General features: G+C 42.7%; 2 protein-coding genes across 5 annotated transcripts; both read right to left on the bottom strand.

The window, feature by feature from the left end:
• Positions 1 to 173,248: 173,248 nt before the first annotated feature.
• Positions 173,249 to 481,432, bottom strand: SNX13 (sorting nexin 13). 4 transcript variants are annotated; one of them, XM_033930946.1, is made up of 26 exons: positions 481,194 to 481,428; positions 424,806 to 424,918; positions 410,843 to 410,945; positions 404,397 to 404,486; positions 389,082 to 389,203; positions 381,831 to 381,958; positions 381,508 to 381,609; positions 379,223 to 379,311; positions 372,977 to 373,060; positions 367,516 to 367,654; positions 355,118 to 355,206; positions 324,292 to 324,391; positions 318,939 to 319,132; positions 310,138 to 310,242; positions 307,370 to 307,502; positions 274,709 to 274,746; positions 266,905 to 266,974; positions 245,754 to 245,896; positions 229,332 to 229,439; positions 226,854 to 226,964; positions 224,285 to 224,446; positions 216,901 to 216,972; positions 206,941 to 207,086; positions 199,073 to 199,141; positions 186,190 to 186,302; positions 173,249 to 175,525 (listed from the first exon to the last, which is right to left on the bottom strand). In XM_033930946.1, the coding sequence occupies exons 1-26, from the start codon at positions 481,206 to 481,208 to the stop codon at positions 175,278 to 175,280; spliced, it is 2,886 nt and encodes a 961-aa protein (XP_033786837.1). In that variant the 5' UTR covers positions 481,209 to 481,428; the 3' UTR covers positions 173,249 to 175,277. The 4 variants fall into 4 exon arrangements, with proteins under 4 accessions (XP_033786837.1, XP_033786838.1, XP_033786839.1 ...); XM_033930947.1 differs by lacking the exon at positions 229,332 to 229,439 and having other exon boundaries at positions 481,194 to 481,430; XM_033930948.1 differs by lacking the exon at positions 424,806 to 424,918.
• Positions 481,433 to 543,215: 61,783 nt separating this feature from the next.
• On the bottom strand, positions 543,216 to 545,806 carry LOC117354091 (E3 SUMO-protein ligase KIAA1586-like). Its single transcript, XM_033930945.1, has 2 exons — positions 545,798 to 545,806; positions 543,216 to 545,635 (listed from the first exon to the last, which is right to left on the bottom strand). Exon 2 carries the CDS (start codon positions 545,600 to 545,602, stop codon positions 543,578 to 543,580), a length of 2,025 nt encoding a protein of 674 aa, XP_033786836.1. The 5' UTR covers positions 545,603 to 545,635; positions 545,798 to 545,806; the 3' UTR covers positions 543,216 to 543,577.
• Between the last annotated feature and the right edge of the window lie 30,910 nt (positions 545,807 to 576,716).

Here is a 576,716-nt window from a genome sequence, read left to right as displayed (position 1 = left end):
TGATCAAAGAGTTTGGATTTATCTTGATGTGACTAAGATAACACAAAAACGAAGGAAGGCATTCCTCTCTTATAGACAAGAAGCAGTTTACCTTGGAGCAAGTGGCGTACCAAGGGTGACAGGCGCCACATGCGCCCCACTTTCCCTTCCCTTTTACCTCTAGTTGAAGTTGTTGCTCACGGCAGTCAACAACGTGCTCCTCACGATCCCATTGCCTCTCCCTCTGATGTCACTTCCTGTGCGCAGCACCCAGAAGTGACATCATTAGAAGAGTCGACGGGGTCACGAAGAACATGTTGACCGCCACAAACAACAACTACAACTAGAGGTATGGGGGAAAGGAAGGAGGCGCATGCTTGGAGGGGAGGAATGAGAAGAGGCGGGGTGGAGAGGAGGAATGGTGCCGGTTCCTTCACCAACATGGTGCCCAGGGTGAACTGCCCCTCCCCCTAGTCCCCCCCCTTACTACGCCACTGCTTGGAACTTCATTTCAATTGAGATATCCTTGCAAATGTTTGGTAAAACTGGGAATATTTTATTGATCCAGATATTTAGTGCTGGGCCATATCCAGGTTCCAGCATTGAATATCCAAGTTATGTGCATTCATTTAGAAGTAAACTGGGAGCTGGCTGTTCAGACCTATATCTGGATAGCTTGGTGGATAAAGTTAGGACAGCCTTTTTGCTGTTCTGATTTTATCCACTTACATAAGCAGACTGAATGCCATCATTCACTGGTTAAGTAATGGCTTTGCCCAAACTCCGCTCTTTCACTCGCCAGTTTCACAATGGCCAGATAGAGCTGATATTCACCAGCACTGTCCAGTTAAGTGCCACTGAGTATTGGTGGCTGACCAGTTCAATGGGCTTTGCCCAGGCAGGAGCCTTATCTGCTTGGTTAGATAAGAACATAAGAATTGCCATATTGGGACAGACCGAAGGTCCATCAAGCCCAGTATCCCATTTCAAACAGTGGTCAACCCAGGTCCCAAATACCTAGCAAGATCCCAAGTAGCAAAACAGATTCTATGCTGCTTATCCTAGGAATAAGCAATGGATTTTCCCAAGTCATCTCAATAATAGCCTATGGACATCTTCTTTAGGAAACCTTTTTTAAACCCCGCTAAGCTAAAGAGTTTAATTACACATTGTGTGAACAAATATTTTCTCTGGTTTGTTTTAAAGCTACTACTTAGGGCTCCTTTTATCAAGCCGCGTTAGCGGCTTAACGCGTGTAATAGTGCACTTTAAACCACCAGCCGCGCTTGCTGCTATCGCCTCCCTTGAGTAGGTGGTAGTTTTTTGGCCAGCGCGGGGCTTAACGCGTGATGAAAAGTCACACGCGCTAACCCTGCTAGCGCAGCTTGATAAAAGGAGTCCTTAGTAGTTTCATCACATGCCCCCTAGTCCTAGTATTTTTGGAAAGAGTGAACAAGCGATTGACATCTACCCTTTCCACTCATTATTTTATAGGCCTCTATCATATCCCCCTTGAGCCCTTTGAGTATTGTGTCTTCAGTTTAGAATTGCCTAATAGCAGGCCTAGACTAAATGGATAGCAGTGGGAGTACTGGATACTGGTTGTTAGACTTAACAAGTACATAGAAACATAGAAACATAGAAGATGACGGCAGATAAGGGCCATTGCCCATCAGGTCTGCCCACTCTACTGACCCACCCCCAAGTCTACTATCCTAGGAATCCCACACCTGATGACAGGTTTCCTTAGCTTAACCCTCTAAGGGATCCCACATGGGCATCCCATTTGCTCTTAAATTCTTGCACGCTGTTTGCCTCGACCACCTGCACCGGGAGCTCGTTCCAAGGATCAACCACTCTCTCGAAGAAATATTTCCTTGTGTCGCCATGAAATTTCCCACCCCTGAGTTTGAGCTGATGCCCTCTTGTGGCCGAGGGTCCCTTGAGAAAGAGAATCTCTTCTTCCATCTCGATATGGCCGGTGATATATTTAAACGTCTCGATCATGTCTCCTCTCTCCCTACGTTCCTCGAGTGAGTAAAGCTGCAAATATTTCAGCCTTTCTTCGTACGTGAGATTCTTGAGCCCTGAGACCATCCTGGTGGCCATCCGTTGCACCGACTCTATTCTCAGCACATCTTTTTGGTAGTGTGGCCTCCAGAATTGCACACAGTATTCCAAATGAGGTCTCACCATGGTTCTGTACAATGGCATTATGACTTCAGGCTTCCAGCTGATGAAACTCCTGCGGATGCAACCTAACAACTGTCTTGCCTTAGAAGAAGCCTTCTCCACATGATCATCAGTTTTCATGTCTGCGCTGATGATCACTCCCAAATCTCGTTCTGTTGAAGTTCTAGCTTAGGTCTCACCATTTAAGGTGTAAGTTCTGCACGGATTTCTGCTGCCGAGGTGCATGATCTTGCATTTCTTAGTGTTGAAGCCCAGCTGCCAGGTCAAGGACCAAAGCTCCAACAAATGTAGGTCCTGTGTCATACTATCGGGTGAATAGCCGTCGCTCACTATATTGCATAGTTTGGCATCGTCCGCGAATAACGTTATCTTACCTTGAAGCCCCTGAGTTAGGTCCCCTATGAATATGTTGAAAAGGAGCGGGCCCAAGACTGAGCCCTGCGGTACTCCCTGTGGTCACCTCTGATGTTTTAGAGAGGGTACCGTTAACCACCACCCTCTGAAGTCTGCCACTCAGCCAGTCATTGACCCATGTAGTTAGTGTTTCTCCCAGCCCCATTGATTTCATCTTGCTCAACAGCCTGCGATGCGGGACACTATCGAAAGCTTTGCTGAAGTCCAGGTATACAACGTCCAGGGATTCTCCCAAGTCCAGCTGTTTTGTTACCCAGTCAAAGAAGCTGATGAGATTGGATTGGCAGGACCTACTCTTGGTGAATCCGTGTTGACTGGGATCCCGTAGATTCTCCTCATCCAAGATTGCGTCTAATTTACGTTTGATTAGTGTTTCCATAAGTTTGCATACTATTGATGTGAGACTTACCGGTCTGTAGTTTGCAGCCTCTGCCCTGCAACCCTTTTTGTGCAGTGGAACGACGTTAGCTGTTTTCCAGTCTATGGGGACTCTCCCCGAACTTAGGGAGAGATTGAAGTATGTACCCAAACTCATGCATACAGAATAGGTAGTCTTTGTTCAAGGGAAAAACACATCTTGAAAGTAGATGCAGATAAAATATTATGGGACTAAGGAAGTTTGGGCTACAAGGAAATTTTGTAACATGGGTAAATATTCTGCATGATAAACCTACAGTACAATTGCTTAATAATAGACAACTAACAAGCAGTTTTAACTTGCAGAGTGGAATAAAGCAGAGTTGTTCCCTCCCACCATTATTCTTTATTCTGCTGTTAGAGCCCTTGGTTGGCCATATTAAAGCACAATACAGAAATCAAGGAGATCAAGGTAGGAAAAACATAGTTGAAAAGCAATTTGTTTGCTGATGATATGCTTTTGTTCTTAGTGAGATTACAGCAGGATCTGGAAAAAGTTGTCATGGTGGTTGATCAGTTTGGCTTGTTTGCAGTGTTAAAAATTAACTTTGGCAAATCATAGATGCTGGAGGAGCTCCCATGACAGTAATGTGTGGAAGATATTCCTTTGGAGCGGGAAAAATCTTAGCCACACATCTCAGCACCACCCACCTGTGATGTACAAGCTGAATATTATTGATAACCTGAAAAAATTTTTCAAAAATGTGTCTTTTAAATATAATGATTTTCTCCTGTTTGAAAGATGTACCCTATTAAAAATGGTGATGACCCCCAAGATATTGTATGTGCTATAGATAGCATCAGTATGTGTTTGTAAAAGAGAGGATAAAACCTCATCATAGTTAGCTTACAAAAGTTGACTTTGGAGAAGGAATAGGGATGGTTTGTGATGCCCGACATTACATTATATAATGAGCTTTTCTTGAAGTGGGGAACATCAGAAGGTTAACTGTAATGCAGGTCCAAACAGCTAAGAAAACATTACCTTATTATTAGTCAAGAAACTGATGTGGAAATATTGGACACAAATTATTGGAGAAAGGGCATGTGAAAAATTGCAGCTTTTGAGTTTCATTGTACAAATCAAATTACTAGCCAAAATAATTGTGATACTTGCAGTTCTGGAAGGTTTTTTTCTAACTTGGAATCTACTACACGAGAATAAGGTTTAAGACCAGGATAGAGGAAATCACGAAAGTTGCAAAGAGAGGTAAATGGCTGGGGTGAAAGTGAAGGATGCCAGCATGAGTGGACAGAGAGCATGGTGAAAAGAATATGTGGTGTGTGTGTGTGTGGGGGGGGGGATTTGGAGTAGATAAATGGGAGGGGTTAGTTTTTTTAAATTTAAAACATTTTATTAAGATTATATCAAAAGATCAGCACAAAATTAACAGTAAATAACAAAGCTACAGAGTGTGTAGTTCTGAAAACTTCTTAGGGCTCCTTTTACTAAGGTGCGTTAGGGCCTTAACGCGTGGAATAGCGCGCGCTGAATTGCCACACGCGCTAGACCTTAACACCAGCATTGAACTGGCATTATTCTAGAAGCGTACCACGCGGTTTAGCACGTGGTAATTTTGTGCGTGCGTTAAAAACGCAAGCGTACCTTAGTAAAAGGAGCCCTTTGACTTAAAGTATTAGTTACAGTAAAAACATGTTAATATTGAAATCCAAAAAGTGCTTTGCAATAGAAAAGTATAGAATAGTACAAAATAATGAATAAAGGGATTAGATCCAATAGAAAACCTATAGTCCCTGCACAAAAGTATCTAAAGAAGACCATCATTTTTCATTGTATAGAATATTTCACATTCTCTCTGCAGGTACGGACCCATATTTTGCAATAAGATATACTAAATCCCACCCAAAAATGACACTTAAGCAAGATTATTTTTTCCAAGCACTCAGCACATTTTGTCCCCTTTTTACTAAAGCGATTAGCGCAGGCTGGGGCTGTCACCACACTGAAGCCCTTTAAAATCCCTAATGGGCTTCGGAGCGGTTGCCATGCGGCATTCGGTAATGCTGCTTAGTAAACGAGGGCCTTTGGTAGGTCATAGCTGACATACCCCCTCCTTTACAAAAGCCACGCTAGCATTTTTAGCGCCTGCCACTGTGGAAACAGCTCGGACACTCATAGGAATTCTAGGGCAGCTTTGTAAAGGAGGGGGATAATATTAAGTAAACATTGTTGGGTCAAGTTTAAATGACCTGAAAAAAATGTTCACTTCCCCCCCAAAATATGAATGGATAAGATGATAGAACAAAAAAGCATAGACAGTACCTGATATTAGATTCTCATAGAGTATTCACAGGCCAAATAGTAATTAGAATAATAAACAAGTAAATAAATAAATATGAGACCCATGTGCCTAAGGACCCGCCCACAGGAGGGGCCTAAGGCTACTGGGCCAATTCCAGTTGTCCCAGGCGCCTCAAGCCCCACCTGTGGGTGGGATTTGAGCTGCCTGGGCCAATCAAGCCCTAAGGCCAGCCATTCATTGGATGGCTGGCCTGCCGGCGGGCTGGGCTTGGCACCCGTCCATCCGGCCAATGATTTAAAGGTAAGGGGGATTGGGGGTGGGGGGATCAAGGGGTCAGTGGGGGGGGGGGAGTGTCGAGGGCAGGAGGGCCTGGGATCCCTCCTGCCCATATCTTAATCGGTGGGGGGGAGGGGGGTGGGGATCGCCGGAGCAAGAGGGCTTGGGCTCCCTCTTGCCCCGAAGCTGTCGGGGATGTTCGGGGCTGGCGGAGCAAGAGAGCTTGGGCTCCCTCTTGCCCCAATGCTGTCAGGGGTTCATGGTGTTACTGGGCAGAAGGGCTTGGATTCCCTCCTGCCCGATCATAATCGCCTGGGGTGGGCTGATCACTGCAAGAGAGATGGCTCATCTCTCCTGCCGTGATAGTGATTGCCCACCCCCATCCGAACAGCGGCACTTCAGGGTGAGGATCACCGGCAGGGGAGATGCCCTGCCGTGATGCTCACCCCGAAGTGCTGAGGTTCGGAGAGGGGTGGGCGATCAGTTCCATTGGGGATTTATATATATGGTGCTGACAAAATATGGTTTAGAGGGTTGGTTCTCGGCTTCAGTGCGTACATTATACACTTGTCCTAGGGCCCAATTGTTAATGAATGGCTGTGTATCGGATGATTTTCTGATTGGTTGTGATATGAGACAGGGCTGTCCGCTATTCCTTCCCTTTTATTTGTTTTGTGTCTTGACCTACTTCTCCGGGAGGTCCATGCGAATCCCGAGAGTATCACTGTATGCTGACATTAGTACTGATACTGTCACTAGTTCTCAAATTTTGATGATGCCATTTCCTATGAAAAAACAAATTAGGACTTAAAGCCAAATCCATATCCCATTAAAGATGTGTGCATAATATAAAGTTTTCATAAACCTGTTACCTGGGTATATTCAATCTCTAACATTATGAGCAAGCAGTATGAGACTGAGGCCAGACTGTTGCAAGACATCTGGCAGGTTGCCAAACCATCTGGCTTGTGGTACATACCCTTTGGTATGAGTGTTCCCAGGTGCAGAAAAAGACTGTACTGAAATGCTTGTAACACCCGCCTATTGCCAAAGTTCTTCAAAGTTCACAAGAAATGTAAGACAATGTAGCTCTTGCACAGAATGCCGAGTGAGATAACCATTAAGGCATGCTTTACATAATGCTTTTATTGCAAGGAAGGCTGATATGCTACAGCTTCAGGGTTAGACTGAATGAATGTGAATTTAAGAGAAAGTCTTCCTTTATTTGTACTCTCACATGATTGGACAAGACATGTAATATAGACTTCTCCTTTTCAATGGTTCTCGGAATGCACAGCTAATTTTTTTCAGGCATCATTTTTTTTTAGTATTCTATTTATTAGCATAATAAATTGTGCACAAAGTGTCAGAATAGCCTCTGTGTGGCAGTACATGTATGGTTTTGTTTTCATCTTCTTGAACATAAGCCTAGGTATCTTCCTTGTTCAAGTTGCAGATATCAAAATAGAGCCATGGATTCCTAGAAAACACTCTGGATCCTTTGTATTTAAAGCCAACTTACATTTGCTGGAGTAAGGCGGAGAATAAAAAGTGGGGGAAAAAAGTCTAGTGAGCAGTAGAACATTATATTAATACTTCCAACTTCTTTGCCATATATTCTCTGTATTCTCCATAGGCAAAAAACATGTAACAATCACATACAATATCATCTCTTAATACAGCGTAATAAAAAGAGGCAGAGCACTGTAATTTAGGCTTCAAATTCAGCCAATACATTTGCTTGAATTTTGGGCTCCTTTTATTAAGGTGCGCTAGGGCTTTAACGCGCGCTACATTGCCGTGCACGCTAGACCTTAATGCCAGCATTGATCTGGCGTTAGTTCTAGAAATGTAGCGCGCAGTAATTTCCTGCGTCCACTAAAAATGCTAGCGCACCTTAGTAAAAGGAGCCCATAGGTTTGTAAGTTTAACTTTAAGCACCTGTAACGGAGACACTTAACCCCCCTCCTTTACTAACGCGTAGTGCAGGTTTTCACACCGGCAGTGGCGGTAACTGCTCCGACGCTCATAGAATTCCTATGAGCACCGGAGCAGTTACCGCCGCTGCTGGCTCTAACACCCACACTACGCATTGGTAAAGGAGGAGGGTTAAATTGGAGTCAGGTCTTAGACACCTAAATTATGTGCTCAGGGGTGGAATTCGGGCACCGAGCATATCATTTCATCCTCTACTGCCCCTTCTCTTTTAAACACCTTCTGGATTTTGACTCCTGCATTTAGGTGCTGAGCCCAAGAGCATTTGTTGGAAAGGATTGTTTGCTAAACTGTAGTAAGCGTGGTACGCTCTAACATGTGCTTACCACAGCAGAAGTTGAAACACTAGCTATGTTGGCAGTGATACAATTGATTGTTTTAAATTATTATCCGTTCAGCTGGGTGTTAACTTCAGTTTGCATTAAAAAAGTGGCATCACTCAGCAGCTTCAACATATAAATAAGTGTCGGTACGTATATAAACACTTCTCCCTCTGTATTTGCAGTTTCAGCATTTGCGGTTTCAATTATTCACGGTTTTTAGCTTGCTGGCTCCCCCCCCCCCCCCCCCCATTACATCAGCTTGCATAGAGAAATCGCCGATTCCAAGCGTTTACAGAGAAAAATTGCTGATTCCCAGCACTTTCTTCACCGTGTTTTGCCTCTCCTTCAGGAACAGGCCAGGTCTCCTACCATGTTATTCACGGTTTCACCATATTCACAATGGTTTTTAATAGAAAACAGCGAATAACATATGAAAAAGTTATTCACGGTTTTTCTGTATTCACGGGTCTGTTAATCCCCTATCACAGAGAAGATGGAGGGAGAAGTGTATATATAATTGCCCCATTTAAAAATACATATTTAGTTGGTGCCAAGTATGATTAAATGTAGAAGTTCTTGAGGGAGAGGAGCAAGATGGTAGCCTGCTCAGTCTATGAACTTGCCTTTTTCCTGAAGTTCTACTTGGCTCCTTTTTGAGTTGCTTCATTTCTTGCCACCTCCTGGCTTTTGACACTCAAATAATTTGAAATGGCTGGGTCTTCCACACAGACCCAATCCTGAACATTAACCTGTCAAAAGGTGGTATTTTAGGGTCCTCAGAAAACAACAGGAGGTGTTTAGTAATCTCAGGGGATAATAGAAATTGGTTATGCTGCCTCTGGCTGAATAAGATTTTTATTGTAAGATTGTTTTTGATATTAGGAAATATATTGTTGATAATCTATTGAATATACTTTCTTTGAAGGTGATTCTTGAGATAGCATCCACAAAATAAGATTCATGTCAGAGTACTTTCCCCCTTGTGACCATTTCTATAAACAGATGAGTAATATTTTTGTGTAATATTCTTTACGTGTAAGCTTTAGAATACCAAGAAGCATTTTTCTATAAACATGTTTTTTTTTTTTACCTATGATGATTGAGGTGCATGTGTCTCTGCAGCGAAGTTTATCCATGGCAGCTGCACCCACTGTGGTTTGAAGAATTTAAATCTCTTTTAATGCTTATGCTTATCATTGATATAGGTGTGCATAGTTGACCCTGAATTGGCTTTTGCCATTTTTAAGACACAGTTGTAGAAGTCTACCCAGCACTGGCCGTAATTCCCAACTACTGTGAAATTGCAGGACAAACACCAATATCATTACTATGGTTCCTAAAACCCCATTTTGAAGAAGGTATTATGTGTGTGTATTGTGTAACTAATGCATCCATAGAATATAATGGATGCATTAGCGTTTACTACATGCTAAATCGGCTAGCACACCTTAGTAAAAGGACCCTTAAAGTATTAACCATAAATAAGATGGATTATCCACTGGCTAAAGTAATAAGAATATTAGGAGTTCATTTTGATCATAACCTTTCACTATTACCTTAGGTCAACTTGTTAATAAAAAAAACTCTTTTGGTCTTTTCTGGAAACTTAGAAGGATTAGAAAGTATTAGATAATTATGAATTCCGCTTATTAGTACAATCTTTAGCTTTGTCTCAACTGGACTACTGCAATGTCACCTTTTTAGATTGCCCTAAATTTATAATTTAAAAAACTCCAAATGCTACAGAATACAGCCATTAGATTAATCTTCAGATTGAAAAAAGTGATAAGACTAAACCTTATTTATGTGAATTACACTGGCTACCTATAGAAGGGAGAATATGGTTTGGAGAAACTCCTGATTATATGTCACATCTTGTTAAATTTTCTAATAATCCATCTTTGAACCTAAGAAGCAATGATGCTTTTTGGTATCCAGTCATTAGGAACTTTAGATATAACAGAACTATTAACTCTACATGAGCATATCAAGAAGCAAAACTGTAGAAAGCATTATCAACTATTATTAACCAGTAATCTAATTTTAAATGTTTCAAAAAGGACCTAAGGACCTATCTATTTCATGAATTCGTTACTAATAATTCTTAAATATTGTAACACTAGTTTTTTATTTGTATCACCATAATTACTATGTAAACCACTGTGAACTTCATGGAGGTATTGGCGGTATACAAATAAAAATTGTATTGTATTGTGCATATATACACATATACACGAGAGATCTTCACTTTTATTTTTTAAATACTATTTATTAATTATCTCAAAAGCAAATTGGCTGCAAGGTGGCTCACCTGATTGACTGGTCACCTGACATTCTACAACAAGCTCTCTTACCACTTCTCCTGCCCCAACTCTTTCATGCAAAAAATATGAAGGTATAGAAATTTTAGGAAGAACCCTCAGAAATATATATATATATATATATATAGAAAACTTTTTTTTAAATTTAAACTTTAGAACAAAATAACTATTTACATAACACATAACGCAGGGAAAGAGGGTGGGTGCCCCCCAAGAGCAGCTTGAGCTACCTCAGGCGAGGGGGGCGGAAGAGGTGCAATTATTGAGAGGGTGTATGGCTGCTGGCACTATGCCCTCTTTCGGCTACCAGCCGCAAGAGGGCATGTTCCATCCTCTCAACACACCCTCTCAATACCAGCACCTCTTCCAAGAGGGCAGAGTAGGGCTCTATCTCCCTGACCACCCCCTCCTGAGGCTGGTCGGGCTGCTCCTGGGGGGAACAGCAAGGAAAGGGGGTGGGATGGGAACAGGAAGGGCAGGAGAGTGAGGGGAAGGGCTATGGGTGGGGGAAGGGGAAGGTCCAACAGGGGATGGTGGTGGTGGTCCTGGAGGTAGTGGTGGGGCAGGCGGTGGGGGACCAGGGGGCAGTGGTGGGGTAGGCGGTGGAGGTCCAGGGGGCAGTGGTGGGGTAGGTGTATATATATATATTTCTGAGGGTTCTTCCTAAAATTTCTATACCTTCATATTTTTTGCATGAAAGAGTTGGGGCAGGAGAAGTGGTAAGAGGGCTTGTTGTAGAATGTCAGGTGACCAGTCAATCAGGTGAGCCACCTTGCAGCCAATTTGCTTTTGAGATAATTAATAAATAGTATTTAAAAAATAAAAGTGAAGATCTCTCGTGTATATGTGTATATATGCACAATACAATACAATTTTTATTTGTATACCTCAGAAATATATATATATATATATATATATATATATATATATATACCGTATTTTCACGCAAATAACGCGCACCCGTATAAAACGCGCACACGGGTATAGCGCGCAGAAATCACGATGATATGTACAAAAACTTTGGTATACCGCGCTCACGGGTATACCGCGCATGCTGCCCGACGCTCCTTTCACCCGCCCTGACTTTCCGTGCGCTGTCCCGACTCTCCGTTCACCCCCCTGACTTCCGTGCACTGTCCCCCCTTGAAGGTCTGTCCCCATCCTGAAAGCCTGATGCCCCCCCCGACGTCCGATACATCCCTCCCCCCGAAGGACCGCCGACTCCCCAACAATATCGGGCCAGGAGGGAGCCCAAATCCTCCTGGCCACGGCGACCCCCTAACCCCACCCCGCACTACATTACGGGCAGGAGGGATCCCAGGCCCTCCTGCCCTCGACGCAAACCCCCCTCCCCCCAACGACCGCCCCCCCAGCCGACCCGCGACCCCCCTGGCGACCCCCACGACCCCCCCACCCCCCTTCCCCGTACCTTTGGTAGTTGGGCCAGAAGGGAGCCAAACCCTCCTGGCCACGGCGACCCCCTAACCCCACCCCGCACTACATTACGGGCAGGAGGGATCCCAGGCCCTCCTGCCCTCGACGCAAACCCCCCTCCCCCCAACGACCGCCCCCCCCCAAGAACCTCCGACCGCCCCCCCAGCCGACCCGCGACCCCCCTGGCGACCCCCACGACCCCCCCACCCCCCTTCCCCGTACCTTTGGTAGTTGGCCGGACAGACGGGAGCCAAACCCGCCTGTCCGGCAGGCAGCCAACGAAGGAATGAGGCCGGATTGGCCCATCCATCCTAAAGCTCCGCCTACTGGTGGGGCCTAAGGCGCGTGGGCCAATCAGAATAGGCCCTGGAGCCTTAGGTCCCACCTGGGGGCGCGGCCTGAGGCACATGGGCCCAACCCGACCATGTGCCTCAGGCCGCGCCCCCAGGTGGGACCTAAGGCTCCAGGGCCTATTCTGATTGGCCCACGCGCCTTAGGCCCCACCAGTAGGCGGAGCTTTAGGATGGATGGGCCAATCCGGCCTCATTCCTTCGTTGGCTGCCTGCCGGACAGGCGGGTTTGGCTCCCGTCTGTCCGGCCAACTACCAAAGGTATGGGGAAGGGGGGTGGGGGGGTTGTGGGGGTCGCCAGGGGGATCGCGGGTCGGCTAGGGGGCGGTCGGAGGTTCTTGGGGGGGGCGGTCATTGGGGGGGAGGGGGGTTTGCGTCGAGGGCAGGAGGGCCTGGGATCCCTCCTGCCCGTAATGTAGTGCGGGGTGGGGTTAGGGGGTCGCCGTGGCCAGGAGGGTTTGGGCTCCCTTCTGGCCCGATATTGTCGGGAAGTCGGCGGTCCTGCCGGGGGGGGGGGGGGATGTATCGGACGTCGGGGAGTCGACCGGGCAAGGGGGCTTGGGCTCCCTCTTGCTCCGATCGTGGATGCGGGTGCGGGTGGGAGCGCGTGCGAGCGGTCGTTCGGGGTGGGGGTGCGAGCGGTCCTGCTGGGGGGGTGAATCGGGCGTCGGGCGGGGTGGGAACTATGTTTTAAAACTTTTGTATACCGCGCTCACGCATATAACGCGCGAGGGGTATGCGCGGTAGGTAAAAACGCGTATAACGCGCGCGTTATATGCGTGAAAATACGGTATATATATATATTTCTGAGGGTTCTTCCTAAAGTACTCATAGGAAGATATGGCCATCAGACTGCATTCATTTGTATCCTATACCAGCATTTTAATATGCCTATCAATTAGAATAATTATAACCTAATTCACAAACAATGTGTTAAATCCAGTTATTAAAAGGTTCTTATTTCTGTTCTTTATTACAGTCTACAACACTGCCAATAAATACCAAAAGGAATACATAATTACTAACAGATATCCACAAAATATTTGCAGTGGAAAGAGCATTTGGCTTCTTCATGCCTGACACATCAATATGCCCTGTTTTCCTCTGATCATGTAGGATTGTCTTGAATAGGGACTGTGTCAGCAGTTGTTCCACTGATCTCCAATAAATAGACTCCATTGCAGTGCACCTAAGCTCATTATATGATATTTATATTGATAGCTTAGCAATATGGAAGCAAAAGTGAGAACACTGAAACGGGCGAAAACACCTTCTCATGCGTAGACAAGGAAAACAGTGAAGGCAACCAAAAGTGCTGGGATTCTTTAAAATGCTGAGTATATTAATGAGTAATTGTGCAACTCTTTTATGAATATTGTCTAAAAATTCCCAGTGGTATTTACACATGGTCTAATTAGTACAAAATGTACAGAATGAAAGTGAAGCACAGATATCTTAGAAGCTGCACTGTGTCTAATTCATAAATCCACTGATGTTAACATTACCAAAGATTGCCAAAAAGGAGAGCAGGAGGCTGGACTATATGTTTGGCGATACTTAAGCAATGTGATTGGACAACGTGAATAGCAGGAGTGGTCTTATGTGAACCAGAAATTCTTGATAATTCAGGAGCATCTTTGAAATTCAGCACCATTTTTGAGAAAAATATAAACAAGGATATAAAGAAAGGAAGGAGTGAATGTTTCCAGAACCCCTGAATAGACATTGGCAAAATTAGGATTCCTTGTTGAGTTGCATGGCTGGGTGTCAGGTCAAAAGCGCGCTGGGACAAAGGCGCGCCCTGACAATTGAGAGCAGCATGGGGGCACGCGCCGCACAAAATTACTGTTTTTAGGGCTCCGACGGGGGGGCATGGGGGGAACCCCCCCACTTTACTTAATAGAGATCGTGCCGCGTTGTGGGGCCGTTTTGGAAACCCCCTGTTGGATCCCTTAAAAACTGTAATTTTCTTAGGCGCATGCCTCCGTCTTGCGCTCAGTTGTCGGCGCGCGCCTTTGTCTTTCGCGGGGTTGTCTATGAACCGCATAGCTGCTGACTGCCACTCGTGAAAGAAGAGGAGGAGAGCATGGTATTGTGCAGCTAAGTAGTGTTGGAATTAACTTTTTCCTTTATTGAAGTAATAATAGAAGTGTTTACTTTAAAAATGCTGGGAACTTTACATTTACTTTTGAAGATATGAAGAGATATGCTTGTGATTTTGAGAGCAAGCTATAATTTTGGTGTAGAGTTTTTTCTGACCCATGAAGATAAACTGAGGTCTTTTTTCCACACCATTATTTTTGTTATTTTTTTATGTGTTGTAATTTCATTAGGCTATTGGGTTCCTGCACTTCTTTTGTGTAATGTATATGAAGGGTGATTGTGATTTCAATTACTGCAACATTGACTGGATAAATGTTACACCAAAGAGTGCTTGGGAGGTAAAATTCCTAGATGTCATAAATGACTGCTTCTTGGAGCAACTGGCCCAACAACTGAGTCTGACAAGAGGATGATCTATTTTAGATTTGGGTCTTAGTGGAATGCAGGGCATAATACAGGAAATAACTGTGTTGGGTCCGCTGGGAAACAGTGATCATAACGTGATCAAATTTGAGCTGCTACCTGGAGTGATGTTGCTATAGAAATCTACTGTATTGGCATTTAATTTTCAAAAGGGCACCTATGATAAAATGTGGAAAATGGTTAAAAAGAAGCTAAAAGAGTGGCAAAGATTAGGACTGTAAACCAGCTATGGATGTTATTTAAAATAAAATGAAAAACAAAACTTCTTGTGTTAATTTATAGCCACTGGGAAGTCACGTATGTCACATGACACTGAATAAAAGTGATTGTCTATCCAAAAATCCTTAATAAATAATTAAAGGAGTTTACATGAATTAAATTATAAATGCCTAAATAGATACATAAATACTTAGGGGTCCTTTTATCAAGCTGCAGTAGGGGTTTAACGCGCGTAATACCGCATTGAGCAGGCGTTAGTTTTTTAGCCGGCCACAGGGGTTAGCGCATGATGAAATGTCCGACGCGCTAACCCCGCTAGCGTGGCTTGATAAAAGGACCCCTTAATGCAGAAATAAATCAATAACAATGGAAGTTGTGGTCCTCAGTATGCACTACTCTTGAGTCAGGGCAAGCCTGTAATAAGAGTGGTGTGCAAATGTTACCAAAAAGGGTACTCAGCAATGAAACATCCTTGGACCGTGACCTTACAATGAAAGTGCTCAGGTGCTAATAAATGAAATAAAAATCTTTTAGTCTTTTTTGTTTGTGCATCTATTATAAATATTGTTCTTTGCTGGTGACAAAATCACTCTCAGTGTGCAATAAATATAGTTCAATAATCCATGCAATGAGAAAAGTTAAATTCAGAAATAAATTCTTGAAGATGCTCCCCTAACTTCCACTATGCAAACTGTAATCCAAAATTCATTGAAAAAGCCAAAATGTACTTATCTCAATCAAGGCTGCTGAAAACACTAGTATAACTTGCTCAACAGAGCTCCGTTTCAGGGAATAGAACAACCTTCCTCAGGAGTACACGCTGGATAGAAGCAGAATAGCGTCGGGGGAGTGCAGGCATGAATCTCTCAAAGCAAAATGGCGCCATGTATTTATTTATTTCAGCATTAAATATTTATGTATCTATTTAGGGATTTATAGTTTAATTCATGTAAACCCCTTTAATTATTTATTAAGGATTTTGGATAGATAATCACTTTTATTCAGTGTCATGTGACATACGTGACTTCCCAGTGGCTATAAATTAACACAAAGAAGTTTTGTTTTTCATTTTGTTTCTTATTTATTCTTCTTTTGTGGGTTATATTTTGGTAAGGTGTTATTTAAAATACCATTGTGATAGCCAGACCAGGCGTATTTCATGTATTAACAAAGATGGAAAGAAGAGAAAATGAGAGACGGCATGGTTAAAAGATGACGTGAAAGAGGCTATTAGAGTCAAAAGATATCCTTTAAAGAATGGAAAAAGGATCCAAATTTAGAAAATAAGAAGAGACATAAGCATTGGCAAGTTAGATGTAAAGCACTGATAAAGAAAGCTAAGAGAGAATATGATGAGAAACTGGTCAAAGAGGCAAAAATACATAGTACAAATTTTTTTAAGTACATCAGAAGCAGAAAACCTGTGAGGGAGGATAAGGCCATAGAGGAGAGATTGAATGAATTTTTTGGCTTGGTCTTTATGGAATAAGATGTAAGAGATCTACTTGAACCATTAATGGTTTTCAAGGGTGATGATACGGAGTAACTGAAAAAAATCTCAGTGAATCTGGAAGATGAACTAAGTCAAATTGACAAGTTAAAAAGTGATAAATCACCTGGGCCAGATGGTATATATCCCAGGGTACTTAAAGAACTCAAACATGAAATTGCTGACCTGCTGTTAGTGATCTGTAACCTGTCACTAAAATCATCTATAGTATCTGAAGATTGGAGGGTAGCCAATGTTATGCTGATTTTTTTTAGGTACATCAGAAGCAGAAAACATATGAGGGAGGATAAGGCCATAGCAGAGAGATTGGAGGGTAGCCAATGTTATGCTGATTTTTAAAAAGGGCTCCAGTGGAGATCCGGGAAATTACAGACCAGTAAGCCTGACTTCAGTGTTAGGTAAAATAGTGGAAACAATTACCGTATTTTTTGCTTCATAAGATGTACATTTTCCACCCCCAAAAAGGGGGTGGAAAAGTAGGTGCATCTTATGGAGTGAATACACCGCCACCCCCCTGCCCTGGTACATTTTTTAAACTGGCGGTGGTCCAGCATGGTCTCCTGATGGACGGCTCCTTTCTCTCTGCAGAGCGGCATAAAAGGCAGGAACGCGACCTTTGCGCTTCCTGCCTGGTCCCACTCTACTCCATTATTGGCTGCCGTCAGTTCTCGACAATCACGAGAACTGATGGCAGCCAATCACGGAGCAGAGCAGGACCAGGCAAGAAGCGCAAAGGTTACGGTCCAGCCTTATGCGCTGCTCTGCAGGGAGAAAGGCAGCACTCCAGCAGGAGACCACGCTGGACCACCACCAGTTAAAAAGAGGTATCGGGGGCTGTGGGCTGCAGGGTTCCCAACACCAGACACACCAGACCAACAGATGCACCTATGTGTAGAGGAGGAAAAACCTAGAAAAAAATTCTGAACCAAATTATTTTTCTTGGTTTTTCCTCCTCTGCACATAGGTGTGTCTTATGGTCAGGTGCGTCTTATAGACTGAAAAATACGGTATAAAAAAATAAAATTGTGGAACACATAGACAAACATAACTTAAAGGGACAGAGTCAGCATGGGTTCAGCCAAGGGAGATCTTGCTTCACCAATTAGCTTGATTTATTTTAAGATGTGAATAAACATGTGGATAAAGGTGAGCCTATTGATGTAGAGTATCTAGATTTTCAGAAAGCATTTGACAACGTTCTTCATAAGAGCTCCTGAGAAAATGAGAGTCATGGGACAGGAGGCAATGTTCAGTTGTGGATTAGGAATTGGTTAGCAGCTAGAAAACAGAGTGTAGGGTTAAATGGCCATTTTTCTCAATGGAGGAGGATAAATAGTGGAATGCTGTAGGGATCTGTACTGGGTCTGGTGCTATTTGACTTATTTATAAATGATCTGGAAACTGGAATGACGAATCAGGTGATTAAATTTACTGATGACACTAAACTGTTCAAAAACATAAGAACATAAGAATAGCCTTACAGGGTCAGACCAACAGGCCATCAAGCCCAGTTGCTCATTTTCACAGTGACCAATCCAGGTCACTAGTACCTGGCCAAAACTCAAAGAGTAGCAACATTCCATGCTACCAACCCAGGGCAAGCAAAGTTGTTAAAAGGCATGCAAATTGTGAAAAATTGAAGACAGATCTTAGTAAATTGGAAGACTGGGAGATGCATAATCAAAAGAAATGTCTAAGTCCGGTTTGGACATAGGGCACTAGTCACCCAAAGTCGGCAATGGGAAAATGTCCATTCTCAAAAAGTATGTCCAAAATATTTTTTTCCAAAAATCGTCTGTTTGTATGTCCAGGCGTTTGATCATCCAGACCGCCACTATGTCTATCTTTATACCACATTCTTGACCAAAAATTTGTTCAAGTCTGAAATGTCCAGAACATGGGACATGGGAGGGGTCAGCATTGTGATGGACTGAACACCCAGACATGGCAAGAGAGCAGTGGGGCACCTTACAGGGCACTGCTGTGAACTTCACAAAAAGGATGCCACATAAACATCTCACCACAACTTCCTTATAGGTCATGGTGAGCCTCCAATACCCCCAAAACCCACTATGCCCACCTGTCTACAACCCCAATAGCTCTTATGGCTGCAGGTGGCACCTATATTGCAGTACGTTAGGGTTTTGTGGGTTTTTGATGGGTTCAGATTTTCCATCATGAATGTAGTGGTTAGAGTGGCTTATGTGCCTGGTTCCCCCCTCTATGGTTCACTAGCCCACCCTACCCCTGGCTACTTAAGCCACCCCTGTACATCTCTACTAGGATTTCCTATGCCAGGTGCTAATGTTCCGGAGGCAGGTATGTACGTTTTGATGGGGTGCGATGGGGTCAGTGAACACGGGCTGTGTGTGTGGGTCTTTACTTTGTCCCTGCAGTGGTTATCTGGTCACTTTGGATACCTTTTGGGCACTAATATGTGGTTTTACATTATCTAAGTCACAATGTATACTGTAAGTTCCATCAAGGAAGTCTCGTCAAAAATTTGATTATCCCTGCAGGACAACTAAGTCTAGGTCAGCCCAAATACCACCCTAACCACTCCTCCACTCAGCTCTGGGTGCACAGCAAGAGTCTAGGTCAGCCCACATACCACCCTAACCACTCCTCCACTCAGCTCTGAGTGCACAGCAAGATTCAGAGGCCTAAAATGTTCCTGGATATGTCCAAAAAGCCGTTTTAATTATTGACACTTGGACAACCTGTCTTTTAGATTGTCCAAGAGCCGACTTGGGTGGGTTTTTAGGGAAAAGAACAATAGGAAGGGAAACAGGTATTAAGATTCCTTCTAAATACTGGGTAGTCCTTAAAAGGACAATTAGGAGTCAAACGCGTCAAGAAAGAGAAATGTCTTTAGTTTGGACTTAAAGTCTGTAAGTGTAAGTTTTTCGCATAAGTAGTTTGGAATACTGTTCCAAAGAGAAGGGGCGCTAACAGAAAAGATTGAGGTCCTTAATGTATTTATATGTTTCAATGATGGGATAACAAGACGATTTTGAGCTGTAGATCGCAAAGACCTTGTAATGTTGTATGGGATAATTAGGTTATTAATGAATTCAGGCTGTTTATTTTCTCTGGTTTTAAAAGTTAATAAAATAATTTTATAAGTAATTCTGTGTTGTATAGGCAACCAGTGAGCTTTATATAAAAATGGGGTGACGTGATTAGGTATATATTTTTTGCATTAAATAAAATTTTTACTGCAGTGTTTTGTACCAGTTGGAATCTTCTTTTTTTGTTGTTGTTGTTGTGCCTATAAAGAGGGTGTTACAATAATCGATACATGAGATTACAAGAGAGTGAATCAATATGTTCAGATAAGCAGGTTCTAATAGTTTAGATAGAGATCTTATCATACGCAATCGATGGAAACAACGTTGGACTACTGTGCTGATATGTAGATGGTATGATAGTTTACTATCAAATGTATTTCCAAGTAACTTTAATGAAGATACTACTTTGATAGATTGAGTTTTGAACTTAAGAGGAGTTAGAAGGATGAGTCCCTCTTTGATGGGGAAAATCATAATTTTCGGACTTATCGACGTTCAAAGAAAGCATATGTGAGTCGAGCCAAACGTTAAATGTTTTCTAGTTTTTGGTTAATAAGAATTATTTTGTTTGCATTGTGTAGGTCAATTGGATGAACTAATTGAATGTCATCTGCATATGCAAACGTTGTGAATCCGATAGACTGTCCTAAGGTTAATAGAGGGGCTATGAAAATATTAAACAGTAAAAGAGACAAAATTGAACCTTGTGGAATTCCATATTGTGTTGTTATTGAATCTGAAGATGTTGTGTTGAAGACGACTTTGGAGGACCGATCAGTAAAAAAGAAGAAAACCAGTCCAAAACTTGATCAGTGATTCCAATGTCTTTCAAATGCTATTTGTTGAACAGATAAAAAGGAAAATTGAACTAAACATGGTATCTTTTATGTCTGCTGAGAAACTTGGTTTCCCGGAAGTCAACATGACAATGCTGAGGCAGGTATGTACACTGTGGCTTATAACTATACAAGATCCTTTAAACCCTCACAATCCCAGGATGCTTCTGAGAACAAAATCACCTTAACTTAGAGTAGAAATGAGGTATAATCCATTGGCTACAACATCCCCATCTGATTTTGCTGCACTGGTTCTTCCTAAATATTTATAAGACAGTGCTTAGTTTATTCAATCATTTAAAATACCACCCTTCCCTTCACGTAGACAAACAAAGCCATTCACAGGTATTCAAGTACAGCCTGAAAGTATGAATAGAAGACAACAGAAAAGTGCAGCTCATATGCTTGATCCAGACTGCCAACCCAGGAGATCTACATTGGGCTACTAAAAAGTCCCTTTAAAATGAGACCTAGAGGTTTCTTTTTTCAAGGTATGGAGTAAGGTGTTTCAAAAAGAAGGCATAACTCAGTTGAAGGCTGAGTTTCATGTAGCATCTAAATGATAGGTTGTGTGCTCTGAAGGGACAATTAGTTGATAAACTGGTAACATAATGGACAACCAGTAGAAAAAAAGAGTTGTAAAGCCAACTAAAGTATACTGGAGCTTCTATATACAAAGCTCAATGCACTAGATGTAGAATCTTGTACCTGATTCTAAACATAATCGCAGTGTTCCCTCTAAGCTGCGCTGGCGTGCGCTGGCGCACAAAATATTTACATCCAGCGCACAAGTTTCACGTCACAGCGCACGGCGGGCAGGGCGGCGAGAGGAGAATCGGGCGAGTTGGCTCATAACTTGCTGGCGCCCGATATTTGTAGCGCACAGCGAAAAAAATTTTGCTCACAACACCCGCCCGCTTAGAGGGAGCACTGATGGGCAGTCAATAAAGTTTTCTGAAAAAGGGGTATGATATGTTGTAATGTTTTGGATTTATTGCAAGCAGCAGATTGAAGCATGATTAATGCCACCATAAAAGGTGTTGTAATAGACCACTTAGTAGAAAAGAAGGGTAAAACTCCCCCCCCTTTCTTTTCACAAAACTGTAGTGTGGTTTCTAGTGCCGGCCGCAGCAGTAACAGCTCTAATGCTTATATACACTTCCCCCTCGGTATTTGCGGTTTCGTTAACCACGGTTTCGATTATTTGTGGGGTTTCATTCTCTGGCTCCGCCCCCAAATTTACATCACAGGAAATCGCTGCTCCCAGCGTTGAACAGAGGAAATCGCTTCTCCAGGGTATTGTACGGAGGAAATCGCTGCTCCCGGAGCAAATCAGGTTAGGTTATTTGCGGTTTTTAAATCTTTTTTAGGGGTTTCATTACTGAAAAACTGCGAATAACATACGAAAAATTATTTGTGGTTTTTCAGTATTCACTGCTATGCTTTTCCCCCTATCACCGCAAATGCGGAGGGGGAAGTGTAAAGCCTGTGAGCGTTGGAGCTGTTACTGCCGCAGCCAGCGCTAAAAACCACGCTATGGTTTTGTAAAAGGGGGGGGGGGTAAGTGATGCAGACTGGAAAAATCATGGCTATTCTAGGAAAAGTTAGGCTTTGATTCTAGGCTTAAAATTAGCATACTGTAACTGAACAATTGTTTTTAATAAGCTTTTTCTTCTCTCTGCATATTTCTGCACCAGCTGGTTTTAAGAAGAGTTTGGACAATTTTCTGGAGGAAAAGTCCATAGTCTGTTGTTGAGAAAGACATGGGGGAAGCCTCTGCTTGCCCTAGATTGGTAGCAATGAATATTGCTACTCTCTGGGTTTTGGCCAGGTACTAATAACCTGGAATGGCCACCGTGAAAACGGGCTACTGGGCTTGATGGACTGTTGGTCTGACCCAGTAGGGCTATTCTTATGTTCTTATGAATGCATGACTGCAGTACAAAAAAAACCACTTGTTTTTCATTACACATTTTTCTTATAGATAGCATATATATCTCAAAAGTAGGGAGTTATTACTTGTGATGGTTCTTGACTTGTTTCATTGAGTTCTTTAGTTTCCATGCAGAAACCCCGCGGATGACTATCTTATATTTAGTTTTGTATAGGTTGTGTATGTGTTCCGACTGTTATATCTTTTCCTTTCTATGCGAATTTGTTGGAATAAACATTTTTGGGGAAAAAAAATGTGTGCTAAAAAATTGTTTTATTGCTTGCACTGGGTAAAGTAAAGGGAATGATTTTGAGAGGGGTTAAGAATGCAGATAAAAGGGAACATTGACCCATGGTCTTGTAAGCAAATTTCAGGGGTCGGTGCTGGGACCGCTCCTATTCAATATATTCATTAACAACCTGGAAGCAGGAACAAAATGTGAGGTTATTAAATTTGCGGATAACACCAAACTATATCGCAAGGTCAATAACATGGAGGACTGCGAAGATCTCCAAAAAGATCTGACAACACTGGAAAAATGGGCCAAAAAGTGGCAAATGAGTTTCAACATAGGGAAATGCAAGGTCATGCATATAGGGGAAAAAATTTGTATACTCGTTAAAATCTCAGCTTTATTAATCTTTCTTTGATAAAAACAATACAAAAATTAGTTTGCTTATAAATTAGTAAAGTGCTCAGTCCATAGAACCATTAGTGCTTAGATAACATACAACAGTTGTTAATCTGGGGCCATCATAGACTTTACCGCCCCTTTACCAACCTCCTACCAGATAGTGTAAAAATATATAAAAAAACCAACTTATCTGGGGTCTCTTCTTAGGTTGGATTTCGAACATAACCACTGGATAAATTGTGAAAGTGAACTTGTGCAAAAAGTGCTAAGGTGCTATAAACATGACTCCTTTGGATTTCAACTACCCCCCCGACTCGAGTTTCGTAATTATCTTCGTCAGGAGGGGTACTGTTAATCGGCTCACGCTACTAGGGGAGAACGAGCAATGATAGATAGCTTATAGATAGCAAAAACAAACAAGGCCTGTGTTTGTAATACTCCACTGCTCCAGCAGCTCCTCTGGAGCTGTGGAGAGTAAGGGTCTCGGTTGTTCCTGGGATCTCTGATTTTTCTTTGATTGCCAATAGATGTACCTGATTGATCTGATTATCTACTGCAAATAATAAAAGGATAAGTATCATAATTGTAATTGTTCCAGGTGGAGATACACGAAGAATTATAGGCTGCCAACCACCGCCTGTATCACATGATACCAGAGGTATTTCTTAACTGATACGAAGGTGAATTAAAAATTAAAGGCAATTGTAAAATTATACAACAACCGGAACAGAGCTAGCAAAATGCAACATATGTGCTCATATATTACCTGTTGGACATCCACGCACAGTGCAGTGCTCGGCCTTTAGTCATGTGGCAGTCACGAGGTCAGAAACATGGATGCTCCATTGCAAGATTGCACCATCAAAGAACAACGGGCAATGGTGCACTTTCTTCGGGCAGAGGCCGTGAAACCTGTGAAAATTCACCATGGGATATTGACTCAGTATTGTCATAGCACCATGAATCAACAAAAGGTTCATGAGTGGGCAAAAAGATTTAAAGCGTGAAGAACAGGTGTGACCGATGAAGGTTGTTCTGGTCACCCATCAACATCACACACACAAGAGCACATTGACAGGGTGGATGCCTTAATTAGAGAAGACTGACAGAAAATGGTGTCTCAACTGGATGCAAATTTGGATATCAGCTATGGATCTGCATTTGCCATGAAGCAAGATGACTTGGGCTACCCGAAAGACTGCGCACAATAGGTTCCCAAACAGTTTACTGATCTGCACAAGCAACAGCTTGTGGAGGTCGCAACCCACTTTCTGAGATGGTATGAAGAAGATCCAAGTGTTCTGGAGAGAATTGTCACCAGCGACAAGACATGGGTGCATCACTGCAACCCAGTGAACAAAAGTACAAAGCATGATGAAGTAAAGGAAGCGGTGTTCATCTGGCTTCGGGAGCAGCCAAAAAAACATCTCTGCAGGAATGCAGAAGCTAGTTGAATGATACAATAAATGTGTCATTCATCTTGCATGAGGACTATGTGGAAAAGGGATATGTTCAATTGCTCACAGTTACTTCTATTAAAGCTGTTAAAACACGTTAAAGCACTATGTATATAAAATTGTAACCCGTTCTGGGCTCTTCTTGGAAGACAGACTAGAAAATCGACTACATAAATAAATAAATGTACTTTTTGATTTACCCTCTTATTTACAAACATCTCAGATCACTGTGAATATTTGGGAATTAATTGCACAGCTGTAGGACTGTTTGCATGGCAATTGCAGAGGGTCTGTTGTGTTTTGTTTGGAACAGGGCAGCTGCTACTGACAGCTACTTTCAATGAAGTTTAAATTCCAAACTTGCACCCAACATCGGAATAGGAATGGGGGAAGTCGCCTACCAGGCATGGCTGGTGCTGGCTTCTGAGCTCTGGAGGTGAAATTTGTGAGAGAATGGACTTCTCTCACAGCTTGGCCAGGAATTGATGTAATCACTCGTATCATGGGGAGGGACACTAAAATATCTCTAGGCCTTGGGAGTCATAGGAATGTGGAGAAACAAGCAACAGAAAAGACTAACAAGCTTCTAGGACGTCCAAGTGCTGATTTAGGATGCTTTTTGGACATATATCCCCCTCTTTTACTAAGGTGTGCTAACCAATTAGCATATGCTAAATTGATTAGCGCACACTAGTTATGAGCCCAATCATATGTGAGTAGTGCTGAAAAGAGCATACAGTGCTCCTCCGCGAATTCGCGATTGGCGGTTCATGGTCCCGGTCATTCACGGTATTTTCCGACCACAAATGACCGGGCAGGAGAGGGAAATCACTCGCTGGTGCTCCGGCTGCCCTCTCCTGCCTCCCCTGCCTAAAAAACGTATTTGCGGTTTTTCAAAATTCCTGGAACGCAACCCCCCCAAATTTCAGGAGAGTACTATAATCTTATCCCTACAGTGTTACAACTTAAAAAGCTATACAAATGATAAAGTCTCAGTTCTAACCACTACTTTTGTGGGTTCAAGCCAAACCCACAACTATTTTGTAGGCTTTTGTGTTTGAATATCAGAAGAATGGCTCCAACTCCTTAACAAAGTGTAATTCAAAATGCATTTCTATGGAACACATTGTGGTTGTTTCAGACTTTATTTTAGCTTCGTTGGCTTTTGACATAGTATGTTGTCTATATTCAAAGCCATCTGAATCATCTAGAGCCTGATACAGCTGCTTAGGCTGTACTTTTGTGGGTTTGATTGTTATAGTAGGCAATTTGGCTTGGCTGTGTCTTTGTTTGCCTTTTAAAATAAATGTCATTACCCCACAGAGGAATTCACATGGATCCCTTCAAGGTTATTCAAGTAGCTTAACCACACACCATGCTTAACAGATCATTTCCAGACACCAGTAGAAACTGTTGAAAAATGAGAATGTGCAGGTCAGTGAAATCATCCAATGTGTTACCATTAAGGAGCCTGTGCACTAAAATGTGTGCTAAAAATTGTCTAAGGGTAATTCTTTGTTATTGCAAAAAGCTTCTTTATTGGCTAGGAAATGTATACTCTTATTGTGACGCCAGGCAGAGGTACCTACCATTACTATGTGGAAAAATGAACTATTCACCCTGTTAAGGTATGAATATTTGGATGTTAAGAATTGTGGGCCTGGTCGTTGGAGAAAGTTCTGGGCCATTTGGGCTCCTGTTTGGGATCGCTTATCCCGTGGAGCCTGAAGTGCTCTGTTGAATTTTTGATTCTTTGGCGCTTTGACACTGGAGTGCTGGGGAGGGGTGGAGGAGGAGTTGGGGTGATGGTTCTTGACTTGTTTCATTGAGTTCTTTAGTTTCCATGCAGAAACCCCGCGGATGACTATCTTATATTTAGTTTTGTATAGGTTGTGTATGTGTTCCGACTGTTATATCTTTTCCTTTCTATGCGAATTTGTTGGAATAAACATTTTTGGGGAAAAAAATGTGTGCTAAAAAATTGTTTTATTGCTTGCACTGGGTAAAGTAAAGGGAATGATTTTGAGAGGGGTTAAGAATGCAGATAAAAGGGAACATTGACCCATGGTCTTGTAAGCAAATTTCAGGGGTCGGTGCTGGGACCGCTCCTATTCAATATATTCATTAACAACCTGGAAGCAGGAACAAAATGTGAGGTTATTAAATTTGCGGATAACACCAAACTATATCGCAAGGTCAATAACATGGAGGACTGCGAAGATCTCCAAAAAGATCTGACAACACTGGAAAAATGGGCCAAAAAGTGGCAAATGAGTTTCAACATAGGGAAATGCAAGGTCATGCATATAGGGGGAAAAAAACCCGATGTTCACTTACAAAATGGGGGGATCAGCGCTAGGGGTGAGCGACCTTGAAAGAGACCTGGGAGTGATGGCAGACACAACATTGAAGTCGTCGGCGCAGTGTGCCACGGCCTCAAGGAAAGCAAACAGAATGTTGGGTATCATTAAGAAGGGTATCACGACCAGGACAAAGGAAGTCATCCTGCCACTGTATCATGCTATGGTGTGCCCGCACCTGGAGTACTGTGTTCAGTTCTGGTCGCCGTACCTCAAGAAGGACATGGAGGTACTTGAGAGGGTCCAGAGAAGAGCAACTAAGCTAATAAAGGACATGGAGGACCTCTCATATACTGACAGACTGAAAAAGCTAGGGCTTTTCTCCCTGGAAAAGCGGAGACTTAGAGGAGACATGATAGAAACCTTCAAGATCATGAAGGGCATAGAAAAAATAGACAGGGACATATTTTTCAAATTAAGGGGATCAATAAGTACAAGGGTGCACTCAGAGAAATTGAAAGGGGAGAGGTTTAGAACAGACGCCAGGAAGTTCTTTTTCACGCAGAGGGTGGTGGATACATGGAACGCGCTACCGGAGGATGTGATAAACAGGAGCACGCTACAGGGGTTCAAAGAAGCTTTGGATAGGTACTTGGAAGACAAAGGGATTGAGGGGTACAGATAAGAGTAAAGGTAGATTATAGGGATGGGATTAGAGGTAAGTTACAAAATTAATCAGGGACCACTGTTCAGGCACTAGGCCTGATGGGCCGCCACGGGAGCAGACCGCTGAGCAAGATGGACCTCTGGTCTGACTCAGCGGGGGCAACTTCTTATGTTCTTATGAAATGTTCTCTGAAAATGTAGCAAGAAAAACCATGGGTAAAAAATTACCCATTGTAAAGTACTGTCCTATTCCTGCTTCCTGATCTAACCAAATGTTATCATAAAGGATTCATCTAATGGATTTAACTGATAACATTTGGAATAAGAATACAGAATTCACATTGATTCTTTCACAAATTTGCACATTTTGATAAACGGTTGATACAGAGGAACCGAATTCAAGGACAGATTGAGTGTTGAGCTCCATCCACAGCACAAGAAATATAAGTGCACCAATTTTCTTTCTGTCATTAAGGCGAGGTTAAATGCGTAAGAGCATTTAAGAGACATTAACAGCTTGGTCTAGTATTTTATGTAGAGAGAATTAGGTTTGAACATAAGAACATAAGAAACGCCTTCACCGGAACAGACCAAGGTCCATCTAGTCCGGCGATCCGCAAATGCGGAGGCCCATTTAGGTGCTCCTTGTTGGAGACCCAGATTTCCCGTATCCCTCAATATGATTTGCAAGAAGGTGTGCATCCAACTTGCGTTTGAAACCCAGAACAGTAGCCTCTGCCACCACCTCCTCCGGGAGAGCATTCCAAGTGCCCACCACTCGTTGTGTGAAACAGAACTTCCTGACATTTGTCCTGAACCTGCTGCCACTCAGTTTCAGGCTATGACCTCTTGTCCGTGTCACATCTGAAAATGTCAGTAATGCTGCTTCCTGGTCAATTTGGTCAAATCCTTTTAATATTTTAAAAGTCTCTATCAGATCCCCACGCAGTCTTCTCTTTTCGAGGGTGAACAGTCCCAGTTTTGTGTTGGGATGGTTCCCTGATAATCGTGGTCCTTACATCTGTTTCAGATTTGACCGTGGTGGAGGTGACTGAGCACAATAAATCTATTTAAAATATGCTTGTTCTATTCTGTGCACCTTTGGGGTGCGCTGGTGTTGTATTTGCTGTGCTTGCATCAATAAAAATTGTTTCAACCTAAAATTTTTTTTAAAAAAATCTGAATAGGTATTTACAAACCTCCTCCTTTACTAACATGTAGTGCGGTTTTGAACACCAGCAGTGGCGGTAACTGCTCCAACACTCAGGAATTCTATGAGCGTCAGAGCAGGTACTGGCCCTGCTGGCGCTAAAAGGAGGGGAAAAGTTATTTTATTCATAGAAAAGGCATTATAATTGATAAATTAATTATTTTGAAAGCCAAGTTTATATAATTTTCCCAGGATTTTAAAATAGTTAGAAATATTAGCTACCGTTCTAATTGTAGATGGTATATTTTAGGCACATTTTTTGCCTCTCTCATTTTATTAACAAGGAGGTTCTCTGTAAACGTGAGATGAGTATTATCTGCGCAATTACAAAATTGTGATTGCTCAGTACCTCAGGATTCTGAAATCGCTCTGTTGCTTTTTTTAAAATATCATTTATATATATATATATCTCAAAGAAATTTATATATGTGTAATCAGAGAGTTTGCTACAATATAACAAATAAGAACATAGAATTCCAAATTTAAACAATGCTCTGGCTCTTAACAGTCCTCGTTAAGGAGAAACAATTCACATATCAGAGTGATTTACTTTAAAAATAAACAAAGGAAAGAAAAATATAAAAGAAATATTGTAATGTTACATCTTCCATTAATTCAAAGACCTTTTAACTAGAGTCAATCACTTAAGCTACTCCTTTTCCTTCAAGAAAATATCTTAATTGGGAGGGTTCATATAAAATATAAAATGTTTGATCCAAAGAGATCATACATTTACATGGATATCTTAATTGAAATTTAGCAACCAAAGCAACCACAAACTGTCTCATTGTGTTATTTTCGAGACATCTGGAAACATGGAAATATTACTATCCAAAAATGTCACCTCATTTAGCCTAAAAAAAAGCCTAAGAAGTGATTCTTTGTCCTGATGAAAAACAAAAGTAATCAGAAGGGTCGACCAACTTATAACTTCATCCCCAGAGGTTTCCAGGATTCCTGTTATATTCAATGGACTTGAGGAATCAGGTTGAGCCGTGGAGGCTGAAGCTATTTTTTTCCTTGAGATTGGCAAAAAATATATTTTTGGAAGAGGAGGAAGTCCATCTTCCTTGTACTTAAATACTTCTTTCAAAAATCTATAGAACAGTTCCTTAGACAATATTGTCAGTAATTTAGGAAAGTTTAGGATCCTAAGATTCAGTGCTTTTATATAGTTATCAAAGTTCTCAGCTTTCCTTACCAACAATAGTCTATCTTGCATTAAAGAGAATTGAAAGGATTGTAACCCTTGGACCTTTTGGTCTATGTGTGTAACTTTTTCCCCCTGAACTTTCAAATCTTCCTCAGTTTTAGCCAGCCTCTTTGTCTGAGCTTGAACCAGAGGAAAGGTTCCAGCATATAGTTTATGTAGAGAGTGTAATGCCATCCAGATTGACTCTAGGGTGATTTCAGAAGGTCTTACCAATGGATGTCCTGGGCCTGCTGAACCTTCCAAGCTGCCCTCTCCTGGATTGAGATGTTCTTGCTGCAGCTGTTGGGGAGTTCGGCAAGCCCAACGCCATCGCAGCCGACGTTGACTCCCGTCTCTGCGAGGCTTCTGAAGTTCCCCACTCTCGCAGCTGCAGGGGAGGAGCAGGTCCCGTGGGACTTAGCGAAGCTTTGCTACCGAATGCCGACATCTCTCTCACATTCGGCAAAGCCAGTTTTCTGCCTGGGGAAGAGGTTAGAAAGCTGGTAACGTCCCCTGCCAAAGTAGGGTAGATTTGGGCTGCCGGGCTGAAACAGCCACTCTATCCCTTCTTTTAAGCATCTCAAAGAGTTAATCTGCACCCGAAACAGGTCAGCAAAAAGAGTAAGTGAAAATCGCTCTTTCGCTCACTCCCTCCATTCTTCCATCTTATGGCTCATGCTCCCCTCCCTCTTTCCCTTCATTCTTACTACTAAGTTCATGCCCTTCCTTCCTTCCTTCCATCATTTGTACTGTTTGTGCCCCCACCCTCTCAAGTCCCAACACGTCCTTCTCCCTCCCTCCCACCCTTCTGTGCCACGGGTGTATACATTCTTGCTGGATCCCTCCTCCGTCTTGCTGCAATGTTCGCTGAAAGGCATGAGCAGCAGCTCCTACGTGCCTCCCACGGCTGATCTGGAAGCCTCCTCTCTGAAGTCACGACGTCAGAGGGAACGCTTCCGGGTCAGCCGCAGGAGGCATGTAGGAGCCGCTGCCCACAGCTTTCAGCAAACACTGCAGCAAGACGGAGGAGGGTGCCGGCAAATATGTAAACACTCGGGGGCGGCAGAGGAAAACACCGCATTGTCCTCAAGCGCGAGTGGGGCCACACAAAATTCATCACGGGAACGCATGGGACCCGTGGGCCGCGGGTTGGACACCCCTGCACTAGGGCATGCTTACCATGCGAGACACACTCGGGCATCCTGTGGTAATTTTAGGTTCTGTATATACTGTATAAACCATACACTAATTATTTTTTACTTTTTATTTATAGTGGAAAAGGGGCATTCCTGGGGGCATCTGCATTTCTGCATGCTTACTGATTAGCACAGGATTAGCATGTGAGCCCTTACCACCTTCAAAATAGGTATCAAAAGTGCTCATGCTCTTATATTTTTTAATGACTATGTGCTATTGGTAAAATTAGCATGTGGCCATTAATGCAAAAATAGCCTTAGTACGTAGAAAAGACCCACAGAAAGATATGGTAAGGCTTCCTTTTCCCACAGTATAGTTAAAAGACTCCTTAGTGAATCAGTTTAATGCTACTGAAGATTTTTCAGTTGGATTGACTCTGTTCTATCACTGAGTCAGTTCCTTAAATTTTCAGATTGAGAAATAATTAATCATCAGTATTTTGTGCAATGTTTCTTTTAAGCATGAATCATTGTCATTAATCTTCGTCCAGACTTCTGCTGTTACTGTGTCTTTCAAAATGACGAAAAAGGTCGAAATCTACTTGCTTAGGAACTCAACTTTGTGTAAACCAGGATTTCTTAGTATCATCTCGTGGTTTGCTTTCATTGGGCTTACTCAGAAAAAGAAACGAATAGGTTTATGTGGTCTGTTCAGTCATAGGATTGTTGAGTGAGTCATGAATTAGCTTCTGTATATGTGCCAGAGTTTGAACAAAACACAAATAAAGACAGCCTTTTGGACTTAATATACCACATATTCTTTAGTAAAGGCCCTTTTCTTAGCTAAAAGAGTATGCAGATAGATATCAATGTGAGCTACAGTTAAGATGTGATATTTTTTACGAACTCTTGCTATTTTAATACGGGTCCCATTTTATTGGTCTGACCCAGCAGCGGCAATTCTTATGTTCTTATGCAATGAGATCTAGTTACTAATAAATTAATAAATGGCAGCCCATGTTGATAACTTCTCCCTCCCCCCCCCCTCTCCCTGCTAGACAAACAAAAAGGCAAGGGAGGTGTCTTTTCAACCAATGATCAAGTCTTTATTCAAAACAAATAGTCCCAACAAGGATCCTTGTTTCAGCGTGTAGTGAACGCCTTCCTAAGGGGACACTTGGCTGGTGGACGCAGAGTACAAACCGCACTTAGCAAGAGAAAGGCAGCTCTTGGGCAGTGCAAATTGAAAGCTGCCATTGCACTTTATAACTCCTGCGTTGACAACTGTTGTGTTTTAAGCCAGATTTCATCATCCTTATTGGGTTGATTCAATAAAGGCTTCTGAGACAGGCCATAGGCCGAAACATGTGCATGTCGAGCCATTGCACAAGACCGAATGATTTGTTGAATAAAATTGCACACCAACCTCTTCTCCACTGTGTTGGCTAGTAGTTGAAATTACCCATTATTATAATGATGCCCAATTTGCTAGCTTTCCTAATTTCTGAAATCATTTCTTCTTCTGTCTGCTCATTCTATCCTGGGGGACAGTAGTATAACCCTACTTTTCCCTTCACACATGGAATTTCATCCTTATGGATTCACACTGCTATCTGTGTCATGCAGAATGTTTATTTTGTTTCATTCAATTCCCTCTTTAACATATAGTGCAACCCCCCTCCAATTTGATCTACAATATCATTTGTACTTAGGTAACACAATGTCCTATTGATTGTCCTTCCATCAGGTCTCTGCGATGCCTATTATATCTATCTCATCATTCAGTGCTAAATACTCTAACTGTCCTACTTTAATTTTTAGACTTCTAGCATTTGTATTCAGACACTTCAAATTGTGTTTTTTCTTTGTATCTACAGGCTGCTGAGAAGATGACAGGAATAACTTCACATCTTTACTCTGCTTCCCTCTTAAGCACTCTTGGCTTTCTTTCACCATTTTTGAAACTTCTCTATTGGGACTTCCTAAATGTTCTGATTCAACAGCATCCTTCAAGGATACTCCACACCGAACCATCTGCTCCTGGGCGACTGTCAGCTTTCCCTCCCATCTTAGTTTAAAAAGTTGCTCTATCTCCTTTTTAAACATTAGCGCCAGCAGCCTGGTTCCATCCTGGTTAAGGTGGAGTCCATCCTTTCAGAATATGTAGCCCAGTTCCTATCAAATCTAAATCCCTCAACCCTGCACCTTTGTCTCATCCAAGCATTAATAATATTCTTCAATCCTCTATTCCTTTGACATATGAAGCAATAATTTTTGGAACGATTCTGCATGATAAACCCACTTTGGATAGAAATAATAGTCGCCTTTTCTTGATCTTATCAGGAATAGGGGTTCAAATGATCACATCTAATTGGAAAAATCATGATAGGATTAATTTTAGTTTTTGGTGGGCAACTGTATGTGCAACATATAAATATGAAAAGATTATGGCAGAGCGTTTAGGGTTTGTTAAATCCTTTAAGGGGATTTGGGGTCCATTAACTAATTTTGTCACATTATAATTAAAGTGATTCCTTTTTCTTTATGTTAGATTCCTTTGCACATCCAGGGTGGGTGGGAGGTTGGGGGGGGGGTGTATTATTTATTTAGAGGTATAAATTTCATAATATTCTATAATATCGATGAGTATAATATAATATCATTACTGTTATAGGTTAAGAAGGGATTTAAAATTTTTATTGTAATATTTCTGATGTTAATAGTGTATTTTCATATAGTTTTTTGGGTTTTTTTTCGATTTTTCAAATGTATACATTGTCAAGTTCAAAATATCAATAAAGAAATTAAAAAAAAAAAAAAAAAAAAAGACTTCAAAGCTTTGCCTGTCTCTTGGGTCCTGCATGTGGAACAGGGAACATTTCTGAAAATGCAACCCCAGAGGATCTAGATGTCAGCTTTCTACCTAAGAGCCTAAATTTGGCTTCCAGAACCTCCCTCCCATATTTTCCTATGTCATTAGTACCTACATATAGCAAGCCAGCTGGCTCCTCCCCAACACTATCTAATATCTTATCTACCGGTAAGTGATACGTGAGGTCCATCACCTTTGTACCAGGCAGGGAAGTGACCAGGCGATCCTCATGCCTACCAGCCACTCTTCATGCCCACCAGCCACTCAGCTATCTACATACTTAATGACTGAATCTCCCACTAAGTCCTCCCTTCTGGGATGAAGCCCCTAGAGATAAATCCTCGGTGCATCTCTTGGTGGGCAGGTCATGGCGTCAGGATTATTTTCTGCATCATAAGGGTGATGTTCTCCTTTTAAGTTTCAAGTTTATTAAATTTTTTGTTATGTACGCAATATCAAAAGCTTCAAAGCGTATAACATTTTAAAAATGGGGGGTAGAACAAAACTCTTTACCATAATTACAATCAAATTCTATCCATTCTAATACATAACTGGTACGGAAGGTGAAAGGAATGAGCTACAATCTTTAAAGAGAGAAAGAAAACATTTAGTGGGGAACATATTTGGTAGGTAAAAGAAAGGAAAGAAAAAAGAAGAGAAAAGATGAATCTATAATCTATACAGAGATTTAATTTAGATCTAAGCAGTTTGATGATTTGTGAAATTGTGTTGTCTATTTTTCAAAAGCGTCCTTGAACAAAAAACTTTTTAAGGAACGCTTTTAATTTTTCTAAAGAAGATTCATTACGAATATAAATTAGTAAATTGTTTCAAAACTGGGGTGCTATAACTGAGAAAATGGTAGATCTTCTGGTTCCTATTATCTTTAATGAAGGAATAGTCAATAGCTGTTGTGTTGATCTCAATGACATGGATGGAGAATACGGTGTTAAGAAACGATGTAGAAAAGTTGGAGCATGAGTTTGTTGAATTTGAAAAGTTAACAGTAAAATTTTAAAGGTTATTCTATGTGTGATTGGTAGCCAATGAGCTGCTTGTAGAAGTGGTGTAACGTGATCTTTTTTGAGATAGTGATAATTTTTATTGCTGTGTTTTGTATTATCTGTAATCTTATTTCATTTTGTGTTATGCCCTGATATAAAGAGTTACAATAATCCAGCCTTGGGGCTGCCAGACTGGAAGTGGGACTTCTCTACAAAGTCCCTGTAGGTCTCCTCTATGCACCCGCTTTTCTGTCTCCCTCAGTTCCTCCAAGTCTGAAACTCTAGCCTCAAGGGAACGGACTCGTTCTCTGAGAGCCAGGAATTCTTTGCAGTGAGCACACATATATAATTTTTCGCCAACTGGGAGATAATCATACATATGACACTTGGTGCAAAAGACTGGATAGCTCCCCTCTTGCTGCTGGACTACTGTCTGCCTTATTATTGAGCTGCTTAATTAAATCCTCTTAAGGTACTGGATATGTTAGAATGGTATAGAGAGCCTTACGATAATTTGTATGTTTTATTTAGTTTTTTAGTCTTAGCAAGTTATGAAATGCAAATTTTATATGTAGTTCACAGGTTGTGAAAACTATCTTTAATGCTGAGCCTCTACAACCTCTCTCTTAGAGCCAGGCTTACTGAGGGTTAGGCACTAGGCCAGCATTCCTCTCCTCAAGGTCACCTGTGAAGTTCGATTTCTAAGAAAGTCCTCAGAGTTCAGTCTCCAAGATAGCACAAAAGCATGATGGATAAGCAGCAATGTTTTATATTGTATATTGAAAGAAAAAAAAAAGCCAATGACAATCAAATAGCAGCATGATAGAATAATTTGTGCAAATACTGAAAAGGAGCTTAACTGCTATGTTCTATACTGTCTATACATGTTTGATAGATGAAGCTCCTGTCTCAATCAGTATCAAATTACAATAATCTATCGGTTTCAAAAACAGAGAGCACAGGACATGTTGAAGATCTTTGTTAGAACCAAAAAAGAACCTCATTTGTGAAAGTGTCCAATAAATAAAAATTATATATGTGTATATGAGAGTTTCAGTATCCGGGAACTCAAGGTAACTGAGAAATCCCCACAAATTCTCATGGAACTTTGTCAAGTAAGCAAAAAAATGTTCAGAGTTCATGCAACATCTTTAACTCTCTTTTTTATTTTTTAATATATTTTTTCAGTTCATGAGAGTTTTATTGCTTTTAAAAGTATAAAGTAAACTAAACTAAAGCTTGAATTTATAGATTGTGTCAACTTTATGAGAATAAAGCTCGACTCGGTTTACAGTATGAGATATTAAAGGAAGAGACAATAAAGAGGAAAAATTTACAATTTGGTGAATAACCAAAGGGATATTATTTCATAGTTCAGTTAGTTTAAAGAAAAGATGAAGAAAAACAAGCCAATATATTGAACAAGCCTTAGAAATTTGGCTGGTGGTGTGGCACACTCTGAAGACTTTTTAACAACAAAAAATAAGTTGAAAATAAGATTTAATGCTGTTGGTTTAGTCATAGAATATAATGGACATGTTAGCGTTTAGCGCACGCTAAAACAGCTGGGGCGCCATAGTAAAAGGTTCCTATATTTGCACTGGCATTTTAATTATGTGTACTGGTTGTGTACCACTTAAAATGTCAGATACTGTGAGATATACATTTTTAGAATGAATAAAAAATACTTGGAGCACATAAATTTCTTTTTCTTTAGAATTTACAAAAATTTTGGATTATCTCCACATCTGTTTAAAAAAATCCATTGAATTTGCCCCAGTGTATATGATGAAAATCTGAAGCAGATCCACCTCCCCACCCTCAACAGTTTGTGGAAACTAAAAAAAAAAAAACTAGAGTGTATCTTTCCCTTTGTAGAAAACATTTTTAAATTTCTCAAACAAAAGCAGATTTTGCTGCAACAATAAGTTTTCTTTCATTAAAGAACATCTGAAGAACTTTTTCTAGGTTTGGTGAGTCTACAATTGAGGATTCTTCTTTTTCACAAAGAAATCTCAACATCTCTTTGAATCTTTGCAATAAAAAAGAAGCTGGAAAATTGGTATGTGCCAAGCATGTGAAAACCAGCCAAATCTTTCTATATTGGCCTGCCAAGACTCAAACTGCAACCACCAGGATGTGATTCACTTCCTTTCTGGAAGCCTTAAATGTCACCAAAACATATATCAAGTCAAGCCAGTGAGAGGAGAAACAATCTTAACTCACAAATGCTGCGGTGCTTGATCAGATCTATAGAAGGATGAATGTTTTTTTGGGGGGGAAGCTGCTATTTGGATTTAAAATGTAAACACTTGTCATGGGAAGGAAAAGAATGGAATCCTACAGGTAGAAAAGAGATTTCAGTTCTACAGCTAGAAGTTAGCCTTCCATATAAGGGCTAAGTGGCCTTATATAGAAGGCTGACCCCCTAGTGATAGTACTGTGAGCCCACTGCAAGGGGGCCAACAATGCCATTTTGAACCCAATACCAGATGGAGCAAGAGGAAGGGGATCTACTTCCAATCCTTGCCAGTGAACCACCAGGTCTTATGTCTGGCAAATCCTAGAGGTGGATGGAAGGGTACAAGGGTGTATGTTGGGTTAGGGACAGGTGGGAGAGACTGAGCTTCATGAGAGGCTTGGTGGGAGGTGGGATTGGAAGAATCAGACGGTGGATCTGCTTGAAAGGATGGGGGAATCAGAGAGGGGAGTTTGATTCAGGGATGGGGGAAGATTGGAGCAGGAGAGCTCTGATCAGGAGGTGGTATCAGAGTGATGGGAGAGCGACTGGGGTTCAGGCTGTTACTATGCTACCAGATTGCCAGTAGAACAGATTTTTATTATTAATACAGATTAATACAGATCGATCCTGCGCAGTCAATGCTAGCAGAAAACCATGGAAAATAAGAAAATGCCATTTTATTGGATTAATTCATTTTTTAATTAGCTTTCAAAACCAAAAGCTCATTCTTCAAGTCAGTAAAGTATACTGCTATTACGGTATCCTATCCTGACCTGGTTAGTAAAAATGTATTTAAATTAGTCTAATAAAACATTACTTTATTTCCATTTTATATTTATAAATGTTTATCAATACAGCTACAATGTAACAACAATAAAAAAAAATCTTTTTTCTACCTTTTGTTTCTGCTTTAATCATCCTCTTCACTCTCTTCTTTCCACCCAGCATCTGTCCTCTCTCTCCCTTCCATTCATCTGCCCTCTTTCTGCCCTTTCCATCCACTGTAACCCCATCCCTCCCCCTGTGGCTTTGCCTCTCCTTCTGTCTAGCTTTTCCCCCTCTGTTTCCTTTCTCCTCCTATATCCCTCATCTCAGGGCATCTCTGTCTTTTATTCTCTCCATTTGTAGATTTAGCATCTTTCCCATTCTTCTCTCCTCATTTTCTCTCTCTTCCCTCTGCTCTTCCAGCTTTCCTGTCCCAGCATATTTCTCTCTTTTCCTCCCTCTGTGACTTCAGCCTCTCCCACTCTTTCCCACTGCCTTATCTAATCTCTCTCTTGTCTCCAGGCCATCTCCTTCCCTGCCTGCCCTGTAATAAGGCATCTTTTTTTCCTCCTCCTCCCCCTGTGAGATACAGCACCCTCCATCCATGCCACCCCCCCTGAGGTTTGATAACTCCTCCCTATTCCCTTCCCTCTCTTGCTCTCTTTTTTGTCACCCCCTCCCAACACACACACCATTGGCAGCGCAGTTTTCACAACTCACAGCTCTTGCTGATGTCAGGTATTCCTCTCTGCTGGGTCCCACCTACTTCCTTTTTCCTTTTTTTTTTAGTTCAATCTTACAGAAAATATAACACACAAAAACTATAAACATGTGTAAACATACATTAGAAATTCTTAATGAGAAACTTCCTTTTTCCGTGAAGGCAGGACTTGGCAGAGTAGAAGGCCTGATGCCAGCAAGAGCAGTAGGCAGGTACAGGTAGGCATACCCGATTTTCGGGAACAAAAACCCGGACCCATGGCCCTGCCCCCAGGCCCGCCTCATTCCACCCGATTCACGCCTCATTCTGCCCTCAGCCCCGCCCCTTCAACCTGGTCACTTGTCGGGAGGGCATCTGCGCATGTACTGGTGTGACATGGTGATATCACACTGTGACAAACCCAGCACCAGCACTAGTTCGGTCCCTAATAGGATCGGGTGCAGAAGAGCTGATCAGATTGATTCTGGCGCTCAACTTGAGGCTGACCTCCCTTGCCCCTATGATCAGAGCAGTAGTGATCTGGAGCAGAGGCAGGCAGACTGGCAACAGCAGCCTCCGGGCTTTAGGGCAGTTAGAGAAGCCACAAGGAATATAGCTGCATTAGATAAACCCAGGCAGAGAAAAGCTGCTTTAGAGCCAAAGCCCATCCCCCGCTACAGGCTGAAGGGGATTGGCTCTGAGTTGTTTAAAAGCAGGCTGAGACAAGCAGCAGGAGGAGGAGCGAGTGACCAGGGTGAGTCACTCCCACAGCCTAAGGCAGGTGAGGAGCTGTGGAGCAGAGCAGGAGAGACAACCGTGCCAGATTGGCCCATGCAGGATTTGGAAGAAATCCTTCCCACTTCAAACTTCCAGATTCCAGACCGTGTGGAAAGCATGGAGGTACAAGTAGCTGGCCCTATGCTAGAGAGCCAGACAGAATGTATGGAAACTGAATGAAGAAAGTGAGTAACTGGGAAACCATTAGTGGTTTGTGGTTTTTTTTCCCTTTTGCCTATGTTTTTCTGCTGTGCAAACAAGCCTGAAGAATGTGAGATAGGTTTGGACTTTATGAGTATTTTAGGGTTAAGAATAACATTTACCTGAATCCTAAACTATGGAAGTGATTTAAAGTCAAGTTTGGAAACAAGAAGCTCAAGATAGAACATTTTAAGTTTGTGTTTTGAACTTTAGAAATCCTGCTGGGGCTCCCGTTCCTGAAGAGCTAATTAGCTTATCTCCCTCAGCTGTTTGTTTTGCCTGCACAGGGAGCTGAGGGAAAAGCTGATCCGTTTGCAAGAGCTATATTGCCTAAAGAGTTTTGGTTTAATTTGGATTTACAGCAAAGGTTTATTTCAAACTTTATTTGGCTGCTGAAATCTGCTGTTACATGCCTTTGATATTAATGCTGAGAGAAAGTTTGAATTATGAGTGAACACCAGTGTAAAGCAATCCTGAGTCAGAGCACATGACCTCAGGAATAATCAACTACAGGAGATTGCTGTTTTGTGATATCTTTATTTTACAATTGACTTTATTTTTGAATGAAATGCAAAAGTGATTTTTGTTTTATGCTGCATCTTTTTGACCTCTGGGTCAGAATAAACATCATATTCCTATTTGAAGAACTTGGTTTCACTGGTGATATTTGGAAACTCTTTGCTTGCCTTGTCTCTCATAGGCCTAGGCGGTCGCCTAGAGCCACCTGAAAAGTCCTGAAGGTACCCCTGGTTAGAGGGGACACGCCAGAATCCTTGTGTTTGTCACACGACAGCCCGCCGCTGCAGAGGGTTTGTGACAACACGCATGACATCACTGCATTGTATCCGCGCATGCACAGATGCCGTCCCGACTTCACTGCTACCTGGAAAGCTTTTCAAAACCCAAACAAAGTGCTAGGTTTTGAAAAGCCGTCCGAACTCCCAGACATGTCCTTGAAAAGGAGGACATGACCGGGGAAATCCGGAAGTCTGTTAACTCTAGGTACAGTACTTGAAGATCTAGATCAGTGGTTCCCAAACCCTGTCCTGGGGGACCCCCGGCCAGTTGGGTTTTCAAGATATCCCTAATGAATATGCATGAGAGAGATTTCCATATAATGGAAGCAACAGGTATGCAAATCTCTCTCATGCATATTCATTAGGGATATCTTGAAAACCCGACTAGCTGGAGGTTCCCCAGGACAGGGTTTGGGAACCACAGATCTAGATGGAGAATAGTGTTCCCCTTGCACAGTATAATAAAATGGAAAAGCAGTTGGCTGAGGAGGTCCAGGAGTGGATGGAGCAAGCTACGGTGTTGTCAGCCCAGAGAGTGGACTATCAAGTCCAGCATGAGTGTGCCAGGCTTGCAGAAACCAACAGGGTGTTAACCCAGCAGGTGACCACTCTGCAAGGAGAGTTGTGGGCCACGTCTGCTGGAGAGCAAGAGCACCAGAACAAGGTGACAGTGCTGGAATCACAATTAAAGAGAGAGAGTCTTTAAGGAAGAGGCCCTTAAAGAACTGGAAAATATGGCTATCAAGCGTAAGAGGTGTGCGCGGATAAGGGCTCGTCTGGAGCACCAGTTTCAGGATATGGAAAAGAGAGCTCAGGCCCTAACTCAAACCAGGGAGATGTCCCTACAAGTGGAAAAATTAGAGGCAGGTGGAAAAGCAAGCTGAAAAAAAGGAGGTCACGAGGGAGGCCTTGCATCTGGCCAGTCAAGAACTAGAGAGAGTTCAGCCAGAGCTATGGACCAGGAATGACTGCCAGGGAGCATTAGTGAGAGCCGTTATCATGGTGACTCAGGGACAACCCAGCTCAGCTTGAAAGGAACGAGTGGAACCCAAAAAGCCACAACCGGTACAGGGTGATCATATCCTCAAGAGCAAAAGTGACCAGTTCCAGATCCCAAAGTTCAGAAGAATTATCACCAAAAGGGCCAATACCCTTAAGGAGCTGCTAAAATCTACGAGAACACCACTGGACAACAGATAACGAATGTCACAGAGATGGGAAAACCAATGGGACTTAGGTTGAACATGTACCCAGAGCCTGTACCAGAACAGAGCTAGCAAGAGCTTTCATCCAGGCATGGCATGCAAAAAAATCCAGATGTGACTGTGACATAGTGGTGGTCTGAGAGGTCTCCCATGGAGGCCTCCTATCCATGGGGAGCGGGTTCCTAGGAGTAGCAGGCGTTCATCCTATTAGGGGCGAGCTGAGGGGGGAGGGTATGTGGCAGATTGAGGGATTTCCCCTCTCTGGGGCTGCTATTATGCCAATGGCAGCAGAGGGCACCGTGTATTTGAGAAGGACTACAGGTCCCAGAGGGCCTTGTACTGCTTGGCTCAGTGCTCAGTCAGAGTGGCGGGTCTCAGAGAGGAGTAATTCTGCCCAGGCTTGACTCAGAGAGAGTCCCGGGAGAAAGGAGAGGTCTAAGCTAGACACAGCATTTGGCTGAGCTAAGCCAAACCTCTTGTATGAATTAAGTGTGAGGCAAACAGTACAGAAATAAGGAATGTTTTGTTCCTATGCCACTGTAGTGTGGTTTCTGTGTGCTGATCTCTCCTAAAAATAAACCAGGACAGCCTGCCACTCCAGGTTGCTTCTTACATGGCGTCTAATAAATAAACTGGATGCAGAGGCATAGTGAGGGTGAGCGGAGCTCGTGCCAGGTGTCCCTCTCCCGCCCTCTTCTCCGTCAGCCGCTCCTTCCTGACCCCCCTGCTGCGTGCGCACCCCCATTCTCCTGTATCGCTTTAATTTTCCCAGCATGAGCAGCATCACGAATTTGCTGCTCGCATCATGTTGGCTCTCCCTCTGATATAATTTCCTAGGTCCAGGACCCGGAAGTGATATCAGAGAAAGCCGACACTGACGCGGACAATAAGTTTGTGATACTGCTCACGCCAAGAAAATTAAAGAGGTACAAGGGACTGGAAGGGGCACATAATCATGGCACAGGGGGTCAGGAGGACAGGTGTCATTGCCCCCACCAAGGTGGCAGCCAGGGTGGACCACCCCCAACCCCACCCCTACCCCTTACTATACCACTGACTGGGTGCCCTCAGGATGGGTCCCAAAGTAACAGACTGGGTCAGGAACTGGTTGAGTGGAAGGTGACAGAAGGTAGTGGTCAATGGAGATCTCTCTGAGGAAAGGGATGTTACAAGTGGTGCACCTCAAGGTTCAGTTCTTGGGTCTGTTCTTTTTAACATTTTTGTAAGTGGCATTACTGAAGGGCTCTCAGGTAATATTTGCCTCTTTGCAGATGATACCAATATCCTCAATAGAGTAGACAACCCTGATGGTGGGAATAACATGAGGAAGGACCTAGTGAACCTTGAAGAATAGTTTGAAATTTGGCAGCTAAGATTTAATGCTAAGAAATGTAAGGTTATACATTTGGACTGCAAAAACCTGAGGAAACAGTACAGTTTAGGTGGTGAAGAATTTTTGTGCATGAAAGAGGAGCGGGACTTGGGTGTGATAGTATGTGATAATATTAAGGTGGTCAAAAAGATGATGATGAAAACTAGAAGGATGCTAGGTTTTATAGGGAGAGGTATGGCTAGTAGGAAAAAGGAGGTATTGATGCTCCTGAATAAGACTGGTGAGACCTCATTTAGAATATTGTGCACAATTTTGGAGACTTCGCCCTCAAAACATATGAACAGGATGAAGTCAGTCCAGAGGAAAGCTACTAAAATGGTAAGTAGACTTAAAGATCTCAATATGTATACTTTAGAGGAAAGGTAGGAGAGGAGAGATATGATAAAGACGTTTAAATACCTACATGGTATAAGTGTGCATGAGGTGAGTTTCTTTCATTTGAAAGGAAGTTCCGAAATGAGAAAGCATAGGATGAAGTTAAGAGGTGATAAGATCAGGAGTAATCTAAGGAAATTCTTTTTTACTGAAAGGGTGTGGATGCATGGAATAGTCTCCTGGTACAGGTGGTGGGGACAAAGACTGTGTCTGAATTCAAAAAGTCATGGGTCAGGTAAATGGGATCTCTTAGGGAGAGGAGGAGATAATGGAGGTTGTGGATGGGCAGTCTGGATGGGCCATTTTGCCTTTATCTGCCATCATATTTCTATATTTAATGTGCGTTAAGGTACATTATGGCTTGATAAATTCCACCTTAGTGTACTGTACTGAGTGATTAAATCTGTGGCGTTAAATAAATCTTTAATAATGTCATTTATGACTATGCTAATGAACAAAATAAACAATAATTGCTTGTCAATGAAATGTGATATTTATTCATAAGAAATATTTAAAACATAAATGCTTGTGAATTGATCAGATATACATATGCTTTTAAACAGAAAAATGTGTGCAGATGTACTGTATATATAAAACAATGGAACTTAATGCATAATAAGATTTTCCTATTGGTGTTTGAGCAATTGAATGAATCTTTAACTGGCAATTAACACCTCATCACTGACACTTAATGGAGTTAACTGAAAGTTACATGTACAACTTGGTAAGCGCACTGTCCACACTGTTATGCATTAGATCAAGTGCCTGAATCTGGAAAGGCGGTTTGGTTAGGGGTGGATCACGGGTGCTCTTTGAAAATATATGTGATTTTTTTTAGCTTATGTGCCGATGTGTGCACAAGATAGGCACCCACATTTATGACAGTTTTTCCTTGGTCTAAATGGGTGCACCTAAAAGTTATGGAGGAGTGTGTGGCGCAGTGGTTGGATCTACAGCCTCAGTACCCTGGGGTTGTGGGTTCAAACCATGCGCTGCTCCTTGTGACCCTGGGCAAGTCACTTAATCCTCCATAGCCCCAGGTACATTAGATAGATTGTGAGCCCACCGGGACAGAGAGGGAAAATACTTGAGTACCTGATTGTAAAAAACCGCTTAGATAACCTTGATAGGCGGTATATAAAATCCTAATAAACTTGATGCATCACCGGTGCTAAGCGTGATTTCTGCAAGTTGCAGATAACTCTTATAGAATCACGCTTAGTGCCGCACTATTCAGCACCAATTTTGTAAGGCATGATAATCAGAATCGGGCCCTAAGGGGCTGATTCTGCTATAAGATAGGCTATAAGTTAGGCAGCGTTAGGTGCCCTATCGTCGCCTAACTTAATGAAAACATCTGCAGAATTTGGTTTACTCAGTGCAACAATTGACTGGACTGATTGAAAACCAATTAAAATATTCTTTAATAAATGCAGGCGCCCACAAAAAGGGCACTGGAATTGCATCTATGGAGGTGCCTAGCAGTGCCTAAAGTCAAAGTAGGCATAGTTTGGACTGGAAATGACCTTAGGCGCCGTTAGGCGTTAGGTAGGTGCTGCTAATGTAGGCTTTTAAAACCCTGGCCTACATTACCAGTGCCTACATTTAACGTGAGCTGTGATTCAGCAAACGGTGCCGTAGTGTTACTGACATGCGATCAACGCCATTTATATGGGCGGCCGCTGATTACGGTGCCACTTGCAGAATCAACTCTTAAGTGCTTACCAATGAAACGTGATTATAAAATTACTTCTATGCCACAATAAATTCCTGTCACAACATCTTAATTTAAAAAGATCAGACGTTACTAGATTAATAATTCCAAAACAAGCAACAAAGTCCATATAATAAACATGTGATCAAACAGGATGCTAGGAATTATTAGATACAGGATGGTAAACAAGACTAAGACTGTTCGAATGCCTCTGTATCGCTCAATGGTGCAACCTTACCTTGATTTTTATGTTCAGTTCTGGTCTCCTTAGCTCAAGAAAGATATAGTGGCACTAGAAAAGTTTCAAAGAAGAGCGACCAAGATGGTAAAGAGGATGGAAAACTCCTCTCGTATCAGGAAAGACTAAATATTTGACTGTTTAATGAATCATTTCATTTTATGTAACATGTTTACTTTTATAACTTTTTGTAAATCGCGTTGAATTTCTGGTTACGCGGTCAATAAGCACAATGTTACATTATGTTATGATACTGGGCTGAATGGACCATTGGTCTGACCCAGTAAGGCTAATCTTATGTTCTTAGATATTTGAAGAGATTGAGGGGTCCTTTTACAAAGCTGCGCTAAAAAGTGGCCTTAGTGCACCCTTGCACGGGTCTTTCCCATGCAATTTGTAGTGCAGCCAGAAAATGATCATTTAAAAAAGATTAGAGTATGAGCCTTTACCACCACCTTTTCTGTAGGGCAGACGTTAAAGGGCTCAAGCACTAATCCTGTACTAATCAGAAGCAGAGAAATGCCCATTCTCTGACCACAGACATGCCCCCTCTGCAAAATAATATAATTTTTTGTGCTTAGTTTGTGTAAGCACATTTCAAAATGACCACAGGTCGCCTCAGCGTATCCCACAGTTAACTGTTTTCAGATGCAGTGAGCATGTGCTAGTACTTATTGAACTTTGTAAAAGAACCCCAAATCTGCTCAAGGATGTGATTAACTGGCAGCTTTTTTTTTTTTTTTTTAATAATTTTTAAACATTTACAGTTCAAACAGAAGAGCAAAAGAATAAAGATAACAAAAGTCATAATCTTTCAAATAAAAAAAATCACACCTCATTAGATATCTTTCTAGCCCACGAATAGAGGAGGAGTTACTAAACATTCACCTTATTATTACAAAGAAAAATATGTAGCCCATATTGATGGGCCACAACTTGCTTGTGCTATAACTCCGAACAAAGATCAGCAATCATTACCAACCTCCTTTTCCTCAGATAATTCATGTTTACTCAAAAATTGTTGTAATTGCAACGGATCCCAAAATATAAATTCTTTTTGTTGAAACTTAATGATACATTTACATGGAAACTTTAAGAAGAAAACAGCTTTCAAAGCTACTACTCGAGATTTAAATTAAGAAATTCTTTTCGACAATATTGTTTGGCTCTAGGAATATCAGGAAACATTGATACGAGATCACCACTAAATTTCACAGATTATTCTTAAAATATGATCTCATTATCAAATTCACTTAAGCAAGTGATCAGGAGAGTAGACCTATCTACAGATTTCCTGGGAATCCTCCAGGAAATCTGTCAAATCAATCTCCATAGACTAATAGGTCCGTCTCTTGATCAGATGATATTTTCTTTTTCTGAGGAATATAATGACAATTCATTATTTGCAAGGACTCTGCATTTGTTAATCCCAACACCTCCTTAAAATATTTCCTAAGCAAAATTTCAGTAGATACCAAATGAGTTTTTGGAAAATTAACAAAGCAGAGATTCTTTGATCGTGTCATATTTTCCATTTGTTCAAACTTGGAATGGATAATACATGAGTCTTTTACTGCAGACATAGAAACTTGCTGCAGTGTGGAAACCTGTGATTCAATTGTCTTTATCTTATTATCCAATAACAGTAAATTTGAATCAACATTCTCAAATTTTTTTACATCAGATGAGAAATCTGAAGATTGTTTAATTACTGTTCTTAACAACCCTTCTACTCTCATATTAACTTGCCATAAATCCTTCAAGGTAATGTCCTATGGTTCCTCAGATGGTCTCGAGTCTCCCCCATTTCTCTCTGGTAAGGAAATTACTTTAGGTAATGCTGCAAATTGCAGTTTAGAGGGAGTTGAGGAAGATTTTAGAGAATCATCCAGGGATTCTATGGGATCGACAGGTCCCTTAGCTCCAGTCATTGGTGGAAGGGGAGGAGTCTATATGGTCTATAGCAATGGTTCCCAAACCTGTCCTGGGGGACCCCCAGCCAGTCAGGTTTTCAAGATATCCCTAATGAATATGCATGAGAGAGATTTGCATACTTCCATTATATGCAAATCTCTCTCATGCATATTCATTAGGGATATCTTGAAAACCTGACTGGCTGGGGGTCCCCCAGGACAGGTTTGGGAACCACTGGTCTATAGGATTCCAGCAAGACTGGGTCCCTAACCGGCTTAGGAAGAACAATAATCCGGGCAAGATTCAAGTAACGAGGCAGAAAGCCTTTAGCCACACTTAAATTAAAGAGCTCTGACAACACCGCAGCGATCTCAGCCACAAGCAACTTATAAAATTCACCGCGGTAGCCATCCGGCCCCGGACACTTACCCAATGGACACGTGCGAATCTCCCACTCCACCTCCTCCGAAGTGATAGAATGCTCCAACATAGCCGAGTCCCCAGTGGAAAGATGGGGCAGATCCAAGCTGTCTAGGTAGACCCTCCCGTCAAGAAGATACTGGCCGGGCAAGTCATACAGGGCAGCAAAAAAGTCCCGCATGATACAGCTAATATCCTCGGTCTTATGTTGCAGAGCACCCCGCGAGTCACACAAAGCCATATCACCCGCGGACTTGCGATATGGGCTGGCCAAACGGACCAACATCCGACTACTCTTATTAGCAAACCTAAAGAGCTGAAACTTATAGTGATCCCGAGACCACTGCGCCCCCCCCCCGATGCAAGAGTTCATTCAATACCCGTTGTGCCTCTAAAAGCTGCATCTTGAGCACCAATGAAGCTCGATTAGCAAAGTGCTGCAGCAGTACCATAACCCTATGCTCCAGTGCAAGAATTGCTCTATGGCGCATTTTAGCCTCAAAGGCCACAAACGCCATGATTTTCTAGCGCAATACGGCCTTCGCCGTTTCCCAATAAAGGACAGGATCCTCTCTATGTTCCTGATTAGTATGTTGAAAATGTTGTGCAGCAAGAAATCATGAAAGTGAGTGTTCCGATACAAATGACAAGGGAATTGCCACTGGGTGCCCCCCCCCGGAGGGCCCCCAATGCCAGCATAAACTCACCCACATATGATCCGAAATTTCAATGGGGCCAAGCACCACCTCCTGAACTGCAGAGAGCAGTTCTCTGGAAATGAGGATAAGATCAATCCGAGAGAGCGTCCCATGGGCCCTAGATAGATGAGAATAGTTGCACTCCACCGGGTAAAAAACTCGCCAAACATCCAGCAGGCCCAAAGAAGAAGCCAGGAGCATAGCCCCAGTGCAGACCTTGAGAATCTCCCTCCCCGATGAAGAAGAGTGATCCAGCCTCGGGTCAGGAACCTCGTTAAAGTCTTCCCCAAGGATCAGGGGAACATTCCCAAATTGCAACAAAAGATTACGCAGCTTCCAAAAAAATTTTGCAGGGGGATTATTAGGAGCATAAAGATTACACAAAAGTAAGGGCTTTTTGTTAAGGGTAACCGAGACAATAAGGTAGTGCCCCTCTGGATCCCTAAGAACCCTGTGAGTTTGCAGTTGAAAGCCCTTGCGAAAGAGAATCACCACATGTCCTTTCCCCCCCAGAGCTGGGGCCTCCAGGTGGTCGCCCTCCCACCAAGTACAGAGCTTAGCATGTTCCTTGGAGGACAGCCGAGTTTCCTGTAGAAAAGCCAAGGAAGTTCTTCTATGATTTAGCTATTGTAATATTTTATACTGTTTAATAGGGGAATGAATCCCCCCCGCATTCCAAGAAATCAGTTTATGTTCCAGAAAAAACTAAAAATAGAAAGAAAAGCAGGTACAGAATATCCCAGTTCACAGAACCAGAGAAGTGTCCCAGCCGCCACCCCCTAGCTGCAACAAACACCAGAGAAACCACCTGTCTGAACCAAGGAAATCCCTCCCCCCAACCAGACCCCCCGCCCGCACCCCTACAGCCGATCACAACCAACTCCCCATCCGAAAACCACCCCTCTGTCCCCTTCCCCCCAGACCCAGCAATCCCCCCAAAGACCCCTGTTACACCCTTCTCAGGTGTTACTTCCAGAAAACAAAGAACCCTCCCACACACACAGGATCCCAAAAGTGCCCCTCCCCTCTCTGACATGCATAACCCAACCAGCCAGTCCACCACTGTGAGTGCTCCAACCTCTTTCCGTCCCAACAGGCCACAAGAAAATCAACCAGGGTCTCATGCAGGGGAGAGAGCCCCTGCCAACCAAGGAGCAAAAGGCCCAGGGAGCAGCCTGCATCATAGTGTACCCTCGGAGATATGTACAGCTGAATATCCCCTGAAACTAAGCATTCCCCTCCCCAAGGCAGGCAAACGCCCCAAGCATTCAACACCCCAAAAGACCCAAAACCAACAAACCAAACTCAGCAAAAGTTAACAGCAGGGGCAGAGACACCCCCTCCCTCCCCCCCCCCCCACGATAACACAGGTCCATGGGACTAGGCACCAGTCACAGGGAGTAAATAAGCATCCAAAGCAGGAAATCCCCCGTTCAGGCTAGCCCCTCCGGAATCAGGTCAGTGAGGAAGCGTTGGGCCAACTCAGGTGAATCAAAGTGATGAGCCCGTCCCAAATGCACAATTTGTAAGCGGGCCGGATACTGCAGGTGAAAAATGATCTTCCGTCGAATCAGACCAGAGCACAAGGGAAAGAAGCGACGCCTAGCCTGCGACACCTCTGCAGAATATTCTTGAAAGCACAAGATGGTCTTATTATCATGCTGTAATTTTCTCCCTTGGTGTAAGGCATGGAGCACCTCAACCTTGTGCCTATAGTTGAGGAGCTAACAGATTACCCTCCCGGCGCTGGCCCAGACGGTGCACCCTCTCAATCTGCAGGGGGACTAAAGCTGGGAAAAGCTGCAAAGTCTCAGGGAGCCATTTCTCCAGAAACTCCCCCAGCTCCCCTTCCCTCTCAGGCAGGCTCATGAACCTCAAGTTGTAACACTGGGACTGGTTTTCCAGGTCCTCCACTTTAGCTCGCAGGGTTGCCAATGTAGTAGCCTGGGCCGTTTGGTCCTGAGTGAGGCGCTGCACGGAATCCTCCATAGTGTTGAGCCATTGCTAGGGCTCCCTCACCTCCGATGTTAAAGAGGCAAATTGCTGGTCCAGGGTGTCTAATTTATCCAGAACGCACTGAAGCTTGTCACCCAAGGTGCCCTCAATCGCCGCCTGCACCTCTGCTGTGACCTTCGCCACCCATAGTGAGCTCGTGGATGCCGGGGACGAGGGAGCCATGTGCGCCACCATTTTGGAGTCAATCTGTCTACTCCTGTCCTGGGCTTTTCTGGTAAGTTTCGCCGCCATCCAACCGCAGCAATAATGAAGCGCACACCGCTATACACCCCAGAAGAAATCCGCTATGTGTAGCACAGCATCGAGAGGGAATTTCTCCAGTTAAGTGCAGATCTGTGGTCGGGGTTCAAGGAGCTGCAGGAGAGTGCTGCCTACAGCACCACGTTTCCGCCGGAAGCCACTAAAACCATTTAAAATGTTTAAACAGACTGTCCACTGTGACTGTACCTGACACCTTCAAACACGCCATACTTACGCTGCTCCTAAAAAAGCATCGCTGGACCCTACCTGCCCCTCCAATTATTGCCCTATTTCCCTTCTCCCATTCTTATCCAAACTACTAGAACAAGCTATCTATCGCCTTTGTCTTGATTTCTTTTCGGCTTGAGCTATTTTCTAATTCCTTCAATTGGGCTTCCACCCCCTTCACTTTTCGGAAATTGCCCTTGCTAAAGTCTCCAATGACCTGTTCCTGGCCAAATCCAATGGATTCTACTTCATCCTCAACCTCCTTGATCTATCTGTGGCACTTGATATCGTAGATCACCGCCTACTCATTGATGTGTTGTCTATACTTGGGTTTCAGGGCTCTTTTATTTCATGGTTTTCTTCCTATCTTTACCATTGCAACTTCAGCATAAGCTCTGGAAGATCTTCCTCCGCTGCCATTCCACAATTAATTGGCTTACTTCAAGGACCTGTCATGGGACCTTTACTTTTCTCTATCTACACTTCTTCTCTTGGAACTCTAATTTCATCCCTTGGGTTCCAGTATCACCTCTATGTTGATGACTCGCAAATCTACCTCTCTACCCCTGAAATTTCTATGGGAATTCAGGCCCGAGTCATGGCCTGCCTCTCTGACTTTGCTTCCTTGATGTCTCATAACAATCTAAAATTAAATATGGCCAAGAGTGAACTCCTTATCTTTTGTGACAAAGAGGCACCTATCACAAGGAAAAACCCTGCTTAAAACCCACAATCCCTAGAACTAAGCAAGTCCAGCATCCAGAGAATAGGGTTTTAGGCAGAATAAAACAAGCACGGGTTAAAACAAGAGAGCCATCCACCAGGAAACCCAGTGGGGAGGGCTCCCAAACCACAGCCTAATAGCCATTATTCCTTTCCCAAGAGCAGAGAAGTTTCCCTGCAAAACCAAGCTATGAAATAGAGAATCAACCCAGAAGGGGGCGGGGCTACACCGGGGAAGCTGCAAGCACTTAAGCCTTCAGACGTGAAGCAGAATGGGAATAAATTAAATCCAGCTGAGGCTAGAGAGATTCAAGCCCGGCACACAGCTCCATGCTAGACATTCCCTCCACAGAGAAAGAAAGGCAGCTCTTTGCCACCCAGAGAACAAACAGAAATTCCCCAAGCAGCTAAGTACAATACTCCCCCAAAAATTCATGGGGGTTCCGTTCCAGGAACCTCTGTGAATTTTTAAAAAACGCAAATGCGGTTTTTCACCTGTCAAAAGGCAGGGGAGGCAGGAGAGGGCAGCTGGAGCGCCAACGGTGAAGGAAATCACACGCGGTCTGCTCCGACCACCTCTTCCTGCAGTAAAGTCGGGCTACACCAATTAGGAGCTGCTTTGACATGCAGCTCCTGATTGGTGTAGCTCGACTTTACTACAGGAAGAGGCAATTAGAGCAGACCGCGAATGATTGAGTCCGCGAACTACAAATTCGCGGGGGAACACTGTACTGGGACCTTGCAGGGGGATTTGTAAGGGAAAGACAAAGTTATGCTACAGAGGGGAAGGGGGAAGCTTGGCAAGACAGCTCCTCTAACTCTCATGAAGGGGGATGGGAAATGGAAAATGTAAATGAAGAAGGGATGGAAATAACTGATTATGAATTTGACTCCAGTAATATGGGGTGGGAGAGCCATACTAATACTCAGGAAGAACATAATGCGCCAGAAGAAAGTATGGACTATGGCGGTATAGAAGAATAAAGTTATTATCAAGTTTCAAGTTTATTATTAAATTTGATTAATCGCCTATTCAAAATTCTAGGCGATGTACAAATAAATAAAATTACAGAGTTAGGGGAAACAGACATAACTAACAAAAAAGACTAAGTCTACTAAACATGATAAAAAAACAACTTATACAAACATATTAAAACATGAGGAGAGGGTAGGAAAGAAATACAATCTGATTATAAAGAAAAACAATTAAGGTTAAAAACGATAGGAAAGGGAAAGAAAAAACAAAAAAATTTCGGGAGGATAAAAAATTATTATTATTATTAATGTAACTGATTATCAGCACAGCTCTTTGAAAGGTTTCTCCAGCGTGCATATTAAATGAGCTGGCAGGGGGTGGGTGCTGGGGGGAGGGGTGAAGAGTGCTAACAAAGGAAAGGGACTGAACAGAAGAACCAGGGAGATTGGCAGAGCCCTGAATAAACCTCCAAGTGGCCTTGAAGTAGAGAGGGGTCCCTGGAAACTCGGGTGGGGCATAAAACAACTGTATGTACAGGAAGGGTTGTTTGATTCCACCCCTACTGCTGGGCAAATGGGAGAGGTCCCAAGAAATAAAGGCAGTGAAACTGAGAAGTTGGAAAGCCAATGAAAAGTGGATGGTTTTTTTTTTTTGTTTTTGTTTCTGGACTGGCTGGAATGTACCAGTTATTGCATTAAGAAAGGGGAGTAAGCAGGCACAGCTCTGCCAAAGTGGAGACCCAACTACCTGGGAATAGGGGTCCAAATACAGGCTGCACTATTGTTTTGCTTTATTATTGTAGGCGACTGAGGCCCTGAGAGAAATGAACTGTAAACTGGAATGCAGCACAATGGAAATGATTGCTTAACCCATGTGACAGTGAGGACTGAACTGTAACCAGAATTATCATTGGGTTTAAACCTGATATTCTTTTGCTTTTTCTTTTGATTGGTGGAGAGTGACAAATAAAGTCTAACTACAATTTTGAACTGAATTCAGAAAATTCCGTGTTTTTCTTTTCACCAACCAAATCAAAGGCGCCCAAAATCTTGTCTGCGGTCCGAGCCAGGTCTTTTGCGAGCCGAGGACCTGGCCAGGCCCGGCCACACTTTCCTCCTAAACCTGCCTCTCCCCTTCCCCCATTCTCTATAATGGTGGATAACACTCTCATCCTTCCTGTCTAGTCAGCTCGCAACCTCTGGGTCATTTTTGACTCATTGCTCTCCTTTCTCTTCGCATACCCAACAGAACTGGATTAGAAACTGGTTGTCGGACAGACGCCAGAGAGTGGTGGTTAATGGAAGTCACTTGGAGGAAGGAAAGGTGAGTAGTGGAGTCCCTCAGGGTTCGATGCTGGGGCCGATCCTGTTCAATATGTTTGTGAGTGACATTGCTGAAGGGTTAGAAGGAATGGTTTGCCTTTTTGCAGATGATACCAAGATTTGTAACAGACACCGAAGAGAGAATGGAAAACATGAAAAAGGATCTACAAAAGTTAGAGGAATGGTCTAATATCTGGCAACTAAAATTCAATGCAAAGAAATGCAGAGTAATGCATTTGGGGATTAATAATCGGAAGGAACCGTATATGCTGGGAGGTGAGAGACTGATATGCACAGACGGGGAGAGGAACCTTGGGGTGATAGTGTCTGAAGATCTAAAGGCAAAAAAAACCCAGTGTGATAAAGCGGCTTCTGCCAGAAGGATGCTGGGCTGCATAAAGAGATGCATAAACAGTAGAAGAAAGAAGGTGCTGATGCCCCTGTACAAGTCGTTGGTGAAGCCCCACTTGAAGTATTGTGTTCAGTTTTGAAGACCGTATCTGGCGAAGGACATAAGAAGACTTGAAGCAGTCCAGAGGAGGGCGACAAAAATGATAGGAGGATTACACCAAAAGACATATGAGGAGAGACTGGAAGCCCTGAATATGTATACCCTAGAGCAGGGGTGTCCAACCTGTTGCCAGAGGGCCGCATAAGGCCCCATGAAGTATTTTGTGCGGCCCCGATCAAGGGCGATGCAGTGTTTTCCTCTGCTGCCCCAGGTGTTTACCGTCTTGCCGGCTCCCTCCTCTGTCTTGCTGCAGCGTTTACGTATTTGTGCAGCCCCAGAAAAAATTTTTTCAGCCAGTGTGGCCCAGGGAAGCCAAAAGGTTGGACACCCCTGCCCTAGACGAAAGGAGGGACAAAGGAGATATGATTCAGATGTTCAAGTACTTGAAGGGTATTAATGTAGAACAAAATCTTTTCCAGAGAAAGGAAAATGGTAAAACCAGAGGACATAATTTGAGGTTGAGAGGAGGTAGACTCAAGAGCAATGTAAGGAAATTCTACATTACAGAGAGGGTGGTGGATGTCTGGAATGCACTCCTGAGAGAGGTGGTAGAGAGGAAAACAGTGAGAGTTCAAAAAAGCGTGGATGAACACAGAGGATCTAGAATCAGAAAATAATAGTAAATATTGAAGAAATAAGGCCAGTACTGGGCAGACTTGCACAGTCTCTGGACATAGTGTACTTAGACTTCAGTAAAGCTTTCGACAGCGTCCCACACCGTAGACTATTAAACAAGATGAAATCGATGGGGTTAGGCGAGACACTAATTGCATGGGTCAAAGATTGGCTGAGTGGAAGACGTCAGAGGGTGATGGTCAACGGCACCCTCTCTGAGACATCGGAGGTGACCAGCGGAGTGCCACAGGGCTCGGTCCTGGGTCCACTCCTTTTTAACATATTCATAAGAGACTTGACCCAAGGGCTTCAGGGTAAAGTAACTCTATTCGCTGATGACGCCAAACTATGTAATATAGTAAGTGAAAGCAATCTGCAGGATAGTATGACGCAGGATCTGCTTACGTTGGAAAACTGGTCCTCGACATGGCAGCTGGGCTTCAACGCTAAGAAATGTAAGGTTATGCATCTCGGTAGCAGAAATCCATGCAAACCTTACACCTTAAATGGAGAAACACTAGCTAGGACTTCAGAAGAAAGAGACTTGGGAATAATCATCAGTGCAGACATGAAGGCCGCCAAACAAGTAGAGAAGGCCTCATCCAAAGCAAGGCAACTTATGGGATGTATCAATAGAAGCTTCGTTAGCCGCAAATCTGAAGTCATAATGCCACTGTACAGAACCATGGTGAGACCTCATCTGGAATACTGTGTACAATTCTGGAGGCCACATTACCGTAAAGACGTGCTTAGAGTTGAGTCGGTTCAGCGGATGGCCACTAGGATGATCTCGGGGCTCAAGGGTCTCTCGTACGAAGAAAGACTAAACAAATTGCAGCTCTACACTCTAGAGGAGCGCAGGGAGAGGGGGGACATGATTGAGACATTTAAATACATCACGGGACGTGTCGAGGTGGAAGAAGACATCTTCTTTCTCAGGGGACCCTCGGTCACAAGGGGACATCCATTCAAACTCAGAGGAGGGAAATTCGATAGTGACATAAGGAAGTATTTCTTCACAGAAAGGGTTGTAGATCACTGGAACAAGCTTCCAGAGCAGGTGATCAAGGCCACCAGCGTTATTGACTTTAAGAATAAATGGGATGCCCTAGTAGGATCCTTACGAGGGTCGAGTTAAGGAACTAGGTCATTAGTACTCAGACTTAATGGGGTGGGTCAGTAGAGTGGGCAGACTTGATGGGCTATAGCCCTTTTCTGCCGTCATCTTTCTATGTTTCTATGTTTCTATGTTAGTCTGTATATGGCCGTTTGGTTGAGGATGTGCTAGGGAAGGATTCAGGTGGGGCAGACTAGATGGACCATTTGGGTCTTTATCTACTATGTTACTAAGTTCCTATATAGATGTTTACAGCACCCCATTTATAAAATGGTGCTTTCAAAGTACATAAGTATATATGTGTAAGTAGTACTGTTAGGAAAGAATGTACAAATTTAAAGGGCTGTGGTGAGGGGAAATTTTCAAGATATATGTACATACTAGTGTTTAAGCCCGTTACAATAACGGGTGCTAGAGTAGATGTCTTTATGTCTGTTTTTTGTTTTTTATTTGTCTCTCTCTCTCCCTGGACGCTGTCTGTCTGTCATTCTGTGTCTGTGTCTCTCCCTGGTCCCCTGTCTGTGCGTCTTTCTTTCTATGTCTCCCTGGTCCCCCTGCTTGCCAAAGCAGCTTCCTTTCCCTCTCCCCCTGTTGTGCAATGCCTGCCTGCTTCTTGACCCCCTTCTGTTCCCCCCCATGATTGCTGTCTGCCCCCAGAACAAACATCCCCCCAAAGAAGCTCCCTTTCCCTCCCCCCCTGGCCCCCAGTTGTGCCATGCCTGCCTGCTCTGTGGCCCCCTTATGTCCCCCCCCCATGATTGCTTTCTGCCCCCAGAACAACCATCCCCCCAAAGCAGCCCCCTTTCTCTCTCCCCCAGTTGTGCAATGCCTGACTGCTCCGTGGCCCCCTTCTGTTCTCCCCCATAATTGCTTACATATATTTGATGGAGTATATAGGACAATACTGGTCCCTCTTAAGCATACTTTCTCACAGGGTATGGTTCAGCCAGCTGAAATAAAAGTCCAGGGTTGGGGAAAAACAGGGAAGCCCAGAGCAGGAAGAAGCAGACATATGTTTAAAGGACTAGAGTGATAGTATAGAAAGATTACTCCAGGCCCTAGAGCAATGACAGCAACAACAGCAGCAGCAGCTGGTGCTGCTACAAATTGTACAAACACTATGCAAGCAACAGCAAGTTTTCCAGAAATTGCTAAAGCAGCAACAGACCTCCCTGGCTCAGGCATACCAAGTGGTACAGGAGCCACATTTCAGGCAATCGCTCCAGCTTTGCTTTTACCAAAGATGGCTCTCAAAAATGATCCAGAATATTCCTTGGTGAATTTTGAAAGGACAGTCTGAATGACTGGGTGGCCAGAGACAACATAGATTGCTTATTGGTAGTAGCCAAACTGTTATCCAGGATGCTAACCCAGGCAGGAGAACTGCCTCTGCAGAGGCCAAGGCTGCTTTGGAGTGGGCGAGGTATGCCTAGGAAGTGTGTTGACAGAAGTTCAGAAAAGGGTTCTCCACTGAAAGAGAGGCCCCAAAGCTCCTTTTTCAACCTGAAGGGAAATCTGGAGCATTTCTTAGAGAGGTTAACCATGATACAGTGGATGGGACAGCATTTCAAGCTGACTCTGGAAAGTGCTCTGGAGGTAGACAGAGGTTTTCATCAAACTCAATCCATGCCTGAGATGCCTGACTGAAGGATAAGAAGCCACCCCTGAGCCCTGGAAGTCATAAGAGAAAGAAATAATAAATTATGTCTCAACCACCAAGGACCCAGCATCCAATGAAATCTTGAGCCTAAGAGCCAGAACCTCCAGATTGTTTCAACTGTAGTGAAAGGAGACACTTTGTCAGAGACTGTGCAAAGTGGAGGAAAAGGACGCAATAGACATTAAACAAATGGCATCACAGAATTTTGTGACTCAAGTTGAGCTCCACTCAAGTTCTGATGGACTTTGGAAGTGTGAAACCTTTTGTTCAGAGAGTTCTATTCAAAAGACCCTAACTATAATTGAACAGTGACTGTCAGTTGTGGGCCTTCCTGCCACACTGATGTGATTACAGTTATGCTAGGTCTGTAACTGGTATAACTGCAGGTGTGTAAATGGAAGATACACTGATACTGGCATTCTGTAATGGCATCTGGGTGCCCAGATGTCGTTACAGAAAATAACTCACCATGCAATTTCAGGGTACTTACCACTGTTCTCTCTAAGCTGAGCGGGAGTCTTCCAGCTACAGACCTGCCAGTGGGGGGAGCTGTTTCACTGTCATATTTTCAGTGGTGAGGGACAGCCAAGTTCAGCAGGACTCCAGAGAACCTGCCTGTCCATGGCAATTGAAAGCACAATATTGAAACACTACCCCCTACTGGCAGCAATGTAGCTGGAGGACTCCCACTCAGCCTACATGGAGACACCCACTTATAAAATTGCCTCCATCATGTAATGCTGTTCTTTCAAACCTTACAAAGAGCATAACAACATACTAAACTCGGAACAACAATTGCTTATTGATCAGGATACTGAAATCCTATCCAAACTGCTTCCTTCACATCATTTCTAGTACAACAGTGCAGTGCCAAATAAATTTTTGCACAGAAGACTGAATCAATTCTTCCCCTTGCAAGGTGAGTCTGGTTGCAATGTCTCCCACTCAATCTACTGTAAGTAATAGCAAGTAGCAACAGTAGCACAATTTCACACAGCTTATAAAGCATGCAGACTCTACTATCTATCAAGTAAACACGGTATTATAATGCAGCCCTAGCACAATGAGCATACCATGCTCAATCGCCATACAATATGGGCGCCTTAACGCGCGGAATAGCGCACGCTAAAATGCCACACACCCTAGCAGCTACCGCCTCCTCTTGAGCAGGCGGTAGTTTTTCGGCTAGCATGCCCTATTGCGCATGCTAATATGGTGCGTGTACTAAAAATGCTAGCACACCTCCGTAAAAGGAGCCCTTGACTTTTAGATTTATTGATCAACCCTTAACGGAGAAAGATTTTTGCATATTCACTGACCATGCACACACTCAAACCATGGCTTAAACAGCAAACAGTCTGAACTACTTACAGATTAAATTTCCTGTAATTATCATCCTCAAACTCTAGCATGGCCTACAGCCCCAAAATTCTAAGAGCAGTTAGACCAGTTTCTTCAGAGCATGATCTCCAATGATACTCCACTCATTTATTTGATGATATTTAAAGTGCTTAGAGACATAAACATTCGAGTTGGGAAGAAAAGCCCAGAACATGTATTCAGCATCTCTAGTAGTTCTCCGGCATCCAGAAATAATTTTCTTCAATTCACAGCTTTTTTTTGCTTTTTTTTTTTTTGTGAAATTGTGAAATAATGATTTTGCCTTCATGTTACAACAAGGCTTTCAGGCTTGCTTTGCAGATCCTTCAATATGCACTACAATGGACTTAGGAAATTTTGCTCTTGTGATTTTCTACAATGACATTCTATGCACTTTTTCTATTTCAAAAACATGGTCAAATCTGAAGTCTAACAATTTTGCCAATAAGCTCTTCACAAGACTGGACTAGGTTGGAAACTCCTCAACTTCCTGGATACCAAGCCCTCTCGGGTTATTCCACCTGCTTCTGTTATTTAAAGTCTTAAGGCTCATTCCTATCTTTGTAATTAATTTCACTTGACATTGCAAGGAGACAATCAGTTCTGCACTGGCTTCAATTTTAAGTCTCTCCTAGTTCTTTTTTTGACCTCATCGAGTTTCACGTTTATTTAGATTTGATATACCACTCTAGAATGACCCTGTCAGAGTGATTTACAATACAGTAATTTGGAAATGGAAGAGAACTAAAACAATGGACAGGATAAAAGATAGATGATTAAAAAGGAGAGTTGAGAATCAGGTTTTGTTGCTGATCTAACCGCCATACAAATTTCCTTCAAAAGCTCTCTGACCTCAATCATTAATGATTGAGTGGAAATGGTGGATCATGTTTCACGCTTTTAACTCCATGGGAAAAAAATTTTAATTGTTGGTATTACTCAATGGCATTTCACAATTTTAGGTGATAAAAATTCCATTTTATATCAAATCCATTCACGAGTTCTCATTAGTGCCCTTTTTATAAACTGTTTTAACTTCAGAGGGAAAAAAGAAAAGTTTACTTCAGCACACCTTTGACTTTTCTTTACTAGATAATATTCACACTTACATTTAATAAATATATTTTTGTGCATACTTTAAATAGCTCAGAAATTTAGATACTGGAAAGATCAGTGCTGAGCCCCTATTCCATAAAGGGTACCTGACCTTTAGGGAATACTGGTACAGTGGGCAGGTCATGACTTACTTTGGGTTCCAGACTTATGCCTGTAAGTCCGATGCCCAAAGTTAGGAATAGATGTAGTACTATTCCATACCTTAGCAGCTAACTTTTGAGATTGCCTATGATTTATTTTATTTATTCAATGTTTTGACCTGTCCTCTCAAAGGAGCTCAGAATGAGTTATAAGACAAGTACCAATCTATCTACAGTGGTGTGCCAACAGTCTGGAACCTCTTGTGAATTTTGCATTCTTTCAACTTTCTAAACTTTTGTTTTTAAATTTCTTTGTTAACCCAATAGATTTGTCTGTGTACCATATTATAACGGATACATTTGGCTATTAGAATCAACTTTTTATTCCAGATTGGCCATAAATTTCTGTTTGTTAAAGTTGGCATGTTGTTTTTCTGCATAAATCAAATAATGTACTTCGCTGGCCAAAAAAGTACATACAAGAATCATCTATCCTTCATATTCATGTAGGTGGCCTTGAAAAAGGCCATTTTGTGTGTCAGTGATGGCTTAGTATTTGGTGGACCACCCTCTGTTCTTGTAGCATTGAGTGAACTAGTTTGATGAGGTGACAATGAGATTCCAGGCTGCAATGAGTGACTCGATCAACTCATATTTTGTTGTTGCATGTCTCTTAATATTTCCCAGGCCGCCTTGTGCCACAAGTTCTTGATTCGTTTCAGATCTGCAGATTGGGCAGGCCAGTAAATTGACTCGATGTTGTTCTGACGCTTTCAGACTGAAGCAAAGGCAAGATATGTTGTCATCTTGGAAGAGGAACTGGCCTGAAAACAGCTGCTGAACTGATGGCACCATGCACTTTTACAGTATAGTGATGTACTTGGTCCCGTTGGCCATTCCTTCAATGATGTGCAAGCATCTGCTGCCAATGGCAGCCATGCATCCCCAGACCATGACTTTCAAAGGATGCTTCACAGTGAGATTGAGGCACTCAGGCTTGAACAACTCTCCAGTAAACCTCCTCACATAAATACTGGCCTGGTTACCAAATAGGTTCATCACTGAAAAGCACCTTTTACCACATTTCACATGTCCAGTTTGAGTGCTTCCATGCCCACTTGATCCAGTTGTGCCTTTGGACTTCAGTTATCAGTGGCTTGTTGCGTGCTTTGCAGCCCTGCAGACCAAGCTGCAGGCACTGGTAATGAACTGTTGATGAGCTGACACTGACATGACACTCGTCTTATCACTCACACAGTAGCTGAGGTGAGGACAACTTGTGATTGGTCAATGAAATGCTTTGAAGTTCATGGTATTGGCGTGATGTTGATGCACGTGGATGACTGAATCGAGGCTTGTCTACCACTGAACCCATCACTTTCTTCTTTTTGTACAATCTTTTCTACCACGCTGTGATCTGACAGCACAAAAATCCTTCCTCGAACATTACTGACACACAAATATGCTGCTCCAACATCAGGTTCTGAATCTTGTTCATGGTTGATGCAGAAAGTGTATGAAACCCCAAACGCCTGTGCTTTTTATAGCTGCACTATTACCTATGGACTGTGATTTGCTGATGAAAGCAGCCTCCTGATTGATCAGAAATAATGCATGCTGATTGGACATTATGATCTGTAAAGGTTATAGTAGGTATGTTATAGTATCAACAAAATTGTAAAATTAGAAATAAGTGATCTGGAACTCTGTGTGCCACATATATAAAATGGAAAGGACATTAGCTGTCCAAAAAGAAAATTATAGCAAATTTTAGGATGTGGAGGCCATTGATAGATTATTGCAAAGATTAAAAATATTCTTCCCTAATTATAATATATGACACATGAGGGAGGGTGGGGGGAGGGAAAATTTGATTATTAAAGAAATAGATCATTATATATATATATAAAATGAGGGGGGTACAATATTTTAGGATGATACGATCAAATGCAAGAATTCAAGTGTTTTTAAATGTTCAATTGTTAAACATCATTTATTGTACTTGATTTTAAGATATGAAATGAATAAAGATGAAAAAAAAGAAAAAGAAACAAGTGATCTTAAAAAGTTGATTCTAATAGCCAAATGTATCCCTTATAATGTGGTACACGACAAATCTATTGGGTCAACAAAGAAATTACAATAAATGGTCAGGAAGTTGAAAGGATGCACAATTCACAAATGGTTGAGGAATTTTGCACACCACTATAATGTACCAGTGGAGGATTAAGTGCCCATGCTCCTACCATGGTCACATCCACTTTTCAGTTGCACATGGGAAAAGTTAAGTGCCAAGAATGGAATAGCGCAGGGGAGATCTGTGTGCAGTTTCAATTGAACACCAATTAAGTGACCAATTGGTGCCAATTTCTTCATTAAGTTGTGCACTAATCTCAGATCCATGTGCAAATCCCAACACTAGGGTTACCAGATTTGCCAAACAGAAAATCCGGTCCCTCTAGATCCGCCCTCAGTCCCGCCCAATTCCACCCATGGCTACCTCGTTACGCCCCAGTCCCACCCTAGCCCCCCCTCCCCCACACTGCCTGCTCTCGTCAGGCAGGAGGGCATCTGCATCTGACATCAGTGGCATCTGCGCTTGAGTGGATTCCCTCCTGCAAGACGGCGATTTGTTGGTAGCTTTTCAAAACCCGGGTTTTGAAAAGTCGCCTGGACCCACAGACACGTCCTCAAAAGGAGGACTTGTCCGGGGAAATCCGGACTTCTGGTAACTCTACCCAACACCAAATGTTCTGCAACCTATATAGAATATGGGGGGGGATAATCTCCCTTCTGAAGAACTTAACTATTCGCGACTTGCTGCCCATCTGGAAACGCTGCATCTTTAAAGCTCTTACACTAGCTTTCAAATTCTTTGACACAAAGGTCCCATCCTACATGGCAAAGAAACTATCAGCCTATATCCCCAACCAACCCCTGCGATCCCAAGCCGAGAGAAGATTGTCCACCCCACCGGCACAAACCCTTCTTGTGGAAAATGCCCGCAAACACTCCTACTCACACTTCCTACCCAAATTATGGAACAAAATCCCGCCAACCATCAGATCACTGATAGGTTTACTAAACTTCAGGAAGGCGGTAAAAACTCACCTTTTTACCGGACTCCCGTATAAGACACCCCCAACGTCTATTTCTACCCCAGCAAAAGTTGTACCACTTCACTGAAAGTGCCCTTCCACTTGATTTGTAGCTGTAATTAAGTCACTATTTGCACACTCTGTTTTAAACTGCATGAGATATTATTTCCCTACTTCATGTACCTACATCAAGAGTCCCTCAAAATTGTCCTATTGCTATACTTAGTGCCCAAAACAAATGTCTGTCTTCTCATGCTATGCAATGAATGTATTTTATTGCTATTATACCTATAGTGCCTTATCATTTGCCATGCTACTGTCCTCAGTCCACAAAACATGCATCCAGTTGTCCATGCAGTCATAGGAATTGTTTCACTGCACATCATTCTTAACCTTGTTGTTTTGTATGTTTGCTTGAACGTGAACGTGTAACTTGGTTGCTAGCCTTCTGCTGTGTATGTAAACTTGTAACCCGCTCTGAGCTCTTTTGGGCGAACGGGCTAGAAAATCGACTAAATAAATAAATAATCATAATTTTGACTATTGTAACCTTCTACCCACATCTTTACTCTCTCCTCATACCTGAATCACATTTTATGCCCTGTTCTACTATTATAAATTCTATAATATAGGAATTAACATTTGTGTAACCCTGGCTTTCCACCCCGTCCCCCACTCGCCACACAAGGCTCCGGCCTCCTCGGGAATGGGTCAACCCACAACCAGGGCTCACAGAAAAGATATTTTCTCACTTGTAGACACACACAGTCTCACAATTTTCACTAAGCTTGGGCATAAGCCATGGCAGGAAGAGACATGCTCCCGGGCTTTGTCACCACAATCGGGCTAGTTTTTGCTCTCACGCTGAAGAAACAGCCAAGTCCAAGTCCAAGTCCAAGGTATAACTGAACAACTGGAACTCTTTTATTTAACTTGCTGGTGAATTAACTGCAGAACTATTTACAACTTATTTAAATGCTTAAACAGTCAGCAGGTACAAAGGCATTTCATAACAGTCCGACCCTCAATGGCTTTATCTTCTTTCTTCTCTTGGCACTCCACTAGGAGTAACTTTAATCTCTCTGGCCCAGATGTACTAAACTCACTGTGCGTCTACTGATTGTCGCTAAACCAGTTGAACCAGTTTAGCAGCAGATGTAATTTACCAACTGATGTCAACAGTGACTCATCGTGGGCTTTTCCATGTGTTCATTGCAGCTTCCGACTCTGCCATGCAAATGACCTCATTAGTATTAAAATGAGGTCATTAATATTAAAACAAGCACCCCAGTCAATGCCCTAACATCACTTAGGCATGCACTAAATTAAGCGACAACTCTGCCATAGTCAACCATGACGGCCCCCGAAAAAAAAGAGAAGCAGCAAAGATGCCTACTCCCTCCTGCCTCGGAAACCCGGTCCCCCTACATGCCTGAACATAGAGGGGGCTCCCTAATGGTCCCTGAGGAGTTGGACAGAGAATGAAGACATTATAAGGACGTAGTCCATGCTTTTGGTTATCCCATGCTCCTGTCAAAGCCCTAGTACTGAGGAAGGCTCCTTTATGTGTCCTGGAGGATTGGACAGAGAGTGAATTTGATCTGATTACCTTGATTGAATAAGAGAAGTGAAAGGAACTTGGACCAGTTTCTCAAAACTTTAACACGGTTGCTAAACTGGTTTCCGACAGTTTAGCCTGCATGCATTTTAGCGGCGGATTATCAAAATGGCTTATCTTTGTCTGTAACGAGCTTTCTAGCCCAAACTCAGCTGATGTAGAAGAGAAAGTGGAGAGCAGCTCCTGCTCTTAGATTTTAAAGTCCAGCAGCATCTGACGCCAGAAGGAAGGGGCAGAGCAACATTGGGTACCATATATAAAATCTGGGGGATGAAGGGCAGCTCTATAAAGTGTGCCCACTAGTGCTGCCCGATTCACAATTCGAATCGGTTCACCAATTCACTTCGGGTGAATCGATTCGAATCGATTTAAAACAAAAAAAATCAGCTTCCCGATTCGGCTGACCCTCCCCCCTCGCCCCCTAAAGCAGGAGTGGCAGCACTGCTCTTGCTGGCCGGCCGCTTCCGCACCTGCTTTAGAGGGCGAGGGGGGAAGGTCAGTCGGGAAGTGCTGCTGTCCGGCTTCCCCCCCTGGCCTCCTGCTTCCCCCTCCTGGCCTCCCCTCACCATTTACCTTTGAGGAGCAGCCTGCAGACAAGATCGCGGTGCTAGCGATCTTTGCACTGCTTCAGAGCTGTTTCCTCTGCCGCGATCCTGCCTCTGACATCAGAGGAGGGGCGGGACTGCGGCAGAGGAAACAGCTCCGAAGCAGTGCAAAGATCGCTAGCACTGCGATCTTGTCTGCAGGCTGCTCCTATAAGGTAAATGGTGCGGGGAGGCCAGGGGGCAAGTCGGACAACAGTGGGAGGCCAGGGGGAACATGCAGGCCTTCCGGGGGGGGGGGATGAGCAATCCTTCGGGGTGGGACAGGCCTTCAGGGGGGGATAGGCAGGTAGGCCTTCAGGGGTGGGATGCAGGCCTTAAAGGGGGGACAAGCCTTCAAGGTGGAGACAGGCCTTCAAGGGGGGACAGGCCTTCAAGGGGTCAGGCAGGCCTTCAGGGGTGGGATGCAGGCCTTTAAGGGGGGGAGGACAAGCCTTCAAGGGGGGGAGACAGACCTTCAAGGGGGAAACAGGCCTTTAGGGATGATGACACAGGCCTTCAGAGGGGGACAGACCTTCAGGGGAGGGGGGCCCTGGTGTAGAAGTACATAGAGAATGGAGGGAAGGGGAGTTCAAAGAAACTTGCATATACTGGACTTTGGGGGGGGAGAAGAAATAATGGGTCTAAAAATAGAGGAGAGGGAGAGAGATGATGGACAATGGGATTTAGGGAGGGAAGGAACAGAAAGGGAGAGAAGTTAGACACAAGGGATGTTGTGGAGGGGGGATAGAGATACTGGATAGGAGGGTAGTTGGGAAGAGAAAGGGAGAGTTGGTGGAGCCTGGGGTGGTGGGGAAGGAGGGAGAGATGCTGGATGAAAGGGTAGTTGATAAAACGTGAATCTGTGGATGGAGACGAAGAAAAGGAAAGATGCCATACCTTCGGGGGAGGGAAGGGAAACGGAAGGGGAGGACTGAGATGGCAGATGGATGGTTAGCATGCAGAAAGAAGGAGACTCTGGAAAGCAAGTTATCAGAAGATAACCAGAGCCTGGGACCAACAAGATTTGAATATTGACCAGACAACAAAAGGTAGAAAAACTAATTTTATTTTCTGTTTTGTGATTACAATATGTCAGATTTGAAAAGTGTATCCTGCCAGAGCTGGTGTTGGACCGCAAACGTGAGCTAGGATTTAACAGAGAGAGGAAAAGTCCTTTTTGTTTCTTTATTTTGTTTACACCACAGCGCCAGTATGGTGAAGGGGGTGAAGAAGCTATAAAATAAACCCACAAGGATGTTTGAAAAAAACACCCAATTGGGCAGGAAAATCAAATCGAATCAAAAAAACAATTCAATAGGCTGAATCGAATCGAAATTTTTTTTCCTGAATAGGGCTGCACTAGTACCCACATCTACAGGTTTAGGTGCTCATAAAAATGGCAGTGCCAACATATATAAATGTGAACTATAAAGGGTGCATAGCACCCGCCCTCCATCCCTTCAGCAATGGTGGTTTCAGTTGATTACTCAAATTAGAGCAGGTACAAATTAGAGATTTAGAATCTCCTGCTGGACGACAGTATATACAAACTTGGAGGGCATTTGGTGATTCTTTGACCCCCAAGAGTTTGAAGTTACTTAATGAATATCTGATCTGGTTCTATGTTTTGATTCTTTCCTGACTGTCTGTGTAGTTTGATGTGCTCCAGTGTGGGAGTGATGTGGGGAAGGGAAGATGAGAAGGGGCATGGTTGTAATTGTTGCATAATAAGTGTTCTGATTGTATTTTGGGCATTTCTTTCATAATAAAAAAAGGTTTTTCAAATAAAGAGTGCACAGACAGGGGCTTCCTAAAAGAATAGATGCATATACTGTAACAAATATAAACACATATATGGTGGGGCATCAAGTGATAGGCATGGGCTCCATTATATAAATTTCTATTCACTAATTCTTCTTCCCCAGGCAGCTGGGAGCCAATTAAAATTTATTGACCATTGTTCAGTGCCTTTAAATCAGCTTCATTTACTTACATTTATTTACAGGCTGTTTACAAATGTTGCTGGGGTCCAAGCAACATGCAGCGGTTCCATTTTTTTAACCAAATCAAAAATACATCAATTAAAAGCTTAATTCTACCCTATGTTTTGTAAGCACATGTTTTCTTGCTTGACCAAACAGCCCTGGAGCCCTCTCTCACATGAGCTTTAAATAAAGGCTCTGCTATGTCAAACGCCACAAAAGAAAAACTACAGTAAACCCACAGCATATTTTCTTGCCAATAGGGAGAAAAAAAACTATTCTCAGACACACTACAGCAGGCATTTTCTGGCAGCCATCCCCACAGCTCTTCCTTTTTATAGCCTCCTCCTAAAACTGCCCATCTGTAGAAAGCCACAGATTTGGAAGAAAACTTTCTAGCCGCTAGCGTCATCAAGAGAATAGCCCTCTTTCCAGTGCACAATTTACCTAGACCCTGTTTAAGAACCTGCCAATACAGTAAATTATACTCACAAAACATGACTTTGCAGCTGATTGCTCATAACACTAGACACAAGATAGTTCTATATACACGCATACAATAAAAGGGGCATTTTCAAAAAAAAACCAAAAAGCAACAAAACCCGTCTAAGTCCAACTTGGACGTTTCCAGCTGAACGTCCAAAGTTGGAGGTACATAAATGGCCATTTTCGAATGGCAAACTGCTGAACGTCCAAATATAATTTTTTTTTTTTTTTTTTTAATTGTCTACTTGGAACTCTTGGCCACCAGGACGTCTACCTTTATACCCCATTTTCGATCAGAAAAAAAATCCATGTTGAAAATGTCCAAATGCAGACCATTTAGACATCAGAGGGGCCAGCATAAGTAATGGACTGGCCCCATAGACATCTCGACAGAGCAATGGGACACCTTAGAGTGCACTGCTGTGAGCTATATATCTCACCATAACACCCTTATAATTTAGGGTGAGCCCCCCCCCCCCCCCCGCCAAACCCACTATACCCTCCTGTATATCACCCCAAGAGCACTTATGGCTGCAGGTGACACCTATATGGCAGTACAGTAGGGTTTGAGTGGGCTCACACATTCTACCATAAATGTAGTGGTTAGAGTGGCTTATGAGCTTGGGTCCTCCTCTCTATGGTTCATTAGCCCACCCACCAGGCTATTTAAGACACCTGAGTGCAGCTCTGCTAGGCTTCCCCATACCAGATGCTGCTATTTTAGAGACAGGTATGTACCTTTTTGTTCTCATTTTTGTGTGGTGGAAGGGGGTCAGTGAGCATTGGGGGGTCTAAGTGCCACAAAGATGTCTTACTTTGATGCATGCAGTGGTCATCTGCTCAGTTTGGGCACCTTCGTGGCACGTAGACCCTTCTAAAACAGGACTAGCTCCAAGCGTATAAGTTCTATCCAGGATGTATTGCAAAATGTTTGATTATCACTTCAAGATGTCCATGTCTAACCCACCCTTGAGACCATCAAAAGCCCGCCCATAGACCACCTCCATCACGCCAATCTTGTGTTCTGGATGTAGAGAGGCTGGAATAACTCGTTAGACATACAGCAAGATTGGTTATCGGCACTTGGATGTCCTGGCGATTAGGACGTCCAAGTGCTGATTTAGGATGCTTTTTGGATGTTTTTTAATTTTATTATGAGCCTGTAATTGTATAGTGTGTATATATAAAAGTAGTGGCTCCCAACATTTATTCAAATAACAAAATAAAAATCCTATTGTAGCAGGATGAAGCCTCCAGCACACTGAGCCCACAAAACAGTTGAACTTTTAATTAATTAATAAAATCCCAGAATACATTTAGTCAACAGCTCAGTGGTGTCAAAGACTTCGTAAATGTGTCAAAGTTGAAACAGGACACTTTGAACATAAGTTATAAATTAACTAAGGGGAAAGAAAACATTATACTAATGTATTTTCAAAGGTCATACTCACATGTTTAAACAATTGCAAAGTATTTTGAGCATAACAAAGAACCTGGGGATTTCAAAATAGTTTTAGGGTTTTGGGGTTTAAAAAAAAAAAAAAAAAAAATTTCTTTGTGTTTTGATATCTAAAACAGCGGTTTATAAGCTACTAATACTGATAGAGGTATCACCTATACTTTTGTCTGCTGACCTTTATTTCCAGAATTGTTTTGAACTGAAAATTCCTGCTGGCACATAGCAGACTTTTCTTTTAAGCAATCTTGGCATTTGCTGCCGAAAAGTCAATGTTCCACACTTTAGTATGCTTTGAACAGATTCCACAAAATGAACTCTGGGACAGTTAAATATTAAAGTTAGTGCCAACCTTAAAAATCCCTATTTGATGCGAGATCAAGTGCATACTCGGAGGTTTGCGGGGAAGGGGGAGGAAAGGGAAAGCTTTTTTCTCTTCCCTGGAACTTGTGCTTCTCATTAATTTGTTGAGCACACACTGGGCTTGATCTGTTAATGACTTTTAAAACATTTTTTATTTATTGTAAATTCTAACAATAACATTTCAAGACTATATCTTTTACAGAAAAGGAAAACATTTCAGAAAAGAATAAGAAAAATCTCCAATAAGAAAACAATAGAGAAAATAATATTTTCAATGTTTTTACTTAAGTCCACAATATGGGGAGCAGAGAATGGAAAACTGCTAAAAAAAAAAAAAAGCTTACACTAAAAACATTAGTCAATCAAACATGAGCTAAAGGATATCATCACTAGTTTAAGGTTGAATATTCTCTTGAGCTTCCATGGTGGAAAGAGGAACAGTGTTGATCAATGTCCTTGCTGACAGAAATTATCGAAGAAAACATGTGCAGTTGGTACTTGATGACACATTTTAATGGAAATTTTAAAAAGAATAAAGCACCCAACTTTAATGCCTCAAGTTGTAAGCAGAGAAAAGCTTTACTCTTCTTTTGGGTATCTCTTGACACATCTGGAAAAAATATCTTGGCCTGATGTTTAAAAAATAATCTATGAAACCACTCTATGAGGGGCCACTTTATGCCAAAACCATTCTACGCTGAAAAGTTCTCAGCCCAACCTTCAAATTTGGGGCAGTCTCTATCGAAGGCTATACATTTGCCCCCTCTTCTATTAAACTGCGCTAGCAGTTTTTACCGCAGAGAGCGGCGCTGAATGGCCCGCGCTGCTCCCGACGCTCATAGGAACTCTATGAGCATTGGGAGCAGCACGAGCCATTCAGCGCAGCTCCCTGCACTAGAAAACTGCTAGCGCAGTTTAATAGAAGAGGCCCTTAGTCACTTTTTTGTTCTGTATTTTTTTGACAGAATGAAAAAAAGTGGAAAATCACTGGACTAAGTACATATAGCCCTCAATGAAGACTGCCCCAACTTTGACGGTGGGGCTAAGAATTTTTTCAGTGGCCCTTTGTATGATATTAATACAAAAGTGACTTGCACATTTGCAGAAGTAACCAACTCTGGTTGAGAACATTCCATAATGTCTGGCATATCTAAGGTAACCATCTCAACAGGTACCTCAGCATGTACTGGCTGATTTTGTATTTCAACCCAACTGGCAAATAATCTGCAGATACAATAGGTGATGTTAACTCTGATGAAATCTGTAAAGTTTCTAATGCATATCTATTAAACAATTCTTGTGATGATTTGTGAGGTAATTTTGGAAAATCTAGGAATTGCAAATTAGCAGTATGTGATTTATTTTCCAACTTTTCCATTTTAAATCTAGATTCATTGAAACTTTAACAAACATACGCTGGCTTTTACAAAGCTGTGGTAGATGTTTCTACTGAGGTCCCGCGAGGTAAATGCTCTGACGCTCATAGAATTCCAAGTCTCAGTAATAAACATTAAGCCAGGGTCGGTATCTAAAAGTAAATCCTTAATAATCTGTTGCTTATTGCATACAGATCTAGCTTTACAATAAAGTACTGGCACTGGGGTGAGAGATTCACTATACAGATCTGACTGCCTAATAGATGGTAAAATAGGCTTAAGTATATTCTGATTCCCGCCTTCAGTTAACCTCCTATGATGATTTTTTCTGTTTCCAACAACTACTGGAATTCTCTGACCTAGGCAGACGTTATTGCTCAAACAGTATTCCAGTGTGCTGGAAAAAGAGATAGGAGCTGAACATGTTAAATTAAAAATTTGAAAGAATTAATAAACATAGTAACCATAACATTGAATCCATGATTCTTAAATTTAAAAGCCCACCACTAATAGAGAGTAACCTATCCAATCTGATAACCAACAAACCAAGTAGAATCTGATATTGAGACAGATAAACGAATCAATGACTCATAAGCAATACTAAACCAATGTTAAAACAGAGGAGACAGGCAACAACAGCAGCACTGCCCTCCTGCCTTTAATATATAGCGCTGCATGTATCTGGTAGCACTATAAAAATGATAAACAGTAGTAGTAGTAATTATAGCTGGTGCTGACCAGTGTAATCACCTGCCCTTTCATTCTCTTGGTTCCATTGGGGACTTTGCTCCCCAAATGAAAAAGAACCCCCCCCCTCCCCCAAGCATTCTTTTTATAGCATTCCTGTTTTACCCTTACTTTGGTGCTTTGGGGTCTTTTTCCTTCCATGGTACGTAGAAAAAATACTTGTTGCGTTATCTCCTAGGTCCCAATTATCAAGCACCCTCCAGGATAACATTTTCTAAGCTAACAAATTTTGTGTAAGCAGGTAAAGGGTTATTTTTATTTTATTTTTATCAGGTTTATTTAAAAATTGATTGTATCGTATATAGTACTTCTAAGCGATGTACAATTTAAAAATAGGGTTACAATATTTACAAATATCAAACCAAATAAGGACCAACATGGTACAAAAGGAGCAGGGGTAGAATTACAGTAATTATAGGAAAGAAACAAATAAGGGAAGCACAATTTGGGCTAGCAGGGAAAAATGTCTGGAGCCTCCTAAGATTCGTGTTTCTTTAGGAAGAAACATTATGGGGCTCATAATCGAAAGAGAAAAACGTCCAAAACCAGCCTAAGTCGGCACTTGGACGAACATTGGCAAAATATGTCCAAGTGCCGATAATGAAAACAGGTTTTGGACGTATTTCTTTAAACGACCTAGGCCTTCATAGTGTCGCTGAACGACCAAATCTAAATGGGGCGTTTCAGGAGGAGTGTCGAGGGTGGGAGTTGGGCAGGACGTGGGCCGGCTTAGACTTAGTCATACAGCATGTATAACCGAAAGTTATACAGCCCAGCATAGACGAAACTTGGATGTTGTGACTTAGACCATTTAAAACATGGTCTAAGTCACAAAAACCCACCTAAACTCACCAGATAAACACTGCAAACACATAATACAGACCCCAGTGATCACCGACCCCCCAACCCCATAAAAATTGTAATCACACCTTTAAAATTCAGCCTCCAGACCATCATCACCTAGCAGCCTGGCATAAGAAAGCCTAGTCGTCCAGCACAGAGGCAGCTTAACCCATCTTGGGGGTGGGTTAGGGACCCATGGAGAGGAGGACCTATGCCCATAAGCCCTTGTAATCACTGCATTGATACTTAAACATGTGCACTCCCCTATACACCCCCAAAACCCTTTTTTACTGGCATATAAGTGGCTCCTGCAGCCATAAGGGCTATTAGGGTGGTAGATAGGTGGGTCTAGGGGATTCTGGAGGTGGTTTGGGGGGGCTCACCATGACCTATAAGGGAGCTGTAGTGAGGAGAAGACATAGCACCCTTTTTGTGAAGTTCATAGCAGTGCCCAGTAAGGTACCCCACTATTTAGGTGCCATGTCTGGATGTTCAGACCCCTCCCACGTCCAACAGAGCTTGTTCTAGGTGTTTTTGACTTGGACAAAAAGTTGGATGAAAATGTGGTATAAAGATGGATAATTTAGCGACTTGGACGATCAGATTGACAGGACATATACTTAGACGATTTTCAAAACCAAAAAAATTTTGGACGTATTTTTTGAAAATGTGTCCTAGGCTGTTTTTTACTTTGGACGACATGCAACTTAAACGAAAACGGACTTTGGCGTTCCTATTGATTATGCCCCTCCATGCATTAAATATTTAATTTTGAAAAGCGTCTCTATATAAAAAGGATTTCAGGGAGCTCTAGAAGCGATCAAGATTTTGTTCTCCTCTGAGATAGGAGGGTAGCATGTTCCATAGCTGTGGAGCGTAAATTGTAAAGGTTTTGTTTCTTCGAGTACTAATTATTTTTAAGGAGGGGATTGCGAGCAAATTTTGGTCTGTAGATCGTAAGAGGTGTGTATGGGATTAAGAGTTTATCAAGGAATGCTGGTAAGTTTGAATGTCGTGTTTTAAAACAAAGCAAAATTATTTTATATGTAATCCGATGAGAAATTGGCAACCAGTGTGCATTTTGTAGAAGGGGCACCTTGACTATTGATGTCACTTTGAATGATCACATGCTCTTAGAGCCCTGATGGCCAAATGAGAGTTTTAGCATGGGAGTTAGCACTGCACATTTGACAGTTAACACAGGACGCCTGAGCGCATCCTGTGGTATGCCATTGTAAACTGAGTGAGGCCCACTTTAGCATCCGACACAGCTTAGTAAACAGGCTCCTCAACGTATAAGCCAGAACAACAAAAAATCCCCACACTGAAATTGGGGAGAGGGGGAACCAAATGACCTGTAAATGAACCAAAAAACACAAAAAACAAGAAAGGATGTCGATATACGAGGGTCATTTAATAAATAATGCATACTATGGTGCTCATAATAAAAAAAAGTCCAAAAAGGGGCCTAAAATGGTACTTGGACTATCAAAAAGTCAGATCATCCAAGTACCAATAATCAAAGCTGATTTTAGATGTATCTAAAACTGGTGGCAAGTCAAATGCATGCAAGACAAAAACGCGCGGACAACAGCGCGAAGACAATTCAGCACATTACAATTCAGCGCAGCCACAATTGCGCGCAAGACAACTTAACTCAGGACACTTGAGTGCAAGGCTTAGGCCTTTCCGCTGCCTCTAAATGCCTAGAGCGAAAAGATGCGTTTTTAGAGGAGAGGTAAAGGGCGGGAGGTGGGCCGACCTGGACTTAGTCGTACAGCAAGTATAACCAAAAATTTGAGCAGGTTGCCCAGTCAGAACTTATACATTTTGACTTAAACCAAGTCAAAACAGGTATAAGTTTTGAAAAGGAGCCGCTGAGCTGATCACGGCTGCTGCGATCAGCTCAGTGGCCCCAGCAACCTGCCCACTCCCCAAGCCCAATCTCTCCTGCCACGGTTCGTGCCAGTTTGGGGGGAGGGGTGATTGTGATCGTGGCAGGGGAGATGAGTCATCTCTCCTGCCACAATCATTTGGGGAGGGGGGTGGATTCTGTAACCATTGTTGTGTTTGACAGACAGTGGTTACAGAATCTAGCTTTTAGGTGAAAGACTGGCCCCTCCTTCACCTAAAAGGTCTTGTTTTGGTTGTTTGGGACTTAGGCTATTTTTTGGTTGATAATGTGTTGTAAGTTTAGACATAGTGGTGGTCTGGGCGTTTAAACAGCTGAATGTAGAGGTAGGCCATTCTCAAAAAAAACCCTCATTTTGGATTTTTTTTTGAGAATGGACATTTCCCCTGCTGCTACTTTCAGCGTTTAGGACCATAAGCCAAAAGGGGACTTAGATAGGGTTTTTTTATTATGCCCCTCTATTTTTTTTAATTTACATGTTTTATTTTTTTTCAAGTATTTCTTTACAATCCTTCAATATAATCTCCCTGCTTTGCAATGACTGAGTCTCAACATCCGGGAAGCTTCATTATTCCATCCAAGCCACCGCTTTGTTCAGTTGCCAAATGGCTCGAGTACCGGCGGAATAAAGCTCTTCCAGAGATGCAAAACGATGTCCACGTGTGGAGGGGCATAATCAAAAGAAACATCTAAGTCCATTTTGGCCTAAGTCGCAAGTTGTCCAAAGTCGAACACGGGAAAAGGTGCATTTTCAAAAAATACATCCAGCATTTTTTTTCCAAAAATCGTCCAACTGTACGTCCAGCCGTCTGATTGCCAAGACCACTAAGTCGTCCATCTCTATATCCCATTTTCGACCAAAAATTTGTCCAAGTCACAAATGCCTAGAAAAAGACCTTTTGGGCGCGGGAACTCTGACAGCTTGAGATATGCTGAAGTGCAGCCAATTTGGCATGCTTCGGGCACTCCGTTATGGAGCCGCAAGCACGCCAATGCTACTGCCCAAAGGATGCCTAAACAGAACAGTATAATCCAATTAGAATTGCTATGATTTTATGCCTGATTCTGTAGCACAGTGGTTAGAATGAAGGTTGGGGTATGAGCCTGGTCTGGTTTTGACTCCTTCATGTCGTTCAGTTGACAAAATGCTCATTTTAATAAAAATGACAAGCTACAGACCAATCACGCCTAATTTTCATCTCAAACAGCACAATCTATTCCAAAAGTTGAGTTTGCATTTGATAAAAACAGCAGTATTTGAATCCATGTCACATTTATTGAAACCGACTTGAGATTCTGGCTTTTGGGACAACGACAGCAGTGTTTTAAGCCATTGAGCTAACAGTCTTTTGTCTCAGCTAATTGTGAGATGATAGCTAAGCAGATTTTATCTTAGCAGATCACTAAGCTATGATATGACAAGGGAGTCAGAGAAACTGGCGTGGAAGGTGCTGTAGCTCAATGAGTAAAAGCACTGTACTGCTCTTCCAGAGGTTGTGAGTTCAACTCCCAGCCTGTCTTTTACTTGTAGCATTCTACTTTGCAGGTGTACTTTGATGATGCCACAATGAGGTCATCATTGTGCAGCTGCATACCTTCTTTTGCAATGAACTAGAAGCCATTTTCAGGTCTGTTCTGTGTTTTATTCTGTTTTTAAGCTTGGCCAATTGAAATTATGGGCTTTCTGTTTGCTTTGAAGAATGAGCTGATTGTAGCAATGTTTCATGACAAAGAGAGTGTTATTTAGAGCAAGGAATCGCTTCTAAAAACATCTCTCAAATAACGTTTGTGGGATGCCCAGAGAAAGCTGATTGGATGACCTAAATAGCATGTATCGTGCTAAAGCCTTTCTGGAGCTTAAACCACGTCTATTCAAAGCCTATAGGGAGCTCAAAGTTCAGTGCTTTACACTTATAGGAGCTAATGATACCATTGCTATACAAGTTTATGTGTAGCACAAGAGTGAAGCTTTCCCCCTTCCATGCTGATGTTTGCAGACCAACTCCCACTCAGTACCTCTCAGTCAAAAAGTAATCTTTTACTTCTCCTTTTAAACATGGCATACTTTATGACTTTTATTGTTTTTATACTGTTGAAGTATACAATTCTGAAATAATGAAGAAAAAGGATATAACAGGAAAGTGAGATCTACCTTGTTCTGTCTCCTAGCAGAATTAACTGCCATTCACTACCTATAAGGAGTAGTATAATCAAATCAGAATTGCTATTATTGTATGGCTCATTATCTAGCACAGCAGATTAGAGTGAAGGTTAGCATGTAAGCATGTCACATTTTTTCAATATGCACACTGATGTTCCCAGATCAACTCCCATTGAAACTAATATATTATAAATATCCTTTTAAACATGGTATACAGTGTTCCCCAGGTCGTTCGCGGTCAGCAGTTTGCGGTCCCGGTCATTCACGGTATTTTCCGACTGCGAACTCCTGACAAGGAGAGAGCAGCCGGAACACCGCGAGTGCAGGAAATCACTCACGGTATGCTCCAACCGCTTCTTCCTGCACTAAGTTGGGCCTTATCCAATCAGGAGCTGCTTTGACATGCAGCTCCTGATTGGATAAGGCCCGACTTAGTGCAGGAAGATGCGGTTGGAGCGTACTGTGAATGATTTTCTGCACTCGCGGCACTCCAGCTGCTCTCCTGCTGCCCTCTTCCGCTGCCCTCTTCAGGCTCCCCCATGAAAAAACATATTCGCAGTTTTTCAAGATTCGCGGGGGTTCCTGGAACGAAACCCCTGTGAATATTGAGAGAGTACTGTACTGTGTTTTTATTATCCTTTTAATGATGGTATACTTTGGGTTAATTATGTTAAAGTTTACAGTCCTGAAATAATGATAACAAATCAGAAAAAAACACCTTTTTATATATAATATCGTAGGGACATCTATCTGGCGTCTATATGTGGTTGTTGGGAATGTGTGCCTAATATAAGCTTAAGATATGTTTAGTGCATTAGAGACGTCTATATGATGCCTATGTAGCGCCTAAGAATAGGGGCCTGAGGTCTTTTCTCCAATTTTGGGTATGATTGGGGTTTGAAAGTATGTAGTGTTGGGTAAATTATTGGATGTATATTTTTGAAGATACTGTAAATGAACCAAACATTTTTGGCCTATGTTCTTTCCTAATCAGAATTTGACCACTGTTTTTGTAGTTCAGGATTTCTCTGCTCATCAAACATTTTTCTCTGGTTGTTATGAAAAGTATTTATAAGCTAAGGTAATTCATCTTCACTACCTTGATGCATTTCAACAGTTAGTCCTACAGCTCAGTGAATTCCTTGGGGTCAAAAGTATTCCAGTCTGTTTTATGAAGATATTTATACAGAAGCAGGGCAGAATATGTTCCAGCTGAATGAAAGCATTAGGGACAGAACATGCTTTCCTCATTTTTAATGACAGTACAACAGAAGCATAAGGACACAAATTGCTTGCAGGAGTGAAAATGTGGTTGAGATGGAAATCTCTTCTTCTTGATGTTCAGGATGCAAAACATATGATCACATGTTCCAGCCTCTGAAAAGGAACTTGTCAGCAGAAATATTGAGGAAGTGTGACAGAGAGTTCTTATCGTGTTGGAGAAACACTAGATGAGTTGATTTGATGAACTGAATATAGTTCACTGCGTTATGAGACATTTAAATAATGAAAAAGATACAGCATTTTGGCAAGGCGAGATGCAGATGAATTTCTTTAGAGTAAACTGTGAAAATATCTTCATCTTTGAATATCTGTCATCACTGCAAATTATAATTATGATCCACTAAGTGAAAAGGTACCAAAAGTAGGGCATGTGACTTATTTATACCACAAGATAGCTTCAGGTATGGACTAATTATGTCTTAAAAAATAGAATTGTTTATCAATTTTAAAAAGTATATTTTTCAGAAAAATGAATTTGAAAAACAGCAATCTAGAAACATCTATATCTCTGTAGTCTATAAGAAGTTACAGATAAATTATGACCATGTTTTTGTAAAGATTGATCAAATTTCTTACCAAGTTCCATCCGACGTTACATTGATTATATTTCTATTGATTTCCACTGATGCCATCTGAAAGTTGTATTATTTTTCTCTTAATCCTTTAATTGGCAGATGGGGAAACGGATGCTTTACGTAATTTGATGTCGAATGAGAGCAACAGTGCCAGGTAAACAGGAGGACCTGCGATGGGCTAGGAGGACCTGCGAAGGAAGTGGAAGTAGTGGGACTGTTGGGAAACAGCGATCACAATATGATCAAGTTCAAAGTTGAAGTAGGAATACCAAAGGGAAAAGAACCATAGAAACAACTTTTAACTTCAAGAAAGGAGACTACAAAGAGATGAGAGTAATGGTAAGGAAGAAACTTAGGAACACCTCAAAGAAATGGCAGTCTGTAGAGCAAGCCTGGTCTTTATTCATTGACACGGTGATCGAGGCACAAAATCTGCATATCCCAAGATTCAGAAAAGGGTGCAAAAAGAATCGAACAAAAGACCCGGCGTGGATAACCAAAGAAGTGAAGAAAGCAATAGGTGATAAGAAGAATTCATTCAGGAAATGGAAAAAAGGCAAAACTGAGAACTGGAAAGAGCACAGGAAGTATCAAAAAGAATGTCACCGTATGGTTAGAAAAGCCAAAAAGGAATATAAAGAAAGGCTAGCCAAGGAAGCATGAAATTTCAAACCGTTCTTCAGATATGTTAAAGGGAAGCAGCCGGCTAGGGAGGAGGTGGGACCGCTGGATGACAGAGATAGGAAGGGAGTGGTGAAGAAGGAGAGAGAAGTAGCTGAAAGACTAAACATGCTCTTTTCATCTGTATTTATAAAAGAGGACACATCCAACATACCGGAACCTGAGCAAATCTTCAAAGGAGACCAAACAAATAAAATAACATCCATGGAAGTAAGCCTTGAAGACGTACGTAGGCAGTTAGAAAAATTAAAAACTGACAAATCGCCGGGCCCGAACGGAATCCACCCTAGGGTACTGAAAGAACTAAAGGAGGAAATAGCAGAACTACTACAGCAAGTTTGCAATCTATCCCTGAAAACAGGAGTGATCCTGGAGGATTGGAAGATAACCAATGTTACGCCCATCTTTAAAAAGGGATCAAGAGGTGACCTGGGGAATTACAGACCGGTGAGTCTGACCTCGGTTCAGGGGAAAATGGCAGAAGCGCTGATAAAAGGCAGCATCGATGAGCATTTTGAAAGAAATAAACTTCTAATCACAAGCCAACATGGCTTCTGCAAGGGGAGATCGTGCCTAACTAACTTACTACATTTCTTCGAAGGAATTAACAATCGGATGGACCAAGGGGACCCCATAGACATCGTATATTTAGATTTCCAAAAAGCCTTTGACAAGGTACCCCATGAACGCCTACTTCGGAAACTGAAGAACCATGAGGTGGAAGGAGACGTACATAGATGGATCAGGAATTTGGTTGGCGGGTAGGAAACAGAGGGTAGGAGTGAAGGGCCATTACTCAGACTGGAGGAGGGTAACGAGTGGTGTTCCGCAGGGATTGGTGCTCGGACCACTGCTATTCAATATATTTATAAATGATATAGAAACAGGGAAGAAGTGCGAAATAATACAATTTGCAGATGACACCAAACTATTTAGTGGTGCTCAGACTAAAGAGGACTGCGAAGAATTACAAAGGGACCTGAACAAGCTAGGGGAGTGGGCGACGAGATGGCAGATGAAGTTCAATGTAGAGAAATGTAAAGTATTGCATGTAGAAAGTAAAAACCCAAGGTACAGCTATACGATGGGAGGGATGTTATTGAGTGAGAGTACCCAAGAAAGGGACTTGGGGGTAATAGTGGATAAGACAATGAAGCCATCGGCACAGTGCGCAGTGGCCGCTAAGAGAGCGAATAGAATGCTAGGTATAATCAAGAATGGTATTACAACCAGAACGAAAGAAGTTATCCTGCCGTTGTATCAGGTGATGGTGCGCCCGCATCTGGAGTACTGCGTCCAATATTGGTCGCCATACCTTAAGAAGGATATGGCGATACTCGAGAGGGTTCAGAGGAGAGCGACGTGTTTGATAAAAGGTATGGAAAATCTTTCATACAAGGAGAGCCTGGAGAAACTGGGACTCTTTTCCCTGGAGAAGAGGAGTATTAGAGGGGATATGATAGAGACTTACAAGATCATGAAGGGCGTAGAGAAAGTGGAGAGGGACAGATTCTTCAAACTTTTGAAAACTACAAGAACGAGAGGGCATTTGGAAAAGCTGAAAGGGGACAGCTTCAAAACCAATGCTAGGAAGTTTTTCTTCACCCAGCGGGTGGTGGACACCTGGAATGAGCTTCCAGAGGGCGTGATAGGACAGAGTACGTTAATAGGGTTCAAGAAGGGATTGGACAATTTTCTGAAGGAAAAGGGGATAGAGGGGTATAGATAGAGGACTGCTACATGAGCGAACTGCTGGGTACGGTGGACCTCTGCTCTGACCCAACAGAGGCACTTCTTATGTTCTTATCTCCCAAAAGAGCCATAGAATGCACATGTTGCTTCTGAGCAACCATGCCAAATAAAGGGTTAACTTATTATTTCTAGTACTGTACTCATTTTCAAAGCAGATAGGCATCTTAAAATGCCACCTCAAAACTCCATCTGCTAAAAACAGCCAAATCCTGTTTATCCAAAAAGCAAGGGGACATTTTGTGGGCATGGTTGGGGCGGAACTAGGGAGGGCACAAAAGTAGGTTGTCCAACATGAATTTTCGAATGGGTAGAAACGTCAATGTCTAAAAAGGAGGATGTTTTAATCTAGACTTATTTCACTCCCATCCAAGTTATGAAACGTTGCTCTAGTTGAGCAGCTGATCACTGAAGGTATTAAGGCATGACCGCTCCTTAATCACCCAGTAATTGCTGTCCCCTTTCTTCTCTCCTTTCCCCTGAAAGTGAATCTATAAAGGAAAACCAGGCTGTATGTCAGCTACAGTTATTATAGTTATTCTGAAGAAAGCACCCTAAAAAGAAAGGAGAAAAATTCCCCTATATAACAAAACCCAAGAACACACATAAGTAGGGGTGGACCAAGAACCTTCATTCACACGAGTGTAAAATATAAAGCACTCTCTTATTAGCAAGGAACCAACAGATATAACGATCTGAAATGGGGTTGTGTTTCAGCGGATAACTGCCTGCTTCAGGGGTTGCCAATACACTGTTGGATATATAAGAAAAGGTACAGAGAAGAGCGATGGAAATGATAAAAGGTTTGAGATGTGGTTTGAGAAATGAGGTTTGAGATGAGGTTTGAGAAAAGGCTAAAGCAGCTAAGGCTCTTCAGCTTGAAGAAGAAACGGCTCAGGGGTTATATGACAGAGGTCTATAAAATACTGAGTGCAGTGGAAAGGGTAGATGTGTATCGCATCTCCAACTTGCTGCTCATGCCAGCCTCTACTCTCCCTCTGATGTCACTTCCTGGTCCTGCGAGCAGGAAGTGACATCAGAGGGAGAGCTGAGGCCGGTGTGAGCAGCAAGTTGGAGGTGTTGCTCAGGCCAGCGAAGAGCTAGAGGTACGGGGTGGGAAGGAGTGGGGGGTAGAGGGGAGGAGAGGCTGACGCCCCCACCAAGATGATGCCTGGGGCGGTCTGCCCCCGCTCCATATTACTACACCACTGGTTATGAGCAAGACATTTTTCATAGATTTCGATGTGTTTTTGAAAATGTCTCTCTATGCATGTGTTTGTGATATATAAGGCAGAAAAGCTGCATTTACCTAATAAAGCAGTCCATAACATTTAACATTTTAATTTTTACATACAGTAATAAGATGAAGCATAGTAAAACTTAAGGAAGCATGAGTTAATACAAGAACCATGCAGTTGTCTATAAACAGAATCAGTACTGAAAAATAGCAAAATAATAGTTGTGTGACTCAGAACCTAGATTGTAAAAGCTGGATGTAAAATTTCAAAAAACAATGTCAGCGCAGCCATTTTATCTTTCGTCCTTAACATAGGGTTCCTTTTACAAAGGTGCGCTAGCGTTTTTAGCGCATGCACTGGATTAGCGTACGCTATAGCACGCGCTACCCAAAAAACTATTACCTGCTCAAGAGGAGGCAGTGGCGGCTAGCATTCGTGCCTTAACGCACCTTTGTAAAAGGAGCCCATAGTTGTTCATTCCTTTGAAGAGGGCACAGTGATAGCAAATTTCTGTGCCCAAACTCACTGCACTAGTTGCATTTTGGTGGCTTTTGCTTGGATGTTGCAAGACAAGCTGGTCCTGAGAGTAGTGGCACATCAGCTGTTGAAGAGGCATAGCCGGTTTTGTTGATCTGTATCTCTGACTTCATAGGAAGTTGTGGTGATCATTCAGTCTTTGGCCTGCATCAGAGAAATAATTTTTTTTCCGTGCCTCTGTCTTAGTTATTGATTCTGCAGAGTGGCAGAAAATGATGATGTTTCCCAAAAAACAGCGGTTTCAGGGAGTTAGGGTTCACCCTTTAGCCTTTGGTAAAGCCTGATTAATGGGGAAGGGTTTTTATAATACAGTTGTCTCCATTGGTCTTGGACCAAGTACCGTATTTTCACGCAGATAACGCGCACCCGTGTAAAACGCGCACACGGGTATAGCGCGCAGAAACCACGATTTTATGTACAAAAACTTTTGTATACCGCGCTCACGGGTATACCGCGCATGCAGCCTGACTGTCCTTTCGCCCGCCCCGACTCTCCTCTGGCCACCCCGACTCTCCTTTCGCCCTCCCCGACTCTCCGTGCGCTGTCCCGACTATCCGTTCACCCTCCCTGACTTTCCGTGCACTGCCCCGCCTCTCCGTGCGCTGTCCCGACTCTCCGTTCACCCTCCCTGACTTTCCGTGCACTGCCCCGCCTCTCCGTGCGCTGTCCCGACTCTCCTTTCGCCCGCCCTGCCCTGCTCCCTGGTCAGGTTGGGCCCATGTGCCTCAGGCCGCACCCCCAGGTGGGACCTAAGGCTCCAGGGCCTATTCTGATTGGCCCACGCGCCTTAGGCCCCACCAGTAGGCGGAGCTTTGGGACGGATGGGCCAATCCGGCCTCATTCCGTCGTTGGCTGCCTGCTGGACAGGCGGGTTTGGCTCCCGTCTGTCCGGCCAACTACCAAAGGTACGGGGAAGGGGGGTGGGGGTGTCGTGGGGGTCGGCCAGGGGGGTCGCGGGTCGGCTGGGGGGGCGGTCGGAGGTTCTTGGGGGGGGGCGGTCGTTGGAGGGAGGGGGGTTTGCGTCGAGGGCCTGGGATCCCTCCTGCCCGTAATGTAGTGCGGGGTGGGGGTAGGGGGTCGCCGTGGCCAGGAGGGTTTGGGCTCCCTCCTGGCCCGATATTGTCGGGGAGTTGGGGAGTCTGCCGGGCAAGAGGGCTTGGGCTCCCTCTTGCTCCGATCGTGGATGCGGGTGCGGGTGGGAGCGCGTGCGAGCGGTCGTTCGGGGTGGGGGTGCGAGCGGTCCTGCTGGGGGGGGTGAATCGGGCGTCGGGCGGGGTGGGAACTATGTAAAAAAAATTTTGTATACCGCGCTCACGCGTATAACGTGCGAGGGGTATGCGCGGTAGGTAAAAATGCGTATAACGCGTGCGTTATATGCGTGAAAATACGGTAAGTCATGCTTTTTTCCTGGAAGAAATAGCTGGAATTATTTCATACAGATAAAATTACCTTTTCTGGGTAGGTAGTGGTTAGAGCTACAGCCTCAGCACCCTGAGGTTGTGAGTTCAACCTCCGCACTGCTCCTTGTGACCCTGGGCAAGTCATTTAATCCTCCACTGCCCAAGTAGATAGATTGTGATCCCACTGGGACAGATAGGGAAAATGCTTGAAGTACCTGTATGTAACCACTTTGAGTGTAGCTGTAAAACTACAAAAAGACAGTATACAAGTCCCAATCCCTCAACTCAATGTGTAGCGGCTACTAAGAAAGCAAATAGAATGTTAGGAATTATAAGGAAAGGAATGGAAAACAAAGATGAAAATGTTATAATGCCCTTGTATCACTCTATGGTATGGCCACACCTCGAATATTGTGTGCAGTTCTGGTTGCTGTATCTGAAAAAAGATATAGCGGAATTAGAAAAGGTACAGAGAAGGATGAAATAATGATAAAAGGAATGGGTCAGCTTCCCTATGAGGAGAGGATAAAGCGGCTAGGGCTCTTCAGCTTGGAGAAGAGGCAGCTCAGGGGTGATATGATAGAGGTCTATAAAATAATGAGTAGAGTGGAAAGGGTAGATGTGAATTGCTTGTTCACTCTTTCCCGAAATACTAGGACTAGGGGACACGCGATGAAGGTACTAAGTAGTAGATTTAAAACAAACCAGAGAAAATACTTCTTCACACAACATATAATTAAACTCTGGAATTTGTTGCTGGAAAATGTGGTGAAATCGGTTAGCATAGCGGGGTTTAAAAAAGGTTTGGGTAATTTCCTAAAAGAGAAGTCCATAGTCTATTATTGAGATGGCTTGGTGAAATCTACTGCTTATTCCTAAGATAAGCAGCTTAGAATCTGTTTTGCTACTTGGGATCTTGCCAGGTACTTGGGACCTGGATTGACCACTGTTGGAAACAGGATACTGGTCTTGGTTGACCTTTATTCTGTCCCAGTAGGGCAATTCTTATTTTAATTGGAGCTGATCAAAGTAACATGTCTGTTACTTTGATCAGCTCCAATTAAAATAAGAATTGCTTTTGAATGTTCGCAACACATAACACTCTGGGCTTGAATTAACAAATTTTTCAGCTGGTCATACGTGGACACAAATTGTTCCTTGCCCTTAATGTTTTCCAGGCACAGTTTGTAACATCTTTGGGAGTTGCTCATGGAGTTTATCTAAACAATTTCTTGAATACCCCAGCACTGTAGTCTGGTAAGATTTTTGTGTGTCCCACAACTAAGAAATGCAAAGTGATTTTTAAATGTAGTCTGTGTAAAATACTGTAGTGTTTGAAATAGTAGTGTAGCATTGGTTAAATTATTTTCCTCTGACTGCACCCTCTAGGTCAGATGATAAACAAAGCTATCTTTGACCATGCTTCACCCATGATCCCAAAGGGATCATTTTGTATGGTGACAAAAAGTAACATTGTTCAACTTGGTCCGGGTCATAAGGTGCATACACCTGCTAAAAGTAATGAAATAAATAGTGCATTACGCCTGTAAAAGACTGACTTAATCCCAATGAATAATCAGGAAGAAAACTGTTTGTTGATTCTTACTTGGACTGTTTAATTGCTTCCATGTAGTACTGACAGTCCTGATCAACAAGGTTCAGAAGTTCCAAGCTATAGTTCAAGAGAGCACATTGTTCCTCATCACCTAATGTCTTCAGTTTTGAAATTGCAACAGATCGCTTTGAGATTTCTGAATGCAGATGTTCGGCAAGCACTTTCTCCACAGTTCAGCGAAAGAAGAATAAGGAATGCATCAATCTTCTGCAACACTGGCAGCATGGGAAGGGCCACTGATAAGTTCTCAGCTCAACCAACAAAGTTGGGGCAGTCTCCATCGAGGGCTATACTGTATACTGTTTTGGCCTGAAGGAAAGCCACAGCGAGAGACAACATTGAGGAAGAGTACAGGGAAAGCTCCTGGAATGGGCTGGTTGTCGAGAAGTGTCATTTTTCAGAGTGGGCAAGAATGAAATGTGAGCTGAGTGTTGGAAACTGCTGGTATAGCTCTTTGGCAGGATTTCTGTTGACCATTCTCCTGACTGTTTGAAGGCCATAACAAAGGACTACAAGGGCAGCATGTGGCCTGCAGGCTGTGTGGTAGAAGCCATTGTACAACAGTATTTGGGGTGTACATATGTTTTTGCAGCATGGGGGTAGATATTTTTAGCAGACATAAACATTTCCAATAAGATACTATCAACATTGCCAATCCATGATACTCAGAGAAGTACAATAGAATAAAAAGGGCTATAATTGTATTGGAATAAATTTGTAGCAGTCTGTGATCACAAAACATCCCCAGCTTTTCTCACGAAGTTCACAAAAACGGATTATTTCTTCTCCGGGTAAGGAATTTATTTCTATATACTTTAACAGATTATTTCCCACGTAAATAAACACCACCAAGCTCATGTTACTCTCCATTTTTATGCCATCTGACACCGAGCCGTGAACTTGGAAAAGCAAAGAATGACCAATAACACAGAGAAGTGACTAATGCAGTGAAAATTCTTTGCTTTATGAAGTTCTATGCATGGAACTAAGCCCGTGGTATAAACCTAATTTATTGCGTGACCAATTTAATTGAGTATTTATATTATATGTGTGCTCCATTTCTACATTACATTAAATTAGTTGATGGAATTTAGGCTTTAAAGGTTTTGGTTTCATAGCATCAGTCCTTTGGCTAGCTAGATATATAATTAAATGAGAGGCCTGACATCTTGTTTTCAATGTTTACTTATTAGGCCTGTATTGATTTCAGCATTGTACCGAAAGAATAGAAGACCAGGAAGCAAGGATAAAAAGGCATAGTACCGTAGTTGTGGCAACAGACTGCTGAAGATACTTGTACTCTTTGTTGTTGTCATTTTTCCAGTGAAAAGAAACATTAAATCTCAGGCATAGTTTTTATGCGGTATATACATTTTTAAATAAATAAATAAATATGCATTTGAGCAGTATTGACAAAATCATAACAATAAAAAACAATTGTGTGGCGCAGTGGTTAAAGCTACAGCTCCCGCACCCTGAGGTAGTGGGTTCAAATCCCATGCTGCTCCTTGTGATCCTGGGCAAGTCACTTAATCCCCCCATTGCCCCAGGTACATTAGAAAGATTGTGAGCCTGCCGGGACAGATAGGGAAAAATGCTTGAGTGCCTGAATAAATTCATGTAAACCGTTCTGAGCTCCCTCAGGAGAACAGTATGGAAAACTGAATAAATAAATAAATGTATTTGTTTCTATATAAAGGGAACAGTCTACAAAATGAGAAAGAGGCAGGAGAGCATATATTTTTTTTTTAAAAAAAGAGTGAAATATAATCCACAATAATAAAAAAAGAAAGAAAGAAATGAACTAGCTCCAGTAATGCATTAATACCCCCTTTTACAAAGCCGCACAAGCAGCCTGTGCGGTATCTGCCCCGAAGCTCATTGGGATTTAAAGGGCTTTGGGACTCTTGCTGCGCAGCAGCCACTAGCGTGGTTTGGTAAAAGAGGGGATAAAAGAATAAAGGTACATGTCATGTTACAACTTCTAATACCAAAATTAAAATAAAGATTAAAACCATTCTCATATCCCAGGGGGAGCCATGTGTGCATGGCCTGTTCTCTGAAAAGCAAAAGAATTAGTGTTTACCTATCTGTATCTGGTAAGGGTGTGAGCTGGCTCCAGATTCACCCGACAGGGTTGATCCGGTCTAGGGTTTACCCCATTGCATGCAGGGACTTGTGGTATTGCGTTTCTGAGGGATACAAAGTTGAAACCAGAAATAGAAGTCTCCACATGTAATGAGGAAAGGCTAAAGAGGTTGGGGCTCTTCCGCTTGGAAAAGAGATGACTGACGGGAGATATGATTGAGGCCTACAAAATCCTGAGTGGTGTAGAATGAGTTAAAAATGAATCAATTTTTCGCTCTTGCATAAAGTACAAAGATCAGCGGACATTCAATGAAGTTACATGGACTTACCGTATGTACTTTTAACACAAATAGGAAGAGCTATTTTTTCACTCCACAAAAAGTTAAGCTCATTGCCAGAGGATGTGGTAACAACAGTTAATGTATCTGGGTTTAAAAAAAGGTTTGGACAAGTTCCTGGAGGAAAAGTCTAGTATTTGCCCTAGGATAAGTAACCTGGAATGTTGCTACTATTTGGGGTTTTACTAAAGAGTGACACGGTAATTGTTACCACAGTAATTCTGCAATTACTGCAGTAATTACCATGGTAATGGGGGAGGACCTAGACCAGACATGGGTAACTCCAGTCCTCGAGGGCCGTCATCCAGTCGGGTTTTCAGGATTTCCCCAATGAATATGCATGAGATCTATTTGCATGCACAGCTTTCAATGCATATTCATTGGGGAAATCCTGAAAACCCAATTGGATGCCAACCCTTGAGGACCGGAGTTGTCCATGTCTGACCTAGACCAATTTACCTGGTATTACCACGGTAATGCCACTGGAACAGGAACCACTGCCGCAGTAATACCGCAGCAATGAGAACACAGGGCAGCTCTCCCACACCTACCTTTTAACATCCCTGGTGATCTAGTGGCCTCTTTGGGGGATGGAAAAAAACTCAACTCTTTCCTGCCCCTGCCCCTTCCTGCTGAAGATTTTCAAGATGGCTATTGAGACTTTGTGCTGCAGCCTTGCAAGACTCAGTGCCAGGAAAAATGATAGAAACCATTATGAAGAAGAAACTGGCCTACATACTGCACAGTCCTTGGTGGTTGTGATGTAATGGAGGTTGTAAATTAGTAAGGCTATGCTTTTCTGGCAGAAAGAAATCAGACCCTGGCAGAATTTAGAACATGATTATAGGATGTAGAATATTGGCACCATCTCAGGAGGAGTCTGAGACTACCAGTAGTTGTGTAACAGGGCTTTCCAGTTGTTCCTCTATATTTGTGAAAGCAGAGAATTTCATTTAAGTTAATTTAATATACAGGAATATAAGGATATGCATATTAAAGGGATTTAAGCCCTAACGCATGCTTAGCATGCATGAAAATGCTTACTGCAAAGTGCATTAAAGTGTTTTGCGATAAGTAACTAATTTATGAGCATTAAGCATGTGGTATTTGCTTATTTTTTAATTTATTTTGTGGAGAGGGTGTGTCAGGGTGGAAAATGGATATGGACATGTTATCCACCAGCACATTCTGTTTACCACGCACTAACTGGCAGGGCCAGTTTTAGACCTGCTAGGGCCTAGCACAGAAATTAAGGAGGAGGGTTCCAATCCTTTCTCCTCCTTGCACCCTTCCCTCTCCTGATCTCCCCATCTGCCATTGCTACCACACATAAAACAACTTTAAATGACTTCTTCACACACAAAACACAGATAGACTTTTGCCAAATACAGAACAAGGGGTCACAAATAGAAATGGGAACCCGAAAAAATTAAACACAGCAAGTGTTACCGCACAGGAAAAATAAAAATAGATATGCAGTTCTTTTTGTGCTGAACACACAGGAGTTCCAGGTCCAACTTCAGCAAAAATTAGCAACCTCCCTTGCTGTGACTGATAAGGATCCTGAAGCCCTGAAGCCCTGCCAGTTCAAGACTCCCAGTCCAGTGTGTCCCTGAGCTGCCACCAGCTGTAGAGCTGGTAGAGTTCTGGCTGCCAGACTGGAAGAAGAGCTCTTCAGCTGGCAGGGCTCTGGGATCCCCACCAGCTTAGGTATATAAATTTTGCATTTGGGCAGGGAGCAGGGGGAGAAGGGAGAGAAGAAAGTTTAATGCCCAACCACTTTGGGCTCAGGGCCAGTGCCCACTCCTACTCCTCATCAAACCAGTGTTTCTCAACCTTTTCAAGCCAAGTACCCCCTAAGCCTAACAAATACCAACCGAATACCCCCAGCCAAACTCCGTCCCAAACCCACCCAAACTCCACCCTAGACCCGCCCAAACTTCACCCCTGACTCCACCCCATAATAATAATACTAATTGTAATGCAATTTCTTCCATCCATTTTTCATATACACACAATATAATCTTATTAGTTCATAATGGTAACCACAAAATTAAAAAAAAAAAACACAAAGCACACTGTACGCAAAGAAAAGGTTATCTTTTATATTTGGAGGTTTTTCAAAGATGTCAAGGCAGATGACTTTAAGATATACAATGTGACCTCAGTAACAACTATAGAAATATAGATAAATATAATGTAAAATATAGACAGCAGTTATAAATTTTCAAAATGGACACATTTTGATCACTAAATTGAAAATAAAATCATTTTTCCTACCTTTGTTGACTGGTGATTTCATGAGACTCTGGTTGCACTTCCTTCTGATTGTGCATCCAATATTTATTTATTTCTTCACTCAGGACAACAATTGTCCCTTTCTATTGCCTCCCTCCTTCCTATGTCCCAAGTTAGTGCCCCCTTCCTCCCTCCTCCGAAGCTGTGCTGAAGCTTGCCTGCCTGCCCCCAAGCTGACCCACCGCCGATTCCTCCTCTTCCCCCCGGTCCACTGCCACCTCCTGCCGCTTGCCATCTGCCTGCTCCATTTAATGACACACACACATCCCTCCCCCCACTGCTGCAGCAACTCCAAAAGGGCCAATCACTGCTTGGCTGGCCCAGACCTTCTCTCTGACGTCAGAATTGATGTCGGGGGAAGACTTAAGGGCCGGTGGTGTGCAATCGCTGCACACACCTTGTCTTTTTGGAGTTGTGGCAGCAGCAGCGGGGATGGGGGTGGGGTGTATTTAAATGGAGCGGGCAAGTGACAGGCAGGTGGCGAGCAGCAGCGATGGGCAAAGGTAAGCGGCGGTCAGCCCGTATACCCCCAACAGGCAGTCTGCATACCCCCTAGGTTACGTGTACCACAGGTTGAGAAACCCTGCTGTAAACTACCTATGCTAAATAAGAAGCCTATCTTTTAAGAAAAAGACACTGGAATTACCTATTTAACTCCAAGTCTACTTCTTCCAATTTGAATGTAGTTTTCCAGCAGGCAATATACTCACCAGTGAAGTTTTCTTCTACTTAGCATGTTCTCTCTCAACATCTCATTTAGCTATTTCGGAGAGCAGATTCCTGCTAATATAATGTCGCTTCATAGTGTGAATCAATTCCCCGTGTTCAAAGGTAGACTTGAAACAATGGTCTTTTCTACCGCCTTTCACTACTAAGTTTGACCAGCTTGAATTAAATGGTTATCCTTCTTAAATTTTTATACCTGTTTCAGCAGTTCCTTGTTAAATACTGAGCAAAGTCTTTACATTCTATAGAATCCTAATTTCATCTTTTTTTGGGACTAAGAATGCTTAGAATTGGGAGTGCTTCAGGATAGTGGCAGGCTAGAACAGGGGTCTCAAAGTCCCTCCTTGAGGGCCGCAATCCAGTCGGGTTTTCAGGATTTCCCCAATGAATATGCATTGAAAGCAGTGCGTGCACATAGATCTCATGCATATTCATTGGGGAAATCCTGAAAACCCGACTGGATTTCGGCCCTCAAGGAGGGACTTTGAGACCCCTGGGCTAGAACTATCAAACCTATAGAACTAATATCTAGCTGTTAGGTCAAAACATTTACTTGGGTTAGATTCTGAATGAGGATGGTACAATCTAATAGTGCTTTTACACTAGGTGCCAGGCTTGTCTAGCACAATATATAAAATCTGAAGAATTCATCCTACTATTGCATATACAGTAAGAATTTGAAGGCTGATTGCGAGAGTGCTTGGAACGGGGATGCAGGAACTGTCATCTGCCTTATCTTAGCTTATGAATGCCTGGATTTCTACAGTGATGTTTTCCCAGAAATATAACTTTGAGCAAACGCAAGGCTCAGATTTCTTGGCTAGTTATGAAAGGACCTCCTTCATTTTCTATGAGGATTTGATGACCCGATTCAACCTTCTTCCTTAGACTAAATAAATTATTCACAATTTAGGAATGCAGTCGAGGAGAAAGCAATATTCAGAGTTTTGTGTGTTTATCATACTAATTTGATATCATAGCTTTTCTTTCTTTTCCACCTGGCATAGGAACCTAACAAGAGCAAAGATGTTAGGCCCTGGTTTATATGTTTGTGTATAAAGTTTGACTGATGATATAATGGGATGCTGAAACTCTTGTTACAAAGTTCTGATGAGCTTTGTAATGTGCATTTGTGTTTGGAAAAAATAGTTATTTAAATTAAAAAAGGGGGTGGGGGAATCTCTGCTTAGTTATAATTGTAAGATCTTATCTCTAGATCCTGACCTGGTTTCAGTTGATCTGGAAGAACAAAGGAACAAGAGGAAACTGCCAAGTCATTAAAATAATCTCTGAACAAAGCCCAAACCAACTGAATGAAGTATGTTCTGGCTTTGCTTTTGCAAGGAAAGTACACAAAAAGCTGTTAAAATCACATTGAGGAGCAATTTCAATAGGTCGTCTGAGTCTGAGTTTGGACATTTTGGGAAAGACATCCAGAAATCCAGTAGAGAAAATGTTAATTATCAAAACTGCAAGATGTCTATCTTTATTGTTTGAAAATAAATTATCTAGATGTTTGGGCCCTTAGTATCAGTGGCATACCAAGGGGAGGGGGAGGAGCGGTCCGCACCAGGAACCTCCCGCGCTGCTCTAAACGGCACCTCAGCGCGGCTGCCATACTTATTCCGGAGCAGAGTCGGCAGCCGCCCTGAAGTACAGGAAGGTCCCGCGATGACTGCATCTACCACCTCTGCTCCAGAAGAGGTAAGTGATGTCAGAGGGGGGTGGACCAGTAGCCACAGTCATCACGGGACGTTGCCACAACTCCCTGCCGGCCCACCCCCCTCCAACATCACTTACCTCTTCTGGAGCAGAGGCAGCAGAAGCAGTTATCACGGGACCTTACTGATTTGGATGGAGAGAGAAATAAGCATAGCAGGATGATGGAAGGAGAAAAATGGGGTCAGGGTGGTATGGAAGGGTGGTGAAGGGAGAGAAAGGTAGTCAGGGTGATATGGAAGCATGGTAAAGGGTGAGAAAGGGGTCAGGGTGGTATGGAAGGGTGGTGGAGGGAGAGAAAGGGGGCAGATGCTGATGGAAGTGGGGGGAAGGGAGAGGAGAGAGTGAAATGCCAGACCATGGGGGTGTGGGAGAGGGAAGAAGAGGAGAGGAGAGAGATGCCAGACCATTGGAGGAGGGAAGGGAAGAAGATGGATGGGGAATAGAAGGAGAGAAGATGCTATATAGAAGAGGCAGAGAGAGGGTAGACAGTGGATGAAAGGAAGAGAGGAAAGCAGAAACCAGAGAAGATACCTGGTTCCTCCCTCAGCCATCTCTTCTCCAAGCTGAAGAGACCTAACCTCATATGAGAACAGTTCAATACACTAAGGGTTCCTTTTACAAAGCTGCGGTAGAGGTTTTGACCGTGGGCTGGCGAGGTAAATGCTCCGACGCTCATCAAATTCTGATGAGCGTCGGAGCATTTACCTCACCAGCCCGCAGTAGAAACCTCTACCGCAGCTTTGTAAAAGGAACCCTTAGTGTATTGAACTGTTCTCATATGAGGTTAGGTCTCTTCAGCTTGGAGAAGAGATGGCTGAGGGAGGATATGACAGGTCTACAAAATACTGACTGGAGTAGACTGGGTAAATGTAAATTGATTGTTTATTCTTTCAAACAATACAAAGACTAAGGAACATACCATGATGTTCCGTAGTAATACTTTTATGTTTAAATCTTTTTATTATTATTATTAATAAAGCAAATAACAAAGCACAGTTCATCATTGTAAACAAGTAACACAGATGTCAAAATACGTAGAATCCCTATCCCACTCTACCATCCCTCTTTCTCTGGCAATTATATAAATATATATATATTTCTCTGGCAATTATATAAATATATATATATTTTTTTGCTATAGAGAGAGATGCATCACTGTTTCTGTGGTGTTGCATTATATGCAGAGTTCAGCTTCTTGGTGCTTCAGTTTAACCTTTGTCTACGTATTTCTATTTTATCTCCCCTTTTACAAAATTGTAGAGTGTTTTTTAACATTGGCCATGGTGGTAACAGCTCTGATGCTCAGAATTCTATGAGCATCTGAGCTGTTACCACCGTGGCTAAAAAACACACTAGTTTTGTAAAAGGGGGAGGGGTTAGTTTGTGATTACATATTCCATACTAGATGAAGGTGTTTTCTGTGTTCTGTGTTCGAAAAGACATGGTATTCTGTTAGGATTGATGGTGTAGGATTGATCTGTACTAGTCTGGCTTATTTAGTTTTACAATGGGTGTATTGATGTAGTGCTCACTGCAGCAAGTAAGATGCTGCCTTTTCCTAGGTACACTCTTGTGTGACGGGTGGATTGTTACTAAAAATCATGTTTTTCATACAGATAAGGGGGGGTGTCAAAAAATGATGGGCCTCGGGTGTCACATATGCTAGGTATGCCATTGCTTAGTATGTCTATCTTTTTTGGCCATTCTCAAATATAAAGACGTCCACATGAAAACCGCACAAAAGCAAGTTCTTCTGATTTCCAAGCTGCCAGCATTCTTAGCAAACTGTCACAGACAGCTGAGCATTCTTGAGTACAGCAGAGAGGCACTCGAAGGATTGCTGCTGTGAATGTCATATTAAAAGTCCCAGGTACAGATGTCACTATAACTTGCTTATATTGTGTGGTGAGCCCTCCAAAACCCAACTAAAACTTACTGTACCCACCTGTACGCCACAACAATAGCCCTTATGCCTGCAGTACATTAGGTTTTGGAAGGCTCACCATACAATATAAACAAGTTATAATTTACAGAACTATTCCATGTTGTTAAAGCACATACAGATTGTGAGAAAACTGTACAGGACCTTAGGAGATTGGATGAGTAGGCATCCAAATGGCAGATGAAATTTAGGGTGGCCAAGTGCAAAGTGATGCACATTAGGAAGAATAATGCAGATTATAGCTACATAAAGCTAAGTTCCACATGAGGAGTTACCAATGAAGAAAAAGATCTAGATGTTGTGGACAAATGTTCTGCTCAGTGTACGACGGAAGCCAAAATAGCAAACAGAATGTTAGGAGTTATTAGGAAAGGAATATAAAATGCAACAGAATATTATACTGTAGCTCTCTCAGCTTTTAATCTCATATCTCATTCCTGGTTCAGAAATGTTTCTGTCAATTAAAACAGCTGCGTTCTATAAGATCTCTTATGACACAGGATGCTAAGTGTAAGCTTTCACATTCTTTTGTGATGAGTAATTTGGATTACTGTAACTTGTTATTATTTGATGTTAGGGTGAAAGACCTTAAGCGGTTATAACTAATTCAAAACACAGCAGTGAAGTTATTATTAGGTGCTACTTGTCATGATCACGCCACTCCTTTTCTGGAACGGATGCATTGGTTGCCGATGTCAGCAAGACTTTCTTTCAAGATACTACTGATTTTTAAGATCTGTCATACCATCATTTTTATGCTAGTATCTGGTGCCTCATATTACTTCCTGATCACTTTGATCTTTAATTAGTAAATGAATGGCATAAATTGAAGAACTAAGGCCAGTACTGGGCAGACTTACATAATCAGTGTCCCATGTATGGCAATTCGGTTTAGGATGGGCTGCAATTCAGTTTAGGTAGGAACATAAAAATTGCCATACTGGGACAGACCAAAGGTCCATCAAGCCCAGTATCTTGTGTCCAACAGTGGCCAACCCAGGTGCCAAGTACTTGGCAAGATCCCAAGTAGTAAAACAGATTTTATTCCACTTGTCCTAGAAATAAGCAGTGGATTTTCACAAGCCATCTCAATAATGTCCTATGGATGAGCTGGAGAGGGCTGCTTCTGGAACTCCAGTAATTTGGAGATGGTTTAGATAGGCTGGAGTGAACTTTGATGGCAACTCCAGTAGTTAGAACCTAAGGACAGTACTGGGCAGACTTTACATTCTAGGCCCAGAAATAGCAAAGAGAAAAGACAATTTAATCATGAATTTCTAATGCATGTAACTATTGTGCAGACTGGATGGACTGTTGTCATTTACTATGATACTGTGATCTTCACAATTAGATCTTTTGCTTGTTCCTTGTGTGCGTTAGCTATGTTTGGAAAAACTCTTGCTCCAACTTTGTGGAATCAACTTCCTTTGTGCGCAATAAAAGTTCCCTTATGAATTTTAAGTAGAACTTAAGAAATTAACTTTTTCAGATTTCATCTGTGAAGTTATAAGATGCCTACTTCTGGCCTTGACTGACTTAGACAGCAGTTCATTTTCTGTATATCTACTAGTTTCTGTATTATGTTTTATTATATGATGATATAATTTTTATTTTCTTTATGTTGTTAAAACTGTGGGGAGGGGGGTGGTTTGAGCGGGGGAATATGTGTGTGTGGATGGTTGTATGGATGGGTTACTTGGGGAGCTATTCCATTCTTATTCTATAAAGTGGAACTTATTGAATGGTCTGGTTTTCTTTTTGCCCACTGATCTTGGTTTGCTGTTATTGTTGTTTTGGGGGACTGATATTTGAGGGGGACTGTGTGGGCTTCGGCCCCCCTCTCCTTAGCATGCAAGGGTTTTTTTCTTTGTTATTGTATCTCCAATTGTTGCCAGTGTATTGATTGATTGCCTGTTCTGTCCGTTCAATAATTTTTCTGTTCAATAAAAATTTTTTTTTTTTTTTTTAAAAAGAAACTGATTGTGAACCATTCAGATGGCCAAGTTGATGGGCGGTATAGCAAATAGGAAATAAACTTGGAAACCTGTAATGCCTCTGCATCGCTCCATGGTGCTACTTCACCTTGAGTAGAGGGTGCAGTTCTGGTCACCATATTTTAAAAAAGTATACTGGAATTAGAAAAAGTGCATAAAAGGATAATCAAAAGAATTTACACTGGCTTTTACAAAGCTGCGGTAGAGGTTTTGACCGCGGGCTGGCGAGGTAAATGCTCCGACGCTCATCAAATTCTGATCAGCGTCGGAGCATTTACCTCACCAGCCCGCAGTAGAAACCTCTACCGCAGCTTTGTAAAAGGAACCCTTAGTGTATTGAACTGTTCTCATATGAGGTTAGGTCTCTTCAGCTTGGAGAAGAGATGGCTGAGGGAGGATATGACAGGTCTACAAAATACTGACTGGAGTAGACTGGGTAAATGTAAATTGATTGTTTATTCTTTCAAACAATACAAAGACTAAGGAACATACCATGATGTTCCGTGGTAATACTTTTATGTTTAAATCTTTTTATTATTATTATTAATAAAGCAAATAACAAAGCACAGTTCATCATTGTAAACAAGTAACACAGATGTCAAAATACATAGAATCCCTATCCCACCCTACCATCCCTCTTTCTCTGGCAATTATTCTACCATCCCTCTTTCTCAGGCAATTAATCAAATTGGGTCAACCAGCAGACACAAGAATATACACCAAACTTTATCATGTGTTAACTATTAAGTAACCTGCTACAACATGGTAATAATACTTTTTAAAACAAATAGGAGGAAATATTTTTCCACTTAATGAATCTGTGGAACCCATTGTAAGAGGATGTGGTAAAAGCAGTTAGCATATCTGGGTTTAAAAAGGTTTGAAGAAGTTCCTGCAGAAAATGTCCATGAACTGCTACATATTCTGGAAGGGGAGTGGGTAGACTGCATGGAATCTTGTTATTTCTGGGGATTCTGCTAGGTATTTGTGGAATGGGCATTGTTGGTAGCAGGATACTGGGCTAGATGGACATTCAGTCTGATCCAGTATGGGCACCTTTTTTTTAAATTTTTTATGGTGTTTTGGCAAGAAGCAGAGGCTGTTCTGTGGTTTATTCTTAAAAATCTTGTGTATGATTAAGTCTTTTGTCCCATTGACAACATCTGCTATCTCCTCCTCTCCCTAAGAGATCCCACATCCCGGTCCCATGCTATCTTGAATTCAGATACCGTCTTCATCTCCATCATTTCCATTGGTACACTATTCCATGCATCTACCACTCTTTCTGTAAAGAAGTATTTTCTTACATTACTCCTGAGCCTATCACCTCTTAACTTCATCCTATGCCCTCTCCTTCCAAAGTTTTCCTTTATTTGAAAAAGACACCTCCTGTACATTAATGCCACGGAGATATTTATACATCTCTATCATATCTCCTCTCTCCCGTCATTCCTCTAGAGTATATTTCAGTGATGGCTAACCTTTTTGAGCCCGAGTGCCCAAACTGCCGCACAAAACCAAAGAATTTCCTCAAAGTGCCAGCACGTCAATTAAACCTTAATAACAAGATTTTAGTATCTAAAAACTCTTTATAAAGTTGCCTGAACTATGTAACATCATTTTTAAAGGTTGGAATCTTTGTATTGTCAGAGAATCAATTTGATTCACAATCCTTTGGTTTTCATTTCAATTTATTGGCAATTTATAATGTTTTAATGATTTCATTCAATTTAATGAATTTAGGAAGAATTTGATTCAGTTACACAATATATTTTAAATGTATTATTCACATAACATGTCAAATGTATCCTGAGTAAAAAAAAAGATAAACTTCTTAAAACTGTTAACTGTGTCAAGACTCGGTGTGTATTCCCAAAGAGTCTATACATGTTTTTTTGTAAAATTTACAATCAAATTAGAAAATAGTTAAATCATTACATTTCTAATAATATGATGTAAAGAAAACAAAAGAGCTTTCAATTAAACCAACCGTTTTTATTGGAAATTCCAGATTGGAATACAACAGGGCCATGTAAAGTCCCTTTTTTAAATAACATCTTTAAATAATGTTTAAATAACTTAGAAAGTGTCTTAACTGCAAACTGAAAACACTGCTTCATGTAAACATATGCATTGGGCATGCTCTGAAAAAAATTAATGTGATTTTTGTTGTTGCATGCATGCTGATAACTTATCAATCCTTGGCTCATAGTGCGTTAATTTCAGAGCAACACATGCAGCACTCATGTCATCCGTTAATCTGTTTCTAGCATCAGATTTTATATGATTCAAAGCCGAAAACAGCTGCTCACAAGCATAGGATGACCCAAACAAAGTAAGAAGAGCAATCCCAAGTGCTTTCATGGACTTAAAATTGTCTGGCAGAGAATTCCACGCTTTTAGGATTTCATTTTCAGAACTGCTAGCAGTGATTTCATTTGTCACCCTTTCACACTCAATACGTTCAAGAGCCGCACGCAGGTCATTGAATTTACTTTTCCAGATAGAGCTTTCTTGAAATTCCAGTAGCTCCATTTCCAAATTTTGAATATCCAACCACTGTAAGCAGGAAAGATCAAGATCTTCAAATGTGGACTTTTCTGGGGAAGTTATAAATGAAAGGGTTGTCTCCATCTTACGGAACTGAGAAAATCTTTTACTAAAATTCTCCTTTGCTTCGGCTACAATGGTGGAATATGCTTTGTGGATTTCCTGGTGTTTTTTATGACTGTCCACAAATGTTGTAGAATTATCCAAATGTATTTTTAGGTTGGGAAAATATTTTAGCTGTCCACTCTCAAGGTCTTTTTCAAAAACATGCAATTTTCTCTCAAAAGCTTTGATGTCACTAAACATGCTTTCTGCTGTTTTTCCCATGCCTTGTAATTTTTTGTTTAGTACATTAAAGTGGTTAGTAAAATCTGTAAAGAACATTAGGTTGTGTGGTTTTGCAGCATTTACAGACTTGGAGCAATGGTATGATTGTTTCACTTTTGACCATTTGCCATTTAAAGACTACTTGCTACCCAAAGACTTCTAAGACTCCTGATGCAGGCCGGATGGCCGAAACGTGATCATGTCGAGTCATTGAGTTGCTTTGGATGTACGATTTTGTTTTGGATTAATAAAGACCATTGGATTTATCAGATGAGTTGAAAGACACTGTTTTTGTGCACCATCTTGATTGGACATTTCCACTTTGCCCTTGCTTCTACAGCACTTTTTGGGCTTGCGAGCTACTTTTAAAATGACCAAGTCAAAATGATCTACCAACAATAAAATTAAAAAAAAACAACACAAAGCACACTGTATGCAGAGAAAATGTTAATTATCATTTATATTCCGTGGGTTTTCAAAGAGGTCAAGTCAGACGATTCTATGCAATGTCACTTCAGGAACAACTATACAAAAATAGACAAATATACCCCCTCCCTTTTTACTAAATCGCAATAGCAGTTTTTAGAGCAGGGAGATGCACTGAATGCACTGTGCTGCTCTAGATGCTCATAGGCTCCCTGCGTTAAAAAACGCTATTGCAGATATAAATTCTCTAAACAGACACATTTTGATCACTAAACTGAAAATAAAATCATTTTTCCTATCTTTTTGTCTGGTGATTTCATGAGTCTCTGTTTGCACTTCCTTCTTCTGACTATAAATCCAATATTTTTTCTTTCTGCCCCTCCCCTTTTCTTTCTGTCTCTCTTTCTCTCTTTCTTTCTCTCTCCCCCCGCCCCCCCCAAGCCATCGCGCCAATTTCTCCACTTCCCCGATTCTTTCCCTACCCCCTAAGCCACCATGCCGATTTCTCCCTGCTTCCATGAGCCAGGCCAGGAATGTACAAGCGCCGGACTCACAAGACTTCACCTCTGATGTCAATTCTAATGACGGAGAGGAAGTTCCAAGCCAGCCAGGCAGCGATTGGCTGGCCCAGAACTTCCTCTCTGACGTCAGAATTGACGTCGGAAGTGAAGTCTTGTGAGTCCGGCACTTCTACGCGCCTGGCCTGGCTCAGGGAGGCAGGAAGAAAAAGATTGCCAAGGCAACGCGATCGACTCACATTGCCTTTGCGATCTACTGGTCGATCGCACTCGACCATTTGGGCATCCCTGCTGTTATGGTATCCTGTCCTGACCTGAGGAAAGGGGTTTAGTCCCCAAAAAACTGCCTTATTTCTATTTCCTATTTATAAACTTTAATCAATAGATACAATACTACTTGATTCTACGTAAAGCAACAAAACAATTTTTTCTACCTTTTGTCGTTTTTGCTTTAATCATCTTGTCTTTACTCTTCTTTCTAGCCAGCATCTGTCCGCTCTGTCTTCCATACAGCATCAGCCCCTTCCATCCACCTGGGCAAACCGTCCGTTCTACCATCCACCTGGGCAAACCGAAGCCGAAGATACAGAAATGGTAGCCGAGCTGAGAAGGGAATGCAAAAACCCAAACACCATAGTTATGGGAGATTTCAACTACCCTGGGATAGACTGGTGTCTTGGAAATTCAAAATGTGCAAGGGAAATGGAGTTCCTGGAAGCTGTTCAGGACAGCTTCATGGAACAACTTGTCGAGGCACCAACGAGAGGATCAGCAATTCTGGATCTGATCCTCAATGGGCTGAAAGGACCCGCAAAGGGAGTGGAGGTCGTGGGACCACTAGGAACCAGTGACCACAACATGATTCAGTTCAAAGTGCAAATAGGATTACCTAAGGGAAAGAGAACCAAGGCAACAACGTTTAACTTCAAGAAAGGGAACTATGATGCCATGAGACAAATGGTGAGAAAGAAGCTCAGAAACAGCTCCAAGGAAACGTGGACTGTGGAGCAAGCCTGGTCCCTATTCAAGGACACAGTAAACAAGGTGCAAAACCTATATATACCAAGATTTAGGAAAGGATCCAAAAAGAATCAGACGAAGGACCCTGCATGGATAACCAGTGAAGTAAAGAAAGTGATAGGAGACAAGAAAAAATCATTTCGGAAGTGGAAAAAAGACAAAACCGAAGGAAATTGGAGAGAGCACAGGCAGTATCAAAAACAATGTCGCCGAGTAGTCAGGAAAGCCAAGAAAGAGTATGAGGAGAGACTGGCCAACGAAGCAAAAAATTTCAAACCATTTTTCCGATATGTGAAAGGGAAACAGCCAGCGAGGGAGGAGGTGGGACCCCTGGATGAGGGTGACCGGAAGGGAGTGGTGAAAGAGGAAAAAGAGGTGGCCGGTAGGCTAAACGAGTTCTTCTCGTCGGTCTTTACAATAGAAGACACATCCAGTGTGCCAGAACCAGAAAAAATCTTCAGGGGAGATCAAGAGGGGAAATTATCATGCATGGAGGTAAGCCTCGAAGACGTTCTCAGGCAGATAGATAAATTAAAAACTGACAAAGCTCCGGGCCCAGACGGGATCCACCCGAGAATACTGAAAGAGCTCAGAGATGAAACAGCAGAGTTACTGTGGCATATTTGCAACCTGTCCTTGAGAACAGGGGTAATCCCGGAGGACTGGAAGATAGCGAATGTTACACCGATCTTCAAGAAAGGATCGAGAGGCGACCCGGGAAACTACAGAACGGTGAGCTTAACCTCTGTTCCAGGGAAGATGGCTGAATCACTGATCAGGGAAGGTATCAATGAGCATATAGAAAAAAATAATCTGATGAGATCAAGCCAGCATGGTTTCTGTAAAGGCCGATCATGCCAGACGAATCTACTGCATTTCTTTGAGGGGATAAGTAAACAATTGGACCAAGGTGACCCCGTAGACATCGTATATCTAGATTTCCAAAAAGCCTTCGACAAGGTGCCCCATGAACGCCTACTGAAGAAACTGTGGAGTCACGGGGTGGAAGGGGACGTGCACAGATGGATCAAAAATTGGCTGGCGGACAGGAAGCAGAGGGTAGGAGTAAAGGGGCACTACTCTGACTGGATAGGGGTCACAAGTGGTGTTCCGCAGGGGTCAGTGCTGGGACCACTGTTGTTCAATATATTTATTAATGATCTAGAAACGGGGACAAAGTGCGAAGTTATCAAGTTCGCGGATGACACAAAACTCTCCAGAACGGTCAGAACTGTTGAGGAATGCAAAGACCTGCAGAGCGACCTGAACAAACTGAGTGAGTGGGCAAAAAATGGCAGATGAGCTTCAATGTGGAGAAATGTAAGGTCTTGCACATAGGGAAGGGGAACTCCAGGTACAGCTATACGATGGGAGGGAGGGTACTCAGGGAAGGCAGCCAAGAAAAAGATCTGGGGGTATTGGTGGATAACACAATGAAGCTGGAGGCGCAATGTGCAGCGGCCTCAAAAAAAGCGAGCAGAATGCTGGGCATTATCAAAAAGGGTATCACTACCAGAACGAAGGAAGTTATCCTGCCACTGTATCGAGCAATGGTGCGCCCACATCTGGAATACTGCGTCCAATACTGGTCGCCATACCTCAAGAAGGACATGGCAATACTCGAGAGGGTCCAGAGGAGAGCAACGAGGATGATAAAGGGTATGGAGAACCTCTCATATGCCGAACGGTTAGACAGGCTGGGGCTCTTTACCCTGGAAAAGCGGAGACTGAGATGGGACATGATACAGACTTACAAAATCATGAAAGGCATAGAGAAGGTGGAGAGGGACAGATTCTTTAAACTAGCAGGGGCAACTAAAACAAGAGGTCACTCAGAAAAACTGAGAGGAGACAGATTCAAAACGAATGCAAGAAAGTTCTTCTTCACTCAACGGGTGGTAGACACCTGGAATGTGCTTCCCGGAGAGGTGATAAGCCAGAGTACAATTCTGGGGTTCAAAAAGGGACTGGATGACTTCCTGGAAGCGAAGGGAATAACGGGGTACAGATAGAGGTTTACCTCACAGGACACTGGGCAAATAGGGTATGGACTTTTTAGGTTAGGTAGGGAACATTTTCAGGTCATGGACCTGGAGGGCCGCCGCGGGAGCGGACTGCCGGGCGCGATGGACCCCTGGTCTTACCCGGCAGAGGCAATGCATATGTTCTTATGTTCTTATCCACTGTCTGCCCTCTCCCCGTTCCATATGGCATCTTCCCTCTTTTTATGCTCCTTCAATAAACTGTCTATCCTGTGCCCCTTCTCTTCTCCTTTGTACATGATTGATTTCAGCTCTGCCACCTCTCCATTTTTCTCTCTCTGTCACCATCCCGTCCCCTATGCTCTGGCATCTCTCTCTTCTCCTTTCTTTCCTTCGCACCCCATAGTCTGGTATCTTCCCTTCCCTGATTCTCTAGCATCTCACTCCTTTCCTTTTCTTCCATCTCTCCCTCCCCCTCCATGCTCTGTCTTCTCCTCCTTCCTTTCCCCCTTCCTTTTCCCTTGGTCTGGCATACTTTCCTCCTTCCCTCCATGCCCTGGCATCTCTTCCTCCCTCCCTTCCCTCCAATCCCTGGCATCTCATTCCATTCCCTCCCTCATCTTCTTTCTTCCTCCAGTTGGGTGCAGCAAGTCTCTCCCCCTCTGCTCCCTTTCCTCCTTCTGTCACCCATGACCTGGCGTCATGAACTTCTTCAGGCAGCAGCATTCACAATTTGCTGCTGTTGCCAGCTTCGGGCCTTCTTCTCTGTCGGGTCCTGCCTTCATGGAAACAGAAGTAGGCAGGACCCGGCGGAGAGGAAGGTCTGAAGCTGGCAACAGCAGTGAATTGTAAATGCTGATGCTAGCCGAAGAAGTTCATGACGCCAGGTCGAACACCCGGGGCAGACTCTCCCCCCCACGACTCTCCTAACTCTCCCTCCCTCCCATCACGAGACTCTAAACAGCACTGCTCTACTCTAAGCAGGCTGCTTCAGGACTTTCTCCTGCCGTGATTCCCTCTGGCACATCACTGATGAGGGAAGGAGGGAGAGATAGGAGGGTCGGATCGGGTTGGGGTTCGCCCGGGATGATGATGAGGCTGCTGCTGCTGCCAGCGAATCCAGCAAGGGTGAGGCCCCAAAGCACAGCACTGGCAGGCCCCCCTGACTATTCGGGCCCTAGGCCTGTGCCTACAGGACCTATCCTTTAATCTGGCCCTGCTTCCCCCCCCATATGCCCTGACATCTCTCTCTTCCACTCCGTGGTATGGTATCTCCTTTCCCTCCGTCCCATGGTCTTTGCATCTCTTTCCTCCTTTTCCTGATCTTCCTTCTCCCTCCTTCCCTCTCTCTCCCCAATTGGGTACAGCAGAAGCAGCATTTCTCTTCCCCCTCCCCCTTAATTGGGTGCAGCAGCATTACTCCTCCCATTCCCCCCCCCCCCGTCTCACACACCCGGCAGATTCGCTACAGACAAAGGCAAGTTGAAAGTTTCCCTTGGTCGCTGACCTATCTCCCAAAGGGCAGCGACAGAGGGAAGTTTACAACTTGCTGCTCTTGCTTACTTCGGGCCTTTCTCGTTGCCGGGTCCTGCCTTCACGGAAAAAGAAAGTAGGCAGGACCCGGCAACGAGAAAAGCCCGAAGTAAGCAAGAGCAAGTAAGCTTCCCTCCGTGGCTGGCCTATCTCCCGCATGCTCCGGGGCTCTAATGGTCTGTGCCGGCTTCTCTTCTCTACCCCCCCCCCCGACGTAACTTCCGGTTTCGGAGGGAAGCCGGGTTCGAGTCGCTTGCTGGGGGTTTTTTTTGTTTAAAGTCCGGCGGGTTTTTCGGCGGCTCTTCAGGCTGCGCATTAAGCAATGGCGGCAGCAGGATTCGGCAGATGACAGCCGGGCGGGCATCTAAATTTGCTGGGCGTTGCGCCTGACTGAAAAGCGCTGGGGAGAACTCTGGGGAGCCCGGGCCCCCTGTCAGCTCCGGGCCCCTGAATGCAGGACTGGTAGTACTGCCCTGATGGCGGCCCTGTCGGTCGGGTTAGCGCCACAAAAGTAAGGGGACCTGGCCGGCTGTGCTGCACACGGGGCGGGGCGGACCGCCCCCCTCCCTTAGTAGCCGCGAGGCTACTCCTCCTTACCTACCCTGCCTGCAGTACAGAGCCGAACAGAAGTCTTCCCGACGTCAGCCCTCCCTCCGACGTCAGCGCTGACGTCGGGAAGACTTCCGTTCGGCTCTGTGCTGCAAGCAGAGCAGGTAGGGAGAAAAGCCGCGCGACTTAGTACATCCAGCCCCGTTCCCGTGCAGCTCTCTATTGCGGACCTTCCCGCATGCCAGCTGCAAGGCCTTCGCGTGCCACAGCTGGCACGCGTGCCATAGGTTCGCCATCGCTGGTATATATATTAAGCTCTCTAAGTCTGTCCCCATATGATTTATGACATAGACCACTAACCAATTTTGTAGCAGCTTCTGGACTGACTCCATCCTATTTATATTGTTTTGCAGGTGTGATCTCCAAAACTGCACACTATTCCAAATGGGGTCTCACCAGAGACTCACAGGTGTTGCCTATTATAAAGTATGTCATATCCAGTGGGATGATTTTTGATGACAGATTTCATGTGCTAATGTTGCCATTAGCATATAGCAATTAAAGCCACTTATTTTGTAAATGGAAAGGCTCATGGGCTATTCAGGCACTAAAGAGCGGTCTCGGAAGCCACCTAAGTGGCTTTTGAGAATTGCACATGGGTGTCGTATAGAGAATCGCGTCTGTCCTCACGGTTAGATGCCTAAGCCCGTCTAATAACCCGGTTCTCTAACCAGCATCCATGCCACAGACGCCGATTAGAGAATCGGGTTGTCACTGAGCTTATTGCGGCAAGGGATCTCCCTGCTGTGTTAAGTTTAATGTCAACCCATCCCCCCCTGCGAAGACTACCGGCAGCCCCCCTGGAACCCTCCCCCTACCTTAAAATGATAGCCAGCTGGAGGCATCCTTCCTGCCTCCAGCCGGCTAGCCCGCCTTCTCACAAATGGCAGGCCTGCCCCTTCCCGGTGCATCATGGGATGCACCGGGGAGCGACCTTAGGACCTGATTGGCCCGTAGGAGGGGGCCTTAGGCACCTGGGCCAACCGGAATCTTAGGCCCCATTCGCAATGCATCCCACATGCAAAGAAGAATGTGGCAAATGTGTGATGAGATGATTCAATGTCCGTGGCAGGATACTGTCCACGAGTAGGACAGACATTTCTCAATGCAAAGTCATCACTTCATATTTGCATACAATGTGTATTCATAATTGAAATATATAAGGCATCTTCCGTATCATAGATAGGTCATGCCCATTAAAGAGTACATGTAAAGGAGCTGTATTGTGACAGTGTCAAGAATGGATAGGCAATATTACATAACCATATGATATTGTGTGCATTTCAATAGGCAGCTGAATTGTAACCATCTTTAAAACAAGAATGAAAAAAACCTTATAAGTTTATTATCATAGCAAATTAGAATGGGTAAAAAAAAAATTGAAAAAACTGAATTGAAAAATGCTTATAACTTTATTATCATGGCTAATTAGCATGGAAAAAACTATTTGGAAAACAAAAATGGGAAAAACCTTATAAAGCTATTTATGTCTAATTGACATAAATGTGTTAAGTATGTGCTCATGAAAACAAAAGGAATGCCCCCTTCTTGTGTGTTGCAAACACAGGTGTAACCTAACCAGGTAGCAGGAGTGTCAGTGAAAAGTTGACGCATCCATGTATGCTCAAAAGAAATCCATCTAAATCCCTGAACAACAGGTGAGTCATACAGATGTGTATTGTTTATTGAAAGCTTCTATACCGTTACTAATGATTGGGTAGTCAATTCAGAGTGGTGTTATGATACATCTCTAAGAGATTCCACGTTCCTATCCCTCGCTTTCTTGAATTCAGACACAGTCTCTGTTTCCACCACCTCTCCCAGGAGACCATTCCATGCATCTACCATCCTATCTGTAAAAAAGTATTTCCTTAAATTACTCCGGAGCTTATCACCTCTTAACTTTATCCTATGCCCTCTCATTCCAGAGCTTCCTTTCAAATGAAGGAGACTCGACTCATGTGCATTTACATCATTTATGTACTGTATTTAAACATCTCTATCATATCTCCCCTCTCCCGCCTTTCCTCCAAAGTATACAGATTGAGATCCTTACGTCTGTCCCCATACGCCTTATGATGAAGACCACGCACCATTTTAGTAGCCTTCCTCTGGATCGAATCCATCCTTTTTATATCTTTTTGAAGGTGCGATATCCAGAATTGTACACAATATTCTAAATGAGGTCTCACTAGAGTCTTATACAGGGACATCAATACCTCCTTTTCCCTGCTGGCCATACCTCTTCCTATGCACCCAAGCATCCTTCTAGCTTTCGCCGTCACCTTTTCAATCTGTTTGTCTACCTTAAGATCATCACATACCATAAAAGACAGATATTGTGTGTGTTAGATCACAGAGGATTGCATTCAAGCTAGTGCATGTAAGTTTGCAATTGCATTTCAAGTTTTAAAAATCATGGTGCGCTTTAAAACAAAATCAAGTCTGAACTGGATCCAGATTTCAAAGGTATGCATGCAATTTTTTTTTTTTTTTTTAACTCATATCTACATTTGCTATAGCATGTTAATATGTTCCACACAGTGGATAAAAGTTTTGAAAAATGCAGGATTCAAAAAAATTTTTTAAAAACCCTTTTTTTTCTTTCAAACCTCAGAACCAAAAATTAAAACAAACATGGCTCAGAACAATTTGAATGTGCATGCACAATGGGGAACAATGTTCAGCTCATAAAACAAATTGTAACTCTTCCTATTTCCCTCGTGTTCCATGTCTTGCCAATTGAATTTTTGTGTCTATATGTCCTTCCCCCTGTTTTTAATTATTCTCTTTTGTTTTTAATTTTGTATGATGTAAACCGCTTTGGTATTTAAAGCGGTATATCAAGCTATAATAAACTTGAAACGTGATATGAGGTTCAGGACTCAACTAGCCTCAAGCAAAAGTGAAACTTTTTCCTCTGGCTTTTGTTTTTGGCCTTTCGGCAGATAAACAAATCCAACAGCATATTCACATACAAGATAGACACAACACACCCTGTGTTAGTAGCAGTGGAACCAAAACATACATCTCAAACGAGAATGTGATTGGATTATTGAAAACAAAGTTCCCTCCCCCTTCTCCCCCTGTGCCACTACTCAGTACAGATAGAAGCTGTAATGGAGTGAGTACCCCTGCTATCTAGAATTCTTTTCAATATCATTTACAGCAGGGGTGTCCAACCTGCGGCTCCGTGAAATATTTTGTGCGGCCCTGGTTGAGGGCAATGCAGTGTTTTCCTCTGCTGTCCCCGGGTGTTTACCGTCTTGCCAGCTCCCTCCTCTGTCTTGCTGCAGCATTTGCGCGTTTGTGCGGCCCCACAAACATTTTTTTCAGCCAGTGCGGCCCAGGGAAGCCAAAAGGTTGGACACCCCTTTACAGCATAAGCATCTGCGGGTGTTTACCGTCTTGCCAGCTCCCTCCTCTGTCTTGCTGCAGCATTTGCGCGTTTGTGCGGCCCCACAAACATTTTTTTCAGCCAGTGCGGCCCAGGGAAGCCAAAAGTTTGGACACCCCTTTACAGCATAAGCATCTGCGGGTGTTTACCGTCTTGCCAGCTCCCTCCTCTGTCTTGCTGCAGCATTTGCGCGTTTGTGCGGCCCCACAAACATTTTTTTTCAGCCAGTGCGGCCCAGGGAAGCCAAAAGTTTGGACACCCCTTTACAGCATAAGCATCTGCGGGTGTTTACCGTCTTGCCAGCTCCCTCCTCTGTCTTGCTGCAGCATTTGCGCGTTTGTGCGGCCCCACAAACATTTTTTTCAGCCAGTGCGGCCCAGGGAAGCCAAAAGTTTGGACACCCCTTTACAGCATAAGCATCTGCGGGTGTTTACCGTCTTGCCAGCTCCCTCCTCTGTCTTGCTGCAGCATTTGCGCGTTTGTGCGGCCCCACAAACATTTTTTTCAGCCAGTGCGGCCCAGGAAAGCCAAAAGGTTGGACACCCCTTTACAGCATAAGCATCTGCGGGTGTTTACCGTCTTGCCAGCTCCCTCCTCTGTCTTGCTGCAGCATTTGCGCGGCCCCACAAACATTTTTTTCAGCCAGTGCGGCCCAGGGAAGCCAAAAGGTTGGACACCCCTTTACAGCATAAGCATCTGTGGGTGTTTACCGTCTTGCCAGCTCCCTCCTCTGTCTTGCTGCAGCATTTGCGCGGCCCCACAAACATTTTTTTCAGCCAGTGCGGCCCAGGGAAGCCAAAAGGTTGGACACCCCTTTACAGCATAAGCATCTGCGGGTGTTTACCGTCTTGCCAGCTCCCTCCTCTGTCTTTCTGCAGCATTTGCGCGTTTGTGCGGCCCCACAAACATTTTTTTCAGCCAGTGCGGCCCAGGGAAGCCAAAAGGTTGGACACCCCTTTACAGCATAAGCATCTGCGGGTGTTTACCGTCTTGCCAGCTCCCTCCTCTGTCTTGCTGCAGCATTTGCGCGTTTGTGCGGCCCCACAAACATTTTTTTCATCCAGTGCGGCCCAGGGAAGCCAAAAGGTTGGACACCCCTTTACAGCATAAGCATCTGCTACAGTATTCCTTTGATCTTGTGTTACAGATTTAGAAAAAGGTTTCTAGGCTTGGTTTATTCCGGTCAGAATGCAAGTTTGCTAATAATTTTATGGCAAGATTTGTTTATCTGTTCTTGTTCTGTCTTTTCCTCTAGCTCAGGGGTGTCAAAGTCGGTCCTCGAGGGCCACAATCCAGTCGGGTTTTCAGGATTTCCCCAATGAATATGCAGGGGATCTATTTGCATGCACTGCTTTCATTGTATGCTAATAGATCTCCCCATGTGATAGAAAAGAAGAGAACAAATCCCTCCTTACTTTACCTATATTAGAGAACCTGATAGTTATTCAAGCTTCCTTCAGTCAGAAATGTATTCCAGAATGCTTGTACTAGTATCATATATTTCTAATCAGTTTAATTGCAAGCAATTCTGTTTGCAATCAATATTCAGCATTCATTTGCATTTATCATGGGTATGATGCACTAAAAATGAATTTGACTGGTCTAGTGGTTTGAAGAAGCCCACACCTATACTTCATTGTACACAGGGCTTCTAGTACATTATTGCACAACCTTTCTGTAAAAATCCACTCAGTTTATAATTAAACCCAGAATTTATTTTTGTCTACACAAAACAAACAAACAGTTCACACCTGAACACTCTAGGTTTGGTACAGTCTAGAATCCACACTAAGGTTTAAAGACTGGTAATTTGTCATGGGCAAATTAGGTAAATTGTGAAGCCACCATTAAAGAAAATTCACATGACCAATGGCCACAAAGTTATTCAGGGAACATAGCTTGATTATAAATTACCCTTATGTGTACGAGTACAACCTTTCCCTGGGAGAAATCAAAGAAGCCCCTCACCCATACTCTCCCCGGAGCCATGAGAACTAAAAATTTTAGCATAAAGACAGAATTCATTCCAGTCTAGAATGACCAGAAATATTCTCACCCTCCTTCCCCACCGTGAAGAATGGAGGAAAAAAAACAAAATCCACCCCCGAAGACCCAGTCATGAAAAACCTAAATAACCATGTTTTGTCCTATGTTGACTTTCTGCCTTGTGACAGCAGGCAAGATTCTTTTCTAAAACATTTGGAAAGTGTATATGACTATCATTTTGCTAGTTAAAATATTAATTAGTTCTCTGACCTGTAGTACAAGATAGGGTTTACTGTTTTTCTTTGTAGACAAAATCCTTTTTGGAGACCGTATCTGGCGAAAGACGTAAGAAGACTTGAGGTGGTCCAGAGGAGGGCGACGAAAATAATAGGAGGCTTGCGCCAGAAGACGTATGAGGAGAGACTGGAAGCCCTGAATATATATACCCTAGAGGAAAGGATAGACAGGGGAGATATGATTCAGACGTTCAAATACTTGAAGGGTATTAATGTAGAACAAAATCTTTTCCAGAGAAAGGAAAATGGTAAAACCAGAGGACATAATTTGAGGTTGAGGGGTGGTAGATTCAGGGGCAATGTTAGGAAATTCTACTTTACGGAGAGGGTAGTGGATGCCTGGAATGCGCTCCCGAGAGAGGTGGTGGAGAGTAAAACTGTGACTGAGTTCAAAGAAGCGTGGGATGAACACAGAAGATTTAGAATCAGAAAATAATATTAAATATTGAACTAGGCCAGTTACTGGGCAGACTTGCACGGTCTGTGTCTGTGTATGGCCGTTTGGTGGAGGATGGTCAGGGGAGGGCTTCAATGGCTGGGAGGGTGTAGATGGGCTGGAGTAAGTCTTAACAGAGATTTCTGCAGTTGGAACCCAAGCACAGTACAGGGTAAAGCTTTGGATTCTTGCCCAGAAATAGCTAAGAAGAAAAAATTTTTAAAAAAAAATTTACATTGAATCAGGTTGGGCAGACTGGATGGACCATTCGGGTCTTTATCTGCTGTCATCTACTATGTTACTATGTTACTTAAATCATTAAGCCTCTGTGAAACAGTGGGCTTTTATTATTGTTATTTAAACCAGTGTTCTTCAACCTTTTTACACCTATGGACTGGTGGAAATAAAAGAATTGTTTTGTGGTCTGACACCAGTCCGCGGACTGGCAGTTGAAGAACACTGGACCAAGACGTGGGCCAGAGCCCACCCATCTCCACCCCAGACCCCGCCCCATAATAGTACTAATTTTAACACAATTTTTCCATTCATTCTTCATATATTCACACACAATATAATCTTATTAACACATAATGGTTAACCACAAAATTAAACTACACAAAGCTATATTCCTAAATTTGCCATTGGTGATTATATTTGATTGTTTGATTGTAAACTACACAAAGCACACTGTATGCTTCTCAATATTCATTCCTACCAGAAAACAGATAACTCCATGCAAATACGGGACCAAAAACTAAAAGTACTAATATATATACAAACAAAACCCTAAGATGCAAGACTCTGCATGCAGTACAACCCCAGAGGAAAAGAAACAAATGCATTTCTTCCTGAACAGTATAAAACACAGGCAGCAGATGCACGTGCCGGCCATGTGGACCAGCAGCAAATTTCTGCGGACTGGCCCTGGTCCACGGACCAGTGGTTGAAGAACACTGATTTAAACCCTACATTATATAGTGATAGAGAAGAGACAATTACCCATCTTGAAACAGTGCAGTTCTGTTTATTCTTTTGAGCTTTCAGCCTGCTTATTCCCTAATCCAGTGTTTCTCAACATGCAGTACAGGTATCCTTAGGGGTACGTGAGCCACTTGTTGGGGCTAAGCAGCACTGGCCGCTGCTGAGAATATTGCCTGCCCACCCGCTGAAACCGCCACTGGAGATCCTTCCTTCCTGCCCTCCACCCACCCGTGAAGCTGCTACTGGGGATTGATTCTTCCTGCCCTCCACCCGCCCGCTAAAGCTGCTGCCGGGAATCCCTTCTTCCTGCCCTCTACCCACCTGCTGAAGCCACTGTCAGGGATCCCTCCTTCCTGCCCGCCACCCTCCACCGAAGCCAACCCAGAGGGTTTTCCTCCGTTGGCAGAGTTGATGTCAGAGGAAAGCCTTTCAGCGTGGGAGGGGGCAGTTTCCAGTTAACTAATTCGAGCCGCACTCGCTCCTTCTGCCTTCAGCAGTACTCTTTGCAGGCAGCAGTTCATATACTGCAAATAGCTGACCTGAAAACCTCTCCAACATCAGAGCTGACAGAGGGAAGGCTTGTGGGTCAGCCACGTGCAATGTGTGAACCACTGTCTTCAACAAGTGCCGCTGAAGGCAGAAGGAGCGAGTGCAACTTGAACAAATAAGGGGGCATGATCTTTGTGGGAAAAAGGAGAAAGGGGGGAGGAGTGCATTGGGCTATGGGAGGGACATGGTTTGGGGACAGAAAGTAGTGCAGAAATAGTTAACTTAAAAATGCAACTGAGGTTTGCTTTTCAAATTATGCAGTGTCTCTTGGCTCTGCCTCACTGAGACCCTGATAATCCCTGTCAGGAATGTAAACAATTGAAAGCCTGGCAAAGACACAGAAAGACAATTAAAACTGCTCTGTGAAAGAAAATATTACAGTTTGCCAGTATTTAGTAGTTAATTATAAATCAAAGAGAGTCTCCATGGTGCGATCTCATCTGGAGTATTGCGTTCAGTTCTGGTCTCCTTATCCCAAGAAAGATATAGTGGTGCTATAAAAGGTTTAAAGAAGAGCGACCAAGATGTTAAAGGGGATGGAACTCCTCTGGTATGAGGAAAGACTAAATCAGTTAGAACTTTCAGCTTGGAAAAGAGACAGTTGAGGGGAGATATGATTGAAGTCTACAAAATCCTGAGTGGAGTAGAACATAAGAACAAGTGGATTGATTTTTCACTCCATTAAAAATTACAAAGACTAGGGGACACTTGATGAAGTTACAGGGAAATACTTTTAAAACTAATGGGAGGAAATTTTCTTCACTCAAAGAATGGTTAAGCTCTGGAACGCATTGCCAGAGGTTGTGGTAAGAACGGATAGCATAGCTGGTTTTATGAAAGGTTTAGACAAGTTCCTGGAGGAAAAGTCCATAGTCTGTTATTAAGAAAGACATGGGGGAAGCCACTGCTTGCCCTGAATAGGTAGCATGGAATATTGCTATTCCTTGAGTTTTGGCCAGATATTAGTGGCCTGGATGGGCCACTGTGATAATAGGCTATTGGGCTTGATGGACCATTGGTCTGACCCAGTAAGGCTATTCTTATGTTCTTAATGATCACGTTAGCATAGACAGGCTCATGAACACAGCATTGCATCTAAAGGAGCACTCATGGCTGTAAAAACAGTCCCTTCAGCCTTATTTTTGCTAAGAAACAGAAAGTCATTTGTTTCTAAAGCTTACTTTCTAGGAAAACTGCCAAATCAAAATGTTTATAAAACATGTACCCTGTGTTCTGTATACATAGATAAAATACAATGAGCAGAGTTCTAGTGTACTAGTGTGAAGTAACATAGGCTGAGCTCTGCAAGCAAAGTTAGTTCAGACTTCATAAACCAATGTATTCAATGAAGGGTTTGTCTTATCAGTTATTTGATCTTTTATCTAAAATCTTAGTGGAACCTCCATATGTGGGCATTTTAGGGGTATGTGGCAACAGGGTCCACCCACATTTCCTGACTATAAGCCAGTACACTGGAACCCAGAGTTATAATACCAGCACTCTGGAATAAGGAATCTATAATTAACTATATTCCTAATGAAATCCGAATCTAAACACCTGTGCCAATAGCATTACTAACAAGCAAATAACTAGACTCTGTATTAGCAAAATAGATTATTTATTTATAGTGCAAGTGACAAATAATAATGATTAAGTATGAGACAGTCTATAAGACAGATTGGATTGGCAAGAATGCTTAAGGCATATGTTACCCGTTATTGTGGAGTATTGGGAAAGCAAACACATGTTTACTACAGACTAAAATTAGGCCTACTAACTACTCCCCTAGTACAGAAGCTTATATGACCTGTGTATGCAGTCAATGTCCTTCCTCGCCAGCTCAGCTCTAGCCTGGATGCAGGATCACAGGAATGCAGCAGACACAGTATGTGTGGGAGAGACAATCGTGAGGCATGAACACTGCAGGTGTTCAGAGAAGACAGCTAGGTACTGGAAGCTATAGTCTGGACCCTAGCATTCGTCTCAGGGGACAGGCTCAGGCATAGCAGAGCCTGCAGGCCTCAGGAGCAGGAACCAGCAGCATGCTCCCTTCTTAGAGATTGGTTGTCAGGAACCATGAGCTCTCATGGGAACTCATCTTTATAGTCTTTTAGGCTCAGTTCTTCTCTAGGAAGATGCTTTCTACGCCTGCTGTTCTGACCACCTAACCTAAGCATTTTCCGGAAATATCCTTTAGATGTTACTTCAGGGATAATTCCAGGAACCTTGGCTCCTTCTGGTGGCCCCCAGAATGTTTGGGTTCCAAGTTGTCTAAAAGGATCAGTGTGCCCCAGATAAGGCTTCAAGTCTGGAGCATGTGATAACAATAAGTCTCTCTTGCTTCACTTCAGTGCCTCACTGATAAGACACTGTAGGAAAAAAGTGGGTTAGAGGTTTGTCCTGCTTCTGGCATAATCTCTGAATTTCAGAGGTGAAAGGTACTCAGCTTCTATGTATAAATCTAGGTGCAGGCCTAAATCCTACAGTTTCCCACATTATTTGAAGAGTTATGTACCCATGCACAGTTCTTTCTTGGTGATTTGTTTTTTTAATATTAGCTCTATTGTTTCTATTGTATTATTATAAATAATAAAGGCTTTAAAATATATATGATAATTGGACCATAAGAAAATAGGCATTAGCTGATATAAAAATTAATGTAGACACAATCCCCTGGATTCTATAAATGGTACCTACTTTTGCATGCAATCTGAGATCCATGCACATATAAATTAGTTAATCAATAACTGTCTAAAAATATTGATGTTACTTGGCTCTAATTTGGATTTGCACGCATATCTGACTACACACATTTCTATAAGGATCTGCACACAAATCCACTCACACAACCCAAAAGGGGGCTCGGCTAAGGGAGGTGCATTAGAACATTCCAAAGAATTACACAGTGTTACAGAATTTGGGAGCAGTTCACCTAGGTTACGCACCAGCATTTATGTGTAAGTCCTCACTCCAGAATGTGCACTAAATGCTATTCTATAAAAAGCATTCGACAATCTTTACTACTGACCTCATATGATAGGTAACAATAATGAATAGGGGTCTGAGAAAGGGCTTTATAAAATAGTGTTTCCAGTTTCATAGTAATAAGGGGTGGAGGGTGGTCTGCCCCAGGCGCCCTCGGTGAGGATGCAGGCATCCCTCCTCTTCTCTGCCCTTTGCTCCTTATCACTCCCATCCCCTGCCAAATGTTCATCTTCACTTCCCCCCTACTGTATCTCTATCTCTTTACCGGCACAAGCAGCAACTCCAACTTGTTGCTCGCACCAGCATCGGCTCTCCCTCTGATGTCACTTCTGGGTCCCACACCTAGGAAGTGATGTCAGAGAAAGAGCCAAAGCTGACACGGCAGCAAGTTGGTGATGCTGCTCGCATCAGGGTAGTTAAAAGAGGTATGGGATAGGTAAGGGAAGCACACATGCAATACTGGGCAGGGAAGGAGTGGGGTGGTGGAGAAAAGGGTGGAGGAGGGGCTCTACTGCCCTGGGCACCTCTCACCCTTGCTAAGCCACTGAATGTTTCTCAAGTCGGTCCTGGGGTACACCCTTGCCAGTCAGGTTTTTAGGATATTCTCAATGAATATGCATAAACTTGATTTGCATACACTGCCTCCATTATATGCAAATTTATTTCATGCATATTCATTGTGGATATCCTGAAAACCTGACTGGCAAGGGGGTACTCCATGACCAACTTGATGGAGACTTCCTACACTGGAAAATCCTCAAGGGAGAATGGCAAAACAACAAGTTCAAAATGCAGCTGTAAAAGTTTCTAGATAGAGCTTTTATGCTGCTGCTTCAGAAAGCTATACAGTAAACTAGTGTTTGTCAACTTCTACAAGCCAAGTACTCCCTAAGTCTAACAAATATCAACTGAGTACTCCCAGCCACCGACTGCCCAAGCTCTGTCCCAGACCCCGCCCCATTACTAATTGTAATGCAATTTCTCCCATTCATTTTTCATATACACACAATATACACAGTAGATAAAAATTCTCAAAATTTTCAATTAATAAATTGAAAATAAAATCATTTTCCCTATTTCTGTTGTCTGGTGATTTTATTTTTCTAATCATCTTTTCCCAGTCTCTGGTTGCACTTCCTTCTGTCTGTGTTCTTAACTATGTTTCCAGGGCCTTCTTATCCATTGACTAGTTTTCTCTCCTTTACTTTCTGCCCTGCATCCATGTTTTCTCTGACAGTTTAAATTCACAGCACCGACAGCGTTCTTTTGACGATGTTACCACATCGCAAACTTGAAGCATTCTATCAGCATTGAAAAGGTTTTTCAATTTACATACAATAGGGTCTCCTGAAGAAGGAATCGAAACGGGGCCACGTAGAGACCCCGAACCTGTTATAAACTGAATTATCAAACTGCTCTCAATTCTCTCACAGAGCGATGTTCATTTGAAAAGATTTGTAAAGATAAGAAAAAACAAAGTATTTTCATACAAGTGTTTGAAAGACTGTAAAGACATTTATTTATTTATTTACTTTTGTAATCAAACTTGGAGCGTAACCAGAACTAATAAAGTTGCAACGACTGAAAAATATACTTTGGTTCATCACTAGAGGGCGCAACTCTCTTCTTGAAGAACTCTATACCTCTGAGTGACTTTCAAACGTGACGGTTGCAATCCTGAAGTTTGGTTACCAATTTGAATGAGAAGACAGTTCTTTTATTTGAACTCTAATATTTTTCTGACTTCCACTAATATTTAACTATTAGTACCCCAGTGACATTATAAAGAAACTGCATCCATCTTTGGCATTAACTTTTAACATTCAACTTTTTTCTATTTTGCTGCTTTCTTCTCAAAATCTACTTTTCCATACCTTACCTTACCTTCCTATCTCCTCTCCCATGGTCTGGCATTTCTTTCTCCTTTGAATCCCCATTTCCATGGTCTGACATCTCTCTCCTTCCCTCTCTCCCTCCCCCCCCCAATGGTCTGACATCTTCTCTCCCTCCTTACAGTGGTCTGACATCTCTCTCTATCCTTCCTTTCCCCCCCCCCCCCCTTCCCACAGTCTAGCATTTCTCTCTACTAGTACAATTACTACTGTTAATTATTTCTATAGCACTACTAGACTTTCCTCCTTTCCTTCCATTCTCTGGTCTGGCATCCCACCCTTCCTTGAGTCATCTCTCCCCCCTGCCCCCCACCCAGTGTAACATTTCTCTGTCCCTTCCTCCTTTCTGGCCTTCTCCCAGTCCAACATTTCTTCCTCCTTTTCCTCCATCAGGCTAACATTTCTTTCTCTCTGCCTCCTGCACTCTTCCTCTCTTCCAGTCCTCATTCCCTCCCCCAACCAACAACTCTCTCTCTCCCTCCATGAGTCCAACTTTTCATTCTGCCCTGTCCCCCTTCACCTGAGTATGACATTTCTCCTTCCCTCCCTTCTGCCCTCTCCATCCATCTCTCCCTCTCTCCATGAGTTCAACACTTTCTGCCTCCTGCATGTTTTTCTCTCCTCTCCCCTTCCTCAAATGTGACAGTGGTGTAGTAAGGGGGTACGGGGGGGGGGTGCAGTCTTCCCTGGGCACGGTCTTCCTAAGGGTGTGGTGCCCCCTCCACTCTACCCCCTCCGCTCCTCTCTGTGCTGCACTCACATACCCCTTGCCTTCCCTGTACCTTTTTTACTTCCCTGGTGTGAGGTTGCTGCCCGCATTGGCAGCAGCGCTCTCTCTGACATCACTTTCAGGATCTGCGCCTAGAAAGTGACATCAAAGGGCAATCTGACACTGACTTGGACAAGCTGCTCATGTCAGAGAAGTTAGAGAGGGACAGGGGTACTCATGCAATGGGAGAGGGGTGCCACTACCCTGAGCACCGCTTACCCTTACTACACCAATGTTACCACCCCCAATCCGTCTCTCCCCATACCCACTCACAACTAACATGCTCTCTCCTCATGCACCATTTCTCCCTCTCCTCTACCACATGTCCATTTCTCTCTCTCATCACTCTTACTCCTTCTGCAACAATTTTACTTCCTTCTATCCTCCCAACCCTGCTCACAACTGCACCTCACCCTCCCTTCCAGTGTGCACCACTTTTCCTTTCCTTCACCTTCAAGTCCAGCAGCACCTTTCCCTTCCCTCCCTCTTCTGCCAGGCCAAACAGCACCTCTTCTCCCTTCCCTTTCCCTCTTTCTCTGCCAAGCGGTATCCCTTCTCCTTTCTCCCATCTCTCCTCCCCTGTCCAGCAGTACCTCTCCTCTCCCTAGCAGCAACTCACTGTGTGCTTTTAAGTTCCCCACATAGCTATGACTAGCGTTAGTTTAGCTGTGGTTATATTAGGCAGCCTCAGGGCCTTTGCTAGGCCAACCTGTCTCTGATGATGCAACTTCCTCTTTTGTCAGTGGTGGGCTAGCCTAGCAAATATCCCAAGGCTGCCTGATGGAATCGCCGGCTAAACTAATGCTAGCGCCAGTTGTGTGATGAAGTTAAAAGCACACAGTGAGCTGCCGCTGCTGGTCTGGGTGTGGGGGGAGGATGGGGAGAGAAGACGAGGAAGGTGGGAGATACACGATGGCAGAAGGAAGCTGGGAGACATACAGCGCCAGCACCAGTGCCACATACCACCTGACAATGGTAAGCGTACCCTCTGGGTTACGTATACTGTGTGTTGAGAACCTCTGCAATAAACTAAAAACATTTGATTTTGATCTGATAATTTGCTACAACAGAGATGCCAAATTATCCAATTCCAGACTGGAGATTTTAGACCGGGGTGGACAACTCCGGTCCTCGAAGGCCATAATCCAGTCAGGTTTTCAGGATTTCCCCAATGAATAAGCATTGAAAGCAGTGTATGCAAGTAGATCTCATGCATATTGGGGAAATCCTGAAAACCCAACTGGATTCCGGCCCCCGAGGACTGGAGTGGCCCACCCCTGTTTTAGACAGCCCTGGATTTCTGACCAGCCCATCCTGCTGCATTATAAGACTTTCAGCACATGCTCCATTGTGCAAGATCAGACACTACAAATCCCACACTGCTTTGGGATGTATATTCAAAACAAAGAATTAAACAGAGGAAGCAAATCCACAAACTCAAATACACAAAATAAAGAGTGGAATTGTACTAATAAGACTGGTGAACACGAGCTATTATATAAATGTCCTTTTATTCATCCAATGGTTCAATGACTCGACATGTACATGTTTCGGCCAAACTCACTCGCCTGCTGATTGAGCACAGGCTGTGGGGCCCCTCAATGGTGCTGATGTTCCAATAGACAACCTGATGTTGGCTCTGTAGGCTTCCCTCTACTGTGGTCCTACCTGGGAGTTTCCAGGTGAACGGAACCCGAGCATTTGATGGATCACAAATCAGCTTGGCTCCAGACTCCTGAAGCAGGCCTTTTTGGCCGAAACATGTACATGTTGAGTCATTCAGTTATTGGATGAATAAAAGGACATTTATGTAATAGCTCGTGTTCACCAGTCTTATTAGGATAATTCCACTCCTTATCCTTATCTATCTACATGGAGAAACCTCATTAGAAAAATTTAAAAGCACATTAAAATGCTACCTGTACAAAGACGCATTTGAGTCATAGATAGGATAATTCATCTATCATTAATCCCAGGCTCAAATATCTAATTTTAACCAGACCTTATGTATAGGTCACAACCTCCCCTATCCTCTTTTTAGGCTTAGCCATATTTATAAAACATTCTCCATCACTCTCCTGATGTTGTTTTTTCCTTAAATATACTCTTACTTTCCTCAAAGATTGTAGTTTACCCTTCTTCCCTTTTGTATCGCTAATTACTTGTGTACATACATTGTATGTTTATTTGTATAAATTGTTTTATTTTTGTCTCCAAATTTTAAATTGTCATACGCATTGAAGTATTTGATATTGCGTGTACAACAAACTTTTAATAAACTTGAAACTTATTTTGTGTGTTCAAAACGAGGACCAGATAAAAATCTCCATCCTAGAACTCAGCATCTCTACATTTCTGGAAAGCTATAAGCTGTAGGAAGAGATATTTGCATAAGATTAATGAAAATAGCTCTTCTGGGACTAGTAACTTACTGGTAATAGTCCACTAGAGAATGGCTTATGAATAACTGAAAGAAGAGAAACAGAGATTGTGTCTTATAGTCTGAGTGAGGAAATTCCAGGGCATAAATTTCTTTGACCCCTAGGAAGTTGTGAAATGAGAAAACATCAGTTCCAGATGAAGTGAGGAACTAAGAAAGGAACTTTACTGTAGATCTCATGTTGTTATCAGCGTTCAGCAGATGTCATGTTTGGCACAGAGAATTGAGAAAGCTAGAGTTTGAATCCACTCCCACTACTCAGTGTTGCCGACATGCTGAAGGCAGCCATCGCTCAGCATATTTACTGAAACCTGACTTGTTTCCCTGTTCGGTTGCTTCTTTTCTGAGATTTATTACTAGGTCTCCTTTCTTCTTGTTTCATCCAAATATATTGTTGTTGTATGTTATGTTTATTGGGAATGCAATTTGTATCCCTTACATCATAACCAAAGTCCCCATTTTTTACCTTCCACTCTTTGAGTGCAAGAGTTAGGTTCTTGTATCGCATATATTACTGTAATAACTATAAATTATATTCTGATAAACATTAACATATGAACACTCTGATCATATATTTGTAATAAAATAAAGGGGTATTCAAGATATTTGTTTTAGCAGTCATTATTAAAGAAGTTCCCCATCCAACCATCCAACCCCAACTCTTGTCTATTTATTACACATTGGTGAAATAATTTCTCTATTTCTATTTAAAGTATTTTTTGTTAATTTATCATCAAAGCAAAAAAAAAAATTATACATATATATATATATATATATATATATATATATTACATCATAAAGTCAATCAGACATGGAGAATTTTTCCAGCTTTTAAATAGCCTTAGTGTTACGGTTTCTGGAAACCTCTGACTTATACTGACATCTGCTGGTGGAAGATAGAATGTTTATTATCCTACATTTCTAGGTAATACAGTATATAGAAATAAAACAAAAACAAATGATGTAAGGTGATACCTTTTTAATGAACTGACAACATATTTTTAAACTAGCTTTCAAAGGTAACCCTTCTTCTTCAGATCAGAAATAAGCAAATGTTGACAAATATCAGAATACATAAGTGAAACATAAAAGCATTCGAAATGTAGTCTCACAGGAATAAAGAAGGGGTGGGTAAGATGGAAAACAGGGAGAATTGGGTGGGTGAGAAACAGGGAGATATGGAGGAATGACAAGAAAGTGACAAAAGTATAATTTTATGGCTTGTAATGCGATAGAAAACCAAGATCTGGGCGACAGTGAGCATGATGGTGCCAATTCTAAAGCTCGAAGTGCTTTGGCCATCGTCAGTCTGGGGTGGGAGGCTATGCCTGGACATGCTCTGAGCTTGAACACGCTACAAAGATAAGTTTATTAAGTAAACCTGCTGTTTCCACTGTACACTCACTGTGTTTTGGATTGTTTAACACTATCAACAAAGTGGACTGGTACGAACAGTTTATAGTTAAACTAGTCTTTAAGCCCGTTACATTAATGGGTGCTAGAATAGATGTGTGTGTCTGTCTTTCTTTCTGTCTCTCTGTCTCCTTAGCCCTTGTCTGTTTTTCATTCTTTCTGTCTGTTTCTCTCCCTGGCCCCCCTGTCTGTCTGTCTTTCTTTCTGTCTATCTCTCTGTTTCTCTCACTGGCCCCCTGCCAGCCTGTATTTCTTTGTTGCACTATGCCTGCCTGTCTCTCCGTGGCCTCCTTCTGTTTCCTCCCCTCCCAGAGCAAAGCATGACTGCTCTCTGCCCCCCAGCACACCCCTCCCCACAAAGCAGCCTCCTTTCCCTCTCCCCCTCCACTTCTTACCAGCATGGGACACCTCACAGTCATTGCTGACACATACCACCGCTGAATTCATTGCACGCGCCCCAAGCCACCCCACGCACCTCAAATGGAATTCGGCATGGAGGCACACATCATGGCAGCTTAGGGTTTTATTATAGAGGATGCTGTAACTCTGGCATGGAAGGAGGTTTTTGTGCTGATGACGTGATCTGCCCTCCCTAAAGGAGCTCTGAGGCTTTTTCTCCTTTCCACTGAGTGCACTAGTTTACTAATGCTGTTTTCACAACTTGCTTCACAGCTTTTGGGTTTTATTATTATAAATAGTAGGGTTCCCCAGGTGGTCTGTGCTGGGACCACTGCTTTTTAACATATTCATCAATGATCTAGAGATAGGAATAACTATGAGATCATAAAATTTGCTGATGACACAAAGTTGTTCAAAGTTGTTAAATTGCAAGAGGTTTGTGAAAAATCACAAGAGGACCTTGTGAGTCTGGAAGGCTGGGCCTCAAAATGGCAGATGACATTTAATGTGAGCAAGTGCAAAATGATGCATGTGGGAAAGAGGAACCTGAACTAGAGCTACATGATACTGGGTTCTATGTTAGGAGTCACTGCCCAGGAAAAGGATCTAGGTGTAATTGTTGAGGAATTACGGTGGCTAAGAAAACAAATAGAATGTTAGGAATTATCAGGAAAGGAATAGAAAATAAAGGTGAAAATGTTATAATTCCCTTGTATCGCTCTATAGTAAGGCCGCAACTTGAATATTGTGTGCAGTTCTGGTTGTTGTATCTCAAAAAAGATATAGCACAAAATTTCAAACCGTTCTTCAAATATGTTAAAAGGAAGCAGCCAGCAAGAGAGGAGGTTGGACCACTGGACGACGGAGATAGGAAAGGAGTGGTGAAGGAAGAAAAAGAAGTAGCGGATAGACTAAACATGTTCTTTTCGTCAGTATTTACAAAAGAGGACACATCCAAAGTGCCGGAAACTGAAAAAATCTTCAACGGAGATCAAGCAGAAAAATTAACATCCATGGAGGTAAGCCTTGAAGACGTACACAAGCAGATAGATAGATTAAAAACTGACAAATCTCCGGGCCCAGACGGAATCCACCCTAGGGTATTGAAAGAACTAAAGGAAGAAATAGCGAAACTACTACAGCAGGTTTGTAATCTATCCCTGAAAACAGGCGTGATCCCGGAGGATTGGAAAATAGCTAATGTTACACCCATCTTTAAAAAAGGATTGAGAGGCAACCCGGGAAACTACAGACCAGTAAGTTTGACTTCAGTTCTGGGGAAGATGGCAGAAGCGCTGATAAAAGACAGCATCGATGAGCATCTAGAAAGGAATAAACTGATGAAAACAAGCCAACATGGCTTCTGCAAGGGAAGATCGTGCCTAATGAACTTATTGCACTTCTTCGAAGGAATTAACAAACAGATGGACAAAGGGGACCACATTGACATCGTATACTTAGATTTCCAAAAGCCTTTGACAAGGTACCCCATGAATGCCTACTACGGAAACTGAAAAACCATGGGGTGGAAGGAGATGTACATAGATGGATCAAAAATTGGTTGGCAGGTAGGAGGCAAAGGGTGGGAGAGAAGGACCACTACTCTGACTGGAGGAGGGTCATGAGTGGTGTTCCGCAGGGGTCGGTACTCGGACCACTGCTGTTCAATGTATTTATAAATGATCTAGAAACAGGGACAAAGTGCGAGGTAATAAAATTCGCAGACAACACCAAACTATTTAGTGGAGTTAGGACTAAAGAGGACTGTGAAGATTTACAAAGGGACCTGGACAAACTAGGAGAGTGGGCGAAAAGATGGCAGATGAAGTTTAATGTAGAGAAATGTAAAGTCTTGCATGTAGGAAACAGAAACCCGATGTACGATGGGAGGGCTGGTAATGGGTGAAAGTAGCCTAGAAAAGAAATTGGGGGTACTGGTGGACAAGACAATGAAGCCATCGGCATAGTGCGCAGTGGCCTCTAAGAAGGCGAACAGGATGCTAGGTATTATTAAGAAAGGTATTACAACCAGAACAAAATAAGTTATCCTGTCATTGTATCGGGCGATGGTGCGCCCGCATCTGGAGTACTGCGTCCAATATCGGTCGCCGTACCTCAAGAAGGATATGGCGATACTCAAGAGGGTCCAGAAAAGAGCGACATGATTGATAAAAGGTATGGAAAACCTTTCATATGCTGAAAGATTAGAGAAACTGGGGCTCTTTTCCCTGGAAAAGCAGAGACTTAGAGGAGACATGATAGAGACTTACAAGATCATGAAGGGCATAGAGAAAGTGGAGAGGGACAGATTCTTCAAACTTTCGAAAACTGCAAGAACGAGAGGGCATTCGGAAAAATTAAAAGGGGACAGATTCAGAACCAATGCTAGGAAGTTCTTCTTCACCCAAAGGGTGGTGGATACCTGGAATGCGCTTCCAGAGGGTGTGATAGGACAGGAAGGGATTAGATAATTTCCTGAAGGAAAAGGGGATAGAAGGATATAGATAGAGGATTACTATACAGGTCCTGGACCTGATGGGCTGCCGCGTGAGGAGACTGCTGGGCACGATGGACCTCTGGTCTGACCCAGCAGAGGCACTGTTTACAGAGAAGAACAACGAAAATGATAAAAGGTTTGGGATGTGATATGTTCAAGAAGGGATTAGATAATTTCCTGAAGGAAAAGGGGATAGCAGGATATAGATAGAGGATTACTATACAGGTCCTGGACCTGATGGGCTGCCGCGTGAGCGGACTGCTGGGCACGATGGACCTCTCTGGTCTGACCCAGCAGAGGCACTGCTTATGTTCTTATGTACAGAGGACAACGAAAATAATAAAATGTTTGGGATGACTTCCCTATGAGGAGAGCTTAAAGTAGCAAGGGCTCTTCAGCGTGGAGAAGAGACAGCTCAGAGGGGTTATGATAGAGGCCTATAAAATACTGAGTGTAGTGGAAAGGTTAGATGTGAATCGCTTGTTCACGCTTTCCAAAAATACTAGGACTAGGGGCATGGGATTAAGCTACTAAGTAATATATTTAAAACAAACCAAAGAAAATATTTCTTCACACAAAGTGTAATTAAACTCTGGAATTTGTTGCCAGAGAATGTGGTGAAATCAGTTAGCTTAGCAGGGTTTAAAAAAAAGCTTGGATAATTTTCTAAAAGAGAAGTACATAGGCCATTATTAAGATGGCTTGGGGAAATCCACTGCTTATTTCTAGGATAAGCAGCATAAAATCTGTTTTACTACTTGGGATCTAGCTAGGTACTTGGAATCTGGGTTGGCTCCTGTTGGAAACAGGATACTGGGCTTGATGGACTTTCGATATGTCCCAGCATGGCAATTCTTATGTTCTTATGTTCACTATAACCTTGCAGTTCTGAGCGGTTAACAAATTAAAAATATACGTACAATACTATCAATTAGGATGTTACATTAAATAACTCATTTTCAAAGCACTTACAAACACAAACTACCATAGGTTTCTGTGGTACTTTGTGTGTTTAAGTGCTTTGAAAATGAGCCTCAAAATCAGCTAAAACATGTATCTGGAATTAATTGCCAGGACAATGTGGTGAAAGCAGTTAACTTAGCAGAGTTTTGAAAATGTTTGGATAATTTCCTAAAAGAAAATTCCAAAAGCCATTATTAAGATGGGCTTGTGGAGATCCACTGCTTATTTCTAGGAAAAGCAGCATAAAATCTACTACTACTACTACTATTTATTATTTCTATAGCACTGAAATGGCATATGCAGCGCTGTACATTTTAACATACAATAGACAGTCCCTGCTCAGAAGAGCTTACAATCTAATCTAGACAGGACATTATAGGGTTATAGGGTTGAGGAAATTATGATAGAGGAAATGATACAGTGGGTATAGATATCTGACAGAAGTGAGTGGGAGTTAAGAGTTGAAAGCAGTTTCAAATAAGTAGGCCTAAAGCTTGGATTTGAACACTGCCAGGTCAACTTTTGGAAACAGGATACTAGACTTGATAAACCTTTGGTCTGTCCCAGAATGGAAACCCTTATGTACTTGAGAGAGTCCAAAGGAGAGCAACGAAACTGGCAAAAGGGCTGGAACACTGCCCATACGCCGAGAGGTTGGATAGGCTGGGGCTCTTCTCTCTGGAAAAAAGGAGGCTCAGGGGAGATATGATAGAGACCTTCAAGATCATGAGGGGCATAGAGAGGGTGGATAGGGACAGATTCTTCAGACTGAAGGGGACAACAAGTACGAGGGGGCATTCGGAGAAACTGAAGGGAGATAGGTTCAAAACAAATGCAAGGAAGTTTTTTTTCACCCAAAGGGTCGTTGACACTTGGAATGCGCTACCGGAGGAAGTGATCAGGCAGAGTACGGTACAAGGATTCAAACAGGGATTGGACGGATTCCTGAGGGATAAAGGGATCGTGGGATACTGAGAGAGGTGCTGGGATGTAACACAGGTATAGAAAGCTAACCAGGTAATAAGTATAGAAACCCAACAGGTCGTGCATGTGCAAGACCGGAGGGTTAGGACTACGATGGGAAGATAGGACTTCAATGAGAAACCAAGGTGGCAAGGGAGCCCCTTCTGGTGATTCAGACAGGTCGTGACCTGTTTGGGCCGCCGCGGGAGCGGACTGCCGGGCAGGATGGACCTATGGTCTGACCCGGCGGAGGCACTGCTTATGTTCTTATGTTCTTTCCTTCGTATGTGGCCCAATTAAAATGCTATCACATTTCTTAGTTTGCCATAGTTGATAGAAAGTCATTGTTGAAGTCGTTTTCCTTTCTAGGCCTCAAGGGTATTGTACGAAAGAAACAAACCACATTGAACCAAACATTTTGTTTGTTGTTTGTCCTGTGGAAATAAAGTATTTGCAAAAAAATTCCAGCTATTAAAATGTCAAATATTACTCATCCTATTTGCGGCTGCTTTTTCCCTCATTGTGAAGAATGTTTGATTCCACTGGCAAATGAATGACTCTTATCATTTGTAGAGGTTTGAAATATAATATTGACATACTGGTATTTAGAAAGAAGAGAACTCACATTAACTGGAATTTCACTCTTTGTATCAAGATCTTAGTTTCCATTCCAAACTGTTGAAACAAAAGCAAACAAAATGAAAATCAAAAAGACAAAAGTACAAAAATACATAGCTAGTTTGATAATAAGTAATGGCAGAACATAAGAATTGCTGCTACTGGATAAGACCAGTGGTCCATCCTGCCCAGCAGTCCGCTCATGCGGCGGCACCCAGGTCAAAGACCAGTGCTCTAAATGAGTCCAGCCTCACCTGCGTACGTTCCAGTTTAGCAGGAACTTGTCCAACTTTGTCTTGAATCCCTGGAGGGTATTTTCCCCTATAACAGACTCCAGAAGAGCATTCCAGCTCTCCACCACTCTCTGGGTGAAGAAGAACTTCCTTACATTTGTACGGAATCTATCCCCTTTCAACTTTAGAGAGTGCCCTCTCGTTCTCCCTACCTTGGAGAGGGTGAACAATCTGTCTTTATCTGCTAAGTCTATTCCCTTCATTATTTTGAATGTTTCGATCATGGACCCTCTCAGTCTCCTCTTTTCAAGGGAAAAGAGGCCCAGTTTCTCCAATCTCTCACTGTACGGCAAATCCTCCAGCCCCTTAATCATTTTAGTCGCTCTTCTCTGGACCCTTTCGAGTAGTACCATGTCCTTCTTTATGTATGGTGATCAGTGCTGACCGCAGTACTCCAGGTGAGGGCACATCATGGCCCGGTACAGCGGCATGATAACCTTCTCCGATCTGATCGTGATCCCCTTCTTTATCATTCCTAGCATTCTGTTCACCCTTTTCGCTGCCGTCGCACATTGCGCGGACGGCTTCATTGACTTGTCGATCAGAACTCCCAAGTCTCTTTCCTTAAAGGAAAAGCTTCTGTCTTACCCTGCTGAAATCTTTGACTTGTACCATAATTGCCATATGCGGCAGGCAACTTCTGAAAGTCTTCCAGATTTGTATTGTCAGCTTAATTGTTTTATGGACACAAGTTGCACTCTCACCGTTTGGGACAATTCTATAAATGAGGGCCTGGTAGAAGCCTTTTCTATAAAGAAACACAGGTGTCTATTTCTCTACCTGGAGTATTGCATTCAGTTCTGGTCTCCTTATCTTAAGAAAGATATAGCAGCACTAGAAAAGGTTCAAAGAAGAGCAACCAAGATGATAAAGGGGATGGAACTCCTCTCGTATGAGGAAAGACTAAATTGGTTAGGGCTTTCAGCTTGGAAAAGAGATGGTTGAGGGGAGATATGATTGAAGTCTACAAAATCCTGAGTGGAATAGAACGGGTACAAGTGGATCAATTTTTCACTCCGTCAAAAATTACAAGGACTAGGGGACACTCAATGAAGTTACAGGGAAATACTTTTAAACCAATAGGAGGAAATATTTTTTCATTCAGAGAATAGTTAAGCTCTGGAACACATTGCCAGAAGATGTGGTAAGAGCTGGTTTTAAAAAAAGGTTTGGGCAAGTTCCTGGAGGAAAAGTTCTTAGTCTGTTATTGAGAAAGAAATGGGGGAAGCCGCTGCTTGCCCTGGATTGATAGCATGGAATGTTGCTACTCTTTGGGTTTTTGCCAGGTACTGGTGACCTGGATTGGCCACCAGGAGGACGGGCTACTGGGCTTGATGGACCATTGATCTGACCCAGTAAGACTATTCTTATGTTCTTATGTACTAACATAACAACAAAAATACACACCTATAATTTAGGTGTAAGGACTTGTTCCTGCCATAGAGCTGCTGTAAGTGTATGTGTCTAAGTTTTTGTAATACACTTGCAGCTTTTAGGTAGGTTATGTGTCTTTCAGTGGCATAGCCAGACAGCCAATTTTGTATGTGTCTCAGCCCAAAGTAGTTAGACACAAAATTTTTTGTCAGCATCCACCCTCCTCTCCACTCTCATAAAGATTTTCCAAAGAGAGCCAGAACTCCCTTTTACCAAGCTTGGCAGACAGCAGAAATATCCATGAGCCACCAATGTCAACACCCCACCCATGTTTAGTTGTTGGCGGTTCGAGGATGCAGCCATTTTTACACTGAAATGTCCAAAATTAGTAGCCTTTTTTTCCCAAAGTGAAACATCCAGCTTTGAATGCCAAAAAACCAGGGACATGAACATCTGTCTGGCATCATTTTCAAAAATATGGCCACACAAAAATCTCTGCAGAGAGGTGGAGTAGCCTATTGGTTAGTGCAGTGACTTATAAACCATGGGGCACAGATTCAAATTCCACTGTAACTCCTTTTCTTGTGTGTAAATGTGACCTCTCCAGAACCTGAAAAATACCTACTGTAGCCGAATATACACCACTTCAATAGCTTTCAGGCTTGCAGGTGTCTTATATGTCTAAGTATAGTTAGTGATATAGTAAGAGGGGGTGCAGTGGTGCGCCATGGGCACAATCTTCCTAAAAGCGGGGCACCCCTTCTCCTGCCCCCCCCCCACTCTTCTCTTTGCCCTTGCGCACCCCTTGCCTTCCCCGTACTTTATTTTTTTTTTTTACTTCCCCCGCCTCAGCATCAGCGCTTTCTCTGATGTCACTTCCGGGAACTGCGCCTAGGAAGTGATGTCAAAGAGCGAGCCAACACTGACACGGGCATGCTGCTCATGCCAGAGAAATTAAAAACGTATGGGGAAAGGGAAGTGGTGTGCACGTGTGTAGCAGGGGGGGTGGGGAAGAGGTTGAGGGAGGGACACCGCTCACCCCTACTACACCACTGGGTATAGTACGGTAGGTATTTTTCTATTTCTGGAAAGCTCATAATTCCCCCCCCCCCCCAAAAAAAAAAAAAAAAGAGCTAGAGTGAGACTTGAATTTGGATCTCTTGATTCAAGGTCTACTGTCATAAGCACTAGGCTTCCCCTCTAACCTATTTACTGCTTTGTTCAGAAAGTGTATAATGTCCGCAGCTGACAAAACCTTGTTTTCCTTTACATTTTCATTGTCAGAGGAGAGGGAGGAAGACAACAACCACTGAGGGATAGTCAGCTGCTCAGTTAGATCAACGTTTTGTAACTTGTCCTTGTGTACTATATTGGAATCTGCTAGAATGATATTGGAATATTTGTATTCTATCTCCCAGTACAGCCAGCAATGAAATTAGGGCCAGTTTTATCAATGGGCAAAAGGGAGTAGATGCCCCAAATCCTTGTATAAAGGGGGCCAGCATTTCAGTTATCCATATATATTTAGCCTCGAGTCTATAACTTTGTCGCTGGCCACAGTTGCACCTTTCTTTGTGGGAATGCATTGGTGCCATCATCTTTCCCTTTCCCTTCTTCTCCCTCTCTCCCATCACCGTGGTCCTTCAAACTTGCCTTCAATTGCTGGCAGCAGCATCAATTAACACAGATTGCTTCAGGCTGACCTCAAAGGCTTCCCTCTGCCATGTTTCACCCACATGGAAACAGAAAGTGACATTAGAGGACATGGCAGACGAAAGGCCCTGAGGTAGCCTATGTTACTCACTGCCACTGCTGGTGACTGAAGGCAGATTTGGAGGACCAGGGGGAAGAGGGAGAAAAGAGGGAGAAATAGGAAGCTTATCCATAGAGGTGAGGGAAGGGAAGGCATGCTGAATCTGTGGGGAGGAAGGGAGGGAAGGGTAGAGAAAGGAATCCTGGACCCATGGGGAAGAGCGAGATGGAGAGATATTGGACCTACAGGGAGGGACAGGGGACATATGATTCAGACGTTCAAATACTTGAAGGGTATTAACATAGAACAAAATCTTTTCCAGAGAAAGGAAAATGGTAAAATCAGAGGTTGAGGGGTGGTAGATTCAAGAGCAATGTTAGGAAATTCTACTTTACAGAGAGGGTGGTGGCTGCCTGGAATGTGCTCCCGAGAGAGGTAGTGGAGAGGAAAACAGTGACGGAGTTCAAAGAAGCGTGGGATGAACACAGAGGATCTAGAATCAGAAAATAATAGTAAATATTGAACTAAGGCCAGTACTGGGCAGACTTGCACGGTATGTGTCTGTATATGGCCTTTTGGTTGAGGATGGGCTGGGGAGGGCTTCAGTGGCTGGGAGGGTGTAGATGGGCTGGAGTGAGATTTGACGGAGACTTCGGCAGTTGGAACCCAAGCACAGTACTGGGTAGAACTTTGGATTCTTGCCCAGAAATAGCTAAGAAGAATAAATTTAAATTGAATCAGGTTTGGCAGACTGGATGGACCGTCTTTATCTGCCGCCATCTACTATGTTACTATGTTAGGAGGAAAAAGGAAAGAGAAAAACACTGTGTATCCAATCATCTTGTTCTGGGGTATTTTGTGTATGTTTCTGGGTTTCTGATATCTGCAGATTTCTCTGCTTTTGCTGGGCATGTCAGATCAAGTCTCTCAGGCATCCATTTTATAACCTGGCATCACTACCTTTTATAAATATTTTATGAAAAGGTACTGACATGTAAATGATTCAAAGAGAAATATTAACATAGAGGGAATCATTTTCAAAGCTGTTAGACTTACCAAGTTCTACAGGTGGCTAGATAACTGTAAATTTAACCCCCCTGTTTTACTAAGGTGCGCTAACCGATTAGCACGTGCTAATTGAATTAGCGCGCGCTAAATGCTAACACGTCCATAGACTAACATGCACACATTAGCGTTTAGCGTGTGCTAATTGGTTAGCGCACCTTAGTAAAACAGGACCTATGTGCTTTGAAAATACACTTAATTTCTTTGAATGCTCACTAGATGGCAATATCAGTCTTTAAAACCTAATGCAATGAAGTATTTACGTTGAATTTTTCATCTTTTACCCTGGGAGATAAAAGCCACAGAAAGAGCTATGTATAAGATGTTAATAGATCTGAGATAAACCTGACCAAGGGGCTCATTTTCAAAAAAGAAAACCATCTAAAAAGTGCTATAAAGGGGCAGATGGATGTTTTTCTTACCAAACCCTTCCAATTTGCTATTTTTGAAACCTATTTTCTAGAAGCATTTCTATTCATCCACAGTTCATCTAAATCTCAATGGGTCATCTTAGAGGAATGGTGTTGATGAGCTTATGACATGTATATTTGTACAAAAAATCCAAATTCACAAGAAGGGATGTCCAATAAATCACAAATTCACAAAAAACACCCCTCAACAACCAGGGCTACGTCTCAGAATTTATGAAAAAAAGGAGAAAAAGACCTCAGTGTCTAACAGGGGCTATGAAAGAAGCTTCCCAAATAGACAAGCCAGTCTCAGACAGAATTTGAAACTGGCAGACACATCCTTGGTCAAAAAAACTCCTTTAAACTCTATTAGTATTCAGAGTCATACATTTCTTTTAATAGATTCAGTTTCAATTTTTAAATATCTGAAAAGTCACTTATCTGAATAAATAGCTGTTTGGACGTAGTCGTGGGGTTAGAAAGCAGGAACAAAAAATGCTCCGTGGGAAGTCAGCTGAAGGCTAATTCAAGCATATCCAATGCAACACTTCCATAATCATCCAACAGGGCTCCCTGTTTCGCTATAATGCTTCGTCAGGGATTTTGAGCGTCCATTCACCCGCTTCCACTCCTGTCCTGTATATTTGTACTACATAGTCTATATTATGAAGTAATTACACAATCCCTTTAGTATCAAACGGTATTAAATAGTAGTTTTAATGAAAATTGAAGAAATAAAATTTATACTTAATGTTAGGGAAAAAAAAAGGTAGGGAGGATGGATTCAAGCCAGTGATGTGAATGTGAGTAAAAGAAAAAAAATGTCTTTCTCTTTGAAAAAACCCTGAATGGGTGAAGATCTAATACTCAATATTTTGAGGCTTGTCCCCGTCTATAAATAGAGAAAAAAAAAAAAGAGAAAAGAGATTATATCCAGTGTCATTTTGGTGGTTCTATATATTGTATTTAATTGATAGGTAACCATCAAGTTTTTTTCTACTTTTGTTATATAACAAATGTACGTTTCTCTGCCATAATCAAACATTTTAGAATACATTGAGAGTACAATTTAGATGTTTAGGGCTAGACCTGTATTAACAGTGAACAAGTGCCAAAAGGTGCCCAAATTGACAAGATGACCACTAGAGAGTTGTAGGCATAACCCCCTCCCACCCCCCAAAGATGTAAATGAAACAGTTTGTAGCTACCTTTATGATAGCTTCAGATGTAATATTAGAGCAGCAAGCAGGTCTCTTGAGTAGCCTGATGGTACTGCAGTGGACTGCAGAGAAGGGGACACAGGCCCATAGCATACTGTAACTACTACAGTTGTGGATGAGCATTTGAGCCCACCAAAACCCACGCAAAACCCATTAGACCATCATATAGATGACAACTGCAGGCATAAGGGCTATTGTGGTGTACAGTTAAGTCTAGTAGATTTTGGGTCGGTTTTAGAGGGCTCACTACACAATACAGTATGTAAAACAGTTATGGTGAGATGTGTACCTTTGACCTTTTATATGAAATTCACTGCAGTGCCTCCTAAAGTGCTTCACTGCTCTTTTGGGGTGTCTGTGTGACCAGTCTACTAAAAATGTTGGCCCTACCTACATCCCAAAGGATTTTTTTGTGCATAGTTCTTTGGCAGTGTTTTTGTTTTTTTTATGGTTCAAAAAGATAGACACACATCTGAAAACTAGCCATTAAAAAAAACAAGATAGACATTTTGCAGTTTTGAAAAATGGCATGTTTGGTACTGGAATTTTTTGCATCTTCTACAAAATGTCTAAACTTGGATTTAGGCGTCATATCAAAAATGGCCCTCCACATCTCCATATTTAGAAAGACAGATGATGCTGATGCATGATCCCTTCTTGATGAAAAACAGCAATTTCCTAAAATTGCTTTAGTATCTCTACAAAAGCCAATTACAGAGGGAGGGGTAAATTTTCCAAATTTTTATAGGTATCATCAATCCTGTATTATGCGTCAGGGTATGTATTGGGTCCTCCCAGAGCTCATGAAGAAGTTCCCAGAATGGTTGATGTTGGAATGGCAACTCATGTTTCCTCTGCGATTATGCCACGTTCTTAGTATCAAAATGCCTAAGTTATATAAAGAAAACAGAATATTAGTAGATACATGGAAAACCTTAAGATATGTGAGTAATTTAACACCTATTCCAATACACAAATCAACAAATCAGACAATATGACTGAACTCCAAGATTCAAATTGGCGGATTTAAGGTCATCTGGAAGTATTGGATGATAGCACGCATACGTATTTTAGATGATGTTATATCTAATGGTAAGCTGCTTGATTTATCACAGTTGCAACATAAATTTGGTTTTAGTAAACACAAAGTTTTAGGTGGTTGCAATTGAAGCAGGCCATTCAGGTAGGGTTCCCTGAATGGAAAAATCTTAATAATCAATATAGTTTAGAATTCTTGTGCTTTCAGGTGGGCTTCCTGGGACAACAGGCCACTCAGTGATATAATTGATAGCTGGATTTATAAATAAAAAAACAAAAACTGGTCTTAGGGACATTTGGAGCATTGAGATTAAGCATCAAATTACTGCATCTCAATGGCCACGAATTTGGACTTGGAGGATGAGATGTACAGTGTCTGCATTTATGAGACAAACTTGTTTTTTTCTATTACATAGAGCTTTCTGGACCCCAGTTCATTTACAAAACTTGGATAGCTCTAAGTCTAATAGATGTTGGCATTGTCATCTCGAAGCAGGGACTTTAGATCATTTATTATTCTATTGTCCATTCATATTGGCTTTTTGGAAATCAATCTGGGGCCAAATAAATTGTTTATTAGAAAATCCGGTGGCATTGTCGTATGATACTGTATTATTTGGCATGTCAATGAGGGCTAAGAGCCAAATATCTACAAAAAATAATAAGCTTTTACTTATTATGACAGGAGTTGCCATACAACAGATTACAAGTAATTGGAAGAAATGGAATAGATTGAATTATAGTTTCTGGTGGAATTCTTTATGTCATATATATAGAATGGAAAAAGTAATAGCTACACAGCAGGGGCATTTAAGAAAATTTCAAGATGTTGGGAGCCTTTAACAAATTATTGTAATAAGTGAATACCGTTTTTCCCTTAATAGTGCATGTCCAAGAATGGGGGTGGGGGGAGGGATAGCTTATGGTTTTTGTATAAATGTAAAGAATGTTAGAAAATAATTTATTATATGTTCTATGTGCTTAAAATTTTGTCAGGGAAAGGGAGGGAGGGAGATAAGTTTTAAAATGGATTAATACAGAATATTAAGTGTTATATTTAAGTGAAAATGTTTTTAATTGATGATGCACTTATTATAAGTTTTAAAAATGAATAAAGATTTATAAAAAAAGAAAAACAGTAATTTCCATGTCTCCTTACTCAAACATTTGACTGTGACTGACAAGGAGAATAAGCTGCTTACTTTCCACAACTAACTTTCCACAAAACTAAAGGATGTAATTCAGACCCCCAGCCCTTAGGATGAGCCTGACTGAGAGATAATCTACAGTGATTCACAATTTTTCCCAAGTACCATTACTAACAGATGTACAAGAAAACTTACGGCTTTTATCTAGATGTCAGAGGAGGTGGACCTTTCTAAAGCACTGGGAGCCTTTAAAGCCAGAGAAAAAATACTTTATTACTTATATATTGACATTTCTTACAGTGACTGGTGGAGTGACCTACCAAGGAAGTACAAATAACAGTAGCTCAGAGTTTCTATAGCTTCCAAATTGCTATGGAAAATAGACACTGAAACAGTGGTGTATATGGGGGGAAGAGGGAGCGGACCACCCCAGGCACTATCTTCTTGGGGGCACTGGAACCTCTCCTCCTCTCCACCTCTCTGCGTACCTCTTTAAATGATTGCTGGTGCGAGCGGCATCTTCCACTTGCTGCTCTTGGCTCCCTTCTGACATCACATCACATCCCTGTTTGTGGGACCATGACATGATGTCAGAAGGGAGCCAAGGCTGGCGTGAGCAGCAGGTGGAAGATACTACTCGCGCTAGTGAACATTTCAAAAGGCATGTGGAGGGTGGTGAGGAAGAGTGGGAGGTGCTCAAGCAATGGGGAAGAGTGTATGTGGGGGTGGGGGGGTGCATGGCATGGTAATATCGAGCACCACCACCCTGGGAACCAACCTCCCTTGCTACACCATGGACCTTCTTATTGATATCTACGTTAAAGATCCAAAAGAAAGAGAATTTCTATTAAGTACAATTGAAACAGTGCTAGTGCTACAAAGTAGGCTGTGCGGGTTTTGTCGCGGATGATCTCATAGATAAGTTGGAAGGCTTTGTGCTATCAAATCCACTGAAAGAACTTTATTGAGACCCCTGAGGAAGACACTTTGGTCAAAACACAGAACGTGTTGGGCCCTCTTCATTAATTACTTTTGTTGATTACTTTGTCAAATTTCCAATAAAGTCTATATCAGGAACATCTGTTTCCACAGTGTCTTTTTGTTTTAGACAAGCAGGCTACCTGTGGAGAAGGCATCTTCTTCTCAGTCATTTGCATTTATCTTCTGGCTGATGATTGATGCTGGGACATACACTCTTTAAGGAACTAATTATGAGTAGTAGAGATGCTGGGATTTTGCCTGGTTCAAGTTCAAAAACCTATTACATAAACCATCAGACGAAGGGGTGAGAAAATGGTGGCAGAATAGAGCAGGAATTCCCAATAGAAGCCCCATCTATAAACCTGAACAGAATGAAATGCAATGTAGCCCTTTATCTGGCATTGTTGCTCAGAAGCAACATATGTCTTCTACAGCTCTTATAGGAGATCTGTATCTCCATATGTCTGTTACTTGGCACTGTTGCTCTCATTCAACATCAAATTACATAAAGCAGTCATTTCACCATCTGCCAATTAAAGGGTTAATGAAACACTCATGGCATAGAATCTACCAATGAGCTGTCACAGAACCCTGGAGAGCTGTGATTATAGTCAAGCTTTAATGTTAAGGTTTGGAGGTATGTTCTGTATAGAGACTGTATTAAACATAGAATGACTGGTAGTTAAGATGACAGTTCGCACCAGGTCTCATCGTTCAGGCCATAGTGGTCCACTTCTAGCACTGGTACTCCTCTTGTGATCTACAGTATATCATGCTAAGTGCTAGTTAATCATTTGTCCAGATCCTCCACTTCCTCAAATCCGCTGTAGCCAGAAACACAGTGATGGTGTATATACAAAATCCCTGGTGGTGGAAGCAGATGATTGCATTGGATTCATTGGAAAAAAACTATTCAAGACCACCTTTGAATTTCAGGGCCCCAAAACCTGAAATAGTTTACTGTTATATCTGTGACAGACCTCATCCTACAGACATTTCAGGAAAATGTTAGACATATCTCTTCTCTGTCATTTTCATGATTGCCCTCAATTATAAGTCCAGAATCTTACTGCAATTGAGCTGGAACCTCTGAAAAATCTTATTGTAAGCCTCAATGAATCCGTTATAGAAATTTGCAAAGATATAAGAAATTGTACGATATGGTATTATTGCTTAATGATGTTAGTTGATGGTTAGATTCAGGATCTATGATTGCAGGATTCTGAAAGGAGTCCCGATGCATGGTCTCCAGTCTAGTCAGGATCATCATTAAAATGCCTCGTGGTACCAGATCAGAGTAGTAGTTCCAAATGAGCTGAAAATACATAGAATGCACGGTTGAAAAGTGCTGAGTCAATAAAGAAGAAGAAAAGAATGACCCTACTGAATGTGAAAATATCATCTGGTTTCTGTCAAAATCATGCGAGCGCTTAGGGGCACACATTCCTATCTATCCTTCTCATTTCTGACAGGCCATTGAGGGGTAATGAGCTGTTACCTTATTCAATGCACACATTCTTTGTCTTATCCCATTAGATGGTAAATGAAAAAAAAAAAAATTAGTTTCATGAGTTGGATCTCCTTCAAATAATTCTCCATAAAACACTTCACATGCTAGGAATGAGTGATATAGCATACATGATTTACAAAAAGTGGTTCATACAGAATTTGTTCTACGGCCATTGTAAATAAAATACCAGTATAAGACAGAAAAAAAGTAGAAAAATGAGAGACAAAGAAAGGTTTGCATCAAGAATACTTCATAGCAACTTCTTTGAGGAGAAATAAAGCAATAGATTTATGTCCATACCCCAATAGTTATTTAAGGCAAACTGATCTGTGCTTTGGAAAGATACAATTATTTTAATCTCACAAGCTGTGCTGGTATTTAGCCTGTAAACACAGTTCATGCTATAGAACAGGCTCCTTTAGTTCAGGGAGTTATGCACCACTGGCATACCATTGTTTCACAAAGTCTTGTTCCTACTTACATTTTAGAAAACTACTATAATCAATATTATTTACAAAATTTCTAGAGCACTAATACAATCTTATGACAAGTTTTGTAGATCACTGGGAATGTCCAGTTTTTATCTTTTTGTGAACCACATTGATCCGTAAGGTTTTGCGGTCTGAAAATGTAAATGTAACTAGTGTTTAAGCCCGTTAGATTAATGGGTGCTAGAATAGATGTGTAGACTTAACAGATCACAAAGTTTAATGAAAACTTACCGTGTGAGCTGTCTGTCTGTCTTTTCTTCTTTCTCTCTCTTTCCTTAGCCACTGTCTGTCTGTCTGTCTGGGTTTTGTTTTTTTTCTTTTTCTCTCTCTCTCCTTGGCCACTGGCTGTCTTTTTTTTTTTTTTCTTTCTCTCTCCTTGGCCGCTGTCTGTCTGTCTCTCTGGCTCCCTGTCTTTATGTCTTTCTGTCTGTCTCTCTCCATGGCCTCCTGTCTGTCTGTCTTGCTTATTGTCTCTCTCCCTGCCCTCTGTCTTTCTGTGTGCATCTGTCTTTCGTTCTCGTGCACTGCCTGCCTGTTTTTCTGTCTCTCTCCGTGGCCACCTGCCTGCCTGTCTCTCTCTGTGGAACCATGCCTGCCTGCCTTTCTTTCTGTCTCTCTTCGTGGCCCCCTTCTGTCTCTCCCCCCTAGAGCAAACCAAGATTGCTGCCTATCCCCCAGCACACCCCTCCCCCCTCTTCCCTGTGCAGCAGCAGCATTTTCCTCCCATCCTTCCCTATGCAGAAGCACACCTTGCCTGCTCCCTCTGTCCTGCAGTAGTCCTTCTCCCTTCTTTTTACCTCCCCCATCCAGCAGCACCCATTCCGTTCTCCCTGTCCTGCAGTAGCCCTTCTCCCTTCCTTTTACCTCCTCCCTGTCCAGCAGCACCCCTTCCCTGCTCCTCCTGTCCAGTAGTAGCCCTTCTCCCTTCCTTTTACCTCCCCCCTGTCCAGCAGCACCCCTTCCCTGCTCCCCCTGTCCTGCAGTAGCCCTTACCCCCCTTTCCTGGTTTTCATTCTCCCTCTTTCCCTCTGTCTCCTCAAAAGGTTGCTGCTGCTGCTGCAGCATTCCCCCCGCGGTCTCACACAGGCGTCGGCAGCATTTACCCCCCTAGCAGTCTCATACAGCCATCAGTAGCGTTTCTCATCCCCCCTTCCCTCTCCTCCCAGGCCTCACACAGCTGTCGGCAGCACAGCATTCACAACTCGTTGCTCCTGCTTGCTTCGGTCCTTCATCGCTGCCAATTCCCACCTACTTTCTTTTTGCACAAAGGCAGGACCTGAGAGCGAGGAAGGCCCGAAGCAAGCAGGAGCAGCGAGTTGAAGCCTCCCTCCCTGCCCTAGGCTGGAAGCGACGTCGACCATGGGGAAAATCGGTGCCGCAGGCTCCTTTTATACACTGCAAACCAAACTGCCACAGGCTCCACCACCGCACACACGCCGTAAATGGAACACAGCCAAATCACAGCGGCAGGGATCACGCCATTTTAACTGCGCATGCGCGGGTAAGGGTTTTATTATATTAGATATAATCAATGGTTTCTATCAAATGCTGACAATGAAAAGAGCCTCACTCTAGACAGATTAAGCAGAAAAGCAGAGCTGATGACAATGTGCCATGATAGGGAGTTGGAAAAGCAGGAAAAACTGGGCGTCAATAATTTTTTGACGCCCAAATTTACTGAATCCGGCTCCCTGTGTCTGTGAGGAGAAAGCTTAGTAAAATAAGGTCCAGTATTCACTACAGGGCTATATCTCACCAGTGGCGTAGTGAGGGGGGTGGTGCCCCTCTCCCCCTCCTCTTCACCCCTCTGCTCCTTCCATGCCAACCCCATGCTACACTCGCCACCTCCCTTCCCACCCCATACCTCTTTAAATCTTCATCAGTGAAAGCAGCTTCTCCGCCCTCCTGCTCGCACTGGCATTGGCTTTCCCTCTGATGTCACTTCCTGGCTCCGTGACCCAGAAGTTATTTCAGAGGGGAGCCAGGCCAATTCGAGCAACAGGCTAGAGTAACTGCTTGCGCTGGTGAAGACTTTAAAGCAGTACTGGGGGGTGGGGAAGGGACAGCATGATGTGGGGAGGGGGGCAGAGATGTGCCAGCTCCCCCACAAAGATGGCACTCAGTGCGGTCCACTACCCCCCCCCCCCCTTTACTACACCACTATATCTCACCAGAGGATTTCATTAAAATGTTCTGTTTCTTCAGACCTGCAGCTTTCCCTATCTGTTAACTGTGCTCATACAGGCTGCAACAACTTTTTAAACAGCTCTTTATAATATTCTGCAAATTCTGTTCAGATAGAAGAAATAAAGTGGAAATAAAGATTAGCACTGAAAGCACTGCAGAGCCACTGAATGGCACACATTGTTAAAGTCCCTTAAAATCTTAAACCTAAAGTAGAATGGGAAAAACCTGCAGATGGTATTTGAAATATGCCTACTCCATTCCAGCTCCTGAGACTCAGATTACAGTGGTTGTAGTGAGATAAATCAGTGAGAGGGCTGGGACATCAGGTTTCCCTTCAATCATGGTCATTTTCTTGGCTTAATGGCGGAGTGATGCTAAGCCTCTAATAACACCAGCTGGAACATGTGCTCTGCAGTTCCAGGCAGCTGGGTGGAGAGAGGGTCAGCAAGAAATTAATTTAAGAGGTGTAAAATGCTGTGAAAAGAAAAACAAATTGGGATTGTGAAAAACAGGTGCCTGCCGATGTTTATTCAGTACTAGCTCAGACTTTCTTCTTCTATATGATTAGCAGCTAACAGGAATCTGGGCTGATTTAATGTTTCTATGACCTTTCTGAAACCTCATACAGAAAAAAAAAAAAAAGGAAAACACCTGCATCTCAACTTTTCATGAGGACAGAAGTTTGTTAAAAGTGGGCAGCTCGAGCAGAGGAGACATCTAGCAGCCGTTGCTGCTTAGGGACAGCCCTCGCGACCCTGAACCAACCCGGGGACGTCTCGCTTTCAACGGCTGCCTGCCCTGCTTCAGCCAACCCAGCCGACGCTGATCTTACTGCTGGGCCGGGCGTGCGAGCTTGCTCCGCCCCCCAGCCCCTGCCGGGAAACTTTAAAGTGGGCAGCTCGAGCAGAGGAGACATCTAGCAGCCGTTGCTGCTTAGGGACAGCCCTCGCGACCCTGAACCAACCCGGGGACGTCTCGCTTTCAACGGCTGCCTGCCCTGCTTCAGCCAACCCAGCCAACGCTGATCTTACTGCTGGGCCGGGCGTGCGAGCTTGCTCCGCCCCCCAGCCCCTGCCGGGAAACTTTAAAGTGGGCAGCTCAACGGCGCAGCCGTTCGGCGCGCCGGCTAAGGCGCACGGCAAAGGCGCGTGCGCCTTAGCTCGCGCCTTTGCGAAGCGTCTGAGTGAAGCTCAAACAGTCCAACTTATAATTCAAACACAATAACTGATTCTTTAAGACTTCACAACAAACGCGGAAATCCTCATATATACAACAAACTAACCGCCTCAATCTAGACCAACATCATTAAGAGACGCGGCTTGATTACCGCGAGAACCACAAACATGAAATAATTACTCCTCTTCACCCACACTCGAAACTGATTATAAAGTGCTTATTTTTTGGAAAAAATAAAATAAAATAAAAAACACAAAACTTCGCTATTTCGCCAAAATATAACTTCATGAGTCACTATGTCGCCTTCAAAATCGACAAAAAATGAAACTATTCCACCTGTGACGATCGGAGGGAAGAAGCAGAAATCTGATCTGAACACGCCAGAGAAAATGGCGTCCAAGAACGATGAGGCTTCATTAGACTTGCTCTTGAAAGAAATAAGATCAAATCGGAGCATAATTCAAGAACAGGTTGATGAAATCAAACTCTTAAGGGGTGAGATTGAGGCAATTAATTCCCAATTTGTGGATGCCCGACACCGTTTGGACGTCCTAGAGGAAAAAACATCTGTAATATCTTCACTACAAGAAACGGTAATTAAACATGACAAACTGATCACTACTTTACAAAGAGACTATGAAGATCTTTCTAATCGAAACAGAAGATCCAACTTAAGAATTATTGGGTTACCTGAATCATCGGAGGGCTCTGATATGGTTGCCTTTCTTTCTGCTTTCCTGCCTGCTACCCTGGGTCTCGTCTTCTCACCTCCACTGGAAATAGAGCATGCTCACCGCGTGCCGTCTCATCTCTCTGCACATGCATCTTCTCCCAGGCCTATTGTGGCTAAACTCCTCAGATTTCATCACACATTACAGATCCTCACAACAGCTGCAAAATCTAAATCTCAACTCCTCCACCAAGGTAGGAAGTTCTTTATAGTTCCAGACCTGGCCAAATCCACGGCCTTGAAGAGAAAAGCATTTCTTTCCCATCGACAAGAACTTAAAGATATAGGAGCCAAATATGGTCTTATGTACCCAGCAAGGATGAAAGTGACCTACAACAACCACACATCTTCATATACTGACCCTAATGACTTAGTTGCATTTCTGGATTCTTTAAAAGTGCGCTGACATGAATTGATGCAAACAAACTTACTGGTTTCTCAGTTATATTGCAAATATTAATAAGCACACCAATTTTCAATTTATTGATATAGTATGGGTGTGGGTTCTTTGCTAGCTTTCCCATATGTGTTATATCTTTGTACTCACAGGAGCACCCATAAAAATTTTTAACTCTATGTATGAGAATGTGATCCTTTGTGATGACATTTTTTACTCTTTTTCTTCTACCTTTACGTTCTTTCTTTTACTTTCTGACAGGAGTGTCTTCCTCAAACATTCTCTTTACTATATACACACATTGAACATGTGTAAAATATACTGCAATATATTAAGGTACTTAAAAGATTATGGCTGACTTGCATATTTTTTCTTTTAATGTAAATGGACTAAATCATCCCATTAAAAGGAAAAAGATAGCTAACTATATTTTTAATAAGCACCCTGATGTGGTTTTTTTACAAGAGACTCACCTACCTCTCGCTGCTGCCTTAAAATTCCAATTAAAGGGATACTCCTCTCACTTTTATTCTCCTGCGACCCAACGTAAGAAAAATGGAGTTTCAATATTTTTTCATGATAAACTCTCTCCTGTAATACACTCTTCTACGACGGATAAAGATGGAAGATGGTGCTTGGTGCACGCTGCGTTGCACTCAGTGAACTTTGTGTTCCTAAACATTTATGCTCCAGTCCTAGATCACCCAGAATTTTTTCAAGATCTTCAGGTGGCGTTAGTAGAATACAGTTCTTACTCTTTAATACTTGGAGGCGATTTCAATCAAATTCAAGATATTTATATTGATAGATCATCTTCTTGCAAACCCTCCAAATCCAAGTCATTCACAGCCTTACACGCCCTCAAAGATGCCTTCTCCCTTGTAGATCCATGGCGTTTGTTTAATCCAAAAGGTAAAGAATACTCTCACTATTCACCACCTCATAATACCTACTCAAGAATAGACTTCTTTCTTATATCCTCCTCTCTCATTCAAGACCTTGCAAACAATATTATTCACCCAATTTCTCTTACAGATCATGCGGCCACCTCCCTACACTTACTTATCTCTGCCCCTCGCAAAGAATCTTCTTCTTGGAGACTAAACAATGCTTTACTCTTAGACTCAGAAATAGCTGACAAAATTAAATATTTCACTGCTGAATTCTTCGAATTCAACTCCAAAGATCCAGAAATTTGCCCATCCATTGTCTGGGAGGCTTATAAAGTCTCCCTTAGGGGTGAACTTATCAATCTTGCCTCTTGGAAAAAGAAACAATCCATGAAAAAAGAGAAAGAATTAGAATCTTCTATCAAAGAGTTAGAACTACAACATATGTCTACCCACTTACATGATCCATCCATTTTTCAACGTATACAAAATCTTAAATACGAATTTAACACTTTAGCCTCCAGTACTGCTAGACGAGATATTTTTATCTCAACCTCTGGACATTATATGGGAGACAACCTTATGGGACGCCCTTTGGCTAGATATCTTAAAACTAAATCCAAACGTCTTCATATCACAGCCATTCAAAACCCATTGGGACATATGGTTAAAACCCGGTCTCTGATCTCTTCTCAGTTTGAAAACTTCTATACTACTTTATATAAATCTGATTTTTCTGCTTCAGAATCGGAGATAGACTCTTTTCTTGCTTCTTTGATTCATCCGACCTTATCGGACTCTGTGAAATTAAAACTGGACTCTCCCATTACTGTATCTGAAATAGAAGCCGCAATATCATCTATACCTACCGGCAAAGCCCCAGGTCCTGACGGGTTTACCAATGAATTTTTTAAACAGTTTCGTAATCTCCTGGCTCCTCATCTTCTTTCTTACTATGAATTTCTCCATTCTGATCCAGACAAACAATTCAACTTCACTGAGGCCACTATAGTAGTTATTCCCAAACCTGACAGAGACCCTACCTTGGTTAAAAATTTTCGCCCCATTTCTCTTCTTAATTTAGATTACAAGATCATGGCAAAACTTCTTGCACTGAGACTCAACAAAGTGATCCCCTCTCTTATTCACAAAGATCAAACGGGGTTTATTAAACAAAGGTTTATAGGAGACAATATACGCCTTTTTCATCATATTAATGCCCATGCTAAAACACTCTCAGATCCCGTAATCGGCTTGGCCATAGATGCCGAAAAGGCCTTTGACCGAGTTGAATGGCCTTTTCTATTCCAAATTTTAAAGTGGTACAACTTTGGCCCGTTCTATACAAACTGGATTAAAACTTTATATCATAAACCCACAGCTCGCATTTTAATTAATAACTCTCTCTCCAATAAATTCTCCCTACATAGAGGTACTCGCCAGGGCTGCCCTCTGTCGCCGCTGCTATTTAACTTAGCGTTGGAACCTCTCCTCTCTGCTATCCGACAATGCCCAACAATAACAGGAATTGAAACTACTTATTGTCATATCAAATTAGCAGCATACGCTGATGATGTCCTTCTCTTTATCCGAGATCCTGTTGCTTCCCTTCCATCACTCGTTAATATTGTCTCTCATTACTCCAAGCTTTCTGGATACTTAGTTAACTGGGAAAAATCAGAAATTTTCCCTCTTAATGATCTCATTTACCCCTCAGACCTCACCCAATTTCCCTTCACGTGGTCACACGGAGCTGTAAAATACTTGGGAGTGTTAATACATAAAGATCCAACTCAAACTCAAGATCTAAACATATCTAAAATTAAAAGCTTAGTTCTTAACACCCTGTCTCGTTGGTCTCCACTCTTTCTTTCATGGTGGGGCAGAATAGCTTCCATCAAAATGACCCTTACTCCTCAGATAAACTACACCCTCTCAATGCTTCCCTCCTTATGCAAGAAGAAATTTTTTCACTGGTTGAATAAGAAAATATCTGACTTTGTGTGGAATAACAAAAAACCTCGTATTGCTCTCGACAAACTGAAAGCCTCTAAAATTAATGGGGGTCTGAATGTACCTGATTTTCATTTTTATTATATCGCATCATTGGCCAAATATGGAGCCTACTGGATTACTAACACTAGTACCCAAGATTCACCAACCTGGTTTGACCTGGAACGATTTTTATGTGCACCACTACATGTTTCATGCTTGTTGACGGTGCCAGTACCCAAACTCTTGAGAAAATACTCCTTATTGAGTGCAACGCAGCATGCCCTTCATATACTAGACACAATCGCAGAGACTTCTATTAAAGACAGTCCATTCTTGTCCATTTGGAACAACCCCAAAATCCAAATCAATAGTAAATCTCTTTCATGGAAGAGGTGGCAGCGGGCTGGTTTGTGGTCTCTCCATCAGATAACCACTCTCACTTCGTTTGTTCCCTTTGACACAATTTGCTCTACTTACTCGTTGTCTCCTTCTGCTTACTCACAGTGGCTTTCTCTTACTGAGATGTTATCTTCTATGTCTATACGTTTTGATTATATGACATCCACTCACACTTTGTATCACTGGTCCACATTGGCTATATCAAAAGGTAAAGCGATATCTCTCTTTTATAGTATTCTAAGAGATCACTCTTTTACATTTTCCTCTCATTCCATGAAACATTGGGAACCTATGCTGACAACCTCACTTTCTGATGTTGACTGGGAACTCTTTTGGTCCTCGACAAACCGACCTCTTTTATCATCCAGAGTCTCACAATCAATGTTCTTCATTATGTGGAATGCGGTATGGACACCTTTTCGGATGTGGAAAGCTAACCTAAAACAAGACTCTATATGTTGGAACTGTATGAAAGAAGTTGGGACTCTTGATCACATGCTTTTCCATTGTGCTCAAGTTCGTTCCTTTTGGATGTGCATTTGGGACACCATAAAGTCTATTACCAATTGTTCAGAAGAAATTTCCTTTGACACTATAATTCTCCGATCTCAACACCCTTGTTTTACACAGTCTAACTGTCCTCCTAAACTCATTGATGCAATGTTTGTGACTGCCCTTATGCACATCTTGAAAAATTGGAAGTCCTCTTCATTACTAAACTATACCTTCTGGTGGAATTCTTTGAGCATGTATCATAAATTTGAATCATATGCTTATGAAAAGAAAAATATAATTCGACTTTCCAAAAATTTGATACAATGTAAATCACCCTGGAAATTCCTGGACTCATATGTTAAATCTATTTCATAGACACTCCTCTCTTCTTCTTCTTCTTCCTCTTCCTCTTCTTTTTCTTCCTTCAATTTCTCTTTCCTCTTATCTTTCCTTTTACTAATTTTTCATGAACAGTCCTAGTACTTTAGATCTTTTAAAACGATTCAATTCTACATTGCACAATGTAACTGAATATTAGTTATACTAAATGTTTTGTTTTATATTTTGATACCATGTACTTGAACTGTTTCCTATATTTTTTCAAAAAATCAATAAAAAATATTGAACTAAAAAAAAAAGAAGTTTGTTAACCACTGTCAAGCTATTTTTGCAACTACTACACAGTACGGCACATTTTTGGGGGAAGGCAGAGGCTTCTTAAAGCTGTTGTTCCCTTGGCAATTTAACTGTGAATACCAAATTAAATTTCACTTCTGTTTTTAATAAGAAACATTATGTTGTATTACATAGTAAAAAAAAAAAATAAAAAACAACAAAAAACTAGCATGTAACTTACCTTTAAAACTAAAATTATAAAAAGAGTAAATCAATGCATACCAAGGAGGCTTTATTTTTTCTTTAAAGATATATGCCTTCTTGGTTCAGAGGTGTTTCCCTCTCCCTCAAGCCATTATTTGGTATTTTTAACTGCCACTCCATGCAAGTTATGCCACCTCCTCCCTACCCCCATCCATATAAACACACACGCACACAACCATAGTGTTGTTTAAAAAGTGCAAAAATTCATTGTTTTGAACTAAATTACTCAATACTTGATTTCCATCCTCTTGATATTTAGGGATCCTCCATTCCTTTTTAAATTCTTTCAGTATTTTTGTTTCCACCAGCTCCTCCAGTAAGTCATTCCAGTATCCACCATATGTGCCATAAATATTTCTTGATGCTGCTCCTACATCACTACAACTTTATATCATGTCCTCCCCCACTTCCCACCCTTCACACACACTTCAGTGTTTCTCAACCAGTATTGGAAAAGTCATTGGTGTACTTTGATGTTGAGAATCAGGAACATAGCTGTGCATGGTTTCATGAGACTCTTGCCTCATCTTTATTGAACAGTGCCCTAGTGAACAGCTCTTCTGGGTAGCATAAAGGGAAAAAGAGGGGAGGGGTTGAATTCAGTGGCATAGTAAGGGGGATGTAGAGGGGCGGTCCACCCCAGGTCCACCCTAAGGGTGTGGTACCCCCCCCCCCCCGTTCCTCTCATTGATGCCACTTGCCTTTCTCCGTACCTTTTTACTTCCCCGGCGCGAAGTTGCTGCCTGCAATCAGCATTGGCGTTCTTTCTGATGTCACTTCTGGGACCCACGCCTAGGAAGTGACATCAAAGGGTGAGCCAAAACCTATGTGGACATGCTGCTCATGCCGGAGAAGTTTAAAAGGTATGGGGAAAGGAAGGGGGTGCGTGGGGTTGCTTACATGGCACTGCTGTGAAGTTCACAAAAAGGGTGCCACATATACATCTCACCACAACAATCCAATCCAATCCTTAGTCTTATATACGGGGTCATTCCCCAGAGGGACTCGAACCGGTTAACAAAAGTTTACTCAAAGTAATATTAGGGAACAACAGTTGGACAGGAAAGTTCATCTATTACCATCTCTTATTTGTCATCTAAAAATTTATTGAACAGATATGTCTTCAGGGTTTTACTAAAACATGTCAAAGAGGAAAGAAGTCTGATTTCTGAACGGAGATCATTCCAGATTTTCACCATGGTAAATGCCAGAGAATGGGAAAGTCTACCTAAAGTTTGAATCCCTCGAGTAGAAGGGAATACTAGTTTAAATTTATGTATGCCTCTATTAGAAAGAGGTCAATGAGAGTTGAAAGAAAGGGGAAATAATGGAGAAAAGATCCCGTATAGACTCTTAAATACTACATTGGCACATTTGAACTGAACCCTCCAATATACTGGGAGCCAATGCAGCGCCCTCAGTAATGGAGTAACATGATCGTATCTGTTCTTGCCAAAGATCAATTTGGCAGCCGTGTTCTGAATCAGCTGTAATCTCATTAAGTTACACTTACTTAAACTAATGTAAAGAGAATTTGCATAGTTCAGAGAAGCCAATACAATAGCCTGGACCAATACATCAAAATGATGTTGATGAAGAAAAAAACCACAAACCCTTCTTAACATCCATAGACTAAAGAAGCATTTTTTTGATACATTATTAATGTGGTTAGTTAGAGAAAGAGTGGAGTCCAGAAAAACCCAAGGATTCTAGATGAGAATTAAATCTTCAGAGCATCACCAGAGTTTAATTGTACAGAAGGGGGCAGATTATGTGTAGTGGGGCCAAACCATGAATTGATGTCTGCTGTTAAATTCGACAATGATGGATCAACTTCAAGCAAGTTGAAAACATCATCAACATATGTAAAAATCGATTCTGAAGTGGATAAATTCAAATATTTCAATGTTCTCATATATATATTGAATAATATGGGAGACAATGGAAATCCCTGGGGTACTCCGCAAACAGGAGACCAAGATGGAGAAAATTTACCCTCAGCATGTACTTGATAAGATCATAATTTCAAGAAGCCACTGAACCAATTCAGAACTCTCTGATCCAGGCCAATATTAGTCAAAAATTGTAAAAGTATATCGTGATCCACAACATCAAAAGCTGCCGAAAGAACAAATTGCAACAAAATAGTACAACGATCATGGACCAAAAAATGTTGAACTTTTGCCATCAGTGCAATAAGAAGAGTTTTAGTGCTATGGTTTGGACGAAATCCATGTTGAAATGGAGGAAGTATGGAAATATTCCGAAACAATAGATTCCAGAATCTTTGTTAACAGCGGTATATTTGCTACAGGATGATAATGGAAGGGTAAAGTAGGATTTAATTCAGAAATTTTAATAATGGAGTGAGTATAGGTCATGGTGAGTATAGGTCATGGTGAGCCCCCCAAAACACTCCCCAGAAATGACTAGACCCACCTATCCACCCCAATAGCCCTTATGGCTGCAGGTGCCACTTATATGGCAGTACATAAGGGTTGGGGGGGAGTTTGGGGGTGCACATTCTTCACTATGCATGCAGTGGTTAGAGTGGCTTATGGACCTGGGTCGTCCTTTCCATGGTTCACTAGCCCACCCCCCAGACCACGTAAGCCACCTCTGTGCAGCTCTACTAGATTTTCCTATGCCAGGCTGCCAGGTGCTGATGTTCTGGAGGCAGATATGTAAAGTTATTATGATTTTTATGGCAGTGGGGGGTGGGGGGTATCAGTGATCACTGGGGGAGTGTGTAGGGGTCTGTACTTTGTCTCTACAGTGGTTATCTGGTCATTTTGGATACCTTCTTGTGACTTAGACATGGTTTTAGATGGCCTAAGTCACTACGTCCAAGTTCCATCTAGGTTATACATGCTGTACGACTAAGTCTAGGTTGGCCCACATTAGAGAATGACACGGTAGCGGTTACCTGTGGCTAACCACGTTTAGCCACAGGTAACCCACCTAAACAGGGAAAGAAAAATAGCAGTCGCTGTGGGGACAGGGACAAGGCCATTCACCGCTGCGTGGAGCGGTGAATGGTCTTGTCTCCGCAGTGAGGCATCAAGGATCGCGCAGCCTCACAGCCCCTGCCTGCCCGCCCGATCAATCATAGCGTTTAGCCAGCTCCCTCCTTTCACCTCACCTTAGTTTGCAGGCTTTCTTTTTTGGCGACCCGCACGCGCGGCTTCTCAGTGTTCAATCTTCTGCTCTGACGCAACCGGAAACAGGAAGTTGCAGAAGATTGAACACTGAGCAATCGCACGTGCGCGGCTCTTTGAAAGCGTGCAGGTCGCTGAAAAAGAAAGCCTGCAAACTAAGGTGAGGTGAAGGGAGGGAGCTGGCTAAATGCTACGATCGGGCGGGCAGGTGGGGGCTGCGGGGACCGCGCGATCGCGCATGTTTCCGGCTCATACTGGAAGGAGGGAGTGGAAGGGAAAAGGATTCTGGGCCAAGGGGATGAAGAGGGAAAGAAAAACCCACAGCAGGAAAGAAAGGGGAGGACAGGCAGGTGAGCCAGATGCTGGAAGGAGGGGGGAGGAAGAAAGAGGGAAAGAAGCTAGATGGGGTTGAAAAGAAGAGTATGGTATGGAAGAGGAAGCTAGGGGAAATCTGGACACAGGAAGGTAACAGAAAGAGGGGAAATTATGTGCCTGTGTTTAGGAGAAGCAGACTGAGGTCTGCAGCTGACAGGCCAATCCCTTGACATACATGTAGGCCAGTCTGCAGAGGCCTTTTTGGAGCTCAGAGCCATTGTTCTTGGAGCATTCCTCACCTACTACATTGCAGGGGCTTGAGCACAGGCTCTTAGGCATCCATAGGGGGTTCAGCAGGGTCTCATAGGATGCCAGCTGTGTATCACCTCCCCTCTTTTCACATCTGCGTGTCTGCAGGGATTGGAGGCTCAGTCAGATATCAGTCAGACTGGCAGCCTGAAGATTCAGTGCTGGAAGGACGCTCTATTTAGAGGCAGTAATTTCTTCTCCCAGATTCAGCTACCTTTGGAGATGAGACATGCTGCAGCACATTGCCAACACAGGTCAAAGTAAGTAAGGTTGTTATAGCCTATGAGGAAATTTTTTTTGGGGGGGCAGAAATCTTTTTTTAAAGCTTTCTGCCTGTTCCCTCATGGTCCCCCTCCTCTAAAATCACAAATTTTTTTGTTTTATTTTAGTGTTTTGGAACCGTTTTTTGTGTCAAAACACTGCTGTGGCATCTATCTTGGATTTTCAGATATTTTTTCATAGTTCTCCAGAAGCTCCAAATCACCTTGTTTTGCCTCAAAACTGGCAGGGATGGGGTTCTCAGGATCCTTTACCCCCAATTCATGCCAGGTCTGTGCTGGTTGGGTGCCCAAAGAGTGCCCTTACGCCATATGCGATACAACACATGAAGGGGATGGGAACAGTTGACTTAGCCTCTCCTTTGCTCTCTGAAGCCGAGAAATAGGTGGACGGGCTCAGAGAGCAAAGGAGAGGCTAAGTCAACTGCTCATTGGTTCAAATTCCTTCAAGAGTCCTGGGATGGCAGTCGCCCTCAACACAGGGGTATGGAGGCCGTGGAACCCCAGAGACACAAGCTGGAGTCTTCTAAAGGAGACTCCTTGCTGCCTTTCTCCAGAATTTTTATTCTGGCATGGAGAGCCTTTCAGGATGGATGATTTTCACAGGGAGATTCTAGCAGCACACCTGGAGGTACGTGAAGGGGTTGGGACACCCAGGGAGTGTCTGCATCAAGTTCAGAGGCTGGACAGGTTCTGGTAAGCCTTTCCAAGTTTCAGAGGATGAAATGTCTTTTACTATGATTTTATGGTCACAGAGTGAGCTCAGGTGTAGGTGCGCCAGATAGTCCCCAAGACCAGCCAACTGTTCAGACTTTCAGCTCTGTTAGATTTTGTTATTGATTCTATGCGGGAGTTAACTTTGGTCTCCCAGCAGGATCCATATGCTCCCTGCTCTTTAATGAGTGTAATAAGAGCCCAGTCTTATGCATTTTCCTGGCATCCTTGTATAATGGTATTGGTCCCCGAGTATTGAGATGATCCTGAAGGTCCCTCACAGTAGTATGTAAATGGCTCAGATGCATCTGATGGCACAGCGATGCCACAGTTGTTCTCTCAGTCCAAGGTAGATTCTTGGTAGCACAGGTTACCAAGCGCACATCCCTGTCAAGTGCGGGAGATGTGGTATGCAAGATTATCTAGTCGGCCATGAAGACTGATTCTTTAAATTTATTTTGAAGAGCTAGACTTGTGAAGCAAAGCAGCTGAAATAGCTCCCTTTGTATCACACACCTGTCATGCCAGGTGGCGGAGTCCATTGCTGATGGAAGGCCACCTTTGTTCTAGTTCCTATTGGATGGCATGGATTATGTATCCCATGCTCTATGACATCATTAGAGTCATGAGCAATGTTTCAGCTTCTCCAATCTCATCCTACAGTATGTTCTGGATCAGGCAATGGGCTCAAGTCTCCACCTCCAAGTCTACCTTCAGCAGACTTCCTTTCAGAGGCCAAATGTTGTTCTGAACAGGACTGGATGATCGCATGACCATTTTGGCAGATCATCGACTTGCTCCTTTGCCTGGCAGCTGACCGCAAAACTCTAGTGGCTCTGGGTGGTCTAATTTTAGTGGCTCCAGACACTTTGGCTGCACTCAGCAGGAACCACCTCTCAGAGATCCTACTAGGGATCCATACAGAGATTCTCAGATCACAGGCAGAGCCAAGCCTCTAGTTTTCATCCCACTTCAACCTTTCAGAAAGCACACCAGGTCTGGAGCGCTTCCCCTAAATATAAGGGGATGACTCTAGACCTATGCAGAAGCCTGGACACACATATTGGTAGATCATTCAGAGTGGTTACAAGCTCTATGTCGCCCAGCCCTAGTTGGACAGAGTGGTGGACTTCTAGAGGAGGCAGCAAGGTCACAGCTACATCTCAGAGGCTGTTGAGTTTTCAGGTCTTAGACTTGGTGCCACCTGAAGATTTGGGCTCAGGCACATTCTCTATATACTTTGTTGGGCCCTACAATGGCTCAAGACAAGTGGAGATCCCTTCTGGAACCTGCATCACATGGAGACAGTATGTTCAGTCAGAGTGGCAGCTCCAGGGGAGTTTCTGGCCTCTCTTGATTTCACAGACCCTATCTGTTTATTCCTATGTTTCCAGCCCATGGAGAATTCCTTAGGTTGCATGTCCTGCAAAACCATTGCCAGTTCTCGTCCTTTCCCTTTGGGGCTGGCAAAAGTGCCTCACTGGTTCACTAATGGGCTTGTGGTGGTAGCTACCTACCTGTGAGATGGGCTTGCAAGTTCAGTTATACCTGGATGTCTGACTGATGACAGCTTTGTCATTCACAGCAGGAGAGCAAGCTGTGGCTCATATGGTCTGTGTTCTGCAGAACCAGGTTTACATAGTGGATTTCTGAAAGAACTACCTGATTCAATCCCAGTCTCTGGCATACTTCATGATCCTTTTCAACATGGCAGATGGTCATGTCTATCTTCCAGAGGCACACAGATAAAGCACATTTACTTACCGTAACGGGTGTTATCCAGGGACAGCAGGCAGCTATTCTCACATATGGGTGATGTCACCGACGGAGCCCAGATGCGGAAACCTCGCAAGCAGACTTGCTTGTAGAAACTAGAAATTTTGAGTCAGCCGCACTGCGCATGTGTGAGTGCCTTCCTACCCAGCGCAAGGCGCGTCTCCTCAGTTCAGATAACTAGCAGAGAAGCCAACCAGGGGAGGTGGGTGGGTTGTGAGAATAGCTGCCTGCTGTCCCTGGAAAAATACACGTTACAGTACGTAACTGTGCTTTATCCCAGGACAAGCAGGCAGCCTATTCTCACATAAGGGTGACCTCCAAGCAAACCAGAATGGGATGGTGGGAGCGTTGGCAAATTAGGAAAATAAATTTTGTAATACTCTCTGGCCAAAATGGCCATCCTGTCTGGAGAAAACATCCAGACAATAGTGAGAAGTGAAAATATGAATCGAGGATCAAGTAGCAGCTTTCCAAATTTCCTCAATAGGTGTAGATCTGAGGAAAGCTACTGAAGCTGCCATTGCTCTGACTTTATGGGCTGTGACTCTACTCTGTAGGTGTAATCCAGCCTGGGCATAGCAGAATGAGATACAAGCTGCCATCCAGTTGGAGATGGTACGCTTAGAGATTGGATGTCCCAACTTGTTTGGATCGTAGGAGACAAAAAGTTGAGGAGCAGTTCTGTGTGGTTTGGTGCGTTCCAAATAGAAGGCCAAAGCACGTTTACAGTCCAGAGTATGAAGAGCTGATTCTCCAGGATGAGAATGAGGCTTTGGAAAGAACACTGGAAGAACAATGGATTGGTTGAGATGAAATTCTGAAACCACTTTAGGGAGGAATTTAGGATGAGTACGGAGGACCACCTTGTCATGATGGAATACAGTGAAAGGTAGATCAGCAACTAAAGCTTGCAGCTCACTGACTCTTCGAGCAGAAGTGAGGGCAATGAGAAACACCACTTTCCAAGAGAGATACTTCAGATGAGCTGTAGACATTGGTTCAAATGGAGGCTTCATCAATTGAGCAAGAACAACATTGAGGTCCCAAACCACTGGAGGCGGTTTGAGAGGAGGTTTGACATTGAAAAGTCCTTTCGTGAATCTGGAAACCACCGGATGAGCAGAGAGGGTTTCCCTTCAATAGGCTGAAATGGCAATTGCACTGAAATGGATTCGGATCGATGTAGACTTGAGGGCAGAGGTGGATAAGTGCAAAAGATAATCTAAAACAGAAGATAAGGATGAATGTTGAGGCTCCTTATTGTGAGAAAAACACCACGTAGAAAATCTAGTCCATTTTTGGTGATAACATTGTCTAGTGGTAGGCTTCCTAGAAGCCTCTAAAATGTCTCTTACAGGTTGAGAAAACTGAAGAGGCGTTATGTTGAGAGGTTCCAAGTTGTCAGGTGTAGAGACTGCAGGTTGGGATGAAGCAGAGATCCCTGACTCTGTGTAAGCAGATATGGAAAAACTGGTAGAAAAAATGGCTTCCTGCTGCTGAGTTGAAGTAGAAGGGAGTACCAAGGTTGTCTCGGCACCGAGGAACAATCAGAATCATGGTGGCATGATCGTTCTTCAACTTGACAAGAGTCTTGAGGATGAGAAGGAATGGAGGGAATGCATACAGAAAGAGATTTTTCCATTCCAGAAGAAAAGCATCTGCCTCGAGGCGATGAGGAGAATATTTCCTGGAGCAGAACTGAGACAGTTTGTGGTTGTGGGGAGCTGCAAAGAAATCTATCTGAGGTGTTCCCCACAGTGAAAAAATGTGATGAAGAGGCGAGGAATTGAGTGTCCATTCGTGAGTTTGCAGAAGATGACTCAAGTTGTCCGCCAACAATTTTTTGCCCCTTGGATGTAGACAGCTTTGAGAAAGGTGTTGTGGCAAATTGCCCAGTCCCAAACCTTCAGAGCTTCTTGACAAAGGGAGGAAAATCCCGTCCCTCTATGTTTGTTGACATAGTATATGGCGACTTGGTTGTCCATCCGAATGAGGACTACCTGGTCGTGAAGAAGATGTTGGAAAGCTTTGAGAGCCTTGAAGATTGCTCTGAGTTCCAACAGATTGATGTGACACTGACGATACATACTGGTCCAGTGGCCTTGAGTATGGAGTCCATTGAGATGAGCACTCCAAGTGTAGGTCGAGGAATCTGTTGTGAGTACCTTTTGATGGGGGGGCGTTTGAAACAGCAAGCCTCTGGAAAGATTGGAAGAGAGCATCCACCAGCAGAGAGACTGTCTCAATGAAGGAGTGATTGCAATGTGTTGAAAAAGTGGGTCGCAAACCTGCGTCCACTGAGATGCCAGGGTCCACTGAGGAATTCTCAGGTAAAGTTGGGCAAAAGGAGTCACGTGTACTGTGGAGGCCATGTGACCCAGTAGCACCATCATGTGTGAAGAGGAAGCTTAAGTGATTCTGCAGGAGGTTGAGGAAGATGCATGACTTCGAGATACTCCTTAGAGTATTTAGAACCAGCATCCAATTGAAGGTCCAGGTCAGCAGCCATCTGACGAAGAAAAGAAGAGAAAGATAGCTGATCCGCTAATGCCTTGCCTCGAGAAGGACTCAAGGACGTCGAGGCAGCCTGGGTCGAAGATGAAGCTTCGGCAGGAAAATAGGCATCAAAAGAAAAAGGAGACTTGGACGAAGCAATAGAAACCACTGAGTCCTCGAGGTTTGGAAGCGGGGACCTCGATCAAGGAGTTGGTGATCTAGTAGAGCTGGAAAGCATAGATCGAAGCTTAGTAGAAGAAGGACGTTATTTGAAAGAAGAGGTATGCTTGGAAGTATGCCTTGAGGAAAGCCTCGATCGTCGGTGAGAGTGATGCTTGGAAGCAGATCTCGAAGATCGAGGAGACTTTACCCCGGCGATGGAAGCAGATATTGCTACCAGTGAATGGATAGGGCTAGAAGCTGTGTGGATTGAAGCTCAGAAGGCTTGATGGAGGAACCTCGAGGCACTCCCAAAGACTCTGCTCCTTGTATGGAGTGTGAGGATTCCTGTCAAGGCACTTGCAAAGAATCTGCTCCTTGCTTCGCGTGCATAGATGCCAGACCAGACACTTGCAGAGACTCTGCTCCCTGCAAGTATGTGTAGTCTCAGCCAGAGGCATAGGAAGAGGCTCGACCTTGCGGGAGTCTGCAGAATGCCCAGGCTGGATTAGAGTAGCAAGCTTCGGTCCCATATTAGTGAGGAACTGAATGAATTGCTTCTCTAACATGGTCTGGAAAGAAGCAAGCAAGGATGGATCCGCGTCTGAAACCTGACCACCTGCTTTGAATGGAGGTTCCACAGAGGCAGTGGAAATGTGCTTCGACTTGGAAGTCCTGGCCACCTTGATTATCACCACTGGAACTTTCTGCTGAGCTATCTGACCTGAGGATGCAGGGGAAGATACAGCAGGTGTAGTCGAGGTAAGAGCCGCTGCAAACGAAGAAGGTCTGATGAGGCTCGAGGTTGGAGTAGTGGAGGCAAAAGGACCCTTGGTCAAAGGTGGGACAGAGGCTGCTTTCGAAATCAAGGGAGTGGTCGAAGAATCCATCCCGAAAATCTTCTCCACTAAAATCCGACGACGTTTAAGGGCTTGAGGTTGAAGAGTAGCACAGCGCTCGCACGACTTCGGTTGATGGTCCGGCCCAAGGCACTTGAGGCACCAACGGTGTGGGTCCTTGATGGAAATTGCACGCTGGCACTGGCTACACTTCTTGAAAAATAGCCGCTGCAAAGTCGAAGCCCATGGGCTGCGGCCGAGCGGCCTGCCTGGCAGTCGAACGGAAGAAATAAATTTAAAAAAAAATTTTTTTTAACTAGAAATAAAAGAAAACAGCGATTCATGAAGAAAATAAACACAAAGAGAAGGCACAAAGTAACAAAGTTAAACGCAGATAGTCAAAGACGGACTTCTCGGCTCCGCGGAAAACTGAGAACTGAAGAGACGCGCCCTGCGCTGGGCGGGAAGGCACTCGTGCATGCGCGGTGCAGCTGACTCGAAACTTCTAGTTTCTACAAGCAAGTCTGCTTGCGAGGCTTCCGCATCCGGGCTCCGTCAGTGATACCACCCATGTGTGAGAATAGGCTGCCTGCTTGTCCTGGGATAATGAGTTTATGAGGCAATCCAGCTCAGTCCTAGTAACACTACTTCCAAGTGTTGGTTTCCAGGATGGCCACAATAGCCGAGGTCTCTAGGTGGTGTCTCATAGGCGTTCTTTGCAGACTATGTTTCTATCTCAGTGGTCCCCTAACTCGGACTCACTTCAGATGCCACTGCTGTGGACAGATCTGGTAAGGTATCAATAGGTCTTTACAGTTACATTATGGAATAATTGACAAAGTAGTAAATTCTATGACTTTTGAAAGTATTTAGTTACATGCACATTTTTAAAATAGTTTTCAAATTGTGTATATAATAATTAAAATGCAACATTACTCTAGTCTTGCTACATTTATCTTCTGATCTGTTTAGCAGATGCTTGTTTTGGCAATATTTGATTGGGTGGGAAGATATATCATTCTCCTTTCCTAGCCTCACTCCCTAAAATTAACAAGTTGAAAACTGGAGTTTCTGAAAATAGAGGAGAGGAGAGGCAAACTATAATCTCACATTATAGAAAGTAGGGAAGCACATTAAACAGTAACAAATCTTGAATGGAATGCAGTCTGAAAACATTCCAGACATTTGATTTAAAGACTGCAAAAATGTTGAACTGTTGATAGATGAGGCCCTGAAAATTCTACATTTTGCCACTTCAGTAATGTAAGAACAGTAATTTTGTAGTTGCTCACAGCCATAGTGCATAATTAACTTTTCAAATATAATACACAGATATGATATTTTAAATCATGAGAACTACCTCTTCAAAACTGATGGGTAACAACACAACAAAAGTCATATCTTGTTAGAACGAGAAAATGAAGGAGAATAAATACACTATAACAGAGACTATATGCTGCTGCAATGACATGCAAGATAGCCTTTTAGTATAATACTTCCTCTAAAGCTAAACACCAGTATCAAAAACTTTATGGCAATGTATGCCATTCCAAATAGGTTAATGATGATTGTGCTATCAGTGGAAATACACTGAGGAGGCCTTTACCAAAGTGTGGTGATAAAGTTTTGCAGTTACTGTGCAGTAATTGTCCAAATTACTGCATGGTAACTGCAAAAGCTCTGTATTAATTGTTGGTGGTGGTCCAAGCATCATGTCATGCATTTAGCACGTTACCTGTATTGCAAATACAAGGGGTTGCTGAAAAGTTCTCAGTACAACCAACTTCCTAAATTCTGTGTTATTTTGTCACTGTAGCTGAAAAGAGTGTTATTTTATTTTGTAAAGTGTCAATTTGCTGAATTATTTGTAATGCTATGTTTTGACATTGTTTCAGAGCATTGATTGAACCATGTCAGTGAAAAGTGTGGAATTTCCAAGTGCAGATTCTGAGCCATCATGAAGTTCCTATTCCTGCAGAATAAAACTACAAAGGAAATCCATGAATGTATAATGCAAATATTGAGTGATATGTCCATCATACTCCATAGTGAAGAAGTGGTGTGCAAACTTTCAGGGTGAAAATTTCAAGACCAAAGAAGCAGCAAGGTCTGGAAAGCCTCAAACAGTTCAACTGCTGAAATTGTTAACCATGCCCATGACCTGGTAGATCAGCAACTATTGGCTAAAACAATTGCTGAGACACTACAGATATCCAGGGAATGTGTTGGGTGTATAATCCACGAGCAGCTGGGTATGCAGAAGCTGTCAGCCAAGAGGGTGCCCAAATGTTTGAATGCTGATGAGAAACAATGTTGAGTGGGCACTTTCAAGTTGATTTTGAAGCATTTTCAGTGAGCTGGTGCCATCTTTTTGGAACGACTAGTTACTGTTGATGAAACATGGTTACACCTCTATGATTCTGAGACAAAAAAAACAACAGTCCATGCAATAGTGGCACTCAGATTCTTCAAGGCCAAGGAAATTCAAGATCGAAAAGTCAGCAGGAAAGGTCACAGCCACAGTTTTTTAGATCAGGAAGATGTTGCAACTGACTATCTTCCAAGGGTCAAACAGTTAATGCAGAATACTGCTGTAACTTGCTGTGCCTACTAAAGGAGGTATTGAAAGAAAAAAGGAAAGGGAAGCTGCGGAAAGGAGTTCTCATTTGCATAACACACCTGCTCATAAGGCTGGGAAAATGATGGCTGTTTTATGCAGTTGGTGTTTCAGTGCATAGACCAACTACCCTACTTACCCCTGACAAAGGGGGAGGTAAAGTGGTTCTTGACAGAGATAAGTACATACAGGATACAGGAGGTCTTACCACAAATAGAGGACCAAGAATTTTACATACCTTTGGACCAAGATCCAACACCCAAACTCCTTGAAGACATTAAGACTTTAGTAGAGAGCTCACATGCAGCTGGACTATTTACTTCAAAAGAAAAACAATTTCTGATTAATGAACATCTTGTAATCCTAATGACATATATTAAATTACATTACATTACAGATTTCTATTCCGCCATTATCTTTCGGTTCAAAGCGGATTACAAAAACAGTTATGGAAGAAGGGTTACAAAGTTAGATCAGAGATCGTTTCCAAGAGAGGGATAAGTAGGATCAGGGGTTAGGGAGGGGATGGTAAGAAGGGGGTATTCGTGGTATTAAGCTTTATTAAGGGATTTCTTGAAGAGTATAGTTTTTATTTCCTTTCTGAACATCTTGTAGTCTGGGGTTGTTATCAATAGGTTGGAAATTTTGTTATCTATTTTTGCTGCTTGAGTGGCTAGTAGGCCGTCGTATAGTATTGTGTGTCGTATATATACTCCTGAAAATTCATAAATCCCTCACAGATCCTCCGGGGAGACCCATCATATCAGGTTCCATTCTGGAACCTCTCTCAGATTTTGTGGACTGTTTTTTTGCATCCTTTTGTCCCCTTAATTAATTCATATGTACCAGACTCATACCATTTAATCAATATCCACAACGAGTTTCACAGCAATATGGAGGACCTTATCTTAGTAACCATGGACATTGAGTCTCTATACACTAATATACCCCAGAAGGCTGAAATTAAGATTATTGAGGAGACATTAAAGAACAGAACCACTAATTTACGTATACCTAACTATCACAGCCATGGGTGCCTCTATGGCACCGGATATCTCCAATCTATATGTTGCAAATTTTGAGACATTTTTGACAGCTCACCCATTTCAAGAGGAACTTAGGCTGTATAAACTTTACATTGATGACATTTTCATTATATGGAAGGCAGCATTGACAGACTACATCTTTTTCACAGATGGATCAACACTGTGACAGGAATCTTACGTTTAAAATGGAGTTTGATACAGAAAACATATCCTTTCTAGACATTCTTATTAAAAAAGTTCTATACTACCTTCAAACATCAATCTATAAGAAACTCACTGACAAAAACAGCTACCTGCTTTACTCATGTTTTCATCAGACACACCTCAAAAACAATTTACCATACAGCCAGTTCCTCAGGTTATAAAGGCTGTGTTCACAACCCTCAGACTTTGAATATTATGCAAAATCAATGGCTAGCAAATTTGAACAGAGAAGATATCCACAGGAATCAATCAAAAGAGGATACCTAAGGTCATAACTTCATCATAGTGAAGATCTTTTACAAACTGGCCACAAAGATAAAAAACACACCGGACATTGTCTGTACCTGGAGGTATTTACACATGTCTCATGACATGAAGAAAATTATTAAAAGACATTGGCACATCCTCACACTGCACAAGTACTTTCAAAATATTAAACTAACCATCGCGTTATCTAGAAACAGAAACAGAAACCTGAAAGATTAATACCTTCAGCCCTTCCAATGGTTCAAAACACATATGCAGCTCAATAGGGATATCAACCATGTAATTTGTGCTCAACATGCAAACATACGTTCTGCATGAAAATCTTCAAGCACCCAACAGAACAAGACTACAAGTTAAAGTTCAACAGGGAATGTTATATACATTATCCAATGCCCATGTAAACTTCTATATGTTGGAAAGACAAAACACAAAATCGAAACTTGAATCATAGAACATAGAAGCTGTATACTTAGGAAGGTGACATCAGCACCAATCGTTACCATTGACTTAAGTTGGACCATACAATCCAAGATCTTCAATAATTTGTATACAAAACTTTTAAAACAAAGTGGAGAGGTGGTAACATTAATCAGATCCTGCTACAAGTGGAACAAAGAGCTATTTTTGAGTTAAATACGGTCAGCTCTGTTGGACTCAATAGGAATTGGACTTTTTGTAGCCTTTATCATATGTTTATTGTTTATTCAGGTTTTTGATTGAACGCTTTTTTGAAACTACAAAGCGTTGTACAAAATTTAAAATTAACATTTAAACAAAAATGTAACAAATAAAACTTACATTACTGTGATGACACATCTATTATTAATTGAATAATAATAAAAAAACTACATGACTGACAACAAATACGTACTAGGTAAAAAGGACCGAAAAGCCCCTGGACACGAATAGGAAGAGGGGGAGAAATACAATCGGTATAGAAAATGTGAGAAACATTTAAGGTAAACACAAAAGGAAATTGGGAAAATAAATGTAAGAAACAAGATTAAGTTAATTACTAAAACACAGTTGATCAATTAAAAGCATTTTTAAAAAGAAAGCACTTTAAATTGCTTTTAAATTTTTGTAAGTTTTTTTCCATTTTTAAGTGTAAAGGAAGAGTATTCCAAATCATAGGGGCTGTCACAGAAAAGATCGAGGTACGACGTGTACCAATTATTTTTAAAGATGGAATGTTAAGATTATATTGTGAAATAGATCTTAAAGCTCTCGGAGGGTCATATGGGATCAAAAGTCAGTCTATAAATGCTGGTGTATTGGACTGTAAAGTTTTAAATGTCAAGAGGGCGATTTTATAAGTTATCCTGTGTAGGACAGGCACTGCTTTTTGAAGCAGTGGGGTAACGTGGTCAAATTTCTTTGCGCCCGAGATTATCTTAATGGCTGTATTTTGGATCAGCTGCAAACGTTTTAAGTCTTTATGATAAATCCCTTTTAATAAAGAGTTGCAATAATCCATTTTTGATATTACGAGTGCATGGATCAGAACATTCAAGGAATTAGTATCAAGTAGAGGGGCCAACGATCTAATCATCCTTAATTTATAACAGCAATTTTTAACCAATGCACTAATTTGTGGTCGAAATGTTAACTTATTGTCTAAAAGGACACCTAAGATTTTAGTAGTCGTGATTTGTAGAAGTGGGGTATTTTCAATGGTGACTGGAGAGATTAATTGTGCTCCCTCTTTCCCAGGGAAGAGGAGAGTATTAGTTTTTGAAATATTTAAAGAAAGTTTATTAGTATTCAACCAGGCATGAACTTTATTTAATTTTTGATTAATAGAAAGGATCTCATTTTGGCTATTGGGATCAATGGGGTGCAATAATTGAAGATCGTCAGCGTAGGCGTAAGCGGTAAACCCAATTGATTGACCAAGGGTTAAGAGTGGAGCCAAGTAGATGTTAAACAGTAGAGGTGATAAAATGGACCCTTGTGAAATACCAAAATTAGAATGATAAGATTTTGAAACTGAGTTATTGAAATGTACCTTAGAGAACCTGTCTAGAAAATAAGAGCGAAACCATTCAAGGACTTGGTCGGCTACACCTATAGAAGAAAGACGTTGCAAGAGGAGATGGTGATCAATTGTGTCAAACGCTGCTGCAAGATCTAAAGAGATTAATAGAATGGATTTATGTTGGTCAAGATAGTAATTTATACTTGTAGTGAGACCAAGTAAAGAATATTCTGTAGAATGCGTTTTTTCTACAAAATCTGACAATTGTTGAAACACTATTTTTTCAGTTAACTTGGATAGAAAAGGTAGATTAAATATTGGACGGTAGTTTGAACAGTCATTAAGGTTGTTTTTTGGATCTTTGATGATTGGAGATATAATAGAATGTTTCCATTCAGCTGGGATATTTGCAGTAGATAGGCTATTATGGATAATCTGAAGAATATATGGCCCGAATAATGTGAAATATCATTTAAGGAAAAAGGAGGAATGGGTTCTAATTTGGAACCTTTAATGTTAATACAGTACAGAATGTTTTCAATCATTTTTAAAGACGGAAGAAGGAAATTGGATAATGCAGCATGTAATGTCTTATTCCTATTCCACTGTGATATCATGGATTGCTTTCTAGTTAATTTTTGTAGCTCTTACCACATATTCTTTTATTGTATTCAGCCATAAGGGTACTACATCATTGTGTGTTTTATTTTTATGCTAATATCTCTGTTTCTTTTAAGAGAGCTTGCATCATGCAGTTTATTATGTTTTATATGTTCTATTTATATTTTATTCTATGTATATTCCTTCATTTTATCAATGTTGGTAGTGGGCTTTTCTCTCTCCCCTGCTCTGTAGACGGGGCCAGGGTTAAAGAGAGACTCGGGCATTACTTTGAGTCTCAGTAACAGGGCAAAAACTGCACCCGGAGGTAAGAGCGGCGGCTTGGTGGGTTGGGAGGAGTTGGAGCGACACAACGGGAGTTGGTGGTGGGCTTCTCTCTCCTCTGCTCTGTAGATGGGGCAGGGTTAAGGAGAGACCCGGGCAGGCGGGGGAGGAGGCAATTAACTTTCTCATATGTTATTCACGGTTTTCTGTTAAAAACTCTCAAGAATATAAAACCTCAAATAACATATGAAAATGTTATTCGCGGTTTTCTGTATTTGCAGGTCTGTTAATCCCCAATCACCGCGAATACGGAGGGAGAAGTGTTAGTCTCTCAATTTAAGATTGGGGCAACAATGCTGTCTGTAGCTGGCGCCAAGCTCTGGAATGTGCTGCCTAGTATTCTGCGATTCTGTGATGGGAGACTGAACTTTAAGAAAATGTTGAAAACACAATTATTTGTCAATGCCTTCCTGTACTAACGTTATTCTCTGTTAATGCCTTCCTGATCCTGTAAATGATTTTATGGGATTTTGTGTTTCCATCTTATAGGATGAATTTAAAAGATTTTAATAAGGATACTGTTAGTTAAATGGCCTCTTTTACAAAGCCGCGCTATGGGCTTCGGGGTCATTAGCGCAGAGCAGCCGCTAGTGCGGCTTTGTAAAAGAGGCCATTTAACTAACAGTATCCTTATTAAAATTAGTTTGTTCTCTGATGATATTTTATTGTATTTGGATCAGGCCTCCCTCCATTTGAGTGAGGCGCTGGTACGGGACTTTGGGGTCTTGTCCAGTCTGCAGGTTAACTGTAGTATATCTGAACTCTTGTTGGCTGGGGGCCCCGTGGAACCGTGCCATGCTTTGCTTCCTATCCCGCCTTCAACTGCTTCTGTCCGTTATCTGGGTATTTATTTGAAACCAATCCTGCCACATTCTATTCTATGAATGTACTTCGACACCTTGATCACCTTGATCTTCCATTGTGTGTTAGGGGTGTGGCATTGATAAAAATGGTCCTGCTTCCTAAATTACTCTACCCTCTTCAAACAGTGCCAATTTGGATTCATTGCCAGGATGAACTGCGCTTTAAATCTTTAATTTCCCAGTTTATTTGGTGGTCTAAGGCTCCTTGGGTGGTGCTGGCTGACTTTGGCCAAAGGAGCTGGCGGACTGAATGCATAATGTGGCTGTCCTTATGTGCTGGATTCATGAAGGTTCTACAGGGTGTGATCATTACTTTCCCTCAGGATGGGTTGAGGGATGGTGCCACCCCTTCCAGTTTCTCAACTTACTACACTCCCAACTGGATCATGTTGCTTGCTCAGGGGGCTGCTCTTGTTTTCTGTTGCCCTTTCGGCAGGCTTGGCACTGGTGGCGGCATAGACAGGGCTTACTGACTGCGGTATCTCTGCTTTTAATGTTTGAGGGTAATTCGGGGTTCCTGCTGGGTTGGAGGCAATGTTTTGGGAGTGGGCACAGCGGGGCTGCCGTCACTTGGCTCAGCTGTTGGACCTTTCAGAGGCCTCCTTCCCTTCCTTTCAACAGGTACAGGCAAAATAGGCGATATCCCAAGCATTTTCTTTTCCTTCCTTCAGCTGCACTACTGGACTATCACCAGCCGGGACTGTGCGGGAGGTTGGGACTCTGGCTCTTTGGATCAGATCTTTGTTGCTACTCTGTCTGTACTCAATCAGTTGTCCCACTGGTATGGAGTTTTGCGGCTCTCTTCTCGGGTTCCTGGGATGAGCACACAGAGCGCTGGGAGGTGGATCTGGGGCAGAGCATCGCCAAACTGCAGTTTCTGGCCCCTTTATCTAAGTCCGCAGACTATCAGGAACTGCAGTATAAAATTTTGCATTGCGCTCACATCACCTGGCATAGGGGGGCACAGCTTGGACTGTGGGATAGCGATCTCTGTACCAAGTGCAAATGTAAGCCTGGCACCTACATCCACTCGTTTGAGTGCACTAAGCTTACTCTTTGGAAGGGACTCCTGGGCCTTTTTGAATCCGTCTTCCATAGGCCCTTGGAGTGGGACTATGGCACCCTCCTGTTGGGCTTCCAGGGTTCTGGTGGCTAAAAAATTGATTCTGACCTACTGGGTTTCTGAGGACTCCCCCCCGCCACTCAGTGGTGGGCCAAGCTGAGAGAGATGGCTCAATTTGAGATTCATTCTTATGCTAATTCCAACAAACCAGACAGGAGGCACTATGTGACTTTATGGGGGGAGGTGGCTTGCTGGATCTCCTTACCACCTGATTGCTCTTGCCTGCAGCCCTACCAAAGTTTTCCTGGTGTGCCCGCTTGGGGCACTGCTACATCCTTACCTGTACTCCAAAGGGGGGGGGGGGGGGGGTTGTTTGTTTGATAAGCATGCTTGGGCTGGTTGTTGTATGCCTGAGGTATGACTGCTGTGTGGATTGGTGTGTATAGACTGCTGGTTTGTTTGCGGGTTGTTGGGTTTCCTAATAATAATAAACACTATGGATGTTGGTCTAGTCGGGAACTGTGCTGGTCCCAGATGGTGGGGATGTGGATTAGTTCATTGTTTGTATTTAGACTGGATCTCTCCTTGTTGGACTTGCCATTTGGGGTAATTTGGCTCTGCTAGATATCCCCTTATTACTTTTGCTGTTCCTGAATTGTTCTTTTGCTGCCTACGATTCCATGTCTGGACCATTTGCCATTTTCAATAAAAATATATATATATATATTTTAAAAAGGTTCTAGGTAAACATCTCACCATAACCCCCTTATATTGTGTGGTGAGCCCTCCAAAACCTACTGTACCCAACAGTATACCACAACAATAAGCCACCTGCAGGGCAGTTGACACCTATATAATAGTTCAGTGGGTTTTGATAGGCTCACACAATTCACCATTTTACATTATGGGATTATGGGCCTGGGCACCATTCTCTGCAGTCCACTGCACTGACCACCAGGCTACTCCAGAGACCTGCTTGCTTCTCTAATAGGACTGCCCAGAGCATCTGAAGCTGTCATATAGGCAAGTATATACTGTTTAATTTACATCATTGAGGGGTGGGAGAGGATCAGTGATCACTGGTGAAGTGTGTGTTTGGGATCATGCTTACATCCCCCTCCAGTGATCATTTGATTAGTTTAGGCACCTTTTTGGCACTTATTCATTGTTAAAACAGGTCTAGTCCCAAATTGTGCCCTGGATGTATTCTAAAATGTCAAACACAGGCAAAATTCAACATATCTGCAGGAGGGGCACAACAATACAAAACAAAACAGAACAGCAGACCACTGTACAAGATGCAGGCAAATGTTTATTGAAACAAAATATTTGTTGTGCACAAATAGACCACCTTTTCACAGATCATGGGACCTGATACGGTCCATGTTTTGATCAAAACATCTTCATCAGGGGTCACTAGGAATGGTGGTCAAAAAGGCTCACAACAAATTTTGCTTGATTCTGTGTTCAATTATGGCAGTAAAATGTCCAGTATAATCAGCTACTAGGGATATCAGTTTGTATATTCTGTGATTTTATATGTACTAACCTACCAAATATCACAGCCCTAAAACATTAAGACTCTTTTATAAGTGAATAAATAATAAATATATAAATATGCTGAATAAATATCGTGTAAAGTGCTCAGACCTGACAATCACTCAACTGTGGCTGCCTATGGGACCATCATCGCTCACTTTACCGTCCTTTGCCTCCCTTAATATCAGATATAAAATCCATGTAAAATATCATATATTGGTGACTTATCTGATAATTATTGATGGGAGGCCCGTTGGTAACTGCTCGGCAACCACAGGTGAAACCCTTTGAAAATGCTGTTGATGTAAACATGCTCTTGTTAAAAACAACTCATGGTAAAATGTCCAGGTCATAAACTCGCTCTACCACACCCCTTGCACTACATACCTACCATCGCGTAGGATAAGTATATTTTTCTTCATGATTATTTGAATGAAGAAAGCATGTAACACAGTGCTTGAGTACAAAATTTGTGTTTTCCCTGCATTGCTTAAGGCTTTCAACATCTCCCAATGTGAAAGGTTTTTTATGCCAATGACAAGATTTACCCCTGACAAATTTTCCCACATTTTTTTCACTCAAGTAGGTGTATGTATGTGGGCTCCTTTACATTGGTTTGGCTAAGATGTTTTTGAAGCCCTCATAGTGACAGGGATTTTTGACATTTGCTTCCACTTTGTCCTCTTTTCCGTGGAGTATGTTATTTAGTAGAAGTGTGTCCGTGGATCTAACATGAATATATAGTAACATAGTAAATGATGGCAGATAAAGACCAGAGTGGTCCATCTAGTCTTCCCAACCATACATGCTCCATAAATTAATTTAGTTTAAATGGTCCTTTTTCTTAGATATTTCTGGGCCAGAAACCCAGAGCCCTGCCCAGTAATGTGCTTAGGTTCCATCTACTGGAGTCTCCATCAAAGCTCACTCCAGCCCATCTTAACCATCCCAGCCATCAAAACCCTCCCCAGCCCGTCCTCAACAGAATGTCCTTATATGGGACACAGGCTGTGCAAGCCTGCCCAGTACTGGCCTTAGTTCCTTCAATGTATATACATTATTTTCTGATTAGAGATCCTCTGTGTTCATCCCATGCTTGTTTGAACTATGTTACCGTTTTCTTCTCCACCACCTCCCTTGGGAGCGCATTCCACGCATCAACCACCCTCTCAGTAAAGAAGAATTTCCTAACATTACTCTTGAATCTACCACCTCTCAACCTCAAATTATGCCCTCTGGTTTTACCATTTTCCTTTCTCTGGAATAGATTTTGTTCTACGATAATACCTTTGAAGTATTTGAACGTCTGAATTGTATCTCCCCTGCCCCTTCTTTCCTCTAGGGTATAAATATTCAGGGCTTCCAGTCTCTCTCCAGTCTTCTTCTGGCACAAACCTCCTACTATTTTCATCACCTTCCTCTGGACCGCTTCAAGTCTTTTTATGTCCTTCGCCAGATACGGTCTCCAAAATTGAACACAATATTCCAAGTGGGGCCTCACCTGTACAGGGCCATCAACACCTTCTTTCTTCTACTGGTCACGCCTCTCTCTATACAGCCTAGCATCCTTCTGGCAACAGCCACCACCATGTCATACTCTTTCTTCGCCTTTAGATCTTCAGACAAGGTCCCTCTCCCCATATGTGCATATCAGCCTCTCACCTCCCAGCACATACGGCTCCTTCTGATTTCTAATCCCCAAATGCATTACTCCACACTTCTTTGCAAGGATTTTAGTTGCAGATCCTTTTTCATGTTTTCCACTCCCTCCTTGGTGTCTACTTTGCTACAAATCTTGGTATCATCTGCAAAAGGGCAAACTTTTCCTTCTAATCTTTCGGCAATGTCACTCACAAACATATTGAACAGGATCGGCCCCAGCACCGATCCCTGAGGAACTCTACTACTCACCTTTCCCTCCTTCGAGCGAATTCCATTAAACCACCCTCTGGCATCTGTCTGTCAACCAATTTCTAATCCAGTTCACCACTTTGGGTCCTAACTTCAGCCCATCAAGTTTGTTCAAGAGCCTTCTAAGAGGAACTGTGTCAAAGGCTTTGCTGAAATCTAAGTAAATTACATCTAGCATATGCCCTTGATCCAATTCTCAAGTCACCCAATCAAAGAATTCAATCAGATTAGTCTGGTATGATTTATTTTTTGTAAAACCATATTGCCTCGGAGCATGTAACCAATTTGATTCTAGGAATTTCACTATCCTTTCTTTCAGTAATGCTTCCATTATTTTTCTAATAACTGAAGTGAGGCTTACTTGCCTGTAGTTTCCAGCTTCATCTCTACGACCACTTTTGTGAATAGGGACCATATCCACTCTTTTCCAATCCCTAATAACCACTCCCATCTCCAAAGATTTGTTAAACAAATCTTTAATAGGTCCCACCAGAACCTCTCTGAGTTCGCTCAATATCCTGGGATGGATCCCATCCAGATCGTTTTGTCAACCTTCAATTTTTCAAGTTGTTCATAAACTTTCTTCTGTGAACAACACGGTATCTACTCCATTCTCGTGTGTAACTGTCAGACAATCTCAGTCCTTCTCCAGGATCTTCTTCCGTGAACACAGAAGTATTTAACATGCTTGCTTTTTCCTATATCGATACATATCACCTTTAGTCTTGCAATTCCATTTTTCTTCTTTTTCCTTTCACTAATATATCTGAAAAAAATAATTTTGTCTCCCTTTTTTACATTCCTAGCCATTTGCTCTTCTGCTTGCACTTTCGCCAGATGTCTGTCTCTTGGCTTCTTTCAGTTTCATCTGGTAGTCCTCTCTGTACTCCTCTTCTTGAGTATTTTTATATTTCATGAACGCCAGCTCTTTTGCTTTTATTTTTTTCACAACAAGTTTAGAGAACCATTTCGGTTTCCTTTTTCTCGTTTTTATTTATTTTCCTCACATAAAGGTCAGTAGCCATTTTTATTGCTCCTTTCAGCTTAGAGCACTGTTTTTCCACTTCCCTTATGTCGTCCCATCCTAACATTTCTTTCTTCAGGTACACTCCCATTTTACTAAAGTTTGTACATTTGAAATCTAGGACTTTGAGTTTTGTGTGGCCGCCCTCCACTTTAGCTGTTAGATCAAACCAAACCATTTGATGATTGCTATTTCCCAGGTGGGCACCCACTTGAACATTAGAGATACTCTCCCCATTTGTGAGGACCAGATCTAGTATTGCTTTTTCCCTTGTGGGTTCCATTACCATTTGTCTGAGCAGAGCCTCTTGAAAGGCATCCACAATCTCCCTACTTCTTTCTGATTCCGCAGACGGAACATTCCAGTCTGCATCCAGCAGACAAGTCACCCAACAGCAGCACTTCCCCTTTCTTTCCAAACTTTTGGATATCCACAATCGGATCTTTTATCAATTTGCTGCAATTGAGTTGGAGGTCTGTAGACTACACCCACAAAAATAGAAGTTTCATCTTGTCTTTTCAAAGTGATCCATATCACTTCTTCCTCTCCTCGGATCCCGTGCATTTCAGTCGCTTGGATATCGATCTTTACATAGAGAACTACTCCTCCACTTCTTTGACCATCTCTGTCCTTCCTGAAAAGATTATATCCCGGTATGTTTGCATCCCATCCATGGGAGTCACTGAACCATGTCTCTGTGATAGCAACAATAGTGTTTAATAGGCTTTCAAATATAAAAGGGACAATAAATTTGCTGGAGGAAAGTGCTTGCTAGGACTTCTCCTTACCTGGAATACACAAAGCAGCATGAACTACTGACATTTACACTCTTGTCAATAGACATTTGCCTCTATTTTGATGTTGTATTAAATATAACTAAATGACACACATAACTAATGCAGGTATAATTGTCCATTGAATGTTTGATGAACACATGAACAAATAAAAAACAATGGTAGTAATTAAATAATTCTTTAACAAATCAGGAGAAACCTTTTTTGTTAATACTTTATTAGTATAATAAATTTTATCAGCTTTTCTGTTGCCCCCCTTCAAAAAAAACTCTCAGATAAAATTATGATTTCTTCAGTCTAATATAAATAACAATGACACTTGTAGTTTGTATTTTTGTTAAAGAAACCTAAAGTGAGGGAAAATAAGAGCATAGACAAAACAACTGGGCAAATATTTGACACTCACTGTACAATGATATGCACAATTCATTTTTGACAGATATATTCACTGAATGTGCTCTTCATATATTCCCTTGTTATATGCAAACCATGCTCAGATGAACATAGCTCAAATAACAAGAGGTGGTTTTTTTAAAAAAACACAAAACAAAAAAAAACAAGGAGTGACAAAAGACTTTTAAAACAAGTCCTTAAATTAACAGATACAGCAACAACAGAATGTAAGTTGTTGGAAGAACACAATAGATCATCCTATTAAAAAATTTTTTATCTTACAATTTTTCAAATATATAAGCATTTAAGTGAAATTATTGCACAAAATTAAAATTTAGATTTTTAGAATGTCTATTTTTTACTTTTCTTTTAAATTTGGTACATATTCTTTTAGCATTTAAAATTAACTATTGAACTGTAGCAAACACCAGTAGCACAACGCTTGAGAGGTCAACTGAAATATTTATTTTTTATTAAAATTAAGGCTAAAACAAGTGCATTTGTTGGATAATGGCACAATCATTTTCAGCAAACATTCAAAATACCCCAAATGGCTGGAGTTACTCCAAATAATTTGTTCGGTGTCATACAGTCAATTTTATTTTTTGGGGGGGAGCTGTGCCACTGGGCAGGGGACAGACAAATGCACTGACAGAACTGATCATTTAACTAGTCAGCACATTAAAAAATTATTTTCCCTCACCTCAGAAAGTATCTTTTCACTCAAGCAAACAATTTATCTTGGATGGCCTTGTTCAAAGATAAAAAATTTAAAAGCCACATCAAGAATTAAATATTTGACAATGTCTTCTTACATAATATGTGATTAGTGCATTCATTCAAAAGATAAGAAATATGGTTTTATTTAACTTAAGAAGAATGTGCCTGTTTTTAAATTCTTGAGGAGATAAAGTAATTTAAAGAGTATCTCTACAAGGTTAGCTTATTCATGGTTCTCCTTAAAATGTAATAAGCCTGGTTTAAATAAAATCTTCTCTAGGTTGCACAAACTTAAATGTTGTCTTTCTGATTTCACAGTATAGTATAAACTGATGTGACTTAAAAATGATAAGATATTAAATTTGAAGTGACAACTGTTTGATACTTGTGTTCGATCTGTCAGAGTTCACAAATCATTTCATTTAAATGTACTGTACTTTAACTTCTGCATTTTTCCCCAAATAAGAGGAAACCCAAACACAAATTTTACTCAGCCTTATATTTCTCTTCATAAAGAAAAAGACAGCTGGGGATGTGAACATCAAACCTTCCCAGTCTTCTGTTAGTAACACCGGGAGCCGTTCTCTGACCTCTTTTGAACTAGCAGTTCCATGGATTCTCTGCCAACTGCTGTTCCAAATGTGTAAGGCAGTTCACTTAGTATACAAAATTCATATCACCCCCTCAAACTTACATTGCACAATATCCCAGTGCCAGCACATACTGGCCAAATCTTCTGTTACCTTAGTTGTGCTTAATTTTGCCCTCTGTTTCATTGCTGACAATGAAAACATGGATGGTCTTCTGATGTTTCAGCCAGAAACTGAAGGAATTGATATTATATTTTCATAATTCTTATAAGCTGGGCCAGCTTCTTCTGAGTCTTGCATGATGCACCAGATCATTTATGATATACAAACCCATCTTGATAGTGGTTGTATTATGAGAATGAGAAGTGCTACAGATCTTATAGATGTGTTAATTTCACATGTGATACTAAAAGACTGGTGCATAAACTGCATGTGTATTTGAAGTCTCAGAGGAACTGCCGAAGCCACTACATGGTAGTTCTTTACAAAAACTACAAATGTTTGTAGAGTGCAGCTGTCAAATCTGGAATGTCACCTTTTCTGCAAAGAAGGTGTTTGAGAAGATTGCAGTCTTTCTTTGTATTTCTTCATTCGCTCTGATCTAGAGTGCAATTTATTGAAAAGCTCATGAAATTTGTACTGTGGAAATAAGGTTTCCAGGAAGCCCTCTAAAAAAACATACACTAGTCTCTTATTTAATTGATTGTGCTGAAACATTTCAAAGACCCGGAGAATGCCTTTTCGTGTTGTTTCAGCTCCAATGATATGCTTCAGTTCATCTGTAGAAACAAGAAAAATTGTACATAATATGAATTCAAACAGTTCTAAATAAAAAAAATCATGTTTGCTTAATTTCTATATAAATACACAAAAGTAAGACCTGTCCTTTACAAGAGGAGTAGAAGGAAAAGCAAACCTGTTTCCTGTTGCAGCCATGAAAGGAAAGCAATGCTGCTCACCTGTCACAGGTATTTCTATAGACAGCAGGATTGATCAGGTATACAAGTGGGTGATGCCATGTGATGGAGAAGGGGCATAATTGCTCTCCCAAGGATCAGAACCTAGAGTTCTTAGCATTTGTGGCCTTTCCCATTTACACTAGTTTCCTCAGCTCCTCAATTAGTTCCAAATCTTAAGGAAATACACAGTTCTTAAGGAAGTCAAAGAGATTATGTGCTTGATCTATTCTAGTGTCTGTGGAAAACACCTACTACAGGTGAGCAAAACTGCTTCTTCCATTGACAAACAGGATTGAGGTAGGCCTACAAGTGGGCAAATCCCAAGCGTAAGGCTATTAAAATTCTGTACTTTTCAAATTTCAAGAGCAGCCTGTACTGACAATACACAGCAGTTGAAAGCTTAAAGGGTCAGCTTGGCCAAAAGCATTGTCTACTACTATAGCCTGGTCCAGGAAGAAATGCAAAGTTTGGAGTGAAGAAAATGTTGCTGCTTTGCAGTAGCCCTAAATCGATGAGACTTCATGCTGGAGCTGAAAGGTGTACCTGCCTGTTTGCAACATAACTGGATGCAAGAAGCTAGCCAATTTACTAATTTTCTTTTTGTGATTGGTGTTTAGGTCAAAAGGTGTTTAGGTCTAAAGAGACACATAACTGTGTAGATTTTCTGATCAATTTGGTTCTTTTAAAGTAGTATGCTAAAGCATGCTCATAGTTCAGAATGTGACTTCTTTTGTGGCCTTTTATGTTTGGGTTTGTAAAAAGTGTAGAAAGCACAGTTACTTACCGTAACAGGTGTTATCCAGGGACAGCAGGCAGATATTCTTGACTGATGGGTGACGGCACCGACGGAGCCCCGGTACCGACAATTTTAGAGTGATTGCACTCTAAGAACTTGGAAAGTTCTAGTAGGCCGCACCGCGCACGCGCGAGTGCCTTCCCGCCCGACAGAGGCGCGCGGTCCCCAGTTAGGATAAGCCAGCTAAGAAGCCAACCCGGGGAGGAGGGTGGGACGCAAGAATATCAGCCTGCTGTCCCTGGATAACACCTGTTACGGTAAGTAACTGTGCTTTATCCCAGGACAAGCAGGCAGCATATTCTTGACTGATGGGTGACCTCCAAGCTAACAAAAAGAGGGATGGAGGGAAGGTTGGCCATTAGGAAAACAAATTTTGCAAAACAGATTGGCCGAAGTGTCCATCCCGTCTGGAGAAAGCATCCAGACAATAGTGAGATGTAAAAGTATGAACTGAGGACCAAGTAGCAGCCTTGCAGATTTCCTCAATAGGAGTGGAACGGAGGAAAGCTACAGATGCTGCCATAGCTCGAACTCTATGGGCCGTGACAGAACCTTCCAGTGTCAGTCCGGTCTGAGCATAACAGAATGAAATGCACGCTGCCAGCCAATTAGACAATGTACGTTTAGAAACAGGACGTCCCAATTTATTCGGATCAAAGGAGAGAAATAGTTGGGAAGCTGATCTGTGGGGCTTAGTACGCTCTAAATAGTAAGCTAGAGCCCTCTTACAGTCCAAAGTATGTAGAGCCTGTTCTCCAGAATGAGAGTGAGGTTTCGGAAAGAAGACAGGCAGAACAATGGATTGGTTGAGATGGAATTCAGAGACAACCTTAGGGAGAAACTTTGGATGTGTACGCAGAACCACCTTGTCATGATGAAAGACTGTAAACGGTGGATCAGCAACTAGTGCATGTAGCTCACTGACCCTCCTGGCAGAGGTAAGAGCAATAAGAAAAAGTACCTTCCAAGTAAGAAACTTGAAAGGAGCGGTAGCCAAAGGTTCAAATGGAGGCTTCATTAAGGCGGAAAGAACCACATTGAGATCCCAGACCACAGGAGGGGCTTTGAGAGGTGGTTTCATATTGAAAAGACCCCGCATGAATCTGGACACCAAGGGATGAGCCGAGAGAATTTTTCCATGGACTGGCTCATGAAAAGCAGCAATAGCACTGATGGAAGTAGACTTGAGGCCAGAGTCAGACAAAGAAAGAAGATAATCTAACAAGGTCTCCACTGCAAGGGAAGTGGGATCATGATGATGAAGAAGACACCAGGAAGAAAACCGTGTCCACTTCTGATGGTAACATTGCAGAGTGGCCGGTTTCCTGGAGACATCCAGAATGGAACGAACGGGCTGAGACAAAAGAGTATCATGAGAAGTCAGCCCGAGAGAAACCAAGCTGTCAGGTGCAGAGACGGAAGGTTGGGATGCAGAAGGGTCTCCTGATGTTGCGTAAGCAGAGAAGGAAACAGTGGAAGAAGAAAAGGCTCCCTGGAACTGAGTTGAAGTAGAAGGGAGAACCAATGTTGCCTGGGCCACCGTGGAGCAATCAGAATCATGGTGGCTCGTTCCCTCTTGAGCTTGAACAAGGTTCTTAACATGAGAGGCAGAGGAGGGAAAGCGTACAGGAACAGATTGGACCAATCGAGGAGAAATGCATCCGCTGCCAGATGGTGAGGAGAGTAGAGTCTGGAGCAGAAGAGGGGCAGCTGGTGATTGTGAGGAGCTGCAAAGAGGTCTATCTGAGGAGTGCCCCATTGAGCGAAGATGGACTGTAGAGTTAAAGGATCGAGTGTCCACTCGTGAGGCTGGAGAATTCTGCTGAGCTTGTCCACTAAGGAATTCTGTTCTCCTTGAATGTAGATAGCTTTCAGAAATAGTTGGTGATTTGTTGCCCAAGCCCAAATCTTCTGGGCTTCCTGGCACAAGAGGTGAGAGCCTGTCCCCCCCTGCTTGTTGATGTAGTACATTGCAACTTGATTGTCTGTGCACAGCAGGAGGACTTGAGGAAAGAGAAGATGTTGGAAGGCCTTGAGGGCATAAAACATCGCTCTGAGTTCCAGGAAATTGATGTGATGTTTCATTTCCTGGGCTGTCCAAAGTCCTTGAGTTTGGAATTCGTTCAAATGAGCTCCCCAGGCATAAGGGGAGGCGTCGGTGGTGATGTCAAGTTGATGAGGAGGTAGATGAAACAGAAGACCTCTGGAGAGATTTGAGGATATCAACCACCATTGTAGAGACTGACGAAGAGATGATGTCACAGATATGTGTCGTGAGCAAGGATCCGTCGCTTGGGACCACTGGGTAGCTAGGGTCCATTGAGGAGTGCGCAGGTGAAGACGTGCGAAGGGTGTGACATGGACTGTGGAGGCCATGTGACCCAAGAGTATCATCATTTGCTTGGCAGAGATGGAACGTTGTGGAAGTACCTGCTGACATAGAGATTGAAGAGTTTGAAGATGGTTGGACGGCAGGAATGCTCTCATGAGGACTGTGTCCAGCACCGCTCCAATGAATTGAAGTCTCTGAGAGGGGATGAGATGAGATTTGGGTAGATTGATCTCAAACCCCAGAAGTTGTAGAAACAGGATGGTTTGGTTGGTGGCCAGGAGTACTGTTTGAGATGAATTGGCCTTGATTAACCAATCGTCCAGATAAGGAAACACCTGAAGGTGGTGGGAACGTAGAAAGGCAGCCACCACAATCAGACATTTGGTGAACACTCTCAGAGAGTAGGCAAGACCGAAGGGCAGCACCTTGTATTGGTACTGACAATGATTGATCATGAAGCGGAGGTACTGTCTGGAGGCCAGATTGACGGGTACATGAGTGTATGCCTCTTTGAGATCGAGGGAGCATAGCCAGTCGTCTTGATGGAGAAGAGGATAAAGAGTTGCCAGAGAAAGCATCTTGAATTTCTCTTTGACCAAGCATTTGTTGAGATCGCGAAGATCTAGGATGGGTCTGTGATCCCCTGTTTTTTTTTGGGGACCAGAAAATAACGGGAGTAGAATCCCTGCCCCTTCTGATCTAGAGGAACTTCCTCTATGGCGTTCAGGAGGAGGAGGGATTGAACCTCCTGAAGAAGGAGAGAAGACTGAGAGGTGTTCAAAGCAGACTCTCTTGGCAGACTTTGTGCAGGACGTGTCTGAAAGTTGAGAGAGTAGCTGTGGCGGATGATGTTGAGGACCCACTGATCCGATGTGATGTTCTCCCAACGGCTGATGTAACACGAAAGACGTCCTCCTATGGGTCGAGGGAGAAGAGCAGATGGTTGAATACTGGCTCTGCTTTGGAGAACCACGTCAAAAGGGTTGGGTAGACTTTTGTGGTGGAGGAGGTTTCACCTGTTGCTGCTGGGCTGGCCTAGGTGGTTGTCGCTGTTGCTGGCGCTGATGTCTAGGCTGTTGAGTAGCTGGAGGCAAGGGACGGGCAGCATAGCGGCGCTGGTAGGCGGATTGTTGGCGAAAAGGCCGAGCAGGTGGAGTCTTTTTCTTAGTCTTCAGGAGAGTGTCCCACCGAGTCTCATGGGCAGACAGCTTTTGTGTAGTGGAATCCATGGACTCTCCGAAGAGCTCATCACCTAAGCAGGGAGCATTCGCTAGGCGGTCTTGATGATTTACATCGAGCTCTGAGACTCTGAGCCATGCCAACTGACGCATGGCAACAGACATAGCCGTGGCCCTAGAAGTCAATTCAAAAGTGTCATAAATTGACCGAACTAGGAACTTACGTAATTGGAGAAGAGAGGAAGAGCAGGCATGAAAAGCAGATTTCTTGCGGTCAGGGAGGTACTTTTCAAAAGCAGCCATGTGTTGAATGAGGTGCTTTAAATAAAATGAAAAATGAACAGCATAGTTTCCTGACCTATTGGCTAACATGGCATTTTGATATAAACGTTTGCCAAATTTGTCTATTGACTTTCCTTCTCTGCCAGGAGGGACTGAGGCATACACACTAGCTCCCGCTGATTTCTTTAGTGTGGATTCCACCAAAAGAGACTCATGCGGGAGCTAAGGTTTGTCAAAACCAGGAATGGGTATAACCCTGTATAAGGAGTCCAGTTTACGAGGAGCTCCTGGTACAGTCAGGGGAGTCTCTAAATTTTTATAAAACGTCTCTCGTAAGATGTCATGGAGAGGAAGTTTGAGAAATTCCCTTGGAGGCTGGTCAAAGTCCAGAGCATCAAGGAATGCCTTGGATTTCTTAGACTCAGCCTCCAAGGGAATAGAAAGAGATTTACACATCTCTTTTAAGAAAGAGGTAAAGGATGTGGAATCTTGTTTAGAAGAGGGATCTGCAATAAAGTGATCCTCTTCGTTAGAGGAACACTCGCCCTCAGACAGAAAAGGGTCTTCAGAGTCGCCCCACAAATCAGGATCCCTAATATGAGAGCCATGGTCTCGAGATTCCGGAGTGGAGGGTTCCAGGTGTCGGGTTTTGCGCGCCGACTTACCCGACCTCATAGATACGGTACCGGGAGATGTGACATGCTGCATCGGCATCGAAGTCTGCACCGCCTGGTGCTGAGCTTTCAGTTCCGGAGCTAAAATTGGCATCGAAGTCGATGAAGCAGTGTGGACCGGTACCGACAAAGTGGATGCCGATAAAAGAGGGCGCTTCACTGTCGGTACCGGTGGCTCAGACTGGACCGGGACTGGAAGGTTCAGTGTCAACAGTGCAGGAAGGAGGAGTTGTAACTGCTTCTTAAGTTGCACTTGCAGGACAGCAGCAATCCGCTCGTCCAGCAAAGGCACTGGTACCGCCTTTTTCTTCTGCGGTACCTGTGGTGCCGCTCTACGCTCCGAGGATGAGGAACCCGATGTCGAGGGGCTCACCTCGATAGGAGCGGAGCGCTTCCGTGGGCGCCTCGAGGCCGGCAGGATTGGACTCGCTGCTTCTGAGACCGGAGGACGCTCCAACGGGGAAGGCTTCTTAGCCGGCTTACCTGCAGGGTGCGACGCTGGCGCGGTATCGATGAAATAGGTGCCGACTGAGATGGGGCCGATGCCGGTGCCGGTGCTGCGGAATCAGACATCTCGGCGCCAAATAATAACCGCTGTTGGATTTGGCGGTTTTTAAGAGTTCTCTTTTTTAAAGTCGCACAGCGGGTGCAGGTAGACGCTCGATGGTCAGGACCAAGACACTGCAGACACCAGTTGTGCGGGTCTGTGAGTGAAATTGGTCGAGCGCACCGCTGGCACTTCTTAAACCCGGGTTGAGGGGGCATGAAGGTAAAAACGGCTTCTGCCAAATCGAAGGCCGAGGCCTCGATGGTGGCAACAGGCCCCGCCGGGGCGAAAAAAGTTTACGCGAGCGGGAAGGCGAAAAGAACAAAAGTTTTCAACAGCCGTTGAAACATGCGTCTTCTTAGCTCCATGGAAACTAAGAAACTGGGGACCGCGCGCCTCTGTCGGGCGGGAAGGCACTCGCGCGTGCACGGTGCGGCCTACTAGAACTTTCCAAGTTCTTAGAGTGCAATCACTCTAAAATTGTCCGTACCGGGGCTCCGTCGGTGCCGTCACCCATCAGTCAAGAATATGCTGCCTGCTTGTCCTGGGATAACAACTATTTCTTTACTGATGTGGAAAGGTAACACCTTCAGCAAGAACTTAGGGTTGGGTCACAGAACCACTTTGCTATGATGAAACTGAGTGTAGTGTGTATAGACTACCAATACCCTTCTAGGCTCTAGCCAAGGATTCTATAATGAGATAGAGCACTACAATGTGGTGAACTCCAAAGAGGACTACCATAGCTGAAAATGCTGCTTTATTAATGAACCTACCGCAAGGTCTCAAGGAAAGCGGGGCTTCTGTGGTTAAGGTTTGATGTAGAAAAATATCTTCATAAAATGCAATATATGCTTGTAGAAATCTGGAAGATATTCTATTGGGGTATGACAGGCCCAGAAAATGCTGATGTTCTCTTTTATGAAGGATATTTGAAGGCTTAAAAAGCTACCCATTCTAGTGGAAAGCTCTAATAAACAGATGGGTCTTCAACAGTGTTTGAAATGTTCATATTAAGTTTTCACTTAGTGCATCTAACTCAATAGACAATCTCATAGCCGACTGAGATTGCAAACATCAGCAAAGTTTGAACCAAATGCCAAGGAGCTTCACCATAATCCATTTGATGAATAACTGACAAGATCTTATATTCAATTCGATAAAAGACTGGCAACCAATATAGTTGCTTCAGCAAAGGTGAAATATATTTGAAACACGAAGCCCCTGTGCCCCTGTAATAATTCTAGCTGCTGGTGTAGTGGGGGTGAGCGACACCTGGGGCAATGGCGCCCCTCTCCTGCCCTCCCCCCCTCTGCTGTGCACATGTGCTCCTTCCCCGTACCTTTTTATCTTCCTGCTCGCGTCGGCTTTGGCGCTCTTTCTGACGTCATTTCCTCCTGTGATGTGAGAGAGCACCGAAGCAGACATGAGCAGAAAGTTCTTGGCTGCTCGTGCTGAAGTTAAAAAGGTATTTGTGGGGAGGGAAGGGGCACACACACGGCAGGGAGAGGAGTGGGTAGGGGAGTGGAAAGCAAGAGGGGTGCCAACACCCTAAGGAAGACTGTACCCAGGGCAGACTGCCCCCTAACTCCCCCCTTATTATGACACTGCCCTCAGTTGAAAAAAGTTTCCTTAATAACCTGTAATATACTGTGTGAGACCTAGGATTGTCATGTTTTCTTGTTGTGTTTCAGAATTCTTCTCAGGAGTTCCTTCAAAGTTGCATGCAAGGCTTTGAGTATCTCTTGTTTGGTCTTTACGTGTTCATCAACCTTTCTTATCTGTTGCTGTAACGGGTTGTCTATTTCAATTTCGATCACACAAATCAGCTGTTACCAGTTCACAATCTTTACATTTTTAGCCCTGTGAGGCACATAACTCACATCAACACAGTTATCATCATAAACAACTTGCATGTGGTAGTGAATTTCACTTAGGACTCCTTCAACAGTTAAATTCTATAATGGCATGTTGCTTAAATCACACCAACTGCTCGCTGCATGCTTCCATTTCACATGCAATAGCAAAACAACCTGTTCACAGACAGTTCTCACCAACTGAGATGAAGGGATTTCAAATAACAATGAATTATGGAGGTTGAAGCATTACTTTTCATTTAACTTTCATACAAATGACACAAGTACTACAAAATAGTCTATAATTGTCTCACTGTTTTAATCCTCGGGGAGAATGTTAGGCCTTGCGGGAATAAACACCTATTCCAAATGCTGTAAATCAGGGCTGCCCAAGTCCGGTCCTCGAGATTTACTGTCAGGCCAGGTTTTCAGGATATGCACAATGAACATGCATGAGAGAGATTTGCCTGAACTGCCTTCTTGGTATGCAAATCTCTCTCATGCATGTTCATTGTGCATATCCTGAAAACCTGGCCTGCCAGTAGATCTCGAGGACCGGACTTGGGCAGCCCTGCTGTAAATAAATGGACATCAGTAAGAGCTCTCGGAATATAACCGTAGGATTTATGAGCTCAGGTAGCAATTCATAGGTTACCAGCACCAGACATAAGTCTAAATGAGCGCTGTCTACATTTATATTCTGAGAGCTCATACTGATGTCCATTTATTTACAGCATTTGGAATAGATTTTTATTCCTGCAAGGCCTAACACTCTCCCTGAGGATTAAAACAGTGAGCCAATTACAGACTATTTTATACATTGGACTTATTGGCAACTGCTGAGTCCGTAGGGTTATATATTTGTTGTGCTGATACAAGTACTACAAGACAGTAGTGTCTGGCCTTTGCTGGAATCTGAAGGGCTCTTGCAGTATGAGAGACTGGAAGATATACACACAGGAAGGACCAGGTCTATAGAATTGAGAATACCTCTGAGGGCAAGGCATCCTTGGGATAGAAGGATAGAAGTCTGGTATTTTCACCAGTGGTGAAAAGGTCAATCTGAAGTCCCAATGCTGAAAATTGGAGATGAAAAGCAATGCTCAGAGACCACTTGTGGGGCTCAAGGATTCTGATGAGCTTGTTAGATATCTGGGCTTACGTTTCCCAGATGTAAGCCATTTGAATGTGTATATGGTTGACTATAGCAGAGTCCCAAATTTCTGTTCCTTGCCCCTCGAAGAGTGAAAAATCACTAATATGCCCTCAGGTCCCACACATGAAAAAGGATACACCCTAGATATACTTGTGTCCACCCCCACCAATCTCACTACTGACATCAAATGGACCCCAATCTCTTGGACTGACTACTACCTCCTGAACTTCTGCCTAAACCTCACAACTGAGAACCAGAACAACAAAGCCATCAAGGAAATTAGTGCGAGGGAGGACAAGACCAAATCTCTTCTAGAACACAGTAGCAAAATCCCTAACCTCCCCTTCAAACTACACTACATCAATGTTAGCAAGTTGGAATCAAACAATAACCAACACAATCCCCCTCGCAAAGTAAAACAAAATCAAACTTCCCCCTGGTTCACCGAATCTTTGAGGACAGACAAGCAACTATGCAGGTGACTGGAAAGGAAATGGTGAAAGAGTGGAGCACAAGAACACAGAACCCACTGGTGTGAAGCAATAAACAAATACAAATTCAACATGCCTTCATTCAGTGCATGGCATCGTTATCAATGAGGACAACGATAAATCCTTCCTTTCCCTTAGGAGGGGACTGGAGGAAGACTGAACATGGTAGCCGCTATCAATGCTTGATGTCAAAGAAGTAGAGGCCTAGACACTGGTGATGTTAATGCATCACTAGTATCTGATGCAGCTCCTGGCACCATTCAGACGTCAACTGAACAGTTTTCTCAACATCAAAAAACCCATTTGCATTGCTTCTTTCAACTTCTGATAACTCTTCTTGACATCTGTGAACAAAGTTTATATGAAGAGATATCATGATTGGGCTCCAGATACCGCAGTCACCAACCGGGTGTCAGTGAGAGACAAGGGAACATAAAATAAAGCTGAAAGAAGGAAAAAGCAAAAGTAAAAAAATATTAATTCACAGAAAGGGTGGTAGATGTTTTAAATGCCCTCCCTATAGAGGTGGTAGGGGCAGAAATGGAATTTATAAAGGGATAGGATAAACTCAGAGGATCTCTATCTAGCAAGATGATGGAATGAAAGATAGTACACTAAACAGAATGCTGTATTTCTCTCCTTATGGATATTTTGATTTGGAGTTTTCATTATCCAGGTTTATATAGAAAACATTTGAGAGAGCCTTGAAATAAAAATATAGTATAATTTATGCTTCATCTCTGGTCTCAAAAAGCAACAGCATTCTATCAGTCATTCTGTCTCACAAAAATACCACAATACATGTTTAAGAGAGAAATTTTTAAACATTTACCCTGGCAAATTGATTGTCTAAGAATTGTTTACCCTTTTTCCAAATTAAAGCATATATGGCAATTGACATTGTTTTAACCAATAGGAAGAGAGAGCTTGGAACTAGGAGGCAACAATGCACCAAGTTTTGTATTTTTAGAAGGGAAAAATTATCAGCAGAAAAGGTAGTTGCAAATTCTGTAGGGTACTTTTTTCCTTAAGCAATTTTAAAGGGAAAGTATGCTTATACTTTCCCTCAGAAAACTGGTACAAAGTTTGTAGGCTAAAGTACCTGCATACTTTTCAACTATTCACAAACATTCTGAAATTGCCCTTTAAATTACATAAAGAAATACACTCACCAGGCATTATTTCAAGCAATTTTGTTTTTGCTGCTACTCTTGTTCTCATTCTAATAGCTCTCTCTCTCCGTGGAGCAGTCTCTGCTAAAATACCATTAGGCCAAAATGCATCTCTGCAAAACAGCATTTATATGTTCATGAAGTCATGTTTAAAAGTTAAGCTTATGTATGTTCTATAAAAGCTTTCAGTAAAAGAAAAAAAAACAAATATGTATTACTGAGTCTTGGAAATGATGCTATGCTCTGAATCAGGGATCTCAAAGTCCCTCCTTGAGCACCGAAATCCAGTCGGGTTTTCAGGATTTCCCCAATGAATATGCATTGAAAGCAGTGAATGCACATAGATGTCATGCATATTCATTGGGGAAATCATAAAAACCCAACTGGATTGCGGCCCTCAAGGAGGGACTTTGAGACCCCTGCTCTGAATGAACCAAATGGGAAACAGATTTGGATTTAGCTCACAACTTTTCAGTAGTAGTTCAAGGTGAATTACATTCAGGTACTTTTCCGTCTCAGAGAACTTATAATTTAAGTATGTATCTGTGGCATTGGATGGAGGGTTAAGTGACTTGCACAAGACCACAAAAAGCATCAGCACGATTTGAACCTTGGCTTTCAAAATACTACTCTACAAATTAGATATTCCTCAGCTACTTCAAATAACTAAAACTATTTTGAACCGATATCTCAGCAACTAACAAAGTAAGTCCCATCTTATCCTGCTGTGATGTAGTGTTATTTCGGTTACTATGTTCTACATAGTAATGAGAAGGAAAGCATGCAAAACTCCCCATTACTATGTAATTTCTAAGACACAGCTTGTTGTGAACACCACAAGCCATGTTTTTGCTAGAAAAGTAACCCCAGCCATAAGCTGTGTTTATTTTACTATCTTAGGAACATCGAGCCACATAGCCATGGCCTGATGCTCCAAGGCCACATCTTAAAGGTACCACGTTGATCTAAAACCTGTTGTATTATGTATAAGGCCTCATCTTGTGGAATATTTGTGTATAGAGGAAGGGCTGTGGTTCATTAGTTGAGCTGCTGCCTCTGCACCTAGAGGTTGTGAGATCAAATCCTGGTGCTGCTCCTTGTGACACTGGGCAAGTCACTTAATCCTCCAGTGCCCACCACTCTGAATGTCAACTTTGAAATGCCAAAGCAACAAAAAGGTGGCATACATGTCATCATTCCCCTTTCCCCCTATATCTAGAGTTACTAGTACAAGATTAGACATGTCTCCGTCAAAAGCATCCAGAAGACTGATTATAAGACTAGAATCACATACATATGATCTAATTTTTGGTACAAAAGGTCTTTAAAAATCAAACAGGTACTAGAAGAGAACCAATGGCTGCAACAATAGGTCTTCCAGGTGGCTCTGTTAGCGATCTTTTAATTCACATGTGTCAAACACAAGGCCTGCGGGCTGAATCCGGCCCGCCTGGCCTTTTTATGTGGCCCGCGGCAATGCTCTCGAACTTCCCCTTCTCACAGCCCAGCGCGTCTTCCTTCCCATGCCGGTTTGATGTCGCCGTCACGCTAGAAAGTCTGCCGGCCTCGGTAGTGATTTGGTGGTGTTGTCTGTGGCTCCCCTTCCTGCTTTCCGTCTGCTGTGGTCCACCCGGGCAGAAACAGGAAGTTGCACGTCATTGGAGACAGACTGCGGCAGGTGAAAAGGAGGGGGAGCCACATACAACATTGCTAAATTGCCGAGGCCGGCAGATATTTCAGCTTGGCAGCAACATCGGACCGGCGCTGGAGGGAAAGACATGCTGGGCTGTGAGGAGAGAGAGACTGGCGCTGGAGGGAAAAATATGCTGGGCTGTGTGGAGAAAGGGATCGGCACTAGAGAGAAAGACATGCTGGGCTGTGAGGAGAGAGGGACCAGCGCTGGAGGGAAAGACATGCTGGGCTGTGAGGAGAGAGAGAGATGAAGGGAGAGAGGTTGGACCTGGGGTGGTATGGAGGAAGAGGGAAAAAGATACTTGAATGGAGAACCGTTGGGAAGAGAAAGGGAGAAATGGTGGACCTGGGGTGGGGGTGGAGGGAGGCAGGCAGACAGACAGAGGGAGAGATGGGATGGGAGCAGTTGGGAAGAAAAAGGGAGAGAAGTTGGATCTAGAGATGGAAAGGAGGGAGAAATGTTAAGCCTGGGGGTGGAAGGGAGAGAGAGATGCAGCATCTCTTTTTTCCTTCCATTTCATTGTTCAGTATCAAAAGGGGGAGGGAAGAAGAACAACAGAAAAGAGAGGGAGCAAAATGTTGGACCACGAGGAGAGAGGAGGAGAGATAGAAGGAAATAGGAGGATGGGAAAGGAGTGAGATGGGAAATGGGAGAGCTACAGAATAAGAGAAGATGGACAATTGCTAGGTAGCTGAAAATTTAAAAAGATGGAGAAGAATGAGAAAGAGGATGAGATTTGATTGGACAGAGGCAGAAAAGAAAAAAGGAGAAAAGTTGAAAGGGAAAATCAATATGTTGGAGACAGGGTCTAGAGCAAGAGAGAAGAGGAGAAAAAAAATTGACAACAGACACTGGAAAGAGAATTGGAAGATAGATAAAATCAGAAAGAGAAACTGGGACTAAAAGCAAAATGACCAGACAACAAAAGGTAGAAAAAATAATTTATTTCCTATTTTGTGATTACAATATGTCAGATTTGAAGTGTGTATTCTGTCAGAGCTGGTGTTAGACAGCAAGAATGAATTGGGACCTAAAAGAGAGAGGAAAAGTCTTTTTTATTTATTTTGTATGTAGCACATAGCCAGTGTGAGATTGGAGAGGTTGCTTCCCTATACGTCTACTAAGACTAACCCCCTCCTTTGCTGGTGCATAGCGTGAGTTTTGGCGGCGGCGGTGATTGATCTGACGCTGTGCGTTAGTAAAGGAGGGGGTAAGTATCTTAATAAAAAATTTGGCCCATGACTTAGCCTGTGTTTTAGATTTCGGCCCCTTATGTGATTTGAGTTTGACACCCCTGTTTTAATGTGAGATAGGTGCCATTGATTCGTATTAGAGTTTAAGCGACTTGATAATATCACGTTTTCGTGGCAGAATACAGAAGTAGATTGCCAGGCCTTTCTTCTGCAGAATAAACATTCAATGTTTTTGCCGTTGTCACATCAAACACTGCCCATCTGCTGCCCATATTGGTGGTACATCATTAGTCTGACATCTCCTCTGAAACCTGCCCGCCTTGGGTGGCCTTGCTGGTAATGAAACTACCAACAACATAGCTTTCAGCTTCATACATGCTCGTAAACTCCAGTGGCATGATAAGCCCATGTACCATGAATGAAAGATTAGGTTCTTACCTTTGCTAATCTTCCTTGTAAATACACACTTTATTTGGGGACGACTATAAAAGCTTATAATTCCGTAGGCCTGCCAGGACTTTATAGGAAGCCTCAAATTCCAGAGACTTGAGCTCCACCCCTCTCATCTCACCACTACCCCCTGAGGACTTAGTCGTAAAGCAGCCAGGAACATCTGTGGAGGACAAATACAAAAGAGAGAGAGAGGGGTATGGGGACACTCTCCGACCAATAAATCTAATCTGCTCATATCAAGAAATATAAAACAGCTACAAGTAAACATAACTGAACCAGGTCAATAAACATTAGAAACCTGAACGACAAGAAAACACTGTCAGAAGGAGGCACCCTAACTAGGGACCCCTCCTCCAAAACTAAGTGGTAAACCCATTATGATGGCACTCCTATAAAGGCTGGTCAGAAAACAGAAATCCAGCCTGCCATTATTTGGAAAGGCAGACAATCAGCGAATTAGCAAAGAATAGGGTGGGTTCCCAGAATAAAGTGTGGATTTACAAGAAAGAAGATTAGCAAAAGTAAAAACCAAATCGTTCGTTCTTGTACAATCCCACTTTATTCCGGGGCGATTGAGACATAACAGAGCAGTCCCAGAGAATCAGGGTGGGACTGATGAGCCTGCAGCAAAAATAGAGGTACCAAAAGCAGCATCCTGCTTGGCCGCCACATCGATACAGTAAAACTTGATGAACATATGCAAAGAGGACCAGGTAGTGGCCCTGTAAATCTCGTCCAAAGAAATAGACGACAACTCTGCCCAAGAGGACAAAACACTTCTGGTAGAATGAGCCCTCACCACAAAGGTGTGTGTGTGGGGGGGGTCTTTCTGGCCGCAATGCAAGCTGCAGAAATGGCCACACAGATCCATCTGGAAATGGTGACCTTTGAAGCTGGCTTGCCCCTGTGGGCAGAACTTGTCAGAACAAGCAGATGGTAAGAGAGGCGAAACTCATTCGTAATCTCCAGGCACTGCAAAAAATAGCTTGCATGCGTCCAAGAACCGCCACAACCGGTCCTGTTCCCTGAAGTCGGAAATAGCAAAAGCAGTAAGCTGAATCTCCTGATTCATATGGAAAGTGGAAACCACTTTTGGAAGAAAAGAAGAAACAGTGTGCATCTTACCGGAATCTCACCGGAATCCGCACTATGCAGGAAGGGATCCCACCTTTGTTAATACGTGAAATGCATCTGATCTGCGCTTCCATGATAGTATTTTTGAACCATTTTCCAAAATACTTTACTCTTTTATCAATTCACCAAATCACCTAATATATTACTTCCACAGGAGATAAAGAACCAGTCTTGTAATGTACTTAATTATACATACGTCAATGCTCAGGTATCCAGGGATTTTCAGACAGCCACCCGAGTAGCATAACTCACGGTGGTAAAATCCTCATTACTCCCAGCCTAGCATTTTTGACGTTTTAACGACTTTTTTCTCTTTTTACTTATTTCTTCTATGTAGTATTCATTAAATAAATAATTTATATTGTAATTTATGTATATAAAGCCAACTTAGCTTTTATATATATGATTTCTGTCCCCTTAGCCGACACGTTTCGCTATCACTTCATCAGAACGGGAAAATCATTAACGGGGACGGTTCTGGACCAGTTGCTCCAAGAAGCCGTCATTTATGGTGTCTAGGAATTTTACCTCTCTAGCATTCTCTGATGCAGCATTTATCCAGTCAATGTTGGGGTAGTTGAAATCATACTAGATATAAATATGAAGCATAACTCAAAATCACAAAAAGAAAAAATTATGCTAGACACTTATAGAGCACCACACTGCTACATGTAAAGCCACAGAATCAAAAAAATAGACAGCACAAAAATATGGAGAAAAAGACAGCACAAAAATGTGGAGAAAAATAGACCTCAGTTACAGCTTCATGGGTCTTACATGGTTTAGCCGCTATTCTGGGGAATTGGATCAATAATCACTGTTGGTTTGCCACTTGGAAGTGAAGTGAGTCATTTTTGCCACCCTGACACAGCAGAAATGTGATACAAAGATTTCTTTGTCGGGTGAACTGAAGGATGCCTGGGAGAACTGACTGCGGTCTGACAGGCATTACTGAAACCTGAAGGCGGAGGAGAGGCGGTGCCTCGGGGGAGAAGATCAGCCGCGATTTCAGAAAGGGCTGCATCGGGACCTGCTATAGGTAAGTTGATCCACTTATTCTTTCCAATGTTGAAGGTGGAACTGTGACATTATTTTGGTTTCTTCCCATGATAGTAGGGGGTTTGGCTGAAGAATGAAAATGCTTAATGAATTATATTGAAACAATTTTGTTGCCACAAGTAATTATATACTTCAGTGGAGTTTTTGGGGGGAGATTCATGAAACTGAATTAAGCTTTCCATTTGTTCGCCACATTTTTTTCCTATTTGGCTCACATGGTTATGTGTGTGGTGTGGTGGCTTTTGAAATATATTCCTTTTTCAGTGTTCTCCCCAGAAATTTTTTCCAGACAGGTGGCATGAAAAAGTAGCCGGGTGGGGCGGGACGGGGAAATTTGGTGATGGGGAAAATTAAGGGCTCCTTTTACTAAGCTGCAATAGCGTTTTTAGCGCGTGCAGAATTTCCACTCAATGCTGGCATTAGCATCTAGCACGTGTGGCAATTCTGCGCAAGCTAAGCGCGCGGTAAAACCGCTATCGCAGCTTAGTAAAAGGAGCCCTAAATGTGTACTATTTGTATTAGTTAATTATTATTAGTCATTTTCCAATGCTCAATATGACTGCCTTTCTTAAGGTTTAGAAACATAGAAACATAGAAATAGATGGCAGATAAGGGCCACGGCCCATCTAGTCTGCCCACCCTAATGACCCTCCCCTACCTTTGCCCTGTGAATAGATCCCATGTGTCGAACCCATTTGGCCTTAAAATCAGGCACGCTGTGGCCTCAATCACCTGCAGTGGAAGACTATTCCAGCGATCAACCACCCTTTCAGTGAAAAAGAATTTCCTGGTGTCACCTCGCAGTTTCCCGCCCCTGATTTTCCACGGATGCCCTCTTGTTGCCGTGGGACCCTTGAAAAAGAAGATATCTTCCTCCGCCTCGATGCGCCCCCATGAGATACTTGAATGTCTTGATCATGTCTCCCTTCTCTCTGCGCTCCTCGAGCGAGTATACTCGTCTAGCCATTTTTCATACGGGAGATCCTTGAGTCCCGAGACCATCCGGTTGGCCATTCTCTGAACTGATTCCAGTCTCAGCACATCCTTGCAATAATGCGGCCTCCAGAATTGCTGGCTCCTAAGTCCTCAGGGGGTAGTGGTGAGATGAGAGGGGTGGAGCTCAAGTCTCTGGAATTTGAGGCTTCCTATAAAGTCCTGGCAGGCCTACGGAATTATAAGCTTTTATAGTCGTCCCCAAATAAAGTGTGTATTTACAAGGAAGATTAGCAAAGGTAAGAACCTAATCTTTCATTCATGGTACATGGGCTTATCATGCCACTGGAGTTTACGAGCATGTATGAAGCGAGTATATTTGTCTAGCCATTTTTCATATAGGAGATCCTTGAGTCCCGAGACCATCCGGTTGGCCATTCTCTGAACTGACTCCAGTCTCAGCACATCCTTGCAATAATGCGGCCTCCAGAATTGCACACAGTATTCCAGGTGGGGCCTCACCATGGATCTTTACAATGGCATAATGACTTCTGGCTTACGGCTCACGAAACCCCTGCGTATGCAACCTATGATTTGTCTTGCCTTGGATGAAGCTTGCTCCACTTGATTGGCAGCCTTCATGTCCTCACTGACGATCACCCCTAAGTCTCGTTCTGCTACCATTCTTGTTAGGATCTCGCCATTAAGGGTATAAGTCTTGCATGGATTTTGGCTGCCCAGGTGCATAACTTTGCATTTTTTGGCATTGAAGCTGAGTTGCCAGGTCCTAGACCAGCGCTCCAGTAGGAGTAGGTCGTGCATAATGTTGTCGGGCATTGAATCTTCGTCCGTTATGCATTTGCCCACTACATTACTTAGTTTGTCGTCATCGGCGAATAATGTTATTTTACCTCGAAGCCCTTCTGCCAAGTCTCTTATAAAGATGTTGAATAGGATCGGGCCCAAGACCGAGCCCTAGGGCACTCCACTGATCACCTCCGTCATTTCGGAGGGGGTGCCGTTCACCACTACCCTTTGAAGCCTACCTCCAAGCCAGTTCCCAACCCATTTCGTCAATATGTCGCCCAATCCTATAGAACTCATCTTGCTCAGCAACCTGCGGTGTGGTACGCTATCGAATGCTTTGCTAAAGTCCAGGTATACGATGTCCAGGGCTCCCCAACATCCAGCTTCCCCGTCACCCAGTCAAAGAAGCTGATCAGATTGGATTGGCATGATCTCCCCTTAGTAAATCCATGTTGATGGGGATCCCGTAGATTCTCCTCATTCAGGATCTTATCCAATTGGCGTTTGATTAGAGTTTCCATTAGTTTGCTCACTATTGATGTTAGACTCACTGGTCTGTAGTTTGCTGCCTCCATCTTTGAGCCTTTCTTGTGGAGTGGAATGACGTTAGCCATCTTCCAGTCCAACGGGATGCTGCCTGTACTAAGGGAGAGGTTGAAGAGCGTGGACAGTGGCTCCGCCAAGACATCACTCAACTCCCTGAGCACCCTGGGGTGTAGGTTGTCAGGCCCCATTGCCTTGTTAACCTTGAGCTTTGACAGCTCACCGTAGACACTGCTGGGCATAAACTCAAAGTTACTAAACGGGTCAACTGAGTCAACCCTTGTCTGTAGCTGAGGGCCGAGCCCCGGCGCTTCTCGGGTGAAGACTGAGCAGAAGTATTCATTTAACAGTTGGGCTTTTTCCGAGTCCTTTTCCACATAGTCTCCGTCTGGTTTCCTAAGACGTACTATTCCGCCTGAGTTTTTACTTCTGTCACTGATATACCTGAAGAAGGATTTATCTCCTTTCTGGATGTTCTTTGCCAGAGACTCCTCCATGTGGAATTTAGCCTACCTGACTGCTGTTTTGACGGCATTTGACTTGGTCAGGTAGTCTGTTTCCCCAATTGTTTGTAAGAGATGAATGCTTTTTTCTTCTCCTTGATGAGGTCTGAGATCTCCGCAGTGAACTACTGTGGCTTATTGTTCCTTCGCCGTTTACTTACTAATTTAACATAGTGGTTTGTCGCTTCTTGTATGGTGGCTTTCAAAGTCGACCACATTTCTTCCACGCTATCGGTTTCTGCTTGGCTTTGCAGCGCCTGGTGAACAAAGGAACCCATGCCTTGGAAGTTTGTGTCCTTGAATTTGAGGACCTTAGTCAGTGTGGCAGATTTAGTGAAACCTTTCCTAAGATTGAACCATACCATGTTGTGGTAACTGGAGGCCAATGTGTCGCCCACCGAGACCTCTGTGACACTTTCTCCATTGGTAAGTAATAGGTCCAGTATTGCCTGATCCCTTGTTGGGTCCAACACCAGTTGCCTGAGACGTGCTTCCTTCATAGAGTTTAATAGCCTCCTGCTGCTGCCGGAAGCAGAGGTAAGTGTATCCCTATCCACATCAGGCATGTTGAAGTCACCTAACAATACTGTGTCCCCACGCAAGGTGATATTCTCTATTAATTCCATATCCAGGACATCCTGTTGTCTTGGGGGTCTGTAAATTACGCCAAGATACAGGCATTTGTCCTTCCCTCTGGCCAAATTAACCCAAAGGGATTCCCCAGTGTACTGGACATCTGCGATTCTTGTGACCTTAATGTCATCTTTAGTATATAATGCTACACCTCCTCCCATTCTGCTCTCCCTGTCCCGACGAAGCAAGTTGTAACCCGGTATGACCATGTCCTACCCGTGGGAGTCTGTGAGCCAGGTCTCCCACCACATCCAGGTCGGCATTCCTTATTTCTATTTCCAATTCCAGGATCTTGTTTCCCAAACTGTGTGCGTTGACGTACATAGCCCTCCATGTTGTATTTTTGTTACGTCTCAGTGGGGATATTCCCGCTTGAGCTACTTGAACACCTTTAGCATTATTCACATTATTTGTACTCTCCCTAGACCCAGAACTAAATCGTGCACCTATCCCGTACTCCCCAGACCCCGAACTACAGTGTGTACCTATCTCAAACTTGAAAATGTGTGTACCCTGTAGGGGTATTTCCGCATGGGCTACTTGAACTCCTTTAGTACAATTTGCAATGTGTGTACCCCTGCTGGACCCAGGATTACAATGTGGACTGCCCTTAGATCCGGAGTTACAATGTGTACTCACCCCAGACCCAGAATTGCAATGTGTACTCCCCATAGACCCAGAATTACAATGTGTACTCCCCCTAGACCCAATATTACAATGTGACCCAGAATTCTGATGTGAACCTACCACCGACTCGAGACTGTGTATACTCGCCCCGACCCAGAATTTCGGTGACTACTTACTTCAGCCTCAAAATGTATTGGCAGTTTAACTCGCCAGGTATGTTGTTTGTGCCTGTACCCTCCCCTGACTTACCTAGTTTAAAGCCTTGTGAAGTAGGCGGGCTAGACGGTGTCCAAGGACATTCTTCCCTCTTCTGGTCAGGTGTAACCCGTCATGTCCCTGTAGCCCTTGCAAAGCCTCTCCATGGTGCAGGAACCCGAAATTCATCTCCTTGCACCATCCTTGCAGCCAGTCGTTTGCCCTCTGGATTTGATCCTCTCTGGCTCTGCCCTTGCCCCTCACTGGGAGGATCGAGGAGAAGACCACCTGCGCATTCATCCTCCTCAGCTTCTCACCCAGGGCCCTGAAATCTTCAGGTATGCTGTCCGGGGTGCTCCTGGCAGTGTCGTTGGTTCCGACGTGGATTAGAATCATGGGGAAGTGGTCTTGGGGTTTGATGAGTCTGTCAAGGCAAGCGGTTACATCCCGGATCCTGGCCCCTGGCAAACAGCAGACCTCTCTTGATTGTAGGTCTGATCTGCAAATTGGTCCCTCGATGCCCCTCAGCAGCGAATCCCCGATGACCACCACTCTGCGCTTCTTAGGGGTGGGCCGTTCTGTTGATTCCGGAGCTGGAACCGTCTGCTGAACAACTTCTTGTACCTCGTTCTCAGGACCTTCCTGTAGAAGCTGATATCTGTTCCTCAGGGCGATTTGTGGTGTCGATGTAGAGCTGCCCTGTATGTGAGAGAAAGAGACAGAGTTAGGTCCTCTGCGTTTTCCTGTGGAGGAAGTCACCAGCTGCCAGGAGTCAGCGTCTCCAGTCACTTCCTGCATTCAGGCTGTTGGTCTCAAGTTTGCAGGTTTGGACGCTTTGGGTGTTCCCAGGGTGGTCTTGTCAGGTTCCTGTTCAGCGATCTGAGACAGCTCCTAGATGACTCCATCGATGAAGGTCTCGTCGTCTCGGATGCTCCTTAAGCGCTGAACCTCCTCTCTCAGGCTCCTTAGCTCCAGCAAAAGGCTTTCATCCAGCTGATCCATTACTTCCGTCTGAGTTGAGACTGTAGACATCATTGAGGGGATGGCCTCGGTCTGTACAGAGACCTCTGCCCTCCGTCCTGGTTCCCCTTCCATCTGTACTCGGACCATAGCCAACCCCTGGGTACTCTCGGTGACTTAACTGCCTGTTTTGATTGAAGTCTTGCTGCTTCTAGTCCTACCTGCCATTTACAAAGGTTTTTTTATTTTTATTTTTTTAAGATAAGATATTTGTTAGGGTGGGGGCTGTTAGGTGTTGGTCAGATATTTGTTAGGGTGGGGGCTGATAGGTGTTGGTCAGATATTTGTTAGGGTGGGGGCTGTTAGGTGTTGGTCAGTAAGTTTTGAGGGAGGGATAGAGGTAGTTAGTTAGTTCTTGGTCTGAGGGATAGAGTAGTTATTTGATAGTTGTTAGTTAATTGTCAGTTAAGGTTGTCTGTTTGTTAGTGTGCTAGAGAGGTCAGTCTGATTAAAAGTTAGAGGATAGCGTGTCTGCCTGTTAAAATGGTTTGGGGATAGAGTGATTGGTGAGGTCTGCCTGTTTAGTGAGAAAGGTTTTAGTAGCTTGTTGGTTAGTAGCTTGTTGGTTAGATAGAAAGTTGAGAGTTAAAGACTTGGTAGTAAGTTGAAGAAAAGCTGAAGTCAATTGGTTAGTTAGCTATTTTTATAAGTTGAGAGACCGGCTAGATTTGATAGCCCTTTCTTGATGCCCTTCTTGAGGCCCTTCTCAAATGCGCTCTCGCTGAGGCGAGCGCCTTTGCCGCTCGCCTTCACCGCGCGCCGAACGGCTGTGCACCGTTGGCTGCTCCCCTTATATGGTGAGTTCGGCTGGTGACGACGGGGGGTGGGCGGAGTTAACTCTCGCCTCTTCCCCACGACTCTGTTGGATCCTTGCTTACTGCTCCGCTTTCCGCTCCTCTTTCTCTCTCCCTCTGCCTCCTCCGATCACACTACACGCTCTCCGCTCCGCTTTCTAACTCCCTCTGCCTCCTCCGATCTCACTGCACCGCTCTCCGCTTCGCTGTCTAACTCCCTCTGCCTCCTCCGATCTCACTGCTCCGCTCCTCTTTCTCTCTCTCCTGCTGTTCCTCTAAGATGCCATGTGATTGGGTTCTCTAGGCACAGCTCTGCCTATCTCCTGCCGCTGGCCCGAATGCTGTCCTCAAGTTTTGACACTTGTTCCATAATATTTTTATTAAATTTAAGAAGTATCCAATTCTAGAAGTGAATAAATAGATATTTGCCCTCTTTCAATTGGTATAGAGCAGTGTCTCTCAAACTTTTTTAACTCTGGCACACTAAACGGAGCAAATGTTTTTTGTGGCACACTAAATGCAGCAAATGTTTTTCATGGCTGGAAAAAATTTCTTTTTTACAAAGCCGCAGTAGCGATTCTTCTTTGGCAAATGCACCAAAGTCCACAGGATTTGAATGGGCTTTAGCGCATTTGCCGCAGAGGAATTGCTACCACAGCTTTGTAAAAGGGGCCCTAAATGTACACACAAATGTATAAAATTCTAGCACTTATATGTGTGATTGGCACCAATAATTGGAAGTTGCACACAAGTGTTAGGTACTATTCTTTAAACAGAGCATGCAAACCACATAGAAGTCCTGTTACAAAGCTGCAGTAGAAAGCAGCCTTAGCATGCCTTTCCTAGATGCTAAAGCATTTTTACTGCAGTCAGAAAATGGTCAATTTTCCATTTGATGAATTAATGGCCACACGGGCAACTGCAAGAAGTATTAATGTGGACGCAGCATGGGAGTTTCACCTAGAGGCATGCAACTTATAGAAACCTCTAGTTGTATGCATTGCATGGCACTCTTAGGTGCATTCACTTATGCCTACTATTGAGATGACATACATAGCAAAACCAAAGTTTTGGCATATCAAAGCTGCTTTGGACTAGTATTCTATAACCACTTAAGTGCACCTTTAAGTCATAAGTGATACTAAATGCACTCCTTCTGTGGTTCCTTAAATTTTAGCATCAATTTATAGAATTGCCCCAGTATGCTTGCATTAATCAGGAAAAATTACAAAATCATCAGAAGTGAATGAAAAGATTACTTTATGTTACATATTTTAGATACTGATAAAGATATACCTAAAACGTTTCACAAAATCTGCCACTTGCTCAGGTGATGTCATCCAATCTACATGGTCAACAATTTTTCTAAAAGAAAACATAACAAATATTATATTTAATTTTCTTTATACAGGACAAAATAAAACAGTCACAAGGACAATAGATAGTCAAAGCCTTAGTAATGTGTTTATACTGGAAAGTAAGTTAGAATATACTGTACTGTATATTTCATCCTAATTGAAAAATTATACTATCAATATAATACACTATGCCAGTGTCTCTCAAAAAATTTTTTTTAGCTCCGGTACACTAAACGGAGCAAATGTTTTTCGTGGCACACTAAATGGAGAAAAATGTTTTTTAGTGGCACATTATAACTGAAATTATAAAATTGCAAAACCAATAAAAAATTGAATTTGAGAACTATTCATTTAAAGTTCTTTAAGCTATGTATGGGTAATTGTAACAACAGTGAAACTAAAGTAGATAGAACAGAATTGCTAATCAATGCAAAGGATGTGCTCATTTTTGAGTGCAAATTAACTCAAAACGCAGCTAGATAGTTGACAAGCAAACATGTATTTCATTATCAACCACCTCCAGTTGTTCTCTTTTTTTCAATTTAATTTCTGTCAGAGCTGAAAATTCAAATTTGCAAAGATAAGAAGATCCAATTAGGATAACTACTGAATAAAAAGTAAAAATAAAACAAATTACTTGCTGTTAATTTTCCAAGGACTAATCACGTCATAGAATGATGCTTGTCTGGGTGGTTGTATCCTTACAACTTTTGTATATGTGATATTCATGTCATCTATTCTAGTATATACTTATGTAGGGATTTTTTTTTTGTAAATCTTTATTGACATTTCAAACTTTGATAGTGCATACAAATGATAAATCAGAAAAACTGCATGAAAACACACTATTAACTTTACAATTATTACATTAACCAATCATTTTATCCCTTTATCATCTTAATTATTAAAACAATAATACATATGATGTGATTTCAATATGACAACAAAATAATTTAACTCCTCAAACTACATACTCCACCCTCCCTGGATGTGTAAGGAATCTAACGAAAAAAGAGAGAAACATGACCCTAATTATAATGTAATAAAATTAGTCAATGGACCCCATACCTCTTTAAAGGACTTATTAGTTCCCAAACGTTCCGCCATCATCCTTTCATATTTATACGTGATACACATAGTTACCCACCAAAAAGTAAAATTAATCCTATCATGGTTTTTCCAATTATGAGTAATCAGTTGAACCCCTATTCCTGTCAAGATCATGAAAAGGCGATTTTTATACTTATCTAAAGTAGATTTAACATGAAGTAGCGTACCACATATGACAAGGGGATAGATGATTCAAGAATAAGATTAATTTTTAAAAATAAAGTAAACTTCTGGAATCTCTTGTGGCACACCTGGAATTTCTTCAAGGCATACCACTGTGCCATGGTACACAGTTTGAGAGACACTGCACTATGCCAACACTATGACAATCTTGAGAAAAAAAAATTCACAATATTGTACTAGTGTAACTTCTAAGTCACAATTTGATAAAGCACAGTTACTTACCGTAACAGGTGTTATCCAGGGACAGCAGGCAGATATTCTTGACAGATGGGTGACGGCACCGACGGAGCCCCGGTACGGACAATTTTAGAGTGATTGCACTCTAAGAACTTGGAAAGTTCTAGTAGGCCGCACCGCGCACGCGCGAGTGCCTTCCCGCCCGACAGAGGCGCGCGGTCCCCAGTTAGTATAAGCCAGCTAAGAAGCCAACCCGGGGAGGAGGGTGGGACGCAAGAATATCTGCCTGCTGTCCCTGGATAACACCTGTTACGGTAAGTAACTGTGCTTTATCCCAGGACAAGCAGGCAGCATATTCTTGACTGATGGGTGACCTTCAAGCTAACAAAAAGAGGGATGGAGGGAAGGTTGGCCATTAGGAAAACAAATTTTGCAAAACAGATTGGCCGAAGTGTCCATCCCGTCTGGAGAATGCATCCAGACAATAATGAGATGTAAAAGTATGAACTGAGGACCAAGTAGCAGCCTTGCAGATTTCCTCAATAGGAGTGGAACGGAGGAAAGCTACAGATGCTGCCATCGCTCGAACTCTATGGGCCGTGACAGAACCAGGGTTGGTTCAGTTGACCCGTTTAGTAACTTTGAGTTTACGCCCAGCAGTGTCTACGGTGAGCTGTCAAAGCTCAAGGTTAACAAAGCAATGGGGCCGGACAACCTGCACTCCAGGGTGCTTAGGGAGCTGAGTGATGTCTTGGCGGAGCCACTGTCCGCGCTCTTCAACCTCTCCCTTAGTACAGGCAGCGCCCGTTGGACTGGAGGACGGCTAACGTCATTCCACTCCACAAGAAAGGCTCAAAGATGGAGACAGCAAACTACAGACCAGTGAGTCTAACATCGATAGTGAGCAAACTAATGGAAACTCTAATCAAACGCCAATTGGATAAGATCCTGGATGAAGAGAATCTACGGGATCCCCGACAACATGGATTTACTAAGGGGAGATCCTGCCAATCCAACCTGATCAGCTTCTTTGACTGGGTAACGGGGAAGCTGGATATTGGGGAGTCCCTGGACATCGTGTACCTGGACTTTAGCAAAGCATTCGATAGCGTACCACACCGCAGGTTACTGAGCAAGATGAGTTCTATAGGATTAGGTAACACATTGACGAAATGGGTTGGGAGCTGGCTTGGAGGTAGGCTCCAAAGGGTGGTGGTGAACGGCACCCCCTCCGAAATGACGGAGGTGATTAGTGGAGTACCACAGGGCTCAGTCTTGGGCCCAATCCTATTCAACATCTTTATAAGAGACTTGGCAGAAGGGCTTCGAGGTAAAATAACATTATTCGCCGATGACGCCAAACTGAGTAATGTAGTGGGCAAATGCACAACAGACGAAGATTCAGTGCCCGACAACATGATGCACGACCTACTCCTACTGGAGCGATGGTCTAGGACATGGCAATTCAACTTCAATGCCAAAAATGCAAAGTTATGCACCTGGGCAGCCAGAATCCATGCAAGTCTTATACCCTTAATGGCGAAATCCTAGCAAAAACGGTAGCAGAACGAGACTTGGGGGTAATCGTCAGTGAGGACATGAAGTCTGCCAATCAAGTGGAGCAGGCTTCGTCCAAGGCAAGACAAATCATGGGCTGCATACGAAGGGGTTTCGTCAGTCGTAAGGCGGAAGTCATTATGCCATTGTATAGATCCATGGTGAGGCCCCACCTGGAATACTGTGTGCAATTCTGGAGGCCGCATTATCGCAAGGATGTGCTGAGACTGGAGTCGGTGCAAAGAATGGCCACCCGGATGGTCTCGGGACTCAAGGATCTACCATACGAAAAACGGCTTGACAAATTACAGCTATACTCGCTCGAGGAGCGCAGAGAGAGGGGGGACATGATCGAGACGTTCAAGTATCTTACGGGCCGCATCGAGGCGGAGGAAGATATCTTCTTTTTCAAGGGTCCCACGACAACAAGAGGGCATCCGTTGAAAATCAGGGGCGGGAAACTACGAGGTGACGCCAGGAAATTCTTTTTCACTGAAAGAGTGGTTGATCGCTGGAATAGTCTTCCACTACAGGTGATCGAGGCCAGCAGCGTGCCTGATTTTAAGGCCAAATGGGATCGGCACATGGGATCTATTCACAGGGCAAAGGTAGGGGAGGGACATTAAGGTGGGCAGACTAGATGGGCCGTGGGCCCTTATCTGCCGTCTATTTCTATGTTTCTATGAACCTTCCAGTGTCAGTCCGGTCTGAGCATAACAGAATGAAATGCACGCTGCTAGCCAATTAGACAACGTACGTTTAGAAACAGGACGTCCTAATTTATTCAGATCAAAGGACAAAAAGAGTTGGGAAGCTGATCTGTGGGGTTTCGTACGCTCTAGATAGTAAGCTAGAGCCCTCTTACAATCCAAAGTATGCAGAGCCTGTTCCCCAGAATGAGAGTGAGGTTTCGGAAAGAAGACAGGCAAAACAATGGATTGGTTGAGATGGAATTCAGAGACAACCTTAGGGAGAAACTTTGGATGTGTACGCAGAACCACCTTGTCATGATGAAAGACCGTAAAAGGTGGATCTGCAACTAGTGCATGTACCTCACTGACCCTCCTGGCAGAGGTAAGAGCAATAAGGAAAAGTACTTTCCAAGTGAGAAACTTGAAAGGAGTGGTAGCCAAAGGTTCAAATGGAGGCTTCATTAAGGCGGAAAGAACCACATTGAGATCCCAGATTACAGGAGGGGCTTTAAGAGGTGGTTTCACATTGAAAAGACCCCGCATGAACCTGGACACCAGGGGATGAGCTGAGAGAAGTTTTCCATGAACCGGCTCATGAAAAGCAGCAATGGCACTGAGGTGGACTCTGATAGAGGTAGACTTAAGGCCAGAGTCAGACAAAGAAAGCAGATAATCCAACAATGGCTCCACTGCCAGGGAAGTGGGATCAAGATGATGAAGAAGACACCAGGAAGAAAATCGTGTCCACTTCTGATGGTAACATTGCAGAGTGGTTGGTTTCCTGGAGGCATCTAGAATGGAACGAACGGGCTGAGACAAAAGAGTATCATGAGAAGTCAGCCCGAGAGATAACAAGCTGTCAGGTGCAGAGACTGGAGGTTGGGATGTAGAAGGGTCTCCTGATGCTGTGTAAGCAGAGAAGGAAACAGTGGAAGAAGAAAAGGTTCCCTGGAACTGAGTTGAAGTAGAAGGGAGAACCAATGTTGCCTGGGCCACCTCGGAGCAATCAGAATCATGGTGGCTCCCTCCCTCTTGAGCTTGAACAAGGTTCGTAACATGAGAGGCAGAGGAGGGAAAGCGTACAGGAACAGATTGGACCAATCGAGGAGAAATGCATCCGCTGCCAGACGGTGAGGAGAGTAGAGTCTGGAGCAGAATAGAGGCAGCTGGTGATTGTGAGGAGCTGCAAAGAGGTCTATCTGAGGAGTGCCCCACTGAGCGAAGATGGACTGTAGAGTTAAAGGATCGAGTGTCCACTCGTGAGGCTGGAGAATTCTGCTGAGCTTGTCCGCTAAAGAATTCTGTTCTCCCTGAATGTAGATAACTTTCAGGAATAGGTGGTGATCTGTGGCCCAAGCCCAAATCTTCTGGGCTTCCTGGCACAAGATGCGAGAGCCTGTCCCACCCTGCTTGTTGATGTAGTACATCGCAACTTGATTGTCTGTGCACAGCAGGAGAACCTGAGGAAAGAGAAGATGTTGGAAGGCCTTGAGGGCATAAAACATCGCTCTGAGTTCCAGGAAATTGATGTGATGCTTCATTTCCTGGGCTGTCCAAAGTCCTTGAGTTTGGAATTCGTTCAAATGAGCTCCCCAGGCATAAGGGGAGGCGTCGGTGGTGATGACCAGTTGATGAGGAGGTAGATGGAACAGAAGACCTCTGGAGAGATTTGAGGATATCAACCACCATTGTAGAGACTGACGAAGAAATGATGTTACAGATATGTGTCGTGAGCAAGGATCCGTCACTTGGGACCACTGGGTAGCTAGGGTCCATTGAGGAGTGCGCAGGTGAAGACGTGCGAAGGGTGTGACATGAACTGTGGAGGCCATGTGACCCAAGAGTATCATCATTTGCTTGGCAGAGATGGAACGTTGTGGAAGTACCTGCTGACATAGAGATTGAAGAGTGTGAAGACGGTTGGACGGCAGGAACGCTCTCATGAGGACTGTGTCCAGCACCGCTCCAATGAATTGAAATCTTTGAGTGGGGATGAGATGAGATTTGGGTAGATTGATCTCGAGCCCCAGAAGTTGGAGAAACAGGATGGTCTAGTTGGTGGCCTGGAGTACTGTCTGAGATGAATTGGCCTTTATCAACCAATCGTCCAGGTAAGGAAAGACCTGAAGGTGGTGAGAGCGTAGAAAGGCAGCCACCACAATCAGACATTTGGTGAACACTCTTGGAGAGGAGGCAAGGCCGAAGGGCAGCACTTTGTATTGGTAATGACAGTGATTGATCATGAAACGGAGGTACTGTCTGGAGGTCAGATTGACCGGTATGTGAGTGTATGCGTCTTTGAGATCGAGGGAGCATAGCCATTCATTTTGATTGAGAAGAGGGTAAAGAGTGGCTAAAGAAAGCATCTTGAATTTTTTTTTGACTAAGCATTTGTTGAGATCGCGAAGATCTAGAATTGGCCTGAGATCTCCTGTTTTTTTGGGGACTAGAAAGTAACGGGAGTAGAATCCCTGTCCCTTTTGATCTAGAGGAACTTCCTCTATGACGTTCAAAAGGAGGAGGTATTGAACCTCCTGGAGAAGGAGAGAAGACTGAGGAGTGTTCAAAGCAGACTCTCTTGGCAGACTTAGGGTAGGAAGTGTCTGAAAGTTGAGAGAGTAGCCGTGGCGAATGATGTTGAGGACCCATTGGTCCGAAGTGATAACTTCCCACCGGCTGAGGAAAAAAGTGAGACGGCCACCTATAGGTTGAGGTAGGTGGGTAGATGTGGTGACGCTGGCTATGCCCTGGAGAATTAAGTCAAAAGGGCTGCGTAGATTTCTGCTGTGGAGGCGGCTTCACAGGTTGTTGCTGCGATGGTCTATGAGTCTGTCGTTGTTGTTGACGTTGACGCCTAGGTTGCTGGGGAGCTGATGGCAATGGACGAGCCACATAACGGCGTTGGTAGGCCGACTGCTGTCTGAAAGGCCGTGCCGGTGGAGTCTTCTTTTTTGTTTTTAGGAGAGTATCCCAGCGTGTCTCATGGGCGGAGAGCTTCTGGGTGGTCGAGTCCATGGATTCCCCAAAGAGCTCATCCCCCAGGCATGGAGCATTAGCCAACCGATCTTGATGGTTGACATCAAGCTCAGATACTCTCAGCCAGGCAAGGCGGTGCATGGCCACAGACATGGCCGTCGCTCTGGAGGTAAGTTCGAAGGTATCGTAAATGGATAGTACCATAAATTTACGGAGCTGGAAAAGAGAAGACGAACAGTGGTGAAAAGCCTGTCGTTTCCGCTCAGGAAGGTACTTTTCAAAGGAAGCCATGGTGGTAAGGAGATGCTTGAGATAAAAAGAAAAATGAAAAGCATAATTACCAGATCTGTTAGCGAGCATAGCATTCTGGTATAATCGCTTACCAAATTTGTCCATGGCTTTACCTTCTCTGCCAGGAGGGACAGAGGCACTGTAAGCACCAGTTGTGCGGGTCCGTGAGGGATATAGGCCGTGCACACCGCTGGCACTTCTTGAACCCTGGCTGGGGGGGCATGAAAGTAAAAACGGCTTCTGCCAAATCGAAGGCCGAGGCCTCGATGGTGGCAGAAGGCCCCGCCGGGGCAAAACCGAAATGACGAGAAAAATAAAAAGTAAACATTCGTTTTTTGTTTTTTTAAATAAAGAAATGAAGGGAAAAAAAAACTTCCAAAAAGGTTTCGCGAGTGGGAAGGCGTTAAGGAAAAAATTTCAACAGCCGTTGAAAAAAGCGACTTCTTAGCTCCGCGGAAACTAAGAAACTGGGGACCGCGCGCCTCTGTCGGGCGGGAAGGCACTCGCGCGTGCGCGGTGCGGCCTACTAGAACTTTCCAAGTTCTTAGAGTGCAATCACTCTAAAATTGTCCGTACTGGGGCTCCGTCGGTGCCGTCACCCATCAGTCAAGAATATGCTGCCTGCTTGTCCTGGGATAACATCATTGTTTGCAGCATTAAGAGACAAATGCTCAACTTCTGCAGTAAAGATATATGAGTCCCATATGAGATTTAATCTTGATGTCAATAAAAGCAAATATTCAACTCCAGGTATTAAATGGCTAGCTATGAAAATAGCTGTGCTTCAGCATTCGTATAGGGTACACAATGTTCAACATACCTATTAATTGTGTCACCATATGTTGCCCTAATAAGCTGCTGGAGTAAGTTTTTGATATTTCTTCGTAGCCATTGATTTCTCTCCTTTAAATCAAAGACTTCATCCATAAGCAGCAGCATTACTCTGAGAGGAATATTGTCATCCACCTAGTAGAATTAAAAAAATACAAAAACCCCATAAAGGATGATACCTTCTAGAATATACTAATACTTATCAGTGATTAGGAGCCTGATTAATTACTACTTTTATTCAGAATATATTTCAGTCATCTATATGCACCTTTGCTGCAAACTGTGTGGGCTGATTTACTGTTCTTGTTTGCAAATGGGCAAATGTCTAGTAAATCAGCTCCTATGTTTTCTTTAAAGTGATGTTACTTTATACAGAATCTTTCTTGTCTCCACCTCAAAATGGTTTAATGATGCATAACTAGCAGAAGTTTTTTGTCAGATAATTTGTTCATTTAAGCAGCCACAATCATTTGCATCCTTTTATTTAGTTCTGGCAATTTAATCTTTACAGTAATAGCATTTAAACAAGCATTGCCTCAGGTACAAACGAAAGGGCTGATGCAATACAGTAATAAGCTATGTTAACCTTTAGCACAGTGGTTTACTTTTGAATTTCCCAAGCTAACCCGGTGTGGATAACTAAAATAGTGAAGGAAGCGATAGGCAATAAGAAAAATTCATTCAGAAAATGGAAAAAAGGACAAAACTGAGGGAAACTGGAAAGAGCACAGGAAGTATCAAAAAGAATGTCACCGTGTGGTTTAAAAAGCCAAAAGAGAGTATGAAGAGAGAATAGCCAGGGAAGCACGAAATTTCAAACCATTCTTTAGATATGTTAAAGGGAAGCAGCCGGCTAGGAAGGAGGTGGGACCGCTGGACGATGGAGACAGGAAGGGAGTGGTGAAGGAGGAGAAAGAGGTCGCGGAAAGACTTAACATGTTCTTTTCGTCTGTATTTACAAGCGAAGACACAACCAACATACCGGAATCTGAGCAAATCTTCAATGGAAATCAAGCACAAAAGTTAACATCCATGGAGTGAGCCTTGAAGATGTGCGCAGGCAGATAGAAAAACTAAAAACTGACAAATCCCCGGGTCCGGACGGAATCCATCCAAGGGTTCTGAAGGAACTAAAGGAGGAAACAGCGGAACTACTGCAGCAAATTTGCAACCTACCCCTGAAAACAGGCGTGATCCCGTAGGATTGGAAGATAGCCAACTAACGCCCATCTTTAAAAAGGGATCAAGAGGTGACCCGGGAAACTACAAACCGGTGAGTCTGACTTCATTTCCGGGGAAAATGGCGAAAGCACTGATAAAAGAAATCATCGATGAACATTTTGAAAAAAACAAACTTCTGATAACCAGCCAACATGGTTTCTGCAGGGGGAGATCATGCCTGACTAACTTATTGCACTTCTTCGAGGGAATTAACAAACAGATGGACAGAGGAGACCCCATAGACATCATATACCTAGATTTCCAGAAAGCCTTTGACAAGGTGCCTCATGAACGTCTACTCCGGAAACTGAAGAACCATGGGGTGGAAGGAAACGTGCATAGATGGATCAGAAACTGGTTAGAGGGTAGGAAACAGAGGGTAGGGGTGAAGGGCCACTACTCGGACTGGAGAAAGGTGTTCCGCAGGGCTCGGTGCTCGGGCCGCCGCTATTTAATATATTCATAAATGATCTAGAAACAGGGACGAAGTGTGAGATAATAAAATTTGTGGATGACACCAAACTATTTAGTGGAGCTCTAACAAAGGAGGACTGCGAAGAATTGCAAAGGGACTTGGACAAACTAGGGAAATGAGCGACGAGATGGCAGATGAAGTTCAACGTTTAGAAGTGTAAAGTATTGCATGTGGGAAGCAGAAACACGAGGTACAATTATACTATGGGAGGGATGCTATTGAATGAGAGTACCCAAGAAAGGGACTTGGGGGTAATGGTGGACATGACAATGAAGCCGACTGCACAGTGCGCAGCGGCCGCTAAGAGAACGAATAGAATGCTAGGTATAATCAAGAAGGGTATTACAACCAGAACGAAAGAAGTTATCCTGCCGCTGTATCGGGCGATGGTGTGTCCGCATCTTGAGTACTGCGTCCAATACTGGTCGCTGAACCTTAAGAAGGATATGGCGTTACTCAAGAGAGTTCAGAGGAGAGCGACATGTTTGATTAAAGGGATGGAAAACCTTTCATACGCTGAGAGATTGGAGAAACTGGGTTTCTTTTCCCTGGAGAAGAGAAGACTTAGAGGGGATATGATAGGACTTACAAGATCATGAAGGGCATAGAGAGAGTAGAGAGGGACAGATTCTTCAAACTTTCAAAAAATAAAAGAACAAGAGGGCATTCAGAAAAGTTGAAAGGGGACAGGTTCAAAACGAATGCTAGGAAGTTCTTCTTTACCTAACGTGTGGTGGACACCTAGAATGCGCTTCCAGAGGATGTAATAAGGCAGAGTACGGTACTAGGGTTTAAGAGAGGATTGGACAATTTCCTGCTGGAAAAGGGGATAGAAGGGTATAGATAGAGGATTACTGCACAGGTCCTGGACCTGTTGGGCCGCCGCGTGAGCGGGCTGCTGGGCACGATGGACCCAGGTCTGACCCAGCGGAGGCATTGCTTATGTTCTTATATTCCAGATACAGTAAGGATTTCAGTACAGAAAAGTACAGTAAAAACATTATGTTAAAGTGTAGTGCAGTCTGATGAAAACCTATTGAATTGGACATTGCTACAGGTTCAAAAAAGCTAAATTCTGATGCCCCCCTTTCCAGTTTTCCCTGCAGTGCAGTATCTTTTCTTCAGCTCAATAAAACATTTCTCACTGATGTTTGAGGAGAGAAGAACTGGGGGGGGGAAGGGGGGAGGATGGATTAGTGTTATATGTCCAAAAACTTTGTTTAAACCACATTTCAACTGCCAGCCTAGTTTGGGAAACTAATGAGTTGAAAGTACTGAGTTGGAGATAAGCCAAATGTGTACAGTAACTGTACTCTCACCAGTATTTCCCAGTGCAACATGGGGGATAGTCTGAAGTTCCCCCATTTTTCCCCACCAACTGGGTTGGATATTAAAGTGTAGCATGATATGATTAATTTTGCTGAACTTAAAGTATACATTTATTGCCCTAGTCAAGAAATGATTGAATTTTGAATTTCTAATGAGTTCTGAGAGACTGAGCCATCTATCTAGATGTTAAATGCACCTATTCAATGGAGAACAAAAGGTTAGCCAGGGTGGATACCAGTGCTACTGCACCATAACAGAGGGTGTATGTCAGTATCTCTTCACACCATATTCTGCAAGGACAGAATGAACTATCAGATGGCATCATCCACCTGGAAACAGAGAAATAAAAGCTGGAATTGATACTGCCAGCCTCAGGGAAAAGACATAGACCCTGAGTTCTTGTCTTGGGATTGGACAATTGCTCCTGGGTTCTAGCCTCATGGTACTAGATTTCAATCCACCAACATCTTTAAATCCAGAAAATTCACCCATGATCTCTCTCCTCCTGGGGACCATCGTGCTGCAACATCTATTCTATAGACCAGTGTTCTTCAACCACTGCCGGTCCACAGAGATTTCCTGCCGGTTAACAGGGCCAGCACGTGCATCAGGCCTAAAACAGTGTTCTTCAACCGCCGGTCCACGGTGCGATCGATGCGGCGTTATCTTCGAGCCAGCTCCCTCTTCCTCACTGATTCTGTACACAAAGCCACGGCTCATACGGGCATCCTGTGCATGAACTGGAAGCCTTCTCTCTGACGTTGCAACGTCAGAGGGAAGGCTTCCAGATGAGACACGGGACGTGCAAGGTGCAATTAGTACTATTAGGGGGGGCGGGGTCTGGGGTGGAGAATGGGTAGAGATGGGCGGGGTCTGGCCCACAACTTAACCCACTGTTCTTCAACCACCGGTCCACAGACCGATGCCTGTCCATAGAATAATTCTTTTATTTCTGCCGGTCCATAGGTGTAAAAAGGTTGAAAAACACTGCTATAGACCATGTGTTCCCAGGGCAGATGCCCAGCAGTACCCTGTGGTCTCCTCTCTAACTAAAGGACCTTTCAACCAGCAAAGGCCTACATTGTGAGAAACTTTTGAACCCAGCTAGATTAATCATTCTGCTTTAGCAATATCTTATCTTGTGGCACATTTCCCTTTGTTCAAAGATCCTATCTGTAACCTACTCCACCTGCCTAATTTTATAACTAATCCTGCTCTGTAAGAAATAAAATTCTAGTTTGCTTGTAAATGTTCTGAGTCTTGGTTCTTGAATAAATATACACATATATTATACTTAATATATAATACAGAGCTAAGTTTTAACAGGCAGAGCTATATGAGTTTTCCCAGATTAAAGTTCTTTATAAGATATATTTCTCTAAGTCAGTGATATATTTTATTGGTGAAGAATTATCCTAATAATAAATCCATTAATAAAAGCACAAAACTGCCAGCTGTTTTTCTTTGCTTACTACAGTCTACAACTGATGTATAATGTTACAGAAGACTTCAAGTGGTATACATGCAACTAAAATACCCGAAAGGGACAGCTTGCAAATCCCCAGCAACTTTACTAAGTTTATTCAGTTTTTACTATCCTGCACTGATGGTGAACCTTCTGGGTGGCTTACAGTATAAAATATATGAAATGAAAAAGGTTACGTAGTACATGGAAAGAAAGAATGGCATGAAAGTGAGGATGAGAGGGTGAACTACAAATAATGAAAGGAGAGTGGGTAAACACACTAAGGCATAATTGTATCCCGCAAAATTCATCCACTGTTAGTGATAGGGTATCTATAATATCAAGTCTGGTATGCATCTCGAAACAGAAATGTTTTAAAGTCTATTTTAAATTTATCCAAGGAGTTGTGGCAAGCTGCAACACATTTCCAGCATTTCAGCACAGGTCACAGTAAGTAAAGGGTGAATCGGGGGAGGTGTGGAGGTGGGATTGTCTATATTTTGCAGTTTTGAAGGTTTCTGCATGTACCCCTGTGTTCCCCCAAATGAAAAATCCTAAAATCTCCATTTTTAATGTTTGCTATCTATGAAAAATATCACAATTTTGGCACAAATTTCTCAGTGGTGGCCATCTTGGATTTTTAGCGATCTTTTTTCCAAAAGCTCCCTGCTTTTCCAAAACAGCAATTATTGCCTCAAAACTTGTTAGGATGGAGTCCTTGGGCTCTCCTAATGTTGATTCTTGCTAGGATTGTATAAATTGGATGCTTCTGGAGTGCTTTTTGCATCACGTGCCACACCTGGCAGTGGCAGCAGTGCAAGGCTTAGCCTCTCCTCTGATTCAGCTCAGCTGGCCTGGTAGGGCGGCTTATTTTGTTTTTGGGGCTTGGCACTGCTGCATTATCCAAGAAAACTTGAACCGCTTTCTCCTGCAGTAAGCTTCCGAGTACCCTCAGCACCAGGTGGATGGCCCTCAATTCCATCCGGTTGATTGACCACTATATCTGTGAAGGGGACTAACATCCCTGCACCAGGTAACCCTCACAATGAGCTCCCCAGTTGTAAAGGCTGGCATCCATCATCATGATTACCCATGCAGAGATGCAAAGCAACACTCCCTGGAATAGAGACTGTGGTTCCAGCCACAAAGTTCAGACTGCAACACACCTCTGTTGTTCAAGGTAAGTGCATCTGCAATGCATCCGTTTGCCGTGACCAGTGGGATAAGAGCACATTCTGAAGAGGACCTAAATGTGTCCCCAACACCCAGAAGACCACGCCTATCATTGCTACTATTGACCCCAGCACTTGCAAGTAATGCCAAGTCGTTGGTGCTGGCCTGTCCTAAAACTCTGTGATCTAATGTGTGAACTTTGCCTTGCAGACCTCAGGTAGAAAAACTTTGTTGTCCTTCATGCTGAAAAGGATGCCCAGATACTCCAGGGACTGTGTTGGCTCTAGGTGGCTTTTTCGGAATTTATGACCCAGCTGGATCACTGCCATCCTTCCCTCAGATTTGGATGGAACTTGTATCAGCCAGTCATCCAGGTATGGATGCACTAGTTTCCCTCCTTGTGGAGGTGCACTGCTACTATAAGCAACACACCTTGGTGAAGGAGCATGGCACCTTGGCCAGTCCAAATGGAAGGGCCAAGAACTAGAAGTGGTGTTCCAGAACATAGAATCTCAAGACCCTCCTGCGATCCAGGAAAATGGGGGCTACACAAAATAGGTCTCTGTCAAATCCATTGAGGCAAGAAATTTCCCCGACGCCACAGAGGCAATGACAAACTTTACCGTTTCCATGTGGAAACGTAGTATCTAGAGTGTAGCATTGATTGACATCAGATCCAGAATTGGCCGCCAGCCTCCTGAGTCTCGTTTCGGCATGACAAAGTATATGTAGCATCTGTCTGAGCTCGATTCTTTATCAGGGACAGCTTCTATGGCTGCTAGATCTAGAAGCCTCTTTACTGTTGCTTGGACTTGGACCACCTTCTCTGGCATCCTCTCCGGAGGATCCACAAAGAGGTCTGGAAGAGGATGAAAGAACTAGAGCTTGTATCCCTCCTGGATAATTTCCAGTACCCAGGAGTCTCATATGATCTTTGCCCAAGCCTCCCAGTAAGCCAAAAACCTCCCTCCTATCCTTGGTATCAGAACTGTTTCTTGGGGACCGCTGTGGGGTGAGATCCTGAGGATTGGGGACAATTAGTACCATTAACTTTTCCAGTTAGCATCCCTAAATCTCTTGAAAAGATCTCTGGACAGAAGATCCTCCCGAGTACTGGCAGAAGTGTCAAAAGCCACAAAATTTAGCTCAATCTGACCCCCTGAGAGTCCTTGATCTGCTGTCTGGTAAAGATTTTGATTTATGATCCTGTACACCGATCATAAGATCGTCCAGCCCTTTACCAAAGAGCACATGACTCTTAAAAAGAGATTAGGTTCTTACCTAAAATGTGTCTTTCTGGATGGATGCTCATGAGCCATGCAGGACTCCACTCCAGCTTTTGAATCCCTCCTCACTAGAGGGCTCTTCTGCCCCCTTCCGTTTGTACCAAAGTAGGCGATAGCTCCATATAAAAATACATGTGAAGGATCAAATGGGTTTACTATAATATGGTTTTACTAAAAATAAATCGTGACAGATGAATCTGATTGAATTTCTTGATTGGATGACTGAAGAATTGGATCAAGAGCATATGCTAGATATAATTTACTTAAATTTCAGCAAAGCCTTTGGCATGGTTCCTCAAAGAAGGCTTTTGAACAAACTTGATGAGCTGAAGTTAGGACCCAAAGTGGTGAACTGGATTAGAAACTGGTTGATGGACAGATGCCAGAGGGTAGTTTAATGGAATTCGCTCGGAGGAGGGAAAGGTGAGTAGTGGAGTTCCTCAGTGATCGGTACTGGGGCAGATCCTGTTCAATATGTTTGTGAGTGACACTGCTGAAGGGTTAGAAGGAAAAGTGTGCTTTTTTGCAGATAATACCAAGATTTGTAACAGAGTAGACACCGAAGAGGGAGTGGAAAATATGAAAAAGGATCTGCAAAAGTTAGAGGAATGGTCTAATGCCTGGCAACTAAAATTCAATGCAAAGAAATGCAGAGTAATGCATTTGGGGATTAATAATCAGAAGGAACCGTATATGCTGCGAGGTGAGAAGCTGATATGCACGGATGGGGAGAGGGACCTTGGGGTGATAGTGTCCGAAGATCTAAAGGCGAAAAAACAGTGTGACAAGGCAGTGGCTGCTGCCAGAAGGATGCTGGGCTGTATAAAGAGAGGCGTAGCCAGTAGAAGGAAGACGGTGTTGATGCCCTTGTACAGGCCATTGGTAAGGCCCCACTTGGAGTATTGTGTTCAGTTTTGGAGACCATATCTGGTGAAGGACGTAAGAAGACTTGAAGCAGTCCAGAGGAGGGCGATGAAAATGATAGGAGGCTTGTGCCAGAAGACGTATGAGGAGAGACTGGAAGCCCTGAATATGTATACCCTAGAGGAAAGGAGGGAAAGGGGAGATATGATTCAGACGTTCAAATACTTGAAGGGTATTAACATAGAACAAAATCTTTTCCAGAGAAAGGAAAGTGGTAAAACCAGAGGACATAATTTGAGGTTGAAGGGTGGTAGATTCAAGAGCAATGTTAGGAAATTCTACTTTACGGAGAGGGTGGTGGATGCCTGGAATAGGCTCCCGAGAGAGGTGGTGGAGAGGAAAACGGTGACCGAGTTCAAAGAAGCATGGGATGAACACAGATCCAGAATCAGAAAATAATATTAAATATTGAACTAAGGCCAGTACTGGGCAGACTTGCACGGTCTGTGTCTGTATATGGCCGTTTGGGAGGATGGGCTGCAGAGGGCTTCAATGGCTGGGAGGGTTTAGATGGGATGGAGTAGGTTTTAATGGAGATTTCGGCAGTTGGAATCCAAGCACAGTACCGGGTAGAGCTTTGGATTCTTGCCCAGAAATAGCTAAGAAGAAAAATTTTAAATTAAATCAGGTTGGGCAGACTGGATGTACCATTTGGGTCTTTATCTGCCGTCATCTACTATGTTACTATATCAGAAGATTGATGCTATGCTGGCTAAATTCCTATGGAACAATAAAGCTCCTCGTATATTTCTTACAAAACTAAAATGCTCCAAGGACAATGGAGGGGTCAATTTCCCCAGTACCTATGATTATCACATAGCTTTCCTAACCCAACAGGGTTCTCAATGGATGAAGGCCTCACATTGTCATGACACACCCACTTGGTTGAAACTTGAACACAAGCTATATGGGGAACCTTATTTGAGATTTTCTCCCCTCATACTTACTAATTCTACAAATAACCTGAATCCCATCATTCGTTCTACTAAAGTAGCACTATTAGGAATTGACTCTCACGTTCAGTTTCCCTGGAATACCACTACAGCCACTCCTATCTGGAACAACCCTCAAATAAAAATTCAAGGCCAATATATAGAATGGAAATCTTGGATTAAAGAAGGCATCTGGACTATCAATCAATTATTGACCGGCAATCAACTGATGGACTTTGCAACCTTATCATCAACTTATAATATTCCAAATAATCAGGCTTATCGCTGGATTCAGCTACGACATTGTATTTCAACATTCATGAAACACACAGTCATTCCCTCGTTATTGCATCACTCCTATATATTTCAACTGAAACGTGGAGAGGCGTCAGCCTGGTATAAAACTATAAAGAATTTCAAATTTCCTCCACCTTTAAATCTATACAAAATATGGATGAATGCTATGGCTCTCCTCATTTAGCTCTTTAAAATTGGCTGCAATCAAGCAAATGATCCTTTTTCTGTATCATAAAGTGTATTGGACCCCTTATAAACTCTCAAAACTTCAAAATTCTGGCTCTAATTTGTGTTGGTCATATAAATCAGAGGTAGGCACCTTTGACCACATGTTCTATAATTGTTCCCTTCTTAAACCCTACTGGTCTGAGGTATGGTCCATGATATGTAAAATATTACCTATTACAGATACCTTATCCTTCTCGCTAGTGCTGTTTGGAGTTTCTCATGTTACGACTTTAGATAAAGGGGAAGCCCGACTTCTTAAATGTCTTCTGTTAATTGCACTAAAAACAATATTAACACATTGGAAGGATTTTACGGCCTTGCATTCTACTGAATGGTGGAATACTGTATGTCTTTATGCTAGATATGAAAAAGTTGCTGCTGAAAAGCTGAACACTTTACCTTTTCCTCTGTCTGGAGACGGATACTAGAATGATAATACTCATTATTGTATTCACTGTCCTGTTATCTTTACTATGTATAGAGATATAACTATCTTGCCTATGATCATATATGCTACCTGCAAGATAATGTTGCTGTTGTTTTTTTATTGTTCATTTATATTATTATTGAAAATTTTCAATAAAAACTTATTGAACTAAAAAAAACAAACTATACTCACATTGTCATCCAACTGTGCTGAGACACGGCAGTGTTCAGGGTCTGCATCAGGTTTTGGTAGCAAAGGTGGAACCTAGTATAGAAAGGTAATGTAAAAAAAATCATTAATATTCTTGAAATTACAAAGAAATTCAAAAAGACAATAATGTCATGCAGTACTATGAACAAAATAATACAAACTTTTATGGACAGACAGTTGGATGGTCAACAGGCATTGCATTTTATTTTTATTACTGGCAAGGGAAATCAGGTTCTCATAGGATGTTAAATTGTATCTAGCTATAACATTTAACAAGACTATGTATATATAACTCCATAACTACTCTAACAGAAGTGGCTAAATACAAAATACAGAGCATGATAGCAGGTGAAGACTGTAAGCTCCATGCAGTTTATTCTTTTTTCATTTCCTACTTGATCTTGAGCTAAGGCTCTTTTGTGATTTATTTAATACTTTATTATTTTTGCCTCTATCACCTGTATTACAAAACTGAATGAGATTATGGATACAATTTTTTTATGTATAATAGTTCTACCCTGCGACAGACATACTAATGGATCCAAAGAGGAGATAACTGTAGTTTGGATTCTGATACATATTTGTATAACTCCAGGTCCAAAACAAATGGTGGATTTAAAGGAACATACTTTAAATATGTCCATTTATGATAAAAATTTGAATTCAATACTGAAAATATGGGTATTAATTGAACAATCCATCTGGAAACAGTTTGGGGTGGGGTTAGCTACCAAGGTGCTGTAAAAGTCAGACTTTTTCCTACACCTTGATTTACAACAGGTTACTGACTCCTGACGTAAATGAACAATCCTACCCATGTAAGCCTTCTACCTCCATGTCAAGGATCCTTAATCTATGATTCCCCCTGCCAATAAAAAGCTCCCATCTGGAAGTACACTATGATCTCAGCCCCCCCCCCAAATAAAAACACACACACACTTGGAATTTCCCTCTCCAATTAGAAGGCCCCCCATCAATCTGTAGGCTCCTCCCCTCAGGACTACTACTACTATTTATTATTTATAAAGCACTACCAGACGCACACAGTGCTGTACAACCCTTCTCTTTCCCTGAAGTATAGTGGGTTCCAGGCAGGAGTGATCTCTCAGTAACTCCTACTCTTGGTGGTACTTGGTTCAAAATGTTGCCAGCAACCCATGAGTACACTAGGGGGGTCAGATTTCTGTATAAAGGCATAAAGACCCTTTAAGATGCAGTCATGTTCTGGAATTTACATAGTATTGAGGCATTCTGTATACCTTTGCATGTTTTGTATCTCATTACTCAATATCCTGTAGTAACTTAATATTATGTAATGGCACAATTTGCATTAGAGCCATTTAACTTGAGTTAAAGGGCAAATAAGGAGAAATTAGGTTCTTACCTGCTCATTTTCTGTTAGCCTGTAGACCGTATAGTCTTTATGAATAGGTTGGAGACTGAAACCAAAACTTGTATATTAGGATATACTTCCCCCCCCTACCAATCCAGTCTGCCGAATAGCCAACAGAACCTAGGAAAGACTAAAACTGAGAACAGTAAAACATACTCCGAACAGGAGTGTAAAAACAACAAACACTTGGAAACAACTGTTGGAACATGTATAGAACGAAAAACATGGCATATAAAATGTCTCCACAGCTCACCAGTTAAGTCATAGCCCCTGTTCTTAAATCTCCCCAGCCCTAGAAAAATACTAGAACCCGCAGAAAAATCAGAATCTGCTCGTGAGCAAAAAACCCGCAATCACCGCATAAAGACAGAGAGGGTGGGTGACTATACTAATCTACAGGCTAACAGAAAGAAAATGAGCAGATAAGAACAATTTCTTCTTCTGTATTGCCTGGTAGACCAGTATAGTCCTTACAAATGGGATGTACCAAAGCAGTACCCATCAAGAGTGGGACCCCCCAAGGGCCGACACCAGAACACACTCACCGAATACCGTGTCCTGACGCACTTGAACATCCACACGCTAGTGTCTGACAAAGGAATGCAGAGAAGACCAAATTGCAGCCTTGTAAATATCCACTGGAGGAACTAGAGAAGACTCAGCCCAAGAAGCTGCTTGACCCCCAAGTGGAATGAGCTTTGAGAAATTTCAGAACAGGCTTTTTCTGAAGAAGGTAAGCGGAAGCAATAGTCTCCTTGATCCAGCATGCAATGGTAGCTTTGGAAGTGCCATCCCCTTTATGAGGAACTACTAAAAGGACAAAGAGATGATCTGAATTCCTGATCTCTTGGGTCCTCTAGTCTGCACATAAGAGCGAAGGACCCGACTGACATCCAACTTGCGCAACTGTCTCTGCTCAGAAGATCCCTCCTGACCACCTAATACTGGGAGGACCACTGCCTGATTGACATGAAAAGGAGAAACTACCTTAGCCAGAAAAGAAGGAACAGACTACAAGACTACAGGGATGCATGGGAGGCTTGAGCAATTTGGCCGCCCACAAGAAGTGAATCACATCAGGAAAGGAAGTGAAACGCTGACCTTTCAACAACCCACGAAAGGCAGACAAGGCTGCAAGTTGAACCCGGAGAGAAGACCAAGCCAGGCACCTGTCCAGGCCATTCTGCAAGAACTCTAAGAAGGTAGGCAGGGAAGCATGAAAAGAGACCACAGCACACCACTCCTCAAATATACAACAAATCCGCACATAAGTCCGAGAAGCAGAAAGTCTCCGGGACCCCAAGAGGGTTAAGATCACTTTATCTGAATACCCCTTCTTACCTAGGCTTTTCCTTTCAAGAGTCAAGCCGTAAGACTGAAGGGACCCGGATTGAACATTTGAATGGGACCTTGAGTCAGAAAGTCGGTTGAGAGAGGCACAGGAAGGGGATCCGACACCAGATGCCTCACCAGGTCCGTGTACCAGGGCCTGGGCCAATCCGGAACCACCAGAATCACAAGGCCTGGATGTTGAACTATGGGAAGAAGACCTCGGACCACTAATGGCCACAGAGGGAACACATAAAACAGACCCTCTGTTGGCCATGGTAGAACCAGAGCATCCAGCCCCTCGGCCTGACCGTCTCTGCGACGACTGAAGAAGCGGGGCATTTTGGTGTTGACACTTGTGGCCATCAGGTCCACGAGGGGCTGAGCCCAAGGCCGAACTATTAGCTGAAAAGCTGCTGGACTTAGACACTACTCTCTGGGATATAGCTTACTCTTACAAACATTTTAGAACACAGCTAAAGACTTATCTCTTTTCCAAGCATGTGACTAACTAACTTATTCTATTCCCTGGATTATGTTTACTGTTAATAACCTTTTGTAAACCGCGTTGAACTTATGGTTACACGGTTAATAAGCACAATATTATGTTATGTTATCCAGGGCGTGACGATTCAGAAAGTCTATCTGTACATTCTCTATGCTTACTATGTGGGAGGCTGAGATGTCCTGAAGAGGAGACTCTGCCCAGATCATGAGCAGAGCCGCCTCCTGTGCCACCAAAGTGCTCTTGGTGCCCCCCTGTTTGATATAGGCCACCTCCATTGAAATGTCTGAAAGAACCCTGACTGACTTGCCCATCAGAAAGGACTGGAAGGCTATCAACGCTAGATGGATGGCTCTGGTCTCCAAGACACTGATCAACCAAGAAGCCTCCTCCGTGGACCAAGTGCCCTGAGTTGAGTGACCTAGACACTGAGCTCCCCAACCAAGAAAACTGGCATCCGTGAGCAGCACCGTCCACTGCGGCTGATCCAGACTCGCTCCTTGTACAAGATGGGGGGTCTGGGGCCACCAACGAAGACTGCTCCGAGCTAAGCCCGGAAGCGGAACAGGGTGATCCAGACTGTGCCTCTGAAGCGACCACCTCTGAAGAAGAACATACTGAAGAGGACGCATGTCCACCATTGACCCCAAGACTTGGAGGAAATCCTGTGCCTGAGGACACCTACCCAAGGAGGTGTCAAACAGAACTCCTAGATACTCCAGGCGCTGAGAGGGGGCCAACCGAATCTTGGCAAGGTTGACAACCCATCCCAGCGACTGCAGAAATTCCACCACACGAGCCGTGATCCAGGTGCTCTCCTGGAACGACTTTGCTCGAATCAACCAGTCATCCAAATAGGGATGAACTAGAATGCCCTCTGCGCAAAGCCGCCGCGACGACCACCATAACCTTGATGAACGTCTGCAGAGCTGTGGCCAGAAAAGAGAAACACACAGAACTGATAGTTGCCCCAAGGTCGCAAAGCGTAGGAAGCAATGATGGGAGGCCTGAATAGGAATGTGCAAGTAGGCCTCCATCAGATCAAGAGAGGTCAGAAACTCCCCTGGCTGAACCACCAGAATCATAGAGTGCAGAGTTTCCATGCGGAAGGATGGCAAGTGGAGAGCCCTGTTGACCCCTTTTAAATCCAGGATGGGCCAAAAAGTCCCATCTTTCTTTGGCACCACAAAGTAAATAGAGTACCAACCTGTGCTCCATTCCTGAGAAGGAACTGGAACAACTGCTTGGAGATCCAACAATCTTTGAAGGGTCTGGTGAAAGGCCTGCTGCTTCCATGCCACCTGCGAGGGAGAAGCGAGAAAATGATCTGACAAGGAAAGGGCGAAATCCAGAGCACAACCGTCCCGAATCACCTCCAGAACCCACTGATCTAACGTGATTTCTGCTTACCTTTGATAAAATTCTTGCAGCCGGGTGCCGGAACCAAGGTGGGCGCCGGCAAGGAGCCATTGGGCAGGACAGGCTGCAGGGGACCTAGAGGGGGTGCTACCCGCACCCGAAAGGCCTCTCGAAAGGACTGCAGGCGTTGGAAGAACCGGCCTCTGGAAAGCTCAGGAGACTGAAAGGAAGCAGCCCATCGACCAGGGCGGAAATGGCAGAAATCACATCCACGAGCAGCACCAGCCCTAGCCAGCGGCCTAGGCCTGTCTTCAGGCAAACGAGGCACTTTAGAATCAATTAATGTCTGAACTAACTTGTCCAAATTCTCACCAAACAAGGAAGACCCTTTAAAGGGAAACTTCGTCAACTTAGCTTTGGACGCCGCATCTGCCAATCAAGCGTGAAGCCACAAGGTACAGCCTGCTGCCACTCCAAAAGCCATAGACTTGGCAGAAGCTAGCAGAGGTCATACAAGGGATCAGAGAGATAAGAAGCACCCATCTCAATTTTTACAACTTCCTGCTCCACTAATTCCCAATTATCAGACTCTCAGTCAAGAACATGCTCAGCCAAGCAAAAACACGCCCGAGCCACCAACCTGCCACACATCGCCACCTGAACCATCAGAGCTGTGACATCAAAACTCTGTTTAAGGAGGAACTTCAACTTATGCTCCTCTGGGTCCTTCAAGGCAGCGCCGCCTTCAACAGGCACAGTATGCCACTTCGAGATGGCCGAGACCACCACGTCCACTTCTGGCGACTTCAGGGTGTCCCTATCCCCTTCAGGGATTGGATAAAGGTGGGCCATGGAGCACAAAAAACAAAAGGGCGCCTCCGGCACCTGCCACTGTGCGAGTATAGGATAATAGCAGGAAGCAGAGTGGATCCCCTTAAGCAAGGGGTCTACTGTACGCGGGGGCTCCGACATAACATCCTCAAATTTTAACAACGAGGAGGCCTGATGAATCAGCTCCTGAAGCTCGTCCCGCTAAAAAATGTGCACCACAGATGCATCTTCACTCGCGAGGCACCTGCAGTGGGGTTCCCTGGTCACCAGCACCCGATGCTGACGAGGCTCCCCCACTGCTTGCGCCTGGAGCACAATGAACACTTTTTCCCTGTCAAAGTGCTTAAAACCGCCCTAGCTGCAAAAAACTGCTGATTAGATGAAAAAATACAGTAAAAACAGCAATTTTAAAGGGAAAGGAGCCCTTTAGACCAGCACAGCCTCAGGATTTTTTTTTCAATCAGAACAGACTCCACGGCTCTCAAAGCTGGAGGCCTGATCAACCACAGGGGCCAAGCTGCCGGCTATGGCACCTCTACAAAAATTTGGGGAGGTGGAGGAGGGACCCAGCACGAGACTCACCAGGTTTAACACCCCCAAGGTCAGACGGATCCCCAAACAGGCCCCGTCCGACAAAAAAGGGGAACCCAGGAGTCTGAAACAAATTCCAACAGTACTAAGAGGGGAGCCGAATGAGTCTTACCACCTTCTGGAGATTGAGACAGACTGGATTGGTAAGGGGGGAGCATATCCAAATATACAAGTTCTGGTCTCAGTCTCCACCTGCTGGTCACAGTGAGGCATAAACCCATTCGTAAGGACTATACCAGTCTACCAGGCGATACAGAACATGTGGTATAGCCATAACAGAGATTGATAATTAGCCCCCTTATGAAATTGCCAGATAAAGCTTGCTTTTGAATGAAAGTGACTCAGTATTACAACTTGACTTCATTTCTAGAGTTTTGGGTATTATTCTGGATTCCTTTCTCACTTTTAATGAGCATATAAATTCCTTAGCAAATAAATGTTTCTTTAGCTTGAGCATGTTGAGGAAAATCAGGGCACTGTTTTATCAAGAACATTATTTATTACTGGTACAATCCACTGTGTTAGCCCAGTTGGACTACTGTAATTCTATTTATTTGGGTATTAAACAGGGCAGTTTAGATTGTCTCCAGTTAATACAGAATACAGCGGCCAAACTTATTTTTGGAAAGAGAAAGTACGACCATGTTTCCCCATTGCTGAGAATACTTCATTGGCTTCCGGTCCATCATAGGATACAGTTCAAGTGTGCTTGTGTGGTTTTCAAACTCCTTTATGGATATTTGACTCTTTGATTCCCCTTAGTGGGAATTCCTTTAGATCCTGCTATTCAAGAATTATAACAATTCACAAATTAGCATTTCCTTCTCTGAAAGGTATTAAATGCACTAGGATCTTTTACTTTTAAATTGGTGAGAATTTGGAATGGACTTCCAGATTCTCTAAGACTGGTAGATCAATTATTTCAGTTTCGAAAAAGTTTAAAAACCTGGTTGTTTTCACAATAATTAATTTGATTTTAGCTGTCATATAGTAATTTTAAGCAATTCAACATACTTTTTTCTAACTTTTTCCATCCATCTAATTAACCAATTTCTGTTTTTATCCTACAGTTTTTACTTGTTATGTTTCATTTTTTAATGAACTGTAAACCGAGTCGAGCTCCTTAGAGAGTAGATTCGGTATATAAAATGAAGATTAGATTAGTATCCGTTAAATTTGTAAATGAAGGTGCATTTGGAAATTTAAAATGACAAATTGCTGCAAAGTATTTACTCAAAATGTTGGAGTCATAACTATTGATTATTTATTTTTAATAAACTAAAAGTTAAAAACGAAATCCAAATCTAACTTTTGACATATTTCAGAAAAATACTTTTTGTAAATATATATATTTTTACCTTGGTAAATGAATGTTTTATATCTTGTCCTAATCTTTCTGACATTCTCCCCATGTTGTCAGACATTTTAGTCACTCCCTCAGCCAGGCTGTCTGGAAATGATTTAACTGCATTTGAAACATTCCTCATGGAGTTGCGTAGTGGGTTCACAAATGTATCCATCTATGGAGAGAAAATAGATGATTGTCTGTAAATCTAACTGAATGAATCATTCATTGAAAGACCGAGAACATCTTCATCATTGAAATAAAACTGAACATAGAAAACTAAAATATTATTGCTAAAAACACTTTAAAAACAAATTAAAACTAAAGAGTTACCATTCAATACAGAAGATTTAAGGGCAGGGATTAAAATCTGACACAAAATAGACTTTATTGGTTTTGAAGCAAAAAAGAAGAAATGATGTATGTTCACATAGGGTTTAAACACAACCTATATATCAACCCAAAGGTTGAATCCAGAGATTATTGGGATATCAAGTGCTCACAGTTATATGCCAGTTGAACAAGTCTAGGCAAATAACTATCATGTGAGCTATCATCGGTCCTTGATAGTTATCATCGGTCACATGATAGTTATTTGCCTAGACTTGTTCAACTGGCATATAACTGTGAGCATTTGAGATCCCAATAATCTCTGGATTCAACCTTCGGGTTGATATATAGGTTGTGTTTGGACTCGTGTTATAGCCTATGTTTTTGAGGATTTCAGTGTGTTTCACAAGTTTTTGAAGTGATTTTTAGTGTTCACATAGGGTTACCATATGTCCAGGAAAACCCAGACATGTCCTTTTTTTAGAGGACTATCCGGGTGTCTGAACGTTTTTTTAAATTTAGGAAGTATGTCCAGGATTGGAAGAGCTGGCTTACATAAAGTCCAATGGCTCTCTCTCCCTCTTTCTTACCTCCTTGGTGCTGCAATTCAGTTTTCGTTGGGCTGCCAGCAGCTCAGTCTGTTGGGCTCAGTGTCTCTGCCTCAAGCTGGCAAGAAGGAGGATAAGGTGGCCACTTCAGAGGCACTCCAGTGAACTTCCTCCAGACCGCCCCGAGCTGGCACCCTGTTCCACGGGTGACTTCTGTGTTGCTGAGACATTCCACCCCCCTTTCTGTCTCCTGTATGCTTCTTCTCCTCCAGACCTCATTCCCTCCCCCAACTTTTTCTTTCTTTCAACCTGCCCCCTTCTTTCTTTCTCTCTCCAAGCCCCTTTTCTTTCTGTATGTCTGTCTTTCTCTCTCTCTCTCTCCATGCCCCCTTTCTTTCTTTCTGTCTGTCTCCCTTCTTTCTTTCTATCTCCCTGTCCCCCCCCTTATTTCTTTCTGCCCTTCCCCAAGCCACCGCCATTGGGGAACAGGCCGCTGCCGCTGAGTACTACTGTGCTCTCCCTGCTTCCCCTTCCCCACGGGGCTGACCAACTCTTGCCGCCCGACATCAATTCTATCATCGGAGAGGAAGTTCTGGGCCAGCCAGGCAGGACATAACCCTGACAAATGATGTTAAGGACTCAAAGATCTGATGTAATGAGCTCCCAGCAACTGATGTAAATCTGAAGACGTCCCCCTATCGGCTGAGGCAGAGTGAGTTGCAGAGGGATGGTGGCTATGCTCTGAAGGAGCATGTCAAAAAGACTGGGCAGGCTTTTGAGGAGCAGCTGGTTGTTTTAGAATAAAATAATATTGTAGTTGTATTGATAAAACTTTTAGAAACAGAAAATAAGGTAATCTTTTTACTAGACTTATTTTAATACATTTTTTACTAACTTTTAGAGACCAAAACCCCCTTTCTCAGGTCAGGACAATATAATGTAACAGCAGTATACTATATTGAACTGAAGAAGGAGGCTGTGGCCTCTGAAAGTTAATTGAAAAATTGATTAGCCAAATAAAATGGTATATTCTTATCTTCAATTTATGTTTTATTTGTTAATTTGTAAAGTGGTGATTGTTATGTATCAGTTTTTTCAAATTTACATTTACTGTCTTTATATTTTGCACAGTATTAGGGGACAAGTGTCACTGTTTCTGTGGTGGCAGATTCTGGTTTCTTGGTGGTTCAGTTTAATTTTTGTCTACATATTTTTATTTTTAGTTTGTGATTATTCCATATTGGGCAAGGGTGTATCTGTGTTCTGTGTGTATGAAAAGGACATGGTTTTCTGTTAGCATCGACTGTACAGGATCAATTGATTGTGCAGGATCTGGTTTGTTTAGTTTTACAGTGTGTGTGTGTTGGTGTTCTAGTGCTCACTGCAGTGTTTAAGATGCTGCCTTGTCCTAGGTGTACCCTTGTTGTGTGACTCATGGATTATTACTAAAAAATAACTTTTTTATATAGAGGAGAGGGTTGTTAAAAATGATTAGCACTGGCTGTCATATATACTAGGTACGCCACTGGATTTAATGACCCTATTCTAACCACCAAATTTCCCCGTCCCGCCCCACCCGGCGACTTTTTCATGCCACCCGGCTGAAAAAAATTTCTGGGGAGAACACTGTATATATATATATATATATATATATACATTTAGCAAATTTCTTTACATTTCTTAATATTAAAATGCCATTCTTACCTTTCTGGCAAAATCACCCTTTCCTTTATTGTAGGCTTTATTCTCCAGGAAGTCATGTGCACAGTTAGCCAAAGCTGGCCACGCTTTCATGGTCTCTGGAGTCAGCAATAACTAGACAATACAGAAATATATGATGAAGGTAAATTATCTAGTACTTTTCAAGGTTTCTCTCTTTTATGGATTACCTAAGTACATCATTTTTTAAAGCAATCATAAAACATAAAAGGGAGATAAATTTGCCCAAGTCTGAAGCAACCACAGTAATTAGACATTGTGTCATTGGAGCTGAATACCAGTTGTTCATTTTAGAAGTGATTTGGTAGCCATACAATCACACTGATAAAGATTCCAAAACCCAGTTATCACTTGACTACCTGATGTGAAGATGACAGACATCATGCATCACTTAGAAAAGATTTTAGACAGTGTTGGGGAGGAGGCTGCTGCCTTGGTACATGTAGGTAACAATGACACAGGAACCTCCAGTGAAGCATTTTCAAAAGTGCTCCCCATTTCACAAGCAGGACCTAAGAGACAGATAGCGCTCCAGAGTCTCAATGTGTGGATGAGGCAATGGTACAGGCTCTTTTCCCAGGAAAAGCGGAGATCAGAGGGGACAAGATAGACTTACAAGATCATGAAGGGCATAGAGAAATAGAAGAGGGATAGATTTTTCAAACTTTCAGAAACTACAAGAACGAGATGGCATTCGTAAAAATTAAGAAGGGACAGATTCAGAACCAATGCTAGGAAGTTCTTCACCCAAAGGGTGGTGGATGCTTGGAATGCGCTTCTACAGGGTGTAATAGGACAGGGTACGGTATCAGGGTTCAAGAAGGGATTGGATGAATTCCTGAAGAAAAAAGGGATAGAAGGGTATAGATAGAGATCATTATACAGGTTCTGGACCTGATGGGCCGCTGTGTGAGCGGACTGCTGGGCAGGATGGACCCCTGGTCTGACCCAGCAGAGGCACTGCTTATGTTCTTACAGGGAGGAGGGTTTATGGTTTGTTAGGAACTGGGCAACATTCTGGGGAAGGAGAAACATATTAACCAAAGATGAGCTCCACCTTAACCAGGGTGGAACTAGGCCGCTGGCATCGATATTTAAAAAGCTTCTAAACTAGAAACTGGAGGAAGGCTGACAGTCACTCAAAAGAGTATAGTTTGGAACAAAACATTTTTAAAAAATATTACCAAAACAAGGAAGATAGGGCATCCCAAAAGCAAAGTTGCAATATAGACCATAGTAGACTAGATGTCCTTAAATACAGAGCAGACAGATTTTAACGCCTGGAAATTATCCATGTTAACTGTAGAGCAAGTTGTAAATAGGAATGACAAACACTGTTTGAAATGTCTGTATGTAAATGCCAGAAGCATACGAAACAAGATTGTTGAGTTAGAATATCTTGCACTAAATGAAAAATAGATATAATAATAGGCATCACTGATATCAGGTGGAAGGAAGATAACACTGTGATACCAGGCTAACACATTATATTGCAGTGAAAGGATGGATTGAATCGGTGGAAGTGTATTATTATACATTAAGCTGGGCTTTGAATCTAATAGATTACAAATTCCACAGGAACCAAAACACACCTTTGATTCCTTATGATTAGAAATTCTTTGTGTAAAGTGGAAAAGGATAGAGAGTGTATTACCGTCCACCTCCAGCAGTGTCTCTATCACCTCTACCGGGAGACTATTCCATACATCTACCACCTTTTCTGTAAAAAGCATATTTCCTTAGATTACTCCTGAGCCTATCACCTCTTAACTTCATCCTATGCCCTTTCATTTTGGAGTTTCCTTTCAAATGAAAGAGACTCACCTCATGTACATTTATGCCATGTAGGTATTTAAACGTCTAGCCAAAAAAATCTCGGATTTTGTGAAAACTCTATAATATTACAAAAACACTTTCACACAAAATCCCAAAAGAGCAATACAGAACAGAGAATGTATTTGAAGTATATAAAACAAGATCAAGTTGGTCTAGTGAAGTTACTAAAATGGTCAGTGATCTTCAAAATATATTGGGACATACTGAACAATCTAAATAAATAAATAACATGTACAAACACATACTTTGGAAGAAATTACCTCTGTGGCATAAACACAAAGTCAGGCCTATTTCAAATGAAAGGAAGGTCTGGAATGAGGGACTAAAGACAGAACCAGCTCAAAACACATCAGCTAGACTATTAAATCTGAAGACACAACACATCTTCTTGATATGCTATGTATTACTATGTATTTTCAGGGAGACATAAGATTAGAAAGGACAAAAAAATTGGAATCAAAAGAAAGCCTTTGTCCTGAAAAACAGAGAAAATATGATTTAAATATCATATTGCAACCACCCCACTTCAAAAAAAACAACAACAACAATATCTCTATACAATATATTTCCTGCAAACATGGAGACTGCAAACACTTTGGAGGTGTAAGGGTTGAAAAGGAGACTCACCTGCAAATATGTATTTAAATCTTTTTTCCTCTTTTCTAAAAAGTCTTTATCCATATTGTTAAATGTCTTTTTCCCAGGGAGCTTCAATAAATTTGCAAGGTTTTCAAACTGAAAACATATAAAATGAAGTTAAAACAAAAGATATATTTAATGCCCATTTACATTAAGTATTAAGTAACACACATTGTCTGAAGACCATAGTTCATAATCATCCAAGTGTCACGTGAACATGTTACCAAACACAAAGATCCTTTCAAAAGTTGTTTGGAAAGGTTTAAGTTCCTCATTGCTCACTTCTGAACTGCTGTGGCCCTATAGTTGTAATAAATTCATCTGATTTGAGGGATAACGCCAAAGGGGAGACAGAAAGAATTGCTTGACAAATTGTCTACAAAGAGCATATGTTACAGGTAAGCAACTTTGCTTTCTCTGAAGACAAGGAAATTTACTAATCACACAAGTGGGATTCTCCAGCTGAACGCTGTCCTCTACAGACTCGTATCTCAGATACAAACTCCCTCCTCTACCACCTTTTTATTTGTTTTATCTTTAAGAGCAGAGAAACCAATCCTAAGATTTATTAAAACATTTATAACCTACTATTTCTAAAATTCAAGGTGGTCAACAATCAACATACAGAATCAGTTAAAATCATAGAAATGTGCCTGAGGAGGGATGAAGTCGAAGAAATTATAACAAGTGGAAATATCAAATGAGCAGTGGTGTCCAAACAGTCAAAAAAAAAAAAAAAAAAAAGTGAAAGTATAGACTGAATACTGCATCATTATATCTCCTGAATCAAGATGACAATAAGTGAGGGACTGATGTCACAGCACCAACATTATGATCCATTTACCCTTCATCACTGAAAAGGTCAGATCTGCCTAGGTATAACAAAAGGAGGCTCAATCTGCTATCCCAATAAGAATTGATGCATTCTATAATGGTATTTATAGGATTATTGGGATCAAAACAAACTAAGACACTGTCATTCTATGGGCTATAATCAGCTCTTGGTAGGAGATAGCTGTCTTGCAATGCACATAAAACAGAACCCATTTACCTCAGTTTCATCTTTACTTGAAAATCCTCCAGAAAAAAAGTACTATAAATTCATAAGGTCAAGAGTTGCTATACTGGGACAGGGAAGACACACAGGAGGCCTTAGTCACAGCGCACCCCACAGAAAATGAATCACATCCAGATGAACTACCAATGAGTCCCTCAGGGATTAAGAACCCATATAAGAACCCATATACGAAAGACCAGCAATCTGTACCCGGAGCGAAGCTACTTCTAGACCTTTCTTTAGGCCATCTTGCAGAAACTCCTGGACTCGAGGAATCGATGGAAGAGATGGGTCCACCTGTCTCAGGGTGCACCAGGACTGGTAACACCTCTAAGCCTTCATATAGGCCGCCACTGCGGACTTCCGTTTGTTGTGAAGCAACGTAGCAATCACCGCCAAAGAATAGCCCTAGCTAGTCAAAGCTGTGTACTCAAGAGTCACAGCTTAGGATCCTGCATCATAATTGATCCCTGTGAGAGAAGGCGAGAATGTCAAGGTAGCCGGAACCCCCAATCCTGCTGGAGCTAAACTAAGTCGACATAACACGGCTGTCTCAGCCAATTGGGTGCCACCAGAATCACCGGACCCTTGTGGGCCACTATCTGCCTCAACAGATGCCCTATTATGGGCCATAGAGGGACGATGTAAAGAAGACCATCCCGGGGCCACGGCTGAATCAGAGCATCCAGGCCTTTGTTGCAAGTCACTCGATGGTGACTGAAGAACTGATCAGCTTTCTTGTTGGCCGCAGTCACCCTGAGGTCAAATGTGGGACACCCTCATTGATCCACTATACAATTGAATGCTTTTTGAGTGATCACTTTCCAGGGTTCAGCGTATGACTGAGAAAGTCTGCCTGAACGTTGTCTACTTCTGCCACGTGCACTGCAGACAGCACCACAAGGTGTCTCTTTGCCAACCAAAAGAGCAGCTGAGCCTCAACACTCAAAGAGGGATTCTTCGTGCCACCCTGACGATTGACATAAGCCACTGCTGTGGCATTGTCTGAGAATACCTGGACAGCTCAGTGACAGACACGACACTTGAAGTGAAGAAGGGCAAGCTGAATCGCCTGCAGTTCCAGACGATTAATTGACCACTTGTGCTCTGAAGGCGCCCACCGGCCCTGAACAGGTACAGTCATGCACACTGCTCCCCAGCCTTTGAGACTCACATCTGTCAACAAAATCACCTACTTCGAGATCCAGAATGGACAGCGAGAGAGTACACGACCACCATGTTAGACTGCTGCACACTGTTGTCCAGGGCAGGGGTGCATGTAATGGGTCCCGCTGTGAATTCAAGCACAAAAGCAGAATATCCTGTAGCAGATGGGCTCTGGCCCAAGAGACTACATCGGGACCGGAGTGGCCAGAAGGTCTCTGATAACCTGTTGTAGCTTCTGCTGATAGGACACGAGCAGAAACACTTTGTTTGACTAATGTGAAATTGAACTTCCAGGTACTCCAAATCCTGGGTGGGCTTGAGGTGACTCTTCCAGAAGTTGATCACCCAGCCCAGATGTTGCAGCAACTGTACCACCTGATGGACAGCCTGATGCCCCTCGGACAGAGAGGGAGCTCTGATCAACCAGTCGTCCAGATACGAGTGAACCAGGACATCCCAGTTGCAGAGATGTGCCGCCACCACCACCATCACTTTAGTGAAGGTCCGGGTGCTGTCGCCAATCCAAAGGGCAGCGCCACAGACTAGAAATATTGCCCCAGAACATGGAACCGCATATACTTCAGGTGGTCCGGGAAAATGGGAATATGGAGATACGCCTCAGTCAGATCCAGGGAGGCTAGAAACTCCCCCAGCACCACCGATGCTATCACTGAGCACACCGTCTTCATATGGAAGTGAGGAACTTTTATTGCTGCATTGACCACCTTGAGGTCCAGAACTGATCTCCAATCATCGGATCCTTTCTTTGGAACTATGAAGTATATCGCTATCTCCCAGAGCCCAAATCTCGCACTGTGGAACCACCTTCTTGGGGCAGCCCATAGGGAAATCCAGGAAATGCACAGTCAGAGGATAGAGAAACTCCAATTTGTAGCCATCTCTGAGAAACTCCAGAACCCAGTGGTCGGAGGTGATGGCCTGCCATTCCACAAGACAGGCCGACAACCATCCTCCGATGCGCAGACATTGGCCTGGCATCGGAACTGTTTCTTAGTGGAAGCCTCTGGCCGACATGCCATGGACTGCTGACGGCAATACCCGCTGAAGCGCGGGTATTGCAGAAGAAAGGACCATTGTCCCATGGAAGGACCCAAGTACTGACAAGAACGTCGGAAGTGATGAAAATGAGAACACCCAGAACTTCTAGAAGAGTGGGACCTGCTCCCAGGCAATGCCTTGGGTTTACAATCCTGAATACTGGCCATAGGTCATACAGTCCCTGGCCGAACAGGAGCTGACCATTGAAGGGCTACCGGCTCAATGTTGTTTTAGAAGATGAATCACTAGACCACTGCCAGATCCTGAACATTCTGCAAGCCGAAACAAAATAGGCTTCAAGCTTGGCGAAAACATTCAAGATGTTACAAGGCATCACCAGGAATCACAATAGAGTCTTACTTAACTTATAGACCTCAGCGGTACCACCTGTATGCCAATAAATTTTTTTAGAAGGGAGATGGACTGCAGGGGGCAGAAAGGAGGAAGGGAAAGAGAAATGTTACACCAGGGGTGGTGAGGAGGAGAGAGATGTCAGACCATGGAAATAGGGAAGGAAGGGGAAATAGGGAGGGAAGGTGAGAGAGATAGGAAGGGAAGGTAAGACACGGAAAAGTAGATTTTGAGAAGAAAGCAGAAAAATGGAAAAATTGAATGCTAAGTTAATATCAAAGATGGATGCAAGGCAGAAAGTGAAGATGGAGAAAAACTGTCAATGGACAAGAAGGCCCTGGAAACATAGTTAAAAGAACAGAAAAATAAAGTCATCAGACTAGAAAGATAGGGAAAATGATTTTATTTTCAATATAGTGATTGAAATGTATCAGTTCTGAGAAAAGAAAGTTGTTAAACTTTAACTGTGAGGGCCACACAAAAATAAGTTAATGTCTTATTAAAGAAACTAGTCTTTAAGCCCGTTACATTAACGGGTGCTAGAATATATGTCTGTCTTTCTTTCTGTCTCTCTCCCTACCCTGTCTTTTTCTTTCTGTCTCTTTCCCTCCCGCTGTCTTTCTTTCTGTCTCACTCCCTGGCCCCCTTTGTCTGTCTGTCTGTTTCTCTCCCTGCCCCTGTGTCTTTCTTCCTTTCTTTCTGTCTCCCTCCCTACCTCCCTGTGCAGCAGTCGCAGCATTCCCTCTCCCTCCATTTCCCTGTGCAGCAGCATTTTTTCCCTCCCCCCACACATCCCTGTGCAGAAGCCGAAGCAGCATTCCGTCCCCCTCCATTTCCCTGTGCAGCAGCATTTTATCCCTCCCCCCACTTCCCTGTACAAAAGCCGAAGCAGCATTCCCTCCCCTTCCATTTCCCTGTGCAGCAGCATTTTTTTCCATCCCCCCTCACTTCCCTGTGCAGCAGCCGCAGCATTCCCTCCCCCTCCATTTCGCTGTTAAGCAGCATTTTTTTCCTTCCCCCCTTCCCTGTGCAGCAGCCCCAGCATTCCCTCCCCCTCTATTTCCCAGTGCAGCAGCATTTTTTTCCCTCCCCTCCACTTCCCTGTGCAGCAGCCACAGCATTCCCTCTCCCTCCATTTTCCTGTGTAGCAGCAGGATTTCTCCATCCCCCCTACACTTCCCGCGGTCTGGCCAGCTTCCTTGCCGGAGTTATTTTTAAGTTTAAAGGTGCTGCGGCGGCTCCTCTAACGATCACCGCCTGCATCGGAAGTCTTCTCTGACGCAGGTGTGGCTTGTGAGAGGAGCCGCCGTGGCACCTGTAAACTGAAAAATAACTCTGGCAAAGGAGCTGGCCAATTGGCAGTTGAATGAAAGCCACAGCTTCAAAATGGAGCCCTCTGTCGGACACTCTCCTGCCGCTACTAACACGGGACAAACTGCCGGTGCCGCCATTGTGAAACCCCCACCACAACCGCAACTCTCCTGCCGGTCCTCTAAGCACAACGCCGCTGTTGAAAAACTGCCACTCTCCTGCCTGTCCTCTAGGTGCAACTAATAGGGGACAAACAAACCGAAAAACACAGCCGCACGCGCCTGAAGCCGACCGCCATTGAAAGAGCTGCACGTTCACGCGCCTCCAGCCACCTCATGTGCCGTGAGGTATCAAGTAGAATACTGCCACAGAAGCACACCTCATGGCGCCAGGAATCACGATGTTTCAACAGCGCATTCGCGCTTAGGGTTTTATATATAGAGATGACAATTTTGCATGAGGTAAAACTCTTTATACTTTATAAATCATGAAAAAGTTCCTCATGAGAGTTTCCTGAGAAAATTAAAGTGTCATGGGATAGGTGTCAAAGTTCAGTTGTGGATTAGGAATTAGTTATCGGATAGAAAACAGAGGGTAGGGTTAAATGGTCATTTTTCTCAATAGAGGAGAGTAAACAGTGGAGTGATGCAGGGGTCTGTACTGGGATGGTGCTATTTAACTTATTTATAAATGATCTAGAAATTGGAACGAGTGAGGTGATTAAATTTACAGATAATACTAAACTGTTAAAATACATGCGGATTGTGAAAAATTGCAGGCGGACCTTAGGAAACTGGAAGACTGGGCATCCAAATGGTAGATGAAATTTAATGTGGACAAATGCAAAGTGATGCACATTAGGAAGAATAACCTGAATCACAGTTACCGGATGTTAGGGTCCACCTTGGGGATTAGCACCCAAGAAAAGGATCTGGGTATCATTGTAGACAATACATTGAAACCTTCCGCCCAATGTGTGGCGACGGCCAAAAACGCAAACAGGATGCTAGGAATTATTAAAAAAGGAATGGTTGACAAGACAAAGAATGTTATAATGCCCCTGTATCAGTAGCGTAACAAAGGGGGGGGAAATCCGCCCCGGGTGCAGCCTTAGGGGGGGTGCACAGCTGGCCCGGTCCCTATCGCGCTCCCACCCTCCCAGCGAAAGCAGCATCGGCGCCATTACTGAAAAAGGTAATGGCGCCAGGCCTTGGAGCACCAAGGCAGACCGCTTCCCCCCCTCTCAGCCGAACCCCCGCTGACCCTCCTATCTCTCCCCCCTCAAGTGAACCTTTCCGACCTCCCAGCGAAAGCAGGAAACCTCCGTCCAGTAGCGTCGACTGCTTCTCAGCTTTCTCCTCTCTTTGCCACATCACTGGTGATGTCATCAGTGATGCGGCAGAGGGAGGAGAAAGCCGAGAAGCAGCCGACGCTACTGAAAGGAGGTTTGCTGCTCTCGCTTGGAGGGTAGGAAAGGTTCACTGGGGGGGGGGAGATAGGAGGATCAGCGGGGGTTCGGCTGGGAGGGGGAGAAGCGGTCTGCCTCGGTGCTCCATTACCTTCTTCGGGCAGCAGCAGCTTTTACAATTCGCTGCTGTTGCTGGCTTCAGGCCTTCCTCTCTGCCGGGTCCTGCCTACTTCCTGTTTTCATGAAGACAGGACCCGACAGAGAGGAAGGCCTGAAGTGGGCAACAGCAGTGAATTGTGAATGCTGCTGCTGCCCGATGAAGTTCAGGACATCAGGACATCGGGGAAGGAGCAGGGAGAAATCGGCTGCTGGCTTGGGGGTGAGGGTAGGGAAAGAATCGTGGAAGTGGAGAAATTGGCACCATGGCTTTGTGGAGGCTAGGGGGAGAGAGAAAGAAAGGCAAAAATAAAGAGGGAGGCCAGGGGGAGAGAGAAAGAAAGACAGAAATAAAGAGGGGGGCCAGGGGGAGAGAGAAAGAAAGGCAGAAAGAAAGAGGGGGACCAGGGGGAGAGAGAAAGAAAGACAGAAATAAAGAGGGGGTCAAGGGGGAGAGAAAGAAAGGCAGAAAGAAAGAGGAGGGCCAGGGGGAGAGAGAAATAAAGAGGGGGGCCAGGGGAGAGAGAAAGGCAGAAATAAAGAGGGGGGTCAGGGGGAGAGAGAAAGAAAGGCAGAAATAAAGAGGGGAGCCAGGGGGAGAGAGAAAGAAAGGCAGAAATAAAGAGGGGAGCCAGGGGGAGAGAGAAAGAAAGAAAGAGGGGGCCAGGAGAAGAAAGAAGAAGGACCAGAAGAAGGACCAGAGACTCATGAAATCACTAGACAAAAAGGTAGGAAAAATGATTTTATTTTCAACTTAGTGATCAAAATGTGTCCGTTTTGAGAATTTATATCTGCTGTCTATATTTTGCACTATGGCCCCCTTTTACTAAACCGCAATAGCGTTTTTTAGCGCAGGGAGCCTATGAGCGTCGAGAGCAGCGTGGGGTATTCAGCGCAGCTCCCTGCGCTAAAAACTGCTATCGCTAGTAAAAAGGGAGGGGGAATATTTGTCTATTTTTGTATAGTTGTTACTAAGGTGACATTGCATAAAGTCATCTGCCTTGACCTCTTTGAAAACATGCGGAATATAAATGATATAAATGATAATTAACATTTTCTCTGCGTACAGCGTGCTTTGTGTTTTTAAAATTTTATTGTTGGTAGATCATTTTGACTTGGCCACAAAAGTAAGGGGGAGGGAGGGAGGGGAGCTGCTGAAAGACATCTAGTAATCCTTGCAGGCTTGACTGTGCAGGGAATTATTTTTGTAAAATCATGTTTTGTTATGTGACTGGCATTATCTAGACTTTAATTTCTATGAATGAATAAAATGAAAATGATATAAAATTACTTGCTTGTTTTTATGTGCGTGCGCTAAAGGAAAGTGGAGAGAGAGTGGGCTGAGGATGCTGAAGGGAAATGGGAAAGAGAGTGGGGAGAAGACGCTGATTTATAAATTGACAATTGTACAGAATATTGTTTCTTTTTATACTTTAATATAAACAATTCAAGGCTTGTGTGGATGGAATCAGGTGGTTTGCAGGGATGGGGACTGAGCTTATGGGGATTAGTCCAATAAAATGTTATTTTTTTATTTCTCATTATTTGTTTTATTTTTATTTGTTAATTTGTAAAGTGGTGATTGTTATGTATCAGTTTTTTTCAAATTTACATCTACTGTCTTTATATTTTACACTGTATTAGAGGACATGTGTTACTGTTTTTGTGGTGTTGCATTGTATTCAGGGTCTGGTTTCTTGGCGGTTCAGTTTAACTTTTGTCTACATATTTCTATTTTTAGTTTGTGATTATTCCATATTGGGCGAGGGTGTATCTCTGTTCTGTGTGTATGAAAAGAACATAGTTTTCGGTTGGCACTGAGTACAGGATCAATTGACTGTGCGGGATCTGGCTTGTTTAGTTTTACAATGTATGTGTTGGTGTTCTAGTGCTCACTGCAGTGTTTAAGATGCTGCGTTTTCCTAGGTACACTCTTGTTGTGCGATATGTGGATTGTTACTAAAAATCATATTTTTCATATAGATGGGGGGGGGGGGTGTCAAAAAATGATGGGCCCCGGGTGCCACATACCCTAGGTACGCCACTGCCCTGTATCGCTCCATGGTGCGACCTCAACTGGAGTATTGCGTTCAATTCTGATCTCTTTATCTCAAGAAAGATATAGTGGCGCTAGAAAAGGTTCAAAGAAGAGCGACCAAGATGGTAAAGGGGATGGAACTCCTCTCATATGAGGAAAATCTAAAATGGTTAGGGCTCTTCAGCTTGGAAAAGAGATGGCTGAGGGGAGATATGATTGAAGTCTACAAAATCCTGAGTGGAGTAGAACGGGTACAAGTGGATTGATTTTTCACTCTGTCAAAAATTACAAAGACTAGGGGACACTCAATGAAGATACAAGGAAATACTTTTAAAACCAACAGAAACATAGAATATGACGGCAAAAAAGGGCCATAGCCCATCAAGTCTGCCCATTCCAATGACCCACCCCCCTGACTTTACTCCCCTAGAGATCCCACGTGAATATCCCATTTTCTCTTAAAATCTGACACGCTATTGGCCTCAATCACCTGCAGAGGTAGACTGTTCCAATAGGAAGAATTTTTTTTCCACTTAGAGAATAGTTAAGCTCTGGAACGCGTTGACAGAGGATGTGGTAAGAGCGGATAGCATAGCTGGTTTTAAGAAAGGTATGGACAAGTTCCTGGAGGAAAAGTCCATAGTCTGTTATTGAGAAAGACATGGGGGAAGCCACTGCTTGCCCTGTATCATTAGCATGGAATATTGCTATACCTTGGGTTTTGGCCAGGTACTAGTGACCTGGATTGGCCACCGTGAGAATGGGCTACTGGGCTTGATGGACTATTGGAATCACCCAGTAAGGTTATTCTTATGTTCTGCGGCCCTCCAAGTATCCACAAATCCAAAATGTGGCCCTGCAAAGGGTTTAAGTTTGAGACCAGTGGTGTAGAGGTATTCAGTGATTTACTTACCTGAGGGCTTATATTTATTTAATTATTTAAAACATTTATCAACCGCCTATTCCTAAGCGGCATTACAGAAGTAACAAACATGACTTATACACATATCTTAAAGTGAATAGTTACATCTTAAAACCAAGATTTCATAAATCCTCACAGAATCATTCCTCTTAAAACCAGCATTAAACAACCTAGTAGCCCTGGTCTAGTGTAATGATCTGGATTTTAGACTTTTTACTTAACTGTGTGAAATCGAAGTTCAAGGTAAGTTTCAAGTTTATTTAAGATTTGGTATACCACCCTTCAAATTATCTAAGATAGTGGTTTTTAAACCTGGTCTGAAGGACCCCCAGCCAGTCAGGTTTTCAAGATATCCCTAATGAATAGGCATGAGCGAGATTTCCCTATAAAATATGTAGTAGGCATGTAAATCTCTCATATGCCTATTCATTAGGGAAATATTGAAAACCTGACTGGCTGGGAATCCCCCATGACAGGTGTAAGAACCAATGATCTCAGTGGTGTAGGGGTATCCATCTTTACCTTTTGGAGGCTTGAGGCCTGACTTAGGCCATGAACCACTTTTTTCTCCTGGAGCATTATAGACTTGTTTACAAGATGTGCATGTGCACAGCCAAGGTCATCTACCAGTTGTGGATTAGGAATTGGTTATCAGATAGAAAATAGAGGGTAGGGTTAAAAGGTCATTTTTCTCAATGGAGGAGAGTAAATAGTGGAGTTTCGCAGGGATCTGTACTGGACCGATGCTATTTAGTTTAATTATAAATTATCTGGAAATTGGAATAACGAGTAAGGTGATTAAATTTGAAGATGACACTAAACTGTTCAATTCCAGTTTCCAAGTTGTTAAAACATATGCAGATTGTTAAAATTTGCAGGCAGACCTTAGGAAATTGGAGGACTGAGTGTCTAAGTGGCAGATGAAATTTAATGTGGACAAATGCAAAGTGATGCACATTGGGAAGAATAACCCAAATCACAATTACCAGATGCTAGGGTCCACCTTGGTGCCCAAGAAAAGGATCTGGGTGCCATTGTAGACAATATGATGAAACCTTATGTTCTAATGTTCTTACACGCAATGTGCGGTGGCGGCCAAAAAAGCAAACAGGATGCTAGGAATTATTAAAAAAGGAATGGTTAACAAGACTAAGAATGTTATAATACTTCTGTATCGCTCCATGGTGCGACCTCACCTGGAGTACTGTATTCAATTTTGGTCTCCTTATCTCAAGAAAGATATAGCGACGCTATAAAAGGTTCAAAGAAGAGCGACCAAGATGATAAAGGGGATGGAACTCCTTTCATTTGAGGAAAGACTAAAACGGTTAGGGCTCTTCAGCTTGGAAAAGAGACGGCTGAGGGGAGATATTATTGAAGTCTACAAAATCCTGAATGGAGTATAATGGGTACAAGTGGAGTGGATCAATTTTTCACTCTGTCAAAAATTACAAAGACTAGGGGACACTTGAAGCTACAGAGAAATACTTTTAAAACCAATAGGAGGAAATATTTCTTCACTCAGAGAATAGTTAAGCTCTGAACGCATTGCCAAAGGTTGTGGTAAGAACGGATAGTATAGCTAGTTTTAAGAAAGGTTTGGATAATTTCCTGGAGGAAAAGTCCTTAGTCTGTTGTTGAGAAAGACATGGGTGAAGCCACTGAAGGCTGGCATAGATGTTCTACCAATGCGGTATATCAAATATAAAATAAATTTAAAAACTTGGATACCCACTCCCTCCTGCCGCTGATGCTTCTTCCCGAAGGACGGCCATAGGGATGCCCACTCCCTCTAGTGGGCTTTTTCCTTCCCAGTGCAACCTGGGATGCACTAGGAAGGGGAAGGCCTGCTATTTAAAAAGGCAGGCCTGTCAGCCGGAGGGAGTGGGCATCCTTCCAGCCGTCCTTCAATTTCAAGGTACGGGGGTGGGGACCCCGGCAGCATGAGGGAGTGGGCATCCCTCCTGTTGTCCTTCAATTTAAGGGTACATGGTGGAGAGGCAGTTTGTCGAAGGGGCAGGAAGAAGTAGGCATCCCTGCTGCCAAGACACGGGTGTGCCAGGCAGTGGTTACCCAGGCAGGAGGGAGTGAGCACCCCTCCTGCCGATCTTGTACAGGTTGTCAGGGGGAGGGGGGAGACGTCAGGGTGGCTGGGCAGTAGTGAATAACAGGGGACTTTTCTTTCTGTTGCAATTTCTGCCAATCAATAAGCTGAGCCAGCAGGACTCGGGGAAACCTGCGGCTCAGTTAATTGGGGCAGGGAGAGCAGGAACGCAAACAAGGAGCATGTTCTCCTTTGTGTGTTCCTTTGTGCGTCTTCTCTATGACTCCAGATTTTGTTGGTCCTCTTAATACTGAGTTATTCTTGTTTGGCCCTTGATAATCAATCATCTCACATCCCAGTAATATGGGGCCGCAAATTTTTGTCTTCAGGTCCTAAGTATCTCTCTACTTCTTGGGCAAGGACTTTAACTTCAGTTCCTTTGGCCCCATTGACTGTGGCCAAACCTTTATTTTCAAGTTTCAAGTTCAAGTTTAATATATATTTGATTAATCGCTTTGTCATTATTCAAAGCGATTTACACGTGATTAAAATTACAATAAAAAGAAATTTAAAATAGATAAAGACTAACGAGACACAGACAATTGCGACACGAACTGGAAACGAAGGGATAGGTAGGGGAAGAAATTACAATATATTAAAGCAGAGTGGGAGACAAAAATGGAAAACACATATGGAAGGGATAAGAATAGAGATAATTGAATAAAGGTTGAGGAGAGAAGAAAAGATTAGTTCCAAGACTTGTAAAATATTATTAAAAGAAACCAATAGTGTTAAATTGCAAAGGCATCGTTAAAAAGGAAAGTTTTCAGTTTACTTTTGAATTTTTCTAAATTGATTTCTTCTCGTAGATAACTGGGGAGAGAATTCCAGGTTTGGGGAGCTGTGACTGAAAAAATATACTGCCGGCGCGTATTTATTATTTTTAGCGAGGGGATCGTTAATAAATGCTGTTCATCTGATCTTAAAGTTCTATTAGAGGAGTAAGGGATTAATAATTTATGAATAAAAGCCGGAGTTTTGAATAGAAGAGATTTAAATGTGAGTAAGCAAAGTTTGTATATTATTCTGTGGGCCACTGGAAGCCAATGGGCTTCCTTAAGAAGAGGAGTTATATGATCGAATTTTTTAGCTTTTGAAATAAGCCTAATGGCTGTGTTTTGTATAATCTGTAGGCGTTTGATTTCTTTTTGCGCTATTCCCTTAAACAAAGCGTTACAGTAATCTAATTTCGAGATAACGAGAGAATGAATGAGAATTTTCAGAGAGTCGGTATTGAATAACTGTGAGATAGAACGTATTTGTCTAAGTCTAAAGAATGAGGACTTAATGACGCTACTAATGTGGTCATGAAAGGAGAGTTTGTAATCCAGAATTACTCCGAGTATTTTGGTTTTTTGTACAACTTGTAAAGGAAGCCCATTAATAGAGATTGGTAGGATAAGTTTAGGATTATCTTTCCAGGGAAAGAGCAATACATTGGATTTATTGATGTTTAATGCAAGTCGGTTATTGTTTAACCAGTGGTGGATTTTTTCGAGTTTTGTATTAATTAAAGTTATGTCAGAAGAGTTATTAGTGTCTATGGGATGCAGAAGTTGTATGTCGTCGGCATAAGCGAATGTATTAAAGCCGATTGATTGACATAAAGTCAGCAGAGGTGCTAGAAATATATTAAATAAGAGTGGAGATAATATAGAACCTTGAGGAACACCGTGTGTTGTAGAGAAAGTATCAGAAATTGTATTGTTGAAGAAGACGGCTGAAGAACGATTCGAAAAATAAGATTGGAACCAAGATAAGACTTGATCTGTGATGCCTATTGATAGAAGCCTATATAATAATAAATCATGATCGATCGTGTCAAAAGCCGCCGAGAGGTCTAGAGAGACTAGAAGAACGGATTGGTGATGATCCAAAAAGTAATGGATGGAGGTGGTCATGCCGATTAAGGAATGCTCAGTGGAATGGTATTGCCTGAAGCCAGTCTGATTAGGGTGAAGAATGTTAGTTTTTTCGATGAAGTCAGAGATCTGGTTATACACCACCTTCTCAGTTAATTTAGATAAGAATGGAATATTGGCTATAGGTCTATAATTTGAACAATCTCCAGCACTGATTTTATGATTTTTTGAAATGGGATAAATAATCGAGTGTTTCCAGTCATTAAATTAACAAAGTTAAAGTTTGCAACTTTAAATGTCCGCTCTCTTCACTCCAAAACGCATTTGATTAATGCGTTTGTGGAACAAGATCACTCTGACATTTTCATTTTAGTGGAGACTTGGCTATCACATGGTGATGAGGCCTATTTGCACCAATCATGGTCCACCTGCTGCTATCAAGAGTGTTGGAAAGGGGGCGATCTAGCAGTCTTGATCTCTACTAAAATTACTGCTCAGATGAAAAAACAATACCTATTCTACTGCTCTGGAGTATTTAGTATTACAAGTCTCTTCCCCTTTCTCCCTGACTCTTCAGGAGCTAATACATTTTTATCTTATTTCATTTTCTCCACTTCTTATTCTTGGTAACTAAATATTCAACAAGATAAGCTTGTTGACCCTCTTGTTTGGGATTTCTCACCTTTTCTTCAGGACTCATCTCTCCAACAATTGGTGTGTGAACTGACTCATGTGGCAGGTCAAACTCTTGATATTGTTGTGTCTTCTAAATCTATTGTTTCAATACTCTCTATTTCAAGTATTTCTTCTAGTCCTTGGTCTGGCCATGTGCTTTTGCAATTTTCAGTCACTAGTTCAAATTCTTTGTCTTCCTCAGTTAACTCTTCTTCAGCTAAACTGGTCAGAAATACAAAATCACTTACTCATGAAGATTTTTTTTAAACATGGTGGTGCTTTTCCAGATAATTTTTCCATTCTTTCTCTTTCTGATCAAATTATCATCTGGAATAAGACTTTAAAGTCTGCTTTTGATCTTTTAGCACCCTTACACTTTCTCTCTCAAAAGTCTGGTTCCTCCAGATTTTACCGGCGAGTTTTAAGAATTCAGCCCTGAGTGCTCTGTGGCTTTTATCTGTCTGAAATACTTTTCACTAAGGCAGTGCTGGGATTCTGGATCTTACCAACCTGAACTGTGGGGCTAGCTGGAGCTTCTAACCCTGAAGAGAAATCCTTTCCACTGGCTGTTGCTGACATCAGTTGAATAAAGTTGAGAGATTACAACAGTTCTTGGGGTTAGATTGCAATTCTTTGGCTTGCAAAGGGTTGGTTATAAAGGGACTGTTATAATTTGCCTAAGATATATTTTGTTGCTGCTTTATGATTTTCTCAGGTAATATGTAATGAGATTTACCAATTGTTTATATATATTTACATACCAAATGTGTGCTGATATACATTTATACATATATGCATAATCATTAGAATATTTTTTGTACTGCTTGCCATTTTCTAAGATTTGTTTATTCTTCTAATAAAAGGATTCATTCATACTCCTGCATTGTTTATTTCCAATAAGGCAGCAACAAGAACTGCAGGGAATTGTAGGTTCTGTTTCCCCTAGGTACAAGTCTAAGATAATTTCTGCATTGCACATTACACTACAGCGGTTTACATTTATATCAAAGTAAAGAGGGGAATGAAGAAATTAATTATATGTGAAAAAGGGGATGAATAGAGGGTAAACAGGATAAGAATTCCATTATCTGTTAGGAAAGAAATGGAGGGGGTGAGGAAGAGGGGAAGGAGATCTTTTCTTAGGCTGTCATATTTTAGTGTGAGAGACTACTAGTAGGAGATGTAAGTTCTCAAAGAAATTAGGGTGTTGTATTAAAAGTATCTGAACATAAAAAAGTTTTAAATAGGTAATAAGTTATTTCTCTGCTCAATTTGACTTGCAATCTAAGATGTAGTTGAGGAAACGTAGGGTGATGTGACTTGCCAAAGATCACAAACTGTCAATAAGGTTGCTAATTCCTTATGTTTCAGCAATAATTTGAATTCAACATAATTCATACTCTCTGTTCCTAATCAGGTCAGATTACCAGGCCCACAAATCAGGCCTTTGCTTTTATGTTCCTAAAATTTGGAATTCTCTGCCTCTAGCTCTTTTGTCTGGAAAAAAGCTTTGAAAAGTGGTTAAGGCCTGCTTATTTAAGGAGACAAATAGTAAAACTGGGATAGTGCTGTTTTAATTTTTTTCTTCTTTGTGCTATTCATTTTTGTTTTTATAGTATGATTGCAGTGACCAGTTCACAATATATGCTGTTTGCTATATGACTAACTTGCCTTGGAGCTCAGAGAGACATGGCATTAACTGAAAATAAATAAATAAATGAGAACAGGACTACAAAACAAATTCAAGGAAGTAAATTTGATTTTTTTAATGTTAAGACATGGAGAAAATGGGTTTCCCCATAAATTTTGTGGCAAAACAAAGCTAAAATCATACAGAAGAAAGCAAAATGTCCTATTATTGCTACAATTTAACAGATATGATGGGATGCTAAAAAGTTTGCCGCTCAACTGAGAATAATGGGAATATGGTTCAGTCAGCGATCTGAAACAATGTCAAAGCATAGAATTTTGTTTCTGCAAAATTTGTACTTAACGAAATAAGATAACACTTTTCAGTTACAGTGCCAAATAACGCTCAAAATTTAGGAAGTTGGTTGGTTGGGCTGACCACTTTGCAGCATCCCTTTCTATGTCTCAGTATCAAAACATTGGGAGTGCAATTGCAGAAAAATGATGCTCTGCTGAGTTACATATACAGTAACTTGTAACTTTCCCATGGGGGTGGGGAAAATATTACTTGCAACATACATCTTATGTTTGTCTTTAGCAAAAACAAATACATTGCTCAAAATATTAAACACAACATAAAAAAAGAAAACATCCATGAAACCAGTTTGTACCTGTTCAGTGATCCTCATGTGGAAGTCATGGAAGTCACTGTAGCGACGATATGTTTTCCAAATGTCTTCAATGCCATCTAAGTTTCGACGATGTACAGTGATCGCATATAATGCATAGGTCTTGCCATGATCATTACATACCCCTGCCATAGTAGATGGGTCATAATCAGAATGGACTAGCAATTTTAAAAACAAAGTAAAGCATACAAAGGAGGAAGGAAGGGAAGGACATGAAAATATAAAATGGCAAATCCTAAATGACAGAGTTTGGGGAACAATGGATATGTCAGCAAAAGATGTGCACACACACATACAGTTTTCTCCTTGAATTTCATGGCCTAAGCTTGCTATCTGTATACTTGAAATATTTAATTGAATATTGTTAAGTCATCAAACTATGACAAAGGCAATATGTGCTTGTAAGATATATCAGCATATTTTAGGACTGATTAAATAAACTGGTGGAAGCAATAAGGGGGAGGTGACTGAAAGCCAAGGAAAGATTAGGTGCCTACCTTTGCTAATCTTCTTTCTTGTAAATTCACACTCTGTTCCTGAACAAGTGGGTAGTCAATCCCATCTTACGAGATCTCTTGTAGGAAGCTTCATTTACATATTTTTAATCTTTCCCTCTTACCTCAGAACTGCCCCCTGACTTCTAGTTGTCTTCCTAAAAGCAAGACAGTAGGAGCTAGTCTTTTCTGCTCATGATTATTTTTTTCTGTAACTTCAGTATTTTCATGGATTTATGTTTTTGTGCTGTAGAGGTTCCCTACAGGGACAGCTCTGGCTGTGGGAGATTGTAGACATTACTGGCAAAGTCTGTTGGGTTAGCTACTTTGCACCTACCTAGACTGTCTGAATTCAAAGATAGGGCTCAGGGACTGTTCCCTTGGGAGCATTGCTCACTCCAGGTTCATCCACCAGTGGGTTGAAGAGTAGGCTGTGTGGCTCCATGGTGGTGTGTCCAGGATCGGGGCCAACTTAGTTCCTCTACCCCTTTGTGTGTGTGGCATTTCCAGGTGGGGTGTAGGTCTGCTGAGGTGTTGGGCCTGAGAGGCAGTCAGAAGACTGGAAATCCAGGTTACAAGGATTCTTGAGGCAGATGATCTCCTTGTAAACTGTTTTCAGCTTCCATCTTGCAGCTCCCAAGTACACAGCATAGAACAGTGAGTAACAGGCTTACAGCCTGTGAGATTGATTTGGGGGGGATCTCTAGATTTGGGTTTTAAGAGGTATGGGCGTTAGCCCAGCCCCCCCCCCCCCAATCCTAACATCGCTGTTTTATTGATTTGATTTCCCAGGCAGTTTTATTCTCAAAATTGCTCCTGCGGTGGCCATCTTGGATTTTCCCAATTTGAAATAAAAGCATTTATCTGCCTCAAAACAATTCATTTTTGCAAGATAACAGGTCAGATGGACTCCTCAGGGCAGGATACCTCAGACTCATGCCTCGTTTGTGGTGGATGACTGTTAGGCGAACATCCGTGTTCCATGTGCAATGCGACGCATGAGGTAGGAAAGGTGGTATCAGCCTTAGCTCCCCTGCCCCTGGGGGGGGTTTCTAACACTCAGTAAATTGGGTCAGGGCAGTGCAATTGTGTCCCTGTGAAAATGCAGCTGAGATTCCATGCCTAAAGCCCACAAAACCTCCAAGAGCTCCAAGAAGGGTTCAGAGGAGGTGGCTGACACTCAAGGTCAAGGTTTTCACCCCAGAATTTATTAATATGTTGTTTCAGGCTTATCTAGTCAATAAAAATTTGCCAAATCTGCTATCATGGCGTCTCTTCCAGGGACACAGGTCCCCAGAAGCAGGGTCAGGTGAATCCACCAACTGCTGACTCAGATGATCCAGATGATGTCCTCATGCCTTTACTTTCTCAGACAGACACTTCCACTGTGGATGATTTGGCTGCATGAGCATTTCCCAGACTAAGATCTGGGAAATGCTCCGGATCTTGGGGAGGACCCCACTGTATGGAGACTATTTAAACCTTCCGCGTTATTTCAGAATCCCTTCAGGAATTAAAATTGGAGGCTAGTCAGTCCTCAAAAGCGCAGTGCTCTCTTACGAGTAGCATGAAGCCGCAGTCTTCCTCTTTTGCTGATCATCTGAACATTGCAAAGATGCACATGGCTTACTGGGTCTTCTGAGAGTAGCCAAGGCCATGTCCAAGCTATATCCGATGGCAGAGATCTTTAATCAGCATTTTGTTTCTCCAAAGGTGGACTCCCTTGGTGGTGCGGGTTACCAAGCACACTTTGGTATGATATTGAAGGACACACAAGACTGCAAGATCGATTTTGTGCTAAAAATGTTTTTTGAGTCCATGGTCTTGAATTTGAAAGCGGCCGCAGCGGAATCCTTTGTCACTAGAGCCTGTCACTCCAAGCTGAATCATGATCCTGAATCCTGGAGTGGATTATGTGGCTGAAGCCCTATATGACTTATTCAGAGTGGTGAGCAAGTTGCTGGCTTACTCTATCTCCAAGTGCTTGATGTTGTGTTTCAGACAGAGGCCTGGTGATTCTTCATCCAAGGCAATCCTTAGTAAACTGCCCTTTAATGGGCAATTATTATTCGATAAGGGTCTGGATGATCTTATGGCTAGTGTGCAGGACCATAAACCTGTCCTCGGTCTTCTAGGGGACAAGGACATTCTAGTTTTCATCCCTCCAGGCAATATCATCAGTTCTCTGGAAGTCCCTCAGGTCAGAAATCTTATAAGAGCACCAAACAATAGTCTGGTGGAACTTTGTGACTGCAGTCTTCGGCAGCCCGCTCTACTCTGCCCCAAAGAAGCAGTTATGATGCTAGGCCCTCAACCAACCCTCTGCAGATCAGAGTGAGGCTCTTGGCACTCCTAGAGGAGTGGACGGACATAACCAGATCGCTGGGTGCTGGACATTCTGCGAGAAGGGTACAATTTTGAGTTTTATTGGCCTATTCCAGACTTTTTTCTGGATTCTCCAGCAGGGAAACCAGACAAAGTGGCCAAAGTTAGGGCCACTGTCGAGAGATTGCTGGATATGGTGGTCATAGAGCCCGTTCAAATGTGCAACTCAGGCTCCAGCAGATACTTGAAGACCAATTCTGGATCTCAAAGCAGTCAATGTGGCCCTAAAGATTCCTCGATTCAGAATGGAAACAGTGAGGTCAGTGATCACCTTGGTAGTGCCAGGGGAATTTCTGGCCTCTCTGGATTTGATGGAGGCCTACCTTCATATTCCCATTTTCCGGAGCACAGGAAATACTTAAGATTCCACATCTTGTAACAATACTTCCAGTTTGCAGCCTTGCTCTTCAGGCTGGTGACAGAGCCTGAAATGTTTACCAAGGTCATGGTAGTTGTGGCAGCACACCTACGAAAACTCAGGATCCAAGTCCATCCATATCTGGACGATTGGCTCATTAGGGCTCAGTCATAGTCCAAAGGATGCCAAGCAGTGCACCAGGTCATCCAGTTGCTGCAGAATCTAGGCTGGGTGGTCAACTTTCAGAAGAGTTAGCTCAAGACCTAGTATCCCTGGGGATCCGTCTCATCACGGGAATGAACAAGGTGTTCCTTCCCGAGTCGCACCAGGAGCAGCTTTGCCTGTTAATACATGTAATTCCTTTTATTGTACACTGCCTTGAAGCCTGATTAGGCGGTATATCAAATTTTTAATAAACTTAGATGCCTTTCTGGACACTCAAGCCCAAACAGCCTGGCAATACCTTCAGGTTCTGGGGTTGATGGTCACAACTATAGTGTAGTTCTCTGTGCAAAGGGCTCACTTGCGCCCACTTTAGGACACGCTTATCTCCAGATAAAGTGCACAGAGGGATCTGCTGCACATGTGGCTGGCTTGGATGATGGAGGCTCAGTGCAGTCTAGTCTGGTGGTTGAAAATGCTCTTCTATCCAGAAGAGTTTTTCTCTGGATCTCCATCTGGGTGATCTTGAGCCAGTCTTTATGGTTGGAGGGTGCTTTACATGGATAGTCCAGTCCAGAACATTGGTCCCTTTCCATGAGAAAGTGGTCAATTAATCGCCTGGAGCTTTGAGTGATCTGGCTGGCTCTCCTACACTTCGAGAGCACACTAAAGAACAAGGCAGTTAATGTCTTCTCGGAAAATGCTATAGCAGTAGCCTATGTCAATCATCAAGGGGGCACCAGGATCGTGCCTCTGCAACAGGAGGCTCAACTGTTTTATCACTGGGTAGAAAAACATCTTCTGGCGCTTTCAGTGGCGCAGGAGTGGATAATGTGCAAGCGAATTACCTGAGCTGTCAAACTCCGGATCCAGGGGAATGGTCCCATTTCCCAGAGAGCCTTCCAATGTATAATAGAGATGAGGATGCCCGATGTTTAACCTGATGGCGTTGGCGTTGTTTCTTCAACTGCCATCGTGATCCCAGAAGCAAAGGATTGGATGCTATGGTGCAGCCATGGTCATGGGGGGGGGGGGAAGAGGGGAAGGATGGGCCTTCTCTATGTCTTTCCTCCAGAGCCCATGATAGGCTGTCTTCTGAGAAGAATCAAGACACAGTGAGGTTGGATGATTCTTGTGGTGCTCGACTGGCCGAGGAGCCTGTGGTAAGCTGACCTGGTTTGTCTGCAGCTGGATCAGGATCCCAAGCTTCCCTGTCACTCACACGTTCTCATGCAGGATCCCGAAGCCTTGCAGGATCTGGATCGCTTTGGTCTTACAGAATAGCTCTTGAGCACACAGTCTTAGTATGCAGAGGCTACTTGACAGGAGTGATAGCTACCATTTTGAGCAGCAAGTAAAAGTCGACCACTGAAGCGTATGCAAAGGCTTGGAGGTGTTTTCAAACTTGGTGCGCTTGGAAGAATGAAGACTCAAGCTCGGCATCAATCCCGATGATACTAGCCTTCCTTCAAGGTGGCCTGGAAAAGGGCCTTTCAGAGAGTTCATATAGCCGAGAGTTCATATAGCCGAGCTTTCCTGCTTCAGTCCTAAGCCCCTTGGGTGCTCTCTAGCCACTCATCCAATGTGGTCAGGTTTTTGAGTGGGTACTTTGCAGCTCTGCCCTCTGTTGTGTCAGCTGTTTCAGACTTGAAATCTCCATATAGTTCTCAGGTCACTTGCAAGCTTGCCCTATGAACCGCTGGACTGGGCTTCTTTGATGGATCTCACTGTCAAGACGGTATTCTTGGTGGCTATTGCGTCAGCCTGCAGAGTTTCTGAACTTCAGGCTTTGTCCTGCAGAGATCCCTTTCTTCGGATTATGCAATCCAGCATGATCCTGCACACTATCTTCTCCTTTCTTCCGAAGGTTGTCTCTAGGTTCCACATCAACCAGGAGGTGCGGTTGCCAGCCTTTACACTCTCAGGTTTCAGCAAACATGACAAGGTATTGAAATCTTTGGATGTGCACAGGCTTTGGCTGAGGTACTTGGAGGTCAAGAACAAATTTCATGTCTCCACGATCACCATGCTGGTAGGTGCAGCCTGTAAGGGCAGATTGGCTTTAAAATCCACCATTTCCAGATGGATCCGCATGGCTATTTCATCTGCCTATACTGGAACCAGAAAGTGGTCTCCTCTTTCGGTAAAGGCTTATTTCACACGAGGCATCGCTTCCTAGGCAGGCTCATCAGTCTCACCCTAATTTTGAGGGATTGTACAAGATGGAAAGATTAGATTCCTTACCTTTGCTAATCTTCTTTCTTGTAAATCCACACTCTTTTCTTGAAGCCTGCTTTGGGAGTTGCTGACTCACCGATTGCCTGCCTTAATAAGCTGGACTTCTGATTCTTTGACCAGCTTTTCCAAGATAACCATCAGTCGATATCATGCATTTTACCCTGGGGATCTCTCGTTAATGTGCCCCACACTGTTAGTGCAGGCTATGTCTCCTTATTGTTCCGATTTTATGGTTTATACTGTTTATGAAACCTATTTGATTGTTCATGATTATTACATAGTTTTATGATATAAACAGATTAGATTTGTTTCCCAGGAAGTATCCCTATAATCTTCCCTTTTCTATGTCCTATACAGGTATAACTGTCTGCTTTTGTACCAACTGGAAGTCAGAGGGAAGGCCTGAGTAAGAGGGGTAGGTCAAAAATATGTAAATGAAGCTTCCTACAAGAGATCTCATGAGATGGAATCGACTACCCACTTGTTCAGGAGTAGAGTGGGATTGTATGAGAAATTCATTTTAAGTGGAGTTAAGATGGAAAAGAGGATTCTATAATTACTAACTTGTTGATTTGCATTGTAATTGTTTTGTTAGAAATCTATATGTTTGTAAATGTTTTAGATCATTAGAGATTAGATTTAGTTTAGTGCTTTGTATTTAACAAATAATAAGCATTGTGAGCCAGTGATCCCATCTCCCAGGAAGGAAAGAGCTGAGGAAGAAGTCCCTAGGTAGAGAAGGGGGAGAGAAGTATTGGATTATCCCCCATCCTCGAAAGCAAACTCCTTTCAAGCAATAAAAGGAAGATCTCAGTGGGGATTGTTGCTCAGAGTCACAAAAGTATATAAAGACAATACAGTTTTTACCAGAGAGACTCTAGGACCCTGGAAAACCCAAGAGAAAGGCAGACCTAGGTCTAGTAGTAAAAGGAGTGAACAAAATTCCTTGCCTGTGAAGTCTGACCAATCTCGAGGGTGAAGCTGAGCCAATCTCCTTTAGGAACAAAATGAATAGTGACAGAATCCACCAATAGCAGAGGAGAAATCCATGGAAGTGGATGGGGAATAGGCAGAGAAAGAAGGAGCCAGAGGGAAAAATGCCCAAGAGAGGAGAAAAGCAGTGCTGGAAGTTTATGAAAAGACAGAACCTATGGTGATACAAGAGCCAGAGGAAGAAATAGGAAGGTGGGATAGACAGCCTGAGAGAGGTGAATCAGAAAACATTCCTATGGATTTTGAATAACCCAGATTAATCAGCACAGAATATGTGTTTGTGAAAAGTGTTTTATGATGTTTTTTTTTTTCTTTTTGAGTAGTGCTTGAATGCAAGAGAGTGCTAGGACAGCAGATGACCAGTAGCCAGGCTCCATATACTATACAAAAAGTATATATTTTTTTAACTGCTAAAACTTTAAGAAAGTTCAGCTACCAAGGAAGAATATGGGAGTACCTGATTATTACAGGAGTCTGGGTAGTGGTCTTCCTTCCCCTATTTCAGTTTTACCTTGCTGGAATGGGTAGATAAAGTTAAAGGTAGCACAAACAGTTTTCAAAGAGTAGGGCAGTGGGGGTTTTTTTTGGTTTGGAAGCTGTAGAGAAAATGAAAGCCTGCTGTTTATAGGACAGAAGCTAAAACCCAAGAAACTGCTGGTGAAAGAGACTACCTAAGGAAAGAACTGTAAAGAATTGTTTGGGGAACTATGAAACAAAAAGGATGATGAATTTAATTAGAACTGAGTTAAAATTAAAGCACTATGAATTCTAGTACGTTTGAGGAGCTGACTTTTGGAAACAGCTGACTGAGTTAAACTTAAGGCACTGTGCACTCTAGACACTAAAATGATTTTTAAAAGAATTTTGTCGAGCTCCACTTTGTGGAGATGATGCGGTATATAAACCCAAGATTTAGTTTAGTTTAGTTTAAAGACTGCATGTTTTGCACTACTAGCTAGAATGAAATAAAGTTTTGTTTTGGCCAAATTGGGGAATGGAAAAGAGAAAGCTCCTTTTGTAGGAAGTAGTTGGCTGAGACTGGCCGGAACAACCGCCCCCCCAAAAAAACAAACAAACAAACAAACAAACAAAAAACCCAAAACAGTACTGAAGTCTGTACTAGGCGCCTGCCTAGCCCAAGAGGTGACAGTATTTTAAATGTGAGCAGCAAACTACTTTTGAGGACAGTAGGCATTAGTGACTGCTATTTTTAGTTAATTCATTCTAATGGCAATGATCAAAGCCCCTTTCCATATGTAAAACATTATTTTATATAGTAAAAGGGCTTTTTCATTTACTGCCTACCCAATAAGTGTCAGCAGCATGAGTATTTGCACCCTTGAGGTTCAGGAGGCATTCACAGGAAAGACCAGAGCAGATGCACAAAGCCCACCATGCTGGCAACATTTCATTTAGACTGATTTTATCCAGGCATCTTCTCATGAAAAGGAATTTCATTCATTGCTGCTTTCCGCTGATTCTTACAAACATTTCAGGAAAAAGTTGAAAACCTATTTTTTCCTTAAATATTTGACTAATTAATCCAATTTTTCTATGTAATATGTTATAATTAATAATTTTTTGTAAACCGCATAGAACTTTTGGTAATGCAGTTAACAAGTACATTGTAATGTAATGTAATTAATTTGATCTGGTACCTCTGTTATATTTCATTTTTTTAAATAATATTGAAGTTTCTTTCTTCTTTTGTTTTGAGCGTGTGGAGCTATTGCTTAGGGATGATATATATCTGTCAATTGTATGATTCATGTTTATTATGCATAATGCCATATGGAAACCACTGAGTCTCCAGATGGACTATAGATTTTTTTAAATAAAGTGACAGTACACTTTTAGCACTGTCCATAGCGGGCTCTCTGGATGACATCATCCACATGTGAGAATATGTTGCCTGCTTGTCCTAGGATAATACTTATTTTTATAACACTACTGGACGTATCAGCATATTGTGCAATGTTAAAAAGAGATTAGGTTCTTACCTTGTTAATATCTTTTCTAGCAGAGAGGTGTGTCATTCTGGACAAACAGTTAATTTCTCCATAGCCACAAGCCCTGCAGAAAGAATCCACTCCAGATTTTTTTCTGCATCTTTCCTACTTCACAGAGGGTTCACCGATTCACTTCAGGTAAATCGATTTAAAACAAGCAAAGAAACAAAAAAATCGGCCTCTGATTCGGTAACTGACCCTTCACCCTCACCCCCTAAAGCAGGAGTGGCAGCGCTGCCTCTTGCTGGCCGGCCGCTGCCGCGCCTGCTTTAGAGGGCGAGTGGGGTGGGTCAGTCGGGAAGTGCTGGTGTCTGGCTCCCCCCCTGGCCTCCCGCTAGTGTCCGGCTTCCCCTCTGGCCTCCTGCTGGTATCTGGCTTCCCCCCTGGCCTCCCACGCACCATTTACCTAATATCAGTAGCCTGCAGACTCACAGAGAAGATTGCAGTGCTAGCGATCTTGCAAGTTGCCATAGGTCTTCAGAGCTGTTTCCTCTGCCGCGGTTCTGCCCCTCCTCTGACATCATAGGCAGGATCGCATCAGAGGAAACAGCTCCAAAGACCTATGGCAACTTGAAAGATCGCTAGCACCGCAATCTTCTCTGCGAGTCTGCAGGCTACTGATATTAGGTAAATGGTGTGTGGGAGGCCAGGGGGGACACGTAGACCTTCCGGGGGGGGGGGTGCTTAGTCTTTCAGGGGGAGGGGTGGTACAGGCCTTCAGGGGGACAGGCATTCCTTCAGGAGTATGATGCAGGCCTTCAGGGGGGACAAGCCTTAGGGGGGGGGGGTGCAGGCCTTTAAAGGAGGGGACAGGCCTTCAAGGATGTTCAAAGGGGGTTCAAAGAGACGTGCATAGGCCGGACTTTGGAGTGGAAGAAATAATGGGTCTAAAAACAGAGGAGAGGGAGAGACATGTGAACAATCAGCTTTAGGGAGAGAAGGAACGGAAAGGAAGAGAAATTGGACACAAGGGATGGTATGGAGGGGGGCTAGAGATACTGGATAGGAGGGTAGTTGGGAAAAGAAAGGGAGATATGCTGGACCCTGAGGTGGTAGGGAAGGAGGGAGAGATGCTGGATGAAAGGGTAGTTGAGAAAAGGTAGATCTGTGGATGGAGACGAAAAAAAGGAAAGATGCCAGACCTCCGGGGGAGGGAAGGGAAACGGAAGGGGAGTACTGAAATAGAAAATGGATGGTTAGCACGGAGAAAGAAGGAGACCCTGGCAAGCAAGTTATCAAAAGACAACCAGAGCCGGGGACCAACAAGATTTGAATAATAACCAGACAACAAAAGGTAGAAAAAATAATTTTATTTTCTGTTTTGTGATTACAATATGTCAGATTTGAAATGTGTATCCTGTCAGAGCTGGTGTTAGACCGCAAACGTGAGCTAGGATTTAACAGAGAGAGGAAAAGTCTTTTTTGTTTCTTTATTTTGTTTACACCACAGTTATCAGTGTGGTTAGGATAAGGCACAGGAGGTGAAGAGGCTATAAAATAAACCCACCAAGATGTTTGAAAAAAAAAAACCAAAAAACAAAACACTCAATTGGGCAGGAAAATTGAACTGAAAAATCGATTTAATATGCTGAATCGAATCAAAAATTTTTTTCCTGAATCGGGCAGCACTACTACTGCCTCCTACAGTTATTGGTACAACTGACCTAAATTGGTTACAAAACTTATGGAGAGTGATCAAACTTAGGTTTATAAAAATACTCAGACATATGAAACTCTGTAAGGAAGGCTGAAAAACCTCCCTTGGGTGAAGAGTTCACCATCCAGTCATTGTTATTTTATAAAAACTTTGATCAATGACTCCAAAGATAGTGCATTTACTCAGTTTCAAAAAAGTTTCACATAATCATTTAGCTGTATATTTGAAAGTCACTGTATGATATATATAATGCTGTTTACACTTAGCTTAAGTGGGATTTAGGGGGTCCCAACGTGGCCCCGTTTCGTTCCCTGCCTCGGGGGACCCGAATAAAGTTGTTCAAAACTGGTGCCTGGTTTGAATAAGTGTGCATTCGTGACAAGTTCCCAAGCAGCGAAGAGCTCTTCCAAAGCCTAGGTGATGCAGGAGTATGGAGAACCTCTCAAATTAACAAGTCTGTTCAGTACTAACTAAAGCAAATATATGAACCTTCAGCAATCAAATGTGGAAACAAACATGCCATAAGCATTAAAGAAGCTCAATTAGTACTCCTAATTACACCAGTAATAGACTACTCTTCATGGCCTTAAGGTCTGACTGGCATCCAAGTTACAGGCAGGAACAGGAGATAAATGACAGGGTGGGACCCCGAATGACACTCCTGTCTGCTAGAAAAGATATTAGCAAGGTAAGAACCTAATCTTTTTTTCTAGTGCAATAGGTGTGTCATTCTGGACAAGCGGGATGTACAAAAACTAGGGCGGGATGACTGTGTCGACATGTAGCACTGAAGACCCAAAGGCAAAGTAATTTCTTTCCACCACATCCACTCTGTAAAACTTAGCAAAGGTATGTAAAGTGGACCAAGTTGCTGCCCTACAAATCTCCACTGGGGAGATTGCCCTAGCTTCGGCCCATGACTAAGCTACCCTTCTGGTCAAATGCGCCTTAACTGAAATGGGGGACTGTTTCCCCACAAACAATGTATGCTGATAAATGGCCCTACAGATCCACCTGGAGATCATGGACTTGGAAGCTGGCACACCTTGCCTAGCTGAATTGATCAGCACAAAAAGTTGGTAAGAGAGACTAAATTCGTTGGTAACCTCAAGATATTGAAGAAGCACAATTCTCACATCCAGCTTCTTTAGAATCTGGTCCTGTTGCCTCGAACCTGTGGACTAGAATGCTGGTAACCTGACTTCCTGATTGACATGAAATGCCAAAACCATGTTCGGTAGGAAAGAAGGAACGGTACATAACGAGAATTCAGTGTCAGTGATTTTAAGGAAAGGTTACCTGCAGGAAAGAGTCTGGAGTTCCGAGACCGGTCTCACCGAAGTTATAGCCCCAGAAACAACATTATGAGCATTTTATCCATCAGAGACGCTTCCTTTAAAGACTCATAAGGAGCCTGGCTGAGGCCCCACAAAACCACATTAAGATCCCATAAAGGGAAAGGTGGTTTCACCAGAGGCCTGATATGTAGTGCACTCTTCAGAAATCTGTCTATGTCTGGATGAGATGCCAATGTAGATTTGTGGCCTCAAGCTCTGAAACAAGAGAGACCTGCCACTTGGACCCTAAGGGAAGCCACAGTAAACCCTCTATCAAGGCTGGCTTGGAGGAAAGCCAATATCATAGGAACCGGAGCTGAAAATTGTCAGCCCTAGCATTGCTAGCTATCAGCAGTTTTGGTTGCCATAACTAATGTCAGCAAAGGCATATGGGAAATTATATCAATCTGACTCTGGAATGTTGATGCAGAATTCTGGGCTCCTGCACAAAATTCACATACATTAAGCATCCAGCCAGACTGGATTGTTTATTAAGAAGATAGGCTGCTTGAATGGGACAAAGAAGCCAGAGACTAATCCCATCTACTATGCCTGCAAGTATCACACCCTCCTTATCAATTAAACTAACCACTGTTAGTTTACAAATTCTAAACAGAAAGATACTGGGCAATACAAGTTTCTATATTCAGAATAAGATTCCAAGCTATAAAAGCCTCCTCTCTGCAACACACATGGATCTATCTCTTTCTCTATCCCTTCTCTCTGTCTCGGAAACCGCCTAATTGTAATGCTTATGAATATTGCTTTTCTGTAAGCCTATTTCTATAATATATTCTTTATGCAATCACCTCTGGCTGTGTTTCTTATTTGATTCTACTCCTGGTGAATCTTCTGTGAGGGTATTGAATCCGGGACCTGGCGTTTGTAAAGGCCCCTCTCACGTAACCCCTATAACCTAATATTGCTACTTCAATCCTTACAAAAATGGCTCCACCTTTTCCTGGGTGCACCAATGTTGAAACCTTTCCCATGCTTTAGCACAAACTGAGACTGTTGTCAGCTTCTTAGATTTAAGGAGAACGGTAATGACCAGTTCTGAATACCTTTTGTATGCTACCACTTCGCATTCAATAGCTGTGCCATAAGAGCAAAGCAATCCGGATCTTCTAGGACCAGTGGACCCTGGGAAAGTAGGTCCAGCTGCACTTGTAGCCTGAGACTGGGGCCCGTCCAAAGACACGCCAGATCTGGAGCCACCAGAATGACCCTTCTCCAATGACTTGCAATCCTTTGCAAGATCCGGCCTATCATGGGCCATAGAGGAAACATGTATAACAGCACGCTTTGAGGCCAGACCTGCTCTTCCTGACTCAGACCTTTGTCTGCTTTCTTGTTCTTTGCTGTTTCCATATCGTAGAATACTGGCCAACCCCAGCAACAAACAATGGCTTGGAAGGCTGATGTCAACAGCATCCACTTGCCCGGATCCAAGGTCTATTTGCTGAGTAAATCAGCTTAGACATTGTCAACTCTTTCTACGTGTGTTGCTGAAAGTGCCTGAAGAAGACATTCTGCCCAGGTGAAGAGCAAGCAGGCTTCCAGACACAGATGGGCACCCTTGGTGCCCCCCGGACGACTGACAGAGGACACCACCATAGCATTGTCCGATAACTCGGACCGCCTGGCCTTTCGGAGTCTTCTGCAATTTCAATAAGGCCAGCCAAATAGCTCTGAGCTCCAGTCTGTTGATCAACCACTTTTTCTGGGTGGCCGACCACTGCCCTGAATCGGCCAATGATTGCAGTGAGCACTCTAGCCAAAAAGACTGGCATCCATCGTTACAACTACCCAGGAAGTTATGCGGAGAGGCATGTCTTTTGTGAGAGACTGAAGGCGGAGCCACCAGGCACTATTGGCCTGAGCCTCTGGCATCCAAGGCAGGGACTCCTGCAGAGAATCCGTCTGGGGAGACCAATGGGCTAGCAATGAATGCTAGAGAACACACATGTGAGCCTTCGCCCAGGGGACCGTATCTATTGTGGCCGCCATGGATCCTAGCATTTGGAGATATTGCCACACCAACAGATTACAGAAACATATTAGCTAGTAAGTTGATTTGATTTCTTATATACCGCTATACCGTGAGGTTCAAAGTGGTTTACAATGAAGATAGATTAAAGATACATTATAATAAAAATAAATAAAAATGGTACTTTGGATTTCCCTAGCTGTCCCGAAGGCTCACAATCTAGCTAAAGTACCTGAGGAAACAATAAATAAAAATAAAATAAATGAAATAAAGTAAATTCCAGTCAGACAATAGGATCTGATAAAGTTCATAAAGACGATATGTCAAGGAGCGAAAGTTCATTATCTGAGAGCATAGCTTCCATCTACATGCCTCTGGAAGATAAACCCAGCCATCTGCCATGTTGAACAAGATGCCCAGGTATTCCAGGGACTGTGTCAGCAACAATTATCTCTTCCGGTAATTCACAAACCAACCCAGAACCCCCAGGACTCGGGAGACTATCATTACCTGACTGGTGAAAGTGACTGAGGAACTGTTTCCTGCAATTTGGGGATGCGTTTTGGAAAGTTGCCTGCTGGTGATTTTTGGAGCCGACCCCCATGCAGGCACCTGCGGGGACGTCACGACCATGTCACCAGGGTTCTTCCTTTTCCTCCGAAGAGACGCTGCGGCAGCGGCACAGCCTTGGAGCCACGTGGAGTGATTGGATTAGTTAGGTATATAATTGCTTATTTTTCTTTTTTCCACTTTGAGACTTGAATATTAGCTTTATTTGGATAATGGGAAAGAGAAAAGCGAAACTTAAGAGCTCAACTCCAGTGTTAATGGGCCTGATTGACCGCCATTTATAACCTCTTAGCGTATATCCTATGATAACTAATGCAGCATCAACATCCGGGGCATCTCTCAATCCCTTAGACAGAACTCCCCCACTCCCTCCGGTGACTTCTTCTGAGGCCAACCTATCAGGTAGGCCTACTGAGTCTCTAGTAGAATCTCAGCAGGGTTCAACATCAACTCTGAGTTTTGGAGTGATGCCTAAAGCCATCTATTTTCAAGAGGAGGCCTTAACCCCTACATGAGATTCAAGAGACTTCTCAAGAAATATCCCTTCAAAACCTCTGGTTGATTAATACTTGTGTAGAGGGATTGTTAAAGAAAGTAGCTACTCAGAATCTAAATTTTTCTCAGGAAGTAATTCAGAAGCTGGAAAATAATGATACAAATGTGAAGATTTGGGATAAACGTCTTGCAGCAACTGAATTTCAGGTATTATCTCTGCAAACATTTTCAACATCAGTTGTAAAAGATTCCCAAATAGTACATTCTAAGTTTGAAATGTTTGAAAACTTATTGAGAGTAAAAAATCCACGTTTAGTAAACTTCCCAAGGACTGATTTACTATTACCTGAAATTTTGCTTAGGAAATACTTTAAGGACATCCTTGGTTTACTTAATGCAGATTTATTACCTATTTCAACATGTTATAATGTTCCACAAAAAAAGAAAATTTCTTCTGAATTAAGATTAGAAGAACCTGCCCCCCACAGAATTTGACCTTACGGACAAGACACTATTCTGACTAGAGCCACATTACTTGTAAAATGTTTAAATGAATCTGACAAAACGCTGATTTTAAAACCCTGTTTTCAAAATAAAAATAAAAAGTTCTGTGGGGACAATATTCTGTTTTTTCCGGATGTTGCTAAGGCAACCCAGTTTAAAAGAAAGACATTTCTGACATTGAAACCTCGAGTCTTGGCAATTGAAGCATCTTTTTACTTAAAGTTTCAATGTAAATGCTTAATTAAATATCAGGATAAAGATTATGGGCTCCTTTTACTAAGCTGTGATAGCGGTTTTAGCACGTGCTGAATTGCCATGCGCGCTAGACCTTAACGCCAGCATTGACTGGCATTAGTTCTAGCCACATAGCGCGGGTTTAGCACACGCTAAAATCCTGCGTGTGCTAAAAACGCTATTGCAGCTTAGTAAAAGGAGCTCTATATTTTTTGGGGACCCCTTACAATTAGAGCAATTTTCATTAGTTCAAGAAACTCATATGACATAACTGATAATTACTGCCTTTTTGGAGTTAATTAAATGACACTAGTATGATTTGAGAATTTAAAAACTTTTCTAAGTATTACTTAATTGGACTTTATTTACTATTTGGAATCTCTTATTTGCAATTGTAATTTCTTTGGGTTTAAAATGATAATCTCCCTAAATGTGGGCTTGATGGAAATTCATGTTGTTTAAATATTTCTATAGCTATATTTTTTTGTTGTTGTTGGAAGAATCCATTCTTATATTCTGTATAGAGAATTTTTTGACAATTACAATAAAAAAAGAACCCCCCAGGATGCAGAGGACCTGAGCTACCATATGCTGCCCTTCGGCGAATGAGGGAGATCCAACAAGGATGCATCTTGGATAGGCTCATAATGAGTCTGACTGAAGCTGCTGCAGATAACATCCATTCTCCTGGATCTAAGGTCTGTCTGCTCAGGAAACCAGCCTGGACATTGTCCACTCCTGTTACATGCACCTGTAGGTGGAGCTCTGAGCTCAGCTGTGCCCTCTTGGTGCCTCCTTTTATTTATATATTTATTCAATTTTCTATACCGTTTTCCCAGGGAAGCTCAGAACAGTTTACATGAATTTATTCAGGTACTCAAGCATTTTTCCCTGTCTGTCCTGGCGGGCTCACAATCTATCTAATGTACCTGGAGCAATGGGGGGAGGAATTAAGTGACTTGCCCAGGGTCATAAGGAGCAGCATGGGTTTGAATCCACAACCTCAGGGTGCTGAATCTGTAGCTTTAACCACTGCACCACACTCTCCCCTTGACGACTGACATTTGCCACCACTGTAGCATTGTCCGAAAAGACTTGGACCGCCTGTCCTTCCAGACTCTTCTCCAGTTTTTGTAACATCAACTGAATGGCCCAAAGATCCAGTCTGTTGAGGGTCCATTTTCTCTGGGAGGCCTGCCACATCCCTGGACTGGGCATTTGTTGCCATGACCACCCCAAGCCAAACAGATTGGCATCCTTTGTGAGAATCACCCACAAAGTCATTCTAAGGGGCATGTCCCATAAGAACCGTGGACGGAGCCACCAACTCATACTGCAGCAGGATTCCGGAGTCCACAAGAGAGTCATTTGAAGAGAGTCCTTTTGTGGGGGCCACAAAGACAGTAGTGCATTCTAGAGAGGTCACATGTGAGCCTCACCCAAGGGACCACGTCTGAGTAGGAGCTGAGAGAGGATCTGCTAACGGGAAGAAAAACTCCACTGGATTATCTTACCTGTTAGCATTCAAACTTGGAAAAAGGTAAAACTCAGGCTTCAGAAGGTTATTTCATTGTCCTTCTCTATTTAGTTCAGTAATCTGCTTTTTCAGCAAAGTCAGTTTAGGCAATAATGTAGCCTTTAGAGTCTCTGTAAGGATTTATTTATAAAAAGTGTTTTAGTCTAGATTAGTATTTTAGGTTGTATTTCAGAACATTAGATCAGATTAGGGCACAGAAAGCAGTTGAGGAAAGTCTTGTTTAGTGTTTAACATTAGTTTAAAATACAGCTAGAAAAAAGTAGCCCTATAGAACGTATTTCTTTACTTATAATCTTAATTTGTCAATTATTCTAAGTAACATACATAGCATAAGAAACAATTTCTCTACCGCATAGCCGGTAAGTTCTATGCGGTTAACAAAAGAGGAAAAAAAAAACATACCAAATAAAACAGAAATCGATTATTTGGTAAATAAATATGTCATCAATTGCTTTCTGAAATGGCAATACAACATCAAACTTAACATCAGAGGTTTCAAATCCCTATCCGAAAGGGCCGCCTGGTAAGAGAAGAGACGCTTATGATATTTTTTATAGCAACAATCCTTTACTGATGGAAAGTTAAAAAGACCATGGGAGCTTCACAAATGTTTGGATTGTACAATGAAAAATGAATCAATTAGGTAGTTAGGTGTCAGACCAAATAAAACTTTAAAGCAGAGACAGCCAAATTTAAATTTGACTCAGGACTCAACAGGCAACCAGTGAAGTTCCCGATTGAAAGGGGCCATATGGTCAATCTTCCTCAAACCATAAATCAAGCGGATTACAGCTTTCTGGACTATTCGCAGCCTAGATAAATTATTTTGTGTACCTGCCAAATACACTATGTTGCAATAGTCCAGTTGGCTCAACACTAAAGATTGGATCAATAATTTAAATGATGCAACATCAAAGTAGGATCTTATACTTTGTAGCTTCCATAATATGTAGCAGACCCTCCGCACTAATACATATACTTGGTTTTGCGTAGTTAAATTCTGATCTAAGATGACACCCAGGATTTTAATGGTGCATTGTATTGGATATGTAACATTATTTAATAACAAAGATGTTTCAATAGGAGTTTCACCTAAGAATCAGACACTAAATAAGTATACAATATAATCTTTAAGGGCTCCTTTTACTAAGGTGCACTAGCGTTTTTAGCGCATGCTAAAGGTTAGTGCGCGCTAACCACGCGATAAACAAAAAATACTAACGTAAGCTCTATGGAGGTGTTAGCGTTTAGCACATGCGGTATTATAGCACATGCTAAAACTGCTAGCACACCTTAGTAAAGGAGCCCTAAGACTCTGTAACACTAAATAAAAAATATAATATAATCCTAAGGCTCTCTATACTAGTCTAATATATTCCTAGTAGCTTAATAAGATTTAATTAATTAGGTCAATAATAAGATGCAGACAGTTTGTTTAGAATAATTTAAATTACCCAAACATTAAATGGTTAAATATTACATCAAGGAGTACTAGGGAGGTAAAATTCCTAGACATCATAAATGACTGTTTCTTGGAGCAATTGGTCCAGGGACAAGGGAAGCTATTTTAGATTTTGTCCTTAGTGGTATGCAAGGCACAGTACAGGAGGTAACTGTGTTGGGTACGCTAGGAAACAGTGATCATAACTTGATCAAATTTGCGCTGAAACCAGGAGTGACGTCGCAAAAGAAATCTACTGTAGAGGCACTTAATTTTCAAAAAGGCAACTATGATAAAATGAGGAAAATGTTAAAAAGAAGCTAAAAGGATCAGTTGCAAAGGTTAGGACTCTAAACCAGGCGCAGATGTTATTTAAAAATACCATCGTGGAAGTTCAGACCAGATGTATTCACAAAAGTGGAAAGAAATAGAAATGAGAGCCGGTATGGTTAAAAGTGGAAGTAAAAGAGGCTATTAGAGCTAAAAATACGATTGATTCATGAACATCGGCGGGTGCTACAGATCCATGCCTGTTTTGAGAATCATCCCATTTGTGCTTTTCATTATGGAAAAACTACTGGGAAATATCTTACCTATAGAATAATTGATTATGAAGATCATTTGACAACCAGTTTGGGCCACTTTATAGTACATTACATTCTTAGTTTCTTTTATTCCGCCAATACCTTTGCGGTTCTAGGCAGATTACAAAACAAAGAGATTCTGGTAATTTCCAGAAGATTACAGGTAAGCTATTGGTTGTAAAATTTGGAGGCTGATGATGGAAGTGAGGATATTGGTTGTATCAGGTGTCAATGTTCTGTCAGTGTTGTAAGTTGTCCCTAACGGGATCATATCAGACAGACTCTTCTCAATGCAGTGAACTTTTGTGTCCCCTTTTTATACCACTTGCAATTCTAGTAATGTCATTTATTGGATCATCTGTCCCTATAGTTTATGTGGGATGTACTTCTAGACCTATTTAATTGTGACTCAACTGAGCACAAATCAAGAATTATGAATGGAGTGCTAACAGCCCCACTAGCTCAGCATTGGTTGCATTGTTCTCACACTTGGAAATGGAGAATTACTGACAGCATTCAACTAGAGTGGGAGGAAGCATTGAATATTGGTTAAACTACAAAGAACAAGGGATCCCAAAGGTCTAAATATGGAGACTGATTGGAGAAGTTTATAACTGATCCAGGCTGTGTTTTGAGTTTCACAGTTGCTTTTCCCTGATACTATGAACTATGGGACATTTTAGTGAACTTTTCAGCATCGGAGGAGCAGCTAGTGCCATTGTTTGCCTTTTACTTGTGAGAGAGCTTTGTAAGAGCATATAGACAATATGATAAGTACTCCTGGTTTGCCTCCTATCTCTCCCAACACACCTTTAGTATATATAAACCTCTGCTACTCTGCCAGTGGTTCTGTCTTAGGACCTCGTCTCTCTCTACACCTGTTCCCTTGGTGCTCTGATTTTCTCCCATGGCTTCCAGTCAAATGCTAATGACTTGCAGATCTACCTGTTTACACCTGAAACTTCACCTAAAGTCCAAGAAAAAGTCTCTTGCCTGTTTGGCTGACAATGCTGTCTGGATGTCCTGCCGTCATCTAAAACTAAATATGTCCAAGACTGAGCTGCTCCTCTTTCTTCCTAACCCTCTAAACATCTATGCCGTCCTTCAGTGGCTCCCCATGTCTTTCTCAACAACAGACTATGAACTTTTCCTCCAGGAAATTTTCTAACCTTTCTTAAAACCAGCTATGCTATCCGTTCTTACCACAACCTCTGGCAATGTGTTCCAGAGCTTATTCTCTGAGTGAAAAAAATTTATCCTATTGGTTTTAAAAGTATTTCCCTGTAACTTCATCAAATGTCCCTTAGTCTCTGTAATTTTTGTCAGAGTGAAAAAAATCGATCCACTTGTACCCGTTCTCCACTTAGGATTTCAATCATATCTCCCCTCAGCTGTCTCTTTTCCAAGCTGAAGAGCCCTAACCTTTATAGTCTTTCCTCATACAAGAAGAGTTCCCATCCCCTTTATCAACTTGGTCGCTGTTATTTGAACCTTTTCTAGCATCACTATATCTTTTTTGAGATAAGGAGACCAGAATTGAATGCAATACTCCAGATGAGGTCATATCATGGAGCAATACAGGGGCATTGTAACATTGTTAGTCTTGTTAACCATCCCTTTTTTAATAATTCCCAGCATCCTGTTTGCTTTTTTGGCTGGCACCGCACATTGGACGGAAGGTTTCATCTTCAATGACACCCAGATCCTTTTCTTGGGCGCTAACCCCCAAGGGGGACCCTAGCATAATGTAATATTTTTATGGTTTTTGCATAGGCCTTCTCGAGGGCAGCAGAATATATAAACAAAGTTCCACTGCACATTGTCACTTATGTTGCCTTTATAAAATAGTTACTGTATAAAATTGGCGTGTTTTTGGAAATTCTTATAACCAGCCTATTATACAATTACTGCTTTAGAAAATATATGTAAAGGTTATATAGTACTTGATATAATCTCAAAATTTAATAAAAGTATGCTAACAGTGAGGAATAATCTATAAAGCTCAACAATCAATTAAAATACTATGGATAATTCTAAAATAAGTGAAAAAGAGGACAGATGAAGCAGAGCATATTATAATTATTACTGCCTTGCACTGGAGAACCAAAGTTTTATTTTTATAGGATTCACATTACCACCACTTACCAGTGTCTGAAATGTACGCTTGCAGTTGCACCATTTCATCAGAGTTGACATTTGAAAGGTCATCTAAAGACTGAAAAATATATTTAAGTCAGACATAAAATTGTATAGTAATGGTCGTTTCTATTAGAGTACCTCACAAAGCAACAGTGCTATCTAAACAGTAACAGAATCAGCTTGGTTTTTGTTCGTTCTTCTGTGTTTTTTAATGCTAACATATTATTCATTAGAAAACAATGCCCAACAAGAGTGAAACTGCCTTCAGAACTGGGAATATAAAACTGACATGGCCAGTGTTTCGGCTCTTGCCTGCCTCAGGGGTCTTTTCTCTTTTCAAATTTTTTGAGAGCAGAACACCAGGCATGTAGTGAGGAGAGCACACGTCGCTACTAGTTCCAGAAAAAGTCTTACTGCATTTGGGACAAATCATTATGAAAAGAGAAAAAACCTCTGAGGCAAGCAAGAGCCGAAACGGTCTTATATTTTGAAATAAAGTATTTTTCGGCCCAGTTCTGAAGGCAGTTTCACTCTTGTTGGGTGTTGTTGTTTTCTGCTGTATATTTGGGCTCCCTTTCTTTATATGCAACATATTATTCATAACATATTTATATTCCTTTGAAATAAAAGTCCATACCTTTTATGGACATGACTTTGGTTTCAACAATTATTCCTGAGGACACACTTTATAATTTATACAGATCAATGTTATTTGAAGGACAATACACAGTGGCAACACAGCTTAATACCAATAACTACAGCAGTGTGAAAAATATGTTAGACAAGCTTGGGATATTTTAGTAAATGCCTGTTTTGATTTACAAAACACTTATTACATCACATTAGTGATTTCTATTTTGCCATTACCTTGCGGTTTAAGGCAGATTACAAAATGAGTTATCTGACCATTTCCAGAGGAATTGAAGAGTAGAGCGGGTTGCTTCAGAGAATTGGGATGAGTCTTGCAGTGCTAGTTTGTCTTCAAGGATTTCTTGAATAGCATGGTTTTTATTTCTTTTCTGAATGATTTGTAGTCTGGGGTCGTTATCAGTAAATTGGAGAGTTGGTAGTCTAGTTTTGCTGCTTGTGTGGCTAGAAGGCCATCGTACAATTTTTTTCATTTGATGTCTCTGATTGGTGATGCGTGAACTGTTTGTAGGTTCTCCTATGTCTGGTTGAGGTAGTTTGGATTAGGCGGTTGTTTACATAGACTGGGCTGTCTCCGTTTATGGTTTTAAATAGTAGGCAGTAGAATTTGAATAGTATTCTTGCTTGTAATGGGAGCCAGTGCGAGTCGATGTATGCCGCTGTGATGTGGTCGTGTTTCCTCAGTGAATAGATAAGTCTTAGTGCTGTGTTTTGAACTGTTGGCAGTTGTTTTATCATGGTTGCACGGCAGGGAAGATGGAATATGTTGCAGTAGTCTAGAAGACCTAGGACTAGAAACTGGACCAAGAGCTGGAATTGTGTTCTGTCAAAGAATTTTTGAACTTACCTTAAGTTTCTCATGACCGCAAATGATTTTTGTATTGTTTTGTTGATTTGTGGTTGCATGGTACAGCATCTGTCTATCGCAGGGGTAGGGAACTCTGGTCCTCGAAAGCCGTATTCCAGTCGGGTTTTCAGGATTTTCCCAATTAATATGCATGAGATCTATTTGCATGCACTGCTTTCAATCCATATTCATTGGGGAAATCCTGAAAACCCGACTGGAATACGGCTCTCGAAGACCGGAGTTCCCTACCCCTGATCTATTGTCATTCCTAGAAGTTTTAGAGTGGGCTGTATGGGATATGTGATTGAGTTTATTACTAGATTTGTTATGGTTGGGGTTTTATTATTTTTTGAGGAGAATGAATTTTGTCTTGTCTGGGTTCAGTTTCAGTTTGTGATTTTTCATCCATGTTGCTACTGTTTCAAGTGTCCTGTGTAGTGTGTCTGTCATGGAGGACGTTGGTTGGTCAAAAGGAAGGAGAATGGTGATGTCGTCTGCATAGCTATAGGAGGTTAAGCCTAATTTGTCTAGGCAGGTGCCAAGGGATGCAATGTAGAGATTGAAGAGAGTTGGGGATATTGGAGATCCTTGGGGTACGCCGCAGAGGTTGGACCATGGTTCTGATTTTTCTTCGTTCAACTTTACTCTGTAAGTTCTGGATTGTAGGAATCCTTGAAACCATATGTGTACCTTATCTGTGATTCCTATTGTATCTAGTATTTGTAGTAGGATGTTATGGTCCACCAGGTCAAATGCTGCCGTGAGATCCAGAAGTATAATCAGCATTTTTCTACCTGTGCTGTCTGGCTGTGTCTAGTAGTGTCTCTGTGCTGTAATTGGTTCTGAAACCAGACTGTGTAGGGTGGAGTATATTGTGGTCTTCTAGGTAGATGGTGAGGAGTTTGGCTACTAGGCCTTCCATTAAGTACATAAGTACATAAGTAGTCGCCTCCGCCGGGGCAGACCAGAGGTCCATCCAGCCCAGCGGTCCGCTCACGCGGCGGCCCACCAGGCATATTGCCTGGTCAGCGGTCCCTGACTAATTTTATTGCCTTCCTCTACAGTTATCTCTAAACCTTCCACTGCTCTTATCTGTACCCCTCAATCCCTTTGTCTTCCAGGAACCTATCCAGGTCATCCTTGAAACCCTGTACTGTGCTATTTCTTATCACGGCCTCCGGAAGGGTGTTCCATGTGTCCACCACCCTCTGTGTGAAAAAGTACTTCCTTGCGTTTGTTTTAAACCTGTCCCCCTTCAATTTCATTGAGTGACCCCTTGTTCTTGTGGTTTCTTTCAAATTGAAAAATCTGTCTTTGTCAACCTTTTCGATGCCCCTCAGGATCTTGAAGGTCTCTATCATATCTCCTCTGAGTCTCCGCTTTTCCAGGGAGAACAGCCCCAGCTTCTTCAGTCTGTCAGTGTATGTAAGGTTTTCCATACCCTTAATCAGTTTAGTTGCTCTTCTCTGGACTCCCTCAAGCATTGCCATGTCCTTTTTGAGGTACGGTGACCAGTACTGTACACAGTATTCCAGATGCGGGCGCACCATAGCCCGGTACAGTGGCAGGATGACTTCCTTCGTTCTGGTCGAGATACCCTTCTTAATGATACCTAACATTTGGTTTGCTTTCCTCGAGGCTGTGGCGCATTGTGCCGACGCCTTCAATGTCGTGTCTACCATCACTCCCAAGTCTCTTTCCAGATTACTGACCCCTAGCATTGATCCCCCCATTTTGTAAGTGAACATCGGGTTCCTTCTCCCTATATGCATGACCTTGCATTTCCCTACATTGAAGCTCATTTGCCACTTTTTCGCCCATTCTTCCAATGTCGTAAGATCCCTTTGGAGATTCTCGCAGTCAACCGTGGTTTCAACCTTGCTGAATAGTTTGGTGTCATCTGCAAATTTGATGACCTCGCATTTTGTTCCCGCCTCCAGGTCGTCAATGAATATGTTAAACAGGAGCGGTCCCAGCACCGATCCTTGAGGAACCCCGCTCGTGACCCCTTGCCAGTCCGAGTAATGGCCCTTTACACCAACCCTCTGCTTCCTGTCTGCCAGCCAGTTTTTGATCCATCGGTGGACCTCCCCGTGCACCCCATGGTTCCATAGCTTCCTGAGCAACCGCTCATGTGGTACCTTATCGAAGGCTTTCTGGAAGTCTAGGTAAATTATGTCTATGGGTTCTCCTTTGTCCACCTGGTTGTTTACCCCCTCAAAGAAGTACAACAAGTTTGTGAGGCACGACCTACCCTTGCAGAACCCATGCTGGCTCGACCTTAGCTGTCCATTTTTTTCGATATGGTCACAGATGCTGTCCTTAATCAGTGCCTCCATCATCTTTCCCGGGACCGATGTGAGGCTTACCGGCCTATAGTTTCCCGGGTCGCCCCTCGAACCCTTCTTGAAGATGGGCGTGACATTAGCTATTTTCCAGTCCTCCGGGATCTCTCCAGTTTTTAGAGATAGGTTGCATATTTGCTGAAGTGCCTCTGCTATTTCATTCCTTAATTCCTTGAGCACCCTTGGGTGAATGCTATCCGGACCTGGCGACTTGTCGCTCTTTAGCTTGTCTATCTGCCTGAGGACATCCTCCTGGCTCACCTCTAATTTGACCAGCTTGTTATCTTGATCTCCATTTTCTATTTCCTCTGGTTCCGGAATGTTGGATGTGTCCTCCCTCGTGAAGACCGACGTAAAGAAGTCATTTAACTTGTCAGCTATTTCTTTTTCCTCCCTCACTACTCCCTTTCTATCCCCATCATCCAAGGGCCCCACTTCTTCCCTCGCTGGTTGCTTCCCCTTTACGTACCTGAAGAATGATTTGAAATTTTTTGCCTCTCCCGCTAGTCTCTCTTCATATTCCCTCTTTGCTCTCCTAACCACTCGGTGGCATTCCTTCTGGCTTTCCTTGTGTTCCTTTTGGTTGGCCTGCGTTTGATCCTGTTTCCATTTTTTGAACGATGCTTTCTTGTTACTGATCGCCTTTTTTACAGCTGCCGTTATCCATGCTGGGTTCTTTATTCGATTTTTCTTGCACTCTTTTCTGAACCTGGGGACGTACAGGTTCTGTGCTTCGTGCACCGTACGCTTGAGCAGGGTCCAGGCGCTTTCTACGGACTCTACCTTCCTTGTGCTGCCGTTGAGTTTCTTCCCCACCATTTTCCTCATTGCATCATAATTCCCTTTTCTGAAGTTGAGCGCTGTTGTTGTGGTTCTTTTCACCCTGGATGATCCCAGTTCTAGTCTGCACTGGATCATGTTGTGATCGCTGTTTCCCAGTGGGTCTAATACCGCTACTTCCTTTGCAGGTCCCCCCAGTCCACTGAAGATTAGATCAAGAGTAGCTTCTCCTCGTGTAGGTTCCATGACCAGCTGTTCCAGGAAGCAGTCCCTCGTGGCTTCCAGGAATTTGGTCTCTCTCTCGCAACTTGAGTGCCCGATACTCCAGTCTATCCCAGGGTAGTTTGACAAAAAGTGGTATTTCACTGAGGTCTTGCGGGAAAAGGCCATCTGCGAGCATGGTTTGTATCCATTGTAAGAGGAGAGCGCAGAATTTGGTTCTGGAGGATTTTAATAGGTATGGAGGGCAGTGGTTGAGGTCGCAAGCTGTGTGGCTGTATTTTTTGTAGAGTTTGTTAAGGTCGGACCATTGTATAGTGGGGAAGTGGGACCAGGTGATTCTTTTACTACGGGGGGCACAGTGATCTCTTCTAGGTGGGTTGGGGTTTCGGTGAGGGTAATCCTGGCAGTTGTAATTTTGTTTTTAAAGTATTCAGCTAAAAGGGTGGTTGAGGGGGGAGGGGTGTCGTTATTGGCCAGATAGGGTTTGGTGTCTGTGAGTTCTTTTAGTAATTGGAATAGTTTTTTTGTGTCTTGGGTTTCTTTGCCTATTAGATTGGTGTAGTGTGTCTTTCTTTTTTCTTTTAGTTTTAGCTTGTATTGTTGGTTTAGTTTTCTCCATGATGTTTTCGTGGGTTCTTTTGTTATTCTTTCTCCATTTTCTTTCTAGTCGTCTGCATTGTCTTTTGAGTAGGAGTAGTTCATTATCGAACCATTTGTCTGATCATCTGCTAATTCTGTTTTTTGTTTGTATTGGGGCTAGCTCATCTAGGGTAGCTGTGCTTAGCCTGCACCAGTGTGAGATGAAGTCCTTGGGGTTGCATTCTTGGATTGCAGAATTTGGAGGGGTCCATGTATTTACATGAGTTGTAGGTTGATCTTTGGGGTTTTGGTTAGGTTTTGTCTTTGGTCCAGTTGATGTTGAAGGATTATGTGTAGTGCTCTGACCAGAGGGATCGAGACCAGTTTCCATTTGATGTTTGAATCTCTGGCAGTAATAATAATAATAATAATAATAATAATAATATTTTATTTTGTATACCGCCATACCCAGGGAGTTCAAGGCGGTTCACAACAGGTAGATGAATTACATACAGTGCGATTCGAAAAAAGAGCTGTTGGGTCATGAAGGATGGTAATCTTTTTCATGTGTGGTTTGTGGGTCTAAAATCTTGTATGTTAGGGCTTCGAGGAATGACAGTAGGTTTTCTACTTGTTTGGAGGATTGGTCTTCGAGAAGGAGGTTTAAGTCTCCTAGGATTAGGTTGTAAATTGCCGTTAGTGAGTTTCGGTATATAAAATCTTCAAATTCCAGTCTTGCTGTGTTCCAATTACCTGGTGTTATGTAGCAGAGCATGCAAGTTGTGGATCCTTTTAGTGTGGTGCATGAAAGTTGGCAGGCTAGTAGATCCATGTAAGGGGTGGACGTTTTGTCTAGTATATTAAGGTTTAGGGAGTTTCTGACTAAGATGGCTAGACCACCTCCTCTTTTTTTTCCCCTGCAGACCACTGTTATTTTGTATCCCTTAGGGTAGACTTCTGTTATCCTGGGATCTGAGTCTGATGTAAGCCAGATTTCTGTGAGGAAGAGGAAGAAAAGATTCTCGTTTCTATCCAGTCTTTTATGTGTTCTGTCTTTGGGTCTAGAGCTCTGTTTATGTAGGCACATGTAAGTGTGGTGTATTCTGTTTGTGCACTGTTTATTGGTTTTGGGTGAGGGTGTGGTTTGGTCTTAGAGGGGTTTGTTGGTCTTCTTCCCCATGTTGGTGTACTGATGTGGTGTGTATAGGTCGTGGCAGTTCGGGTATAAGAGTGATGGCATCACGGTAGGGGAGATGAGGCATCTCTCCTGCCGCGATGGTTAGGTTGCCGGGCCGCTGAACTGATGGCGCCAACGGCCATCAGCTCAGCGGCCTGTTTTTCGGCACTTAGACCTGGTTTTATTTCGTCTAAGTGAAAAAGGTCTAAGTGCCGACTAAACTGAATTGGTTATACCTGTTGTACGGCTAGGTGTAGGTCGGCCCACCTCCCGCCCACTGCCTGCCCTTTCCCCTCCTCTAAACACACCTCTTTTCTCTCTGTGCGTTTAGAGGCAGGGAAAGGCCTAAGTTGGTTTTAGATACACCTAAAAACCAGCTTTGGTTATGGGTACTTGGACGATCAGGGACCACAGAGGGACTAGCCTGCCAGCTGCAGACCCCAAGTTTGCTTCTTCTCCCAGGTAGTGTTACTCCAGAATTACTGGGAACTATGGAGCACCAAAAGCATCCAAAATTTGAAGAAAAATCCCCCAAATATAAAAAAGTTTTAAACAGAGCAGATCAGACACACACTTTACTGCAAGTGTGCTGAAGGAAAAACTGAAGGGGGCAGCACACTTCACTGAGGAAGGATGAGGAGTTGAAAACTGTGACACCTTTTGCAAAGTGTGCACGTTTGGATTCACTACCCACTTGTCCAGAATGACACACCTATTGCACTAGAAAAATAGATTTTGGATCAATGACTCGATTATAACATTCAGGATATTTAATAAACTGTTCAACAACAGCCACAAAGGAGGGCTGAACTTTCAGAAGGAAATAAGTTGGGGAACATTGAAAACTTATATACTGATAAAAACTTGGCTACTTATACAACCTTTTTGCTCTTAACTGGGATATGGGTCATAATGAGCACTGGGCACAAGGTTTCCCTCTTCCTTATCCATCCCTTATCTCTCCCCACTTAGTTACTCCCTTCATTGGTTGTGATTGCGCTGCCTGTCCTGTCAAAGTGTGCATTTCCTTTCTGAATTTCTACTTAGATTTTTGAAATTTGTTTGTAAACCACTTCTGTCTGTCAGTTTTAGAACTATAGTAAGCATGATAAATATATTGAATAATGTTTGCAGATTTCAACTTATTTTCCAAAGCTACAATAAAATTAGTATAACAAAACCAGGCCAAAACAAAAAGCCACTAGCACTTACCAAATTTATGCTGCCTGTAGGAGAGCCATTAAAAGATTCTGTGGAAATTAAAAATGATTTAGAATGAAAAAAATTATTTCAGTTACTGTAGCTAAGAGTCATATACTAAAATCAATTCATATCAGCTAAAAGATTAGAAAACATGAAAAGAAAAATAAGCATCTTGTGAAACAAACCCAAAACATTAGACCATAAGCCCTCAGTCTCCAACCAAAATATATCAATGAAAATATGTGCATACTTGCAAATAGTCTACAATTTTCATTCACAGGAGAGCAATTCATTTGTGATTTCAGGCTCATAACAGCATGTTAAACTGTTTAATATAGCAAAGACAGGAAGCAAAATTTGCACTTTTATCTAGAAAGAACTGTTAGCTCTAGTATAACTTTATTATTCTTGCCACTTCACAGTTAAGCAGAGAACTGAAAAGCTTAGTGTAGTATAGGAAAAGCTTGGTCGCTACATCTCTTTTGTATTAGACTTGGTTTGCTGATATTTTAAACCAGATATCTTTAGTACTAAACATCAATATTTTAAAAAGGTTATCAGAGAATAACTTAACTGGTTTATTTTCACCCTTTAGTTTTAAATACAGCTTTTAACATTTCTAGAAAATTTAAGCACAGACTAAGCCTTTATATACTTTACAGATAACACAAAAAGGCAACCTAGTCACATCAAGGTTTGTGTGGGGGACGCTCAGGACGCCAAAATTGGCTCACAACTTACAGACCGAAATTAGATAAATATAATATAGGGTGCTCTCAGTGTGAACCATCAGTGATAGGAGCGCATTTCTGACACTTCACTTCTGGGTCGAGGCGGTAAGCCTCCACCCCCACACCATCATCGAGCACCCTAAGTGTGCTGAAATTTAAAGGGACCTAAGTCCACTAAATCAACAAATCAATCAATCAAAGTGAGTAAATCAAACTCAACACAAAAAACCTGAGCGACCCCCAAACAAACCCTGCCAGCCAGACCCCCCGAACCACACAACAAAATCAAGAATCACCATACAAAAAATGCCAAATAAATACAATACTTATCTGAAACTATCTCACAGACTAATAAACGCAAAAAACCGCGTCAGGAGAAAAGGTTCCAGCTATGCAGGGAGCCTCCTTAAAAGCAGAATGGTGATCCAGGACATGCCAGTGCTTTCTCACGATGTTCGCTAACCGTGCTGGTTTCGGGAGGAGCCCTTCTTCAGGAACCTGACCCCCGACGGAACACAAACGAAGAGGTCGGCTGGAGGGCGGGGTGCCCGAGCGGGAGAGCACACCGCCTAAAACGGATCTACAGGTGACGTCATACGCAAACCAACCAATCATACAACACATGCAAACCAATCACACACAAGGGCGAAAGCCCGCCCATAAATACACAAACCCACTGAGCAAGAAACATGACCCATCCTAAAAGCAAACCAATAACCCCAGCCAAAGAACCCCCACTGAAACCTGGAACCCAAATGCAAAAGCCCTATTAGAACCTTTTCTCCTGACGCGGTTTTTTGCGTTTATTAGTCTGTGAGATAGTTTCAGATAAGTATTGTATTTATTTGGCATTTTTTGTATGGTGATTCTTGATTTTGTTGTGTGGTTCGGGGGGTCTGGCTGGCAGGGTTTGTTTGGGGGTCGCTCAGGTTTTTTGTGTTGAGTTTGATTTACTCACTTTGATTGATTGATTTGTTGATTTAGTGGACTTAGGTCCCTTTAAATTTCAGCACACTTAGGGTGCTCGATGATGGTGTGGGGGTGGAGGCTTACCGCCTTGACCCAGAAGTGAAGTGTCGGAGCTGCGCTCCTATCACTGATGGTTCACACTGAGAGCACCCTATATTTTATTTATCTAATTTCGGTCTGTAAGTTGTGAGCCAATTTTGGCGTCCTGAGCGTCCCCCACACAAACCTTGATGTGACTAGGTTGCCTTTTTGTGTTATCTCTATAGTAGGATTTTTGGCAAATTTGGAGTGTATTGTTGTGGTTTATATACTTTACAGCAGTGTTTCTCAACTCAGCCCTGGAGTACCCCCTTGCCAGTCAGGTTTTCATGATATCTACATTGAATATGCATAAACTTGATTTGCATGCACTGCCTCCATTATATGCAAATTTCTTTCATGCATATTCATTGTGGATATGCTGAAAATCTGACCAGTAAAGGGGTACTCCAGGACAGAGTTGAGAAACACCGCATTACAGAAATCAATCATCAGTAAATCAAATAGACCAGAGGTCTTAACCCTGTCATGGGGGACCCTCAGCTAGTCAGGTTTTCAGGATAGTCTTAATGTATATGCATGAGAGATTTGCATAATAAATAAAGTTACTATATGCTTTATTTTTAAATATATTAAATTTTATGATATGAAAAAACAATCACATTTAAATATTCTTTACTATAAAATTTCATCACATTACATGAACACGTGCTTACTCCTTCATACTTATTACCATATTCCCTTCTGTCCAATATAATAGTCAATGAATATTTTCAAGAGTCTCTGGGGGGCGTGGCTTTGGAGCGGAACTAAATGGCTGGGTAGTGGAGTTGCTCTGTGAAGACAAGCTATTTGACAGAGATCATAGCCAGAAAAATTTCAAATTTCACTCTGAAAAGTGAGGTAGAGGTGGATAATGGCTTCGGGAAAGCAAAACAAAAATTTGGCGGCGGGGAGCAGCTCAGGAAGCGGGAAGCGATCGAAACTTGATACGGCTTCACCGATGTCAGTTCCGTTGCCGCCGGAGGATGTAGAAAATAAAGACATAATGAAGGAAATACAGGCGGTAAAGGAAATAGTATTGGAATGCGCTAAAAATATAAAAGAAGTGAAAGAAGAGGTGGTATGTTTATCAAATAAACTGCAAGCAATGGAATTGAAAGTGGATCAAATTGAGAAAAGAGTGGAAAAGTGTGAGGAGGAAAGTATAAAGCACATGGAACACAGTAAGGAAATTGAAGCACTGAAAAGGGAGCTGGAAGATTTGTCCAATAGGGAACGAAGGAGCAATTTAAGGGTGCTTGGGGTCCCGGAGGGAATTGAAAAGTCGGATCCGATTGGATTTTTGATTAATTTTTTGCCCAAGGTGCTCCCGATGCAAAACAAGTTTCCATTGGAAATAGAACGTGCATACAGGGTCCCAACGAGATTATCAAACAGCCAAAAAGGACCACGTCCACTGATCTTTAAGCTACTTAGATATCAACAGGTAGCTGAAATAATTAAATTAGCTAAAGATAATAAAAACTTAAAGTGTCAGGATTCAAAGATTTACATAGTGCCTGACTTTGCCAGAGCAACGGCACAAAAGAGAAAGCAGCTATTAGACCTGAGACCACAGCTGAGAAGTCTGGGAGCTAGATATGGGCTCATATACCCGGCAACTATGCGGGTCACTTATAAAAATAAAACTTTGAATTTTGATACTGCAGATAAACTTAAGGAGTTTTTGGAGCAGTGTGAATCACCAATGGCTACTTAATAGAGACTTGGATGGAAGTATTTGTGTTCTTGGTTGAAATGTTTATTTTTGTTTAGAAATTTCTATGTTAAAGGAAGAAAAAAGAAAAAAAAAAAGAGTTAATAGGATTCTGAAGGCATGGCTGCAGTTGGATTTCAAATACATTCCACATTCTATCTTGTCATGAGGCAAATGGAATGTAGCCTGCAAGAGTATAAGAGATGCAATATTACAGACCTTTTAAAGGACAGAGGTTAATAAGATGGATTGTACTGACTTGCTGTTTGGACAGACAGACTGAGAAACGATAGAGGATTGTGCAAAACAGATTGAAGGAAATAAGTTCTAAATAGTATTGAGAAGATATAAACTACAAGCAAGAGGACATTAAATAGAATGGATCTGCAAGCAAGATGAGAGTTAGACTGTGACTTTGTAAGCCTTACAATTTTCATTTGCATAAAAGGGGAAGTCAGCTGTGATATATGGAATAAGACATTGTAATGGAAATTCTCTAAATGCAGCAGAGGATTTTTTGAAGATGGTTCTGGTATATAGTTGACCTGACCTTAAAATAAAAATGACAGAGCTACAATGGTCAAAAAAAAAAAAAAAAAAAAAAAGGAACAGGGTTTGTATATGTAGAATGTGAAGGATCTATGATTGGCACCACAAGTTTGAAATTGTGGTCATTGTAAATCTTTATGCAAAACAATTGGAAAGGAGATTTAAGGTGGATCAAAAGATGAGACTGAGAATGTATAAACAGTAGTGTGAGAGGATAGAATTTGATATGGATCTGCAAGCAAGAGGAGATTTGAAATGAGACTTTATGAGACATATAGCATCTTATTACAAGAAAAGGAAATTTGTTGTTATGTATGGACTATAGTTTTAAAATTGCAAATCTATTAATGCAACAAGAGTCATAATATTGTTGTTTGGGATAAAAATTGGTCTGAACTTAATATAAATAATGGTGGATATACGAGGCGATAAAAAAAAAAAAAAAAAAATAATTAGAAGTTTTGGTAAAAGCGAAGGATGTAGGAAAGTTTGGATGTTATAATATAAAGCATATGATATAAGAGAATGTTGTGAATGGAGTGGAAATTAAAAGGGTAGCAAATATGCTAGTGTGGAAATGGGTATGGAATGTTAGGAGGGTTATGTTAAAGGGATAAAAATTGTTGTTTTGGGGAATTTATTGACTTTTTGAATAGGAAAAGTTAGGAAAAAAGATTTCCATTATATATTTAATAATATTTAAAAGTGATATTTAACTTGAGGGAATGTGATGTAATCTGACATGAAAGATGGATGTGGTTTGGATGAATGTAATTTTAAAATTTGGTGTGATTATTTATGTATTTCAATAATATCTTAATGGAAATGAGTGAGTAGAGAAGGGAGGGTTCATGAGAGATGGGGGAAAGGAAAGGAAAAAAAAAAAAGAGGTAATCCTTGATAAAGAAGTCTTGTGTGATAAAATGATATTCATTTTAATATGATAATGATCTGGCTAATGGTTTTAAAATTATAAATATAGCTTGTGGGGAGTTTATCTATTGCCTAGTCAAGGTGTGCGTTTCAAAGTTGGCAAGTAATTTAAGGGAGGGATGGGAGGGGGAGGGGATTAAGAATATGGGAAGGGGTATAGGGGAGGGGATGGGTTCTAATAATAATTTTAAAAAGGGGAAAAGAGGTTATAATATTGATGTGAAGAATATTATTGATTATTGTTTTGATTTGATATAATGACTAAAAATTTTTTCAATAAATGTTAATGGTCTCAACCACCCGATAAAAAGGAAAAAAGTATTGCTATATTTAAAAAAACAAAATGCGGATGTCTATTTCATACAGGAGACTCACCTTAATGGAGATGAATCAAAAAAGCTAATTGGTAATTGGGTGAGAGATTGCTTTTTTGCACCGGCGGTGGGGAAAAAAGCTGGGGTAGCAATTTTAATAAATAAAAAATGTTCAGCAGGATTTAATATGGTGAAAGCAGATAAATTAGGAAGATGGGTGCATGTGAACATGAGTATGGGCAATAATACTGTGGCACTATTTAATGTGTACGTACCTAATTCGAATCAAATTGAATATTTTAAAACTCTACAACCAATAATTTTACCACTGGCTGCTAATAATTTGATAGTAGCAGGAGATTTTAATGCTGTTGTGGACCCTTTATTGGATAAAAAACCTAGTAAAATTTTAAAATCTTTAGGGTTGGATAATTTTATAAATTCTTTCAATTTAAAAGATATATGGAGAATTCTTCATTTTAATGATCGAGATTTTTCATTTTATTCACATGTTCATAAATCTTTTTCTAGAATTGATTATATTCTTGTTTCTGATGGGCTAATACAAGATGTTACACAAGCCTCTATAGAACCAATAATTTTATCAGATCATGGAGGAGTGTGGATTTCTTTAAATTTTAATGACCCGGATAATGGTAGGCCTGTATGGAGATTTAATAATGCATTGCTTGCATATCCAAAATTTTGTGAAGAATTTCAATTAAAAATGGATGAATATTTTCAAAATAATATTACAGAGGAAATATCTACAGAAATAATATGGGATGCTTTTAAAGCAACGATGAGAGGGCAAATTATATCATTTTCAGCTTATTCTAAAAAACAATTAAATAAGCAATTTACGGAACTGGAACACGAAATAAAAGATTTAGAATTAAAATTGATTAATAAGTGGGAGAATTCTACGTTGCAAACTTTATTAAAAGCAAAATATAAATATAATGAGATTTCTTCTAATTTGGCTAAAAAAATATTATGTGTCAGCAAGCTTTGTATTATGGTAGTTCAAATAAGGCGGGAAGATTATTGGCTAATTATCTTAAAGTGAAAAAAAGAAAGATGAAATTGAATGCAATAAAAGATGAAAAAGGTGAAACTCATTTTCAGATTGGTCCTATTTTAAAACAGTTTTTAAATTATTATAAAAACCTGTATTCTTCTGAGTCTTATTTAAATAAAGAAAAAGATGGTATAGTGTTTTTAAATAATATTGAAGGTCCGAAGATTCCTGATCATATAAAAAGAAGTTTGGAAAATCCAATATCTTTACAAGAATTACAAACAGCATTGAAATCTCTTAGAGTAGGGACCGCTCCAGGTGGTGATGGTTTTACGGTAGAGTTTTATAAAGCATTTCAAAATACTCTTTTACCTCATTTATTAAATTTATATCAGAATCAACTAAAGAAAGGTTGTATATCAGGCACTATGGCAGAATCATTAACTATTGTTTTGCCGAAGCCAAATAAAGATCCCATGTTGGTTTCAAATTACAGGCCTATTTCATTGATAAATGTAGATGGTAAATTATTAGCCAAACTTTTGGCTACACGTTTGGCAAAAGCTCTTCCTCACATAGTTGGTATGCATCAAACAGGGTTTGTTGCTCAGAGACACTCTTCTAATAACACCAGATTGGCATTGCAAATGTTATATTTAACAAAAGAAATTGGAGATCCGGCTTTTTCTGTGTCTCTAGATGCAGAGAAAGCTTTTGATCGTGTGGAATGGACATTTATGTATCAGGCCATGGAGTGGTTTGGTATTGGTTCGGGATTTATACAAATGATTAAAACTCTGTATAGCTCTCCTGTTGCTAGATTATATATCAATAATAATTTTTCTGATTGTTTTAAATTGCAAAGGGGAGTTAGACAGGGATGTCCTTTGTCTCCTTTACTTTTTGATATAGTGCTTGAACCCTTATTATTAGCTATTCAACAAGAGGAGGAGATACAGGGTATACCGCATAAAGATAAAGAATATAAAGTTTCTGCATATGCGGATGATATATTACTTCATTTGAGGAATCCGGAAACAACCATTCCAAATTTATTGGTTTTGATTGAAAGATTTGGAAAGTTTTCAGGATATAAAATAAATTGGACTAAATCAGAAGTTCTTCCTTTAAATGTGCATTGCACAAAAGGATTATTTGACTCATTACCTTTTATTTGGAAAGAAGAAGGAATAAAATACTTAGGTATATGGATAAAAAACACGCTTGATGAGACAATTATAATGAATGAAAAAAGTTTATTGCAAAAAGTAACAGAGTTATGTGAGCAATGGAATCCTTTACATTTATCTTGGTGGGGAAGAGTTCAAACTGTCAAAATGATGATATTGCCTGTGGTTTGTTATCAAATGGGAATGATACCAGTTTTTTTTCAGGGGTCTTTTTACAAAAAGTTAAATAATATTCTTAGTAAATTTATTTGGCTGGGTAAAGCTGTAAGAATTGCTCTAGTGACTTTACAAAAACCAATTGAGGAGGGAGGGGTAAATTTTCCAAATTTTTATAGGTTTCATCAATCCTATATATTGCGCCAAGGTATGTATTGGGTCCTCCCAGAACTCATGGAGAAGCTTCCAGATTGGTTATGGTTGGAGTGGCAGCTCATGTCTCCTATCAGGCTTCGTCATCTGCTTAGCATTAAAATGCCTAGAATAAGGAAAACCAATAGGATATTAATGGACACATGGACAACATTAAAGTATGTAAACAACTTAACTCCTATTACTATTCAAAAATCTACTTGTCAAAATATATGGCTGAACTCCAAGATACAAATAGGCGGTTTTATGATTGTCTGGAAGGATTGGATTGAAGCAGGAATACGTACTTTAGATGATGTTATTAATGATGGTAAGCTGCTGGAGTTTTCACAATTGCAACATAAATTTGGACTTAATAAAAAACAAAGTTATAAGTGGTTGCAATTGAAGCAGGCTATTCAGGCAGGGTTCCCTGAATGGAAGTCTTTAAATACTCATTTTACTCTAGAATTCTTATGCTTCCAGGCAGATTTTATGGGTCACCAGGCCGCACAGTGGTATAAAACATTATCTGGATATTTAAATAAAAAACCAAGGACTGTACTTAGAGATATTTGGAGCATTGAGATTAAGCATCAAATTAATGCATCTCAATGGCCACGTATTTGGTCTTGGAGGATAAGATGTACAATGTCTGCGTCTATGAGGCAAACATGGTTTTTCCTGTTGCATAGAGCACTCTGGACCCCTGTTCGCTTACAAAAATTGGATTGCTCTAAGTCTAATAGATGTTGGCATTGTCATCTTGAGGCTGGAACTCTAGATCATTTATTATTTTATTGTCCTTTTATTAATAATTTTTGGAAATTGATCTGGGGTCAAATAAATTGTATGTTAGAGAATCCTGTGGCCCTATCATATGACACAGTTTTGTTTGGAATGTCTATGAGGGCCAAAAGTCAAATTTCATCGAATAATAACAAACTGTTAATGATTTTAACAGGAGTTGCCATCCAACATATAACACATAACTGGAAAGACTATAGAGGATTGAATTATTGTTTCTAGTGGAGTTCGGTTTGTCAGGTGTATGAAATGGAAAAAACATTGGCAATCAAGAGAGGTTATTATAAGAAATTTAAAGAGGTGTGGAGACCATTAATTGAGTATTATAATAAATAAATAATTATATTTATCCCCATTAAATATATGTAGGGGGGAGGAGGGATGGGTGGGTTATATGACATTATGAGAGGTAATATATGGAAAGGGAGGGAGGGGAGATAGTTTATGGTATAAAATGAATGTAGAGTTTCAAGTGAAGAATGTATAGTATGACTTGAATTATTGTACACTTGTTTGCATAATGTAAAAACGAATAAAGATATTTAAAAAAAAAAAAAAAAAAAAAGAGTCTCTGTTATGATACTATGTATTTTTACTATTTATCATGTGAAGCTCAACCGTCCATTTTTTAGTTAGTATCCTTAATAGTTTATCGCTGATTAATAGCATTTCTAATAAGTAGTGCTTGCTTGGAATAGGGCATGATACAAACTAAACTAGTCTCTTGTATTAGCTGATTGATGAAGTAACCATTCTCAGTTAGCATTTATTAATCTTTTATGTGCTTTGAGTATAATTTTATTGGGATATCCCCTTTGTTGATATCGCTGAATCATTTGATGTGAAATTCTGCCTAAAATCTCCCTGAGAAGTGCATAACTGTTTTGCTCTCAAGAATTGCCCTACGGGACTTCCGGTGACGTCACGATCCAAGATGGAGGGTTAGGGACTTTGCTCTGACTCTCCTCTCTACAGAGCAAAACTTTCCCGTTGCGGGACGCTGCAATCGGTGCGCCCGAGGTAGGACGAGTGTGGGGGAAGCCTGGGGCTCTTGCGGGATGCCGACAAAAAAAACGAGTGGAGCCCGGCAGAGCGACGGAGCGCGGCGGTGAGCAGGGAGGCCTCCGCCACGTGCGCGGGACCTCGGGCATGTCCGCGCGCGAGTCGGGAGACAGCGCGTCGGAAGAGGAGTCTGAGCGCGGTGCTTCCCCGAGGCTACGGCGAGCTGGGTCGGCGGCGGCTGTTACAAAAGCCGACCTGAAACTGTGGGCCACTGAAATTAAAGAGGAGGTGGCGGCTGTAAAAGGTAAAATCAAAGAGGCCGTAAAGGAGATAAGGCAGGACTTTGCAGACTTGCTGGGCAGAGTGGAGGACAATGAAAAACGCTTGGGGGAGCAAGAAGAGACGGTTCAGGGACTTACAACTCAGGTGAAGGCAGTCCAAAAAGATCTTCTAGACTGCTGTGCCCAAGTGGAGGACCTGGAAAATAGGTCCCGAAGGAATAATGTCCGGATCCGGGGAGTCCCAGAAACAGCTGAGTATGGGGATGCTGCGGATGTGGTGCAGGAGCTCAGCCGGTTCCTGCTGGCGGATGGTGGGGCCCCTGACAACACTACTGGGGGCCTGAGAGTGGATAGGGCGCACCGAACCCTGGGTCCGAAGAATGGGGATTACCCGAGAGATATTATTGCTTGTATCCACCACTTCCCCGATAAGGATCGTCTGGTGAAGAAAGCTAGAGACTTGGGTGTTATCTCCTGGAAGAATTTGAAAGTGGAGATATTTCAGGATCTCTCGAGTATCACTTTGCAGAAGAGGAGGGAGTTTCGCCCGTTGCTGGACGTGTTGAAGCAGAATAACTTGAGATATAGATGGCTGTTCCCGTTTGGTCTACTGGTTACTTTCAATGGAGTGCATAAGCGGGTGACGACCGTGGCGGAGCTGCAGGCGTTGCTTCTGAAGGAGGGCCTGGTGAAAATGGGAGATTCTGTTTTGAGCAAAGTGGCGGCGCAGAAGTTGGAGCGGTATCAGTGGAAAGCGGTGCCCCAGAGACGGAGAGGAAGGCAGAGCGTTCGACAGGAGGGAGGAGCAGACGAGCAGAGGGCAGCTGCGGCCCCGATCACCTGAGCGGCTGGCTGAGGGCGGTGGCGCTTACCTGTTAATGGGTCCTGGACTTTGATGTTGATCTAGTGGTGACTTTGGGAGTGTGACTGGTGATGGTCTGGGGAGTGCTTGGGGGGGGGACATGGTGAGTATGAGGTGTGGATGTGGGGACGGGAGGTATCACGAAGGTGACATGGGGAGGTGGTGAAGTCACTTGAAGTCTTGGAGGGAGTGGGGAGACTGGGAGAGCGGGTTTGGTGGGGAGGGGGGAGGGGAGAGTTGGGGAGGAGGGGGGAGGAGGGAGGGAGGGTGGGACTGGGAGGGGGGGGGAATGGGTTACGAAGAGAGAAGGTGGGGGGAGATGCAGGGGTGATGGGTGTGCTGTCTTTAGTGGGGGATGGGGGGGGATAATATGCTTAGATTGGGCAGTTTGAATGTTAAGGGGCTTAACATGCCACGTAAACGGCAATTGTTGTTGAAAGAAATTAAGCGCCTACGTTTTGATATCTGTTTTGTTCAAGAAACTCATTTTGTAAAAGCTGGGGAAAAGCTGGTACAGTTTCGGGAATATCCAGTGAGGGTTTGGGCCTCCAATAGGGTGGAGCGGAAAAAGGCGGGGGTGGGGATTTTGTTCTCCCATAAGTTGCGGGTGGTCCCAGACAAGGAATGGAGGGATGAAGGTGGGAAGTGGCTTATCTGGACTGGTACTGTTGATGGAACTCGGGTAACATTGGTTAATTTATATGCACCTAACTCTCAACAGGGTCACTTTTTTGACCTCCTCCTGTCTAAAATCCTGTCGGTTAAGGTGGGGCCTGTGGTGGTGGGGGGGGACTTTAATTTGGTTCTTAATCCAGAGTGGGATTCCACGGGCAAGGGGGGTGATAGACTTAAGAAGGATAGAAAATGTATGGAGAGATTTCTGGAAGTCCTTAATGTGGAGGATGGGTGGCGGGTCCAACATTGGATGGGTCGGGACTACACGTTCTACTCCCCTGTACATGAGGTATACACTCGCATTGATCTGGTATGTGTGGATAAAGGGTGGGGGGGTAGAGTGATAGATACCAAGATTGATACCATTGGATGGTCAGACCATGCCCCGCTATGGGTGGATCTGAAATGGGGAGGACCTCGGGGGGGAGATACGTATTGGAGATTGAACGATGCCCTGCTGGGAGATCCGAAAATAGTGCAAAAGTTGGAAATGGGGATATATGATTTCTTAGAGTTTAACAATGTGGATCAGTTCTCCCCTATGACGATCTGGGAAAGTCTAAAAGGGGTGTTAAGGGGGGAATTGATTTCTATAGCTGCTTATAAGAAAAAATCCCGGCAGCAGGAGGAATTGCAGCTCCGGGAGACGCTCCGCACTCTGGTGGATCAACATAAGAGGGGACAGGGGGACCCGCAGTTGAGGCTTCGGCTTCAGGAAACCCGGATGGCCCTTGGGAAGTTGGAAGATGAGGTGATTAAGTTTAATCTTGAGAAGTTGAAGCTTAAATATTTTGAATCAGGAAATCGGGCTAGCAAACTTTTGGCTCAAAGGGTCAAATTGAAGCAGTCTAGGAGTAATATTTAGGCTATTAAGGAGCGCGATGGTACGGTAATTACTGATGAGGGAGGCATTCAGCGGCGGTTTCGGGAGTTTTACCAGGAGCTTTATACCCCAGAGCTTAAGGGCTCGGAGGTGGAGAGCCAAGCATACTTGAGGGATTTGGGGCTGCCTACCCTATCTAGCTCGGATGCACTGGGGCTGGAGGGGGATATCAAGGTGGAGGAGGTGTTACATGTTATTAGACATTTGAAGCCGGGAAAGTCCCCCGGACTAGACGGGTTTACAGGGCTGTTCTATAAGAAACTTTCTCCATTGGTTGCACCCTTGCTAACTAGATTATTTAATTCTCTGAAAGAGGGAGAGCGTTTGCCTTTCTATATGCGCTTGGCAGGGATTACGATACTTCCTAAGCCAGGGAAAGATGTGTCCTTGTGTGGCAGCTATAGACCTATCTCTCTATTAGGGATAGATACCAAAATCCTGGCCCGTATTCTGGCAGATAGGATGGCGACTCATATGCCGGACCTGATCCACCCGGATCAGGTGGGGTTCATTGGGGGGCGTCAGGCGGCTGATGGTATTAGGCGGGTGTTGAACTTGGTGTGGGAGGCTCGTAGATCAGGATCTCCGTGGGTGGCGGTGGCGGTGGATGCCGAAAAGGCGTTCGACAGGGTGGAGTGGACGTTTATGGAGGCGGTTCTACGCCAGATGGGATTCGGGTCGCGTTTTATTTCTTGGATTCTTACGCTATACCACAACCCGATGGCTTGTGTCAAAGTTAATGGGGTCTACTCCAAGCCCTTTGAATTGCATCGAGGGACGAGGCAGGGGTGCCCGCTTTCTCCTCTGTTGTTTGCTTTGGTGATCGAGCCTTTAGCTCAAAGTATTCGTCTGTCTAGGCTTGTGAAGGGGGTGCGAGTGCAGGGGGAGGAACATAAACTGTCCCTTTTCGCGGATGATATTTTGGCCATAGTGGAGGGGTCGGAGAGGTCGCTTCTGGCTTTGCGGGATTTGATGCGAGACTATGGGCGGATTTCAGGCTTTAAAGCTAATCTGTCTAAGACGGAGATCTTGAATATTTCGGTACCAGTGGCGGAGGCCCTGGACCTGCAAAAGGGGGTACCCTTCCGGTGGGTGACGGGCCCTATTAAATACCTGGGGATATGGCTGGGGGTGGAGTGGGATACCCTGTTCCGCCTTAATTATCTCCCTTTGGGAGAGATAGTGCGACGGGATCTAGATAGATGGGACCCTCTGTACCTTTCCTGGATGGGCAGAATGGAGGTGGTACGTATGATGGTCCTGCCCAGATTTCTTTACCTCTTTCAAGTGCTTCCGGTTGAAGTCCCTAGGGCCTATTTTATTCGCTGGCATAGGATGCTTTTGCATTTTATATGGAGGGGCAGGCGTCCTCGGGTGGCGCAATATGCCATGTTCAAATTTAAGGAGGAGGGGGGATTGGGATTACCCAATTTGGAACTGTACTATAGGGCGGCGCAGCTTAGGGCGGTTGTGGATTGGCATGCGAACCCAGCTAAATTGTGGGTTCAGGTGGAACTGGGCCTATTGGGGGACCCTAGGGGCATACCGGCTCTGTCTTACCTACCGTGGGTGGGCTTGCGGGAGATGGATATTGCTTCTATCTCTAATCCTTTTATACGATGGACGCTTCGGATCTGGAAGGGGGCATATAGAAAACTGGTGGGTAAGATGCGGGGACTCCATCTTTTGCCTATTCGGTATGCGGAGGATTTTGCTCCAGGTAGGGAGGGTGGAGTCTTCTGTAGATGGGAGCGAGGGGGGCTGAGATGGTTTGGACAGCTGTTGGAGGGGGAGCATATTCGGGGGTTTCCTGAGGTCCAGGCCTCTTTCCATTTGGAGCAGCGAGATATATTCCCCTATTTACAGGTGAAGGATTATATTATGCGATTTAAAGCGGGGGACCCTGCCGCATATAAGCGCTCGAGGTTTGAGTTAATGTTGGGGGACCCTGTGCGTAGGGGCTGCATTTCTCAATTGTATCGATTACTGCTGGCTGACCCGGATCGGAAGACATCATATATGCGGGCTTGGGAGGTAGATTTGGGGATTACCTACACGACTGAGGAATGGGAACAAATAGCATTGCGCATACATCATGTGGCGGTGGCTCCACAACTGGTTGAAAATGCTCTTAAGCTCCTTGTGAGATGGTATGTTACTCCTGTGGTGCTTGCAAAGATGAATGCCTCATGTACAGGGGAATGTTGGAGAGGGTGTGGTCTGAGGGGTACATTCTTTCATATGTGGTGGGAGTGTCCTCGTCTTGTGGACTATTGGACTCAGGTGTTCCGCTATGTGGGGTGTCTCTTGCAATGTCAATTACCGTTTGGAGCGGGGGCGGCTTTGCTGGGGGTACTCCCTGGGACAGTGGAGGCCACGCAGGACAGGTTGGCTAGACTGGCTTTTACAGCTGCTAGACTTGTACTGGCATCTCTTTGGAAGAGCCACACGATTCCTACGGTGGCGATGATGCGAGTGAAATTGGGATGGGTATGTGAGAAATTTAGGCTTTCTGCTCTACTTACACGCCAGAGGCAACAATTTGAGGACCTATGGGGGAGGTTCCTAGAGATGGAGGGAAAATCTGAGTAATTTGTATTGCATTCTTAGACGGTGCTTTTCTGCAGAGGGACATTCATTGCTTCGTATTACTCTTAGGATTATGTCCTGTTACTTCTTCCTTTCTGTTATTTCATGTGTGGGGGGGGGTATAGAAGATACCGGGGGATGAGCAATTCAGAGGGTCGTGGGGGGGGGGGGGGGGGGAGGGGTGGGATGGGAAGGGGACATGTTGTGAGGGGGGGAGGGGGGTATATTAATGTATACACTGTATTTCTGATTGTGTGGTTTTGCCATCATGGTACATGTTGTACTTGGCTCGCAGTGTTTAAATAAAGAATTACAAAAAAAAAAAAAAAAAGAATTGCCCTACTGGATTGTTCTATTTCTGTGCATCTTTTGCCTGGAAGCAATGAGTTGGAGCTTCAGCAGCTGGAAAGCCTGAGCTGATATCTGTCCTATCTGGACTTTTGCCGTTGGGATTATTTAAAATATGCTGATGCAACAGAGCTGCTTCAGGAAATTGGATTTCTGTCAGACTTATTTGATTTTTTTTTCCAGTTTATGAATTATTTTAAATTTTATTCCATTGTTTTTACTCCTATTCTTTTTATTTTATTAATTGAATTTCCCTAAATTCTATTGTTAAAAAAAAAAAAGAATTGCCCCACTGGAATGCTCTCATGAAGACATTTTGGGTGGTAGCTGTTATAATGTAATATTGTGTTTTGATAAGCTTTAAAAAAATTTGGAACATATTACATATCACTCCGTCAAAATTTACAAAGACTAGGGGACATTCGATAAATTTAGGGGACACTTGAAGTTACAGGGAAATACTTTTTAAAACCAATAGGAGGAAACTTTTTTTCACTCGTTGCCAGAGGTTGTGGTAAGAGTGGATCATGTAGCTGGTTTTAAGAAAGATTTAGGGCTCCTTTTACAAAGCCACGCTAGGGCCTTAACGCGCAAAATAGCACGCCCTCAATTGCAGTGCGCGCTAGCTGCTACCGCCTCCTTTTGAGCAGGTGGTAGATTTTCAGCTAGTGTGCGCTACAGTGCATGCTAATCTAGTGCGTGCGCTAAAAACGCTAGCGCAGCTTTGTAAAAGGAGTCCTTAGACAATTTCCTGGAGGAAGTCGATAGTCTGTTATTGAGAAAGCCACTGCTTGCCCTGGATCGGTAGCATGTAATATTGCTACTCCTTGGGTTTTGGCCAGGTACTAGTGACCTGGATTGGCCACCGTGAGAACAGGCTACTGGGCTTGATGGACCATTGGTCTGACCCAGTAAGGCTATTTTTATGTTACATGGAATTATACTTTTCAGACAAAATTATGTTCACTTAGTAGCTTAAATTATGTTAACTGAATCTGAAATGACTAAATATTCAAATTTCACTATGTGATGTAGGACTTTTGTACACCACTGTACTAGGGATCTAATACCAATATCAATAATAATAAAACCCTAAGCACGCATGCGCACTCCTACCTCCGTGGCAGAGACATGGTAGTAGCGGCGCATGCGCAGATAGCAGTTTTTAGCGCAGGAAAAAAAACACAAATGGAATAACACGCCTCAAAACACCAGACGGGAATTACGCGGAAACAGATTCCGATAAAGCCAAACTACTAAATGAATACTTCTGCTCGGTTTTTACCTGCGAGGCACCAGGGCAAGGGCCACATCTGGAAGCAATGTCAAGCGCGGAAGACCGATTTCAGAATTTTGAGTTCACACCAGCTGATGTCTACAGCGAATTGTCAAGACTCCAGGTGAGCAAAGCTATGGGTCCAGACGAATTGCACCCAAGAGTGCTCAGAGAGCTGTGCGAGGTCCTGGCGGAACCATTAGCCATGCTCTTCAATCTCTCCCTAAAGAAAGGGAGGGTCCCCCAGGATTGGAAAACAGCGAATGTTGTTCCTCTGCATAAAAAGGGTTGCAGGGCAGAGGCTGCGAATTACCGACCAGTGAGTCTCACATCGATAGTATGTAAAATCATGGAAACACTAATTAAACGTAAGTTGGACACGATCTTGGATGAGGGAAATCTTAGGGATCCTAATCAACATGGATTCACTAAGGGTAGGTCGTGTCAATCCAACCTCATCAGCTTCTTTGATTGGGTAACAGAAAAGTTGGACTCAGGAGAGTCTCTGGACATAGTATACTTGGATTTCAGCAAAGCTTTTGACAGCGTCCCACACCGCAGGCTACTAAATAAGATGAAATCAATGGGGTTGGGCGAGACGATAACTGCATGGGTCAATGATTGGCTGAGTGGTAGACTTCAGAGGGTGATGGTCAATGGTACCCTTTCTGAAACATCAGAGGTGACCAGCGGAGTGCCGCAGGGCTCGGTCCTGGGTCCTCTCCTTTTTAACATATTCATAAGGGACTTGACACGAGGGCTACAGGGTAAAGCAACGTTATTCGCCGACGATGCAAAACTGTGCAACATAGTAAGTGAAAGCTTTTTACAGGATAGTATGACACAGGACCTTCGTACATTGGAAAACTGGTCCTCGACATGGCAGCTAGGCTTCAATGCTATGAAATGTAAGGTCATGCACCTCGGTAGCAGAAATCCGTGCAGAACTTACACCCTAAATGGAGAAACATTAGCCACGACCTCAGCAGAACGAGATTTGGGAGTAATCATCAGTGCAGACATGAAGGCTGCCAAGCAGGTAGAGAAGGCCACATCCAAGGCAAGGCAAATGATGGGATGTATCAAAAGAAGTTTCGTCAGTCGGAAACCAGAAGTCATAATGCCGCTGTACAGGACCATGGTGAGACCTCATCTGGAGTACTGTGTGCAGTTCTGGAGGCCACATTACCGTAAAGACGTGATTAGAATCGAATCGGTTCAGCGGATGGCCACTAGGATGATCTTGGGGTTCAAGGGTCTCTCATACGAAGAGAGACTGAGCAGACTGCGGCTCTACACTCTAGAGGAACGCAGGGAGAGAGGGGACATGATTGAGACATTTAAATACATCACAGGACGGGTCGAGGTGGAAGATGTCTTCCTCTTGCCCAGGGGACCCTCGACCACAAGAGGGCATCCGCTTAAACTCAGAGGAGGAAAGTTTAATAGTGACACCAGGAAGTATTTTTTCACGGAAAGGGTGGTAGATCACTGGAATAAGCTTCCGGTGCAGGTGGTCGAGGCCACCGGCGTGCTTGACTTTAAAAGTAAATGGGACATGTACGTGGGATCCCTACATAGCACGAATCACTAGCATCTAGACTTATCGGGGTGGGTCAGTAGAGTGGGCAGACTTGATGGGCTATAGCCCTTTTCTGCCGTCATCTTTCTATGTTTCTATATGTTTCTATGTTTCTAATAAAACTCTAGCTGCGCATGCACACTTGAAACTCCGCGCCTCTGCATGCGCAGTAGAATAGAACCACTGAGCAGGGAGGAACCGCCAAGCAAGGGAAGCATCTCAACGCAGTGGCAGCAGGAACTGCCGAGCAGGGAAGCATCTCAGGGCAGTGGCAGCAGTCCTGACCTGCCAACCCCCCCATTCCTTACCCAAAGCAGCAGTGGCAGCGCTGTAAACAGGCTGTTCGTGGCAAGCCCTGGCAGGGTCTTTCCTCTGCCGCATCACTTCAGATGCGGTAGAGGAAAGGCCCTGTTGGGGTTGGCCGCAAACAGCCTGTTTACAGCACTGCCACTGAAGAAAGAAAGAAAGAAAGACTTACAGACAGACAGGGGGTAGGGAGACAGAAAGAAAGAAAGATAGGGCAGGGAGAGAGACAGAAAGAAAGAAAGGAGGCAGGGAGAGAGAGAAAGAAAGATAGAGGGGGCAAGGAGAGAGAGAAAAACAAAGAAAGAAAGAAAGACGGGGGCAGGGAGAGAGACAGAAAGAAAGACAGACAGCGGGAGGTTGAGAGACAGAAAGAAAGAAATTCTACACATCTATTCTAGCACCCATTAATGTAATGGGCTTAAACACTAGTACACACATAATATAGAGTTTACAGGTTACAATTTGCCATAGTTGCAGTGCAAGAATTTTTAATACAGGTTTTTATCCTAACATGGCACATACTGAGGTATCTAGTATCAATAAATATTTCTTTGTAATCCACTGGCTGCAGGCAGGGGAGTTAGGTGAGAGGCATGTTTTTATTGATTTCTTAAAGTTCAAGAGTCTTTCAAGAGATCTGCTCTGCGGGGTCAGTAGATTTCAGTGGCTTGAAATGAAATGGGAGTGGGAACGTCATTTGGCAATTTGCAGTTAAAGAGCACGACCAGGGGGCGTTTTGAAGTGTACTTCATCCTGGGAGCGGAGGGACCTGTTCAGCACGTATGGAGTAAGCTTGGTTGTCATGTAGCCTGGCGCCATGTCGTGCAAGGATTTGAACACTAACATCAGGCTCTTGAAGACACATTTGGCTATGGGTAGCTAGTGAGCTAATGACAAAGTCTGGGAGATAGGGTCACAGGCATGGAAGGTTTTTTTTAGAAGTCTGATTGCTGCATTTTGTACACGCTGGAGGCGTTGTGTGTTCTTCATTGAATAGCATGTTGCAGTAGTCCATGCATGAGAGGACAAGGGCATAGAGTAGTTGGGTGAAGTCAGACTCAGAAAAGTAATTCCTTATTTTTCAGAGTTGTCACAGGTATTAGACTGAGGCTAGGATTCTCAAAAATCCGCGTTAAAAAGCAACAGTCTGCTAACGCAGCCGTTTTGATAGCGAATTAAAAAAAGCGAGACATTTTCAAAAAAATTGCACATGCAGATGAGGTCGGCAGACAGCAGCAAAGATTCACTAAATTTGCATGTGCCCATCGCTGGTGATAGCGATGGGGCATGCGCAGAAAAAATGCATAAAAAAACAAAACACACAACAGTGGAAGAGATACCCACTCTCCCCGCTGCAAAGGCATGCCTGCCGCTGCTCAGCCACGCACACTGACTGCAGCAGGAGAGAAGCTCACTCTCCCTCCTGCTAAAACACCTGCCGCCGCTCAGCCACGTGCAGTGCCTGCAGCGGTAGATGCCCATTCTTCCTGCTTCTACAACCTGAGCCAATCAGAGCCTCACGCCCCTCAGCGTATGCACCGTGAAGGGACCTAAGGCTACGACTGGCCTGGATGCCTTAGATGTCCAGGCCAGTCAGAGCCTTAGGCCCCTTCACGGTGCATCCAGGGAGGGGCCTGAGGCTCTGATTGGCCCAGGTTGTATAAGGTCCCTCCTAAGGGAGGGGTCTTATACAATTTGGGCCAATCAGAGCTTAGTGGGCATCTCTCCTGCTATGGGCACGGCAGATGTTTTGGCAGCAGGGAGAGTAGGCATCTCTCCCGCTGCGGGGGGTGCACGTGGCTGAGCGGCAGGTGTTCTGGCAGCGGGAAGAGTGGGCATCTCTCCTGCTGTGGGCACGGCTGAGTGGTGGCAAATGTTTTGGCAGCAGGGAGAGTGGGCATCTCTCCCGCTTGCGGGTGGGTGCACATGGCTGAGCGGCAGCAGATGTCTTGGCAGTGGGAAAGTGGGCATCTCTCCCGTTAAAGGTGGTGCAATCAGTTGAACGATGGCAGGTGTCTTGGCAGCGGGGATAGTGAGCATCTCTCCTGCTGCAGGGCGTGTGTGGTGTTCGCTGCAACTGTAGGGGAGGGGTGTTGTGATGCAGTGGGAGAGAGAATGGGCATAGTAGATAATGGCAGATAAAGACCCAAATGGTCCATCCAGTCTGCTCAACCTGATTCAATTAAATTTTTTTTAATTTTTTTTTCTTAGCTATTTCTGGGCAGGAATACAAAGCTCTACCTGGTACTGTGCTTGGGATCCAACTGCCGAAATCTCTGTCAAAACCTACTCCAGCCCATCTACACCCTCCCAGGCATCTCTCCCGCTGCATCACAACACAGGCTTTCTAGCAGTCTCTGACACTGACCGGCACCCCTGGACCAGATGCTTATTTTTTTCACCAAAAGCCGATGCTGCTTTTAGAAAATGGCTCGGCATTTTTAAGAATACGGCTCATTTCAATGTTGAAGAGCCCGTTTGCATGTCACTGTCAGAGACTACTAGAAAGCTCGCTATTGACAGATATTCCATTTGATAATCCACCGCTAAAATGCATACAGGCTAAACCATCAGCAAACAGTTTAGTGACGGCATTAAAGTTCTGAAAATCTTCCCCTGAGGAAGATACCACCTCAGAGATATGGAGCAATAGGTTGGAGTCAAGTAGTATTCCTAGGTTGTGTACTTGGTCCTTTGCAGTTAGGGTAGGTGAGTCCCAGTACAGGGAGGGATGGGCACGGTTGCAGTGCTTTTTGTGGATCCAAAGAAGTTCTGTTTAGTTCTAATTTGTTGAGGGACATCCAGTTTTTGATTTCCAAGAGTCAGTTTAGGATTTTATTGATCTGGGAATCACGGGTTTCTCCTAGCGATAGATATAGTTGAATGTACTTTATTTTGAGGACTGTTTCTTTAATGTTTTTACAGACTGTGTACTGTACAGGAGAACTTAAATACACACATGATCTGAGTTACATACAAATTCAACTTAAGGACAGTTTTAGAAACAGAACTTGTTCTTAACAAGGGGATTGCCTGTAGTGTCAAACTATTCCCAACAAGTATGAAAGATATGTTAAAATCAGACATTTCACCCTGTGTTCTAGAGCATGCATCCTACTCCAGGAAGCATACAGCTAAAACACTAAAACTGATAACCCAACAATGCATTTTTTAACTTCTATGATAGAAAAGAAACGGACTGGAGCAGAATGAGTAGTGGCTTTTACTAGATCTGTAATATTTGTTCCACCCCTTCTATCCCTGAATCACAGGAAGGGAGTGGTAGTTAAAGAGGAGGAGTGGTTCATCCTTTCCCCTCCTAGTCTCTGCATTCTGCCCAGAAGGACATAGTGCTGCAACAGGAAGAAGGCTGTAGTTGAGGGCAAGATTATGAGCTCATGCCGCCATTCCTCTGAAACTGCTACCATCATGCACACTAGCTGAGAATCACTGACTAGTGCTCAAGAGCTAACATGTACTTCATATCAGAAAAAAATTAGCAAAATTGTTCTGACCTACAAAAGGGTGAAAGCTATTTAAAAGAAAAGTATTAAGCTGGGCTAATAAAAGGGCACTATCATAACATAACTTAAAAAAGAAGAATATTCACAAGTGTTCTCAGAGGACAACAGGTATATATTCTCACATCTGGGTGACATCATCCATAGAACCCAGCACATACAGTAAAGCACAGTTACTTACCGTAACAGGTGTTATCCAGGGACAGCAGGCATATATTCTCACATGTGGGTGACGTCATCTACGGAGCCCCAGCGCGGACAGCTTTTCAAGCAAACTTGATTGAAGTTTCAAGTTTGCACACTGCACCACGCATGTGCTAGCCTTCTTGCCCACTAGAGGGCGCATCCCCACCTCGTGGTCCTCAGTTCCATATCAAGCAAGATAAAAGCCATCCCCGGGGAGGAGGGCGGGTTGTGAGAATATATGCCTGCTGTCCCTGGATAACACCTGTTACGGTAAGTAACTGTGCTTTATCCCAGGACAAGCAGGCATGATATTCTCACATGTGGGTGACCTCCAAGCCAACCAAAAACGGGCAGGAGGGAGGATGGCAATTTAGGAAAACAGATTACGTAACACCGACTGGCCAAACCGGCCGTCGCTTCTGGACAAAGTGTCCAGACAGTAATGGGAGGTGAACGTATGAACCGAAGATCAAGTGGCAGCTTTACACATCTCCTCCATAGGCGTGGATCGGAGGAAAGCAACCGAAGCTGCCATCGCTCGGACCTTATGCCCCGTGACTCGACCCGAAAGCGGGAGATCAGCCTGAGCGTAGCAAAAGGAAATACAAGCAGAACGCCCTCTTACAGTCAAGCGTATGAAGCGCCGTCTCACCAGGATGCGAGTGGGGCTTCGGAAAAAAAAACTGGAAGGACAATGGACTGATTGAGGTGGAAATCAGACACAACCTTAGGCAAAAATTTAGGATGGGTGCGAAGAACCACCTTATCATGATGAAACACCGTGAAAGGAGGATCCGCCACCAATGCCTGCAGCTCACTAATCCGACGAGCGGACGTGAGCGCAATCAAAAAGACCACTTTCCAAGTGAGAAACTTAAGATGAGACTTGTCGATAGGCTCAAAAGGAGGCTTCATCAGCTGAGCCAAGACTACATTAAGATCCCACACCACCGGAGGAGGTTTCAGAGGAGGATGGACATTCACTAAACCCTTCATGAAACGAGCAACCAGAGGATGAAGAGAGAGAGAACGACCCTCGAGGTGCCAATGGAAAGGGGCAATGGCACTGAGATGCACCCGAATGGAAGTCGTCTTCAGGCCAGACTCAGACAGATGCAATAAATAGTCCAGAACCGAAGACACAGGAACCGAACTTGGTTCCAGATGATTCAAAGAGCACCAGGACGTAAATCTGGTCCACTTTTGGGCATAACAGCGCCGAGTTGAGATCTTGCGCGAGGCCTCCAAAATCTCCCTCACGGCCTGAGACACCGGAATCGAAGTCAGGGGGAGAGGAACCAAGCAGTCAGATGTAAAGACTGAAGATTGGGATGTAACAGCGAACCCCGACTCTGAGACAGCAGAGAGGGAAAGACCGGCAGAAGTAGAGGTTCTCTGACACTTAGCTGAAGAAGCAGGGAGAACCAGTGCTGTCTGGGCCAACGAGGCGCAATGAGGATCATAGAGGCTCCGGTCGATCTGAGATGAACCAGCGTTCTCAAAATCAGCGGAAACGGAGGGAACGCATAAAGGAACTTCCCTTCCCAGTCGAGAAGGAAGGCATCTGCCTCGAGACGGTCCCGGGAGAACATCCGAGAACAATAGAGGGGCAGTTTGTGAGTCTCCGGGGAGGCAAACAGATCCACCTGAGGAGTCCCCCAGCGGTCGAAGACTTCGCGCAGGACCCGGGAGTTCAGAGACCACTCGTGCGGCTGAAGAAGCCGACTGAGTTTGTCTGCCAGCCGGTTCTGCTCTCCCTGAATGTAAACTGCACGCAGGAATATGTTCTGGGAGACCGCCCATTCCCAAAGACGAAGAGACTCCTGGCACAGAGGCCAAGAGCCCGTACCCCCTTGTTTGTTGACATAGTACATCGCCACTTGGTTGTCGGTCCGCACGAGCACCACCTGATCGTGCAGCAGGTGGACAAAAGCTCGCGCAGCCAGAAAAATGGCGCGAAGCTCCAGCACATTGATGTGGCACCGACGGTCCTCGGCAGACCACAGACCCTGCGTCCGCAGGCCGTCCAGATGAGCCCCCCACGCGTACTCTGAGGAGTCCGTGGTCAGGACCTTGCTGTAAGGTGGAACGAGAAACAGCAAACCCCCGGAAAGATTGGAAGAGTTGGTCCACCAACGGAGCGATCGACTCAAAAAGGGAGTCACTGATATCGGGGAAGACACTGGATCCCGATCCTGCCGCCACTGAGAGGCCAGAGTCCACTGAGCAAGCCTCAGATGCAGGCGGGCGAATGGTGTGACGTGAACCGTCGACGCCATGTGACCCAGCAGAATCATCATGTGCTGGGCTGACACCACCGATTGCTTCCGACAGTGGCGACTCCACCGAAGCAGGGCCTCCCGCCGGAGAGGGGGGAGGAAAGCGCGGAGGCGAACCGTGTCCAGCACGGCCCCAATAAACTGGAGAGACTGCGCTGGGCACAACTGAGACTTGGGAAAGTTCACCTCGAACCCCAGGCCTTGCAGTAAACTGATAGTCTGTTGGGACGCTAAGATAACCCCCTCCCTGGACGGTGCCTTGATCAACCAATCGTCCAGGTAGGGAAAGACCTGCAGCCCCCGAGAGCGCAGGGCCGCCGCCATCACCACCATACACTTGGTGAACACCCGAGGGGACGACGCCAGACCAAAGGGAACCCGATACTGCAGGTGCAAATCTCCCACTTGGAACCGCAAGAACTTGCGGAAAGCGGGATGCACCGGAACATGGGTGTAGGCTTCCTTCAAGTCCAGGGAGCACATCCAATCCCCTGCTTCCAGAAGTGGATACAAAACCGGAAGCGATAACATACGGAACTTCTCCCGGACCAGGCACTTGTTGAGCTTCCGAAGGTCCAAAATGGGGCGCAAGTCCCCTGTCTTTTTCGGGACCAGAAAGTAGCGGGAGTAAAACCCCCGCCCCCTCTGCTCCGGCGGCACCAGCTCTACGGCGCGGAGGCTCAACAAGGCTCTGGCCTCGATCAGGAGAAGGGACAACTGACTCCGCGACTGCGGCCAAGCTCTGGGTGGCATGTCCGGAGGCTGCACGGAGAAGTTGAGCGAATAGCCCTCTGAGATGGTCCGGAGCACCCAAGCGTCGGACGTGATCCCAGACCACGCCCCGGTAAATGCGCTGAGGCGACCTCCGATGGGAAGGGGGTTCAGCGAAATCGCGGAGGGGGCCTGCCCCCAACCGCACACCCCGTCAAAAAGACGGCGCGGGCTTGGCCGCTCCCTGCGTGGCGGGTTTAGAAGGGCCACCCCTACCCTGCTGGGGAGGGCGCCGTGGTGGTGGTCTAGAGAAGGCCGGCGTAGACTTCTGAGGATACCTCCTCGGGGGCTGCCGGAAGGGACGCTGCGGAGTGGGCTTAGGCTTCGGACGCACCAAAGAGGCCAGGGAGCGTTCCTGTTCGGAAAGCCTCTTGGTAGCCGCATCCAAAGAGTCGTCAAACAGTTCCGCCCCGACGCAAGGCAAGTTAGCCAAGCGCTCCTGTAAATTTGAATCCATCTCGAGGGTACGAAGCCACGCCAGCCGGCGCATGGCCACCGCACAGGCCGATACCCTCGAGGCAAGTTCAAACGCGTCGTAAACTGCGTGGAACAAGTAGAGGCGCAGCTGGGAAAGATTAGAGCTGAAGGTGGCAAACCTGTCTCTATGGGACTCCGGTATCACCTCGCGAAAAGAAGGGAGGTCCTTCACCATCATACGCAAGAATGACGAGTACGAAAAGGCGTAATTCAGCACCCTCGTCGCCATGAGAGAGTTGGCATAAAGGCGACGGCCGAATTTGTCCAGGGTCCGGCCCTCCCTACCCGGCGGGACCGCTGCCGACACCCTGGAAGGCTGCGATTTCTTAAGTGCCGACTCTACCAGAAGGGAATTGTGAGAGAGCTGCCCCTTCTCGAACCCCTTGATGGGAAGGGTGCGATATTTAGACTCCATTTTGGAGGGCACCACTGCGACCGTCAAAGGAGCCTCGAGATTCCTAAGGAAGGTCTGATGGAGGACCTTGTTGATGGGAAGGCGAGGGGATTCACGAGGGGGAGCAGGAAGATCCTGCTCCTCTAAAAACTCCTTGGTGTAAGTGGATCCCTCCAAGTCCACACCCAAAGCCACCGCCATATCCTGCACAAACCTCGTGAAGGATGAAGGTCTAGCAGGAGGAGAGGGTGACCGAGACTTCCCTGCCGAGCCGAAGGGAGAGGCCTCATGAGAGTACCTCGGCTCCCTCCCCGATCCCGATCCCAAGGAGGCACAGTCCTGTGACCTCGAGGGGGTTGGAGACCGAGGTTGTCGAAAGGAACCCTTGGGGGATCCCCCCGGGGTCCGGGGCACCGAAGCCCGTCCCTTCGGCCCCGGCGAGGACGCTCGGGAACTCTCCCTGGCAGGAGACCTGAACAAATTGGGATTATCGACCCGCAGGTCCCGTACCCTCAAGGTATCGACCCCGGCAGGCGACGAGCGACCGCGCCGCCGAGGCGAGGCCCGAGACCGCTTGGCCTTCCTCGCACGGTGCCTCGCCCGAGGCTTGCCCGAGGCTGATGAACCTCGCGAGGACTCCGAGGACGACGACGAGAGCTGTCGCACCCGGCGCACCTTGTCGCGTGGGCGCACGCTACGCTCCGGCTGTCCCCTCGAAGCCGAGTCCGAGGGCAATGCCTAGGTCGAGGCCGTGGGCGCCTCGGGAGCAGAAGCCCCGGTACCCGAGGCCGAGGTCGCCAACTGCGGGGGCATCGAGGCCGAAGCAGTTGAGGCCGAAGCCTGCTGCAGGTGCTCAATAGCCCCGGTGAGCTTCGAGGCGATCAACGCCCGGAGCAATTCCTGGAACACCGGGATCGACATCCCCTGGGGCAGCACCTGCCGACGCTCCTCAGAGGGCGACCTCGGTCTCGAGTATTCCCTCGGGGCGATGGACTTGGGCATCCTGGGCTGAGTGGAGGTGGACCCTCCCGCCGTCGAAGAGCCCGAGGATGGCTTTTTAGATGATCCTGGAGCTGAGGAGGGAAGTGGAGACTTACCCGAGGCCTTGGATGCAGCTACCGGCTTAGATGGCGTCGAGGGACGAGGCGAAGCCGAGGGTCCCGAGGTCGAGGCCGAGGTCGAGGCCGAGGTCAAGGCCGGGGCCGAAGCCGAACTCGAGGCCTTCCCAGGCGGGGACTCGACGGAGAAAAGATCCGCCATGCGGGCCTTACGGCGCGTGAGTGCCCGCTTCTGAAAGGTGGCACACTTGTCACACGCGTCTGTCGGGTGCTGGGGCCCCAAGCACCGTAAACAGCAGCGATGGGGGTCTGTTATTGAAAGTAATCGGTCACAACGACCGCACTTTTTAAACCCCGTAACAGGCCGGGACATGGGCCTACAACGTGGCCGGGAACGAACGAGGTTCCCGGGCCGTGGCTACCGGGAGCCCCCGGAGCGACGGAAAAAGAAATTTTTTTTTTTTTTTTTTTTTTTTTGGAAAAATGAAAAACAAAGAAAGAAAGAAAGAACTACACGCAGCGACCGCGTCGAAAAACGTCCACAGCCGCGGCGACAGAAGGCAATTAGAGCACAAAAATATCCACAGGGCTTCTGGCTCCGCGGATGAATTAGAACTGAGGACCACGAGGTGGGGATGCGCCCTCTAGTGGGCAAGAAGGCTAGCACATGCGTGGTGCAGTGTGCAAACTTGAAACTTCAATCAAGTTTGCTTGAAAAGCTGTCCGCGCTGGGGCTCCGTAGATGACGTCACCCACATGTGAGAATATCATGCCTGCTTGTCCTGGGATAAAAAAGTGTACAGTCACCTTAAATCTTTGAGGACTGCTAGAACCACGCACGGGCTGGTGCCTTCCTGCCCATCTGCTCGTGGGACCTGCAGCTCAGTAAGACAGCTAAGAAGCTAACTAGGGAGATGGGAGGGTTGTGAGAATATATACCTGTTGTTCTTGGAGAACACCTACTAAAGGTGAGTAACTTTGCTTTTTCCGAGGACAAGCAGGCATCATATTCTCACATCTGGGACTCCCAGTCTGACAGGGGCATCCCTCTAGGAAAAAGGGTTACTGGTAATTACTATGAACCTGGGGAAACCCAAAGAGTTGGAGGGTAAGCTGGCATTTAGGTAGAGAATAAATTTTGTAGAACTGCTTGGCCAAACAGACTTAACCCATCTGGAATGATTCTCCAAACAGTAAAGGGAATTAAAGATATGGCTTGAGGACTAAAGTGGCTGCTTTACAAATGTCTTCAATGGGCTACTGAAGATGGGCTATTGAAGTCACCATTGCTCAGACTTTATGAGCAGTGACCTGGCTTGCAAACATCAGCCAAGTCTAGGCATATACAAAGGTAGTACAATCTGCCAATCATATGTAGATGGTTCTCTTGGTGACAGAAGCTCCAAGATTGTTAGTGTCAAACAACAGGAAGAGTTGAGTGGTAGTTCTGTAAGGCTTGATGTGATCCAAGTAGTAAACTAGTGCATGTTTACAGTCCAATGTGTAAAGAGCTGCCTCACTAGGATGAGAATGCGGTCTCGGAAAGAAGACAAGTAGAACTATGGACTGGATAAGATGAAATTTAAAGACGACTTTAGGGAGAAACTTTGGATGTGTGTAGAGAACCAACCTGTCATGGTAGAATGTAGTATAGGGTGGATCCAATACTAGTGCTTCAAGTTCACTGACCCAGCATGCAGACATGAGGGATATAAGGAAGACTACTTTCCAAGTCAGATGTTTGAGAGAAGAAGTCGGAAGAGGTTCAGAAGGAGACTTCATCAGAGTGGACAGCAAAACATTGAGATCCCAGGTAATGACAGGAGGCTTAAGAGGAGGCTTGGCATTGTAGAGGCCTTTCATGAATCTAGAAACCAAGGGATGTGCAGATAATTGTTTCTTGTCTACTAGTGAATGAGAGGCACTAATAAAATTGAGATGAACATGTAGTAAAATTGTCTTGAGATCAGAATTGGAGAGGTCAAGGAGATACTTTTGAATCGATGGTAGGGGACAAGTGATTGGATCCAGCAATGGAGATTACACTAGAAAGTGAAGCGAGTCCACTTGAAACAGTAGCATCACTGTGTGGAAGCTTTTTGGCTGACACTGGTGCAGATAGTGTGACAGCATCATTCATCTTGGAGAGAGATACCATGCTGTGAGTGCTAATGATTGTAGACTGGGATGAAGGAGATAAAGCCTTCGCTCTGTGTTAGCAATGTACCTGAAATGTAATGGGTTTCCATATACTGAGTTGCAAAAGGAGAGGAAATTATGGTTGATGTGGCCACTGAAGCACTATGAGAATCATGGTGACTTGGACTTGGCAAAGTTTGAGTTGAGTTCCCTTTTTTTCCACGACCAACTCCAGACTCTATCCTTTCTATCTTGCTGGAACAAACTGCCAAATCCCTACAGCGGGATCAGTTTCTGGTAGTGTTCAAGTCCAAGTTAAAAGCATACCTCTTCGAGACTGCTTTCAACTCCTAACTCCTCTCACCTTGGGTTCTATATCCCCAACCCTACAGTATATGCCATATCTATTTGTCCAAATTAGACGTAAGCTCTTCCGAGCAGAGATAGTCTATTAAATAATAATAATAATTTTATTCTTATATACCATCATACCGAAAAAGTTTTAGGCGGTTCACAACAAGGTGAGCTAATACATGGGATACAGATAAAATACAAATTAGAATAATGGACTTAAAAACAGATAAAGACAGAAAGCATTTATAATGCAGAAAATAGCGGCATGGCAGGGAAAGAAGTAATACATAGAACAGATAAAATACATCAAGTTGAATATAAGGAACTTGATTGAAAAAAATGAAGCAGAATGCATTAAGATACCAGCCTATCAAAGAGTTGAGTTTTTAACAATTTTCTAAAATCAAGATAGGAAGAGACCTCTAACATAATTTTTCCAAGCCATACATTCAATTTAGCAGCTTGAAATGAGAAGGTTCTCTCAAGGAACTTCTTATAATGACAGGATTTCTTGATGTACAGCTCTGCATACATCTTTCAATGTTAAAGAAGCGATAAATAGTAGTAATTTTCCCAACTAGTGGAATTGAAGGGAATGCATAAAGAAATTTCTTTCTCTAGTCAAAGAGAAAGGCATCCAACTCCAGACGATCAGGAGCGTAGAGTCTGAAACAGAAGAGCAGAAGTTTGTTGTTTTGAGGGGAAGCAAAGAGGTCTACTCAGGGGGTTCCTCAATTTGAGAATATTTGTTACAAGAGGGGAGCATTGAGCTACCCACATGAGGTAGAAGGATTCTGCTCAGCTTGTCTGCTTAGATGTTTTTTTTCCTGCTAGGTAAACTGACCTGAAGAATATATTGCGAGCAATTTGCATTGCATCTTGGCAGAGAGGGCAAGATCCTGTGTTTCCTTGTTTGTTGAAGTAGAACATGGCAGCTTGAATGTCTGGACGAATGAGGACTTCTTGATTCTGGAGGTTATCTTGGAAGGTGCGAAGAGTGTTGCAAATTACCTGAAGTTAAAAGAAATTGATGTGGAGAGTCTTTTTGTGAAGAGTGCAGACACCTTGAGTGTGTAGGCCATTGAGATGTGCTCCCAAGTCCAACATAGAAGCATCTGTAGTAAGCAGAAGGCCCCTGGATAGAAGCACACACCACTGAAGGACTTGACAGAGTTCTGTGGTCACCTGGCTCGTGGTTGAGACTGAGGTTTCTGCTATCTAGGACACTTTTAATTTATTGCTAAGATGGCCGATTATATCTGCGCTTAGAGTAGTAGGAAGAGTGTTTTGAGGTATTGGAATACCGATGGGACAATTGTGACTGAGAAGGTTTTGTGCTTGACATGTTGTCATGCAATCATTGTGGTCTTGATGTTTTGTGTAGCCTCCTCAATGTGATCCCCAAATAGATCATCTCCTAAGCATGGGATGTTGGAGAGATGGTCTTGTACATTGGCAACCAAATCTGAAATGCAGAGCCAGGCCTGCCTGCACATTGCGATAGATACTGCTGAAGTGCAAGAGGTGATGTCAAAGGCATCACATGCACACATGTATATATTTTCTGGTTTCTAACAAATCATTGGTCAGATGTTAAAAAAACTTGAGTTGATTTAATGGAAGTTACTGCTTATAATCTGGTAGCTGTTTAATCATGGACTTCAAAATCATGTATAAGTTATAATTGAGTATTCCTGTTAGCGAGCGTAGTTGCTTGGCATACTCTTCTGCCAAATTTGTCTAAGGTTCTGACATCTCTGCCTGGTGGAATACTGGCATATGTACAAGAACTATTTGCTCGTTTTAGGGCCAATTCAACTACCAAAGATTGGTGTTGTAGTTGAGGTTTATCAAATCCTGGACAAGAATGAATTCGATATAAAGTGTCCAATTTTCATGGAGCCATTGGTACAGATAATGGAGTTTTCTAGTTTTTAAATAGGGCTTCCTTCATAAGTTTATGGAGTGGTGCCTTGATATAATCTTTGGGCCACTGTTTGTAGTTCAAGGCCTCCATAAACTTTGCCCTAGACTCCTCTTCTGACTTCATATTGATAGGGAGTGCTTGACCTGTCTGATGAAACTGTTAAAGGACAGACTTTCAAGTGGGAATCTGCGTCAAGGAGGTGGTGGTGAAGGATCAGACAGTATCCCATAATACTTCTTAGATGAGAAGTCTGGATAGTTGTTCAAACAGCGTGGTGATAATCAGAATCAAAGTCCTCAATGTCAGCTCTTCTAATAGTCAAACCTAAAGAAGAGCATAGAAAGTGGGACAAAAATTTTGAGAAGATGATGTGCTGTGCTGTATGTTGTACTGTATGTCTCTACGATGCAGAAACTCGATGTTGAAGTGTCTGAGAGTGATGCCTCAATGTACTGTTGTACTGCATGGGCATTGATCGGACTAGGTTGAAGCTGGGAAATATGATGCAGGAGGTTACATAGGGTGGAATTGCAGTACCCAGCTAGCTTCTGCTGCAACAGCGCCAGTACTAATATGTGCCATTGGTACATTAGGTGCTTGTTAAGTTGGGTGTTGAGGCATCAAGGGACCTCAATGTCAAGGCACACCTCTGAGGAAACACCAACTGCAGAAAATAAAATATCATGACAAAACAATGAAAAAGGAACGGGAAGGCACAAAAAAGGCTAAAGTTTGACATGCTCTGAGAGAACTCTCAAGCTGATGTCAGATGGGAAGGCACCAATACACATGTGGTATGGCAGTTCTCAAAGATTTTAAGTGACAGTACATTTTTTGACTGTCCATGCAGGTTCTGTGGATGACATCACCTAGGTGTGAGAAAATGCCTGCTTGCCCTTGGAGAAATATGAGCCAAAACTGCAAATATTTAGTTCAAACACTCAGCTAATTAGAATATTTTGGAAAGCCTAAAGACTAGACTCATTTTGGGGCTGTAGAATATCAGCATGCAGAACCATTACTGTAATAAATTCATAACTTGACAAATTGTTTGCATGACAACAGATAATTTCCCCAGCAACAAATTAGCTTTCTCTTACCTCCATCTCCATCATCTGATCCTCTAAAGCTTGGGTCCTTCAACATGTCAAGTTCAGCAAGCATACGGATATAAAATGGACTGTGTTTGAATGATGGGTAGAATCTTTCATCTCGCAGCATCAAATCATATACCTTATTGAATAAAAATGTTAAAATGACTATAGCTACAGGAGGAACAGAGCCAGATTCATGAAAATTAATCTTTTACTTATTTATTATGTGATATGCTAATTAAAAGCATAAAATAATCCTTTTTATTGCCTTGATTTTTTTTTGGAGAAGTCAGTGATTTTTCTTTTAAATTTTTTATGCTGGAAGCAATCTGTACATCAAATAGCATGTGTGATACACTTCTCTCTACTCTTCTTTTTCATTAGATCATACTTTTAAAATGAAACCAGTTCATCAGCACAAAATATGGATGCCGATTATTATATTTTTTGAGATTAGAGAACAATATATTTAAGCATCACTATGCAAGCATAAATTTAATTGTCTTCTGGATGATTATATTTTTAGTTTTTAATTTACTCTGGCTTTCAGTACATGTCATTTGCAAACATTTGAGCACTTCAGCCCTTTTACCAGCCAGGCTTGAATTTTTGTTATCTTTAGCACGTGTAGCCTTGGAGAAAAATTATTTTCAGTTTGATAGACAATTTTTTCCACAAGTGAAGGGTACGGCCATGGGTGCTATCATGGCTCCCTCTGTGGCCTGCCTATATGTTAGCGATTTTGAAGATTAATATGTGTACACGTCCAGGTTCCAGCAGGATATTTTTATATAGAAACATTTCATAGACAATGTATTTGTTATCTGGACCAACAAGGAGGAGCAGTTACAGTGCAACAATTATACCTTTGAATATTATGTTTTTAGTATAACTGTTTGAAAAGAAAGTTTTTGGACGTGTCACTTGTATTGAAATTTATGTTTAGTTTTATTATTTAATTGAAGATTTAAAAAGAATATTATCTTTTGACTAGTCTTTTAGCCTGTTACATTAACGGGTGCTAGAATATGTCTGTCTTTCTTTCTGTCTCTCTCTCCCTGTCTTTCTCTCTCCCTTGCCCCCTTTCTTTGTCTGCCTTTCTGTCTCTTTCCCTGCCCCCTGTGCAGCAGTAGCAACATTTCCCCCCACCCCCTCCCCCTAAAATAACTTATTAACCACTCTGATCTGAAGAAGCCAGGAGGTGTATAGAATTTTAATAAACAGACATGCTCTAGTTCAAAATGCCTGCTGCACACTATGCAACCTGTTTTCTCATGTTATAGTAAGGTGCCCACTGGCTGTTTAGATCTTGCACGCACTCTGGCACTAAGAAGCTGGGCACAGGTCCAGTTGGGTGAACTACCATGAGCCTGGCAAGAAAGCTGTGTGAAGCTCATATACGGTTCGCTTGTCATCCAGCTAAATCTGACTGGGATTAAGAAAACTAAGCACAGTGAAACTTTACCTTCGCCTGGGCAGCTACAAAAGTGATTTTGCTAAAAGTTTTCTACCACAAGGAAACGCGTGCTGAAAAAAACAAAAAAAATCCACCCCACACAACCTTCAGTCTTAAGACAACCGTTTCTGATTCGTTTAAAGTTTCTGCCATAGCTGCCTACCCCTCTTTTCTAAGGAATTTATTTTACCATCAGTCTCTTCGCTCTTAGTCGGTGCTCTGCCTTGTAGCCAGTGTCGCCATGTTGAGGGCTGTAGGCAATTGTTCAGTCGGAGCCCTGCGTGCATTGAGAGGGGGGAGGGGTTGGGGTTGCAGCTCGTGGAGGCGATCGGCGGGTGGCTGCGGTCCCGGCTGGAGTCCTGGCTTGTGAGAGGAGCCGCTAAAACTTCTGGGGTCTGGACAGACTGAAGCATGGTGAAGGGCAGCCGTGGTGTCACGTGACAGTAACGTTCGGCTGTTGCGCAGGCGCTGCTGCCTTTTTTTTTGAGTTCCTCCTCGATGCCGTAATGATCTCTCTTGGACCGAAGGCTTGCGGCTCCATGAGATGAATCGCCTCCTATCCGCGTCCCCTTTCCTTCTTCCTTCCTTCAGACGGCAAGAGCCGCCGCAGCCGACAGGCCCCGCGCCACCGCATGCATGCGCACTCCTTTCTGCAGGTCCCTACAGCTCATGGAAAACGGGCGCATGCAGGTGCCCACTTAGGGCTTTATTATATTAGATAAGTGGAAGACTGATTTAGTATGCCTTCATAGATTCAATCTTGCTAAGTACTGATGACTATAACTCTTGCAGTTTTCTCTGTTTTAAGAAACTACTTTTAATATAATAGTTCAATATTTAAATTAGCAAGTTTAATGAATGCTTTTTGCATGGGTGTTTTGACTTTTACTATAACCAGGGCAATTCAGTGTTTATGTCATAAAACTTTCTTAATGCTGGTATTTGAATAGGCTATAAACCTTTTTTTTAATTATTATCTGTGTTCAAATAGTTGAGTTTATTACATTACTATTTTGGCTAGGAAATTGAACAGCACCATAACTTTCAGGAATATATGATTTATTTTCCTTATTAGCAAAAGCTAGCTAGTTTGAACACAGCTTCAGCACCCTGAGGTTGTGGGTTCAACCCCACGCTGCTCCTTAAGACCTGAGTAAGTCACTTAATCCCCCCATTGCCCCAGGTACATTAGACAGATTGTGAGCCTACTGGGACAGATAGGGAAAAATGCTTGAGTACCTGAATAAATTCATGTCAACTGTTTTGAGCTCCTCTGGGAGAAATATATAGAAAACTGAATGAATGAATAAATGAATACCTTTCTTTGTGCTTCATCAAAGATCTCAGGTGTTGGATCCTCGCTGTTCAACAAGTATTCCAGTTTTGCTAACAGATAATCATCAATGACAACTCTTGGAGATGCCTGTTAAAACAAATGAAATATTAGGTTCTTACCTTCGGCAGTCTTCTTTCTGGTAGTCCCTGGAGGATTCTATAAGCAAGGTATCAAAATCCATGCCCATGATCAAGGACTTGAAGAAATCCACACTTTTCTTACCATGTGCTCCTCCTACTACTGAGAGAAAGACAGAGCCCTTGCAGTTACATCCATATGTGTCTCGCCCCAGCACTGTACTATGAGACAGAATGCTGTTTGGGAGAAAGACCACTCTCCTGGGTCCAAGACCTGGCGACTGAGGTTGTGTACTCCGGCCACATGCACCACGGAGAGAGTATGAAAGTGTGTTTCTGCCCACCGGAACTGCATGCGAGCTTCCAGACTCAGAGCAGAAATTCTTGTGTCTCCTTGACAGTTTACATATGTCACCACTGTCAGAAAAACAACTTCTTCCAGGGTGTTCTGTAGAGCCTTTAATGCCAGATGTATGGCACGAAGCTCCAGACATTGATCGACCAATGCTTCTGAGGTAGAGTCCACTATCCCTGAATGGAGTGATCCCTGCAATGAGCACCCCAGCCTGATAGGCTTATATCAGTCATGAGAGTGATTCATTCTGTGATCAGAAGAGGTTTGCTCTGCCGAAGAGCCTGCCCTTGAAGTCACCAGAGGAGACTGCTGTGAGCTGGCTCCATCCAGGGGAGCGTCACTTTGGGGACCACTGAGAGAGGAGCGACTCCTGAAGAGGATGCATGTGCGCTCTGGCCCAGGGCACTGCCTCCAGGGAAGCTGACATGGACCCCAACACCTGCAAATACTACCAAGCCTTGGGAACGTGGCACACCAGGAGATCCACTATTTGTTTCCAAAGCTTCCATCTACATGGCTCGGGAAGAAAAATGTGTGTGTTGAACTGAATATACAAATATTCCAAACTCCGCAATGGCATCAGCTGGCTTTTCTTGAAGCTAACAATCCAGCCCAAGCACTGCAGCAGAGACACCACCATCTCCACCACTTGCTCACACTCCTGTTGAGATTAAGCCCAGATCAACCGGTCGTCCAGATAAGCCATGTCACCACTACCATGACTTTCATGAAAGTGCGGGTAACAGTCGCTAGTCCAAAGGGCAGAGCTGCAAACTGGAAATGCCGTTGAAGAACATGAAAATGTAGAAACCGCGTGGATACCCAAGAGACGCTGCAGGGTAGTGCGAACCTTTGACTCCTTCTCCTGCTGACCTGCCAGGGAATCCAGAAATAAATCCAGAGGGAGGTGAAAGAAATCTATCTTGTACCCCTCCCAAATGATGTCTAGCACCCATTGATCCAAGGACATTTGAGCCCGCTCTTGGTAAAACAGACTGTCGGACTTCTGACATCATTGCGACTTTTTATGTGCTGTGCCGGAACGAGATCCTGACACTTGTCTGGAATTGTAACTTAGTCGGTATCCTTGGGAATATCACTGGGACGAAGGACCTGAGGGATACTGATGAAATCTGTGGGAGGGATGAAAGGAATTGAGATTTTCTCCCGAAGTATGTCGATGCTTGTTTTCAGGGAGAGACTTAGGTCAGCAATCCGCCAAAAAGTAGCTGACCCTTGAAGGGGAGTCTGCTCAGAGTTGTTTTAGAGGCAGAATCACCTGCTCAATGACAAATTCAAAGAATCCGGCGTGCTAACACTGCATAAGCTGAGACCTTATTGAGAACTCGCAGGAGATCATAGAGAGCATCTGCCACATAATGTACGCCTTCCATCACAAGTTGGGGACAGGCATCCAACTCTGCAGAGGACACCTAGCGCAATCTTGTGTGACATGCATGCGCCATGAAGGAGGTTGCTGCAGTGGGAGTCTTTATTTATTTATAACATTTCTAACCCACTTAAACCTAAGCAGCTTATAAAAACAACACATAGCAAAATTTAAACCAACATTCTATAAAAAAATTAAAAGCTTCTGTAAACAAAGTAGTTTTCAAAACCTTTTTAAATTTTAGAAAATCAGAAAGTGATCTTAATGGTCCAGTCAGTTTGTTCCACAGCACTACTCCTGCTGCTGAAATCACAGCTGCTCTTATGTTTTCTTAGTGCATATGTACAAACCCATCCATTGACAAACGCATCATTCCCTCAGACCTTAATGGTCTGAGGGGTTAATAAAGCAACAACAAAGGTAATCCATTGGTGTTCAGTCTCTTATTGTAGTCCAATGGGTTACCTTTGTTTTTGTGTTTGCTGGTCACTGGTGTGAAAGCAGTTTCTCCTGTTTGATTCCAAGGTTAATAAAGCAACAACACTTGTGTCAAATACCAAAGAATCTTACAATGAATAATCTTGAAAATCAACACAAGAACTTTGTAGATAATATGGGATTTGAAGGTAACCAGTGAAGTTTCTTCAACCATGGTGTTACATGCTTAAATTTACTCCCCTCACTTATTAAACGTACTGCAACGTTCTGGATCATTTGCAATGCTTTACACCATGAAGAAGATATTCCCAAGTAAAGAGCATTGCAATAAGCCAATTTTTGGATAATTACAGTTTGTACTACCAAACGAAAATCTCATCATCACCAGGAAGGGCTGTGCATTTGGTAGCATGTGCTACTGTGGAATCCACCTTTGGCTGCTCAAAAAACTGCTGAAATTCAGGAGCCATAGGATAAAGCGTAGACATAGCTTTTGTCAGCTGGAAATAACTCTTGGGAGCATCCCATTGCTCTGCAATGAGGCCTGTGAGCTCCAGATGAGCCAGAAAAAAGGAGATCATAGTATTATAATGGCTCATGACCGAACATAAGAATAGCCTTACTGGGTCAGACCAATGGTCCATCAAGCCCAGTAGCCCGTTCTCAAGGTGGCCAATCCAGGTCACTAGTACCTGGCCAAAACCCAAGAAGTAGCAATATTCCATGCTACTGATACAGGGCAAGCAGTGGCTACCTGCCTGTCTTTGTCAATAACAGACTATGGACTTTTCTTCCAAGAACTTGTCCAAACCTTTCTTAAAACCAGCTCCTCTAGCAATGTGTTCCAGAGCTTAACTATTCTCCGAGTGAAAAAATATTTCCTCCTATTGGTTTTAAAAGTATTTCCCTGTAACTTCAACGAGTGTCCCCCTAGTCTTTGTAATTTTTGACGGAGTGAAAAATCAATCCACTTGCACCCGTTCCTACTCCACTCAGGATTTTGTAGACTTCAATCATATCTCCCTTCAGCCATCTCTTTTCCAAGCTGAAGAGCCCCAACCGCTTTAGTCTTTCCTCATACGAGAGGAGTTCTATTCCCTTTATCATCTTGGTCGCTCTTCTTTGAACCTTTTCTAGCACCACTATATCTTTCTTGAGATAAGGAGATCAGAATTGAACACAATACTCCAGATAAGGTCGCACCATGGAGCAATATAGGGGCATCCTGTTTGCTTTCTTTGGCTGCCGCCGCACATTGGGTGGAACGTTTCATCGTATTGTCTACGATAATACCCAGATCCTTTTTGGACGCTAATCCCCAATGTGGACCTTAGCAGCCGGTAACTGTGATTCAGGTTATTCTTCCCAATGTGTATCACTTTGCATCTGTCCACATTAAATTTCATCTGCCATTTGGACGCCCAGTCTACCAATTTCCTAAGGTCCACCTGCAATTTTTCACTGCAATGTGGAGGGTTGAGATTCCAAGTTGAGCTCTTTCATGGCATCTGTGATGAGAAGGTGGACAGATACAGATTTGAAGAGCCTGTGGATGGAAGGGTCCTCAACTATATCTAGACTCTTGGGAATATCCCAATGAAATGACCCACAGAGGGTATCATCATCTAGGATGGAAGCAGTGTCAGGAGACAGGAGAGGCATAATTTCCATATGCAAGTTAAGACAATCCAGATCTGTGGTAGCCAGCAAAAAGGAGCCCCGCAGAGATACTTCCGTCAATGGAGAGGCCTGTTTTGAAGAAGGTGACAAGCTCACCTGCTGCATCAAAAGAGCTGGGTCCATAAAATACACTTTCCACAAGAGCTGAAGAAACTCCAGAGAAAATGCACACCCTGGGGCAGTGGCTGGGCTTCGCTGAGTCGATGGTGCTGCTTGAAAGGAGTCCCCTGACTCGGTGTGCAGATGCTTGGTCCATAATCCAAAATGGACATCTAACAGGATTTTCTTCCCAGATCCTGGATCCTGGCTGGCTCCCCAGGCCTCGAGGACCTAGAGGATGCGAGGCCCGAAGCTCCCGACCTTCCCCAAGCATGCTGTGGCATGTAGTACATGGACAATTTTCCTATGGCAATCTGACACAATCCAAACATGTGCTTGACAGATTAGGGGCTGAGGAGTTCATCCCTACTTATTTTAAGCAAAATAGAGGGGTTTTGAGGCAGAATTTAAACTTAGAAAAAAAGATCAGTAAAAATCCAAGATGGCTGCTACTAGTGAATTCACACCTAAAACAGCAAAAATAAGCAATTTTCAGAACTAAAAAATAATGATTTTCAAAACTAAAAAATAGCAATTTGGGGTCATCCTACCCTCAAAAACCCTTAAAAATGAGTTTTACTAACCACTCCTGATGCTCCCATAGGAAATAATGAAGGTGTACTTATAGTCACTGAAGTGCTTTGCCTGTCAGCTCTTTTCACTGCAGCTGAATGGAGGAAAGGGGTTTTCTGCCTCAGTAAAGCTTCAAACTGACCAAACTTCAAGATCTTCGGACTGCAGTCAGATGGACCCCGACTGAAACCTCCACCTCCTCGGAATCTCTCCATGTGACTGGGGGAGGGAAATGTAGCCTGTGCCCTGAAACCCTGAGGGGTTGTTATTCAGGTTGCACCCAGCCTGCGCTTAAACCTCTGACAAGGTCAGAAGGCAAGCTGGATCCCAAGGGGACAGACCCTGAGCCCAAACAAGATGGTACACAGCAGGCTAGCTTCACAAATCCACCAAAGTTTCTCTATGAAGCAACAATCCAGCTCAATGGACTTCATTTTCTCTGACAGAAGACCAATGCAGGGGGTCTCATGGCACCCAAACCATTGAAAACAAATTTTAAATCAAAAAAATAAGAAAGGAGCAGATCCAAAAGACTTCTGCATGGATCACTTGCAGAAATTGAAACTGCAGGAGTTCTATCTCTCTCTCAGTAGTAGGAGGAGCAAATGGTGAGAAAAGTGTGTATTTCTGCAAGTCCTAGATTTGGGGCATGGATTGGACACCTTGCATATAGAATCCAGAAGGGACATACCAGAAATCAGTGGGTAGCGCGGGTGAGTGGCGCTTGGGGTGGTGGCACTCCTCCCCCGCCCTTTTCTCTGCCCCCCCCTGCTCCTTCCTGGCCCCCCTGCCATGCACACCCCTTCCCTTTCCCCATATCTCTTTGATTTTTCCTGGCATGAGTAACATCACAAACTTGCTGCCCGCGTCAGTGTCGGCTTTCCCTCTGACATCTCTTCCAAAACACGGAATCTGGAAGTTTGCTGACGCAAACAGCAGGTTGGAGTTGCTGCTTGTGCCAGAAAGAAGCTAGAGGTATGGTGGAGGAAGGGGGAAGTGAGGACGTGCACACGGTGGAGGGAGGAATGGGAAGGAGCAGGGGGCGGAGGATAGACGCCAGTGCCCCCACCAAGACAGCACCTGGTTACAGACCGCCCCCTCCCTTACTATGCCACTGCCAAAAATACACATTTTATGTATTGAATGACACTCTATATGAGTATGGTGAGAAAGAGACACTGACAAAGTAAAGAGGAAATGAAATTTCTGCTTATAGAAGTGTATGCTACAGTCCACCCCCCCCCCCCTTTCTTTATAGGAAGAACCGTAGATCAGAAACTTAGATGAAGAAATTCTTAATACTGATACTAGTAGGAAAACTGTTATCTCCTGGATGCTGTTTAGAACAGCCCTGCAGTAAAAGCAATTGAAAGATTCTGTTTAATGTGTTCCCCCAAAGGCAGCAACTCAGCTGGTAGGAGATAACTGAGTAGAGTTTTCTAGTTAACCATGACTTTTCAAAGAATATGAATACAAAACCATTATATATGATAATGCTGCTTATCTATAAGTGTTTTCCATAGACAATAGAGTTGAAAAGGGTAGTATCTTCTAGAGATTAGAACTTAACACCAAAGTTCTGAGCATATGCAGCCCATCCTATATACAGTGGTTTCCTGTTGCTCAGTTTGTTCCTCAGCTCAAAACAGTAAGACTGCTCTCAGGGAGGTGAGTGAGATTCTGTGATTTATCAATCCTGCTGTCTAAGGAAAACACTTATTACAGGTTAACAACAGTGCTTTTTCCATCAACAAGCAAGATTAAGTTAGGCATACAAGAAGGTGAATTCAAAGCTTAGAGTTGCTAAACACTGAATTGTCATGATCAGTCAAAAAAGAGAGGAGTTAGGTGACAAAGACAGTTTGGTATTGTCCTCTCCTGAAACCTGGCCTACAAAATAATGTGCTGTGAATGTATGTAGGAAGGACCAGAAAGCTGCTTTGTAGATGATATTCATTGAGAAAGACTTCATGAGCAGTAAGTAAAATGGAACCCCTATGTGCTCAGAAGCACAAAAGTCCTACTACCAAAACATTAAGGGAAAACCACATCTAAACCCTTATCTAAGCCTGCCAGAAGGAAAGCCAGAACCCCCAGAATGTGAGCCCGTATAGGCTCTATTTGCGGTCCTTGGCACACCACTGTTGGAAAGCCTTCCAGGCTTTGGCATAAGAAGCCATAGTAGAAGGGTTCTTGGACTGCAAAAGCATTGAAACGACCACATCAGAATAACCACGATTCATCAAGGCTGAGCGCTCTAGCCATGCCTTAAGACCAAAGCATTGTGGACTCTCCATGGGCACTGGACCCTGACTGAGAATGTTGAGATGAAGAAGGAGCTTGTGCTTCCGGTCCCACTGAAGATGTACGAGATCCACATACCACAGACGACAAGACCAGTCTGAAGCAACTAGGATCACTAGGCTAGGATGCAATGCTATCCAATGGATGACCCGATCAACCAGAAGCCAAGGTGAGAACACATAAGAGTTCATGAGATGGCCAAGGTTGAACCAAGGAGTCCAGACCTAAACTTCCGCGCCGTTTCTTGCCTAAAGAAGCACCTGACCTTCACGCTCCTGGATGAAGCGATCAAGTCCATCTGTGGATGGCCCTAGCATTGCACAGTAAGAAGGAACGCTCTTCGCAAGAGGAGCCATTCTCCCGGGTCCAGGTCTTGTCGAGAGAGGAAGCTTGCTTGTACGTTTTCAACTCCAGCCACATGCACTACTGAGAAAGAAGATGTAACTTCACCCAGCAAAACAGCATGCAATCCTCCTGGCTCAAGGGAACGCTTCCTGTGCCCCTTGACAATTCAGATATGCTACCGCTGTGTGGGCAGGAGAGCAAGAAACACCAGCCAAATAGCACAAAGCTCCAGACGATCAATTGACAACCCCATTCAGAGAGGGAACCTGGTGTAATCTCATGTGACAAGCACACACCACAAATGAGGCTGCCGCTGTAGCCTTAATACCTGAAGAAGCCACCTTGAAAAGCTCTTCCAAGAAAATGTCAACACTGTGATCCTGGGAGTCTTTAAGCATTATACCCCCATCGCAAGGGAGGGACGTGTGCCTAGTAACCTGCGCCACGTCAAAATCCACCTTGGACTACTCAAAAAGCTGCTGAAAATCAGGAGCATAAAGCTTGGCCATAGCTTTAGAGAGCCAGAAAGAGCTATCTGGGGAATCCCACTGTTCCATTACCAGACTGAGAAGCACATTAGAACTCTGAGATGTAGAAGCTTGAGAGTCCAATTTAAGCTCTTTCAGGGAATCAGTAATGAAATGGTGGATAGAGACAGACTTAAAAAGAGTGTGGATAGCAGGATTCTCAGCCAAATCCGGAGTTTCCGAGACATGCTGACTAGCCCTGGGGTAAGGGTATCAGCCAGATCCAAAATAGAAACAGTGTCAGAAGACAGGATAGGCATAATATCTGTATGACAAACAATACAGTCCAGATCAGATGTAGCTAGAGGAGAGGGCTCCTGCACAGGGACCTCCGGCACTGGAGCAACCAGCCTGAAGAAAGGTGACACATTTGCCAGCTGCGTCAAATAAGCTGGGTCCGAAGTATATGCTCTCTAGAGGAGCTGAATGAAATCCAGGGAACCTTCACACCCTATGGTCACTGCTGGGTCTTACCAAAGTGCCCATGCTGCACCATCGTGCCCATGCTGCACCATCGTGAATATGGGGAGACCTGGCTTGTTCCTGAAGGAGAGGCAAAACACGGTGAAGAATGTGCTAAGAATCAGCAATTTCTCTGTGCAAGCTGATGTAATTTGGGGGGAGGAGCCAGCAAGCTAAAAAACGTGAATAATTGAAACTCTGATTGCTGAAACCGCAAATACGAAGGGAGAAGTGTAAAAGGTTTTGTTGCCGCACCGGCGGTAAGTATATCAATTTATTGCCCATTCCTGCGGTTTTCCTGCAGTTGCCACGGGTTAATTGCGGGATCCGGGCACCATTTCATTTTTTAGTATGTATGATCTGTTCTTTATTGATTCATTTATTTTTTATTTTATTATTTTTATTTGTGTATGTATATCCCTTTAACGCATCTAGATCTTTGGACAGTACTGCAAATAAATAAATTAATTAATGTTGTGCAAATTAAACCATTTATTAAAAACCTATTTAGAGTAATTTGTTTATATTCCTACCTTTTCAGACAAATACTGTTCATAAACTCCAAATGCAGCTGTTCTTAATAAGTCTTTGGTCTGATTAGTCTGACGTTCTCCATCTCTCCGTCGATTTAGTAGCACCTCTAACTGTTGCTGCGCTGTAACACGATATCCCTCTACCGTCAACCAGAAGAAGAGATGTGCTTGGCCTCCACTCTGCTGCATATAATCTACAATTCAAAATCAGTACAGTAGCTGTATCATCACAAGCAGGAAAGTAGTGAATACATATACAGTAAAACCTTGGATTGCAAGTAACTTAGTTTGCAAGTGTTTTGCAAGACAAGCAAATCATTTGATTTAATTTTAACTTGATAAACAAGCAATGTCTTACAATACAAGTACACATCATAACTGAGCTGATGGTTCTTCTCTCTTTGACGCTGCAGGAGTGTAGTGACTGTTTTAAACAAGCAAAGACTTGCAATACAAGTACATACAGTATACACGCCTCACATCATCACAACTGAGCCGATAGTTCTTCTCTCTCTGCCGCTGCAGGAGTCTAGTGACTGTTCTAAATGAGCGAGGTCTTGCAATACGAGTACGTATAGTAGAACGAATCGTCTGAGTTTCCATTATTTCTTATGTGGAAATTCGCTTTGATATACGAGTGCTTTGGATTACAAGCATGCTCGCAAACCAAGGATTTACTGTACATGTTTTGGCAAACTAATGCTTAGGTAGCTATTCAAAGCAAACTATCTCCAAGAAATTACTGAATCTCAAGACAAAAAAAATGCTTTAATCAGCCACCTAAGAAAAGGAGTACCTGAATAATAAGCTCTGCACACTTAATTTTTCAACCTTTGTTTGATCAAAGAGAAACACCAGAGATTAAAACTATAGCAGGCCTCAATTATAATAAATAGCCCGATTACCTATTATGAGGATGATTCTCAAAGCTTTGCAGTAAAAACTGATGGACCACTGTTGAAGCCTTTCTTGTAACAATTTTAAAAACAGACAGTCATTCTCTAAAAACAGTGCTTGCAAATGAGGTGTGTGGAGCAAAGTGCAGGCTCGCTAAATATACTTGAGATGAGTCGCTGGTGGTAGCAATCAGCAGATGCGCAGAATACACCTGCATATTAAAAAAAAACAACAACAAATCGAAGATTGGCAGGAGAGATGCTTACTCTATCTTGTTACGCTCGCACAACTTCAAAACATCCACCCCTGATAGTAGGAGAGATGCCCACTTTCTCCCACCGCACTCACACAACCTTTGAACACCAACACTCGGTAGGGGCCTTAAGCAACCTGGGCCAATTGGAGCCTTAGGCCCCTCCCTGGCTTAACCCAGGATGCATCGGAAAGGGGAAAGCCCACCAGCTGGAGGGTAGGTGTCCTACTGGCCAGATTTCCTGAATAAGGTAAGGAGGGGCGGGGGAGGGGGGACGTTGGAGGAGGGAAAGAGTCAGGGGATTGTGTGAGTGTCGCAGGAGAGAGTGGGAATCTCTCCCGCTGCAGGGGGGTAGAGTCGGGGGATTCTGCAAGCATGATGGGAGAGTGGGCATCTCTCCTGCTGCAGGCGGGGGGGGGGGGGGGTGTGCAGAGTTGGGGAATTGTGTGAGTGCAGCAGGAGTTAGTGGGCATCTCTCCCGCTGCCAGATGTCCTGAGGTTCTGCAAGCTTGGAGGGAGAGATTGGGCATCTCTCCTGCCTATCTTCGATTTGGGTTTTTTTTTAAAAATTTGCGGGGGGGGGGGGGGGAATCTGGGCTGACAAACTTTACTTTCCTATCAGTGCCTGAGACAGTCAGTACTCAAGCACTGATCAGAAAGTAAGGCAATGAAAGCTCAGACCTGTCAGCAAATTTTGGTCGCAAATGTGGCACAAGGTTAAGGAATCACTTGGCAATGGCAGAGAATTTCTCGGAGTGCTCATTTTAATATTAATGAACTCGTTGTACTCATTTGCATGGCAGTACTGGAGAGACTGTTAGAAAACTCGGAAAAGACCACAATAAGTCATTTTAATAATCTGCCGCTAAAATACATGAACTCTAAAACGGCGACCACATTAAAGGCAACCTTAAGTTTTGAGAATCTGGCCCCTAGTGATTAGTGCAGTGGCTTGAAAATCTGGAAAACTGGGTTCACTTCTCACTGTAGCTCTTTGTGAGTCTGGACGAGCCACTTAAACCTTCACTGCCTGTATTTAATATGTAAACCACTTGTAACCACAGAATGGTGGTATATCAAATCTCATCCCTTTCCCCCTCTTCTATATAATCACCACCATTAGCCAAACATTTCTGTCAATGATAGACAAGTTTTTGAAAGCTGTCACAGAAGAAATGCACATCTTGCCTCTTTAGTCAGTTGCTCCAGTCCTTCCCATCTCTTGAGTCAGATGTCCACAAAGATATTCCTTCCAAGTAGGAAATAGCATGGCTTTGTCTGGTGTTTTTTTCTTTTACCAGTCCAGGTGATTTGTCACTTTAACTTGTCGATTTGGCTTAGTACATCTTCTAGATACACTAAGCCAAACTGACAAGTTAAAAAGTGACAAATCACCTGCACCGGATGGTATACATCTCAGGGTACTAAAACAACTCAAACATGAAATTGCTGACCTGCTGTTAGTGACCTGTAACATGTTGCTAAAATCATATAGATGATTGTTATATAGATGTTGAAGATTGGAGGGTAGCTAATGTAACACCGATTTTTAAAAATAGTTCCAGAGGAGATTCGGGAAATTACAGACCTGTAAGCATGACTTCAGTGCTGGGCAAAATGATGGAAACAATTATAAAAAATAAAATTGTGGGAACACGTAGACAAACATAGACAAACATGATTTAAAGAGACACAGTTTAGTTGAGGGAGATCTTGCCTCACCAATTCGCTTGACTTCTTTGAAGGTGTGAATAAACATGTGGATAAAGGTGAGCCAGTTACATAGAAACATAGAAATAGACGGCAGATAAGGGCCACGGCCCATCTAGTCTGCCCACCCCAATGACCCTCCCTACCTATCTCTGCGAATAGATCCCACATGTCTATCCCTTTGGCCTTAAAATCAGGCATGCTGCTGGCCTCAATGACCTGAAGTGGAAGACTATTCCAGCGATCAACCACCCTTTCAGTGAAGAAAAACTTCCTAGTGTCACCATGCAGTTTCCCGTCCCTGATTTTCCACGGATGCCCCCTTGTTGCCGAGGGACCCTTGAAAAAGAAGATATCTTCTTCCACCTCGATGCGGCCCGTGAGATACTTGAATGTGTCGATCATGTCTCCCCTCTCTCTACGTTCCTCGAGTAAGTAGAGCTGTAACTTCCCTAGCCGCTCCTCGTATGGGAGATCCTTGAGTCCCGAGACCATCCGGGTGGCCATTCTCTGGACCGATTCTAGTCTCAGCACATCCTTACGGTAATGCGGCCTCCAGAATTGCACACAGTACTCCAGGTGTGGTCTCACCATGGATCTATACAATGGCATAATGACTTCAGGTTTACGGCTGACGAAACTCCTGCGTATGCAACCTATGATTTGCCTTGCTTTGGAGGAAGCTTGCTCCACTTGATTTGCAGTCTTCATGTCTTCACTGACGTTCTGCTTCAGTTCTTGTTAGGATCTCGCCATCAAGGGTGTAAGTTTTGCATGGATTTTGGCTGCCCAGGTGCATGACTTTGCATTTTTTGGCATTGAAACTGAGTTGCCAGGACCTAGACCAGCGCTCCAGTAGAAGTAGGTCGTGCATCATGTTGTCGGGCATTGAATCTTCGTCCGTTGTGCATTTGCCCACTACATTACTTAGTTTGGCGTCATCGGCGAATAATGTTATTTTACCTCGAAGGCCTTCTGCCAAGTCTCTTATAAAGATGTTGAATAGGATCGGGCCCAAGACCGAGCCCTAGGGCACTCCACTGATCACCTCCGTCATTTCAGAGGGGGTGCCGTTCACCACTACCCTTTGAAGCCTACCTCCAAGCCAGTTCTCAACCCATTTCGTCAATGTGTCGCCCAATCCTATAGAACTCATCTTGCTCAGCAACCTGCGGTGTGGTACGCTATCAAATGCTTTGCTAAAGTCCAGGTATACGATGTCCAGGGACTCCCCAACATCCAGTCAAAAAAGCTGATCAGGTTGGATTGGCAGGATCTCCCCTTAGTAAATCCATGTTGACAGGGATCCCGTAGATTCTCCTCGTCCATGATCGTATCCATTTGCCGTTTGATTAGAGTTTCCATTAGTTTGCTCACTATTGATGTGAGACTCACTGGTCTGTAGTTTGCTGTCTCCATCTTGGAGCCTTTCTTGAGGAGTGGAATGACGTTAGCCGTCTTCCAGGACATCGGGACGTTACTTGTACTAAGGGAGAGATTGAAGAGCGTGGATAGCGGTTCCACCAAGACATCACACAACTCCCTGAGCACCCTGGGGTGTAGGTTGTCAGGCCTCATTGCCTTGTTAACCTTGATTTTTGACAGCTCGCAGTTGACGCTGCTGGGTGTAAACTCGAAATTACTAAACGGGTCAACTGATTCAACCCTTGTCTGTAGCTGAGGGCCGAGTCCCGGCGCCTCGCGGGTGAAGACTGAGCAGAAGTATTCATTTAACAGTTGGGCTTTTCCCGAGTCTGTTTCTATGTAGTCTCCGTCTGGTTTACAGAGACGTACTATCCCGCCTGAGTTCTTATTTCTGTCACTGATATACCTGAAGAAAGATTTATCTCCTTTCTGGATATTCTTTGCTAGAGACTCCTCCATGCGGAATTTAGCTTCCCTAACTGCTGTTTTGACTGCTTTTGACTTGGCCAGATATTCTACTCTAGAGTCCTGTTTCCCTGATTGTTTGTAAGAGATGAATGCTTTTTTCTTCTCCTTGATGAGGTCCAAGATCTCCGCAGAGAACCACTGTGGCTTGTTGTTCCTACTCCGTTTACTTACTGATTTAACATAGCGGTTTGTTGCTTCCTGTATGGTGGCTTTCAAAGTCGACCACATTTCTTCCACGTTGATGTAATATATCTAGATTTTCAGAAAGCTTCAGATTTTCAGAAAGGATTTTACCAAGGGATGCTGCTTTATGCGCTTCGATAACTGAGCAGCTCTCACATGAATTACATATGCCGGATGTAAATCATCCACCAAATTAGTTTCAAAAACTAAATCACAATAATCTGATGTTTGAAATATCCAGTCTCATTCCATCCTTAAATGACATGTAATATTATAAACCTTAAGAACTGGCAAAACCATGTCCCCCTCCCGCATAGAAAGTTGTATTTTGTAAATTAAATTTAAATATCCAATTTAAATTAATACTGAACAGTCTACTGAATCTAAGATTCAGCATGCTTTAGTATCTAAGCTTACCAATAAAAAACTGTAGTGCTACATTATCTACAAGAATGTTGTCCAGAGGGACTGTGTAAAGTTTTCCAAAGTTTGCTGCCAGCTTCACAGTATCTATTTCCTGCAGGAAAAAAAAAAAAGTCTCATTATCAAAATTAACACCAAGTCAAATTATTTAAATGTTTTTTTAAATATTCTGCATGTACATCTGCTTCTGATTACTCAAAAATGACATGCATAACATGATGGTAAGGAACCTGAGCATGTAGAACATTGATTCACAAGTTCAAGTTGGCTCTTATAAAATTGCCCAAGGGTATATACCGTATTTCCCCCGAAAATAAGACAGTGCCTTATATTAATTTTGGGTCCAAAAAACGAATTAGGGCTTATTTTCAGGGGATGTCTTATTTTTTTCATGTACAACTATCATCTCTCTCTTCCTCTTTCCTTTCTCCCTTCCCCCCCTTGTGCAGCATCTTTCTATCCCTCCCATCCCCCTGTCCAGCAGAACCCCACTACCCCTCCCACCATTAGACTGTCATACCGCCACTCTGGGCCTCCAAAAACAGTGGTAGTGCTCTGAACGGGCTGTTTCACAGCCTTCACCGCTGGGGCCATCCCTCTGCCACATCATTGATGTCGTTGATCTTAACTAGGGCTTATTTTGGGGGTAGGGCTTATATTTGGAGCATCTTTAAAAATCATGCTAGGGCTTATTTTCAGGATAGGGCTTATTTTCAGGGAAACAGGGTATGTGCAGAAAATTAGGCACAGAGAAACAGCACCTACTACTGTAAAATGTAATACATATAAAGGCATTCTCCGGGGTAGGCAATGGGTAGAGGGGGGCAGGACTAGTACTTTAAAGGCCAACCAAAACTGCTTTATTCATTTTTGGCCAAAAACGAAACTGCAGTTGAAGCTTACTGACTGGTTTCGTCTGAAATCGAAAACTAATGCTTGGTTGTGTGAATGTGAACCAATGAGGCCCACTGGAGATTGCCAGAGTTTGCAGTTGCCAGCCTTCAACTAAACTCACAGGAGATTAAATACCCTCTACTCTCAGGAACTGCAAGCACAGGCTGACAACTGGGAGAGCCATTTTAACAAAATCTCAACAAATTTGGAACATTTAGGGCTCCTTTTACAAAGCCGCGTTAGCGGTTTAACACACGTAATAGCACGCACTAAACTGCCGGCCGCACTAGACGCTAACACCAGCATTGAGCTGGCGTTAGCTCTAACCGCGTAGCGTGGGTTTAGCGCGTGCTAAAAAGTTGCGTGCGCTAAAACTGCTAACGGGACTTCGTAAAAGGAGCCCTTAGGTTCCTAAGTCAATGCGGATGTAGCTAAATATCTTCAGACAGGACTTTTGTGAGAACGTGTGAAAAGATCATGATTATCATCTTTTTATGCTTACCCAACTGTGCACAAATAACAAAAGAAAGTAGTATTGAGATGTTTCCCATTTTCTTTATAGTTAAAGAAGATGCATGATATACGGCCTCTTTTACAAAGCCGCGCTAGCGGCCCCAAAGCCCAGAGATTTAAAGGGCTTCGGGGCTGTTGCTGCGCGGCTTTGTAAAAGAGGCCGATAGATTCTTTGTATAATAGGGTAAAGGAGTCCAGATACTGAACTATACTGTGGACATTATACCATATGGATGCATAATCCAGAATAAAAAAAGCACATTGATGTTACTGAATGTGAGGACTATATGCTCTGAAAAATTACAATCAAGAGCAATACATTTCTCAAATTATTTTCTAATATATAAGCATTATTTCATTGTAATATAATTTCCTTACTAACAATATAAGCTGACCAATACCGTATATACTCAAATATAAATCGATCTGAATATAAACCATGGTATACTTTTTTTCCTCCAGAAAGGGGGGGAAAAAAGGTTGACTTGAATATAAACAGAGGTTAGAAATTAGGGTTATCATGGTGAGCCAATCTATAAAGATTGTTTACCCTGCCTCCCCATCAGCAACCTAAGTCATTAAACATAATACAAATATCTGTGATGCATATATCCTAAAGTTCCAATATATAAGGGGTAGTAAACCTTGTATATCAGTATATCCTAAAGCTAACATATTGATAATAAGGCCCCTACATAGGAAAACGCAACTACAAGCAACCTCAAACTTAAATAAATGTATACAAAAATCAAACTTAAACCTCAAGAAGCCATATGCAATTCTACAGTTTGGAATATAAAAAGAAAACAGTGCAAATTTATGGTAAAACTGCATTTTCTGTTCATGAAATTAAAATTATTTTTTCTCTCTTTGTTGTCTGGCCATTTTATGCATGTTTATACCAATTTCTGCTTTCTTCTGTCTTTTCTTAATTTTGTTTCCAGGGTTTGCAGTTTATCTGCCTCTTCTCTCATTCGTCTTCACTTTCTCTCCTACATCCATCTCTGACTTTACCCTTTTCAGTTTTCCTCCATTTATTTTTCTGCATCTCTATCTGCTTCTATTTCTCCAGGTTTTTTTTTTTTTTTGCTAACTCTTCCCTCTCTTCCCCCTTTCCAGCATCTTCTCTTTCTCTCTTTGCCCCTTTATTTTCACTCTTCTAGCAAGTATCTACTGCCTTGCCTCCTCCATCCAGCATATCCTCTCCCCTCCCCTCTTTCCTCCAAAACCTCATATCTCTCTCTCCCTCCACCTACATCTATCATCTTTTACCCTTTGCTTCTTCCAACAGAGTCGTGGGGCAGGGGCAGGCCCAACATGTGAGGCAGACAACCAATTCCTTCAGGCCACGGCGGTCCTTCATGATATTTGCTGGATGCCGGGAGGAGGTGGGAGTGAGGAGTTAGTGGCACATCCAGACTGTGAGCAAACCTGCCTTTGGTCCTGTTCCGGCCCCACTAAACTGGCTGGTAATAATGAAGCCAGACACTGCGGAGGCCTTCCCTCTTGCCAAATTGCTATAGGCTCTGCCAGTCTCAATCCCACCCTTTAAAATCAGGAAGTAACTTCAGAGGGGGTAGAATTGAGACTGGCAGAACCTTTAGCAATTTGGCAAGAGGGAAGGCCCCCTCAGTGTCTGGCTTCATTATTGATTTGATTAACGTTATATACCATTCAGTACAAAATGTTTAAAGTGGCTTACAGAAAAAATTATAATAATACATATTCTATAACCAACTCATAACAGTAATATCTACTAAAATAATAAAGTGGAATGTTCCACAATAAAACCCTCAACAACAAAAATATTACACCAATCAAATATCAGAATAGGTAGATGAAAACAGCCAAGCCTTCAAAATTTTACAAAATGCTGAAAAACCAGACAGTTTGAAAATAGGACGCAGCAGAAAATTCCATAAGAAGGAATCTGTGTAAGAAAAAGCACTGTTTCTGGTAGAAGTCAGTTTCACAATTTGCAAAGAAGGAAGCTTCAACAAACAATGCTGTGATGACCATAGAACACAATTATGATCTTGTTCCACAAATTGGTTACTGAGATAAGAGTGGTGACTGCAGGCGAAACACCTTGAAAACTAGATACAAAAGTTTAAATGAGATTCTCATAGAGATGGGCAGCAATGTAGCTACTTCATTTTTTTATTGAAAGTTTTATAATAGTAATAAGCATACATGAAGATAAATTATACTGCATAGATGTTATGTTATAGGCAAGTTCATAGATGCAACAGTGAACAAGCAGCACCCATGTATAAAAGAGAGAGAACAATTAAGCCATAAGGAGAGACAAAAGAGTAAGTTCCTAAGGAGACCCAGTAGGAATGTTATAATATGAGTATCAAAACTATTGAATAATTAAGAATATTTAGGTATTTTAGAAGAAGTTGGAATGTATCAGACATTAGGGAAGAGAGGATCTATTAGATAAGGGTAACCATGTTTTGTTAGTTTTGAATCCTTTGTTTGTTAGAGAATTAGCTTTACATTCAAAATTATGTATCATCATTACAGTAGCCCACCAAAAGATGGTGTTTAATAGCTGAGCAGATTTCCAGTGTGATAACATCATTTGTAAGGAAATAGCAATGAGAGTATCCAGCAATATGAATTGCCAGGTATCTAGGGCACCAGACAGGGCAAGTGATCTAAAAAGGATGACATTAAAAGATAAATGAGTTGAAATAGGTAGAATGATACATATGATTTTCCCAAAATGACTGAATAATTGGGCAATCATAGATCATACGTCTGAGGTCACCCAAATGAATATTGCTGTGCCAACAGTTATTTGATTCAGTTAGATAAACCTTGTGGAGTTTATTAGAGGTCCAGTAGATGTCAGGGGCAGGATCGTGGCAGAGGGAACGTGCTGCTGAGGACAATGGCAGCCTGCAAAGATCGTTACAGCACCGGCGATCCTCTCTGCAGACTGCCATAATTATCGGTATCTGAAGGTAAGAGCGGGAGGCCAGGGAGGAAGCCGGAGGACGCTGCAAAGAGTGCCTATGCATTGCAGCACTTTCAGACTGACCCTCCCCCCTCGCCCCCTAAAGCAGGAGTGGCAACAGCAATGGACATCCAGCAAGAGGCAATGCTGCCACTCCTGCTTTAGGTGACCTGAAGGCATGGGGAGGAGGATTGGTCACCGAATCGGCAAGGATGATTTTTTTTAATACGAATTGATTTGAATCGATTCACCCAAAATGAATATAAGAACATAAGAATTGCCACTGCTGGGTCAGGCCAGTGGTTCATCGTGCCCAGCAGTCCGTTCACACGGCGGCCCCCGGGTCAAAGACCAGTGCTCTAAAATGAGTCCAGCCTAACCTGTGTACGTCCCAGTTTAGCAGGAACTTGTTCAGCTTAATCTTGAGACCCTGGAGGGTGTTTTCCCCTACAACAGACTCCGGAAGAGCGTTCCAGCTCTCCACCACTCTCTGGGTGAAGAAGAACTTCCTTACGTTTGTACGGAATCTATCCCCTTTTAACTTTAGAGAGTGCCCTCTCGTTCTCTCTATCTTGGAGAGTGTGAACAGTCTGTCTTTATCTACTAAGTCTATTCCCTTCAGTATTTTGAATGTTTTGATCATGTCTCCTCTCAGTCTCCTCTTTTCAAGGGAGAAGAGGCCCAGTTTCTCCAATTTCTCACTGTACGCAACTCCTTCAGCCCTTTAATCATTTTAGTCGCTCTTCTCTGGACCCTTTCGAGTAGTACCGTGTCTTTATTTATGTACGGCGACCAGTGCTGGATGCAGTACTCCAGGTGAGGACGCACCATGGCCCGATACAACAGCATGATAACCTTCTCCGATCTGTTCGTGATCCTTCTTCTTTATCATTCCTAGCATTCTGTTTGCTCTTTTTGCCGTCGCAGCACATTGTGCAGACGGCTTCATCGACTTGTCGATCAGAACTCCCAAGTCTCTTTCCTGGGAGGTCTCTCCAAGTACCACCCCGGACATCCTGTATTCGTGCATGAGATTTTTGAATCAGTGAATCGATTTGAATCGGAAATCGGGCAGCACTAGTGGTGGTCTCCTTCTAGGTGGTGATAGAGATGGGTCTGAAGAGATATCATAAGACTCTAGAGCTGACAGTTCTAGATCAGAATAAGAATGACAAGAGAGGTCTGAGTCATACTCCTCGATGCCTGGGGGGTATAGATGGGGACTGTATGGCTGCATATGTCAGGGCTTAAGAAGCATACCAGCTTTCTCTCCTTGGCATATCGTCTTTATGAACTTCTAACATCAGATCCTATTGTCTGATTGGAATTTATTTCATTTATTTTATTTTTATTTATTGTTTTCTCAGGTACTTTAGCTAGATTGTGAGCCTTCGGGACAGCTAGGGAAATCCAAAGTACCATTTCTATTTATTTTATTTTAATGTATCTTTAATCTATCTTCAATGTAAACCGCTTTGAACCTCACGGTATAGCGGTATATAAGAAATAAAATAAAAAAATCAAAAATCATTTATAAATACATTGAACAGCAGCGGTCCAAGTACCGTCCCCTGCGGAATACCACTTGTGACCACTGTTCCCTCTAAGTTGTGCGCGCGCACAAACTTGCTGAACCCGCGCACACAAATTAAAACAGCGCGCACAAAAAAATAAATTTTTGCCTAAAATGATTTTCACAGCTAAAATGAAATGTTGCAGAAGACCAGCTGTTCCGATTTCCCATTTATCACATTTATTGAAGTGCTATAATATAAATTTTAAGTCATTCACGTGATTCCGTTATCTTTGGCAGTTGAACTTGACACGTCACGTGCTCCATAGGGCCATAGCCTATGGCCCATAAAAACTTCCGATACTTTGACTTCCTGAAGTTCCGCCATATTTCGGGGAATCGTAGTGTGCAACGTGGTACTGCGGTTGTATAACTATATTCGTTTATTATATTGCAACCAGATATAACTCTTAAAATGTCTAAACTGCGAATGGTGAAAAGTGTAAAATGCAAGAGAGCTGCAACAGCTTTTATGTCTGAATGGCTTGAAGAAATTGTTGAAACGGAGACACTTACCTATGAGGAAGACGATGGAGTTGTGTGTTGTTATTGTCAAGATGCCAAAGCAACTGGAAAATTCTCTACGGGAAAAATATGGGATGATGATTGGAAACTGGACTTTCTGAAACGCCATCTATCAAGTAAATCTCATACCAACAGTATTAGGAAACTCAGAAGTAAAAATCCGAATTTAAGAGGGGGACTGGTTAACATGTTGCTTGAAAGCCCAACCAAAAAAGAAAACAGGCAAATTAGTAATGAACGGAAGCGTTCTAGTCCTGATGAAATTAAGGTTCTTGTCGACAGTGTTGTGCTGGCCATTAAGATGAATATCTCAATGCTCTCTGTTCAAGATATCAATGAACACATTGCGAAGTATGTTAGTATAACTGATAGCTGAAGAAGCAAAAACTATGCGTTTGAATTTCTTGGAATTATCAATGGCATCGTGCAAGATGATCGTATGGCAGACATTAAATTAGCAACGTATCATACGTTAACTGTTGATGAAAGCACAGACATTTCTGTCAACAAGTGCTTAACCCTTTCAGGACCATAAGGATCGTAGGCCAATTTTTGTGGTTTTGACGACATTTTTATGGTAAAAAGGGCTTGCAGATGCCAAAAAATTGATTTTTTTTGTGAAATATCATTATTTTTTTTTTTTTAAATCAAACTTCTGGCTTATGGACAGTGTGGCAAGTGAATCTTCTTGTCAATCTGGCAACGACGCTAATGAATGAATGTCGGAACCAGTTTGTTTACATAAAGGCAGTATCATATGGAATCCGTACATATCAAATTTAGAACTGTAGACTATCCCAATCAAAATTTATAGGATTTTAAAGTTATGGGACAAATATGTCCCTTGGTCCTGAAAGGGTTAATACTCTACTTTAAGTATCGGCCAGTCAATTCAAATGAGTATAGGACATCATTTGGTGGGATGCTACAGTTGGAAGCATGTGATGCTACATCAATAGTAACAGCAATTAGGGAATTCTATAAGAAACATGAACTTGACCTGAATAAAATGGTTATGTTCACCTCTGATGGTGCCTCTGTTATGTTGGGAAAAATAGATGTTGTTGCACCACAACTGAGAAAAGACATTCCACATTTAGTGCAGCAACATTGTGTTGCACATCGGGAAGATTTGGGGCTTTCCGATTCATGGAAAGAAGTAAAATTGATGAAAGAAGTAGAAACTGTAATGAGAACTGTATACACAGTGTTCTGTCGGTCTTCTACTACAGATGCATCTGAATGTGAATCAATTGCTTTCAGACCTCTGAATGAAGTGCGCTGGTTATCTAGACACTTTGCACTTAAAGCAATTATTCGAAATTATGATCCCCTGTTAAAATATTTTGAAGAAGACAAAGATAATGATCTTATTGCAAAGTACTGCTATAAGACGCTGAACAGTGAACAATTTCATATTACACTTGAAGTTTTGAATGATGTCTTATCAGAACTTGCTTCCTTAACCATGGCATTTAAAAAACTTGGTTTGACACTATTGGAAGCTTATCATCTTGCACAGGGTAAATTGAACAAACTTCGAATGCAATACTTAGGCGACAAGGTTAAATGGAGTGATAAAGTCAACAGTCTTCTTGACAACAGGATGAGGTCTGGAGAAAAAGTTTCAGTGGATACTAATTCCATATTAACCTTCATCAACATCCTATGATTGCATCTGGGTGAAAGATTTCCTGAAAATGAAATTGAGGAATGGTCTGCTTTTGACTGTATAGCAATATCACAATGTGACTTTGACTTCGGAAATGGACATATCAGATCTCTTTGTTTAAAGTATAAACAATTTCTTCCGGAGGAAAGTGTTATTATTCAGCAATGCAATGACCTTAAATTCCTTGTTGCAGAAAAAAATCAAAAGCATTCTGATAAACAGCTTTCCAGATATGACGAAAATTGCATTTCAGAATGATCAGTTTGCAGATTTAGCAAAATTGATGGACATTGGTGCCACATTCTTAGCATCTAGTTCAGATTGTGAGCGTGGTTTTAGTCTAATGAACAATTTGAAGACTAAACAAAGGAATCGTTTACATTTAGAGCATTTGGAAATGCTGATGCGTGTTAAGAGCAGGGAAAAACTTTGAAAACTAAATTGCTGTTATTCTCTAAATTTTAAGTATAAAGTACCATGATACCTTATTTATAGGTAGCGCTCAATGAAACATTTCAATGAAACATAATTTGTTTATTGAAATGAGACTTTATGTTACATAAAGTGTAACTAACATAAAGTGTAATTAAAATTACATTGTGTTTTCGTTAATTCAGACTAAACTCAAAGACCTGCCCATAAATGCCCATAACTGAACTCAGGGCCCTCTGGCAATCATTTTTATAGCGCACACAAATTTAGTTTTTCTTTAAAATGCGCACAGATGAAATTTTTTGTGCACACAGCCTATGAAAAATTAGACGGAACATTGCTCGTGACCCTCCTCCAATCTAAGTAGTGGCCCTTCACTCCTACCATTTGCTTTCTACCCGCCAACTAATTTTTGATCCATCTATGCACGTCTCCTTCCACCCCATGGTTCTTCAGTTTCTGTAGTAGGCGTTCATGGTGTACCTTGTCAAAAGCTTTTTGGAAATCTAAATATACGATGTCTATGGGGTCCTCTTTGTCCATCCTTTTGTTAATTCCTTTGAAGAAGTGCAATAAGTTCGTTAGGGATGATCTTCCCTTGCAGAAGCCATGTTGGCTTGTTTTCATCAGTTTATTCCTTTCTAGATGCTCGTCAATGCTGTCTTTTATCAGCGCTTCCGCCATCTTCCCCGGAACCGAAGTCAAACTTATCGGTCTGAAGTTCTCTGGGTCACCTCTCGATCCTTTTTTAAAGATGGGTGTAACATTTGCTATCTTCCAATCCTCCGGGATCACGCCTGTTTTCAGGGACAGATTACAAACCTGCTGTAGTAGTTCTGCTATTTCCTCCTTTAGTTCTATCAATACCCTAGGTTGGATTCCGTCAGGCTCGGAGATTTGTCAGTTTTTAATCTATCTATCTGCTTGTGTATGTCTTCAAGGCTTACCTAAAAGGATGTTAACTTTTCTGCTTGATTTCCTTTGAAGATTTTTTCAGGTTCCGGCACGTTGGATGTGTCCTCTTTTGTAAATACTGATGAAAAGAACATGTTTAGTCTATCTGCCACTTCTTTTTCCTCCTTCACCACTCATTTCCTATCTCCATCATCCTGCCGTCCTACCTCCTCCCTCCTCCAGTCTGCTCAACCTGATTCACTTTAAATTTTTTTAATTTTTTCTTCTTAGCTATTTTTTCTTCGTAGCTAGCTGGCTGCTTCCCTTTAACATATCTGAAGAATGGTTTGAAATTTTGTGCTTCCCTGGCTAGCCTCTCTTCATATTCTCTTTTTGTTCTTCTAACCACGAGGTGTCATTCTTTTTGATGCTTCCTGTGCTCTTTCCAGTTTCCTCGGTTTTGTTCTTTTTCCATTTCCAGAATGAATTCTTCTTATCTCCTATCGCTTTCTTTACTTCTTTAGTTAGGTCTTTTGTTCGGCTCTTTTTGCATCTTTTTCTAAATCCGGGGATATACAGATTTTGCACCTCGCTCACCGTGTCCTTGAATAAAGACCAGGCTTGCTCTACAGTCTGCAATTTCTTTCAGCTGTTCCTAAGTTTCTTCCTTACCATTACTCTCATCGTTTCGTAGTTTCCTTTCTTGAAATTAAAAGTTGTCGCTGTGGTTCTCTTCCCTTTCGATATTCCTACTTCAACTTTGAACTTGATCATATTGTGATCGCTGTTTCCCAACGGCCCTACTACTTCCACTTCTTTTACAGGTCCTCTTAGCCCATTGAGGATTAGATCCAAAATGGCATTCCCTCTCATCGGTTCTCTGACAAGCTGCTCCATGAAGCAGTCCTCCAGGAATCCGGTCTCCCTAGCGCATTTTGAGTTTCCAAGACTCCAGTCTATGCCGGGATAGTTGAAGTCTCCCATAACAATCTTGTTACCGCTTTTGCATTCTCACTTCATCTCGGCTTTCATTTCTTCATCGTTTGCTTCGGTTTGCCCAGGTGGACCCTGCCATACTTGCCCCTGTATTTCCAGAACATGGGGAAGGTCACCTGAGGTAGCAGAAATGAAGGAGGAGGTTCCCGCCAAAATCGGAGCTCCTGCGGCCTGATGTATCTGAAAAGCCTGGGACTTTCCTGACGCTAAGACTGAGGAACCGACCAATGCAAAAAAGGAATCCCCAGCTGCTTCGGCAGTAAGGGAATCCTTCGCGAGGTACATGCGGCAGGGTGCCCTGGCCATTGGCAACTGCTGCCGACAAGACTCCCCCACCTCTCTGGCCTGCACAACGCTTACACAGGCCGGCCACGAGTGCCTTGCATCTGGATCACAATGAGCATTTTATTCCCCCTTAAAAGTGCTCATTGTGCTGAAAAACGCCTTAGCTGTAATAAAAGTGCCAGTTAGATGAGAAAAACCAATACAAATGGCAGTTTTAAAGGAAATTGAGTCCTTTACACCGGCACACCTCAGGATTTTTTTTTCACTTAGTCAGAACAGAATTCACGGCTCTTAAAGCTGAAGGGCTGACCAACCAGGGGGGGGCCAGGTCACCGGCTGAGGCACCTCTACAAAAATGTGGGGAGGTGGAGGAAGGTGGGGGGTGAAGGACCCAGCACGAGACAGGCCGAGTTTAACATCCCCGAGGTCGGATGGATCCCCAAACAGGACCCAACCAAGCTCTATCCAGTACAAAAGGGGAACCCAGGAGTCCAAAACAAAAATTCCAACAGTACTAAGAGGGGAGCTGAATTAGTCTTACCACCTGCTTTAATGGAGACTGAGGAGACTAGATTGCAAGAGGGGAAGCTATACTGATATACAAGTTTGTGCTGTCTCCACCTGCTGGTAGCAGTGAGCTATATAACCATTCATAAGGACTATACCACACTACCAAGCGATATAGAATATATGTTTATGAAAATGTACTAGGCACAGGATGTCATGCCATGTTTTAGTAATGTATTCTCGGAAAGCCTGGCTGCGTTATCAGCTAGGCGAGGCATGTCCAATAGGTAGATTGCAATGGTGGAGGGGTCAGAGGTAGATCACCAGCCCCACTTAGCTCCATTTCTCCAGCAGCTCGCCCTGTCTCTTGGAGAGAGCTTGTGCCGGCAAGTCATCTGCCGAGGGCTTGCCACCGCTGCTGATCCTTTGCCTGTCTTTTTTCCCTGCCTGTGGGAAGCTTGCCTGCAGGTGTATGGGGGTGCTTGTTGTTTTCGTGCCAACCTGGTCTCCTGCCTCTCAGAATCACCCATTCCTGCCCCAGCCCCAACACACCTTAGAAGTGTGTTATATACTGGGCGATATCCATATGCTTTACCTGAATACACTTACTGTATTAGTTGTGTCGTGTGCTGTTGTTGGTCGCTTTATAGTTCACTTTCATTAAGCGTTTTCGGGCAGACACAACAAAGTGTCAAGAATTTGGTGATTTTGGCGGGCTTTTCCAATTTTGGTCTAACTTACCTATGCCTTGCCTTCGAATTGGTTCAAACCACTGTGACTTTTGCTTGCTCTGCAATTTTATTTTGCATAGCCTTTGTGTTGATTCTAAACTGCAATTTTATTTCGCCTTGCCTTTGCGTTGAACTTGTTTGGCGGTATTTGATTTTATCTGGTTTGCTGGACAGGTGTTTGAGTTTTTTTGATGATTGTTTAGTGGTATTTGATTATTGGTGCCAGTATGATGAATTCTTATTTTTACTTTTAGAACAGCATGTGTGGTTTTGGCATCTCCAGTCCTTAGATTGCACATCATCCAGAGGTCTTCAGTTCCTGTTGATCTTTTATACTTTTGGACAGTGACAATTTTGGACCAGATTCAGCCAGTGTTTATACTAACTTAGCAGATTTGGCCTTCTTACATCCAGCTTCCCCAGTATAACGAAGATGAGTGTTCCAAAGAAGAGCAAAACCTACCACTTTCATGATGAATGGGAAATGAACTACTTTTTCATCGTGGTGAAAGACAAGTGTTGTTGTCTAATTTGTAATGCCCCAGTATCCTTGCCCAAAAAGGGTAATCTTGAACGTCATTATAAAGCTCTGCATAGCAATACGTTTGATGTTGATTTTCCAACTAAAAGTGAAATTCGTAAACTGAAGCTCAAAGAACTTAAATTGAAATTGGCTACTCAGCAAGAGTTGATGGCGAAGCCAAGGTCACATTCGGTCAATGCAACCATAGCATCCTTCAAGGTCAGTAACCTGATTGCAAAGAAATGCAAACCTTTCACTGAAGAGGAATTTGTAAAAGATTGTTTTCTTGAAGCAGCTGACAATCTTTTTGAAGGATTTAAAAATAGGAAAGAGATCATAGCTGCTATTCAAGATATACAATTGTCAAGAAACACCATCGTGCGGCAAATACAAAAGATTTGTGGAGAAACAACTGAACAATTACTGGAGGATGTTTCAAATTGTGTTGCTTTCTCACTCCAACTGGATGAATCTACAGACATAAAAGACATAACCCATAACTAGTCTTTATCCGGATGGCTTTTGAAGACTTCAGTGTTAAAGAAGAACAACTTGGAATGATTTCTTTAAAAGGTAGAACTACCGGTCAGGAAATATTCAGTTCTTTCCATTCTTTTGTGACAAAGTGTAATCTTCAATTGCATAGATTTGTTTCCATCACTACTGATGGAGCAAGAGCAATGACAGGTGAAGTTAAGGGTTTCATAGCCCTCTGTAGACAGCATGACAACTTCCCAGATTTCCTTTCTTATCACTACATCATTCACCAGCAAGTTTTGGCAAGCAAGAGATTCAATACAAAGACTGTGATGGACATCACTTTCAAAATTGTAAATTCAGTTCATGGAGGATCACTTCAAAGACAGCTTTTCAATCTTACTCTTGATGAAGGGGCAGCGGAAATCATTTTGCACATAGATGTAAAGTGGCTAAATAGGCACAGATTTCTGCAAAGATTTCATGATTTGCTGAATGAAATAAGAAGTTTTTTGAAGGAGAGGGGAGATGACCAATCAGAGTTGGAAGATGAGGAGTGGTTATGAGATCTGGCATTTCTTGCTGACTTTACAGATAAACTACTATATATACTGAAATATAAGTCGATCCAAATACAAGTTGAGACCCCCATTTTTCTTCCAAAGGAGAAAAAATGGTTGACTTGAATATAAGTCGAGGGCTTAATATTCAAGTGCCATGCCCTGCCAGGATCTGCACCCAGTGTCCCCTCCGTCACACCCTGCCCTGCAAGGTTCTGCACTCAGCCCCCCTCCCTGCCAAGTTCTGCACCCAGCCCCCTTCCCTCTCTGCCCTCAGTCCCATTCCCTATCAGGCTGTGAACCAAGCCCCCTTCTCTGCCAGGCTCTGAATACTGTTCCCCCTCCCTGCCAGGCTCTAAACACTGTCCCACCTTCCTTCCCTGTACCCTTTTCCTCCTAAAAAGAGCCAACCTCATCAGTGATGTCACAATTGCTTGATTGTCCCATACTCCCCTTTGCCCTCTAACCCAGCCAGCAGATTACTGGTAACCATTCCCCTTAACTTAAACCACCTAGTGGTAGGCCGGGACAGGAGGGATCCCTCCCGTCTCCTGCCCTGGCCAAAACTAATAATTACCACCCTCCCTCCTTCCCTCCCTTGCGTACCTGTTTGTTCCCTGGTGGTCCAGCGTGTATCTCCCGCTGAAATTCTTAGAATATTGAAAAGGTAAGTAGTCAGTGGCGCACCAAGGCCGGCATGCAACAGCGAGCTTTTTGCGCTGCCGGCTGGCCCTGCACCGCTCCTTGATAGGCTGCCGCGAGAACCACAAATCCCATGAGAACTTGCGGCAGCCTATCAAGGAGCAGTGCAGGGCCGGCCAGGAGCATGAAAAACTCGCTCCTGCGTGCCAACCCAGTTGCGCCGCTGGCTACTTACCTTTACAATCTTCTGGAGGATTTCAGCGGGGGATACACGCTGGACCACCAGGGAACAAAAAGGTACGCGAGGGAGGGAAGGAGGTATTTGTTAGTGTCGGCCGGGGCAGGAGACAGGACAGATTCCTCCGGCCTAAGATAGGCCTGCAGGAAGTCCAGGAAGATTTCGGGTGGTCACTGGGGGATGAACCGAATATAAACCGGGACTCCCATTTTTGGCCAATTTTATGGCCTAAAAATCCAGGTTTATATTCGAGTTTCTTCGGTCTGCCCTGCTCCTGCGAGGAGCCGCCGCATCTTTCAACTTAAAAATATACTAAGGTAAGGAGCAGGGCAGACCGATCCAGGGGAGCTTTTAAAATCTTCAGGTGCGAGCGGCGGCTTGCCGCACGCGCCCCAATGCCAAGCGCCTTTTTAAAATCTTCAGACGCGAGCGGCGGCTTGCCGCACGCGCCCCGACTTCCAAACCCCCCTGCTGCCATCTATTTTTCCCCCTCCTCCCTCTTGCCTACTCACAGCGTTTAACTGAAAAGTGCTGCACTGTGCTGCCACTGGCCTCACTATCTTCTCTCCACTGCGGCCCGCCCTCTCACAACTTCCTGTTTCCGCTAGGGTTGGCCGCAGTGTAGAGAAGACACCGAGGCCAGCAACAGTGCGGTGCAGTGCTTTTCTTTGAGGCAAGTAGAGCGTATGCACAGGGGGAGCAGGAAATGAATGCTAATGGATGGGGGAAGGGAACAGGGGGAGCAGGCAAGGGGTGAGTACACAGGGGAGGGGGGAATGCTGCTGCTACACAGGGAAAGGGGGGAATGTTGCTGCTCAGGAAAGGAGAGAATGCTGCTTCTGTACAGGGAAGTGTGGGGGAGTGCTGCTGTACTGGGAAATGGGAATGCTGCTGCACAGGGAAGGGGGGGGGAATGCTATTGCTGCTACACAGAGAAGGAGGGGAATGCTGCTGTTGCTGCACAGGGAAGTGGGGGAGGGGGGGAAGGGAAAGGGGGCCAGGGAGCAATCTTGGTTTGCTTTGGGGGGGAGACAAAAGAGGGCCAGGCAGGCAGCGCACGAGAATGAAAGACAGCAGGCAGGGAGAGAGACAGAAAGAAATAAACACTGACAGAAAAAGGGGACCAGGGAGAGAGACAGACAGAAAAAAGATAGACAGACAGTGGGAGGGAGAGAGACAAAGAAAGGAAGAAAGAGACAGGGGCAGAGAGAGACATAGAAAGAAAGAAAGACAGATAGACATATTCTAGCACCCGTTAATGACTAGTCAGTAAATATTACTCATTGAACAAGCCATCTCTTGAAAACAAAATATTAACCCTTAAAAATGACATTTTTTCAAGACCCATGCTGCGTAAGAATCGTTTTGGAAGCTAGTGCCTAGAGACAAATTTCAATAAAACTTTAAGAAAAAAAAATGTACTTTCCATTTCCCTTTGCAGTTCTTACTGGATCTTCGTCTCTATGTTTTGTTTTTGCTTAATTTGCTTAACAGCTGATGACATCCAAGTAAATGACAGAAGGTTCATTAAAAATGGGGGGGGGAGGAAATCCTCCAACTTTACTGGGTTAAAATTTAATTTGAAGGCTTCCGGTTTGGGCTTAGAAAGCATGGCTGCGTGAGCGTTAAGCTCCCACTTCCTGATCAGATAATCGCAACATATCGCTGATACCAACTTTTATTTTATAACATTTAAACGGAGCTTCTTACCTCTTAAGGATTGCTGAGTCTAATGGCTACCAAAAAAAATAAATCGGAAGCTCTACCTTCAAATAAACGCCTTAAGTCTGCTCCTCCTTCACCCGATAAGAGCGGCTCGACAACGGACCTCGTGGAAGAATGTGACCCGATACTGACAGAGCTTCAAAGCATAAAATCACTCATGAAATCGCATATCGACATTTCAAAAGATATGCGCATCGAGCTGGAAACGATCCACACACAACTAGCCACTTCACAACAGCACTTCGATCTTCTTGTCAACAGAGTAGCGGCAGTTGAGAAAGATGTGCCTGTGATTCACTCTAATGCTGCAGCCATTTTGAAACTTTCATCGGAGCTAGAAGATATGGCGAACCGAAGCAGAAGATCTAACCTGCGTATCCTTGGGGTCCCGGAGGGAGCTGAAGGCACTGATACCCTTCAATTCATAACGTCCTGGCTCCCCAAATTTCTGGACCTCGATTTCTCACCAGCGCTGGAACTCGAAAGGGCTCACCGCTCGCCCTCCACTCCCCAGCAAGGCGCCAAACACCCGCGACCTATAATCGTCAAAGTGCTCCGATTTCAACAGGCACTATCAATCCTCACCACTGCCAAAGGGAAGGCCTCGATGCTCTATCAGGGCAGAAAAATAATTATTGTTCCTGATCTCGCCCCTGCAACGGCGGCGAAACGCAAAGCTTTTCTATCACTACGCCAAGACCTTAAAGACCTAGGAGCACAATATGGACTTTTCTATCCGGCTAGGCTCCGTGTAACTTATCACAACAAAACTGACAACTACTCCGATCCTGAAGTTTTACGATCCTGGATTCACCAGACCAAAATGGGGTGATAAGAGTTTCATGATCTGCACAACCCTCATCTACATTGCTCTCGAACTTATATTTTCAGCTTGCCTCAATACAACTCACGAATAGACTGCCCATCGGACTACTCTACATGAATTTCACCCTATCATAATTTTTTTTATGAATTTATTTTTGGGTCATCGTATTTTTAGATTACTACGTTACTGGTTTGGTTCTCCATTTTGTTTTCTTTTCCCGCCTTCTTCTTCCTCCCTCCTTTCTGTCCCTCCATTTTAATTCCCACTCAATGTTGCTCTTGATTTACCCCCGCTCATGATTTTTTCCTAAGCTTCTTACATTGCTAAGTTTCACTTGTCTGTTTAAGTTTCTTCTCCTCCTCTTCTCTTGTAACCGACTTTATACGGAGCTCTCTACTGCACAAATTTGTTTTATACTAACTACACTCTCCCACTGTCTTACGTTACAGTTCAACTGATGAATTTCCACAATCCTTCTATGAACTTAATTATTTCTTTTCTTCTCTCTTTTTCCGAAAGTATCTCGCTACCTCTGTAATGTATTTTCTATATTATTGTGATTTATTGACTGATTCTTCTCCCTGCTTAACTACGATTAACTTATTGGATATATTTCTTCATATTCCTACGCTACCGTGCCTGCTATAACTGCCATGTACTGTGTATACGACTAACTTTACGGATTTCTATTAATTTTACAGATTTAAGGCACTTTACTATTGAATGAATTTAACCTTTTTCCTATAAATTTTCTAACACACATATGCAATGAATTTTACTTAATGATTAATTACTCATGTTTTGCTAGATGAATCTATTTTGATTCCCTGCTCTATAACGCTATCTAACCTTTCTGCCTAACTTATGAAATACTGCAATTCCTCTGTGAAATTGATTGCTTCTCTTCCCCTCTTCTTTTCCGAGGGCTCCTCTCTTTTTCTGTAATGAATTATCTATCCCGTCAAGACTTCTTTTCATATACCTTTTCTTGATTAACTATAATAAATCTATCTGATGTGACTTTCCATGATATAACGCTCTTACGATGCATTAAATTTTTCTGTACTATAAGTCTTATCAATTTTACAGTTTTTGATTTGTTTTATGAAATACCTGCACTCTCATGATGAATGAACTTGTTCATACTGCCATAATATATCTTTTTTTCAAATGCAATGAATTTTACTTCTATTATGAACTGTACCTCAGAATTATTTAATAATTAACTATATTAGGTAGGATAGTTGAAATTACTGCCATTACCGTTTCCCTGTTCATGGTTTTACGTAATAGCACTGCTTATGAAACATCTGCAATTCTCTTATGAACTTGACTGCTTCTCTCTCTTCCTTCTTTTCTATGGGCACATCTATACCTATATAATGAATTATATATATCAATATGATCTATTGCCTGATCTCTCTTTCTAACTAACTGCAATAAATTTTTTAGACATGTCTCTTCTCACAGATATGCTGCTAAGACATATACAAATACTTTGCACTATACACCTTATTAATTTTATCAACTCTTGATTGGCTTTATGATCTAAATGCACTTTTATGTTGAATGAATTCAATTTCCTTACCACATTTCACTTTTCTATCAATTGCAATGAATTTCACTCCTAATATGAATTCTACATTAGAACTACTTTATGATTAAATACACTTGTCATGCTAGACGTAAATTATTACTGATACCATTTCCTTGTTTATAGTATTAACTTGTGCCGTTGCTTAAGAAATTCTTACAATTCCCTTTTAAGTTTGATCACCTTCTTTTCCTTCTGTCTTTTGCAAGAGCATATCTTTACCTCTATAATGAACTTTATGTCTTAATAATTTATTACCTGATCTTTCTCCCCAATTAACTGCAATAATCTTGATAGATGAATTTCCACTCACTAATATGCTCATATGTCACACACACTTACTTCGCATTGTGCATATTATTAATTTTATTGATTCTTGATTCACTTATTGGAATACCTGCTCTCTTACGATGAATGAATTTAACATCTTTGTCACAGTCTTTCAGTTTATCGAATGTAATGTATTTTATTTATTCTCTAACCTTCGTCTTAAATTGATTTAATGATTATTATTACCTGTTATGACAGATGAAGTTATTTTAGAAGCTACACCTAAATTTTATTACCATTTATTCTAATGTTTCATTTCATTATGTATTTGAGATCCTATCCTTCCTATGAATTGTCTGCATTATTTTATCCTTTTTCTGGTATGATTTGTACTTTTTATTATATCATGAATTTGTATTGTACTTATCTGGGGTATGACTATTCTAAATACTATTGGTGCTATATACATCTGGTGAGGCTGAATATTAAGTAGGTAATGGGGTTGGTGTTTATTCTCAGGGATTGACCTTACAGGTTGTTATGTTCCCTTTCAAGCCTGTAGATATCCCTTTGAGTCCTCTTACAATTGAACCCTCCATGTTGACCTATTCTGGTACTCTGTTCAACCTGACTTAACATATTTTCTGTTAAATTACCCCTCACAGTTATGGGGTATATCACTATTGACACCTATTTTACCATAGTTGGTAATTGTTCTCTCTACTTGTATGTTGTTATTATTACACTATTTTTGTACTTCTTACCATTGTTGGTATCAGCACTTTGTCTATTGAACTTATAGTGGGTTGCTTGTTGCCTTGCCACTGCTTCTCGGGCAAACTGGCACTCTCTAATATCTCCCTCTCCTCCTGGAGGTGGTTCCTGATCCTCTTTCTCTTCTGGATTTTCTTCTTCTTCTTCTTCTCCCTTTTTCTCTTTCCTGGGGCGGGCATCCCCTTCGGGGCTATACATCTATTACAATATTTACTATACTACTATGACATTCATTAGAATCGCTTCCTGGAATGTCAACGGCATCAATCAAGCACTGAAATACAAGAAAATTGTGGACTATCTTGCACTAAAATATTATGATATTCTGTTTTTACAGGAAACCCACCTGAATCCTAAGGATTGCTCCCTACTCAAAATCCCCAGTTTCCCAACTCACATATTTTCTCCAGCAATTTCTAAGAAGAGAGGAGTTTCTATATTGCTTAAATCATCTCTTCAGGCCAGTATTATTCATCAATCCTCGGATATTGAAGGTCGGTGGGTGGCTGCCTCAGTGCTCATAGGGACTTTTAAAATCTCTCTGCTTAACCTTTATGCACCAAATCTTGATACTCCTTCTTTCATGTTAACACTATGAGACAATCTATTAAATTTCTCTGAATATCCTTTGATAGTTGGCGGAGATTTTAACCTTCCATTGGATACCCACATAGATAGAATGTCTCCATCTCCCTTCTGCGCCCCTAAAATGTGGACCGAACTTCATAACATCATTACTGATCTAGGTTTATGTGATCCATGGAGACTTACACATCCTGACGAGCAATCATTTACTTATCACTCAGCCCCTCATCGATCATATTCAAGAATCGATTACTTTCTCATCTCCAAATCTCTCCTTCCTCAAATTCTTGCTTCTACCATTCATCCTATCATATTATCTGATCATGCTCCTATTGGTATACATATTGAAATACAACATATTTTTCCTAAACATGTGTGGCGCCTCAACACTTTGCTTCTTTCAGAACCCACCTTTCAGGACAAAACTCATAATTTTATCGCTGAATTCTTTGCTAATAATATTCCCTCCTCTCCTTCCTTCAACACTGTCTGGGAGGCCTTTAAAGTGAGCTTCAGGGGGGAAGCAATCAGCTTTTCTGCATGGAAACGTAAATCGGATTCCTCTAAACTCGACGAGCTGGAACGAGATATTTCCACTCTGGAAAAACAACACATTCAGGATAAACTTCCTCATGTCTTACCAGAACTCATCCAGAAAAGAATTGAATACAACTCTATTTCCCGTCTGAAAGCTCAAAAGGACTTTGTCATCTCCAAATCCGGTATGTACTCCTCGGCTAACAAGGCTGGTCGTTCTCTAGCCAGATATCTGGCCAATCGTAAGCAATGCTCAAGAGTTGCTGCCTTGAAAAAGGAGGATGGCACGTTAGCCACTGATGACGCTTCCATCTCCCAAATTTTTTCTTCCTTCTATGAGAAGCTTTACTCTTCTTCTGCTGATATCTCTACTAAGCCTACTAATACCTTTCTCCAAGATATAGCACACCCTTCCTTATCTCAATCTCAGGCTTCTTCTTTAGGAGCACCCATTCTGGAGTCAGAGATATCAACAGCTATTAGCTCGCTCGCCTCTCACAAATCTCCAGGGCCGGATGGCTATCCTATTGAATTTTATAAGACCTTTTCTAGCGATCTAGTCCCGTTGCTGAAAGAACTATATGATTATTTGTTCTCCTTCCCAAATGATCAAGGGAACTTTACCGAAGCACATATCATTGTTCTCCCCAAACCTGGGAGGGATGTCACTGATGTAGCTAACTACAGACCTATCTCATTGTTAAACACTGACTGTAAAATTCTAGCGAAAATTCTGGCTCTCCGACTGGATAAAATTTTGGGTATCCTTATTCACCCGGACCAAGTAGGTTTCATGAGAAACCGTTTTATTGGGGACAATGCACGCACTTTTAATGCCATTCTTGATTTTGCCCACTCCTCCATCGATCCCCTGGTCGCAATATCCCTTGACGCTGAAAAAGCTTTCGATATGGTCGAATGGAATCACCTATTTACCTCTCTATCCTGGTTTGGCTGTGGTTCGGACTTTATAGATTGGGTTCGTATTCTCTATACCAAACCTGCATCGAGATTAAGGATTAATGATTCCCTCTCTTCTCCTGTCCATCTGAATAGAGGAACTCGCCAGGGATGTCCCCTTTCACCACTCCTCTTTAACTTGGCTCTTGAACCTCTTTTACTAGCTATCCATCAACACCCTCATCTCTTAGGGATCCAGGTTGGTTCTATACAGGTTAAAACTTTGGCTTATGCTGATGACTTACTTGTGTTCCTTTCCAAACCAGCTTACTCTATTCCTATCTTACTTCAACTAGTCTCTGATTTTTCCTCAGGTTCAGGTTACCGCATTAATTGGAATAAATCGGAAATCATGCCCCTTAATGACGCCACCTCTTTATCTGATTGTGGCCCGATTTCCTTTAGATGGGCAGACTCTTCCCTGAAATACCTTGGAACTCTCTTCCATCAGGACACTGAGACAATGATGTCCATCAACTTGTCAGCTATAACCGTCAAAGTAGAGAATATATTGAAAAGATGGTCTCCTCTGTCTGTATCCTGGTGGGGGCGACTGGAAGCTATTAAAATGACCATCTCCCCAATTATCAATTACTATCTCTCCATGCTTCCTGGATTAGCCCCCAAAGCTTTTTACAAATCAATAGAGAGTAAACTATCGGCTTACCTTTGGAATAAGAAACCTCCTCGTATTTCAATGAAAATCCTTAAATCTTCCAAGGAAGAAGGAGGAGTGGGCTTCCCTGATTTTTTTTTATATCATATCACAGCATTACTTCGCTATAGCTCTATATGGCTTCAGGGCATAGATAAAGATAATGATTATGCTGCCTGGGTCCACATTGAACAATATCTTTCGAACCTTATTCCCTTATCTTGCCTACCATATACCTCTTCGTCCACTCTTTCTTCTAAATCTGTGACTATTTCTGCAACTCTTCAGGCCATACAACATTTTGATATCTTCTCAAACTCTGATAGAAGACACACTTTGGCTGCTCCTTTGTGGCATAATTCCCTGTTCAGCATAGGTAACCGCTCAGTACATTGGCGCTTGTGGATTGATCAGGGTATATGGTCTTTGGGTCAAGTTCTGCACAAAGAATCTCTATTATCTTTCTCTCAGATTATGGATAAATTTAACTTGCCCCCTTCGGAATGTTTCCACTGGCTCCAACTTTCTCAATGTCTGAAAAAATATTCCCCCTCTATTTTCACCTTCTCTCAAATATCCCATTTCATCACCCTGTCTCAACAGGGCTTTCTTCTAGGCCACTCAACTTCTCTCTTCTATAAAGAACTTAGATCTCACCTCTTCCCTAGATCCAACAGGACTACCGATTCCTGGGTGAATTTTACCTCTTGGTGCAGCTCGGATGCAGATTGGGCACGACATTTCTGTAAAATTATTCGCCCAACCGCCTCTACTAGCTTGACGCAATCACTCTACTTTTTAGCTTATCATGCCTTTTGGACACCTTACAAACTGTTTCGAACTGGGCTTAGGGACTCAAATCTGTGTTGGCACTGCAGTACGGAAATGGGCACTCTCCACCATATGATCTATGCTTGTCCTCTTCTTACCTCATTCTGGACTAAAATTTGGGAACATATTCGACGAATACTTCCTATCACATCTGACTTCACCTTTGACATTCTTCTCTTTAGATCTTTAGCAGTGATTGATCCACTTACTCCTAATCAACAATCTCTCCTTAACATATTAATTGCCCTTACGATCCAAATGATCCTTCATAACTGGAAATCAGCAGATACCCTTAACATTGTATTTTGGTGGAATTCTGTTCTCATGACTCACTCATATGAAATCAAAGCTGCGGAGTTCTCTAACAGAGCCCTGGCCATATCTCACATCTGGGAACCTATACAACATTTTTCTGCACAGCCGTTGACTTCACTGACGGCTTGATTCTGAATTATTGTCCCTCACAGTCGATATTGGAATACTCATTAAAGATGTTGATGCCCGCCCTACTTTATTTCTATCTCTTTGATATTACTTTTTCCTTCCTATTATCTAGTATGCTTATCTCATTCAATCTGATATCCTTCTCTCTACTATTTCCTCCTCCTCTCCAGGATTAGGATATGTTTGACATTGAGATATCACATTACTGTATTATTATTAAGATTCTCTACTTCACTTGTCTTTATATGGCTCTAGAATGTACTGAGGCACTAACTCTGTTAGTGCATATATATATCTCTCAATGTATTCCTTACTGTATACTATTTTTCTTTGTTTATTGTATATTGAAAATCAATAGAAATATTTGAACTCAGAAAATTTAATTTGAAACTAATTTGAAACTTAATTTTCATGGTGGTAGATCACCGGCACTTTTGGCCAGAAAAAAATAGATCACGATCTGTTCTAAGTTGGACATGCCTGAGCTAGGCTATTTTATGTTAATTGCCACAGAACGATGTCAGAAGGAATATAAATGTTTAGGGTCCACAGCTGTTCTTGGGAGAGAAGGTCAGGAGATTTTAAAGGGTTTTCTTCTCTCCCCTGGATACAAAAGAATGCTGTTATATTATTTTTACTTTACATCTTTTAAATAAACTCGAATATTTGCTCATTATAGCACACAGCTGTTTGTGTCCAAGTTACTGAACAACCAGCGGTACGGAAAATCTTCACTTATTCATGAGAGGAGTTTTCATTCTGTGGAACTTCTCCTGAGCTATTATCTAGGCAATATAGCAGTCTAATCCTGGAAAGTAGGGGGAGGGAGAAGAGGTTGTTTTCATTCTCTTCTTATTAATTGATAGTGTGTTCATTTACTTGGGGGTGAGTGTTCCAACTTGTGAAAATTGGTAAAAATGGCCTTAGCATGCCAGGAAAGATCCTCCTCCAGGCGCACTAAGGCCTATTTTTACTGCAGGTTAGGTAAAAGGACTTCTTAAACTAAAAGAAACATGATGGCAGATAAAGGCCAAATGCCCATCCAGTCTGCCCATCCATAGCATCCACTATCTTCTCCTCTCCCTAGGAGATCCCATATGCCTGATCCACGCTTTCTTGAATTCAGACACAGTCTATGTCTCCACCATCTCTACTGGGAGACTATTCCACGTATCTATACGCTTTTTGTCAAGAAGCATTTCCTTAGATTACTCCTGAGCCTATCACCTCTTAACTTCATCCTATGCCCTCTCCTTCTGGAGTTTTCTTTCATTTGAAAAAGCCTCACCTACTTTGCATGACATGCTAATGCCATAGCTTATGGTACAATGAGTGTAGCTGAAATTTGCTAATTTATAAGAGAAGTATAAAATTCCAGAAATTCTTTATGGAGAAGAGCTGTATAGACCGCATAAGAGTTTAGCACTTAGGTATATACTAGAAGATAAAGCAGGTATGACAGACATTTAAATACCTCAAAAATTCAAATTATGTCCAAGCAGCTAATAGAACAAGATGGCAGGTGGCTCAAAGGGAGGTATAACTCAGGAGTAATATAAAGAAATATTTCTTCATAGAAACTATAATGGCAAAATGGACAGCCTTCCAATAAAGAAAAAACAAACAAACCAACAAGAACACACGTTATTGCATCCCTTCAATAGCACTCCTTCACAACCAAAAAGCCACCTTAGAGAATGTACTACAGAGCAGGGAAGATAATACTCTGCAAAGACAGAGCAGGGATAGCATGGTCCGGGCAAGATAAAAACCCACAATGCACCTCAAGTCAAGGAGGCCCCAGGAAAGGACTTCTCCAATGGTTCTAAAACCTGTCCTGAGAACCCCAACAAATCAGGTTTTCAGGATATCCACAATGAATTAGATTTGCTCCAAGCTGGGCTGCGGTATCTGAACGAAAGCACTGAGAAGAGACAAGCAGCCCTCTGTCATGTGCTTTTATGAAAAAGTTATCAGAAGCAAAAGCTCCACTAAAATAGGTCAAGTTTATTTGGGACCCTGCTGAAACTAACTTTGGAACTTAGAGCCAAACCTGGCCCAATTGTGCTGAATATTTAAATACATCTTTAACTCTGAGACTGAGGCCAGAGGCAAGCTGTTTGTGCTGTTTTGGAGAGACTAGTGTATGCCATGGCCTTGCAGGGGCAGGCAACAAGGAGAACTCTTGAGAAAAGAGACTAACTTTCTGCATATTCATTCCTCCTCATTTATGACAAACAGGTTACCCACCTCCCTTTACATCAATAAATTACATCAAGGCTCCATGTCCACCCTCACTCATTCTGTTACAAGCATAAATAACCCTGTGACAGGTTGGAGCACCTGTCACTGGCCAGCGAAAGAAGCCCGAGCAGTGGAGCTCATTGAGCCTGAGAGGAGAGTCAATTTGCAAAAGAGCTCCTTCAGGAGCTGGGCAACCCTCGGGAGGAGGAATGATGGCCTATGGCCTAACTCCCAGTAAGCCCCGAAGACTATTGCTGACCGGCACAGACAGGGGGCATGGTGCATCAGTGGACAGGCTGACCTGACAGGGGGACCTGACAAGGGGGGACTGGTGCAGCGGAGTAGGAAGCCTGGTGGTGGGAAGGTCCACAGGTCTGGAAGGGCTCTTCAGAGGAGTGGGGGGGAGTGTGGCAGGGTGGAGTACCTGTCACTGGCCAGCGAAGGGAGCCCGACAAGTGGAGCACATTGAGCATGAGAAGTGAACTGATTTGCAAAGCAGCTCCTTTGGGAGCTGGGCAACTCTCGGGAAGAGGAATGCTAGCCTCTGGCCTAGCTCCCTGTAAACCCTGAAGACCACTGCTAACTGGTACTGACAGGGGGCCTGGTACAGCAGAGTAGAGTGCCAGGTTGACCAGTCTTGGCAGGGGGGTACTGGTGCAGCGAAGTAAGAAGCCCGGTGGTGGTGGGGTCCGCGGGGACATATACACCAGAAGAGAGCTATGGCCCTGTACGAAGGAAGCTCAGTGGAAGAAGGATCCAAGGGGACCTATATATCAGCAGAGAGGGATCTGGAAGACAAAGTAGCCAGAGGGCTCAGTAGATTTTGAAGTCTAGGTGGGATGCAGGCTTGACGACCGGTGGTGGGACTGATGAAGAATCCAAGACTCGTGGGGACCCAAGAGGCAAAGGAGTTGGGAACTGGCAGTGGCCCCACAAGCAGCTGGAAGAGCTATGGTTGAGCTGGCTGGAGATCCTAGCCTGAGGGGGTCTGATGGGTCCTAGGCAGAGGAACAGGCAGGACTGGTGGCGACTGGCAGAGAGACCAGTAATGGCACCAGAAGCTGTCAGAGAGGATCCCAGATGAAGCAGCCTGATAGGCCTGGAAACCATTGGCCGAAGGTCTGGAAGCAACTGGTGGAGGGATCAGCTGAGATGGTTGCGACTTGCGGAGACTGGTAATGACACCAGGAGCTGTCTGATGACCAGAAGGCCAGCAAGGATCAGGGAGAATCCAGGGGGCCAATGAAGAGTGATGAGGCCAGGGAAATAAAGGGCAAAATTTAGCTGGGAATATTAAAAAAGGGGATAAATCCTTCTTCAGGTATGTTAGTGATAGAAAGAGGAATACAGACGAGATAGTGCGCCTGAGAAAACCTGACGGCAACTTTGCAGCATCTACCAAGAATTGTTAAGGCTCAAAGTGAATAAAGCCATGGGAAACAGGGAAATAAAGGGCAAATTAAGTCAAGCGGGAAAATCTCCACGCAGACCGGGCAAACACGAAGTATGGAAGGCTATGTACATTAATGCCCACAGTTTAGGCAATAAAATACTGGAATTAGAGACGGAAATGAGGAGTGCCGACCTAGATGTGGTAGCAATATCTGAAACATGGATGAGATATGGCTATACCAGGTTATAACTTACTCCGCCGAAACAGAGAAAGCAAAAACGGAGGAGGGGTAGCACTATATATCAAGAAAGAAATCAAAGTTACCAGAATCACTGATATCAAGTAAACAGGGGAGTCCCTCTGGGTGAACCTTGCCAGGGGAAGTGGCAAATGCCTGTATCTGGGCATTGTATACAGACCTCCGAAACAACAAGACAACATAGACAAAGAATTAATTGAAGACATCGAAACCATCATTCTGCTTGGAGACACTGTACTGTGAGGGGACTTCAACATGCCAGATATAAACTGGAACAAACTTTCAGCTATGTCCAGCAGCAGCAAAAGGCTAGTCTCAGTTAGGGTGCTGGTCTTAGACAAGAGGGCCGCCGCGTGAGCGGACTGCTGGACATGATGGACCACTGGTCCGACTCAGCAGTGGCAATTCTTATGCTCTTATGTTCTTAACCTCTATACGGGGAGCACGGCTCAAACAAATGGTACTGGAGCCCATCAGGGATCAGGCGATTCTGGACTTGTTACTCACCAGTGGAGATAGCGTCACAGAGGTTTCAGTAGATGAGGCGTTGGCCTCCAGTGACCACAACATGGTTTGGTTTCACCTCAGGAAGGGATCCACGAGGTCGAACACATCAACGAAAGTCCTTAACTTTAAGGGCACTGACTTCGAGAGCATGGGAGATTTTGTCTCTGAGGCACTACAAAACCAAGACACAACAGATGATGTGGAGGTAATGTGGTCAGCTCTGAAATCTACCCTACAGGAAGCAACCAACCTCTTTATAAGAACCGTGAGTAAACGGCGGAGAAATAACAAACCCCAATGGTTCTCTGCGGAGATCTCGGAACTCGTAAAACAGAAGAGTATTTGTATCCTACAAACAATCACAACGACCAGAAGCCAAAGAAGCTTATCTAGAGAAATCTAGAACTGTTAAAACAGCAGTAAGAAACGCCAAACTCCGGATGGAAGAAAATTTAGCTAGGAATATTAAAAAAGGGGATAAATCCTTCTTCAGGTATGTTAGTGATAGAAAGAGGAATACAGACGGGATAGTGCTCCTGAGGAAACCCGACGGCAACTTTGCAGAATCGGACTCTGATAAAGCCGAACTACTGAACAAATACTTCTGCTCAGTCTTTACCTGTGAGGCACCGGGATCCGGTCCACAGCTGCAAACAAGGGAGAGCTCAGAAGACCTGTTCAGGAATTTTGAATTTTCCACCAGCAGCATCTACCAAGAATTGTCAAGGCTCAAAGTGAATAAAGCCATGGGACCGGATAAATTGCACCCCAGAGTGCTTAGGGAATTGAGAGATGTCCTGGCAGAGCCTTTAGCCACACTCCTCAATCTTTCTCCGAGCACGGGGAAAGTTCCATTAGACTGGAAAACAGCTAACATCATTCCGCTCCACAAAAAGGGATGCAGATTAGAGACTGCAAATTACAGACCAGTAAGTCTCACGTCAATAGTGTGTAAACTTATGGAAACATTGATTAAACACAAATTAGATACAGTTCTGGATGATAAGAGACTGAGAGATCCCCACCAGCATGGATTTACAAGGGGGAGATCCTGCCAATCCAACCTGATCAGCTTCTTTGACTGGGTAACAAAACAACTAGACAAGGGAGATTCCCTAGATGTAGTGTATCTGGACTTCAGTAAGGCTTTTGATAGCGTCCCACACCGTAGACTTTTGAACAAGATGAGTTCGTTGGAGCTAGGAGAAATATTAACTGCATGGGTTAAAGACTGGCTCAGTGGCAGACATCAAAGGGTGGTGGTAAACGGTACTCCCTCTGAAAAGTCGGAAGTGCACAGTGGAGTACCGCAGGGCTCGGTCCTGGGTCCAATCCTATTTAATATCTTCATACGAGATCTGTCTCTGGGACTTCGAGGTAAAATTGCATTATTTGCCGATGATGCTAAATTATGCAACATAGTGGGCGAAGGTACCGTGCCCGACACTATGACACAAGACATACTTTTACTGGAGCACTGGTCTACTATTTGGCAGCTGAATTTTAATGCCAAGAAGTGTAAAGTTATGCACCTTGGTAGCAGAAACCCATGCAAAACCTACATTCTGAATGGTGAGACCTTAACTAGAACTATTGCAGAACAGGTCCTGGGAGTAATCATTAGTGAAGATATGAAGACAGCCAATCAAGTGGAGAAAGCCTCATCCAAGGCTAGACAAATGCTAGGTTGCATCCAGAGAAGTTTTGTCAGCCTTAAGCCCAAAGTGGTAATGCCGCTGTACAGGTCGATGGTGAGACCACATCTGGAATACTGTGTGCAATTTTGGAGGCCACATTATCAGAAGGATGTGCTGAGAATAGAATCGGTTCAATGGTTGGCCACCAGGATGGTCTCAGGACTCAAGGATGTCCCATATGAAGAACGTCTAGGTAAGTTGCAGCTATACTCTTTTGAGGAACGCAGAGAGAGGGGTGACATGATAGAGACGTTCAAATACGTTACTGGCCGTATTCAGGTGGAAGAAGACATCTTTTTCCTTACAGGACCTACGGCGACAAGAAGGCATCCGCTAAAATTCAGGGGTGGGAGATTTCATGGTGACACTAGGAAGTACTTCTTCACCGAAAGGGTAGTTGACCGTTGGAATGATCTTCCACTTCAGGTAGTTGAGGCAATAACGTGGCTGACTAAGAACAAATGGGATCAACATGTGGGTTCACTTCAAAGAAGAACTTAGGGGGAGGGTTATTTGAGTGGGCAGACTTGTTGGGCCAAAGGCCCTTTTCTGCTGTCATATTACATTACATTAGGGATTTCTATTCCGCCATTCTATATTTCTATGACCTCGGGATGACCAGGAGGTGTCGGGAAGGCCCTAGTCAGATGTTTTAAGAGTAACTGTTTAAGCCCTGTTATGTTTGTCTTAATAGAAAAGCTGGAGACTGAAGACCAGAGAGCACCTGGGAAGTTTGGATATGTGATGGGTAATACCACTAGGTCCAAGAACATGGTCACAAACCCTTAGATATAAAAGATGTGAAAACTAATGTTTGAAATTATGAAGGCCTATAAAATTGCAGCAGGAATAAATCAACTACATGGGCTTTACGGCCCTTACCTCCAAATTATTTTTTATTCTTGTGTAAGAACGATTGAGCAGACAAACCCATATCTCTTCCTATAGCAACATATATGAACACCACCAGTTTCAGACAAAGAATTCTTAGTTCCAAATCAATAGATTACAGATAGGATTGACAAAATTTTCTTGTCCACAGTATCTGTCCTCCAAAATCTTAATTTCAGATGTAAAATAAACACTTACTTTTCCTGACTGCAATCTCTGTATTCTTGTTTCACATACTTTCTTTACAAATAATAAGCTGTTTATTTGATTTTTTATAGCGTTGATGTCTGAAAGTAAAAGAACCACAAAAAAACTTCAGAACTCTAATATTCATTTTTTTTTTAAAAATCTATGTTCATTGTGTTTGTGCCCTGATCATGGCTGGACAGATTCAGCTTCAGAAGTTAAGAGAACCAGGCCAGACTTCTACAGTTTGTCCCTGATCATAGCTGGACAGATAGGCCGGTGCTGGGCAGATTGAATGTTCTGTGCCCTGATCAAAACTAGAGATTTGGACGGGCTGGAGTGGGGCTTCAATGCCAGTTTCAGTGGTTGGAGATCAAGGCTAAGGCCAGGCAGACTTCAATGGTCTGTGCTCTGAAAACAGCAAGGAAAGAAGTCACATCATACCTCTTCTATGAGTTTATCTTGTTGGGCAGACTGGCTAGACCATATAGGTCTTTATCTGAAATCATCTATTATGTTACTATGGGGCTCATTTTCAAAGCACATAGACACACAAAGTACCCAAAAAACCTATGGCACTTTGTGTCTCTATGTACTTTGAAAATATACCTCTACGTGTCTGGTGCAACATCCTTTCCAAGGGTGGAATAGAAAGGCAGCAATTTGCTGAAATAATTCAAACACATCAATTCAATTTTAAAATAATGAGCATTACTAATAGTCTACTTCTGAAACACTGCATTGGGCACAACTTTTTTTTTAAATATTTCTTATAATATTAAAAATGTCAACAAAACTTCAATATGGTACCCAACCAGAAAATAAAGATACTTACCTGTAGCAGGTGTTTTCCGAAGACAGCAGGTACATATTCTCACATGTGTGCGACATCATTCACGGAATCAGGTACAGGCACTATCAAGTGCACTATCACTTTAAATTTTTTTTAAAATTTTATTTATAATTTAAAAAAAAAAACCCAAAAACATCCAAGCACTGAACATCTTGAACAGAAAGTTATATTAAGACAATAGTTTTTAAATCAAAATTGATAATTAAATAAAAAATGATAATTAGGAATTTCAGCATCACTTAATCTATTTTAAGTCCTTTAAATTTAGATCCAAGATTAAAGTAAGCATGGATTTTTTAGGAAACATAAAAATTACTAATTATGAAGAAAGAGTAGACTGTGCTGGGTGTGAATCCATTTCTATTCTTTAGAGGTTGTTGGAATTTTTTCTTGACCAAGGCGTTTTAGTGAAACAAAGCTGGATAAATGAGATGAATCTAGGAAGACATATTTTATAGACCAATATCTATTGATATTTTATAGACTGATATGATTACATGGATATCGAACGAAGAAAATTTCTTCAATTGAGGTTACAGCAGGTTTAAGAATTAATAACTGATGCCTCCTTCTTTGTGTTTCCTTAGAAACATCAGGAAAAACCTATATTTTGTGTCCCAGGAACTCTTTAAATTTATTTTTGAAATATAATTTCATAATCCACTCTTTATCTGGTAGCAATGCTACCGTTAATAAGAGTGTCGCTGGGGTAGCAATACTTGCATCGGAGGCTTCTAACAAATTAGTGACATCTAATGGTTGTTCTTCCATTCCATCCTGCTGCTCTTGTTTTTTAGGCAGATAGTATATCCGAACAAAAGGAGGGATCGATTGTTCTAGAACCTTTAAAATTTCCAGAAAGTACCTTTTTAACATTTCCATTGGAGTAACCATAGGAATTTTTGGAAAGTTTAACAGACGTAAATTGTTAACATGATTCTGGTTTTCCAAATTTTCCAGTTTTCTTCTTAAATCAGTATTGTCTTTAATCAACATTTCTTTTTATCTTTTTAACTGATATTAAATCTGTTGACATTTCTTGAGTTTCATTTTTAATTTTTGTCACATCTTGTTTCAGCAAGAAAATTTTGTCTTTTTGTTCGTTCACTTTTTCTCCAAATCATTTAATTGAGAAGTAATTGATTTCCCTAAATTAGCAACAAGGTCCCATAAGACATCCAATGTAACCTCAGGAGGGAAATTTGAGTTCTCAGTCACTGGCTTTGCCTCACCTGAACCTTGGCCCGTCCCCGTAGCTTGCATTCTCGCTTCAGGCAGCTTTCCGGGACTAATAGGTTCTCGGCAAGAATCCAATAGCAAGCCCTCTGATCTACCAGCCTCCCGCAATGTGAGCACTGCCTCTTCGGACATGCTCATTTCAAGTGGCGGAGGCAGGATTCTAGTGTCGGGGCTCAGAGTGGTATCTAGCCCTAGGATTTCCTCCATGGCGTCGCTCCACATCGGGGTCTCCAGTGGGTGAATCCTTGGCAAATTGGGCTCTCTCTGAAGGCGCCTCAGGATCTCACCAATAGTACCAAGAGAAGGGGTTTCTAGGCATCAAGAGGCTCCACCGACGCTCTTCCCCCTTCTTTTCGGCATGGTATAATATCAAAACAGGAACGTTCTGTAGCGTCTAACCAGCTAACAGGCTGCTGCAGCCATCTTGGATCGTGACTCACTTTAAATTTTTTTAAGGCAGTGCCAGTGCCACATGTGCCAGTGCCTTCCTGTCTGACGTCAGCTCATGGGACCTGCAGGTTAGTAACAAAGCTAAGAAGTCAATTAGGAGAGGTATATGGGTTGTGAGAATATATATACCTGTTGTCCTTGGAGAACACCTGCTACAGGCAAGTATATTTCATTTCTCCGAAGACAAGCAGGTATAATAGTCTCACATGTGGGACTCCCAAGCCACCGAATCATGTCTCTGGAAGAGGTTAAATATTAACTATACAGGAGCCTGGTGACAGCCTAATAGGTTGGAGGAAAAGTTGGCACTCAGGAAGTAAAAAGATTTTAGAGAACTGTTTGCCCAAACCGATTTGTCTCTTCTGCAGTTTTGTTCTACACATAGAAACATGATGGCAGATAAAGACCAAATGGCTCATCCAGTCTGCCGATCCACAGTAACCATTATCTCTTCCTCTCTCTAAGAGATCCCACGTGCCTATCTCAGGCTTTCTTGAATTCAGACACAGTCTGCCTCCACCACCTCTTCCAGGAGACTGTTCTAAGAATCTACCACCCTTTCTGTAAAAAAAGTATTTCCTCAGATTACTATCATCTCTTAACATCATCCTATGCCCTCTCATTCCAGAGCTTCCTTTCAAATGAAAGAGACTCGACTCATGCACATTTACATCATGTAGGTATTTAAATGTCTGTGACAAGAGTGTATGAAATCCTGCCACCTCCCCTGCTTGACACTGCTGCGCAGACTCAGAATAAACCTCAGAAAACCCGGCACTCCCTCTCCTGGCTAAATTGTCTCACAACCACAGCAGCAGTGAAAAAAATGTTTCCTCATGAAGGGTTATAGGTTAACATACATAATATACATTTAACAGGTTATAATTTTCCTTAGTTAAAGTACAAAGTTTTTGATACAAGTTTCATCCTAATTGGACACATAGTAGGGATCTAATACCAGTATACATAGTAAAGAGTTTACAGGTTACAATTTGCCACAGTTACAGAGCAAGGTTTTTCAATACAAGTTTTATCATAACTTGACATATACTAGGGATCTAATATACATAAAATACAGTTTCAGGATAAATTTGATATAGTTACAGTGCAAGATTTATCAATATAAGTTTTTATCCTATGTGACACATACCGAGGATCTAGTACAGGGGTGGGCAACTCTGGTCCTCAAGGGCTAGAGTCCAATCAGGTTTTCAGGATTTCCCCAATGAATATGCATTGAAAGCAGTGCATGCAAATAGATCTCATGCATATTCATTAGGGAAATCCTGAAAACCTGACTGGATTCTGGCCCTCGAGGACCGGAGTTGCCCAACCCTGATCTAGTACCAATATACATTAATATTTCTTTGTAATCTATCGGCCTTAGAAGGGGAGTTAGGTGGAGAGGTATGTTTTTATTGCTTTTCTAAAGTTGAGTCCTTTAAAGGATCTAATCTGTGGGGGAAGTTGATTCCAGTAGCTCAGTATGGAGTAGGAACATCGTTTGGTGGTTTGCAGTTGAAGGGCATGACCAGGAGAGTGTTTTGAGTCGTATTTCATCCTGGGAGTAGAGGAACTGTTCAGCAGTACAGAGGAAGCTTAGTAGCCCAGTATCATGTCATGCAATGTTTTGAATACTAGCATCAGGCTCTTGAAAACACGTTTAGATAAGGGTAGGGTGGGGGGAGGGTTTCTATTATATGAAAAATAAAAATTACTAAAAGGATTTCAGGATGGGAGAGGGAAGGTTATATTTACAACTATAAGTTATAATGATAAGATGTACAAGTGGTTAAATCTATGTTATTGTGTTGCAATTTTTGTACACTTGATGAAAGTTTTAAAATGAATAAAGAATTATAAAAAAAAAAGAAAACACGTTTAGCTACAGACAGCCAGTGTGCCAACAATAGAGCCTGGGAGATGAGGTTGCGGGCCACTGAGGTTTTTAGAAGTCTGATTACCATGTTTTGAACACTCTGAAGAAATTGTATATTCTTTGCTGTGAGACCATTGAATAGAGTGTTGCAGTAGTCCATGCAGGAGAGAGGACTAGGGCAGAGTAGTTAGGTGAAGTCATATTCAGAAATTAGTGCCTTCTTTTTCGTAGTTGTCACAGGTAGTAAAATAAGGAAGATACCACCTGAGAGATATGGTTGGAAAGCGATAGGTTGGAGTCGAGGAGTATTCCTAGCCTGCGTACTTAGTCCTTAGCAGTTATGGTAGTTAAGTCCCAGTATTGCGAGGGTTGGGCGCGGTTGCAGTGTTTTTTGCAGATCCAGAGGAGTTCCATTTTGGAGGCATTTAGTAGTAATTTGTTGACAGGTATCCAATTTTTGATTTCCGAGAGGTATTTTAGTCGTTTCATGATCTGGGCGTCACAGGTCTCTCCTAGCAGTAGGTATAGTTAGATGTCATCTGCGAAGGAGTGAATCTGTATTTTGTATTTGTGGGCTATGTCTAGGACTGGTCTTATGTAGAGATTGATTAATAGGGGCTATAATAGAGCCCCCTGTGGAGCACTGTATTTGATTGATTTTGGTTTCGATATTGCATCTTTGAACAGTATGCTTTGGGATCTATTATTCAGGAAGGAGGCGAACCATCGTAACTCAGTGTTTCGGATTCCAATTTCAGAGAGCCATATAATGAGGAGAGGATGGTCAATAGTGTCGAACGTCTCACTGAGATCCATTAGCATCAAAAGAACATCATTGCCAACTGTCTGAGAAAATAAGATTGCAGTGGCGTGATAGAAGTCAGTGCTAGAGCTCCGTCTTACCTTGTATTCTTACCTACCTTTTCTCTTCTAAGCCTGACTGCAAAAGCATGTTAGGAAATATGCCCCATAGTAAGCGCAAGGGCGTTATCCGGCTGGACCCTTCTACACCCGGACAAACGCAGATGGACAGGTTCCTGACTAGCTCACCAGCCGTAGTAGTAGGGGGAAGCCCTGCGGTAGCACCGATGGAAGGAGACGCTGGAGCCTTGGGGTTTGAAACATCGCTTTCCCTCCCCCCCAGCAGCGAGATCGCCACTGAACCCGGCAATGGAAGGCATGAGTGGTGTGATTCCTGGAAAGCCAATGAGCTTGATGCAATCACATGAAGGAGGGCACCACGCAATCCAGGATGTCAAGTTGACTACCTATCAAGGAGTGAAGGGAACCGACTCCTTGTCAGTGACTCTTCAAAATATATGGAGAGAGCTCCAGAAGCTCAAAGCTGCTTCCACAAAATCAGCAGGAGATATTTCAAAAGTCGTGAGTAAATTAGATGACTTGTCAAACTCAATTCAAAATATCAATGCAAAAACTAATTTGAAATTTGAAAAAATTGAAAAAGAGATTTCCTCATTACAGAATGTTTCTTGTAATGTGGCAAAAGATAGGGGGGCGTGGCTTGGACGCGAACTCGGATGGTTGGATAAACGAGTAGCTCCACACAGACAAGCATATATATAAGAAATACTACCAAATATTTTTTAAGAATTCACAAAAATATATACAACATGACTTCAATTAAACAAAATAAAGCTGATTTGGGAGCCGGAACATCAGGAAGTAACAAGAGATCGAAACCAGAGCCAGGTACACCTTTTAAAACTCCACTGCCAACAGAAAAAAAACCTGGACGTCATGGAAGAACTAAGACAAATCAAAGAAATTGTCTTAGACATTAATAAAAAATTACAAAAAGCGATAGAAGAAGCTGCAATACTTACTAAAAGAGTAGACATGACAGAAAACAGGATTTCAACTTTGGAAGATAATACAGAACAATTAAACATAGATATGAGTCACAGCAAAATCATATGGAAAGAAGTGACAGAAATTAAAAAAAATCTTGAAGATAGCAGGAATCGCGAACGTAGGAATAATTTGAGAATAATTGGATTACCTGAAGGTGTGGAAAAAAACGATCCAATTGCCTTTCTGGAAAAATTTCTACCCAAAATATTGCCTCTAAAATTCAAAACAGAACTAGAAATAGAAAGAGCACACAGGATTCCAGCACAAAGAAATAATACTCAAACGGGACCGAGAACTTTAATATTTAAACTTCTAAGACACCAACAAGCTATTGAAATATGCCGACTTGCCAAGGAAAACAAAAATTTAAAATGCCAGGACTCAAAAATACACATTATCCCAGATTTCGCGAAAGAAACTGCAATGAGGAGAAAACAACTTTTGGACATGAGACCACAACTAAGAACATTAGGAGCTAGATTTGGGCTCCTTTACCCAGCGATAATGAAAGTTACTATCGCTAACAAGACTCAAAACTTTAATGACCCCATAAAACTACAAGAATTTTTAAATCAACATGAACAACCAATGACAATATAAGGATGATTACTTTATAAAAATATAAATATATATATATATATTTATATGATTGACAAAACTTTAACAGAAAATTGAAATCTTCAGTTGGAAAATTGGAACTTTCAGAGCAACGGAAGAAGAGCACACGAAGATCAAACTAATATTTGAATAACAAACAACATTCTACATAAGAAGCAAAGAAGAAGTAAAATCGTAAGAAATATACAAGATTCAGTTCTAGAATTTTAAACGGAACAAACTTACATGCAGAATAGAGAAGTGGACAGAGATCCGTCTTGAATGATGACGGAGGAAGAATTCCTCTACAAAAGACTAAGAGGCATGCTGATTGGACAGAAAATGCTCATAGAGATAGAAAGATAACAAAATATGATTGGTTAAAGCTACTTCCTGTAGTAGGCGGTGCTTCCGGCTAAACTTGCGTTTCAAATATAAAACTTTGCGTTTCAAAAAAGATAAACTAAGATAAAGAAATAAAAAGATCTTGATTTGAAACGCAAGTTTACCTAATAAGTTTTAAATTCTCTGAATCGGTGATTCTAATATACCACATGTTTATTCTTCACACAGAAAATTGCAAATGATTATAAAGAAAAAATCTGATGATTTAGAAGAATAATGATAAGTAAGGTAAATCTTTTGATTTCAAAAATTTTTGAATATATTTAAATATATAAAAAAATAAATAAAAAAAAATATGTTTATATATTTGTATATATATATATTTAAATATATTAAAAAAAAAAAAAAAAAAAAAAAATATATAGATATAAAAAAAAAAAAAAATATTGAAGAGCAGAAGTTTGTAGTTGTGGGGAAGCAAAGAAATCTATGTCTGAAGTTTCCCATTTGTAGAAAATATGACACAGGATGTTTGTCATGGGGTTGAAGGAGTCTGCTCAATCTGTCCACCAACACATTCCAAGTTTTCAAATTTATTTAAAATTTGATTAAATGCCTATCCAAATACTAGGCGATTTACAAAGATAAAAATAAAGGGAGTGGACATATTTAAAAATAATAAATACATTCAAAATACAAAAAAACATATTGCAAAACACGCAATAACACATACATTATACAAAAGGTAAGGGGGTTGAACTACAATAAGTTATAGGAAAGAGCGTAAATGGGAAAAACAATAGGGCTAAAAGGGACAAATTTCTTAATCTCTTAATTCTGCTTTGAGGAGAAAACTGTAATTGTCCAAGTCTGAATTGCTTCCATACATAGAGGACTGACAGTTCGAATGAGTACCATCTGTTGGAGGAGAAGTCCTTGGAATGTACAGAGAGCACTGCATACTGCTTGGAGTTTGAGAAGATAGATATGGAGAGTTTTCTCCTGTTGAAACCATAGTCTTTTGAGTGTGGAGGCCATTCAGATGATCTCACCATCCTAACATTGAAACATCTGTGGATAGGACTTTGTAGTGACAAGGGGACTGAAAGGGAAGATCTTGAACAAGGTTGTGAGGAATTATCCATCATTGCAGGAACTGGCAGAGGTCTGAGGTGATTTGGAGAGGAGCAGACAGATGCCCCATGGCTTGAGACCATTGGGTTAACAGGGTCCACTATGGAATTCTGAGGTGATGACAAGCAAACAGTGTGACATGTACTATGGACACCATGTGTCCAGGAAGGCGCAGCATCCGAAGTATAGTAATATGTGGAATGGTGGAGACTGTACGGCCCAGGTAAGTCAGATTGTCAACTCTCTCAGTAGAAAAGCTAGTCGCTGAGTGGGTCTAATAGAGCTCCTATGAGCTTGAAGGTCTGAGAAAGGCACCGATGTGACTACTGATAGTTAATGGCAAACCCTAGGAGCTCCAGTTGACAAACTGTGGAGTTGATGGCATGCTGAGCTAGTAGCAATGATGAAGCCTTGATCAACCAATTGTCTAAATAGAGAAAAACTTGAAATCCCCATGAGCGAAGGGCTGCCACTACTACTAGACATTTTGTGGAGACATGAGGGGCTGAGACCAGACAAAAGGTCAGGACCTTGTACTGGAAGTGTCGAGTTCTGATTCAAAAGTGAAGAGTAAGCATGTAGGATGGATATATGAGTGTAGGCTTCTGAGATCTAGAGAGCAAAGTCAGTCTTCCTTTTCCAATAGAGGTAGAAGGATTCTCAGAGAGACCATGGGGAACTTTTCCTTCATCAAGTATTTGTTGAGGCCTCGGAGGTGTAGATTTGTCTAAGGCCTCTGGTCTGTTTTAAAATCAGGAAATACTTGGGAGTAGAACCTTTGGCTCTTTTCCTGTATAAGTACAGGTTCTAATGCATTTAGCTAGAGAAGAGAAGAGATCTCCTGGAGCAGTTGAGAAAAAAAAGACTCTCTCTTGGTGGGTGATTTGGAGGCTTTCTGAGCAAGCATAGGGCGTAACCCTGAGAAATGACCCAAAAGTACCCACTATTGCTGGTGAAAAAAGATTAATCTGCCTCCTAAGGGAAGGTTGTGAAGAAGAATTAGGGAAGTATTGGCAATATTTTCTAGAAAGAAGTCAAAAAAAACGACTGCTCTTTCGACTAAGACTGAGGTTGTAATTTCTGGGGTCTTTGTTAGCCTGAGTGAGGTCACTGTGTAGTAGGTGTAACAGAAGAGGAAGAAGGTTGGTTGTAGCAACATTAAGTTTTGTACTAATATGAACATATGGAAGAGGTAGTATATCTTATGAATAATGAAGATCAGGAGGTCTGTCATTTAGACAAAGCTGTCATAGTATCTCTGTGGGGGGAGGGGGTTATTTTTCCTCAAGTTTTTCTCCAAACGGGTCACCTACTTTGCAAGGTATATTGCAAAGGCGTTCTTGAACTGGATGAAATATTCAAAGTATCAAAAGTGCTCTAGACATGAACTTTCTAGTAGTGAACAAGATTTTAGATAATTGTTGAAATGTCTTTAAAAGAAGATTATGTACTTACTCTGGTAAGCTCTTTTCCAGTAGATAGGTGAGACATTCTAGACTAGGGGTGTCCAACCTGTGGTCCGAGGGCCGCATGCAGCCCCGTGAAGTATTTTGTGCGGCCCCGGTCGAAGGCGATGCAGTGTTTTCCTCTGCGGCCCCGGATGTTTACTGTCTTGCCGGCTCCCTCCTCTGTCCTGCTGAAGTGTTTGCGCGGTCCCAGAAACATTTTTTTCGGCAAATGCAGCCCAGGGAAGCCAAAAGGTTGGACACCCCTGTTCTAGACCATAAGGTTATTTCCCTTTACTCGCATGGGATGCAGAAGATAACTGCAAGTTTTTCACTCCACATCTAAGGTACATCACATGCTAGCTTAGCTCCTCCCATCAGTCCATACCCAAGCATAGAGAGGCACTACCTTCTGTGAAGTAGAGGTACCTGCAACGACTTGCTAAACAAGTGTTCTGCTCAAAACAAATAAACAGTACTAATAACCGTCAACATAGGCTTCAAAGAAGCTCAGGAATTACTCCCATAACATGGAGAACATTTTCACAAAACTATCCCTAGGCGGAGTGAAAAACTTATAGTTCTCTTCTGCTACCCATGTGAGTAAAGGGAATTAACTCTATGTCTAGAAAGGGGTGGGCAACTCCAGTCCTCGAGAGCTGGAATCCAGTTGGGTTTTCAGGATTTCCCAATGAATATGCATGAGATCTATTTGCATGCACTGCTTTCAATGCATATTCATTGGGGAAATCCTGAATATCCGACTGGATTCCGGCCCTCGAGAACCGGAGTTGCCCACCCCTGGTCTAGAATGTCTCACTTAATGCACTGGAAATTATTTTGAGGAATGAACTCTTCAAAGTCTGATAATTGTTGTAGCAAAGATTTAAAATAAATGGACACATAAAACTGGTAGTTCATAATTCTGTTAAGCAGAATTCCAGATGACTGAAATATGCAAGGGAAAAATGGCTGACTCAAAGTCAAAGGTCTCAAAAATCCCGGGAACTCAAGTGTAAAAGTATCCAAAAACAACAGATGCTCCCAGGAATAAAAATAAAAAAGGGCTTGAAGTAGTCACATTAAACCAAAGAAGGAACTTAAAAAAAAAAAACCCAACATCAAAGAGTTTGATGCACTGAAGTGGGTATCATAATTAAATAGAGACTAGGATAAAGAGAAAATGTAAACAAAGCTCTTCAAGTAGCAAGAGTTTTCTAGACACATCTTCTCAGCACTGCATAAAACTAAGAACTGCAGGTCCTGCAAACCAACATCAAGGCACGGCCTTAAAAAATTTAAAGCGACAGTGAACTTGGTACTGTCTATTCTAGGTTCCATGGATGATGTCATTCACATGTGAGATTATTATACCTTTTTGTCTTCGAAGAAATGTATTATTAATAGTAGTTATAGCAGTAGTAGTAGTAGTAATTACTATATAAATTTAACCAAGCTAACTATGACAAATTTGGAAAATAATGGAAACAAAAGATATAGGCAACAATATATTTACACCTTTTTTTACACTAACAGTTACAAGATAATGACTAATGAGATTCACAAGAAGAATTTTATAAAAGGATCACTAATACATCTCTGAAGTTCCGTGATGTTAACAGTTGGTGACCCTTGGAATTATAGGGTGGCAGTGAATAATGACAAACAGATGAAGTGCTGGCCTTTAGTGTCAGGGCATTATACAATTAAATTACAATCGGCACAAACACTTAAAAACTGAACAGAGATAGGCCTGGTAGTTCAGCAGCAGTGCTATGGACTCTCAAATGGAAGGTTCCTAGCCGGCTACCTAAGTTGTGTCCTTCCACACCCTGAGTCAGCAACGGTATGCTAAAGACAATGCTGTTATTAATAATGATGGCAATGCTATTATTAATAACTAGTCTATAAGCCCATTATATTAACGGGTTCTAGAATAGATGTGTGTGTCTCTATTTCTTCCGCTGCTGTCTGTCTTTCTTTCTTTCTGTCTCTCTCCTTGGCCGCTCTCTATCTTTCTTTCTATCTGTCTCTCTCTTTCCTCTTTCCTCGGTTGTCCACCACCACCACCGCTTGCTGCTCCCATGTCCAGCAGCACCCCTTTCCTGCTCCCCTGTCCAGCAGCAGCCCTCCTCCCTTCGTTTTACCACCCCCCCTGTCCAGCAGCACCCCTTCCCTGCTCCATCTGTCCAGCAGCAGCCCTTCTCCCTTCATTTTACCACTCCCCTATCCAGCAGCACCTCTTCCCTGCTCCCCCTGTCCAGCAATAGGCCTTCTCCCTTCATTTTACCTACCCCTGTCCAGCAGCACCTCTTCCCTGCTCCACCTTGTCCAGCATTAGTCCTTCTCCCTTCAATTGGCATTGGAAAGGTAGTTAAACAAATCTTGTAAATAAATAAATAAATAAAGGTTCATGGTGCCAGAATCCTAGCACTGTTTCTGAAAGAGCTAGCACATAGGTGAAGAGGTACTACTGTGCCAAAAAATAAAAAGAATGAATAATCAGTCAAGAAAGGTATTAATGCAGATTCCATGATATTTAAGCTAAAGCAAACATTTAGTTTCATTTAATTTAATTTAATAGTCTGTAGCTTACCATCACCTGCTGTGTCTAAGGAACGAAGATACAGAAGTTCTTCTGCTGCCTTATCCCTTACAGCTTCCAACTCTCCTACATTGTCACTTAATTTAATAATGTTCATGAAGGCCTCATAGTTGTAATTGGAATCATGAATCTGGAAAAAATTGAAAAATAAGAGCTTCGCACTTTAATCCAAGGACAACAAGGACAAAAGCCCAATGATCTTCCAATTGGAATCTGAATTGTCTGAAACATATGATTTTTATGGCATTTCAGTCATAGGAAAGAGGCACTTTGGAAACCAGAATGGTATAAATTCAAACTATAAATATTACCAAATGAAATAAATGGTCATTTAATCCAGACTTCACAAATCAAATTATAACAGAAATATTAAAGTTGCTTACCATTAACCAATATTCTACAAGGTCGGGAGAATGAACCCTTACAAGCAGGGGCCTAGCCTACCCGATTTGGTTTCAGGCCCAGTAACCCAGTAGCTACAGGCCACTAGCAGCAGTTTGTGCATGCTGCCATCAGCTGACCCAGAAGCCTTACCTTGACGTGTTCGCGTTTTGCATAAGAGGGAAGTCTTCTGGGTCAGTTACTGGCAGAGTGTAGAAACTGCTGCGGGTGACCTGAAGAAATGGTACATGGGCTTGGAAGGGAGAGGGAGAAAGAATCTGTTGCATGGGCTGGGAGGATGGAAAGGGAGAGAGAAAATCTGCTACATGGTCCGGGGGTAGGGGAGAGAGACAGTTTGCTGCACAGGTTGGGGTATGGAAAGATGGGAGAGAGAAAATTTGCTGCATGGGCTGGGGGTTGGGGAGATAAAGATGTCCGCCCACTTTGGGTTCAGGCCCACCCAAAATTGGCTGTCTGGCTACTCCTCTGCTTACAAGTGGGTAACATAATTAAATAGAGACTAGAATGAAGAGAAAATGTAAACAAAGCTCTTCAAGTGGCAAGAGTTTTCTAGAGTAGTGAACAATCATAAGAACATAAGAAGTTGCCTCCGCTGAGGCAGACCAGAGGTCCATCTTGCCCAGCGGTCCGCTCCCGCGGCGGCCCATCAGGCCTAATTGCCTGAACAGTGTCCCTGACTGATTTTGTAACTGCCTCTAATTCTCTAATCCTATCCCTATAACCTACCTCTACTCCTATCTGTACCCCTCAATCCCTTTGTCTTCCAGGTACCTATCCAAACCTTCTTTGAAGTCCTGTAGCGTGTTCCTGCTTATCACATCCTCCGGTAGCACGTTCCATGTATCCACCACCCTCTGGGTGAAAAAGAACTTCCTGGCGTTTGTTCTAAACTTTCCCCCTTTCAATTTCTCTGAGTGCCCCCTTGTACTTGTGGTTCCCCATAATTTGAAAAATCTGTCCCTGTCTACTCTTTCTATGCCCTTCATGATCTTGAAGGTTTCTATCATGTCTCCTCTAAGTCTCCGCTTTTCCAGGGAGAAAAGCCCCAGCTTTTCCAGTCTGTCAGTATATGAGAGGTCCTCCATTCCCTTTATTAGCTTAGTTGCTCTTCTCTGGACTCTCTCAAGTACCGCCATGTCCTTCTTGAGGTACGGCGACCAGTACTGGACACAGTACTCCAGGTGCGGGCGCACCATTGCACGATACAGTGGCAGAATGACTTCCTTCGTCCTGGTCGTGATACCCTTCTTAATGATGCCCAACATTTTGTTTGCCTTCCTTGAGGCTGTGGCGCACTGCGCCGACGCCTTCAATGATGTGTCTACCATCACTTCCAGGTCTCTTTCAAGGTTACTCACCCCTAGCGGTGATCCCCCCATTTTGTAAGTGAACATCGGGTTCTTTTTCCCTACATGCATGACCTTGCATTTCCCTATGTTGAAGCTCATTTGACACTTTTTGGCCCACTCTTCCAGCGCTGTCAGATCTTTTTGGAGATTTTTGCAGTCCTCCGTGTTTTCAACCCTGCTGTATAGTTTGATGTCATCCGCAAATTTAATAACCTCACATTTTGTTCCTGCCTCCAGGTCATTAATAAATATATTGAACAGGAGCGGTCCCAGCACCGACTCCTGCGGAACTCCGCTCGTGACCCATTGCCAGTCTGAGTAATGGCCCTTTATTCCAACCCTCTGTTTCCTGTCCGCCAGCCAGTTTTTGATCCATCGGTGTACCTCCCCTTGCACCCCGTGGTTCCATAGCTTCCTTAGCAGTCTTTCGTGTGGTACCTTGTCGAAGGCTTTTTGGAAGTCAAGGTAAATGATGTCTATAGATTCCCCTTTATCCACCTGGCTGTTTACCCCCTCAAAGAAGTATAACAAGTTTGTGAGGCATGACCTGCCCTTGCAGAAGCCATGCTGGCTTGGCTTTAGCTGCCCAGTGTTTTCGATGTGTTCCCAGATGCTGTCTTTAATCAGCGCTTCCATCATCTTTCCCGGGACCGAGGTCAAGCTCACCGGCCTGTAGTTTCCTGGGTCTCCCCTTGAGCCTTTCTTGAAGATGGGCGTGACATTTGCTAGTTTCCAGTCTTCCGGAATCTCTCCAGTTTTTAAGGATAGGTTGCATATTTGTCGAAGTGGCTCAGCTATTTCGTTCCTTAGTTCCTTGAATATCCTTGGGTGAATGCCGTCCGGACCTGGCGATTTGTCGCTCTTTAGCCTGTCTATCTGCCTGAGGACATCCACCTTGCTCACCTCTAGTTGGACCAGATTTTCATCCTGATCTCCTTTTACGATCTCCTCGGGTTCTGGAATGTTGGTTGTGTCCTCCCTCGTGAAAACTGAAGTGAAGAACTCGTTTAGCCTGTCAGCTATCTCCTTTTCCTCTTTTACCACTCCCTTTCTGTCTCCATCCATGTGAAGGCCTTCCCTTTACTGGTGGTATCATAGGGTGTCATATCAGTTCCACACATAGCTGATACCGAGAGAAGTCAACTCCTATGAGAAGCAAGTGGGTTCAGTGAGGACTAACAACATGCTAACTAGTGCTGCCCGATTCAGGAAAAAAATTTCGATTCGATTCAGCCTATTGAATTGGTTTTTCGATTTGATTCGATTTTCCTGCCCAATTGGGTGTTTTTTTTCAAACATCCTGGTGGGTTTATTTTCAGCCTCTTCACCCTCTTTGCCTTCTCCTAACCACACTAGCGCTGTGGTGTAAACAAAATAAAACAAACAAAAAAGACTTTTCCTCTCTCTGTTAAATCCTAGCTCACGTTTGCGGTCTAATACCACTTCTGGCAGGATACACATTTCAAATCTGACATATTGCAATCACAAAATAGAAAATAAAATTAGTTTTTCTACCTTTTGTTGTCTGGTCATTATTCAAATTTTGTTGGCCTCAGGCTCTGGTTGTCTTCTGATAACTTGTTTGCCAGGGTCTCCTTCTTTCTTCTTTCTCCCTGCTAACCATCTATCTTCTATCTCTGTCCTCCCCTTCCGTTTCCCTTCCCTCCCCTGGAGGTCTGGCATCTTTCCTTTTATTTCATCTCCCTCCACAGATCCACCTTTTCTCAACTACCCTTTTATCCAGCATCTCTCCCTCCTTCCCTACCACCCCAGGATCCACCATTTTTCCCTTTCTTTTCTCAACTACCCTCCTATCCAGTATCTCTATCCCCCCCTCCACACCATCCCTTGCATCCAACTTCTCTCCCTTTCTGTTCCTTCCCTCCCTAAATCCCATTGTCTATCATCTCTCTCCCTCTCCTCTATTTTCAGACCCATTTCTTCCTCCACAAAGTCCGGCATATGCACATCTCTTTGAACCCCCCTTCCCTCCTTCCGTGTACTTCTATACCAGGGCCCCCCTCCCCTGAAGGTCTGTCCCCCCTGAAGGCCTGCACCCCACCCCTAAAGGCCTGTGCCACCATCCCTGAAGGCCTGTTTCCCCCTTGAAGGCTTGCCCCCCCTTTAAAGGTCTGCATCTCACCCCTGAAGGCCTGCCTGTCCCACCCTTTGAAGGCCTGCCTCCCCCCTTGAAGGCTTGTCCCCCCCCCCTTTGAAGGCCTATCCCCCCTTGAAGGCCTGCCTGTCCCCCCTAAAGGCCTGTCCCCCCTAAAGCCCTTGAAGACCTTTCCCCCCTTTTGAAGGCCTGCCTCCCCCCTTGAAGGCCTATCCCACCCATGAAGGCCTGCCTGTCCCCCCTAAAGGCCTATCCCCCCCCCACTTTGAAAGCCTGCCTGCCTGTTCCCCCTGAAGGCCTGCCTGCCTGTCCCACCCCGAAGGACTGCTAACTCAGCCCCCGGAAGGCCTGCGTGTTCCCCCTGGCCTCCCGCTTCCCCCCCCCCCCCCGCACTGTTTACCTTCCAGGAACAGCCTGCAAACAAGATCGCGGTGCTAGATCTTTGTACTTCTTCAGAGCTGTTTCCTCTGTCGCGGTCCCGCCCCTCCTCTGACATTCTGCACTCTTATTGCATTTCTCATATAGCTACATGCAGACCACTTGACATATAGTATCTACATGTGTAAGAAATTTTTGTATAGACCTTCAGAATGCAGTTGGGCACTGAATCTTTCCAGCTGCTAAAGTCTTCGTCAGTCCACTTTTATTGAAAATGTCTATAAATTAATTTCTTTATCCTTTTCAAACTTTTCATATTTTTATATCTACAATTCTTAGTTGTGCAACTATTCATATAAAAATCAATTTGAATCACTTAGTTTTGAATATTGTTTTTTTCTTTTTCCCTTTTTTTACAAATCTCATTAAAACTACCTCTCCCGACATGCATGTTTCAAGTGAAATTTTCTTCAGAGAAAAATAATATGACTTCCTTCTTAGAGAACCTCCTCCCTAAAATCCTGCCAATTAAAACGAAGTATCCTTTAGAAATAGAAAGAGCCCATAGGATACTTTCAAAAAGGTTTGACAACCAAAAGGGGCCGCGTTCAATAATCTTTAAGCTCTTAAGGCACCAACAAGCATTGGAATTATGTCGTCTCGCTAAAGAGAACAAAAATTTAAAATTTCAGGATTCTCATATTCATATCATGCCAGACTTTGCGCCAGCAACTGCAGCTAAAAGTAGGAAAATTATTTTAATTTTCAATTTAGTGATTTAAATATGTCAATTTTGAGAATTTACATCTGCTGTCCATATTTTGTACTGTTCAGGAAGAAATGCATTTGTTTCTATTTCTCTGGTGTTGCACTGCATGTAGAGTCTGGCATATTAGTGATTCATTTATATATATTAGTACTTTTAGTTTGTGGTCCTGTATTTACATAAGGTTTATTTGTGTTCTACATGTGAGACCAAGACCAAGGCCAAGTGTTCTGGTAGGAATGAATGTTGAGGAGTGTTATTGGTGTCATGGCCTCAAGTAGTAAGATATTTGTCAGCTCTCCTTTAGCCCTTTTGGACCCAAAATGGCCTTCACTTAAAAACTAGCAAAGACCATTGGTCTATAGATATCACAGATACTGCAGCACAGACATATCTATGCTCATGTAAAAATATTCTGCAGTTTATGCAATACAAACTTACCATCCAAATGATATATTGATTAATATAATCAGGATCACTGAGTTGGTTTATTAAAGGAAGAAGAACTCCTCGTGCAAGGATTTCCTGAAATAAAAAAATTCATCAATCACAAATCTTGTTCTGCCTATGAAAGTCAAAAAGTCAGTACTATATCTTCACCTTTACACAGCTATTTTAGATGAGTGACTAAAAAACAAATCATTCAATCCTTCCTATAAACTGTTTTCATGGAAATCATGGCCAGGGTAAGCATCTATGTATCCATACTAAAAAAGATATAAAAATGGAGCTGCAAAATTCTTAGGGACGTATTTACTAAAGTGTGATGAGTTTATGCATGTATGCTTTCTAAGTGCAAATATTAATGCATAGTACATGTATAGCATGTGTAGTTAAATGTTGGAGATGTGGCCAACATCTGCTTTGTAGTTAGTACACAGGGTTACTGCACTGTAAATACATCAGCAGACAATGTAGTAAGTTCTATTTCCACTATAGCAAAGTTACTCACATATAGCAGATGTTCTCTGAGGACAATAGGCATATATTTTCACCTGTGGGCAACGTCTTCCACAGAACTCTGCACAGAGTGTCTAAAAATGTATTCTCACTTTAAAAACTAAGACCGCCCATACCATGCGTGTGCTGGTACCTTCTCATCCAACGTCCGCTCATAGGACCTGCAGTTTAGTAAGATAGCTAAGAAGCCAACTAAGGGAGGTTGAAGGGTTGTGAGATTATATGCCTGCTGTCTTCGAACACCTGCTACAGGTGAGTAACTTTGCTTTTTCTGAGGAGAAGCAGGCATTATATTCTTGCATGTGGGACTCTTAAGCTGCCAGGATCATGCTTCTAAAAAGAGAGTTATTGACAACTACCATGAGCCTGGCAAAACCAAAAGGGTTGGAGAGTAAGTTGGCATTTAAGTGAGAATAAATTTTGTACAACTGCTTGGCTGAATCAACTTTCCTGTCAGAAATGATTCTTCAAACAGTAATGGAATGTGAAGGTACAAATTGAGAACCAGGTGGTTGCTTTACAGATGTCCTCAACAGGAACAGAATGTAGACGGGCTACTGAAGTCGTCACTGATACGGCCTTCAAGCATCAGCACTGTCCAGGCACAGGAGTTACAGTGTACCAGCCATATGAAGATAGTTTTCTTGGTGACAGGAGGTTCAAGTCTTTTAGGATCGAATGATAGGAAAAACTGAGTGGTAGTTCTGTGAAGTTTGGTCCAATCTAAGTAGTTGGCAAGAGCACATTTACAGCCCAATGCATGAAGTGCTGTTTCATCAGGGAAATGTGGTTTCGGAAAAAAGACAGGTAGAACTATGAACTGATTCAGTTGAAATTCCGAAACAACCTTTCGGAAACACTTGAGATGTATGCAAAGAACCACCCTGTCATGGTAAGAACATAAGAATTACCATACTGACACAGACCGAAGATCTATCAAGCCCAGTATCCTGTTTCCATCAGTGGCCAACTTAGATCCCAAAGTACCTAGCTGGATCCCAAGTAGTGAATCAGATTTTATGCTGCTCATTCTAGGAATTAGCAGTGGATTTTCCCAAGTCATATTAATAATAGTCTATAGGACTTCTCTTTTAGGAAACTATCCTAAGCTTTTATTTAACCCTGCTAAGCTAACTGACTTCACCACATTCTGCGGCAATAAATTCCAGACTTTAACCGTTTCCTATCATGTGTCCCGGATGATGGGACATTCCAAAAAATGTCATTGCCATCGTATGTCCCATGGCATGGGACATACAGTACACCTTCTACCTATCATTTGTCCCATCTATTGGGCCATTGTGTTTACAATAGCCGTAAATGAAAACTTTGCTAAAATAATTACGATTGGAACCAGCGTAACATAAAATTTATTACGATAGGAAAAGGTTAACTACATTTTGTGTGAAGAAATACTTTCTCTGGTTTGTTCATCACATGTCCCCTAATCCTAGTATTATTGGAAGGACTAAACACGCGATTCACATCTACCCTTTCCACTCCACTCAATATTTTATAGACCTCCATTAACTCTGAACCATCACTTCTCCAAGTTGAAGAGCCCTAGCCATTTTAGCCTTTCCTTATAGGGAAGTTGCCCCATCCCTTTTATCATTTTCATCATCCTTCTCTAATTCTACTACATCTTTTTTGAGATATGGCAACCAGAACTGCAAACAGTATTCGAGATGCAGCTGTACTATAGAGCGATACAAGGACATTATAATATTTTCACTTTTGTTTTCCATTCCTTTCCTGATAATTCCTAACATTCTATTTGCTTTCTTAGCTGCCGCCACCCATTGCTGAGGGTTTCAATGTATCCTCAATGATGACACCTAGATCCTTTTCCAGGGCAGTGACTCCTAACATGGAATCCTGTATCACATACAGTCATGTGAAAAAATTAGGACACCCCATGAAATATTCAGTTCTTTCTTTTCTTTTTTTTAACCATTATTGATGTCAAATCTTTCTGTTTTTTTTAATCTCTAGAAAAGAAAGTGATGTAATTGCTGATAAACAACAAAAGTTTTCCTTGATTTACTCAAGAAACAAAAGATAGCCACAAAAATGTGTATTTTGAGGAATAAATTAGGACACCCTAATAGTTAGTGTTACCCCCTTTGGCTGAAATAACTGCACAGAAACGCTTCTTGAAGCCATCTACCAGCCTCTGACATCGGTCTGAGGAAAGTTTGGCTCACCCCTCAATGCAGAATTCTTTCAGCTATGAGATGTTTGAGGGGTTTCTTGCATGTACAGCCTGTTTCAAATCACCCACAGAATCTCAATGGGATTAAGATCAGGGCTTTGACTCGTCCACTCCAGGACTCTCCATTTCTTAGTTTTCAGCCAGTCCTTGGTGGATTTACTGGTATGTTTTGGGTCATTGTCGTGTTACAGGGTCCAGTTCCGCTACAGCTTTAATTTTGTTACAGATGGTCTTACATGTTCCTCAAGTACCCTCTGATACACGGTAGAATTCATGGTGGATTCTATGATGGTGAACAAGCCAGGTCCTGCTGCAGCAAAGCATCCCCAAACCATGACACTTCCACCTCCAAGCTTCACAGTTGGTATAAAATTCTTTTCCTGGAATGTTATATTTGGTGAACGCCAAACATGTCCTCTATTCTGGTGTCCAAATAATTCAATTTTAGACTCATCTGTCCATAGAACATTATTCCAGAAGTCCTAGTGTTTGTCTACGTTCTCTCTGGCAAACTTCAGTCTGGCCTTGATGTTCTCTTAGAGAGCAAATGTTTCCTCCTTGCACACCTCCCATGCAAGTTAAATTTGAGCAGTCTTTCTGATTGTAGAGGCATGCACTAACATTACTAAAGCAGGAAAAAGAAAACTTGCAGAGAAATTTAGACAATATGTTTCTAGGCATTTAAACTAGAAGGTGGGGGTGGTGTATGTGTGAAGGACAATTATAGAGAGCACCCCCGGCAAAAGAAAAGATGTGATGGTAATAAAGATTGCAACATAAACAATATCAGAAACTCATTTCTTAGCATTGCAACAGAAAGTGAAACGAAACAAAAATCTATAAGAAAAAGGAGATTACCGCTGAAAAATAGCTGGAAAGTGATGACCACAAATGCTCGCAGTTTAAGCAACAAAGTTCATGATCTGCAAGCCCTGTTAGAGGCAGATCTAGATATTGTCGCTATCACAGAGACATGGTTCAGTGAATCACATGGATGGGATGCAAAAATACTGGAATATAATATTTTTAGGAAGAACAGAGATGGTCAAAAAGGTGGAGGAGTACCTCTCTATGTAAAGACCAATATCCAAGCAACCGAAATGCAAGCGACCTGGGGAGAGGAAGAAGCGATATGGATCGCTCTGAAAAGAGAAGATGGAACTTCTATCTACGTGGGTGTAGTCTACAGACCTCCGATTCAATCGCAGCAAATTGATAAGGATCTGATTGTGGATATCCAAAAGTTTGGAAGGAAAGAGGAGGTGCTGCTTTTGGGAGATTTCAACCTGCCGGATGCGGACTGGAATGTTCCGTCTGCAGAATCGGAAAGAAGTAGGGAGATTGTGGATGCCTTTCAAGAGGCTCTGCTCAGACAAATGGTGACGGAACCCACGAGAGTAAAAGTGATATTGGATCTGGTCCTCACAAATGGGGAGAGTATCTCTAATGTTCGAGTGGGTGCTCACTTGGGAAGTAGCGATCATCAAACAGTTTGGTTTGATATAACGGTTAAAGTAGAGAGCGGCAGCACAATGCCTAAAGTCCTAGATTTCAAATGTACAGACTTTAATGAAATGGGAAAGTACCTGTAGAAAGAGCTGTTAGGATGGGAGGACATAAGAGAAGTGGAAAGACAGTGGTCTAAGCTGAAAGGAGCGATAAAAATGGCTACGGACCTTTATGTGAAGAAAATAAATAAAAACAAGAGAAAAAGGAAGCCGATATGGTTCTCCAAACTAGTGGCAGAGAAAATAAAGATGAAAGAGTTGGCGTTCGTGAAATATAAAAAAAAAACAAGAAGAGGAGTGCAGAAAGGACTACAGGGTGAAACTGAAAGAAGCCAAGAGAAAGATACATCTGGCGAAAGCACAGGCGGAAGAACAAATGGCTAAAAATGTAAAAAAGGGACACAAAAATTTTTTCAGATATATTAGTGAAAGGAGGAAGATGAAAAATGGAATTGCTAAACTAAAAGATGCTGGGAACCGATATGTGGAGAGTGATGAGGAAAAAGCAAATGTGCTAAACAAATACTTCTGTTCTGTGTTCACAGAAGAAAATCCTGGAGAAGGACCGAGATTGTCTGGCAAAGTTATACGAGAAAATGGAGTAAATTCTGCACCGTTCATGGAGGAGAGTATTTATGAGCAACTTGAAAAACTGAAGGTGGTCAAAGCAATGGGACCAGACGGGATCCATCCCAGGATACTGAGGGAGCTGCTACTGCCGCTGCAAAATCAATCCCCGAAAGCAAAAACCACCCCAATGGGCTAGCTGAGCATGTAATCACCCACTTCTATGAGAGGGAGGCTGAACCAGTAGCTACTGCCCCCCCCCCCCCAACCGTGCCATGTTGGATGTGGTGCAAAAACACCCAAATAGCAGCAAATTTTGCATGTATCCAAGCTAGGAGACACTCAGGACCTCATGCCAGCAGTTTTCCTTGCAAAAATCCAAATTTTAAAGAAGCAAGGAAAAGTTGAAAAAAAATATCGCTGAGAATCTAAGATGACCACCGGACCATAATTCACACCAAAAAGGCGCAAAAAAACAGCACTTTCTGAAATAAAAAAATTCCCAAAATAGCATTTTCAGGTGGGAGAGCAAAGAGGAACGTGAACTCTCAGGCCTTGAGCATGCGCATATGTTCAAGGCCCAGCACAGGAGGCAGATCTTTGGGCACCAACACACAGGACATGCTGGTGCCGGTGCCTGTGTGGAGGCTACACTAAAGTAAGAGGAGGGTTCGGGTGGGTTAAGGGACCAAAGGTCGCGGCGGGGGGGGGTGTGCCCAATGGCGACGGGAGGGGTGCCGGATCGCGGGGGGGAGGGTGTCGGTTCACGGGGGGGGCCTTCGGGGGGAGCAATGCTGGTTCTCGTGGGGGGGAGCAGCGCTGCTGGCCCTCGGGGGGGAGGGTGGGGGGGGGGAACCTATCAAAGCGAGTTTCCATTATTTCCTATGGGGAAACTCACTTTGATAAACGAGCATTTTGGATTACGAGCATGCTCCTGGAACGGATTATGCTCGTAATCCAAGGTACTACTGTACATCTTTTACAGTACCTAGTAATTGAAAGGTCTGAAAAAGATATTTGAGAAATACACACATCAAGAATACTCATTAAACTACTTAAATTAAATTGGAAAAGATGTTTCCTAAGAAAAATAAGTAATATGTATACATTGTGTCAAGATCAGTTTCCTAGTAACTGGGATTTACATACCACTATCCATTTTCAATTATTTTACCTCTTAAGTCTAGTAGCTTGGGAGATTAATTCACACAATAGGAAGATAGCATGCAACAGTTTAACTTGAATTAGAAGCAACAGAAAAAAAAATCCCACTACATAATGAAGGAATACAATGTCAAGCATTTGGTTTGTTATAAAGTACCAATAAAATGCAACTGCCTATGTTTTTCAAAGGCTGCACATTAAGCAACAGGTACATGTAAACTCTAAAATGTAGTCTTTTAAAAATTGTAAAGGTATAAATAACATAAAATGTACCCCAACAAAATATCGCATGATCTTGTTCTGGAAGTCTCCAGGAGGTAGCAATAAATACAGTAGAACCTCACAAAGATCCTTCAGGAATCCTAGACCAATAAAAATAAATGTAGTGCAAAAGACATCAAGTGTTAAATAAAGATTAAAATACTTTAAAAAAATATTTCAATTTACCCCCCTCCAAAAAAAAAGGCAAAACTAGCCTAGTAGAATCATTCCAAGTAGCAACACAAGTTACTCTCATCTAATTAGCAAGAAGCCTATTTCTTGATACTACTGCATTATTTTTTGACCATACATCTAATACAGTTTTCCTTCTTTGGTCTAATATAAGTGGATTTTTTTTTTTACAACATCTTGAAATGAAGGTGGGTACTTTTCATTATGGTCACATCTGTGTTTAAAAATCTCTTTCCAATGTAATGTCTGCAAATGGGTTAATTTTGTGCATGCAAATTACACTGAGATAAAGCAAAGATACTCACAAAGAATCTCTGATGAAAATCAATCTATACAATTTTTTTTTTAAATGACACCTTATTTTACTCTTTTTCATCAATTTGAAATATGTGATAGCTGAAGACACAAATACATTTAAAGTGAAAACAGACAGAAAAGATTTTTTCAAACTGAGAGATTTTTTTGGACCTATGAAAGAAAAATACTATAGCCACCAAAATGATTTTTAATACTGCTGACATTTGTTAACCAAGGTCCCTTTCTCCCTTGCAAAAGAGTAAAATAATGGTTTTATTATTTTTTTTTTTTTTAATTTTATAGCTAGCACTATATTCTATTCTATTCTCATTTATTTATTTATATTCCACACTATTCTCACAATAGATTCTAGGCGGATAACAACAATGAAATAAATATTGTATTCATATAAAATTATTCATTTAACAATCATTAAAAATACAAAGTTAACAATTTTCTAAAGATATAATAAGAAAAAACTTTTCTTACCCCTTCACTTTACAAAGCCGCAGTAGCAATTTTAGCACTGGCTGCAGAGTTTCTACTGCCGCAGCCAGCGCTAAAAACACTAGCACAGCTTTGTAAAAGGAGGGCTTTAGGGCAGTTGGAAGATCATTTCAAACTCAAAAGATTTGTTCATCAACGATTTCAAACGACCATATGAACTTATAAAATAGTGGCAGCTTTGTAATCTGCTCCTTGGAGCTTACTACCTCACTCTGAGGACCCTGTGTTATAAATTTATAAATATATAATTTTATTTATGGTATTTTGTGAGTTTCTTCTGCTCTCAACCCCTGTCCCTTTAAGCAACAGTTTTGCAGCTTTTTTGAAGTATTTTTGTGCTTAAATTTAGGGCTCCTTTTACGAAGGCGCGTTAGCGGTTTAACGTGCTAAATCGCCAGCCGCACTAGCCACTACTGCCTCCTCTTGAGCAGGCGGTAGCTTTTCGGCTAGCGCGGGGGTCAGCGCGTGATGAAAAGTCACACGCGTTAAACCTGCTAATGCGCCTTCGTAAAAGGAGCCCTTAGATTTTTGTGACCATCTCTAGGAAAAGGTGGCTAAAATCACCAGAAACAAAAAATGAGGTTTTAATGAATTCTGTTAGAGCAAACAATTTATAATACAATAGTCCAAATCCATTCCTTTTATGTGAAAAGTAAAAAAGTTACAGAAGTTCATACATATAATTTTCAAGACTGCTTATGGACCCATGATATAAAAAGTTGGAAATTCTCAACATTTTGGATGAGATTTTAGTCACTTTTTCTCAGAGATGTCACATTATGCACTTACACGATTGGTTTTAAGATATCACTGGTCGGCCTAGTAGTTCAGTGGCAAATGCTGTGCACTGCCAAGCAGATCTGAATTTACTTCCTGAACCAGGATTTTTTCCCAGATTGGTTGGAAATGCTTTGGGGCTGGGATTCATAGCACCAGGGAGAAGGCAGTTTCAGTCATTGATCAATGGCTGGATCTAATGGACAGGCTCAGAGTCTACATTAGGTACAAGAAATAGATAGGGTGTGGCCCCTAGCTGAAGGCCATCACTACAATAGTGGGGCAGAGTTCAAAACAGAATGCTAAACAAGAGAAGAAATCCTAGATAGCTGTATACTTAGCTTATAATGCCACAACCTGATAAAAACCAAATCTGTTTGAGATAGATGCCCAAAGGCATAATTGTTATGACCTGAACAAAGCTGAACCAGCAAAGATATTAGAGCTTAACTTAGCGTACAATGTGATGGGCTTTATAAAATCTCTTTCATACACAGCACTCTTGCTTCAGAAATAATTATCACCTTCCTCATCTTTGGATGAAGAGCACACCAAGTCACGACAGATTTCCTTCTCCATTTCAATTTCCACCTCAAAAAAAATATCTACAAAATCTTCCACTGCATCTGGGGGAAGGGGAGGGGAGAAAAAAGTATATAAATGGAATGTTAATTTTCCTCAAAGGGATAAAAAAAAACAACAAAAACCACAGATAAATTATAATAAAACAGCTAAAACTGAGAACTACAAATGTTTTGAACAATACTTAAAAAAAAAAAAAAAATTCCCATCTTATATTATTACTTAAAACCCAAGTAGGTTATTTTTTTCTTCTTCTTATGCTTACCTTTCTTTTGCTTTTGATCTTCTTTTTCTATTGTCCTTTGTTGAGCTTTCCTAAATACTCGAAGATGTGTTGCAAAATCATCCACTAGACGTGTTGTAAAATATGGTTGCCAATCCACTTCTTTTGACCTGAAGGAAAGCAAAAATATAAGTTATGCAGTCACTAAAGTTTTAGTAACCTTTTTAAAAATATATTTCTTAATCCTCTGATCAAACAATACTAGAATTACCACCACTTCAATTAGTACAAATATATACAGTATATAGCACAGTTACTTACCGTAACAGGTGTTATCCAGTACAGCAGGCAGCTAATCTCACATGTGGGTGATGTCATCCACAGAGCCGGATGCGGACAGCCTCGCAAGCAGACTTGCTTGAAGAAACTCAGAAGTTTCGAGTCTGCAGCACTGCACAATCGCGAGTGCCTTCCCGCCCAGCACAGGGCGCTTCTCCTCAGTTCAGATAGCTAGCAGAGAAGCCAACCAGGGGAGGTGGGTGGGTTGTGAGAATAGCTGCCTGCTGTCCCTGGATAACACCTATTCTCACATGTGGGTGACCTCCAAGCTAACCAGAATGGGATGGTGGGAGTGTTGGCAATTCAGGAGAATAGATTTTGTAATACTGCCTGTCCAAAATGGCCATCCCGTCTGGAGAAAACATTCAGACAATAATGAGAAGTGAAAGTATGAACCGAGGACCAGGTGGCAGCTTTGCAAATTTCCTCAATAGGAGTGGATCTGAGGAAAGCCAATGAAGCCGCCATGGCTCTGACTTTGTGGGCTATGACTCGACTCTGTAGATGCAGTCCAGCCTGAGCATAGCAGAAAGAGATACAAGCAGCCATCCAGTTGGAGATGGATCGCTTAGGAATTGGGAGAAGCAGCCATCCAGTTGGAGATGGATCGCTTAGGAATTGGGAGTCCCAACTTGTTTGGATCGAAGGAGACAAAAAGTTGTGGGGCAGATCTGTGTGATTTGGTACGTTCTAAGTAGAAGGCCAAAGCACGCTTACAGTCCAGGGTATGAAGAGCTGATTCTTCAAGATGAGAATGAGGCCTTGGAAAAAATACTGGTAGTACAATGGATTGGTTGAGATGAAATTCCGAAACCACTTTAGGTAAGAATTTAGAATGAGTTCGGAGGACCACCTTGTCATGATGGAAAACTGAAAGGTGGATCAGCAACTAAAGCTTGCAGTTCACTGATTCTTCGAGCAGATGTCAGGGCAATGAGAAACACCACTTTTCAAGTGAGATATTTCAGATGAGCCGTATCCATTGGTTCAAAAGGAGGCTTCATCAATTGAGCAAGAACAACATTGAAATCCCAAACCACTGGAGGCAGTTTGAGAGGAGGTTTGACATTGAATAGTCCTTTCATAAATCTGGAAAACACAGGATGAGCAGAAAGGGGTTTCCCTTCGATAGGCTGATGGAAAGCAGCAATTGCACTAAGATTGACTCGAATGGATGTAGACTTGAGGCCATAGGTAGATAAATGCAGAAGATAATCCAAGATGGAAGACAATCCAAGACAGAAGACAAGGAGGTCTCCCAAGGCTCCTTGTTATGAGAGATGCACCACGTAGAAAATCTAGTCCATTCTTGGTGGTAGCATTGTCCAGTGGCAGGCCTTCTGGAAAGCTGTAAAATGTCCCGAACAGGTTGAGAAAACTGAAGAGGAGTTATGTTGAGAGGTACCAAGCTGTCAGGTGTAGAGACTGCAGATTGGGATGAAGAAGAGATTCTTGATTATGTGTAAGCAGAGATGGAAAAATTGGTAGAAGGTACAGCTCCCTGCTGCTGAGCTGAAGTAGAAGGGAGAACCAGGGTTGCCTGGGCCACCGAGGAACTATTAGAATCATGGTGGCATGATCGTTCGTGAGCTTGACAAGAGTCTTGAGAAGGAGAGGGAATGGAGGGAATGCATACAGAAACAGATTCATCCATTCCAGAAGGAAAGCATCTGCCTCGAGGCAATGAAGAGAGTATATCCTGGAGCAGAACTGAGGCAGTTTGTGGTTGTGAGGAGACGCAAAGAGATCTATTTGAGAAGTTCCCCACTGAGAAAAAATGTGATGAAGAGGCGAAGAATTGAGTGTCCATTTGTGAGGTTGCAGAAGATGACTCCATTTGTGCGCCAGTTTTTCTCTCCTTGAATGTAGACTGCTTTCAGGAAGATGTTGTGATGGATCGCCCAGTCACACACCCTTTGAGCTTCCTGACAAAGAGGGAGAGATCCTGTTCTTCCCTGCTTGTTGACGTAGTACATGGTTACTTGATTGTCTGTCCGAATAAGGACTACCTGGTCGTGAAGAAGATGCTGAAAAGCTTTGAGAGCATTGAAGATTGCTCTGAGTTCCAACAGATTGATGTTACCCTGATGATCCGTGCTGGACCAGTGACCTTGAATACGGAGACCGTTGAGATGAGCCTGAGCGTAGGTCAAGGAATCTGTCGTGAGAACCTTCTGATGAGGGGGTGTCTGAAACAGTAAACCTTTGGAGAGATTGGAAGAGAATATCCACCAGTGGAGAGACTGTCTCAACAAAGGAGTGTCTGTAATGTGTCAAGAGAGTGGGTTACAAGCCTGCGCCCACTGATGCCAGTGTCCACTGAGGAATTCTGAGGTGAAGTCTGGCAAAAGGAGTCACATGAATGGTCCAGGCCATGTGACTGAGTAGTACCATCATGTGTCTCGCTGAGAGTGAAGAAAGGGAAGACACTTTATGGCAAAGCTGAAGAAGAGCATCCAGATGCTGCTGAGGAAGGAATGCTCTGAGTTGGACAGTGTCCAGAACAGCTCCAATGAACTGTAGGTTCTGAGAGGGCTGAAGGTGGGATTTGGGAAAATTGATTTCAAATCCCAAGCTTTGTAGGAACTACGTAGTCTGTTGGGTCGCTACAATAACCCCCTGAGATGAGGCTTTCAAACCACAGTGCTTGGACTTGACTGTAAAGCATCTGACAAAAATCATGGTCTGGGGCTGTATGCCAGCCAATGGCATTGGATGCTTTCAGGTGATTGAAGGCATGATGAACGGTGCCAAATATCTCTCCACTTTGCAAAATGTAATGGTTCCATCTGCAAGAAGTCTCTTTCAGGGTGACTTCCATTTCCAGGATGATAATGCACCCTGTCATCGGGCAAAGATGGTGACAAAATGAATGACATTGAGCCATATTCAGCGACTGGAATGGCCAGGGCATTCACCAGATCTCAATACAATTGAGAATTTGTGGAATAATCTTGCTGTCAAGGTGTTGAGAAAGGAGGTATCACAAACTTCGAACAAAGGAGGGAAGGAAGGAGGGAGGGAGCATGAACTTGGGAGATAGGATGGAACAATGGAGGAGTGAGGGGAAGAGATGCTAAGGGGGAGGGAATAGAAAGGGAAAATTGTTGGGCATGGGTGTATGAGTGAGAGGAAAAGAAACAATGCACATGGGGAAAAGAAGAATGAGGTGAATTGTTGGGCATAGGGAAGGAGAAAGAAATATTGGACATGGTGGTGGGAGAGGCGTGAGGTACAGATGGATGGGGAAGAGAGAGATGAGAGGGAGATATGGATGTGGTGGTGGTGGAGAGGGAACAGTGAGATGGATGAAGAACAAAAGTAAGTGTAAACCTCCTATCTTGTCTTTCTATTTGCTTCTGTACTTTGTTTTGAGGCTGTTTCTTAAATGTTTTAATGTTTTTTAGACTGTGTACTGTACAGGATTCGAGTACACAGTCTCGTTCTTAACCCGGGGACTTGCCTGTACTCTCTGGCATTTCCAGGATCAGACAATTCTTATTAAATAGCTGTTGCCTCATTGTCTTGTGTATATGTATTGCTATAGACTTGTCTTTTTGCTATGTTGTTTTAATGAGATATTTTTATTTGTAAACTGTTCTGACTGGTATTTTTAGATAGGACATTATCATCAAAATCTATCAATTTTAATAAAAAGGGAGTCTCCAAGTCCAGAAGGGGTGACAGAAATTATTGGAGCTCAGTAGAGGGAATTAAGTCATTTGTTGCCAATTTGGACTGTGCAGTTAATGGTTATGAGTAAAATCTGGCCTGGATCAGAGAGTAAATCTTGGTGGTGCAGCAACCTCCAAAAAGAGTTTGATGAAAGAGGGACAGCAATCAGGATTAAGTTGAAGAAAAGCATCTCATATTATTTTAACTTAGAATTTATTAAAATTAAAGACTTTAAGAGTACCTTAACTTATCATTAAGGAGTTTGGGGCCAAGTAGGAGGGGGCCTTTGGAGATGGAGAAAGTCTGGGTCTCTACAGCCAGTGTTTAGCATAGTAGAAGATTCCTGAATTCAAACAAGCATAAGTGCATCCCCTTGTGACAAGGCATACGAGCACAATGCCTGCAATTGCATTGGTTATGGCTCATACCCAAGGAGATTAAGCTTTTTGGGTGAAAGTTAAAGTTCTTGATTTTTCTGCCACATTTCAGACAAGGTCTGAATCATGACTTCGACAAGAAACCTAAAACAAGGAAAAAAAGAACAAAAAATAAATAAAATACAAAGAAGAACAGCATTGGAAGGGGAGGGACCCTAGGCGCCTGAGCCAATCAGGGCCTTAGGCTACTTCCCAAGCATCACACGGTGTACTGGAGAGGGAAAGGCCTATCATTTTTAATGTGTAGGACTCATAGCTGAAGGGACCATGCTTCCCTCCAGCTCCCAACTTTTAATAAAGGCACGGGGGTGGGAGGGGTTCAGGGGAGCATTCAGGGGCAGGAGGGAGTAGACATCCCTCCTGCCTTTTTTTCAGGAGGAATAGGGGAGGGAAGGGGATGGTTTGGGAGGGAGGAGGGGTCATGGCACGGGAGGGTCCAGGACCAGGTGAGGGCATGACATGGGGTATTCGGCCAGGCAGGAGGGAGTAGGCATCTCTGCTGTCATTTTCGCTGACATGGTGGGTTGTGATGCCAGTTTTGGGGGATCGTTGGGGAGGGCCATCAGCACGGGGGATTTTTTCTTTATGGGGCAGATTGTGCGTGTGTAACACACATACAAAATCTGTGCCATTAAAAAAAAAAAAAAAAAAGCCCTAACAGCAGTGACAAGAGGCTGCTTCCCCTATCACTGCTGTTAGGGCTCTGCGCATGTGTTAATCGCTCACTGAGCGATTGATTTGTCGTAGTTTTCATGCAAATAATTTGCACCTCCGTGCAAATCATTTGCATGCAAACTTGGTAGTGCATCGATTGCTCATCCAAAATCAGCCAGAGAATCAGCCTACAATGATCCAGTCGGTATTTTTAATGCATCCCAGGCCTTAGTCTACCCAACAAATATCTTTAAACTAAAAATTTTATATTGCAAAAGCTGTATATCAGACAGCTACCGAAAGACATAGTAACATAGTAGATGACGGCAGATAAAGACCCGAATGGTCCATCCAGTCTGCCCAAAATGAAGGGCAACTTCTGTAATCCTTTGAACTAATATAGCTAAATGCTAATGAACTAATGAACTAATAAAGATAAATAAGGTCATCAAATGAGCTACAAGTGACAACCAAATTTATTCAATCCTACAAAAAGTTAAGCCATCATTTGCATTTTGCTTGCTGCCCTTTATATCTGGGTAATTTATGGGACATGTAAATAACTTCTGAGTCTCCTGACAGATTAATTTTTAAATACCGCATTTTTTGCACTATAAGATTCACCTGACCATAAGACACACCTAGGTTTAGAGGAGGAAAACAAGAAAAAAAATATTCTGAACCAAATGGTGTACTAATATATTTAATAAAATATAGCAGAATAATATTTCAACCATGTAAAGTCAACAGCGGTATTAAGAACAATCATCACTCTCATTAACAAATGAGGAGAGACTTTAAGGCTCAAGCACTCTTCTCATTTTCTAGACTGCACCTAGCCCCCTCACTTCCTGCCAAGCTCTGCACCCTGACCCTCTCCCTGAAAGGCTCTGTACCCTATCCCACCACCCTGTCCTATACCCTGTTCCCTCTCTGGTGGTCTAGTGGTAGGCAGGGATAGGAGGGATCCGTCCCAGCCAACTAACAATTTTTTTAACCCCACTACCTTTTTTCACCTTTTCAAATCCTAGTGTTCCAGCAGTGTATTGGCAGGAGCAAGCTTTCCGTGCACCTGCCCCACGCTGTTTTAAATTTAAGAGGGTTAATTGCAGTGATTACAGGTATATCAATAATATACCGTATTTTTTCCCCCAAAAGACGCACTTTTTTCCCCCCAAGTGGGTGGAAAAGTCTGTGCATCTTATGGAGTGAATATTGCATCGCAGACCGTGATGTGCAGTGTTCTCCCTAGCATCTTTTAGCCGGGCGCTCTGACCAGCTAGTTTAGGGGAGCACCCGGTTGTCTGCCAGGGAAACTTACAGAATATATGGTACCTTTTTTTGTCTTTTTAAATCCTGGTGGTCCAGCGGTGTTTCGACAGGAGCAAGCTTTTTGCGCTCCTTCCCTGCACTGAACCCTTCCCTCGCTGGATGGCTGCCTCAGATCTCACGGCCAGCGGCGCACAAGGCAAGAGAGAGATTTTTGCGCTCCAGCCTGGGCCCGCGCCGCTCCCTGAATGGCTGCTGTCAGTTCTTGCGGGACTTGCAAGAACTGACGGCATCCATTCAGGGAGTAGCACATGGCCAGGTTGGAGCGCAAAAAGCTCACTCCTGCCTTGTGCACTGCTGGCCACAAGTTCTGAGGCAGCCATCCAGCGAGGGAGGGGTTCAGTGCAGGGAAGGAGCGCAAAAAGCTTGCTCCTGTCGAAACACCGCTGGGCCACCAGGATTTAAAAAGACAAAAAAAGGTACCATATATTCTGTAAGTTTCCCTGGCAGACAACCGGGTGCTCCCCTAAACTAGCTGGTCAGAGCGCCCGGCTAAAAGATGCTAGGGAGAACACTGCACATCACGGTCTGCGATGCAATATTCACTCCATAAGATGCACAGACTTTTCCACCCACTTTTGGGGGGAAAAAAGTGCGTCTTTTGGGGGAAAAAATACGGTATATTATTGATATACCTGTAATCACTGCAATTAACCCTCTTAAATTTAAAACATATGCAAACTCATTGATCACAGGATAACAATACACATTTCTTTTAAACTGCCACGCCTCCACTTTCACCAGAGAACAAAACCCCAAAATATACCTTTTATGTTAGCAAATTAATCACTCTCTTAAACTTTAGGACAAATATAATTTTATAGAATAAAAAAGTTTATTTAAATGTAAATGATCTCACCTAGTAGAAAGCTGAATAAGTGCATTTTGAATAGTTTGCCTAATTTCAAGGAGAAAAGATTCATCATCACTTAGTGTGTAATACCAATACTGGATATAGTCTCTCAGGGAAAACTGGATTACCTATAAAAAGGAAGGAGAAAAAACAAACAAACATAAAAAGGCCTTCCATAGTTTAGTTTAGTTTCAGAAAAAAAATAAAAATTTTATGATTAAAGAATTAGCTGAAGAAAAAAGTTATAATTCAGATCATTACTTTTTAAAATATCAAAAGTTTGTAGCTACTATTAGGTTTTTTTATACTTAAATGCCTTCTGCTGAAAAAATTAAGATTTCTCCTTACTACAAACAGCAAAAATTGTTTACCTGCATCAGGGAGTCCTCCACAACAGAAGATTATAAATGGATAATGTTCTCAACAGAGCCCAGAATAGATTTCATTTTTAAAATCTTCTAAAGATCTACACATATACCTGTACTCACTAAGCATGTGTAGGATGATGGGCATCACCACTACTGTGGAGAGGCCTCTTCATTTCTATAAAGCTTTAAGATGATAAATATTTTGCAATCCATAAGCTTTAGGTACTAACCAACTCCTGGAGAACACAGGAGAGTTTGTGTTGACTGCATTCTCTCCTCTAACCTACTGCTCTCTGAAAAAACATAATTACTCACCTGTAGCAGGTGTTCTCTGAGGACAGTATATATTCTCACATGTGTGACTCCCAAGTTGCTGAGAAGAGGGTTATGGACAACTACCATGAGCCTGGCAAAACCAAAAGGGTTGGAGGGAAGTTGGCATTTTAAGTAGAGAATAAATTCTGTATAACTGCTTGGCTGAACCAACTATCCCTTCTGGGATGATTCTTCAAACAGTAATGATATGTGAAGGTATGAATTGAGGACCAGGCATCTGCTTTACAGATGGCTTCAATAGGAGTGGAACGTAGAAGGGCTACTGAAGTCATCATTGCTTGAACTTTATGTGCAGTGACACTACCTTCAAGCGTCAGTTCTGCCTGAACATAGGCAAAGTAGATACAGTCTGCCAGCTATGTGGAGATGGTTCTCTTGGTGACTACTATCCAATGCTGCTCATCCACATTGGCACTAACGATACTGCCAGGTACCCCTGTGAATGTGTCAAAAGTGACTTTGTGGCTCTGGGAGAGAAGGTGAAGCAGTCAGGTGCTTAGGTGGTATTCTCGTCCATCCTCCCTGTCAAGGATAAAGGCCAGGGCAGAGAAGCTCACATCCTGGAGATGAATGTGTGGCTACGTGGATGGTGTCATCAAGAGCGTTTTTGCTTCCTGGACCATGGGATGATTTTCCAAGGGCTACTGAACAGGGATGGTATGCATCTATCAAAGAAGGAAAGAAGTGTCTTTGCCGGCAGGCTGGCTAATCTACAGAAGAGGGCTTTAAACTAGAAGTGATGGCGCAGGGTGATCAAAGCTCCCGGGTGAGTATAAGCCCTCAGAAAAGTAAATCACTGAATATCTCTACATGGATGGGAAAAGGGGGCAATGTCTGGAAAGCAGTATATACTAATGCTCGAAGTATGGGAAACAAGATTCTGGATCTAGAAGCTGTGATGGAAGAAGAGGAGTTATATATAGTGGCAATCACGGAGATGTGGTTCACAGACAACCATGACTGGGATGCAGTTATACTGGGCTATAATCCGTTCAAGAAAGACAGGATAGGAAGAAAAGGAGGGGGAGTAGCGTTATATGTCAAAGATCATATTAAAGCCACACAATTGCAGGATCTGCAGGGCAAGGAAGAGGAACTATGGATAAGTTTGAAAAGAGGGAATGGTGAATATATTTACATTGGTGTGATATACAGGTCCTTCACAAATGGAAGAAGTTGATAGAGATTTAATAGTAGATATTCAGAATATATCTAACAAAGGGGAAGTCTTGCTAATAGGTGATTTTAACATGCTGAATGTTGACTGGGGAATCCCTATTGCAGGGAATTTTAGAAGTAGGAAGATCCTGGATTCTCTACAAGGACAACTGTTCCAGCAGTTGGTAATGGAACCCATGCGGGATGGGGGTCATACTGGACTTAGTGCTTACAAATGGGGAAAGTGTTTCTGATGTTACAGTGGGTGATCATCTGGCATCCAGTACCAGCTATGAGACATTTAATCGCTGCTAACCCCATGCGTAATAGGCGTGTTTGCCATCTTGTCACACAAATAGTAGATAACCCCAATAAGCAGCATTGAGGAGTATTGAGGACCGAAACCCCCAATAAGTGGGACAAAGAATTCACAACCATGGGCTAACAAGGTATTAACACAGGACTACCTTCAGCATTGTGACAACGCCAACAACAAGCTGAGATCTGAGGGTACATCTTGTGAAGTCGTTCTGGGGTATAGTACCAGCGACTCAACACTTTATAAGCACAAACAGATACTCTACCCACCTCAGCACAAATAATATCCCACTCTTTAACAGTAAAAATACAATGTAAATCCCTCTCCCAGTGTTGTCGGTAAATCAAATTAGTTATTTTTCTCCCCTGTAGGTATTTATATATAACAGAGATGGTCCTGGGCACCTTCTGCAATGTCACCAATAATTGTTCTAAATGTTCAGTTTCAAAAAACGATGTTTTATCCCAACCCTGAGCCCCCAAGTAATGTTTCACTTGCAAGTATGACAGATAATCCCCCGATTTTATCCCTGGAATGCGTAATAAGGCTTCATAGAAACATAGAAAGGTGACGGCAGAAAAGGGCTACAGCCCATCAAGTCTGCCCACTCTACTGACCCACCCCATTAAGTCTGAGTGCTGCTCGACCCACGTAGGGATCCCACATGGATGTCCCATTTATTCTTAAAGTCGAGCATGCTTGTGGCCTTGACTACCTGCACCGGAAGTTTGTTCCAGTGATCTACCACTCTTTCTGTGAAGAAATACTTCCTGGTGTCACCACTAAATTTCCCTCCTCTGAGTTTGAGCGGGTGCCCCCTTGTGACTGAGGGTCCCTTGGGAAGGAAAATATCGTTTTCCACCTCGACACTGCCTGTGACGTACTTAAAAGTCTCAATCATGTCACCCCTTTCCCTGTGCTCCTCTAGAGAGTAGAGCTGCAATTTGCCCAGTCTTTCCTCGTATGAGAGACCCTTGAGTCCGGAGACCTTCCTAGTGGCCATTTGCTGTACCGACTCAGCTCGAAGCACATCTTTACAGTAATGTGGCCTCCAGAATTGCACACAGTACTCCAGATGAGGTCTCACCATGGTTCTATATAGTGGCATTATGACTTCAGGTTTGCGGCTGACGAAGCTTCTATTGATACATCCCATCATTTGCCTTGCCTTGGATGAGGCCTTCTCCACTTGTTTGGCAGCCTTCATGTCTGCACTGATGATCACTCCCAAGTCCCGTTCTTCTGAAGTCCTAGCTAGTGTTTCTCCATTCAGGGTGTATGTTCTGCATGGATTTCTGCTGCCGAGATGCATGACCTTACACTTCTTAGCGTTGAAGCCCAGCTGCCATGTCGAGGACCAGTTTTCCAACTTGATCAGATCCTGCGTCATACCATCCGTGAGATTGCTTCCACCCACTATATTACACAGTTTGGCGTCATCTGCGAACAGCGCTACTTTACCCTGAAGCCCTCGGGTCAAGTCCCCTATGAATATGTTGAAAAGGGATGGTCCCAGGACTGAGCCCTGTGGCACTCCGCTAGTCACCTCCGATGTCTCAGAGAGGGTGCCATTGACCACCACTTTCTGAAGTCTTCCACTCAGCCAATCGTTGACCCATGCAGTTAGTTTCTCACCTAACCCCATCAATTTCATCTTGTTTAATAGTCTACGGTGTGGGACACTGTCAAAAGCTTTACTGAAATCCAAGTATACTATGTCCAGAGACTCTCCCGAGTCTAGCTTTCCTGTCACCCAATCAAAGAAGCTGATGAGATTGGACTGGCATGACCTGCCCCTAGTGAATCCATGTTGACAGGGATCCCTCAGATTCCCCTCATCCAATATCGTATCTAATTTCCCTTTAAGTAGAGTTTCCATGAGTTTACACACTATTGATGTGAGACTCACTGGTCTGTAATTCGCGGCCTCTGCTCTGCACCCCTTTTTGTGCAGAGGAACAACGTTGGCAGTTTTCCATCCAGGGGAACTCTCCCCGTACTTAGGGAGAGATTGAAGAGTATTGCTAACGGTTCTGCCAAGACGTCACATAACTCTCTTAGCACTCTTGGGTGCAAATTGTCCGGTCCCATGGCTTTGTTCACCTTGAGTCTTGACAGTTCTCTGTAAACATCAGCTGGTGTGAACTCTAACTCCTGAAATGGGTCTTCCATGCTTTGCTTTGCTTCTAGCCGAGGCCCGTGCCCTGGTGCCTCGCAGGTAAAGACTGAACAGAAGTAATCATTCAGTAGTTTGGCTTTATCAGAATCTGTTTCTACATAGTTCCCGTCTGCTGTTCTAAGGCGTACTATCCCGTTTGCATTCTTTTTCCTGTCGCTAATGTATCTGAAGAAGGATTTGTCCTCTTTCTTAATGTTCTTCGCTAGAGTTTCTTCCATACGAATTTTGGCCTCCCTGACTGCTGTTTTGACTGTAATCAATGTTTGCTTCTTTCCCCCCCGTGCGTTTGTATGAGAGAAATGCTCTTTTCTTTTCCTTGACGAGGTACGATACCTCATCTGTGAACCACTGGGGTTTCTTTTTTCTTTGTTGTTTGGTTACCGATTTTATGTAGCGGATAGTTGTCTCATGAAGGATCGATTTCAAGGTTGACCATATAGCTTCCACATTATTAGTTACTTCTTGAACCTGCAGCGTCTGATAGACGAAATCTCCCATGCGTGTGAAGTCAGCGCCCCGGAAATTGAGTACCCTTGTTTTTGTTTGTGATCTAGGGAAGCCTTTCTTAAGATTAAACCATACCATGTTATGGTCACTGGTGGCTAGCGTCTCTCCCACTGAGACCTCCGAGACGCTTTCCCTGTTCGTAAGTACCAGGTCCAGGATGGCCTGGGCCCTAGTGGGCTCTAGTACCATTTGTTTGAGCCGTACTTCAAACGAAATCAAAGTCCCTGTACGTAAAAAAATCTCGAAAGGTGGTCAACCCAATCTGTCCCCATCTTACAAATACTGGGTTAGTTTTACCCACCAAAAATTGGGGTTCATCCCTCAATGAGGCCAAGGTAGAAAAGGCCACCCCATGGTTACAATCCTTCCTCAATTTACCCCACAATGTAAGTAAGTGCAATATATAGGGATTATCAGTTTCCAATTTCCACTGTCGAATCGTCTGCGAGGACGAAAGCCCAGTAGACAATCTATATTGAGGTATCAGGGACTGCTCTAACAACACTCCCCACTTGTGTGGATTCAATTCCCATTCCAATAACATCCGTAATTGCGCTGTTTGATAATACCATCTAAGATACCGCCCCGAGCTCTATCTGCCCACATCACCCTCTGAGAGATTCTAAGCATTTTATTTGCCCAGATAAACTTTCTAAACTCTGACTGTAAAGTCTTAAACAGTCGAGTGGGCAAAGGAATAAGAAGAGTCTGAAATAAAAATAATAACCTGGGTAACACATTCATCTGGAGGACAGCAATACGTCCACCCCATGAAAGCCACAGCCCATTCCAAAGTTGTAAGTCCGCCTGAATTTTCCGAAGAATCGGCCCATAATTAGCCTCATATAAAGTATCCAAGTCCATTGATAAATAGATACCCAAGTACTTAATACCCTTGGATGTCCATTTAAATGGAAATAGGCGCTGAAAATCAGCAACCTGTAATGGCCCTAAAGTAAGATTCATTATTTCAGTCTTATCTAAATTAATCTTAAACCCGGACACTTCTCCATATTCCTCAAAAATTTGTAACAAGGATCCCACAAAACGATCTGGGTCTCCCATGTACAAAAGAATATCGTCGGCAAATAAGGCTATACGATGTTTAATGCCATCTACCTGGATCCCCTTCAGTCGAGGATGATTTCGAATAAATACCGCCAATGGTTCTATGGATAAAGCAAAGAGTAATGGGGAAAGCGGGCAGCCCTGTCGAGCCGCGCAATGGAAAAAAATTCAGTATAGGTCTGATTGATCCGAAGACATGCCCGAGGCTCCTGATATAGTGCTCGAACCCAGGCATTGAAGGGTCCCTGCAATTCCACCTTTTCCATAACAGCCCACAAGAAATCCCAAGATACCCGATCAAAGGCTTTTTCAGTATCGATCGCCATCAATACTGCCTGTTCCCGGTTCCTCTTCACATGCCACATCAAATGTAAGGTACGTCGAATGTTGTCACCCACTTACCTCTGTTGTATAAAACCAGATTGATCCATGTGAATCAAGCTGGGAAGAAGCTTACCCATACATACAGGTAAAACTTTTGCTATAATTTTAACATCTACATTCAACAGGGAAATAGGTCTATACGAACTGCAACTTAACGGATCCCTCCAAGGTTTCAGAAGGATCGCTATACTCGCTTCCCCCATGGAATCCGACAAGCAACCCCCCTTCCAAGACCCCATTTATTATACGTACTAACAATGGGGCCACCTGTGGTCCAAATTTCTTATAAAAGCGGCTCGTATAGCCATCTAGTCCTGGGGATTTACCAGATTTTACACCCCGAATGACCCCCATTACTTCCCCCAACGTGACCGGTTCATTGAGCGACTTCCAATCATCAAGAGACAGTTCCGGCAAATCTACCTTGTCTACAAAACGATGTACTCAACATTTTCCCCGCTCTCATCAAGACTATACAATTGTCGATAATATTCCAAAAAGGAATTACCTATATCTTTATCAGTGACCTGAACCCGCCCCCCACTATCTCCAATCGCTGTAATTGATGTCTTTGCCTGTTTAATTTTAATATAACAAGCTAGTTGGGCACATTTATTACTATGCTTATACTTACAAGACTGAAAGCGCTCTCGCACATAATTAAACTCTTCCATTTGAAGTTGCAACAACTCCCCCGTATCTGACGCAATTGCGTTAGCGTGTGGGGGTCTGATGTACTCTTGTGCAACATTTCCAAGGAGAGTAAACGTTCCCGTAAGCATAGCTGGGCTCGAGTTCGTTGATGTTTAAGTCAAGCTCCCCACTTAATAAAAACACCCCGCAAAACGGACTTTAAGGCATCCCATAGAATCCCATCTGACACCTCCCCGTATCATTAAACTCTAAATAATTATCTATGCTATGGAGAATCTCCTCTTCCACCTCTGGGGTATTAAGTAGAGAATCATTAAGCCTCCAGTAGCGGGTTCCTCCCCCAGATATCACCCCAGTACATTCCACCCACACTGGAGCATGATCAGACACCTGATTACTCCCAATCTCAGCCCCCCCTAACCTTTCCCCATTGATTCCTATGAGCCCAGAGTCCATCTATCCTAGTACAGGTTTGTTGTGCATGAGAATAATGAGTATAATTACGCTGGGTCCCATGCAGAAGGCGCAAACAGTCTACCAATCCCAATAAATGCATAAATGCCAGAAAAATCCAAGTATGCCCCCTAATTCAACCTCCACCCCCTTTAGAATGATCCAGTCGCCCATTTGGAAACACATTAAAATCTCCCCCCAAAAGTATCACCCCCCTGAAGGAAGAATGGCAGCACACGCTGCAGTGACCGATAAAGCTCAATTTGGGCAGTATTGGGGCCATAGATATTCACTATTGTCACTCTTTGCCCCTGTAAAGTCCCTCTCAACGCCAAGCATCTCCCCTGAGGGTCCTGATATACCTGCTCAATAACCAAACCCAAACCCTTTTTTACCAAAATTGCAATCCCTCCCTTTTTCCTAACAGAATCTTCCCCTTGATGTGTCCAAACATGTTCAAATGCTGGGTTCTCCAAAAAACCCACATCCCTGGGCCTTAGATGGGTCTCTTGAAGTAAACAAATATCCCATCCCATTCTCTTCAATTCCGGAAAACAATACTCCTTTTCCCAAGACTATTCATCCCATTGATATTCCAAGATCCAATCCTAAGCACATCACTCTGGAATCCTACCCCCTATTCCCCCTACCTCCTCCAATTTTCCCACAAATCCCCCCCTCCTCTCCCCCATACATACCGATCCAGCTGCCACCAGACCAGCCATCGAGAAAGGATGAAGTCTCCCCCAAAAGGCTACTGTCCCCATATGCTTCCCAATCATAACCATTCTTTAAAACAATAACATCTTCCTACCGTAGTCCCATAAGAACATAAGAAGCGCCATCTCCGGATCAGACCTTCGGTCCATCAAGTCCGGCGATCCGCACACGCGGAGGCCCTGCCAAGTATACACCTGGTTTATTTTATAGCCAACCATACTTTATATGCCTCTCTCAAGGAGATATGCATCTAGTTTGCTTTTGAAGCCTAGGACTGTCGATTCTGCAATAATCTCCCCTGGGAGAGTATTCCAGATGCCAACCACTCTCTGTGTGAAGCAGAACTTTCTGACATTAGTCCTGAACTTGTCCCCCCTTAGCTTCATTTCATGTCCTCTTGTCCGTGTCAAATTGGACAATGTAAATAATCTTCTCTGCTCTATTTTGTCGATTCCTTTCAGTATTTTGAAGGTCTCGATCATATCCCCACGCAGTCTCCTTTTCTCAAGGGAGAACAATCCCAGTGTTTTAAGTCGATCCTCATATACCAGTTTCTCCATACCCTTCACTAGTTTGGTTGCTCGTCTCTGCACCCTCTCCAGCAGTTTTATATCCTTCTTTAGGTAGGGAGACCAATGTTGGACGCAGTATTCCAAGTGGGGTCTGACCATTGCCCTATAAAGCGGCATTATAACTTTCTCCGATCTACTCGAGATTCCTTTCTTTATCATGCCCAACATTCTATTTGCCTTCTTTGCCGCTGCCGCGCATTGTGCTGACGGCTTCAGGGTCCTATCTATCAGTACACCCAGATCCCTTTCTTGTACACTTTTTCCCAGACTTGCACCTGACATTCTGTACTCGTATTCCTTATTCTTACTGCCTAAATGCATTACCTTGCATTTCTCCACGTTGAACTTCATCTGCCATTTCTCCGCCCATTTTTCTAACCGACACAAATCGCTCTGGAGTTCCTCACTATCCTCCTGCGATCTGATTGCCCGGCAGAGTTTTGTGTCATCTGCAAACTTGATGATCTCACTGGATGTTCCGTTTTCCAAGTCATTGATATAAATATTAAAAAGGATCGGTCCAAGTACTGAGCCCTGGGGTACACCACTAGTCACTATCTCCCAGTCGGAGAACTTCCCATTAATGCCCACTCTCTGCTTCCTGTTATCCAGCCATTTGCCTATCCATCTTTGTATATCTCCCTCTATGCCATGGCTTTGTAGTTTCCTGAGAAGTCTTTCGTGTGGAACTTTGTCGAACGCTTTCTGGAAGTCCAAGTATATTATGTCCACCGGCTTTCCACTATCAATTTGCTCGTTCACGGTCTCAAAGAATTGGAGTAAATTCGTCAAACACGATTTCCCTTTCCTGAATCCATGTTGACTGGGTTTCATCAAGTCGTGTGTGTCCAAGTGCTGAACTATGCTATCCTTGATCAGTGATTCAATCATCTTGCCTGGGACAGACGTAAGACTCACAGGTCTATAATTGCCCGGTTCTCCTCTCGATCCTTTTTTGAAAATTGGCGTGACGTTCGCTTTCTTCCAGTCGTCTGGTATCTGACCAGTTCTGATTGACAGGTTTGCAAGTTTTTGCAATAACTCTCCGATTTCAACCTTCAATTCCTTCAAGACTCTTGGGTGAATTTCATCCGGTCCAGGGGATTTGTCACTTTTAAGTTTGTCGATCTGGTAGTATATCTGATCTAAGTTCACTTCAACTGTGGTGAGGCTGTCCTCTATTTCTCCTGTAAACAGTTTCTCCGCTTCAGGTATTGTTGAGGTGTCCTCCTTCGTAAAGACGGACGCAAAGAAGGAATTTAGTTTGTCTGCGATCTGTTTATCTTCCTTGATGTACCCTTTTCTTCCCTTGTCGTCCAGGGGTCCCACTGCCTCTTTTGCAGGTTTTTTCCCCTTCACGTATCTAAAGAAGGGCTTGAAGTTTTTGGCCTCCCGGGCTATTTTTTCCTCATAGTCCTGTTTTGCATCCCTCACCGCCTTGTGACATTTATATATTACATCAACTTCCCCCTTATCAGCTACTCAAAATATCAACCACACTTATAACCCACACTACTCATCTGCACCCCCAACATTCATACATCTTTCTTCCAGCCGGGGGTCATGTAACTAACCATTCATAAAAACAAAAAAAAAACCTCCAAAGCCTCAAGTTGAAGGATCCTCAATTAGTCTAAGGGGCCCCCAACAAGTTCAACAATATCTATACTCCAATCCACTGCTGTTATTCAATTCTCCGAGGATGGCAGCTTCTTGGTCGACCGAGTAACCATGCTCGAGGCCTCCACCGGTCTCCCCACTTTCTTCGAAGTCGCTCCAGTTGAAACACTAGGCAAGTTATTACAACCCAGATCTTTCAGAGCAATCCACGCATCTCCCACCATATCCACTCTGCGTGACTTTCCATTAACAGTCAACCACATTCCAAAAGGAAACAACCAGCAATAACGATGGCCCTCAGAGCGCAGTACCTGAGTCATCTCGCGAAAGGCCCTTCTCTTCTGTAAAGTCGTAAGAGCCAAATCTTAGAAAACTCCCACCACAATTCCATTCCATGAAAATTGTGGGCGCTTACGGGCCGCTTGAAGAATTTTTTCTTTAAATAAATAGTCTCCAAAGTACACGATAATGTCTTTTGGGGTACCTGGTTTGCTCGCCCCCAAGCTGCGGTGTGATCTTAAAATAATAATATTAGCTGTATCCACAGTCTCTTCAGGCCCCAATAGCTGACTGCAAAAGTTTTTCACCACTTCCATACAGTTCTTATGTTGATCAGATTCAGGTACCCCTTTAAAACGCAAATTATTTCTCCTGGACCTGTTTTCTAAGTCCTCAATTTGCACTTGTAGATCTGCGAGCTCCTTTACTTGCTGGGCCATCGCTGTCTTGGTTTCTTTTATGATGTTCGGAGGCCTCAACCCGACCTACCAAATCACTCACTTCTGCTCTGATTTCGGTGAGCACTGTCTTAAGATCTTCTCTCACCCCTTTTATTTCCAACTTTAAGTCCTGGAATCCAGCTTCCAAAATCATTTTCAGAGCTGCAGCATTATTTTCCGACCCAGCTACAGCCGGCGACAGCTGAAACTGCCCTGGAGACGCCATCTTGGAGTTTAGCACTGGGGACCCCGATGCTTTCACCGTCTGTTTACCGCTCGTTGTTTCGTTAAAGCGGAACTTGTCCAGCTTTTGGCGACTCACCATGTACTCTGCCCACTGCTGCACTATAAATCGGGGGTTCTGTCTCACTTGTGAAGTAATTTAATCGCCATTACTTTCAAGCCCCATCGGAGCTCGAAAATCACTCTGCCATTCGGTAGAGTGACGTCACTTCCTCTCTCCCTCAGATTGAAGTAGTCTTGAGATCATAATTGGAAAGGTGTAGGAGATATCCAAAACAAATGGAAGAGTACAAGCGATTGGATCTAGCAAGTAGAGATTACACCAGAAGCAGTGCTGTGTGGATGGTTTTCTAGATGCTTCAATGATGGCTGACACTAGTGTAGAAAGTATGAACGCATCTACTCACTGGGAGAGAGATATACCATGCTGCAAGTTCTAATGAATGTAGATTTGAATAAAGGAGAGAACTCTTGTTTTGAGTCAGCAATGTTGGCAAGATTTGAAGTGTGAAGGGTTCCTGTACACAGAGTTGTACAAGGAGAGGGAACTGGTTGATGTGGCCACTGACTCGCTTTATTGTCATGAGCCCATGGTTTTAACCCACTTTAAACCCGCGGGTTAAAACCATGGGCTCGCGGCAATAAAAGCTTTTTTTAAAAAAAAGGAACTGTTAACTTGCTTTCCTCTGGACATACGATTACTCCATACTAAAGGGAGGCGGTCAGAAGACAGCAGCGTTTGGGTAGCTGCCAAAGGAGATTAGATGAATCCTACCCCCAGCTCTGTTTGGTTTTCCTTTCTGTGAATCCCTGTGGAGCTGCCCTTCTGCCCCTCAGGGCTGAGAATGTAAAATAGGGATGGTAAGCAGCTTGCTAAGGAAAGAGGCAGCAGCAGGGAGCTTCCTTAATTACTCGAGTCGGGGCAATGGAACAAAAGAGTTTCAGCAGTAGCAGAAGGCTTGAGTCGGGTTAGGTTGGGGTGGAGAAGGGGAGGCATAGAAGAAGAAATAGAAAAGATCCAGTGGAATAGAAGAAGAGATAGAAAAGCATTTTCTTGCAGCTGATGTTTTCTTCTATTGTCAGTCATTTTAGGGAGCAAGAGGGAAGTTAGAAGAGCCAGCGCATGAGCAGACCATCTACAGGCAAAGAAGATGGTCTGCGCATGCGCCAGAATCGCTCCGCAGCAATACGTAGGATTATTTGTGGGCATGTTTCTTTAGTGAATCGGTCACCCAGGACTGGATCGGCCACGGATCGGATCGCTTTGGTAAGTTTAGTGAATCTAGTCCTTTGATATCTAGAGAGCTAAGTCAATCACCTTTTTGCAGGAAGGCTTCCCTGAGAGACCATGCAAAACTTCTCCTTCAGCAAGCATTTGTTTAGGCCCCAGAAGTCTAGAATAGGTCGAAAGACTCTGGTCTTTTTTGGTGTTAGGAAATACTTTAAGTAGATCTCCCAGTCTCTCTCCTGCAGAAGAACAGGTTCTATTGCACTTAGCTGGAGAAGCGCCAAGAGTTCTTGGTGAAGGAGAGTTTTCTGGAGGGAGTTTGAAAGAGACTCATTTGGTAGGTGATTTGAAGGTTTTCTTAGCAAGCGCAGGGTTTAGCCTTTGTGACATCTCAAAGTACCTACTAATCTGTTGTTATAAGAGTCCAATGGTAGTGAAAATGAATCAATCTGCCTCCAATGGGCAAAATGCAAGGAAGAATCAGGGAAGTGTTGGCAATGCTCTCTAGAAAGGAGTCAAAAGGACGACTGCTGTTTAGATTTCAGATTCAGGTTCTGATCTAAACACAAGAATAGCCATACTGGGTCAGATCAATGGTCCATCTAGCCAAGGATCCTGTTTCCACAGAAGCCAATCCAGGTCACAAGCATCCAACAGAAACCCAAACAGCAGCAATAATCCATGCTACCAATCCCAGGTCAAGCAGTAGCTTCCCCTATGTCTGTTTCAATAGCAGATCATAGACTTTTCCTCCAGAACTTGTCTAAACCTTTTTTAAACCCATCTTTTTAACCGCTGTTACCACATCCTCTGGCAACAAATTCCAGAATTTAACTATCTCCTGCCTAAGGAAGTCCCTGACTGGCTCAGACGCCTCAGGCCCCTCCCAAGAGAGGATCATGAGGCATCTGAGCCAATCAGGGACTTAGGCCCCTCTCCGTGCATCACATGATGCACCAGGGTGGGGCATAAGGCCCAGTGGCGTCACAGCTGGGCGGAGGAGCAGGAGGTCTTTGCGGTTCCTCCTGCTTCCGAAGATAATGGCAAAGGTATCAGCCAGGGGAGGGCAGGGGAGTGGGCACTGCGGTGGCAGGAGGGAGTGGGCATCCCTCCTGCCATTTTGGTGTGGTGGGAGTGTTTGCAGAGGGGGGGTGTTCGGCATGGGGGAGGCTATTTTGCTGATGGCAGGAGGGAGTGAGCATCCTTCCTGCCATATTTTTAAGCGAGGTGGTGGGAGCGTCGGGTGGCAAGAGGGTGTGGGCATCTCTCCTGCCATCTGGGGTCGCCGCATGCCAGGGGGAGAGCCCGTTTGTCAGAAGGGAGCCAGTTTTCATTTTTTTGACAGGTCCGCCTGGTTTTTCTTTTTAATGGGGTAGATATTTTGCATGTGTAATACACGCAAAATATCTATGCCCTGGGAAAAAAAATGAAAAAAAACCAAACAAACAGGCAGACCTGTGAAAAAACCTGCAGGCCTGTCGGTAACAGTTACCTGTATAGAAATAAATGGGGAAAAAAGGATAATTAACCTATATTGTTTCAGAACCAAAAGCTCTAGAATTTGAATTATTTAACCAGCGCTGAATGTGGCAGGAACCACTAAAGATAAGTGCTGCCTTGTGTTATAAAGAAAAAGAGAAAAAAGAGAGAGGGGAGAGGATATAGTTGAGGCACATTTTCACACACATGGAAGTTAAAGGTGTTTTAGAATTGCTTGAGGGATAGGAAGGAGGTATGGATATATATGATTAATAAAAAACATAATACAGGATGTGGACCTGAAAAGATATATAGATCATAAGAGGTCCTATGATCTGTTACTGAGTATTCTATAATATATCCTTCCTCAAGTAAACAAAGTATTCATAGGGAAAGTTTAAGGTTCCTACGAAGTTGATTATAATAAACTAAGAAACATACTTCACATTAACTTTTGATGGTTTTAGATTCATAAGAAATTATAGAGCTTTTGGTTCTGAAACAATATAGGTTAATTATCCTTTTTTTACCCATTTTTCTATACAAGTTTCTAATCTGGGTTGGATATTTAAAGCTGATTTTTTGCAACATCTGAATGGGTAACACAGTTACCGACAGGTCTACAACAGTCTGGTGTTAGGATGGTAAAACCCGATGCAAAATAGCAAAGCAAATGTTAGTGAATCAATTGCTTAGCTATTTTGCATGGGGTTTTACAACTTTAGCACGGCCGGATCGGCATATGGGCGATCGAGGGGGGAAATACGCAGTGGGTCGTTTTGTGAATCAGGACGGTTAGCAGCGATCATTTACCGACGGCTTAGCAACGATCACTGACTTTAGTGAATCTAGGCCTTTGTCTCCACCACCTCTACTGGGAACCTATTCCATGTATACCACCCTCTCTGTAAAAAAGTATTTTCTTATTACTGTCTACAAAATAGGTGTTGGTAAAGTGCTCATGTACTAATTTTGGTTAATGGCCATACACTAGTGGCAACATTAGTGCATGGCGATTAATTCAGAAAATTGGCCTTTTTTTGGCAGTGCTAAAAATGGCCTTAGCATGCAACAAAGACCAGCACAGGAGTGTGCTACAGCCACTATTTCATGTAGTTTAGTAAAAGGAGCCCTTAACCTTCTCAATCTTCCCAATCTCCAATGCTCAACTTCCTACAGTTTTCTATCCACCTTCAGCAGACTCCCATCTCTCTCATTCTTAATCACAACCCAAAACTTCAACACCTCCCTAGCTCAAGATGAAAAATTATGTAAAATGTGTTTTTAAGACAAAAAATTTACATAAATACTTACTTGCTGAAGAGGTTCATCAATCATATTGGAGCCTGTCAACCTTCTGTCGATCCTTATTGGCCTAGCTTCTTCTTTCATTTCCTCTAAACACTTTAAGAAAAAAACAAAACAAAACCAGTAACAGTGTTATTCAAGTTTGTGGAGAAAGCAATGTTTCTCACCTGTAGCAGATGTTCTGAGGATAGCAGAACACATTAATACCACTGATGTGTGATGTCATCCAATATACTAGTACAGATGCTACCCAGCATTCTAAATCAGAGATTCTTAACAAGCAGTACGAGTACCACTGCAGGAGGTACGCAGCACCGCCATCACTTGCCCTCCTGCTGCTGGTACCGCCACGGCCAAATTCTCCCACCCTTCTGCCAATGCTGCTGTGGCCATCATTTGGCTCCTGTACCCCTCCCGGACTAGCAACCTTAGCAGTGTCTCCTTCTTCCTCCCTTCTAACCGCATGCACCACTTCACAAAGCTGCATGTAGGCACCCAGCACACCACCAAATCTGACCCGGAAGCCTTCCCTCTAACGTCAGAGCTGTCATCAGAAGGAAAGCTTCTGGGTCAGCCATGTGAAGGAGCTGCTGCCCGTGATCCTGGGAAGAGACCCTGTAGGATCTCTGCATTTGACTTTAAAACTCAAGCGGATGAGAGGAACACCATGAGGGAGAACATCACAGTTGGAACGGAGAATGGCCAGCTATCAACAAAAGTGACATTTCTTTGATGTTGGATACCCTAGCATGTGGCTGAAAGATCTTTCTACAGGGCGCTGTTTTTTCAGAGAACTGACTGTGAACTAATAGTAATAGCATATGATATAAGCTTTTCACAGATTAAGCTGGGAGTTTTTTGGCCATGTGAAGCAGAACTGAGGCCTTTTTTCTCCCAATTTTAAAATTGTGAAGCTTATTGTTTGGGGTAACGTTATTAATGAGAAAAATAAGTTATAAGGTGCTCCCTGGCTAGTTAAAAGACTCCTACATTTATATATGAGTAAGGATCATTGATAGAACTGATTTCAATTACCTCAACATTTACTGGGTTAAATGTTACATTGGGAAGTGCTAGGGAGGTAAAATTCCTAGACATCATAAATGACTGCTTCTTGGAGCAACTGGTCTAGAACCGACAAGAGGGGGAGCTATTTTAGATTTGATCCTTAGTGGAATGCAAGGAGTTAACAGTGTTGGGTCCACTGGATGTCGTGTATTTGGACTTCAGTAAGGCTTTTGATAGTGTCCCACACCGTAGATTATTGAACAAGATGAACTCACTGGGACTAGGAGAAACATAGAAACATAGAATATGACGGCAGAAAAGGACTATAGCCCATCAAGTCTGCCCACTCTAATGACCCACCCCCCTGACTTTACTCCCTTAGAGATCCCATGTGAATGTCCCATTTTCTCTTAAAATCTGACACGGGTTAAAGACTGGCTCAATGGTTGTGGTAAATGGTTCCGAAATGTCGGAAGTGATCAGTGGAGTGCTGGGACTTTGAGGTAAAATTACATTATTTGCCGATGACGCTAAACTATGCAACGAAGTGGGCAGAGTTACTGGGCTCAACAGTATGACGCAGGACCTACTTTTACTGGAGCAATGGTCTACTACTTGGCAACTGAGTTTTAATGTCAAAAAGTGTATGGTTATGCACCTTGGTAGCGGAAACCCATGCAGAACTTACACTCTGAATGGCGAGACCTTAACAAGAACGGGACCTGGGAGTAATCATTAGTGAAGATATGAAGACTGCCAATCACGTGGAGAAAGCTTCATCCAAGGCTAGACAATTGCTGGGTTGCATCCGAAGAAGTTTTGTCAGCCGAAAGCCTGAAGTGGTAATGCTGCTGTACAGGTCCATGGTGACACCTCATCTGGAGTATTGTGTTCAATTTTGGAGGCCACATTATCAAAAGGATGTGCTGAGAATAGAGTCGGTTCAGCGACTAGGATGGTCTCAGGACTCAAGGATCTCCCATATGAAGAACGTCTAGGTAAGTTGCAGCTATATTCTCTCGAGGAACGCAGAGAGAGGGAAGACATGATAGACGTTCAAATATGTTATTGGCCGTATTGAGGTGGAAGAAGACATCTTTTTCCTTACAGGACCTACGGCAACAAGAGGGCATCCGTTAAAAATCAAGGGTGGAAGATTTTATGGTGACATTAGGAAGTATTTCTTCACCGAAAGGGTGGTGATCGTTGAAATTATCTTCCACTTCAGGTAGTTGAGGACAGCAATGTGCTTGATTTTAAGAAAAAATGGAATAAACATGTGGGTTCACTTAGAGGAAGTGCTTAGGGGGAGGGTTTTTCGAGTGGGCAGACTTGTGGGGCTGATGGCCCTTTTCTGCCGTCATACTCTATGTTTCTATGTTTCCATAACATGATCAAATTTGAGCAGCTACCAGGAGTGACATCGCAAAAGAAATCTACTGTAGAGGCATTTCATTTTCAAAAGGGTGACTATGATAAAATGAGGAAAATGGTTAAAAAGAAGCTAAAAGTATCAACTGCACAGGTTAGGACTGTAAACCAGGTGTGGATGTTATTTAAAAATACCGTCGTGGAAGCCCAGATCAGATGTATTTTATATATTAGCAAAGGTGGAAATAGGAAGAAAAAAGAGTCGGTGTGATTAAAAGATGAAGTGAAGAGGGTGCTATTAAGCCAAAAAAATACCCTTTAAAGAATGGAAAAAGGATCCTAATTAAGAAATAAGAACAGACACAAGCAATGGTAAGTTAAATGCAAAGCACTGATAAAGAAAGCTAAGAAAGAATATGAAGAGAAACTTGCCAAAGAGGCAAAAACTCATAATATTTTTAGGTACATCAAAAGCAGAAAACCAGCGAGGGAATCCCATGGGATTGTTGTATGATCAAGGAGCAAAAAGGGGCACTCAGGGAGGATAAGGCCATAGCAGAGAGACTGAATTCTTTGCTTTGGTCTTTACAGAACAAATTGTAAGAGATCTACCTGAACCAGAAATGATTTTCAAGTGTGATGTGGAGGAATTGAAAGAAATCTCGGTGAATCTGGAAGATGTACTAAGTCAAATCAACAAGTTAAAAAGCGATAAATCACCTGGACTAGTTAGGATACATCCCAGGGTAATAAAAGAATTCAAACATGAAATTGCTGACCTGCTGTCGTTAAAATCATCTGTAGTACCTAAAGATTGGAAGGTGGCCAATGTTACTCCGATTTTTAAAAAGGGTTCCAGGGGAGATCTCTGGGGAATTACAGACCGGTAAACCTGACTTCAGTGCTGGGAAAAATGGTGGAAACAATTATAAAAAATAAAATTGTGGAACACGTAGATAAACATGATTTAATGATACAGAGTCAGCATGGGTTCAGCCGAGGGAGATCGTGCCTCACCAATTTGCTTGACTTCTTTGAAGGTGTGAATAAACATGTGGATAATTGTGAGCCAGTTTATCTAGTATATCTAGATTTTCAGAAAGCTTTAGACAAAGTTCCACATGAGAGGCTCCAGAGAAAATTAAAGTGTCATGGGATAGATGACAAAATTCAGTTGTGGATTAGGAATTGGTTATTGGATAGAAAACAGAGGGTAGGGTTAAATGGTCATTTTTATCAAGGGAGGAGAGTAAACAGTGGCGTGCCACTGGGATCTGTACTGGGACTGATGCTATTTAACTTATTTATAAATGACATTGAAATTGGAACGACGAGCGAGGTGATTAAATTTGCAGATAACACTAAACTGTTCAAAGTTGTTAAAACGCATGTGGATTGTAAAAAATTTAGGCAGACCTTAGGAAATTGGAAGGCTGGGTATCCAACTGGTAGATGAAGTTTAATGTGGATAAATGTAAAGTGATGCACATTGGGAAAAATTACCAGATGCTAGGGCCCACCTTGGGAGTTAGTGCCCAAGAAAAGGATCTGGGCGTCATTGTAGGCAATACGATGAAACCTTCTGCTCAATGTGCATCGGTGGCCAAAAAAGCAAACAGAATGCTAGGAATTATTTAAAAAGGGATGCTTAACAAGACTAAGAATATTATAATGCCTCTGTATCGCTCCATGGTACGACCTCACATGGAGTATTGTGTTCAATTGTGGTCTCCTTATCACGCAGCTCCTGATTGGTAAGGCCCAACTTTAGTACAGGAAGAGGCGGTCGGAGGATACAGCGAGTGATTTCCTTCATTCGCCGGAGCTCCAGCTGCCCTCTCTTGCCTGGTCATTCGTGGTCGGAAAATACCACAAATGACCGGGACCACGAACCGCCGACCGCAAATTTACAAGGGAGCACTGTAAACTGTTCTGAGCTCCCTTGAGAGAATGGTATAGAAAATTAATAAATAAATAAAAACTCAGGAACCAAGGCAGAAAATTTCCTATACAGGGTTGGCATACTTTTGCAATAGGTTTGCAATGTAAATAGTGTTTCAGCACAGGTGTTAACTTATATGGAGCATTGACAGCATAATGCATTAAAATAAAGGTAAATACGGTAATAAGCCAACCTGTGGCATGAAAAACAAAACAAAAAGTTTTGCATATGCAGCTAACATGGGAAATTTTTTGCCAAGGTCCAGGGCAGTGCAGAAGGGATGATTGAGAGGAGTCTCTCCCCCAAACCTGACTACCCTGCCCTGGGTACCTGGTATCAGCACCCTCCTTCCTTCCCTTAACCAAAGAACCTCCATCTGGTAGTCTAGTGGCCCAATTTCTTCCTCCCCTCCATAATAACCTGACTCCCACCCACCTATAATTCTAAGCATTTCCCTGGTGGTCTAGTGGCTCATTCATCCTAATCCCTTACTTCAATCAACCCCTCTTTTTCTCACTCTCCATACCTTTATGGGAGACAGCAGTGATGCTCACTTGCTCATGCTTCCAGTGGTACCCTGCTCCACATGGTGCACCCTGGGAATGCACCAGGCAGAGCCTGTCTGCCATATAAAAGGAATATTTTTCCTTCATATGGCAGAGGTAGGAGCAAGTGGGCGAGTGCCACAAGATACCAGTGAGTATCTATTATTTTATTTTTAAATCAGGGAAAGAAGATATGAGTCAGAGATTAAAGGGGAAGATAGGTCACAAGACTACCAGGGAAAATATACAGAGGAAGAGAGTATGGGTGGGAGTGTATGTGTATTGGGTATGGGGGGCACTAGACTACCAATAAAATACTTTGAACTGTGTATGGGGTGGAGATTGGGTCATCAGGGAAGGGAAGGCTGGGGGACAGAGAAGGGGGCCACTACATCATCAGGCGAAGGTTCTTCAGTTCAAAAAGGGGGAGGGGGCTAATGCAAATGCCAATGTGTGGGTTTTTTATGTCACCCTTCTTGTCAGAATGTGAGCCAATCACTGCTCACACAGTGACAGAAAGGATAGCATTTAGCAATGATCTGCAGATTATTGCTGTAATATGAACACAGCAGTAATTTGTATGCTTACTGCTTCAAGCATGCTAGGTTATTTAAAAAATTGGTAATTTTGCAGTAGAGTCATGTGCTCTACATCCATATGCTGGTAGAATGGCATGACCCATCAGTCTGAATGGTTTAGCAGGAAGCAAAGGCAATTCTGATTAACAGCAATGACCCACAAACAACTTTACAGTCAGATGTAATCAAACTGGAATACCCATGATAAAGGGGATGGAACTCCTCTCTTATAAGGAAAGACTAAAAAGGTTAGGGCTCGTCAGCTTGGAAAAGAGACGGCTGAGGGGATATATGACTGAAGTCTACAAAATCCTGAGTGAAGTAGAACGGGTACAAGTGGATCGATTTTTCACTCCATCAAAAATTACAAAGACTAGGGGACACTCGAAGTTACAGGGAAATACTTTTAAAACCAATAGGAGGAATTTTTTTTCACTCAGAGAATAGTTAAATTCTGGAATGCGTTGCCAGAGGTTGGGGTAAGAGCAAATAGCGTAGCTGGTTTTAAGGTTTGGACAAGTTCCTGGAGGAAAAGTCCATAGTCTGTTATTGAGAAAGACATGGGGGAAGCCACTGCATGGAATATTGATACTTCTTGGGTTTTGGCCAGGTACTAGTGATCTGAACTGGCCACCGTGAGAACGGGCTACTGGGCTTGATGGACCATTGGTCTGACCCAGTAAGGCTATTATGGTCATGTCCATAAGGCTGAAAAAGCCCATTAAATATGTCAATACAATAGTAATTTGTTTCCGCAAATTGTAGACAGCCAAGGAGAACATCTAACAAATGACAGTGATTTAACTAAGGTCAACTCTAAAAAGTAAGTCTTCAAGGAATGTACTGTTTCAAGTCACATGTCCCATATGCAGGATTCACATCATGCTCTATTTCTTATACACTCATGCAATATGTACTTTTTCACTAACTTATTCAACTTGTGTTCTGTCACTCACTGGTAAAAACACCCAAACAATGTTATATTATGTAAAAGAAAAAATAGATTACCTTAAGAACTCCAGTAGATGGTGATGGAAGAAAAGAGTGCTCCCATTTTTCAAGATATTTTTCTGAATTTGTTTTTCCAAACAAGAGAGTAATGGCAAAACCTCTAGAAAAAGAACAATGGTGTTTAAAAAAGGACTAGTATGTAAGTATTGTTTATAATCATTTTCGTAGTTAAATCATTTGCCTTAAGTAATATAAATCATGGTGTTATAAAATTTAAGACAAACAAGAGCAGAAGTAATTTATTTTATTGAACTGCTTATGCAGAATAAACACTTTCCAAATAAAATGTCTTTTGCTGCCAGTTCAAAAGTAAGCATCATTCTAAAACAATTTCTTGTTTTATTTACATATTATTTTATAGGTTGTCATATTCAAGGAGCCTCAAACTAGATTGTAATACCAGCCCAATTACTGTAAGTTAATATTATCATGGTTTCTATATATAAGACTGTATGCAGAGCTGTAATGAGATATATGATGAATTGTCTCTACTTATCTGAGCTTACAATTTATTCAGTGCAAACAATACATACAGTAACAACAAAGCTGTAATCTGGTATTCATCTACAAATATACAGTCATGACCAAACGTTTGCAACCATGTAGTGCTCAACAGCTATACTGGACTTTGTTACTTATTTTAAGTTATGGTTGACTTATTTGTACAGGCTACTTTTATTTGTTTAGGAAGCTGAAGCCATCTTGACAGTTATTGTCATGTAAGGCATTTATGGCATACATGGCAAATATTAGTTAACTAAAGGTATTTGCATCTTTAATATTGTCAAAACAAGAATCTTTTTGTGAAAAGTGCTCAACAATCAATTGTGAGTGGAACCAGGGGCTCCTTTTACTGGACTAATGGAGAGAGGGAGAGAGAAATGCAAGACCACAAGGAGAAGGGTACAAGAGAGACAGATACTGCTACAAAGTAGGTGGGCAGGGTGCAGGATGGCAGGAGAGATACTAGGAGAAAGCCTGAACCTGGGGAAGGGGATACAGGAGGCAAGGAAGAGAGAAATAAGAAGCTGGATATGGAGAGAGATAAGATGCTGGGCATGGAGGGAGCATAGGAACAGGGACACAACGGGGACAGTACTGGAGAGGAGAATAGGGACAGGGACAGGGACATAGAAGAGAGATGCTGGATGACAGGGTAGTTGAGAAAGGAGAGATGGTGGATCTGTGGATGGTGGGGTCCATTGCTACAGCTGCATGGGGATGGAGATGAACAAAAGGAAAGATGCCAGACCTCCAGGGGAGGAAAGGGAAACAGAAAGGGAGGACAGAGATGGAAGATGGATGGTTAGCATGGAGAAAGGAGAAAGAAGGAGAGCCTGGATCAGAAGACAACCAGACCAACATGGGGCCAACATGATTTGAAAAATGACCAGACAACAAAAGGTAGGAAAAATAATTTTATTTTCTGTTTTGTGATTACAATATGTCAGATTTGAAATGTGTATCCTTCCAGAGCTGGTGTTAGACCGCGAATGTGAGCTAGGATTTAACAGAGAGAGGAAATGTATTTTTTGATTGTTTATTTTGTTTACACCACTGGACCAGTGTGGGTAGGAGAGGGCAAAGGGGGTGAAGAGGCTATAAAATAAACCCACCATGATATTTGGAAAAAACCACCCAATTGGGCAGGAAAATCGAATCGAAAAATCAATTCAATAGGCTGAATCGAATCGAGATTTTTTTTTTCCTGAATCGGGCAGCACTAGTGGATAACTGGATAATTCAGATACACATATTTGTTTTCTTTAGATTTTAATGCAAAACAGCCCTCTTTAGAGATATAAAAATTTTGTAATCCAATCAGTAGTCCATCCTCCTCCCCCTGCCTTGATGATGTCATTGCCACCGAGAATAGTAGAATTGAATTCCTATGAGCGTCGGGAGCAGCACGGCTCCCCGAGCTAGAAACTGCTATCGCAGTTTCGTAAAAGAGGGGGTAAATTGTTCAAAGTTGTTAAAACGCATGCAGATTATGAAAAATTGCAAGCAGACCTTAAGAAATTGGAAGACTAGGCTTCCAAGTGGCAAATGAAATTTAATGTGGACAAATGCAAAGTGATGCACATTGGGAAAAATAATCCAAATCACAGTTACCAGATGCTAGGGTCCACCTTGGGGGTTAGCGCCCAAGAAAAGGATCTGGGTTGCATTGTAGACAATACAATGAAACCTTCCACCCAATGTGTAGCAGCAGCCAAAAAAGCAAACAAGCTGCTAGGAATTATTTAAAAAGAGATGGTTAATAAGACTAAGAATGTTATAATGCCTCTGTATCATTCCATGGTGCGATCTCACCTGGAGTATTGCATTAAATTCTGATCTCCTTATCTCAAGAAAGATATAGCAGCACTAGAAAAGGTTCAAAGAAGAGTGACCAAGATGATAAAGGGGATGGAACCCCTCTCATAAAAGGAAAGACTAAAAAGGTTAGGGTTCTTCAGCTTGGAAGAGAGACAGCTGAGGGGAGATATGATTGAAGTATACAAATTCCTGAGTGGAATAGAACGGGTACAAGTGGATCGATTTTTCACTCCATCAAAAATTACAAAGACTAGGGGACACTCAAAGTTACAGGGAAATACTTTTAAAACCAATAGGAGGAAATATTTTATCACTCAGAGAATAGTTAAGCTCTGGAATGCATTGCCAGAGATTGTGGTAAAAGCGGATAGCATAGCTGGTTTTAAGAAGGGTTTGGACAATTTCCTGGAGCACAAGTCCATATTGAGACTGCAGCAATTCTTGAAACAGTATCATACATGTTATATGTGTTTTTAATTAAATTTAAAGTACATTCTTTAATATTAAAATGGTCTAAAAGAAGTCCAGTAGCTAACAAATCCAGAGCTTTGTATAGCTGAGAATGTTGATAATAAAGGATTTGTAACTGATGAGCTGTTATGTGTTGAGCTAACATGGCTCTAGGGTAAACTTTCCTTACATCTGTGTCTAAAATCTTGGAATCTTTTCCTAGTGGATATTGAAAAGGTGATTTGGTAGTTTTACTCTTCGTTAATACCACCTCTAAGATCATGGAATGGTGCGGTAACTGAGGTTTATCATGACCTGGAGCTATCTGAACTTTATACTTGGGGTCAAGATGCTTAAATATAGGATGAATGAAAAGCAATTACTTACTGTAACAGGTGTTATCGAGAGACATGTGTGATGTCACCGACGGAGCCCTGGTATGGACACTTGAAAATTGAATCGCAACTTTAAGTTTAGAAAGTTAGCGATCAGCTCTCACCGCGCATGCACGAGTGCCTTCCCGCCCAACGTAGGTTCACAGTCCTTCAGTTAAGATAAGCTAGCTGAGAAGCCAACCAGGGGAGGAGGGTTGGTTTTGAGAATATCTGCCTGCTGTCCCTGGATAACACCTGTTACAGTAAGTAACTGTGCTTTATCCTAGGACAAGCAGGCAGCATATTCTCATACATGGGTGACCTCCAAACTAACTATAATGGGATGGTGGGAGAGTTGGCCCTTAAGAAAATAAATCCTATCTGGAGAAAGACTCCAGACAATAATGCGAGATGAATGCAGGTGGCAGCTTTACAGATTTCCTCAATATGAGTAGATCTGAAGAAAGCTACAGAAGCTGCCATAGCTCTGATTTTGTGGGCTATGACACGATTCTCCAGATGCAGTCCAGTCTGAGCATAGCAGAACGATTTATATGTAGCCAACCAGTTGGAAATTGTTCTCTTGGAAACAGGATGCCCCAACTTGTTAGATTCAAATGAGATGAACAGTTGGGGAGATGTTCTATGGGGCTTTGTCCTGTCAATGTAATAGGCCAAAGCACATTTACAGTCCAGAGTGTGCAGCGCCATTTCTCAGCATGAGAATGAGGCTTAGGGAAGAAAACTGGAAGAACAATCGACTGATTGAAATGAAACTCCGTGACAACTTTCGGGAGAAACTTTGGATGTGTGCGTAGAACCACTTTATCATGGATCTGCCACCAACACTTGTAACTCACTGACCCTCCTGGCCGAAGTGAGCGAGATAAGAAAAATAGCTTTTCAGGTAAGAAACTTGAGATGAGCTGTGGCCATTGATTCAAATGGTGGCTTCATCAACCTGAAAAGAACTACATTAAGGTCCCAGACTACAGAAGGAGGTTTGAGAGGTGGTTTAACATTGAAAAGTCCTTTCATGAATCTGGAGACCAAAAGATGAGAAGTAAGATGTTTTCTCTCGACTGGCATGTGAAAAGCAGTACCGTATTTTCACGCAGATAACACGCACCCGTGTAAAACGCGCACACGGGTATAGCGCGCAGAAACCACGATTTTATGTACAAAAACTTTTGTACACCGCGCTCACGGGTATACCGTGCATGCAGCCCGACTGTCCTTTCGCCCGCCCCGACTCTCCTCTGGCCACCCCGACTCTCCTTTCGCCCTCCCCGACTCTCCGTGCGCTGTCCCAACTATCCGTTCACCCTCCCTGACTTTCTGTGCACTGCCCCGCCTCTCCGTGCGCTGTCCCAACTCTCCGTTCACCCTCTCTGACTTTCCGTGCACTGCTCCGACTCTCCGTGCGCTGTCCCGACTCTCCGTTCACCCTCCCTGACTTTCCGTGCATTGCCCCGCCTCTCCGTGCGCTGTCCTGACTCTCCACGATCGGAGCAAGAGGGAGCCCAAGCCCTCTTGCCCGGCCGACTCCCCAACTCCCCGACAATATCGGGCCAGGAGGGAGCCCAAACCCTCCTGGCCACGGCGACCCCCTACCCCCACTACATTACGGGCAGGAGGGATCCAGGGCCTCCTGCCCTCGACGCAAACCCCCCTCCCTCCAACGACCGCCCCCCCCAAGAACCTCCGACCGCCCCCCCCAGCCGACCCGCGACCCCCCTGGCTAACCCCCACGACACCCCCAGGGCCAATCAGAATAGGCCCTGGAGCCTTAGGTCCCACCTGGGGGCGCGGCCTGAGGCACATGCTTCTGGAACGAATTATGCTCGTAAACCAAGGTTCCACTGTAATTTTAATTTTGCTAACAATTTGAATGTAGGCCCCTCTTGATCTTGAGGCCCTAGGCTGAAGCCTAGTTAGCCTATAGGAAAATCCGGCCCTGCTAGGGTTCCACAAAGCCACTGATTTTATATAAAGCTCTGTTTTCTTAAAATTTGCTTTTTTTTTGCTTAATGGAGCATATGTATTGGTATTATGTCATATCAGGTTTTCTATTCCGCCTTTACCTATTTAGTTCAAGATCTATAACTATAACTTTTATGTTTTCACACTCAGCAATGATACATTGCTATAAAGAGATTTATGTCATCTGTTTTAATGAAAAATTACAATAAACCAGTACAGAAATAACACTAGATTCTCCAATATTATTATTACAAGTGGAGTTAGAGTCCTTAAAACCCCACTAATACAGTGTTACAGCCACAAAATAGGAAAATATTCTTCTGTCATCAAATAATGATAAGACATTTTATGCAAAAATCTAGAAGTATTTTATTAAATGAACCTTCAATATCTGTACTTTATTGTGGAAAAAACAGAAATTTAATATACTTCGCTAATATCTAAACATGTACACTTTGGTCAATGATGTTCCAAACACTCAAGCACTCAATGTCTTCTTAAGATAGGCAGGATAAAGACTGGGATGCTGTTCAACTCCTTGCAACAAGGCCTCATGCTGCATTGAGGCCCGGATTCTCTAAAATCACCATTAAAATCCTGTGGGTCGCTGTGGGGCCGGTAAATAGTCAGGTTTGAATAGTCAGATTTGAATGCGATTGATGTTCAAACAATTTCACATGGAAATGAGTTTCCCAGAAGGCCACCGTAATCCCATCTGATCAGTTCTTGAAGAAAGCGACTGACACATGTGCAGAGCCAGCAGGGAAAGCCATGAAAAAGTCTCCTGCCGCTCAGCTGTTCAGGGTAGGAAGAATAGGTTTGTTTTATTTAATGGATACAGATGTGTGTGCCTATTAAAAAATAAATAAATAAAAAGTCCTGCCAGGACACCCCCCAACAACGGCTCACACTCCCGAACTTAAAAAATAATAATTAAAAAAAAAATTGGCAAGAGGGAAGCCCACTCCCTCCTGCCACAACCACCAGGATCCCCCTTCCCTTCTTTAAACTGAAGATAGGCAGGAGGTATTTTTATTTATTTATTTTTCTATACCGTTCTCCCCAGGAAGCTCAGAACAGTTTACATAAATTTATTCAGGTACTCAAGCATTTTTTTCTGTCTGACCCGATGGGTTCACAATCTATCTAATGTACCTGGGGCAGTGGGGGTATTAAGTGACTTGCCCAGGGTCACAAGGAGCAGCAGGGTTTGAACCTACAACCATTAGGATGCTGCGGCTGTAGCTTTAACCACAGCACCACACTCTACCCTCCTTTTGCTGCTGCCACTGCCTCTCCCCCCCCCCCACGGCAAACATCTCCAACTTTAAATGAAAGATCGGCAAGAGGGATGCCCATTGGGCTAATCAGAGTCTTGGGCCCCTCCCAGTGCATCCTAGGATCCACCAGGAAGGGGAAGGCCCGCCATTTGAAGAGATGGGCCTACCGGAAGGAGAGAGTGAATATCCCTCCTGACAGATTTTCATAAAAAAAGGTATGGGTGTTGGAGGTTTGGGAGGGGGGGTTGTCAGAGGTATGCGAGGGGCTCCGGCAGCAGGAGGGAGTGGCCATTCATCCTGCTGTTCTTTAATTCAAAGGTGGGAATGGGGGGATTTCAAGGTAGCTGAGGCAGGAGGGAGTGTGCTTCCCTCCTGCAGATTTTTTTTTTAAGTTCAGGGGGTTTGGGCCATCATGGGTGGGGGTCCCAGCACAACTTTTTAATGGGGACAGATATTGTGCTTAATTCATGCATAACATTTATGCCCATTAAAAATAAGCTGCTGTTCAGCACTTTTTTATGCTACCAGCACCTCCAGACCTGTCGGGAGATTTTGGAGCATTAAAAACTAGTGCTTCATTTATTGCATCATGTGGGCACCAACAGGAGTGCTCATTTTAATACTGATGAGCTTGTTGTAATGTATTTACATATGATAATCGGAGGCTGCTACAAGCCATGGAAAAGACCACAATTTGTTGTTTTGTGTATCAATAGCTGAAATACTTAGACGCTAAACCGGTTAAAACTGGTTTAGCAATGATCGTCAAACACATGGTGAGTTTTGTGCATGTGACACTGAGGGGAAGATTCTCAAATGTTTGTGGTAAAATCTAAAGGGCAGCTGTCGCAGATGTTGCTGCAAAAAGGCGATTTCAAAAAGGCGAGTCATTCTTTTAAAAAACTCACATGCAAATGAGGTTTACGGAGGGTCATTAAATTTGCATGTGCCGATCACTGGTAATAGCAATCGGCACATGCGCAGAATAAACACACAAACCATCCCCCCAAATCGAAGATCAGCAAGAAGGATGAATGCCCACTCCCTCCCACTGCTGACGTCAAGCAACACCATCCCCCCCAGCAAAAGGAGAGGTTGACTGGAAATGGTTTTCAAGGGTGATGATGCAGAGGAACTGAAAGAAATCTCGGTGAATCTGGAAGATGTGCTAAGCCAAATCGACAAGTTAAAAAGTGTTAAATCGCCAGGACCGGATAGTATACATTCTAAGGTATTAAAGGAACTCAAAAAATGAAATTGCTGACCTGCTGATAGTGATCTGCAACCTGTCGCTAAAATCGTCTAGAGTACTTGAAAATTGGAGGGTGGCCCATGTTACGTCGATTTTTTAAAAGGCTTCCAGGGGAGATACGGGAAATTACAGACCGATAGGCCTCACTTTGGTGCCAGGCAAAATGGTAGAAATGATTAAAAAAAATAAAATTGTGGAACACGTAGACAAAGATGATTTAATAAGACGGAGTCAGCATGGGTTCAGCCGAAGGAGATCTTGCCTCACAAATTTGCTTGACTTCTTTGAAGGTATGAATAAACATGTGGATAAAGGTGAGCCAGTTGATATCCAGATTTTTAGAAAGCTTTTGATAAAGTTCCTCATGAAAGGCTCCTGAGAAAATTAAAGTGTTATGGTATAGGTGGCAAAGTTCAGTTGTAGATTGGGAATTGGTTATCAGATAGAAAACAGAGGGTAGGGTTAAATGGTCATTTTTCTCATTGGAGGAGAGTAAACAGAGAAGCACCGCAGGGGTCTGTACTGGGACCGGTGCTATTTAACTTATTTATAAATGATATGGAAATTGGAACGATGAGTGAGGTGATTAAATTTGCAGATGACACTAAACTGTTCAAAGTTATTAAAATGCATGCGGATTGTGAAAAATTGCAGGCGGACCTTAGGAAATTGGAAGACTGAGCGTCCAAATGGCAGATGAAATTTAATGTAGACAAATGCAAAGTGATGCACATTGGGAAGAATAACCTGAATCACAGTTACCGGATGCTAGTGTCCACATTGGGGATTAGCGCCCAAAAAAAGGATCTGGGTGTCATCATAGACAATAAAATGAAATCTTCCGCCCAATGTAGGGTGGCGGACAAAAAAGCAAATAGTATGTTAGGAATTATTAAAAAAGAATGGTTAACAAGACTAAGAATGTTATAATGCCCCTGTATCGCTCCATGGTGCGACCTCATCTGGAGTATTGCATTCAATTCTGGTCTCCTTATCTCAAGAAAGATATAGTGGTGCTGGAAAAGGTTCAAAGAAGGGCGACCAAGATGGTAAAGGGGATGGAACTCCTCTCATATGAGGAAAGACTAAACCAGTTAGGGCTCTTCAGCTTGGAAAAGAGACGGCTGAGGAGAGATATGATTGAAGTCTACAAAATCCAGGGTGAAGTAGTACGGATACAAGTGGATTGATTTTTCACTCTGTCAAAAATTACAAAGACTAGGGGACACTCAATGAAGTTATAGGGAAATACTTTTAAAACCAATTGGAGGAAAAAAAATTTCACTCAGAGAATAGTTAAGCTCTGGAACATGTTGCCAGAGAATGTGGTAAGAGCGGAGAGAATAGCTAGTTTTAAGAAAGGTTTGGACAAGTTCCTGGAGAAAAAGTCCATAGTCTGTTATTGAGAAAGACACGGGGGAAGCCACTGCTTACCCTGTATCGGCAGCATGGAATATTGATACACCTTGGGTTTGGGCCAGGTACTAGTGACCTGGATTGGCCACCGTGAGAACGGGCTACTGGGCTTGATGGACCATTGGTCTGACCCAGTAAGGCTATTCTTATGTTCTTATGTCTACTCCTTTCAATCACCATGCAACAACCCTCAACAAACTCCGGCAGCGGGAGAGATACCCACTCCCTTTCACCACATGTAAATGACCCCCCGCCCCCTTACCTTGTTTACGAAGGCCGGCCGGAAGGATGCCTACCCCCTCAAGCAAGCAAGTCCGCCTCTTCAAAATGGCGGGCTTACTCTCCCTGGTGCATCCTGGGCCAATCAGAAGCCTAGGCTCCTCCCTGGTGCATCACAGAATGCACCAAGAAGGGGAAGGCCCAACATTTTGAAGAGGTGGGCCTGTTGGCCGGAGGGGGTAGACATTCTTCCAGCTGGACTTCATAAACAAGGTAAGGGGGAAAGGAGTCGGTGGAACCGGCGGGTTTCATAAAGGGTACTACGGCAGCGGGAGGGAGTGGGCATCCCGCCCGCTATCGAGGGGATGGGTGGCGGACAGGTTGCTCAAAGGTGGGAGTATGGACATCTCTCCCACTGCAGGGGTGTGGGGGGTGTCGGGGATTGTTGTATGGCAGCAGGGGAGAGTGGGCATCTCTCCCACTGCAGGAAGGTTGCTTGGTGGCGTCAAAAATTTCTGGCAGGTCAGAGCTGCTAATGCCTGAGCCAATCAGTGTTCAGGCACTGACAAGAAAGTAAGGCTATGACAGCTCAAACCTGCCGGAAAATTTTGCTCACAAAAGTAGGACAGCAAGATTAGGGAATCACCCGGCGATGAAAGTGAATCACCCAGAGTGGTCCTTTAAATATTAATGATCTCACTGTAATAAATTTGCATGGCTGAGTCAGAAACTGCTAGAAAGCTCGGAAAAGACCACGATAAGCCATTTAGATAATCCACCGCTAAAATATACGAATGCTAAACCAGCTGGAACCAGTTTAGAGAACACGTAAAAGTTTTGAGAATCTTCCCCATAGTGCACTGAGTTGAACAGCATCAATATAAACAGCAGCAAACAGGATTTGATTATCCAGCAAGATACCCTCTCTTTTCTTCATTGAAGATACAATGCCATCAGCAATTAATCCTCCTCTTTTATTCGAACTTTTCCATTCCAACAAGAATTTACCAGGTGTTAAATCCTCAGATTGCAGCTTCTTGGTGACAGTAAAAGGGTGAGAAACTACTTTCTAAATCCATTACTTCCACCCACAGGCTGTCAGATAGTGAAACATTTATGTTGTCCAAATCTTCAAATAAGTCTTTTAGTTCAAGCAAACATTTTATGATCAAATATATGCTTCCCTCAATGTGTTGCTTGATCCAAAATGGCTCCTTTTCCAACAGGTCTCTGCAGAATAGCATCTGTTTTAGGGGTCCTGGCTGAGCAGCACGACAATCTTTCAATCCATCTCTTATTGCTTGTTGCAGTGTATGTACAGCACAATGCATAAGTTGAATTGTAATTAACTTAGATGCTTCTTCAACAATATCATCTAAAGTTTGAGATTTACTGCTTTCATCTATTTCTGCCATTTGTAGATCATTACAGAAAAAAAGCACAATGAACAAGGACTTGTCTTTTTTTATTGATCCAACACGGGCCGTGTTTAAGCATACTTCGACCCGCTATCCTTCAGAATATTGGTACAATCACTGATTTTATCTACCCTGGACTACTGTAACATTGTCTACTTGGGAATATCTAAAAAAAATGTGAGAAAACTGAGAATAGTTCAAAATACGGCCATCCGTCTAATATTCGGACTAAAGAAGAGCGATCATGTTAGTCCATTCTACAAACTCCTTCATTGGTTACCAATTGAAGCACGAATTCTATTCAAATTCTCCTGCCTCTGCTATAAACTAATCTGGGGACTGGCCCCCAACTACCTACTACCTCACTTCAAATTCCATTCCTCTATTAGGCCTACCAGAAACCGTAACCTTTTTACCTACCCAAATATCATAGGCTGTAGATATCGCACCTTCTTTGATAGAACATTCAAATTCCAAGCAGGTAGACTGCAAACTTGGACAGGCTACTTCACTGATGCCGCCAGAGAATCAAATAGTATCTTTAGGAAAGAACTAAAAACCACCTTGTTTAAGAAATTTATAACCTAACCAGACTTCTCCCCTAAAATCGGAGCCTCCTCCCATCCCAAGGAGTCCGTCTACCCTCTTCTGCCAAAATTTCTATCTTTAATTGTTACCAGTTTTTCCCACTGGTGCCCGTCCTTCGTTCAAATGTACCAAGTTAACAACTTACTTCTCATCAACATCTTATGTTATCTTTTTCACCTTCGCAGCCTTGCACCTTTGTAACTCAAAGCGCAATCTCCTTTCTCTTCTCCTACTTATGCTCTGAATATCGTCGACTGTATAATGCTACTCATTGTGAAACCATGTAATACACAGACCCTGTAACTCTCCTGTTACTATCACTAGATGTTCAATGCTATACTCTGTAATTCGCTGTCTGTACAGTTTCTCTTCATTGTAAACCGCCTAGAAGTCGCAAGAATGTTGGCGGTATATAAGAATAAAGTTGTTATTATTATTATTATTATTATTATTATACAACACCTACATCAGGGGTCGGCCAATGAGCTGTATTGTGTTTCGTGTGCTCCTTCCCTCTCTGTGCTGGTCATTTGTACATCATTTGTAAGAATGGTATCTTCATCTTCTAATATTTGTATGGTTTCTTCATAAACTTTATTCATTTCTCAATTTAGCAAACCATATTAGATGCATTATCTGTTACAATACATAGGATGCATTGTGACTATTGTTAGTAATCTTTTGTAAACTGCGTTGAACTTACGGTTAAGCAGTCAATAAGTACTATGTAATGCAACGTAATGAAAATCTTCTAAAATACCTTCCACTTACTTCTGAAGATATTCTCTGGATTGATGTGCCTAGATGTCCTTTACTGCTAATGTCCGAGTTATCACACTACAACTTTCATCAACAAATCTAACATTAATAGCTAAATAATTGACTCTGTGATGTGTGCATGCATCCATTTTAATAAAGACAAAACATTCCTTCAAACTTTTTCAAAATTCATTGTTCTTACATTTAGCCTCTTCAGTTATCATTCTCCTTATACTTCCTCTTTCTAGAGAAACTCAAGTTTTCTAGCCATTTCTCCAACTAAACCTAAAAAAGACGGTTGTGAAAAAAAGTATAGGGGTATACTATTTTTCACTGCCATTTCAATGATTTAGTTTTTGAACTTTTTTGGTGTCATTGTTACAGTAACTTGTGTGATGCAAAGAATTTTAATATTTGTGTCTGGCCTCCAGTAGATATTTGTTCTTTCTTTTGCCCTGAAGTAGATGGAATGTTAGTACTGTTATCTTTCTGATTCATAGCTTCTAACACTTTAGGATGAAAATGCTGCAAGTGTCTTTTTAAATTTTATGCTCTTAAAAGGTGCATTTTTGCCAGAACCTCTAAAGCCATTCATTTTTGCATCACATGTTTTTCACTATCATCATCTTCTATAATATACTGGCACATAAAATGTTTCTCCTCTGTTGTGAAGTGTTCAAAAACAGCCCACTTTGTTGATGCTCTTTTTGCCATTGTGATTTTCTTCATAGGATGCCACTTTCACTTATATAAATATCATAAAATATATTGCATTTTGTAATCAAAGAACTTGATATCAAAATATATTCTAAAAGTAAAGCATATCCAGAAAAAATGAGTTAATCAAATTATTATCTATGAAATAAATTTAAGCATTATAATATTTTCATGACATACAATTTAACTCTATTAGGATTTGGAGTTAACACATTTTCTCTGACTCCACAGCCCTGGATTTGAAGGATCTGGAGAGCTTTGAAAAAAAAACCAAAAAAAAAAACTGGGGAATGTAAGATGGCCACCGCAGCAGCATTTTAGCATCCCAAAATGGCTCAAAAACAACCTAAAGTTAAAAAAAGAATCACAACACTGAATTTTAAAGGTGGGGGACCCTAGATGAAGTGGCAGAAAGCATCAAAAATAGGTTTTTCAGAACCTGCCTATTTTGCGCATAGGCTGTAATATCCTTAATCACTATGACATACAGCTTACCTCAGCTCTAAGCAACAGCTGGATCTGAGAGAAGAATCTGTGCCTCAATCAGCCAGTCCTCCAACACCGAGAACTGCGCACACAAGGGGGGGGGGGAGGCAAAATCCCAGCCAGCACCCTGAAGGACCCCGCTGAGACCCCTGCGGATGCCTAATAGCTTGCGTTCAAATCCCTCAACTAAGTAGGCAACCTAAGCTATTAGGTATACGGACCAAGCTCCACAAAATTTAATGTGGGCTGGCCAAAGAGGTCCCCAAGGGATTAACCTGCTGGCTGAAGACCCAAATCTGCTTCTTTTCCACACATGCAAAGCTTATCCCCGCACTGGGGAGCTGTAATACCGAAAATAATAAAAAAATATATACATAGCAATTCAGAAAGACACGTGTAAAAGGAAAAACTGAAGGCAGAAGAAGACAAATGGAGAAAGGGGGAGTTGAAAACCTGGAAAGGATTCCTTCTGCATAGCTCGCAAACATGGGAATACCCTACTCTCCAGAATGACACACCTATTGCACTAGAAAATCAGATTCGTTTTTAGCACTGCAAAACTCAAGTTTCAAGTTTATTTAAATTTTTTTATACCGCTTAATCAAACTTCTAGGCGGTATACAGTGAAATACTCCAGTTTAACACTCCTAGATTATACAAAAATGGAAAATATAAATCTCATTAGCATATACTTACCCAACCACAAAGCAGAGAATATAAAACGCAAAGTAAAATATAGCGAATGGCCCAAAGGTTATCAGAAAGAGCACAACACAAAGGCTTCCCCATCCCCATATGGAAAGACTGGCCTGAAACAGAGATAAACAGAAAAACAGAATCATATGTAGGTGGTAAGCCTACAAAGAACATTAAGACTATTAATGCTATAAAAAACCAAAGAGAAAAATATAATGAAATTAATATGAACATCAATTATTAGCTTGTGAAAATGGATAGAAATAAGAAATGAGCAAGAAATCTTCCACACCTCTTCTTACTTTGCCTATGATAAAACTAATTGGGAAAGCTTTAGAGTTCCTTCCTAAATGCAAATGTTTAAGCACATACTTTACTGGTCAGTAAGGAATATCAATCTATGCAAAAATCAAGACATCCAAAGAAGGAAGCAGAGAAGTCCAGGTCTCCAAACCCAAGGTGATTTATTAGTATTCAAATGAATAAAAGTATCAAGACTCAACATGGACCGTGTTTCGGCCAGAGGGCCTGCCTCAGGAGTCCAAGATCTTATTGACTGAACATATAAACAAATATGAATATAAACAAAGTTAGCCCTTTATTTGGCATTGTTGATCAGAAGCAACATGTGCCTTCTATGGCTCTTATGGGAGATAAGTGAATATATCAGTCTATAACTTCTACATTGACCAGTGTAGTATACCAGATATCAATCAGTCAATGTGTTCTTCTATATCAAAAGAATTTTCTCTCTCTCTATTGATTCTCTCTATTCTTTGGGGCATCAGACATGCCAGTTGTTCGCCTCAATTTTTGGCGATACAACAATCTTAATGGCTATGGCTGTGGCTTCTTCATTCGCCCACTTGCTGAAGATTTTTTTAGCGTTTTATGTTTTTTAGATTTTTTAAATGTTTTTATATAAAGTGCTTTATGCTTTCACAAATACTTAATGAAATAACTTATCTTAAAAGCGTTGTTTCCTTGGTAAGATCGGGTCAGGGACCTGTCGTATCGACATGTTTCGCCGTGAGGCTTTTTCAAGATTAAGTCCATTGCACAAATGAAAGAAGACGATATCACTCCTGTCCCCATAACTTTAGTGCATTCATATTCTTAACTTAAACTTTAAGGGAACCATATAGTAAATATAGAACGATATGCTCACCCTTTTTTTTCAATTTTAACTGACCATCCCGATGCTCAACTTTTTTGATCTAACAAAGATGGCCGCAGCGTCTTTTGTTCGGATATAAGTACCTCCCCTGTTCTATGACGTCACTCCTTAGGACACCGAATCAGGGCACACACATTATAGTAAAGTACTCCATTCAACCTCTTGGTTTAAGCCCCCTGGCTCCACTGTGTCCAAACTGTAAATCCATTTCTGTTCCAGCCAATTTAACCTACGTTTGTAATTTCCACCCTCCCACCCGACCTTTATATGAGCTATAATACGCCATCTTATATCAGTGCTGTCATGACCATACGTTTCCCAGTGCTGTACTAAAGGGGCATCCATTATTTTATTCACTATCCTTGACTTATGCTCGTTGAGTCTAATGTTCATCTGGCGGCTTGTTCTGCCCACATACATTAAATCGCAAGGACACAGAATGATATATACAACATTCTGTGTCTTGCATGTGGTGTTAGTGCTAGCCTTGATGCAAGTATGTCTATGAGGGGGCTGCCACTCCAGCTCTTCAATTGTGCACGTGCACCATTGGCATTTCTGGCATTTTTGATGACCTTGAATAGTTTTTGTTTCACTTTCCTCCATATAGTATCAGTGACGAGCCAAGCATTCTCCTATATTTTTCCCACGATGATAAGTAATTATGGGGAACTCTTCAAAAACATTTGGAACCGTTTTTAAAATATGCCAATATTTCTTCATACTGTTGATGATATAGTTTGATCCTGTGTAAAAAGGCAACACACACACCATTCTAGAATTTTTCTTTTACAGATTTATCACCTTTTCTTCCCCTTCTTCCTGGGTGTCAGATGGCGGTTATAATAATAAATCCCGGTTGGCATATTTTGCTCTGAGGAATGCCTTTCGAATGGCTCTGCTGGGATACCCCCTTGATTTTATCCTATGTTCTAACTGTCTCAATTGATGTAAAAAATCTTGTTCTTCTGAGCAGAGCCGCCGTACCTCAGAAATTGGCCAACCGGTAAATTATATTTCAGTTTGTACGGGTGGTGGCTGTGGAATTTCAATAGGGTATTCCTAGAAACTGGTTTTCGATACAAAGTTGTGGTAAATCGACCATGTTCAAAAGTTATTGTGAGATCTAAAAAATCTATCCTTCCATAGTTGTAATCTGCTGTAAACTGTATACATTCATTTAGACCAGGGGTCTGCAACCTTTAAGACATAAAGAGCCACTTGGACCCGTTTTCGAAAAGAAAAAAAAACTTGGAGCCGCAAAACCATTATAAAACAAATCTAACACTGCATATATTGTTTCTTATCTTAATGCTATATACAGGATCACTAAATTGAAAATAAAATCATTTTTCCCACCTTTGCTATTTGGTGATTTCATGAGTCTCTGGTTGCACTTTCTTCTTCTGACTGTGCATCCAATCTTTCTTCCTTTCTTTCAGCCTCCTGTATGTTTCCTCTCCTCCAGACCTCATTCTCTCCCCCAAATTTTTCTTTCTGTCTCCCTGTTCCTCCTTCTTTCTGTCTCCGTGCCGTCCCCCAAGCCACTCGGTTTGCTGCCACCGCAATCGGGGAACAGCCCCCAAGCCACCGCCGTCCCAAGCTTTCCCTGCAGAACTGTTGCGCTGACCAGCATTCCGCTCCCTGACATCAATTCTGACGTAGGAGAGGAAGTTCCGGGCCAACAAGGCATTTCTCCTCATTCCATCCAGCCTGAGCCCCATCTCTCCTTGATCCAGCATTTCCCTTCTGTGTCTGTCAGAATTACCATTCCACCTATTTTCCAGCATCACCATATTGTCCATCTCACCTATATCCCTATCTCACCACTTTTTCAGAATCTTCATTTGTCTCTGTCCTTATCTTTACGCCATGTTCACCATTTGCCCTTTCAATGTCTTTATCTCCCCCCACACACTTTTTCAGCATTACTTCTATGTCTCTATTTCACCTCCTCTTCATGTCCCCTCTGTATCTCTATCCTTATTCAGTAGGTCCTGCTTACCCTTTCTCTTCTTTGTGTCACTATCTCCATTTTCAGCTTTCCCCCCTTTTCCTTTGTTACTGCACCCTGTAGCTAGAATCTTTCCACCCTCCCTCCACTCCGGCCCAGCCCAGTATGAAATATTTCCTTTTGTTTCCCTCCCCTCTCTCTTTCTCTCTCTCTTCTGCTCCCTCACCCACGAGTCCTGCATCTGGCCCTCTCCCTTCTACCTGCACCTGGCAAAAAACCCCTGCTCCGCGGCTCTCTTAAGCAACTCGTCAGCAGCGGTGATCAAGACAAGCTGCCGACATCGAGGACTTCCCTCTACGAGTCCCGCCTTTGTGGAAAAAGGAAGTTGAAACAAGCGGGACTCGCAGAGGGTAGGCCCCGACATCAGAAGCTTGTGTCGATCGCTGCTGCTGAGTTGCCGAAGAGAGCCGCGGAGCAGGGGATGTGGCCGGAAGCAGGTAGAAGGGAGAGGGAGATAGGAAGGCAGTAGATCTCCGGAGCATGACACCGACCCCGGCCAGGATGATTTCTTTTTCAGGCGTGCATCTTACAAGTCCGGCGTCGCGGCGGGAAATAGCCATGCTGAGTGAGCTCAGCACTACACAGATGAAAGCCTTGCTTGCTGATTGGTCTGGCGGCACGGCGGGGCGGGGCCGCCGGACCAATCAGCAAGCAAGGCTTTCATCTGTGTATGTGCTGAGCTCACTGCTCAGCATGGCTATTTCCCGCCGCGACGCCGGACTTGTAAGCTGCATGCCTGCGTGACACACTACCGGAGCCGCAGCAAAGGTGGAAAAGAGCCGCATGCGGCTCTGGAGCCGCAGGTTGCCGACCCCCGATTTAGACTATTTAGTTCTTGTATAAATGTTACCAAAGTCTCTTCAGAATCTTTCCAAATGACGAAAACATCGTCCAAAAAAGTCTCCACATGCCCACCCTACTAAAACTCTGCATGGAATAAATCATATTATCTTCCATACTTGCTAAATATAGTGTTGCCACCGAGGGGGCCAAAGTCGCCCCCATCGCCACCCCCTGAATTTGCAAGTAGTAGCTGCCGTTGAACCAAAAATAATTGGCTGATATAACTAATTTTGCTAGTTCCAGCAAAAAAGTAGTATGTATCCTAGGTTCACCAGTTCTTTTTTCCAGCACCTCTTTTATAATGTCTAACGCTGCTAACTGTGGGATAATGGTATACAATGATGTTATGTCTAAAGAGGCAAGTATGGGAGTATCAGTGGGCTGATCAACGTTTCATCACATTTCATTAGTATGTTACAAAACGTTGAGCAGCCCACTGATACTCCCATACTTGCCTCTTTAGACATAACATCATTGTATACCATGATCCCACAGTTAGCAGCGTTAGACATTATAAAAGAGGTGCTGGAAAAAAGAACTGGTGAACCTAGGATACATACTACTTTTTTGCTGGAACTAGCAAAATTAGTTATATTAGCCAATTATTTTTGGTTCAACGGCAGCTACTACTTGCAAATTCAGGGGGTGGAGATGGGGGCGACTTTGGCCCCCTCGGTGGCAACACTATATTTACCAAGTATGGAAGATAATATGATTCAATGCAGAGTTTTAATAGGGTGGGCATGTGGAGACGTTTTTTGGACGATGTTTTCGTCATTTGGAAAGATTCTGAAGAGACTTTGGTAACATTTATACAAGAACTAAATAGTCTAAATGAATGTATACAGTTTACAGCAGATTACAACTATGGAAGGATAGATTTTTTAGATCTCACAATAACTTTTGAACATGGTTGATTTACCACAACTTTGTATCGAAAACCAGTTTCTAGGAATACCCTATTGAAATTCCACAGCCACCACCCGTACAAACTGAAATATAATTTACCGGTTGGCCAATTTCTGAGGCTATGGCGGCTCTGCTCATAAGAACAAGATTTTTTACATCAATCGAGACAGTTAGAACATAGGATAAAATCAAGGGGGTATCCCAGCAGAGCCATTCGAAAGGCATTCCTCAGAGCAAAATATGCCAACCGGGATTTATTGTTACAACCGCCAATTGACACCCAGGAAGAAGGGGAAGAAAAGGTGATAAATCTGGAAAAGAAAAATTCTAGAATGGTGTGTGTGTTGCCTTTTTACACGGGATCAAACTATATCATCAACAGTATGAAGAAATATTGGCATATTTTAAAAACGGTTCCAAATGTTTTTGAAGAGTTCCCCATAATTACTTATCATCGTGGGAAAAATATAGGAGAATGCTTGGCGCGTCACCAATACTATATGGAGGAAAGTGAAACACAAACTATTCAAGGTCATCAAAAATGCCAGAAATGCCAATGGTGCACGTGCACAATTGAAGGGCTGGAGTGGCAGCCCCCTCATAGACATACTTGCATCAAGGCTAGCACTAACACCACATGCAAGACACAGAATGTTGTATATATCATTCTGTGTCCTTGCGATTTAATGTATGTGGGCAGAACAAGCCGCCAGATGAACATTAGACTTAACGAGCATAAGTCAAGGATAGTGAATAAAATAATGGATGCCCTTTTAGTCCAGCACTGGGAAACATATGGTCATGACAGCACTGATATAAGATGGCGTATTATAGCTCATACCCTGTTTCCCCGAATATATGACACTGTCTTATATTTTTAAAAACTCCAAAATATGCACAAGGTCTTATTTTCAGGGGGATGTCTTATTTTTCCATGAAGAAGAATACAGTACACATTTATTGCTGAAAAAAAGACATTTATTACCTGTATATGGTACAGGTCATCACAAACCAGAAAAGCTGTATCACAAACCAGAAAAACATTTAAGGCCCTGATTCTCCAAAAGTGCGTCCCGATTTTAGGCAGCTGTAGACGTCCTACAGCTGTCTAATCAGCCAATCGGGATGCACGTTTTTAAAAAAAAAAATGCTCCCCAGGCAGGCCGCCCGGGAGAGGCGTCCTATACTAAACGCCGATTCTGTAACCGGCGTCTTTAGAGAATCGGGTTAAATTAGACGCGGCCGCTATACTTATGGCAGCAAGGGATCTCCCTGCTGCAATATGTATAGCGGCCGCCTGTCCCATCACCGACAGGAGAATGCCTAACTTCTGTCGGAACCCCGAGCCCCCTCCCCCCAAACTCGTAATCGCCGACAGGAGGATGCCCAACTCCTCCTGTCGGAACCCCGGACCCCCCTCCCCCCCCAAACTCGTAATCGCTGACAGGAGGATGCCCAACTCCTCCTGTCAGAACCCCGGAACCCCCTCCCCCCCCAAACTCGTAATCGCTGACAGGAGGATGCCCAACTCCTCTTATCGGAACCCCGGAACCCCCTCCCCCCCCAAACTCGTAATCGCCGACAGGAGGATGCCCAACTCCTCCTGTCGGAACCCCGGAACCCCCTCCCCCCTAAACTCGTAATCGCCGACAGGAGGATGCCCAACTCCTCCTGCCGGAAAGCCCAACGACCCCCCGCCCCAACTAATCTCCCTCCCCCAACTAACCTTTCAATGTTGGTCAGCTGGACATGTCTTGCTGCCGTCCAGCCGACGGGTCTGCCTCGTGGAAATGAGACGGCACGCCCCTTCCCGGTCCATCCCCGCTAAATCTAAGTTCTGATTGGCCCAGGCTAGGTACCTTGGCCAATCAGGCCTTAGGATTAGTGGGGATGGGCGGACCCGCTATGCCTAAGGCCTGATTGGTCCAGGCTTCTACAGCCTGGGCCAATCAGGCCTTAGATTTAGTGGGAATGGGCCGGGAAGGGGCGTGCCGTCTCATTTCCACGAGGCAGACCCGTCGGCTGGACGGCAGCAAGACCCGTCCAGCTGACCAACATTGAAAGGTTAGTTGGGGGAGGGAGATTAGTTGGGGCGGGGGGTCGTTGGGCTTTCCGGCAGGAGGAGTTGGGCATCCTCCTGTCGGCGATTACGAGTTTGGGGGGGAGGGGGTTCCGGGGTTCCGACAGGAGGAGTTGGCCATCCTCCTGTCGGCGATTACGAGTTTGGGGGGGAGGGGGGTCCGGGGTTCCGACAGGAGGAGTTGGGCATCCTCCTATCGGCGATTACGAGTTTGGGGGGGAGGGGGCTCGGGGTTCTGACAGGAGGAGTTAGGCATTCTCCTGTCGGTGATGGGACAGGCGGCCGCAACAACCGCGGCCGCTATACATATTGCAGCAGGGAGATCCCTTGCTGCCATAAGTATAGCGGCCGCGTCTAATTTAACCCGATTCTCTAAAGACGCCGGTTACAGAATCAGCGTTTAGTATAGGACGCCTCTCCCGGGCGGCCTGCCTGGGGAGCATTTTTTTTTTTTAAACGTGCATCCCGATTGGCTGATTAGACAGCTGTAGGACGTCTACAGCTGCCTAAAATCGGGACGCACTTTTGGAGAATCAGGGCCTCGGTGTACAGAGGCTGTTCCTGGGCTTGTTTTCCTGGACAGCGGAAGCAGGAAGTTGTGTGACCACGCATACAGTACTGTACCAGTACTCTGTACCAGTACTGTACCAGTACTCTGTACCAGTACTGTATCGCCAAGACATGCTTGCCAAATAGTGCCTTATTTTCGGGGGGGGGCCTTATTTTTCCCAGGTGGGGAAAAAAAGGGGGGTGTCTTACTAAAGGAGGAGGTCCTATAATGGGGGAAACACGGTATAAATGTCGGGTGGGAGGGTGGAAATTACAAACGTAAGTTAAATTGGCTGGAACAGAAATGGATTTACAGTTTGGACACAGTGGAGCCAGGGGGCTTAAACCAAGAGGTTGAATGGAGTACTTTACTGTAATGTGTGTGCCCTGATTCGGTGTCCTAAGGAGTGACGTCATAGAACAGGGGAGGTACTTATATCCGAACAAAAGACGCCGCGGCCATCTTTGTTAGATCAAAAAAGTTGAGCATTGGGATGGTCAGTTAAAATTGAAAAAAAAGGGTGAGCATATCGTTCTATATTTACTATATGGTTCCCTTAAAGTTTAAGTTAAGAATATGAATGCACTAAAGTTATGGGGACAGGAGTGATATTGTCTTCTTTCATTTGTGCAGGGGACTTAATCTTGAAAAAGCCTCACGGCGAAACATGTCGATACGACAGGTCCCTGACCCGATCTTACCAAGGAAACAACGCTTTTAAGATAAGTTATTTCATTAAGTATTTGTGAAAGCATAAAGCACTTTATATAAAAACATTTAAAAAATCTAAAAAACATAAAACGCTAAAAAAATCTTCAGCAAGTGGGCGAATGAAGAAGCCACAGCCATAGCCATTAAGATTGTTGTATCGCCAAAAATTGAGGCGAACAACTGGCATGTCTGATGCCCCAAAGAATAGAGAGAATCAATAGAGAGAGAGAAAATTATTTTGATATAGAAGAACACATTGACTGATTGATATCTTATGGGAGATATGCATCTCCAAATGCTTGTTACTTGGCACTGTTGCTCTCGTTTAACATCAAGTTACATAAAGCAGCCGTTTCACCACCTGCCAATTAAAGGGCTAAAATACATATAAAATGAAATTCAATCACAAACTGCTAAATATTTAAAGTTAAAAACATACCTTATAATGAGTCAAATCACATATGATGTAAAAACACGCAAAAGACTAAAGAAACTAAACTAAAATATGAACATAATACAAGGTTAAAACACAAATTGGTGATGAATCTGATAAAGTATGTGAAAATTGTAAAACATCCCCTCAAAAAAGTGTGACAAAGTGTGCATTATATCCTTATAGCAACTCAATTTATCAAAGAATGCACAAACAGAAGAAACAAGAAGAGACAATCAAAGATTTTAAATGCGAGTCCCTAAATTGCTTATCCTGAAAACCTATGCACATGAACTATGCCTGAATGATCAGCGAACAGTGGTGTAAATAGAAGTTTTACTGTCAACCATGGAAATAAGCTGAATACCGTTGAGACAGGGCAATGATAGGAGGACACTATACAAAATAAAATAGACAAATTGATGAGAAAGTGCTTGTGGTGCAAACTGCTAAATCGAAAAGAAATAAATCTGGAATAGTGATTTGGATGTACGTTAGAAAACAAACTGACCATCTGATAAATAGGCATTTCATCCCATGAAACAGAGCTGTGCACAAATAATGCTGCTAAAAGGTAATTACAGTATAAGATACTAAAGTAAAAAAGAGCTGGTTTTAGAAATCATAGGTAAAAAAAGCAGTTACTTACCGTAACAGGTGTTATCCAGGGACAGCAGGCAGCTATTCTCACATGTGGGTGACGTCATCTGACGGAGCCCCGATGCGGACGCCTCACAAGCAGACCTGCTTGAAGAAACTAGAAGTTTCGAATCGCCCGCACCACGCATGCGCGAGTGCCTTCCCGCCCAGTGCACAGGGCACGTCTCCTCAGTTCAGATAGCTAGCAGAGAAGCCAACCAGGGGAGGTGGGTGGGTTGTGAGAATAGCTGCCTGCTGTCCCTGGATAACACCTGTTATGGTAAGTAACTGTGCTTTATTCCAGGACAAGCAGGCAGGCTATTCTCACATGTGGGTGACCTCCAAGCTAACCAAAATGGGATGGTGGGAGTGTTGGCAACTCAGGAGAATAAATTTTGTAACACTGTTTGGCCAAACTGTCCATCCCGTCTGGAGAAAGTATCCAGACAATAGTGAGAAGTGAAGGTATGAACCGAGGACCAAGTAGCAGCCTTGCAAATTTCCTCAATAGGTGTAGATCTGAGGAAAGCTACTGAAGCTGCCATTTCCCTGACTTTATGGGCTGTGACTTTACTGTGAAGGGGTAATCCAGCCTGGGCATAGCAGAACAAGATACAAGCCGCCATCCAGTTGGAGATGGTACACTTAGAGATAGGATAGAAACATAGAAGATAACGGCAGAAAAGGGCTACACTCTGCTTACCCACCCCCTGTCTATGCCCTAATGACCCAATTTCCTTATCTTGACCCTCGTAGGGATCCCACATGTTTCGATCGAAGGAGACAAAAAGTTGAGGAGCAGTTCTGTGTGGTTTGGTGCATTCTAAGTAGAAGGCCAAAGCACGTTTACAGTCCAGAGTATGAAGAGATGATTCTCCAGAGTGTGAATGAGGCTTCGGAAAAAACACTGGAAGAACAATGGATTGGTTGAGATGAAATTCTGAGACCACTTTAGGCAAGAATTTCGGATGAATACGAAGAACCACCTTATCATGATGGAACACAGTGAAAGGTGGGTCAGTAACTAAAGCTTGCAGATCACTGACACGTCGAGCAGAAGTGAGAGCAATGAGAAACACCTCTTTCCAAGTGAGATACTTCAGATGAGCCTTGTCAATTGGTTTAAATGGAGGCTTCATGAGTTGAGAAAGGACAACATTGAGGTCCTAAACCACAGGAGGCGGTTTGAGAGGAGGTTAGACACTGAAAAGTCCTTTCATGAATCTGGAAACCACCGGATGAGCAGAGAGGGGTTTCCCTTCAATAGGCTGATAGAAAGCTGCAATTGAACTGAGATGGACTCGGATAGATGTAGACTTGAGGCCAGAATTGGATAAGTGCAACAGGTAGTCTAAAACAGAAGATAAGGAAAAATGCTAAGGCTCCTTATGATGAGAAAAACACCATGTAGAAAATCTAGTCCATTTTTGGTGATAGCATTGTCTAGTTGTAAGCTTTCTAGAAGCTTCTAAAACATCTCTGACAGATTGAGAAAACTGAAGAGAGGTTATGTTGAGAGGTACCAGGCTGTAGGTGTAGAGACTGCAGGTTGGGATGAAGCAGAGATCCCCGACTCTGTGTAAGCAGAGAAGGAAAAACTGGTAGAAGGTACGGCTCCCTACTGCTGAGTTGAAGTAGAAGGGAGTACCAGGGTTGTCTCGGCCATCGAGGAGCGATTAGAATCATGGTGGCATAATCGTTCTTCAACTTGACCAGAGTCTTGAGAATGAGAGGGAATGGAGGAAATGCATAAAGGAAAAGATTTGTCCATTCCAGAAGAAAAGCATCTGCCTCGAGGCGGTGAGGAGAGTATATCCTGGAACAGAACTGAGGTAGTTTGTAGTTGTGGGGAGCTGCAAAGAGGTCTATCTGTGGTGTGCCCCACTGTGAAAAAATGTGGTGAAGAGGCGAGGAATGGAGAGTCCATTCGTGAGGTTGCAGGAGACGACTCAAGTTGTCCGCTAAGCAATTCTTCGCCCCTTGAATGTAGACAGCTTTGAGAAAGGTGTTGTGACAGATTGCCCAGTCCCAAACCTCCAGAGCTTCTTGACAAAGGGAGGGAGACCCTGTCCCTCCCTGTTTGTTAACATAATACATGGCGACCTGGTTGCCGTGCGAATGAGGACTACTGTGTCGTGAAGGAGATGCTGAAAAGCATGGAGAGCTTTGAGGGTCGTTCTGAGTTCCAACTGATTGATATGACACTGACGATCCGTACTGGTCCAGAGGCCTTGAGTACGGAGACCATCGATATGAGCGCCCCAAGCGTAGGTCGAAGAGTCTGTTGCGAGGACCTTCTGATGAAGGGGCGTTTGAAAAAGCAAGCCTCTGGAAAGATTGGAAGAGAGCATCCACCAATGGAGAGACTTCTTGAAGGAAGGAGTGACTGAAATGTGTCGGGAAGGAGGGTCGCAACCTTGCGTTCATTGAGATGCCAGGGACCACTGAGATATTCTGATGTGAAGTCTGGCAAAAGGAGTCACGTGTACTGTGGAGGCCATGTGACCCAGAAGAACCATCATGTGTCTTGCCGAGATGGAAGATCGGGAAGACACTGTGTGACAAAGTTACAGAAGAGCCTCCAGACATTGTTGAGGAAGGAATGCTCTGAGATGGACAATGTCCAAAACAGCTCCAATGAATTGCAGATTCTGCGGAGAATTAAGTTGTGATTTTGGAAAGTTGACCTCGAATCCCAAACTTTGTAGGAACCAGATAGTCCGTTGGGTCGCTACAATAATCCCTTGAGATGTGGAATCTTTGATGAGCCAGTCGTCTAGGTAGGGAAATACCTGAAGACCATGATTCCGTAGAGCTGCTGCTACCACTACTAGGCACTTGGTGAACACTCTGGGAGACGAGGCCAGGCCGAAGGGTAGAACTCTGTATTGGTAGTGCAGATTCCCCACCCGAAATCTGAGGTATTGACGGGAGGCCGGATGGATAGGAATATGAGTATAGGCCTCTTTGAGATCCAGAGAGCATAACCAGTCGTTCTGCTCAAGAAGGGGATAAAGAGATGCCAGGGACAACATTCGAAACTTTTCTTTGACTAAAAATTTGTTGAGAGCCCTGAGATCCAGAATGGGTCGCAGATCACACGTCTTCTTCGGAACAAGGAAATAACGGGAGTAAAAACCCCTGTCTCAGGGGAACAGGCTCGATAGCATGGAGATGAAGCAGAGCTTGAGCTTCCCGAAGAAGGGCAGTCTGGGATGGATTGGAAGGATACTCTCTTAGAGGAAGCTCTGGTGGAAGCTGAGCAAAATGAAGAGAGTATCCTTCCCTGATGATGGTAAGCACCCAGAGATCTGATAAAATTATCGGCCATCGGTGGTAAAAATGAAGGAGACGACATCCGATAGGGGGAAAAGGGGACAGAGACAGAACGACGGAGGTTATGTTCTGTTGTAAACAGTCAAAAAGGCTGAGAAGCCTTAGGAGCAGCAGAAGGTTGAGATTGCTGTTGCTTCTGAGGATGCTGCTTTTTCAAAGGAGGACGAGTATAAGGAGCCGGCTTTGGAGGAAAACGCCTCTGATAGATGACAGGAGGGCGTGTAGGTTTCGGTGGAGTCGGCTTTGGCTTGGATCTGACGATGGAAGCAAACGATTTTGCGTGGTCAGATAACTTCTTGGTGGCCGCCTCGATGGATTCATCAAAGAGGTTGTTGCCTTGACAAGGAAGATTAGCCAGACGGTCCTGAAGGTTAGAATTCATGTCAATGGTTTGAAGCCAGGCAAGATGACGCAAGTAGCCACTTGAGCAGATAGCTCAAAAGCGTCATAAGATGACTGAAGGAGATAGAGACGCAATTGAGAGAAAGAAGCAATCAATTCTTGAAACTCAAAATGCATTTGGTTGTCCATGTAAGTCAAAAACTTTGGCAGAAGGGAAACAAGAAATTCAAAATAAGTAATGAAATGAAAATTCTAGTTGAGAACTTTAGAGGACATCATAGCATTCTGGTAGATGCAACGTCCAAATTTGTCCATAGTTTTCCCTTCTCTCCCAGGAGGAACTGTGGCATAGACCTTGGAAGGATGGGATCTCTTCAAGGAAGATTCAACAAGCAGGGATTGATGAAAAAGCTGCGAGTTGTCAAAGCCTTTGTGATGCACAGTTTTTTACCTCAAGTTCAACTTGCCTGGAACTGGTATGGAAAAAGGAGTCTCCATGCATCGAGCAAAAGTCTGATTTAAAAGTTTATGAAGAGAAGCTTGAGACTCTCAGCCGGAGGCTGAAGGAGACACATGACTTCTAGATATTCCTTAGAATATTTGGAGCCAGTATCCAATTTCACATCCAAATCCAGAGCCATCTGTGGCAAGAAAGAAGAAAATGATAGCTGATTTGGTAAGGCTTGGTCTCGAGAAGGACTCTAGGACATCGAGGCAGCTTGAGTCGAAGAAGCTTCGGTATGGAAAAAAGCATCGAAGGAACCTGGTGACTTGGATGAGGCAACTGAGACCTGAACATCCTCGAGGTCCAGCATCGGAGACCTTGACCGAGGAGTCGGCGGTCTGGTCGAGGCCGGAGTAGAACGAGGCTTCGAGGAAGAGGGAATATCCTGTGAAGAACGATGCCTGGAAGAATGCCTCGATGAAGGCCTCGAACGATGATGAGAGCTGTGTCTAGAACCAGATCTCGAGGAGACTTCACCTCAGAGATACAAGGAGCCGATGCCATCGTGTGAATAGGGCTAGATGCTGAAGAACCTCGATGCACTCGCAAAGACTCTGCTCCTTGCTGAGAGTGTGAGGATTCTCGTTGAGGCACTCGCAAATAATCTACTCCTTGCGTTTCGTGCTTGGATGGCAGACCATACACTCGCAGAGACTCTGCTCCCTGCGAAGAGTGTGAGGATTCTCGTTGAAGCACTCGCAAAGAATCTACTCCTTGCGTTTCGTGCTTGGATGGCAGACCATACACTTGCAGAGACTCTGCTCCCTGTGAAGAGTGTGAAGGTCCTGGCTGGGACATAGAAGGCAGCTCGACCTCGAAGGAGCCTGCTAAATGCCCAGGCAGGATAATAGGAAGCAGTTTAGGACTCTTAATGGTAAGATACTGAAGAAACTGCTTCTCTAAGATGGTCTGGAAAGAAGCCAGCAAGATGGGTTCCGCGTCTGAAACCAGCCCACCTGCCTTGGCTGGAGGTTCCTTTGAGGTAGTGTGAGTGCTTCAACTTAGTAGTCTTGGATACTTTAATCACCACCGGTGGAACCGACTGCTGAGCTATCTGATCTGAGGTAACAGGGGAAGATACAGCAGGTGGCGTCAAAGCAAGAGCTGCTGCAAACGATGAAGGTTTGATGAGGCTCGAGGTGGAAGCAGGAGGCGCCGAAGGAGCATCGATGGAAGTCGAGGACGAAGATGCCTTCAAAGTCGAGGGATCAGATGGAGACTTCATGTCAAAGAGCTTATCCACCAAAATACAATGACGCTTGAAAGCTCGAGGTTGAAGTGTTAGGCAAGGCAGGCACGAGTTTGGATGATGTTTCAGCCCAAGGCACTTGAGGCAGCGTCTGTGAGGGTCCATAAGGGAGATCGTGCACCGACACTTGCTACACTTCTTAAATCCTGTAGCAGGCCGAGACATAGGCCGAAAAATAACCGCCGCAAAGTCGAAGCACACGGGCTGCGGCCTAGCGGCCCGTCCCGGAGAATGAACGGAAGATGAAAAAATCTTTATATATTTTTTTTAAACACAAATGAAAACAACGATTCGTGACGAAAAAAAACACAAACCGCGGTCAAAGAGAAAGCAAAAGTGAACGAAGTTGAACGCAGAGAGTCAAAGACGGACTTCTCGGCTCCGCAGATAACTAAGAACTGAGGAGACGCTCCCTGGGCGGGAAGGCACTCGCGCATGCGCGGTGCGGGCGACTCGAAACTTCTAGTTTCTTCAAGCATCGGGGCTCCGTCGGATGACGTCACCCACATGTGAGAATAGCCTGCCTGCTTGTCCTGGGATAGAGATTACTGTATTTTTTGCTCCATAAGATGGGTGGAAATCTCGATGCGTCTTATGCAGCGTATGTACAAACGTTTTACTCCCCCGTACCGTTTAAAAGCACCCCCCGCCACCGCACATTTTTAAAACACCCCACCTATCTGCCGCCGTCGTACCTTTTTAAAATCTTCCTGGTAGTCCAGAGTGTATCCCTCCCTCGCTAACTGTCTCCTCCTATTTCCTGGCCAGCGGCGTACAGGTCAGGAGCGCGGAGGTCAGGAGCAAAGCTTTCCGCACTCCCGTTTGTGCCCGCCCTGCTTTCTGAATGGCTGCCGTCAGTTCTCGTGAGAACTGAGGCAGCTATTCAGAAAGCAGCGCAGGGCCAGGCGGGAGTATGGAAATCTCATGTTTGACCTACACGCTTGACCTGTGTGCCGCTGGCTGTGAAATAGGATGAGTGTACTCCGCCCCTCCCCACTGCTGCTAATCGCCAAGCCTTCGCCAAACCCTACAACCCTTTTCCATCGACAGACCGAGACAGGACTCGGGCGCAGGAGGGTACTCCACCTCTCGGGCGCAGGAGGGCAATCCACCTCTACCCACCAATATAATGGTAGCCACACTTAACACTACCATGAGAACCACATCACCAAAATACCTACAAGCAATCCTACTAATAACACTGCTCCTAAACAACTGGAAAGCAACTGCAAACAACATCTCTCCAATACCAACTATGGCTAATTCCAAGGGAATTACCCAATGAACCTCACAATAGACAGAAACTCAAACCATCAGACCCACACACACCAACTCGCCCCACAATCAACAAGAAGGAAACCGACAAACCCATACAAGACCAAAAAACAATCCCAAAGATCACTCATATACCCGAAAACAACTCACAACACACCAACAGACCACACCACTCTTAAATGTGCATATGTGAACATCAGAGCCATAGGCCCCAAAACAGAACGCATAAAAAACTGGATAGAAGAAGACAACCTAGACTGCCTTTTCCTTACTTCTGGCTTACTTCTGATTCGGACCCCAGAATAACTGAAGTTTGCCCAAAGAGCCACAAGTTAACAATAGTCTGCAGAGAAAATAGAAGAGGAGGAGGAATTGCCATCATAGCCAGAAACACCATAAACCTAAAAATACAAGACAAAACAACCAACTCATACATGGATTTACTAGCCTGTCAACTTTCAAGCACATCACTCAAATGAACTCTAACATGCATACTCTGCTACATAACTCCAAATAACTGGAACACAGCAAAACCAATATTTGAAGAATTCATATATCGAAATTCACTAACAACAACCTACAACCTAATCCAAGGAGACCTCGAGAACCAATCATGCAAACATGTAGAAAGCTTACAATCATACCTCGAGGCCTTAACATATAAAATCTTAGATCCTCAAACCACACACGAAAAAGGACACCGACTCGCCATTGCAGCCTACATGTCCCAACAACCCACACAACCAGAGATCCAAACATCAAATGGAAAATGGAACCGTTCCATATGGTCTGATCACTACACATACTCCTTCGAAATCAATTGGACCAATAACAAAAGCATTCCAATTAATCAAAAAATAACTTACAACTCACGCAAACATATCGATCCCACCATATTCTGGACAAAAGCAGACACCATAATCCAATACTACACACCAAAAGACTTCATTTCACAATGGAACCATCTAAGTACTGCAACCCTGGATGAACTAGCCCCAGAAAAACCCAAAACCAAAATTCACAGAAAATCAGATAAGTGGTTTAACAACGAACTACTCCAACTCAAAAGGCAATGCAGACAACTAGAAAGAAAATGGAGAAAAAGTAGCCAAGAATCCACAAAAATAGCATGGAAAATAATGAATCAAAAATACAAGCAAAAACTGAAAGAAAAAAGAAAAACATACTACTCAAAGCAAATAGGAGAAGGACCCCAAGACACAAAAAAGCTATTCCAGCTATTAAAAAAACCTCACAGGTATCACACCTTACCTAGCCAACAGAGGCTCCCCCTCTCCCTCAGCCACCCTCTTAGCCACATACTTCAAAAGCAAGATCACAAACATCAGAGCCACGTTCGCTGGAACTCCCACTCACACAGAAGAGACCTCATTCCCACCCACAGAAAAAGAATCAGTTGCAGCAGACAGAACCTGGTCCCACTTCGCACCCATACAATGGTCAGACTTCAACAAACTATATAATAAATACAGCCACGCAGCCTGTGACCTTAACCACTGCCCCCTCATTGAAAGCCTCAAGTACACTATTCTGCTCCCTGCTCCTACAATGGATACAATCTCTACTCTTAGATGGACATTTCCCAAAAACCTCAGCGAAATCATCATAACTCCGATACTAAAAGACCCCAAAGGAACAACGGACCAAACATCCAACTACAGACCCATAGCCTCAATCCCACTGATGGAAAGCCTCGTAGCCAAAACATTAACCACATACCTAGAAAACCACAACTTACTCCACCCCACACAGTCAGGCTTCAGAACCAACTACAGCACTGAGACTCTACTAGGAACACTAATGGACACAGTGAGACAGCATCTCTGTACAGGCACGAAAATCTTGCTCATACAACTAGACCTCTCTGCCTTCGACCTGGTAGACCATGACATTCTCCTACAAATACTAGAATCCATAGGAATCTCAGGCAAGGTACTCGAGTGGTTTAAAGGCTTCTTACAATCCAGAACCTACAGGATTAAAACAAATAATGAAAAATCAGAACCATGGTCCAACCCCTGCGGAGTTCCTCAGGGATCACCTCTCTCTCCCACATTATTTAATATATATATATAGCCTCTCTCAGTTCCTACCTAGACAAACGTGGCATAACCTCATACAGCTATGCAGATGACATCACCATTCTCCTCCCCTTCGACCACCCAGAATCCACCATGACAGGCACAATACACAGAACTCTCGAAACAGTAGCTACATGGATGACAAATCGCAAACTAAAACTCAACTCTGACAAAACAAAATTCATCCTCCTAGAAAACAGCAAAACTCCAAACTTAACAAAACTAGTAATAAACTCGATATCATGCCCCATTCAACCCACACTAAAATTTCTTGGAGTTCTGATTGACAGAGGCTGTACCATGCAACCACAAATCAACAAAGTAATAAAAACATCATTCGTGACTATGAGAAACCTAAGACAAATCCGAAAATTCTTCGACAGGAAACAATTCCAACTTTTGGTACAATCTCTTATCCTTGGACTAATAGACTACTGCAACATACTATACCTCCCCTGCCCAGCAACCATGATAAAGCAATTACAAACAATACAAAATACAGCCCTAAGACTCATCTACTCATTGAAAAAATATGATCACATCACAGAAGCATATCACGACTCACACTGGCTCCCAATACAAGCAAGAATACACTTCAAATTCTACTGCCTACTATACAAAGCTATTAATGGAGAAAGCCCAATCTACTGGAACAACCAACTAACACAATCCACCTCAACCAGGCAAAGGAGAACCCACTCACTATTCACACACCCACCAACCAAAAATGTCAAAAGAGGAAAACTTTATGACAACCTAATGGCAACCAAAGCAGCTAAACTAGACAGACAAATCACCAATTTGCTATCTATGACCACAGACTACAAAACTTTCAAAAAAGAAACTAAAACCCAACTCTTCAAAAAGCACATAAAACCTGTTTAACATGACCAGTTCCTTCCATAACTCCACCTACCACACACTCCACCCATATCCAAGCTAAAATATTTCCAATTACCCAACATGTTGCTCTTTAAGTTCTCGACAAGTCTTATGTAATTCTTAAGTTCTCGACAATTCCTATGTAAATTCTTAAGTTTTCAACAATCTTGCATATCCATTCTCCTGGCACCAAAGTTTCATACAGCATGAGTGTTGTTTCAGCAAACACACCTGGACTTAATTTTTATCATCACTAATTCTCAGACCTGCTAATGACCCTGTGGAATGGAGAGCGGTGTGGCAGATACCAGGGGGATAAAAAGTTAAAGGAGAATCACCATAAGCAATAACACAGAATGGGAGTCCAAAAAAAATCAGTTCTGCCCGAGCTTTTTTGTAATAAATACACCTGCATATCCATTCTCCTGGCACCAAAGTTTCATACAGCTTGAGTGTTGTTTCAGCAAACACACCTGGACTTAATTTTTATCATCACTAATTCTCAGACCTGCTAATGACCCTGTGGAATGGAGAGCGGTGTGGCAGATACCAGGGGAATAAAAAGTTAAAGGAGAATCACCATAAGCAATAACATAGAATGGGAGTCCAAAAAAAAAAATCAGTTCTGCCCGAGCTTTTTTGTAATAAATACACCTAAGTAGCTAGCAATATATCATTCTCACTTGGATTTGGTATCTGAGCTGCTAGCAAGGAGTTCCTTGCATAGGTGCAGCATATTTACCTGGAAAGATGAAAAAGGTTAGAAAAACATCAAAACTGCAAATTACTATAGCTGCTAATGGTACTGTGAAATGGAGACAGTTGAGGCAGATATAGGAAAGAAAAGGTTAAAAGATAATCAAGAAAGGTAAGGTCTCAGAAATCAGCATAAGAAATAACACAGAATAGGAGTCCTAAAAGAGAAAACTCTGATGGACCTTCTTATACTAAGCACGCCTAAGTGGCGTCTGAAGTCATAGGCACCGTTAGGACTTCCCACCAGAAAACTTTCAAATCTGATTGGGCGTGCTTTGGGCAAATACACCTGTACTGAATTTTAATCATTTCCTTCACTTCTCAAAGCTTTGACAAGAAGCCATTTCTCATCTGCTTAGTCTGTAGAGGCTCTATTACCAAATTCTAAACAAAGTTCTCTCTATAGCTCTATGCCTTAAAGCACTGCTTTTATCTTCCATATGTCAGGTGTTCAAGTCTTGAGTGCGGATAGCAAATATTTTATATTCATTTTTCAAACTCTTTGGTCATTCCTTAGCTTAAACATATTTGGGTTGAGCTTTAAAATGATCTGCAGCAATTCTCAGATGTCTAAAGCAGCCTGTTCTCTCATCCTAAACCCCCCTCTCCCACCCCAACACATACATCCCAATTCTAAAGCCAAGCTGAATTTACCAATAGTAATGTCTCTAGGATACATCTAAAAACATGTACCTTCCTTCAACACCTGTCCAAGCCCTCTGAAGTTTTAGTAAACTCTTATACCTGTTGCAATGTGCCAATATTGCATAAAAAGAAATGCATAGCACAATGGCTTGTAACTGAGAGCAAATGAATATATCTGATGCACCTGCGCCTGCAAACTGCTGATGAAAAACAGCAAAGTCCACCACTTATGAGAACTGCTAGGATGCAGTTAAAATGAGTGAAGGTGAAGGTGGGATTTGAACCGGTGAGCTTGAGAAGATAGACAAGATGCATTAACTTGGTGAGCCACAAATGGCTTTGTTCTGTCAGAGGAGAAGTTTCCTCCCATGACACCTTAGAATGTCCTAGCCCTGGGAAGGTGAAAATAAGTTTTCCTGGAAAGGGAAATGTGCTGATGAAAAACAGTAAAGTCCACCATCTAGACTGTCTTATGAGAGCTAATAAGAAGTTGTTAGGATGTTGTCAAAATAATTGAAGGTCAGGGTGGGATTAGAACCTGGAGAAAATACAGGAGATGCATTAACTTGGTGAGCTAGAAAATGCTTTCTTTGTGGTAACTCTGATATCATTCCTAAGCAGATGATACATAGGCAGGTCAGTAAGCTATGATATGACAGGGCAGTCACATCCACATACTTGGAAGCTGATGTAGCTCAATGTGTTAAAATCCTGTGCTGATCTTGCAGAGGTTGTGAGTTCAACACCCAGCGCATCTTTTAACTGTGGCATTGTACCTTGCTAATCTCACAAAGAGGTCACCATTGTGCAACTAGACACCTCCATTTGCAATAAAGGAAAATGCAAGGTAAGGTCTGTATCTGGTTTTTCTGTTTTTAAGCTTTGAGAAATGAAGTAATGTGTGTAATCTTTATATATTTTTCATGTTTTTTCTTTGTTTTTAAGAAAGAGCTGATTGCAGCACTGTTGGTGAGAAAATCAAAAGGTGTGTGTTTTTCATGTGCTGTATTTAGTTACTTATATTGCTGTTTGGGATGAAAAGTACTATGTTTTGCATGCAATATATTTGTATTGATGTGCCCTATTGATATGGTGGCTTATTAAATGTATTAGGAGGGAAAAGAGAGAGGGAAAAACATATTCCTGAACTCTATTTAGAAAATATCATTTTGGAAGCCCTATGTTTCGCCCATAGAAGTCATGTCCAGCCGAAGCTGAAATTACACTGAGCTGAAGCTAAAACCACAGACCAGCTTTTCATTCGCCTACAAGTTCTGCGCTGTATGGACGCCCAAATAGCGCCTATTTCAAGCCTAACCTTAACCATACCCAGGTTACGCCCACATCTACATAGGTAGACGTGACATAGGCGCCAGTTTTGTTGAGGACGCCTACAAATAGATAGGTGCCATTCAGAACTCACATCTACCTTCTAAGGATGCCTAAGTGGCGCCTACCTCTGTCTAAATCCCAATTAATGCTTGTTAAGACCCTTAAATCACTCATTAACCACTTAATTAGGACACCTAAATAGTAGGCGCCACTTAGGCACTGTTAGGAGCACTTTGCAGAATCAGGGCCTAGATGTCATAACATATGCGAGCCACATAGTCAATGCAAAAAAATTAAAAGAACCAAGCACCTATAACAAACAGTATGTGAATGTAAACAATAACTTTTTAAAATATATACTGTAACATTAATCGACAGTACATAAATCAGCAGACAAAAATATGTCTTAAAACATGAAAAAAGCATCTAAACATAACTTCTTGTAAGTCATAAAAAGAGCATATAGAAATAAATCATTACTTAAATGCAATAAAAATCATAAAAAAATATAAACATTATATAAACCATGCATGTTTTAGAGAAAAGAAACTCAAGGAATATGAATTCAAACGAAAGATTAGTTCCATCAACTTACCAGCTTAAAAAAGTGTTATATAAACTCATGTCAGACATGCACCTTGCAATTCATGTTCAGTATGTAAGCATGCTCTGATATTATCTACTTTTAAACATCCTAAACAGGAAACAACTGTTATTTTGAGATCTAATACTAATTGAACAACGCTTCTTGGCTTGTTTGTAACCCGTCCCGGTGGGGGATAGGACTACCTTAAAGTTGCCAGTGATGGACGAGGTAGTCTCAGCTATTGCTAAGCAGCATACTGTTCCCGTCGAGGGCAGTTCTGTCTTAACAGACTCTGAGGAGCATAAGTTGGAGAGCATTCTTAAACAGAATTTTGTTGTCTGCCTTCGGGATCCAGGCAGCTATTTGTGCAGGACTGGTGGCTCGGGCTGTGTTTCGGTGGGCCGATTGAATCTGCTGGTTAGGAGGTGGCAAAGATTCAGATGGCTGCCTCTTTCCTCTCAGATGCCCTCTATGACTTCTTGCGGACATCTGCCAAATCCATAGCTGTGCGTCAGACCTTCTGGCTTCGGGCTTGGTCGACGGATGCGGTGTCCATCGCTAAACTCTCTAAATTTTCTTTTTCGGGGGTCTTGTTATTTTCCAGAGGTTTTGGACTAGTTAGTTCACACTCTGACGGACTCTAGAGATCTAATACTAATTGCACAACAGCTCAGGTTATTTATTCAATTATTCATCCATGTAATTTAATTTATATAGGCAAAACAAAAACAGATGCTAAAAACTAGAATAATAGAACATAGGAGCTGTATTTTAAGAAATGTAACAACATTGAACGTCAACAACTTATTGCTATTAAAAAGGTATCCACTAGATGGCGCGGATGTGACACTGATCAACAGCTATTAAGATTACAACAGAGGCTCCTGATCAATCTCTACCTGCCCTTTTTGATTTAATAGGTTCTTTTTCTCTCTTTTCTGGTTACAAAATCAATCAACATAAAACAGAAGTTTTACCACTTAACACTTATTCTCAACCAGCTTTAGTTCAACCTTTTCATCTTCTTTGCTCCCACAAGTATGAGATACCTAGGAATTGATTTATATGCTACTCTGCCTACTACAATGCACCACAATAGTGAAAAACTTATTGCTTATATCAAGACACTATTAAATTCCTGGCACCCTCTTCATATCTCCTGGTGGGGCAGAATTGAAACAATTAAAATGGTCATAGCTCCTAAGATAAATTTTATCCTTAGCATGATCCCACGTTTATTTCCAACTTTGTTTTACAAAATGATTGACAAAAATATTTCATCCTTTATATAGAGTCAAAAACCACCAAAAATTGCCCTTAAAAAACTTAAGGCTCCCAAAACTGCGGCGGGTGTATTACTACCTGATTTTCTGACATACCACAAATCTGACATACAAAAATCTAGCCAATGGTTTTCATTGTCATCTGACTATTGTACTCTATGGCTACAGTTGGAACACTCCCTCTGTACTTTCTCTCCATCGCTAATTGCACTGCTGACATCCCGCTCAAAACTCCACAAGAGCAACCACATCATCTCCCAATCTGTTTCTTGTCTACTTGAGCTAGATAAACTACTTGAAGTTTCTATTTGTACCTCTTCAGTATTCTCCCCAGGGCCTTTCAGCCGGGCGCTCCGCCCAGCTAATTTAGATGAGCGCCCGGCTGTAATCTCGATCGCAATCCTGCTGCTGCTGCCGCCTTCTGCTCAACATTAAAAAAAAACAAAAACCTTCTCACCGGCTTGGAGATTTACTGGGCTGACTCGGCACAGCCTGAATCGCAGGAGCCTGACATTTTTTTTTTTTTAAGTTTTTAACGCCAGCAAGCGACTTGAACCCATGCTCCCCGGCGGGGCTCTAACGTGCATGCCGCTTCCCTCTGAAACCGGAAGTCACGTCCCGAGGGGGGAAGAGAAGGGAAGTCGGCATGCACACGCCCCGGAGCATGGTTCGCTATAGGAGACAGGTCAGCTTACAACTTGCTCTTGCTTGCTTCGGGCTTTCCTCGCTGCCGGGTCCTGCTTACTTTCTGTTTCCGTAAAGGCAGGACCCGGCAACGAGGAAGGCCCGAAGCAAGCAAGAGCAGCGAGTTGTAAGCTTCCCTCCGTTGCTGACTTATGGAAGATAGGTCAGTGATGGAAGGAAGCTTACAACTTGCCTTAGTCCAGCCCTGCACAACATGCGGCCCAAAACGGATCTCACTGCCGATATGGCTCTCACTCCGCTCTCCTTTGAAGATTAGCTCAGGAGGCAAGATTTAGCCCGAGATCAGACGAACATTAAAGGGCATCTGAGCAGATTAAGGAGAACATGTCCTGTTTTTCCTTGCCTAAAAATACCACCTTGTCTAATGTAATCTCTGATCAGATCCTTAAGAGTGATGCAACTATGTATGTTGGACAGTCTCCTCCAGTAAACAGAGCTTTAAAGCCTGCAGCCATATAGAACCAGATGGTCAAAGGGCTCCGAAGTGTAGTATTGCCAAGGGATCTGTCTCACAAGTTTCTGCTGCTGGCAGATGTAAACACAGCACAAGAAATAGAGACTTGTGGCATTCTGTGTGGAAAGCTGATGCATAATGAATTTACTATTACCCATGTAATAGTGCCAAAGCAGTCTGCTGGACCAGACTACAGTACAGTGATATGGGGAATATGGAAGAATTATTCAGTGTTCAAGATCAACATGATCTCCTCACAGAAGAAAGATGGAGAGAAAGAGAGAGGCAGATACTGGAGAGGGGGGGGGAGAGAAGGGAAGGAGATAGAGATGTCAGACCATGGGGTGGAGAGGCAAGGAAAGAAGGGAAGGAGAAGAGAGAGATGCCAGAGCATAGGGGAGGGGTGGAGACAAAAAATAGAGAGGGGTTGAAGCTGAAATAAATCATGTACAAAGGAGAGAAAGGGCACAGGATATAGAGTTTACTGAAGAGACATAGAAAGAGGGAAGATACCATATGGAACAGAGAGAGAGCAGACACTGGATGGAAAAGGCAGAAAGGGTGGACAGTGGATGCAAGGGGCAGAGATAGGGTGGACAGTAGATGGAAGGGGTAGAGAGAGGGTAGAGGCTGGGTGGAAGGGGCAAAGAGAGAGGACAGATGTTGCCTGGAAGGGAGCGAGGATAAATGCTGAATAGAAAGAAGAGAGTGAAGAGAAGATGACTAAAGCAGAAACGACAAAAGGTAGAAAAAAAATATTTTTTTTGCTTTACGTAGAATCAAGTAGTATTGTAACTGTATTGATTAAAATTTATCAAAAGGAAATGGAAATAAGGCAATTTGGGGGGGGACTAAACCCCTTTCCTCAGATCAGGACAGGATACCATAGCAGCTGTTTACTGTACTGTCTTGAAGAAAGATTTGGCCTCTGAAAGCTAATTGAAAAATGGATTAGTCCAATAAAATGGTATTTTCATATTTCTCATTATTTGTTTTATTTCTATTTGTTAATTTGTAAAGTGGTGACTGTTATGTAGAAGTTTTTTTTCAAATTTACATCTACTGTCTTTATATTTTGCACAGTATTAGGGGACATGTGTCACTGTTTCTGTGGTGTTGCATTGTATGAAGAGTCTGGTTTCTACATATTTCTATTTTTAGTTTGTGATTATTCCATATTGGGCGAGGGTGTATCTGTGTTCTGTGTGTATGAAAAGGACATGGCTTTCTATTAGCATCGACTACAGGATCAATCGACTGTGTAGGATCTGGTTTGTTTAGTTTTCCAATGCGTGTGTTGGTGTTCTAGTGCTCACTGCAGTGTTTAAGATGCTGCCTTTTCCTAGATGCACCCTTATTGTGTGACTCATGCATTATTACTAAAAATATTTTTTTTTATATAGAGGAGGGGGTTGTTAAAAAAATAATTAGCACTGGCTGTCATATATACTAGGTACACCACTGGATTTAATGACCCTATTCTAACTTTACTGTTGACGTAGGTGTTGTCCCCCCAACACACAGACACACACATTATAAAGAATTAAATTAAAGTTGTATTATCATCAAGCAGCTTTCAAATGACATTATAAGCAAATAAAAATAAAATATTTTTAATACATTGCTAATTATTACCTGCATCTTTACCTATACTGTTTTGCCCTAGCTCTTACTTTGCACTATAGCAAAATAAAAAAGAAGCAGATAAAGATCAATCACACAGGTGCCCTTCAAGGCTCAGTAACACCTCTCCATAAATTATGTGGAAGAGGTCTGGAAGTGGGGATAGCATCTATTGTATATCCTCAGTGAGACCTCAGGAAGGAACCTAGTGATCAAAACATTATTAGAGGTGTTGTACAGCCATTTCTTGTATGACTGGATCAGCTATATTTATCTTTTTTTTTTTTAGTTGTTTAAATTCATGCTGAAATAAATGGTTAGATTGAACCTAATGACTTCATTAACGCATTTCCCTTTTTTAAACCTCTATACCATTTGAAAGAGGGTGAATATCTAATTATTCACTTCTAGAATTGGATACTTCTTAGATTTAGTAAAAATATTCTGGCACAAGTATCAAACCTTAAAAAAGGAAGTCATATCGAGCATTGGAAAATAATAATAATAAACTAATAAAAATAGTATACATTTAATTTTCTCCACTACCAAATTTCCCCGCCCCGCCCCACCCGGCTACTTTTTCATGCCACCCGGCTAGAAAAAATTTCTGGGGAGAACACTGCTCTTCTTTAACTTCATTATGGTTCAATCCGCATTTCTTAATTGACAAAGCACCAATTTTTGTACGCCAGCCTTACAACTGCTGACATTTGCAGAACTAAGTAGCAAATTTGCTCTACCGGCTTCAGCTTTTTACCAGTGGTTACAACTAACTAGTGTAATCACTAAATCAAAAATTTTACAATCAGTAGTTGTTGGAACCCCTTCTTTGCTCTCACACTGTTTCCTGCTTATTACAACAGGTCATGTTGCGTCTAGAATGTATAAATTACTTATCACCCCTTATACGAAAACTGACACCTCACTACGTAAAACCTAGGAACTCGACGTGGGGACACCCAATATCAGACAGGCAATGGACGACTCTGGTCTATAGTCATCAGAACAGTTTCCTCTGCAAATTCGACCCAATCAATGTTTTTCTTACATCATAGAACGAACTAGACACCCAAAAAGCTACATATTGCTGGTCTCCTTCCATCAAATAAATGTTGGAATTGTAAATCTCTCCCTGGCACATTGCTTCATATGTTGTATGAATGTCCTCTACTTCAATCCTTCTGGTCGGACATGTGGTCTCATCTCAGTCGGATTTTTAACATCCAAGCTGCTCTTTCTCCTTCAATTATTTTACTATAAAGATCTGGGGGCCATTGGAACGATATTGTAAGGAGTAAACATCATTTTCCTTGGATGAATATATGTACACATTGGGGGTGGAGGGAGTTTTTCTGGAAATTTCACTATATTATGTGTTTATATTATATTTATGATATAATTGATTATAATATTTGAAAGAAGGTGGGTGGGACGGGATATAATTTTTATGTTTGTAGAATTATATTAGAATTACAAGTGTTATTGTTGTTACTAATGATATATTCCTGTACGCTTGCTGTAAGTTTTCAAAATGAATAAAGAATATTTTTTTTTTTAAATTATTTTACTAAAATCCGAGGCTCCTGTGCTTAACTTACCTCAAACTCAACACACTTTATTTGATACACTTATTATTATAGCATTAAGACTTATACTCTCTAATTGGAAGTCATTTGAATCTATTTCAATCCATTTTTGGTTTCAGTCAGTGCTTCCTCAACATAAACGTGAAATGTTGATTTCCACTTATACACCCATGTCTTCCAAGGCTCGTCTAAAATGGTCTGCCTTCATAGACTATCTTAACCCTCTTTGATTCTCTCTTCTAGCTTTCTCTTCTTTTTCTTTCTCTCCTTCTTCTCCTTTCTTTCCTTGACCTCTGAGGGATTTTCTTTCTTCTTTTCTACACTTTCCTTCCCCTTTCTTTCCTTTGTTTAGCCTCTCCTCCCCTCCCTTTCTACTCTTTTCTCCCCCTTCTTTTACTTTTCTTTCCCTTACCCCCCTTTGTCTTCTCTTCCTACCACTTTTACCTCCCCTTTTTGTGTAACATAATTGGACATGCTTGACCATCGTACTGTATTATATTATCTATTATCATTAATCCCTGATTTCTTTGATATTGCCTTTACATGATTGTCCTTGATTGTTCTTATGACCCTTGTACACCTTTTTCCTTTTCACTAAAACTCAATAAAATTTCAAGCTAAAAAAAGAACAGAGGTATACTGGATATATGAATTAAATATAGTTGTTCCTAAAGGTTTAAATGTAGAATTGGATCCTAACCTTTTCTTGTAAAATACTTTTAGAGCATGGTTTATGCAATTTATCCTTGGACAAGCACTCAGCATATTCTCACATGTGGGCAACGTCATTCACGGAGCCCTGTATGGACAGTGCTAAAAGTGTACTGTCACTTTAAACTTCTTAAGAAGCTTCGAGACTACCCACACCGCACACATGCAAGTGCCTTCCTGCCCGATGTTGACTCACAGTTCCTCAGTTTTTCATTCTCTGCAGAGCGAGGAAGTTGCATTTTGGACTCTGTCCAAAAATCACATTGCCTTCCCAATGTTTTTTTTTTGCCTTTCTTTTCTATAACAGTAATAGTTTTTCTCTTTGGTTCTTTTTTCGTTTAAAAAAAATTAAATGTTAATGTTTTTTTTTCCTCATCGGGCCTTTGGGCCTTCTCTCTGTTTTTCACTGGGTTTTTGTTTTTTGTCTCAGGGTTCAACCATTCAGTTTTTCAACTTAACTGCCAAGATTTCTGCTCACAAGTCAAGGCATTCTGCCAGGTTCAAAAAGTACACTTGTTGCCAGCAACCCATCTCCATCAATGACCTGCACAGTTAGGCATTCAGAGCCAGATTCTGTGTAGGATGCCCAGTCTCAGAAGCTGCCTAAGTGGCTTTTGAGAATCCCACACGAGCGTCACATATAGAATAGTTTCTGTCCGCCTAAGCCTGCCTAACACCACGATTCGCTAACCAGTGTCCATGTCACAGTGCCAGTTAGAGAATCGGGTTGCCGCTGAGCTGATCACAGCAAGGGAATCTCCCTGCCGCTATCAGTTTAGAAGTTGCAGCAGGGAACCCATCTGTCCTCCCCCCAACAAAGACGACTAGCAGGAGGAATGCCCACTCCCTCCTGCTGGAATCCCTGAAGCCCCACAACCCCTGAATGTCTGTGCAGGAGGAGTGCTTCCACCTCCCCCCCCCCCGAGTACTGAATTCCTCCTGCACAGTCCCTCCCCCCCCACCAAGATATTCCCCAGTACACACCCCCAAGCTCACCTGGAATGCACCAGTTCTTTTTTTAAGTGGCCAGTCGAAGGGATGCTTACTCCCTCCAGACGGCGGGCCCGCCTCCACTGAATGGTGGGCCTTCCTCTTCCCAGTGCATTGTGGGATGCACCAGGGAGGGGCCTAATTAATTAATTAATGCCGTTAGCAAAGGCACTTAAGGCAACAATCACAAAAGCCTCAGAAACCTCAAACTTCTGCTCCTCAATAGCCAGCTCAGTCTTTATGATATGCTTCTAGATAGCATAGCAGCAATACCATCGGAGGCTGACTTCTCTTATATCATCAACGCTGAACTCTCACTACCACAGACACCTGGGTCCTCAAAGTCATTCAGGAGGATTATTCTCATTTCATCACCATTCCTCCAAACAACCCTCCAAGAGAGTCCTCTTTTACATCTTAACAGACGTCTCTTCTTCTTCAGAAAATCGAAGCTCTGAAAATGCAACCAGAGACTCATGAAATCACCAGACAACAAAGGTAGTAAAAATAATTTACACGTTAAACCGCTACCGCACCTTCATAAAAGGAGCCCATAGTGTGCACTTTAAGAAGAAGGCATGCTATTACAGTATTCCCCTGAAATTTGCAGGGGTTACGTTCCTGGAGCCCCCACAAATTTCAAAAAAACATGAATCTGTAAATTACCCCGTACAGTACTTTCAACTCATCTCGAGATCACCTGCATCAATGGCTTTTAGTTTCACTTTCATTTGTATGCGGTTTCGTTACACTCGCTATCAGCTCCTGGAATGGGTGATTATCATGGTGACTTATACAAAGTTTGGCATAAAGATCAGTAACCATAAAAGTAAATTTCTATAGTTGTTTTCATCACTTTGTGAGCAGTATAAACTTATGGTTACTTCCTGTTTACGGCAAGGCGGGACAGCTGTTGTGTCAGAGGGGACAAAATGGGTGGAGATGTGCGGTGAAGGAAGAGGGTGTCTGAAGGAGAGCTGGCAGATCGCATCCAGTGGTCCAGGAAGCGATGGTGGACCACAGGGAGGGGACAGCAGTTACCTAATCGTTGTGCTCAAGTAAGGGCGGCCTAACGCACATGACTTGATATCTTTGTTTCCGTACATGGCAGTTATCAGTGGGATTCATTCGCGGCCGGGTTCGCAACGCTAACATGGAAAAAAAAAATCAGGTATACTGTACTGGCAGATATTTGTTTCAAATGACATCTCATCCCCATTCGCAATGGGATCTACCTAGCCTCATTACTCTGTAGCTCACTGTCAAAAATAAAGCATCATTCCCTATATTTATCTTGATAATGCTGAATTGCTAACAGAAACATGATGGCAGATCATGGCCCATCTAGTCTGCCTGTCCTCAGCATCCACTATCTCCTCCTTGCCCTAAGAAATACCACATGCCTGTGTCACACTTTCTTGAATTCAGACACAGTCTTTGTCTCTACCACCTCTACTGGGAAACTATTCCATGCATCTACCACCTTTTCTTTTTTTTTTTATGCTTAAATCTTTTATTGAATTTTCAATTTAAATTTCAAGTATTACACTTGTACAGAAAGCAATAATAGAATAGATATCAATTATACAGTAAATATAATTCACAAATTAACAAATTTTACTATTTATGCTCAAGTCCTCAACTTAGGATCCAAGAGTCAGAGAAAATTGGCGAAAAATAGAAGAAATTAATAATAATACATAAAAAACTGAAAGCTATAGCACTGAAATGAGGTCATCAATAATCAAATTTAGGGTTCAAAGGTTGTTGCATTCAGACGAGACATTGCCACAAAGTTTGTCAATTGGGATGGTTCAAAAAACACATATTTGAGAGTACGGTAACACACAATACATTTACACGGATGTCTCAAATAAAAAGTCGCCCCCAAGGATAAAACCCCAGGTTTCAAAAGAAGAAATTCACGGTGGCGCCTTTGCGTCTCCCGTGCCAAGTCTGGAAACATTTGTATTTTGTGACCAAGGAAACTTTTCTGTCTATTTTTAAAGTAAAGTTTTAACAACCATGTTTTATCAATTGGCAAAGCCAAAGTAATAATCATAGTGGCTGATGATGTTAAGTCCTTCTCAGATGTCTCTAAGATTTGTGAAATATTTAAGGGTTCTCGGTCTGGAGATTTTACTTTTTGTTGTTGGTTTTGTTCTTTATCAGGCAAATAATAAACCCGTGAAAATGGTGGTAATGAATCTTCAGGTATTTCCAAAATTTCCACTAAATATCTCTTAAGCATATCTCTGGGTGTTACCAGATCAAGTCTTGGAAAATTAATTAACCTTAAATTGTTACTACGTGAATTGTTCTCAAGCATTTCAATCTTCTTCCTTAGGTTAATATTATCTTTAACTAAAGTCTCTTGCAATTGTTTCGATGTTATAATTTCCTTTTCTATTTTCTGAATGGATGAGTTAGAGGTATTCATTTCTTTTCTTAAGTCCTTCAATTCTTTATTATGTTCCTTAATTTTCCCTTCGATTTGTTGAAAAGTAGGAGTTATATTTTTAACAAAACCAGCCATTAAGTCCCAAATGGAATCTAAAGTCACTTCAGCGGGTTTAATCAATACAATTGGAGTTTGTGTGAATGTGAAGTGCTCACCGTTCTGAAGATTTCCTTCGGGGCTTGTCTTCTGTCCTTCCCCCTCATATTGAGATGTTACTGCCCCAGATATCTCCATGGGGACCCTTGCAGTGAGAGCCCCAGCCTCCAAGCTCTCCAGAAGATCCTTCCTTGCCTCTGGAGAGGAGAAAACCTCAGAATCCGGGGTTTCTCCACCCCTGGGAGAGCTGGTAATCTGAGGCTGCGGGGGTGGTGCCCTAACATCGGGGCTTAGAGTAGTGTCGGGCCCAGGAGTGTTCACCGTGGGTTCGCCTCCCTGTGTCCTCAGCAGGCCGCCGTCCGATGTTGCAGTGACCTCCTGCATACGCCGCAAAAGATCTTGGATATTACTAAGAGCGGGGGCTCCAGGACGCCGCGAGGCAGAAGCGGCACTCCGACCCCGTCTCTTAGGCATCGCGGTAAGCAAAGTACCGCTAGAATTATTCAAAACCGACACTGTTCTGGGACGAGCAACTCAGCGCGTCCTGCTCTCAGTCGCCATCTTGGATCCAGGAGCATCTACCACCTTTTCTGTAAAAAAGTATTTCCTTAAATTACTCCAAAGCCTATCACCTATCAGGTTAGGCAGACTGGATGGACCATTCGGGTCTTTATCTGCCGTCATCTACTATGTTACTATGTAAACTTCATCCAATGCCCTCTCATTCTGGAGTCTCCTTTTAATTAAGAGAGACTTGCCTCGTGTTATTTTCCTGAAGAGGTGCTGAGTGAGGAGCTGCTCAAGTAAAGAAAAACTCCATTGGAATATCTTACCTGCTAGCATTCAAACATGGGGAAAGGTACAACTTGGGCTTTAATAAGTTATTTCATTGTCCTGCTTTTCAAAAAATTCATCCAAATATCTTAACCCCTCCTCTTTTACCTCCAGAAGATTCACCTACCTTCAGATAACCTTCCCCCAAATAACCCACCTAAACACCTTCCAATTAAACAAATACCATAAATAGATTGTAACCTACCCTCTCTAACTGCATTCCATATGTATTTTTCATACAGTTCTTCACTGTCAGTTTAATTTCCATCCTATAAGTTCACATAGAATTTTTCTTTTTTCAACCATCTTTATTTTCTCTTCTTTATTAATTTCCAGGTACTTTAGTTAGATTGTGAGCCTTCGGGACAGTAAGGGAATTTTTTAAGTACCTTCTTACTTCTCATTTATAATCTTAATGTATATTTTCTTCAAACCGCTTAGAACCTAACGGATGTAGCGGTATATAAGAAATAAATTACATTACATTACATTCTCCTTTACTTTTCTTAGTTCAGTACTCTGCTCTTCAGCTAAGTCAGTTTCGATAATAGTGTAGCCTTTAGAGTCCATGTTAGGGTTTTTATATAAAAAGTGTTTTAGTCTAGCTTAGTATTTTAGGTTGTATTTCAGGCAATAAGTACAGATCAGATAAGAGCTCCGATAGTAGTTTAGGATAGTCTTTGTTTAGTGTTTAACATTAGTTTAAAATTCAGTCAGAAAACAAGTACTGTAGTTTAAAATACAGCTAGAAAAAAAGTAGCCCTAGAGAGCACTTTTTTGCAAAGGTCTTTTCAGTTAAACAGTTAGAAACTGCTCTTTTGTTCAGTTGCCTTTCAGTTAAACAATAGTACCCTATTGAAGGGAACAGTCAAAAGATCAGGGTAACTCATCCAGGAGGTGTAGCCCACATCACTTTCATTTTAGAAGTAGAACTAACAGAAAGGTAACCTAGATCTCAACTGCTCCTTGTCCTGAAGAGATGCTGAGTGAGGATTTGCTAAGGGGAAGAAAAGTTGAATATTTTACCTGCTGGTATTCAAACTTGGGAAAAGGTAAAAAGTCCCAAGCTTCACCTGCAATACTATCTACTCCTTAGCAAATTAGAAAATGTTCAGACTATTCCTTATGTACTTCTTAATATCATGTCCAATCTAATCAGCAGTATAGCTACTCAAGACCCTTGAAAAAGGCCAACAAAAGATCAAGAAGATCCCACCGTGCTCATAAACAGAAATGAAGACTATATATCTCAAGTGCCCATAGCCAGTTACCAGAGCAAATCTTGGTTACTTGGCCTATAGATGGGCTATCATTGATAGGTGTCTTATCTTTTCTGTGAGCAAACTTATTACTTAATATGCCGTGATATTATATAGTAATTAACTAATGCTGTTTAGTACTTAGCTCGGGTGTTGTATATTGCCTGGCTTTCCGCCACGACGGAAGATCTCCGTTTCGCTCTCATATGAGTATTGAGAGCTTCTTCAGGACAGCATTTTGTGAAACAGTTATTCTGAGTGGCAGGCTCCTTATTTCAATACCAATGGAGTGAGCCGGGGAACATGGCAGGAAGTAATAAGTAATAAGTTTGCTCACAGAAAAGATAAGACGCCTATCAATGATAGCCCATCTATAGGCCAAGTAACCAAGATTTGCTCTGGTAACTGGCTATGGGCACTTGAGATATATAGTCTTCATTTCTGTTTATGAGCACAGTGGGATCTTCTTGATCTTTTGTTGGCCTTTTTCAAGGGTCTTGAGCTTCTTAATATCATAACAATTCTTATGTAAACTGCCTTGAATCGCAAGGTAATAGCGGAACAGAAATCACTAATGTAATGTAATTTAAAACTTGGGCTTCAGCAGGTTATTTCATTGTCCTTCTCTTTTAATTTTTAGTTCAATACTCTGTTTTTTCAGCAGACTCAGTTTATGCCTTTAGAGTCTGTTAGGGTTTTTATATATATAAAAAAGTTTTAGTCTAGATTAGTATTCTAAATTGCATTTCAGAGCATAAAATCAGATTAGGGCACTGACAGCAGTTAAGAATAGTCTTTGTATAGAGTTTAATTCCCACCCACCCTCCCCAGCTCCTACCCACTCCTGGCCTTATCTCTGATTTATAGACCCTTGAACCAATTACTCTAGAAGGCTAATAAAGTAATTAGCTAATCTCCAATAGCTAGTAATTAGCTCTTAAGAAATAGTCTAAGACATCTTTGGAGGGTTACCTACCAAACACAACGCAAAAAAATACAAAATTAAACATTTCCACAGACTAACAAATAACTAGCAATTTTATGGGACCTTAGTGTACATATTCCAGCTCCGGTAGCAACTTAACAAAAAAATTACCAATATTAAGATGCAGACAGAAGTTCAGCAGCACAATGGGGGCTATCAAGTCTTTTGTATTGTATGTCATGTGTTTGATTATCTTCCAGTTGGTGAAAACAAACAGGAGAGGGGAAAAAAAAACTAAATACAGTAAAAGAGGAGTCCCACACTACTCACAGTGAGGGAGAGAGGCAGAAAGGTAAAAATTTCTATAGAGAATAAAATACACAGCGGTGATTAAAGGCACGTCTTCACTGCTCAATAAAGAAATAAAAACTGTGGGTCAAGTGAGTCAGGCAGATGAGACACTTATACATGCACAGCGGGGGGTCTGCCAAAGGCTTCTAGAAATTACAGAACACTGGGTCGCGTCTGTGACATCTCCCACGTGAGTATCCTATGTCCTCAGAGAAAATATGTTTCAAACCAGGGTAAAGTACAAATTTTGCTGATTTTTGTTTTTCTTAAGACTATGTTTCAAAAAGTTCATCCATAGTATCAGAGTATAGCAGTGTAAAGAGCTTGAAGAAGCTAATCAGAGTAAATAAAACTAGATACAGAGCACAATCCTAGCTTTGCCTCTTTTGGGATCAAAACTCCCATTAGATTAAGCCAGTCTGCATTGGGCGCCCATAAAATCTAATGAAAATGTACACCATTGCTATTTATTACGTAATTCTTGAATATCTTTCATTCCCTCTCCCTTCTTTTACTGCATCCAAATTGTTTTATTCAACTTTTTACCTTACCCTTGTCCCTCCCATCTCCAGCTAGGGATTCATTTGTGCTACAAAAACCCAAGTGAGCAGTAGTGTAAGGGTGAAGTACTTCTGTACACAAAAGAGTAGGACCTCAAGATGATCTTATCTGATGACCTTAAAGTGGCTAAACAGGTAGAAAAGTTGATGGAAAAAGCTAAATGAATCCTGGAATCAAATCTGTGACCAAATTTGGAACACACACCGATGGCAGCCCCCTCCTGGACCTACCTTGTCTTCAGTGGGTCGTGGGCACAGGAGTATCCCCACTCACTCCTGCATACACCTGGCCCAGAAAATAGCTTCCAGGACTTCCAACGGCATTCTCATGAGACTGCTGTTGCTGGAAGTCCCAGAAGCCATTTTCTAGGCCGGCTGTGCAAAGAAGTAAGAGCAAGTGGAGACACTTCTGTATCCACTACCCACATCAATGAAAAGGAAGGCCCAGAAGGGGAGAGCTGTCACCAGGAGGGAGGAAAGAGTTTCTGTTTCAAACCTGAAGCCAAAATTTGGTTGAACATGAAAAGGGAGGTTTAGTACCAATGATAGGTCTCTAGTAAGACTCATCTGAGATGCTTTAAATAATTCTAGAGGCTGCTTCTTAAAAAAAAATTAATAATAGTACAAACAAACAAAATAGAGTCTGTCCAGAGGGCAGTTACTACAATGGTCAGTACTTTTCACTATACATTATATGGGGACAAACAAAAATCTTAATATGTATATTTTGGAAGAAAGGTAGACGTGGGAAGATATGAGATTGACATTAAAATACTGTGTCATAAATACACAGGACGGGAGCCTCTTCCAACTTAAAGAAAGCTTTTAGAACAAGGGAGCATAAGATGAGGGTAGAAGGGGATAGATTCAAGAATAATCAAAGGCAGGGGGTGCCCAATACGTCGATCGCGATCGACCGGTAGCTCAGGAAGGCAACATGAGTCGATCGCAGAGCCCATCCCGGGCTCCGTGATAGACTCGTGTTGCCATCCCGATCTACCGAGCCTATCAATCTTCCTCTTCCCGACGTCAAAGACACCGACACCGGGCATCCACTTTAGGCTGTTTTTGTCATTTCGGGGGGGGGGGGGGGGGGGGCGTGGCGGCAGCATCAGCAGCAGCCTGAAAAAGAAATCATCCTGGCCCGGGTCGGTGTCATATTTTGGAACTTTTACCTCTTCCAGCAGCCCTCTCCCTTCTACCTGCTTCCGGCCATATCCCCTGCTCCGCGGTTCTCTTCGGCAACTCAGCAGCAGCGATCAACACAAGCTTCTGACATCGGGGCCTACCCTCTGCAAGTCCCGCTTTTTTCAACTTCCTTTTTCCACAAAGGCGGGACTCGTAGACGGAAGGCCTCGATGTCGGCAGCCTGTCTTGATCACCGCTGCTGACGAGTTGCTGAAGAGAGCTGCGGAGCAGGGGGTGTTGCCAGGTGCAGGTAGAAGGGAGAGGGCCAGATGCAGGACTCGTGGGTGAGGGAGCAGAAGAGAGAGAGGGGTGGGAAACAAAAGGAAATATTTCATACTGGGCTGGGTCGGAGTGGAGGGAGGGTGGAAAGATTCTGGCTACAGGGTGCATTAACAAAAGAAAAGGGGGGAAAGCTGAAAATGGAGATAGTGACACAAAGGGTAAGCAGGACCTACTGAATAAGGATAGAGATACAGAGGGGACATGAAGAGGAGGTGAAATAGAGACATAGAAGTAATGCTGAAAAAGTGTGTAGGGGGGAGATAAAGACATTGAATGGGCAAATGGTGAACATGGGGTAAAGGCAAGGACAGAGACAAATGAAGATTCTGAAAAAGTGGTGAGATAAGGATAAAGGTGAGATGTACACAAAGAAGGGGGATGCTGGAAAATAGGTGGAATGGTAATTCTGACAGACACAGAAGGGAAATGCTGGATCAAGGAGTGATGGGGCTCAGGCTGGATGGAATGGGGAGAAATGCCTTGTTGGCCCGGAACTTCCTCTCCTACGTCAGAATTGACGTCAGGGAGTGGAATGCTGGTCAGCGCGACGCTTCTGCGGGGAAAGCATGGGACGGCAGTGGCTTGGGGGCTGTTCCCCGATGGCGGTGGCAGCAAACCGAGTGGCTTGGGGGAGGGCACGGAGAAAGAAAGAAAGGGGGCAGACAGGGAGACAGAAAGAAGGGGGAACAGGGAGACAGAAAGAAAAAGTTGGGGGAGAGAATGAGGTCTGGAGGAGAGGAAACAGGAGGCTGAAAGAAAGGAAGAAAGATTGGATGCGCAGTCAGAAGAAGAAAGTGCAACCAGAGACTCATGAAATCACCAAACAACAAAGGTAGGAAAATGATTTTATTTTCAATTTAGTGATCACAATGTGTCTGTTTTGAGAATTTATATCTGCTGTCTATATTTTGCACTATGGCTCCCTTTTACTAAACCGCAATAACGTTTTTTAGCGCAGGGAGACTATGAGCATTGAGAGCAGTGCGAGGCATTCAGCTAACTCCCTGTGCTAAAACCTACTATCGTGGTTTAGTAAAAAGAGAGGGGGTATATTTGTCTATTTTTGTATTTTGTTTCTGAGGTGACATTGCATAGAGTCATCTGCCGTGACCTCTTTGAAAAAACCCAGAATATGAATAATTAACATTTTCTCTGCCTTTCAGTGTGCTTTGTGTTTTTTTAAAAATTTTATTGTTGGTAGATCATTTTGACTTAGTCATTATAAAAGTAGCTCGCAAGCCCATAAAGTGTGGGCACCCCTGATCTAAGGAAATGTTTTACAGAAAGAATGGTAGATATGTGCAACCGTCTCCCAACAGAGGTGGAAGAGACAAAGACCATTTCTGAATTCAAGAAAGCATTGAGACAAGCACAGAGAATCTCTACGGAAGAGGAAGATTTTGTAAAATAAATTCCAATAAATGGTATGACGGGACAGACTGGACAGGCTGTATAGTCATTATCTGTTATCATTTTCTCTGTTTCAATGTTTACCTGACACTCAGCTCTCTCTATTTTTCCAATACACAAAAAGAAAGGCAGAAAAGATCTGTCCTCCTTCATTTCTTCACACCATGTCATGAAAGAGTTTATATTTACCAAGAATAACCTCAGTTGTTAGTATATATTTTCAATTTTGACATATTTAGCATAGTGTCACAATTACAAACAAAGTTATTTGCAGCTAAAGCTCCAGAAATAGATGTGACATTTTCAACTTCAAAATATTCAACAACTTATTATTTTCCTTGAATTTACCATACCCTCCCCTCCCCCCTGAAAAGAAAAGAAAAAAAAAAGACAGGAGGGATGCACACTTCCTTCTGCCACCGGATGCTCCCCAGGGCCTTCCCCTCCCTGGTACACTATGTGGGGCCTTAGGCGCCTCCCCGTGCATCACATAGTGCACCGGGGAAGTCCTGTCATTTTTTACGGTTGGGCCTCGAAGCTGGAGGGGCCATGCTTCCCTCCAGCTCCCAACATCTACCAAAGTTATGTGGGGGGGGGATCATCCCATGGCAGGAGAGAGTAGGAATCCCTCCTGCCAAATTAAGCTGTAGTAAGCACTCAAGAATTCCTGGCACTTAGAATGAAAATTGGTATGGTTACTAGAAGGTGAACTATGGGTCAGGTGCTCACAAGTTCATCTTCCCAAGAAACATATTGCTGCAGCATGAGGCCTTGTTGCAAGGAGTTGAACAGCATTACAGGCTTTATCCTATCTCAAGAGGACACTGAACGCTTGAGAGTTTGGAACGCCATTGGTAGAGGACTACACCAAAGCGTAAGTGTTTAGTTATTAGTGCAGATATTGAAGGTTCATTTAATAAAATACTGCTACATATTTTGCATAAAATGTCTTTATATCATTGCTTAGTGTAAAACATAAGTTATAGCTTTAATACCAAGAAATTTGTTCCATTAAGTAGAAACAGCAGCAAATTTTAAGAAAAATTAAGCTTTATGTAGTCGGTGTCTTTGAGCAACCCCAGGATGGGCTTAAACATTTTTTTTTTCTGATCGAGTACAATCAAATTAATGGGAAAAACTTCAATTTGCACAATTTTTCCAAGTTTAGGTTTTTCTGGACAATCCCATCACAGGATGATTTTCCATGGCTGGTAACAAAAAATATTATTCAGCCGTGACATGAAAGTCATTATTATGATTTCAAGGATTAATGACATTTCTGAAGTTTTGGTATTGAGCAACAGAATCAATCACGAAAGTAGTGATTATGCTCTAAGGCAGGCAAAATGTCCAATGAACTTTCTCAAAAACATGCACACAGCTATCGTGTCATGATGCAAGCAGTCACTGATCATGCATGTACAGAGACACTAGATATCAGGGTTGTAGTAAACAAAAAGGTAGAGTATTACCTATTTCCCCAATGAAACCCCTGCACATAAAGGAATAATTCTCAGCAAAGTCCATTAAAATGACATAACCCTCTTTTAGATTTTCTTTCATTTCCTTCAGATAGGCACTTTGGTGCTTGAAGATGAAATGGTAGCTGGCCAGGTTACAAATTTTGCCAACTTAATTCTGAAGTAAAAAAAAATCATCTAAGGATAATTGCCGAGTTTCTATGGTATCCTGATCTGTGTGAATCCATTGCTTAAATGCAATATCATCATCAGGGTCACTTCCTTTAAAATAATCACAAGATATTCCTTCAGAGAAATCCTTCCAGGGCATTTTTCACACCACTGCAATATAGTCTTTTGAGTTAATATCACAAACAGTTTTGCTCAAAAACAATCTGTAATCATCTGGAAGTGAAATAACAGAAAGCATAAGTTTCACATTTTGATTAATTGTACAGATGCAGACTGAATGAGTTCCTGATGAACTGACTGTATAACACCATTTTGGTGTAAGCTCCCAGATTTTTGAGAATTTAATTTCAGGTCCATACTTTTCCCGATAAATGGTGTAAAGTTCCTTAAGGTTACACAATAAAAATATTTTCTGCTTTGCTACTTTTTCACTATTAATCCTCATAGAAATGATTTTTTTTTGCCTAGGCTTATCCTAGGAACTTCATCTTCACAAAAATCTAGAACTTTTTGCTTAACTTGCTCAGCAAGCATTCTCCCTTCTTTTGGTGTTGGAAAAGCAAGAATATCATCCTCCTGTTTCAGCTTCCAGGCTCTTTTTACCATTCTGTTTGAGACACTGAATTCTTTCACAATTTTCTCAGTGCTCCAACTATTTGGGGGCCAGGATCAGAATTTATATTTTTTTCCTTATGGTTGGAATGTTCCAACTTCTGTTCCTTTAGCAAAAGGTCATAAGTCAATACATTTTTGACATTTATCACTTGCTTTTCAATATCAGAAGGAGTTAAGCCACTAAGCTGCAATTCGATTAGCAATGACCCCTTGGGCTTTACTGAATTTGTGCTTGGCATAACAAAGAATTTTGCCTGCTAACCTGCTGAATTTTTAAAGGGGAAATGTCAAGAGGTGGAAAGCTGACAATGAGGTTTTCAACTGCATTAATGGGGTCATCACTACCAGAATCAGACTAAGAACCTTCCACTTCTTCCAACTTTGCATTAAAATCTTGCCTACAACATGGCAAAGTTCTTGTCTTGTAATATCTTTCAGTTGATCAACTATATAGCAAGGTCAATTAACATTTCTGTGACATTTCTGAAGGGATTACAACAGGATTTCAGTAGAAATTCAAATTTGGTCAGTAGCTTCATGGTAAGAACAAGTACTAGATTTCACAGATAAACTCGAAGTCTAGAGTGCCTTTTTATTAATTATTGATCTTCTGAAGAGAAATCATTGATGGACTTTAAGCCACTTTGGTCAGAAAAAAAAACCTGATGGTTTGTGGCATTCAGAACTATCATAAATCCCAAAACAACAAGGACTTAATTCAATGTTAACCTCCATAACAAAGAATAAATGGTCATGGAATGATGATAATAATAAAAGAAATGAGAAACAAATCAAAGAAAACTTATAAGAATACAACACAAAATCAGAAGTGATGTCTGTTAAACAAAAGAAAAAAACAGCTATTTTGTAGAAAGGAAAAGATGGAAACAGGGTACCTAAGTCACAGTTTTATCAAGATAAATAAAACATCAAGAGGGGCCAGGACTGGTCCATCAAGGCAGCCAATGAACCACAAAGAGCACAATGGTGTCAAAGGCCAAGGCACGTTCCCAAAATCTCTGCCTCAACACACTGCTAACATGACATTTTGATATGACATCACAGTTTCTTGCAAAGGTGAAACTTTTGCATGTCTAGGCCTGCATGCAGTAAATAACACAATGCAGCATCCGTCTATTTTGAGGGGTCATTTATAAAAGTACATGGCAAAAGCCGAGACAATCACCCATTGGGACTCAGATAAGTCTTGTGAATGGATTGTGACTTTTGCTTATTGTTTGCTGGGATTTACTAAGATTTGCAAATGAAATGATTTTTTCTTATATCTTTTTAGCACATAAACACTTTTGAAAACATTTTTGAAATTATTCATTTAAGGGTTGGGGCTTTTTTGAGCCCTTTATTGGCCCTCTATTCTGCTCTTAAAGCCTCTTACTGAGCGTTTATTCACATTTGTTATTCATTATCATGGAGACCGAATGATGTACGGGGTAGGACTTATTGAAGTTTTTTAAACCTGGTACTGGTCACCTATGAGTCTTTTGCCCGGAACCATAAAAGTCATACAGCAGTATTAAAGTGCTCAACTTTGGCCCGTACTGAGGTGTCTCATCTTTATTAACCTCTATTAAAAATAAAGCCAGCAGATGTTCTTTGAGAGCCTAATACAGGGTTCTGCCAATTGTTCTTTTTGTTATATTATAGTTTGGGCAATTTTCTAGAGTTTTTGGTTGCCTTTTTGGAAAAGCAAGAAGTGTCATAAGCAAAGAATGGTAAGCTCAACAAGCTTAACTGCATTGTGCTCACTGCGAAGAGCTCTTAGCTCTCATAGAACGTTCCCTTGAGGCTAGAGTACCAGACTTGGAGGAGCTGAGGGAGACAGAGAAGTACATAGAGGAGACCTTGGAGGAGAGAGATCTCCTTTAGGGAGAGCATAACCCTGGTGAAGTAGGAAATAATCCTGTAGCTAGGACCTACCCACCAGGGGATGCAATATCCTCTTGCACTGAGGATGTGTCTCCAGGGGCATCTTCCCAAGAGGGAAGGGTTAGAAAATATGCTGGTGTAGTTGGTGATTCGATCATTAGGCATGTAGATAGCTGGGTGAGCTGGGTGGTTGGTAGACGTGAGGATCGCCTAGTCACTTGCCTGCCTTGTGCAAAGATGGTGGACTTCATGCATCACTTAGATAGGATTTTAGATACGTGCTGGGGAGGTGCCAGCTGTCTTGGTACATGTAGGTACCAAAGACATAAGAAAATGTGGGAGGGAGGGAGGCTCTTGGGTAGAAAGCAGAAAACCAGATCCTCTAGGGTAGCATTTTCAGAAATGCTCCCAGTTCCACGCACAGAAACCAAGAGGCAGGAAGAGCTCTGAAGTCTCAATGCATGGTTGATAAGATGAGGGATGAGAGATTTAGATTTGTTAGGAACTGAGCAATCTTCTGGGAAAGGGGGAGCTTGTTCTAAAAGGATGGACTCCACCTTAACCGTGATGGAGCCAGGCTGCTGGCGTTGACATTTAAAAAGGAGATAAAGCGGCTTTTAAACAAAAATGCATAGGGAAAGCCAACAGTCGCCCAAGAGCAGATGGTTTGGTATGAGGGATCCTTGAAGGATACTATTGAAACAGGATATTTAGGGAGTCCCAGTAAAGAGGTTTCAAAAATGGTGAAAGAAAGTCAGTAGTGTTTAAGAAGAAGGCAGAGTAAGAGACTCAAATTTTCCCCACCTTCTCAGCAGCCAATAGTTACAATGAAAAAACAAAATTTGAAGTATCTGTATACAAATGCTAGAAGCCAAAAAAATAAAATAGGAGAGTTAGAGTTTATAGCACTGAATGATGAGGTAGATATAATAGGCATCTCAGAGACCTGGTAGAAGGAGGACAATCAATGGGACACTGTGTTACCTGGGTACAAATTATATCGCAAGGATAGAGTAGATCAAATTGATGGGGAGGTTGCGCTATATGTTAAAGAAGGAATTGAATCAAATTAATAAAATAAACATTCTGTATGACATAGATAGCTGTGTGGAATCCATATGGATAAAAATTCCATGTGTGAAGGGAAGGAACATAAAGGTAGGGTTATACATATGAAGAAATGTTTGTTTTCAGAGATTAGGAAAACTGGAGAATTGAGCAATGTTACGCAGATTTTTAAATAGGGTTCCAGGAGAAATCTGGGAAATTACAGACTAGTAAACCTGACTTCAGTGCCAGGCAAAATGGTGGAAACAATTATAAAAAATAAAATTGTGGAACACGTAGACAAACGTGATTTAATGAGAGAGTCAGCATGGGTTCAGCCGAGGGAGATCTTGCCTCACAAATTTGCTCGACTTCTTTGAGTCTGGATTTGACTACTACCAGAGACGGAGCTTTACATTACATTACTGATTTCTATTCCACCTCAACCTTGCAGTTCTGGGCAGATTACAAAAGAGACAATTGGACATTTCCAGGATAATTACAGAGAGAATTCTGGTCATTTCCAGGAGAAGTTACAAGAATAATGGAGCTGTATATTTCAAGAGCTACAAGATGCTGTACAAATAGGAAATAGTGCAGATCCAGTATATATACCGTTAGGGAAGCAGTTGACATGCTTGAGGCTAAAGAGAAGGGAACTGGTGAAGGGGGAGGAGGGGGGAGTTGCATTGAGGGGGGTCCGGTTGGAGTTAAGCCATCTGTATAAATTTTTTGAATAGGTGGGTTTTGATTTCTTTGCGAAAATATTTGTAGTCATTTGTTGTTATCAGCAGGTTGGAGATAGTGTGGTCCAGTTTCGCTGCATGCGTCGCCAGCAGACTGTCAAATATCTTCTTGCGCTGAGTGCCTTTGAGTGGGGGGTAGGTAAAAGGGGTCTTAGTTCTTCTTTGCCTAGTGGTGGCGTTTTGGTACAGGCGGTTGTTTAGGTAATTGGGGGCTGTGCCATTTATTGCTTTGAATAATAGACAGTATAGTTTGAATTGAATTTGTGCTTGTATTGGTAACCAGTGTGAGTCCAGGTAGGCCGCGGTGACGTGGTCAAATTTTCTCAGTGAGTAGATTAATCTGAGTGCAGTGTTTTGAATTGTCTGTAGTTGTTTTATCATTGTTGCAGGGCAAGGCAGATAAGAGTATGTTGCAGTAGTCCAATAGATCTAGTACTAAGGCTTGGACTACTAGCCTATATTGCTCTTTGTCGAAGAATTTTCTGATTTTTCTTAAATTGCGCATGGTTAGAAATGCTTTCTGGGTGGTCTTGTTGATTTGTGCCTGCATTGTGCAGCATCTGTCTATTGTTACTCCTAGGAGTTTTAAGGTAGGTTGTATAGGGTATTTGGAGGCGCTTATTTCTAGTTCTGTGATAGAGGGATTCTTATCCTTTTCAAGCAGTAGAAATTTTGTTTTGTCAGTGTTCAGCTTCAATTTGTGATCTGCCATCCATTTTTCCACTGCTTGAAGGGGTTTTTCCAATTTTTCTGTAGAAGTTGGGTCAGGAGCATCAAAGGGTAGGAGTATGGTGATGTCGTCAGCGTAGCTAAATGAAGTTACATTCAGATTATCTAGGGTAGACCCAAGGGAGGATAAGAAGAGGTTGACGAGATTAGGTGAGAGTGGTGATCCTTGAAGAACTCCACAGGGATTGGACCATGATTCTGATGTACTGAATCAGGCAGTTTGTTCCAGGCATATAGTGCAGCAAAGTAGAAAGGACAGAATCTTCAGCTAGCTATAGAAGAGGAGGGTAGAGATAAGAGACACTTAACTGATGAGCAGAATGCCCGGGGGCAGAGGGGGGGTTATTGTGGGGAGAGATGAGAAAGGAAGGATACTGAGGAGCTGCAGAGTGAATACATTTGTAGATCATTAAGAGGAGTTTGAACTGTATGGTGAAATGGATGGAAAGCCAATGAAGTGACTTGAGGAGAGGGGTAATGTAGATATAGTGACAAAGGCAGAATATGAGGCATGCACCAGAGTGCTGAAGAGATTGAAGGGGAGAGAGATGGTATAGCATAAGGCCAATGAGAAGCAAGTTGCAGTAGCCCAGATGAGAGGTAATGAGGGTAGGGATGAGGGTCTTAGCTGTGAACTCAGAAATGGTCTGATTTTAGCAATATCGTAGAGAAAGAAATAACAGTTTATGGCAGTCTGCTGGATATGTGGAGAGAGATGAGTCAAAAATTACCTCGAGGTTACAAGCTAACGAGAAAGGGAGGATGAGGGTATTGTTCACAGAAATAAAGAATGGGGGGAAGAGGAGAGATGGGTTTAGGTGGAAAGATAAGGAGCTCAGTTTTGGACATGTTCAATTTCAGACAGCAGCATGACATCCAGGACAGACAAGCAGCTTGAAACCTGGGATGGAATGTCTGTCGAGATTTCAAGTGTAAAGAAATAGATCTGTGAGGCATCAGCATAGAGGTGATACTAAAAGCCATGGGAGGAAATTAGAAAAAAATAAGTTGACCCAGGACAGAGATCTGAGGTACACCGACTAACAGCAGGATGGCGTTAGAGGAGGATCCACCACAGCATATGCTAAAGGTGTGATGGGAAAGAGAGGAAGAAAACCATGAGATAACAGAGTCCTCCTGAAATCCCAGCAAGGACAGCATATCTGCATAGGTTTTAAGAGGAATAGAAATTTTTAAAATAAATACCGGTGGTGATTTATCGTGTCAAAAGCTGCAGATAGATCAAGAAGGCTGAGGCCTTTGGATTTGGCCAGGAGCAAGTCATTGGAGACTTTCATAAGGGCAGTATCTGTGGAATGAAGAGGATGAAAGAAAGTCAAGACAAATAGCAGTGAACATCACATACAAGTAGTTTGGATAAGGGGAGGAGGGACATAGGACGATATTTGGAAGGGCATGCAGAGTCCAGTGAGGGTTTTTGAGGAATAGTGTAACAGTGATATGTTTGAAAACATCGGGCAAAGTTGCTGTGAAGAGAGATAGGTTGAGGATATGGCAGATAGAGGGGATGACAAAACACCTAGGAAAAACATACTACTTGTATTAAACACAATGCAGATCTAGAAAACCTAAAGAAAATTGTAAACAAGATCTTCAATCCCTACCTACAGAGGTTTTTGGGCCCAAAAATGGGGGTCTCAGTTTATATTCAAGTCCTCAGGTATGCGCGTTCCCCTGCCCCCCCCCCTAACCTGGAACCATTCCAGGCCTCCTGCCTTAAGCCCTGGTGGTCCAGCGGAGAGTCAGGACAGAAATGATCCTTCCCAAATCATGTCCCAACCAACTGTTAATCACCCTACCTCCCTCCTGCCTCCCAGACCCCTCTACAACATACCTTTGAACCCTGGTGGTCTTGTCCCATGCAGAGCTGTGATCAGAAAGGGCTTCCTCAAGTTCCTGGAGCAGTCTAGTGAGACCGTGAGAATTTGCAAGTCTGCTGTAGGAACTCTTGGCAACAATTTCTGATAGCAGCTCTGCATGGGGCAGGAGCGAACGAAAATAGCTCATGCCCAGTTTTACCGCTAGACCACTAGGGTTCAAAGGTATGTTGCAGAGGGGTCCAGGAGGTGGGAGGGAGAAAGAGTGGTTAAAAGTTGGCAAGGAAAAGACTTGGTAAGATTGCTCCTGTCCCAGCTCACCGCTGGACCACCATGGCTTAATCAGGCCTGTGGGAGGCCTGCAACGGATCCAGGAGGTGGTAGGGGGGTGAGGTGGTTAACAGTTGGTTGGAACAGGATACAGGAAGTAATCGCTCCTGCCTCGGCTCACTGCTGGCCACCAGAGCTTAATCAGGTCCGCGGGAGGATGGCAGGGTGGTTAACAGTTGGCCGAGACAGGACACGGGAAGGATCACTCCAGTCCAATCTCACTATTGCATCACCAGGGCTTAAGGGACACTTGTAATGGGCATAGGAGGCTGGGTGCAGAGCTGGGTAGGAAGGAGGGAGGGAAGGAGGGCTGGGTGCAAGGCAGGGCAATTAAATATAAACCCCCTGGTTTACATTTGAGTGAACCTTTTTCCCCCTTTTTTGGGGGGGTGTTATAATCAGATCAGTTTATATTCGAGTATATAAGGTATTTCAGGAGGATGAATTACTAGAATATCCCCCACCCCACCTAATCTAATTCCCACCAACCACCTAATCTAAAAACAAAATCTTATAAAAAGCAAACTCAAAACAGAATCCCAAATCAAAGAAAATGACACAAAAACTCACAAAACACCACAACGCAAGTTATGCCAGCACATTACAGAAACCAATAGCTTCTCGCACAGAAAAGATATTAAAAAATTGCTCATATTCATGCTCCTTTATGAATGTAATATATACATGATTCAATGCAACAAAATCAAAAACGTTACTACTTCATAGAAAGAAGCCAAAAAATTGAGAACTGCCACCAATCTTCATAGGAAAAATTATAGAAAAAGTGAAAGAATGTCAGCTTGGTAGGAAAATAACCAAAGATAATTGGCAATAAACTTTTCATTCCCGCCGAGAAGGAACAATAGTTTGCAAAAAAACAAAAAGGTTATTTATGAATGAGACATCAGTATGGGCATGCGAACAATTAAGCCCCGGGCAGGGTGACAGAATCCAACTGGACATTGCCATACCGACGTCACAAGCACTATAGGATTCAGCTAAGTGAAACCGTCTTTTCAATAACTATTTAAAGTTTTTGTAATAACAACTGGAATTGAATTTTGTTATTTTTTAATAGTTTGGGGTGTCTAACATGCTCCACTTTTTCCTCTCGCCCAGAATTTATAGTGTGCTTTTGCACTTTTTTTTATTATTCTTCATATTAATATTTGAATTAATTAAATAAAGAAACTGAAGGTAATGATTCTTTGAGACTATTAATGATGTACAAGGCAGGGCTTAAGTAGACTTCTAGTCTGGTGCTTGTCTTCTATCAGTCCCTACCTAGGGCTTATTTGTTCGCTTACCCGTACTGATGTCTCATTCATAAATAACCTTTTTGGTTTTTTGCAAGCCACTGTTCTTTCTCGGCGGGAGTGAAAAGTTTATTGCCAATTATCTTTGGCTATTTTTATGTGTATTGGTATTCTTTCAGGATCTTTTTGTAGACTAAGCTTGGTAGGAAAACATTTTTCAAAGGAAGATCACTCCGCTAATGATGTTACAATAAAGATTCTTTAAGGAAACTTTAGGAACGCACAGAAATGGAACACTTTCAAAAGCAGAATGATCAAACACAAAAGGACACTAGCTTTCTCCACTGATTTAACAAAACAAGGATAACCCTTAAAAGTTTGTCAAAGATATATTGTTACTACTACTACTCCTATAACTGGTTGTTGATCCCTCTTTCAACACCCCTAAAAGCAAAATCATAGAAAGGTACTCTGTTCTGGGTTTGATTCAAGACATGATGCATGAACTATAAAGTCAATGCTTCAAGGGCTTGCCTCACAGTACTTATTTCTTATCATTGCTTAATTATACATCATCTATTCTCAGTTGTTTACCCTGGTTAGAGAAGTTAAAATGCAAAGCATCGTTTCTGGCAAGTAAAACAGTTCGCTGCTAAGAAAAGGATACATTTGCTATCACACTAAAAAACTTGAAATTGATTAAAAGTCATCAATTTATTTCAGACTAGAAAAATAGGTTGTTCTAGCACCCATTTACAAAATTGTTATCCCCTGGTAGTAAAAAGACTATATTGCACTTATCATAAATACTTAGCAATTTGTTCTATACTTTTTTTTTTTTTTTAATGAGAGTAGAAAATGTTTTAGAGAAGTCAGGAGAATACCAAATGTCCTGATAGTTAAAAAGGCAAAAATATATTTATACCTCTTTTAGGGCCCATTTTACAAAACCACGGTAGCGAGTGCTAGCATGGCAAATGCGACACAGCCCATAGGAATTAAAAGGGCTGCGTCACATTTGCCTTGCGGGAATCACTACCACAGCTTTGTAAAAGGAGCCTTTATTTTTGCTTTTCTTATGACTTGTTCTCACAGTCCCCTCTTTCCTGCAGCCACTTAAGGATAAGTTCTACAGGAAGAGCTAGAAAATTCTCTGTTTCTGAAATTCTACACAGATTATATGATTATTTTGCTGTTTTGGGAATTTTGCAGGTGGAAAAATATCAAGTATAGGTGTGAAGGAAGGTAAAGAAGAGCTCAGAAGTGGGAAAAGGAGAGAGGATTGGGGATAGGGAAATTAGTAAGGTACATTAGAGAATGGAAAAGAACGGAGCACCAAGGACAAGGGAGAAGGACTGGAAGGTAAAGAAGGAAAATCACATATGAGAGGGAATAGAAAAAGAGGGAAAGGAGATTCCAGACTCTCAGGAGAGTAGGGGGAGGGGAAACTAAAAGGTACCCCATAGATTCCAGACTCTCAGGAGAGTAGGGAGAAGGGGAAACACAAAGGTGCTCCGACTCCTCCTCATAACCCTTTATCCAGTTCACATTGAGACAGGGAGGCGAGAGACAGTCTTCTTTCTTCCACCTGCTCCCAGATGGACTCCAAGGGCCTAATTCTTTAAACAGCATCTTAAGTTAGGTAGCAGTAGATGCCTTACCGACGCCTAACTTAATTGTTTTAATTGGCTTTAATCAGTGCGGTAATTGAGTGCTCCATTAAAAAACAATTAATGACATCTACAGAAAGTTGTCTGACGACGTCCAAGGTCAAAGTAGGGGTGGTTAGGGGGCAGAGATGACCTTAGATGCAGTTATACAAGATTCTTCAAAGAACTTAGGTGTCTACAATATAGGCCAGTAAAACCCTGGCCTACATTTACCAGCACTTAAGTTCTCTAATAGGCACTGTTAGCCGCGATTCTTCAAATGGCTCCTACGCATGATTGACACACTGACGGAGCCTTTTTGTAGGCAGCTGCCGATTTAGGCGCTGTTTACAGAATCCGGCCCTAAGTGTTTCAGAACTAGGAGGGATTTATAATTCCACGCTCTTCCTAAACCTGGTCCCAGAGGCACCCCAGCTTTATGAGAGAGATCTGTATGCCGTGGAGGCAATGCATGCATTCACTGTACTTTTAGATATCCTGAAGACCTGACTGCTGGGGTGCCTCACGGACCAGGTTTGGGAATCACTACTATAGCACCTTTTACACAAAGTTCAATTTATCCAGAGCCCCTCTGGTCACACAACACCACCTTTTAATTGCACCCCTCCCCCAATCCTTTGGTCTGTCATCCCCTTTTTCTATCCTTTCCTACTCCCACACTAATCAAGCAAGGAGAAGAGTGTTCCCACCTGTGTCCACCCTAGACCTAACTGATGCTTGGAATGGTATAGGGCCAAGGAGGCAAAAAGGCAAAGCTTCATGCACCCCTCTTCTTCATACATGCTTAGCTTGCGAAGAGGCAATTGGTCAGGGTAAAGAAGTTGTAACTTGTGGCCAGCCAATTGCTGCCAATCTAATATGGCTCCCAAGATCTCTGATGGCAATTCTGCTGAACTATGCAATTGCATGGAAAGAGAGGAATTCTATTTTTACAGTTACATTACTGCTTTGAATATTTATGACTCAGCACAGTGCTTATCAATCATTTTATGGTTGCATGAACCATGAGAGCAGAAAAAAAGGTGTGTTTCCCCAGAGGTGCAGAACAAGAATGTACCCATGAAGATCCCACTCAAATTGTGACCCTATTCAGCAATCCCAAACCACAGTTTGGAAAGTTCTGACTCAGTAATTTATAAATAAAAGCAGGATTGGATTGAATTTGTTGACCCTAGGGTGCTAATACAAGAGGATCAGAGGTCCTACTTTTATTCTTCTTACTATAAAAGTGGTATAGACAGCAAGCCTCTGGAGAAGGTATGGGGGGGACTGTGTATATTAGGGGAGAGAGAGACCATCAAAGAGCCACTTTTAGATTCAAATGTGAACTATTGCTGCTCAATTCAGGGAAAATTTTTTTGATTCGATTAGCTTTTCCTGCCCGATTGGGTGTTTTTTTGTTTTGTTTTTCAAACATCCTGGCAGGTTTATTTTGAAAATCTTTGACAGAACAACATAGCAATGTAAGTACTGCTCCGTTTAATTCTTAAATGGTATTTGTATGGTGAGTTAATTAGTTGTTTTATTTGTAGAGTTGATTTCCTAGTACTGGCCCTGAAGCAGCGGATAAAAATAGACTCCGCGAAACGCTGGCCGCGTCAGCATTTCTAAGAAAAAATATTGCTTGAGATAACACCTTTTTTTGTCATTTTTTTCAACATGGTGGATAAGTGCACACTAGAAAATTAACGAACAGACACTGATTTGAAGATGCAGTGGAGAAATGACTGTTGAAAAAAAGAGAAAAATACTCAGAAATTGTTTAAGAGTAAATTTTGATAAAATATAAAAATCTTTCTAAAAAAAGATTTTAAAAAGTAGAAAGAATAATAGTATTTAATTCTTTGGCCAATGATTGGAGCAAGGAGTAACAACACTACGCTGACTATTCCAGCTTGTGATATTACAACTGTGCGCAGGCTCCGATTCTGAGGCCAATAAAGTAAATCAGCTGAAAGACAATAGATGTACTTTCCAGAAGAAGTGGTGTGTAATATATATTGTGTGACTTGTGTTATTTAAACTACTTGGGTTAGTTAGTTTAGGTTTATTTTGTGGCCTCTTCACCAACCCCATTCTCCTTTGCCCTCAACAAACCCCATGGCGAACTGTGGTGTAAACAAAATAAACAAAAAAGACTTTTCCTCTCTCTGTTAGGTCCCAGTTCACACTCGCTGTCAAACACCAGTTTTGGCTGGATACACATTTAAAATCTAACATATTGTAATTACAAAATAGAAAAAAAAAATTATTTTTTCTACCTTTTGTTGTCTGGTCATTTTATTATTCAAATCATGCTGGTCCTAGGCTCTAGTTTCTGTTTGTCTTCTGTTAACTCGCACACCAGAGCCTCCTGCCCTCCTCTCTATGTCCAACATTTCTCCCTCTCTTCTCCATGCATCAACCCTTTCTACCTATTTGTTGCACCCCTTCCTCCCCTCCACCCCATGTCCAACAATTCTTCCTCTCTCCCCCCATGTGCAGCAGCTTGCAATCTCTCCTGTCCTGCTATGCAGCAGCTTTTCATCCCTCCCTCCTATACCCCTGTGCGGCAGCTTTCTTTTCCTCTCTCCTTTACCCCTGTGTAGCACTTCAACACCCTCCCCCCCAAAATCTGACATACCATCGGGTCTCCTAATACAGCAACAGTGGTAGACAGCTAGCAGAGGCAGCGCTCTGAACAGGACATTTTGTGGCCTGTCTCGCCAGGGCTTCCCTCTGCTGTGTCATCAGTGATGAGGCAGAGGGAAGGCTCCAGCGAGGCAGGCCATAAGCAGCCTGTTCAGAGTGCTGCCTCTACTAGTCATCCACCACTGCTGCTGCTTTAGGAGGCCCGGAGCTATGTCAGGCCTCACTAAGGGGAGGGGGAAGGTTGTTCCTAAAATCAGCAAGTCTGATTTTTGGGGAAAACGAATTGATTCATCAAAGTGAATCGGTGAATTGGGCAGCACTAGTGTGAGCTGCCACTGGTTTAAAAAGAACAGCGAATTAGAGGGCATTTGAGGACTGTATTTATTGTTTTTGGGTTTTTTTCCAAGTTTTTTATTAGGCTTTATATACCGCCTATCAAGGTTATCTAAGCGGTTTTTACAATCAGGTACTCAAGCATTTTTCCCTGTCTGTCCCGGTGGGCTCACAATCTATCTAACATACCTGGGGCTATGGAGGATTAAGTGACTTGCCCAGGGTCACAAGGAGCAGCGCGGGGTTTGAACCCACAACCCCAGGGTGCAGAGGTTGTAGATCCAACCACTGCGCCACACACTCCCCCTTCTTCCCCCTTTCCTGCTCGTTCTTAGTATGTTTATTTTGTGTTTTGTTTGAGTAAAATTAGTCTGTGGTTTTTAATTTTGTTCTTACCCCTATTTTATTGTTGTAAAACGCTTAGTATTTTGATAAGCGTTCAATCAAATTTACAATAAACTTGGTAACTTGGACTGGCTTTAAAAAATACTGTATTACTGCTTTAGATACACCAATCATCCCTAATTAAAACCAGCTAAATACATCAAGGAAGAGGTTTTTTTTCCTTGTGTATATTAGTCAATATAAGAGATGCTTATTTTCTGTAACTTGAAAATTCAGAACTACTGTTAAGAAACATAGTTCTGGCATCTGGTTCTGCTTTTCAGTAAAACAGTTAATTTTTTGTTGTTGTTAATTATCCTATATAATAAAAGCTTACCGGCGCATGCGCTGTTAAAACAGCGTGATCCCTGCCGCTGTGGTGTGTGATCCGTGGCTGTGTTCCATTTTAGAACCCGGTGGCAGGGAACATTCTTGCCACTCCCCTCCTCCCACTCTCACTCACCAATCGGAAGCGCAGGCAAGCTCTCTCCCTGCCCGCGTCCTCGGCAGGGAACACACTTCCCGCCCTCACTCACCTCTGTCGCCGTCGCTGATCCTCCTCTTCAGAGCAGCCTGCGATCGTGGCCGGCTTTAAAGAACCTCGCAGGCCGCTCTCCAACCTCAGTAGAACATTCCCTCTGACGCACGGGATCGCGTCAGAGGGAATGTGCTACCAAGTTGGAGAGCGGCCTGCGAGGTTCGCTAAAGCCGGCCACCACGATCGCAGGTTCTTTGAAGAGGAGCAGGCCAGAAGACACTGGGATGGAGGGAGGGTAAGAAGGGGATCAATACCGGGGGCCAGGGGTAAAGGGAAATGGGGCTGCTTTGGGGGGAGAGGTGTGCTGGGGGGAGACAGAATGGGCCATGGAAAGATAGGGAAAGGGGGATGCTTTGGGGGGAGGTGTGCTGAGGACAGACAGCTTTGCTCTGGGGGAAGACAGAAGGGGCCATGGAGAGACAGGGAGAGGGAAAGGGGGCTGCTTTGGGGGGAGGGGTGTGCTTGGGGCAAACAGCTTTGCTCTGGGGGGGGAAGACAGAAGGGGCCATGGAGAGACAGGGAGAGGGAAAGGAGGCTGCTTTGGGGGGAGGGTTGTGCTGGGGGAAGACAGAAGGGGCTATGGAGAGATAGGGAGAGGGAAAGGGGGCTGCTTTTGTGGGGGAGGTGTGCTGGGGACAGACAGCTTTGCTCTGGGGGAAAAACAGAAGAGGGCCATGGAGAGACAGTTAGGGAGAGGGAAAGGGGGCTGCTTTGGGGGGAGTGTGTGCTGGGGGCAGACAGCTTTGCTCGGGGGCGGGGGGGGGGGGGAGACAGAAGGACACAGACAGCGGCCAAGGAGAGAGAGATAAAACAGACAGACAGACACATCTATTCTAGCATCCGTTAATGTCGGGCTTAAAGACTAGTACTTAATAAAAACTGTAAAGCCACCAAAGGCATCTAAATAAAATGCAAGACTCTCATGATTTGACAAGTCCAAGCTGTAAGCTATGCTGCATTAATTTTTACTCACATACCTCTAATCTAGTAAGAGGTATTTGACAGATTCACTGTTGCCTATGTTTACACTAGGAAGAAAAAAAAGAGAGAGCATCAACATTAATTCCAGAATAATCCCAAGAAAGAATCAATGGGATTTTTTCTAATGTTTTATTTGATACAATCGCGTCTGCACGTTAACTCCAAATGAATTCTGAAGAATAGCAACTTATCCACGTTGAAAGGTGAGAAAAGTTAAACACTATAAGAACGGGGACCAAAATCAGTTTCTCTACAGCTAAACAAGCCGTGTACCAACTAACCCAGGCACTGAAGAGTCTGTAAACCTGCAACATAAACCACCTCAGATCGTATTCCAGATACCTCCTCTCCTGGGTGCCGATACTCTACCCCAGCCTGATAGGAAAAGGGATGGGACAGCAACTCCTGGAGCCATGGGCGAGAAAGCTGACGGTTTCCCCGTAGTTTTTCCCCCCTCTTATTCCTCAGCAGTATTCACCTGACTGCTTGCTTGGAGAATTGCGTCCTGTCACCGCCTCCCTCTCGACCCATTGACTTAGGAGGAGGGGGGGGGGGGAGCGCAGCTCCAAGGCTACCGGCCCTCCCCCCCACGCGTGACCGGGAAGGTTTCACAGGTGGACTCCGCGGTTCCGTCGGCCCAAGAAAAGCAAGCTGAACCGCCTCTTACCTCTGCTAACATCATTAGTCCAGCACGGCCGCCCGTCGGCTCCCGGCTCTAGCCCCTCCGCATGGTACGGGAGGCTCGAAAAAGCCACTGCCCTGCCTGCTGTCACCGCCGCGCTCCTCTCCTCACCGCTGGCCCCGTCCAGGTCCCGCCGCAGCTCCGTCCGGAAAATCCACCATCTTAGGGAAAGTTACGTTCATTCCGTGACCCACCCCGGCGCGTCCTCCGATTGGCTGAGGGCCGGACTAATGACGTCTCACCCCCCGTGACCGTCTCCATAGTGCTGAAGAATAGCGGCGCGCGAGAAGTCTATTTTCGCCGTAGAGCCGGCAGCGCTGGCGGTCTTCGCGCTCTCACTGAGCGCGAGCTAGTAAGGTGTAGGAACGGGATCGGGAGACGTGAAAGGTGTCGCGTGGGCTTGGGGGCCGAACAATAGCTGTAATGGTGCTTGGATGTTTTCCACGTGCTGCGAAACGGCTTGTGTATCAATAATTTTGCTTCCCGGACCGGTTTTGGTCTAATCCTAGTCCAGACAATTATCAGGGAGCTCAGTTTGTGTAATGAGAGTAGGCTTAAGCTTTAGGCAAAGTAGGCGAGAAATGAGCTAGGGTGTCAGCTTTTGGGAGATAGGGAAGAGCAAAAATAATAGGTCCTGGCTGCCACACAAATAAGAGGAGCACCAACGCTTATAACTTTTTCGTCTACATATTTGATGTGTAAAATTTTACAGCCCCATGAGATGCAGTTCTTCATCGTGGTTTTGTTTAGGATTGTTTTTTTAATAAGATTTTTTTTATTATTGTAAAGTAGTCATACTTTACTTCTACACTTCTGACAGGACCTGAATTGATAGCTGTGTTTCCCTGACTTGTGGAGAATAGTACAGTGGTGTGCAAAAGTCTGGAACCACTTGTGAATTTGCATTCTTTCAACTTTCTGATGTTTTATTTTTCTTTGTTGACCCAATGGATTGTCTGTGTACCACATTATAAGGGAAACATTTGGCTATAAGAATCAACTTTTTAAGATCACTTGTTTCTAATTTACAATTTTGTTGATACTAGGTTTGCCATATTTGTGAAGACAAAAAAAGAGGACGTGATCCGGGCCCTGGTCTCAACCCTCTAGGGTCTAGAGTCTAGGCAGTTGCCAGCTGTCAGCTGTATTCAGTCAGGGCTGCAGCAAGCTATAATTGCACCTTATGCGATTTGCCTTCCATGGTGCCCCCCCCCCCCCCCACTCCCTTCTGGTGCTACGCCCATGATATATCAGACTTTCAGTTTGAGTTTAGTACTTTATTCTCTCGTATGAGGAAAGTCTTAAAAGGTTACAGCAGCCACCAAGGCCCAAGCAGGGACGACCAAGTGCTGATAATCAAAACCAAATTTCTGGACATGCAGCAGCACTTCTAAGCTGCTGTGCATCCAGAGAGCAAAGGGGCATATTGGGAGGTGTGTTATGGGTGGGAATTAGGCGGGCTTCAACCTGGACATATCCCAGCCATAATGAAAGCTTTCCTAGAGGGAACTTAGACGCCGGCAGTTAGATCTGTTTGAGTTGCATCTAAGTTCCACAAAGGTGCCCAAATTGACAAGAAGACCTCCCCCCCCTTACCCAGTGGTCACGACCCATTCCTACCACTTAAAGAGTAAAAAAAAGAAAACCAAAAACCCGTAGGCTTCCCATCAGCTGATAGCAGCAGAAGGAATCTCCATCAGCTGCATCAGGGATTTTTGGCGGCTCAGCTGATGAGGAATCCCCCTGCCAGGATCAGCTGAGTCGCAGAGCCCTACACCCCTCCCCCAACATCCCCCACATCCTCCTGACATCCCGGACCTCCTGCTAACATGCCCCCACATCCAACATCCCCCACATCTCTGCCTCCCCCCATATCCCCCCAACATTCCTGGGGCCCCCTCCCACATCCCCAGGCACCCCCCTTACCTTCAGAAGAGCAAATGGCAGGAGGGAAGCTCATGCCCTCCTGCCTACAGAGGTGCGTGCTGAAAATAACGGGGTTTCCCCTCCCAATGCATCTTGGGATGCGGTGGGAGGGGCCAAAGGCCCTGATTGGCTCAAAATGGCAATTTGGAGAAATCCGGACAAAAAGATAACTACAGAAAAAGCCGCCCAGATGCCTGGTGGGTGTGGAAAAGAGGATATCACCAGGGAAATCCAGACATATGGTAACCCTAATTGATAATGGAACATAGTTACTATAACTTTTACATATCAGGAGGAGAAACAAAATGGCGGCATGGTAGCTGCCTGAGTGAGCACTCTGTTGTTTTCTGCCAATTTCCTCCACATTTAAAATCTTACCGGTAGCACTATCTTGGCTGCTGAAATTTCGATATGCCACATACCAAGTGCAAGGGTGTCCAGGCGGACTCCTCCACGCCCCGACAAGCCACGATGGAGTGCTTCATGGCTAGCTCTCCGTTTGTTTTAGGAGGGGTAACCCCGGCATTCGCACCCGAGGAAGGAGTCTCTGGAGCTTCGGGGCTTGAAATAGCTTTATCCCCTCCGGCTGTGCTTTTGCCACCTAATCCAGAGCAAGAAGAGGTTGAGAGTGTGCGTGCTGAAGACCAGAAGGACCCAACATGCCCACATAGTGGGGAGATTCTCTCGGACCAGGATTCCAAGTCGACAACCAAGCAAGGACCCGAGTTAATCAGCTCCTCGAAGGTGACATTGGACAACATTTAGATGGTGCTGCAAAACCTCGAAGCAGCTGTTACCAAATCTGCCACAGAAGTCTGAGCTATCGTGAGTAAACTGGATAACCTCTCAGCAGCAGTACAAAATATAAAATTGGAAAATGCTACCAAATTCAATCAAATTGATAAAGAGATTGCTTCATTGCTAAACTTATCTGATAACTTTGTCAAGGAGAAAATCTTCATTCAGAGAAAAATGGAACAAATTGAGAAGTTTAGTAGAAAACTCAATATAAGAATCCTGAATTTTCCTAAGGCTTTAGCAGTTACACTTTTGGACATGTTCAAAAAATACCTGATAGAGAATTTGAAGTTTTCCCCAGACTCGATTCCTCCAATTAGCAGAAAATATTATCTTTCTAAAAAATTGCATAAATCTACTGAACTTAACCAAGCTGAGAGACAGCAACCTATTGATTTAAATAATATAACTCAGATTTTGGAGAGCTCCCAGGAAGAAATTGAGTATAGGAATACGTTGCTTATTTCTTTTGTCTTTGAGCAAGATTTAAATGCAATAATGAGGTTATACTTTCGCTCTTCTCAAAATATTTTATTTGGTCAAAAATATGGATTTTCCCAGATATGGTAAAAACAACGCAGGACCATGGGAAAGTAAAAAACCTGGGAGCTACTTTTCTTTTAAGTTATTGTTGCAGATGTTTAACTAGATTTGCTGGGACTAAATATGTTTTCTTTATTCCTGTGCAACTCTGAAGTTTTTTGGATGTTAAGAAATCCATAGTTGATGCCAGCAGTGAAAAATTGAATGTAAATGGAATATTATCGATCACGTTAAGCCTTTTCTTTAATAATGTAGCTTATTATAAAATGAGATGTCTTTATCTCTTTACCTTTGTTTCTCCTAAACTTTCTCTTATTAAGGTCTAAGAAAGAGATTAAAGGTTACAATTTAAGAATGGTAATATAACACACTTCTTTAATTAAAAAAAAAAATTTCTTCTTTTTAATTGGTTTGGGAATTCATCTTGCTTTGAGAATATTGCACTTAACTCTGTATTACTGTAACAAGTAAATGCTTGTGAATTTGTTGTGAAAATTATAAATAAATAAAAACTTTTACAGATCATACTTCAAAACTGGATCAAGACTGTCCAATCAGCACATGTTATTTCTGACCAATGAGCATGGGTATACAAGCGCACGCTTTAAGCAGCAGTTGCCAATTAAGCTGCTAGCTTTCACTCTAGGTGTGCAAAAAGTACATGGAAAATAACACATGACACAAATTTTATTCAAATAGTTATTTCGTTTATTAATTATCATAATGGACCTCAAAAGGTTATTGCGTCATCTGGGAGGTCTTTACAGATGCCAAAATGCTGGCCTTTCTGACAAAGATCTCAATCTGAAAATTTGTTGCTCCCCAATATGTACCTTTTGTCCTGCATGACATCATTACTTGTCAACCAATCCATTAACAGAGGCTGTCCTTAAATTTTGACAAAGAACTTCCTTTTAACATGGAATAAAAGTTTCAGAAATCATATTTTTGTTTACATTCATTTCTGAATATACATTATTACATATCCATATACATTATTACATATCCAAAGAAACTTTGAATCCAAACTGCTGAAAAGTTCTTGCCTCTATCAGCACAGGAAAAAAAGGAGGGGCTATCCCTCCCCCCCCCTGCTCTGAGCTTTACAAGAACTGACAGTTTCAAATTTCACACAAACTCAGAAACCCCCCCCAGAACCCTCCCTATGCTGGTGGGCCGCTAGAGGGTTTCCATGGTAACAGTATTCCTAGCTTTAACCTAACCATTTCCAGATGTTACCCAAAGATTTCTCCTTAGTGTTTCTTGCATATTATCTTATATATATATAAAACATTTAAATATAAGTACAAATCATTTTCTCACATATCTTTCATACATCCATCATTCGTTCGGGGCTCCTTTCATCCACAACACGATATATTACATTCATACTTAATACATATTATATCTCAGTTTGGAATATGGAGTCTAATATGCTCTTCCTAACCAGCCTAAGCACATCTGTTATCAATTAAGCTCAAGGCGGAAACCGAACAAAGACAGACAGAGAGAGAGAAAGAAAGCATGGAGGCAGTTTCATACCTCCATGTATTATATACATCCTGATTTCCTCTGTGGTCTGGTTTAATAGCAAAGTACATAAGGAGAATATTATTATGCTTTTACTTAATATTAATCTGTAGTATGTTTTTCTGGCCTTGGCTTCATCCATATTCAGATTTTTATTCACCAACTTTTCATACGCTTCTATTGGGCGTGGCCTTAACTAACACTTATGCTTGTATCTAACTAGAGTTACCCAGAACCATAAGAAAAGCAGGCATTTTTGTAGAAAAACTCCACAAAATATTGCACCATCATGTCCTGCACTGTCCATTCCATTAATGTACCACAGATATCGCCCCCTACAGTCCACGAGTCACTCTTCACCAATCAGGAGGCTGCTTTCATCAACCAATCACAGTCCAGACTTCTAGGTAACAGGGCAGCTATAAAAAAACACAGGCTTTTTGGGTTTCATGCACATTCTGCATCAACCATGAACAATACTTGGAGGAGTGTGTTTGAGTGTTAGTGATGATTGAGGAAGGATTTTCAGCAAAGTTGGCTGCAGTCACTGCACAGTACTAAAAATTGTACAAAAGAAGAAAGCGATGGGTTCAGTGGTAGACAAACTTCAGTCCAGTCATCCACGTGCATCAATATCACATGAAGACCATGCATTTCAACACATTTTATTGACCAATCACAAGTTGACCTCAGCTACTCCGTGCTTGGTCAAATGAGGGTCATGTCAGTGTCAGCTCATCAATAGTAATTACTGTAATTCATTACTGAAAGGCACTACCCAGAACCAATAAAGGAGAGTGCAATTAATCCAAAATACTGCTATAAAAATTATTACAAACTCCAAAAAATATGATCACGTTACGCGACTTCTGAAAAATGCTCACTGGTTGCTTATATCCCACCACATTTTCTATAAAATAGCCATTTTATCATTCAAAATTCAACAATCATACTGCCCCACTTTCTTAGATAGACAATTAATACCTCATTGCCCTGTAAGAACATTATGTTCAAGCAAACAAAATTTACTTTCAGTGCCCTTATTAAAAATTATTAATACTAGACGCAATGAAATCTTCTTGATCACTGCCCCAAAATTATGGAACTTGCTTCCAACCCACCTTAGAGAAGAAACTTCTCTAGACAGATTCAAATGCTCCTTCAAAACTTTCCTATTTAAGGACACGCTTAAAATTTAAACACTAATTCAGTCCTGTCCAAACAGAACAATGCTTATTCCTTGGCACTACACTACCTCTTCCAAAAGATTTTGATTTTGTCATGCCCCCCGATTTCTTTCCTATTTCCATTAGTGTTATCTCTCCTATAAACATTGTAGTTCTATCCTTTTTCTGTCATGTTTCTGTTTGTAAAATATCCATTTTTCGTTGTCTGTTTTTAATCTTAATTGTTTGATATTTCCCATTTCTATGTACTTCGCTTAGAAATTTTTTATAAGCGTTTTATCAAATTTTAAAATAAAACTTGAAACAGTTTGTCGCTGGTGCCTTCAGTTTGGTCTGTGGGGCTGAAAAGCACACATGCCACTGATAGCTAATGTCCAAAAGCGCAACTGGATCGAGTGAGCATGGAAGCACTCAAGCTGGACATGTGAAATGTGGGAAAAGGTGCTTTTCAGCGATGAAAGCATCTTCTACCTACTTGGTAACTAGGCCCATACCTACGTGAGGAGGTTTCCGGTAGAGGAGCTCAAGCCTGACTGACAACCTCACTGTGAAGCATCCTTTGAAGGTCATGGTCTGGGCCTGCATGGTTACCAGTGGCTTCAGACATCTGCACATCTTCGATGGAATGGTCAGGGAGACCAAGTACAACACAATACTGCAAAAGTACATGGTGCCATCTTTAGCAGCTGTTTCCAGGCCAGTTGACCTTGACATCACTCCAAACAGGTGATCAGATGGAAGTATCAGAACAACAGCAAGTCAATTGACTGGCCTGCCCAACCATGGAGAAATGGAGGGAGGAAGGAGAGAGAGATACCTGACCAGGGGCAGAGAGAGAGAGGTACCTGAGTGTGGGAGTGGGAGAAGGAGGGAGGGAAGAGAGAGATAGGTACCTGACCAGGGAAGAGAGAGATACCTGGCCAAGGGAGGAAGGAAGAGGGTAGAAGCACAAGAATATTTGCTGGGAGAAAGAGGTGTAGATGGGGGGTTGGGTGATGTTTAAGAGGGCCAGATTCTGGAAATAGGGATGGAAAAAACAAGGGAGATGATGACAGGAGGGAAGGAGAGAATTTGTGAGCACAGAGTGGTAGGGAGAGGAAAGAGAAGTGGGGGGTCACTGGTTCAGGGGGGCCTGCTGCCAGGAGGGAGTGGGCAACCTTCCTGCCTATCGTGGTTGGAGGGGAGTTCTTTGGAGGTTCTGGCAAGAGGGAGTGGGCATCCCTCCTGCCGGGGGACTTTGAGCGGGGTTCGGGGATGGTGGCAGGAGGGATTGAGCCTCCCTCCTGCCGCAGACAGTCTTGGGGGGAGGGGGAAGGTTCCCTGCCGCTGCTGCTGCTGCTCAGCTGATCATGGCAAGGAGATTCTCTTGCTGTGATCAGCTGACGGCAACGCGATTCTCCAACCGGTGACTGTGACATGGGCACCGGTTAGAGAATCGGGGTGGTTAGGCATGGTTAGTTGGACAGATTCGATTCTATATAGGACGCTGATGTGCGATTCTCAGCCGCCATGTAGGCTACTGCTGAGACCACTGTCCTATACAGAATTCCCCCCATAATGAATATGCATGAGTTAGATTTACATACAAGGCAGGTCGTGTGTGCAAATTTATCTCATGCATATTCATTGTGGGTGTCTTGAAAACCTAACTGGCTAGGTATGTCCCAAGGACTGGGTTGAGAACCCTTGGTTGTCTCTTAGTATAGACATTATCTTACTACCTCCCCAAATGGAAATATATACAGAAAGATTTGCTGAAAACAGTTTTTGTTGACTGTACTGAAAAATCTCTGGTAAAATGGCAGAACAATGTGGGTGTAAACCTGCAAGTGACCAACATGGGATTCAAATGAATTCATAAACTAGACGAGGGTGTCTCCTTGAGAGACATATGTTAATTCCTCCATAAAATTTATCCAGTTCCACTCAGTTCACAAAGCAAATATAGTGCATTCAAGTAACTGTGTCAAGTATTTATATTTGGTCTTTTTGCTACTGGTATGCTGTTAACAAAATTGCAAATTTCATGTTGAATTTTACCTACTGTACACCACCTACTGCCTCTTTTACAAAGCCGTGTAGCAACAGCCCCGAAGCCCTTTAAATCTCTATGGGCTTTGGGGTCATTAGCGCAGGGTAGCCGCTAGTGCGGCTTTGTAAAAGAGGCCCCTAGGGTGAATCTTTTCATAAAGGTGGTTAATAAATCAAATAAAATAAATATGGGGACAATGGTTATGCTACTGCATTCTCTATAGCCCTGCAGCAACATAAGTGTTTTCTGGGATTCTTATAGATGAGGTAAGCAGCATGGTAAAGCACAATGTTACTAATATATAATGGATGTGACAATGCTTTTATTTAAGGACATATGCCAGGTTATTTATATGAAAAGGCTGCTTGATTGCTAGGAGTGTATGTTGTGATTGGTAAAAATCCTATCCTATGACAGAACTCTATACACCGCTTGGAGATTAATTTTATAACTGGATGCCTGGGCAGTAGTGCTGCCCAATTCGCCAATTCGAATTAATTCATCAATTCGCTTTGGTGAATTGATTCATTGTCTGAAAAAATCAGACTCGCTGATTCAGTGATCAATCTTCCCATCGTGAGACCTGACATACCTCCAGGCCTCCTAAAGCAGCTGCAGCGATGGCGGTGGCCAGCCTTGAAGAGGCAGCACTCCCAATGGACTGCTCGCGGCCTGTCCCACTGGGGCCTTCCCTCTGCTACGTCATCAGTGACATCACTAATGACGCGGCAAAGGGGCAGGTCAGGTCGCGAGCAGCCAGTTCACAGCGCTGCTTCTTGTAGGCCGGCCACCGCTGCTACTGCTGCTTCAGGAGGCCTTGAGGTATGTTAGGTTTCATGGTGGAAGGTTTGGTGGGGTGCCACTGGACAAGGGGGTTGGGAGGGAGAGATGGAAAACTACTGCACAGGGGGATGGGAGGTAGAGATGGAAAGCTGCTACTCAGGGGAATAGGAGGGGAGGAAAGATGCTGCACATGGAGGGAGAGAGGAAAAATTATTGGGGTGGAGGAGAGGAAGGGAGAGATGAAACAAAGTGGTAGAAAGGGGTGAGAGAGAAAAATCCTGCATATGGTGGAAGGGAGGGAGACCTGCAAGGAAAAGAGGGAGAAATGTTGGACATAGGGTGGAGGACAGGGAGAGATGATGCATGGAGAGAGAGAAAGAAATGTTGGACATTATAATGGAGGGGAGGAAGGGAGAGATTTGATCCAGGACACAAAGCTGGGCGAGAGAGAGATGGTAGACAGTGGGAAAGAAACAAATGTTGAATATGGCAGTGGAAGGAAGAAAAAATAATTTTATTTTCTATCTTGTGATTACAATATGTCAGATTTGAAATGTGTGTCCTTCCAGAACTGGTGTTAAGACCTAGTGAGCATGAGCTAGGACCTAACAGAGAGAAAAAAAGTCTTTTTTATTTTCTTTACACTACAGCACCAGTGTAGAGTTATAGAGGGCAAAGGGTGGGTGGGGAAGGGGGGGGGGGGTGAAAAGGCTTCAAAATAAACCTGCCAGGACGTTTGAAAAAAAAAAAAAAAGTCCAATTGGGTGGGAAAGGCAAATCGAATCGAAAAATCGATTCAATAGGCCAAATCAAATTGAATCGAAAAAATTTTCCCTGAATCAGGCAGCACTACTGGACAGAACAGGTACATAGACAGATGCATTGCACCTATTTTTTCAAGGCAACATGTGCATCTTTGTGCCTTTCTAAAGCTGCTGCACCAGATTCTACTTGTTCCAAGGCAAGAGTTATGCTGCATGTGTATATGCTGCTACAAATCTGCACATATTCTTGTATTTTATAACATATATGCATGTGTCAATCTCACCTCACTGCCCATTTCCACCTGTAGGCTCACCTAAATGAACAGTGCAAAAAAGCACGTGTTTCTGGCACCAACTTTAATGTGTGAATAATGTATCCCAGAGGAATTGTATAAGCACCTACTTAAGCACAGTGAGATAGAGTGTTATGTGCTTAAGGTACTTTTAAAATTCCTTCCATTAGGGGCCCTTTACAAAGTGTGGTGAAATTTGGACTTAGAACATTTTAATGTGGGACTTTCCCATGCACTAAGCCCAAATTTACCATGGCATTTTTTAGGGCTTTTTTCTTTCTTTTATTTATTTGCAGGTTATGCACTAATGTTCCCAAATCAGCCCAAAAGATAAGCAAATAATTAATTTGGGAGCACTTGGGCCCGCCTTAGAAGTGGCCGCCAATCACATGTCAATCACGTGATGACACTGTTTATAGAATTGCACCATCAGCAAAGATAGGCGCTGGCAATGTAGGCCAAAGTTTTTAAAGTGTACATTTCCGGCGCCTACCTTTGACATGAATCGTGCCTACAGAGGTGATTTACAGTGCCTAATACCTCTTCTGGAGTTAGCCATGCCTACTGTGGCATTAAGGCACAATTCCAGCACCGGTAGGTACTTTGAAATTCATTTTAAAAGGTCTTTCAACTGGTGTTTTGCACTGAGATGCCGGTATGGCGTCTACTGATGCCTAAGTTAAGGTGCCGTTTATAGAATATGGACCTTGCTGCCTCCTATTTAGGAACATATGCATCATTTTCTTCAGGATTCTTTAAGCTGTAATATAAAAGTGCTTTAGTATGCCCTTAGACAGACTTTTCCCACGCATTGAATACAAAAAAAGGAAAGTGTAGCACAAGTCCTCAATATGTGTCAGTTATTTAAAAAAACACAAGGAAAAGGACCTCAAAACACCTTGTGGTTATTTAATATTTTTAATCATTTTTTTCAAGTGAATTTATAACAGTGTATGAAAATCCAACTCCACAATCAGCAATTGAAAAAGATAACGTCACTTAGCTTTATATCCGTTTCACATTTCAATGTTTAATCAGGGATAATTGTTAATTGTGCTGATTGTCAACACCATTCCGTGTTGGCTTCTAAAAACATAATGAGAAATTCTTTACATCAGACACATATCAAAGATACCACTCAGTTTCTAAATATTCTTGATTACATTAAACCTCAGGTTCTTTTCTGCTTGCTACCTTATAAATTTACTTGAAGAAAAAATGATAAAAAAATATTAAATAACCATAAGGTGCTTTTGAGTCTCCACCGGCTCCCGGTTTATCTCAGAATCCGGTTTAAATGTTTATGTATTATTTTAAAAATTTTATATGGTATTTTTATTCCTCTTGTTCCTCTTCTATGGAATATTTATAGATTTTCATATGCGAGAGGCAGTCAACGATTTAAACTTTCCCTCCCTTCTAGGAAAGGAATTCAAGGAGTCAAGAATTTTAGCCTTTCCCTGGCTTTTAAATTTCCCCAGTTATGGAATGAACTTCCTTTAATTTTGAGGTGTCCTAGCTCTTTCCAATCTTTCTGTAAATCTTTAAAAACTTTTCTATTTGCTAAACATTTTGGAAATTAATCCTCTTGTATTTTAGCTTATTTTTTAACTTATTGTTAACCGCGTCGAGCTTCTTCTGGTTGAAGACCCAGTATATAAAGTTAAGTTTTAGGGCCTTTTTTACTAAGCTGTGCTAGCGTTTTTAGCGCACGCTGAAGATTAGTGTGTACTAACCCCTGCGCTACGCAGAAAATACTAACACCAACTCTATGGAGGTGTTAGCGTGTAGCGTACGTGGCAATGTAGCGCGCGCTAAAACCACTAGCACAACTTAGTAAAAGGAGACCTTAGTTTAGTTTAGTGTTTTGGAGTAATAATGATATTCATACCCCATTAAGATATTGATCTGTTGGTGGTATCTCGGTGTTTGAGGTCCTTTTCCTTGTGTTCTTGAAATATACATATTGAGGACTTGTCCTACACATTCCTTTTTTTGTATTCATTTGCATTGTATGTATAAGTGAGCATTTTTTCTCCCTTTGTTGCATTCTTTTCCCGTGCATTGTCCATTTTTAACACAGCAGTAAAATGGCAGATTTTTATGGTATTCTGCCATAGAGAGGAGACTCGACCTTGCCAGGCAACCAGCCGGAGGGCTAGCGTGTAAGGCAAAGCACTGCTGGCTGAGAAGGTAGGAGTGCGGAAGTGGGGCCTCGGGGGAAGAGAATGAGGAAAAACCGAATGATGTAATTTGGGGGGAGCCATGGCCCCTGTGTCCCTCTGCTCCAATGACTATGCCTGCAGCTGCCAGCCCCCTGCTACTGTGTGTGTGCGATTCTGCCCGGCCCCGAGAGCTGTGCTCACAGCTCACAGCCGCCCGCCTCAGGTTGGTGGGGGAATAGCTGCAGGATCCTGCTCCTGTGACTCTGTAGCAGGAGGAAGCTCTGCTCTTACAGCTGCCTCTCTACACCATCACTCCGATTGTGGACCTATTGCTGCTGCAGGAGAGAAGGAGCTGAGGTCGGACCACTGAATCGATAAGGCCGATTTTTTTTTTTTTTTTTTTTTTAACGAATCGATTCAGCCAGAGTGAATCAGCAAATCGATTTGAATCAAGAATCAGGCAGCTCTAGTGTGCACATGCAGAGTGAAATATGACCATGGGATACCTCAGTGCATCCCACAGAAAGCCTGCATTAGCGTTTACCACAGCTTAGTAAAAGAACTCACAAATTATTAGTGGAGTTGAACCCTGAAAGACTGACTTAGAAAATGAATTGAGCCACAACATATCCCTGTGCCCTGAAGTGAATCTTTCTTTGCTTTGTGAAAATATGGCCTAGGAATTTAAGTGGTTTCTTCTTCATAAGTAGGATGTTTTTATTGGCGGGGTGTGAGAGAAGTTAGGTCTAGGTTGATGAGAGTAATTTTAGTTCAGTGTTTCTCAGCCTTTTCAAGCCAAGTACTCCCTAAGCCTAACAAATACCAACTGAATATCCCTGCCCAAGCTCAACCCCAGACTTGCCCAAACTCTGCCCAAGACCCACCCAAACTCCGCCCCTGACTCCACCCCCATAATAATAGTACTAATTGTAATGCAATTTCTTCTGTTCATTTTTCATATACACACAATATAATCTTATTAATACATAATAGTAACCACAAAATTTAAAAAACAAAGCACATTACGCAGAGAAAATCTTAATTATCATTTATATTCAGGTTCTTTTCAAAGAAGTCAAGGCAGATGACAACTAGAAAAATAGACAAATATAGTGCAAAATATAGACAGCAGATATAAATTCTCAAAACTGACACATTTTGATCACTAAATTGAAAATCAAATCATTTTTCCTACCTTTGTTGTCAGGTGATTTCATGAGCCTCTGGTTGTACTTCCTTCTGACTGTGCATCCAATATTTCTTTCTTTCTTTCTTTCTGCCTCCTGCATGTTTCCTCTCCTCCAGACCTCATTCCATTCTCCAACCAGCATATCTCTCTGTCCCTCCATGAGTCCAACTTTTCTTCCTCTCTCATCCCCCAGATCATGTGCAGCATTTTTCACCATTGCCCACCATCCTCATGCCCATTTCTTCTTCTATCATCCCTCTCCAACACCATGCCACATCTCTCTCAATCACTATGTCCAACATTCCTCCTTGCATCCCTTTAAATCATTCCTTCTAGTCCTTCTCCACCACCATATCCAACCTGTCTCCCTCTCATCCTTCTCTTCCCAGTGCATCTTCACCTCACTCCTCTCTTTCTCTCTCTGCCCAATTTTCCTTTCTTCCTTTCTCCATGTGCACCATCTCTCACTCACACACTCATGCCCAACAATTCTTCATTTCTATTACCTCCCCACCTATGTCCCAAGTTAGTGACCCCTTCCTCTCTCCATTCTGTGTCCAATGTTCATGCCCCCTTTCTTTCTCTGTCAAGCTCATGCCCCCTCCCCCTCACTGCCTTCCAGCCTTTGTCCCACCCCTTTCCCTCCCTCCCCTGAAGCCGACCCATGCCGAAGCCTTCATGCCCCCTGCTGAAGCTGCCGCTGATTCCTCCCTGCAACCTGACATGCTCCATCCATGCCCCTGCCACCACTTCTGCCAGTCATCATGCTCCATCTATCCATCCCCCGTCGCTACCGCAACTCCAGGCAAGGAAGGGCCAACACGTGCAGCGATTGCATGTGGACGGCTCACAAGCCTTTCCCCTGACATCAATTCTGACAGAAAAAAGGTTCCGGACCAGCCAAGCAGCGATTGGCTGGCCTGGAACCTTCTTTCCAACGTCAGAATTGATGTTGGGATGGAAGGCTTGTGGGCCAGCCAAGTGCAGTCACTGCACGTGACCTAGCCATCCTTGCCCAGAGTTGCAGGGGATGGATGGAGCATATTGGGTGGCAGCTGCGGCAGTGGGAAGATGGGGATGGAGTGTGGCAGGTGGCAGGGAGAAATCGGCGGAGGTGGGTTCAGCGAGGGGCAGGCAGGGAGAAATCCCAGGCAGCGCTCAGCCTGCATACCCCCAACAGGCAGCATACATACCCCCTAGGGTATGCGTACTACAGATTGAGAAACACTATTTTAGATCATGTAATATCCTCTGTTATTTTATACAAGACTAATTTTGCAATAATGCATGATATAGAACTTGATACTTTATAAATGTATTGCATCTGTCATGCTTGTTCTCAATAAAAGTTAAAAAGGAAAAAAAAAGGAAAGAAGCAAATCAACCTCAGGGAAAGACAATGTAAATAAACTGAGTGCCTTGAAAGCATGTGGTATTATAATGGATTCTCTGGAGGGACAGCTACTCAGAGGGAAAGGGAGCGACTTCACCCCACCCAGACTCAGTTGATTTCAATTAGTGAGGCTGTTAGAAAGGATATAGTATATCTGGATTTTCAGAATACATTAAAGTCCCATATGAGATTCTTGTCAAAAAATTAAAAAGTCATGAGATAGAAGGCAATGTTCTGTGGATCAGTAACTGGCTAAAAATAGGATATAGAGAGAAGAACTAAACAGCTTCTTGAATTTCTCCTTAAAGTGCCTCACAAATACTTGGCTCTGCTGCAGAACACTATCTTTCTATCCCTTCCTGTATACCTTTACAGACTGGAATCCACAAACCACTCGGCCTTTTCTTTCTTTTTTGCCTTGCCCCTTCTTGTGTCAAGCCTCATTCTCTTGGGCCTTCCCTGGGGGTGCATAGACAGGGCTCTGGTATGTTCTCAGTGGCTCTTACCCTTCTCCCGCTACTTCTGCCTATCCCTCTCTTTTCACATAAAAGGTCCCAGGTACACATCTCACCATAACTTACTGGACCCAACTGTATACCACAACAATAGCCCTTATGCCTCTAGGTGTCACCCACAAGTAGGTACAGTTTTCCACCACAAGTGTAATACTTAGAATGGGATGTGGGTCTGGGTCACTGTCTCTGGTGTCCACTACACTGACTACCAGGCAACTCCAGAAATCTGCTTGCTGCTCTACTAGGACTGCCCATTCCATCTAAAGCTATCATGCAGGCAGGTATATACTCTTTCATTCACATCTTTAGCACCTTTTTGGCACTTATTCAATATTAAAACAGGTCTAGCTCCAAAAGTTTGATTATGGCAGAAAAACATCCAAGTCATAAACTTGCCCATGTCCTGCCCACACCACACCTCCAACACATCCCCTTGATATTTAGATAAACTGCAAATGAACAGCATAGAAATCTGTCTAGAAAATAGGTTTTGAGAGGATCCAAGATGGCTGCCACTAACCGAACGCTGAGAGGACACCTCCGATTACCTCTCTTGCTTTTTGCAATGCCGAAGAGATGGGGGAAAAGTGTTGGCGGTGCCTCTTGCCGCATTGAAACCCCAACTGTTACTATCTGAAACTTTCTTATTCAACAAAAGGAACTAGAAATTCTGGAAAGTTTATCTTCCCTACTCCAAAGGCCTGTTGTTTTAAGACCTTTTTAGACAGGACTTTGGAGTATCAAGCTGGGAAGATGAACTCCTGGCTAAGTCCGATGACTGTTCAATCTAATTCTTACTTCACATTTAGGAAATCATTAAAGACCTATTTATTTGACAAATAAGAATATTAATTTTGATATATTTAAATGAGGTCTTTTGTTTCTATTCGTATTGTCATAGTATGTTTTAATTTTTTAATAATTTTTAACATTGTACTTGAATGTTTTTAACAATTGTATTACTTTTATTATATAATTTTAGATTGTACATAGATAGTGTGTTCTATGAAACTGTACCATGTGCTGAAATGTCTCAGTATTCTCCTGTTGTGAACCGCCCAGAACTACTGGTTGGGTGGTATACAAGAAAATAAATTATTATTATTATTATAGTTGATTTTCTGAGATGCCTTTGACAGGAGCAGATATCATTGGGGAATCGCCTGCTGGGAGCGCCGGCAGAGAGTAGTGTCGCCGTGGCTACCCTTGGGCTGAATGTCACCATGAGCCCTGACATAAGGTCACCACCTCTACATCCACCGTCGTTGGGAGCTAGCTCCCCACAAAATGAGAATGCACCCGAGGAGGAAGTATTCTTACCCCGAGAGGCCAATGTATCGGAGGGCTTGCTATTTGAGACTGCTCAGAGTGATTTTATTTATGTATTTAAAAATTTATATACCGCATACAACTATGTGGTTTCCAAATGACATACATAGAATCTTGTTTCCCTCCGATTGTCATGTATAACAGACAGAGTTGCCTGGAGACTAAAACTCAAAATCTACAAAAACCTCACCAAGGAGAAACGAAAAGACTTTTATGCCCACAAAATTGGTAACGTCTCCACCAATAGTAAAAACCTTTTTAAACTGGTCAACGACCTCTACAACCTCGAGACACTCATCAACAACCATGAAGAACCCACTTTATCAGCCGACACCCTAGCAGATTTCTTTAACTCCAAAATACAAAAACTAAGATCATCGATAACAACCTCAGCCAATCCCCACGGAAACTTTCCTATTCTCGTAGACTTCGACACATCTAAACCCGACTCTGGATCCAGAATGAACCTAAGCTGGAACCACTTTACTACCATCGACTGGCAAACCTTCAACAAATATTACAATAAATATACCAAAGCCTTCTGCAGACTGGACACCTGCCCCTCAAACATCATGAAAACCGCACCAACTCATTTCAAAGCTAATATGTTGGCATGGGTAAACCTTTCACTATCCACAGGAAATTTCCCGGCAGAACAAGGCCATATAATAACAACTCCTATTATAAAAAACACAAAAGAGCCACTCAACACCCCGTCTAACTACAGACCTATTGCGAGCATCCCGCTTTTCACCAAAATAGCAGAAGGGCTAGTAAATGCCGAAATCACCACATACCTAGAAAAATTCAGTATCTTAAATGACAACCAATCAGGCTTCCGCCCGGACCACAGCACCGAGACCATCATAGCCGCTCTACTCGACCACCTGCACTCACTTTTCAGCCAGGGCACTAGTGCCCTGATCGTACAACTTGACCTTAGCAGTGCATTCGACCTTGTCGACCACTCCATTCTTCTAGACTGCCTTGCCTACATCGGCATCTCTGGCCAGGTCCTCAATTGGTTTCTAAAAAATAGATCATACAGGGTATTCAAGAATGACTCTCTCTCATACAGCTGGGATAATGCCTGTGGGGTTCCACAGGGCTCCCCCCTCTCCCCCACCCTGTTTAACATCTACCTCGCCTCCCTGGGAAACCTCCTGCAAAACCTCAAGCTCAAATTCTTCATCTACGCAGACAACATTACAATAGTCATCCCACTAACCAGTTTCACTCCAGAGTTGCTCACCTCTCTTTCAAGCTCACTTACTCAGATAAAACTCTGGATGCTATCCCACAGACTAAAATTAAATCCTGACAAAACCAAATTCTTCCTAGCTACCGCCAACGACAAAATCAAAGACACCACAATCCAAGTGAAAGGTATGGCCTTCCCCCTCGAACAAACCTTAAAAGTATTGGGAGTCACCCTAGACAAACATCTATCCCTGGAAAAACATACTGATATTACTGTCAGGAAATGCATTTCAGTACTTTGGAAACTACGCACCATAAAAAAATACTTTGACGACACCTCATTCCGCCTGTTGATACAATTCCATTCTCAGCATCCTAGACTACTGCCACATCATTTATATGGCCTCCACGAAGAAAACCATCAGGAGACTGAAACTTATCCAGAACACCGCCGTTCGCCTTATATTTGGCTTAAACAAATTGAAACACATCACCCCTTTTTACCTCAAACTACATTGGCTACCCCTTGAATCTAGAATCCTATTCAAGTTCGCTTGCTTCTGCTACAAAACTGTTTTTGGTTTATCTCCGAGCTACCTCACCCCATATTTCAACCTGAACTGCAACAAAAAGAACTCCCACGAATCAATCTTTCGCCTTCCCCTCCCTAAAACTATGTCACCTCAAAAGGTTCTTCGACAAAACCTTCGCCTTCCAGGCAGCCAAACAGAACCCTTGGCTAGCCCAAATTCTGCTCAAGGCCCACACCTACCTGGATTTCCGAAAAATACTCAAAACTCATTTATTCCACGCTCAAAATCCCTAATCTCCTCTCTTCCACTTCTCTCACCCCTCCCTCAAACGACCCAACTCTCCCGGTACCCCCCTTTTTTGATCTCCTCCATCTCACTAACTCCAATGACCTGTACAATCCCCCCCTCTCATGCTCACCTTCATCACCTCATTGCTTGTAATTATGATCAATTGTAAGTTCTTGTTAAATTTTGTTTATCTGTTGTGAAAACTCCCCTCCTCATGCTCACCTCAATATCTACATTACTTGTAAATCTAGTTTATTGTAATTTCTTATTAAACTTTGTTTAATTGATGTGAACCGCCTAGAACTCCCTGGGTATGGCGGTATACAAGAATAAAGTTATTATTATTATATCAAGGTAACATTGTTAATCAACCCTGTTATAATAGGAATAGAGCCCAAATTCGATCAGTTCAGAAGTACACACAAGCTGTAAATCATACTTCAATGTAAAAAAAATTCTAGAAGGTGATTATCAACTGAAATACATCTTAGCATAAGAAGGCATTAGCATACAATTGAGTTTTCAGCATTTTCTTAAAATTCATCCTCCCCATATAAAACCGCAGGATACCAAGCAAGGCATTCCACCAGCCACAGATATCATTGATGCTCTGATCCTAGCATGCATAGTCGACATTCTACCTTCCTGAATGAACCCACAGCTGGGACATCCAACGGTATGGAGAAACAAGGCACTAGGGAGGTAACACATTTGAAGGAACAATGCTTAATTTCACCTGCAGTTTCTTTTCCAGTGAATCTAGGGAATCTATTAATCCTCAGATTTGGATAAGGAGTTGAAAACTCAAAAGGAAGAGGTTAACCTCTTTAACACAGGATGTGACTTTTGTAAAAATTGAAATTCAGAAAAAAGATAAAGAGTTAATAACAAACAAAATCAGGATTTGTTTGTAAAGGACAATTTAATAATGTGGAGGAAATTGGAAGCTCTTGAGAACAACAACCGCATTAATAATTTACATCTGATAAATTTTCCCAAGATCTCAACAATCCCTCCAAGGGATATGGTACAGCGCTATTTTATGGAAAATTTAAAAATACCGGAAGATTCCCTACCTCCCTTGACAAGGGTTTATTATTTACCTACTAAAGAAATACATAAAGAAGAGGACGGAAACCAGCAGGAAGGTCCCTTAGATGTTACCGCTATGTTGGAACAATCTGATAGAAAAGTGGCTGTTCCAGCCACTCTCTTATTGAATATAGCATTAGTTCCAGACAATGATTGGATTCTTAAACTTTTCTTTAAAAATAGGGCTAAGGACTTCCTGGGGCTTCGTATTCAGATTTTCCTGGACGTCTCGAGAGAGACACAGAAGAGAAGACGAGAGCTTCTAATATTGAAACCTGGGGTGACTCAATTAGGGGGTCTCTTTTTTCTTAGCTACCCCTGCAAGTGTGTTATTAGATATTGTTCCTTAAAATATGTTTTTGTAGACCCGTCTCATCTAACCAGTTTTATCTCCCTAAAGCGCCTAGAGAATGAAGGAACATCTGTACCTTAGTAAATAGTTAGCTTTCTGATTGCAACAGTTATACCTTTCTTTATTATATTATTATGTTAAATAAAATTACTCTTTCTAAAGTCATGGATCCAACTTTTATGGACTCGAGTGGATCAAGTTTAAAAATTTCAAAATAGCAATATGCTTTTCTTATTCTTTTTTCATATGTTTCATATATTTGAATGAATATTTTCCTTGATCATACTTTCTGTATAAGATGTTATGCTAGGAAAATAATCTGAAAGTGTAGAAATAAATAAATAAAATAGGTTTTGAAAATACAGAATTGGAAGGATTTTTTTTTTGGGGGGGGGAGTCCATCTATCCCTATATATCACCTTTTTTGGGCGTTTTTTCTCTTTTGAAAATTAGTCCCATAGTATATCTTGATTTTTAAAAAGTATTTAACTAAGTTCCACATTAGAGACTCCTGAAGAAACTAAAAGTCATAGGATAGGTTACATGGTCAATTCTATCAATAGAAAAAGATGAATAGTGGAGTACCCTAAGGATAAGGGCTCCTTTTAAGTCAAATAAATGATGACATTGTCATCTTGAAGTAGGGACTTTAGATCATTTATTGTTCTATTGTCCACTTATTTTGGCTTTTTGAAAATCAATATGGGACCAAATAAATTGTTTATTGGAAAATCCTGTGGCATTATCCTACGATAATACTGTGCTATTTGGTGTATCAATGAGAGCTAAAAAGTCAAATATCAGCTAAGAACAACAGACTTTTATTAATAATGACAGGAGTCGCCATACAACAAATTACGAGCAATTGGAAGAGGCTTAACTATAGTTTTTGGTGGAGTTCATTGTGTCATATATATAAAATGGAAAGAACATTAGCCATTCAAAAAGAGAATTTTAAAAAATTTCAGGAGATTTGGGAGCCATTAGCAAAATATTGTAACGTCTAATCATTGTTTTTCCCTATAAACATGCACATCTGGGAGGGGGGAGGTTGGGGGTCTGATAGGATAATAAATTTGGATATATTAGTTTGAGGGTCAATATAGAAATTTTATATTTTGAACATTGTGATTGTATAGGAGGGAGGGGGGAATTAATTCTGAAATAGATATTAATAGAATATTAAGTGTGGTATTGAAGAAAATGTTGTATTTTATTGTTACACTTATTGTAAGTTTTGAAAATAATAAAGAATTGGGGGGGGAAAAAAAGAAAATTTTAAAAAGACAGAAGAAAGCAGAAACGTGCCGGGTTTTGAAAAACCATCTGGGCGCCCGGACATGCCCTCTAAAAAGAGGAAATGTCTGGGTAAATCCGGACGTCTGGTAACCCTTCGCTTGGTTTTCTGCACAATCGCTCATTCTCTGATCCAACCAGGCAAATAAGCTCTTTAATATTAAAAACACCATTTAAACTAGCCGAGCGATTGATGCTCTAACATTGCTTCGTAATGCACAAAAAAAGGGATCGCTTTTAGCAATCTGAAAAAAGCGACTGGTCAAGATCAGTCGCTTACCTATCCTACCGATAGTTCAGCCCTGAAATTAATATATTTATCCCCTTATATCAAAACAACACACTCCTTAGACAACAGAATGGTTCATAGACAAAATTGCGCGAGACAACGGCACGTCGACAACTGAGTGCAGACAACTGAGCGCAAGGTTGACGGCGCACCGAAGAAAAGCACTATTTTAAAGGGTTCCAACGGGGGTGTTGGTGGGGAACCTATTTTACTTAAAAGACATTGCGCTGGCGTTGTGGGGGGTTTGGGGGGTTGTAACCCCCCTCATTATACTTGAAACCGAACTTTTTGCCTGTTTTTTAGGGAAAAGGTTCAGTTTTAAGTATAATGTGGGGGGTTACAACCCCCCAAACCCCCACAACGCCAGCACAATGTCTGTTAAATAAAGTGGGAGGGTTCCCCCACACCCCGTCGGAGCCCTTTAAAATAGTGCTTTTCTTTGGCGCGCCGTCAACCTTGCGCTCAGTTGTCGGCGCGCCGTTGTCTTGCGCGATTTAGTCCCGTCACCCAAGAGAATTAGTCAGGGCACAATGTGGCAAATCATTATATTTGTGTCTAGCAATGCAAGTGCTCAAAGATGTATGAAAACTCAGGAGGAAGGAAAAAGCTTCAGAATCCCTCCCACACCAACCTTCGTTGAGAAAAGTGTGAGAATTTTCAAACCGGGACGAGTTACCTCATCGGCATAAGCAAACCTCCTCAACTGAGTAACATTCAAAGAGAGCCTTGTGCAATGCAGAGAGCAGTAACTAGAGACTGAACAAATATGTGATTTCGTATTTGTTCAGTCTTTAGTTACTGCTCTCTGCATTGTATAAGGCTCTTTTTCAACTTTTCTCAACTAAGGTTGGTGTGGGAGGGGTTCTGAGGCTTTTTCCTTCCTCCTGAGTTTTCATACATCTTTGAGCACTTGCATCGCTAGAGACAAATACAATGATTTGCCATATTGTGCCCTGATTCATTTTGTTGTCTAAGGAGTGTGTTGTTTTGATATAAGGGAGTAGCATATTTAGATTTTGACCATCCTTATGTTTGATTATTAATATATTTATAACATTTACCATACCTTTTTTATTTTTTTGCTGAAGCAGAAGGGAGTTAGCATCCCTCTTGTCTCTCTGGGTGAAATGCGGGGTCAGCTGTCAACTTTAGGGGGGTTTGTGGACCTGTGGTTGTCATTGGAGGGGAGGGGGCAAAGGCTGTGGTCAGGAGGGGAGGGCCGTCATGCCTTTTTTAAAAAAATGGGGACAGATAGTGTGCATTAGAGAAAAAAAATAGTATCCTGCCCCAAATAGCTAAGTGGCAAGAGGCTGCTTCAGGGCTTCCCCTGCCAGTTCTGCACATGAGTGAAAGTCGCTCTCACAACGATTCATCGCTCTCAAATCATATGCATGCAAACTTGTTTAAGCATCAGTTGCTCTTATGAAATCAGCCAAAAATCAGACCGCAATGGACCCACATGGTTTTACCGACCCTGTTTAGTGCATCTAGGTCTAAGTTAGGTGGCAGTAGGCATCCTACCAACACCTAACTTAATTGTTTTAATTGGTGATGAAAAATGCCGTAATTGACCAAGTCATTTAAAACCGATGTTAAAAAATGGAGGTGCTTAAGGGTGCCTCCAAAATGTCCATTGTTCTCCCATCCACAGAGGCGCTTTACAGTGCCTAATGCCACTGAAGGCATAGCTAATGCCGGAAGTGGCTTTAGGCATTGTGAAGTGCCTCCATAGCCATAATTCATGTGAAAGGTAGACCCTAAAATTCCTGACCTACATATATGGCGCCTGCCTTTCATGAAGCCATGATTCTAGAAATGGCATCATTACGTGATTGACACGCGATCGGCAACCATTTTGTAGGTGGACGATGACAATGACACCGTTTATAGAATCCTTAGTGCTCTTCAGAGGAATTAATGAGAAAACTAGCCAAATTAGATTATTATCTTTGAGAAGCACACTCTTCTCCAATTTCCTTTGTGTCTTTGCTATACTTATCTCAAAGTGCTCCCCCCTAACACCCCCCCCCCCATTTCCTCTTCACTGTCTACCCAGACTAGGGCTGACTTCTTTCATGACAAGATTCGTAACATTAATGGTGATTTTTTTTTTTCCATTTTTTTATTCCCCTCCCCCCCCCCAACCTTTTACAAAATTGAGCAAGAGATTTTTAGCACTGGACAGTGTACTGAATGCTCCACACTGCTCCAGTGCTCATAGGAACTCTATGACTGTTGGAGCAGCATAGAGCATTCAGCATTTCAGCTTGTGCTAAAAACTTCTTACACGATATTTTAAAAAGGGGGGGGGGTATATTTATTTAGGGTTCCTTTTATTAAACTGTGGTAGAGCTTTTTACTGTGGGCTGGTGAGGTAAATGCTCCAACGTTCATTCAGTTCCTATGAGCATCGGAGTATTTACTTCACCAGCCCACAGTTAGGTGGACTGGGTGAAATGTGGCGAACAGAGTTGGGAATCAGTGAGGGTGTTGTCCAGCAGAATGTGCATACAAGAAAGTCAGCTAAGTGGAAGGCAGGTGTGGAAAGATTCACTTAACCTCTCCACCCCTTTTCTCCTCTTCTTGGCCACACAGGTTGAAAACCTGCACAAGATGGTCCACTAACTTAAAAAAAAAAAAAAAAAAAATGCAGACTGACTAGAGGGGGTCAGAGAGGAAGTGCACATTGAAGTATCCACAGACAACTGGTAGTGAGTGTGTGAATAGGAGGGCCAGGTGGCCCCACTGTTGTGGTAGCATCCAGGGGGGTGCGCTATTGTGGCCCCTTCACTACTCATCTTCCTGGCAGCCAGTCCCACTGTGACTCCTTTACCTCCTGATACTTTCATTACATTAAATAATTCGTCCTTATATGGCCTCTGAAAGCAAAGGCCTATACTGAATTGTCTCATTTTCCTGGGGACCTGATAGTGAGATAAGGGTGACGAAAATGACAAAGGGAATGAGATGACTTCCCTATGTGGAAAGGCTAAAGTGCTTAGGGCTCTTCAGCTTGGAGAAGAGACGGCAGAGAGGAGATATGATAGAGGTCTATAAAACATTGAGTGGAGTGAAACGGGTAGACGTGAATTGCTTGTTTACTCTTTCCAAAAATACCAGGACTAGGGGCCATGCAATGAAACTACTGAGTAGTAAATTTAAAACAAACCAAAGAAATATTTCTTCAATCAAGATGTAATTAAATTCTGTAATTTGTTGCCAATGAATGTGGTGAAAACAGCTTAGCAGGGTTTAAAAAAAGGTTTGAATAATTTCCTAAAAGAAAAATCTATAAGCCATTATTAAGATGGACTTGAGAAAATCCAATGTTTATTTCTAGGATAAGCAGCATATTCTTTTGGGTTCCTGCCAGGTAATTATGACCTAGATTAGCCACTGTTGGAAACAGGATACTGGGCTTGATGGACCTTCAGTCTATTCCAGTATGTTGTTATCAGTGTATGCCACATAAACTTCTCCAAAGGTGCGACTCAGTAGGGCAGTGTTCTCCAACCTTTTTTCATATACGAGTAAAGGGCCGCAGTGTGAATATTAGAAAACTCTGAGGGCCACCAAAAAATTTCAAGCTTACACATACTACTAATTTTTAACCGCCTTGACCTAATTATTCAGACTGCATATTGAACATTAAAAATTAATACTAATATTGATTCTAAAATACTTCAAGGATATATATTTTTTAAAATCACTTTATTTTGGATTGTCAACAGCAGCAAATTCCATAAATGAGACACCGGAGTAACAGACTTAAGAGATTGTTTACAGTTACTAATCAAGTGGGCAAAATTGAAATTAATGCATTTACAGGATTTAAAGAGCATTTCAGCCAACTATTTGAGGCCATAATGGAAGACTTTGGGACCACATGCAGCCCTGGGGCCACGCATTGGAGACCACTGCAGTAGGTTGCTTACTAACAGGGGCCTAGAGCCTCTATCCTTCTTAGATGTTCTGGATATCCCAGAACCATAGTAGTAGGACAGCAATCCCCTGGGTAATGTAGATCTCCCTGCCTAAGAAACACAGATCATGATTTTTACAGTTGCCTTTGTGGTCTGTATCCACAGTTGAGTGATAACAGCAGTCACTTTCTCCAAATGAAAAAGAAATGGATGTAGCTGTGGAGGAGGGATTGCCCCTGGACTAGCTGCGGTTGGAGGAGGAGGAGGACGAAGCCTAGTAACAGTTTCAGGAGGAGCAGTAAGGAGAGGGGCAACAGCAGCTACAGCTACAAGAACATTAGGCAGATGGCCAATCTCCTGCCACTGCACCCACTCCTCCCCCCGGACTCCAACCCAGCTCCTGATGAACCCTCCACCTCGGCCTTTTTCCCTTGCCTCTCCCCACCCTCTCCTGCATTACCTGTTGGACTAGGGTTACCAGACGTCCGGATTTGTCTGGGTTTTGAAAAGCCTCCTCTAAATCATGTCGGGCAGGAGGAAATCCACGCATGTGCGGATTTCTTCCTGTCCGACGAGAGCTGGCAACGGGGGGGGGGGGGGGGGGAAGGGATGCATGGAACTGGGCGGGTCTAGGGGGGGGTCCAGATTTTACTATAGTAAAATCTGGCAACCCTATGCTGGACAACCCCCAGAGAAGCAGCACTCCCATCAGGAAGTTGTGGTCCTTAGTGACTCTTCTACCAAATACATACCAGCAACGTTCTCCAGAGCCAGCTTTAAAGTGCAGCCCCACCTTGGACTGACCCTGGTTATTTCTAAACAGTGATGAAGGAGCTTGGCCTGATGTGAGAGGGCATAGACCACTGGCATAGACCACTGGCTTAGGATCATGGTGGAGGAGCTGGAGGTGATCTGGTATTCTCTAGGGCAACTTTTGGGCATTGTGGGCAATCTAACATATGCCTTAGAGCACACCAGAATCATCCACAGACACTACCTCAGATGGCCCTTAGCCAGGCCTACCTCTGATAGATGGTACTGCTCTCCTGGGGGTGTCCATCATCCCTATCTTGCCCTTATCTCCTTAATACATATTTAATTTTTCTTGTATAATATTGCGTTTTTTTAAATTTATCATACATAGTTTAAATTGTTTGACAAAATGTTACTTGTATGCTATACAACATTTTACTTTTATATTATTTAGTTATATGTTAAATATAAATACGTGGAGGGGCATAATCGAAAGGAACATCTAAGTTCGTTTACATCCATCTCGCAAGTCGTCCAGAGGATGTAATAGGACAGAGTTCGGTACTGGACATTCGGAGAAACTGAAGGGAGATAGGTTCATAACAAATGCAAGGAAGTTTTTTTTCACCCAAAGGGTCGTGGACACTTGGAATGCGCTACCGGAGGAAGTGATCAGGTACAGGGATTCAAACAGGGATTGGACGGATTCCTGAGGGATAAAGGGACCGTGGGATACTGAGGGAGGAGCTGGGATGTAACACAAGTATAGAAAGATAACCAGGTAATAAGTATAGAAACCCAACCAGGTCGTGCATGTGCAAGACCGGAGGGTTAGGACTTTGATGGGAAGATAGGACTTCAATGAGAAACCAGGTTGCAAGGGAGCCCCTTCTGGTGATTCAGACAGGACGTGACCTGTTTGGGCCGCCGCGGGAGCGGACTACCGGGCAGGATGGACCTATGGTCTGACCCGGCGGAGGCACTGCTTATGTTCTTATGGAGTTCTAGAAAGGATTGGACAATTTCTTGCTGAAGAAAGGGATAGAGGGGTATAGATAGGGGGCTACTGCGCAGGTCCTGGACCTGTTGGGCCGCCGCGTGAGCGGACTGCTGGGCACGATGGACCTCGGGTCTGACCCAGTGGAGGCATTGCTTATGCTTATGTTCTTATGTTCTTAAAAAGAGCCTATGACACATTTTCGAATGAGACGTCCAACTTTTTTTTACTTTCGAAATTCGTCTAATTATACGTCCTGCCGATCTGATCGTCCAAGCCGCTAATTCGTCCATCTTTATAGCACATTTCCCTCCAACTTTCCGTCCAAGTCCAAAACGCCTAGAAAAAGCCCTGCTGGATGTGGGAGGGGTCTGCAAAGTGATGGATTGAACACCCAGACACGCCACCTAAATAGTGGGGTACCTTACAGGGCACTGCTGTGAACATCACAAAAAGGGTGCCATGGCTTCTCCTCACTACAGCTCTCTTATAGGTCACGATGAGCCCCCCAAACCACCTTCAGAATCCCCTAGACCCACTTATCTACCACCCCAATAGCCCTTATGGCTTCAGGAGCCACTTATATGCCAGTAAAAAAGGGTTTTGGGGGTGTATAGGGGAGTGCACATGTTTAAGTATCAATGCAGTGATTACAGGGGCTTATGGGCATGGGTCCTCTTCTCTATGGGTCCCTAACCCACCCCCAAGATGACTTAAGCTGCCTCTGGGTTGGACAACTAGGCTTTCCTATGCTAGGCGGCCAGGTGATGATGGTCTGGAGGCTGAAATTTAAAGTTGTGAATAAAATTTTTATGGGGGTTGGGGAGTTGGTGATCACTGGAGTAGGTAGTGTATGGGGGGTCTGTGTTATGTGTTTGAAGTGCTTATCTGGTGAGTTTAGGTGGGTTTTTGTGACTTAGATCATAGTTTACATGGTCTAAGTCATAACGTCCAAGTTCCGTCTAAGCTCTGTTGTAAAACTTTCGGTTTTACATGCTGTACAACTAAGTCTAAGCCGGCCCACGTCCCGCCCAATTCCCACCTTCGACACGCCTCCCGAAACACCCCGTTTAGCTTTGGACGTTGAGCGGCACTATGAAGGTCTAGGTCGTTTTTAAATACGTCCAAAACCCGGTTTTATTATCGGTGCTTGGACGTTTTTGAGAAATGTTCGTCCAAGTGCTGACTAAGGCCGGTTTTTGGACGTTTTTCTCTTTCGATTATGAGCCCCATAATTAACAAATGCACCATAGGTGCATTTGTCATGGCAGAAAGAAATGTCTTCTTGGGTCATATTTCCATGACTTTATACGCTACTCATGAGAATATTTGAAGCAGATACATCTATCACAGAAGCAAGTCATCTATATCCCTGGTTAGACTCAACATTAAGGGCTCCTTTTACAAAGGCGCGCTAAACCGCAGGACGCGCTAGCCGCTACTGTCTCTTCTTGAGCAGGCGGTAGTTTTTAGCCAGCGTGGGGGTTAGCGCGTGATGAAAAGTCAAGCGCGTTAACCCCGCTAGCGCAGCTTTGTGAAAGGAGCCCTAAATATGAGAGATCAAGTAATGACAGTGATTAAATCGTCATTCTTCCAGATGCGCTCATTGAGTAAATTCAAAAGCAATGCTGTCAAAGTGGGACTTCCGACTAATGATACAGACTGTTATTATTCAAAAACTGGATTACTGCAACACACTTTACTTGGGAATTTCCCAAGTAAAGTGCCCCACCTACCTGTTATCAAACTTCTCCACCACATTCAAAACCAACCTCATGCTATGGATTCAATCCATATTAACAGAAGGCCAATTCCCACAGGACCTAGGAGAGATCTTAATCACCCCAATCTTGAAAGATCACAAAGGCCCAATAGATAGCCCCTCCAACTATAGGCCCATCGCTTCAATTCCAATATACGTCAAAATAATAGAAGGCCTAGTTACACAATACCTCACAAACTATCTGGAAAAACATAACCTACTCCACCCCTCACAATCAGGATTTCGAACTAACCATAGTACAGAAACACTACTGGTCTCACTTCTTGATACAGCACGGCAACACATCAGTAAAGGAAAAAAGATGATACTAATACAACTCGACCTCTCTGCAACATTTGACCTTGTTGACCACACCTTATTACTACAGATACTCAACGCCATAGGGATCTCAGGCAAAGTCTACAATTGGTTTCAAGGGTTCCTCAAATCAAGAACCTATAAAGTAAAATACAATGATATCAAATCAGAACCATGGGCAAATCCCTGCGGAGTCCCACAAGGATCACCTCTCTCACCTACGCTCTTCAACCTCTTTATCTCCTCCCTTGGAGCCACCTTAGATAACCTAAATGTCACATCCTTTAGCTACGCAGACGACATCACCATACTCATCTCCTTGGACCCATCAGAGCCTTCCACCACAGCAAAGCTGGAAACTACCCTAGATACTGTAGAAAAATGGATGATAGATCACAAACTAAAACTAAACTCTGAAAAAACAAAATTCCTTTTGCTCGAAAAGGCCAAAACTCCTACCATCACAGAACTGATAATCAAAAATACCAAATACCCAATACAACCCGAATTAAAACTCCTAGGAGTTACCATAGACAGATGTTGCACAATGCAGTCTCAAATCAACAAGACGACCCAGAAAGCTTTTCTCACCATGAGAAACCTACGTAAAATCAGAAAATTCTTCAACCAAACACAATTCAGACTAATTGTACAATCCCTAGTCTTAGGTCTGCTGGACTATTGCAACTCCCTATATCTTCCTTGTCCAGCCATTATGAAAAAGCAACTCCAGACCATACAAAACACCGCCCTCAGACTGATCTACTCACTTAGAAAATATGATCACATAACAACTGCCTTCTTAGACTCCCACTGGCTACCCATACAAGCACGAATTCAATTCAAATTCCACTGCCTATTATTCAAAGCAGTACACGGCTCTTCCCCCTCCTACATAAACAACCGCTTAAACCAGATCTCCACCTCAAGACACAGAAGAACTCCGAACCCTTTTGCCTTCCCCCCCACTCAAAGGTACACAACGCAAGAAAATGTTTGACAACCTTCTGGCAACACAAGCAGCAAAACTCAACCATTCCATCTCCAACTTACTGACAACTTCGGACAACTTCAAAACATTTCGTAAAGAAATCAAAACCCTGCTTTTCAAAAAATTCATCCAAATATCTTAAACCCTCTACACCTACCTCCAACTAATTCACCTACTTCCAGACAACTCACCTACCGCCAGATAACTCTCCCCAAATACCCCGCTTAAACACATTTCAAGTAAACAGACCCTTAAAATAGATTGTAATCTTGCCTACTCTAACTGTATTCCATTTGCTAATTCACCCAGTTCCGCACAGTCAGTTTACTATCCAACCCGTAAGGTCCCCTAGAATTCTACCCCCTTATAAAAAAAAAAATAATAATAAATGTATCTTCACTGGAAAATGTCCAGTCAAATCTTCTGTAATGTGATCCTCACTGGAAATGTCCAGTCAAATCTTTTGTAATCCGCCTTGAACTGAAAGGTATAGGCGGAATAGAAATCCGTAATGTAATGTATTGTAATGTAATTTCGTCTTCTTTATGTAAGGCGTTGCAAGTAATCCAGAATGCTGCAGTGTGTATGATCTGTGGAGGGTCTAAGTTTGAGCATGTAACACTCTGGTAACACTCTGGTTAAAGGAACTTCATTGGTTGCCTGTGAAATCTCGTATTATCTACAAAGTCCTTGTGTTGATTTTCAAGGTTATCCATTTTCAGATTCCATATTTAACACAAGTGCTGTCACTTTACCAACCTTCCAGCGTGTTAAGGTCTGAAGGGAAGATACATTTGTCAATTGATGGTTTTGTACACATGCACTATGAAAATATGAGAGCTTCTGTGATCTCTAATGCAGGAGTCATTTTGTGGAACAAATTGACAGGACCTATGAGATCTCTTCGATATTTCAAAATTTAAAAAGGTTTTGAAAACCACAGTGTTTATGGAAGCTTTTAACTAGGAAAAATGTTTTAAGAAAGCACAGATTTGTATGTTATTTGATACCTATGTATGTATATTATGGAACCCACTTAGTTATAATAAATATAATAAATAAATATAATATAATATAATAAATAAATAAATATATACCCCCTTCAAGATATTGTATTAGAACACAAATATACTGTAGACACACATCAGGGACTCTAACCTATGTCCCTCTAACATGAACCCTGGACATAGGGAGCCTCATTGGATATCCATCTCTGTTCTATGGAGATATGTGCAAAATGGGAGAAATTAGTTACACCACATCCCCAGGAGATGTATCGCGAGAAAAAGGAGAAAAGCTGTATATTCCTGAACAGATACATGGTGGTATGATAACTTAACCTAGGAAACACTTAAATGATTCTGACCTTGCCTAAGTTCTCTGACAGATATGTGCGTGAAGTACATGTTGGCCCGGTGATATTCCCCATGAGGTTTTATGTTTTCATTTCAATACCACCTGTATCACCTCATAGTTGTTCAAGGTGCAACATGTGGCTGTCACTGTGTCTTATCTCAGTATCCAGATCACAGGACAGTTGAAGGTGACTGCATGTATGTGTACTGTGGCAGGACTCCACAAAGGCCCTGTAAGTATTTAACATTGTGCCAGTGTGCACACATGCCCAACAATAGATAACACTCTCCACTTTATACATGGGTGTATTTATGTGGCACACAAATATTGAATGCTCATATGATATGCATTTGTACAGAACCCCATAGCACAGTAACATCAACCACAGATATCTGCACCCTCCTGCCGGTAATCACGCAGGTGTTTGGAGGGGGGTTGTGTCCAGCAGAAGGGATTGTCTATGCCACCGGAAATACTGCTCAGTGAAATCAAATTAAGCTGCAACCGTGTCCATAAGTACAACTCGTGAGAACTGATGGCAGCCATTCAGGGAGTGGCATGGGGACAGACCGGAGCGCGAAAAGCTCGCTCTTGCCTTGTGCGCTGCTGGCCCTGAGATAACGAGGCTGCCATCCAGTGAGGGAGGGGTAGGAGCACGGAAAGCTTGCTCCTGCTGATACACCGCTGGACCACCAGAATTTAAGGGGGATTAAAAAAAGTACTGGGAGTTTTAAAAAGGTATGGGGGCCTTCCTCTGAATGGCAGGCCTGCCCCTTCCCAGTGTGTGGAGGTAGGGTTAGGCTAAAGAGGATTCTGGGGGAATGGGGTTTGGGGGGGTTGTCCGGCTGGAGGGATTGGGCACCCTCCTGCCGGTAATCACGCAGGTGTTTGGAGGGGGGTTGTGTCCAGCAGGAGGGATTGTGAACCCTTCTGCCAGTAATCAGAGAAGTGTAGGAGTGTAGGAGTCTATGCCACCGGAAATACTGCTCAGTGAAATCAAATGAAGCTGAAACCGCGTCCATAAGTACAACTCATGAGAACTGATGGCAGCCATTCAGGGAGTGGCATGGGGACAGGCTGGAGCGCGAAAAGCGCGCTCTTGCCTTGTGCGCTGCTGGCCCTGAGATAACGAGGCTGCTATCCAGCAAGGGAGGGGCAGGAGCACGGAAAGCTTGCTCCTGCTGATACACCACTGGACAAACAGAATTTAAGGGGGATTAAAAAAGGTACTGGGGGTTTTAAAAAGGTATGGGGTGTGTGTAAAATATTGTTAGTCAGCTAGGATGGATCCCTCCTGTCCCGGCCTACCATTAGACCACCAGAAGGGGGACAGGGTAAAGGGCAGGGTGGTGGGACAGGGTACAGAGCGTGGCAGGAAATGGTGACAGGGTGCAGAGCCTGGCAGTGAATGTGGGGTTGGGTACAGAGCCTGATATATTTTATTAAATATATTAGTATACCATTGGCTCAGAATATTTTTTTTTTGTTGTTTTCCTCCTCTAAACTTAGGTGTGTCTAATGGTCAGGTGTGTCTTATAGTGCGAGAAATACAGTAATTTCTGTGTTGAAATCTATAGCAGTCCCACTTGTTCTGTTGTACCTGTAGTGGGCGTTTTGATGTTTTAGGTAAGGCAAAAATAGACCAAATCATCAAGCTGATGAGAACTTTAATGAAATCCAATGCATATATAGTAGTGGATAAGGGTCTGACACAGACCATGTTTCGGCTACAAAGACTGGATCAGGAGTCCATAGAAATCTAAAGAAATAAGAACATACTTGATTCTATAAATGCTAATAATAAAAGAAGTATATTACTAAAAGATACCATAAAAATATAAGCAGATAATGTTAAATAAAATGAATAGTAACTGGACTCAAAATCAATAAAACATGTATTCCACGAAGTTGATGAATCAGAGGATATAGGGCTATAGTGTTATATTTTTAGGGGGAGTTCTGCAGCACTGTACAATGCAGAATTTGCACAGAATTATGTACTTGCCTTCCAGAATTCTGCACAAGGCACAGAAAATAGAAAATTTGTCAGGGTTCTGATTCCGCTTCCCTCCCGCTCATGACACCCACCCACAGACTGCTTGTACAAATCATACCTTCCTTTACCCTGCTTACCCTCTTCTCCTTGATCATTCATGTGGCATTAGGAAGAAACAAGCGACTGACTGTGCATCAGACCACTTCCTAGTTCCTCCTCTGTTGTCCTGGGTCCAATTGTAAACAGACAGTAAACAGCACCAGCATTTACAAATGTCCCAGGTCACACAACTGTAGTTTGGAGCCAATTAGTTGTCAAATACTTGGACTTCAAATACCAGGACTTCAGCGGAACGAGATTTAGGAGTAATCATTAGTACAGACAATGAAATCTGCCAATCAGGTGGAGAAGGCTTCCTCAAGGGCAAGGCAGATGCTGGGTTGCATCCGTAGAAGTTTCGTCAGCAGAAAGCCTGCTGTCATAATGCCACTGTACAGGACCATGGTGAGACCTCATCTGGAATACTGCGTGCAATTCTGGAAGCCACATTACCTCAAAGACGTGCAGAGGGTTGAGTCGGTCCAAAGGATGGCCACCAGAATGGTCTCAGGGCTTAAAGGTCTCTCGTACGAAGCAAGACTAAACAATTTGCAGCTCTACACTCTCGAGGAACGCAGGGAGAGGGGAGACATGATTGAGACGTTTAAATACGTCACTGGACGTATAGAAGTGGAAGATAACATTTTCCTTCTCAGAGGCCCCTCAACCACAAGGGGGCACCCGCTCAAACTCAAGGGCGGGAAATTTCACGGCGACACCAGGAAGTATTTCTTCACGGAGCGAGTGATTGATCAATGGAACAAGCTTCCAGTACAGGTAATCGAGGCCAGCAGCGTGCCAGATTTTAAGAATAAATGGGACGCCCATGTGGGATCACTACGTGGGTCAGGGCAAAACATTGGCTAATCTCAAGGAGAGGGTCTATAGAGTGGGCAGACTTGATGGGCCTTGGCCCTTTTCTGCCGTCATCTTTCTATGTTTCTAAATATAGCAGGTGCACCAGTTGAGTGTCATCAGCCAGTGTAAACTGTATATAAGAGGTTCTATACACAGCAATACTGGATGTGTGCATCATCTGCCTGCCCCTGCTTTTTTACTCAACAGCCTGAAGATGCATGCTGTAATTTTAACATACAGAATTGCACTTAAGGCCTCTTCTATTAAACTGCGCTAGCAGTTTCTAGTGCGGGGAGCCGAGCTGAATGGCCCGCGTTGCTCCCAACGCTCATAGAGTTCCTATGAGCGTCGGGAGCAGCACGGGCCATTCAGCATGGCTCTCTGCACTAAAAACTGCTAGCGCAGTTTAATAGAAGAGGGGGTTAGTGCAGATTTGCTTTTCTGGTGCTTAATAATCACATACATGCCTAAATTCTGTGCCTAACCTTTCTAGAATTAAGGGGTTCCTGTTTAGATTACTGCAACCTGCTCCTGTGGGTGTCCTACTTATCCATTGCTCACTCAGCTGCATGACTCATCTTTCTTCAGTGTCATGATGTACCTGTAACTCCACTTCTCATGTTACTTTATTGGCTCCGCCTACTTCTTCCACATACAGTTCAAGCTTCTCTTTGATCTCTTACTTACAAATGCATTCATTCTGCAGCTCCACTCTGTTCATCAGGTAAGTTGCTCTTGTCTGTGCCCTTCTCCATCACCAATCCCTAACTCTGCCTTTGCAGACTTCTTGAATCAGTACATCATACTCCCTTTTTGGCCATATTAAAATGTATTCTAAAAACTCATCTTTTTTAAGCAATTTTGAAATCTTAACCACTTCTCTATAATACTTTTCCCATAAACTGTTTGGGACAAACCGGAGACATCGATGAAGAAATGGAAGCCGAGATGAAGCGAGAATGCAAAGGCGGTAACACGGTTATTATGGGAGACTTCAACTACCCTGGGATAGACTGGAGTCTCGGAAGCTCAAGATGCGCTAGGGAGACAGAATTTCTGAAGGCTGTACAAGATTGCTTCATGGAACAGCTTGTTAGAGAACCGACAAGAGGAAATGCCACTCTGGATCTAATCCTAAATGGGCTAAGGGGACCTGCAAAGGAAGTGGAAGTAGTGGGACCGTTGGGAAACAGAGATCATAATATGATCAAGTTCAAGATGGAAGTAGGAATACTGAAAGGAAAGAGAACCATAGCGACAACTTTTAACTTCAGGAAGGGTAACTACGAAGCAATGAGGGGAATGGTAAAGAAGAAACTTAGGAACACTTCCCAAAAATGGCAGACGGTAGAACAAGCCTGGTCCTTTTTCAAGGACACGGTGAGCGAGGTGCAAAATCTATATATCCCCAGATTCAGAAAAGGGTGCAACAAGAGTCGAATAAAAGACCCGGCGTGGATAACTAAAATAGTGAAGGAAGCGATAAGCAATAAGAAAAATTCATTCAGAAAATGGAAAAGGGACAAAACTGAGGTAAACTGGAGAGAGCACAGGAAGTATCAAAAAGAATGTCACCGTGTGGTTCGAAAAGCCAAAAGAGAGTATGAAGAGAGACTAGCCAGGGAAGCACGAAATTTCAAACCGTTCTTTAGATATGTTAAAGGGAAACAGCCGGCTAGGGAGGAGGTGGGACCACTGGATGACGGAGACAGGAAGGGAGCGGTGAAGGAAGAGAAAGAGGTCGCAGAAAGACTTAACATGTTCTTTTCATCTGTATTCACAAACAAAGACACAACCAACATACCGGAACCTGAGCAATTCTTCAATGGAAATCAAGCACAAAAGTTAACATCCATAGAAGTGAGCCTTGATGATGTGCGCAGACAGATAGAAAAACTAAAAACTGACAAATCCCCGGGTCCGGATGGAATCCATCCAAGGGTGCTGAAGGAACTAAAGGAGGAAATAGCGGAACTACTACAGCAAATTTGCAACCTATCTCTGAAAACAGGTGTGATTCCGGAGGATTGGAAGATAGCCAACGTTACGCCCATCTTTAAAAAGGGATCAAGAGGAGACCCGGGAAACTACAGACCGGTGAGTCTGACCTCTGTTCCGGGGAAAATGGCGGAAGCACTAATAAAAGAAAAAATTGATGAACATTTTGAAAAACACGAACTTCTGATAACCAGCCAACATGGTTTCTGCAGGGGGAGATCGTGTCTGACCAACTTATTGCACTTCTTCGAGGGAATTAACAAACAGATGGACAAAGGAGACCCCATAGACATCATATACCTAGATTTCCAGAAAGCCTTTGACAAGGTGCCTCATGAACGTCTACTCCGGAAACTGAAGAACCATGGGGTGGACGGAGACGTGCATAGATGGATCAGAAACTGGTTAGCGGGTAGGAAACAGAGGGTAGGGGTGAAGGGACACTACTCAGACTGGAGGAAGGTCACGAGTGGTGTTCCGCAGGGCTCAGTGCTCGGGCCGCTGCTATTTAATATATTCATAAATGATCTAGAAACAGGAACAAAGAGTGAGATAATAAAATTTGCGGACGACACCAAACTATTTAGTGGAGCTCGGACAAAGGAGGACTGTGAAAAATTGCAAAGGGACTTGGACAAATTGGGAGAATGGGCAGAGAGATGGCAGATGAAGTTCAATGTTGAGAAATGTAAAGTACTGCATGTGGGAATCAGAAACCCGAGGCACGGCTATACGATGGGAGGGATGTTATTGAATGAGAGTACCCAAGAAAGGGACTTGGGGGTAATGGTGGACATGACAATGAAGCCGACGGCACAGTGCGCAGCGGCCGCCAAGAGAGCGAATAAAATGCTGGGGATAATCAAGAAGGGTATTACAACAAGAACGAAAGAAGTTATCCTGCCGCTGTACCGGGCAATGGTGCGTCCGCATCTTGAGTACTGCGTCCAGTATTGGTCACCATACCTTAAGAAGGATATGGTGTTACTCGAGAGAGTTCAGAGGAGAGCGACACGACTGATAAAGGGGATGGAAAGCCTTTCATATGCTGAGAGATTGGAGAAACTGGGTCTCTTTTCCCTGGAGAAGAGAAGACTTAGAGGGGATATGATAGAGACTTACAAGATCATGAAGGGCATAGAGAGAGTAGAGAGGGACAGATTCTTCAAACTTTCAGAACATAAAAAAACAAGAGGGCATTCGGAAAAGTTGAAAGGGGACAGATTCAAAACGAATGCTAGGAAGTTCTTCTTTACCCAACGTGTGGTGGACACCTGGAATGCGCTTCCAGAGGACGTTATAGGGCAGCGAACGGTACTGGGGTTTAAGAAAGGATTGGACAATTTCCTGCTGGAAAAGGGGATAGAGGGGTATAGATAAAAGATTACTGCACAGGTCCTGGACCTGATGGGCCGCCGCGTGAGCGGACTGCTGGGCGCGATGGACCTCAGGTCTGACCCAGCGGAGGCATTTCTTATGTTCTTATGTTCTTATGTACTGTATATTTGTCTTGAGTAAATTATAAGTTCCATGAAGCAGAGACTTTGTCTTATACGTATATGCCATACCATATTGTTTCTTATACCCCGTAAATGTCAACTGAGAATCATTGCATCTTACATAAGATTAATAATCTAATCTAATCTAATACTTGGCTTTATATATTGACTCTTCATTCTAAGAAAGCTCGACCTGGTTTACAATAATTAATTTAAAAAAATATAAACCATAAAAAAATGAAAATAATTAATTTCCAAAATGTTTAGTCAATAAAGTAGTTTTCAAAAGCTTACGAAAATATAGAAGAGAACGAAAGCTTCTTATAAGGAACAGAAGATCGTTCCAAAGTTGAGAAAACTTAAAAATCAAAGACTGGCCAAAAATCTTAACTCCTCTAATCCCTTTTCTGGAAGAAAGAGATAATTTGTATTGTTGGTTGCCTCTTGCAAATACCAGATGACTGGAAGATAGCGAATGTCATCCCAATCTTCAAAAAAGGATCAAGAGGAGAACCAGGCAATTATAGACCTGTGAGTCTTACGTTGGTTCCTGGGAAGATGGTCGAAGCACTAATCAAGGATAGCATAGTGCAACATCTGGAAAATCATGACCTGATGAGAGCTAGTCAACATGGCTTCAGGAAGGGGAAGTCATGTTTGACGAATTTACTTCAATTTTTTGAGAAGGTGAACAAACTAATCGACAGAGGAGACCCGGTGAATATAATTTATTTGGACTTCCAGAAAGCGTTCGACAAGGTCCCGCATGCAAGACTTATGAGGAAACTACAAAGTCACGGAATAGAAGTGGACGTGCTCAGATGGATAGACAAATGGCTTGAGAACAGATTGCAGAGGGTAAGCATAAATGGGAAATTCTCAGACTGGGAGAAGATGACTAGTGGCGTGCCCCAGGGCTCGGTTCTTGGGCCCATCTTATTCAATATCTTCTTAAATGACCTGGAGGAGGAAACAACAAGCAACATAATAAAGCTTGCAGATGACACAAAAATATGTCGGGCAGTTGGGTCACAAAAGGACAGAGAAGATCTCCAGAAGGATCTAAACCAGCTGGAGGAATGGGCGGAAAAGTGGCAGATGAAGTTTAACATAGACAAATGCAAGGTGATGCACCTGGGTACGAAAAATAGGGAACATGAATATAAAATGTTAGGTGCAACATTGGGCACAAGCGAACAAGAAAGGGACCTGGGGGTGCTGATAGACAGGAACCTGAAGCCGTCGGCTCAATGCGCAGCAGCGGCAAAGAAAGCAAACAGAATGTTGGGCATGATAAAGAAGGGGATCACGAGCAGATCGGCGGCCGTTATAATGCCGCTTTACAGAGCGATGGTCAGACCACACTTGGAATACTGTGTCCAACACTGGTCTCCATACCTAAAAAAGGATATAATCCTTCTGGAAAGGGTGCAGAGGCGAGCCACGAAGCTAGTAAAAGGTATGGAAATTTTGAGCTACAAAAAATGCCTCGGAAAACTGGGTTTGTTCACCCTCGAAAAGAGGAGACTGCGAGGGGATATGATAGAGACTTTTAAAATACTAAAAGGATTTGACATAATAGAGCAAGAAACATCGTTATTCACTTTGTCAAATGTGACACGGACAAGAGGTCATGGACTGAAACTGAGGGGCAGCAAGCTCAGGACAAATGTCAGGAAGTTCTGTTTCGCACAGCGAGTGGTGGACGCTTAGAATGCTCTCCCGGAGGAGGTTGTGAAAGAGACTACCATTCGGGGTTTCAAGCGCAAGTTGGATGCACACCTCTTTGAAAAACACATTGAGGGATACGGGTAATCAGGTTCTCCATCTGGGAGCACCTGACTTGGCCTCCGCGTGTGCGGATCGCCGGACTAGATGGACCTAGGGTCTGATCCGGTGAAGGCGTTCTTATGTTATGTTATGTTATGTTATGCAAAAGAGAATCTGTAAAGATTCCAGGATAAAGGAACCAGAGGAGTGAAGATAGCATAAAGAATTCTAAAAATAACACAAGCACATTCAAACTGAAGCCAATGAAGACTCTGAAGCAATGGTGTCACGTGATCGAACTTGCATTTTCCAAAAATCAATTTCGCTGCAGTATTCTGGACCAGTTGTAATCTATAAAGGCAGATTTTTGTAATACTGAGGTAGATGACATTACATTAATAAGGTTAGCAACATAGACATTATGAATCATAGCAAGACTATAATGAAAACAGATGCGTTTTTAGCACCTTCCTAAATTGAAGCTAGGAGGAGGTCTGACATAAGCAGGTCAGGAGGCAGTTCCAAATTGTAGGGTCTTGAAACTCGAAGGTGAGTTTGAAGTGTGATTTCCTCTGAACATGACGTGGAGAGGGAAGAGTTAATTTATAGTTCTATCAGCAGCAGACTGGCCCCCTCAAAAATCGGGCCTCACAGCGGATAAAGACCTGAATGGTCCATTCAGTCTGCCCAATAATCACACGCATTATATATTTATGGTTAGATTGACTTTTAAAAAATATATATTTCTGGGCCATAGACCGTAAAATTTTGCCCAGTACCATCTTTAGGTTGCCATCGAAGCTCACTCCAGCCCAGTGGTCTCAAACTGAAACCCTTTGCAGGGCCACATTTTGGATTTGTAGGTACTTGGAGGGCCTCAGAAAAATAGTCAATGTCTTATTAAAGAAATTACAATTTTGCATGAGGTAAAACTCTTTATAGTTTATAAATATTTCCTTTTGGCTAAGTCTTAATAATAATATTGTAATTTATATCTAAAGAGACATATGATCAAAAAACTGTTTTATTTTACTTTTGTGATTTATGTTAAACATACCGAGGGCCTCAAAATAGTACCTCGTGGGCCGCATGTGGCCCCCCCGGGCCGTGAGTTTGGGACCACTGCTCCAGCCTATCCTAACCATTCTGTCATTCACAGGATACAGATTATAAGGTCTACCCAGCTCTGGCCTCATGCTCCAAATCACCGGAGCTTCCTTCGAAGCCCTCCCCAGCCCATCCTAAACTGAATCGCCATATACAGGACACAGACCGACAAGGCTGCCCAGTACTGGCCTTAGTTTGTTTTATACTATTAATTTTCTAATTAGAGATCCCCCTGTGTTCTTCTCACACTTTAGATTCAAACAATTTTTGTGTCATAAATGTAGGAGGGAGAGTCATACATTAGGTCATACATTTTGGTTTTGCCCCATAATTCAGCACTTTTGGAAGCGAATAATAAATTATATGTCAAAAATAATTGGAAGATCATTGCGCTGTTCTCCTTCTTTCATTATTTTGGATTTGCCAGAGCCTGTTGGACATTTACCTAAAGGAAATAGGGCGTTGTGTAGGAAAATGAGTCTCTTGGCTAGAAAATGTATATTACAATATTGGACGATCTCCGATCCTCCGAGGTTTTGGCATTGGCGAAACCAATTACATCAGCTGGCCATTTGAGAAGCTAGAGATGCTGGAATTGTAAGAAAGCGAAAGATGTTATCTTCTCACACTTTAAAAAAATTCTGTCACCATTTTCATTTCCACCACCTGCCTCGTGTGTCTGTTTCTTTCCGCCCTGCAGGTGTGACTCCTACTGTGGGTGTCATTTGCTCCAATATTTATGGTTACCAGATTTTAGTTCAATAAAATCCAGACCCATAGCCCCTCCCCCAGGCCCATCCAGTTTAGCCCCACCCCGCCCTGTTAGGCCCACCCCATGCCCCCTCAAGCTGCTCTCGTCGGTCGGGCATCGCATGCGCGTGTGCACGTGCTCGTGACATCACGGTGCTGCATCCGCACATGTGCGGATGCCCTCCCGATGTGGTCCCAAAGAAGAAGCTTTTCAAAACCCGGAAAAAGTGCCGGGTTTTGAAAAGCTGTCCGGATGCCCGGACAGGCCCTCTAAAAAGAGGACATTTCCAGGTACTTCCGGACATCTGGTAACCCTACCAGTATTTCCAGGGGCATAGTTAGGCATCACTCATGCTCCATTTCTTAGTAGACAGTGGACAGAATATCAAGCAGCCCAAAGGACGGGAGAGGTGGTACATCGGTTCTTGGTAATTATTCTAGGGGCAATTTATCCAATATTTCCTAAGCCTGGGTATGTGGAATACAATCTCATTCTCTCAAATTCACTGCTATTGCTCGCCTTAGTACTTATGCCAATAAGCTTGTTTCTGGAGCTCATAATATGTAAAATGTATAAGCAACTTATCCAGATGTGCTTGGAAATTCTTTTTGATCAAGTCCGTAGCACTCTGTATTTGATGGTTCATAACTGGGAATGTGATTCTTTTTTTTTTCCCCTCCCCTTAAAAGTTATTAATCCTAACCTACAGAATCAGCTTTTCCGTGCAATCAGAGCAAACTAGCTTGATCCCGGCATCACAAGACAGTCAGGAAACAAGACTGAGAGCCAAAGAAAGCAAGCAAGATCAAAGATAAGAAGAGTGAAAGCAGCTATGAATTTAGAGCAGAATTTGCAACCTGACTAATGTTGAAATGCTCATACCTGGTAATGGAAAGCACGTTCAAAACAGACTGGAGGGGTGAACCTGGGGAAGACAAAGAAGAGCCATTCTGCTTCCTAATTCAGCCTCTTCCCTCTTGTCATTTAGGGACAGAAGGAGAAGGTTGAAGCTGAAGTCAACACTGCAGAGTAAATAAGAACCCCTACATTTATTTAGTTATCTATTCCATCATTAATAATTGGCTCAACCACCTAGGTTCAAACCAATCAGCAACAAAATAACTTAAAACAATCACAAAAATAACCATATTTTGATCCAAATGCACCTCTGAAGCTTTCAATAGTCTTCAATAACTAGAGAACATCAGCATTAGCTCTCAGCACATCAGGTAAATCATGAATGCTTTTCTTGCTGTAGAATGGACAGGGGTAATGCTGTTAATTTTATTTTGCTTCTTTTGAATCCATCAGCAACCTTGGATCTTGCAGATCATTCAATCCTACTTAGAGCTGCTTTTACTAAGGTGCGCTAGGGCTTTAACGCACGGAATAGCACACGCCAGACCTTAACGCCAGCATTGAGCTGGTGCTAGTTCTAGAAGCGTAGCGTGCGGTGTAGTGCGCAGTAATTTCCTGCGTGCACTAAAAACGCTAGCGCACCTTAGTAAAAGGAGCCCTTAGTCTATGGCTTTCCTCTTCTTTAACATCTCTTGCGAAAGTCTGCTGCTACCATCTGTTTCCCCAATTCTATTCAATATATTTCTTCAGCTGTGGTGAATATTATTAGAGATTTTAACCTCACTCACTATACCTATGACAATGATAGATCTCTAGAGCAGGACAGTCAATGTACAAAACTATTGAAGGTGAGGTTGCTTTTGGTACTCTCCTTTTCTTTCAGGTTTCTATTTTTACAGACTTGGATAATTAAAGGGCAGTGTGGTGCTGTTTTTGCAACTGCTATGCTCTGGGGAATATCTATCATGATTTTTATTCTCAATGTGCATTCATTAGTGTGACTTAAACCAGTGTTGCTCAACTCGATCCTGGAGTACCCCCTTGCCAGTCAGGTTTTCAGAATATCCACAATGAATATGCATAAACTTGATTTGCATACACTGCCGCCATTATATGCAAATTTCTTTCATGCATATTCATTGTGGATATCCTGAAAACCTGACTGGCAAGGGGGTACTCCAGGATCGAGTTGAGAAACACTGATTTAAACTATCTCTTTCTCATCCTTACTGCTCACAAGTGGTGAGCCATGAATGGCTCATGGGGCAGCCAAGTGTGATGGTTTCAATGGAATGAAGTTGCCTGCACCAACTCTTTACAAACTTTAGTTTAGGGGTTGTTTATCCTCTCTGGTTGGCTTTGGATCCGATGTGAATTTTTTTGAACTCGATGGATATTCAGGATATTAAGACAAATGTTCATATGCCTGAGGGGATTACAGTGACATTTTGTTGAACTGCTGGTGTTTTGCATAGGGGGTTCTGATTTTGAATTAGGAGGTCGGGTTTTTGTAGAACAGTCTTTTTCTCTAAAAGTATGGTGGAGTTTGCTTTACTGTTCTGTTTTTCCGACTGTTAAAAGCAAGCCAGTGATATGAGCTGGGCTTCTGATTCTAACAATGGTTTATTTTAAAGCCCTTTTCTTGGTTTTGAGGCTTGCTATTTGTTAAGAAGTATTTTCCCAGATCACCTCTTTTTGCAATTCATCATTAGCAAACTTGTTATTATTTAGTACAGTCTTGCTTTTGTTACAGTCTTATTCATATATTGGCTTTGTTTGTTTTTGTGTTATTTATTTATAAGATTTTACATTATTATCAAGCATTACTTGTACAGAAAGTATAATAAAGAAAATATAACATTTAGGTTTTACTTTCAATCCTAATAATGAATCAAAGTATAAAGGAAAAAACATTTCTTATCTTAATCACACACTAGTCCTCAATTTAGATCCAAGATTAACGAAAAGAGTAATTAAATTTGAAGAATAATTTTACAAGGAAAATTACTTAATCTGTGCTGACGCAGAGCTAATTATCACTTAGATACGGTTGGTATTCCACACTCAAGACGCTTCAGAGAGAGAAAAGCAATCAAGTGAGCTGGTTCTACGAACACATATTTAAAAGAAAGGTATCTAATGACACATTTACATGGATATCTAAGAAAGAAAAGAGCTCCAATCTGGTTCACGCCTGGCTTCAACATTAGGAATTCTCTTCTGAGTCTCCCTTGAGACATCAGGAAATATTTGAATATGGAGACCCAGGAAGTCCTTAGATCTATTTTTAAAGAAAAGTTTAAGGATCCAGTCCCTATCTGGAGCCAAAGCTACAGTCAGTAAGAGAGTGGCTGGAGTAGCCAGTTCTCTATCTGATTGTTCCAATAAAATGGAAACGTCCAAGGGTACTTCCTGTGACATTCCTTCATCTTCTTTCTTTTGAGGATCCCGATTTCTTGTAGGCAAATAATATACCCTTGTAAGAGGTGGTAAAGAATCCTCAGGGATTGTTAATATCTCCAGAAAGTAGCGCTTTATCATTTCTCGTGGAGAAATTGATGAAATATTTGGAAAGTTAATTAAACGCAAGTTATTAGCCCGAGTCTTATTTTCAAGATCTTCCAATTTTGTTTTCATAATTAGGTTATCTTTGACAAGTAGATCTTGATTGCTTTTAATTGTTTTACGTTCCTTGTTTTCCACTTGTATTTCGGACTTCAACAATACAATATCTTGCTTTAATAAATTAATTTCTCCTTTCTGTTTTTTTATCTCTTGATCCAAGTGTTTTATTTGCTGATTAAGGGAATTCCCTAGATTAGAGACTAGATCCCAAAGAGAATCTAAAGTGACTTCAGAGGGCTTGTCAGGAGGAATAAAAGTAACTTGTGTCTTTAATGACTGTTCAGTCGAGTGTTTTACCTCTCTGAGGTCCTGAGTTTCTTCAGCCAACGTTGTCCCGGTCGCTGGTTCTTTCCAGAGGGATGTTCCTTGTAGCGAGCCCTCCAGCAAACTGGCCTCTCGGGGGGAGAACACTTCCTCTTTGGGTGTGCTCTCTCCTCGTGGTGAGCTAGCTCCCAGCGCTAGTGGCTGAAGAGGAGGCATCCTTACGTCGGGACTCAGCGTGACATCGAGCCCTTGGGGAGACCCCGCGGCACTACTCTCTGCCGGGGCTCTCAACGGGCGATTCCCCGACACTTCCTGCTCGCTTAGAAGGCGCTGAAAAATGTCATCCACCGTAGGCAACGGTGCTACCGAATGTCGGGAGGCTCCACCGACACTTCTGCCCCTTCTTTTCGGCATTCTCAGCTGACAAATCTTTGAGGTAAGGAGACTTTCGACGGCGTCCTCACAGCAGTCAGATAGCAGTAGCGGCCATCTTGGATCTGGGGTCTCTGAACCCGCTTTGTTTTAACAGTACATTTTAGCACCTGAAGCAGCCCATGCCAGACATTGTCCTGCCATGCCGTGTTAGGGCATTCCTTTTAACTAATTTATTTGTTAATAATGTCTCCTATTTGTTTAACCATCATATCTGCCCCACATTTTCATTTCTTTTTGAACTTGTAGACTGCTTGCTAGTTTGTTTTTTTGTGACATGAACCAAATGACACAGGGGTCCTTTTATCAAGCCGCGCCAGCGGGGTTAGCGCGTCGGACATTTCATCACGCGCTAACCCCTGCGGCTGGCTAAAAAACTAACGCCTGCTCAATGCAGGCGTTAGTGGCTAGCACGGCAGGCAGTTTAACGCACGGTATTACGCGCATTAAACCCCTACCGCAGCTTGATTAAATGACCCCACAGTGACGTAGAGCTTTGGACATTGATGTTGAACGGAAGAGAATTTGTCATTAATACATCGTCAAAACTTGTATGATTTTTTTTTTTATTTTCCAAGCAGCAAATGGAAATAAATATAGGCCAGAAGAAGCATGCTCTAATCTGATTTTGTTTATATTTTATGCTATTTCTTGGAATGTGATGTGGATTGAAAAATGAAAAAAAAAAAAAAAAGTATTAGATAAACAGAGGATTCTTGGCTGCGAGGGAGTAAAGGTACAGCTGGAGATCTGGAATGTGATTTTGATGGATGTCCTTGGGTGTATTTTGGCTAGTATGCACTTCTTCCTATTGCAAAAATAAAAAGTTATGTACTTTGCTATACTGCCATATCTATTTTTAACCTCACATTCTTTCAAATGTTGGTTTTATGAGTTCCAGTGACAATTGCATGAAACCAACCCATAAGGGAGCACTTAGCCATTCCAGTAACAAATGGAACCCTAGGACCAAAGCTATAGAAACCAGCAAGTGAGAACCAGGGAAAGAAATTCTAAGGGCCTGATTTACCAAAGTCTTTTATCATAGAGAGAAAACAATTTTAAAAGCTGTTTCTGAGGTTAAAGGAATACCTTTCCTGTGAAAATGGGCATTTATAAAATGAGTGCCACGTAGATAGATGTGCTTGCTGTATACCTCTTAGTGGGTATTATATCTCCTTGAATTAGCTAGTTATTCCATATATTCAAAGCCTTACCCCATAATGCCAGAACATGTGCTTATTATGGACCTGCGAGTAGTCCTGAATACCATCTAACACAGTGGTTTCATACTCAAATCCTTTACAGAGCCACATTTTGGATTTGTAGGTACTTGGAGGGTCCCAGAAAAAATAGTTAATGTCTTATTAAAGAAATGACAATTTTGCATGAGGTAAAACTCTTTATAGTTTATAAATCTTTCCTTTAACTGTTGCAAAATTGTCATTTCTTTACTAAGACATTAACTATTTTTTTCTGTGGCCCTCCAAGTACTCTATCTTTTCTGCAGCCCTCACAGTTAAACATCTTTCCTTTTCCTTTGAATTAACAAAAGATTATAACAGTTATAACAGGTGTCCGCAACCGCCTTCAGCTCTTACCTCCTTCAGCATCAGACATACGCACAAGCTGCACTATCTCCAGCCATTGCTCCATGCTGCACTGCCTCCAATCATTGCCTCCAACCATTGCTCCAATGGTTACCTTACATTCTGGAACGTTGCCCGCGTCACTGTTGTAACCTCACGCAAGTGCTTTCCTGAGTCTGCATACGATTGGACTCCACCTCACAATCACATACAGAAGCAGGAAAGCACTTGCGTGAGGTTACAGCGACTGCCGGATGCAACCGCCAGACACTTGTGGAGTGGACAGTCGCGTACAGACTGAGGGCCTCAAAATAGTTCCTGGCAGGCCGAATGCAGCTCGTGGGCTGTGAATTTGAGACTCCTGATCTAACAGGTAGTCCCACAGTTGCCATCAGGCCTCAGGTGTCATTAGCAGAGGGGCCTTCCAGATACCATATATTCAAAGCCTTAGATGAAATGCAGTCACAGTTGTGTGGTTGCGGTGGGCAATTATCCAAAGGAGTACCTTAGGAGCATAGAGTGGGGGATTATTGCTTTTTGATTCTGAATACTGAAGAGGAAAATTAAGAATGGTGGTGGAATCACTACAGGCCCTAAAGAGCAACTTCTGAGGCCCCTAGTAGGAGTTACAACCTCTGGAACTATATGTAGTTTGTCTCCCACTGAGGCCTCCTTGACTATGGGTGAGAGAATGCCACCATCCCCCCTAGCCTAGTATATTTGTAAAGGAGGGGGGGAATTATTCTTCAGGGATGCGTGCAGTAGCACATCCCCTCTTGTAATTTCTGCACCAGTGAGTGCAGGAAGCTCGTCTGGAGTTGAAAGCTTTCATAGAACTCATCTTCTGGTAGCAGGTAAGATGGAATCTAGGGGTCCTTTTATCAAGCTGCGGTAGGGGGTTTAACCCGCGTAATACCGTGCATTAAACCGCCTGCCGTGCTAGCCGCTAACGCCTGCATTGAGCAGGCGTTAGTTTTTTAGCCGGCCGCGGGGGTTAACGCGTCATGAAATGTCCGACGCGCTAACTCCGCTAGAGTGGCTTTATAAAAGGACCCCCTAGTATGTCCACTAGACTTGTGGCTGGAGTTGCTTCTCGGAATATGTAAATTACTTTTCAAGACACAATACAATACAGTGTCTTATATACCGCAGTTCTCTGCAAAGAATCAATGTAGTTTACAATAAGAATTAGATCAAGTTACATGTGGTTTACATGTGCATTTGTATTTCTTTATTTATATCCCGCCTTTCCCAAGGCGGGTCACAGTAAAGTACATACACAAACAGAATCACATACAATACAAGAAATCAAACATCAATATAACATAATAATAATGTAAAGCCTCCTAAAATTACAAACTATAAATCAAATCCCATATTTCATCTTACAGAAGAGATGGTTCTTCAACATTTTCTTAAAACTACTCAAACTAGATTGCTGTCATAAATATCCCGGAAGTTTATTCCACTCACAAGGACCCATACACGAAAATATGCTAGCTCTAGACACGGCTAGCCGCAGTTGTTTCACTGTCGGAATATGTAGGTTATCATGAGTCACCGAGCACAACATACGCTGTGGTTAATATGGCAGAATGCTATCCATCAAATGTTTTGGAGCTTTATTGTGTATACAAAGATGCACCATGACCAGTAATTTATAAAGGATTTGATGTTCTAATTTTAACCAATACAAAGATATATAGCATTCTGTCAAATGATCACTCTCTTAGTCGAAACAAAGTTTGAAAAAAATCACATTCTGGGCTACCTGCAGCGCACTCAGTACTGATGCAGGGAAACCCAGAAGCACCAAATTGCAGTAGTCTAAGCATGATAGCCAACATGCTCCTCAAAAAACCTGCCACACTATGTCTATGACAGACCTGCCCTGTAAGTCTTCATTCTGCAGTGACATTGCACGACGGCTGCTGGAAAATTTCAAATTATAGCGGCTAGGAGGAGGTGGGTGGGGGAACAGAGCCAATTTTTGGGGAGGCCATGGCCCCTGTGGCCTCCCCCATTCTGATGCCTATGAGTTGGAGAGGGAATGAGGATAAGGGTATGTGTTGTGATATATTATTTTGGATAATGTTTAGACATTGCATATTGGATTAATATTTCGTTTTGCATTAAGGCTCATTCTGGGGTGTGTATAAGGAGGACGCAGATCAGAATTTTAAAGTGTAGAAGATTTGTAGCTGGAAGTAAAATTTATAAAGGCTAGATTGTTTCAGTTTACATACATTGTGAATGGTACGTTCAATTAGAGACATCCGAGCCTTGTCTAATCATATCTTTTCACCCAGTACCCCTGCCTCATAGTCCAAGGTACTCATCAATACGCTGTCCTCGCTTGGGTTTCAGGATGCTCCAGAAAGGTGGCTTCCGGGGCAGGCCGATGGCAATAGGCTCATTTTGCTGTTTCAGCCAGCCGGCCTGAAGATTACATTTCAGCAAAGGTTGTTGGGGGATGATGGAAAGAGAGAAGCACTGTCCTGTGGGGGGAAGGAGTTGGAGGGAGGAAAAGAGAAAGAGAGAAGTACCCATGGGAAGGGAGATGGAGGGAGGGAGGGAAGCTTGGGGGGAGGGAAGCTTGGGGACAGAGAGAAAGAAAAGCACCACTTTATACTATGCAATATAGGCTTGTTATTTTTGTTGTATGTTTATTTACAAAATTTCAATAAAATAATTGAACTGAAGAAGGGGACTAAGAAATGGGTGAAAGGTGGGGTGGCGGCAGGGATGAGACTGGAGAAAGTGGGGGATTAAAGTGGGAGGTTAGGTTGGGGCGGGCCCAAGGTAGGATGGGGTGGGGTCAAGGGAGGGACGGGGCAGGGTCATGTGTCCTCTTTATTGACTTCACAAATATGGTAACCCTAGGTTAAGTCGGCCCACAGCTTATAAACTACTTACCACCATGGGCCGAATATTACCTCCTCTATGTAAGTACAATAAACATGTTTCTTATAGGATTGTATGATGTAATATCTTTGCTTTTTATCATCACAAGATAGTTATATTTTTGGGTGAACACCAATTTAATAGAATGTCCCAATTGCCCAGAAAACCTGTAAGTATGCCAGCTCTTGTGAAACACTAGAGTCTGAGGCATGTGTAATGTGGCAATTCTGTAAGAACTTCAGCTAAATTGTGACATTTTGCAGTAGAAGGATATTTTTCTCGTGCAGAAATTGCAAAAACAATGAATTATTGTCTTGCAGGAAATGTTCAGCTTATGTAAGCAGTATCCGGTCATCATGTAAAAGAAGAGATATATTAAAATAGTGTTCTGCGAGCCATTTCCTTAGAAGCTTTTTTTTAAAGATAAAGTAGGAGATTACAGCAGAGGATTCTTTGTTGCAAAGAAGTGAAGGCATAACTGGAGATGAAGTAGGGGTCAAAGATATTGAAACTGGAAGAAAACTGGGTAGCGTAATTGGGCCTTACTGTTCTTATCTGCATCTCTTTCCTTTCATTTAATTAATTTTAAAGTGTCCTGCAGAACAAAACTCATCCCAGAGGAGAATGTGCAGGAAGAATCATTTTGATTCTATGACCAGTTTATACCAATAATTAGCAAAACCTTTATTTGCTGAATTTAAATTGTTCTTCTCACCCATCAGATCCAGTTGGCTAGTCTGCATAGGAGTATTACCTCAAGTGGTGCACACTCTGGAGGATTGGAACCAGAGAGATTAGTTATTCATACAGATGGGCTTCCTTTCTTATCTCTGAACTGCAGCCTGTTCCACTTCCTGCCGGCCTTACATTATTCTTTCGCCCCTTCAATCTCTTTTGCAAATCTGAGGAGAAACTCTGCCAATGTAATTGCACTTTGTCCTGCAGCCTTAGAATGAAGATTGAAAGGGGAAAAGTGGAACTTGTCTTGTCAGTGTATAGATATAGATATACACACACAGACACACACACAGACAAGGGATCTTCAAAAAAGTTTCCACACTTATATTTTTTTAGACACTATTAATTAAATATTTCAAAAGCAAATTATACATAGGATTACATATAAAATTGCCCTCTTGACCTTTAAAACTATGCAAACTATGCCCCGGCTTTCATAGACAGACTCTTGATCCCCTATGACCCTCCCAGAGCCTTAAGGTCAACCTCACAGCATTTACTTAATATCCCATCCTTGAAGATCATTGGCACTCGTCGTACCCTTAATTTTTTCAGTTACTGCCACTTTGATCTGGAACTCTCCCTCTATACCTAAGAGCCGAACGAAACTTGCAGGAATTCAAAAGCAGTCTAAAGTGTTTGCTCTTTAAAGATGCCTATAACTCCAGCAATTTTTAACTTTTTCCCAATTCTACTCCAGCAATTTTTAACTTTTTCCCACCTCCTATTGTATTTTCCTTCTATGTATTCTTTCTATAAAAATTGTAGTTCTCCCCCCCCCCCTTTTCCCATTGTTCATGTATGTCCAATAATTAGTTTATGTATGTCTAATAAGTTGAAATGTTTATCTTCCAGCTATTTTTAAATATTTTGCACAACGCTTTGTACTCTTGGATAAGCGTTTAATCAAAACCTTAAATAAAAGATATCACTTTTCCACATAATCACCCTGTTATGCGATACACTTTTCCCAGTATCTTACTATGCCATTAGAAAAGAATGGTTTTGGTTGAGTGTGAAAATATGAAAGTGTGGAAAGTTTTTGAAGAACTTTTGTATATTATATATACAGCCTAATATATATTATACATATATATATATATATACATACATACAGTGAGGAGCAATAGTGGAATTCACAAACTTTTGCTCCTCACTGTATATGTATAATATATATATTAGGGCTGGAGGAAAATTAAAATTTTTAATCATAATTAATCATGTTGTGCATTAATGATTAGTCGCGATTAATATGTAAGATATTTTTTTAACCGTTCTGAGCTCTTCTGGGAGGACAGGCTATAAAACCAAATAAAGAAAGAAAATACAAAAAAATTCCTGAAATCTACTATTGCTAATCATTTCTATAACACTACTTGACTTATGCAGTGTTGTATATATTATATGCAGGTACCTGTCCCTAGAGGGCTCACAATCTGGGTTGTTTTTACCTGGGTCAATGGAGAGTTAAGTGACTTGCCCAAAGTCACTAGGAGCTGAAGTGGAAATTGAACCCAGTTTGCCAGGATCAAATCCCACTGCACTAACCGTTAGGTTACTCCACTCCTTTAGATTTCAACTGGGTCCCAGACACACAGGAAGATGAAATGACTTGCTTCTGGTCACACTCAGATCATGATCCAGGACTGCCACTGAATTTCCATCCAAAACAAAGCAGGAGACCTCCTACTCCAGTAAAAATATCTGACCAAATCCATTTAGCAAAGAATTCAATGGAAGGAATCAACAATTTCAACCCTACAATTTATCTCAACAGAATAATCACCCTAGTCTTCAAAATAATTTTCATTTCAAATAGCTGAAATAAAATAATTTGACTTCCAGGTTAGTTCACTTTGATATGGAGAAAGAAAGATCAAGAAAATATGCACATACAGTAGTAACATTTAAGCCATCTCCAAAACAAGCATAAATGCCTGCACCTTCAATACTAGGGCAAATCTTTAAAAGATTATACTTATATTTCATGAAGACACCTAGGTGCCTTGATATAAAATTAGCATCTGTGTTGCTAATGTAATAACACATTTCAGAAAGTGTGTTTGTGTGAGCTTAAGATATCACTGTCACATATATTCAAAGAGAATCTTGTTCAAGAGTGCAAATACATGATTCAACAGCAGACTTGTGACTGATATTTCAGACTAAAACATATCAAACAAAGCAGAACATGAAAGCAAAATTGAAAAATTTCAAGCATCCATTAAATTCATTTGTATATACTACTTCTACAGTGTTATATCATGAAACAACAGATGGCCCGTGCTTCAATGACTGGATTTTCTGGCATACAAAATATCAAACCTTCTTCCATTTATCTTCTGTGCAAAACAGGTATGGTCAGCAATAGGGTTGGCGCCTCGTCCGAGGCCTGGTGACCAGTTGTCCACCTTCTCCCTCTCCCAATCCTTGGCAGCCAGTTGTCCAGCCTCCCCTGGCACTGTCTGTTCATGGGCCTGACCCCACCAGCTGAGCCCCAACGCTCGCTCACGTGCTGCTTGCCCCAGCCTTTTACCTGCTGGTATCTGCTGCTTCCCTGATCCATCATGGTGGGAGGTGAGAAAGACAGGAACCGGTGGCAGAAGCAGGAAGGAGAATAGGTGGTGAGTTGCGAGTCTGATCTGCTGCTCCTGCACCAGACCTACCACTTCTTAGGGTCTGAAAGATTGTGCTAAGGCCACTTTTTGCTGCAGCTTAATAAAAGGCCCCCCATTATTCAATAAAAATAATGTATGTTATCTCCTTAATGCACCTTACTAAGTACGTCATAATTTGAATCACACAGATAGATATCCTAAAGGTAACCATATAAATGATCTGGTTAACGGTATTTTCAGCATCCTGACTGAACTGAATATGTTTTCTGAATATCTGTTTAAAGGTGCACACTTCTCTAGCTAAATTTAACTTGTCATCAGGCTGTTGAATATTAGGCCTCATAACTTTTGAATCGTGGTATTGTAAGTCATACAAGTGAACACAGAATGGCGTGCATTAAAATCAGAAAAATGAATGTCACTATCGCACTGTCCTGCGGGCCTATGTTTCCCAAAGTCGGGCTTACTATATGGGTTGTATTGGCACCCAACTATGTGTTCGTTGTTCTGTAGAGATTAACTCTTATTTCCATGGTATCTGGAGTTGTGAGGGGATTCAGGCCTTTTGGAAGGCGCTGGCATCCTTCTTACAGGACCTGGTGCAAGTTCCTGTGCCTGTCTCAGTGCTTTCTATGTTGCTTGCCCAGTTTTCTTTACTGTCTGTGTATACTTCTTCAGAAAAACTCTTTCTTAGTAAATGTTTTATCTTGGGGAAGAAATGTATCTTATGTTGCTGGCTCTCTTCTGAACCCCCCTCCTTTTGGCATTGGAGGAATTGCCTTTATGAACTTATGGGCTGGGAGGCCCGTTTGGCCTGTTCTTCTCGCCGCTGGAGCAGAGACTTTGTCAACACTTGGACTCCATACTTGAACATTTTGTCCCCTGAGAGTCGTAGCCGTATCCTGAACAGATTCCACCTATAATTAAGTTTCTCTGTTTGATCTTGATCTTTCCCTGTTTGGGAGTTGTCCAGTTTTTCTGGGTGGGGGTGGGGGTTTCTTTCTGTGGGGTTGGGGTGTTGCTTTTGCTCGTGGAGGACATCAGAGTCCAGTCCTCCATGGTTGTTGGTTGAAATTGTAAACCTTGTTTTCTACTATTGTTGTTCCTGCTGTTGTCACTGCTTAATAAAAAAGATTTAAATATAAAAATCAGAAAAATGGGTGGAAAATTCTAAGTTGAAATACTACAAAACAGAAGCCCTGTGAGCATACAAGAGACTAGGAATTCTAATAATAATGATTTTGAACAGTAGAAAATGGGCCTATTAATAGTTCCAGAGGTTTAAAAATAAAATCCAGCACAATCAAGAGAGAATTAATTCTCCAGCATTCTAGAGAACAGATGGACTTTCTTTATTTGTATTTGTTTATAGATTTAAATTACCAGGTGTCCTATTGTTTCTATATTTTCTCTTAGATTTCCATGTTTATTTTTTATTTCTGTTTGCTCTAAGACTGAACAGAGGTTCAATATTTATTTTTGCTTTTTTTGGGTGCATGGTGCTGTTCTATTTGTGCATCAGTAACAGGATGTCTTTTTAGATTTGTCGTATGTATTAAAATTAAAGAATACTTTTGGCATAATAGGGGAATGTTTTTTGAGGTGTACAAATCCAGCTTCTTCTATTAGGCACACTCTTTTACAAAGCCACGGTAGTGATTCCCGTGCGGCAAATGCAAAGTAGCCCATTTAATTCCTATGGACTGAATTAGAGAATGACACGGGGAGCGATCCCCGCAGCGAACCGCTGCGTGGCTGCGGTTTGGCTGCGGGTTATGGTGACCTCATTAGCAAATCGCCGCAGACGCGGGGACAAATCCTTTCACCGCCCGCAAAAACGGTGAATAGATTTGTCCCCGCAGGCCAATGTCCCCCCTTCTAGGAACCGCTATTTACCTGTGTTTCACCTGCACGTTGCCGCATTGACTCCGCCCCCCAATATACTGGCTCCTCATTTGTCAGATCAACCCTTCCTGCCAATAGAACCCGCCCCCCCCCGACGATCGCCGGCAGGAAGGTGCTCAGCCCTTCATGCCGACAGAACCAGCCCTCCCCAACGATCGCGGCAGGAGGGTACCCATCCCCTCCTGCCTACCCTAACCCCCCCCCAGCGGCCCTCCCGACGATCGCAGCAGGAGGATATCCAACCCCTCCTGCCAGCTCCCCAACAGCCCCCCTATGATCACTGGTAGGAGGGTGCCCAACCCCTCTTGCCGGCCCCCCCAACGGCCCCCTATATCGCCAATAGGAGGGTGCCCAACCCCTCCTGCCGGCCCCTCCCCCAACAAACCCCGCCATCCCGAAACACCACCCTTAGTCTTACTTTCCAAGTTGGACCGGACAGCTCCTCGCTCGTCTGGCCAGCAGGCCTGCCTCCGTCCAAATGAGGCGGGCCCGCCCCTCCCCTCCCCTGCCTAACCCACAGGATCCTAGGGCCTGATTGGCCCAAGCACCTAAGGCCCCTCCTATAGCGGGAGTGGCTTTAGGTGCCTAGACCAATCAGGCCCTAGGATCCTGTGGGTTGGGCAGGGTAGGGGCGGGCCCACCTCATTTGGACGGAGGCAAGCCTGCTGGCCATACGTGTGAGGAGCCGTCCGGTCCAACTTGGAAAGTAAGACTAAGGGGGTTCAGGGGTGGGAGGGTTCGTTGGGGGGGGGTCCAGCAGGAGGGGTTGGGTACCCTCCTGCCGGCGATCTTAGGGGAGGCCATTGGGAGGACCGGCAGGAGGGGTTGGGTACCCTTCTGCTGCGATTGTCGGGAGGGCCGTTGGGGGGGGTCTACAGGAGGGGTTGGGTGCCCTCCTGCCGTGATCGCTGGGGGGAGGGGAGACTTGCAGCCGTAGCCGCGGTCACTATGCTAATCACGATTAGCATAGTGACCGCGATTAGGTACACGATTTGGTACACGATTAGGTACACGATTTGCCGCGATTAGGTACAGCGGCCGCGTCTACTTACCATGTAGGCTAACATTGTAAGCATTAAAAGTACATGTCGTGTTTGTTTTTGTATAGTTATTAACTAATATTTAACTAAGTTTTAAAGTTTTAAAGAATGTTTCCTTTATACGTAAATAAAGAAAAGTATTTAAAATCGTACCCGTTTGAGGCTTTTATATATGCAGCGGTGACGGTGACGGGGCGGTGAATGGGGTTGCAGTGGCGGTGACGGGGCGGTGAATGGGGTGGCAGTGGCGGTGACGGGGCGGTGAAGGGAATGGCGGTGACGGGGCGGTGCAGAGGATGGTGAGACGGGGACGGGGCGGTGACGGGGACCAATTTTTTCACCGTGTCATTCTCTAGACTGAATCACATTTGCCATGCAGGGATTTGTTACTGTGGCTTTGTAAAAGGGGTCCTAATTTAGGGCAGATTTTTCTTCCAAATTTTGGGAAATATTCTACTTTCTCCCTACTTGAAGGTTAAATGACACAATCTGAATCAGTTGCAGGTCATCATTTCTTTATCTTGGAAATGCAAAAGAATAGTGATGGCAGAGAGAAATTAAAATAAAAAGCAAAGGTGATATCCAGGCATTAGTGAATTAGTAATACTACCTGAAGCAGCTTCTGAAAAGTAGATATGGTAAATCTTGCACAGTTTATTCACAATCAGGAGTTTGGTTAAATGTTAAGATATGGAAATGAAAGAGTATCATCACCCAAATTCTATCAATGGTATCTAAAGCTGGCTGCACAAATGCATGCTCAGTTATAGAATAGGGTTAGTTTTCATGTAACATAATTAGCTAGTAGTAATTGGCATTTAATTAGAGATAAGTACCAATAATTGGCATTAAACAGCACTAATTAGCAGTTGCACACATAACTGACTTATACCCCTATCTTATAATATGATGCCCTTATTCTATAAACGGTGCCTAAAAGGTGCTGAGGAATGCAGTGCATAGTACTTGTCAATCTTCAGTTGGGCGTAGAAACATAAAGCAAATCTCTATGAAATTCCAAATGAAGGAAACATGGGGCTAGATTCACAAAGCAAACCGATCATGCACCGACCCCTTAGCGACCAAATTTCCTTCTGGCCCGATTCACTTACCTCTCTGCCGACCATCCTCCGATCTGTGCATGCAAATGAGGTGAAACGCATGCAAAGTAGGCAGGGACGCGATTCACAACACAAAATTTCACATCTGCCGCATCACTGATGATGTCACTGATGACATGGCAGAGGGAAACCCTAGCGGGGAAGGCCGCAAGTAGCCCGTTCAGAGTGATGCCACTGCTGACCGTCCACTGCCACCACTGCTTTAGGAGGCCTGAAAGGTATGTCAGGTCTCACAGTGAGAGAATTGGTAGGGTGCCGCCACACAGGGAGATGGGTGGGAGGGGAGGAAAGATGCTGCGCATGGGGGGGAGAGAGGAAGAATTGTTGGGGTGGAGGAGAGAAAGGAAAATGAGAAGTAGAAAGGTGTGAGAGGGAGAAATCCTGCATATGATGGAGGGGAGGGAGAAATGCATGAAGAGAGAGGGAGAAATTTTGGACAAAGGGTAGAGAGCAGGGAGAGAGAGAAAGAAATGTTGCATATCATAATGAAGGGGAATAGAAAGGTTTGACCCATGGAGGGGAATAGAAAGGTTTGACCAAGGACACAAGGGAGAGAGAGAGAGAGAGAGAGAGATGGTAGACAGTGGGAAAGAAACAAATGTTGGATATGATGGTGGAAGGTAGAAAAAAAATAATTTTATTTTCTATTTTGTGATTACAATATGCCAGATTTTAAATGTGTATCCTGCCAGAGCTGACATTTAGACAGTGAGCGTGAGCTAGGACCTAACAGAGAGAAGAAAAGTCTTTTTTGTTTGTTTACACCACAGTGCCAGCGTGGGGTTGGAGCGAGAAAAGAGGGGTGGGGTGGGTGGAAAGGCTACAAAACCCAAAAGGACATTTGAAATAAAAATGTCCGATTGGGCAGGAAAAATGAATCAAATCGATTCAATAGGCCAAATTGACAAATTTATCCCTGATTTGGGCAGCACTAGCCTTCAGGGACCGCGTGGGGACAGAGCCTGTAGGGATGGGGCGGGCATGGGGGCAGGGCGCGGATTGGGACAGAACCTTCAGGACATGGGCAGGGATGGGGACAAACTTCATCCCAGTGTCATTCTCTGCGAAATCACTTCCATTTCTGAGTGTAGCTGACAGTAGTTGGGCATGAGCTTTTACACCAGCTTTTAGCAGGCATAAATGCTCATTCCTAAACTTAGGTTTAAAAATGATTTAATCTAGTATTCTAGACAAACAGAACTGCCTTTATAGCATTATAGCTTAGCGTGCATCATCCTGGCGCCTAACTTTTGGCACCATTTACTGACTATACCTTTATGTGTCTAAATGTACAAATATTTTTACATTTCTAGAAGTCACAATAAGAGCAGCACCCATAAGAAAGAAAAAAAAATAAAAAATAACCCCTAATTTTGAATATCAGAACTTTACCCTTATGTATTTATTTTACAGTATTTGATTACCAGGCGTCATCAACAGTTCAAGGTGTGTTATAATAAAACATAATTCAATCCCTCCCCTCCCAGTCTAATACATAAGCCATGGGATACAGTTTTCCCTTCCAAACTCCGACCCGCTGAATCATAAATCATTTATATATCAAGAAGTCCTCTGTCCGAAGAGCCAAGTTTTATTTGCATTTCTGTTGCTATTTCCACATGTTGAGAAAGTTAAATGCTTTAGATTGAGGATAAAAGAACTGATGTGCCAAAGGTGTATTATAATTTAACAACTACATCAACCCCTATTAGCGTTTTTAGTGCCGGCCGCCGCAATAACAGCTCTGACACTCATAGAATTCCTATGAGCATCCGAGCTGTTACAGCTGCGGCCGGTGCTCAAAACTAGTGCTGCCTGATTCAGGAAAAAAAAAATTCGATTCGATTCGATTCAGTCTATTGAATTGGTTTTTTGATTCGATTCAATTTGATTTTCCTGCCCAATTGGGTGTTTTTTCCAAACATCCTGGTGGGTTTATTTTATAGCCTCTTCACCCCCTTTGCCTTCTCCTAACCACACTGGTGCTGTAGTGTAAACAAAATAAACAAACAAAAAAGACTTTTCTTCTCTGTGTTAAATCCTAGCTCACGTTTGCGGTCTAACAAAAGCTCTGGCAGGATACAATATGTCAGATTTGAAAAGTGTAATCACAAAACAGAAAATAAAATTATTTTTTCTACCTTTTGTTGTCTGGTCAATATTCAAATCTTGTTGGTCCCAGGCTCTGGTTTGCTTCTGATAACTTGCTTGTCAGGGTCTTCTTCTTTCTTCTTTCTCCATGCTAAACATCCATCTACCATCTCTTTCCTCCCCTTCCATTTCCCTTCCCTCCCCCGGAGGTCTGGCATCTTTCCTTTTTTTCGTCTCCCTCCACAGATCCACCTTTTCTCAACTACCCTTTAATCCAGCATCTCTCCCTCTTTCCCCACCACCCCAGGGTCCACCATCTCTCCCTTTCTTTTCCCAACTACCCTCCTATCCAGTATCTCTATTCCCCCTCCACACCATCCCTTGTGTCCAACTTCTCTCCCTTTCTGTTCCTTCCCTCCCTAAATCTCATTGTCCCTTGGTGTGGATGGAGAATTTTGTGACTAAAATAATTTTGAAAAGGGCCTTCTTTTCTCCATCAGCGAAAGTGGGGGAGGGGGGCGAGGGGGGAGGGTCAGGCGAATCGGGAAGCCGATTTGTTTTTGTTTTGAACTGATTTGAATAAAATTCACCCGAAGTGAATCGGGCAGCACTACTCAAAATACAAGCGCGGCCTTGTAAAGGATGGGGTTAATGCTCTATGAACAAGGCCCTTGACTCTGATAAATGTACATCGTATAGCTTATATGCCAGTGGATTACGAGGATTCTTATTAAGATGTGTTAGAGTCCTAATAAGAACATAAGAATAGCCTTACTGGGTCAAACCAATGGTCCATCAAGCCCAGTAGCCTGTTCTCACGGTGACCAATCCAGGTCACTAGTACCTGGCCAAAACCCAAGATGTAGCAATATTCCATGCTACCGATCCAGGGCAAGCAGTGGCTTCCCCCATGTCTTTCTCAATAACAGACTATGAACTTTTCCTCCAGGAACTTGTCCAAACCTATCTTAAAACCATCTACGCTATCCGCTCTTACCACATCCTCTGGCTAAGCGTTCCAGAGCTTAACTATTCTCTGAGTGAAAAATATTTCCTCCAATTGGTTTTAAAAGTATTTCACTGTAACTTCAAGTGTCCCCCCTAGTCTGTGTAATTTTTGATGGAGTGAAAAATCGATTTACTTGTACCTGTTCTACTCCACTCAGGATTTTGTAGACTTCAATCATATCTCCCCTCAGCCATCTCTTTTCCAAGCTGAAGAGCCCTAACCTTTTTAGTCTTTCCTCATATGAAAGGAGTTCCAACCCCTTTACCTCTTTAACGTGTGTTAAAGTGCAACAATGCACAATAGTTTACTATAAAGCAAGCTATTATAAGGTACTACAGGATACATAGCAATGATATGCACAGCATGTAAATGCATGCAAAACTGCTCATTACTAGGTAAATTGTATAACACAACTTACCATAGACAATACAAGCCATGTTATTCCTGGATTTTTCTTGTGGTATTTTTCTTTCTTGGGAGTATCAGACTGCAACTTTGCTCCCAGGTGCTTTTAAATGGGCTGATAAGCAATACTCAAAGCTGCTCTGCTTGCCCTTCACCTCAGTATCCCCTCCTAATACCATACACCCATGCCACCTAATTTCAGGCCCTCCTGAAACCCCCTATCACCCAAAGCCTCGCTACCCCCCATACCAAAGATCCCCCAAGCATAACTGACACATTCCTTGGTGTCTAGTTGGACTGGGGCAGAAGTGAACCCAATCACTCCTGCCTCTTGTTGGTGGTAGGTTCAAAATGGCACTGGCGACCAGTGTTCCCTCTAAGCGGGCGGGTGTTGTGAGCAAACTTTTTTCACTGTGAGCTAAAAATATCGGGCGCCAGCAAGTTATGAGCCAAATAAATATGTTGTCAAAGTTGCTGATACATGAGGACGAGGTATTCAAAGGAATTTTAGGCCTACACGCTAAATTAAATAACGTTAAATAATATTTTTAAGAACACAAAACAACGCATTAATTCTTGAAAGTACAAAATTCTTTATTTATTTTTTTTTTTTTACCAGAAAAACTCAAATTTATTTTAAAACAGTCTACAGAAATTGTAGGGATGAAATGATATCTTAATAAATGTTTTACAACAAATGTAGTTATGTCTGTTACATCCATATGTGTAAACTGTAAATTAAAAACAGTCCAGAAGACAATACGTTTGATGCTTTCAATTTCTAGACAATCTATCAATTCCAGCTTCTACACAAAAGTATAAATACATTAAAACAAAATATTGAAAACCATTTTATTGGGCACAAAGTTTGCCTTCAGTGAGAAGAGTTCACTCAATATGTTGTAGAATAATTGTTGTGAAACTGGAATGGAATCAATTCTTCACTCAAGTTAGATATCATCAATATCTTCATCATCATCCCCAATATCATCAAACTTGATTTCATCGTCATCACCGGGGCCAAATGTGTCCGTTTCATTGATTTTAGCATGTTCTGGAAGTTCTCCATAGGCTTTTAGGCTCCAAAATTCTTTATTAAGATTGTTCTCTTCTGCCTTTTTCTGATTTCCAAAAATTGTAAACACTGTCTATGTTTACATTATTTCCTGTGGCTAAATAAAGTTTGATTCTAATTAGGCATTCCAAATGTTCTACTCTTAACTTATTACGAGTCTTTGTCTTTATAGCATTCATCAAGCTAAATCCTCTCTCACAATCGGCACTTGAAGCCTGAAAGGTGCAACACACGTCTAATAGAGCATTTAGTCCACTGAACTGTTTATGCTGCTGAGCAAAATTGTACATTTCCTGAAGCGTTTGTATAGCTCCTGCTTTTACTTTTTCAGCAATAATATATTTGAACTCCGAATATTCTGAAATAAGCTGCCTTTTGAAACAATGTTCATCATCTTTGTTCATTAACAGAAAATAACGGTTAGATAATCGTGAAAATTGTTCGTTTCCAAATGTAAATTCCTCTAAGTTGGACGGATTTGAGATACAGTCTTTGTCGAAAACACGCCAGTCCTCTAATTCATTGTCAGGAAATCTTTTGTCCATATGATCACAAGTTTGTGTAATAAATGTAAGAATATGATCTGTTTTAATTACAGAATTACAAGATGAAATGAGAGTTTCAACATTTTCATTGAAATGTGGTTTTTCTCCCAGATATTGAGATCTGAGTTTCCTTAATTTGGCTTTAGTGAACTGGAATGCATCCAAAGGTGCCAAACAACTCTTCTGAAGAAGCTTACACAGTGATCCAAGCTCCTCAAGAACATCGCAGAGAATAAATAGCGCAACTTTAAATTCCAGATTACTCAATTTAGTCAGGCAGTATTTGTGCACGGGATCATTGTCTTCTTCCACCTGTTCTTGACAATATTCTAACAGGATGTCATAATTTCTAACCACTGCACTTACAGCAAAGTGCCGAGACAGCCACCTAACATCATGTATAGCTTTAAATGAAATGACATCTGATTCTGCAGCATTAGCAATATCCTCCAGTTTGGCTTTTCGTACGCTCGATCTACTGAAAATCGTATACACGGTGCGTATTAGAGTTTCGATCTCTTTCATGAATGGGATCGTTTTCCATGCATCGTCTATGCCTAGATCTTCGCGGTGAGCTACACAGTGTTGCTCTAGAAGATGAGGAACTGATTGACGTAACTTTGCAGCTACACCATTATGCTTCCCAAGCATGACTGATGCTCCATCGGACGTGAACATGACCATACGACTGAAATCTAAATCGTTCTCACTATAAAACTGCTTTATAGCATCAACTATAGCTGTGCTGTCACAAGCAGTTAGATGTTTGATGCCAGCAAAAACTGTCTCATGAATGTTGCTGCCACTTCTTCTAAATTTAATGTATATTATGAGCATTTTCGAAACAGAAATATCAGTACTTTCATCAATTATTAGGGTATGAAAAGGAGACCTCCGGATTTCTGTAAATGTTTCCCGTTTAACAATGGCATTTATGCAGTCAAGGAACTCGAAAGCATAGTTTTTGCTTCTCCAGCTATCAGGTATTTTTACGTATTTAGCCATGTGATTGTTAAATTCCTGGACGGATAGCATGGACAAATTCAACTTTACCGCTAGCAATATATTATCAATTAAAATGTTAACTTCCTCTGGACTTGATTTATATCTCTGTGCGTATTCGATTCTGTTGTTCCGACTATCGGGAGTTTCTTTCAAGAAATTCATTAGAAAACCTCGGCTTTGATTGTGAAGCTTTTGAACCGCTTCTAAATGAGAATTATGATTCAGATGACGCTTTAAATAATCAATTTTCCACTCAGACCAAGTCTTCCCTGTGCTCCATTCTCCGTTAACACCTGCTTTTCGGCATAGGGAGCAAATTAATGCGTTGTCCGTGTCGCTATATTCGAATATTTCTTTCATCGCCACTGTTTTCCGTCCACTCGCGTGCGGCAACGTGGTGTCAACCAAAAACTCGGTCAGCCATTCCTTCTTAAATTGGCTGCGCTTTTTCTTTGTGCTGCTACCAAACTCTTCATTCTCTTTACGCTTCGACATTTTCGAATGGATGTAAAAATTATTTGACTGAATCTATGGAAGATCACAAAAGAAAGTTTATGCACACGCTTCAAACGATCTAAACTTGAAAAGAACTTGCTTCATGCATGTATAGATAAACAATGGCGCTCGTGCGGCCTCAGTTTTGTAGCACCCCCACCCCGACGTCCGATTCCTCCCCCAGCCTCCCCTTACCTTTGCGACGCGTGTAATATAAAGCTGTTTGAGGATGCGGTTAAAATGAACAATTTCTCTTACACAAGGAGGTTTCCAGATCTCACCCAATGACTATATCCCCAAACTCTCAACATGCTTCATTTCTTGCAGCTGGCTCCTTTGTTTTAACACTAACAAGTCCCGCCCTCCCATGTTTGGTCCTTCTCTCTCTCTGTTTTCATCTGATTTTTACGAAGTCAATATTTAAACACTGCAGTTGGCGTTTGTTGTACACATCAGCCGTGACATTTCATTTAATCACAGATTAAATAGTGCTGCAATTTGGGAAGCAAACAGCACTGAATATTCATGCAGAGTGGACTGTACTATTTCTATCTGGAAATGTTACTGGCTAACGGTAGGGCAGATTTTGTTTTTGCAGTCCTAAGTTTATCTGGGATATTTATCCAGATAGTGGGACCTCGCGGCCCACCTCCAAACCCTTACCTCCAGCGGACACCGGCACCGGTTGAGATGAGCAGGAGGCTGGCGGCAGAGAGCAGTAGCAGCCGGAACAGGAAGTACTCCTTCAGGGTCGGGTCGCGAATGTTTAAGGACCGTAGGGTGGAGCTGGGGGGGGGGGGGGAGTAAAGGGCACCTCCATGCTATTGGCCTCAGTTGGCAGAAGGGCCGTGGGGCTGCTCTCCCTCCCACCACACTGCAACTGTTTACAACCACCTCTTCCGGCCTCTCTCCCATTGGCCCACGTCACGGACATTGCTCGGTGTGTCGGGCTGGCTTCTCCGCACAACGCGTTAGCCGGACGTTGGAGAGAAGCACTGGAGCTTCCCCCGCTGCCAAATTGGAACGCTTCTCCTGACGTCGCCCCGGTAATTTTTGCGCTAGGTTTGAATGTTGGCAGCGTGGTGGTGTGTGCGCTGTGACGAGAAACTTGTGCGCTGCGATGTATTATTTTGTGCGCCAGCGCACGTCAGCGCAGCTTAGCGGGAACACTGCTGGCGACCCCTAGTGATAGTATTATGAGTCTATACTGCAGCTTGACTCTTAATGGTAGTACCACGAGACTACTAGGAGTTGCTGGTACCGTTTAGAACCTAGCACTAGTAAGGAACATGAGAAACTGGGGATCATGTCTGCCCTGACCCCACTAGACACCAGGGTTTTGGCAGATAGGCTTGGAGGGGAGGCTTCAGGGGAGCTCAGGAATTGGGAGAGGCCTTGAGGGGGGTCTCACTTGGAAGCACAAGCAGCATTATTCTTGTACCAGAAAAGTGACTAACATGTGGTACTGAAATAAGCAGTTTAATCACCCCTGTGACAAAATTAAGGTGTAGTGAGAGCCTGACTTATAACCACACCTTACTAACTATGCCCCCCCAGGGTCAATACAGTGGCACATGATAAATAGATATGAAACATGCTAATAAGAGCATAAGAATTGCCAGATGAATTTGGTGGACCTTTGGTCTGAGCCAAATACCTTGTTTCCAACAGTGGCTAATTCAGGTCACACATAGTTTCAAGTTTCAAGTTTATTTTAATTTGATGAATCGTTTATTTAGATTTACTAAGCGAGATACAACATTAATAAAAAATAAACATATATTTAGACATACCATTTAAATTTTAAAAATGATGGGTTAGACCAACAGACTTACAGACTAATCAATACACAAGGTAAGAAGGGACAGAACTACGATTCAATGCTTTAAAGTACAGAGGAGAACCATAGATAGAAAGAACATTAAGGAGGGAAAAGTAGAAACCTGGAAGGAAACTAATATAAAATTTGAACATAATCTAAAAATTAAAAGCGTCTTTAAAAAGGAAACTCTTTAAGTTACTTTTTAAAACGACTCAGATTATTTTCCTCTCTTACATGCTGAGGCAAAGTGTTCCAAAGTTGCGGAGCCATCACTGAAACCATATCATGTTGTCGAGTTCCGATAACTTTCAAAGAGGAGACTACTATGAGCTTTTGATTAGTGGCAGCGGAATGCTGTTTAGTTAGCTCCACCCTAGCCCCAGCAGAATCCTGCAGCATGGTCTGTATGGAGAGTCTCTGCACATGTGTGGACATCGATGTGATGACATTACACATGTATGTATGCACTCCCTACCTCCTCTCGGCATTGTAATTAAAATCTACAGGGCAGCTGCCTCACAGCGTCAATGCGCATGCACGCCTGCCCCCGGAAGTAGAATGAAGGGTTCCAGAGCAGGCCTACTTATTGATGCTGTGTAGTGACTGCCCTGAAGATTTAAAGTACAACATCGAGAAACAGGTGGTAGGGCGGGCATCAACTCGTGACTGTCAATTTATGGGGAGGCCATAGCCCCTGTGGCCTCCCCCGTTCTGACGCCTATGATATCACAAGTACCTGGCAGAATTTCATTAGGAAGGGAGGCTATAATTAAAGCAGATTGTTAGCTGGCAGAATTTCAATAGACTTTCATTAGAGTAGACCTAAACACATCACACGGTGTGATACCCACCAGTGAGTCTTCTCCAGTGTAGCTCTCACACCCTGGGATGCAATCTCTGAAATGTTTCACTTAGCACTGACTATCTTCAATTCAAGAAGCAGGTGAAAGCTTGACTCTTCAACCAGGCCTTTAATAGAAGTAACTAACTTGCTAGTCATATACACACAAGGAGTGACATAGGCTACAGATAATATAGCAGGACTAATGTAGTAGAGTTTTTTTTTTAATGTAGCATACTTTGTATTACTATTTGAATATGTTTACTGTTTTCATTCTCTATTGCTTATGTTTGACTTATTCTTGCTGTACACCAAATTGAATGAATTACTTCAAAAAGGTGGCAAATTAGGACTAATAAATAAACAGCTGTATATAATATGTAAACTGCTTTGATTGTAGCCACAGAAAGATGGTATTTCAAATCCCATCCCCTTTCCAATTAGTGTTTTACTGAAGCTAGTGTATATTACAGTAGCTAACAATTTACTAGAAGGAAAAGGCCTTCCCTCAACTGGAAATTTAAAAAAAAAATGTAATCCCCAATCTCCTATTACACCTGTCTAAACACAGCAAAGAGTGACCACTCCCACCATCTCACATTGCAAAATAATAACTGCATCACTGGACACCAGGCCAGAAATAGAGAAATCTCTCTTTTTCTTCCTACTCAGTATTAGGCTTCTATGGGGAGGGGGCTCTTGGGGGTGAGATGATTATTTTTTTTGTATTTTGCGGGTAAATTATTATCTTGTAGGTAAGATGGGATATGGGGAATAGAGTACCATTTTGTTTGGGCTCGGCAGGTGGAATGAAGGCTTTATATACCCATGTACTAATTTTAGTACTGCACAAATCATTAGTTTAGTTTACTATGGCCAGTGGTATAGTAAGGGATGGCGGGGGCACTGGTACCCATCCTCCTCTCCGCCTCCTCGCTCCTTCCCGACTCCCCCTGATGCGCGCATGCGCCCCTTGTCTTCCCTCCCCTCTTACCTCTTTAATTTTCTCTGTGTGAGCAGAATTACGAGCTTGCTGCCTGTGTCGGTGTCGTTTCTCTCTGACGTCACTCCCTGGCCCAATGCCTCGGAAGTGACATCAGAGGGATAGCCAACACGACGCTGGCAGCAAGTTCATGATGTTGTTCCTTCCTGGAAAATTAAAAAGATATGGGGGAAGGGTAGGGGTGGCGCATGGCAGGGGGGTAGGAAGGAGCTGGGGGGGCGTCGAAGAGGGTGGAGGTGGGGCGCCCCTCTCCCTCACCACGCCACTGACTGTGGCAAACCTAATATTCCATACAAAGTATCTTTTTTAATGCATATTTTTAGCTTGGCTTTTAACACATCAGTCCCTAAGAGATTATTAATATGATTATATGTTTTGACACTAGATGGCAGCTCTTCCTAAGCAAAGCTCAAATGAAATGCATTTATATATCTTATTGTTTATAGTAGCTAGATTGTCTAGAGCTGGTGTTAGACATAACTGGGGACTGCAAAGCCCAGGCTGTGCTTCTTTAGCTTAGGGCTCTTTCTGACCAGGGGATAGTTGCCCTAGTTGCACTCCCCTAACACTATTCCTGCCATGTGTGACTGAAGTATTTTGTTAGCTTGATTTGCGACTCAGTTGATCGGGGTTTCCCCTGCCAGCTCAGCTGATTGTGGCTCCGGTGCTATGATCAGTTGAGCTGGCAGGGAGAGCAGTGGCTGCTGGCTCAGTTGGAAACTTTTTTTTCATGGATGCAGCTGCTGAAAATGTTTGCACTGGAAAAGGGGGCATTCCCTTTTGTGCATCACAAGGACAGCTCATTTAAATACTAGTGACTGCTTTAACAAGTCTTACTGGCACAGAATGCTTTCAAGCATCAGGGCTTGAATGTTGCTGCTTTCTGGTTAGCTCCCAATTCTGCTTTAGCTCTACCCTAAGCCAACCAGGCATTACATGGATAACACTGAGGCAGTCTGTCTAGATTTTCAGTAGCATTATCCTGGTGATCAGGACTTGTCTGAGTAGGAGCTGTTCCTCTCTGGACAAGTCCCACTGAATGTTGACCCCCATGTTGTCTAATACAACATGCACCAGCAATCTGTACTTTAAGTAATATATCAGTAAATGATTGTTGGTAATTTCATGATTAAAATTGCTAATGTAATAATGTGTGTAATAATTACCTTTTCCCATGATGTTCGTGTTATCATGAGAATCCATTCATTGAACTGCACGTATATATGATGGTCCATTACTTTCTATATGCCATGCAGGAGAGTTTAGTTCTTGTCTGTGTTGGACAGTCAGAGTTGGCATGCTGGGCACAATATGACTGAAACATTTTCCTCACCTTTCCCCAGCTGTGAGTAAGATTGGTCTTGTGTTTCTTGCGAGAAGATTAAGGAAAATGTTAGCTCCAAGAGCAAGTATCATGTGTCTTTTCCATAGGATCAGTTTTTCTAGCTTAACACTATCTGTTGGACTTAGAGTCAGTAGTATACAATAATCCAGTGAGAAACGAAATACACAGACCATTACATTAGTATAAAATAGTAGAGTTGTGCATGTGAATGACATCCAAATTGGTCGGCCAAAAAATGCTCGCAACGTACTATTTTATAAATGTTTATAGAATAGCCCTTAGCACCAGGATCCATGCCCAATTGTGGGCTCGAGGATTTACACCAATGTATCAAACTCTGTGCCGCAGCACACTAGTGGGAGCGGCAGATTCCAGGTGTGCCGTGAGGTGCCTGTGAGGAGGAGAGGCGCCAGCTGACTACTTAAAGGATGGTGAGAACTGTAGTCAGTCAGCCGGCACCTGCGCCTCTCCTTCTCCTCACCTCTCCTTCTGCAGCACCCCTCCACCGGTGGCAATAGGAGGCTCAGGGCCGCGGCTGGAGGACATCTGCTCATGCATGGTCGTCGACGTGATGACGTCACGCATGCGCATGACGTTATCATGTCGACAGTTGGGCATTTCCGGGTGTCCTCCATCCGCAGCCCTGAGATTAAGGTGCCACAGCTTAAAAGGTTTGCGACACACTGATTTACATCAGCTGAACCCTGGTGTAAATCCCTGCGACTAAAGTAGGCATGGATCCCCTGAAATCCATAACACTGCTCACATATCCTAGAAACATCTCTGACCTGCCCATGGCCACACCTCCTTTTTGGATCTGCATGGAAAAAGTGTTGTGCACATCTTTATAGAACAGTGAGTATAAAGATGCACGTGTAAATTCCAATTATTACCAAATAGTGCTGATAATTGATTGTTAATGCCCAATTATCAGTGTTAATTGACTCATTAAGCAATTCAATTGTACACACAATTTTAAGCGCTATATATAGAATTAGGGAGTATGTGGAAAGTTGCACACTCCTCTTAAAAAGTATGTACTCTTTCCCACAACAATGTGTGCATGGTCCATCCCGGGCGCCGTCTTGGTGGGAGCGTCGGCACCTGTCCTCATCTCCATCACCCCTGTTCCTTCCCCGCACCCCACCCCCCACTACTGCGTGCACACACCCCTTCCCTTTCGTCGTACCTGTTTAACATTCCTGGCGCAAGCAGCAACCCAAACCTGCTGCTCACACCAGTGTCGGCTCTTCCTCTGACATCACATCCTGGACCCACACCTGGGTGTGCTGCTCGTGTCGGGAATTTTAAAGAGGTACGGAGGAAGGGAAGGGGCGCCCGTGGTAGGAGGGGGCGGGCGGTGAAGAGGGCAGAGATGGGGAACCACCACCTTGGGTGCCTCTCATCCTCACTATGCCACTGAGTGTTTGCATGCTCAAATAACTACACATGCATACTCTATATTGAAGGAGCGCACACTTTAAGAAGAGTGGGCCTTCTTTGCATTGCATATAGTGCACACGCTAGATTCTGTATAGGATGCCTACATTAGTCATCGAGGACACCTAGCGATGCCTAACTTTGGAATCCGTACTCAACTTTTTATTTTAATTGGCTTAATGGGAGTGGTAATTGACCATGCCAGTTTTCAGCCAATCAAAAAGAAAAGTTCAAATAAGCAATTAAAAGTTCGGCATCAAACTCTTAGGATATCTAGCAATGCCTAAGTGCACCCTCTGATGCCTAATGACATCTACCTGAAACGTAGGTGTTATAGGAGTGGAGAATAGGCATGATTGACTTAGGTGTCGCTAGGCATCTGAGTTAAGCGCCGGTAAGTTAGGCCTAGTCAAACCTGGCCTAATATACCGGCGCCTACCTCTAAGCATGCCTAGGCACTGCTAGGTGTGATTTTATAAGCAGCACCTAGTGGTTGATTGACAACCACTCTGAGTGGCACCTACAGTGTATGCACGCTTAGGCACTGTTTATAGAATCTGGCCCAATGTGTGTTATTGTCATTGAACGACATTTTGTTGCAAATGACAGTCCATCCCTAGTACCAATGAGATTTCCATTTCTGGGAGGCAGCACCCTATTTGTCACCTGCTTCCCACTGTGATTCCACTCTGTCTCCATAGAGACTCACCCTATCCGAAAGAAGTCTGATTAGCACATAATGGGCTTCAATGTCTCTCTTATATTTTTAAGTTTTTAGTTCTATTTAGTTTTATTTTGTTGGTTTCTACTTTATTTTGTTCCTTTCGTCTACCTTATTCATAGTTTTACAGGGTTCTGTACTTCTTTCTTTTAATTTTCACTCAGGCGAGTTAGAAAACATCATGGATAGGAGGAGTTTGACAGTTATAGAATCACAGCATAACTGTCTACTAACTTAAAGGTCTGGAAAGGTTCATTTTCAGCAGAGGCCCTTCCTATCTGCATGTGGTGACTGGAGATCTCTGCTGGGAGAACGTTGCAGGATGTGGGACCAGTGGAGGCATGGTTGATAGCTGATGGTGATTGCCTAGGATGGAGCGGCGTCTGCTCTCTCATTGGGGAGGAGCTGGTGGTGTCTCCGGATCTGTGGAGTGGGACCGTGCCGTGGACTCCTCCTCCCAGTTGTTTGATGGAGGCAGAGTGCTGTATTCTTCGGGAGCTGCCCATGAGCATCCGCCACCCACCGAGAGCAGTGCGGCCGGCGCTGGATTGTTCTATCTCTGTGCATCTTCTGCCTGGAAGCGATGAGTCAGGGCTGCAGCAAATGGAAAGCCCGAGCTGATATCTGTCCCATGCCGTTGGGATTATTTAAAATATGCTGAGGCAACAGAGCTGCTTCAGGAAATTGGACTTCTGCCAGACTTACTTGATTTTGTTTTTCAATTTTTTCTTCCAGTTTATAAATTATTTTAAATTTTATTCCATTGTTTTTACCCCTATTCTTTTTATTTTATTAACTGAATTCCTTTTTACATATTACTTTAATTCATATACATATCATTTACATAGATGTTGCTCCTATCTATAAAGTTAGGAATTTCTATGAAATATTCTACATACTTCTCTCCTCCCCACTCCTTCCTGCCCTCTTCTAACCCCTTCCTCTGTAATATCTTTACTTTTTAATAATTGTTTTCTCAGGTACTTTAGCTAGATTTTGAGCCTTCGGGACAGTTAGGGAAGTTCCAAGTACCTAATTTTTTTTTTTTTTATTGTAACCCGTTCTGGGCTCCTGGGGAGGACGGGATATAAAAATGAACAAATAAATAAAATAATCATAGCTCTTTTGCCTCATTTCATCATGTGGATACATTTCTACCACTGGTCTATGTTGATACTGCCTCCTTTGGGCTGTAACATTATTTTAATGTACACATAATACAGTATTTGCCAAATAAACTCTTTCACAACAGTCGATGTTCAGCTATTTATTAAATACAGAACTAGAACAATGAATGTGAAATAGATCTCAACTAGAATTAGGGAATGATATAACATTTTGGGGTCAGAGGTCAACGTGGCCTTCAAATCACATAACAAACAAGTATGAAATATTCTGTTGTTTTAAAAAGTACAGAACGTGACTACTGGGTGTTTTAGATAAATGAAAGTGAATTACCATTTAATTCATTGTACTATTGATACATGCCAGGTTTAGACAGTAAAGACCAATTAAATCTGCATGACACCATCTGTCGAGTCTCACGTGTATGTGGTACAGTCTACAGTAAACAAAAACGTGATGGATTAGGGTTAGCAATAATATACTGGACAGTATTAACAGGACACAGTGGCAGCCATTTCAGTTCGAGTACTTTTAAGAAACCTACATCCAATTGTAAGAAACCTACATCTAAGTTCATTAGCTTCTGAAATTCAGCATCTCAAATGAAAGCCCATGACAAGGATCTCTGGATAAATACAGAGTTTATATTTCTCATGACAGTGTTTTCATTTGCCCTTTTACAGTGATGGGAAGCTAATTGCATATATCACAATTGCCATGTCTCCAAAGGCAGATAACACGAATGCAAAGGAAAGATCACAATGATCAGAGGTCGTCTAGTTAAAAAAAAAATCGGCTGGTGTAAAATAGCTGTACAAATCCAAAGCAGACTCATGTAGAATAATAAATCACAAAGTCCTCCAGGTTTTCATCTTATGCTATAGTTCATTACTTTGTATCATTTGCTTTACCCTTGGATTGTCCCAAATACATCTGTTCCGTAGTGATTAATTTTGCTGATGGAAATAAGAAATGGAAAAAAAACAATGTTGTATTGCATGAATAATTAGCCTAGCCATAAGTGAAAAAGTTGTTTCCATCAATACTTGTACAACCAAGTTTGCAAGTTTTGTTATATGTCACATTATGCTATGGGACTCATTTTCCAAAAAGAAAAACATCCCCAAATTGTCATAAAGGGGCCACTCTTCCATTTCGCTAATCTCAAAAACCTATTTTCTAGACAGATATCTACACTTTTGCAGTTCATCTAAATGTCAAAGGGGGCATATTAGAGGCGTGGTGTGGATGGGTCTAAGGCGGCCTTGGACATTTTTCTGTCATAATTAAACATTTAAAAATCTCGTACATCCAGGGCACAATCTAGATGTTTGGGGCTAGACCTGTTTTAATAATGAGTGTCATAAAGATGCCCAAACTGACCAGAATACCACAGGGGGAGGAGGGGGGAGGGTGTAAGCAGAAGCCCTCACACTATTCTAGTGGTTAATAACCCCTTTTCACCCTCCAAAGATGTGAATGAAACAGTACATATCTGCCTGTATAATAGCTTCAGACGTTATGGGAAGTCTTAGTAGAGCAGCAAGCAGATTCATGGAGTAGCCTAGTGGGCAGTGTAGTCAATCATAGAGAAGATGACTCAGGCTCATTCCCCACTCTAACTGCTTCACTTATGGTTAGGGTTGCCAGATTTTCCAATCAGAAAATCCAGACCTTTAGCCCCGCCCCCGGGCCCACACATCTCCGCCCTGTAATGCCCTAATCCCGCCCACAGTCCTACCCCAGCCCTTCTCCCTGCTGCCTGCTCTTGTCGGGCAGGAAGTTCGTGCACGCACAGATGCCACATGATGATGTCATGCGCGTGACATCCACGCATGCGTGGACTTCCTCCCTGCCCGACATGATTTGAGGAGGCTTTTCAAAACCCAGACAAAGTGCTGGGTTTTGAAAAGCTGTCGGGATCACCAGACATGTCCTCAAAATCCAGATGTCTGGCAACCCTACTTATGATGGAATATGCAAGCTAAACCCACTGAAATTCCACAGTAACTACACATAGGTGACACTTGCAGGCATAAGGGCTATTGGTGTGGTGTACAATTGGGTTTAGTAGATTTTGGGTGGTTTTTGGAGAGCTCAACATTCACTATAAGGGAATTATGGTGAGATGTGTTCCTTGGCCATTTTATGTGAAGTTCACTGCAGTGCCCCTTAAGGTGCTCCACTGCTTTGCTGAGATGTCTGTGTGGCCAGAATACTAAAAATGCTGGCCCTTCCTACATCCCGGTTGCTTGTTTTGTGCATTTTTCTTTTGGATATGTTTATTTTCAAAAAATGGTTCACAAAGATTGACATACTAAGGACAAGCACATCTGAGAAATGGCCAGTTTTGAAACAAAAAGATAGCCATTTTGCTGTTTCAAAAATGGTCATGTTTGCTAGTGGATTTTTTGTGCGTCTTCTGCAAAATGTTCAAATTCAGATTTGGATGTCATATTGAAAATGCCCCTCCATGTCAGTGACCCAGTCAAAGGAGAGGACACAATGCATCCTTCATTAGCACTTTTCTTTCAGTGTGGTGCAGTGGTTAAAGCTACAGCCTCAGCACCCTGAGGTTGTGGGTTCAAACCCACGCTGCTCCTTGTGACCCTGGGCAAGTCATTTAGATAGATTGTGAGCCCACCGGGACAGACAGAGAAAATGGTTGAGTACCTAAATAAATTCATGTAAACCATTCTGAGCTCCTCTGGGAGAATGGTATAGAAAATTGAATAAATAAGTGCTGTGTGCATCTGGTAGCGCTAAAGAAATAATTAATAGTAGTAGTAGTAGTAGTAGTAGTAAATAAATAAATAAATGAATATGAAAACACTGAATTACATGTATATTGTCACAGGGAGAACCCCATTTCTAGAGCTGTAGCTGTCCCTAAAGAGTTAAATAAACCCAGCAAACCTGGTGCCAGCCCCAGAAGAATTCAGGGAGTGCCACTAAAGAAGGATTACACAGGGGGGAGGGGATTCCTACAAGCATTCCCCATTGTCCCTTGTATGAGAAGGCTCCTAACCTAAAGCATAGATCACAGCCAGTGAAAGGGTTAAGAGTGGGGGTGGGGCAGAAAGGATGTGCTAAAGACATAGCACACTGATTTCCATGGAGGGAGTGCACAGCCTGCATCCCAGTGTAGGAGATTTGGATTCCCAGGTGTGCCTATCAAGCAGGCTGGAAACCCCAGAGGCAGCTCAGAACGGGACAAGCAGACGCAGAACTCCTGTGCCTCTATCACGAGGAAGCTGGGATCAGATGAACAGTAAGGCTGGCTGGAAGGAAGTCTCAAAGCAGCCCCAAGTCATGGAAGCATAGCTGCAAGAGCAGGTTTATGCTAAAGGAGAGCCAGATGGTTATATGTCCTCATATTCAGATGAGGAGGGAGAGTTCTTTATTGAGGCAGTTCCTATGGAGGAGAAAGAAAGTTTTCCTGAGGTTACAGAGACTGAGTCTGCCATGGATTGGGCATGCCTGTAGAAAGTGTGTGAGAGTAGTGCCTAGTGCAAGGGTGTTCAACGAGGGCCGGAATCCAGTTGGGTTATTAGGATTTCCCCAATGAATATGCATGAGATCCATTTGCATACAATGGGAGACAGTGCATGCAAATGGATTTCATGAATATTCATTGGGGAAATCCTGAAAACCTGATTGGATTCTGGCCCTCATTGCCCATCCCTGGCCTAGTGTGTAAAGTTTGATAAAAGTTGTAGGCAAGGCAGATGGTCCTTAAGACTAAAGCATGAAGCATCAGAGTGTTCAGCTAAAGTGATTTAAATGCAATGAATGTACAGTGCTACTTGTGATAGGTACCCAGTCCCAAAAGCTATAATAAAGTAATATCTGATTAAGGGGGGGGGGTAGAATTAAAGGTATTTGGTACTAGAGTTTGTTAGCTATCTCTAGTATTGGGAAATGCCAAAACTGAAGCCCATAATACGAGGGGAACCTTGGGAGGAAATTAGGGCCATCTTAATTATATGGGAGGCATGGTTCCCTCTGCTCTGACCCAGGCATAGAAATAGGTCATTGCAGTGTATGTGGGGTACAAGCAGTTATGGGAGAATTTCCCAGAAGCATTCCTAGTAAAGTGCACCGTGATTCTTGAAAGGCACAAGAGAAAAGAAAACAGCCAGCAGACATCTAAGAGTGGCCCCAGGGCTGACCCTGAAATCAAATGGTGGAAGTATCAAGCTCCAGAGGCTTTGTGCCATAAAGCTTGGTTTGAAAGAAAAGATTTGCAATGTGAAAGTGCCTAGATTTGGACTGCATTTTACAGGCCTTTCTGTGGACTATTTTTTGATAGTTTCCTTTTGGCTTTAAACAACTGTGAGAACTGCATTTCTGAGTTTCTGAGTTATGATATAAGATTACCAGTGATACTCTACTAAAGGAATTTCAGTTAACTGTTAACAGGCAGAATAAGTGCTTTGAACTGTGCTCAGCTTTTTGCAACACAAGCAGCCATTCCCTTGTGGTCACTTCAGGGCGCACTGATCTTTATGCCCATGGCAGAAGTTGGTTGCCCATCAAGTTGGCGCAATATGCAACAACAACAACAAAAAAAAGAACTCTGATGGGTACTGCCTCTTTATCTGACCATAGAGAGATTATATATAACAAAAAGGCATTAGCATTTTCAGTCTTGTTTTCTACTATTAATGAAAGGTCAGCAATCAGTATATATGGAATTACTATGTATCTTCACACTAAGCCACTGCACAACCATGAAACATCAAACAGTACCCTTATCTCATATTCTTTTATGACGCTGATCAGAATCCAGTGGTCAATAGCCATGCTGTAGGCTGATTTCAAAGTTTATATCTTAGTATATTGAGCAGAACCATTAAAGCTTTTAGGGGACCTCTTGTAAAAGAGGTTGAGGATGTCTCTGGAGGCACTACATACATGAAAGGGGTATCGGTTCTGAGAAAATAAGAGTTAAAAACCTGCAGAAGGACTACCAGTGCAATAAAGGATCCTGATAGAATAAGGGAACCAACACCTCAAGGACTAAGTTGAAGTGAAACACTCAAAAACTCTCAAAAAGACAAATAGAAACTAATGGTAACTTTATTATTATTAATTATTAATTATTATTATTATTTTAATTCTTTATTCATTTTTAATTCTTTATTCATTTTTAAACTTTATTCATTTTTTAATCATATACACTTTAATATCACTTACTACTCATACATATATTGAATAATAATATAATTCCTCCCTCCCTCCTTTAATAACTAATGGTAACTTCAGATTGCTGAATTCCACAATTAATGCAAACTATACCCTTTGCTTCTGGATTCTAAGCTAGATTCTGTTGCTTCTGTCCCAACTCCCCTGGGACTCTTTTGCTTCTCTTTAATCTGTAGTTTTGTTTTAGCTTTGGTTAAGCTTAGCTGCTTTAGGGTTACTAATATTGCCTGTAGTTGTATGACCCAGCCAATCATCAGGAACGCTGCCTCCCAGGCTGTGTCTAAGCCTGTCTAAAGCTCCTTTGGCTTCTCCTCCTTCCCTGGAGTCTTGGAAAGGTCATAGACATCTGGCCCCTGGAGTGCGATGCCTTTTAAAATTCTACCTAAAGCAATGAAGAGGACATCCCCTGACCAGAGACCCAGGCAAGTCATAAGAACATAAGAACATAAGCAGTGCCTCTGTCGGGTCAGACCACAGGTCCATCCTGCCCAGCAGTCCGCTCCCGCGGTGGCCCAAAAACAGGTCAAGACCTGTCTGAATCATCCGAAGGGGCTCCCCTGCCACCTTGGTTTCCCATTTAAGTCCTGCCTTCCTATCGAAGTCCTAGCCCTCCGGTCTACACATGCACGACCAGGTTGGTTTACTCATTTCCTGGTTAACTTCCTACACCCGTGTTACATACCAGTTCCTCCCTCAGTATCCCATGATCCCTCTATCCCTCAGGAATCCATCCAGTCCCTGCTTGAATCCCTGTACCGTACTCTGCCTGATCACTTCCTCCGGTAGTGCATTCCAAGTGTCCACGACCCTTTGGGTGAAAAAAAACTTCTTTGCATTTGTTTTGAACCTGTCTCCCTTCAGTTTCTCCGAATGCCCCCTCGTATTTGCTGTCCCTTTCAGTCTGAAGAATCTGTCCCTATCCACCCTCTCTATGCCCCTCATGATCTTGAAGGTCTCTATCATATCTCCCCTGAGTCTCCTTTTCTCCAGAGAGAAGAGCCCCAGCCCATATTGTAATGCCTCACAATGCAGGCAGGATCAGATTAGGAGAAAGGACTCTAGACTGCTTCCCTGTCTTTTTTCCCCTGTCTTCTGCTGGAAGAAGTTTGACAAAACATCTCCTCCATCAAAATAGTGGGCTATAAATACAAATAAATACATTTCCTGTTAATGAAAATGGCTTATTATGCATGATTAAAACTACATGATTACTGAAGTTCCAAGATATGTAACTCTGGCACTGACATCCAAAATCTCTGATCTCTTTATAGGCCCTGAAGCATTATTAAATAACACTTCCATTAGTCCTACATTTCAGGCAATTACAGGAACCAAGAATTCTATCTTATAAACTTGTAATTAAGCACCCCTCCTTTACTGTATTTCTCTCTGTCAATCCTCAAGGTCCATAACCGAGTCAGGGTTTCAGGACGTTTCCAATGCATATGCAAGCCCTATTTGCATGCCCTGTCTCCATTGAACTTGGAGATAGATATGCTGGAATTAAAATAAATTAAATGTATCTCATGCATATTCATTGTAGAAATATTGAAAACTGAACTGGTTTGCAGATCTCAAGGACTGACATTGAGCACCCTGTAGTAAAGCATGCTTTGAGCTATACTTTGCGTGTTGGATGCATTGAAAGCTACATTGCATTTCATCTACAGTATAAACAAATAAGCAGGGGCAGATTGCAGGGACATATCACCCAGAGGATTTATTCTCCCACTGGCTCATGTGAAATTGAATTATACCAAAATCAAAGCACAATTATTAAGCAATTCCAGCCTTCCACGAATAGCAGTGGTTCAACTGAGACAAAAATAATAAACCTGCATGCATAATTTTAGCAACATCTCAAACGAATTCAAATTTGGTAAGTTGTCTTATCTATAAACAGAGCCCCACCTGAAGTATTTTCAGAGCAAGATGCTGCTAGATTTTGAGTTTAGGGCAGAATAGTGGTCTGCAATCACTGAAATAAGAACCATTTTATTGGATTTTTTATGTAACGCTCCTTCATTTTCTCATTCCTACCCATCATGCCCATCACTCAATCAGGGAGGTAGCAAGCTATGTGTGGGCAATGCACAGGGCGCAAGGGAGTTGGGAGTTCCAAAAATTGTGCTCTGTCCATTGCCTTTCCTGATTGGCTACAATGCAGTGGGCAGGATAGGAGATCTGGGGGAGGGGGGGGGGGTATTGCATGGGGTGATTTCCATCTCTGGACAATCCCACACTCACTCTTTCTCAATTTTTCCCTTATGCCCAGCAGTTTTTCCTTCTCTCTTTTTTCCTCTCATACCCAGTCGTTTCTCTATACTTCTGCTCCTTCTGTTCAGCAGACTGGGAAAATTAAAGAGATACAGGGGAAGGGGGCCACGTGTGTGGCGGGGGAGGGGGGAGGTCGGGAAGGAGCTGGGGGTGGAAAAGAGGGCAGGGAGGGGCGCTACCATCCTGGGTGCCACTCACCCTTGCTACGCCACTATTGTATACATTTCTGGAGACTATGCTTTCAAAAAGATATACAGTACAGTAAACCCCTGTGAATTTGCGGTTCGCAAATCACGGACTCAGTAATTTGCAGTATTTTTTGACCGCTAGTTCCTTGTACTAAAGTCATGGTTACACCAATCAGGAGCTGCTTTGACACGCTATCTGGCATGTCAAAGCAGCTCCTGATTGGTGTAGCCTGACTTTAGTAACAGGAAGAGGCGAACGGAGCATACCGCGAGTGATTTTCTGCACCCGCCGGTGCCCCAGCTGCCTTCTCCTGCCTTTTGATAGGTGAAAACCCATATTTTCAGTTTTTCAAAATTTGCAGGGGCTCTTGGAATGGAACCCCTGCAAATTTCGAGGTAGTACTAAACAGGATTTAGTTGTTCCAGAGGAAGACAACTAAAATGGTTGATAGTCTATTTCAAAAGGTGTACAGGGATAGACTTAAAGATTTCAATATGTATACATTGGAGGAAAGGCGGGAAAGGGAAGATATGATAGGTATTTAAATGTCTCTATGTAGCATAAATACACATGAGGCAATTCTCTTTCAATTGAAAGGAAACTCCAGAGTGTAAGGGCATAAAGCCATAGAATGAGGTTAAGAGGTGATAGACTCAGGAGTAATCTAAGGAAATACTTTTTTACAGAAGTGGTGTAGATGCCTGGAATTGTCTCACAGTGGAGGTGGTGGCAATGAGAACTGTGTCTGAATTCAAGAAAGTTCTTTTAAGTAAGGGCCATCTCTTGCATGTTTAATGTACAGTACTCCACCCCAATTTGTGGGGTTCCATTCCAGGAACCCCTGCAAATTTTGAGAAACTGCAAATACGTGTTTTATTGCCTATCAAAAGGCAGGAGAGGGCAGCTTGGGCGCCGGCAGGTGCAGCAAATCACTCACGGTATGCTCCGACCACCTCCTCCTGTTACTAAAGTCAGGCTACACCAATCAGGAGCTGCCTGTCAAAAGGCAGAGGAGGCAGGAGAGGGCAGCTAGAGAGGCAGCAGAGGGCAGCTGGAGTGCTGGCGGGTGAAGAAAATCACTCATGGTCTGCTCCGACCACCTCTTCCTGTAGTAAAGTTGGGCTATATCAATCAGGAGCTGCTTTGACACGCAGTTCCTGATTGGTATAGCCTGACTTTACTACAGGAAGAGGCAGTCGGAGCAGACTGCGAATGAGCGAGTCCACGATTCGCAAACTGTGAATTTGTGGGGGAACACTATACAGCACTGTGTGCACTATAGAAATAATAAATACTAGTAGTAGTATTAGTAGTAATTTTATACATTAAAACCCTTAGCTCAAATTTTGACATACAACTCTCTACAGTCCTCACTTTAATTATAAATTGTCAATCTTTAAATTGTTTCAAATTTTTTAAAATTTGAAACTCTGGAGTATTACATAGTTACATAGTAACATAGTAAATGACAGCAGATAAAGACCTAAATGGTCCATCCAGTCTGCCCTGTAACTACATGCATTACAATTTCATGATTGATTTTTTTTTCTTTGTTTCTTCTGGGCCACAAACTTTAGAAGTCCTTAGGTTCCAACTACTGGAGTTGCCACTGAAGCTTACTCCAGCCCAGGGCCACCATCAGAAATTTCTGGGCCCCTTACTGAGCAATCCTATTGGGCCCCCCACACACCCCTTCCCCCCCGACCCCCCCTTCTTCCATGGGCCGAATACACACATACTTTTCTCTGTCGCCGCACTCTTTGACCAAAAGATTTGTAAGCCTGCAACCATGTCAAGGTAGACTCTTTCAGCAGGGCCCTAACCTAACCTAAACTAAACTAATCTATACCTATCTATTCTAAACTAACATATGTCTAATACTGAACTAATAACAAACTAACAAACATCTGCATAATAAATAACTAATAAATAATAGTGTTAGTAGCTATAATTCACTTTTGAATGTAAAATCTCAGTTAAGGATTTCTTTTGACCTTTGTAGGCCAGAAGTAGATCACAATTGCACAATATTTTTTGTAACAAGTATTAAATGTGTTTTTATAAATACTGTAAGCTTAATAAATATATCAGAAAAAACTACACATCTGAGCGCATATCTGAACATACATATCTGTATGATCCCATCCTCCTCAGCTTGCCTATAGCTGCTTCATGCATGTTAAAAATGTACGATATGTTGATATGTGCACCTTCCTTCCTTCCCATCCATCCTCCTCAGCCTGTCCTTACACATCCACAGCTGCATGTTAATGATGATGTATATGTTATAATGATAAATAAGTGCATATGAGCACATCATTAACATGCAGCTATGGATGAATATAAAAAAGAAACAATATTCTGTACAATTCTCAATTTATAAATCAGCGTCTTCTCCCCACTCTCTCTTCCCCATTTCCCTTCAGCGTCCTCAGCCCACTCTCTCTCCACTTTCCTTCAGCGCACGCACATAAAAACAAGCAAGTAATTTATATCATTTTCATTCTATTCATTCATAGAAATTAAAGTCTAAATAATGCCAGTCACATAACAAAACATGATTTTACAAAAATAATTCCCTGCACAGTCAAGCCTGCAAAGATTACTAGATGTCTTTCAGCAGCTCCCCTCCCTCCCTCCCTCTTACCTTTGTGGCCAAGTCAAAATGATCTACCAACAATAAAATTTTAAAAACACAAAGCACGCTGTATGCAGAGAAAATGTTAATTATCATTTATATTCCGCGGGTTTTCAAAGAGGTCAAGGCAGATGACTTTATGCAATGTCACCTCAGTAACAACTATACAAAAATAGACAAATATTTCCCCTCCCTTTTTACTAAAACGCGATAGAGGTTTTTAGCGCAGGGAGCTGCACTGAATGCCCCACGCTGCTTTCAACGCTCATAGGCTCCCTGTGCTAAAAAACGCTATTGCGGTTTAGTAAAAGAGGGCCATAGTGCAAAATATAGACAGCATATCTAAATTCTCAAAGCAGACACATTTTGATCACTAAATTGAAAATAAAATCATTTTTCCTACCTTTGGTAATTTCATCAGTCTCTGGTTGCACTTTATTCTTGTGCATCCAATATTTCTTCCCTTCTTTCAGCCTCCTGTATGCTTCCTCTCCTCCAGACCTCATTCCCTCCTCAAACTTTTTCTTTGTTTCACTCTGCCCCTTCTTTCTTTTTCTCTCTCTCCATACCCCCTTTCTTTCTGTATGTCTGTTTTTCTCTCTCTCTCACCCTGCCCCCTTTTTTCATTCTCTCTCCACACCCTCTTTCGTTCTGTATGTCTGTCTTTCTCTCTCTCCGTGCCCCATTTTTCTTTGTTTCACCCTGCCCCCTTTCTTTCTTTCTGGCTTCCTGTCCCCCTTTCTTTCTTTCTCCCTGCCCTCCCCTATGCCACCACCATTGGGAAAATGCTGCCACCACCACTGGGGAATAAGCTGCCACTGCCGCCATCGGGAACAGGCCAGCGCCGAGTTCGCCCTGCTTCTCTTCCCCAAGGGGCCGACCAACTCTCGCCACCCGACGTCAATTCTAACGTCGGAGAGGACATTCTAGGCCAGCCAGGCAGCGATTGGCTGGCCCAGAACATCCTCTCCGATGTCAGAATTGACGCGAGTGGCGAGAGTTGGTCGGCCCCACAGGGAAAAGCAGGGAGAACTCGGCACCGGCCTGTTCCCGATGGCGGTGGTGGCACTCAAGTGGCTAAAGAGCAGCAGTTTGCCGGCCTAGGTAAAACACTGGAGGGTGGCCAGCTGTGCACCCCCTTGGGACGTAAACCTATGGCGGGGCAGACCGCCCCCCCCCCCTCCCCCACCTTGGTATGCCACTATCTGTACCTCACTCCCTCCCTATGACCAAAAATTCTCCTTTCTTCTATTCCCCATGTACACAACCATCTCTTTCCCTCCCTTCCTCTCTCCCAAGTCCATGCCTTCTGTGTCCAAAAACCCATTCCCTCCCCCACCTCAGCATCTCTTTCCCTCCCTTCCTCTCTCCCAAGTCCATGCCTTCTGTGTCCAAAAACACATTCCCTCCTCCACCTCAGCATCTCTTTCCCTCCCTTCCTCTCTCCCAAGTCCATGCTTTCTGTGTCCAAAAACCCATTCCATCCCCCACCTCAGCATCTCTTTCCTTCCCTTCCTCTCTCCCAAGTCCATGCCTTCTGTGTCCAAAAACCCATTCCCTCCCCCACCTCAGCATCTCTTTCCCTCCCTTCCTCTCTCCCAAGTTCATGCCTTGTGTCCAAAACGCACTCCCTCCCCCCTTTTGTGTTCCGCATTTGCCTCCCAGCCCATCTTTGCAACTTTCTCAGCAAAATGGAGCTCGAACCGAGAGGCTTGTCTCTTGTTTCCTGCCTGCCCTGCCGCGCACAAATAGCCGACCGGAAGTATTTTCTGACGTCAGCGCTGACGTCGGAGGGCAGGCTTTGCTTAAGCCCTCCCTACGACGTCAGCGCTGACATCGGGGAACACTTCCGATCGGCTATATGTGAGCGGCAGGGCAGGTAGGAACAGAAGACGAGCCTCGCGGCTCGAGATGTATTTAACTCCGTGGGTCCCCCGTCCAGCTCTCTCCTGTGCACCTAGGGTGGACCGCCCCCCCTAGGTACGCCACTGGGACTGGCACTGGTTTGCGGACCGGCGGTTGAAGAACTGTGGCCTAGGACCCTGGGGGAGCCCGGGCCCCCTGTCTGCTCCGGGCCCGTGAATGCAGGACTGGTAGTACTACCCTGATGGTGGCCCTTCTCCAGCCTATACAAACCATCTCCTTAGTAGGATTCAGACCATGAAAGTTTGCCCATTCATATTCTAGTTAGAGATCATCTGTGTTCATCCCACATTTTTTAAAATTCCGTCACCATTTTCCTCTCCACCACCTTCTATATAAAACTATATATGTATTATGATCATGGAAAGGACATTCGGGGGTGAGGGGAGGACACTATATATAACTTTATACATCAGCACCTATATGTCTGTTTAGGCCAGACATGCCAAAACTAGGTATAACCTGGGCATTCAGCTCAGATATATAACGTAGACCTTTAGGCACCCAGAATCAGCAAAGATGTAGAGTTGACACATATTTTCACCAGTTCACACTGTACATGCTGTACCACTAAAAATCTCCCTAAGATACAGTGGAACATCACTAAACAGAATTTGAAGGAAGTTTTTTCAAATAATTATGAGAGAACAATTTTGAGTAAGTCTGTTTATGAGATTGTCATTGTGGAAGCTTTCCTCACCACTCTCTCTCATCTTCAATTAAAATCCCACCCTACTTGTTTTTACCCGTAATGTTTTCTTTCCTACAAGAAATGTATTTCTACCGCCTTCCCATCTTGTACCAGTTAGTCTGTTTACTGTTGTGTCTTGTTCGTATGGTTATCCATTTTAATAAAACTTGAAACTTGAACATGAAACTTCAAACTTGCAATATCTGTGATATCACAATTCAAGGAAAGGAATTTGTTAATCCAGTTGATGACAGAAAATACATCTTAAGAAATTTAACCAACTGATGCAGGGAAATTTTGGTGGGGTCAGGGTCTTGGTAGCCCATACACCCCCTCCCAGTTCCAGATCCTATGCATGCATAAACGCACACAAGATGCAAATAGGCTGACATGCAGTGATAGCAGTGTGAAGATGAATTATCATTTGGAACAACCTCTGTGAAAAGGAAAAAAAACTAAAGTGTAATGTTTGGGCTAGACAAAGCTGTGAGTTGCAGCAGGTGATTGCCCATACCCATAATCATCTTCGCTTCCACCTTTAAAGTAAGAAGAATCAACGGCTAAAGTGGAGAGCGGCCGCACGATACTTAAAGTCCTAGATTTCAAACGTACGGACTTTAATGCAATGGGAAAGTACCTGAAGAAAGAGCTGTTAGGATGGGAGGACATAAGAGAAGTGGAAAGACAGTGGTCTAAGCTGAAAGGAGCGATAAAAATGGCTACGGACCTTTATGTGAAGAAAATCAATAAAAACAAGAGAAAAAGGAAGCTGATATGGTTCTCCAACCTAGTGGCTGAGAAAATAAAGGCGAAAGAGTTGGCGTTCATGAAATATAAAAAAACCCAAGAAGAGGAGAGCAGAAAGGACTACAGGGTGAAACTGAAAGAAGCCAAGAGAGAGATACGTTTGGCGAAGGCACAGGCGGAAGAACAAATGGCTAAAAATGTAAAACAGGGAGATAAAAATTTTTTCAGATATATTAGTGAAAGGAGGAAGATAAAAAATGGAATTGCTAGGCTGAAAGATGCTGGGAACAAATATGTGGAGAGTGATGAGGAGAAAGCAAATGTGCTAAACAAATACTTCTGTTCTGTGTTCACAGAAGAAAATCCTGGAGAAGGACCGAGATTGTCTGGCAAAGTTACACGAGAAAATGGAGTAGATTCTGCGCCGTTCACGGAGGAGGGTGTTTATGAGCAACTTGAAAAACTGAAGGTGGACAAAGCGATGGGACCAGACGGGATCCATCCCAGGATACTAAGGGAGCTCAGAGAGGTTCTGGCGAGTCCTATTAAAGACTTGTTCAACAAATCTCTGGAGACGGGAGTGATTCCTGGGGATTGGAGGAGAGCGGATGTGGTCCCTATTCATAAAAGTGGTCACAGGGATGAAGCAGGAAACTACAGGCCGGTGAGCCTCACTTCAGTTGTTGGAAAAATAATGGAAGTGTTGCTGAAAGAAAGGATAGTGTATTTCCTTGAATCTAATGGGTTACAGGATCCGAGGCAACATGGCTTTACAAAAGGTAAATCGTGCCAAACGAACCTGATTGAATTTTTTGATTGGGTGACCAGAGAGCTGGATCGAGGACATATGCTAGATGTAATTTACTTGGATTTCAGCAAAGCCTTTGATACAGTTCCTCATAAGAGGCTGTTGAGCAAACTTGAAGGGCTGAAGTTAGGACCCAAAGTGGTGAACTGGGTCAGAAACTGGCTGTCGGACAGACGCCAGAGGGTGGTGGTTAATGGAAGTCGCTCGAAGGAAGGAAAGGTGACTAGTGGAGTCCCTCAGGGTTCGGTGCTGGGGCCAATCCTGTTCAATATGTATGTAAGTGACATTGCTGAAGGGTTAGAAGGAAAAGTGTGCCTTTTTGCAGATGATACCAAGATTTGTAACAGAGTAGACACCGAAGAGGGAGTGGAAAATATGAAAAAGGATCTGCAAAAGTTAGAGGAATGGTCTAATGCCTGGCAACTAAAATTCAATGCAAAGAAATGCAGAGTAATGCATTTGGGGATTAATAATAGGAAGGAACCGTATATGCTGGGAGGAGAGAAGCTGATATGCACGGACGGGGAGAGGGACCTTGGGGTGATAGTGTCCGAAGATCTAAAGGCGAAAAAACAGTGTGACAAGGCAGTGGCTGCTGCCAGAAGGATTCTGGGCTGTATAAAGAGAGGCGTAGTCAGTAGAAGGAAGAAGGTGTTGATGCCCCTGTACAGGTCATTGGTGAGGCCCCACTTGGAGTATTGTGTTCAGTTTTGGAGACCGTATCTGGCGAAAGACGTAAGAAGACTTGAGGCGGTCCAGAGGAGGGCGACGAAAATGATAGGAGGCTTGCGCCAGAAGACGTATGAGGAGAGACTGGAAGCCCTGAATATGTATACCCTAGAGGAAAGGAGAGACAGGGGAGATATGATTCAGACGTTCAAATACTTAAAGGGTATTAACGTAGAACAAAATCTTTTCCAGAGAAAGGAAAATGGTAAAACCAGAGGACATAATTTGAGGTTGAGGGGTGGTAGATTCAGGGGCAATGTTAGGAAATTCTACTTTACGGAGAGGGTGGTGGATGCCTGGAATGCGCTCCCGAGAGAGGTGGTGGAGAGTAAAACTGTGACTGAGTTCAAAGAAGCGTGGGATGAACACAGAAGATTTAGAATCAGAAAATAATATTAAAGATTGAACTAGGCCAGTTACTGGGCAGACTTGTACGGTCTGTGTCTGTGCATGGCCGTTTGGAGGAGGATGGGCAGGGGAGGACTTCAATGGCTGGGAGGGTGTAGATGGGCTGGAGTAAGTCTTAACAGAGATTTCGGCAGTTGGAACCCAAGCACAGTACCGGTTAAAGCTTTGGATTCTCGCCCAGAAATAGCTAAGAAGAAAAAAAAAAAAAATAATAATTTAAATTGAATCAGGTTGGGCAGACTGAATGGACCATTCGGGTCTTTATCTGCCGTCATCTACTATGTTACTATGTTACTAACACAAGCAGGAGCAAGAAAAGCAGACATATAAATGGCCTAAACTAAACTAAACTAAATCTTAGGTTTGTATACCGCGCCATCTCCGCAAGCGCAGAGCTCGGCACGGTTTACAGAAGTTAAGAGGAAAGGAACTACAATGAAGGGATAAAGGAGAGGGACTAAGAAGATAGAGAGGGACCGGATGCTAGAGAACGGGAGGTAATTAGATTTTTGAAAAGAGCCAAGTTTTCAAGTGTTTGCGGAAGGATTGGAAGGAGCTTGAATTTCTGAGCGGGGGTGTGAGGTTGTTCCAGAGTTCTGTGGTTCTAAAGAGGAGGGATGTTCCAAGTTTTCCTGCGCGTGATATACCTTTTATAGAGGGGAAAGACAGTTTCAGTTTTTGTGAGGGTCTAGTGGGGTGTGGGTTTGAGGAGTTCCAAAAGAGTGGGATAACGGGAGGGAGGACGCCATGTAGGATCTTGAAGGCTAAGCAGGCACATTTATAGAGGACTCTGGAGTATACTGGGAGCCAGTGAAGCTTGGAGAGGAGTGGGGAGACGTGATCGAACTTGCCTTTTGCGAAAATAAGCTTGGCCGCGGCGTTCTGAATTAGCTGAAGTCTATGGAGGTTTTTCTTAGTTAGGCTTATGTAGATGGAATTACAGTAGTCCAGTCTAGAGAGGATGATAGATTGAACGAGGATGGCGAAGTGAGAATGATGAAAGCAGGATCTCACTCTCCTCAGCATATGAAGGCTAAAGAAGCATTTTTTTACCAAGGAGTTGAGGTGATCATTGAAGGAGAGAGAGGAGTCTATGACGATGCCTAGGACTTTGCTTGAAAACTCAAGCTGAAGAGTGGGGCCGGATGGTAGTGGGATGGAGGTGGGTAAATGATCTAAAATTGGGCCGAGCCAAAGTAGTTTTGTTTTGGACTCATTCATGGCCTGATCAGAGGAAGATGTTTTTGTGAGTGCAAAATAGGAGAAAGTCCTCCTTACATCAGAACCTATTCCCTTATTAATGCCCTATCAATGACGTATTGTCTCAGGATGACAAGATATAAGAGTCTTTTTATTTAAGATTATACAGGAACAGAATTATATGAAAGAACTCCATCTAAAATAATGAATTTCGTGTTGCAAAAATAAAATATAACCTCACACCTTAAAAGGCAAATTGCCGTGTCTAAAGCACTGGGTGGAATTTGAGGCATTCATTCCCTCAGCATGTGCCTCTAGGTTTCTCTTCATTAATTCATGTTTTTAGACTATGTGGCAGAGTCAGTCTATTCCAGGTTATCTAACAACCTGGCCTGCTGCACCTGGAAAGTAATTAATTGCCTGCTGGATGCAACTACATGTTTAAAAATGTGCTTTAGAAGCAGAATGGGGTACCTGGAAGGAGAAAAAGGAGAACAGAAATCTCTCAGTAGGAATCTGGGAAGAGAAAGATCTTCAGGGAAAGAGTACAAGCTGCAAATAATCATATATGCTTTGGAGAAAGAATGCAATTTGAGGAGAGCACGTGATGTTAGAGGTCCAGTAAGATTCAGGCAGGCAGTGCTTGAAGAAACATATGCAATGGTTAGTTTTTATGTAGGACACTATAATTGTGTGAAAATAGGGCTCAAGCTGGTAGGACAGAGGAAGGTTGCATCGATTTAGTTTGTCTGCTTACTTTGAATAGGACAAAGGGCAAGGAAGTCATATTGGCAGGGGGGAACAGGGGAGGACACCACACACGACTGAATCAGCGTTATCACCTGCAACACTAGGGGGGAGAGGGCAGTTCTGCACTTCAAATCCACCTCAGACTATGTCTGTGGAAGCTAAGATGGAGGTTATTTTTCCTGACACATTTTGTACTTCATTGGCTGGACAATGAACTTATCCCCTCACAGGTACTAACATATCCCCAGCCTTTCCCATAATTTTATTGTATGTTTCATGGATAGTTTCTCCAACCTTGGCAAGTATTTCAGGGGAATATAAGCCTCACCATGATTCTCTAGTGGCACCCATCTTTTTAACCCCTCCTCCCCTCCCATTATCTTTCTTATCTGGTAGAGCAGATAGGAAAGATAATGGGAGGGGGGGTTAAAAAGATGGGTGCCACTAGAGAGACATAGCCATTCCCTCTTTCCCTTTCCTGCAGAATAAGATTTTTTTCTACTCTCAGCAGCCTCTTGCTCCAAGTAAACAGGAAAGATTTCCTCTGAAGGCTTATCAGCTCTCCTTCCAGTAACAGTGCCTAAAATAAAAAGATTAGTTTCAGCAGAATAATAATTTTTATGCTTGATATTATCCCCAGCCATGACAATGGAAGATTCTCCCATTTATGCAAATCTTCCATTTCTTTTTAAACAAGGGAAGACAAGATCCCCTGCTACTTTCACTCCTAAATATCTAATTTGCTCTGCTGCTCACTTAGATGGGAGTTCCAGTTTCCATACCTTCTCCCCAAGGAGGAAAATATCTTCCTCATATTCACTTTAAATCCTGCTACCTTCCCATATTGCTCCACTTCTCTCATCACCCCACCAATCGTGTTTTTGGGTCTGTACATAAAATTAAAATACTATCTGCAAACAATTATGATTTGTTCTGTTTCTTCCACCTCAATTCCCATAAGCCTGAAATGTTGGCATGTTTTTTCCACCAGGTCTCAAGCAAAATTGCAAACAATAATGGTGACAAAGGGCATCTCTGTCTCATTCCTCTCCCTAAATTGAAATATCTCAGGAAAGCTCCCATTGACTTTAACACACACAACTAGTTCACCATATACAGTAATACTTGTGCAATAAATTTTTCTCCAAAACTGATTTTTCCCAGCACCTTTAATATGTAGGCCTAGTGGGTTCTGTCAAAGGCTTTTTTCTGTGTCTAGAGCTAGAGCTAGAGCTATGGCAGGGATCATCTCCTCTTGGGCTATCCAAATCCAGCTTAAATCCCATTTGATATTGTTCAATGCTTGCCTTCCTCTTACAGATTTTATGATCTGCTTTCACTAGCTTCATTATCAGAGGGGGAGGGGGGAAGGGGGGCTTGGAATGGTCTAGGCGATCAAGTAGTTCTTCTCAGCTGTTCTCTTTCTCTATCCCTCCATTCTCTGCTACACCCCCCAGCTCATTTTTGCAGGTGGGGATGCCCAAGCTCCAGTAGCAGAAGAGATTCACAGGCTTGCTGCCTCACCTTGCTGCCTCAGCAGTGAGGAAGCTGGCAGGGATTCCAGTACTTCTGTGCAGTTCTGAGCATGTGCAGAAGTGCTGGCAACCATGGCTGAAGCACCCTACTGGCTTCTTTACTGCTGAGGCAGCACAGTCAGGGGCTTGGCCAGCGAATCTCTTCAGCTGGAGGAGCTTGTACATCCCCGTCAGCCATTGATCTGGCGCTGTAATTCTGGAGGGGGCCTGAGCCCAAAGTTGGGGAGGACCAGGCTCCCAAGGCCCACCCACCTGCCTCATTGCTACACCAGCCTTAGACCTTCCAAGCATTCAGCTAGAATGCTTGCTAAAATTTATAGGCCCAATATTCAAAGTAATTTATCTGGGAAGGAAAGGCTCCTTCCCAATTAAATCACATTGAGTAGGTCAGCAGGGGAGATTCAGTGGTATTTAACTGAGCAGTGCTGCTTTATATTCTCTCTTGATTGCTGTGGCAGTATCTAGGCAGTGCCAGGGCAGAATCTGTGCAGAGTAAGTAATTATGTAGGCACTGATGATATTCAGTGCATAACTAACTGGGCAAGTGGAACCATAGAAAAGGCAATCTTATTGTATGTTTGCCTGGATAGCTATGTGGGTGTAGCGCTGAACACTGGTTGTACCTAACATCTAGGTATCAGCACTGACCCAGATATTCAAGCAGGAGCCTAGATATGGCTTGCGACTGAATATCCAAGTCTAAATTAGCCAGCAGCAGTCAGCATTTATTAAAAAAATTGACCACTGCCAGTTCAATAGTGATCCGTTTATATCTATATTCAAGAATGAGATCAGCTAATATGAGGCACATTCTGCTCTATCCTTTCTTTAATTATTATATGGATCCCCACCACTCTCATGAAGGGCGGCAACTCTTCAGCTTCTAGCAACTCATTAAATAGCTCGGTTAGAATTGGAATGCACTGGGCTCTACACATAATATTGTGCCATCACCCCATCTAAACCCAGTGACTCCTTTGCCAATGTATTAATAGCTGCCTGGTCCTCCAACATACCACTAGATTTCTCCAATCCTTCTCTCATCTCCTCTGAGAACCTTGCCAGGTCAAATATGTCTAGATAATCCTGAATCCCCCACATCCTCTATCTCTTCATCCCTCTGATATACAGTAACTACTGATAAAATGTTGTTAAGAGCATTTAAATTATGTTGGATTTGCTTTATCACTCCTCTTCAACAGTTCTGGTAAAAACTCTTCATGAATCATGCCTAACTGTGTGAAACCTGGAACTCAAATTCATAATTAAATCTTCCACCACCACCAATCGCCACATGATCTTCAATAATACCCTGAGAGCCGAGATTTTAGAACAAATAGGATAATTTCTACAGGCACAGACCTTGTAACCATGTGATTTATCATCTACAATGCTGTGTATACTGATGACAAAGTATAAATTACATCATATGATTACTTTCATTAGCCTGCTTTCAAGGCTAAAAGCATCCCTTACCATATCCTTGAAATATCAGTGCATGAAGATATGAATTAGGTGCTTGTGTTTAGCATTCAATATGGATTTTAATTATGGATTGAATTGATATTGTCAATTTTTCTTTAGGCTAATAAAAAGGAATGGACTTTCAGCTTGGATTTAAAGGTGGGTAGAAAAGAAGGGTAAGGCCTATAAGCTCTTATTATATTTATATTTAAATACATACTCCAAATCAGAGATAGTATTGCCCTAATTCAATCTTGCCCTTTCAGAGCAAATTTTTGATACTGAAGACCTCTTAAGGCACATTGGGTTATTTCTAGGTGGCAAGAGGAGTATCTTGAGGATTAATCACCTGACAAGCTTACCTTAGCACAGCAACTGGTTTAAGGAATCTAAACTTTTTTCAAGACTCAAACTATAGTATCTTTTTTTACAAGTTGGCAAGGTAAGTTCATTGTGCTTGAAAAGATGACCAGGATATGAGATCTTTGGTAAGTTTTCCATCTGAATTAAAAACTTCTAGTACTCATCTGGGATCAGGTTTGTGATCCATAAGTACTATATGGATATCCAGGTGGCCTGTCTATTGAACTAACAGATTGTTTTCCAAAGAAGGGGCCAGCACCTAATTTAAATAGAAGATTTCTGGATGGCTACTGTAGCCACAGAACTTTACTCTATATTGGCATTATTTGAGTACTTTCTGTGCCGAAAAGAAGAAGAAAGAGTGTCGGTGTGGAGCCTCCCGATGCTCAGAAGTTCCTTCTCTCAGCATCATTGATTAAATTCTGCGGCGACTACAGCGAGAGTCAACTTTGCCGGGGTATCGCCCACTGGAGACGATGGCAGTAAGTGACACAGTGACGGAAGTCTTTGGGCTAGATGCCACTCTGAGCTCTGACACTAGAGTCCCGCCTCCTCAACCTCAGGGAGCAAGCTCTCCATGAGAGATGAGCACGTCCGAGGAGACAGTGTTCTCATCGTGGGAGACCAGTACAGCAGAGGGCTTGCTGTTGAACTCTGTTTGGGACTCTCCTAGTCCCAAAGAGTTACCTGAAGTGGGAACATCACTTGAGGAGACAAAGCAAGGCCAACATGAGTTACTTAGTAAAGTAAATAAGCGATTCATCAAGTCAAAATAAAAACTTGAACAAGAGACAGAGAAACCTGTAGAGGCACTTGGAGGTTTTTTATTTTTTTTTTCTTCAATAAACAAACCTCCTGAGGTCACTTTAGATACCTTATGGGATCTTGTTGTTAATTTAGAAAAGTCATTTACTCCACAAATAAATTAACTAGGAAAAAGGATAAAAGAGCAGAAAGAGGAAATTTTTCTTTAAAACAAAATATGACTACATTTAAAAATGAAACTCAAAAACTGACAACGGATGTAACAACAATTAAGAAAATTCAGGAAGCATTGATTACAGATAACACTAATTTAAGGAGAAAGAAATAATAGAAAATCATAACCGTGCAAATAATTTACGTCTGCTGTATTTTCAAAAAAATACCTATGGTAACTCCTATTGATATGTTAAAGAGGTATTTCATTGAAATATTAAATGTTTCTGAACAGTCAATTCTTCTATTTGTCCAAGCATATTATTTACTTAAAAAGCAAGAGCAACAGAATGAAATTGAAAAGCAACAAGAAATACCACTGGAGATTACAAACTTACTGGAAATCTCTGATGAAACTGTTGCCACCTCAGCAACACTTACTAATGGTAGCTTTGCTACCAGATAAAGAATGGATCATGAGACTATGGGATCCTTTTACGAAGCCGCGTTAGTGGTTTTAGCGCACGCAGCTTTTTAGCACGCGCTAAACTCATGCTACTTGGCTAGAACTAATGCCAGCTCAATGCCAGCTCAACCGCGTTAAACCGCTAGCGCGGCTTCATAAAAGGAGCCTTATATTTCAAAAATAGATTTAAAGAGTTACTGGGACAAAAAAATACAGATTTATCCTGATGTTTCTAAGGAAACACAAAGAAGGAGACAACAATTTATGATTTTGAGACCTGCAGTAACCTCAATTGGAGGTGTTTTCTTTCTCAGATTACCATGCAAGTGCATAATAAGATACCAGTCTGTTAAATATGTTTTCCTAGAGCCATCTCGAAATCACAACAACCTCTAAAGAATAGAAATGGACTCTTATTTAGCTACAGTCTACAGGTTTCTTTAAAGTTAATTGTGTTCCGTTTTTGTCCTTAAATTCACTCATATTTAATCTTGACTCACTCT

This window comes from Geotrypetes seraphini, chromosome 2, assembly GCF_902459505.1.
Source record: "Geotrypetes seraphini chromosome 2, aGeoSer1.1, whole genome shotgun sequence".
NCBI classification, from domain to species: Eukaryota; Metazoa; Chordata; class Amphibia; order Gymnophiona; family Dermophiidae; genus Geotrypetes; species Geotrypetes seraphini.
The sequence above is the reverse complement of the archived record's forward strand: the minus strand, read 5'-3'. Positions and strand labels throughout refer to the sequence as shown.

Coding starts and splice junctions, on each gene's coding strand:
- SNX13 (XM_033930946.1), bottom strand. Junction 410,946..424,805: donor ATTCTCTGCTTTGTGGTTGG/GTAAGTATATGC, acceptor TTCTTTTTCTAG/AGGTTTTGCCATTACTCTCT. Junction 319,133..324,291: donor AGCACTACAGTTTTTTATTG/GTAAGCTTAGAT, acceptor TTTGAATTGTAG/ATTATATGCAGCAGAGTGGA.
- LOC117354091 (XM_033930945.1), bottom strand. CDS start 545,602: ATGTCGAAGCGTAAAGAGAATGAAGAGTTTGGTAGCAGCACAAAGAAA.